The following is a 425338-nucleotide window of genomic DNA, read 5'->3' as shown; positions in this document are numbered from 1 at the left end:
AGGAGGGGGCGCGCCCGCCCGAGTGACTCACTCGGGGCCGCGGCGCGGGTGCGGGCTCCCGGCCGCCCCGGCGGGTGGCTGTGGGCGGGGGTCCCCGGTGGAGAGGCTGTCCCCGCGCGGGGAAGCGACTCGCGGGGCCGGGCGACTCCGGGGCTCGCCGTGCTTACCCCGAGAGGGCCGAGCGCGGAGCCCCGAGCGGCCGTCGGGGCGCTGGACCGCCGCGGTCACTGCCCTGACCGGGGACGCAGGCCGCGCGCGGGCGCAGTCGCCCTGGTCTGCGGCGGGACCGTGGGCGAGACCCGTCCGCCCGGGGGATCGTCCTCGTCCACACGGCGGGCGGCACTGGTCCCCGCGCCCCGGTGTGTCCAGGTGTGGGCAGGAGCAGTGGCAGCCCCGCTGGGTACCTGTTCCTTAGCACGAACAGCGTCAGGTGAACCGAGATCCCGTAGGTACGGAGTTGTTTTTCGGGCTGAGTCTAGGTGGTGGCCACGAGCGTCTGTGTCTATAAAGGGATTTTATGAAGGCTTTCCGGTCCTGAGCACCACGGAGTTCTATTAAGAGTCCCACTTGTTTTAGCAGTTTGTTTTGGAGGTAGTTTCAAATAATGAGCTTAGGTTTGACTTTGTTTAGATCGATGATCATGGTCCAGAAATAGAATTAACTGTATTTAGCCGAAGGCCATTAGTGTTCCAGAGTTAATCTATAAAATCAGTGAGCATATTTTCCAATCCACACTGCCGAAACACCTTTCGACATTAGAATTACTGGAATCCTAAGTGACTTGGGAAATTCTGGATTTAGGATTAGCAACTTGTAATTTGTTGGCACAGTTAGAAATCACTACCAGTGCAGCTCAAATACAAAAAGTCAACTTTTATAGAATGTGTACCACGTGGAGACAGAGAGACGGAGATCCTACATCCTCTGGGTCACTCCCCAAATGGCCACAAGGACCATGGCAGGGCCCATATGTGGTGCCAGCATCGCAGGCAGCAGCTGAACCCGCGGTGACACAACGCAGGCCATGTGTGTGGTTTTTTTAAGCCACGTTTTAATGTTAAATTACTCACATAGTTCCTAATTAAGGGATATTGGGTTTGCAGCTTCTTACATTTACATTTTCTTCCTCAAAATTAAAGGACAGCAGCAATCTAAGAGCCAGTTTGCTACTGATGGCGGTTTCCTGGTGATCTCCCATAGGTCACACCCCAGGTCCTGGCGCCACACAAAAGGGCCCGGCCTTTGGAACTGACCAGCAGAGCCACCTGCACCCTGCCAAGCTCCTGTCCACCCCACCCCTGCCGCCCTCCCTGGATAGGGACTTGCTCAAACCCACCCATTCGGCCCTGGGAACCCTGCCTGATGTCTGGAATCCACAGCCCGGCTCCCCCTTAGAGCAACATCACACTTGCCTGCGTGCCCTGTGATCCGCGCTGACTCCACAGTTAACTGCCTGTCGCTCATTAAGAAGGCCTCCTGTTGTTCTTCTCTTGGTAAACGTTCGATCTCCACGTTATAAAATCGTGATCTTACTTAAAGTTTGAAATATTACTGGTAGTGAGAGTTTCTTAAGGTTGAAACAAAGGGTTAATGAAAAGCAAATCCTGGAGTCAGTGCTGTGGCTTAGCGGGTAAAGCGGCCGCCTGCAGTGCCAGTATCCCATATGCGTGCCAGTTCGAGTCCCAGCTGCTCCTCTTCTGATCACAGCTCTCTGCTATGGCCTGGGAAGCAGTAGAAGATGGCTCAAGTCCTTGAAACCCTGCACCCGCGTGGGAGACCCAGAAGAAGCTCCTGGCCCCTGGCTTCAGATCGGCACAGCTCCAGCCATTGTGGCCATCTGGTGAGTGAACCAGTCGATGGAAGACCTCTCTCTCTGTCTCTGCCTCTCTGTAACTCTGACTTTAAAGTAAACAAATAAAGTTAAAAAAAAAAAAAAAAAGAAAAGCATATCCCTACTTGCCAACTTGTCTACTATATATTATCAAATTAATAAAAACTTGAATTAATCTGGATTCCATTCAAGCGGAATTTCTTAAGATTTATGTATTTGAAAGGCAGCATTACAGAGAAAGACCTTCCATCTGCTGATTCACTCCCCAAATGGCTGCAGTGGAGCTGGCCAGTCTGAATCCAAGAGCCCGGAGCTCGGTCTGGTTCTCTCACGTGAGTGTAGAGGCCCAAGCACTTGAGCCATCCTCTGCTGCTTTCCCAGGCCCATCAACAGGGAGCTGGGGCGGAGGTGCAGCAGCCAGGACCTAGACTGGGGCCCCCAGGGGATGCTGGTGCCACAGACCGCAGCTTTAGCGGCTACACCACAGCACCAGCCCCTAAACTGCCATTCTTGAAATAATGTCACCCCCTGGACCCTGCAAATTAAAATACGAAGTGTTGCTCTACGAGAACTTCTCTACAATTTGCTATCTGAGCTGGATGACCCCTTTCCCTCCTCGTTAATGCAAGCTCCCACTTTGCAGATGCAGAGGCTTCTCTCTGCCCTTTCATTGTGTCTTCCCCGATCTTGACCTTGACCCAAGCCGTCAGAACAGCTTGTCAGCCTCGTCCCTACCTGGGAGGTGCCGACCCCCCCCCCCATTAAAGTTTTCACTCTTGACCATGTGAGCCCTTCTCAGCTGTTCTTTTGTCAACCTAAAATTCAGAGCAATGTTCTTCTACAGAAATCTAGAACTGTCCAGAGTTTATGTGATTAATTTCAACCTGTTAATCTAGAAAATGCTACCTATAATTGGTCAATTTTCCTTTCTAGTTTGTGCAGATTAGTGTATTACAAAGTGCCTATGTCTATGAACCCAAAGGGAGAAGTAAGATTTTGGGATATTTTATGTAATATGGAATACTTTCTCAGAGAAAATAAATTCAATGCCTTTTCTCCCTCTTTGAGACAATTCTAATAATTGTGTTTGTTATAATTTAAAAAGCAGAGAGACAGTGGAAGACATCTTTCATGGGTTGGGCCTGGCTGAACTCCATCCAGCTCTCCCATCCAGGTAGAAGGGAGACGCCGCCCGTGGTGCTCATTAGCAGGAATCTGAAACTAAAAGCAGACTAGCTGGGATTGGAACCCAGGTCCTCCAGGATGGAATGCAGGCGCACTGTCTCAAAGTCCACCCCTCCCATTCAGCTCTGAGAGGAGTCAGAGCGTTCTGTGGCTTTGCACGTAGAAGTAATTATGTCTCCTGAAACAAGCTGATGGAACTCAGATCTAAGGGTTCCCAACTCTGATTTCCTTGCATTAGTTTAAGAATTACTTTAATTAATTAATTAATTACCTTAAAGAGAAACAGAGGCTTTCCATCCCTGAGTTCATCCCACAAATGCCCACGGTGAATGGGGAGCTGGGCCAGGCTGAACCAGGAGCCAAGAAGTTCTCCTCCATGAGATCTTTGCCTGATCCTTTACCCGCTTCCTCTGAGGGTGGGTGTTGGTAGAAAGCTGGCATTGTCAACGGAGCCAGACAAATCCAGGCCCTCCAACGACCGTGTCAGATGCCCGTGTCCCGAGCACTGTCTTAACCACTGCACTGCCCCACCTCGTATGTTTTTCAAATTAGTGAGCTTCCTAGAAAGTAACATTTTCTTTTACCGGAAGAAGAAAGTACTTAGTGGTGTGTCAAGTTTTCAACAGTTCCTGTTTCCTCTGAAAATCTGTGGGGTGGTTTATGAATACCCTCTGATTTTAGAATCTGTGGGCGAAGGCATCTGTTTCAGTTACTTCCATGCCCTTAACAGGCGATGGCACTCCTCAATGGGGTGTTCCTAGCTGGTCATGACATGTGTCCTTTTCAATGAAAATAATTCTATGAGATAGAAAATCCATGCAGGAAAGAGAATTAAAGCCAGCTTTTATTTTTTTTAATAACCTAACATTAGATAACAGCAATTCTCTTTCAAGTTCTTTCTTTTTAACTACCAAAATACCACTACCATTTCAAACAAAATCATGGGGAGAAATAATAAGCAAGAGGATATCTCTCCATACGCAGAGATATCAATATTCTTGATTTATGGACATACTCATTGTTACAAAAAAATTAAGAAACCAGGAGAGAGGAATGGCAGGAGGGAAGGCATTAGTCGTAGGATCCTCGCATCCATATCAGAGCGCTTGGGTCCTAGTACAGACTCCACTTCCAATTCCAGCTTCCTGCTACTGCACACCCCAGGAGGCAGCAAATGATGGCTCAAGTATTTAGGTTCCTGCCACCCATGCGGCAGACCCAAATGCAGTTCCTGCTCCTGGCTGTTGTGGGTGTTTGGGGAATGAGCCAACAAATGGAAGAAGTTTCTTTCTCTCTCTCTCTCTCTCTCTCTCTTCTCTCTTCTCTCTTCTCTCTCTCTGTGTGTGTGTCTGACTTTCAAATGATACATAATTTTAAGTGAATAAGGATAAAAATTATGTTCTTTAACAAAAGTAATGATTTAAAAAATGAAAGAGTTGTAAGGAAACAATCCATGGCTGGCACCGAGGCTCACTTGGCTAATCCTCTACCTGCGGCGCCAGCACCCTGGGTTCTAGTCCCGGTTGGGGTGCCGGATTCTGCCTCAGTTGCTTCTCTTCCAGTCCAGTTCTCTGCTGTGGCCCGGGAAGGCAGTGGAGGATGGCCCAAGTGCTTGGGCCCTGCACCTGCATGGGAGACCAGGAGAAGCACCTGGCTCCTGGCTTCAGATCAGCATAGCACGCCAGCCATGGCGGCCATTTGGGGGGTAAACCAACGGAAAAAGGAAGACTTTTCTCTCTGTCTCTCGCTCTCTCTCACTCTCTAACTCTGCTTGTCTCAAAAAAAAAAAAAAGGAAACGATCCAGTTGATTCTCCAAAATCATCCCACTTCCTCCACAACATAGCAGGTTTGGCAAGGGTGGGTGTGGGTATGTGTGTGCTGGCACTGGGGCTTAGTAGGTTAAGCTACTGGCCTGCAATGCTGGCATCCCAAATGGGCACCAGTTTGATACTGGGCTGCTCCACTTCCTCTCCAGCTCCTGGCTAATGGCCTGGGGAAAACAGCCAAAGATGGCCTAACTGCGTGGGTCCCTGCAACCTATGTGGGAGACCCAGAAGAAGCTCTTGGCTCCCGGGGCTGGGCCAGGCCATTGCTGCCATCTGGGGAGGGAACCAGCGGATGGAAGACCCTGTCTCCCCCTCCTCTCTGTAACTCTTTAAAATAAATAAATATATATATTTTTTTAATGGCATGTACTGGGCACCACTAGGTTGCATTTAGCCCATATAAAATTGTCATTTATTATTATCGATAATCTCCAGAATACAAACAGAATCTCAAAGGTGGAAATACAGGTTTGGCATTTCCAGAGCAAATACTTGAGGACAGTTGCGAGCCCACATCTTTTTATCAGGGTGTTGTGAGAGTGGTGAAGGGAGGGAATCAGAGAATTAGCCTCAGGAAAACTGATACAGAGCCATGGAAACTCGCTTCGCAGAACTATCAGGGGCTCTGATTTTTACTGCGCATTCATTGTTTTCTAAGCATAGTCAGAGGAATAGAGGTGCAGTCATAGACTTGGGAAAGAAGATACCAGAAAGTTTGCAGTTAGGGGCTATTGAGGGCCCTTGTACAACAGCCATGGAGGAAGTCACTGAGCGGCTGTCCGTGTCAACGTTTGGATACTGGGAAGAGCTGGGACACAGTGCCTTCGAGGCACAGCTTCCTGCAGGCTGTCCGTTTCCTGGTGGCTTAGCTGACTGACGATCGCTGTAAGCAGCAGTCTCCGAGAACAGGCTGGAAAACACGCCGATCCGCAGAGAAGCACAGCGCCGAGTGAGGAGCAGGCATGCACTCCACCTGGGAGCTTCCTCGAACGGAATGCTGTGGGAGCCGGTTGCCATGGTAGCCAGCAATCTTTTTCCTGAGTGGGGGAACGGAACAACCAAGAGGAAAATGTTTTAAATGAGCTACCTTCTTTGTGATTCTTTGGTGCCAGGGAGGAGCCAAACAATACCCAAGGCATTTAGGACAGCCATGCTGTTGAAAGGAAGTTGCCTTCTCAATGGGATTTGGCCATGGCCACTGCAGAGTGGAGTCAGTGAGCCTCTGGCCTGGCTATACCTGGAACCGAGTGAGAGGTTCCCTCAGCATAAGGGGTCAAACATGGAGAAGGATTCTCCACATTTGGGGCTTTCAGCGGACACACTTCCTGAGTTACTGGGGCTTATTTCTTTTAGTCTGGTTCTGAAAAGTAATTTCCTTAAACATTAAAGTGAAATGGCAAATATATCTGTATTTGGGTTCTCCAGAGAAATGGAATGAATAGGACATAGACAGGGAGATATGGGCTGAGAGATGGAGAGAGAGAGAGAGAGAGAGACAGATGATAGAGGTGGAGGTAGAGGTAGAGAGAGAGAGAGGGAGATAGATGGTAGAGGTGGGGTGGAGGTAGAGGTAGCAGGGGGAGAGAGAGAGTGAGAGAGGGAGAAAGAGAGAGAAAGGGGAGACAGAGAAGCAGGGGAGCTGCTGCTGTAGCTCAGCCTGAGTCCAAGGGGCCTGCGATTCGCATGAGGCCAAAGACGGAGCACCTGGAATTCAGGCACCCGAGGCCAGCAGAGGGCTGTTGCCCCAGCTCCAGGAAGGGGACGGTAGCCACAGAGCAGTCGCCGTCCTCTGCCTTTGTGCTCCGCCCAGACCTCAGCAGATTGGCCAGCACCCGCCCATGGTGAATAGGGTGGACTGTCTTTTGTCCCTTCCGGAAACTCCTTCACACACACACCCAGAAGTAGCACTTTGTCAGCTGTTTGTGTATCCCTTATGCCCTTGAAAACAACCAGTACAGTATTTAGTCAGTACCTACTACTACTTTGTGATGAGCTGTGTTTTTATCGTATTTTACCACATGGTAAGTGTGTCTGTATCAGTCAGGTTCTCTAGAAAAACAGGCTCTGTAGGATTCACATGGGGAGACAGAGATCTGTAGAGAGAGAAAGGAGGAGGAGGAGATGAGGCTGCTTAGGACAAATATGGGGATACTTCATGCAGTTCCAGAAGAATGGAATTAAAAGTATGAGTCTATTTTTGTGCCAAAACAATTTTGAAATCCGTGTATAGTTTTTTATATATGCACTTTCCATGCAGTGTGAACAAAATTATTTGCAACAAAACAATCTGCACTATAATAAACTCATTCTTTTGTATAATTCCATTTTTCCATGAACTTTTTGAAATCCCCTCATATATTTGGGAAAAATATAATTTACCTATATTGATTAAGTCATAAAACAATTAAAACTTCTTACATTTAAAATAAAATCCACATTCCATACCTTGGAATCACATGACCAGATTCCTACTCAGCTGTCTTACTCTGGTTACCATTCCCCTCTCTTTGACAGTGCGTGAGTTCAGAAGCCCCAGTTAATGATGACTTGGCTACGTGCTTGTCTTTTTTTTTTTTAAGATCTATTTATTTATTTGAGAGGCACAGTTACAGAGATAGAGAGAGAGAGAGGGAGAAGGAGGGACTTCCATTTTCTAGTTCACTCCCCAAATGGCCATAAGTAATAGCCAGAGCTGCGCTGATCCAAAGCCATTTCTATTTTTTTTTTTTTGACAGGCAGAGTTAAGACAGTGAGAGAGAGACAGAGAGAAAGGTCTTCCTTCTGTTGGTTAACCCCCCAAATGGTTGCTACAGCTGGCGCGCTGCGCCGATCCAAAGCCAGGAGCCAGGTGCTTCTCCTGGTCTCCCATGCAGGTGCAGGGCCCAAGCACTTGGACCATCCTCCACTGCACTCCCGGGCCACAGCAGAGAGCTGGACCAGAAGAGAAGCAACTGGGACAGAATCCAGCACCCCAACCGGGATTAGAACCTGGGTTGCCGGCGCCGCAGGTGGAGGATTAGCCTAGTGAGCCGCGGTGCCGGCCGATCCAAAGCCGTTAGATAGGAGCTTTCTCCAGGTCTCCCATGTGGGTGCAGGGGCCCAAGTGTTTGGGCCATCTTCCACTGCCTTCCCAGGCCATAGCTGAGAGCTGGATCAGAAATGGAGCAGCCAGGACTGGAACCGGCCCATATAGGATGCAGGCGCCACAGGTGGAGACAGCCTACTGTACCACAGTGCTGGCCCCAAGATATTTTTTAAACTGCTTATTTAACAGGAAGCCTGGAGCTAGGTGGTCCCCAGTGTTTATTTTTCATCTTGTATTATTCTTTCACCTTGGGCAAGTAAACCTCTTATTCATGTGTTCTTTTAAACCTGGCTTATTGTCTCATGGGCGTTAGAAGATCAGTGGTGTCCAGGGGTCAGGATCAAAGAGCATCCAAAGCAGGAAGGGCGGGCAGGAGTCTGGGGAATTTCTCTCACCTGGGAGAGGGGCCTCTCTCTCCTGGGAGACAAACTCAACAGGCCCCAGGGAATGCCCGCCCATTGGCCAGAGCTCGACTCCATGCTCATCCCTAAATCAATTACTCACAGCTTGGAAGAGAAGTTCACCACTGGCTTAGACAAAGGGTGGCTCATCCCTTATGTCCGCACACTGGGAGCACGCTCAGTAAGAGAGGAGGGTCGACGGCTCTCGACTCTCGGCTCTCAGCGAGTGCATGTCTGCCACACAGCCTGAGCCACTCCAACGTTCCCGCCTCTTCACAGCTAATGCACTTGTTGCGAGCACACGGCCCTGGCTGCTTTTGTTTCGGTTGCCTGCAAGAGCTTCATGTAGTGTGTTCCTCCTCATCTGTCCATTTTGTGCTCAAACTACGACTCCAGAGAGGGAGCTCCTGAACACCCTTTATGAACCCTCTGTGCAGCAGTTGTCACCAAGCCGCCAGTGAATTGGCTTCGTCTTCTTCTAGATCCGTTCAGCGCCGTGTGTCACCGCACGTCGGCTGCTGGGGGGCTCTTTGCACAAGAGGAGCAGTGGGAAGCGAGGTAGCAACGTGTAGTGAAGAGAGCACACCTCACGGTCCTGTCCCGGCGTGCATCTCAGCAAAGGCTGAGCGCGCAGTCTGCATTCACACTGGAGTTTTTATGAACATGAGCGTGGGTCTTCCATCTCTTCTCCCCTCTTCCCTCTTCTGGGAAATGGTGGGAAGGGGGTTTCCGGATGTAGAGTTCCCGAAATTCCTCCCAGAATGTCATCAGCACACTGTACCAGACCTAGTAGCCCAGGTGCAGCTGCAGGTCTGCTTTCAGATTTCTTTCCTTTTTTTTTTTTTTTATTAAGATTTAAAAAAAAAATTTATTTGAAAGGTAGAGTTACACAGAGGGAGAAATGGAGAGACAAAGAGAAAGGTCTTCCATCCATTGGTTCACTCACCAAATGGCTCCAGTGGCTGGGGCTGGACCGATCCAAAGCCAGGAGCCAGGAGCTCCTTCCAAATCTCCATGTGGGTGCAGGGGCCGTCCTCTGCTGCTTTCCAAGGCACATTAGCAGGGAGCTGGATTGGAAGCAGAGCAGCTGGAGCCTACATGGATGCTGGCACAGCAGGCAGCTCTACCCACTATGCCACAATGCCAACCTCTTTTTGTTTTCTTTAAAAATTCTCATTATTTTTCAGCCCCTTTTACACACAAAAGGTCATGTCTACCTAGCTGCCTTAACACATGTGAAATCTTGCTGTGTGTCCACCAGTGTGCCTGTTAGATTCTGCCCCCTGAAGAACACTGTGTCTCTTGCTCCCTTCCCCACCTACAAAAACAAGAGAGTGTCTCGCACACAGTGGGTGCTTGGTAAGTAGTTACTGAATGAACGAATAGCTCGTGCACACCACAGCATAGGCAGCAACCAGAGCACGGGGACTCAGAAGAGAGGGAAGCAGAGCCCCCAGGATCGTGGGGGGGCCCAGGGAACAAGAGCTGTGGGGAAACCGATAGGACGCGCCAGTTAGGTACATGGAGGACTGCTTGACAAAGACGACGCTCTTCATAGTGCTGAGGCAAGGGCGCGGAAGCCGGAGGCCAAGAGGGCTGCGTGGAGAGGGCTGCCTAAAGGAGCTGCTCACGGCTCCCAGCCAGCCCCTGGCTGCCCAGGGGATAAGGACCTCGTTTCATGCTCTTCCCTGCCCCCAGGCCTGCCCTGCTCCTGCTGGTGGCTCTCCTCTGAAGCTGCTGAAACAGGAGCCGGCACGGGCGTCCACGCAGACTGCTCGCGGGCAGCAAGCAGGGCGAGGGGGGGTGCACTGGATCTGGAGGCGCTAACAGAAGACTTCGGGCCAATTCCACTCATCTGTCAGCTCGGAGACTAGGATACTTTAAAGTCTGGCATAAGGGAATCCAGGCAGGACCACGGCGGAAGTCCACATGGGTGTACCCTTGGAGACATACATAGAAAAGCCTACTTCAAAGACTTGATCCTACAGATAGGTCTTCTCAACTATTTCAAACAAAGGTAAAGATGTGCTTGTATTACTTTGCAAAAGGGGAGGAGCACAACCTGCATGTCTGTCAGAAGACGGATAAAATAAATGACACAGTGATACAATGAACTACAACACAGCTGTTAGAAAGAATGAGGTAGATGCAGGTGCTTCTATGGAAACACAGCTGATACAGAAATGCCCTGAATCCCACCATGGTTGCCTTTCAGAAGCAAGGTTAAAGATTTGACAGGGGCCAGCACTGTGACGCAGCAGGTTGATGCCCCATCTCCCGGGTTTTGGCACCATCTGCAAGGTGTCCGGAGCGTAACAAATCTTCCCAGGCAGATGAATCAATTAATTCACAGGATTTTATTGGGATTCTGCTCCTGGGCGAGGTTCCCCGCTCCCAACAAGAAACAGAGCAGGGGCCCGGGAAGTCGCCTGTCAGAGATTGGGAGGGCTCCTTTTATAGATTGAGGGCATGGGGGTTAAAGGTTGAGGCAGGTCTGATCCTCATTGGTTGACCTGTAGGCACCCGCAGGGACCTTGACAAGGACTTTTCTTCCCCGGAAGTACAGGTAGGGATTTCTCCATTCCCGAAGTATAGGCCTTCCTTCCATTCGGATCCCAAAGCTACTATCCCGGCCTTTTGATGATAGGAAAGGGGGCGACGATGAGTCTCTCTGGCTACTTCCTGCTGACTGGGGATGTCATCTACAGGGGCCCGCTGTGGATATCTTGGGGCTCCGCAGAGACAGGCATGTATGGATGGAGAAGCACCTGGTTGACCGCTATGCAGGTTCGGGACCAGGCTGCTCCTCTTCTGATCCAGCTCTCTGCTATGGCCTGGGAAAGCAGTAGAAGATGGCTCAAGTCCTTGGGCCCCTGCACCTGCGTGGGAGACCCGGAGGAGGTTCCAGGCTCCTGGCTTCAAATTGGCATGGCTCTGACCGTTGCAGCCAGTTGGGGAATGAGCCATCGGATGGAAGACATCTCTCTCTCTCTCTCTCTGCCTCTCCCCTCTCTGTGTAACTCTGACTTTAAAATAAATTAATAAATCTTTTAAAAAGATGATTTGAGGCTGGCGTCACGGCTCAATAGGCTAATCCTCCGCCTGCGGCGCCGGTCCCCCTGGTTCTAGTCCCGGTTGCCCCTCTTCCAGGCCAGCTCTCTGCTATGGCCCAGGAATGCAGTGGAGGATGACCCAAGTTCTTGGGTCCTGCACCCCATGGGAGACCAGGAGAAGCACCTGGCTCCTGGCTTAGGATCAGCACGAAGTGCCAGCCGCAGCGTGCCGGCCACAGCGGCCATTGGAGGGTGAACCAACGGCAAAGGAAGACCTTTCTCTCTGTCTCTCTCTCTCTCACTGTCCACTCTGTCAAAAAAAAAAAAAATGGATAGTTAGAAAAGGGGGATTTTTGCATTTTTTCTTGCTTTTCCCTAATATCATTTGTATCACTTGAATCTTTCCCATGAGTATATTTTATTTTAATAGTGCAAAACCAAACCAAGGGGCTAGCGTTGGCATAGCAGGTTAAAGCGCAGCCTGCAACACCGGCATCCTATATGGGCGCTGATTTGAGTTCCAGTTGTTCCATTTCTTTCTTTCTTTCTTTTTTTTTTTTTCAAGATTTTATTTATTTATTTAACAGGCAGAGTTACTGACAATAAGAGAGACAGAGAGAAAGGTCTTCCTTCCATTGGTTCACTCCCCAAGTGGCCGATGGCCAGAGCTGCGCTGATCCGAAGGCAGGAGCCAGGTGCCTCTTCCTGGTCTCCCATGCAGGTGCAGGGCCCAAGCACTTGGGTCATCCTCCACTGCATTCCTGGGCCACAGCAGAGAGCTGGACTGGAAGAGGAGCAACCAGGTCCAGAACCAGCATCCATATGGGATTCTGGTGCTGCAAGCGGAGGATTAACCTAGTGTGCCACGGCGCTAGCCTCCCAGTTGTTCCATTTCTAATTCAGCTCCTGGCTCCTGGCTTTGGCCTGGCCCAGCCCTGGCTGTTGCACCACTTGGGAAGTGAACCAGCAGATGGAAGATTCTCTCTCTCTCTCTCTCTGTGACTATGACTTTCAAATAAATAAATCTTTTTTTAAAAAAACTACTTAAGAGTATTTTTAGGAATAATAATTTCTAATATTTAAATTCAATTGTAGGGAGATAAGACATTAATAAACATTTAATTTTCCTGCCTCCCTCACATTCTTTTTGCAAGAAGACACGTTGAGGTTACAAAACACTTTACTAAAAGAGAAAAAACAAAAATAGGGTACATTTTTGGAAGTAATTCCACTGTGCTCTCCACTGATGAAGCCAGACAGGGACGTTCTGTTTTAAGAGAGATGCTGGTGAGATGGCAGGGTAGTTAAGATGGGGAGACCAAGCCACAGCCATGCGGGGTGGACGAAAGCAGATGTTTAATTTGCGGAACACAAAACCACAGGGAGAGATGATGGTTGGCCTCATAGCAGGGCTATCAGAGGCATACATAGCAGCTATGTGAATATGTGTTCCGGGAGATAGTAAAGAATCGATAGTAAAAATGATTAAAAGGCAGGCTTCCGCTGAATGTGAGAAAGAATGCCTTGAGCAGCCGCATCTCTACCGTGTCGGAACATGACTGGCTTAGCTCCTCCTCCCTGATCCTCTGAAGCGGAAAATCCTCACGTGGCCGCGCTGGGAAGGTGCAGAAAAGATGTCTGCAGCACACAGGAGGTTGAACTTAAAACTCTGAAAGTTGTTTTATTTTTTCAGAGATTTTACAACAGCTGGAGACGGGGCTGACATCCATGGTCCTCCCCACCAGCATCTCCCGCGGTGTCCCTGGGGAGCTCCTCTGGTCCACAGGGTCCATCACTGCCTCTTTTCTCCTTGCCAGTTCTCACCTCTAGCCTACTTTAAAGTAAAAAACGGTTAAACCAAATCCAACAACTTAATCCCCCACACTCATTCTCTTGGGATTTTCCTAGTTTGTACACATGATTGCTCAGGCACGATTCATCTGTTTGGCCAGGAAAGAAAGGAGAAGTCCTTTTGGAATTCAATTTTTAACCTACCTAGATGGTAAAAGAAAGCACAGCTGGGGCAATGCAGAAAAGAGTGGGGCCGGACAGCGATGGAAGCGAGTGATGAAGCGAGCCCCGTGGCCCAGCAGCTGGTCTGGCTCCAGCTCAGTAGTCTGTAGGCTGCAGCTGTACTGAAAACGGGAAGACTGTCCTGTGATAAAGCACTTGCCTGGCCTTTGTTCCTGATTCTTGGTGGGGAGGGGCACTGAATCCTGTAATTTCCCCTGGGATAGGAGTACCTTTGTCATTCCTAGTGGGCCCTGGGACCCAGCCTGAGTTTATGCTAATAAGATGAAACACCGTGGGTGGACCACACCAGGAAAGCCAACCAGGTGATTGGAGGGTTGTGGCTTTGAGCCAGGTGATACAGCCCAACCTCCAGGGAGGGGGTGGCTAAAGATTGAATTCAAGCTCAGAGGCCGTGCCTAAGTCCTGCCCAAGTAAAGGACCCCCCCCCCCCCCCCCCGCCTCCAATAAAAACTCCGGACACTGAGGCGCAGGTGAACCTCTCTGCTGTAGTCACGCCCTGGGGTGCTGGAGGTGACACACTCTGAGGACATGGAAGCTTCACACGGACAGCCTCCCAGGCCTTGTGCCGTGTGTCTCTATAGTCAGCCGGGCCTCACTGGTAGCCAGTTTTACTCATAATAAAACTGTGAACAGCAGCATAGTCCGTTCCTGGGTTCTGTGAGCCATCCTAGCAAAATGATCAAAGATGAGGGGAGAGCAGGAACCGCGGGATTTGCAGCCTGTTGATCAGAAGTGTTGGTGGCCTGGGAGCCCCCGATCTTGGGGCAAGTACCCAGAGAAAGGGCGATCTCCGGGAGCAGTGCTGTTAAGTTAGCTTGTGAAATCTAACTCCAGGTGGTGAGCACCTGTAGGCAGAAAGGCATACCTCCTCCATAGGCAGGAGGGCTGAGAACCGGTTTCACCCTAGGGAAAGGGAGGCCGGTGAGGGCTGGCCTTGCCGCAACTCCCCACAGCCACTGGCTGGCGGTCTCCAGTTGCAGCAGGATTATCATGGGCAGTCTGCCAGACTAGCATCAGCTGCAGGGAAGCCCTGCATTACAAAGGGTCTGGAAATAGGTCCACAACATGGTGGAGTGTTGGAACAGAGGGCTTTGCTTTTCTTCTTGCTGCCTTTCCTCTTCAAACTCCATAGGGACAATTAGGGTGGCAGATATGTGTGGGCTCTGGGGACATCCTGCCTGGGTTTGGATCTCAGCTCTGTCATTCAGTAGCTTCCTGTCGCTGATACTGATCTGCGAACCTGCCAGTTCATCCCAGGCCTCCGCCAGCTTCTAGACTCTCTTAGCCGTGCGTTCACCCCCTTTACTTTTTTCATCTGTAAGGACATGGACATCATGCAGAACTATCAATTCCTTTCCTGGAATGAAGATACAGTATGTCCACAGAGCTCCAAGGTAGGGCCAGCAGTGTGGCACAATGGGCTAAGTGGCCGCCTGCAATGCCAGCATCCCATATGAGCTCTGGCTGCAGTCCTGGCTACTTTGTTTCTGATTCAGCTCCCTGCTAATGCGCCTATGAAAGCAGCTGACGGTCCAAGTCCTTGGGCCCCGCCACACATGGGAGACCCAGATGGAGTTCCAGGCTCCTGGCTTCAGCCTGACCCAGCCCTGGCTGTTGCAGCAATTTGGGGAATGAACCAGCAGATGGAAGATTTCTCTCTTTCTCTCTCTCTTTCTGCTTCTCTCTCTCTCTCTCTCTCTCTCTCTCTCTCTCGTAACCTCGCCTTTCAAATAGCTACAATAAATCTTTTTTTTTTTTTGGTAAAGATTTATTTATTTTACTTGAAAGAGTTACAGAGAGGAAAGGCAGAGAGAGAGAGAGGTCTTCTATCCAATGGTTCAGTCCCCAATTGGCCACAACAGCCAAAGCTGCGCCGATCCGAAGCCAGGAACCAGGAGCTTCTTCCAGGTCTCCGACGCTGGTGCAGGGGCCCAAGGACTTGGACCATCTTCTACTGCTATCCCAGACCATAGCAGAGAGCAGGATGGGAAGTGGAGCAGCAGGGACTCGAACAGTTTGCTCATATGTGATGCCGGTGCTTCAGGCCAGGATGTTAACCTGCTGCGCCACAGCACCGGCCCTTACAATAATTCTTTAAAAAAAAAAAAAAAAAAAAAAAAAAAAAAAAAACAACTGACGCCGTGGCTCACTAGGCTAATCCTCCGCCTGCGGCGTCGGCACACCGGGTTCTAGTCCTGGTCGGGGCGCCAGATTCTGTCCCGGTTGCCCCCCTTCCAGGCCAGCTCTCTGCTGTGGCCAGGGAGTGCAGTGGAGGATGGCCCAGGTGCTTGGGCTCTGCACCCACATGGGAGACCAGGTAGAAGCACCTGGCTCCTGGCTTCGGATCAGCGCGGTGCGCCATTGGGGGGTGAACCAATGGAAAAGGAAGACCTTTCTCTCTCTTTCTCTCACTGTCCACTCTGCCTGTCCAAAAAAAAAAAAAAAGAGAGAGAGAGAAGAAAACTCTTGGTTTATCATTTTTCGCTTCTCATTAAAACAACCCAGGGTAGGTGTTCAGCTTCTTGACTAAGATGCCCACGTCATGGGTTCCATTCCCACCTCTGACTTTTGACTCCTGCTTCCTGCTAACACAGGCACCGGGAGGCTGAGATGATGCCTCAGGTGGCTGGGTCCCTGCCACCCATGTGCGAGACCTGGATTGGGTTCCTGGTTCCTGGCTCTGGCCTCCACCCAGCCCTCGTCACTGCAGACATTCGGGCAATGAACTGGCAGATGGCAGTGCTCACTCCCTCGAATAAGCAAAAACCACATGACCCCATGAACAAATAAGAACCACACTGGTTTCCCATCATTGTTTTCCTGGTGAACCAAGACTCAAGCAAATCACTTGGCCCCTGCACGCCCCAGTTTTCTTATTTGTAAAATGGAGATAAATAATAGTCCCTACCTCACAGAGTTGTCAAGAGGATACATGAGTTACAACAAACAAAACCCTTAGAATAGTGCCTGGCATACAGACAGCACTCAACAAATGTTAACTATTTTTAAGACTTTTATATTTGACTTGTATATGGTGGCTTCATATTATTCTAAATAAAAAAAAATCAGGAGGAAATATACAAAAATATCAAAATTTCTGTTATACTCTTATATGTCTTAGTAATTAATATTTTCAGTTCTCAGCTAGATAAATTAACTAAACATTTGTGCATCCTCATAACACCTCATCATGTATAACACAGTTATGTATACAAATGGGAAAAGTTCAGAGAAAGCATTTGACAACATAGGTGGATATCTTAAATATATACATCATACACATATACATACATATAATTTAAAATTACTTATCATTCTTTCATCACAGCCAATGATTAACATTTTCATCTCATATATATTTAAAGGAAATATATTAAAACGCTCGTTATATTTTATCTCTGGATAATAGAATTTTGGATTTATATTTCTTTATATATTTTACATATTCTAAATTCTTTCAAGTAACTATGAACCACTTTTTGTAGCCAGAAAAATGTTCTCTTTCAAGGTAAAGTTATTTTTATCAGAACTCTTTCTGTACTGCACGAAGAAGAGAGTAGAAACAAAGGGGCTGGGACTCCAGTGACATCAAAGATCGCTTTTGAAACATTCTGAAGTTATATTTTTATTGGTTTTAACAAGATTTACAACCCACTCGGAAGTGCGGAGGGTGGGCACCAGGAAGCAGATTTCCAGGAAAGCTTCAGGACCAGCACATGAGCAGGCTGGACACTGAGCAATGTTCCCTGTTGACTAATAGCTTCTGTAACCCATCATCATGAACGTTGTGGAAATATCTTCACAGCGGAGAGTAAAGATGGGGAGCATTTTCATGCAACTGCCCCTTATGATGTCAAGAATAATCACAATCAAATAAAAACATGAACTTTGAGCATACCTATGTTCTTAAGTTTTATAGGGATTTTAAAACAAGGATTTTGGAATCAGATTTTGAGTCTGAGTCCTCCTGAATCAACTATGTAATATCTCTGTGCACTTGTTCCCCAGAATCTAAAACATGGATGATGACCGTACCTAAAGGGCTTGCTGTAATACTTACACGACGTGGTAGGCCCTAAGCAAATGCTTAGTAAACGTGCTTCCTGTAAGAGAGGCAAGTGTCAGTCTGTTTCTTTACTGCATTCTTTTCAGCCCTTTGGCTATACTGATTTTATTCTTGGCTATATTGCCTTTATTCAGCTGCTTAGAAAGAACTACATAAATGGAAAACAAACATTAGACTGTCTAAGAGTGAGAGAATCTGAATGCAATTGTCCTTCTAAGATGCCTTGTTTTCCTTTAAATATCCCAAACCTGTGGGCTTTCGTCCCAGAAGCACACTGTGCCCACTCAGGTGGTCAGCAGCAGAGGGGAAGGCACACAGACGCTCAGGCGCCGCGCTCGGCAGTCTGAGTCCTGGTGAACTACTGGACGTCGGTCTCATCCGCAGACCGGCTGCCCACGACCCGCGGCCGCGGGCTGACCGCCTCGGTGCTGGGATGAGCTCCCGCTCTGTGACGACGCCTCTCCTTGCCAAGGCGGTGTCGCCCCTCGGAGCCTTGGAGGGGGCACGTGGGGCACCTAACCTGCACAGCACGCTCCTCTGCCCGCCCACTGCTGGAGGAAGACCTCTCTGGCAGGACAGAGGCCACGTTCTGGACCGCAGAGACAGGAGGCCGGTTCCAGCCTCTGCCCGGCTCCTACCTCAGAACGGGCGTGTTTCTATCCCTAACCAGCAGCGTCTCTCTGGGGTCCTCTGGTTTTAGCAGCCCATCAACGCTCCTAGGCAAGACGGTGAGAGCTGCCATCGCTCGGCCCGCTCACCCAGGCCTCTGGCTTCCTGCCTGCTCCCAGTGCCGTGGCTGGCAGTGTCTACGTGTGAGAACTCAGGGTCATCTGCCAACCTCGTATTTTGTCTTCCTGGTGACTTACACACATTTTAAATGTGTTTGTCCCAGCGCAGAGGCACCCCTGAAATGCTGCTCTCTGTCTCTAAAGCAAGACACGCCTAGTGATGAACACACTGCCTTCGTTTTTAGATGGCTTCCTAGTCCCATTTTTTAAAAAAGTGCTGCCAATCCAACGATGACCCAATCCTTCAAACTTTGTATTTAAGGGAAGGAAGCGTCTTTGCATACAGATTTGGGGCAAGTCTTATATTTATAAATTTTATCTGCTGGCTTTCCTCTAGGCACAACAGTCCTCATTTTTCAAAAGGTTCTCATAAATTTTCCTTAGAAGCTATGCTGCCTTTTCCCCAGTCGGTTGTTTTTACATTTTTCAGTGGTCCTGTCCTTTAATTGCAAATTCAACTTGTTTGTCCAGTATAGTGTGTGATACGATCCGTAAATTTCCACAGCTATGCCTGCAATTCTTCTTTTAGATCGAAATCAGATAGGTCATCCATCAGTCCCCTGGAAAGTTTGCCGTAACAGGATGCACAACTTTGCTAGCAATTGTACGATTTCCCCCGTGCTGTTCTTTAATAGTCTAGGTAGATGTGGCCGCGTGGTGTGGCACAGCAGGCTAAGGGCTACTTGTGACACTGCATCCCATATCAGAGCACCAGTTTGAGTCTCAGTTGCTGCGTTTCCGATCCAGCTCCCTGCTGATGGCCTGGGAAAGCAGCAGATGGCCTGACTACTTGGGCCCCTGGTACCCATGTTCCAGACCCAGATGGAGTTCCAGAGGCCCAGCTCTGGCCTGGTCCAGCCCGCAGCCATTGTGATGACTTTGGGAGTGAGCCAGTGGAGGGAGATCTCTCTCTTCCCCTCTCCCCCTCTGTCACTCTGTCTTTCAAATAAAACAAATCTTAAGAAAAAATCTAGATAGATCAATAACATTAATCTTTGTGATTCGAAAGGTAATTTATTTATTTCTTTTTTTCTGTAAACCTAAAGCTGCTCTAAAAAGTAGTCACTTGTTGGGGCTGGCACTGTGATGTAGCAGGTAGAGCCACTGCCTGCAATGCCGGCATCCCATATGAACACTGGTTTGAGTCCTGGATGCTCCACTTCTGATCCAGCTCTCTGCTATGACCTAGGAAAGCAGTAAAGGATGTCTTGTCCCCCTGCACCTGCATGGGAGACCTGGAGGAAGCTCCTGGCTCCTGGCTTTGGATTGGCACAGCACTGGCTGTTGCGACCATCTGGGGAGTAAACCAGTAGATGGAAGACACCTCTCTCTCTCTCTCTCTCTCTCTCGGCCTCGGCCTCGGCCTCGGCCTTGGCCTCTGTGTAACTCTGCATTCAAATAAATAAATAAATCTTTAAAAAAAAATCCATGCATAGCTTTCTCATAATACATGTTTAAAAAATAGTCTATTGTTTTAAAAAGTATTTAATTTATAAAGGAAAGTTCTGGTAATATTTCCTTATTAAAGATGAAAAAAAGAGAACAACCAGTTCATTTCTGTTGTGAGGCCCCTGGCATTTCTTCTCACCCCAGTCACTCTCTACTTCATATCTGCTGATTTACTTAAAGGTTCTTTTCTTGGTTTGGAGTTTCCTGAACAGTATCTCTCAAAATCCTTTTTATTTCTCCATAATTTTTTATTAAATTGCAGTTGATCTTTAAAAGAAGGTAACAATTTTTTTAAAAGATTTATTTGTTTACTTCAAAGGCAGAATTATAGAGAAAGGGAAAAACAGAGACAGATCTTCCATCCACTGGTTCACTTTCCAGGTGGCTGCAATGGCTGGGGCTGGGCCAAGCCACAACCAGGAGCCAGGAACTCCATCCACATCTCCCACATGGATGCAGGGGCCCATCAAGGACTTGAGCCATCTACTGCTGATTTCCCACGCACATTAGCAGGAAGTTGGATCAGAAGTGAACCGGATGGGGCTTGAATCAGTGCCCACATGCGATGCTGGCTTTGCAGGCAGCCACTTTATCTGCTGCACCACAATTCTGGCCCTGAAAATCAAAATTTCTTTATAGTACCATATAATAGCTTTTGTTTATTGGGCACAGACTATGTGCCAAGCATCATGCTAAGCATTTCAGTTATATTTTCTCAGTCAACCAATTAAAACCCTAAGGAGGTAGGTAGTCTGCCTTCCTCCCATCTCCACAGGGGAGGAAGTGCAGACTCCACAGGGATTTATTATTTGCCTAATATCTGGCTGGATTATTTCTGCTCAATTCCAAACCTTTGCCCTTAACCCTTATGCTCTTTTGCCAGTTAACTGGAGCTGAATCAAGCATTTCTAGTTGTGAGTAACTGGATTTGAATGTCGACTTCTGTGTTCTGTTATGGCTGTGACATAACTGACTATTTGGTCAAGGGCAAATGGCTTACCTTTCCAGTTGCTTTATCTATTAAGTGGGACAGGAGGCTACAGTGGTCACGAATAGGCATGAAACTAAAGCAAAAAAAAAAAAAAGATAATGTAAATAGCAATGTTTAAGTTTAAAGAGGACTCCTGATATTAGTCATAACAATTCCTCCACACGGGAGGTACGTGTTTGTTCTATTATTTTACTTTTTAGCCCCAAAGGTCCCCAGATGCAGGCAGCTCCTTCCCCAAGATGGAGGGAACTTAATCCAGTTTTGGTATTTAGACATGTTAGGGTAAAGCTGCTGGGATTCACCACAAGAGACCTGGGCAGACACTTGTGCTCCCTGTCTCTTGCCAGATGAGGCTCTGTACCACCTTAGGACTCTGCCAGCAAGAAGAGCCCAAGCCAGTGGGGCCCACCTGACCTGGGACCATGAACTTTCAACACCGTGCACCAAAACAAACCTACTTCCTTTGTACAGCTAGTCTGCCTCCGGTATTTCATTACAGTGATGAAAAGCTAATGCAGCAGTTGAGAAACAAAGAACCCAAAATGCTCATTAAACAGGGCAAGCCTTTCATCTGACTCTGATAGCAATGATGTCTGAAAATGAATCCCACTCATTGCCTTAGTGATGGGTATAAATGTTCAGCTCCTGATGTGGCAATGCAAAATGTGAGTCTCTGAATTGAAGAGCATTTATTTCTCAGATTCAGATTGTATTTGGGGAGATTTCATGAAGAAAATTGACAGTGCCAGGGCCTCAATTTGGCTAAGTTAGACTCGGGTTTTCTCAGATCACTGCTGAGTTACCAGCATCTTTTATACTGAATGCCATGATTCAGTTTGCTTCTTGTTTCCCGCCTATAAGAGAACCCTAGGCTGGCCCTTCTGCCTGTCCTGCTCCAGTCCTGCCCAGTCCTCTCCGCCTCCACCTTTCCTGCAGCCTGCTCTGCCTGCTCCATGCCACAGAGGCTGAACTTTGCTGACTGCGGCTCCGCAGCTCTTTCCACGCCGGAGCGTGTAGATCTGACTGTCTGCCCACGCTGACGATACTTCCCCATGGTAGCCATGTCACTCCCAGCCGCATCTCTGCAGGCCAGCCTCCTTGCCCAGCTCCCGCCTCTATTGGCTTCAGCTGACTTTATTTCTTTTATCTTTTCAGCCCCGGAGGGAAAATGGTTCTCCCTCTGTAGCCAGTCCTTGGCCTCCTCACCATACTGTATTTGTTTTCTTAAACTTGCCTGCACTCTGATAGAGTGCAGTAATCTTTTCATTAAAGACATTTTGTTTGAACCATCTGGGATGTTTTGTTTCTTTTTTTAAAAAAATATTTATTTTATTTATTTCAAAGACAGGGTTACAGAGAGAGGTAAAGACAGAGAGAGAGGTCTTCCATCCGCTGGTTCACTCCCCAGATAGCTGAAACGGTCGGAGTTGCGCTGATCTGAAGCCAGGAGCCAGGAGTTTCTTCTGGGTCTCCCACGCAGGTGCAGGGGCCCAAGGACTTGGGCCATCTTCCACTGCTTTCCCAGGCCATAGCAGAGAGCTGGATCAGAAGAGGAGTGGCCAGGACTAGAATCGGCATCCATATGGGATGCCAGCACTGCAGGCCAGGGCTTTAACCCACTGCGCCACAGTGCCAGCCCCGTTTTGTTTCTTCCCTTGAGCCCTGACCGGTTCGCCATCTCTTTCCTAAAATCCATGGAGTTAGAAATCAAACCTGTCATTCTAGAGGGGGCAGGTGTTTTACTTCAGTCGGGATGCATTTTGAGCATCTTCACATGTTCAGCATTGTACTAAGAACTAGGAGGGGTACAAGAGACATTTGTGTCACATTCTTGTCCACAGAGCCCATGATCCCCTATTAAACAATGAGTATGTTACACACAGCTGTACATCTGACATTTGACAGTCTTGGGACTAGCCAGGTGACATAGGATAATATTAAAACAGGGGGAAAGCCCCATCTGCAGGTGTACTGTTATGCCCACTTCGATTATCCCCAAAGGCCATCAAGGAGTCAACACTGTTGTAAGACACACGAGAGTTTTATTGCAAGATCGAGCCAGGACTCCCAACTATCACCGATGCAGAGGATCTGAATTGAGAGCCCCGACTCTTCAGTTAATGGGGTTTTTATAGGTTTTTCAGAGACATTCTATACATTATAGCACCATTCAGCAAATCATCTCATTCCACCAGAAATCCAAAGAACATCTTTTAAAACTGATTAGTGCATCCAGCGGCGGGAATGGACCCAGTAAAGGTGGTTGGATGGCTTTGGGGTTGATGCTTTTTAAAATGATTGGCTAAAGTCTAGCATCCGAGCCACTAGGGTGTAGGTGCCAAACTGCAGGGTTTCAGGATGTTATCAGTCACCTTAACTGTCTGAAAAGACACCTGGAACTTTAGGTATTTCCCTGCTATCTGCTGATTGGCTGTTGCTAGGGGAGTCACAGGGGAGTCTTTTTGGCTTAGGGTTCAGGCCCTGGTCAGGCCCGAGATACAAGATGGGGGCCTAGTCTAAAATAGCTGCACCTTGATCCAGGCTCAGGTCTCTCAGTACCATACTTCTTGAATCTTTTTTTAAGATTTATTTATTTTTATTTGAAAGTCAGAGTTACACAGAGAGAGAAGGAGAGGCAGAGAGAGAGGTCTTCCATCTGATGGTTTACTCTTCAGTTGGCTGCAATAGCTGGAGCTGTGCCAATCTGAAGCCAGGAGCCAAGAGCTTCCTCCGGGTCTCCCACACGGGTGCAGGGGCCCAAGCACTTGGGCCATCTTCTATTGCTTTCCCAGGCCATAGCAGAGAGCTGGATAGGAAGTGGAGCAGCCGGGTCTCGAACTGGCGCCCATATGGGATGCCAGTGCTTCAGGCCAGGGTGTTACCTGCTGCACTACAGTGCCAGCCCACTTCTTGAATTTTTTAAAAAAAAGTGTTTGTTGAATTGGAAATTCAAGGGGTGGGCCAGGCCAAAGCCAGGAGATTCATCCAGGTCTCCCATGCAGGTACAGGGGTCCAGAGACTTCGGCCATCTTCTGCTGCTTTTCCAGGGGCATTAGCAAGGAGCTGGATCAAACTGGAGTAGTGGAGACTTGAACTGATGCCTATATGGGATGCCAGTGCTGCAGACATGGCTTAACCTGCTACACCACAGTGCCGACCCCAACCAATTATTAAGAGCTTGGTTCTTCAGAGTACACATTTGACAGTTCCTCCATCGAAATATGCAGGAAGGTCTTGGGTTCTCTCTGCCTGTGTACGGACAACACTGGGATGCAGGGTCACAGCAAGGAAGGATTCACATGGGACTTGAGGCTTGATCAAAAACTTCCATAGTATTCAAAAAAATTCCATAGAATTCAAGAGAGGAGGGTCTGCAGGAAAGAGCAGGAGAGTGAGAAGGCAGAGAGGTGGGAATGTGTGAGGTATTGTACACTCCAGGTATTACACAGAGGACAATAAAGAGACTGGGTGGACTTGACGGCCAAGTACACCTGGAGCAAAGGTAACACTCAACAGATGGGATATGGGGCAGATCACCGTCTTGTAACTATGTTGGTGAAAGAGCACCAAGGTCAGAATTTCAAAGCATTATCGGTAACCCAATTTCTCTGTAAATAATGTAACTTGTTCTTAACTATTAAGTATTAATGTAGCCACTCTGTAGAATCGTGGCTGGTTAGAAACTGTAATCATATTTAACAAACACTGTTTAACTTGGACAGGATCTCCTAAGATTCCAAGTCTGGGAGCTAATTTTAAGGTCCTGCCCATGTTGCAGTAGCTGTAGGAAGAGAAGTTCAGAAGTGCTTTCTCAGCTAGACCGAGGGTGAGGACAGACCTACTAATGAGGCTGAGATAGGCTTGCAGCTGAGTTTGCAACAATAGTGTCATTCAGGGTGCTTCCCTAACCAAAGCAGGAGACCACATAACAATGACTTCCTTTCCCTACATAGAGCAGTGTGGGAAAAAGGCAAGAAACACCAGTGACTGCCAGCCGCACCATGATAGGCACTGAATAAACAGGGGTCACAGGGATGGAGAAGTAAAGGAGGGGCTGGGAACGCTGAGGTCTTCGAGGGCACTGTCCTGCAGGCGCTGCCTTCTCTGTCCTCTTTCCCTGCTTGACCTTGTGTTTTTTTTTTTGTTTTGTTTTGTTTTTTATTTTTTTTTTATTTTTGACAGGCAGAGTGGATAGTGAGAGAGAGACAGAGAGAAAGGTCTTCCTTTTGCCATTGGTTCACCCTCCAATGGCCGCCGCGGTAGCGCGCTGCGGCCGGTGCACCGCGCTGATCCGATGGCAGGAGCCAGGTGCTTCTCCTGGTCTCCCATGGGGTGCAGGGCCCAAGGACTTGGGCCATCCTCCACTGCACTCCCTGGCCACAGCAGAGAGCTGGCCTGGAAGAGGGGCAACCGGGACAGGATCGGTGCCCCGACCGGGACTAGAACCCGGTGTGCCGGCGCCGCAAGGCAGAGGATTAGCCTGTTGAGCCACGGCGCCGGCCCCTTGTGTTGTTCTAATTCCACTCAAGCAGATGTGGCAACGAAGCTCACCAATCACTACAACTGCTACACAAGCAAGCATCTTTCAAATACTTGGTTTGGGAGTAGCAATTACCGGAGCATTTGACCAATAAATTCCTGGTGAATATGATCTCTAGAGATCAGAGAATTAGATAAGAATGGTTGAAAGCTGGATAGTAAATTGGAAGCATCAGTTAGTGAGGTGACATGCAAGTGTTCTTCACATTAAGATTCCAGTTTGATGTAACTCTTCCATCTTGACAGTGGCCTTGGCTCTTTGAGTTAGCAAAGTACTTATGTGCTATCTATTTAAGGAAGCAAAAACGTCCAAGTCAGCACCATTCTTTCCTATAAACCTGTCCTGCATGCATCAGATCAGTGTGAGAGGTAGATAATTATGTGAAGGTGCTTTGTAAACTGAAGAACTGTATAATGGTCAAGAAATGATTATTACGATCATTTAGGGAATCTTCAAAGAATGTCCTGGAAGGTCATGTATAGGACAGTCTTCTTATGTTCTAGAAATACGCACCTATCATTAACAACCAAAGGTGCTGAAGAAGATTTCTGAAATATTCATTACAAGTTTGATATGCTGGCAATAATGACCTGAACTGCTAATGAGAATGAAACACATTAAAATAGTGCTATTCCATTACTTCAAAAAATGCTTTAAAGTTTTATGGACCAAGTACTTATAGATGTGTTCAAAAGAATATTCCCTGCAATGTCAGTATGGAAAAAAAATAAAACCAAATTGGGAATAATTAACATGTCTATCATTATGGATCTGTTTAGGTAAGCTATGATGTATAAATATGGAATGCTATGTAGTCAATGAAAAGAATGAATTAGACTTTGTAAGTAGTTATATGGAAAATATACATGGGATATTACATGATAAAAACATGTGCAAAGAGTATATAATTTACGATCAGTACATTATTTCTAAGATCTACACAATGCTCAAGGAATTTTTAAAAATTTTCTGCATTTACTGGAGAGGCGCAGACATAGAGAGGGAGATACAGATAGGGACAGAGACAGAGATAGAGGTGTGTGTGTGTGTGTGTGCACGAGAGAGAGAGAGAGGGAGAGAGAGAGAGAGAGGCTCTCATCTGCTGGTTCACTCCCCAAATGCCCACAGCAGCCTCTGCTGGAGCTGAAGCCAGGGGCCAGCTCCTATCCAGAACTCTATCCCGCAGGGTTTGCAGAAACCCAATTTCTTGAGCCATCACTGCCTCCTCTCAAGGTCTGCATTTGCAGAAAGCTGGGGTCTGAAGCTGGGGCTGGATGTCAAACCCAGGTGCCCCAGTGCGGGACACGGTTGTCAACTGTGAGGCCAAACACCCCCCTTAGTCAAGGAACCGTTAAGAAAAAATGGTGTCTTCATGGAGTGCTGTGTGCTAGTAACCGATAAACCATTCTTGAGGAATGTCTGCTACTCATCTGTTCATCATGGCTCTCCATAACAAGAGTTTAACTTTCGGCCAGCGCCGTGGCTCAACAGGCTAATCCTCCGCCTGGCGGTGCCGGCACACCAGGTTCTAGTCCCGGTCAGGGTGCCAGATTCTGTCCTGGTTGCCCCTCTTCCAGGCCAGCTCTCTGCTATGGCCCGGGAGTGCAGTGGAGGATGGCCCAAGTGCTTGGGCCCTGCACCCCATGGGAGACCAGGAGAAGCACCTGGCTCCTGGCTTCGGATCAGCGCGGTGTGCCGGCTGCAGCTCACCGGCCGCAGCGCGCCGGCCGCGGCGGCCATTGGAGGGTGAACCAACAGCAAAGGAAGACCTTTCTCTCTGTCTCAAAAATAATAATAAAAGAGTTTAACTTTCTATAATAGTTCTGTATTTTTATGATGAATTTATACTACTTTCATCAGCACAAAAAGTCAGGGCTTTCACAAATCATAAAACACCTTCAAATGCTTCAAACAAAATCTGAACACCTTAGTGTGTAAATGTGACTGACTTTCAAAACACTGAAAAGAAATGTTGAAGGTTTGAATTGTTAAAGCCAAACAAAGTTTACTTCAATTTGCTAAGGTTGATCTGGAATTGTAGGGCTTGGAAAAATGCTTCAAAATATTGATCCCACTGCTCTAAGCAGCAGGCAATAAGTTCAAAATAAGCTTCAGAGTCTCCATGGGGTTGGAGCAACTCTTCCTACTAACATGAGCTGAAACAAAGAGGAGTTTTACCCCCTTGCAAGATTTTAGCTCTTTTTTCTGACCAATTAATCAAAGGTCTACATGTTTGCTGAAGGCACTCTAAGCCCCAGAGTGAAATCAACTAAAATGGCTGGAACCTGGGTTGAACAAAGTCAACTTGAACTTGCTCAAAAGGAAGTACTGGTAGCAAGCTGTTTGTTCTCCTATTTGCTGTCCAAAGCAAAACACTTGGAATATGCCCTGTGTACAAAGGGGGATGTAATGTTTAAGAGACTCATCCTGGGGCTGGCATTGCGATGTAGTAGGTTAAGTCACAGCCTGCAACACCAGCATACCATATGGGCACTGGTTCAAGTCCCAACTTCTCCACTTCTGATCCAGCTCCCTGCTAATGCACCTGGTAAAGCAGTGGAAGATGGCCCAAGTCCCTGAGCTGCACCCACTGGGAGCCCCTGATGGAGTTCCTGGTTCCTGGCTTTGGGCTGGCAGATTTGGGGAGTGAACCAGTGGATGGATGGAAGACCTCATATTTTCTCTCTCTCTCTCTCTCTCTCTCTCTCTCTCTGCCTTTCAAGTAAAATAAATCTTTAAAAAAAGATTCACCCATTTCAGAGATAAATGGTTATCCTAACTATACTTATTTCCTTTCATTTGTCCATTCTGATATCTGTTAAAATGTCTAACTGATGGCTGAATAAACTGTGTGTGTTTGTAGATAGAGAAAAAAACCATGCTATTAAACTTACAATTCTACAGACCAGCAACATTCAAAACAAATATTTATTTTATTTGAGAGGGAGGGAGAGAGACAGAGAGAGACCTCCCATCCACAGGTTCGCTCTCCCAGAATGCCCAGGACCCAGGAGTTAACCCTGGTCTCCCACGTGGGTGGCAGGGATACCTGCTGTCTTCCAGCACGCACAACATCAAGAAGCTGGACTGGGACTGACCTTGGGCACTCTGACAGGGCACGCAGGTGTCTGACGCAGCAGCTTAACCACTACACCAATTGCCTCCCCCTGTTTCCCTACCCCCCAAAAAAATCTTATGCAGAAACACAAAATAATGAAATTTTGTATTGAGAAAATGTTAAGGCTGTGGGTGATTTTTTAAATTTCCCATTATTGTTTTAAAATACAGGGAACCACACATTAAAAAATAAGAGCCTTTAAGAGAAAAAGATGATTCTATAAAAATGACACTTGTTTTTACTTTCTCAAATAATGTACAAGAGGGAAAAATCTTGCAATACTATACTTGGGAAAGTAGTTTCGCCCAAGAGAGACTCTTAGAAGGCTTCGCAGTGAGTTGTGAATGGAGCAGGAGGAAGGAAACTTGCTTTTGGTGTCCACCTGTGACCAGTCGCTCCCGTGTGTAGCAGATTCTGCACTGTCCCTTCACGGGCAAGTGATCAGTGTAGAGAGCCCTGGAGAATCAGGAAGTGAGGTCCTGTGAGTCCACTATGTCCCCTGGGACGTTAAGCAATGGGAATGCAAAATAAACATGACTTGGTTAAATGATGCCCCTTTCTAGAAAAAGAAGTAGTAAAATGAAAAAGAAACTTCATGTCTGCTATTACAGAATTACTACAAGTTCTGAAAAGGTCTCTTGGAAATCAAGGTCCAGGATCCATAATACTTATAACAGAAATATTGTGAACATTGATATGTTTATAAATAAAACATCTGAAACCATATTCAATCATATTGGAGTGGTAACACAAATTCCAAATCTTGATTCAAAAGTATTTTACATGAACAGAGTTCTTCTAGGGGCTGGCACTGTGGCGCAGTGGGTTAAAGTCCCAGCCTGCATTGCTGGCATCCTATATGATATTCAGTTCCCGGCTGCTCTACTTTCAATCCAGTTTTCTGCTAATGTGCCTAGGAAAGCAGTGGAGGATGGTCTGAATCCTTGGGCACCTGACCCCATGTAGGAGACCCAGAACTGACTCCCAGCTTTGGCCTGGTCCAGTCCTGGCCATTTCAGCCATTTGGGGAGAGAACCAGTAGCTGGAAGATCCCTCTCTCTCTGTCTCTCCCTTTCTCTCTGTAACTCTGCCTCTCAAATATAATAAATAAATCTTTTAAAAATTCGACAATATTGATTGGTAGGTGAGTTACATGATTTTAGAGTTATACTGATTTCAATCAATTTTAATCAAAGATTATGCAATATAATCACTTCAGTTTCGTTCTTTTCTTTTTAAAAAAGATTTATTTACTTGATAGGCAGCGTTATAGAGAGACAGAGGGAGAGACAGAGAGAGAGGTCTTCCATCTGCTGGTTCACTTCCCAAATGGCCACAATGGCCAGAGTTGGGCCAGTCCAGAGCCAGGAGCCAAGAGCTTCTTCTGGGTCTTCCACGTGGACGCAGGGGCCCAACTTCTGCTTCTTTCTCAAATTAGTAGGGAGCTGGGTCAGAAATGGAGCAGCCAGGACTCGAATCAGCAGCATATGGGATGCTGGCGCCACAGGCAGCAGCCTAACCTGCTATGCCACAGCACCAGCCCCATGTCTTCATTCCTGTAAAAACAGTATTTAAATGGTAATATTTAAGCTCTAACCTAAAGATAAGAAGGTATTTCAAAAAGTTCTTGGAAAATGAAATTAAAAGATAAGTTTATAGTTTTTTCATAACACACATTTCCCATGAATTTTTGAAGACCCCTCATATTCGTTTTTCAGTATGACTGAGCTGTGGCACTGCACTTGTTTCTTTAGCTGGAGTCTGGTGTGCATAAATTTACTCATTTTTATGCATGCCCAGTGATACTCCTTTTATAGAAATCATAATGAGAAGTGAAGGGGGCCAGTGTGGTGCAGCAGGTCAAGCCACCATTTATCCTAGAGCTGCTTCAAGTCTCCACAGCTTGGCTTCCTGTCTAGCTCCCTGCTAATGCACCTGGGAAACATCAGAAGATGGCCCAAGAACTTCGGGCCCCTGCCATCAAAATGGAGACCTGTATGGAGTTCCTGGCTCCTGGCTTTGGCCTGACCCAGCTTGGGCTGTTGTCACCCTTAGGGAAGTAAACCAGAGGATGAAAGATCTCTGTCTCGGGGCCGGCGCCTCCACCTGTGGCGTTGGCATCCCATATGGGCGCTGGTTGCAGTTCTGGCTGCTCTACTTCTGATCTAGCTCTTCGCCGAGGCCTGGGAAAGCAGTAGAAGACAGCCCAAGTCCTGGATCCTGGCTTTGGATTGGCTCAGCTCCAGCTGTTGGCAGCCATTTGGGGAGTGAGCCAGCAGATGGAAGATCTTTCTCTCTGCCTCTCCCCCCCACTCTCTGTAACTCTACCTCTCAAATAAATAAATAAATAAATAATCTTAAAAAATAATATAAGAAAGATCTCTCTCTCTCTCCATCCCCCATAACTCTGCCTTTCAAACAAATAAATTTTTTTTAAAGTCCTTGGGAAAACAAAAATTAAAAATAAAGGCAGTGTGCATGGATATATCTTTATAATATTTAGGATACAATAAAATCAAATATTTTTTTAAAAACTCATAATTTCATGTAACTTTTTTTTTTTTTTTGACAGGCAGAATGGACAGTGAGAGAGAGAGACAGAGAGAAAGGTCTTCCTTTTTGCCGTTGGTTCACCCTCCAATGGCCGCTGTGGCCGGCGCACCGCGCTGATCCTAAGCCAGGAGCCAGGTGCCTTTCCTGGTCTCCCATGCAGGTGCAGGGCCCAAGGACTTGGGCCATCCTCCACTGCCTTCCCGGGCCACAGCAGAGAGCTGGACTGGAAGAGGGGCAACCAGGACAGAATCCAGCGCCCCGACCGGAACTAGAACCTGGTGTGCCGGCGCCACTAGGCGGAGGATTAGCCTGTTGAGCCGCAGCGCCAGCCAATTTCATGTAACTTTTAACAACTTGGACCCTGAGAGATATTGGGATAAATGGTAAACAAATGGAAACACTCTCATAGTTATGTTAGCAGAACAGATCACAAATATTTCATGCTGTACAGTTCTTCAGAACAAATACAGTTACCTTGTTATATGTGTTTGCACCTTCAGTATTTCAAATAAGAAATGTTTTATAAAAGTAGCAATCAGTGACCACCATCTGCCTAATGAGCTGCAGTAAAGCTACTTCAAGTAAGAGAATCCGTTAAAACATAAGCATTTCTCCCAACACAATTCAGAAAGGATTTGTTGTTTGTTGACTCCATGACAAACGCCACATGAATAAAATACAGCTGCTGTCCTCAGGCACTCCTGTCGATGGGACTCCTAAGTGAGATGCACGAATGATCGCCATGCGGTGTGATGAGTGCAGTCGCAGGCTTGTGGGCAAGCTGCAGGGGCACCAGGGAGTAGTGACCTCCAGGACTGACCCGGAAGGCCTGAGGCCAGGCGGGGATGCACACACCGGGCTGAAGACAGGACTGCAGCGTCACGTGAGGGTCAGGCACGTGCAAACGCACCTGCTCACCTTTCTCATTCTTCATCCACAGAGTACTGCAGTTCTAGCATCACTGCTGCACAGTGCAAATGGGTTTAGTGTCGAAATCGATCGTTGTAAACAACTCTGATTAAATAAAATAGGCTTCCAATGCTATGTGTTTGTTGTTCCATAAAATTAGAAGGTTAAAGGTAGTGGACGATGGCCCAAGTACTCGGGTTCCTGACACCCACATGGGAGACCTGAATGGAGCTTCTGGCTCCTGGCTTTGGCCTGGCCAAGCCATGGCCATTGGGGCCATTTGGGGAGTGAAAAACAGCAAGTAAAAGTTCTTCTCTCTCCCTCTGTCACATTCTATCTTTCAAATAAATAAAGTAAATGTTTAAAAAATATTGATCAAAAATGAAAAGGCACCTCTTTTTTTAAAAAAAAATTTATTTTGGGGATGGTGCTGTGGTGCAGCGGGTTAAAGCCCTGGCCTGAAGTGCCAGCATCCCATATGGGCGCCGGTTCTTGTCCCAGCTGCTCCTCTTCTGATCCAGCTCTCTGCTATGGCCTGAGAAAGCAGTAGAAGATGGCCCAAGTCCTTGAGCCCCTGCACCCACGTGGGAGACCTGGAAGGGGCTCCTGGCCCCTGGCTTCAGATCAACGCAGCTCTGGCCGTTGCGGCCATCTGCGGAATGAACCAGCAGATGGAAGAACTCTGTCTCTATCTCTCTCTGTAACTCTTTCAAATAAATAAGATAAATCTTTTTTTAAAAATGAAGAAAATGAATCTCTATTAAAAAAATACCAAAGATAATTTTGTTTGGGAAAACATTATGTGTAGCATTCATTTATTTATTTATTAAAATTTATTTTTATTTATTTGAAAGACAGAGTTACAGAGAGAGGTAGAGACAGAGAGAGAGAGACTTCTTCCATCCATTGGCTCACTCCCCAAATGGCCGCAAAAGTTGGAGTTAAGCTGATCTGAAGCCAGAAGCCAGGAGCTTCTTCTGGGTCTTCCATGTGCGTGCAGGGGCCCAAGCACTTGGACCATCCTCCACTGCTTTCCCAGGCTGGATCAGAAGCGGAGGGGATGGGACTCGAACTGGCATCCATATGGGAGGCCAGTGCAGCAGACCAGGGCAGCAATCCGCTGCACCACAGCGCCTGTTAACTTGTAGACTGGTGGCCCAGGGCAATGACGGCACAGACCCTGGCATCGTCTCTGGCTCTGCTTGCCTGCTGTGCAGTTCTGGGCAAGCTCCTCGATCTCATTGTCCTGCGGTTTCCTTGTCTGAAACTGGAATGATGATAACAGCAGTGTGTGCTTCAGAACAACAAAACATTCAGCATAGTCATATCTAGTATGTAGTATAAAAATATTAGGTTTCTTTCTTTCTTTCAAGATTTATTTATTTATTTCAAAGTCAGAGTTACACAGAGAGAGGAGAAGCAGAGAGAGAGAGAGAGAGAGAGAGAGAGAGAGAGAGAGAGAAATGGCTTCCATCCGCTGGTTCACTCCCCAGTTGGCCGCAATGGCCGGAGCTGCACCAGTCTGAAGCCAGGAGCCAGGAGCTTCCTCCAGGTCTCTCATGTAGGTGCATGGGCCCAAGGACTTGGGCCATCCTTTATTGCTTTCCCGGCCACAGCAGGGAGCTGGATCAGAAGTGGAGCAGCCGTTTTTTCCTGTTTTGTTTTTTGACAGGCAGAGTTTAGACAGTGAGAGAGAGAGAGACAGAGAGAAAGGTCTATCCTTCTGTTGGTTCACCCCCCAAATGGCCGGGAGCTAGTCTCCCATGCGGGTGTAGGGCCCAAGCACTTGGGTCATCCTCCAGTGCCTTCCCAGGTCACAGCAGAGAGCTGGACTGGAAGAGGAGCAACCGGGACAGAATCTGGTGCCCCAGCCAGGACTAGAACCCGGGGTACCGGTGCCGCGGGTGGAGGATTAGCCTAGTGAGCCACGGCGCCAGCCAGCAGCCGGGTTTTGAACCGGTGCCTTTATGGGATGCCTGTGCTTCAGGCCAGGGCGTTAACCCGCTGTGCCACAGTGCCGGGCCCTAGGTGTTATTTCTATCAAGTATTTCTTTTACTTTTAAGAAGTTTTTGTTAACTATTTGAAAGGCAGAGAGAGAGAGTGCGAGAGCAAGAGAGAGAGAGAGAGAGAGAAATCTTCTATCCACTGGTTCACTCCCCAGATGCTTGCAGCAGTCAAGGCTGGGCCAGGCTGAAGCCAGGAGCTGGGAACTCAGTCCTGGTCTCCCTCATGAGCGGCAGAAATCCAAGTACTTGAGCCGCCCCAGGGTGCACAGGAGCAGCAAGCTGGAACTGGAGTGCAGCTGGAACTGAGACCCGGGTGGTGTCTCAAGCGGCCTCCTAACCTCTGACCAAGATCTGCACCTGCACCTCGCTCTGAGACACTCTAAGTTCCAGAGTAACCTCGAGTCCTGTTGCAAACGATGAGTCATTTGCAATCCACCTGCTCTTCTGTGGAGCTGAGACTTCCTTGACAAATTCCCCAGGAAAATCTCCCAGCACCGTCCCCTTGGTCTTTGGCCAGTGACTCCAAGTACACTGAGTTGAATCCATGCTTCTGGAAGCATGGCCGGTGAGTCAGCTAGGAGAGAACCCACCTGCCCATTGCGGGGTTGCCCGCATTCCAGATCAGAGTGTTGGGTGAGCCCTGGCTTCTCTGTTTCTGATCCAGCTTCCTGCTAATGTGCACCTTGTGAGGCAGCAGGTGATGGTGCAAGCACTGGTTCCTCTCCCTTGGCTTCAGCTTGGCCCAGCCTTGGCTGTTGTGGACACTTGAGAGGGTAAACCAGCAGATGAAAGATCTCCTTCTGTTTTTCAACTGAAAAAAAAAAAAAACAAAAAAACCCTAAATTAAAAAAAATATAAATAGTCTGCTTTGGGTAGTGATATTATTTAAAGAACAAAACAGAGAGAGAGAAAAGCACCTGAGGCTTGCTACTTTGTAAAGAAAGAGGTGTGTTGAGCTCATGGTCTTAGAGGCTGAAATCCAGGAACAAGCTGTCCCACCCCGCAGGCTCCTGGTGAGGGTCTTCCAGCTGTCTTGATGGCATCTAGATGGCATCACGCAGTGGGGCTTGTGTGAGAGAGATCACATGACAGGACAGGAGGCAGGAGATGAGGGGAGCACCAGCCTAGTTCTACAGCAGCCTGCTCTGGCAGCGATTAACCCAGTCCTCCGAGAGGCAGCATTAATCCATCCATGAGGGCGAGGGCCCCCATGATCTAATGACCTTCCTTCCCCTGGGCCTCCCCTCTTAAGGGTCCCAACACTTCTACTCTGCAACGCTGGAGACTGAGACGCCAGCACATGAACCTGGAGAAGACCAACCACCTCCATCTTAGCATTCTCTCTTTGCTGGCTGGACAAACACAGACAAACACCCTTGTTTTTCTACAAAGTCACCTTGTACAGGGCGGCAACCCTCCTACATAGGCTGTAAACTTGAACTCACTTACACTCTCATGTCACTTTTTTTCAGAAAGATGGAAAATGAACAAAACCATTCTAAAGTCAGTTGGCAATGCACAAGCTTATCCAAATGAAATACTGCTATAAGAGGCAAAACCCAGTTTTAGAAATATGAACAACCTACTTATCAAATAAAAAAAGCAAACGGCCTGGCAGCACTTCCTGTCCAGCTGCCCGGTCAGGGATCCTGAGGCGCTCCTAATACAGACTCTGTGGCAGCACAGTTGGAGCCCTGTGCAGTGCTCTGGGGCTCTGCTGATTTCCGTGGAAGCAAGCTCATGGGCACGACCACGACCTCAGGGGCCGGTTCCGTGACTCTGCAGCCACTGTGGGCATAGCACACGGGCGGTTCTTGCTGTGCACGCTTTTCAAAGGAGAAACCTGAGGCACAAACTTGGGCCAAGAACACACAGTGAGTTTTACAGGGAGAGCTGCGGCCCTGCCCTTCGCTGAAGCTCCCGTCCTTGTCCTGCTCTGTGCCCCTCTCCAGCCCTGAGGGGAAGCAGCACTTCTCTGTTAGCAGGAAGGGTCAAGATGTGAATGGGTTTGAGAGGGAACACAATCAACCGTAGGCAAACATGTTCTCCAACGTAAAGCACCCTTGGGATTTCAAAGACTGAAAGAATGGAAAATAGCAGTATCTCATTATGTACTGCTTTTTATATTAAGTGTATATTGCAATGATGACATTATTGTATGGAGTTAAACATTACTGAAACTATTCTTATCAGTTCCTTTTCCTTCTTTTCAAGTAGCTCTTAAAAAAATCTAAAATTACCCATGTGGCTGGCATTGGCTTTCTGCTGGACACGTTACTCTGTTCGAACTCTCAAATCTCCTTTAGGTCATAGCTCAGCTCAGCCCTGGGACCCCCAAGACAGCCTCAGATGTGATGGGAACCCACGCTGGGGCCAGATGAGGGCCTCCAGCTAGCTGTAGTCTGCCATCTACAGCCTGCAGGTCTGTGTGCTTACTCTGCCATGCCACTCTTACTGAGAAACCATTTTCAGGTGCACAAACACCTAAACTCTGCTGAGAGTCTGGAGGAGGACCCAGAACATACACACGTGAACTGTCAGGCCACAGTGTGGACAGTGCTGATCAAGGCAGGGGGAAGAGTTAGGGTCCTAAAAGAGCAAGGGATTTTCCAGATTAAAAGAATGTTTGGCCTAGGGATACACAATACACGTTTAAGGGGACATGCGTGGGTGGGAGAGGTGACAGGGAAGTGGAGAGCTGCCAAGGATGAAATGCTGTAACGACCACACGGAGAGCACTCCTGGGGGCTGGGACAGAATGTATGGGACAGGACGGCGAGGGCCACCCTGAGGGCCAAAGCTTGTCATGCCAGGCCGGCCCTGGAGGGCAGCCAGCCTGGCAGGCACGGTAAGGCCCCAGAGGCCCAAGAGCAGCTGCAGAAGTGATGAGCAGGCAGGCTCCAGGTAATGAGATCTGTTTTGCATCAGAGGCTGAAAACCTGGCCCAACACCGGCCACCAGGAAGGCCAAACCACCTTAGCAGGCAGAGGGGCATGGGCAGGGCAGAGAGGACAGGACATAAAGGAAAGCCGGTAAAAATCAAGAGAGAGGAGAAACTGGCGTCTCCGTGGAGAAAATAAACCACCAATCACTCCAGGAGACCCTCCGAGGAGCTGGTGTGACACTACCAGGGGCTCCAGGCTAGGTCCACGGCCCAAGCTGTGCGTGGGAAAGTCTTGCATAACTGGGACTTCAGAGAAATGGTAATGTGGTTACAATGGCACACTTTTATAAATAATTGCGTGTGCGAGCACATGAAAGATAACAGGTGGAAGGCAAGAAGAGAAGGAGAAAATGAAGACACACCCAAGCAGAAAACAACAAGCCACCACCAATTACAAAAAAGAAAAAGGGCCCCACCTGGGAGATTCTGATCTGAGTAAAGGACCAGGCATGAGTCCCTGTAAACCACGATGCCAGGGCACGGCCAGGGCACGGCCAGGGCACGGCCAGTGCCCGCTGGCCAGAAGCTGCACTGATGCCTGTGGCTGCGTGGCCGGTAGGGAGATACTCAAAGAAGGCGGAAAAGCAGCCCAGCGTTCGCATACAGGAAAACAGAACCGGTCCCATGCCGCACTGGTCCGCACGTACCCATCGCTGGCTGGCATTGCTGACTGTGGCATGTGACATGTAGCGACAGGCAGCCATTTTCCCGCATGAATCTCATATGCCTAAAATCAGGGGAGGTTTTGGGTCCCACATGTCCTAGGGACATTCTCTTTTTGTGGAATCATCAGCACGTAGGGAAGTGTCTCCTGATGCCCAAGATTTCTGCTTAGTTCAGAAGGCAGAAGATGCTGGGAGCTGATGGAAGGCAGCAGCTGCAGGCTGCAAACGCCAGCGCAGGACCGGGCTTTTCCGGCAGAAGACGGACTCACATAGAAACACCCTTGATTAAGCAGGCAAGGGCATGGAAGCTAAAAAGCAACTAAAAATAGTATCTCACCTTCTAATAAGGAGAGGACATCTGTCTGCATTTAAAATCAAGAACAGGAGGCTGGCGCTGTGGTGTAGTAGGTTAACCTGCCCATACGGGCACCAGCTTGGGTCCCAGCTGCCCCACTTCTGATTCAGCTGTCTGCTGATGTGCCTGGGACAGCAGAGGAAGATGACCCAAGTATTTGGGTCACTGCCACCCATGTGGGAGAGCCAACGGAGTTTCTGGTTCCTGGCTTCAGCTTGGCCCAGTGCTGGTTGCCGCTGCTATTTGGGAAGTCAACCAGTGGGTGAAAAATATGTCTCTCCCACTCTCTCTGTAACTTTGCCTTTCGAATAAGTAAATAAATCTTTATAAAAACACCCAAGATTAGAAATATGAAACTTTCCACAGACTCAGCCTACCTGACTGCCTTCTTCTGTTTAATAGGCTTTTATTTTACTTCCATTTTCCCAGGAACTGCTTATTTTTTTTTTAAAGATTGATTCATTTATTTCAAAGACAAAGTGACAAAGAGAGAGAACAGGTGCTCTTCCGTCTACTGGCTTACTCCCCAAATGCCTGCAGCAGATGGAATTAGGCCAGGTTGAAGCCAGAAGCCTGAAGCCCCATCCAGGTCTCCAACGAGAGTAGCAGGGATGCAAGAACTTGAGCCATCATCTGCTGCCTCCCAGGATGTAGATGAGCAGGAACCTGGATCATAAGTGGGGCAGGCAGGACTTGAACCGCCACTCCCATGTGTGATGCAGGTGTCCCATGCAGCTTAACAACACCTGCTCTGTGACTGCCTTCCTTAATATTGCAGCCCCTCCTGTCGCCTGCCTGCCTTTATCTCCTCCCCACAGCACTCACTTGCTTCCACACAACACAACTGCTCCATACAACACAACTGATCCATACAACACAACTGCTCCATGCAACACAACTGCTCCATACAATACATCTGTTCCATACAACACAACTGATCCATACAACACAACCGATCCATACAACACAACTGATCCGTACAACACAACTGCTCCATACAACACAACTGTTCCATACAACACAACTGATCCACACAATACAACTGATCCACACAACACAACTGATCCACACAACACAACTGATCCATACAACACAACTGATCCACACAATACAACTGTTCCACACAACACAACTGATCCATACAACACAACTGATCCACACAACACAACTGATCCATACAACACAACTGATCCATACAATACATCTGTTCCATACAACACAACTGATTCATACAACACAACTGATCCACACAACACAACTGATCCACACAATACAACTGTTCCACACAACACAACTGATACAACACAACTGCTCCACACAACACAACTGATCCACACAACACAACTGATCCATATAACACAACTGTTCCATACAACACAACTGATCCACACAATACAACTGTTCCACACAACACAACTGATCCATACAACACAACTGATGCACACAATACAACTGCTCCACACAACCCAACTGTTGGATACCTTTTTTTGTCTCTCCCATCTCCACTAGGATGGAAGCTTCATAAAGAATAGATGGTTGTTTTATTTTCAGCTATATCCCAGTGTAGAGCAAAAGTAGGGGCTCAAGAAACAATGAAAATTTGAGTGAACTGCTTAAAAATTTTATTAGTTTAATGTGTCACAAAAGTATTTTAGAACAAGAACAATAGTGTGTCTCATTAAGAAGCAAACTTAAAGATATTACTCTTCTAATGCTGTTTGAAACAAGCCAATAACACATAGATGGCAGTTGTAAGCTTAAAATCCATTAGGAAGCTGGGAGAAGTGGGATGGAGTTGTCAACAGCCATAGGATTGCCTACTGATGGAAAGAGGACCCTCTGAATCAAGGTCGTACACTTTTTTCTCCCATCCCTGCCCTTACCTTGCCCTTTTGCTATTAGGCCAAAGGCTGAGGTCAGAAAGAACAGTGAGAATTGGAGGAAGCTGCAAAGGTTTCTTTTTATACATTTTTAGCTAAAGCAGAGCGAAAACAAGGATTTCTTGCCTACAAGGATATTCTTGCTCCAAAGTCTCACAGATCCCAGGCCAACGTTCCCCAGAAGACTTCTGATTCTAGGAGATTTATGGCAAATTTAATCACCCTAGGCCTGAGTGATACTGGCTTACTTTAAGCCAAGGATTATCATGCAGAGTATTTGACTATGGTTACGTTAAAGGTTCTTGGCTGTAGAAAAATGTTAGCATTTCTTGACATCGTTATGTATTGTGATCACTTTCTAATTAAATTAAGTGCCATCATCATTATGAATTTTGCATCATCCGCCTGTCATTTCATTGTCTGAGTCTGAAGTGCAAAGATATCACTTGGCAGTAGTTATCAAGTCCTGTGAGAAGCCTTCTGATCTGGCCATGCCGTCAGCACTTCTCACCTGTTGGCGCTGGCTCAAGTTTAGGCACGGTCCCAAGTGGTGATCCAGGCTTGGGGCACTCACTTACACTCTCAGTACAAAGGCATCGTGCCTCCAGCAATAATACACTGCTTTCGGTTCTACACTGGAGTTAGTCAAGAGAGACGAACAAATCTGGAAGCTGTGGAAGGAGGAGAGAAAGAAAACTGGACAAATTGGAAGGTAAGAAGGAGAGAAGGATGAACACCAAGGAACTGGAGTAAGACCAGGTGACAATTGACAGTGAGAACAACTCTGCTGTGTGGACTGTTGTGCGCACACTCACGCCACTGTGCCCAGGCACCCAGTGATCCCGGGAAGAAAGATCGACTCACATAGAAAGCACTTCAGTGATGTTTAAGGTTTCTTACTAAAGGCTTCTAAAGACGTTTCTTTTTTTCCTCCAACAGATAGAAGGGTTCCTTCAAAATTTTCATGGAAAATGGAATTAAAAATGGTTATTTTGTACCAAAAATGTTGGAAATCCAAGTATAGTTTCTTCATAATATACATTGTCCATGAACTTTTTGAACACCCATTATCCACTGTACTTGCACGATGAACAATGCAGTTAAACCAAAAGTAGAAGGTTGTCCAGGGGCTGGGACTGTGGTGTAGCAGGTAAAGCCACCGCCTGTGGCATTGGCATCTCCTATGGGTATCTGGGTTCTACTCCCAGCTGCTCCTCTTCTGATCCAGCTCTCTACTATGTCTTGGGAAAGCAATAGGAGACGGCCCAAGTGCTTGGCCCACCTGCACCCTTGTGGAAGAACTGGAAGAAGCTCCTGGCTCTTGGCTTTGGAACTCCAACCATTGTGGCCATTTGAGGAGTGAACTGGTGGATAGAGGAGCTCTCTCTCTCTCTCTCTCTCTCTCTCTCTGCCTCTGTCTCTCTGTAACTCTGCCTTTCAAATAAATAAATCTTAAAAAAAAAAACAAAACTACACATGAGATGGCCTGTGTTTTCGGCATCCTATGTGGGTGATGGTTTGGGTCCCAGCTGCTCCACTTCCGATCCAGCTCTCTGCTGTGGCCTGGGACGGCGGTGGATGATGGCCAAGGTGCTTGGGCTCATGTGGGAGGCCTGAAAGAGGCTCCTGGCTCCTGGTTTTGAATAGGTGCAGCTTTGGCTGTTGCAGCCATCTGGGGAATGAACCAGCGGATGGAAGACCTCTCTCTCTCTCTCTGCCTCTCCTTCTCTCTCTGTGTAACTCTGACTTTCAAATAAATAAATAAATCTTAAAAAAAAGAAAGGCACTCAATATGAATGATACACAGAAGCTTCAAACTACAAGTGTGCTAGTATCTCTCCAAGCTTCCCTACACCCTCTTTTGGTCACCTTTGTTGACCACAGTCTTATGCCACACGACCTTGCATCTCCACTCCCAATCACGGGGCATGGTGCTCAGAAGCAGTCCCTGGCCTAGGTGTTGCCTCCTCCAGGAGGCAGGCCATTCCGTCTGCCTTTCTCTCCGCCTTCACTCCTGCCTTTACGCGAGTGCCTGCACGTATCAGGTGTTCCACAGTATTCAGTGAATGAGTGGATGAATGTAGTTTAGCCCAAATAGACGAGCTGTGTCAATGAGAGTCTTCTCCTGTGGATCTGAAATTTGAGAGAGGAAGTAGTGGGGGCAGAGAGAGAAAGGATGTCAGGGACTTGAACGGTGGCCAACATTCCTGGGCAAGTTAGCTGGAAACTGGAAACAGATGGAGCTGAGAGGAAGTGACTAGAGCATATTCAAATAAAGACGCCATGGCGCTGACACGGGACCGAGAGGTGGCCCTGTGCCAGCCACATTTCTCAGAGGCTTCCCGTACCTGGATCCCCCTGAAACCATTGCAGTGTCTGAAAAGTACTGGAGTTAGCTACCGTAATCCTCTGCTTCTTCTGATGAGAACATTCCTGACCTAGGCAAGAATGTTGTAGCTGATACAGTAATATGCCCAGGTAAAGATCATCATAGCCACTCACATGCATACTGGAAGAAAGGTGCTACAAGGGCGGGCGCTGTGGCACAGTGGGCTAAGCCTCTGCCTGCAGTGCTGTCATCCCATATGGCCAGCAGTTCTAGTCCTGGCTACTCCTCTTCTGATCCAGCTCTCTGCTGTGGCCTGGGGAAGCAGTAGAAGATGGTCCAAGTCCTTGGGCCCCTGCACACGCGTGGGAGACCCAGAAGAAGCTCCTGGCTCCTGGCTTCGGATCTGCCCAGCTCCTCCCATTGCTGCCACTTGGGGAGAGAACCAGTGGATGGAAGACCTTTCCCTCGGTCTCTCCCTCTCTCTGTCTGTAACTCTGACTACCAAATAAATAAATAAAATCTTAAAAAAAGGGTGCTACAATGTGCACAGAAAGTATTAAAACCTGAGAAAATGGCAAAATGAAATGTGTACAAGAGAGCAGCCTAGAGGCTAAGAATAACGGAGAGTATTCATTGGGGAAGCATGGCTGTCAAAGGCTGACTGGGTGCAGACGTGTGTCAGTGACTGGAGACAGCACCCAGGAGGACGCCACCAACCCTCCTCAGGAAGCCACTCATTTGCTGATGGCCTGAAAGGGAGAACAGCAGGTTCAACAGAGAACTGCAAAGAATCCAAACAACACCAAAAGGTAGCAGGGGGAGGGAGGCAGTTTTGAACTGAGATGCGAAGAGTAGGTAGGATTTGGACAGCAAGAAATGAGAAGATTCTGCAGAAAGATTGTGCGGGAGATGCCGAGTGGGAGGAGGACACCTAGGGAGCAGGAATAAGGGTGCAAATGCATGGAGGCAGAGGGAACACAGTCTTGGACGCGGGAGTCTGTGCAGAAGGCGGAGCTGACGGGTGGGCAGTGGGAGCTGGTGGTGCAGGCGATGAGGAATCAGCGCTCTAGGTGATTAGGAATGGAAAGGCTACCGAGCACAAGGAAGACACGATTACACTTGTACTCGAGGAAGAAGCGGGGTTACAGAGAAAGCTGGACAATGAGGGGTTTGGACTTGATCATTGATGAAGTCAAGATTTGCTAGACAGAAAGGAATAAAGATGTGAAAAATCATCATTAACCTTCAGGAATAACTCTCCTGTTCCCTGAAGAGAACTTGCAGTCCTCCACTCAGGCGTCACTGTAGGAGAGCCACTGCAATGATCAAAAGCCCCGTCTCTAAAATTTTTTAAATTTATTTTCATTTTATTTGAAAAGCAGATGGAGTGGGTGGTGAGAGATCACCCACTTGCTGGTTCAATCCCCCAAAGCCTGCAACAGCTGGGGCTATGCCAGGTTGAAGCCAGGAACCTGGACCTCAATCCAAGTCTCCCATGTGGGTGGCAGGGATCCAAGTTCTTGAGCCATCACCTGCTGCCTCCCAGGGTGTACATTAGCAGGAAGCTGGAATGAGAAGCAGAGCTGGAGCTGAACCCAGCACTTTGATATGGGGTGCAGGGGTCTGGAGCTGCAACATAACCACTTTGCCAAACACCCACCCTGAAAACCTTCAGTCCTATGGAAAAGTCTCAGGGAGCTGAAGTGGCTTGCCCAAGGCCACCCACACTCCCAGAGTCAGAATCGGAGCTGAAGCTGAGTTTCTCTGACTTGAAGCCCATTCTTCCTTCCATTGGGCTCCATGGAAATCAGCACTGGAAGCGCAGTAGCGTTTCTCCAGTGCTGAAAAGGCACCATCCTCATCCATCAACAACAACCAGATGATTAAGAGGTGGAAACTCTTATCAAAGCACTTTACCGTAATTAAACTTATTTTTTACTTGTTCACTGAAATGCTGAAGGAACTAAAACATTTTGGACTCACAATTTGATTCTTTTATAAGTATGTATTGATTTTGCATTGAAATTCAAAAGCAGGAATATTCATTTTTCTCATTTTCCTCTTTGAAGAAAAATAGTACTTTACAGTTTTATAAGCAAGGTTATTTTTCTATCTATTTATTTATTTAAGAGACAAACACAGGGAAGAGTCACACACACACACACGCACACGCTGGCAGACAAGAGAACTCTCATCTGCTGGTTCACTTCCCAAATGCCTTTACGGGCTGGAACTGGGCTGCAGCCGAAGAGGGTAACTGGAAACTCAATCCGGATCTCCAAAGTGGGTGGCAGGAATCCAGTTATCTGACCCATTACCACTGCCTTCCAGGGTGCACATTAGCAGGAAGCTAGAACTGGTAGGGGAGAACCCAGACACTGAGGGGTGCTGCAGGCACCCCAGCTGGTGGCTAACTGCCAGGTCAAATGCCCACCCCAGAGCAGTTTTGCTTTTCTCATTGCATTTTCTGTTTCTATTCTTTTTGAAAAATGACACGTATAGACAGTTCTGGACCTACAGTGCTTGGCTTAGGATTTTCTCACATTACAACAGTGTGAAAGTAATACACGATGGGCCGGCACCCTGGCTCCCCTGGCTAATCCTCTGCCTGCGGCACCGCCACCCCGGGTTCTAGTCCTGGTTGGGGTGCCAGGTACTAGTCCTGGTTGCTCCTCTTCTAGTCCAGCTCTTTGCTGTGGTCCGGGAAGGCAGTGGATGATGGCCCAAGCGCTTGGGTCCCTGCACCTGCATGGGAGACCAGCAGGAAGCACCTGGCTCCTGGCTTTGGATCGGCAGAGCCCGGCCCGTAGTGGCCATTAGGGGAGTGAACCAACGGAAGGAAGACCTTTCTCTCTGTCTCTCTCTCTCTCACTGTCTAACTCTGCCTGGCAAAAAAAAAAAAAAAAAAAAAAAAGAAAGAAAGTAATACACGGTCAGTAGAAACCATCCTTTGAACTTCTATCTTTTCCCAGGTGAGTGATCTGCAGCAGGATTCTCTCTCTCCTTCCTGGACAGCGGCAGGGAGCCACAGCCCCCAGCCGCGGGATCACGGATGGAAACGCCTACTGCAGTAGGCACTGGGTTGCTAGGCAATAGTGGCTTGCAGGTTGTGTGTATTGAGTGCATGCTCCACTTAGCGTATGTTCATTTCATGCTGGGCTCTGAGGCATAACCTGTCCCAAGTCAAGGAGCATCCCTAACGCACAGTACCCCTGCAGCCACTCCGCCGACACTGCTTCTCTAAGGAACATGACACTCTTCAACAACATTCAGCTCACTGGTCTCCATGATGTCCTGGGCACTTTGACACCAGGAATTTGTATTCCCTCCTTGCAAATGGAGAAACTCAGTCTTAACGTGGTGAATTCTGTTGTCGAGGGTTTCAGAGTAGATCAATATTATTCCTTTCACCTGAGTCTCTAAAAACACTCAGCCTCCCCTGGAGAAAATGTTTTTCTCTTTTTAAGATTCATATTAACATTCATTGAACAAATACTGAATTCCTACTATGGACTGCATACTAATTCAGTTACTTCATTTAATCTCCAAGAATCCTCTAGTCTTTACTTAATGATTATTGGCACTGATCTAGGAAAAGGGCATGGCATTAATTGCTTTTTTTTTTTTCATGTTGAGGGCAACATGAGTCCTGAATCCTTTTTTTCTCATGTTGTTTTGAAATTGAGTCAGGGGCCAGCACTGTGGTGTAGTAGGCTAAGCCTCCACCTATGGCACTGGTAACCCATATGGGCACCGGTTCTTGTCCTGGGGTTGCTCCTCTTCTGATCCAGCTCTTTGCTATGGCCTGGGAAAGCAGTGGAAGATGGTTCAAGTGCTGCACCCACATGGGAGACCTGTTTCTAGCTAACTTGCCAGGAGCTCCTGGCCCCCGGCTTTGGATTGGTGCAGCTACGGCCATTGCGGCCATTTGGGATGTGAACCAGCAGATGGAAGACCTCTCTCTCTGTCTCTGCCTCTCTATGACTATAATTCTGCTTCTCAAATAAATAAATGCAATATTTAAAAACAAAATGAAGTGAGTTGCAGTTATATAAAAAATAAATGCAAAATCATAAGTACACAGCAAAAGCACATGATTTTTTAAAATTTATTTTTAAAAAATATTTATTTTATGTACTTGAAAGTCAGAGTTACACAGAGAGAGGAGAGGCAGAGAGAGGTCTTCCATCTGCCAGTTCACTCCCCAGTTGGCTGCAACAGCCGAAGCCGCACCGATCTGAAGCCAGGAACCAGGAGCCAGGAGCCAGGAGCCAGGAGATTCTTCCTGGTCTCCCACATGGGAGTAGGGGCCCAAAGACTTGGGCCATCTTCCACTGCTTTCCCAGGCCACAGCAGAGAGCTGGATTGGAAGTGGAGCAGCCGGGACTTGAACTGGTGCCCATATGGGATGCCGGCACTGCAGGCAGCAGCCCCACCCACTATGCCACAGCTCCAGCCCCAGGACATGATTATTTTTAAATGGCCTTCATGTTTATTTTGTTGCTGATGATTTTTTCAAAGGAGATAGTCTAAATATCAGAAGTCACAGTATGGATTTAATAAAGGTTGAAAGGTATTTTATATGTATCTCTCCCTATATATATATATTTTAAAGATTTATTTACTTATTTATATATTTGAAAGGCAGAGTTACAGAGAGGCAGAGGCAGAGAGAGAGAGGCCTTTCATCCACTAGTTCACTCCTCAGATGGCCACAACGGCCAGGGCTGAGCCAATCCGAAGCTAGGAGCTTCTTCTGGGTCTCCTGCATGGGTGCAGGTGCCCAAGGACCTGGGCCATCTTCTAATGATTTCCTAGGCCACAGCAGAGAGCTGGATTGGGAGTGGATCAGCCGGGACTTGAACCGGCACCCATATAGGATGCCAGCACTGCAGGCGGCAGATTTACCTGCTAAGCCCCAGTACCGGTCCCTCTCGCTATACATTAAAGGATGTAATGTTAAAACCAAATATTAATTCTTATCTGAGAAAAATAATTTTTCACTTGAATGTGTTTTCAAAATTGTTAATAACCTCACAAAAAGTTTTTTTTAGTTTTCATATTTCAAAATTATAAATTCTAATTTTTGAGAGGCAATCACCACCATTTTAAGTTTCTCTAGCTGCACGACCAGAGGGAACCACAAGGGGGCAAGCAAAACTGTCATTTCCAAAAGTGTTCTGCAGAGCTGGAAGCGACCCAGAGGTCATGGAATATAAACGTTGTAGTTTTTGAACTTGAGAACGGAGAGCCAGAGAGGCTGCCTGATTTGCTCTCTGGAGTTTGTCCAGCAGCCATATTCTTCCTTTCAGCCAAGCGTCAATTTCCTTCCTATAAAGCACCACGTGTCAAACACGTACCACAGACTTGGTGAACCACCTCACTGAAATTCCCATCCTCTGAGCTTTTGCCTCTAAGTTGGAAAACCTGAGCACTTGTGTCAAGTTTCTTGGACTCTCTTCCTGTGGGACTGGTGATAGTTAAACATTGTCTTGAAGCCACAGCAAAAAGCACAGCTCTTCCCACTGTATCAGCACAGAAATCGCCATCATCACAGGACACATGTTCTGTGAATACTGTAGTTTAGTACTGCTTTGATTTCTTAATCTGATTTTTGGCCTAGGATATTGCCATTTGTTTAATTTAAAATTGACAGTAAAAATCACATATAATTCTGAGGACAACATGATGTGTTGATACATGTGGAACGGCTACATGAGGCCAGGTACCAGGTGCCTTGCCTCACGTGTGGAGAGAATGCTTGCAGTCTCCTCTCTGAGCAACGTTCACGATGCACGAGAGACAGCACGTGCTCAGTCTTCCTGCTTGACTGCGACTCATCTGCTTGCGTGCGCACTGGAACGCCCCACTCTAGCTTTGTACTCTGGAGAAACTTGTGCACAGACACACATTCATAAAAATGCTGAGAGCACAACCATTCGTAAAGAGACAGAAAACTGGAAACAGCTCCGATAGCCGTGAGTGGTAGAATGGGTTACTGCTGCTGGAGCTGTGGTCTACTCAGACAGTGGAACACTGCAGAGAAGCAAAATCCAGTAAACCACAGCTTTACGTATCTGTGGTTGATGAATCTGCAAAACAGGTTGTAGGGCTGGTGCTGGGGTGTAGTGAGTAAAGCTGTTGACTGTGACACCAGCATCCTTTATGGGCACTAGTTCAAGTCCGGGCTGCTCCACTTCTAATCCAGCTCCCTGCTAATGACCTGGGAAAGCAGTTGAGGATGGCCCAAGTGCTTGGGCCCCTCCATCCATACGGGAGAACCAAAAGAACTCCTGGCTCCCGGCTTCAGCCCAGCCCCGGTCATTGTGGTCATGTTGGGAGTGAACCAGAGAATGGAAGCTCTCTCTATGTATCTGTAGCTCTGACTTTGAAATAACCAAATAAATACATATTAAAAAAAAGGTTGAACAAAAAAATAAACCACACAAGCCTATATATGTTTGATTCCATTTATGTGAGTTGCACAAGCAAGAAAACTAGACAGCAAGAGAGAGAGGGAAGAAGGGAATATCATTATATTTTTGGAATTATATTTACAAACTATGCTGAATTTATTAAAAACTAATTAAAATGTAAAACTATAAAAAATTAGGCAACATAATGCTTAGGGACACAGACTATGATAAAGTAAATAATAGAAGCATGGAAGACTAAAAAAGGTTCAACATAATTGTTAATCAAGGATGGGAAGGGGGTGGCCATCAATGGCAAAAGGCATAAAAGAAACTTCTGAGGTACTGGTATTCTACAGAACTGGTTCTATTCTTAAGATGCACAGTAGATACAGCATGTATTAAAGTGATTTCTCTTGGGACCAGAGGTGTAGCACAGTGGGTTAAGCCTCCGCCTGTGATGCTGGCATCCCAAATGAGCACCAGTTCAAGTCCCAAGTGTTCCTCATCTGATATAGCTCCCTGCTCATGTGCCTGGGAAAGCAGTGGAAGATGGCCCAAGTGTTGGGGCTCCTCTACCCATGTGGAAGAGCCAGGTGGAGTTCCAGGCTCCTGGCTTTCGTCCGGCTCAGCCCTTGCCATTGTGGCCATTTGGAGAATGAACCAGTGGATGGTAGATCTCTCCCTCTCTCTGCAACTCTGCCTCTCAAATAAAAAGATAAAAGTATAAATCTTCTTTGTAAGAAAAAAAATTCATGTTATTTTAAAAAGATTTATCTATGGGCTGGTGCTGTAGCATAGCAAGTAAACCTGCCACCTGCAGTGCCAGCATCCCATATAGGTGCCAGTTCAAGTCCCAGCTGCTCCACTTCTAATTATAGCTCTCGGCTATGGCATGGGAAAGCAGTAGAAGATGGCTCAAGTACTTGGGCCTCTGCACCCATGTGGAAGACCTGGAAGAAGCTCCTGGCTCCTGGCTTCCGACAACTCTGGCTGTTGCGGCCATTTGGAGAGTGAACCAGCAGATGGAAGATAGCTCTCATTCTCTCTCTCTCTCTGCCTCTCTGTAACTCTGTCTCTCAAATAAGTAAATAAATCTTTTTAAAAAGGGGCAAGGGAGAGACAGAGGGAGCGGTCTTCTATCCACTGGTTCACTCTCCAAATGGCTGCAATGGCCTGAGCTGGGCCAATCCAAAGCCAGGAGCTAGGAGCTTCTTCCAGGTCTCCCACATGGGTGCAGGGGCCCAAGCACTTGGGCCATCTTCCACTGCTTTCCCAGGAGCATTAGCAGGAAGCTGGAAAACGATTCGTCTTTAAATGGCACATACACATATGTATACCCTCACTGGGGGTCTGACACATTTCACAATAAGAAAATGTGAACAATAAAAAACTAATGTTTTCTGACTTAAGTTAGAAATCCTTTATTGCAGTTACAAAGACATACATTTTAAGTAACTGTGTTTTCATTTAGAGTTAAAGCTTGGTTTTGACTTGTATCTCAGAACATACCCAGAATTAAACACGGTACAAAATATTGCACAAAGAACCATGTTTGAAGAACCATGCCTGAACTAAAGACGGGTGGGCTAAATATGGCCAGGTCTGATAGTGTTGGATAGAGCTAAATTTATGTTGGGCCAGCACATTGGAAAAACCAAGCATCCTCTTTTCATTGATATTTCAGGAAATATGACATCATATCTGGTAAGCTTTCCACTGAAAACCAGATCAGCATGGTAATTTTTTCCTCTGTTTTAGGCATGCTATTATAAAAGCTAAAGTTGTCAGAAAGAACAAATCCTAAGCCATGTGGGTAACTGAAATTTGTTTTTGCTGAAATTAACAGCCTTAAACAGGTATGTGTGTGTACCTGCACTTGAAACATTTTTGTTTTGAAGCCCACTGACTTTAGTGATCTAAAAAACTTCTTTTTGAGTGTGCAAATGTCACTTCAAATCTATTTACTTTCTAGCTCTATGAGAAAGAGCATTCTGAAAGCAGTGTAGCCGGCAAACATTCACAACACTGAACACCGAAGAAGCACAAATCTTTTAAAAGCCGCAGGCAGAGGATGGGACTATGAACTGCTCACATCAGGAAGCAGAGACTAACCAAGTAGGAACAGACTATACTCCCCACAGTGGGGTATCATGGAGGCAGACCACTCATGATGGTAATTACAACAATGGAATGTACTAAAATCTTTTTGTAACGATTTATTTATTTATTTACTTTCTTTGAAAGGTAGGGTTACAGACAGAGAGAGGGAGAGACAGAGAGAAAGGTCTTCCATCTGCTGGTTCACTCCCTAAATGGCCACAATGACCAGAGCTGGGCCGATCTGAAGCCAGGAGCCAGGAGCTTCTTCCCGGTCTTCCATGTGGGTGTAGCGGCCCAAGGACTAGGATCATCTTTCATTGCTTTCCCAGGCCATAAGTAGAGAGTTGGATGGGAAGTAGAGCTGCTTGGACGCAAACTGGCACCCATATGGGATGTTGGTGCTGCAAGCAGAGGCTTAGCCCACTAGGCCACAGCACCAGCCACCGGACTAAATCTTTTTGAGGACAGCAACTGTTCTGCCAAAAAAGGAGCCAAAGGGCACCAAATGGATGGGAGGGGAGGTTGGGGTGAGGGAAGGAGCCAGGAAAGCCGGAAATAAATGGACGGAAGGAAGATGCTGCAAGAGCGAGAATTCTAAAGAAGCTGAAGAGGTGCTGGGAGGAACCTCCCAAGGACCTTGGAGTCCGCTGCAGGTGAATGGCCAGACTCTGTCTTTGAACAGCACAGGGAGGAGTCCTCCCTTGGCTGCAGACGCTACAGACTCCATGTTGGGGCTGCGGACTGAGGGCTCCCAGGGGAGCAGCACAGGAAGGCGTCGCACCCAGAGGAGTTCCGCGGCTGCCTGCATTGGCACCCCTGGTGTCCTTTAGCCAGCCCTGGAAGAGGGCTTCTTCTTCCTTCCGCACCGGAAGCTGGCCAAGGGCCACAGAGGCCTTGGAGAAGCCCCTTTCTTCCAGCTGCTTCTTGAGCTCTCAACCAAAGGTCATTGAATGAATGAGTACATGAACAGGAGACTCAGAAAGAACAAAACCGCATTTCCTCTCTGTGGTAGTGTCCTGTTCAAGAATAGATGTGGAGAGTTAGACTTACCTACAGCAGTAAGATCGGGTGCTGCCGTCATTCTAGACAGAACACAGGGTTCAGATCTGAACTGAAAAGTATCTGTTCCTGACGGTGTGACTGGTGTGGGCAGGGCAGATGGAGGGACGCTGGTCACATCTGGACCTAAAGACATTGGAGAGATTGGGTGGGTGTTAGGCCCTTCCAGACATTCTGGTTATTCTATCATGCATTTGAGGTTTTCTATCAGTCTGGCCTAACCTAAGTTCTCCATGGAGTCATCTTCTAGTCGACTCATGTATGATGGGAAAGTGATGAGTGCCTGTACCTCCACTAGGGGACAGGGTATTTCACACCTATGTCTCTAGGCAGAGATGAAGGGGGCTTCAGGAGCCCCTTTGACAGCTTGGCTTATGTCCCTGGAATTGGGAAGAGTCATGAACCTGTCATACATCTGGAAACATCTCAGTGGGAGGAGGTTTGGTGAGGGTTGTGTGATGGCAGTGAGTAGAGCTGGTGATGGCTGCTGTGTGTCAACGTGGCTGGACCACAGGATGCCCAGATATTTGGTTAAGCTTTATTCTCTATGTGTCTGTGAGGGTGTTCCCGACTGAGATTAACCTTTGAGTCTGTGGGCCGAGGAAAGCCTGTGGCCCCACCTCATGGGTGGCTGGACCCCATCCAATCAATGAAAGGTCTGAGTAGAACAAAGAGGCTGACCCTCCCATGAGGAAGGCAGAATCTCTCCTGCCTGATTGCTTTTAAGCTAGAACATCTATTTTAGTTTCCTGTCTTTGGACTTGAACTGAAACATCCGATCTTCCTGGATCTTCATTTGCTGCTGCTGCTGGTGCTTGGGATTTAGACTCCTTAAGTACATGAGCATTTTCTTTATTAATTCTCTCTTCCATCTTCATCTGTCTGTATCTTTATCAATATCTGTATCTTTATCTATCTATCTATCTATTACTGGAGAAGCAAAGGGTCCTTGTCTTAGCACAAGAAAGAATTCAGGCATGAGACAGAGAGCAGGGGAAAGCAACATATCAAGGTTTATTAGGGTAGGGACATCCATAAGAACGGATGGGCACCTCTCCAGACAGAACCTAAGAGAGAGTACACAGTTCACATTTAGGCTGGGGCTTCTAAGGGGATGGGTCTTGCCTTCCCGCCTTTCCTTCCCCTCTCCTTCTTCTCCTCCCGAACAAAGGACTTGTTGGATGTAAATATGAAAAATTCCTTTCTGAGTTTTCCCCCTGAAGTTATCAGACAGGGGAAGCCTGGCTGGCGTTGCCCCGCCTTAGAGGAAGGATGGTTTTTGGGTAGAAGGGGCAGGACTCCCTGGAAGGTCATCAGGATCCGGGCAGGATGTTTGAAGTGCAGATACTGGGGCTGTACCTGGAAGGTTATCGGGATGATTTTGAGATGCGGATGCTGGACCTAGATGTCAATTCCTTAGGCCTTTGTCACACACAAATAAGCTCATTTCTGACTTCCTAACTAATCTATCTATCTATCTATCTATCTATCTATCTATCTATACCTGTATCTATATCCCTATACCTGTATCTATATCTATACATGTCTACATCTGTATCTCTGTCTATACCCATACCCACATCTAGGTCTATGCCCTTATCTCTATCTCTATCTGTTTTTGCTTCTCTGAAAAGCCCAAGTTGTAAATCAATCCCTGTGGGGAAAACATACAGGTTTTTCCATGGGAAGCATGTGGGTTACTTTCAAAGAGCTGGATTTTAGTCATCTTAAAGGAGGTTCTACCAAAATGACCTTTGTAAACAGCAATGATAGCCATGCAAGGCTCGCAGCTGGGGACAGCATTTGGGGTCGGAAGTGGGGGAGAAAGCAGTGGTCAGCGTGGTTTTTTTTTTTTTTTTTTTTTTTTTTTTTTTGCTGAAGGAGCCTGGAGGTAGCAGGGCCTGGGAAGTGGGGACCCAGAAAGTTCACCACACCTGCCACAGAGCACTTCCCTACAACCTGTCCCCACTGATTGTATCACACAAGAGGCTAGAAAGTTTGGGAAGTACATTTAGGAAGTAAGACATTCTCTCCTCTGTGCCCACACTCTGCATTTCCCATTTGCTTGAGGCCTGAGGACACAAGGAAGTGGGGGAGGGGAGGCTGGCAGAGAAGCTCTCCATCAAATGAGAGTTAAACATTTTCATATTAAATGACAGTTGACCAGGAAAGCTAGGTTGTCTGCCTAAGATTTCCTGCAAGAATGGGGAAGAATGTTTTGATGGAAGGGGTGTAAAAGAGGAAAGTTGTGTTCCTTTGCCCCCAACTGTGTCCGGCTCATTCAATGAACTGGTTGCTTGCAGTTAGCCAAAAATGGAGCTCCGTGATGGTTCAGTGTGCAAAACCTCTGTCACTGCTTTATTCCTAAAATTACAGCAGAGAGCTAAGAGCGCCCCTGAGATTGAAGCCCCAGGGCTTTCCTCTCTTTTTCTCTCTCCAATGACTCTGCAATAGGCTAGCAAACTCATTTCCTGGATCAATTGCATGATTCAAAGTTTCTCATCTCCGAAGTATAGCCTTCAAATTCATTAAGCAGAGATTGCATTTTGTAGCTTTGTATCTATCATTGTAATAACACATACATCACAATGACACCAAGATTTAATGAGCCAACAAGGTAGCGATTAATTCACGTTGGTGGGAGTCGGTTGAGGGGAAGGACAATGCCTAGGCAGGAAAGGAACTGCCTTTATCAAGTCAAAGAGGCTTCCCCACAGAGGTGCAGATCTGTTTGTCCCTAGGAATGAGACAATTGTAGGGCTACAGCATTCAAACACTGCCCTTATTTCCAGAAAACAATACCTTCCCCTTAAGTATTCATGACAATCTCTCAGCATTTAGCAATTCACTGCTTTTTGCTAGTCAGCAAAGTTCTCTGATAAAATGTTGTCGGATCATCAACCTACAAGCTATAAACCACCTACCCACCAGCTCTGTTCCTCAACACTAATTTTCTTTTAATGCCTGTTTGTTTGGCGGGGAGGGGGAGTAGGGAGTTATTTTGATGATTTATAGCATCTGCTTGGTCTCCAGGATTCGGTTTGTTTAAATATTGAGTCTGGTATTCAGAAAGCACTTGAAAAGTTTTGTAAATAAGTGAATACCTTTTTCTTCAAATTGAACCAAAGGAATGATTTATCACTTGCTTGCTTCTGGTTTGCCTGCAAGTGGAGAAATCAGAAAACATCAAATGGTGGAACTGCCTGTTGTGCCAGCTTTGATTTAAACCCAAACAGAGGATGAAGCATCCAGGGGCAGTAAACTCGCTTTGGTTTTCTGAAGCGTTCTCCAGGAACTCATCAAAGGGCAGAATTTCAGGATCACCACTCTTATCTCGGTGAATTTTCCATATCCCACATTGCAAACCTCTGCCCTGCAAAGGAGAACTTCTGTTTCTATTCTCACTTCCCAGCCTCAGAGAGACTTCCCTCTGCAGCTTCTCCTGTCCAGATGAAAGGTGGACATCTCTGGTCTCAAGGCATCCGTGTGAAGTGGAAACAGGAGGGCCTCAGGATTCTCACAGTGACTGGGAACCCGGCAAAGAACTCTGGACAAGCCCGCAGTTGAGGGACTGAACGCTGGTCAGTCTACGGTGCCGTGCGCACACATGACTCGTCCTGCTCGAGCCACGAGCTCTACAGCAGCACCGTGAGACCCCATGACTGGAAGCCTTCCTCTCTGCGAGCTTTCACTTCCGCTTAGACAAGGGGGCAGTAACCTTTTTGGCCTTGAACGGCAACAAGAAAGCTGTTGATGGGTTTCCGAGATAGGCAGAGAGAAAAATGAAAAAGCAGAAAGTAACGGGATTGAGTGAGAGGAAGGGGAAAAAGAGCAAGCAAAGCATGAGACAGAAGGCAGGAGAGTGCCAGGGGTGGGCGAGGACTTGATGTGGAGCCTGGCACATCATGAGTATCACGCATGCCAGAGAAGACACAGGGCCTACGTTCAAATACACAAAGCACATAAACTGTGCAAGCCTCTTGCATCTTCTCATATTATGGAAGTCACCAGAACATTCCCTTTCTCTTGGTGTATTTCACATTTTTGGTCTTAGTCATTTTTATTTTTGACATCTATGTTAGGTGGGAAGCTAGAAATTAGCCTGTGTGTGGGGGTGGGGCCAGAGGACACCAGCATCTGCAGAGGCCCACTTTGGAAGCAGCCCAGCATCCACTCTTCCAAGTCCTGCCTAGACCCCGATAACCTTCCAGGTGGCCCCAACTCTCCCCCAAAGGAAAGCTCCCAGGAGAATTCTCTCTCCACCTGCCTGGATAAACGTGCTTCTCCCCAGACACGCACCTAAGGGGGATGCCCCTTTGCATGGTGCCAGCAAATCTGGGGAGGAATTTCCTACTTGACACTCATCCAACAACCTTTGTCCTGGAGGAGGAGAAAGAGGGGAGGGGGAAGGAGAAACCTGGACCCCTTTCCCTAAAAGCCTGAGTCTAAACATAGACTGCCGCTCAGCTCTCTGCTCTCCACTGAGCCACCCGCCTGGCCTACCAGTTGTATTCTCTCCATTTAACCATGTAACTGCTTTCTTCTGGTCTGAGTGACCGGGCACTCTCTCTGTCCCTTCTGTTCTGACGGATGCCTTGTCCCCAGAAAAACCTTGCTACCCTGCTCTCTGTCTCACACCTGAATTCTTTCTTGCATGAAGACAAGAACCCCATTACTTCCGGCTGGTGACATACATAACAATATATTTTGACATATATTGATATATGATTGATAATGTTGATTTGGTTTAATATATGCTTTAGTATATACTATTGGTTTTGAAGAAAACTACACAAAAAGTGCAAAGGTAAATAAAACATTTAGACTAACACCTGCCACCTCGTGAGCTCCCAGTGAAACGTGAGATTCCCTTCCCTCTGAGATGAGAGGTAGAAGTTTTTTCAAGGTAGGAAAGGAACAGGAGAAAAACCACCATGGCAACAACAAATGGGTGGGATCTACAAACACTGAGGTGCTCTCTCTTCCCTTTCTCCACGGCCCCTACCTCGGGCTGGTGGCCACTGTAGACATCAGTGAGGGGAGTTTGCGTCCATCTTGCTTCAGTGGGGTAGTGGAGAGCTCCCAGGACCATTCTGCGCTAAGCTCAGAGTGCACCTTACTCTGCAGGCTGAGGAGCCACCAGCACTGCCTGACCAGCGGGGGTGGGTATGGCACGGATGTTGTCCATTTCCAAACACCTGTCTGTGCAGGAGTGGAGAAGAGGAGGAGGCTTGTGGCTAGAGGTGGTTTCTTTACTATCAGATGTGTACTGGGAGCCTCTTCTGCAGCAGATACTAGGGAGATGAAGTCTCCTGCCCATTGGCACTGACCATACAGCCAGGTGGAGCCCTGAGCAAGCGCACAAAGGACCCCCCGCGAGGAGAAGTGCTGTGTGGGCCCGAGAACGAGAGGAGCAGGATCTCCACGGGAATCCTTCCTCCGGGAGGAACCTCAGACTGCCTCTGTGCTGGAGAGAAGGGCGAGGGAGACACAGAGAGGGCGAAGGTCTCAGTGCTGGGGAACGGGCAGCCGGGGCAGCGGGAGAGGGTGCAAGGTGCCCTAGCCGGTGTTCTGTGGCTGTCATTTAACACCACAGACCAGGTAACTTATAGAGGTGAACAGGACACGTGGTTCTGGAGGTCCCAGGTCAAGGGGCCGCTCCCAGTGAGGGCCTTCTTGCTGCAAGGTGTCATGAGCGAGGGCATCACATGGTGAGACAGAGGTATAGCTCAGCTCTCTCTTTCCTCCTCCTTATAAAGTCACTAACGCCATCGTGGGGGTGCCACCCTCATGACCTCATCTAACCTTAATCACCTTCCAAAGGCCACACCTCCAAATCCCATTAACAAGGGGCTTTGGGGGTTTCCTTTCCCACGTGGATTCCGGGCTGCACACGCCCTGAGAGAGCAGCAGGAAGAGCGAGGGCAGCAGCAGACAGTCTGTACGCAATGCCTCAAGTTCCCGCAAAGCAGCTCGAACGGTTGCTGTGTGCCAGGGGAGCTGGGAGGGTACAGGCCTGCGCCAAGCGGGAAAGCACTGAGGGGGCCTCTTCCCCAGGGAGGGGGCCTAGCACAGCAGTCCTCTGAGAGATGCCCTGTAGTGTCCCTTCTCCCTTACACAGTTTTCCCGGTGTATCTGTGCCTCCTACACAGAAGAAACGCATTCATGCAGGCCTGCTTTCTTCCCACTCTTCAATGAGGCCTGATAATGAGAATGGCAAAAATGAAATATCTGACAATATTGAGTGTGGGTGTTGATGTGGGCACAAAGGAACTCTCCCGCGTCGCTGCGTGCGGTGCAGATTGGCCCAACTACTCTGAAGATCAATTCTGCAGTACCTTGTAAAGCTTCAACAGCTGTAACAGGCACACATAACCGAGTCTCCTCTTTGAACTGCAGATGGAGATCTCCGTGGTGCATCCAGATTCAATTCAGAGGGTCTCAACTGGCAATGCTAAAAAATAGATTCATGGCCAGCGCTGCGGCTCACTAGGCTAATCCTTTGCCTGTGGTGCTGGCACCCGAGGTTCTAGTCCCGGTTGGGGCGCCAGATTCTGTCCTGGTTGCTCCTCTTCCAGTCCAGCTCTCTGCTGTGGCCCGGGAGTGCAGTGGAGGATGGCCCAAGTGCTTGGGCCCTGCACCCGCATGGGAGACCAGAAGGAAGCACCTGGCTCCTGGCTTCGGATCAGCGCAGTGCGCCAGCTGTGGCAGCCATTTGGGGGATGAACCAACGGAAGGAAGACCTCTCTCTCTCTCTCTCTGTCTAACTCTGCCTGTCAAAAAAAAAAAAAAAAAAATAGATTCAAAGTAGGTAACAGCAGAGGACGTTGAACATCTCCTTTACGAAACTTTGGTTTCAGTTATGTCTGTAACCGGTCACAATGAGAAATTTCTCTCTGTGGGCTGGGCTCAAAACACCCGAGAAACACTGCTGTACAGAAACCCTTGCCCATGCTTACAAGGAGACACGAGGAAGCTACTTGGTGCAGCTTTGATTATATGGTGACTTACAATCCAGGGGACAATCTCCAACAACAGATGAACTCAAAGCAATTTACTCAGTGGGATATTGAACTAAGTCTAAATGTATCAGCATATGTAAATTTCAAAAACAAAACTCAATGTAAAAAGGAAGTTCCAGAATATGTATTATACCATTTATTTATTTATTTTTAAAGATTTATTTATTTATTTGAAAGTCAGAGTTACTCAGAGATAGGAGAGGCAGAGAGAGAGAGAGGTCTCCCATCCATTGGTTCACTTCTCAATTGGCTGCGCCAGTCTGAAGCCAGGAGCCAGGAACTTCTTCCGGGTCTCCCATGTGGGTGCTTGGATCATCTTCTACTGCTTTCCCGTATTATACCATTTATAAAAAGTTTTAAAAAACTACAACATAATCCCATGCGTTGTTTTCATTGTTTATATGTACGTCAAAATTTTAAAACAGAGTGGGCAGATGCATCACGTAATTTGACTGCTGTTATGTCTGGAGAGTAGGAAGGGGATTGGGACAGGGCATATTTCTAATATTTTATTCTTTTTATCAAAAGTGTTCTTGAAGAAAATATGGTAATAATTGCCAGTTTGTGGCAGGGAGCACACCACCGTTTTGTCTTTCTTTGTATTCCTTGTAGTTTTGAAGATACATTCATAAATTCTTCGATGTTCTCTCCCTGAGAGGTGGAGCTTAGCTTCTCTTCGTTGGGGCTGGAGTTGGTGTCTTGTTTCCAGTAAACAGAGTATGAGCTGTCGTGGCCAAGACTAGGAGACTGCCGCTTCTCTCCTGAGCTCGTTCATGTCCCCTCTCTCTGGGGTGTGTGAGGAACGGACTCCCAGCAGCAGCCATACGAGTGAGCTCGGAGGCAGACCCTCCCGCCTCTTCGAATGAACACAGCTCTGGCCAGCAGCCTGACCATGACCTTGTGAGGCTGAAGAACAACCACCAAGCGATGTCACTCTCTGCTTCCGGACCCTTAGACATCAGGTGACATAAAAAATGTTCGTTTTTTCAGAGTTGTGAAGTTTTGGGGTGATTTATTATGTGGCATTAGATAACCAATGTTGAGTTCTTCTCTGTATTTTCTTTCTCAAAAAAGGAACAATGCCCCTAAATAAACTAAGTCAATAAATTGTTAAAATAAGGCAAAATAAAAAGAATTTAGAAAGACATCTCCTTCAGGTCTGAACAGAAAGCAAAGCCTGCCTCAGTGTTGTTGTGATGATTACAGAATCAATCAGAAGCAAGCAAGGAGGGCAGTGCGGGCCACACAGTGAACATTTAATGCGTGTGGCTACTATTGGTTGAGGCAGACGCACCTAATGGTGTCCTCACGCCCTGTCTCCCCTCTGCAGGTGACGTGAGCAGAGGTTCAGACAGGTGCCGATGCTTCTTGGATCAAAGCCTCTGAGCTATTTCTCTGCTGAAATGTCATTTCCATGAAAATGAATTTTCCTTTTTTTTTTTTAACTTTTATTTAATGAATATAAATTTCCAGTGTACAGCTTATGGATTACAATGGCTTCCCCCCCCAATAACTTCCCTCCCACCCGCAACCCTCCCCCCTCCCGCTCCCTCTCCCCTTCCATTTGCATCAAGATTCATTTTCAATTCTCTTTATATACAGAAGATCAATTTAGTATAAAGATTTCAACAGTTTGCACCCACATAGAAACACAAAGTGAAACATACTGTTTGAGTACTAGTTATAGCATTAAATCACAATGTACAGCACATTAAGGACAGAGATCCCACATGAGGAGCAAGTGCACAGTGGCTCCTGTTGTTGACCCAACAAATTGACACTCTAGTTTATGGCGCCAGGAACCATCCTAGGCTGTCGTCATGAGTTGCCAAGGCTATGGAAGCCTTCCAAGTTCACCGACTCTGATCATATTTAGACAAGGTCATAAAAGACAGAGTGAGGATAGTAACCAATGATCCTAAGAGTGGCATTTACCAGGTCTGAACAATTATACAGCATTAAGTGGGGAAGAGGACCATCAGTACACACATGTTGGGAGTAGAGCCATTGGTGGTAGAGTGGAGGTTATGATTACAAAGGAATGAGGCCCAAGTGCACTAGACAGGGCCTAGAACAAAGGACAGAGTCATTATTAGAGGAGCTAAGAAAGGTGCTGTCTAAGCTACAATTAAACATAAAGAAAAGATCCTAAAAGGTGCAAGAGAGAAACGTCGGATCACTCTTAGAGGATCTCCAATTAGACTCACAGCAGACTTCTCATCAGAAACCCTACAAGCTAGAAGGGAATGGCGAGACATAGCCCAGGTACTAAGAGAGAAAAACTGCCAGCCCAGAATACTATATCCTGCAAAGCTCTCATTTGTGAATGAAGGTGAAATTAAGACTTTTCACAGCAAACAGAAACTGAAAGAATTTGTTGCCACTCATCCTGCCCTGCAAAAGATGCTTAAAGATGTGTTACACACAGAAACACAGAAACATGGTCACCAATATGAAAGAAGGTAAAGGAAGGAAACCTCACAGCAAAAGATCACAGGAAGCTCAATTTCTCTTTGACATAGAATTAAACTCTGATGCTCTGTTAAAGCAATGTGTTAAAGTAATCTATTATGTTCTCTTGATGTCTGTTAAATTCTAATTGTTCAAAAACAGCTGAATTTTTATTAAGAGCTATGGGTTATTTAAATATGTGCTTTTTTCAAAAATTTGAATATCTGCTGCTCATAAAACTAAAGCGTTGTTGGTTCTGTGTTTAGCTGTCCTCCTATAGGTTCCTATGGACTTTTTCCAGCCACTTTTATTGTATTCAGTACTTTGGGATGGCTCTGTAAACAGATGAAGCCAATAATGTATTAACAGTACCAACTGAGAGAAAGTATGGTTAACTGAGGTTACTAAAAAGAAAAAGCAATTCAAATCAATTGGCAATCTACAAAAAGAGTTAAAGATTTTAAAAGCTATTATTAAAATTGATATATTGGTCTATTATGCTATATTATATGTGTGTACATATTGTATGTCCACATGGGGAAATTTTATTAAGAGTTTTATTTTAAATGGCTTATAGATAAGATTGTCCATAAATTTAAGCTGCTAAAATCAATCAAAGATACATTTTAATTTGTGGGACCTGAATCTGTATATCATATGTTTTAGACTTGTTGGTAGAAAGAAACTAAAAACATTTTAGATGGTTGTGCTTAAGTTTACTGGCTAAACAAACTACACCATGTTAGATATTTAAGAGGTGTTTTCAAATACATGATTCTTAAAATTTATAGAAGGCATTGGACCTTCTGGTAAATGTTTTCTTAAGTTGTTATCTAATGGTTGAAACGGTTTGCTAAGTATTCATGTGATATTGCTATTGTCAGCAAGCGATCTAGGACTTGCTCCCTCATTTCTCTATTCTAAGCCCAACTTGTTCTTTCATTTCTCTATTCTCTTCAAGGTAGGAAACTAATTCTATTATGAAGGAATCTGTAGGATGCACAATTTAATCTTTAGACCTTATAAAAGAGATGGCTAACATTTTTCTGCAATAGCATAGCCAAAATAAGAACTCAAATAATAATCTCATAGCTAGATTCACTTCGCCATCAGCGAAGTATACAGTAAGTAGAAAAAACCTCCCTTTCAGACCAAAGGGAAAGAAAGTTTTAAAGTGAGAATATAATTTTCCTCATGGGCATTGTCTACCTTAGAAAAACTACTACAGAACATGCCTGTGACTATAGACTTGTAGTTCAGGCCACCGAAGATTAGAGATGGGAAACGGGCACTCCCTTGACTTGCATCCTCTGGTCTGCTTTAACACAAACCAGGAGGAAAAGAAAGCTCGGCATCAGAAGCAATGGGTGGCAGGCCTATTAATGGTTGATCTGTACAGTGATCTGCCCTCAAGGAGACCCAACAGGCCAGTCCACTGCAGTGGCTTTCAATGTGGTAAGCCTGGGCTTCAGCAGAAGTCAGCTTGTGAAGAGCCCTGGCAGCTCTGCCAAGAGTTGGATCACTGGAAATGGACCTGCCCTGGAGTCGAAGGATGCCCAGGTCAGAGCCACAGATCTTATTGGCTCTAAGCTGAAAAGCCCTTCACTCAGCCCAACTTCCAAAGTGACCACTGCAGCTGAGGGGATGGTCAAGTAGGGTCAGCAACATTGCAGGCAGAACTGTAAATTTCTTGTTAGAGATGCCACCTGCCTTTACCTGGCCAGCTCTCCTCCCAGGCCAGCCAAGTAATGAAAGTCAACAGAGTGCCTTCCCCTAGGAGGTTCACACCTCCCTTAGGATATACCCCATGTGAAGAGATAGATAGGTCTGGGCCTCTGAATTTACAAGGCCTAAAGCCCAACAGATTATTATCAAGCCCCTTCTATCAGGTTCTATTTGCCTCTCAATCAGAATTTTCCTTTTTTCCTCCCGTTACCTTACTTAAATCTAATGAGTGTCACAATGTGCAAGGGCCTAATGCTTCTTCACATACAGCGCTTTGTAAAATCTTCAACATTCTGTAGATATTTTTATCACCTCCGTTCTGCAAGAGACTCTGAGAGTTTATCATTTGCTTATAGAACCAGTTGGTGGCAAAACGGGAACTGAAGCTCTGATCTTGGTAACGAGATTAAGGCACAGATACTTTCTTAAGCAGTTGGTGGTATTTTTTATAAAATATGTTACTCTATAAAAATGTTTTTAAAAATTTATTTATCTGCAACGCGGAGTTAGAGAGAGAGATGGACACACACACACGGACACACATGCACACAGATATCTTGTACATGCTGGTGGACAATCCAGATGGCCACAACAGCCAGGGCTGGGCCAGGCCTAAGCCAGGAGCCATGAACTTTTTCTGGGTCTCCCATGTGGGTGCAGGGACCCAGGTGCTTGGGGCATCTTATGCTGCTTTCCTTGGCTCATTAGGAGGGAGCTGAATTGGAAGTGGAGCAGCTGGGTCTCAAACCAGCACCCATGTAGGATGCTGGCATCACAGGCAGCAGCTTTACCCGCTATGCCACAGTGCTGCCACCCAGCTGATGGTGTTTTATAATTGATCACTTTGATTAGAAAGGTCTTGTCAACTGTTCTGCCTATGACTTTATAGAATTCTCAAGATGTTTTCTTTGCACTCTTTTTTTTTTTTTAAAGATTTTATTTATTTATTTGAAAGGTAGAGTCACAGAGAGAGAGAGAGACTGAAAGACAGAGAGAAAGGCCTTCCATTCAATGGTTCACTCCCTAAATGGTCGCAATGGCCAGAACTAGGCCAGACCAAAGCCAGGAGCCAGGAGCTTCCTCAAGCACATTAGCAGGGATCTGTGTTACTGGTGAAATGGTGGCGGCAAAGAGATGACCTCAGTTCTTTGTCTCACATGGAAGAAAAATTTCCAAGAGGACAAGGCAAAGAGAAAAGCAAGACGTATTTAAAAGCAAGATTTATTTAAGTTAGAGACTTTCAACCAGAGTGGCCTACAAGGGGACTCCGAGAGAGGCAAAATTCTTTGCATTCTTTTTTTTTTAAGGCTTTTATTTAATGAACACAAATTTCATATGTACAGCTTTTAGAAATATAGTGGTTCTTCTCCCCATTCCTGTCCTCCCACCCCACTCCCATCCCACCTCCTACTCCCTCTCTCATCTTATATATCTCCCATTTATCTACCTTTGCATTCTTTTTGGAGGCTATTATGGACCACATTCATATTTTTCTGGGGATGACCAAATCTAGGATCCTGATTGATCTTTCAAGAAGAAGACCGATTTCCATATGATGCATCGGTCTGTGTGGTTTCTTCTACTTTGTTGGCTATTCTACATTTAAAAGAGGAACAACCCAACCAACCACTAGAAATTTGCATGCCACCCAGTAAGAGTAAGCAGAAAGGGGCCGGCACTGTGGTGTAGCGGTAAATTTGCCTCCTGCAGTGCTGGCATCCCATATGGACACCAGTTCGAGTACTGGCTGCTCCTCTTCCAATCCAGCTCTCTGCTATGGCCTGGGAAAGGAGGAGAAGATGGCCCAAGTCCTTGGGCCCCTGCACCAGCGTGGGAGACCTGGAAGAAGCTCCTGCCTCCTGGCTTTGGATTGGTGCAGCTCTGGCCATTGTGGCCAATTGGGGACTGAACCAGCGGATGGAAGACCTCTCTCTCTGCCTCTCCTTCTCCCTCTGTGTAGCTCTGACTTTCAAATAAATAGAATAAATCTTAAAAAAAAAAAAAAAAAAAAAGAGTGAGCAGGAAAAGGAGACTGAGGAAATACTCCCATTCTATTACCTGCAGTGAAACTTGGTGAGTCAACCATGATGCTCTCAACAGTTCCGTGAAGCCTGCTGAGACACTGCCCTGTGCTAACAACGAAGTCACAGAACTGCAGGGAGTTGAAGTGACTTGTTTAGTCACACAGATTAGAAGTGGCAGAGTTGAAATTAGATGTGAGCTGTATCAGTACCGTGCTGAAAAAGCCTGTTTGAAGGCATCTCAGAGTGCTGGCCTAGAGATCCAGCTCCTGCCCAGTGCCAAGAGCCACAGAGCTCTGAACTCTGGGCCCTGTGCTGCTCCAGGAGAGCTCCCGCCTTGCCCTTAGAGCGCGTCTACCTTCAAAAATGAAAGTTTCAGAAGTCCGGGTGTTTTTGACCAGGACCTGCACCCACATACAAATATATTCCAAAGAAGAAAATGGAGGAGAATCAGAGCAGCGGGGATGTATTTTTTGTCACACAGGCACTCCGAGGAGCACAGACCGTGTGTCCAACTATGGCCGTTCCCTTATCTGCCAGGGAAAGTGGCTGAAGTCAGAAGAGGAAATGATCCGGACAAGGTTTTTCTCTGGTCCCAATCACTGGATTTAACAAATGTGAACTACTGAAATATGTCAGGATAAAAACAATTACACATGCAAACTGTCTCAGTCAACACTGGTATTGTACATTATAAATCATAATTTCTAAATCTAAATTTATTTTATTGTTTTTGACTTTCTAAACCAAGGAACTGCATATAAAAGCTGTCTTTTTTTTAAATTTTGAAACTCATGCATTTTTTTTCATAGTATGCATTCTCCTTGAACTTTTTTTTTTTTTTTTTTTGACAGGCAGAGTGGACAGTGAGAGAGAGAGACAGAGAGAAAGGTCTTCCTTTTTCCATTGGTTTACCCCACAACGGCCGCTGCAGCTGGTGCGCTGCGGCTGGCACACCATGCTGATCTGAGGCCAAGAGCCAGGTGCTTCCTCCTGGTCTCCCATGCGGGTGCAGGGCCCAAGCACTTGGGCCATCCTCCACTGCACTCCCGGGCCCGGCAGAGAGCTGGACTGGAAGAGGAGCAACCAGGACAGTATCTGGCGCCCCGACCGGGACTAGAACCTGGGGTGCCAGCGCCGCAGGCGGAGGATTAGCCTATTGATCTGTGGCACCGGCCAAAAGCTGTCCTTTTAAAAATATTTATTAATTTATTTGTTTTTTTTTTCATTTTCAATTCTCTTTATATTCAGAAGATCAATTTAGTATATATTAAGAGTTCAACAGTTTGCACCCACATAGAAACACAAAGTGAAACATACTGTTTGAGTACTAGTTATAGCATTAAATCACAATGAACAGCACATTAAGAACAGAGATCCCACATGAGAAGCAAGTGCACAGTGACTCCTGTTGTTGACTCAACAAATTGACACTCTAGTTTATGGCGCCAGTAACCACCCTAGGCTGTCATCATGAGTTGCCAAGGCTATGGAAGCCTTCCAAGTTTGCCGACTCTGATCATATTTAGACAAGGTCATAAAAGACAGGGTGAGGATAGTAACCAATGATCCTAAGAGTGGCAGTTACCAGGTCTGAACAATTATACAGCATTAAGTGGGGAAGAGGACCATCAGTACACACAGGTTGGGAGTAGAGCCATTGGTGGTAGAGTGGAGGTTATGATTACAAAGGAATGAGGCCCAAGTGCACTAGACAGGGCCTAGAACAAAGGACAGAGTCATTATTAGAGGAGCTAAGAAAGGTGCTGTCTAAGCTACAATGAAGTTTTCTGATTGAGAGGCAAATAGAACCTGACAGAAGGGGCTTGATAATTATTAATTTATTTGTAAGAGTTACTGAAAAAGAAGAAGAGAGAGTGTGAGAGAGCGCTTCCATCTGCTGGCTCATTCCCTAGATAGCTGCAGTGCCCATGGCTGGGCCAGGCTGAAGCCAAGAGTCAGAAACTTCATCTGGATCTCCCACGTGGTGGCAGGGGTCCAAACACTTGGGCCATCTTCTGCTGCTTTTCCCAGGTCATGATCAGGGAGCTGGACTGGAAGTGTAAAAGCAGGGCCATGAACTGGTGCTCAAATAGGATGTCGATGCCATAGACGGCAGTTTTACCCACTATGTCGCTGTGCTGACCCCAGGTCATATTTTTCATAAAACATTTTTTTGGTAGAAGGAACCAAATGAAGTTACAGAGTTAAGAATAGAAAGAACTTGGGGGCTCCCTGGAGCTAGTGCTGTGTTGCAGCAGGTTAAGTTGCACCCCATATCCGTATCGACACCAGTTTGAATCCCCACTGCCACACTTCCTCTTAGTAAAATGGCACGGTCCTGTCTGTGGTGCCACCTAAGTCCCAGACACCATCTTAGGCTCTGGCCCCCATCCATCTTGCACAGTAAGCTGCAGTCCTAAGCCCAGCCTGGCTCACTAGATGTCAGGTGACTAAAAGGCCCGGCCACAAGCATCAGCTCCATCCCCATCCTAATGGGATTTGCTGGCCCACTTCCCTATCCCCTGCAAGAGCATAACAGGACCTGCTTCCCACACATATGTGCTCTCTCTCTTCCTCTGGCCTGTTGGCTTCCGCCACCCGACAATAAACCTTTCCTTTAACACTGGTGTTTGGTGTGTCTTGTGGTGGCCTTACACTTCCAACCCAGCTCCCTGTTGATGTACCTGGGAAGGCAGCAGGAATTGGCCCAAGTCCTCGGGTCCCTGTCAGTGACATGGAAGATCTGGATGCAGTTCTGGGTCCCTGGTTTCCTCCTGGACCAGATCCATCTGTCGTGCCTATTTTGGGAGTGAACCAGCAGATGCAAGATCTTTCTCTCTCTCTTTCTCTGCCTCATTCTCCCTCTCTCTCCGTAGCTCTGCCTTTCAAATAAATAAATCTTTAAAAAAAAAAAAAGAACAAACATGGAGCTTCCTAACTTAGTGTCCTTTACAAACCATCCCTGTAACTTTCCCCAGTAATTCCACATTTGGAAATCCAGCAAGTCAAAAATACTCCCAAAGTGTGCGTGCTGGCATTGTTGTAAAAGTTTGGGAAACTACCTAAGTACCCAATCATAAAAGATTATTATTATTAAAGATTTATTTATTTTATTTGAAAGAGTTACACAGTGAGAAGCAGAGAGAGAGAGAGAGAGAGAGAGAGATCTTCCATCTGCTGGTTCACTCCCCAAATGGCCAGAGCTGGGCTAGACCAAAGCCAGGAGCCAGGAGCTTCTTCCAGGTCTCCCACATGGCTGCAGGCACCCACATACTTGGGCCATCTTCCACTGCTTTCCAAGGTGCACTGGCAAGGAGCTGGGTCAGCAGCTTAATCCACTATGCCATAGCTCTGGCCCCATCATATAAGATAATTTAAATAGGGGCCAGCATTGTCATGGCCCAGTGGGTTAAGCTGCTGCTTGCAATGCCAGCATCCCTTCTGGACACCTGTTTGAGTCCTGGCTGCTGCCCTTCTGACCCAGCTCCCTGCTAATGCTCCTGGAAAAGCAGCAGAATATGGCCTAAGTCCTTGGGTCTCTGCACCCACTTGAGAAACCAGATGAAGCTCCTGGCTCCTAGCTTTGGCCTGACCCATTCCTGCTCATTGCAGCCACTTTGGGAGTGAATCAGAGAATGGAAGAGCTCTCTCTGTCTCTGTAACTCTGCTTTCAAACTCAATAAAATAAATCTTAAAAAAATCATTTAAATAAATTATGACCCTAAACAGCTACTTAAAGGAATAAACAACTATATGTACACACACAGGACTACTAACTATATTGTTGAAGTTAAAAAGCAAGTTGCTGGGGTCGGCGCTGTGGCATAGCAGGTAAAGCTGCTGCCCGCAGTGCCAGGATCCCATTCGCGTGTTGGTTCATGCCCCAGCTGCTTCATTTCTGATCCAGCTCCCTGCAAATGTGCCTGGGAAAGCAGCGGAAGATGGCTCAAGTGCTTGGGCCCCTGCTACCCATGAGGGAGACCTGAAAGAAGCTCCTGGCTCCTCATTGGTCCAGCTCTGGATGTTGTGGCCATCTGTGAAGTGAACCAGTGGAAATAAGACCTCTCTCTCTGTGTAACTGGGCCTTTCAAATAAATAAATAAATCTTTCAAAAAAAAAAAAAGCAAGTTGCAGCATATTTACAGTGTAATTTCACTTTTCTATGCAAACAAAATTTATGAGAGGCTGTTTTGTGGGACCGAGCCCCTGCGTTAGGGTTCCAGAAATCATGCTGCAGGCAAATGCAGTCACTCATGCTAGATGATAGGGAATCAACCTGAAGCTTTAGGAAAACAGATCCCAAAACACACCGCTTTTTCCTGAAAATAGGAATTCCGGTCTACCCAGAATCGTAGCCTGAAGTAACCTCATGTGAGCCCAGCAGTTTTTTTCTATTACTCTATTCCCTTGTACCCACCTGGCCAAACCCACTGTTGTGCTGTTGTTCGGTGGAAGCTTTCCTTCTATTTGTAGAATGAAATTCAAAAGGGGCAACTAGACATGTAACTAAAATTTCTTGTAATGTTATCACATGCATTGGGGGGCCCCTTCAGATTAGTATTCTGTGTATTTGAGAAGGTCTGGGAAAACCCACAACACACTGTTGACAATAATCCTTGGGTAGAAGAGTTGAGAGTGGTAGAGAAAAAGGCACGTGGATTCCCTTCCATTGTTTATATTTTTACTGTTACATTATTTTCATAGCTGAATAAAATGTTTTATATTGAATTACTGCCAACTTTACAAGGTTACCCTGCCTCTCAAATACTCATGGGAACTTCGTTGTATGTGCACTCAGCAATCTGCCAGGGGTTAAAGGACCCACAGGGAAGTTCTCATGAGGAACTTGGTGTCGGGCTACGGACGAAAGCAGAACTTTGACAATGACACAATGTGATGGCTGGGGACATGACAAGCCGGTGCAGCCATCCGGTGCTGTTAAAATGGGATTCCATTCTCTGACGGAGGCTTGGTGTAAGGGAAGCTGCCTCAGGTCACACATTTCCCTCACAAGGAGCTAGTGCAACGTTCAATCTCACTAGGATCACAAACTGCAGTATAGTAGAACCAGTTACACTAATCTGTCTTCTCTTCATTCATCCACCATTTGTAATATCGAGGACAGAATTTGATTGCTTGATCTCACTGGAAAACAGTAGGAATGAAGTTACTAGATAGAAACTGGGTGAAGTCACCCCAGAAGTACCTGGTGTCGGTCATGCTTGGCCCATTTAGGGCCATCCTTGCCTTGTATATCAGTTCTCTTTCCAATCCAAACAGCAATGCCTGGGGTTTGGGGTCAGTTTTTGTTTTTTAAAGATTTATTTATTTACTTATTTGAAAGTCAGAGTTACACAGAGAGAGGAGAGGCAGACAGAGACAGAGAGAGAGAAAGAAAGAGAGAGAGAGAGATCGTCCATCAGATGGTTCACTCCCCAACTGGCCACAACGGCTGGAGCTGCGTCGATCTGAAGCCAGGAGCCAGGAGCTTCTTCCGGGTCTCTCACACGGGTGCAGGGCCCCAAGGACTCAGGCCATCTTCTGCTGCTTTCCCAAGCCATAGCAGAGAGCTGGATCAGAAGTGGAGCAGCCAGGTCTTGAACCGGCGCCCATATGGGATGCCGGCGCTTCAAGCCAGGGCATTAACCTGCTGCGCCACAGTGCTGGCCCCTGGGGTTAGTTTGATAGACAAATCATGAGCTATGGATAAAGAGCTAACTGGTGCCACTTTTCTTCACAGCCAAGACTTCGGACTCCTCCTCCAGTCCCATGGCCACAGGTGAGCGCAGACAAAAAGGAAGGACAGTTGTGCGTGAGGACAGCTAAGGTGAGAGAAGTCAGAGTCAGCACCTGTGAGGCAGCTTCTCGGGCAGGCCTGCTCCGTGCTGCTGAGCGAGCTGTCCCTGCAGCAGAGCATCAGGCAAGGGAGTGAGGGGCTCAGAGTCAGGGTTTTACTCTCCAGGCAGAGCGGCGCCAGCTGCGTGGCTACGTCATGTGGCTCAGCACCCTGGGAGGCTCAAGCCCTTTCCAACCAGTATCAAGGGAGCAGGTCTTGGATTAGTGCACCGTTGTGGCTTTGAACTAGAAAACTGTACTGTCAGAACTGGGGGCCAAGCTGAAGGAAGAGGAGAGAAGGGAAGCTCAAGTAAGTGTTTCCAACTTGAGCCTGGTGCCCAGCAGATGTCCAGTAGGTATTTGTTACGTGAATACAGTGCTGGGCCTAGAGTGATGAGCGAAATGGACACATTTCTCAGCTGCTGTAGCAGATGAAAGTAGAAACTGAACAACATGTATCATAGGAGATCACATATATAAAGGGCATAATAAAACAAAACTGAACTGTGAATACTCTATGACTCAGTCCTAGTTTTGGGCTATACAGAAATTTGTGCTTTTAGGAGACTTGTAAAAGAACATTAAGTGTAAATATTTGTGTGCTAGCACAAACAGAAAATGTAAACAAAATGAAACTCTCCAAGGTGCAAACAACCCAAATGCTTACTTTTAGAGTCAACACACTGTAGTATATTCACACAATAGAATTTCATGCTGCTGTGGACAATTAATTACTACACATTTATTTGTGGATGACAGATACCATGCCTGGAGCTAAGGCAGCCATTTTGACACCATACAGGAGGACATTATATCATCAATTACTGAACCAATGCTAGCAGCTGCTTGCTAGATAAATAAACTGTAATCAGTTTAGGGCAGTATTTATGTGCACACACAAATATTCCCAATTGTTGGGAACATGAGGCCGAGAAGTAAAATTTATCCAGCTCCCATGCCTCTGTGCCTTTGCCCCCTTATCTGTGTGCCTCTATGGCAACCGATGTCATGGTAACCAACAGGCCCACCTGCTTGGCTTGCTGCCCACAGCCCTGTTAAGTAACTGTTTGGCTTGGAGCCACTACTGCCTGTAAGTGCATGTAAAGCTGAGGCGTGTGGCTGGATGCAGATACCTCCTTGCAGTCCAGCTGACACCACGGGTAAAGAGTTGTTTTCCTGTGTACATTTTAGCCCACAGCGGTGAACAAAGAGGTATGAATTTGCACTAAGGCTCCCAAGTTATTTTTTGGCCTGTCAAACCCAGACCTAGTTGCCTGGTGGGCGAGTTCCTGATCACACCAATATGATAGTTACTGTGAGGAAGGATCAGGACCTATTGAGGTCATCCTCAATAGGATGACAAGTCAGGGGGGACCTCAGTGTTCAATGTTGAAATGTTTAAGCATGGGGTGGGCTTCGTGGTGCCTTGCAGGAGTGAGAAGGAGCCATTATGGCACTGAGAGACCAAGAGGGCTGAGGCCAGCTTCTCTTTGCTCCCTCTCTCTGATCAGAGACACAGCAGTCAGACATCTGCATCCCATACTGGAGTGCCTGGGTTCAGTACTAGCTCTTCGCCCCATTCCAGTTTCCTGCTAATGCACAGCCTGGGAGGCAGTGGTGACAGCGCAAGTACCTGAGTTCCTGCCACCCACGTGGAAGACCCACGTTGAGTTCCAGGCTCCTGGCTGTTGCAGACACCTGGGGAGTGAACCAGCAGATGGAAACTCTCTCTCTTGCCCTCTTTCAAATAAGAAAAATTAAAAAAAGAAAGTGGTTTCTAACTAGAAATTTATACAAAAATACATTTATACCATGATTGACATATGCATAGTTTTTTCATAATATGCATTACCTTTTTTCTTTTTTTTTAAATTTTTTTTACTTTTGACAGGCAGAGTGGACAGTGAGAGAGAGAGACAGAGAGAAAGGTCTTCCTTTTGCCGTTGGTTCACCATAATATGCATTACCTATGAACTTTTTGACAATCCCTAGTATACAGGTTTCATTTTTTTTGCATCAAAACAACCCTGTTATTTATTCCATTTTCAACAAACTTTTTAAAGTGCCCTGTATATGCAGCTATAGTTTATTCTCACTGCTGTATTGCACTTCATTTCATGAGTGCACTGCAGTTATGGCGCAGCAGGTTAAACCACTGTTTGGGATGGTGACATCCCACATCCAAGTGTCCAGATCATATCCTGGCTACTCTGCACTTTTTTTTTTTTTTTAAGATTTTATTTGAAAGGCAGAGTAGCAGAGAAAGAGAGACAGATCTTTCATCTACTGTTCCACTCCCCAAACGTCTGAAACAGCTGGGCCTGGACTAGCCTGAAGCCAGGAGCCAGGAGCTTCATCCTGGTCTCCCACATGGGTGATAGGGGTCTAAGTACCTGGGCCATCTTCCGATGCTTTCAAAGCAGGGAGCTGGATCGGAAGTGGAACAGCCAGGACTCAACGAGTGCTCATATGGTTGCCCACAGTGCTGGCCTGACTTTGCACTTCCAACCCAGGTCCCTGCCTGCACCTAGCAGGCAGTCTTTGGTGGCCCAGGTACTTGAATTCCTGCCTCTCATGTGGAAGAGCCAGGCGGAGTTCCTGACTCCTCGCTTCACATCAGCACAGCCTGTCTTTTGCAGGCATTTGGGAAGTGAAAGAGCAGATGGAAGATATCTTTCTCCCTGTTTCTTCCTTTCTCTCTGCCAGTTTGTCTTTCAAATAACTAAATAGATAAACAAAAATTTAAAAGCTCTACAGTTTAGTTATTCAATTTCTTGTTAGGAATGCTTGAAACAATGCAGTCTTAACATTCTGGTACATGCCTTCTGGGTGAGAATTTCTTTAGGGCACAAACTCAGGAGTGGAAATGCTGGATTGCAGGGGATGATGGTATTTCAAAAAAAATTCATGGAAAATGGAAATTAAAAGATGTCTATTTTGGTCTACAAAATTTTGAAAGCCATGCATCATGGGTATATACAAATTCAACTTTATTTGAACTGCCATAGTGTTTTCTAAAGAGGTTTTAAATGATTTACTCTGTCACCAGAAGTATTTAAGGGGTCTTGTTCTACATCCTTTGCAATATTTCATGACTGGCCTATTTTCAAATTTTCACCAGGGATGTCATTATGATTGCTGAACATATCTTTTTTATTCTTGCTGATTTCATTTTTACATCCATCTTTACCCTCAGTTTGGAGGTATTTTTCTTTTTAAAAATATTTATTTTGGGGCCAGCACTGTGGCATGGTAGGGGGAAGCCTCCGCCTGCAGTGCCAGCATCTGATGTGGGCACTGGTTCAAGTCTCACTGCTCCACTTCTGATCCAGCTCTCTGCTATGGCCTGGGAAAGCAGTGGAAGATGGCCAAGTCCTTGGGCCCTTGTACCCATGTGGGAGACCCAGAAACTCAAGGCTCCTGGCTGTGGATCGGCATAGGTCTGGCTGTTGTGGCCATTTAGAGAGTGAACCAGCAGATGAAAGACTCTCTCTCTCTCTGCCGCTCTGTAACTCTGCCTTTCAAATAAATAGATATTTATTCGAATACTTATTCAAATACTTATTTGAAAGGCAGAGTTTCAGAGAGGGATTTTCTATTCACAGGTTCACTCCCCAAATGGCCACAAAGGACAGTGCAAAGGCCAGGCAGAAACCAGGAGCCAGGAACTTCACCACATCTCCCTTGCAGGTGCAGTGGCTCAAGTATTTGGGCCATCTTTCATTGCTTTCCCAGGCCATTAGCAGGGTGCTAGATGGGAAGAGGAGCATCCAGGACTGGAACTGGTGCCCATATGGGATACCGGTGCTGCAGGAGGCAGCTGAACCCACTGGGTCACAACACTAGCTCTGAAGTTATTTTTTCATCATCTCCCATCATCATGTATACTTCTTTCTTTCTTTCTTTCTTTTTTTTTTTTTTTTTGACAGGCAGAGTGGACAGTGAGTGAGAGAGAGACAGAGAGAAGGTCTTCCTTTGCTGTTGGTTCACCTTCCAATGGCCGCCGTGGCCGGTGCGCTGCAGCCAGCGCACCATGCTGATCCGAAGGCAGGAGCCAGGTGCTTCCTCCTGGTCTCCCATGGGGTGCAGGGCCCAAGGACTTGGGCCATCCTCCACTGCACTCCCTGGCCATAGCAGAGAGCTGGGGACAGAATCTGGCGCCCCGACTGGGACTAGAACCCGGCGTATACTTCTTCTATGTCATTTTCAAATTGCTTTCCAGGTGCTGAGTAGAGTGCTGGATGCTACTCTGATTGATTGATGACTAATATTGGTTATTCATCAGCATGGCACCATCTGGGCTGTGCTCTGGCACAACTCTAATTTTTCCAGCATTCCCTCTAATAATACTAAGAATTTAACCTTTTATTTTCTTTTTTAAAAAAGATTTATTTATTTGAAAGGTAGAGTTAGGAAGAGGCAGAGGCAGAGAAAGGTCGGTCTTCCAATCTGATGGTTCACTCCCCAAATGGTCCCAAAGACTGGAGCTGGGCCAATCTGAAACCAGGAGTCAGAGCATCTTTTGGGTTTCCACTTTAGTGCAGGGGCCCAAGAACTTTGGTCATCTTTTACTGCTTTCCCAGGCCACAGAAGAGAGCTGGATCAGAAATGGAGCTGGCAGTGCCCAGATGGTTGCCGTCACTATAGGTGGTGGCTTTACTATGCCACAGCACAGGGCCCAGAATTTAACACTTTCAACATGAAGGAAGATGTTGCAGTTATTCCTAGGAGGGTAAGGAAGCTAAGCTGCAGATTTGAAAGTAGCTTGTCAAGAACTTGGACCACCACTGGCACAATCGAGCTGACGGAGATATAAAATACCCAGGCTAACAGACAATTGCTTCTGAATGCAGCCAAGACTTAGAATCCTTTTACTTTTCTGATTTGATTTTACTAGCATCTCTATTTTATGTAAACCAGAAGCCCCACTCCCAAGCCCTATTCTTAGAGACTGGCAGCTTGAACACCTGCCAGCTGACTGGCATCTCAGACTTCTTCTCAAAGTACTTCTTGTAGGTGGCAGTGTTAGTTTCAAATCCTACTTTGCATTTTTCTGGGAAAGATAGAAAAAGCCATCTGGTGAGCATTACCCCGAAATATTCTCCTCTGAGTGGAGCTTCCTGAGTGAAAAATTCTAAGACATGAGTGTGTGGTGGAAAGCTAGGCAGAATACAAATGGGAAAATTTAAAAAAATGAGGCACCAAATTTTGATACTTATGAGAATCACCTTTCAGTACAAAACTCACCCCCCCCCCCAAGTCCTTTTCATAGTTTATTTTGAGGAACGATGTTTTTGAATGAAACCCAGTTCCTGCATAATATTTTTCTGGGACTCGTTTAAGTCCAACCCTGTTCTCATGCAACTCGATTGGTCTTGAATGTTGGCCTCCTTTGCTCGTCGGCTGCCTCTTCCATTCGCAAGACGTCATTCCTGTCACCCCACCTCCACACGTGGCATTCTTCCCTATCTGCCTAGAACAGAACCTGTCAACAGTAGGCCTTCAACACTACATATGTTGACTGAAAGATGCATGGGGTACGCGAATGAATGATTCAGTGAATGAAAACCTTCCCAGAAAGGGAAGGAACATTAAGGAGCAGAATTTCCTACGGAAGTGCTTGTTGTTGCTATTTCATCTGCACCCTGGGAAGCAGCAGAGGCCATCTCAAGGGAATGGGTTTCTGTCACCCACACGGGAGGCTCAGGCTGAGTTCCTGACTTCAGCTACGGCCAGAGTGAACCAGGGGAGAAGAGCTTGCTTACTTCCTGGTTGTCTGCTTCCGATAAAATAATACATAAAAATAATCAGGTTTGGAAACCAACCTGTTTGTATACTAACTGTGCTTTTATTTATTTACTCTCTAAATATTTATTTTACTTGAAAGGCAGTTACAGAGAGGTAGAGAGAGTGGGATCTTCCATCAGCTGGTTCACTCTCCAAATGACTCAGTGGCCAGGCTGAAGCCAGAAGCCTGGAATTCCATCCGGGCCTCCCACCTGGGTGGCAGCGACCCAAACCTCAGGCCATCTTCTGCTACTTTCCCATGAACATTAGATCAGAAGTGGAGCAGCCGGGACTCAAACCGGTGCTCATCAGGGTCGCTGGCTTTGCAGGCTGAAGCTGAAGCCAGGAGCCAGGAGATTTACCTGGGTCTCCCACATGGATGGCAGGGGCCCAAGGCCTTGGGCCATCTTCTGCAGCTTTTCCCAGGTCAACAGCAGTGAGCTTGATTGGAAGTGGAGCAGCCAGGACACAAACCGGGACCCACATGGGATGCGGTGCCGCAGGAAAAGGCTTACCTGCTACACCATGCTGCCGGCACCCTCTAGTTGTACTTTAAAACAACTGCCTGACATTTGGGCAGCTTACAGCTCATCCTCAGTTTTGTTGTTCGTATAATAGGGTTACTAATAAATCTCCCTTTGTCCAAGTGTGTATGCCGGATAACTGCACGCCACACCGAGAACATCAGCACTCTATCAAGTCAAGCCATCTTCACTGTGTTCCAGCCCTGTGCCAGGCACTGTGCCAAGCCGTCTGTACGGGACTATTCCTTCTTCCCTAAGTTTTCACCTAAGTTCTGCTCTTTCCTCAGGGAGATTTCCCAGCGCTCTCAGTTAGTTTAGGTTATCCAGGAAGTGAATGCCAATGTTAGGTAAGACACATAAGAGATTTATTGGTGGGAGCCTGCATTGCTGGAGGAAAAAGGGCAAGAACCAAGAGTAGACAGAGAAAGCGTCAAATTTCCATGCAGGTCTGAGATCTAGTGAAGAGGAGGAAGTCAGAACTGGACGGGCAAAGAATGCAACCAGGCCCATGCCAAGTTCTCAGGCTAGAAGTGCTCATTAGAGAAGTTCTTCACCTTGCCTAAACTGCCTGGCACCAGGTCTGGTCATCAGCTGGCTGTAGCTCAGGAGAAGCATGTGTGGCCTTAGCCCTACACGTGGTAGAAGTCCAGAGAGGCAGTCTGCTGTGCTCTCCAAACATGAGTCCTGCATACCCATGGCCATCACACCCTCCAGAGTGAGTTAGAGTTCCTCAGTTACTTGCTCTTAAAGCAACACGTGTTTTCTTTTTCTCAGTTATCAGCATTAAAATTTAAATTTTGTTTTAGACATTTTAAAGGTTATGCTCTCTCTCTGAATGGTAAGCTGCATCAGGGAAGTTGCCTAGTTATCAATGCATCCCAAGACACACAAAATGAGATGGCACACAGTACGTACCACATACAATAGTCACCATTTTTATCCATTTGCTATTCTGTTCCATTCATTACCACATTCAAGCTGGCCTCACACTGCAATTAAAAACCACAGATCCCAGAGCTCAATGTTATTTCTTCTGGAGCATCTTAGTTTTTATATAGTAGCCAAGCATAACCCAAAGTGATGAAGTTGAAGATGCACTTTTAGGACTGTATTAACATACATTCACGCAGAGATAAAGAGAGCTTGGGTCCTATTGTAGGTTATTTCCAATTTCCTGAGTGAGTATACTCTGGTGCCTGCTGTCTTCTGGGCTGAGATTCCTGCAGCCTGGTGATCATGTCTCTCTAAATAACCTGCTTCCTCAATCCCATCTCCTTGCCAGAAAGTAACATTTCTCAGCTGATGTAGTATAAAGTATTGGGAAAAGAGAATGGGACATAATTAATAAAGGGACCTAGGAAGAGTTGCAGATGATTCTAAATCACAGAAGAGCTCAAACACCATTCTCAGGCCACAAGTGAAATTAAAAACCAGGGGTGGGGATCTGGCCCAGAGGTTACAAAGCCCATGTCCTGCTTTGGAATCCGCGGGTTTACTCATCAGCTCTGGCTCCCAACTCTAGTTTTCTGCTAATATGGACCCTGAGGGCAGTGGTGACGGCTGAGGGGGTTGGGTCCCTGCCACTCATATAGGAAAGCTGGATTGAATGCCCAACTCCTGGTCTGCCCATTTTCTTCCCGCCTTGTCCTCCAGCTGTTGTGGGCATTTAGGGGTGAACCAGCAGATGGGAACTCTCTCACACTCCTTCAAATAGATAAATAAAATTAAAAAAATCACAACAACCACATGAACATCCTCCCCCTATCTTGTAGCCAATCCCCCCTCCTTCTCTGATTCTGCCCCAGGGGTGGCGGCTGAGTGTAGGAGGGGTGTAACACTGATGGGGGGAGGTGTAGAGTGCTTAAGATCAGACTATTTGGACTAAAAACTTGTTTTGGGGGGCTGATGCAGTAAGTTAAGCTTCCCACATGGGCACCAGTTCGAGTCCTAGCTGCTCCACTTCTGATCCAGCTCCCTTCTGATGGCCTGGGAAAACAATGGTAGATGGACCAAGTGCTTGGGCCCCTGAGACCATATGGGAGACCCGGAAGAAGAACCTGGCTCCTGACTTTGGATCAGACCAGCTCCAGTGGCTGCGGCTATTTCAGGAGTAAACCAGTGGATGGAAGATGTCTCTCTCTCTCTCTGTCTCTCCCTATCTCTATAACTCTGCCTCTCAAATAAATAAATCTTAACAAATAAATAAAAACTTGTCTTGGGCAATATTTGTGGGATACGGAGCAAGTTACTTGAGTCTGTTTTGCCACCTTTAAAGATAATAATAGTAGTTATGTTAGAAGGTGGTTAATCAGATTATAGGAGATAAATTACATAAAGTGCTTAGCAAAGTCCTTGGGATATAGTAAACTGATAAATCTCCTTACTATCAATTCTTGTTACAATTTCTGTATTACATTACGCAAAACATGATCTACAGCCACATTCGGGAGTCATGAGGTTAGAACTAGTTCCACAATTATATTAAGTTTGTTTACACTTTTTAAAAAAAAATTTTTTTTTTTAAATTTTTGACAGGCAGAGTGGACAGTAGAGGGAGACAGAGAGAAAGGTCTTCCTTTTTGCCCTTGGTTCACCCACCAATGGCCGCCGCAGTAGGTGCGCTGTGGCTGGCGCACCGCGCTGTTCCGATGGCAGGATCCAGGTGCTTATCCTGGTCTCCCATGGGGTGCAGGGCCCAAGAACCTGGGCCATCCTCCACTGAACTCCCTGGCCACAGCAGAGAGCTGGCCTGGAAGAGGGGCAACCGGGACAGGATCGGTGCCCTGACCGGGACTAGAACCCGGTGTGCCGGCGCCGCAAGGCGGAGGATTAGCCTACTGAGCCACGGCGCCGGCCAAGTTTGTTTACATTTTTATGTGTTAACATTTGCCTGACGGTTCAAAAGCAAAAAATTACAGATCACAATGTGATGTCACTTTACACCCACTAAGATGGTTATATTAAAAAACAATATTAAGTGTTGACAAGGATGTGGAGAAACTGGACATACACTGCTAATGAGAATATAAATTGGTATATCCACTTTCAAAAAGCTGTTTGGTAGTTTCTCAAAATATTAATCGTAGAGTTACCATATGACCCAGTAGTTTCACTCATAAATACTACCTAAGATAACTGAAAGCATGTTTGAACTGAAACTTGTACCTGGATGTTCAGGGAAGCATGATTCATAATAGCCTCAAAGTGATAACAACCCTAGTGTCTACCACTTGATGAGTGGTCAAATAAAACGTGGTCTGTTCATAGGATGGGACATTGGGTTGGGTAGCATTCCTGGCTATGAAACTAATAGATGTCAGTTGTACTCTCTTCTCCAAGCTGTTATAACCAAAAATGTTTCCATATATTGCCAAATATCCCCTGGGGGCAAAACTGCCCCAAGTTAAACACCACTGGCACAAATGAGTACTCCTTAAAGTCTTCATTCGCCTGTAGTTAAAAAAATTTCATTTCACACAAGAATGGCCTTAACTTGGCGCTTGTGGCGAAGTTAAGGCTCCACACTAGCATCCCATATTGGCACTGGTTTGAATCCTGGCTGCTCCCCTTCCTATCCAGCTCTCCGCTATGGCCTGGGAAAGCAGCAGAAGATGGCCCAAGTGCTTGGGCCCCTGCACCTGCATGGGAGATCCAGAAGAAGCTCCTGGCTTCTGGATTTGGATGTGCTCACCTCCAGTTGTTGTGGCCATTTGGGGAGTAAAGGAGTTGATGGAAGACCTTTCTCTCTGTCTCTCCCTCTCTCTGTCTGGAACTCTACCTCTCAAATAAATAAAAATAAAAATTAAAAACAAACAAACAAAAACGAATGGCCTTAATTATGAATGTCATGAAATACCTTTGAATACACATCTTTTAAATATTCTATACAAGGGGCCGGCGCTGTGGCGCAGTGGGTTAACGCCTTAGCCTGTTTCTGGAGATCAAAAAAAAGATCCCGCCTCCTGGCTTCCAATCGGTGCAGCTCCATCAGTTGTGACCAACTGGGGAGTGAACCAGCAGATAGAACACCTCTCTCTCTCTTTCTATACCTCTCTGTAATTATTGCAAATAAATAAATAAAAATATTCTATACGAAAAAACAAGAAGTATTCATAAAACACTTCTGCTGTATACCAAAGTACTCCTCTGTGCTTTTCCTCTAGAAAACAGCTGCAAAAGGATTAGGCTTCGAGCTGAAGCAGCTGCTTTGTCATGTAACACCATTTTTACTAAAAGGTCTACTGGCAAGTAGGTTATTCAGAGTTGGATATTTGACAAATATTTTCTCAAAATTAAATATGGTGAAACTATCAGTTCAAGGAAGACATCTACGTGTTGTCACTGATACAACTGGCCTTTCTAGCAAAAATAATTTTGTAAAAGCTATACTGTCACTCTGGTCTGGGCATCTTCCAAATACTTATATTCTGCTGAGTTTGGAGTTATAATTTTCGGTAGGATGAAATGTGTCAAAATTTGGAAGATCTGCATAACAGTAGTGAATATTTCTAAGTGTCCAGTATACCATATTATAAAATCATGCATGATTCAAGAGATTTATTGAAAATGAAACATGGACAAATAGTTTTGACAGCTTTTCTGAAGTATAATTAAGACAGAATACATTACACATTTTTACATATGAATACACACATGAAACTATAATCAAGATAAAGAACATGTGTTGTCAATCCCAAAAATTTCCTTGTACTCCTTTGCAATCTTTCTCCACTACCCTCCTCCACTCTTCCCCTTGTCCCCTACCATCTACCAGGTTGTTTCTCACTAAAGATTATTTTTTGGTAATTTAATATAGATGGGATCATATATTGCATCTACATTTTAGGAGGCCTGATATCTTTCATTGATCATAACCATTCACAGATTCATCCATGTTTTTGCAGATATTCGTAATTTTTTATTCTTAGTATGTTCCATTGTATGGCTATATCATGAACGACTTATCCATTCACCTATCAATATACATTTGTATTGTTCTAGTTTGTGGCTATTATAAATATAGTAGCTGTGAATATTTGTGTATAGGTCTTTTCTAAAAAATTATTTATTTATTTGAAAGAGTTACACAGAGAGAGGAGAGGCAGAAAGAGAGAGTCTTTCCATCTGGTGGTTCACTCCCTGATGGGCTGCAACTGCCATAGCCAGGAGCCAGCAGCCAGGAGCCAGGAGCTTCTTCCAGGTCTCCCGCGTGGGTGCAGGCGCCCAAGGAATTGGGCCATCCTCTACTGCTTTCCCAAGCCATAGCAGAGAGCTGGATCAGAAATGGAGCAGCTAGGGCTTGAACTGGCACTCATATGGGATGCCAGCATCACAGGTGGCGGCTTTACCTGCTAAGCCTCAGCGCCAGCCCCTTATGTATAGATCGTTTTGTTGGGGGCTGGTATTGTGGTGTAGCAGGTTAAGCTGCTGCCTGCAACGCTGGCATCTCACGAGTGCCGGTTCGTGCCCCAGTTGCTTAACTTCTGATTGGTTCCCTGTTAATGCACTTGGGAAAGCAGTGGCAGATGGCCCAAGTACCTGGACCCCTGCCATCCAGGTGGAAAACCAGTATGGAGCTCCAGGCTCCTGGCTGTGGTCTGGCTCAGCCCTGGCCATTTTGGCCATTTGAGAAGCAAACCAGTGGATGAAGATTTCTCTCTCTGTAACTCTGCCTTTCAAGTAAATTAAAAAAAAAAAAAAAAAAAAAAAAGACTTCATCTGGATGTATACTTTCATTTCTCTTGGGTAAATACTTAGAAGTGGAATACTTAGATCATATGTAAATATTCTACTTACAGTTTTCCAAAGTAGTTATGCCATTTTACATTCCAGTAGTAGTATATCAGAGTTTGTTACTTCACTTTCTTACCAACACTAGGTATGGTTAATATTTTGATTTTTTTTTTCTTATCATTCAATAGGTGGTAATGGTATCTTATTATAGTTTTACGTGCTATTTCCCAATTCACTAATGGTGTTGCACAACTTTTTGAGTGTTTGCTCACCATTCATATGGCTTCTTTGGTGAAATGTCTATTTGAACATTTTACCCATTCGTTTATTGGGTTATTTTCTTATTATTGAGGTATGAAAAAATTTTTAAAAGTAGACTCTCTGGATACAAGTTATCAGACATGTCATTTGTAAATATCTTCTTCAGTTTTTGGTTTGTCTTTTTGTTCTCTTAGAAGTATTTTTTGAGATATCTGGTGCATCCAGTGCAGTGGTTAAGATGCCACTTGGGATGCCCACCTCCCATAGCAGAGTGCCTGCATTCAAGTCTCATCTCTGCTTTCAACTCCAACTACCTGTGAATGTACACCGTGGGAGATAGTAGATGATGGCTAAAATTCTTGGGTCCCAGCACCCACATGAGAGATCTGGACTGAGTTCCAGTTTCCTGGCTCTAGTGTGGCATAGCCAGAAACACTGGCTGGTTTCAGGCACTTGGGAAATGAAACAGCCAATTTGTCTGCCAATCTCTCTTTCCCTTTCAAATAAATACATTAAAGTCTTTTGAACAGAAGTGTTCAATTTTGATGAAGCTGAATTTATTGTTTTTTTTCTTATGATAGTGCTTACTGTATCATACCCAAGATATCTTTGCTTAACCCAAGTTCAAAAATATTTTTGATATTATAAATGCTGTTTTTAAATTGTAATTTCAGATTGTGTTGCTAGCATAATACAAATACAATTGATTTTTATGTATTGGTTTTATAACTGGTAGTCTTGTTCACCTCATTTGTTAGTTCTGACAGCTTCTTATAGAATCTTCAAGTTTTTGTAGGATTTTCAAAGCTTGTCACTTAATAATTAAGAGGCAGTTTATACTTCTTTCCAATTCGAGTACCTTTCATTTCTTTTTCTTGCCTTACTGAATACAGCAGAACCCACAGTACAACACTGGACAAAAGTGGAAAGAACAGAAATTCTCGCTGTGTTCCTGACCTTGGGCAAACACACTCAGTCCTTCACTATTAACTATGATGCTTTTTACAGCTGTTCTCCACCAAGTTGTGGTGTTTCCTTGCAATCCTAAGAATGGATATGGGATTTTGTCCAGTGTTTCACTGCATCTATTGAGATGACTATATGGGTTTTTGTTGTTCACTCTTATTTAATATGATAAATTACACTGATTGATATTCCAATGCTAATTCAACATTGCATTGATGGAATAAGCCCCCATTTGGTCAAGTTGTAACATCTTCTAAAAATATTGTGGACTAAAGACAGCTAGAATCTTGTCAAGAATTTTTACAGCCATGTAAAGGAGGGATACTGGTCTGTAGCTTCCTTGTTTAACATCCAAGGTTTGGGTATTAGAGTAATGGCTCACAGAATGAGCTAGGAAGTATTTCCTCTTCAAATTTCTGGGGAACTTCATATATATTTGGAACTATGTTTTCCTTTAAAACATACCACATCAACACTGGATTACAGAATTCTGGAGTGGCTGTATTACTGTCAGATTAAGTATACTGCACATCAAACACTACCAGGAAAGAAGATGGTCTTTCATAAAGTGGATCACTTCATAATAAGAGGTGCACAAAGGATATATTCATCAAACTAAAAGAACAATTATAAATGTCGATATAACTCGAAGCAAAGCTTCAAATTACATGAAGCAAAAAATTGATGACTAGTTGAAACATTCACAATTCAACATTCCTCTTCTATAATCAACAAACAGAATACCAGCAGGGATATATGAAATGTGAAGTATTTTATGACCACAGAGGGATTAAATAAGAAATCAACAACAGAAAGACACCCAGAAAATCCCCCAGTATTTGCATACTAAAAACACACTTACCAAAGCTCCTGAGTCAAAAATTAAAGTGATCTGTTTCCCAGGTAAGAAACTAGAAAAAGAAAAACTTTCAAAAATTAAAAGCAATTCAAAGCAGAAAATAAGAAATTAACTAACAGAAAAACAGTAGAAAAAAAGTAAGAAATCAACTTAAAACAGAACAACAGTAGAAAAAAAAAAAAATCTACAAATCAGCAAAAGTGCCCTTTGTGATCCTGGGTTCCTGAAGCTAAGTTACCTCCGAACAGGAAGAAAGATGACACAAACCAGTCACTTCGGGAATGAAGGGTCAGATTGTTTAAGTGTTAGCAGGCTCACAATAAAACCACGTAGGCCACTCCACAGACTTAGCGCTCACGCACTCAAGAGGAAAACCAAACACCTGAGGGCTGGGTGGACACTCGCTGTCAGGGCCAGGGCGCTCCAGCCCCAACTCAGAGCTCAGGGCACCTTCGTCCCCAAGCTGAGGGAAAAGACAAGCTTAACGCTAACCCGCAGGATCAGAGCGAGCGGCCGCGAGTCCAGGGCGCGCTCCCCGCGACGCCTCCCCGCCGAGCTCCCGACCCTGAGGAGAGCCGCCGCGCGCGGGAACGCCGGCCTCCCTCAGCGCACTCCCGCGCCCCGCGGGCCGCCGAGCAGCCGGCCCCGGGCGCGCGCCAACCTCGCGCACGCGCACTCCGGCACGGCGCGAGCCGGACGTGACGGCGCGGCTGCCGGAAGTTGTGACCTCCAGCGCCCTCTGGCTATTCGCATCCGGGGTCATCGCGATCTTCCGGGTGTTTCTGACAGTATCTTCGACGCCGCTTTTTTTTCCGGCTGCTTTTGGGTTTTCCGCTTTTGGCCACCGCCCCCACCCCACCCCACCCCACCCGCGCCTCAGCCCTCCGCACCCTTCCGGACCCTGCCTTTTCTCGGGCCGCTCCTCCCCCGGCGGCCGCGCCCGGGCTCGGGTCGGAGCGGGAGGAGGGCCTCGCCGCCTGGGGTCGGCGGCAGCTCCCGGGGTGGGGAGTGCCTGGGGGCCCCGCGTAGCCGCTTCCCCCGGACGCCGGAGTCGGGGGCTGCGGAGGGGCGGCGGGGCGGCGGGGCGCGGAGGTTTCCGAAAGTGCGGCGTTGTGTTGTGCGCGGGAGCCGGGCGGGATCGCCGACTCCGGGGCCGCCGCGCCTGGCTCCCTCCCTGGCTTCGGCTGCCCCGGCCCCGGGAGCTGCAGGGGGTCGCCTCGTCTGTGTCTGAAAAGGTGATGAGGAGCTGAAGGTAAAGTCCGGGTTGTTGGGCGATCGTGAGGGGCGTTTGTCCTTTGTGAGACGGCACCGAAACGGGCTTCACTCTCGGGACAGGACTCGAGCGCGGACCTGGGGGGCTGTGAATTCGTCCCCCGTTCCGCCTCGGTGGCCCGGGGTCTCTCCCTCCGCTCGGCGGGCGCGCCAGGGGCTCGTGTGTCTCCCGTCTGCGGGGTGGGCTCGGCTCCCTCCAGCCCTCGGAGCTTGCAGGGGGCGCGGACTCGAACCCGCGGAGCGTGTGCGGTGTGCGCCGGTCGGCAGCGCTGCGGGTGTGGACTTGGGCTGCTCGGCAGCCGATGGCTGCAGCGGGTGTGTGCGGGTGTGCCTGGGGCCGCGCGCGACGGGACACTGGCCAGTCCTCTCAGAAAGTCTGTTCGGAGCCATGTGACTGGGTTCTGTTTGAGGGCTTGGGCGGAATTCTTAACGGAAAAGGAATGTCGTGTTCCCAGCCTGAAGGTGGGGTTGACAGTGGTCAGCAGGATTTGGGAGCTGGACTTAGTGTCCTGGGAAGATAAGAAGCGGGTTTACCGCATCAGAGGGGCTTGGGCAGGTAGATGGATTCTGTTCTGTTCTTTATCGTGGGTAGTTTTTTGCTTTCAATGAATCCTCATAAAGGAATGTATAACCCTGAGTGCTCTCTTAATTTGTTCAGAGGTTAAATTCAGGATATAAACTCCATATTGTAAATACAAGACCAAATACTTTATCACTAGGAATTCCCTTTATCAACTAGTTTGTTACTACTTTGTCTCATATATTTTGTTATTTACATGTAAACGTGTATGATTTCCCATAGAGTCAGTCTTACTCAGCAATCAGTCTTTTAGGTTCTCTCGATAAGGCAAGAACTGATAGAAAGGTTTTTCAAGCAGTTGAAGTTTTAGCCAGAGTATTCTATGTTATAGTCAGGTACAGACTGAGCAAAAAATAGGACATTGCCAGTTGCATCTGGATTTTGTTTATTATGAACTTTGTGAAACCCACTATCACATACAATGTGGAGTAGCAATTCCTACATGTTGTCTGTACTAGTGAAGAGGTGCTTTGTTCAGAATATAAAGCAAAGATTTAAATTTTTGAAGGAAGTCTCCTTAATAGTGGTATATTGCTGCCGCCGTGGCTTAACAGGCTAATCCTCCGCGTTGCGGCGCCGGCACACCAGGTTCTAGTCCCGGTCGGGGCGCCGGATTCTATCCTGCTTGCCCCTCTTCCAGGCCAGCTCTCTGCTATGGCCCAGGAAGGCAGTGGAGGATGGCCCAGGTCCTTGAGCCCTGCACCTGCATGGGAGACCAGGAGAAGCACCTGGCTCCTGGCTTCGGATCAGCGAGATGCGCCGGCCGCAGCGGCCATTGGAGGGTGAACCAATGGCAAAAAGGAAGACCTTTCTCTCTGTCTGTCTCTCTCTCACTATCCACTCTGCCTGTCCAAAAAAAAAAAAAGTGGTATATTAATAGTTCTATTGGATTTTAATCTATGAAACTCCATATTCTGTTCTTTTTAAATATTTATTTATTTATTTATTTATTTGAAAGAGTTACACAGAGAGGAGAGGCTGAGAGAGAGAGGTCTTCCATCTGTTGGTTCAGCCAATTGGCTGCAGCGGTCGGAGCTGTGCCCATCTGGAGCCAGGAGCTTCATTCGGGTCTCCCACGACGGTGCTTGGGCCCAAGGCCTTGGGCCATGTTCTACTACTTTCCCAGGCCATACTAGAGAGCTGGATCGGAAGTGGAGCAGTTGGGACTTGAACTGGTGCCATATGGGATGCTGGCACTGCAGGTGGTGGCTCTACCTGCTATGCCACAGCCCTGGCCCCCCATATTCTGTTTTTTTTATTATTATTATTTTATTTATTTTTTTGACAGGCAGAGTGGACAGTGAGAGAGAGAGAGAGACAGAAAGGGTCTTCCTTTGCCATTGGTTCACCCTCCAATGGCCACAGCAGTTGCGCTGCGGCCGGCGCATCGCGCTGATCCAAAGCCAGGAGCCAGGTGCTTCTCCTGGTCTCCTATGCGGGTGCAGGGCCCAAGGACTTGGGCCATCCTCCACTGCACTCCCAGGCCATAGCAGAGAACTGTCCTGGAAGAGGGGCAACCGGGACAGAATCCGGTGCCCCGACCAGGACTAGAACCTGGTGTGCCGGCGGCGCAAGGCGGAGGATTAGCCTATTGAGCCGCAGCACAGGCCTCTTTTTTTTTTTTTTTTTAAGATTTATTTTATTTATTTGAAAGAGTTACAGAGAGAGGTAGAGACAGAGAGGTCTTGCATCCACTGGTTCACCCCCCAGATGGCCATAACGGCCAGAGCTGTGTTGATCAGGAGCCAGGAGCCTCCTCCGGATCTCCCATGTGGGCGCAGAGACCCAAAGACCTGGGCCATCCTCCACCGCTCTCCCAGGCCACAGCAGAGAGTTGGATCGGAAGAGGAGCAGCCAGGACTAGAATTGGCACCCATATGGGATGCCGGCGCCTCAGGCCAGGGCTTTAACCCACTGTACCACAGTGCTGGCTCCCCATATTCTGCTTTAAAAATGATTTCTTATGGGCCCGGTGCTGTGTCACAGCGGGTAAAGCCGCTGCCTGCGGTGCTAGCATTCCATGTGGGTACTGGATCAAATCCTGGCTGTTCCACTTCCAATCTAGCTCTCTGTTTATGTGATTGGGAGAGCAGTGGAAGATAGCATGGATGCTTGGGCCCCTGCACACGCATGGGGAACCCGGAGGAAGTTCCAGGCTCCTGGCTTCAGATTGGTGCTGCTCTGGCAGTTGCAGCCATCTGGCGAGTGAACCAGTGGACCTTTCTGTAACTCTGCCTCTGCCTCTCTCTAACTCTGCCTTTCAAATACATAAGTAAATCTTTAAAAAAAATGATCTCTTATTAACAATAGATTATTGTTTGGTGGTATTTTTATTTTCAGCCAAATCAGTGTTCAAAGGTATTAGAAAAAGAAATTAAGGGGTGGGCATTTGGTACAGTGGTTAAGATGTCTCTTGGGAAGCCCACAATCTGTCAGAGAGCCTGAGTTTGAGTCCCGGCTCTGCTCCTGCTTCCAGATTCCTGCTCATGCACATCCTGGGAGGCAGCGGATGGTGGCTCAGGTGTTTGGGACCCACTTCATACATGGGAGACCCGGTCTGAGTTCCTGACTCCTAGCTTTGGCATGGTGCTAGCGGGATGAGCCAGTGCATGAGTGATCCTTCTCTGTCTCTGCCTTTCAATGAATAAAATAAATAGGTAAAAAAATCTTTAAAAAACATCTTTAGATGGTCATGCAGGATACCCTACGTTGAATGCCATAGGTTAAATTTCCCAGGAATGATTCTTTTTACTTTGAAATCTGGACTTGAGGACCAAGATTCATGCTGAGGAGAGCCTGATAGATATTTTGTATTAGAGAGACTCCGGAAGCTCTGATGATTATCTGAGGTTTTGGAAAGGCGAGATTAGATATCTGCACCAAGAGTGAACTTTTGGCTGTGGAGTTGTTCTCAGTTGTAAGCCCAGGATAATGTGGTCATTAACTTTGTGGAGTAGTTCTAACTTGTCACTAGTTTGGATTTGATCATATCATGGGATACGAAATAAGAAATAAAGTAAAGTTTGCTGTTAACTTCATTTTAGGTTTTCAAGTCTGGATGCGTGTGTATAGGATCTTACTTGGGTGCAAAGGAAAAACACAGCATGTTATTGATAGATATAAAGTGCCTAGACTTGGGGCTGGTGTTGTGGCACATTGGGTTAAGCTGCTGCCTATGGTGTTGTAATGCCGTTACAAGTGCCAGGACTTGTCCCAGCTGTTCCACTTCCTTTTCCTTTGTAAAAGAGATTGATTCATCTATGTGAAAGTCAGTTATCCAGAGAGAGAGGGAGGGACAGAGAGAGAGAGATCCTTCTTCCGTCCGCCCGTCCACTCACCAAATGGCAGCAACGGCCAGGGCTAGGCCAGGCTGAAGCTAGGAGTCAGGCGCTTCCTCTGTATCTCCTACATGGTTGCAGGGACCCAAATACTTGGGACTTCCTCTCCTGCTTTCCCAGGTGCATTGGCAGGGAGCTGGACCAGAAGTGGACCTGCTGCTTGACTTTGAATCCAACTCCCTGCTGATGCATCTGAGATGGCAGTGGAAAATGGCACAAGTGCTTGGACCACTGCACTCTTCATGGGAGCCCCAGATGCAGTTCCAGTCTCCTGCCTTTGCTCTGGGCCAGCACTGGCTGTTGCAGCCAGTTAGAGAGTGACTGAATGGATGGATTGTCTCTCTCTCTCTGTCCCTTCCTCTCTCTTAAAATATTTACTTGAAAGGCAGAGTTACAGAGAGTGAGGAAGAGGAAAGGTATTTTCTACTCACTGGTTCACTTCCCAAATAGCTGCAACAGCCAGGGCTGGGCCAAACTGAAGCCAGGAACCAGGAACTCTATCTGGGTCTTCCACATGGGTGGAAGGGGCCCAAGCACCTTGGGCCATCTTCACTGCCTTCTCAGGTGCGTTAGCAGGGAGCTGGATCAAAAGTGGAGCAGCCGCTTCTCGATGGGTTGTGGTAGTTTACATATGGTGGCTTAACATGCTACACCATAACATTAGTTCCATAAATTTTAAAATAAAAAAGTGCCTTGCCTTTTAACTACGAACTGACTTAAGTAAACCTGAAAGCAGAACAGTTTTAATTTTCTAGATTAAAAAAAAATCCTTTTCTTTGATTATAGTATCTGTATTCTGACAAAATGAAATGTCAAGCAAAATTCATTACACTGAATCATTGCTAATATTATTTTCTCCTAAATCCATTGGAAATGGGCATTATATTTTGTGGGAAGTTAGGTCGGGGAAGCAAGGAAAAGAAGGCTGAGAAGAGTGTTGACCTTGGTGAAGGGTAGAACAAGGTCTTGGTTGTCAGCTGCGAATCCAGCAGTACATGATTAATGAATGCATTTCTAATAAAGGGAGTCCTGGGAGTGCCTCTTATTTCAAGCTGTTTGTCCACTTATTCTGACCAACGAATGTCAGGGAGTACAGGTCAGCAGTTGGGAGAGGATTGTTTCTTTTTTTTCCCCTCTTTTTATTTATTTATTTTATCTCTAAGAAGAAACCTTTTATTTAAGGTATACAGATTACATGCATTTCTTTTTTTTCTCCAAATTTTTATTTTATTTTATTTTATTTTATTTTATTTTATTTTATTTTATTTTTTGACAGGTGGAGTGGACAGTGAGAGAGAGAAAGGTCTTCCTTTGCCGTTGGTTCACTCTCCAATGGCCGCCGTGGCTGGTGTGCTGCGGCCAGCGCACCACACCGATCCGAAGCCAGGAGCCAGGTGCTTCTCCCGGTCTCCCATGTGGGTGCAGGGCCCAAGCACTTGGGCCATCCTCCACTGCACTCCCAGACCACAGCAGAGAGCTGGACTGGAAGAGAAGCAACTGGGACAGAATCCGGCACCACAACCGGGACTAGAACCTGGGGTGCTGGTGCCACAGGCGGAGGATTAGCCTATTGAGCCGCGGTGTTGGCCAATCTTAGAAGTTCTTTCTCAGCCATTGTATTATCTGTGTATATAAAGGCTGTTGATTGTTGTGTATTGATTTTATATTCTAGGACTTTACCAAACTCTTCTATGAGTTTCAATAGTCCCTTAGTGGAGTCTTTTGGATCCCCTATATATAGAATCATGTCATCTGCAAGTAGGGATAGTTTGACTTCTTGCTTCCCAATTTGTATCCCTTTGATTTCTATTTCTTGAAACTTCCAGGAATAGCAGTGATAACAGAGGGCATCCTAGTCTGCTTCTGGACCTCAGTGGGAATGCTTCCAGCTTTTCCCCATTCTATGGGACACTGGCTGTGAGTTTGTCATAAATTGCCTTGGTTGTGTTGAGGAATCTTCCTTCTATACCCAGTTTACTTAGAATTTTCATCATGAAAGGGTGTTGTATTTTATTACCTGCTTTCTCTGCAGCTATTGAAGTAATCATATAGTTTTTGTTCTAAAGTTTGTTAATGTGATTTATCACTTTGATTGATTTGTGAATGTTGAACCATCCCTGCATACCAAGGATAAATCTCACTTGATTTGGCTGAATGATCTTGATGTATTGTTGAATTCAATTGGCTAGAATTTTGTTGAGGATTTTTGTGTCTGTGTTAGTGAGAAATTGGTCTGTAGAGGAAATTGGTCTGTAGTTCTTTTTCTCTGTTGCATCTATTTCAGGTTTAGGAGTTAAGATAAGGCTGGCTTCATAGAATTTGGGAGGATTCCCTCCCTTTCAGTTGTTTTGAATAGCTTGAAAAGAATTGGAGTTCTTTAAATGTCTGGAAGAATTTAGCAGTGAAGCCATTTGGTCCTGGGCTTTTCTTTGTTGGGAGGGTCTTTATTATAGATTCAGTTTCCACCTTGGTCATGGATCTGTTTAGGTTTTCTGAGTTTTCCTGACTCAATATAGGTGGATTGTATGTATCCAGGAATCTATCCATTTCTTCTGGATTTCTCTGTTGGCATACAGTTCTTTGTAGTAATTTCTGATGATTCTTTTTATTTGTGTGGTGTCTGTTGTTACATTTGCTTTTTCATCTCTAATTTTATTAATTTGGGTCTTCTCTCTCCTTTTATTGGTTAGTTGGACCAATGTTTTGTCAATTTTGTTTATCTTTTCAATAAACCAGATTTTCGTTTTGCTGATCTTTTATTTTTGATTCAATTTTGTTGATTTCTTCTCTTCTTCTCTAATTCTTTCTTTTCTTCTATTAGTTTTGGGTTTGGTTTGTTGTTGTTTTTCTAGATCCTTGAGTTGCTTTGATAGCTCATTTATTTGATGCTTTTCCAATTTCTTGATGTAGGCATCAATTACTATAAACTGTCCTCTTAACACTGCTTTGGCTGTATCCTATAAATTTTGTTATGTTGTGTTGTCATCTTCATTTGTTTCTAGAAATTTTTATTTGTCTTTTGATTTCCTCAGTGACCCACTGTTCATTCAGGAGCATGTTATACAGTCTCTGTGTGTTTGCATAAGTTCTAGAGGTTTCTGAGTTGCTGATTTCCAGCTTCATTCCATTGTGGTCCGAGAAGATGCATGGTATGATTTAGATTTTTTTGAATTTGCTGAGCGTTGCTTTATGGCCTAGTATGTTGTCAGTCCTAGAGAAAGTTCCACGCACTGCTGAGAAGAATGTGTATTCTTTAAGTGTAGGATGAAAAGTTCTGTAGATATCTGTTAGGTCCATGTGGTCTACAGATTTAACTCTGCTGTGTCCTTGCTGATTTTCTGTCTGGTTGATCTGTCCATTGCTGGAAGTGGGGTATTAAAGTCCCCCATTAGTATTGTATTGGAGTCTATGTCTCTTGTTAGATCGCTTAACATTTTGTTTAAATTGCCAGGTACCCTTAATTATGTGCATATACATTTACAATAGTTATATCATCCTATTGAACTGATCCTTTAATCATTACGTAGTGCCCTTCTTTGTCTCTTAACAGTTTTTGTGTTAAAGTCTATTTTGTGTGATATTAAGATGGCTACACCAGCTCTTTTTTGGTTTTTGTTAGCACAGAACATCTTTTTTCTTCCTTTCAGTTTCATCTTCATGTATCTTTGTTGGTGTTTCTTGTAAGCAGCAAATAGATGGCTTTTGTTTTTAATCCGTTCAGCTAGTCTGTGTCTTTTAGCTGGAGAGTTGAGGCCATTTACATTCAAGGTGACTATTGTTAGGAAACGACTTTACCCTGCCATTTTCCCATAATTATTTCTATTTTTTACTTTGGATCTTTTGTACATTTTTTTTTTTTTTTTTATAATTTCCTTCCTTTACCTTTTTCGTAATGATGACCCTGTTTCTGTACACAGCACATTCTTAAGCTTCTTTTGTAATGCCGGATGGGTGGAGACAAATTCTTTCATTTTCTGTTTGTTATGGAAGGTCTTTATTTCATCTTCATCCTTATATGTGAGCTTTGTGGGGTACAGTATTTTGAGCTGACAGTTTTTTTTTTTTAATCTTAAGTCTTGAAATATATTTTGCCATTCTCTCCTATACTGTAGGGTTTCCTCTGTGAGTCTTAATTGGAGACCCTCTGAAAGTAATCTGGCATTTCTCTTGTGCACGTTTTAGAATTTTTTTCTTTATGTTTTACTGTGGTGAATTTGATTACAGTGTGTCATGGTGAAGATCTTTTCTGGTCATGTCTATTAGGAGTTCTATATGCTTCCCGTACTTGGATTTCCCTTTCTCCAAATTAGGGAAGTTTTCTGTTATTATTTCACTAAAAAGGCCTTGTCATCCTTTATGTCTTTCCATGCCTTCAGGAACTCCTAGAACCCTATGTTGGGTCATTTGATAGTATATTGTAGATTCTCAACAATATTTTTTATTTTTTTTAAAGATTTATTTACTGTATTTGAAAGAGTTACACAGAGAGAGAAGAGGCAGAGAGAGAGAGAGAGAGAGAGAGAGGTCTTCTATCCGATGGTTCACTCCCTGATTGGCTGCAATGGCCAGGAGCCAGGAGCTTCTTCTGGGTCTCCCATGTGGGTGCTGGTAGCCCAAGGACTTGGGCCATCTTCTACTGCTTTCCCAGGCTGTAGCAGAGAGCTGAATCGGAAGAGGAGCAGCTGGGCCTAGAACTGGCACTCATATGGGAAGCTAGCACTTCAGGCCAGGGCTTTAACCTGCTGCGCCACAGCACCGGGCCCCTCTGCAATGTTTTTTAGTTTTCTAATTTCTCTTCTTGTTTTTTGTCTGACCGTATAATTTCCGGCAATTTGTCTTTGTCCTTCATTGATTCTGTTAAGGCTTTCCACTGCATTTTTATTTGTTTTATCGAATTCTTCATTTCTGTGATTTCATTTTGCTTTCTCTCTCTCTTTTTTTTTTTTTAAATTTTTTTTTCCCTCATGCCCCGCACCCTGCTCCCATCCCACCTCCCATTCCCTCTCCCATCTCCTTCTTCATTATGGATTATTTTTAGTATGACTTTATATACAGAGGACCAACTCCATGCTAGTCATAGATTTCAACAATTTGCCCCCATGCCCACACACAACATATAGAGTACAGTTTGGGGAGAGAATTTGCAGTCAATTCTCATATTACGATTCAATAAGGACAGAGGTCCTACCTGGGGAGCAAGTGCACAGTGACTACTGCTGTTCCTTTAACAATTAACACTCTTTTTTTATGACATCAGTGATCATTCGAGGCTCTTGTTGTGGGCTGCCAGGGCTGTGGAGGCTTTCTGTGACCATAGATTCTGTTGGTATTTGGACATGGCCATAAGCAAATTGGATGTTCTCTTCTCTTGAGAAGAGTATCTCCTTCTTTGATGACCCTTGCTTTCCTCTGAGGTCTCAAAGATCCTCCATGTAGGAGTTTTTTTTTTTCTTCCACAGAGGAAAGACCTTTATCTTAAAAACAACTAGATCAAAATACTCATCTCCCTTCCTTTAGATTCTGTTCCAAAAGACAATGTGTCCCTTGTTGTAAGAACTTCAAAAGATTTCAAATCTCTCATAGCTACAGAAATTTCTTTTCCTACTCCGATGGTTCTTTACTACTCTTAAAAGATTCTGCTCCCTTCTGAATCATGGTTCTGGAACATATTGTGAAATTCTTTCTACAGTAATTTTTATTCAGCCCCTTCTGGGACACTCTGCTATACACAGAGTATATTCAACAATTTGAATAGAGGTGAATTGTCAGGGTCCCCACATCCCAGGAAAGTTCAGTCCAGTGAAGAAGCAGCAAGGAGAGGTGAGCAACTATATTATCAACTGTAAACAATAGAGAACACGACAGATACAAGAAATCATGGGGCCAGCGCCGCAGCTCAATAGGCTGATCCTCCACCTGCGGCGCCGGCACACCAGGTTCTAGTCCCGGTCAGGGTGCCGGATTCTGTCCCGGTTGCCCCTCTTCCAGGCCAGCTCTCTGCTATGGCCCGGGAGTGCAGTGGAGGATGGCCCAAGTGCTTGGGCCCTGCAACCGCATGGGAGACCGGGAGAAGCACCTGGCTCCTGGCTTCGGATCGGTGTGGTGCGCTGGCCGCAGCACACCAGCCGCGGCGGCCATTGGAGAGTGAACCAATGGCAAAGGAAGACCTTTCTCTCTGTCTCTCTCTCATTGTCCACTCTGCAGAGCCGGAGAAGCCAGCGGGGACCAGAAGTTGCTGAGAAGAATGGACGCAGCCGGATCTCAGCCAGCGGGCAGGGAACGAGAGCTCATTTTGCTTTCTCTTTAAGATCTCGATTTCATGGGAGAGATTTTCTTTCATGTCATGTACTGATTTCATTAGTTTATCCATTTCCTTATTACACTTACGTAATCTTATGATCAATTTTTTGAACTTCATTTTTTGGATTTCTTCAAATTCTTCATCTTAACAATCTAGTATTGAAGTGATGAATTCTTTCGGGAGCACCATGTTGTATTCCTTATTGTTTCTTGAATTGGTGCATTTATTATTTGACATTTTTGGAGGTATTCATTGGTTTCTTCTTTTTGTTTTATTTATTTATTTATTTTTGCTGTGGCGGCTTTTATCTTTGGACTTTGTTAATTAGTGGAATGTCTGCTCTCAGGGAATACCTAGTGTGTGGTGGGTGTGGCCAGGGAGCTCTGTATTCAGTGCTCCATAGCGAAGGGAGTGTTGGGCATGGTAAATAAATATCCTCTTTTTTTTTTTTTTAAAGCAGATGGGAGGTTTTTCTTCTGTTGGTATAGACTCAGTTCATTTCCTCTCCTCAAAGGAGACCAATGCCTGGGCACTTAGCCCCAGTGGGTGTAATATTCATCCTCACATCCACAGGGACCACAGAAAGGATCTGTGCAGTCCTTGGTGTAGGCAGACTCTCCAGCAGTGTACCTCACCAGGGAACAGGCAGCCCTGAGCATGTGGAGCCTCCCACAGTGACTGCCGAAGTCCCAGGCACACCCTGAGCCTCCCCACACAACCTCTGGGTTTTCAAAGCCCTGGCAGACAAGCCTCCTATAGTCATGAACACCTGTCAGTTCTCCCCACCAGACTTAGCTGATTGCTGGGCGCATACACGAGCTGGCACAGCTGTAGGTTTGTCCAAAATGGCACCTGCTCTGTATGGGCTTGTTACAAAACATCGTTGCGGGGTGATTAGGGAGAGAGAAACATGCCTCCTCCCTTTTTCCCTCCTCTAGTTTTGCAGGTGTATTATCCCCCACAGGGCTCCAAGGCAGATTCCGTCCAGGCTTTTCCTGCAGCTTTTATCACCAGTGGCTTAGGCTGCTGCAGTCTGGTCTCATCTCACTCTCCAACACTGGTGCAGAGGCTCTTGGCTGCTGGTGTCCTGATTTGTGTGTGCGCCACCCTCCATGTAGGTCCACTGTGTCCCTCTGATTGGGGTGGGGTTTTCCTCTGTCGTTTTCTTCCTAACTCTTCCCTGAGACTGCTTGGGCTCTACATTTTTAAAACTACCTTTTCCTAGACTAGAGTGGTAAGCTCCCTCCCTACTCGATCATCTTAATACAATCCCTAGTTTTCTTTTTTACATTCTCTTATAATAATAGGTAAGGGCTTGCTAAAGCAGATTGAAGAACTCTTGTTTTCTGGTGGTAATATGTTGTCTGTGGTTTGAATCAAAGTCAGTGTTTTGAATGAGATCTGATGTGATAGTTTTTATAATTTAGTATATATTGCATTTCTTTATATGTATTATATAAATACCCATTCATATTACAACTTTTGTGTATGTATGTACAGGTTAAGAAATGGTATGAAAACTGCTAAATCTTCATTTTCACTAAGTATAAATTTAAAAAGTGAGCTGTTTAAGCTCTTTAAAAATTATTATTTACTTACTTGAAAGGCAGAGTGACAAAGAAAGAGGGAGAGACAAAGAAAGATCTTCTACCTGCTGGTTCAGTCCCCAAATGCCCACTACAGCCAAGGCTGGGCCAGGCTGAAGCAATAAGCCAGGAACTGCATCTGGATCTCCCCTGTGGGCGGCAAGGGCCCAAGTACTTGCATTATTATCCACTGCTCTCCCAGGTGTACTTCCCGGGAGCTGGATCAGAAACAGAGAAGCCAGGACTTGAACTGGCTCTCCATTAAGGGATGCCAGCGTCGTCACAGAGGCTTAATCCACTGTCCCACATTCTGATTCCTAACTCCATTTTTATCACTTTCCTCTTCTCTGGAATATTTGTAAGTTTGTTTTTCATGGTATTCTTTATTTCACCAAAATATGAGTTGCTTTTTTTTTTTTTTAATTAAGTTTTGAAGTTTGTCCTTGTTTGGTCTTTTCAGTCTAAGATTTGATTCTGCCAAGCCTGGACATTTTCTTGTTTTATTTAATTTAATTTCTGTGTATTTTCTTTGTTATTCCTAGATCTTCTGGTGCACTGCTTGATATTGGGTCACATAATTTGGTTCTCTTTTACTTCCTTTTCTTGTTGCTCTGCCTATTTGACTCCCAGTATTTTTTCCTTTTCATCTTTCTAATAAATTTCAGCATTATCTTTAAACTTTCTACTAGATAGTTCTGCTTTTAATTTGTAGTTTTCAAGAGCTCATTTTATTTTATTTTTTTAAAAGATTTATTTATTTATTTGAAAGAGTTACACAGAGAGGAGAGGCAGAGAGAGAGAGAGAGAGAGAGAGAGGTCTTCCATCTGATAGTTCACTCCCCAGATGGCCGCAATGGCCAGAGCTGTGCCGATCCGAAGCCAGGAGCTTCTTCCCGGTCTCCCACGTGGGTGTAAGGGCTCAAGGAGTTGGGCCATCTTCTACCGCTTTCGCAGGCCACAGCAGAGAGCTGAACAGGAAGTGGAGCAGCTGGGTCTTGAACCGGCGCCCATATGGGACGCCTGTGCTTCAGGCGCCACAGCGCTGGCCCCTATTTTAATAAAATTAAAACAAGTTATTTGAAAGGGAAAGAAGCAGAGGCAAAAAGAGCTCCCATCATCTGGTTCATTTTCCAGGTGCCCACACTAGCCAAGATAGGCTCAGCCAGGAGCTGGGAACTAAATTCAGATCTCTCCATGGGTGGAAGGAGCCCAACCACTTGAACCATCACCTATGGCCTTTCTAGAGTCTTCATTGGCAGGAAGCTGGAATTGGGAGCCAGAGACTCTAAACTGCTAGGCCAAATGCCTTCCTGCCTCTCTTTTTAAAATAGCCTATTCTTGTTTTTTAAATATAATATCCTTTCATCAATTAGAGACCCTGTTTCTTGATGTGTTAATTTTTTCCCAATATTGTTTCCATTTATTCTCAGGTCTTTTAAAAAATCTTGCAGAGGCTGGCGCTGAGGCCCAGCTGGTAAAGCCGCTGCCTGTTGTTCCGGCATCCCATATGGGCGCTGGTTCAAGTCCTGGCTGCTCCACTACTGATCCAGCTCTCTGCTATGGCCTGGGAAAGCAGTGGTAGATGGCCCAAGTCTTTAGGCTCCTGCACCCAAGTGAGAGACAAGGAAGAACCTCCAGGCTCCTGGCTTTGGATTGGCACAGCTCTGGCTGCTGCTGCCATTTGGGGAGTGAGTCAGTGGGTAGAAGACCTCTCTCTCTCTCTCTCTCTGCCTCTGCCTCTCTGTAACTCTGCCTTTCAAATATATATATATATATATTTTTTTTTTTTTTTGACAGGCAGAGTGGACAGTGTGAGAGAGAGACAGAGAGAAAGGTCTTCCTTTTGCCGTTGGTTCACCCTCCAATGGCCGCTGCGGTAGCGCGCTGCGGCCGGCGCACCGCGCTGATCTGATGGCAGGAGCCAGGTGCTTCTCCTGGTCTCCCATGGGGTGCAGGGCCCAAGGACCTGGGCCATCCTCCACTGCACTCCCTGGCCACAGCAGAGAGCTGGCCGGGACAGGATCGGTGCCCCGACCGGGACTAGAACCCGGTGTGCCGGCGCTGCAAGGTGGAGGATTAGCCTAGTGAGCCGCGGCGCCGGCCCCAAATAAATATATATTTTTAAAAAATCTTGTGAATCATGGGTATCTATTTTTTTTAAAGTTTTTTTTTTTTTTTTTTTTGAAAGGCAGAGTTACAAAGAGAGAGGAATCTTCTAGCTGCTGGTTCACTCCACAAATGGATACTGAAGCCAGGAGCAAGGAGCTTCTTCCAGGTGTCCTGTGTGGGTACAGAGGCCCAGGGAATTGGGCCATCTTCTGCTTTCCCAGGCACATTAGCAGGGAGCTGGATTGGAAGTGGAGCAGCCAGGATTTGAACCGGCACTCATCTGGGAAGCTGGTGTTCTAGGCCGTGGTTTGACCTGCTGGCCACAGTGCCAGCCTTAGAGATAACTATTGTAAGTGAAGGGTGCTGGAATTGGAAGCCTCCAAATGTGTAGGTGGGGTCTGTCAACTAGTTGGCTTCCTTATAGGTTGATAAATAGCTGGTATGACTTTTCCTTGGTGGACTACTAACCGTGTCATAGACTCTGTGGTTATTGTGCTGCATAGTTTCTCTCTAATTTTTGTCGAGAAAAGTTTTCTAATGGGCCAGGCCAAAGCTAGGAGCCAGGAATTCCATCCAAGTCTCCTGCATGGGTGACAGGGCCCCAAGTACGCGGACTGTCTTTCACTGCCTTTCCAGGCACATTAGTAGGGATTTGAATTGGAAGCTAAGCAGCTGCTCCCATTTGGATGCAGGTGATGCTAGCATCTTTAATGCCATCTCCCAGTGATGTGTTCTAATTGTTTTGATGGTTTTTCGTAATTCTTGTGAAATAAAGCCCTCTTTTATTAGAAGCCTTTTGTATACATTATGCAAACTGAGAGGAATCTCAGTTTTAAATTAGATAAAAGAAATTACCTTTCTTTTTGATCAAATCTGTAAGATCCAAATCCTAGTAATCAGGTTGGCTTATACTTTTTTTTTTTTTAAAGATTCATTTATTTATTTGAAAGGCAGAGTTACAGAGAGGCAGAGAGAGAAAGAGAGGTCTTCCATCCGCTGGCTCACCCCGCAGCTGGCTTCAGTGGCCCAAGCTGTGCCATTCTGAAGCCGGCAGCCAGGAGCTTCTTCCTGGTCTCCCACACGGGTGTAGGTTCAGGGGCCCAAGTGCTAGGGCCATCCTCCACTGTTTTCCCAAGCCACAGCAGAGAGCTGGATCAGAAGTGGAGCACTGGGACCTGAACCAGCGCTCATATGGAATGCCGGCACTGCAGGAAGCGGCTCCACCTGCTATGCCACAGCACTGGCCCCATATACATTTTTATAAATTGGATTGAGAATAAATTTAAGAATTTGTGAGATTTCATTTAGTGTGTCTCTTGAATGGCTTCCTTTTATTTCTCAGAGTATGATAACTTGATTCTCTAAAAGCTTTATTAATGTTGGGGTAAACTTGTTAAGTAAATTCATCATAAAATTAGAAACATACATATGTTTTGCTGTTACTTGAGTACTATAGTTAATTGAGATTTAAAATCATTGTTAGTTTTTTTTTTTTTTTGTTACAGTGGAACTTAATAGATTTGTTTAAATTTCAAAAAATAACTTTGCAGGGGCTGGCGCCGTGGCTCACTAGACTAATCCTCCACTGCAGCGCCGGCATCCCATATGGGCGCCAGGTTCTAGTCCCAGTTGCTCCTCTTCCATTCCAGCTCTCTGCTGTGGCCTGGGAAGACAGTGGAGGATGGCCCAGGTGTTTGGGCTCTGCACCCGCATAGGAGACCAGGAAGAAGCACCTGGCTCCTGGCTTCGGATCGGCGCAGCTCCGGCTATTGAGGCCATCTGGGGAGTGAACCAACGGAAGGAAGACCTTTCTCTCTCTCTCTCTCTCTCTCTCTCTCTCTGTCTGTAATTCTACCTGTCAAATAAATAAATAAAAATAAAAAAAAAAACTGCAAATGAAATGTATAACTTGGTAACCAATTATTTTAAATAACATAATTAGCTACTGAATAGTTCAGTATAATAATTTAGTACTGTTTTTTAAAAAATTTTTTTTAGGTAGAAGAATACATGTTCACTAACGGTGAACAAGAGCATGTTCCCAAATTCAATCTTGGGTCGCCCGCCCTTCACTCCAAGCCATCAGCAGCATAGTAACTTCTTCACCCTGTCTCCAAGTCTTTACTCACACCAGCAGTTTATAGATGCACAATTCAACTTTCAGAATGCAGAGTAAGTTATGGTGTTGTTTTGACTCAACTTGTTTATAAATTTCATTTTCTGTTGAACGTGGAGCTTTTTTTGTATGAAATGTTTGAAGGTAGAGAAAGTGTTGTCATTTCTTGTTTTCTTTTAATTAGTGAAGTATTTAGTTTCTCTGAAGTTTGTTTTTAAGAAAAAGAAATATACAGACTATACTGCTGTTCTTTTTTGTTTTTGTTTTTGGTAGCTTGTCTAGGGCCGTGTCATTACAGCAGCTTACATATGGAAATGTCAGTCCAATACAGACCTCAGCTTCTCCATTATTTCGAGGAAGGAAGTAAGTACTTTTCATTTAATTACTTTAGGAGAAAATGATGCAGTTTGGAGAACTGTATAACAGGGCATCTTACATTAAAATTTATAGACAATATGTTCTAAACTTTGTTTTCTAGGACCTGTATTATCCCATCAGCCACAGAATTCTAAAACTCTTATGTGCTTTATCAATTTTAGGGATTCTTTTGTTGATTTAATTATTGAAATTATTATAAGTTTCGGAGGGAATGAAGCTGTATTTCTTCAACAAGCTACTTTCTGGTTGAGATTTCTGACTAAATCATCACATGGCTATAATAAAGTACCCCAGACTAGGGACGTTAAATAACTGAGTTGTTATTTAATCTCTTAGTTCTGGAGGCTGGAAGTTCAAGATCAAGGTGTGAGCAGGACTGGTTTCATTTGAAGCCTCTCTCCTTGGCTTGTAGGTGGCTACCTTCTTCCTACCATGTTCTCATGTGGTTGTCCCTGTCTTTGTTTTCCGTGCATCTCTTCTGAGGGCAGCAGTCATACTGGTTTGGACCCATCCCAAAGACTGCAGTTTAACTTAATTACTGCTGCAAGGGCCTTGTCTGAATACACATTCTGAGGTGCCAGGGCTTAGAAATTTTTTTTTTAAATAAATGCCAAGAGCATTGTAACTTTTTTAAGATTTATTTACTTCCGTGAAAGAGTTAAAAGAGAGAGGGAGAGACAGAAAGAGAGGAGGAGAGAAATCTTCCATCTGCTGGTTCACTCCTCAGATGGCTGCAACAGCCAAAGCTGTGCCAGGCTGAGGCAGGAGCCAGGAGCTTCTTCTGAGTCTCCCACATGGGTGGCAGGGGCCCAAACACTTGGGCCATCTTCTGCTTTTCCCAGGCCATTCACAGGGAGCTGCATCGGAAGTGGAATAGCTTGGACATGAACCTGGTGCCCGCATGGGATACTGGTGTCACGGACAGCAGCTTAATCTGCTATGCTACAATGCTGGCCACCCATAACTCCTTTTTTTTTTTTTTGACAGGCAGAGTGGATAGTGAGAGAGAGAGAGACAGAGAGAAAGGTCTTCCTTTTTGCCGTTGGTTCACCCTCTAATGGCCGCTGCAGCCGTTGCACTGTGGCCGGTGCATCGCGCTGATCCAAAGCCAGGAGCCAGGTGCTTCTCCTGGTCTCCCATGCGGGTGCAGGGCCCAAGGTCTTGGGCCATCCTCCACTGCCTTCCCGGGCCATAGCAGAGAGCTGGCCTGGAAGAGGGGCAACCGGGATAGAATCCGGCGCCCCAACCGGAACTAGAACCTGGTGTGCCAACGCCGCAAAAGGAGGATTAGCCTGTTGAGCCACGGTGTCGGCCCATAACTCTTTCTTTCTGGTCAAGTTACTGTATGTTTTTCTTTTGATTTATTTAAATCTTATAGAGACAGTATGATGTATATATCCATGATACCAGATAATCATAGAGTAAAAATTTCTACATAGACATAAGACTTTCTGCAATCAAATGAGGAGCCAATTTATTTTCACTTACCTATTCAGTGAGAAAATTCATATATCATGAAATAATTATAATAGAATGTAAGGAATGCTATTAAAATAACATTTGACAATACATTGTGAAATGTTGCTATAACTTTAAAGCCTGTAATAATGCAAGCAGAGAATAATCAGTCACTCACTATGTAGTAAGCATTGTTCTAAGGACTTTATAAGGAGTTTTTTTTGATGTCTCCTAGGCAGATGCTGGTATCCCTGTTGAGGAGAAGCACGCAGGTTAGCAGTGACACAGCGGGGATTTGACATCTAGTGGTCTCCTGAACCTCATGCCTATGAGCAGAAATCGTCCTTTAGGGTTGTCAGGGGGACGGTTGTGTAATGATTCTGACGGTATTGACTGTGTTCCGATTTTCGTTTATTAGACATTTCCCTGATGGCTGATTTCTGAATCATGGTTGAAAATAAGTTCCATTATTTGTAATTATACATTTTTTTAAAAGTTTTATTTTATTTATTTGAAAAGCAGAGTTACACACACACAGAGAGAGAGAGAGAGAGATCTTCCATCCTCTGGTTTACTCCTCAAATGGGCGTAACAGCTGGAGCTGGGCTGGTCTGAAGCTAGGAGCTTTTTCTGGGTCTCCCACTTGGGTGCGGGGGCCCAAGTAGTTGGACCATCTCCCGCTGCTTTCCCAGGCACATTAGTGGGGAACTGGATTGGAAGTGGAGCCGCTGGGACTTGAACTGGCACCCACTTGGGATGTGAGTGTGATGTGTGGCGACTTATCCCACTACACCACAGCACCTGCCCCAGTTATACATGTTTCTAAAACTAAAGTTGGCATTCTGAATGGAAGATATGTGGCATATATAACTCTAAATTATTTTTATATTTAAAAGCAGCACACATGGGATGGTTCAGATACCAGGTGAGATGCTGTGTCCCATATCATAATGCCTGGGTCCACTTCCTGACTCCACTTCCTCACTCCATTGTCCTACCAGTGTGCACTCTGGTTGGCAGTAGTGATGGTTCCTGCCACCCATGTGGGAGACCTGTGCTAAGTTCTCAGCTCCTGGTTTGACCTGGCTCCTGGCCGTTGTGGGCATCTGGGGAGTGAACTGGTGGATTGAGCTGTCTAGCTCCCTCTGTCTCTGCCTCTCAAATACATAAATGCATTTTAGAAAATAAAAAAAACCTCCTATGTATTTAATACTGTATACTGTAAATCTATCAAGGAGATAGGAATTGACATAATCCCACAGTAGTATTATGATAAAAACATCGGGTGGTTCTGATCTGTAGCATTTAGAGTTTACAAGGCATTGGACCATTGTTTATGGCATAAAATATTACCTGCATGAAAAGCTTAATGTCATATAAATAATTTTTCCCAACATATATTTGCTTTTTAGTTATTTTTCCCCTTTTTATTTTGAAAATTGTTAAATTTCTTCCAAAACTTAGAGTGATGCAATGAGTATCTTTATGGCTTTTACCTGGAGTATTCAATTAAATATTGCCATATTTTATTATTTCTGCCTCTTTTTGTTTTTACTCTAGTGGATTTTTTTCCTCTGAACCATATGGAAATTGTTGACATTTTACTTAATCCCAGAACGTCAGCTTATTCCTCCTAAAACCCTGGGTGTTCTCCCATATTCCCAGGATACATTGATCGTGCCCAAGAATTAATAACAGCTGCTATAATCTGAAGTTCAGTTCACTTTCACATTTCTTTAGTTGTCCGGTATCTTTATAACTTTTTGGGAAGGCATGTGATGTTGTCTTTCCTGGGGTTAGCCAGAACACAGGTGTATTTGCTTGTTTTTTTTTTTTTTTTTTTAAATATTTATTTATTTATTTGAGAGTCAGAGTTACACAGAGAGAGGAGAGACAGAGAGAGAGAGAGGTCCTCTATCTGCTGGTTCACTCCCAAACTGGCCGCAGTGGCCAGAGCTGTGCCAATCCTATTCCAGGAGCCAGGAGCCTCCTCCAGGTCTCCCAAGCTGATGCAGCGGCCAAAGGATTTGGGCCATCTCCCACTGCTTTCCCAGGCCACAGCAGAGAGCTGGATTGGAAGTGGGGTAGCTGGGACCCAAACCGGCGCCTATATGGGATGCTGGCACTGCAGGCGGCGACTTTACCCACTATGCCACAGCGCCGGCTCTAAAAATGATTTTTTAAAAAATATTTATTTATTTGAAAGTTAGAGTTACACAGAGAGAGGAGAGGCAGAGAGAGAGAGGTCTTTTATCCGATGGTTCACTCCCCAAATGACCGCAATGGCCAGAGCTGCACTGATCCGAATCCAGGAGCAAGGCGCTTCCTCTGAGTCTCCCGTGTGGGTGCAAGGGGCCCAAGGGCTTGGGTCATCTTCTACTGCTTTCCCAGGCCATAGCAGAAGCTGGACTGGAAATGGAGCAGCCAGGTCTCAAACCAGTGCCCTTACGGGATGCTGGCGCTTCAGGCCTGGGCATTAACCCGCTGAGCCACAGTGCCGGCCCCATCCAAGGATGATTTTTAATCTATAATACTTAGCTCATTTAATCTCCTGTTCCTTTTCTTAGAATTTGTATCTTTAGTTCTTGGTGATTTTTGTTTTGTTTTGTTATTTTTTAAAGATTTTATTTATTTGAAAGACAGAGTTACAGAAAAGAGGTAGAGACACAGAGAGAGGTCTTCCATCTGCTGGTTCACTCCCCACATAGCTGTAAACGGTGGGAGCTGCACCGATCTGAAGCCAGAAGCCAGGAACTTCCTCTGGGTCTCCCATGTGGGTGCAGGGGCCGAAGGCCTTGGGCCATCCTCCACTGCTTTCCCAGGCCATAGCAGAGAGCTGGATGGGAAGAGGAGCAGCTGGGACTAGAACTGGTGCCCCTATGGGATGCTGGGGCTTCAGGCCAGGGCTTTAACCCACTGCACCACGGTGCTGGCTCCCTTAGTGATTCTTTAAACAGACATTTTGCTCCAAAGTTTTCACTGCTGAGATGAAGCATCGGGGTAGATCCAGTGTGGGAGACCCAGTCTCAGATGTATGTATAGTTTGTTTTTCTAGATACGTTATTACTATTCACTTTTTCTGAGGTATGAAGAGGCATTTCTTGTGCTGAAAATGAAGATTTTTTAAGAGTGAATAATGTGGCTTTCCTGAAGAAGTCATATAATTATCATGTTATAATTGTGTATTTCACTTTTTTCAATTAGTTATCAGAAGTTTATATTCTTAATTACTAAAATATGTTGTTTGTTTTCAGGAGATTAAGCGATGAAAAAAACCTTCCTCTTGACGGTAAACGGCAGCGTTTCCATTCACCCCATCAAGAGCCAACCGTAGTAAACCAGATAGTGCCTTTATCAGGTGAACGAAGATACTCAGTGCCGCCAGTGTTTCATGCACACTTTGTACCAGATATAGTCAGATGTGTTCCACCTTTTCGAGAAATACCATTTTTAGAACCTAGAGAAATCACACTACCTGAGGCCAAAGATAAGGTAATAATAATGTAGACTTTAGTTTTACCTTTTTGGATTTTAATATAAATAACATGTTAGAGGAATCAGAAATAATTAATGTCCTGAAATAAGTAGAACATGCCTCTTTTTGTTTAAAGTACTGTTTTACCCAGATTTCTGTCGAAATATTATTTTGTTTTTATTAGTTATGCTTCTGTGTAGTGCAGCTATCAGGATACCAGATTTTTCCTGATTCATAAAAATCTGGGTGTTGATGCAGATACCTGTACTTTGTTAGTTAGCAGACTCTTGTTCTGGTTACAGAAGAGTTTGTATATGGTTATGGTAATAAAGGATTAAAAAGAGTTTTCTTCTGGGGTGTTTGTGTTGATGGGGAGTTTTTTTAAAATGGGGAGTCCAGGAGCCACTGAGTGCTGCGTTTATCAGAAGCAGTGTTTAAGCAGAGTTTCACATAAATGAGATGAAACTGTTTAAAGTGTACTTCTTGGAAAATGACAGCACTGGGAATAATGAGTTACTGAACACCTGGTGTGAGAAGCAAGTTTTCTCTCCCCTGTGTTCGGTGAGACCTTGAACACCTCCCGGTGACGGGGACGTGTATGGTGTGAACGTCTGCATTCTGCTGACTGTCTGCAGCTCAGTCTTGCTGTTTTTGCATTTCACAGAGCTGTCCCACTCTTGAGAAAAATGACAGTAGTCGGCTCAGAAGAAGCCTGAAGAAAGTGTAAATACTTTGTTGTACACATCTCTGGGCTTCTAGCAATAAACATAGGCCTAGAACATAGCACATGTTCAGAAAATTTTGGGTCAGAAAAGAAATATCTGGTTCGTTCCTTAGTTATGTTGCTGTTTATTACTTGATCATTTTTTTTTTTTTTAAAGATTTATTTTATTTATTTGAAAGAGTTACAGCTTCTCTGCCGGTCTGGTGCTCTGCTGTGGCCCGGGTAGGCAGTGGAGGATGGCCCAAGTACTTGGGCGCCTGCACCCGCATGGGAGACCAGGAAGAAGCACCTGGCTCCTGGCTTTGGATTGGCGTAGCCCCGGCTGTAGTGGCCATTTTGGGGAAGGAAGGAAGGAAGACCTTTCTCTTTCTCTCTCTCTCTCTCTCTCTCTCTCTCTCTCTCTCTCACTGTATAACTCTGTCAAATAAATAAAAATTAAAAAAATTTAAAAAAGATTTTATTTATTTGAGAGGCAAGGTTACAGACAGACAAAGGTCTTCCATCTGCTGGTTCACTCCCCAGATAGCTGCAACAGCCAGGGCTAGCCCAATCTGAAGCCAGGAACCGGGACCTTCTTCCAGGTCTCCCATGTGAATGCAGGGGCCCAAGGACTTGGGCCATCTTCTGCTGCTTTCCCAGGCCAAAAGCAGATAGCTGGATAGGAAGAGGAGCAGCTAGGACATGAACCGGCACCCACGTGGGATGCCAGCGCCACAGGCAGAGGAGGCTTAGCATGTTATGCCACAGTGCCAGCGTCTTTGATTCCTTTTTATAATAAAATAATATCCCACTATATGGAAATATCACATGTTATTATTGCATTCCTCAGCTGATGTACATTTTTGGTTGTTTCCACCTATGGGCTATTATGAATAATGATGCTATGAATATCTATATGAATTTCTGTGTGGGTGTGTGTTTTTAATTCTCTTGGATATGTACCTACATGTGAGATTGATGGGTCTGGAGTTAACTTCTTTAGTATTTTGAGGAACTGTCAAAGTGTTTTCTAGAATGGTTGCACCATTTTATATTTTCATCGTCAGCATCTGAGTGTTCCAGTATCCTCACTTCCTTGCTGGTACATGAGAGCCTTGTTACTTTGTGATTATTGCAGTTCTAGTGGGTGAGATTTGGGCTCTCATCTTGATTTTGATATGCATTTCGCTAATCACTAATGATGTTGTCTTTTCATTTGCTTGTTGCATTTGTCTTTGGAGAAATGTGTGTTTATATTCTATGCTTATTTTAAAATTGAGTTTTTATTATTGCTGAGTTGTAAGAGTTCTTTATATATTCTAAATACTAGGCCCTTGTCAAGTGAAGGATCTCCAAATATTTTCTCCCATTCTGTGACTTGCTATTTACTTTCTTGCTGGTGAGCTTTGTAGCACAAAAACTTTTCATTTTTATGTAGTCCAGTTGATTTGTTTTTCTTCACTTGTTTGTGTTGTTGGTATATCTGAGGAACCATTGCTCATTTCAAAGTCATAAAAATTAATGCCTATATGTTGTTCTAAGGATTTTATGGTTTTAGTTCTTCTTCTTCTTCTTCTTTTTTTTTTTTTTTTTTGACAGGCTGAGTTAGACAGTGAGAGAGAGAGAGAGAGACAGAGAAAGGTCTTCCTTCCGTTGGTTCACCCCCCAAATGGCTGTTATGGCAGGTGCGCTGTGCTGATCCGAAGCCAGGAGCCAGGTGCTTCCTCCTGGTCTCCCATGCGAGTGCAGGACCCAAAGACTTGGGCCATCCTCCACTGCCTTCCTGGGCCACAGCAGAGAGCTGGACCGGAAGAGGAGTAACCGGGACAGAATCCGGCGCCCCAACCGGGACTAGAACCTGGGGTGCTGGTGCCACAGGTGGAGGATTAGCTTAGTGAGCTGCGGTGCTGGCCTGGTTTTAGTTCTAACATTTAATATTTTGATCCATTTTGAGTTTTTTTTTTTTTTTAATATTTATTTATTTGAGAGTCAGAGTTACAGAGAAAGAGAGGAAGAGACAGAAAGAGAGAGGGAGAGATAGAGAGGTCTTCCATCTGCTGGTTCATTCCCCAAATGGCTGCGACAGCTGGAGCTGGACCAATCCAAAGCCAGGAAGCCAGGAGATTCTTCTGGATCGTCCTCGTGGGTACATTGGCCCAAGTACTTGGGCCATCCTCCGCTGCTTCTGAGGTACGTTAGCAGGGAGCTGGATTGAAGTGGAGCAGCTGGGACTCAAATTGGCGCCCATACAGAATGCCAGTGCCGCAGGTAGTGGCTTTCCCTGCTACACCACAGTGCCAGCACCTCAGCTTCATTCTTTTGCTGTTGGTCAAGTTATCCTAGCACAATTGAGAAGACTGTTCTTTTTCTCCTTTGTAATTCTTTTAACATGAAGTAGGAAAAACAATCTTACCAAAACCAATAGGAAGCAGGAAAAACCAAAATAAAATTAGAAAAGACTGACTCAGGCTGTTTTACCATCCCCTTCTTCCCCTGTTCTTTCTCCTTTCTTTGCTTCTCATTTTGAAGAGTCTCTCTTGATACTATATTGTGAAAGCCTTTGGTGTAATCAAAATCAGTTCATTTCTCTGAATGAATATGTAAAAATCTTTCACTTTAAGGAGGGTTTTAATACTAGCGTATGTAAGCCATTAAGCCCATTTTTTAAATTAAAGATTTTATTTATTTATTTGAGAGGTAGAGTTATAGACAGTGAAAGACAGAGAGAAAAGTCTTCCTTCCGTTGGTTCACTCCCCAGATGGCTGCAACGGCCGCAGCTGCACCGATCCGAAGCCTAGTGCCAGGTCTTCTTCCCAGTGTCCCATATGGGAGCAGGGGCCCAAGCACTTGGGGCGTCTTCTACTGCTATCCCAGGCCATAGCAGAGAGTTGGGTTGGAAGAGGGGCAGCTGGGACTAGGACCGGCACCCATAGGGAATGCCAGCAACACAGGCTGGTGCTTTTACCAACTGCGCCACAGTGCCAGCCCCTCTTTTTGTTTTAAAAAAGTTTTTTTTTGTTGTTGTTGTTGTTTATTTGAAAGACAGTGACAGAGAGGGAAAGAGAGAGAGTTCTTTCTGGTTCACTCCCCAAATGCCTGCAACAGCGAGGTCTCATGTGAGTGGCAGGAACCCAGGTAACTTGGGCTATCATCTGCTGCCTCCCAGGTGCATTGGCAGAAAACTGGAGCGAAAGCAGAGGCAAGATTGCATCCCAGGCCGTTCAGTATGGGATGGAAGTGTCCCAGGGGACAGCTTAACCTGCTGTACCACAACACACACCTCAAATTGGTTTTTTCCTTTGCCTCTCTCTCTAAGATTTACTTATTTTATTTGAAAGGCAGAATTAAAGATCTTCCATCCACAGTTTACTCCCCAGATGGATGCAACGGCTGAGGCTGGGCTAGGTGGAAGCCAGGAGCTGGGAGCTTCATTCAGGTCTCCCACGTGGGTGCAGGGGCCCAGGCACTTGGGCCGTCTTCTACTGCTTTCCCAGGTCCATTAGCAGGGAGCTGGATGGAAAGAGCAGCCAGGACTCCAACTGGTACCCATACGGGATGCCAGCATCACAGGGAGCAGCTTAACTCGCTGTGCCACAGCGCCAGCCCCCCAGACCAATTTCTTGAGTGTTATTCCACCTGCCTTACTATGGGGAAAAGAGAGCAAGCAATTACTTTTTAAAAATATTAATATTTAATTTATTTATTTGAAAGGCAAAGTGACAGGACAGAAAAGACAGAGCACATACACACGTACATACACAGATCTTACGTATTTCTGCTCAGTCCCCAAATGCCTGTAGCAGCCAGGGCTGAGCTAGGCTGATGCCTAGAGCCTACAGATCAATCCAGGTTTCCTGTGTGTGTGGCAGGGATCCAGGTACTAGAACAATCACCTTTGGCCTCGCAAGATGTGTGCTTGGATTGGAAGTTTAACAGGAACCCAAATCCTAAGCACTGACACAGAATTTAGGCATTCTAAGTGGCGTCTTAACTACTGTGCCACCACACCTGCCCCCTTTCACCACCCCCACCCCCCTTTTTTCTTCTTCTCCTTTTTTTTTTTTTGACAGGCAGAGTGGACAGTGAGAGAGAGAGACAGGGAGAAAGGTCTTCCTTCTGTTGGTTCACCCTCTAATCGCCGCCGCGGCCAGTGCGCCGCAGCCGGTGCACCGCGCTGACCCAGAGCCAGGAGCCAGGTGCTTCTCCTGGTCTCCCATGCAGGTGCAGGGCCCAAGCACTTGGACCATCCTCCACTGCCTTCCCGGGCCACAGCAGAGAGCTGGACCGGAAGAGGAGTAACCGGGACAGAATCCGGTGCCCCGACCGGGACTAGAACCAGGTGTGCTGGTGCCATAGGCGGAGGATTAGCCTATTGAGCCGCGACATCGGCCCCCCCCCTTTTCTAATAAAAGGTTTATCTATTTTAAAAGTAGAGAGACAAAAAGGTACTACTGTTTATTCTGTCACTGAACACTTTTTTTTTTTTTTTTAAGATTGATTTATTTATTTGAAAGGTAGAAATACAAAGAGAGATCTTTTACCTTCTGGTTCACTCCCCAAATGGCCTCAATGGACTGGGCTATGCCAGGCTGAAGCCAGGAGTCAGGAGCTTCTTTTGGGTCTCAATCATGGGTGCAGGGCCCAAGCACTTGGACCATCTTCCACTGCTTTCCTAGGCTGTCAACAGGGAGGTGGATTGGAAGTGGAGCAGCCGGGACTTGAACTGGTGCCCTAAGGATGCTGACACTGCAGGCGGAGGCTTAATCTTGCACACTGCAACACTAACCTCAAGTGAACACTTTTAGGAAAATATCAGGGCCAGCACTGTGGCCTAGTAGGTTAATCCTCCATCTGCGGTGCTGGCATCCCGTATGGGCCGCAGTTTCAATCCCAGCTGTTCCACTTTGAATCCAGCTCCCTGTTGATGGCCTGGGAAAACAGTAGAAAATTGCCCATGTGCTTGGTTCCCTGCATCCACGTGGGAAAACCTTAGGAAGCGTCTGGCTCCTGGCTTTAGATTGGCCCAGCTCTGGCCATTGCATCCCTGTGGGGAGTGAACCAGTAGATGGAAAACCTCTTTCAGTCTCTCCCTCTCTTTAACTCTTAAAAAAGAAAAGAACATATTTATCAATGTCTGCTTGTTAGGCATTCTATAAATTCTGTGTCATTTAGTTTTTTCAAGAACCCCATCGCATGGGATTGTTCTTTTTTTTTTTTTTTTTTTTTGACAGGCAGAGTGGATAGTGAGAGAGAGAGAGACAGAGAGAAAGGTCTTCCTTCTGTTGGTTCACTTCCCAAATGGCCGCCATGGCCGGTGCTGTGCCGATCCGAAACCAGGAGCCAGGTCCTTCCTCCAGGTCTCCCATGTGGGTGCAGGGGCCCAAGCACTTGAGCCATCCTCCGCTGCCCTCCCGGGCCACAGCAGAGAGCTGGACTGGAAGAGGAGCAACCGAGACAGAATCTGGCGCCCCGACCGGGACTAGAACCCGGTGTGCTGGCGCTGCAGGCAGAGGATTAGCCTATTGAGACACGGCGCCGGCCATGGGTATTGTTCTAATTTTGTTCAGGCTCAGAAAGCTAAATGGCTTGTTCAGTGTCGCAGCTAGTAAGTGGCAGAAACAAGATCTGACCTTTGTTTCTAAAAATTACAAAAAGGAAGAACTTTAGTGCTTCAAATTCAGGGGAGGAGCTGACATTCTTGGAACTGACGGTAGAACTAGGTGAAATGGGTAGCAGTAAGTCATCATTATTGAATGTCTTTGCAGCAGTGTGCGCAGTAGTTTACCTGGTCCTCATGTGAAGTGTAAAGTGAACAGAGGAGTCAGCATGACGTAGAAGTAGGACAGTGGTTAGGATTGAATACACAGAATGCCAGCGGAGGTTTGTGAGTAGAGGAGTCGTGTGATCAAATTTGTGTCTGCAGGAAGCCAATTCTCGTGGAGTGATGGAGTTTGATTTGGAATGAGATGGGCCTAGAAGATGAGTGATTGCCTTGAAGGCTGTTAAATTTGTCAAATGGGAGGTGCCGCCTTTGTGTTATGACAGATGGTAGTGAAAATGATAAGAGGAACAATGTGGAAGGAGAATTGATTGAATGTATGGAATGATTGAATACACTGGACAGAGGGAGCAAAAGACATTTGAGAACCTGATGATTTGTTTCTGAGCTACCAACAGAGAAAAAGAGCTTGACTTTGGACACATAAGCTGACTGAGAAAATAGTAAAAAGTATTTCCCATTTGCATGGGAAAACCTGCTATAATGTTTGTGCTCTTGAGAAACCTTATGTTTTACATATTGTGCACTAAGCATTTAGGGCTTCTGGGAAGCAGGGCTGGAGTGGACTGTTTTAAGCAATTTTGTAAGTAGAATACTGTCAAGAATATTAATTCATATCTTGGGAAATAGTTTGGGCAGACCAGGCAGGCAGCTTAGCATGTTGCTGCAGGGAATATTAAAAATATACAAAATAGGATCAGATGCTGGTTTGTGAGACAAGATTTAAAAGATGATGCTTTTAGGCTGTTGCGGCTGTTTGGGAAGTGAAACAGCAGATGGAAGATCTCTGTCTCAATCAATCTTTCCCTCTCTTTCTCTCTGTCATTTTGCCTTTAAAGTAAATAAATAAATGTTTTTTAAAAATCATGCTAAACGCAGCAGTATTTATAAGTTCCATGAAAGAAACAGAGTGCTGAGAGAATGTTTTTGGGGTCTCAGGGAAAGTCTCCTTAAGGGACCGTGTTGGAGCTGAGATATGAAGGGTGAATAGGAATTGACTAAAGAGTGATGGCCATGGGAAGATTGCTTAAGAAAGAGGAAGCATGTTTGAAAGTCCTTATGCTGCAAGGAGCATGGAGCCTGCAAAGAACCGACAGCAGATGAGAAAAGCTAGGGTTTGTGATAAACTAGGGGAGAGTGGTTGAGGTGTGATGGGAAAGATGGAGGGAGGGGGATTAGGCAAGGACTGGCAGGACGTTTTGGGTTTTACCCTCAGAACAGCCATAGCCATTCAGATTTTGTTTGTTTGTCTTTAAGCAGGGAAGAGAAATGAGTTATGAATTTGACTGCAGTTGGGAGAGAAGTTGAGCATGCGGAGTTATAGGAAGGTTGTTGTACTCCACGTGAAAGGAAATTGTATCTTGAATTAGGAAGTGCTGATATTTAAGATGAAGAGAATTTGGTGGATGTAAGGTATGGTGAGGAGGTGGAATTGGCACGATTTGGTAATAGGTTAGATTGTGGCCTCTAATCCTCTGTGATGTTGGTATTTCTTGTCTGCTTTCTTTGCTCTGTGATCCTAGGATGCCTGGCAGCATTCCTGACTTCCTCTTAGCAGGTGCTCCCAGTTCCCAAACGGGAGAGTCTAAAATGTCTGCAGACACTGCCAGTTGTCCTATGAGGGGCAAAATGGCCTCTGGTTGAGAACCATTGGGTTCTACAGAAAACCAGGTACTGAGGATTACTCTCCAGTTCGGGCTTTTTTTTTTTTTTTTTTTTTTTTTAATAAAAAAAGAACCATGGATTCATGGTTCTGTCATTCATTGAAACAGAACCAAATGGAAGAGTAGCAAGATGGGAATTGGTTCATGTGGTCTGTGGATACATTGTCTTTGAGATGCTTTTGCAGTGTCAGAGTGGATAAGAGTTGATAGTTGAACATGTGTAGATCTGGAATCAAGAGGAAGGGTGTTGGTTGAAAATGTACTTTTTGTTGGTACCAGCATTCAGATGGTCGTTGAAGCCAAGAGTGTGGACATGATTGTCCAAGAAGAAAGCCTGTGTCCAATATGTTGGAGTAGGTTGATAAAAAATAATAGAAAAACAGAAATGGAAACAACAGTGTATGTCATTATGAGTATTTTTGGGAATTTGGCCATGAAGGGGAAGAACTAAAGGTTCTTTTTCCTAAGGGGAAGAAGTTTTAGCCACACATAAATATTTATGGCCAAGATTCCATAGAGAAGCAGGACCTGGCTGACCAAGTCTGGAAAGAAAAGAACATTTGTGAATAAGGTCTTCTAGAAGGTAGAAAGGGATGGGTCCTGTGTTTAGATAGAGTGATTGGCCTTTTTGGAACTGGAAGGTTGGAGGAGAGAAGAGGAGAGAAGATACCGGAGCTATAGCAGATGTGGTGGGGAGATGTAGTGGAGTCCCCACTGCTTCTTGTCTCTCCTCTGACTTCTGTTCAAGGTCATCTGTTGAGAGGGAAGAGGATGAAGGAGGAAGTCAGAGTTTTGAGATTAGTGGAAAAGTTTGAAATAGCCTCTGTGGAATGCAGGAAATGGAACTGATTAGAGAAAATGAGTGGAGAAGGTTTGAAACTGTGCTTGCTGGGTGGTGTGGAGGCCTCACTTAGGATTGGTAATAACGAATCAGTCAGCTGGTGCCAGCTCCTGGGAAAGGTTTTGTTGGTAGATGTTTTCTTAACCTCTCTTGAGGATTCCTATTCTGTGTTTCCTAAACCCAGAGAAGTGAATTTTGAAAATGAGCATCTTCTGAGTTTAAGCCAGTTGTCCAGTGCTGACAGGCAAAATTGCCCTTACTTGAGAACCACTGGCTAAGACAGAAAAGAAGTATTTATTGTAGTAAATTCACTAAGTGAATGACTAGCCATGAGGAAAAAGTGAGTAATTTCATAGGAAAACCTTTTGGAGCTCTGTTACAGTAGCCTTTAGGAAAGTCGGAATGTTTCCATGCATGTAAAGAAGGGGAGGGAGCAAGAATATGGAATTGCACATTTTGCACATGATTTTAACTTTCTTCATCTGTGAGTGTTTCTACAGGAATTTAGTCATTCAGATGAAAGAAACTTATGATTTCATTGGCCTTGTTGTAATGAAATTTACTTATTTATTTCATTATTCCACAAATTTGAGTGCCTGCTGTGACTTTCAGGATTATGTTGATCCGCGCCACCAATACCTGATCTTAGAGGTTGGCAAACTTTCTGTAAAGCTTGTATTTCAGGTTACATAGGGCCTCTATTGCCTGTTCTCTTTTCTCGGTGCTTAGAAAATGAAAAAAAAAATCATTTAACTTGTTACCCATGCAAAACAGGCCAGAGCATGCATTTGGTACAGAGGGCACCGTTTGCTAATCCCTGCTTAGGTAAATAAAACTTAATCCTTCAAATATTTAAAATTTTCATTACCCACTTACAAAGTTGGATGCCTTTTTAAAGTTTTTTTATTATAGAAAATATGAAACCATATACAAAAGTACTGAGAATATGTTAGCATACATCCTTTTATCATCCAACCATTAGCTTACCTATCTACCTGTGACTCCTGACTTCAGATTCTACAAACCCTCGTAGGCAGAGTTGATGTCTCAAGTAATTGGGTTTCTGCCACATAGGTGGGAGACCTGGATTGAGTTCTCCTGGCTTCTGTCTTTTGGCTTTTGAAAGCACTGGGGGAGTGAACCATCTCCTGCCCCCTCCCCAAATAAATAATTTAAACAGATGAACAGGTACCAACATATGATCTATTTTATTTTGTCTGTCCTCCTCTCTCTTACTAGTCTGAATCTAATTCTAGTCATCAAATTTTATTTCTAAATATTTCAGTATTTTTATTTTTTGTTGATGCCATAGTGTCTTTTTATTTTTTTTTAAAGATTTATTTAGTTTATTTGAAAGTCAGAGGTATGGGGATGGGGGTTTGGAGAGAGGTATCTTCCATCAGCTGGTTCACTCCCCAGATGGCCACAATGGGCAGGGCTAGGCCAGGCAGACGCCAAGAGCCAAAAGCTTCTTCTGGATTCCCCACATGAGTGGCAGAGGCCCAAACACTTGGGCTATCTTCTATTGCTTTTCCCAGGCCATTAGCAGGAAGCTGGATCAGAAGTGGAGTAGCCAGGACACGAGCTGGCGCCCATATGGGATGCTGGCTTCATAAGCAATGGCTTTACTGGTTACACCACAGTGATGGCCCTGAGGCCGTAATATCTTGATGACTGTGACTTTATAATATGTCTAGTACTCTAGATGGAATAAATCCTCCGACTTTATTCTCTTTCTTGGCTGCTCTTGGTCATTTAGCTTTTCCAAGTAAAATGTACAGTTATTTTGTCAGTTTCTCGAAAGAAGCCTTTTGGTATTTTTATTTTAATTGTATTGAATCTTGAGATCAATTTCAGGAGAATTGACATACTTAATGATAGTCTTTGACCTGTGAACATGATACATACACACATATATATAGTCCTTTAATTTCTTTTTTTTTTTTTTTGGGGGGGGACAGGCAGAGTGGACAGTGAGAGAGAGAGACAGAGAAAGGTCTTCCTTTGCCGTTGGTTCACCCTCCAATGGCCGCCACGGCTGGCGCACCACGCTGATCTGAAGCCAGGAGCCAGGTGCTTCCTCCTGGTCTCCCGTGGGGTGCAGGGCCCAAGCACTTGGGCCATCCTCCACTGCACTCCCTGGCCACAGCAGAGAGCTGGCCTGGAAGAGGGGCAACCGGGACAGAATCCGGCGCCCCGACCGGGACTAGAACCCGGTGTGCCAGCGCCGCAAGCCCCTTTAATTTCTTTCATCATCATTTTATAGTTTCAGTGCACAAGTCTTATATATATCTTAGAAAATACATTTCTAAATATTTTAAGCTTTTTGCAACTATTATAAATTTTTTAAAAACAATTTCCACCTGCTTGTTGCCAGTATAGATGTATGCTTTAAATAGCCACCTATCTTTTTAGAAAATGAAAATGAAATAAAATGTCTTGGTTTTGATATAGTAAGATTTTATCAGTTTTGTGGACATGTCTTCCTGGTATGCATCATAATCTATAGGACTTTTACTTCATTCATCTTATTTTTCTTTTAAAAGCTTTGGGAGTTGATGAGAATCCTTTTAATGAGAATCCTCTTCAGACATTAATCCTTCAAGTAGTTTTCTCTGTTCTTTCCCATCCTCGCTTGTGCTTCTGAGATGCCGATTCTTTCTCCCGGTTACTTGTTTAGGTGAGTGGGGAGGGCTGGGCAGGCCGGCGTGCTGGCTCCCCCTCTTCTGTTGCAGTATGTTTTCTTGCTTCCCTCTGCAGATCGGGAGTTTCACCTTCTACACTGTTGGCATTGTGGGCCAGGTTATCTCTCCTACGGAGGGTTGTCCTGTGTGCTGCAGGGTGTTTAGTGGCACCCTGGCCTCTGCCTTCTGGATGTCAGTGCCCACCCCACCCCCCGCCTCATTGTGGTAACTAGAAATGTCTGCAGACATTGTCAGATGTGCCCTGGGAGTCGAATCATTCTGAGCCTTCCCTCTGCCCCTCATGGCTCTGCCTGGCAAAGGTTTCTCCTTCTGGCTGTTTGCACTTTGCTGTATTACATTGCCTTGGAAGAGAGATTCATTTAATTTTGAGATTTCTGATGTCTCCTTGGCCCCACTCCCCCTTGCATTTGCTTGTGAATTGCAGCTTGTGAAGCTCCTTCCCAATTTTGTCTGTGATTTTGCACTGTTAGAGCCCTCAGTTTGAAGGGTGAAGGAGGAAGATAATACCTATAGGCAATTTGGTTTCAGAGTGTTTTGGTTCTTGAGATGGCTTAATTTCCTTTCCCTTCCTTTTTAACTATTTCTAATACCATATAAGTCTTGCTGCTCTTGGTGTTTGGCTCCAGCTAGCGAATTTTGGGGTTTGTGAGGGATACCCAATCAATTATTTGTTGCCCTTTGCTTGGTTTGATTTGGTTTGCTCTGTTTTATTATTTAGTTTATTTAGTTTCTTTTTTGTTGGATGAATATTCAGGGACATTAAAAAATTATGTCTTTTCATTGCCAAGATTTCTCTGCCTTCTTAGAATGAGTCTTGTAAATACCATAAAGGAAGCCACTTTAAGTAGTGGGTGAAACTTTCTCTGCCATATGGGCGATGAGAAAGTCTCAGGGAGGGGTTGATTGAGAACAGAAGAGAGAGACTGAAAAGCTGACAGTGTTTGTTGCTAGAGGTGACCAAGAGGCTTAATCACAAGAGTATTGGTAGAGGGATTAGCTTTGAATAGGGGAAGAGGGCAATCTGTCTGACAGGAGGGGTAAAGAGATTTTGTTTCACGTATGCCAGTTTGTAGGTCTGCCACTAGGAAGCTTGAGGAGTATCACATCTGGTATCCTCAATTTCCCTAGTAGATTTCAGTGTAAGCTTATTTTCTGAAGAAGAGAAGACATTTAAGGGACGTGGGGGAGGTAGTAAGGATTTGGAGTGATAATCGTAAAAGATGGGAGTGATACCTAACCAGAGACATGGAAGTAATTGCTAAGTAATTAATGCAGAGTCTGGCCCTTAGACTATCAATTTAAAAGACCAGTTTTGTGATTTTTAGATTTTTCCTAGTTTTGTTTCTTTTTTTATTATTTATTTATTTTTAGATTTTATTTATTTATTTATTTGAGAGGTAGAGTTACAGACAGTGAGAGGAAGAGACAGAGAGAAAGGTCTTCCTTCTGTTGGTTCACTCCCTAAATGGCTGCAACAGCTGGAGCTGCGCCGATCCGAAGCCAGGAGCCAGGTGCTTCTTCCTGTTCTCCCACGCAGGTGCAAGGGCCCAAGCACCTGGGCCATCTTCCACTGCCCTCCTGGGCCACAGCAGAGAGCTGGACTGAAAGAGGAGAAACCGAGACTAGAACCCGGTGCCCATGTGGGATGCCGGTGCTGCAAGCGGAGGATTAACCTACTGTGCCACAGTGCCAGCCCCACCTAGTTTTGTTTCTTAGCAACTTAGATGCAAGAGCAGAGAAGGTGTATTTGTGTTGTCCTAAGGCTAGGTAGGATGGTGCACGACAGATGTGACATGACAAAAGGATATTGTTGTAGGATACAGGCTGTATAGTGAAGGAAATTACTCCATTCAGGTGTAATTTGGAAAAAAAGGAACATTTATTTATTTACTATTTTTTTGTGGTTCCAAGAGCAGCTATGGGATAGCAAGAGAGTAAGAGTTGGGTAGGAGTTTGAAGCAGAGGTGGCATATTGGAATTTAAAGTTTTAGGGCTAGAGCAGTTCCAGTTTATTTTATGAGACTATATAATGTTTTTTTTTTTTTTAAGATTTATTTATTTATTTTGAAAGTGAGAGTTACGCAGAGAGAGAGAGAGAGAGAGGTCTTCGATCCGATGGTTCACTCCCAAATTGGCCGCAACGGCCGGAGCTGCGCCGATCTGAAGCCAGGAGCCAGGAGCTTCTTCCAGGTCTCCCATGCAGGTGTAGGAGCCTAAGGACTTGGACCGTTCTCTTACTGCTTTCGCAGGCCATAGCAGAGAGCTGGATCAGAAGTGGAGCAGCCGGGTCTCAAACTGGCACCCATATGGGATGCCGGCGCTTCAGGCTTGGGCATTAACCCGCTGCGCCACAGCGCCAGCCCCAAGACTATGCTATGTTTATAGGAGTGTACACTGGTGAAAAATGCTTGTAAAAGAAATCCATAAGTACAGTAAGTTGTGATGTCTAACCCGTTACAGATAAGGAAATCACATAGGAGTTGGGCTGGATGGAAAAGTGTGAACCAGATTGATAGATCAGTAGGGAGGTCAAAAAGATGGCAACAAGAAGTCCGTTTCAGATTTTTTTAAAAGAATGGAGAAGAGAGTGGTTTACCTGAGCATGGAAAAAATAGGGACTTGTGTTATATTTGGTGTTTATGTTTTAAAGATTGATTTATATATTTGAAAGGCAGAAATACAGAGATGGAGAGAGATCTTTTATGTACTGGTTCATTCCCCAAATGGCCACAATGGCTGGGGCTGGGCCAAGCCAAAGCCATGAATTTCTTCCGGGTCTCTACATGGGTGCAGGGGCCCACGAACTTGGGCCATCTTCCTCTGCTTTCTCAGGGAGTTGGAAGTGGAACAGCCAGAAATCAAGCTGGCGCCTATATGGGATGCCAATACTGTGGGCAGAGTCTTAACACTGTTTTTTTTTTTAAAGATTTATTTTATTTCAAAGGCAGAGTTAGACACACACACACACACACACAGAATCTTCCATCTGCTGGTTCACTCCCCAAATGGCTGCAGTGGCTGGAGCTGGGCAGATCCGAAGCCAGGAGTCAGGAACTTCTTCTGGGTCTCCCATGTGGGTACAGTGGCCAAAGTATTTGGACCATCTTTTGCTCCTTTCCCAGGCACATTAGCAGGGAGCTGGATGGGAATTGGAACAGCCAGGGCTGGAACTGGTATCCATATGGAATGCAGGCTACACGCCCCAGCCCCAGCTCCATGAGGCTTAACTTTCTATGACACAGCACTGGCCCCTGTGACTGTACTTTTATGTAACTTGTCAGTGAAATTTTATTTTGAAAATTTCAATGGAATTTCTCAAGCCATTGTACTCAAGTAACAGTTTTGTCTCAGAATGTGCTAAGATATTTAATATATTTATTTTTAAAATACTGCCAGTAGAATTGATTTACATTTTTTAATATTAGTATCGTTAACATTTCTGAATAAAATCTTTAATCTTTTGTGGTGAATTCAAGTTGAGTCAGCAGATACTGGAGTTATTTGAAACATGTCAGCAGCAAATAAGTGATTTAAAGAAGAAAGAACTCTGTCGAACACAGCTGCAGAGAGAAATCCAGCTGTTATTTCCACGTATGTTTCCCTGTTTTGCATGCTTTTTTTGCTTATACGTTCTTATTTCAATTTTAAATAGCATCTGAAAATTGTCTTCTGTTTCTCTAGAAAGCAGACTTTTTTTGGTTGGATCCTCTTTAAATGGATTTGGTACTCGAACCAGTGATGGTGACTTATGCCTAGTTGTTAAAGAGGAACCAGTAAGTAACGAAGCATCTATTCCAAGTGTCTTCTTGTGTTGTGTCATATAAAGGACATTGAGGAAAACAGCTTGCTTTGTTTTAATTGTTTTTCTGGATTTTCTATTTATGATAATTCTAGGAAACCCAGGAAATGCTTCTTTTTCGTTTAAGACATGTGCACAATCAATATGCCAGAACCCTAACATAATTTAGTTGTAAGTTATTAAAGTGAGATGGCGCCATTATATATTTTTAAGAGCTCTGCCTCTGTTTTGAAGCACCATTGGGTTGGATGTATTGTCAGGATACAGCAAAGAAGAGCATGTGGTATTATCTTCCTCATCTATTTCCTCTCCATTTGAGTCCTCAGTGATTTTGTTTTTAATATTAATTTTTTTCCCTCGATAATACTGAGATTTGGAATTCGTAATTTGGGAAAACAAAAAGAGGTTTTACTGAAATTTAAAATAAGATTGTTGTGATTTATTAAGTATATTTTTCTTAGACATTTTGGCTTTTATTTAGCAATCAGATTGAATTATTTAGGACTATATTTAAATTTGCTGTTAATGATACTCTTGGGTGTATCTTCATACCTCAGTAATTGGTGTTCAGTAAGATGAGCTGAAGCAGCGCTTTTAGTGTGGTGAGGTTTCTTTGAACTCCACAGCTTAAATTCAGTTCAGTATGATTTTTTTTAAAGATTTATTTTATTTATTTGAAAGAGTTACAGAGAGAGGTGGAGACAGAGAGAGGTCTTCCATCTTATGGTTCACTCCCCACAGGGCTGCAATGGCCAGAGCTGTGCCGATCCAAAGCCAGGAGCCAGGAGTTTCCTCCAGGTCTCCCATGTGGGTGCAGGGGCCCAAGGAGTTGGGCCATCTTCTACTGCTTTCCCAGGCCACAGCAGAGAGCTGGATCGGAAGAGGAGCAGCTGGGACTAGAACTGGCGCCCATATGGAATGCCGGCGCGTCAGGCTAGGCCTTAACCCACTGCGCCACAGCGCCGGCCCCCAGTTCAGCATGATTTTAATGGGGATTATGTTCAGAATCATTAGTACAAAAGAGCCATTGCTGGGCTTTGAAATCATATAAAGGAAAAGCTAAAAAAAAACAAAAAACAAAAAAACAGTATCCTCAAATTATAAACATAGTGCAGCTTATTTGTGTTTTAAAAAATACGTTTTGGGCTAGTGTTGTGGTGCAACTGTTGTTGTTTTTTGTTTTTTTGTTTTTTTTACAGGCAGAGTGGACAGTGAGAGAGAGAGAAAGGTCTTCTTTTCACCGCTGGTTCACCCTCCAATGGCCACTGCGGCTAGCGCACTGCGCTGAACCAAAGCCAGGAGCCAGGTGTTTCCTCCTGGTCTCCCATGGGGTGCAGGACCCAAGGACTTGGGCCATCTTCCACTGCACTCCCAGGCCACAGCAGAGAGCTGGCCTGTAAGAGGGGCAACCAGGACAGAATCCGGTGCCCCAACCGGGACTAGAACCTTGTGTGCTGGCGCTGCAGGCGGAGGATTAGCCTATTGATCCACAGCGTCGGCCTGTGGCACAACTGTTAAGCCTCTGTCTGTGACTCTGGTGACCCTTATGGGTGCCAGTTTGTATCCCTGCTGCTCTGCTTCCACTCCAGCTCTCTGCTCGTGCTCCTGGGGAGTAGTGGAAGACGGCCTGAGTGCTAGAGCCCCTGAACCTACGTAGGAGACCTGGATGAAATTCTGGGCACCTGGCTTTGGCTTGGCCCAGCCCTGACTGTCTTGCCCGTTTGGATAGAAGATCTCTTTGTCGCTGCCTCTCTCGGTCACTCTGTCTTTCAAATAAGTAATGTAAATGTTAAAAAAAAAAATTTTTTTTTCTTTTGTGAGAGGCAAAGAGACACACTGACAGAGAGCTCCCAGCCGCTGGTTCACTCCCCACATGACTGACTGGAGACTGGAACTCAGTCCAGATCTCCTCCCTTAGTAGCAAGGACCCAACTACTTGAGCCATTACTGCTGTCTTCTCGTGGTTCACATTAGTAGGAAATTGCAGTTGGGAGCTGGACCAGTAATGGAACTCTGGCACTCCTATAGGGGATGCAGAAGTCCCAGGCGGTGTCTTAACCACTAGACCAATATGCCTGCCCCTGTAGTGGAGTTTTAATGAAACAGTTGTTGTATGGTTAGACTACACTCAGGCAGTCTCTCGGATCCTCCAGTCTTAGTCACATGTCCGAATCATAATGTCGTAGCTTATACTCAAACCAAGACAACGCTGTATGTAAAAACCTGTCCTTAAGTAGTCCCCAATCTAGATAGGGAAGTAAAACATGTCACAGAAGTTAAAGTTTTCTTTATTTTTGTTGGAGAGGAATTTTGTTGTATATTTTTCTTGAAGGGAGAAAAATCACAATTATGACTGCTTCAAAATTTCTTGAAAAGTTACGCCCTAAGCTAAAAGCCAGGTATTGATTTAGAAATGTGGCTGTAAAAAGCAACATTAAAGCTTAGTTTTTTCTGTAATGTGGTTTAGTGTGAATTCAAAACTGACTCCCAAGAAAAAGATGCTTTGTATGTTTTCTTTTTGTTAAGATCCTTTAAGAACGTGAAATACTAAGCTTAACAAGATAATGAAGAAACTCTTTGTTTGTAACTTCTCAGTCTTTTTTTCAGGTAAATCAGAAGACCGAAGCACGGCATATACTCACCTTAGTCCATAAACACTTCTGTACCAGACTCTGTAAGTCTAACTTGCCTTAGTTGTATGTCATCTCACATAATTAATTATTTAAAATGTCTCTCACCTTACTTTTAAGAATTATTTTCTGATCAAGATAAAATGTGGACCCTTTTTTCCCCAAATGAATTCCTTTTAACTTGATTAAAAAGAAGAGTGACTATAGATTCAACACATCTTTATTATCTGTAGAAGATCCAAGTGAATGAAATTAAAGATTTAAAGATAAATTAGCTTTGGTTCTTTTTCTCACAAAAGTGTGATCTGTGAGAGGGAAAGGAAGGTCTGAATGAGTAGCTGTAACCCAGAGTATCTGTGAAAGCCCAAAGAGTGATACAGATTAAGACCTGTAGCCATTGGAAGAGAGAATTTCATATGTTTTGCTATGGTTCATATCTTTACCTACTTAAAAAATATGAATATTGACTGAACAGTGTTACTCCGACAGAGAGCAAAGTTGTTGACTTAGATTAATTTATTGTAAGAATGTATTCTTTAAGTAGACTGTAAACAGATTTTAACCTGTATGGTTAAGTCATCTCAGTGTATTTTAAACTTCCACAAAATCTTGAGCAAGGTTGGAGTCATATTAACTGTGGTGTTAAAAAGGTGTTTATCCATTTACTTTTAATGGACACTTGTTATGTACAAAGCTTTGAGGTGGAAAATATAGTCAAGTAAGAATTTACTATCCTGTAGAGTAGAACAGTGACTAATTTCAGCAAACTTAAGTTTTTACATGTGAAATGGAGTAATTCATACCTTCAGTGGATTTCTGATAGATGTTAAACTAAAAAAATATTTAAAATGGAAGGGACTTTTAGGATCATCTAATTCAAATGAAGATTGCCTCCTAACTTGGATTATTGTTTTTTCATTTTTTTAAAGATTCATTTTATGTATTTGAATGGCAGAGTGACAGGAAGCATCAAACAAAGAGATCTTTTGTCCGCTGGTTCATTCTTCAAATGGCCACAATGGCCCAGGCTGTGCCAGGCCAAAGCCAGGAGCCTAGAACCCTATCCACATCCCCCATGTGGGTTGCAGGGACCGCAAATACTTAATCCATCTTGTGCTTTCCAGGCGAATTGTCTGAGAGCTGGTTTGGAAGTGAAGCACCTGGGACTTGAACTGGCACTCCAGTAGCAGATGCTGGCATTGCGGTGGCAGCTTTACCTGCTGCTCCACAATGGGGTTCCTGATTATTGTTAAGAAGGCTAGTGATCAATGAGTTCAGTTACTTACCAGTCAAGTATGGTTTATTGATGTCAGAACTTGTATTTGTCATGAAAAACCTTTAAAATCCTAGTCTTATTTTTCCTTGAACTTCATTGAATTCTGGTACATATTCTGTTTTGAAGCTTGATATATTTATGATTTTGATGGTAGGAATGTAACAGAGAAGTTTCAATTTTCTTTTTCAAAAATCTGTCGTTGGAACCGGCGCTGTGGCATTGTGGGCTATGCCTCCACCTATGGTGGCACCAGAATTCCATATGGGTACCAGTTCTTGTCCCAGCTGCTCCTCTTCCGATCTAGCTCCCTGGTATGGCTGGGAAAGCAGTAGAAGGTGGCCTGAGTGCATGGGCCTCTGCACCTATGTGGGAGGCCTGGAAGAAGCTCCTGGCTTCAGATCGGCCCAGCTCCAGCTGTGGTGGCCATTTGGGGGAGTGAACCAGCAGATAGAAGACCTCTCTCTGTCTGTCCCTCTCTCTGTCTGTAACTCTACCTCTCAAATAAATAAATAAAATTGTTTTTGACTACAGAAAAAAATTTTTTAAAAGTCTGATAAATAGCTCATTTTGGGAAGCTTTACAGAATTTTTTAAAAATATATTTATATTTTTCTCATTTTCTACAAGAACATGTATTTGAACTCAGAATAAGTGTTTTTTCTTCTTAGAGATCATACTTATTTGAACATGTCACTGTCCTCATGCTGTAAGCATGTCTGTATTTAACTCTAAATATGACTGCTTTGGCTGCCATATCTTAACTGTGTGTCATGCCAGAACCCAGCTATCACACTGCTACTAGCTAGCATGTTTTTTCACTCTTACAGTGCTCTGATGAACTTCTTTATAAATACTGTTATAAATTAAATTAGACCATATTCCTAGAAATAACTTAAAGATGAAGATCTGTAACTGGTATTACTAGACCCACCAACCTTAAAATTTGATAATCTCATTTTTTTGCTTTATTTCTCAAAGACATACTCTTGAATTGGTTTAGCTTAGTAAAATGCTATTTTTAAAAACTGCATTAGAACACTGAGTTTGAGAAGTGTTTGCAGATACTCACGTTATCTTTTATTCTTCAGCTGGCTACATTGAGAGACCTCAGCTGATTCGTGCAAAAGTGCCAATTGTGAAGTTCAGGGATAAAGTCAGGTAATTAATTACCGAACTCTTTTCATTATTTTGCGATATTTATCTAATACAGACAATTAAGAGATGCATTTTATAGCTTAATAGGTTGTCTTCAGTAATATTTAGAGGTCACTTGAATTGGTCTTTGAAGTAGTATTTTTAGGAACCTGCGTTGTGGCTTAGCAGGTAAAACTGCTGCCTGTGATGCTGTCGTCCAATATGGCACTGGTTTGTGTCTGTCTGCTTCACTTCTGATCTAGCTCCTTGCTGATGGCCTGGGAAAGCTGCCGAAGAGGGCTCAAGTCCTTGGGCTCCTGCCAACCAGGTGGGAAACCCTGATGAAGCTCCTGGCTCCTGGCTTTGACCTGACCTAACCCTGGCAGTTGTGACCATTTGGGGAGTGAACCAGTAAATGGGAGATTTCACTCTCTCTCTTCTTCTTTCTAATAAAATATGCTAAAACTTTTATATTATATATATATATATATATATGTATGTATGTATAAAGAAACAGTAGTTTTAAAATAGGCTGAGCAAGTTCCTCATGTTTAACTACTTAGTTATTCTACAGGACATTTTGAGTATTTGAGATTATTTAATTGAAAGAATATGTACATATTTTATTTTGGGGGTTCTTAAATGATCTGTCATCTTTTGAGTTTGTAATGCATTCTTAAGAACATATCTTAACTGATGAAATTTGATGTGTATATCAAGGGATTTTTTGTAAGTACAGCTATGGTATAAATAAAGTAACTTTTTTTTTAAATGAGGGGCAGAGAGAGAGAGATCTGTGGTATACTCTGTGCTGCAGCTAGGAGCTGGGAGCCTGGAGCTCAACCTAGGTCTCCCACATTGGTGGTAAAACCCAATTACTTGCTATCACCGCTGCCTCCAGGATCTGCATTAGCAAGAAGCTGGAGTCAGGAGCCAGAGGCAAGAATTGAATCCAGACACTCTAATATGAGACATGGTCATCTTAAGTGCTAGGCTAAGTACTCATCCCTTCTGTTTCATTTCAGTGGGACCCAGATAATACCTAAAACAATGAATATTTTAAAAGCTCACAAAATAGACTTACTCCACTTCAAAATTCATATTTTACTATGTAATCTACCAGCCTGGATTCCGAGTTGCTTAAGAACAATAAAATCTTTTATATAATGACTACATATAAAATAAAATTAGGTGGTGATTTTTTTGATTAGTTCAAAAAGATCTTTTGTTTTCTAAACATAGATAAGACTGTTAAATCATGTTTCTCTAGCTTAAGTTTTACAAAAGTAATAATGAAATTAAGAGTTTATCTTTATTGTTCAAGGAGTCTGTTTTCACAATGCATATGTTTGCTAAAATGTGTTGGTAACCTCCTACATCAGTATTTGTATACTTTGGTGGTCATCTGCAGACACACATGGAGAGGCCACATGTTTGAGTTGCCTCACAAGCTTGGTCCCAGCTGGGCCTGAATAAGGCAGTGCTGTGCTTTCTTGTTGCAGCTTTAGTATTGCAAGCATTTGTCCTTGTCCCAGTCTACTTAGTGCCATGTTTTCCACGTTTCTGTGCGTGTTCACTGTTCAAATGGCCCCAAGTGTAGTCATGAGTTTCCTGAATACAAGAAGGCTGTGGAGTGCCCTGTGGAGAAAACGTGTGTCAGATATGCTTTATTCAGACTTGCGTTACTGGGCTCTTGGCCATGGGCTCGCTGTTGACAGATCAACTACACACACATTAAATAAGATGTCTTTAAACAGAAACACAATATAAAGCAGTTATGTATTGATTGGTTGATGAACATGCTATGACTTGATTGCCAGAAACCTAACACTGTATTCCCTAAGAACAATGGTTAATCTGCTTATTCAGTGTCTCAGGTACTATGAATTTTGAGAATTGACTGAATATATATATATACACACAAATACATACATATATATATATATATATATATATATATATATATATACATTTTAGACAAACCTTAATGGCTGGTTCAAGCCTTCCCTTCTATTCATCTAATATATGAATGCTTCTTGAATTGTTGTCAGATAGCATTATAGTTTCCTGAAACCCAAAGATAAAGAGGGAGATAAACTTCTAAAATATTAACTAATTATAATTGTTTTTAATATTTACATGAGTGTAGTAGATAGATAAAATTAATTATTTTTGTATTTAAGTTTATTATACAAATGTTTGTCATGATTAATTTTTATAGGCATCATTTCATAATTCTTCTCTATACAAATCATAAAACACACACAAAGACACACAAACCCATCTATTCCTAACACCCAAAGTTAACAGATGTTGACATTTCAGTATAAATCATTCAATCAATGTCTTCTATGCATGCGAGTGTATAAGGATTTTTTAAAGTAAAATTGGGATCTTTTTATTTATAACCATATATCATGAGCACTTGCGTATGTCATTAAGTATTTTTTTGTGGCATCAAGTGAATAAATTATCTAACTTAATCAGTATCTGTGCTTGAGCATTTGTTTCTATTTTTTAATTGCTATAAATAAGCATTTTGTGATTAAAATTCATCCCCTATTGATGATTACTTTATTGGTATTTCCAGAAGTAGTATTTTAGCAGTGCTTTAGATGTTTTAAAGGTTAAAATTCACATTTTTGAAAAAATATTTATAGACTTGTTTCTATCTAAGTTTTTTTTTTTTTTTTTTTTTTTTTTAAGATTTATGTCTTTGAAAGGCAAAGTGACAGAGATATCTATCTGCCAGTTCACTCCTCAAATGTCTGCAACAGGCAGGTCTGGGTCAGGTCAAAGCCAGGACTCTTAACTGCATCCAGGTGTCCAGTGTGGGTGACAGGAACCCAAGTACCTGGGCCTTGTCTGCTGTCTCCCTTGCACATTAGAAGGAAGCTGGATCGGAATCGGAGGCAGGACGTGCTGGCAGTAACTCCAGTAAGGGAGGTGGGCATTCCAAGCAGTGACTTCACCTGCTGTGCCACAGTGCCTGCTCCTTCACCTATTTTTTTTTTTCCTCTGTGGAGTGAAGTGGAGGAAGTACAAACTGGCTTCAGTGTGGAACTTACACAAGTACAGTAAAGAATGTAATTCTGTTTTTTTAAATTAAAGATTTATTTATTTATTATTTAAAAAAAAATTTTTTTTTTTTTGACAGGCAGAGTGGACAGTAGAGGGAGGCAGAGAGAAAGGTCTTCCTTTTTGCCGTTGGTTCACCCTCCAATGGCCGCCGCGGTAGGCGTGCTGCGGCCGGCGCCCCGCGCTGTTCCGATGGCAGGAGCCAGGTGCTTCTCCTGGTCTCCCATGGGGTGCAGGGCCCAAGAACTTGGGCCATCCTCCACTGCACTCCCAGGCCACAGCAGAGAGCTGGCCTGGAAGAGGGGCAACCGGGACAGGATCGGTGCCCCGACCGGGACTAGAACCCGGTGTGCCGGCGCTGCAAGGCGGAGGATTAGCCTACTGAGCCGCGGCGCCGGCCAAGATTTATTTATTTATTTGAGAGAGTTACATACAGAGAGAGGGAAGGACAGAGAGAAAGGTCTTCCATTCTCTGGTTCACTCTCCAAAAGGCTGCAGCAGCTGGAGTTGAGCCAATCTGAAGCCAGGAACTTTTTCTGGGCCTCCCACGTGGGTGCAGTGGCCCAAGCACTTGGACCGTCTTCCACTGCTTTCTCAGGCCATAAGCAGAGAGCTGAATTGTTAGAGGAGCAGCCAGTACTTGAACCAGCGCCCATATGGGATGCTGGTGCTGCAGGCAAAGGCTTGGCCTACTGCGTCACAGCACCGGCCTCAAAAATGTAATTCTGTTGTTACCATGAGTTTTTCAGTGCTAAATATGTTTCTGAGGTGTTAATACTATGGTCCATTTTTATTCATATACAAGGATAATGCAGATTGTCATATTGTTTTGTGTTCCCCCAACAAGAAAAACAGATGATAAATTTCAGATGTTGTAGTTACAAGCTGTGGAAAGGTGTTTTGTCAGATTTTTACTTTAAGCAGTCTTTTCATTGAAAAATGTGGTATTCAGGGGGTGGTATTGTGGCTTAGTAGGTAAAGCCACTGTGATGCCAGCATCCCATATGGGTGCTGGTTTGAACCTTGGCAGCTCCAGTTCTTGTTCAAATCCCTACTAATGGCCTGGGAAAAGCAGCAGAGTATGGCCCAAGTCCCTGGGCCCCTGCCACCCACATAGGAGACCTGGAAGAAATTCCTGGTTTAGGCCTGGTCCAGTCTCTGCCATTGCATCCTTTTGGGGAGTGAACCAGCAGATGGATGACCTCTCCCTGTCTCTCCCTTTATCTCTGTAGCTCTGCCTTTGAAATAAATAAAACAAATCTTTTCTTTTTTTAAGTTTTTTGTTTGTTTGTTTGTTTGTTTTTTAGAGGTAGAGTTACAGACAGTGAGAGGGAGAGACAGAGAGAAAGGTCTTCCATCTGCTGGTTCACTCCCCAGATGGCCGCAGTGGCTGGAGCTGAGCTGTTCCAAAGCCAGGAGCCAGGCGCCTCCTCTGGGTCTCCAAAGTGGGTGCAGGGGCCCAAGCACTCGGGCCGTCTTCCACTGCTTTCCCAGGCCATAGCAGAGAGCTGAATTGGAAAAGGGGCAGCAAGGACTGGAACTGGCGGCCATATGGGATGCCAGCATCGCAGGTGGAGGATTAACCTACTGTGCCACAGCGCTGGTCCCAAAGCACATCTTATAAAAAAGAAAAGGAAAATGTATTCAGAAGAAGTTGGACTTTGTAGAATTTCGGTATTACTTAAAAATAACCCTTCCTTTTATAATGAGGTTAGCTATTCTTTTTTATTTTTATTTTTTTATTATTTATTTTATTTTATTTTTTTTGACAGGCAGAGTGGATAGTGAGAGAGAGAGACAGAGAGAAAGGTCTTCCTTTTTGCCGTTGGTTCACCCTCCAATGGCCGCTGCAGCCAGCGCATCGTGCTGATCCGAAGCCAGGAGCCAGGTGCTTCTCCTGGTCTCCCTTGCGGGTGCAGGGCCCAAGCACTTTGGGCCATCCTCCACTGCCTTCCTGGGCCATAGCAGAGAGCTGGCCTGGAAGAGGGGCAACCGGGATAGAATCTGGCGCCCCAACCGGGACTAGAACCTGGTGTGCTGGCGCCGCAAGGCGGAGGATCAGCCTGTTAAGCCACGGCGCCGGCTAGGTTAGCTATTCTTTGTAGTTTCCATCATTATTGTCCAATTTTCTACAATGCTAAGTGGACGATATCTTAGCTTTTAAAGTAGGGGCTGGCAGTGTGGCACAGTAGGTTAAGCTGCTGCCTGCGTCGCTGGCTTTCCACGTGAACATTGGTTTCACTTGGCTTTTTGGGTCCAGACGGTCCAGTCCTGGCTGTTGAAGTCATTTGGAAAGTGGACCAGTGGGTGCTTTTTAACTCTGCCTTTCAAATACATAAATAAACCGTATATAAAAAAAGTATCCTTTCTGTTACATGCTTAAGCTATATTTGATGTCTCATAATCCATTAGCCTTTTCAGAAGGAATGGAATGTTTAGTTAGACACTTTTAAAAAAACACATATTTGACCCTTTATTCCGATTGTTTTAAGGTAAATAATGCAGTAGTTCCAGATTACTTGAGAATATATGACTTAGTGGGACAACTTGCCCAGAAAGAAGTGTTTTTTGTTATGTAATCTTGTTTATCTGGAAAGGAGCACATGATTGTAAAAATTCCTTTCTTTGGGTAATTGGGACCTGTCTAGTACATTATAGATCTTTCAGTAGTAGTCTAATCAGCACCAGACCATGTCATGATGGCTTAGTAAGTATTTATTCTTATATGCCTCATTTTAAAAACACATCTAGAAGGAGGCTGGCACTGTGGCATAGTAGGCTAAACTTCTGCCTACACTGGGATCCCATCTGAGCACCAGTTTGTGTCCTGGCTGCTCATCCTCTAATCCAGCTCTCTGCTATGGCCTAGCCAGCAGTAGAGACTGGCCCAAGTGCTTGGGTCCCTGCACCCCCTTGGGAGACGCAGAAGACGCTTCTGGCTCCTGACTTTGGATTGGCCCAACTCCAGCTGTTGTGGCCATTTGGGGAGTGAACCAGCAGATGGAAGACCTTTCTGTCTCTCCCTTTCTCTGAAACTCCATCTCAAATAAATAAATGAAATCTTTAAAAAACAAACAACACAAAACCCCATATCTGGGTCCTTTGGACTCGTGGTATTCTGTCTGCACTGCCGGGTTGATGGGCATTAGCTTAGTTACTAGGGAATGAGGTTATTTGTAATTGAGCTACAGCTTGTTTCCCCCCCTTTCTTTTTCTTTTAATAGTTGTGTGGAGTTTGACTTGAATGTAAACAATATTGCTGGAATAAGAAACACATTCCTTCTCAGAACTTATGCATACCGTAAGTTTCTGGTGTATTTATAAATGTCATTCTTTATTCCTTTTAAAAGATGTTTGTAGTAAATAGGAACATTTCATTAGTTGTGTTTAGGGATATCATGTTTTACTTGATTATTTGTATAGGATGTTGCTATTCTAAAATCATATATTACCAGAATTAAAGGTAAATCAAGTATCTTTTAATATTTGATAGTTTTTTAAAGGTAACAGGTAAATTTCAGAAGTGAAAAAACACAATTGTGTTTAGTATACAGACAGTGATCTTTTATTGGTACAAAATTGGGAAATGATTTAAATTTTTAAAGAAATTGATATCTTCTTACCATTTTTAAGTTTTAATTTTACTTTCAGTTGAAAATCGAGTTCGTCCATTAGTGCTGGTGATTAAGAAGTGGGCCAGTCACCATGATATAAATGACGCCAGTCGTGGTACTTTAAACAGCTATAGTCTTGTATTGATGGTTTTGCACTATTTACAGAGTAAGTATGATGGTTGTTTTCCCAAATTTTAAAACTGAAATGCAGCTAAACTATATTTTGCTGTTTTCTCTGTAGATCTTATCTTTAAATAGTATTGTTTTAGGGAGTTCTTTCTAAGGTTCGCGAAACTATATTTCTGTATTGTTGCTTTGAACAAATCTTTAAGAAATGTGGGTTTCACTGTGTTTTTATTTTTCGACAGTTTTTCTATATCCACTTTTATAGCCCAAGATTACTTTGTTGTGGACCCATTATCTTGATGCAGCTGAAGGTTCGGAAGACCTATGAAAATAAGCACCAACAGCATTCATCGTGGTTTTATTTTTCATTTGAGACAGGAATTAAATTATTCTCTTGTTGTTGAAAGAAATTTTAATTATTATGAACTTCCCTCCCTATCTAGATTTTATCATTTATAAAAAAATTAAAACTTTCTAGTTTACTCATTTTCATTGTATTTGAAAAGCCAAGAGACAAGAGAGACAGAGAAATCTTCATCCTCTGGTTCACCTCTTCAGATGCTTGAATTTTAGAAATTTTTTTTTGGAACTGAAATAAACTTTTTCTTCCATTCTCCACAAACTTTTGGAAGTACCCTTTTATAATAGTCATTTGTTTATTCCATGGGAGTATAGCGGTGGACAGGGTAGAAAAACAATTGTTTTCTTCCTGGACCTTACATTCTTTGCTTCTAAAAGTTAACATTTTAACAGCTGTTACCTGCAAGCATATGAATTATTAATGGCTTACAGCTTTTGGGTTCCTAATGTATCTTTTGAAGCACCTTTGGGTAAATGGAACTGCTTTGAGATGACTGTCAGTGTGTCGTTCATCTGCTCTGTAACAAATTATTTTTTACAATGCAGCTTTTAAAGATACCTATTTAAAATTTCCCTCTATTGCAGTTTGATGCTTTTTACATTTACTTGTTTTTGAAAGAATATGTATTTATTCATAAATTCATTGGTTTATTCATTCATTCAAGAGGCAGAGAGCAAGCTCCCATCCACTGGTTCACTCCTTGTATGTCTGCAGTGGTCCTGGACAGGGACTAAAGTCTGGAGACAGGAACTCAGTCCAGGTCTTCCACGTGGATGGCAGGGACTCAAGCACTCAAGCGGCCCGGGGAGCCATCTCCCAGGGTGCACATCAGCAGGTAGCTGTTCCCAGGAGCAGATTGGGAGTTGAACCCAGGGACTCTGATAGCCATGTGAGATTCCTAACTGGATGTCTTAACCACTGGGCAAGTGACTGCCCATGATTTTTATATTTAGATTCTGAAAAATATAAATTATTTTATATTTATCAGCAATTCAGTCAAAGACACCAGAAAAATAAGAGTTTGGAAAGTTGAGATGATTTGCTGTCCTAAAGCAGTGTTTCTGTACAAAGAATATTGGGAACTGGGAAAAAGGAAGGCTCATTTTTTTTTTTTTTTTTTTTTTTTTGGTACATGGATCAGAAACCATCAAGGTTGAGGAATACAGTTTTGTATAACTGTAATTTTTAATTCCTGGGAGTCTGTTCTTTTGATGGCTATTGGGAAGATGATACCCAAATTGAGAATCCCTTTGTAGAAGAATAATGGGAGGATAGAAATGTTTGGAGACGAAATAAAAGATTGTCATGCTTAAATCCTTTAAAAAAGAACAGTTCAAGAGTAAGGTAGTTTGTCAGAAATTCTGTGTTTTTTAAAGATCTTGCTTAGCATAGCACTTACTTGTTTGCAATGAATGAATTGAACAATGTATTTTGCAGTTATTCAGCCTCACTATTTTAATCAGTATAGAAGCATGAATAAGATTCTGTTCACATTTAATTTTGTACTTTTATTTCAAGCTATTATTTAAAATAATTAAAGGGTAGTGATATTAAGATATAATTACACTTCTAAATCCTATTGTGTTTTTTTTTTAAGATTTATATATGTATTTGAGAGGCAGAGCTGTATAGAGAGGGTGATATATATAGAGAGAGGTCTTCCATCTGCTGGTTCACTCCCCAAATGGCCACAAAGAACAGAGCTGGGATGATCTGAAGCTAGGAGCCCGGAGCTTTTTCCAGGTCTACAACATGGGTGCAAAGGCCCAAGCACTTGGGCCATCTTCCACTGCTTTCCAAAGCCATAGCAGAGAGCTGGATTGGAAGAGGAGCAGCTGGGACTAGAACCAGTGTCCATATCGGAAGCTGGCGCCCCAGACAGAGGCTTAGCCCACTATGCTACAGTGCCAGCCCCAAAATCCCATTTGAATAAATTGTGCATATACACCACAGAAAAATCTTAGAAGTACACTATAGTGGAAAGAAGAAAAGAACAATGATTTTTCTGTAATTCATTGTCCAGAGATTGTTGCTGTTAATTATTTTTTCCTTCTTTCACTTTCTTTGCAAGGGTATCAAAATGTCAAACCAAATCTAGCCAGACATAAATGCTAATTCTTTTAATTTAACTTTTTTGATAAGTGAGTAACTATAATGAGTATACTTTTTTCTCCTTCTCTGCCAAAAAAAAAAAAAACAACACCACCCAGCCTTTTTAAATTATGTTCTTGTATTTTCTTCTAGCTGTGTGTTATGGTATGATTCCTGACTTCTAGATTACAGGGAACAGGAAAATTTCAACAAAAGACCCACTCTTTTGAATTTTCATTTTGCCGCTTGAAATGTCAGAACCAAAAAATATGACTACTACTATGACTTCACGAAAAATGGTATATGTTAACACCAAAACATGAGATGGATCGGAGTCAGAATAATGGGTAGACCATGCCAGACAGCATAATTGTTCGCCCTCCCACTTCACTCAACACACTTGCATACACACTTACTTTTATTTTCTCAGTTCAGGTATTTTTCCTCTAGCTGAGTAATTTAGGGATTGGTTTTTCAGAAAATCTTGATTCTACCTTCAGGCACGTCTTGATCACACCTTCAGAGAAGCCCTTCTGTTGGACCAACTGTTTATGTAAATTTTCTTGATTTTCATAGGATGTCACCGTTTTCTTTCCTTGGCCAGCAAAGCATGTGACATGCTCTTGGCTTACATTTGGTATTTGTCCTGGCAGAGAACATAACCTTATACTCTAAATTCCTTTTTTTTTTTTTTTTTTTTAAAGATTTATTTATTTATTTGAAAGAGTTACAGAGAGGGAGACACAGAGAGATCTTGCATCCTCTGCTTCACTCCCCAAATGCTGCAGTGGCCGGGGCTGAGCCAGGTTGAAGCCAAGCGTCCGGAGCTTTTTCCAGGTCTCCCACATAGAAGCAGAGGCCCAAGTACCTTGGCCATCTTCTGCTGCTTTTCTCATGCTATTTATTAGCAGGGAGCTGGATCAGAAGTAAGTGCACCAATCAGAACGTGAACTGACACCCATTGGGATGCTGGTGTCACCGTGGTGGCTTTACCTTTTACATCACAATGCTGGCCCCTCTATACCTGTTTTTGTAAAAAAAAAAAAAAAAAAGATTTATTGATTTATTTATTTGAAAGGCAGAGTTAGAGGCAGAGAGAGAGAGAGAGTGTCAGTCTTCCATCTGCTGGTTCACTCTCCAAATGGCTGCAGTGGCTGGAGCTGGGGTGATCCAAAGCAAGGAGCCAGGAGCTTTTTTTTTTTGACAGAGTTAGACAGTGAGAGAGACAGAGAGAAAGGTCTTCCTTCTGTTGGTTCACCCCCCAAATGGCCGCCACAGCCGGTGCACTACACCACTCCGAAGCCAGGAGCCAGGTACTTTCCCCTGGTCTCCCATGCGGGTGCAGGGCCCAAGCACTTGGGCCATCCTCCACTGCCTTCCCGGGCCACAGCAGAGAGCTGGACTGGAAGAGGAGCAACCGGGACAGAACTGGCGCCCCTACCAGGACTAGAACCCGGTGTGCCATCGCTGTAAACGGAGGATTAGCCTAGTGAGCTGTGGCACCGGGCAACTTCTTTTGGGTCTCCCACATGAGTGCAGGGATCAAGCACTTGAGCCATCTTCTGCTGCTTTCCCAGGCACATTAGCAGGTAGCTGGATCAAAAGTGGAGGAGGTAGGACTGGTGCCCACATGGGATGCCAGTGCTGCAGGTGGCAACTTAACCTGCTGCGCCACAGTGCCAGCTCTCATGATACACTCTTCTTTTTTTTTTTTTTTGACAGGCAGAGTGGACAGTGAGAGAGACAGAGAGAAAGGTCTTCCTTTTTGCCGTTGGTTCACCCTCCAGTGGCCGCTGCGGCCGGCACATCGTGCTGATCCGAAGCCAGGAGCCAGGTGCTTCTCCTGGTCTCCCATGCGAGTGCAGGGCCCAAGGTCTTGGGCCATCCTCCACTGCCTTCCCGGGCCATAGCAGAGAGCTGGCCTGGAAGAGGGGCAACTGGGATAGAATCCGGCGCCCCAACCGGGACTAGAACCCGGTGTGCCGGCGCCGCAAGGCAGAGGATTAGCCTGTTAAGCCACGGCGCTGGCCAGATACACTCTTAATTAACATCATAATCAATTTTATTTTAAGAACCAACAGAAGGAAGACCTTTCTCTCTGTCTCTCTCACTGTCTAAACTCTGCCTGTCAAAAAAAAAAAAAAAGAATGGTAAATATATTTGTGTTTGTGTATATATTTATATGTATATGTATACAAATACTAAAAAAGTATATGCCAAAAATTTTTATTAAAGACTGATTTTGTTTTGTTTATATTTTACTGTTACTGTAGATGTTTTATTATATATTGAATCACAAGATATTTACCTTTGAATGATAGAGTCCAGTGGTTTTTTTAACTGTTGAGAAAGTCTTAAAATAATTTAAAAGGGCCATACTTACAAATGAGTTAGCAGAAAAGTTTTCAGTTATTCATCAGAAATGCATTTTTATTGCTGACAAGTCTTGGATATTTGCTAATTTGGTGATCAATTTGCCCATTAAAAGGATTTGAAGTGTGTCAGTGGCTGTTTAGGTACTACATTGTGTACTACTAATTATTTTTTGTTCAATTTTACAGTTGAATCTGAAACATACCACTTCTGATTTTTATTTCTAGGAACTCTGCTCTTATGGATTACAGTTGACTCTTCCTAAAAATTGACAGATTAGGAGGATTTCTTATAAATATATGTATGAAATGTAAAGAATACTATGACAGGCATGTACTAACACCCAATATCTGTCCATGTTTTAATGTTCATAGTGATTAAAATATTAGGTTTGACTAACGTGTCTAATTTGCTGGAATGTCTAAAAATGTGGCTCTATCCTTCCATTTTTAGTAATCACATTGACAATTTTAGTTTGTTTCACCTCTTTAGAAAATGTATTTTGGGGCCAGTGCTGTGGCGCAGCGGGTTAATGCCCTGTCTTTAAGCGCCGGCATCCCATATGGGCGCCGGTTCTAGACCCAGCTGCTCCTCTTCCGATCCAGCTCTCTGCTATGGCCTGGGATAGCAGTACAGGATAGCCCAGGTCCTTGGGCCCCTGCACCTGCATGGAAGACCTGCAGGAAGCTCCTGGCTTCGGATCAGCACAGCTCTGGCCGTTGTGGCCATCTGGAGAGGGAACCATCGCATGGAAGACCTCTCTCTCTCTGCCTTTCCTCTCTCTGTGTAACCCTGACTTTCAAATAAATAAATAAATCTTTTTTTAAAAAAAAAATGTGTTTTAATCATAGGTGGCCTGATGTGGCTTTGTAAGCAAATGGAGAATTCCGATGTTAATATTTCGCCAGTGTAGTGAAATCACGCCAAAATTTGGTTTGTTTTTGACAGTCATCCCATTTACTGAGGTAGTTTGTGATCAGTGACATTATCATCAGCAGTTTCTTTCAGTCTTGAAAGACATCAACTCTCCAGAGCAAATCTGGGCAAATATACTGGCAAATATAAGGTACCGCTCTGTAAAATATATTAGAGTAATGAGTGGCAGTATCCAATTACAGTGAGAGGAAAAGACCTACAAGATAAAATTCTTCCAGCTGGGCAACAGTTTTTGTAATTTTGATTGTTAGTACCTCTTGGCCTGAGTAAATGAACTTTGAGTTTTATTTAACTTCTTCAATGTTTTAATGTCTTTTCTGCCCTGACCAGAGAAATGAAACAAGTCCTCAGTATGTAGAAGGGATTTTGTAGAATGAATTTCAGTGGTTAATTGAAAACAGTGACTCATCATAGTTTTTTGGGGGGGAAGGGGAACTCCAATAAACAAAAAAGATTCATTTATTTATTTGGAAGAGTTACACAAAGAGAAGGGGAGACAGTAAGCAAGAGGGAGAGAGCTATCTTATCTTCTGGTCTACTCATCAGATGGCTGCAACAGCTGAGGCTGGGCCAGGTGGAAGTCGGGAGCCACTAGCTTCCTCCAGATCTCCTTGGGCCATCTGATTTTCCCGTGCCATCAGGGAGCTGGATTGGAAGTAGGGCAGCAATTGCCCATATGGGATACCAACATTGCATTGTGGCTTCAGTGCCACAATGCTGACCCCTCAATTTTTTATTTGATAGAGCAAGACAGAGCATCCGTCTGCTGGTTTGCTCCCCAAATGCATGCAAGGGTTGGTAGGTGACGCTGCAGCTGGGTATTAATGCAGGTCTCCCGTGTGGGTGGCAGGAATCCAACTACTTGAACATCACCTGCTACCTCTCAGGGTGTGCACTGGCAGGAAACCGGAATTGAGAATGGGACCCCGGACTCTGATATGGGTTGCAGGCATCCCAAGCAATGTCTTTTTTTTTTTTTAATTTCATTTCTTTGAAAGAGTTACAGAGAGGTACAGACAGATAGAGAGTCTTACATCTGCTGGTTCACCCCCCAGATGGCCTGCAACGGCCAGAGCTGCGCTGATCCGAAGCCACAAGCAAGGAGCTTCTTCCGGGTCTCCCGCGTGGATGCAGGGGCCCAAGGACTTGAGCCATCTTCTACTGCTCTCCCAGGCCATAGCAGAGAGCTGGACTGGAAGTGGAGGAGCCAGGATACGAACCGGTGCCCATATGGGGTGCCAGCGCTTCAGGCCAGGGCTTTAACCCGTTGCGCCACAGCCCCGGCCCCACCAAGCAGTGTCTTGACTGCTATGCCAAAGCCCTGCCCCCATCCTTGCATTTTCAAAATTAATGATTAATATTGGTGAAGGTCCCTTTTAATAATTGATTTTCAGAAAGACTAATTTATTTGAAAGGCAGAGTTGATGGTAGTGGTAGAGAGGAGACAGAGATCCACCTTCCATCTACTGGTTAACTTTTTTTTTTCTTTTTAAGATTTTTTTTAAAATTTATTTGAAAGAGTTACACAGAGAGGAGAGGCAGAGAGAGACAGAGAGGCCTTCGATCTGATGGTTCACTCTGCAATTGGCCACAATGGCTGGAGCTGTGCTGATCCGAAGCCATGAGCCTGCAGCTTCCTCCAGGTTTCCCATGCGGGTGCAGGGGCCCAAGGACTTGGGCCATCTTCTGTGCTTTCCCAGGCCATAACAGAAAGCTGAATGGGAAGTGGAGCAGCTGCGTCTAGAACCAGCACCCATATGGGATGCCTGCGCTTCAGGCCAAGGCGTTAACCCGCTGTTCTACAGCCCCGGCTGCTGCTGGTTAACTAAATGACTGGGGCTGGGCCAGGTCAAAGCCAAGGGCCAGGAAGTCCAATGTGATCTCCAATGTGGGTGGAGTCAAAATAGTCGTCATTAAATCTAAATATAATTAGATTCTTTCAGAATTTATATTGGTTTGGAATATGGTAAACAAAAAGTACTCAGCTCCTGGAGCCTGCTATCAAGACAGTGTTAGCTAGTAATTATTGTAGTGTATTTATTGCTTCTCTAGTGATCGGTGTTTATAAATATTCAAGATTGTAAGACACAGGGTTTATGGAATGATACCCCTGCCTCCAAAAGCTTTCAAATTGCTTAGTTTTAAAGACTCTTCTGTCACTTAGTGTTAGTATTTATTTTCCTTTATTGGCGTTCTAGTTAGGATTTTAAAATTGAGATAAAGGGTCTTTTTTCTATGCTGCTACAGTCTTCATTCTTTGATTTTAATTTTAATTCATGGTATAATCAACAGGAAGGAGTTCAGGTTTTTTCAGTGAGTGCTGGGGAGAGAGGGGAGACAGATAGCCCGCTATGCACTGCACTGGCTTATTCACCAAGTGCCGGCAATAGCTGGGCTAGGGCAGGCCAAAACTGTGAGCCTAGAACTCAGTCTAGGTCGCCCAGGTGATGACAGGAACCCAAGTATTTGAGCCATCACTGCTGCCTCCCAGGGTCCATACTGGTTGGAAATGGGATTCTGGAGCCAGAGCTGAGGCTCAACCTCAGATACTTGAGCCATCATATGCTGCTTTCCCAGGATGCATAGCAGAAAACGACCAGAAGTAGAGCAGACAAGGCCTGAACCAGCAACTCTGGTATGGGATGTCAGTGTCCCAAGTGGCAGCTTAACCCGTGGCACCAATATTCTGGTCCCCAAGAATTCACTGTTTTAAATAAACTAGCTTTCTATAAAGTTTTTCTCCAATTTCACTTATTGTAAAAATGATGAGAAAGCTGTAAAAGAAAATGTTACACAAATGGAGAATTAAAGTGTCTGGGGCTTCAAAAGTTCATGGAAAATGGAATTAAGAGGTTATTTTGATGTAAAAATATTGAAATTGTTGTGTAACTTTTTCATAATAGTCACTTTCCATTAACTTTTTGAAGACTTCTCCTTTCTAATCACTTTACTTCCTAAGAGTTATCCTGGTAAGTAATAAGATAATTCTTTCTTCTGATATTTTCAGCTGTATAGTACAGTGTGACAGGATTTTATTTTATCCCAGTTTCTAACTTGGAAATGAAGCACGATACAGAATGGGAATTTAAGTAAAGCATCCTACTGTCTTTTGTGTGGTGGAAATTTATACCCATGTAGTTACAGCTGTGAATCATGTCCAGTTGGTCATAATGATTGGTTATGTGTACATTGATGTGTTCCAGAAGTCATTTTTGCTAAATAATGAATTATTTTTTGCTACTGAGTTTATCTAGTTACCTGATTTTTAAATACAAAGTTTGTTATATAGCACTATGGTCTCCAATATTAGAGAAATCTTAAAAATACTCAAAACATACTATTTTACAGTTATATTTTAAATGTCAGTCACTTTTCCTTTTATAGTGTTCCAGTTATAATGATAATGAAATTACTGTTAATGCTTTTAGGGAGATTGGATTTGTTGAAAAATGAAAGATAAGGCATCAAAAAAATTGGTAGTGACATGAAGATAATGAGTCCTTTATATAGAATTTTATTTATTAATAACAGAGTGGTACAAATCTCCTGATATAGCTATCTGACTTCTGCTAAGGCATTCTTTTATAAGACTGAAGTTGAAGATTTTCTTTTCAGTTTTGTTTGATTTACTGGATGTTTTCCTGGAACTCTCTCATTTTGATATTAGTAGAAATTTAAGATTGAACTATTTGGATAGAACTATCTCATGATACAGTATCATTGAATTGTGCTTGTCATATTATATTTTTTATAGCTACATCCATCTTAACAATGTCTGTTTGGTACCTGTTGAGCAATTCTTGTCTTGCTTATTTTGTGTGTGTTTGATGTCAGACCAAATGACATGTGTCCCTTTAATGATAGTCTGTTCTAAAACAGTGCAAGAAACATTGGTTTCCGCAGGCCTATACATAGTTCATTACCACAGCCTTAAACTATCAACTTAGATATTTTATAAATTTAAAATTTTAATGGGTCATAATTAGTCTCAGGAAATGTATGAAAACTGTTGAATTTTAGCATAAACCCTTATACCTGGGGTGTAGCTGGCAAATTATTGCATTATAAAATGAATCATGTAAATTACAGAAGTTTTGAACTTTTTCTTTTTATAGCCTTACCTGAACCCATCCTTCCATCCCTCCAAAAAATTTACCCAGTAAGTGTTTCTTATAAATTATTATAATATATATTGTAGTCAAGTGTATGTGGAGTTATTTTATGCAGTATTAATGTGAATATAAAAGTAGTAAGGCTAAGTAAATAATAATGTTTTTCATATAGGCTGAGGCATTGGCCACTGGAACATTTAAATGGTTCATAGAATTTCTCAGAAAACTCTGACACTGAATTTGGATATTGGTGCAAAGTTTGGTCAGTAAATGTAAGGGTTAGAATTCTGCACGGTGCAGATTATTACCATTGGGGATTAAATATACTCTGTTGGTGAAGGTCTGTTTGGTTTTTACCAGTTTTCTTTGTACTATTTTAGAATATAGATTCATAGTGTTTCTTTAGTTAGTATCTCAATTTTTTTAGCCCAGTATATTCATATTTTGAGACCCAGAGGAAAAAAAATAAGAGGTTGAACAGTTGGATAATTTTTTTTAAGGCTTGTTTTAATTTGAAAGGCAGAGTTCCAGAGAGGGAGGGGCAGATACAGAGAGATCTTCCATCTGCTGGTTCACTCCCCAAATGGCTGCAACAGCTGGGGCTGAGCCAGGCTGAAGCCAGAGCCAAGAGCTTCTTCTGGGTCTCCCTCAGTGCAGGTTCCCAAGCACATAGGCCATCTTCCTCTGCCTTCTCAAGCGCATTAGCAGGGAGCTGGATTGGAAGTAGAGCACATTTGGGATGCTTGCATTGCAGATGAAGGTTTAACGCATCAGGCCATAATGCTGGCCCTATCTGGATAATATTTGTATCTTTTATTAGTTCTTGCCAAGTCATACGCCAAAGAAAGTAATGTTGTATACCCTTCTTCTATGTATGATATTAAGAATCCTGCTGAAATTATGTGCAAACAGATCATTCAAGAAGAGAAGTGTGGGTGCTAGGAAAAGATTTAGGATGTTGCTCACTTTGAGTTTAGAGAAGCCTCGGGAATATGTACATATTGATAGCGGATATGAATCCTTCTGTTGCTTTTCCAGTTTTCATTTGTTCTTCCTCCAGGATTCTGTTTCCTTGTTTTATACTCCTGCCATCTCTGTTTTCCTCCGTAGTCATCCTTGTTCTGATTTTCTTTGGGTATAATATTTAAGTTCCTTGTTCAGAATGTTTGACAGACTTCTGCAACCACATGGTTTTTACCTGTTTCGTACACTTAAAAGAAGAGCTGTTTTTTAAACTTAGGAAATGGTCATATTATAAATAAAAATATATCCAACTTGAAATCAATGTTTTAAAAAAATTATTTATTTGAAAGTCTGAGTTACAGAGGGAGAGGTTGAGTCAAAGAGCTTCCTCTGCTGGTTCACTCCCCAGATGGCCACAACAAGTGATGCTAGGTCAGACCAGAGGCAGGTGCTTCCTCAGGTGTCCTGTGGAGGTGGCAGGGACTCAAGTAGTTGGGCTGTATTTTGCTGCTTTTCCTGGGCCATTAGGGCACTGAGTGGAGCAGCTTGGACATATACTGGCACCCATATGGGAAGCTGGCATTGCAGGCCGTGGCTTTACCTGCTAACGCCACAGTGCTATCCCCAAATTATCAATTTTTAAAGAATTTACTTATTGTATCACACAGTATAATTAATATGTTTGATATGGAACATCATAAATATAAATTTGTCTCATGATTATGAGGAACTGATGTTCTTGGTTTTGAGCATTAGCTATAATGCACACAGGCAAGATACTGGATAGCAAAGATTCACTAATAGAGTCCTGCTGTAATGGGGCTTTCTCAGTTTCTGGGTCATCTACCAGAAGGCATCATGGCTAGAACCTTTGGAAATCTGCCTGTTTCATTTCCTTCTTTTCAAAACTAACTTCTGGGCCTGGCACTGTGGCATAGCGGGTAAAACCGCTGCCTGCAGTGCTGGCATTCCATATAGTCCCAGCTGATCCAATTCTGATCCAGCTCTCTGCTATGGCCTGAGAAAGCAGTGGAAGATTGCCCAAGTACTTGGGCCCCTGTATCTGCATAGAGAACTGGAGGAGGCTCCTGTTGCTGGTTTTGGATTGGTGCAGCTCCTGCCATTGTGGCCAATTGGGGAGGGAGCCAGCTGATGGAAGATTCTCTCTCTCTCTGGCTCTGCATCTCTCTCTCTCTGCAACTCTGACTTTCTAATAAATAAATAAATCTTTTAAAAAAAAAAGAACTAACTTCTGCTTCTTCTATGAACTATTATAATGACTTTGCAGTATAGTTAGGTATTAGTCTTTAAGTTTTATTTACACATTATGAAAAATGTAAGCATCAGAAAGTACAGAAATAACTTGACCTTTTTAAAAAATAGTTTTTTGAAAGGCAGAAAGAAAAATGGCCATCCATTGATTCAGTCCCCCAAAACAGCTGTCTCTCAACAGCTAGAGCTAGACCAGGTTAGCGCCAGGAGCTGGGGACTCCGTTGGAGTCCCCCTTGTGGGTGACAGGGACCCACATGTTTGGGCCATTTGTGGCCTATCCAGGGGCATTTGCAGGAAAGGTGGGTCAGAAGTGGAGCAGCTGGGACGCAGACTGGCACTCTGATACGGGGTGTGGGCATCAAAGCAGTGGCTTACTCTGCGCCACCCCACCCACCCTCGAGGACCTTGAACTTTTAGCCTTACTCATGAATGGCCCCGCTGCCCTGTATTTATTCTTTAGCTCAAGCTGAAGGGTGAGAGATAATTGTGGTGTGTTTACTATTTCATTTTATTGTCCCAACAACCTATTTTTCTTTAAAAACCAGCTTTCATTATTGAAAGAGCTACATATATTTTTCAGCATACAAGGAATAGTATTAACTTAGAGTTAAAAAGAGTCTATTATTCTGTATTGAAAAATACTTCTGTGAAAATCTCAAAGTCCCATGCTACGTGAGCTCCTTTTAAACTGAGATTCTGGGGACATATCAGTTAAGTATTTTGTGCTTGGGGGAGAGGTATTGCTTACTAATATATTCTAATTGAACAACCTGAGTTTTCACGTGTGTCCATTTTCCTGTTTATCTAGTTTTCCTCCATGACAGAGTCCTGACTTCGTATCTGTTACCTCTGGTCCTTCCTGTCCCCTCCATTTGCTAATCATCCTGTTCCTATACCTGCACCGAGGAGATAAATGGAGTGCTAGCGCAGTCCCCAGGCGTCACCAGGGAAGGCATTCTTGTGGTAGTGTTCATTAACATGTCATTTCATCTAATTTCTGTTACCTGTTAGGTTCTTTCTGTATATCTCATTGTTTCCATACAGATACAGCTTTAAGAGAAGTGGGTTGGGGAGAGTTGGGTTGGGGTGCAGTGGGTAAAGACTGTGATGCTGGCACTGATTCAAGTCCCACCTGTTCCACTTCTGATCCAGCTCCCGGCTTATGCACCTGGCAAAACGGTGGAAGATGGCCATAGTCCTTGGGCCATTGCATTCATGTGGCCATTTGGGAGACCCAGAAGAAGCCCCTGGCTCCTGGCTTCTTGTCTGGCCCAGCCTTGGCCATTGTGAACATTTGGGGAGTGAATCAGCAGATGGAAAATCTCTGGCTCTCTGTACCCACCCCTGCCAGAACTCTGTGTCTCAAATAAGTAAAATATTTAAAAAGATATGATACAATTTGCGCTTTTATAAATAAATTTGAGAATGACTTAAAACTTTAGAGTAAAAAAAAAATTTTGCTGCTTTGCAAAGAACCACACGTTTATTTTAAACTTTGAACTTCTAGTTAAAATAAGATTTTTAAAAAAGATTTATTTATTTGCAAGAGTTCCAGAGAGAAATAAAGAGAATGAGAATCTTTGATCTGTTGATTCATTCCACAAATGGCCACAATGGCTGACACTTGGCCAGGCTGAAGCCAAGGGCCAGGAGTGTCTTCCGGGTCTCTCACGTGGCTGCAGGGGCTCGAGTACTTGGGCTTTTGTTGACTGCTTTCCCAGGCACATTAGCAGGGAGCTCGATTGGAAGTGGAGCAGCCAGGACTTGAACAGGTGGTCTGATATGGGATGTTGGAGTCACAAATGGTTTCTTAACTTACTTCATTGCACTGCCAGCCCTGGCAACTTATTTCTTCTATTAGTTTTTTGTTTTTTTGTATCTTGGTACTCTTGGAAGCTGTTTAACAGAATAGAGATGTAAGAAAATAACCTTTCTTATAGTTAGGAAATAAGGAATTAGCTTTTCTGTGCAGTTATATGTTAAGAGATCTTAAACTTTACATATATACAAGCACATGCTTATAGCAACCTTTTGTTTTAAAATACATAAAGCATGGTAAGGGAATTAATTATCTATAATAGGCTATAAATGAATACCTTTGAGGAAAGAAATTAAAAAACCTAGGTGAAGATTTATTTTTTTAAATGAGTAAAAGCTTGTTTTAAAATGTACTTGAATTTTGAAAGCTATAGGGAAATTTGTTTTAAAATAATATGTTAAAAGTTTCAGGAAGTAACCATTTTATATAAATGCTCAGTTAATAGTGCAGTGTATGAGTGTGTATTTAATAATTATGATACATGGTGTATCCTAAATAATAAATAGATAATACTGCTATGCTTTACATGCATCATGTCATCTAACCTTTGTTATAACCCTTTGAATACTGTTATTTTCCTTACAACTGATTTAGCTACACCTTTGGAAAATTTGGTAACCAGATAAAGTTCATATTACAGGTTTTAAATCTAGTCTGTGTCCAAAGCTCATGCTGTTAAAAGACTTCATTATCGTATCTTGACTTTGTATTACATAGTTATACTGATTTCAGAGCTTGAAGAATCTCAGTAAAATAAAATCCAATTTTGGAAATTTAATGATCAATTTTTTTTGAAGATTTGTTTTGTTTATTTGAAAGAGTTACAGAGAGAGAGAGACACACACACACAGAGGGAGATCTTCCATCCGCTGGTTCACTCTCAAAGTGTCTGCCATGGCCAGAGCTGAGCCGATCTGAAGCCAGGAGCCAGCAGCTTCCTCTGGGTCTCCCAGATGGTTGCAGGGGCTCATGTACTTTGGGCCATCTTCTGCTTTCCCAGGTGCATTAGCAGGGAGCTGGATCGGAAGTGGAGCAGGTGGGACTTGAACTGGCACCCATATGGGATGCCATTGCTGCAGGCTGGGGTTTTAGCCCACTGTGCCACAGCGCCAGCCCCTAATGATCTAGTCTTTAACATACACCACCAGGTTGGTGGCTATCCACATGCAACAAAGATAGCTTGGCAGGAACTTTAACATACCACTTTGTTCTTCCCCTGTTCAGGCAGAACTCTTGTGCAACTTAAATTTCCCTCTGTTTGCCTGGAGATGGAAAGTAGCCAGTCATCTTTCATTTAAGCACATTTTTTGTTTTTTTAAAGTAATTTATTTATTTGAAAGAGTTACAGAGAGAGCGGGAGGGACAGAGAGAGATATCTTCCAGCCACTGGTTCACTACGCAAATGGCTGGAGCTGGGCCAGTCCGAAGCTGGCAGCCAGGAGCCAGGAGCTTCTTTAGGACCTCCATGTGGGTTGCATGGGCCCAAACACTTGGGCCATAATTGGCTGCTTTCCCAGGCATGTTAGCAGGAAATTGGATTGGAAGTGGAGCAGCTGAGGCTCGAACCAGTGCACATATGGGATGGGCAACTTTTCCCACTGTGCCACAATACTGGCCCCTAAGCACATCGCTATGAAAACAATTATCAAGAACAAGTTTAACCAGCCTAACTTATTCCATTAAAATGTATAATTGTCCAAAATTCAAACTTTGAAAGTAAAGTTAGATAGTATGGTACAGCCTCAGGAAAATGATGAAATCTGTTGAAAGATGTTTTTGCCATTTTTAGACAATAACAGATTTTTAGATTGTTTTTCAAAGAATTACATTTAAATTTTTCTTAACTTGTCATTGATTGAAATGAAATGGAAAATTACATATCTTCATCACAAATGTCAGCATTTAAATATCACCTGGGAAAGTTTTCATAAATTAGGTCATTACATATTTTGTTATTAGAAACTCAAAATAAGACTTTAACATGAATATAATAAAGAAGACTTCCATTTGTTTAAAAATATCCAAGAGCAATAATTATCGGTAATCCAAATAACCTCTTCCTGAAAGAGGTGAATGTTATTAGTTAAATCGCCTGTCCGTGGACTGAGTGTGATTTTAAGTTGTCCCTGCTTTGGACTCCGATTGCTCTTTAGGTGCTAATGTAGTGGCTTCAGTTCTGCACCCCCTCATCCCATCCAAAGTAGCGTGCATTTTTCTTAAACATGCAACTGCAGTGGAGAGCCCCCTTGTAAGGAAATTATTTGTTGGGGCTGGCATTGCGGTGCACTGGGTTAAGAAGGAAATTATTTGTTGGGGCTGGCATTGCAGTGCACTGGGTTAAGGAATTATTTGTTGAAATTTTTTTTCAATATTTATTATATGAAAGACAGTTACAGAGAGGCAGAGACAGTTCTTTCATCCGCTGGTTCACTCCCCAGATGACTGCAATGGCTGGAGCTAGGCTGATCTGAAGCCAGGAGCTTCTTCAGGGTCTCCCATGCAGGTGCAGGTGTCCAAGGACTTGGGCCATCTTCTGCTGCTTTCCTAGGCCACAGCAGAGAGCTGGATTGGAAGTGGAGCAGCCGGGACTCAAACCAGCACCCATGGGATGCTGGCGCTGCAGGCAGTGACTTAAGCCACTACGCCACAGTGCCAGCTCCTGAAATCTTCCTTAAGGCAGGAATCTTTATTTCTTTGTTTTCGAATCAGTAGATCTTTTACTGCATTATTGAAATACCAAAAGACATAGTCTGGGTTCTTCTTTCTGTAGCCAAACAACTTTTAGATCTTGCTTATCAGCCTACTGAACTGTTCCTTTTTAGATACCATCCAAAATTTTTTAATTGTTGTTGCCTTCTGAATTTGAAACAAAATTCGTTGTTATTTCCTTCATGGAGTAATTCATCTTTCTGGGCTTGAGCTCCTGAACAAACAACACTTGGCCTTACCTGAACCCTTTGCATGTACTTTTCACCCAAGAAATTTCAGATTTCAACAAGCTACCCATTCTGCTGAATGAGCACATTGATGGGGAAGTGAGCACACACAGACCTCATCTTGTGACGGAAGCCTTGTGTAGCGCCCACGACTGCAGACAGCGTGAACAGTTGCCAGTTCCTTTCTGTTTCCCGCCCTTTGTCATCCCGGAGCCTCTTTCTTTCCAAGGAGGCTGAGTTCTACCCTGACATGAGTGAAGTCCTTACGCAGAGTTCCTCTGGGTCCCTCTCCAGTAACTGTCTGCCCCTTCAGATGGACATCGACACTCTCTGGAATGCTGACCGTCCGATTGTTGAGTATGGTCTTCATTCTCACAGTAGATTCAGCAGGAAGAGGCGTCTGTGTACTGTGAATAATAACCAAAAACTGGTTATTTTTGGTGGATACATGAAATTCCTGTTGTAGCTGCTTTCAGGATGCCCTAAGTTGTGTTCTTTTTAGATTCGGATTTCTTCTTCAGTTTTCTCTCAGTAATTATGACATAGTTCTTGTTTAAGACTATGAAAACAGAACTGTGGAACTAAGGGAAGACTGGCCAAATTATTGTCCCAAGGTCACTGAACATTTTCTATTTTTTATTTTTTTATTTTTTTATTTTTGACAGGCAGAGTGAACAGTGAGAGAGAGGGACAGAGAGAAAGGTCTTCCTTTGCCGTTGGTTCACCCTCCAATGGCCGCCGCGGTAGGCGCACTGCGGCCGGTGCACCGCGCTGATCTGATGGCAGGAGCCAGGTACTTATCCTGGTCTCCCATGGGGTGCAGGGCCCAAGCACTTGGGCCATCCTCCACTGCACTCCCGGGCCACAGCAGAGAGCTGGCCTGGAAGAGGGGCAACCGGGACTAGAACCCGGTGTGCTGGCGCCGCTAGGCGGAGGATTAGCCTAGTGAGCCGCGGCGCCAGCCTGAACATTTTCATAGAGTAGATCTCATAACGCTTCAGTTTCAATCTCAAAATTGCAGATTTTTTTCTCTAAAGATTCAATGAGTTTTAAACTTCAGATAAGAAAATGACTTTTTTATTTTAACATCAACTTATAGATGGAATGCTTTTTTTTTTTTTTTTTTTTTTTGACAGGCAGAGTGGACAGAGAGAGAGAGACAGAGAGAAAGGTCTTCCTTTTGCCATTGGTTCACCTTCTAGTGGCCACCACGGCCAGCATGCTGCGGCTGGCGCACTGCGCTGATCTGAAGGCAGGAGCCAGGTGCTTCTCCTGGTCTCCCATGGGGTATAGGGCCCAAGCACTTGGGCCATCCTCCACTGCACTCCTGGGCCACAGCAGAGAGCTGACTTGGAAGAGGGGCAACTGGGACAGAATCCGGTGCCCCAACCGGGACTAGAACCCAGTGTGCCGGCGCCGCAAGGTGGAGGATTAGCCTAGTGAGCCACGGCACCGGCCAATGGAATGCTTTTTGTGCAGGCTGCTAACCGTGAAGTAAACTTCCAGAGCAGAAACTATTCGGCAGTGATGACTTTTCTGATTTTAATTGTCACATAATTATTCTTACCACTTTTCTTTTTTTTTTGTTTTAAGATTTATTTATTTTTTTTCTTTTATTTATTTATTTATTTTTTTGACAGGCAGAGTGGATAGTGAGAGAGACAGAGAGAAAGGTCTTCCTTTTTGCCGTTGGTTCACCCTCCAATGGCCGCTGCGGATGGTGCACTGCGCTTATCCGAAGCCAGGAGCAAGGTGCTTCTCCTGGTCTCCCATGCAGGTGCAGGGCCCAAGGACTTAGGCCATCCTCCACTGCCTTCCCGGGCCATAGCAGAGAGCTGGCCTGGAAGAGGGGCAACCGGGATAGAATCCGGCGCCCCAACCGGGACTAGAACCCGGTGTATCAGCGCCGCAAGGCGAAGGATTAGCCTGTTAAGCCACGGCGCCGGCCTTACCACTTTTCTTAGCATTTGATTTACATTATACTTTTCACCTGATCCTAGGAAATAATTCAAATTTGAATTTTGAATAATGTTTAATATAGTCTAAGTTCAGTTCCATACATGACAAGAGACTAAGGGATTAGTCTAGGTGTTCTTCCACCTGCCTTTACTCTTTGAAAGGGGGCTCCTCTTCTTTTCCCACCATGTCAGTCAGACTGGACAGTTAAGGTTTCTGCCTGACTCCTAGGATATAATACCACAGCTGTTAGAAATGGGAAAGGGCCCGTGTTTAGGAGTGCCAGCTTTGTGGATTATGATTATGGTTGGGACAGAAATTTTCTTCTGAGAGGAAAGTAATCACTTCTTGGAAGTTAACTTCATTAGTAGTATGACATGGCACAAGGGAGGGAACACTTTTACTTTTTGCTCTTGGGTTTTTACTGATTTTTTTCAGGATTAGCATTAAATGATGCAAGATACTTCTCTGTGCTACCGGCTAGTTCAATAGGAAGCCTGCATTCTTTAAGTTGGACTTACTTAGTGGGTGTTTGTTGAAATGGTATCTATATACCCAGTGTTGATTTGTTAAATTGTTGGAAAGTTTAGCTTTAGTTATCATTCTTCTGCCTTAAGCAACTGATTTTATTTTTAAAAATCTATTTTTACTTTGATGGCAGTGCAGAAATACAGAAAAACATTCTTGATGGTACTGTGTAGTTTCCTTAGATGATTAAGTTGTGGGTTTTTAGTATTTGAGAATCTATGGTTTAGTTAGTATTTTTCAGAAACAGAACTTGCTGCTAATAGAGAGGTCAGATATGAAAATGTATGGCATACTACAGGCAGAGAAGTACTTGTTAGTATTATTTCTAGCAAGAACTTATTTGAGCTTACATTGCAAGTAAATAGTATCTTGTGGCAAAATTTTGCTGAGTGTTGCTTATTGGTATGTTTGGTGTCTTTGCTTTCCCTGACTCTTCTTGTCAGGTTTGTTTTTTTTTTTTTTTTTTTTGAGAATCTATCTTCTGTTCCCTCTGAGATACTAAATAAATAAATAAATAAATAAAATGGTAACAATCTTAAAATCTTTGTACTGTTCATATATTAAAGTACTGTACATACATTGAGCTTCTTTGAGAAGAGTTTAAGTGGCAGTGAGACAAAGCTCTTATCTTTGTGCCTGGTAGAACCTTCATACATGAAGTCCTACTGCTCCTTGTAGAGATAATTAGGGAGAAGTGTTTTTTGAAGAAATCTATATGTTAATTGGATCTTGGTATCTGCATAAGTTTTTATTAATGTGTTAGAAAATCTATTGCTACCATGGGGATATATTCGGTTAGCTGAAATACTGAAGTCAAGTTTAGAATATCTTGGCTTTTCAGGTACATTCTGATGTACTTCAAGTGCTGGTGAAAGTTTTAATGGAAGAAAACCTTCAAATTTCCAAATTGCCAGTATGAAGAACTTTCTCTTCTTCAGAGAGCCTAGATCAGGAATTACCAAGTGTTCTAGTGTGCGTTTTAATGGCTTTACACCCTTACCCTTTCTTTTTGACAGGAATCCTTTAGTCCTGCTATCCAGCTGCACCTTGTACATCAAGCTCCATGTAATGTTCCTCCTTACCTCTCAAAAAATGAATCAACTCTTGGAGACCTCTTGCTGGGATTTCTTAAATATTATGCTACAGAATTCGAGTAAGTAAAACTGTAAATTATGTCTATTCCTTTATATATAAGTGAATGCCACAAATGTGGCCAGAAGCTATAGCAATTGCAAAGCTGCACACTTGTCCAGAAATGAGCAGTTTATAAAGCTTTGTATCTAAGAGGTAATTATTGGAAACTAAACAGATTCCATATTCATAGCTAATTAAAAAATTACAGTTATTGTAGTTCAGTAAGCCCAGTTTTAGTTTATTTCAGGAGCAACCTCATTTTATGTGTGGCTACCTCGTTACACAGTGGAGCCTGTGTTGGTCCTTTGTGGGTGCTCTGTGGTTTGGAGCATCTATTTTCTAGGAACTAACAAGTGTAGGGTGAGAACCATGCCCAAGACAAACTTGGAAACCGCGCCCCTCCCCCTCCCCCTTTTAAGATTTATTTATTTGAAAGGGAGAGTTACAGAGAGGCAGAGGCAGAGAGAGAGGTCTTCCATTCACTGTTTCACTCCCCAAATGGTCGCAATGGCTAGAGCTGAGCCCATCTGAAGCCTGGAGCCAGGAGCCTCCTCTGGGTTTCACATGCAAATGCAGGGGTCCAAGCACTTGGGCCATCTTCCACTGCTTTCCCAAGCCATAGCAGAAAGCTAGATTGGAAGTGAAGCAGCCAGGACTTGAACCGGCACCCATGTGGGATGCCAGCACTGCAGGTGGCGGCCCCCTGGAAGAATCCCTTTAATGCTTGGTATCTGAATAAATAGTTGTGTTGTTATGATGCACAAGTCCAGGAGTATATTCTTTCCCTGTTTTCTTTGAAGGCAGTGTATAAACATGAAGCATAGTGTCTAATCAGGCTGGCCAGGATGGAAAGTTCTTTCGGAGAGTTCTGAATTCAGCATACAGTGGGGTTAAGGGTTGTTTGCAGCTCTTCTGATCAGTTTGGAAAACTTTGAAGGTAGAGGGGAAGAGATGGAGCTTGCACTGAGATACAACTCTAGACCACAGCTGGTGTGGATAGTACTTCAGACACTTAGGACTGCAGGAGTCACTTAGGAGTCTTCACTGCAGTGCTGGCATTGTCTTTCCTGCTGTGGTGCAGGGAGCTTTAGTCCTGTTTCAGGTGTTGTGGTTTTTTTTTTTTTTTTTTTTTAAGATTTATTCATTTATTTTGAGAGGCAGAGTTATGAGAGAGAGAGAGAGGGAGGTCTTCCATTCTCTGGTTCACTCCCCAAATAGCTGTAATGGCTGGAGCTAGGCTGATCTGAAGCCAGGAGGCAGGAGTTTCCTCCAGGTCTCCCACATGGTTACAGGGGCGCATGCCCTTGGGCCATCTTGTGCTGCTTTCCCAGGCCATTAGCAGGGAACTGGATCAGAAGTGGAGCAGCTCAGACTGCAGCTGGTGCCCATGTAGGATGCCAGCACCGTAGGCGGAAGCTTAACCTACTATGTCAGAATGCGAACTCTCAGGTGTTGTATGCAGTAGCAATGTTTAGTGTTTACCCAGTGTCCTATAGTGTATTAAGTGACTCCTGTGTATTTAATCCAACTTGCTCTCCTAGTTCACTCACATCTTCCAAGCTGAAAAGGTTTAAATGAAGCCAGACTGCTGCAAGTGCACCTGGGAATAATGAACTAACAAAATATGGGAAGAGGCTCACATGGCACAGGGATTCAAATAGTGCCATCAGTGTCATTATTTTTATTTTAGCAAAGCCAGATTTCAAATTCTAAACATCTGTGTAGACTCATAGAAGCTGCAGCTTCTAGGAACCTTAAAAGATAGCTATTTTTAATCCTCTTTATTCCCTTAATCCTTAATCACATGTCACCATCAGGGTCCTTAATCACATGTCACCACTACTGATCTTACCTGTTCAACTAAAAATACGTGTCTACATACCCAGAAACATAGATTCCTTTAAAAAGGGAATATGCAGGCCCAGATTTTCTATCTCCTTGTGTGTTTGGGCCTTTCATTTCCTTTACTTTCTAAATATTCATTGTGTGCCTACTGTATGCCAAGCTATTTTTTGTGCACTGGGTGTAGCAGCAAACAAAACCAGCCCTCCTGGAGCTTACATTATAATGTGAAGAGGTAGACAGTAAGCAATAAACAATGTGCAGTGCACTAGGTGGCAGGAGCAGAGGAACATAAAGCAAAAACCACCAAGGACAGTCTGCTGTGGCTAGCTGTGCAGTTTCAGTCCCCACAGTGCAGCGTGTTACCTGTCCCCCCTCAAGAGATGACCTATGAACAATGACCTGATGAGGAGGGTGATGTGAGGTGGCTGGCTGTATGGGAGCTGAGCTTTCCAAACAGAAGGAAAAGCAAATGCCAAGGCTGTGAGGGGGCCAGTGCCTGACATACTCAAGGAAGAGCAAAGAAGCTAGTGAAAGAAGAAAGTAGAAGGAAATGGGGCAGATGTTGCGATGTAGGAGGCTAAGTTTCCGCCTGCAGTGCCAGCATCCCATATGGGTGCTGGTTCAAGTCCTGGCTGCTCTATTTCCAATCCATCTCTCTGTTAATGTGCCTGGGAAAGCAGTGGAAGATGGCCCAAGTGATTGGGTCCCTGCCCTCAAGTGGGAGACTGGAAAGAAGCTCTGGACTCCTGGCTTTGGCCTGGCCCAGCCCTGGCCATTGTGGCTATTTGGAGGAGTGAACCAGTGGATGGAAGGTCTCTCCCTCTCTTCCTCTCTCTATATAACTCTGCCTTTCACCACCAACAAAAAAACCCAATAAGGCTAAGAAAGTGGAAGGACATGACATCAAAGAGTAAGGAAGTCTACTCATGCAGGGTCTTGTAGTTAATTTTCATGATTTTGACTTTTTTTTAAGATTTAATTATTTGGGGGCTGGTATTGTTGCATAGTGGGTAAAGCCACTTCCTGTGATACTGGCATGACCGTGGGTACAGTGCTTTGAGTCCTAGCTGTCCTACTTCCCATCCAGCTCCATGTTAATGAGCCTGGGAAGACAGTGGATAATGACCAAGTCTTTAGGCTTTTACCACCCAGGTGGGGGACCTGGCGGAAGCTCTTGGCTCCTGGCTTCAGAACAGCCCAGCTGTGACCATTGTGGCCATTTGCAGAATAAACCAGCAAATGGAAGATATTTCTATCTCCCCCTTTCTCTCTGTAACTCTGTTTCAAATAAATCTTTTATAAAAAATAAATCGGACATGGGAGCCAACCTGTGGCAAAAAGAAAAAAAAAGAGTTATGTATTTGAAAGAGTTACAGAGATAGAGAGGGAGAGACAGAGAAAGATATTTTCCATCCACTGGTTCACTCCTCAAATGACAGCAGCAGCCAGGTCTGGGCCATGCTGAAGCCAGGAGCCAGAGCTTCTTCCAGGTCTTCCATGTCAGGTGGCAGGGGCTCAAGCACTTGGGCCATATTCTGCTTCTTTTCCTAGGCCATTAGTAGGGAGCTGAATCGGAAGTAGATTAGCTGGGACAGGATCTGGCACCTCTGTGGGATGCCTTTGTTGCAGCTGGTAGCTTAACCTTCTGTGCTACAGTGTGTGACTTCCTTTTTAAACAATGTTTTTGTTTATTTGCATCTTATTGGAAAAGATGGAGAGATGGAACAGGAGAAAGATTCTTCAACTGCTGATTCATCCCCCAGTGCCTGTAATAGCCAGAAGTGGGCCAGGCCCAAGCGAGGGTCCCCAGGAATCAGTCTGCATCTCCTCTGTGACAGGAATGCGAGTAATGGAGCCACGGGGTGCAGCAGCAGGATGCAGCAGCAGGAGCAGTACTTGCAGCAGGCACTCCAGCAGGGATGAGGTTGTCCCAGGTAGCCTCTTGTCTGCTTGATAAGAACAGTTTCTGTGAAAAATGGGGATAAAAAGCATCAATGGTGTGGACTCAGGGAAGTCCAGGAGGAGAAACCGACAGAGATCTTGTAGTTCATGTGTTTGTGAAGGAGAGCAGAAGAAACAGGGCGGGTTGGGGATGTCGAGTGTTTGTTTTTATGGGAGAAGTAACCTATCTCAATGAGAGTAGAGAAGGGCATTGTGAACTGTTGGGACCAGCATCCTTGTTTGGGTCAAGAAGAATTGGAATCCAGAGCATGAGTAGAGTAGAAGCACGGATGATTTATTAATAACGAGGAAGAGCAGACACTGGGCACAGGTGATGTAGAGGGAGTAGTGTGATGGAAGGTAGTGGGGATCTTTGCAAGATTGCTGTAGTTACTTAGTGAAATAAACCATGAGCACTTGCTGAGAACGACTGAGGGAGGAAATTTGAGAAGTAAGGAGAAGGCAAGAAGTATCCGTACTGGAGTAAAAGGGTGAATTAGCTATGGAACTCGAGTGTAACTGGTGGGCTGGTGTATTCAAGGTCCTTCTGAGTTAAGTGGCCATGAATTTAAAGTGTGATCATTCTGCCTGATTGCATCTGCACGTGTGTTCAGCTGCGGGAAAGAACTGGCGTGGATTTAATTCAGGTTGTGTTTCAGCCCAGTACGTTCAATGGAGCAAGCAGGGTAAGCTGGTTTAGAGTATATGCAAGGAAATGATTTTAATAATTGACTGTCGGTAGAATATATTACCTTCAGTCTTGAGAATATGTGCCCAGGGATGCCTATAGGCAATAGTTAGTTGTAAATATCAGCCTGGGGCTGAGTGAAATATTAGAGCTGGGTCAAGGATTTGGGAAAGAAGTGTTGGCTTTCTGCGGCCTGGCTTGGTTCTCTAGCGTTAGAAGACTCAGGTGGGGCTCTGGTAGAAGAGGACGAGCCTGTTAGAGCAAAACAAAACTAGAGTGCCGCTTTCTCTGCTTAAGACACAGTTTGCTTTCTGTTTACTTCCCAACCCTTGATTATGCAACAAATTATATGCATTTGTTGACTTAAATGGCTTAGTCTAATATGCATATATATGCAACAGTAGATCAGGCTCATAATTTTTGACTTTGTCAGACAGAAAACTTTTCTTTTGGTAATATTGTTGAAGGCTACATTCCAGTTTAATTGGTCGTGTCAAAATACTTTCTGTTGATCACAAAAAGAATACCTGTAAGAGTTACTTGATAAGCACTAGTGTGTTATCACCATAGAGAAGCAAGGACTTAATATAACGGGGAATCTCAGGGTAATATAAGATCTAGTATAGATTAAATTTAATTTAGATATATTGAATATTTCTTGGAAAATGCAGATTTAATGAGCCAATATGGTAGTGACTCAACATACTCCTTTTCCCTTTGGAGTACTTTATTTGATATACTAATTTTAAATAACTGAATTACTTAGATTGTTTGAAGGTTGGAGCTTAAATGCTACTTGGTTAGGGATTGTCAATAAAATGAATACATGTATGTTACGTACTGCTTCTGTGATCCAACTTAGAAGAGACCAGTGGCATGTAATATAAATTCCGGGTTGAATAGAAATATAGTTATAAGGCTAGAGTTCCCTTGAATTAAGGAAATAAAGGTTGCAGTTTACCTTTAGGACACAGTATTTAAATATTCTGAACTCATCTAAAAGAAAGAACCAGATCTATGCCTTTTATTTATTTTATTTTTTTAAGAGGTTACTTCAGATTTTGTGGAAAATGGAATTAAATATGTACATTTTGGTACAAAAATGTGAATTCTGTACTTTGCAGTGTCTTCACAAGATTCATGAGAAATGCATGTGATGAAAAATTGTTAATGTATTTAAAAAACAATTCTACTTACAATGTTTTAAAATATTCTCTTGTCACACACACAAACTAGATACAAATATATATATATATTCATGTGTATTACAATACATACTCTATGTTATATAATAGGATATAAAGCACACATTGGAAATACAAGCTGCGCTGATGACAATTGAAACAATTGCTCAGTTGTCCATGGTCCTTTCTTTCATAATTTCCAGCATTAGGGAGAGAGAGGCAAGGTCTTACTTCAGTTGTGACTGAGTCACCTGGAGTTAGGAGGAGTCAGGGGCAGAGTTGTCCCACTGGATTTCTGCCTTTTAAAAATAACGTTGGCCGGTGCCGCGGCTCAATAGGCTAATCCTCCGCCTGCGGTGCTGGCACCTTGGGTTCTAGTCCCCGTCGGGGAGCCGGATTCTGTCCCGGTTGCTCCTCTTCCAATCCAGCTCTCTGCTGTGGCCTGGGATGGCAGTGGAGGATGGTCCAAGTGTTTGGGCCCTGCACCTGCATGGGAGACCAGGAGAAGCACCTGGCTCCTGGCTTTGGATCAGCGCGGTGCACTGGCCACAGCGGCCATTGTGGGGTGAACCTACGGTAAAGGAAGACCTTTCTCTCTGTCTCTCTCTCTCTCTCTCTCACTCACTGTCCACTCTGCCTGTCAAAAAAAAAAAAGAAAAGAAAAGAAAAGAAAAAGAAAATCATACTTTAGGTTGCTTTGTGAACAAACCTGACAAGATGCAAGCTTTTTCTTGTGTAGTTAATATAGAAGATAACCTCATTTCCAGAAATTCACGGTTATATTCTTAGGGATTCTTTCTCTGATAGAGGAAGAGTAGAGTGAGAGTTAGAGGTAGAAGATCCCAAGCCTTAGTCTTTCTCTGTTTGCTAAACTGGTAGAGAAAATTAATGATGCTGGAAAAAAGATAGCAGCTATTCACCACGTTTATTTTTCTTGTACACAAAAGCTCTTAGTAGTCAAAATTTTAAACAATTTTGTGCCAAAATAAGCTTATATTTTAATTTCACTTTTCCACAATTTTTTTTTTTTTTAAGATTTGTTTATTTATTTGAAAGCCAGAGTTAAAGAGACGGAGAGGCAGAAAGAGAGAAAGAGAGAGAGACAGAGAGAGAACGTGATATCTTAAATCTTCAGGTTCACTCCCCAAATGGCAGCAATGGACAGGGCTGGATTAGGCTGAAGCCAGTAGCCAGAAACTTCATCTGGGTCTCCCATGTGGGTTGCAGGAGCCTAAGCACGTGGGCCATCTTTCACTGCTTTCCCAGGCAATTAGCAGGGAGTTGGATGGGAAGAGGAGCAGCCAGGACTCAAACTGGAGCCCATAGGGGTGCTGGCATTGCAGGTGATGGCTTAATCCACTGTGCTACAACACTGACTCCTCCACAGACTTTGAAGTACCCTTGTATTATATTCCTTGAAAAAAGAAAATACAAGGCCGGTGCTATGGTGCACTGGGTCACTCCTTCTCTTTCTCTGTTAATCTACCTTTCAAATAAATAAATCTTTAAAAATTTGTAGTAACTGTTAAAAATGTGAAGAAATTCTTAAAACTTTAAAAAAAAAACAAAATGTAAGGCTAGTATATACTGAAAGCTGGACAGATTACATGCAGGCATGCTGATAAAATTGTCCTACTTGAATAAAATTTTACTGTTGACAGCTACACATAATATCTAGTACTTACAGTTTGTTTTCTTAGAGTATTAATCATGTTTTCCTAAAACTGTATATGCCTGGGATATTTTTATTGGAAATTCCCACTCCTATTGGAAAATTCCAAATTGTCTCCCAAATCAAGCAAATAAAGATATACCTGAACAAAAGTTGTTTAATGGTATCAGAAGACAAAAACAAGAAGATAAACTTTCTGTTAACAAATAAAAACTTTTTTTTTTTTTTTTTTTTTTAAGATTCATTTATTTGGGGGCTGACGCTGTGGCATAGCAGGTAAAGCCGCCGCCTGCAGTGCCAGCATCCCTTATAGGTGCTGGTTTGAATCCTGGGTGCTTCTGCTATGGCCTGGGAAAGCAGTAGAAGATGGTCCAAGTCCTTGAGCCTTTGTACCTACATAGGAGACTGGGAGGAAGCAGGCTCCTGACTTCAGATAAACCCAGCTCCAGCCACTGCGGCCATCTGGGGAGTGAACCAGCATATGGAAGTCTGTCTCTCTCTCTCTCTCTCTCTCTCTCTCTCTCTCTCTCTGCCTCTCCTCTCTATAACTTGATCGTTCTTGATCTTTCACTTGCTGGTTCACCTCCAAGATGTCTGCAGTGGTCAAGGCTGGGCCAGGCCAAAGCCAGGAGCTTCATCTGGGTCTCCCACACAGGTGGCCAGGGGCACAAGCACTTAAGCTGTCTTCTGCTGCTTTTCCCAGACCATTAGCAGGGAGCTGGATTAGAAGTGAAGCAGCTGGGACTCGAACTGGTGTCCACATCGGATGGGTCATTTAGGTCAGTGGCTTTACCCATTATGCCACAATGCCTGTCCATAAAACACTCTTAATGGGTTGTTAACAGTGAGAATAGTTTATTGATACACACACACATTTGCTTGTACTTATTTTTCATATTCATTTATTATTATTACACAATACCTGCTATATACTAATAGTGCAAAGGGGTGAACAGTGAAAGTAACAAATATCTCATCAGTATGCAGCTGTCATTCTCCTTGGAGGCAATATGTAAACTAAGTGTTGTTAAGTAAGTGAATTTCGGGCGATCAATGCCATCAAGAAAAACATGGAGGAGGGAAATGGGACTGTGGTGCTGAGGGTTGAGGCAGGTTTCTGTGTTCTCCGGAAGTGTCAGGTGAGCCTTACTGTTGATAGAATGGTTACGAAAGTGCTTAACATGTGAATGTTTCTCCTCTTACAGCTGGAACAGCCAAATGATTTCAGTTCGTGAAGCCAAAGCCATCCCGAGGCCGGATGGCATTGAGTGGAGAAATAAGTACATCTGTGTGGAAGGTAGCGTTCCCCAGGCAGCCCCGCCTACCCTGCTCTGGGAGTCAGGCCTCTGAGGATGGCTCCTCGACCTCTAGCTGGCCTTCTGAAGTGATTTACAAGCCTTTCAGTATAAGCTTTTAATTAAAGAATCATTTAAAATTCTGTAGTTGTAAGAAATAGACATGAATTGGGGCGCTTAATTCTCCTGTGGGTAAGATTTGGGCTGTCTGCATTCCTCATCCTTGTTGACTGAAACCGAATCTCGTGATTTTCATATGGAACAAAAGTTCATCTTTATTTTCAGATAATATAATTTATTTGATATCTTTTCACACTAAAAATATTGCTTCTTAGTGTAAACCAGATTCTTAGCAATAGTATTCGATTTTTACTTTAAAAATTAAATGATCTGAGGTTATTCTTTTCTCTAAAACTGATTTGATGTAGTTGAACAGATCTTTGAGACATTTTCTTTGAAATCAGTGGAAATTGACTTCAAGAAGCACAATTGTTCTGTGGATACCAAATTGATGAAGTAAAAAACAAAGGATTGAGAATCAGCATTTGTAGAATACATCTAATGTAACATATTTTTTTATATTGGTTTAAATGCAACATCATAAGAGTTTGTGAATATGAAATTAAATATTTTGGTGTCTGGTTTGCTAATTGTACAGTGGATGTGTATTATTTTAGTTAGTATGTTGTACTGAATATTGAACACTGTGGTAGATTGTGTACACGATACCATCTGAAACAGTTTGGCTTATTATGGCTATACTCTGTAAAAAAAGAAACAGGGATTGGCATTGTGGCACAGCAAGTTAAGCCCCTGCCCTTGTAACTCTGGCATCTCATATCAAAATGCAGGTTCCAGTTCTGGCTGGCTTTGCTCCTCCCTCCCTCCCTCCCTCCTTCCCTCCCTTCCTTCCTTCCTCCCTCAGAAAGAGAGGGAGGGAGAGACAGAGATCTTCCATCCACTGGTTCACTCCCCAAATGGCCAAAACAGCCAGAGCTGGGCCTGTCCGAAGTCAGGAGCTTCTTCCCAGTATCCCATGTGGGTTCAAGGGCCCAAGTACTTGGGTCATCTGCTGCTTTCCCAGGGGCAGTAGCAGGGAGTTGGATCAGAAGTAGAGGAGCCGGACTCGAACCGGCACCCAACAGGATGCTGAAGCCGCAGGGGGAGCTTTACCTGCTACTCTGCAGCGCCAGCCCTCTGCTTTGCTTTTGACCCAGCTTCCTATTAACACTCCTGGGAGGGCAGTGGAAAATGGCCCAAGAACTTGGAAATTCTCTCGCTGTCTTTGTCTCTCTCTGTCACTCTGCCTTTCAAATAAATAAATAAGTAAAAAGTCAGTCTTATAAACAAAGACGAACAATGCAGAATTGTGACACTAAATTCTGTTTAAAAATAGCCATTCTGGGCCGGCGCCGCAGCTCAATAGGCTAATCCTCCGCCTTGCGGCGCCGGCACACGGGGTTCTAGTCCCGGTCGGGGCGCCGGATTCTGTCCCGGTTGCCCCTCTTCCAGGCCAGCTCTCTGCTGTGGCCAGGGAGTGCAGTGGAGGATGGCCCAAGTGCTTGGGCCCTGCACCCCATGGGAGACTAGGATAAGCACCTGGCTCCTGCTATCGGATCAGCGCGGTGCGCTGGTCGTAGCGCGCCAGCCGCGGCGGCCATTGGAGGGTGAACCAACGGCAAAGGAAGACCTTTCTTTCTGTCTCTCTCTCTCTCACTATCCACTCTGCCTGTCCAAAAAAACAAAACAAAACAAAAATAAATAATATTTTAAAAAAATAGCCATTCTGATCAATGAAAAATAAAGGGAATTTTTCTAAATCTCGGATTTCTAATAGACTGCTGGCATTGTTCTGGTGATTCCATCTCACTCCCAGTCCCTTCAGTCATCCCCCTCTTCTCGGTGTTGTCTTTGGTTTCCTTGTCTTCTGGTTTTTTCTTTCCTCTTTTCTGTGCATAGATATCCTCTGATCTTTGGGGTGCACAGTGGGTAGGATGGAGATGTTGACATGGAAGGAAGACACAGACACCTCACAGTTATCTGTTTTCTTCCCGTCTTCCCTGCTTGCTATTTTGTATCTCTCTTATTCATCTGCCAGATTTCTCATCTAAGTCCTGACTTCAGTCTTTTTCTAAAGCAGCCACAACACTGTCTTCCATGTTCTCTCTTATTGAACTTCTGCTTTGAAAGAGTATTGACCTTTCTCCTGCTGGACAAAATCAGCTTTTCAATTAAAGCTCAATTTTAAACCATAGGGGCCGGCGGTGTGATACAGTGGGGAAAGCCGCTGCATGCAGTGCCAGCATCCCATATGGGTGCCAGTTTGAGTCTTGGGTGTTCCATTTCTGATCCAGCTCCCTGCTATGGCCTGGGAAAGCAGTAGAAGATGGCCCAAGTGTTAGGGCCCCTGAACCCACGCGGGAGACCTGGAGGTGGCTTCTGGCTCTTGGCTTCAGATTGGCACAGCCTTGGCCGTTGCAGCCATTTGGGGGAGTGAACCAGCAGACGAAAGATCTCTCTCTCTCTCTTCTCCCCCCATTTGCCTCTGCCTCTAACTCTGCCTTGTAAATAAATAAGTAAATCTTTAAAAAATTTTAAAATCATCAATGATACTTGACATTGACCACCACTCTTTAATATAATGCTTTATTCTTTTTGTTTTAAAAAAGATTTATTTATTTATTTATTTGAAAGGCAGAGGCAGAGAGAGAGAGAGGTCTTCTGTCCACTGTTTCACTCCCCAGATGGCCTCAATGGCCGGACCTGGGCTGATCGAAAGCCAAGAGCCAGGAGCTTCTTCCAGGTCTCCTATGGGGGTGCAGGGGTCCAAGGACTTGGGCCATCTTCTACTGCTTTCCCAGGCCGTAGAGCTGGATCGGAAATGGAGCATTCAGGACTCAAACCGGCACCCATATGGGATGCTGGCACTGCAGGCCGCGGCTTTACCCACTGTGCCTCAGCGCTGGCCCTGATAATGCTTTATTCCTTTTTGAGAACTTTCTTTCAAAAGATTTTTTTTAAGATTTATTTTATTTATTTGAAAGAGTTACAGTCAGGGAGAGACAGAGAGAGAGAAAGAGGAAGAAATCTTTATTTACTCCCCTAGTGACCTCAACAGTTGTGGCTGGGCCAGATTGAAGCCAGGAACCTGAAATTCCATTCAGGTCTCTCACGTGGGTGTCTGGGGCCCAGGCGCTTTAGGAGGAAGCTGAACTAGAAATTATGCACCCAGGACTCGGATATGGGATACAGGATGCTGGCATTGCAGGCAGCAGCTTAACCCACTGTGCTACAATTCCGGCCCCTCTTTTTGATAACTTTTCATTCTTTAACTTATATTTATTTTCCTAAGGGTAGATCTTTGACGCCCTATAATTCTTCAGATATCTTATTCCCTTGTATGGTTTAGACTTGATTCATCTGTGCTGATGACTTTTTACTTGTCTTCTCACTTAAATTGCATCTACCTTATTAAACAGTTCATAGCCATATTAAACTTTTCTATGAGCATAAACCAAATAAAAGTGTTAGGTTGGATCTTATGAAATTACTGTTTTTGTAGGCCCCACATATTATCAGTTTCATACTCATTTAAATAATTTCTTCCCATGTGTGTTTAACATTACAGAGCCTTTTGATGGAACAAATACAGCCAGAGCTGTGCATGAAAAGCAGAAGTTTGACATGATCAAGGATCAGTTTTTAAAGGTATACAGTTCATCAGGTTAACTTCAGAAATATTAGTGGACTAGCGTGCTTTAAAAGGAAAAAAAGGTAATAGGAGAGAATGGTCTTGGTTTCTCTTGTGAGGCCATTGATATAGCATGAAAGGGAATTTAGAGCCTGAATTGAGAGATGCTTTTCCTTCAGAGAGAGCTGGTGTTTTCCTTCACATGGCTTTTACTTTCCTGGAAGTAAGCATTTTCACAGGAAGCTTGGTAAGCTCTCAAAATAAGTGCATAAAATTGAACAGACGCTTTTTCAATCCTTAAAATATTGGGGAATTTACTTCAGCCTTAGAAGAAGCTAATGTCTAACTTACACTTTTTCTTCTCTATATTTACAAGGAATTAGATGCCAGTTTATTTTTGTTTACATTCTGAAACGTTAAAAAAAAAATACCGTGTGTGGCTATGTTCCAAAAGTCGTTGTCTTCATTGGTGGTGATGCGAGGTGTGGTCCCTGTCTTCAGGCATCCAGATCCCAGTGCAGAGCTAAAGACATGAGTACCGTGAGAGCCAGAGGCGGGCATGCATCGTAGGAGACAGAGGTTGGAGTCTGTGGCAAGCAGGGTAGAGGCCTGGACTCTAGTGATAATTACAAATGCAAGTATCAGAAACTGTCCTTCACATTGGGCCCTCTGCATTGGTGAGCCAGAATAGAACATTTGTCCTGTAAACAAACACCGAAGTTGGAATATTTTGTGTATTAGGTTATATTAAGGACTCAAAAATAGCATTGCTGCATTGTTGGTCTTATTGATAGGTAAACATTTTGGATTGTTTAGCTGTACAACCAATCCTGTCAGTAGGTCCAAGAACTGATGTGAAAATAAAATGACAAAGATATGCATCCACCAAGTTAGGAAGCCAGGTCTTATAGCTTGTGATCAAGAATGCCAGGTGTTTTTTTTTTTTTTTTTTTTTTTTTTTTTTTGTATAAATTCTGTTGACTGTTTTTTTCAGAGGCATACCTTAATGGGCTTTATTATAGATTTATTTCCTCCTTAATAGATGTTTTCAGTCGGAAAAGCTACTAAGAATATAAAATGGTCAGATAACTGAAATAATTTCCCTTATCCTTTTAAATCCAGACGTTTTGTTTTAAATGCATTGCTGTTTTAGATTAAATGATTTAATCTGTGAATAAATGTTAATATTGTCCATTGTATCTTTTCCTACCACCTGTGTGCCCATTTGTTTATTAATGAATTGGAACCACAATGATACAGAGTTTTAAAATAATATTTTCTTTTCTGGAGACAAAAACAATCCTCGTAAGTTTTAGTTATGCCATGCCTACTTGTCCATCTCCATTGCTTGTTTTCTTAGGTGCTTCCTTGATTAATGATAAAACTCGTTCTCAAGGACTTAACTTTCCCGTAATGTATTAAGTGGAAGATATTCTTATGTCTCATAAGTTATAGTTATGTCTTAGTGCTCCCAAAAGATGTATCATGCTTGGGTGTTTCTTTAAAGTTAATTAAGCTTCTAAAAAAAAGTGACATTGAACAGCCCTTGTCTGGATTGTTGGAACAGTTTTTTGGATTTTTCTGTGCAAATTGTTGAACTGTTTACTTAGTATAGAATTGGTCTTCTGTGTATAAAGTTAATTGAAAATGAATCTTAGTGGAGAATGGGACTGGGAATGAGAGAGGCAGGAGGAGGAGGGGTGGGAATGTGGGTGGGAGTATGGGTATGGTGGGAGGAATCACTATATTCCTAATTTTGAACTTAGGAAATGCATGAATTTTGTATTCCTTAAATAAAAGGTTTCTTTGGGAAAAAAAAAATCCATGTACTTACTAAAAACTTGGGAAATAAAAACACTTAAAGAAGAAAAAAGTCAACCACAATTTTACCACCTGAAGAGAATCACTAAAGATTCCTTTGAGTGTCTTGTTGTGCATGTATTTTGGATTTTAAGAATGATTTCTCTTTCTCTCCCAGTCATGGCACAAATTGAAAAGCAAGAGAGACTTGAACAGCATACTCCCCCTGAGAACTGCCGTCCTGAAAAGATAGCCGGTCGCTTTCTTGGTGTCACCTTGGAGAAATAAAGAGCATTAGCTATGTCATTTGCATTATGTTTACCTCCATCATGGTTTCTTTCTGATTGTTCTTTTGGTTTTCATGTTTTATTTTTAAAAGGACATACTTATATAAAGATTGCATATTTTATTATGACATTTCCTAATAAAACCCTTTGATTTAAAAATACGTTTCTGAAAATGTTTACGTCAATGATTAGTAATATTATGTCATGAATTTTCAGGAGACCAGATAAAATATATTTTGGGAAATTACCTGAACATGCTAGTACTGACATGAAGTGTGGAAATTTGGGGCGGGTCTGTTGGTGAGTGCTGAAGTATAACCTCCAAGAGATAGTTTGTTGCCTGAAGTGAAGACTGACGTCAGTCACTCAGTTACTGGAAGTGACTGAAATGGCCGCAGTCAGGAAACCCTGGACAGGAGCTTTGTCTTCACTTGGTGGGCTGGCCCAAGGCTTTGAGCGTGTCCTGTTAGCATTCCATTGGTACCTCACGTACTTCTGCAGCGCTCAGAGACGGCTTTAGATTTTGTGTTGAGATATTACATTTTGCACTGCAGCACTGAACGCTAACTCTTCCAGCAGTTAGTGACGTGTTTCACAACATCAGTTCCATACGGGGGTTTGAGAAGATTGTCCCCAGTGCTCGGTGACAGCATGGTGCAGTGTGCACTTCTGCTTTCCTTCCCATTTTCCCTGTGACATGAAGCAGCGGGAATGAAAAGACCAGAGTGGAGGTTGTGTCCTATCTGTAGTCTCAGATTTTGTTATCTGTGTACAATCACAGGATTGTAATCTGAACTGGAATTTTTAGGCAGTAAGCCACTACAAAATGTTTTAGATAAGACATAAAGATTATAAATAAGAGCTTAATGTTTATAAAAATATCTTTTTTAGTATTTCTTTTCCACAAGAAGTGGTGGCTGCTAAAAAAGCTACAGTGTTTATTAAGGTTTTTGATTTGTGTAAATATATGTAAATGTAAATGTAAAAAAAAATCTTGAAAACAGTTTTAACTTTTTCAGAAGGACTGTGTACAACTTCTTTTAGACCTACTGTAGCAGTTTGTACCTCTAATGTATTTTTTGCAGACCAATTCAAATGCTAAAACTTTTGATTTTCTCTGACTTGTAAAAGGTGCATATTTTCATTTTCTCCTTTAAGTTCAAATTTTTGTATGATGTTAAATGGAATAAAGTTTATATATGGAAATTGTTGAAGTGATTTTTTTTTCTGTGCAAGTCTGTTTTTGAGGTTAGATGGAGGCTGTAGTTATCTTGAACTAAATTGAATCCAATTGTACTTGATTTAGTATAAATATTTAATTTTAATTACTAAATATAAATTTTTAAATATATTGTGCTTGATGATTTAGATAATACAGAAAATATCAGCATCAGATTGTTTTGTGGTTAAGCCACGTAAGCACATTAACACCTTATTTCTCTGGAATTATTAGGAAGGAATTTCCACATAGGTGAATTAAGGTGAATTTTTTAAGGTTACTGATATGTAGTACTTTTGACACAATTAAGCTTTTTATATTCTTTTCCTTGGAAATTTTCCTGAAGTTTCTTATGCACTATGCAACTTTTCTTTATGAGGATGTACCGAGCGTAGTTAATGTTCTGGTGGTGACTGGGTAAAACATAGTCCCGGCATTCAGTAACACTGCAGCGCCCTGCGGTTGGGTGAGGGTGTGGGGTGCTTGCTTTGCAGGATACCCCCAGAAGTTTACCACCGTGTGGATCCTGCACTGCCACTGTTCTCCCAGCCTTCAATGGCCCCACCCTTATCCCTGCTTCTTAAAAGCTGTGTTACTGGGCTGGCGCAGTGGCTCACTTGGCTAATCTGCTTGCGGCACCGGCATCCCATATGGGCCACGGGTTCTAGTCCCGGTTGCTCCTCTTCCAGTCCAGCTCTCTGCTGTGGCCTGCGAAGGCAGTGGAGGATGGCCCAAGTGCTTGGGCGCCTGACCTGCATAGGAGACCAGGAAGAAGCACCTGGTTCTTGGCTTCGGATGGGCGCAGTGCTGGCTATTTGGGGAGTGAACCAATGGAAGGAAGACCCTTCTATGTCTGTCTCTCACTTTCTATATCTATCTCCAAAAAAAGCTGTGTTACTGTAACAAATAGGTCCAGAGGTTGATAGACTGCAGCTGAATTTGAAGTAGGTGGGCTGGAGCCTAGGATCCTCTTCCCTTGGGGAGGCCGGGGAGGTGGGCTGTCAGTGTGTGAGTTTTTTTTTTGTTTTTTTTTTTTTTTTTTTGGGACAGGCAGAGTGGACAGAAAGATCTTCCTTTTCTGTTGGTTCACCCCCCAATGGCCGCTGTGGCCGGTGCACTGCGCTGATCCGAAGCCAGGAGCCAGGTACTTATCCTGGTCTCCCATGGGGTGCAGGTGCCCAAGTACTTGGGCCATCCTCCACTGCACTCCCGGGCTACAGCAGAGAGCTGGACTGGAAGAGGGGCGACCGGGACAGAATCCGGCGCCTCGACCAGGACTAGAACCCGGGGTGCCGGTGCCGCAGGCGGAGGATTAGCCTAGTGAGCCGCAGCGCTGGCCTCTGCCTTTCAAATAAGTAAAAAACTGAACACATGTGCAGTCTGTGCTGCAGTTCTGAATTCTGGATGGGTTTGAACTAAGACCTCTGCAAATCTTGTGGACTGTAGTGTTTTAAGATACTTTGAATTAAAGCAAGGACCATAGAAAGGCTGCTGTTGCTGATGAGTGCTGTGTTCCCCTGCTGCCCACCTGCAGTGGACCCTGCTGCCCACCCTTTGCCAGCCCTCCACGTTGGGTCTGTACTGTGAACTGTGGGCAGTTCTTTCCAGCAGACAGGCGTGTTGAGGTTGATTCGTTTTCTGTAGGATTCATTCTGAGAGGAGCGTGGTGGGGGCAAGAGGCACCGAGTCACCACACAGACCCTGGGAGTCCGGTGAAAGAGGGCCTGAGGCGAGCAGCCCCCAGACTCCTTTATTTCAGTTGCTACAACTGCTTATATAGCCAAGGCAGCCAATCCGGTCAAGGGGCGGTCTATGCCCTAACCAATCACAGCCTGTTGTCAGGCAGTTTCCAAAGCCATCCAATCACAGCCTGTTGCCAGTCAGGCTCTGTTGCCAGGCAGTTTCTGAAACCATCCAATCACAGCGTGTTGTCAGTCAGGCTCTGTTGTCACGTGGTTTCCGAAGCCATCCAATCACGGCCTGTTGCCAGGCAGTTTCTTTTGTCAGTGGCCATCTTGGCATGACCTCTCACCTTCTCATTCCACCACAATGGTGGGTGCATACAAGCTAGCGCAACTGGCAAATAATGCCTGCACTACATTCATTGTATTCAGCAACTCTGACGATAGGATTTGCTGTCAATAACAATAAACGTTTGCTGCCCTAGCCTTAAGACCACTGCCATGAAAAGAAGTGTCTTTGTCTCCACCTGTTGTGCGTGTGTAGCTGTCCAGTAGGTACTTGGCTAGTTTATGGGCTTGTGAAGAATGGGAATGAATAATAAACCTACAGACTACCTAGGGCAAAAGTTACATATCCTTTGAACATAGGATGACGGGGAAACCAGAAAGGCGTACTGGGTTAAACCTGGGGGTTTTAGAGAAAGGTGGTGAAGCTGAACACTGAGTGACCAGGTAAACCAAGAAGGAAGAACCCTTAGGTGTGGATGAAGGCACAGTGGAGTGACTCGAGACCCTGTTGGGCGCCCCTCGGACCAACGCAGGGAGCAGACAGGTGGGATGGGTGTTGCCAGGTGGCCCGTGGGCTTCGTCCTGAGCAGTGCGGGCACACGGAGGGGCTGTAGACACTGGCTGGGCAGGACCTCAGGCCCGGAGGGGTCTTTGGGCGGAGCTGCAGAGAACAGTTAGCCTCTGGCTAAGGGGAGGAAAATCAGCCCTCCAGGTTTGGGGTGAGCGCGCGTGAAGTCTCCTGGCCGAACAGTCTGGGGCCACCGAGGACGACAATGCACGGCTGACTGACGCCCGCGAAAGGAGGCAGGGAGGCAGCCCGGCCTTGCTTCCCACGGCCCGAGGCCACAGCAGCGAGAGCTTCGGCCGCCTCCGTTTCCCGCCCGGGCACGGGCCGCAGGGCCAGCGAGGCGGGCGGGCGGGCGGGCGCGGGGAGGCCGAGCCCTGCAGGCCACACTGCCGCAACTTCTATTTAAGTCGCCGGCTGCCCGCCCCGCCCGCGCCGGCAACCCGAGCCGCCGGCCGGGCCGGCCGGGCCGCAGAGAGGGAGCAGAGCGGGCGCGGCGCGGACGGCTCCGACTCCGGCTCCGGCTCCGGCCCGCCCGGAAAGCACGATGGCGACCAGCGACAGCAGCCACGCCGGCGACAGCGTCCTCGGCTTCGACGGGGACGAGGAGGCGGCCCGCGAGCTGGCGAGCGAGGAGGAGGAGGAGGAGGAGGAGGAAGAGGAGGACGGGACGGCGGCGGAGTCGGACGAGGAGCCGGGCGCCAGGTAGCGGGCCTGCGGCCTCTCTCGGGTCCGCCGCGCGGACGCCGCGGGGAGCGGTGCTGAGGGGGCGAGCGGCACCCCCAGCTCCCCGCGCCCGCCGGGGGTCCCGCCTAAGCGCAGAGGGGCCGGGCGGCTCCGTCTGAGGGGACTTGTGCGGCACACGCACTGGGTGTGTGTGTGTGTGTGGTGTGTGTGGTGTGTGTGTGCTGTATGTGTATGTGTGTGTGTATGTGTATGTGTGTGTGGTGTGTGTGTGTGTGTGTAAGCATGGGTCCGCGTGTTGGGGTGCGGGCGCTGAGGTGAGGGCAGTGCAGCCCTGGGCTCCCGATGTGTATGTGTGTGTATGTGTGTGGTGTGTGTGTGGTGTGTGTGTGTGTGTGTGTAACCATGGGTCCGCGTGTTGGGGTGCGGGCGCTGAGGTGAGGGCGGTGCAGCCCTCGGCTCCCGGTGTGTGTGTGTGTGGTGTGTGTGTGGTGTGTGTGTGCTGTATGTGTATGTGCGTGTATGTGTATGTGTGTGTGGTGTGTGTGTGTGTGTAAGCATGGGTCCGCGTGTTGGGGTGCGGGCGCTGAGGTGAGGGCGGTGCAGCCCTTGGCTCCCGGTGTGTGTGTGTGTGGTGTGTGTGTGGTGTGTGTGTGTGTGGTGTATGTGTATGTGTGTGTATGTGTATGTGTGTGTATGTGTATGTGTGGTGTGTGTGTGTGTGTGTGTAACCATGGGTCCGCGTGTTGGGGTGCGGGCGCTGAGGTGAGGGCGGTGCAGCCCTGGGCTCCCGATGTGTATGTGTGTGTATGTGTGTGTGTGGTGTGTGTATGTGTGTGTGTGTGTGTGTGTGTAAGCATGGGTCCGCGTGTTGGGGTACGGGCACTGAGGTGAGGGCGGTGCAGCCCTCGGCTCCCGGTCTGGCTTTCTGGAAGTCCGGGCGCCATGTGTGCGGCGGGCCAGGGCTGTGTGGTCCGCAGTCTCCACCGCAGGTTGAGTGAGGAGGGTGAATGGTGAGGATTTCAGCGGGGAGGGCCGGGCTGTGGCCACTGTTCACCCAGGGGAAGTTGGGGCTCATACATCCCGCGCCGTGGGAAGCCGGGAGGGAGCGTGGTCGTGGGGCTGCCGAGACGCCTCGGGAAGGAGGCGCGTGAGGCAAGAGGCGAGCAGGCACCTGTGGAACATGGCGGAGTGCACTGGGCCTAGGGACTGAGAAGGGGAAATCTGCCAACGCCGGCCTTTGTCCCCTTCTGCCTGGTGCAGTTTGGGATCCTCACGTCCTCACCCCAGAAAGTTACCCCAGGAGGACCTGACGGCTCACTTACACTGCACTGCGAATGGCTGACGGCTGGGCATGGCACTGCTGGCCCTCACAGGTAGCCTCAAACCTCGCGGTGAGGTGCGCGCCAGGCAGAGACTGGGAGGAGGACAGGGAGCGGGCGAGGGAGCCTGGAACCGCTGAGTGCTGGTTTGGTGGCATGGTGTGGGTGAGGAGGGGCCACTGAGACTGCGATCAGCATTTGGAACACATTGTGTGGTTGACACTAGGACCATGGCCCCCAGTGTGGCGCTCCCTGCTGTGTCGTGGTCACAAAGTCAGTGGTGTGACGGGCAGGCTTGGAATCAGGGAGGCAGTGGTGGAAGGAAGGTGCTGTCTGGGGCTTGGACCAGGGTGGAGGTGCTGGGAAGGAGACGCCGCTGTGGCTGGCCCGGGGGAGATCAAGGGAGGCTGCCCTGGGACCCCAATCCCTCCTGCCCGCGTGCTGCTGGGCTCCGAGCTTCCACGAAGGCGGGGCTGGGAATCTTTTCTCTGCCAAGGGCCATTGGGATGTTTACATCATCATTTGAGGGCCATGCAAAATGACCACCTGAAACATTAGCCTGCTGCAGATGGACTGCATTTGAGGCCCGCCTGTGCTTGGCCTGGCAGGGTGATTTCACAGCCCTTCCAAGGCCTTCGAGCCGGGTTCGCCAGCCTTGCCTCGAGGCCTAAAGTTCTGTGGTTTCCCGAGACAGAGGTGAGATTCGGAGTGTGCCCTGAGGAGTGGGAGTGAGAACGAGGGACCAGCCTGCTTCCCGCCTTGCTCGCGGCTTGTCCCCCACAGAGGCCTGGCCACCTGGCCACCTGGCCACAGGCGCACTGTATCCCGGATCTCGTTCCTACAGCCTCCAGCCACAGTCAGGCCTCGTAGAAGAACCAGGATGTGAGCCCACATGTTCACCAGGTCCTTCCCGTCCTAGGAGGGACCCTTCCTTAAGTGCTTGGTGACACCAGGGTGGCTCGGCCGAGCTTTGGCTTAGGAGAGTTGTTACAGGGAAGGACAGACCATCTGCGTGCTCTGTCTTGCTGCCTGTTTTTTTTTTTTTCCCTGGAATGGCAACTTGGAAGTCAAAACGTGAAAACAGCCTGAGTGGTGGCCACACGGGGCTTGGCTGACACGGGCGCTTGGTTGGAAAATACTGCTTATGACCTAGGACTGCTAGGACCCTAGCAGTGGAAACGGATTGGACTGAATGTGAGACAAGTTCTTTACAGTACAATTTAGAATGGTGTCAACGACAAAATACAAGAGGTAGTGGGAAAAGGTTAAAAAGTTAGTAAGAGTTATGTTAAAAAGTTGTCCTTAAGATTAAAAAGAAGCTAATAGTGGATGTCTCTTAGTGATGGGATAATGGTTGATCTTTTTTATATTTATCTGAACTTTTCAATTTTTCTAAAACAAGAACATAGTACATATTATTATCAGAAAAAAAACCCTTTGCTTTAAAAATATTTAGAAGGGAAAAAGTTAGATGCTTGTAATGCTTCTCTTTATGCCTCTGGGTATAATATGTGGCCTTGTCTGTAGCTACTTTCTGGACTGAGGAGAAACGCCCTGTGATCTGAAAAACTCTGAAGGTGCCCAAAGCACCCCGCACCTCCCGTCGAGGATGCCACAGGGTGCGGCTCTGATCTACGGCACCGAGACTTGGGTCTGAGGCCCGTTAGCCTGTCGCGGGCAAGCACTGTCCTCAGCGAGCGGTGTCTCTCATCTGTAGAACGTGGTGACCTGCAGATCGTCACAGGCGTAAATGGTGTGGATGTGCGCAGGCCTGCTTGGCTCTCGCTCAGCTGAATCCTCCGGCCCACTCTTCACCAGCGCGGGCTGGCATGGGCTTGGTCCCCCTAGGTCTGTGACCTGAGGCCTCAGCATTTGTGTGGGGTGCCTGCTATTGCCATGGACCACACCAGGTACTGGGTCACAAAAATCCTTGGGGGTCTGCGGTCGTCCTCACCGTTCCCATGCTCAGTGGAGCAGCAGGCAGACATGACTGTGTCCTGAAGGAAGAAAGGTCTGTGGGAAGCACCTCAGAGCAGGGTGCGAGTCCCAGGCTCCATCCTACCTGCGGGGACTGGAAAAGGCAGGTTTTGTGTCACAGGCAAGAGCAGTTTGTGAATGTCCGCAAGGATCCTTGTGTTGCTAAAACTTCGTTCAAGGCCGATAGTCAAAGGCGGGCTTTAGATCCATCCCTCCCCAGCAGTGCTACAGACTCACAAAGGGGCGTCAGGGCCCGTCTGTCAGGGCCATCATGCAGCTTCCTCCTGGTAGAATGAGCACCAGGCCCCAGTGTCTGGCTCAGTCTGATGTTCAGTAGCTTCTTCACCCAACAGATACTTGTTGCTGTCCTGCAGTGCGCCCGGCACTTCTCAGGCACGAGGGAAGGGGCAGTGAACGCGGTCCTAGCCCTCGGGAACCAACAGCCACGTAAGATGTCCACGTAACCTGTGAGCTGTATGAAGACATACACCGAGCTATTTTGGTTTAGGGTGGTGAGGATAGCCATCCTGGTGAGGTGACATTTGAGCAGGGACTGGAGGAATGTGTGTTCTAGACAAGAAGAGGCAGGTGCAAGGGCGCTGTGGCGGGAACGTGGGGCTGGCCTGAGGCGACAAGGAGGCCAGGTGGCTGGAGAGGGGGCAGGGGAGAGTGGTCAGAGCTGAGCCTGAAGGAGTCGGGTTGCGGCCGTGCAGTGCTTTGCAGGCCGTGGAGGGACTCAGGTTTGATTTTGAGTAAAACTTGAAAGCCTTGTTCTGTCTGCTGTACCACACAGGGTTTAAAAAAACAAAAAAGAAAAACAAAAAGGTGGTGTTTGCGGGGTTCCTGTCGATAACAAACGCCTGTGTATGCACATTTTCATGTGAAAGACATTTCTTGAGCACGTACCATGTGCCAAATTCTGAGCTAAATGGTTCAGACTCGCGGCGTCTGGGAGAGGCGAGCAGATGCTCTGGCGGCAGTTTGGAGCTCTGCTTCCTGAGGACCCGTGATGCCCAGCTCTCTCCACCGTCCCCACAGATCCTGTAGAAACTTTTCAGTTTTGTTCCGGATCACTGGCCTTGGGCAACTTTAATTTCCCTACTTCAGCAAGGAGGATTTTCGTTACAGCAGGACCCAAAGCTTACAAATCAGTTGAGCTTTGCCAGTGCCCACGTAGAGCAGGCCTGTCTAAGCTGACAGAATGAAGACGATTAGTGACCTTCACAGTCAACCAGTCATGTGGGAGACAAGCCGTATAAAGGCGGAGGGGCCTGCGCGTGGTTCCTCTTATCTGCACGGAGCACTCTGTCTCCTCACGGCTACTTCTGCGGTGCCTGCCAGTGCAGTGCTTACCTAGGTGTTTTGACAAGTGTGTTATTTGAGCCAGCCCCTTCTGAGGTCAGTGGAAAGAGCTGGGCTGGGAGGGAGCTGCCCAGGATGCCAAGGCCGAGGGGGGAGAGAGGATAAACCCAAGTGCTTGGAGCCAGAAACTGAAGAGCTATTTAAGTGTTGGCTGCGTGCGTATCACATGCCCTTGGGAAGACTGATACAGCAAGAGTGGCAATTGTTATTTCTTGTTTAAAACAGCAAAACTTCTAAAGTGTGAGACATACTGATGATAAAATTTGACAAATATTTGTATATATGACTCGGATATTCTGAACACAGGCTGAATGAAAACCTTGTTAGAAGGAAATTGTCCATGCTACTAAAAAAAACTTAGAAAAACAAGAGATTGAACGTGTTTTGCACATGAGAATTAGCCTTAATTTACTAAAAATAATCTTAAATCTTCTAGTAGCCATGGTAAAAAATTGAAAACAGGTGATATTAATTTTAATAATCACATCATTTAACCTAAACCCCAACTATTATCATCTCAACATGTAATCAATGTAGGAATTATTAATGAGATAGCTTATTTTGTGCTAAGTCCCCGACATTTTATATATATGTTGCCCTTACGGCACATTTCAGTTCTTCTTCTCCAACTGTACCTCCAGTGCTGTGTGTGATCTCCTGTGGCTAGGGGCTACCATATTGGGCAGTGCAGGTCCAGTAATACCGAGAAATCTGTTCTGTTGGAATCCATAGAGCAGCTCTACTAGTACTGGGTTCTGTGTGCAAGGCCCTGTGCTGGGTGCCAGGGACATAGAGATGATTGGGTGGCAGGGCCTCTCCTCCCAAGGAGCTCGCCAACACCATGTCCTCAGCACTACATGGAGGCTATTAACAAGGATTGGCAAAGGACCCTCCTACAGTGGCATGTAGAGGTCTGTAGGAGTGACACTGAGCTGGGTAGAAACTTGCTGCAGATGCACTGTGCGGCTAGATGTTCCTCTGCTTCCTGGTTCTAGCTCTGGGACTCCTCATGGCTGTTCTAAGCTTTCTTTCAGTCATCCAGAATCACTCTGCATTTCCAGGGTTGATAATATTTGTTGACTGAATAAGTGAATGGTGTGAATAATGATGTTATCAGACTGCTGCAGGAAGCAGGGGTAGCTGGGATGTTAGATCTGGTAGGCTTTTGCTGGTTGTTGGCATTTGCCAGGGGCTGACCATGCCCGGAGACTCTGGAAGTACAGTAGTGTGGACGGGACGGTGATAAGTACTGGAGGATTGTTCAATTACCATGTCTGCACTTGTCACTCCTGCCTTCTGTGACGTGTTGGGATGCTTCCCCGAGACTGGCCCTGCAGCCAGGTCATGGATGGGAGCATAAGAATAGGCCTTTCTTTTTGTCCAGAGAAAAGTTCTCCATTAAGGCCACCAGAGTGGACTGAGCTCAGAAATTCCATCTCCTAATCTGATAAAGTCCAAGATATGTGGGAAGCTTAGCTGATGCTGCTGTTGAGGCTGTGAATGCTGGGCACGACGAGCCCTGTCCCCGAGCTCTCATTGTGCTGACTCCATGGCCTGTGCTTCTCTTTAAGAAAACCCATGTGGGCTGGTGCCGTGGCTCAACAGGCTAATCCTCCGCCTTGTGGCGCCGGCACACCAGGTTCTAGTCCCGGTCGGGGTGCCGGATTCTGTCCCGGTTGCCCCTCTTCCAGGCCAACTCTCTGCTGTGGCCCGGGAGTGCAGTGGAGGATGGCCCAAGTTCTTGGGCCCTGTACCCCATGGGAGACCAGGAGAAGCACCTGGCTCCTGGCTTCAGATCAGCGCAATGCGCCGGCCGCGGTGGCCATTGGAGGGTGAACCAACGGCAAAAGGAAGACCTTTCTCTCTGTCTCTCTGTCTCTCACTGTCCACTCTGCCTGCAAAAATAAAAAAAAATAATAAAAAAAAGAAAACCCATGTGTGCCAGAGACATTTATAGTTACTGTTGCATTCCATAAATACAATTTGTATTTGTCAATTTAGAAAATTTTTTTAAAAAGTTGCTTTCCCAACAAATTCCCTCATAAAATTGTTGATTTGTAATTTAAATTAATTTCCTCCATTTTCAGAAATGTACCTCCTGTAGTAAGACAGACTGATTCATTCACAAATATTTATGGTGGGCCTACTGTGTGCCAGGCTATATGAATGTGAAAGAGACAAAATAGGTAAAACCGGGGCTGGCGTTGTGCCCTAGCATCTATTATGAGCCCTGATTTGAGTTCCGGCTGCTTTATCCAGTCCCGCTCCTTCTAATGCACCTGGGAAGGCAGTGGAGGATGGCCCGAGTGATTGGGCCCTGCACCCACTTGGGAGACCCAGATACAGAGTTCCGGGCTCCTGGCTTTAGCGGCCATCTGGGGAGTGAACCAGCAGATGGAAGATCTCTCTCCCTTGCTCTGTCCATCTCTCTAATTCTGCCTCTCAAATGAATAAAATAAATCTTTTAGAAAAAGTAGAGGCCGGCGCTGTGGCTTAACAGGCTAATCCTCCTCCTTGCGGCGCCGGCACACTGGGTTCTAGTCCCGGTTGGGGCGCCGGATTCTATTCCGGTTGCCCCTCTTCCAGGCCAGCTCTCTGCTATGGCCCGGGAAGGCAGTGGAGGATGGCCCAAGTTCTTGGGCCCTGAACCCCATGGGAGACCAGGAAAAAGCACCTGGCTCCTGGCTTCAGATCAGCACGATGTGCTGGCCGCAGTGGCCATTGGAGGGTGAACCAACGGCAAAAAGGAAGACCTTTCTCTCTGTCTCTCTCTCTCACTATCCACTCTGCTTGTCAAAAAAAATAAAATAAAATAACAAATAAAAAAATTTAAAAAAAAGAAAAAGTAGATAAAATCTCTCATCTTTAGAGTTCAGCCCCTGGGGAAGGCAGACAGGAAATGGATATCTCAGGAGCTCCTGTGGCTTCACTGTGTCCCCCAGGGATCCTGTGTCAGACACTTAATGCCAGTGGGGCGGTGGCTGGGGGTGGGGTGATGGGAGGTGTTTGCCCTCAGGGGTGGGTTGACGTCACTATGGTGAGGGGGGTCTTCACTCCAGGAGCTGGCTTGTTACCACAAAGTGGGTTTGTTGATAAGAGCGGGCCCTCTGGCCTCCTCTCTGCCCACCCTCAGCTGTGTTGGGACTCGACAAGGAGCCCCCCGCCCAGATTCAGCCTCCAGAACTGAGAAGGGACGTATTGTGTGCATCATCGTACACTCTGCCGCACTGATAGAGCGAATCCGCAGTGGGAAGCGGGGGTGGGGTCTACTAGAACCCCTGCCGTTCAAGTCAGAGTCCCTAGAACTTCCTTGCTCGTTCCCCTGGGGGTCCCTCTTGTTAGTTCTTCTCCATGTGCCCTGAGCATGTGTCCTGTGGTGGGAGCCCAGCTGTGGGGACATGGCTGAGCAGGGACCTTCGCTGGCATCTCCTTGGCCCTCTTGTTTCTGGTGAGTGAACAGAGGCCCAGGGGAGGCAGGGCCAGCAGCTCTTCCTAATCTCTCGGCACTGCCACTTGTGATTCTGTTATTTTCACAACAGCTTTGTCCTGCAAGCACAGTCTTCATCCTCATTTCAGAGAAGGGGAAATGGAGGCCCAGCCACGCTGAGTAAGGTATTCATCTCGGACAAGTTTCCCGGCAAGCACTCCACCTTGGTCTAGTGGAGCAGCCAGAGCTGGAGCACTCCCGGGTTTGGCGCTTGTCTCAAGATTTTATCTATGTGTGCAAAGTCTAATACTATACACACGCCTAGTCTTCATTAGATAACTGATTTTTGGAGCGTGCTCTTACTGTTTTATTTTAAAGATTTATTTTATTTATTTGAAAGAGTTACAGAGGGAAGTAGAGAAAGAGAGGTCTTCCATCTGCTGGTTCACTCCCCGGATGGGCGCAACGGCCAGAGCTGTGCTGATCTGAAGCCAGGAGCCAGGAGCTTCTTATGGGTCTTCCACGTGGGTATAGAGGTCCAAGGACTTGGGCCATCTTCTACTGCTTTCCCAGGCCATAGCAGAGAGCTGGATCAGAAGAGGAGCAGCCAGGACTAGAACTGGCGCCCATATGGGATGCCAGCATTTCAGACCAGGGCCTTAACCCGTTGCACCACAGCGCCGACCTCGCTCTTACTGTTTTAAAATAATTATTTCAATCTCTTTTAAACTTTTTTGAAACCAAAAGCTCAGAAGACTCAGCAAGTCTACAGCGTGCCTCCTCCTAGCCAGCACCTTAGCTGTATTAGGTTTCCTTGTGTGTCGTAAGCAGAGAACATCTGAGGTTTAAAAATAGGCAGCCCAGTGCGAGCGAGGCCCCTCTCATAAGGTCAAAGACAGCAACACGAAAATAACTCCCCTGCCTGCTACACGGGATCGGGGGAGCTTTCAACAAGTATTTGCCCTGCTTCTACACGGGCCAGGCTCTCTGTTTCAGAGGCTGGAGGTGGTGAGTTCTACAGTCATTTTTAGACCAGGACATGAGGAGACGAGAGCGAGACGTTGGCCTCTAAGAAGGGCCTCAAGAGATCCATCCTGAACCAGCTCCGTGCTGGGGGGAGCGTAGGGGCTTGGGGCCCCCTCTTGCCTCTGCTGCTCCCTGGCTGTGTCACTGAGGCCGAATACTACCTCTGTCTGAGCTTCCGCGGTGGCTTTCACGGCCCCCTGAGCTGGTGCCTGCTGGGCCCTCTCTTGGCTCGTCTCAGGGTCTCAGCGTTGTTCAGGGCCACGCTGGCTTCTCGCTGAACGCCCGGCAGGCCTGGGCGGCTCCTGCACGCGGGCCTTCATGCCTACTGCTTTCTCTCCGTGGGAAGCTTCCTCCACAAACCCAGTCTTCAGGTTTCTGGGCAACCGCATGTTCTCAGAGAGGCTTTTCTAAGCACCAAGTGTGCGGGCTCAGGTCACTCCCTTTTGCCTTTGACGAACACCTAATTCACCTTTCCACGTTGCTCTTTGTGGGGCCTGTCACTGCCGGAAGCTGTAGTCCTTGGTTATTGACTGACTGACTGCCAGCAGGGAGGCTGAGCTCACGCGGGGAAGCACCGCCCGCAGCCAGAGCTGTGCGTGAGACCCAGCGGTGCTCAGGAAGCGCAGGTGGAGGGAATAGGTGGTTGGATTTTACTACAGCACTGCATCCCCGGATCTCAACTCCCCCGATGAACCCCCATCCTGACGTCACCCCTACCCAGTCACCTTGCTCTTAGACGTCAGAGCAGCCAGGGCCCAGGGAGCAAGGGTATAAGAACGGCCGCTGATTCTAGAAGGTGTGTGGAAACACAGGCACCTTGGAGGGGTTGACAGCTTAGTCCTGTCAGTATCTCTGTTGCCTGGATTCACTTCTGAATGCATCCTTTCAATAGGGGACCTGGGAGCCTCCACTGGAACAGGGAACTGGCAAGGGGGAGGGGAGGGTGCTTAGGAGAGCAGCAGGAGGCCCCGGGCTGGCTGGTGCTGGGTCGGTCCTCTCCCAGGACTGAGCCCCAGAGCTGCAGTCATTGACAGCTTTGGGAGGGAGGGACAATCTTAGTTCCTGGACCCCTCAGAGAACCCAGGACGCAAAGCTGGAGGGGCATATATGGAGCTGTGTGGACGTGAACACTAGCGTAGCCTGTTGACCAACGTGTCACGTCGGCTCATGGGATTCGGAGCCCTGCTTCACTTACATCCTTGGCTTTGATGGGAGAAGTCCTCGTGGGTCCCTGCACACCCGGCTGGGCTAGCAGGCAGTGGCGGTGTCGTGGAGAGCACCGCTGGCCTCAGGGGCAGGGTCCTATCATGTGAGCAGCTTGCTGGGACCGGGGGCCCAGTTTTCTTAGAGAAAAATGGTGAGAAACGGCAGCCACATCAGTGTATCCTCTTCCTGCTTGCCCCCGCTTGGTCTTGCTGCTTGGCCTGCCAGCGCGCCTGCGTGTCCGTCCCATCCGTCTCCTCTGGCTGAGGTTTCATTGAGTGCGGCCCCAGGCTTTTGTGACAGCTGCCACCCAACAGATGTCACTGTTTTGGGAAAGCCTCTTGTAGGTTTTCTCCAGGTGACAGGGACTGGCTTGGGCTCCACAGGCCTCATGAACCAGGGCTTTGGGTTGCAATAGAAGCAAACTGCGATCGACTTAGGCAGCTTGTAGAACCCCAGGGAGGGTGGAAGACTAGGCTGTGAACAGCCAGGAATGGCTCCTCAAATCACACCCTCAAACTAGCCTGGTGAATTATGACAACTCAGTTATATGAAGATTAACCGCTCAGTTTAAAATGGGCAAGGATTGGAATAGGCAGTTTCCCAAAGAAAATATACAGCGGTCCAAAGAGCTCGTGAAAAGATGCTCAACACTGATAATTGCCAGAGAAACAAAATGAAAACCTGAAGGCAGTACCTCACGCCTTCCAGAATGGCATGATTGGAAAGACAGATAATCCCAAGTGTTGGTGAGGGTGAAGGTGACAGAGATCAGACCCCTCGGGCAGTGCTGTGTCAGTGCACGGTGGTGCTGGCCCTTGAGGGGGCAGTGGCAGTTCCTGCAACTAAGAGAGGTGGGTAACTGTGATTCAGCAGTTCCACCCCTAGGTACACACCCGGGAGAAATAAACACTCACGTCTGCATGCAAACTTGTGTGCTAATGTTGCCGGCAGCATGATGTACGATAGCACAGCAGTTGAGAACAACTCAAACATCCATAAAGCAATGGATGGGTGAAGAAGTGGTTTTTATTCATGTGGTGGAATATTGTTTGGCCAGAAAAAGAAATGAGGTACTGTTGTGTGCTACAACGTGGATGCAGCTTGGAAGCAGTGTGCTGCAGATACAGGGGCACCTGTGGTACAGTTGTGATGATAGAGCCAGAGAGAGAGAGAGAGAGAGAGAGCAAGAGCCAGAGAGACAGAGAGAGCAAGAGCCAGAGAGAGAGAGAGAGCCAGAGAGAGAGAGCAAGAGCCACAGAGAGAGAGCAAGAGCCAGAGAGAGAGAAAGAGAGCAAGCGAGAGAGGGGCCGGCGCCACGGCTCAATAGGCTAATCCTCCACCTTGCGGCGCCGGCACACCGGGTTCTAGTCCCTGTCGGGGCGCCGGATTCTGTCCCGGTTGCCCCTCTTCCAGGCCAGCTCTCTGCCATGGCCCGGGAGTGCAGTGGAGGATGGCCCAGGTGCTTGGGCCCTGCACCCACATGGGAGATCAGGTGGAAGCACCTGGCTCCTGGCTTCGGATCAGCGCGATGCGCCAGCTGCAGCGCGCTTGCTGCGGCGGCCATTGGAGGGTGAACCAACGGCAAAAAGGAAGACCTTTCTCTCTGTCTCTCTCTCTCTCACTGTCCACTCTGCCTGTCAAAAAATAAAAAATAAAAAATAAAAAAATAAGAGAGGGAGAGAGCAAGAGCCAGAGAGCCAGAGAGAGAGAGAGCAAGAACCAGAGAGAGAGAGAGATGTTGCCTTGAGCTGGGAGGAGGTGAGGGGGAAGGACGGGGTGCTGCGTAAGGGCCATGATGAAAATGTCTGCAGCTGACTACGAGGGTAGTTGCCCGACTGAATGTACTAAAAGCCAATGGGTTGTCTCCTTTAAATGGGTGAATTAATGCTGTGTGAATTACACCTCAATAATCTACTTTTTTTAAAAAAGCGATCTGGTGAGGAAGCAGTTGCCATTACTGTGGGCCCTCAACATCCCGATTGGTGTTGTTGCCACTTCTGCACTGGCAGCTCAATGTCGCAGCAGCGGGGACCTCGGCCAGGTTGGACAGGTGTGGGAGCGCACCGTCTGCTTTTTGTCCCAGGGGTTCTCCAGCCGTCTGGAACAGGCATGAAGCTCATTGCTGGGAGAGCGTCTGGCACCGTCAGCTCTGTCTCCCAGAAGCACCAGGGTGGGCGGCTCACACTACGAGGAGGGACGAGCCGCTGCTCCGGCAGGACAGGTGCCAGCCATCTCGCGGGTCACCCTGGCTGGCCTAGGCTTCCTAGGGGTTGCTGCCTGGCCCTCGATCATTGAACACACCATGTGGTCCCATGCAGTCACTGTGCCTTCTCTGTGGATTTGAGCAGAACACGTAAACTAGCACTGTTTCCCCCAAGAAAGTTGAGAGAGGCGAGCAGATGCAGCTGTTTAAGGTTCAAGTGTTCATCCTCACTGAGTGTCAGCTGAATCCATTTCCTGTTAACCCGGCCCGGGCTTTGTGTTTTACAGTGGAAATACGTCCTTCACTTGGGTCTCCACGCTGTCTAACATATTTGCCGTCTCTGCTTTGGGCTCAATGCTCTGTTGATAACCCCTCACAGTCTGCCACTATCAGAACCGTAGTTCCCTCTGCTCCTCTGGGTCTGCATCCTAGGGCAGTCCTCCTGGACTGGACTCCCTCTCGCAGGCTGGGCGAACACAGGGCCTGGGTCTCCTGCCTGGCTGAGGACAGAAGGGGCTCAGGAGCCACATCCTCTCCTCGGCTAACCTGGGGCTGGAGACACGGATTCTGCTAACTTTGGGGCAGAGAGAGCGGGAGGAGCGGGGTAGGTCCCAGCTGTTTGGAGTAGTTGACCTTGTGGTAGGGAATTGGCTGTTAGGTTTGAAAAGTAGCAATAGGTAGTTTCTCTGTCAGAATTCTCTAAAGGGACATCTGCAAATGGCCCAAGACGTGGTCGAGAACAGTCCCTGGAGTGGCTGAGCATGACGGTGTCTGAGATGGTGTCCTGAGAAGGATATTACAAGGTGTTTTTGTTTGTTTGTTTGTTTTAAAGATTTTATTTGTTTGAGAGGCAGAGTTACAGAGAGAGAGAGAGGTCTTCCATCCGCTGGTTCACTCCCCAGATGGCCGCAGCGGCCGGAGCTGCGCAGAGACAGAGGGAGAAGCAGCGAAATCCCCTTGTTGGAAAGCACGAGCTTGCCTTTGCACTTGGTTTATGTCCATCTCCTTGAGAAATAATTTACTGTTGTCCCCAAAACTAAGGACTCCAAAAGATTTCTGTGGACTCTGGATCAGAAGTGGAGCAGCCAGGTCCCTGAACTCACACCCATGTGGGAACCCAGCACTGCAGGAAGAGGCTTAACTGCTATGCCACAGTGCCGTCCCCAGTCCCTATAAATTAAAGTGTTTTTTTTTTTTTTTTTTGACAGGCAGAGTGGACAGTGAGAGAGAGAGACAGAGAGAAAGGTCTTCCTTTGCCGTTGGTTCACCCCCCAATGGCTGCCGCGGCCGGCGCACCGCGCTGATCCGAAGCCAGGAGCCAGGTGCTTCTCCTGGTCTCCCATGGGGTGCAGGGCCCAAGCACTTGGGCCACAGCAGAGAGCTGGCCTGGAAGAGGGGCAACCGGGACAGGATCGGTGCCCCGACCGGGACTAGAATCCGGTGTGCCAGCGCCGCAGGCGGAGGATTAGCCTATTGAGCCGCAGCGCAGGCTAAAGTGGGTTTTTAGATCTTCCAAGTTTGGACTTGACAGAGTGAATCCAGCACTGGAGAGGAAGCGCAGGGAACAAGCACGTGGACTGTGTTGGGTGTCAGGCGTGAATGTAGCGAGGGCATTTCACACACCAGCACGGCCACCTGAGCAAGTAGATGCTGGTGTCCCCGTTTCATTGAGGGAGAAGTACTTTGTCCAGGCGCACACGGGTCTTAGTCTGTTCCTGGTGCAGTCACAGAACACTTGAGGCCGGTCCTTGTCAAACCATGGAAATCCGCTGCTCCAGCACCAGGCTGGGAAGTGCTGCACGCTGCGCAGATTCTGTCTGCTGAGGGGCAGTGCCGCTGTTCCAGGTGTCCATAGGGTGCAAGGGGCAAAGGCTAGGGGACGTCCTTCCACCTTGGCTCGGAGGCCTGTATGACCTCTCTGATGAGGGCTCTATGCTTGTGCCTTCGTTGCCCCGCATCCCCAACACCATCAAACCAGTGATGAAGCTGCCACCTGGGGAGTGAACCAATGGACGGAAGACCTCTCTCTCTCTGTCTCTCTTTCTCTCTCTGTCTCTGCCTCTCCTCCCTCTGTGTAACTCTGACTTTCAAATAAATAAATAAATCTTAAAAAAAAAAAAAAGAAGTTCAGGGGCTGGCACTGTGGCGTAACTGGTAAAGCAGCTGCCTGCAGTACTGGCATCCCATATGGACACCGGTTTGAGTCCTGGCTGTTCCACTTCCAATCCAGCTCTCTGCTATGGCCTGGGAAAGCAGTACACGACGGCCCAAGTCCAGGGTGCTTGGGCCCCTGCACCCACGTGGGAGACCTGGAAGAAGCTCCTGGCTCGTGGCTTCTGATCGGTGCAGCTTCGGCTCTTGCAGCCATTTGGGGAGTGAACCAGTGGATGGAAGACCGACCTCTCTGTCTCACCTTCTCTCTCTGTGTAACTATGACTTTCAAATAAATAAATAAATATTTTTAAAAAAGAACTAAGTCCGTAGAAATGTATGCAGAACTATAGTGCTTTACAGTTACAAACTTCATATACTTCATAATTACTACTTTAGGAACATGGTGATTCTTCCTACCTTGCCTACCCTTACTCCCATACTCCCAACCCCTCTTCCTCCTCCCTCTCTTATTCCCTCTCTTATTTTTTTTTACTAAGATCTATTTTTCAATTGACTATCCACACATATGCTTAACTTTATGTTAAGTAAAGAGTTCAATAAAGAATGTGTGTGTGTATATATATATGTATGTGTATATATATATATGTATATGTATATATATATAGTATTCCTCAACAGTCTAGAAGAGGGCTGTTCAAGTCACTGTATCTCAAAGTGTCAGTTTCACTTCCACAGATTGCCTTTCAGGTGCTCCGTTAGTTATCACAGGTCAGGGAGAACATGTAATATTTGTCCCTTTGGGGCTGGCTTATTTCACTAAATATAATGATTTCCAGATTCATCCATTTTGTTGAAAATGACTGGGTTTCATTATTTTTTAATCACTGTGTGGTATTCCATAGTGTACATATCCCACAATTTCTTTATGTAGTCTTTGCTTGATGGGCATTTAGGTTGACTCCATGTCTTAGATATTGTGATCTGAGCTGCACTAAACATGGAGGTTCAGATAGCTCTTTTGTTTACTGATTTCACTTCCCTTGGGTAAACTCCCAGGAGTGGGTGGCTGGGTCACATGGTAAGTCTATATTCAGATTTCTGAGGTATCTCCAGACTGTCTTCCCTAGTGCCTTTACCAGTTTACACTTCCACCAACAGTGGACTAGGGTACCATTTTTCCCACACCCTTGCCAGTATTTGTTGTTTGTTGATTTCTGTATGAAAAACATTCTAACTGGGTTGAGGTGCCACATCATTGTGGTTTAGATTTTCATTTCCCTGATGGCTAGTGATCCTGAGTTTTCTCATGTCTGTTGGCCATTTGGAGTTCCTCTTTTGACAAGTGTCTGTTTAAGTCCTTTGCTGATTTCTTCACTGGGTTTTTTGTTTTGTTGTTGTGGAGTTTCTTGATCTCTTTATTATTAAGCCTTTATTATTGCATAGCTTGCAAATAATTTCTCCCATCTGTCAGTTGCCTCTTTACTTTCCTGAGTGTTTCTTTTGCAGTACAGAAGCTTCTCGATTTGATGTAATCCCATTTGTGAATTATGGCTTTGATTGCTTGAGCCTCTGGGGTCTTTTCCAAGAACTCTTTGCCTATGCCAGTGTCTTGCAGAGTTTCCCCAACATTCTCTAATAAGTTGATGGTGTTGGGTCATAGATTTAGGTCTTCAATCCATTTTGAGTGGCTTTTTGTAAAAAGTGTAAGGTAGGGATCTTGCTTCATACTTCTGCATGTGAAAATCCAGTTTCCCAGCACCAGTTTTTGAATAGACTGTTCTTGTTCCAGGGGTTGATTTTAGCTTCTTTGTCAAATATAAGTTGGTTGTAGATGCTTAGCTAATTTCCATTGGTCTATTCATCCATTTTTGTACCAGTACCAGGCTGTTTTGATTATAACTGCCCTGTAGTATGTCTTTTTTTTTTTTTGACAGGCAGAGTGGACAGTGAGAGAGAGAGACAGAGAGAAAGGTCTTCCTTTTGCTGTTGGTTCACCCTCCAATGGCTGCCGTGGCCAGCGTGCTGCGGCCGGCGCACCGCGTTGATCCGAAGGCAGGAGCCAGGTGCTTCTCCTGGTCTCCCATGGGGTGCAGGGCCCAAGCACTTGGGCCATCCTCCACTGCACTCCCGGGCCACAGCAGAGAGCTGGCCTGGAAGAGGAGCAATCGGGACAGAATCCGGTGCCCCCACCAGGACTAGAACCCGGTGTGCCGGCGCCGCAAGATTAGCCTAGTGAGCCGCGGCTCCGGCCTGTAGTATGTCTTGAAATCTGGTATTGTGATGCCTCCGCCTTTGCTTTTTTTTTTTTTTTTTTTTTTTTTTGACAGGCAGAGTTAGCGAAAGAGAGAGACAGAGAAAGGTCTTCCTTCCATTGGTTCACTCCCCAAATGGCTGCCACGGCTGGCACTGCACCAATCCGAAGCTAGGAGCCAGGTACTTCCTCCTGGTCTCCCATGCGGGTGCAGGGACCTAAGGACTTGGGCCATCCTCCACTTCCTTCCCAGGCCACAGCAGAGAGCTGGACTGGAAGAAGAGCAACCGGCACTAGTACCCGGCGCCCCAACCAGGACTAGAACCTAGGGTGCCGGTGCCGCAGGTGGAGGATTAGCCAAGTGAGCCACAGCGCCGGCCCTGGCTTTGTTTTTGTTGTATAAGATTGCTTTATCTATTTGGGGTCTCTTCTGTCTCCATATGAATTTCAACATCATTTTTTTTTCTGTATCTGAGAAGAATGTCCTTAGTATTTTGATTGGTATTGCATTGAATCTGTAAATTGCTTTTGGAAGTTTGGGCATTTTGATGATATTGATTCTTCCAATCCATGAATATGGAATATTTTTCCATTTTTTTTTGGTATCTTCTTCTATTTCTTTCTTTAATGTTTTGTAATTCTCATCGTAGAGATTGTTGATATTTTTGGTTAAATTTATTCCAAGGTATATGATTTTTTTGGAGCTATTGTGAATGGGATTGATCTTAGAAGTTCTTTCTCAGCCATTGCATTATCTGTATACAAAGGCTGTTGACTTTTGTGTATTGATTTTATATCCTGGGACTTTACCAAACTCTATGAGTTCCAATAGTCTCTTAGTGGAGTCTTTTGGATCCCATATATATAGAATCTGGTCTTTTGCAAATAGGGATAGTTTTACTTTCTCTTTCCAAATTTGTATTCTTTTGACTTCTTTTTCTTGCCTAATGGCTATGGCTAAAACTTCTAGGACTATATTGAATAGCAATGTTGATAGTGGACATCCTTGTCTGGTTTTGGGTCTCAGTGGGAATGCTTCCAACTTTTCCCCATTCAATAGGACACTGGCCATGGGCTTGTCATAGATTACCTTTTTTTTTTTTTTTTTTAAACTTATTTGAAATGTAGAGTTATAGACAGTGAGAGAGAGAGAGACAGAGAAAGGTCTTCCTTCTGTTGGTTCACTTCCCAAATGGCCGCCATGGCCGGTGCTGTGCCGATCCGAAACCAGGAGCCAGGTGCTTCCTCCTGGTCTCCCATGCGGGTGCAGGTGCCCAAGCACTTGGGCCATCCTCCACTGCCCTCCCGGGCCACAGCAGAGAGCTGAACTGGAAGAGGAGCAACTGGGACTAGAACCTGGCGCCCACATGGGATGCTGGTGCACAGGTGGAGGATTAACCAAGTGAGCCACGGCGCCGGCCCCCATAGATTACCTTAATTGTGTTGAGGACTGTTCCTTTATACCCAGTTTGCTTAGAGTTTTCATCATGAAAGGGTTTGTCTTTTATCAAAAGCTTTCTTCTCATATGTTGAGATCATCAGATGATTTTTGTTCTTTTTAAAAAAAAGATTTATTTATTTATTTGAAAGGCAGTGTTACAGAGAGGCAGAGGCAGAGGCAGAGAGAGAAAGAGAGTGATCTTCCATCCGCTGGTTTCTCCCCAAATGGCCACAAAGGCTGGAGCTGGGCCAATTTGAATCTAGGATCCAGGATCCAGGAGCTTCTTCAGGGTCTCCCATATGGGTCTTGGGCCATCTTCTGCTTTCCAAGGCCATAGCAGAGAGCTGGACTGGAAGTGGAGCAGCTGGGACTACAGCCGGCGCCCATATGGGATGCCCGCACCACAGGCGGAAGATTAACCTGTGCCAGAAATTCACTGCTTTCAAAACAGATCAAATGTCCTGCACAGGCACACAACAGATTGCAGGTTCGAGAATGAGGCAAAAATGGAGGTTGGAAACTTTTTTTTCTTTTTAAAAAGATTTATTTATTTGCAAAGGCAGAAATGGGGTAGGGGGGAGGAGAGACAGAGACAGAGACAGAGACAGAGATATCTTCCATCTGCTGGTTCATTCTCCAAATGGCCACAATGGCCAGATCTGGGCCAGGTTGAAGCCAGGAGCCAGGAGTTTTATTCAGGTCTCCCATGTGGGTGCAGGGGCACAAGCTCTTGGGCCACCCACTGCTGCTTTCTGAGGTGCCTTACTAGGGATCTGGATCAGAAATGGAGCAGCCGAGACTCAGTCCGGTGCCCTTATGGGACTCTGGCGCTGCAGATGGCAGCTTAACCTTCTACACCACGGTGCTGGCCCCAGGTCAGGTTTCTAAAGATTGTGTGTGTGCATAGAAGAAGACGTGCTCTAACTTGCCCTCACAGAACCACAGTTAATGTTCTTAATGAGGGGCTGGCACTGCAGTACAGTAGGCTACGCCTCTGCCTCTAGTGCGGGCATCCCATATGGGCATCAGTTTGAGTCCTGGCTGCTCTACTTCCAATCCTGCTCTCTGCTTATGGCCTGGGGAAGCAGTAGAAGATGGTCCAAGTGCTTGGTCCCCTGCACCTGCATGGGAGACCCGGAAGAATCTTCTGGCTTCGGATCGGGGCAGCAAGGTTTTGGAACTCCATCAAAATCCAGCGGAGGAGCTCTGGGAAGTTAAACAGGAGGTGTGTGATGGTGGCTTATGCTTTTCCCTCTCATCTCTGGCTTCCTCGTCTTCCTCTGCACACAGCATCCCGGTGGGTGCTCTCCAAAGAGCTGGAGGTGCCCCCTGGGAATGGAAGATTCACATCTCTGAACTCTATCCACACGGGGGCCAGGAGAGCAGCTGTGGCCAAGACTCTGTGGCTTCAACCGCAGGGTCCTCCCTCAGGAGCTGCGGAGTGGAGGGGCATCCATCCTCAGCCCAGCAGAATCTGCCCGAGTGGGGATGTGGCCAGGTTTTTCTTTCGTCCTTAAAACATGAAAAAGACAAGACCTATGCTACTGTGTACCAGACGCACCAGTTTCATCCAATGGGAGGGCTGGGTTTCATTTTTAATATTGTTATTTTGAAGGTAGTCTGTTTTCCAGGTGACAACATCAGGGCTCTTTCTCTGTTGCAAACTTCAGAGAGAAATTTGCTGGAGGGCCCCTGAGGACATCTGATCAGGTTTGTTCTGGTTTTTGGACCAGGGAGCCTCACGGGTGCTGCTCTGACAGAATTGTGTTTTTAAAAAGCCAGTGGAACAGCAGCGAGAATCCACCCAGCTCTCTGACGCTGTGTTCTGATGGTGAGTGCCATCTCGAGCTCGTCACTCACAGGCACCTGACAGCAGGGGCTGGCTCAGCACACTAGCACGCAGTAGAAGGGGGAGGCATTCCAGTGCCCGGTGTTGAACTCCTCCCCTGGGCCTCCCAGAACGGCCTGTTCTTGCCCTCCAGGGCTGTCCTCTCACACCTTCAACCAGGGCTGGTATTGCTGAGTGAGTGTCCTTTTTCCCTCTTGGGTCTGCCTGCACCGTGGTTCTCAGCCAGGTTATGTCTGGAGACGTTTTGAAGGCCGCAGCTGTGGATGGGCACTGCTGGCATCTGCTGGGTGGGGCCAGGGTCGCGTAATAAACACCCTCAACACATCGGACAGCTCCAGTCACAAAGAATCATCTAGGGGCTGATGTTGTGGTGTAGCAATTTATGTCCCGGCTGCTCGACTTCCTATCCAGCTCACTGCTGATGGCCTGGGAGAGGCAGCAGAGGTTGGCCCAAGTTTTGGGCCCCTGTCATTCATGTGGGAGACCTGGATGAAAACTCTTGGCTTCAGCCTGGCCCAACAACGACCATTGCAGCCATCTAGGGAGTGAACCAGCGGTTGCAAGATCTCTCTCTCTCTCTCTCTCTCTCTCTCTGTATCTCTTTCAAATAAATAAATAAATAAATCTCAAAAACAAAAACCCACACTCATTTAGCCCTAGGGTGCTGGGCTGGTAGCACTGATGTTGATGAACCCTCCTCCAACACCACAGATAACCTGAGTGGCCCGAGTTTTGGCCTGATGCGGTCACTGAGCTATGAACCACTGCTGTCCCTCCGTAGTTCATTTGTTTTGCATCCTGGAGCTGGCAGCTTCTATCTCTGGTCTCCTATAGCAGTGGAGCATTTATGTGGATGAGTTTCTCTACTTTCTCCTGGTATATCCTGATGTCTTCCCAATTTTTAAAATGAAGTCATAGCGTCCAACCCATGGTCAGGATCCATCCCAAGTATTTATAAATTGACCACGCGTGCTAAAGTCTGAACTACTCTGTTTTAATTTGGTATAGAGAAGTGATTTCTGTGACTCCAGAGCTCTGGATTGGCCATGGAACCCCTTTTCGCACAGGGTGGACGTTTTCCTCTTGAACTTGACAGAGAAGTTTGTGCAAATGGCCCCTGTACCGTGTGTGTGTATATATACGAAGCAGTTTTATTTAACAAAAATGTTTGCTATGCCCAGGCCAGACACCTGTATAGGCACTCAGTGCTGAAGTTACCTCAAGTGTTAATAACAGGAACTGTATGAAAAAAATGCATATGAAGAAAAAGTTGCATGGATTTCAAAAATTTTTGAACCCAAATAGGCTTATCTTTTAATTCCCTTTTCTGTGACTATTGTGTATGCATAACCATCACTAACTGATGGTCACCAGATAGGAAGACGGGGAGAAAGGCATTGTGCCATCTGCTTAGAGGCTGCAGGGGCATTTGGTAGCGTCTGCACCTGCCATGGGAGGCTGTGAGCCTGAGAGAAGAGAAATGGGCTTGGTGTTGGTGAGCTGGCCATCTCCGGTGGCAAGCGAAGAGACTGCTATGTCTATGCCAAGCAGAAAGTGGACTCAGCTGGGGAACCCAGAGGTGCTCCCAGACCGAACGTAGGCTGGAGAACCAGGCTGGAACTAGGGAGCAACAAAGGCCAACCATCTCACCTGGGAACCTGGGGTTACTTGGTTTGAGATTCAGGTTCCTAACTGGCCAGGGCAGGGGTGGAACAGAGGGGCCCTGTTGGCATTGCTTAGTGCCTGCCTGTCCCTGACGGCGTGGCTAATGGGCCTGTAGCCAACCATCTCATACAGAGCTGAGTCCACACACTCCTGGAGCCCACTGCACTGCTCCTAGCTGCTGTTGGGACCTCACCTCTTGCCACTCCTACCCTGTAGCCCGGCACACGCTGCCTCTGCTCTTGTTTGACTGTGGTGAGCACAGCCCCATGGCAGTGCTTTTCCTGCTGTCACCGCTCTGCCCTGCCTCTGCTGTTTGCGTCCCCTCCCTTGCTGTGTCTGCTCAGTGTCCTCTGACTAAGAGGTCTCCCTTGACTGCCCTCTGTGCCACAGCACAGCATAGCCAGCATCTCCACCCATGAACCCCATTTTTTTTGACAAGCAGAGTAGACAGTGAGAGAGAGAGAGAGACAGGTCTTCCTTTGCTGTTGGTTCACCCCCCAATGGCCGCTGTGGCTGGTGCACCACGCTGATCCGAAGGCAGGAGCCAGGTGCTTCTCCTGGTCTCCCATGGGGTGCAGGGCCCAAGCACTTGGGGCATCCTCCACTGCACTCCCGGGCCACAGCAGAGAGCTGGACTGGAAGAGGAGCAACCGGGACAGAATCTGGTGCCCCGACTGGGACTAGAACCCAGAATGCGGGCGTCGCAGGCGGAGGATTAGCCTATTGAGCCGCGGCGCCAGCCACGAACCCCATTTTGTTATCTTCACAGCACTCAGCTTCTCTACTACCTTAAGAGAAGTGAGAGCTGGGACTTTGTTTTGTTTGGTGCTGTAGCCTCATTGCCTCAGTCTGGCATGTGGTAGGTGCTAAGAACTCACTGAACAAAGCAAATTATGAATTTAAGGGCAAAAGGAAATGATATGTGAAAGTATTTTGAAAGTTGTCACGTGATCTTACAGTATTTCTAAATATTGTTGCAAACCAGAGACCTAGTGAGTGTTGGCGTAAGCGCTAGAATCAGCCCATGGAGCAGGGGCAGCTCGAGGGCTGGTATGGCCCAAGTCTGAAGTGACCGTGTCAGGTCTTTATAATTTTTAAAATTTATTTGAAAGGCACAGGGACACACACACACAGAGAGAGAGAGAGAGAGAGAGAGAGAGAGAGAGAGAGAAAGCGCCTACCTGCTGGCTCACTCCCCAATACGCACAACAGCTAGGGCTGGGCCAAGTCAAAGCCAGGTTCCTGAAACAGCTGAGTCTCCCATAATGGTGGCAGAAATGCAAGCACTCGAGCCATCACCTGCTGCCTCCTGGGTTTGCGGAGCAGTAAGCTGGTCACAGGCGGGACCTGAACCCAGGCACTCTGTGTGGGATGTGAGTGTATGAAGCATCCACCTCTCAATTCTTTTAAGAATGCCAACTTTTGTGTTTTTTGCAAATCTGACTCACATTGTCAACACTCTTCTTTCCAGCTTGTGGGTGTTGTGGCCATGGGTATATTATCTATCACTGGCCATGGCTATATTATTTATCACTGGCCATGGGCAATGTACCTCTGACCTTGACCTGTGTTGCGGGTAAAGCCTCTCATTAATCATTCTTCCTGGAGTTCTGAATGACTGTTTAAATGATGAGATGCAGGTGCCTGAGGAGACCCATCAGGGCACTGTGGAGTTCACACAGTGGGTTCCTTGTGGCCTGATCCGTCCACACATCCATTTGGGGTGGATGCTCTGAAGCATGTGGGTTGCCCATCATCTCTGTTCTTGCTGTCACATGATGCCCACCTGCTGCACATGGAGCCACGTGTCCTGGCATTTGGCAGTAGAATTCTTACACAATACCCTCTTTTCCTTGTCTGCACTTTGAAACAGTTGAGGGGCTGGCGCTATGGTGCAGCGGGTTAAAGCCCTGACCTGCAGCGCCGGCATCCCATATGGGCGCCAGTTTGAGTCCTGGCTGCTCCAGTTCCGATCCAGCTCTCTGCTATGGCCTAAGAAAGCAGTAGAAGATGGCCCAAGTCCTTGATCCCCTGCCCCCATGTGGGAGACCAGGAAGAAGCTTCTGGCTCCTGGCTTCGGATCAGCTCAGCTCTGGTCATTGTAGCCATTTGGGGAGTGAACCAGCGGAAGGAAGACCTTTTTCTCTGTCTCTGTCTCTGGCTCTACCTCTCTCTGTAACTCTTTCAAATAAATAAAATAAATCTTAAAAAAAGAGGGACAGTTGATAGATAGGTTGAAGGAATGGTAGAGGGAGTTCAGTATCAACCTTATCACTTAGGAAACTGCCGTGTTTCCAATACTGACTCTCAGAAACAGATTTAAGTGCCCACTCCCAGGTTCTGCAGGACCCCAGGCCTCCACAATGAGGAGCGGAGCTGAGTGGGGAAGAGTGGGACGGGGAGGCCAGGCCGGGAGTGGCATGTGGATGGATGTCCCCTGCAATGAGACATGAGTATCCCGACTAGTGATTTTAAGCAAATTGCCACCAAGTATTCTAAGAGCCATTACAGATAAAATGCTTTTAAAAAGCTAAAAAGATGCAACCCTGTGTCTTAGAGTGTGTTCCTCACCTCTGCGTGGACAGGGCCAGGCGATGTCCACGCCGTGAGCGCTCCTGGGGCCTGCCGGAAGAGTGCTGTTGTGTCTAGCAGTACTCTTTCCAGCCAGGCAGAAGCTGAGGCAGCCACCAGCCTGCTACGCTTTGCAGCTGCCTCCAGGAAAGATCCAAAGACAGGCTGGATCTCACAGGAAAAAAAAATATAAGACAAAATAAAAGTTGTCTCATAAAACCTGAAGCTCAGACCAAAGTAGTTAATTTGAAGTGAACTCTGAAGACTAGAAAATTCGCGCCGAACAGTAATCTTACTCAATTTGAGCTAAATAAAAATACTTGTTGAGTGAGTGGGTCTTGACTTTGGGCTTCAGTTTGAAATCACTTGCAAGTCAATGATGACTGAGAAAGTCTTGTTTCACCTGAAGTTGAAATTTCATGAAGGTAAGCATTTGTGAATGGAAACTAGCAATGTGCAGAAAGACTAACAGAAGTACTTTCAACCACTTTTCATTAAACCTACTTGACTGGAGTAACCCATGCTCCTGTTTCTGAGGATCCATTGTGATGGTTGTTGATGCTTTAAATATTGGTTGCGCATACTTTGTAATAATGTGATTTAATCAAATATTTCCTCACCTGCGGAGATAGGAATCCAAGAAGAAAATAGCTTTTGCTCCTCTGACAGCAGAGTTGAATGTTTGGGAAGGGTTCCTAAGAGAATGAGTGAAGGAGGTGATCCTGCTACAGTAAGTTGATGGTCCTATAGCAGAGCTAAGGTACAGAAAGCACTCACCTGTAAAGTGATTAAGATTCCAGAAGTCCAGAGGGACAAAGTTGCTTCAGACTTGCAGAATCAGTGACAACTACCAGAAGTTGTTACCCGAGCTGGTCTATGAGGAAGGGAAAGTTAAGCTGTGCAGAGCGATTCACTCCTGTGGAGAGAGAGCAGCAAGCACAGGCACCCAGGGTCGGCTCCCCATGGGAAGATCCTACGCTTCAGACAGTAAAGGGCCCTGGCTCCCAAGCTTCTGATGGATCTGGCGATCGATTGTGATGGGATACTACTTCTCTCTGTCCATAACAAACCTGGGTAGTCGTTAGTCTGTGTACGAAATGACTGCTTATGTTTATGGCATAATAATGGTGGATAATGATTTTTTTTCACTCACAGTATCATGGATGTTTTCTTAACTCCCTAATGGTTACTAAGCTCCTTTTCATCTAAGTTCTTTTTTATTACTTTTGTTCAGCAATGTGTATGATGTATTTTCTGCTAGAGATATGGATGTTTAATACTTGGTGAAATGTTAATTGCAATTAGTGGTTGCATTTCTAAGTATTTTTAAGGCCCATAAAACACTAACAATTTATGAAATTTGTGAGGTCACAAGCTTGCTTAGTGTTTTTTTTACTTTAAAACATAGTTTTTAAGGTTAATATGAGCAGGGTCATATGTGACTTCCCTATTTTTATTATTACAATGGCTGTTTATTGCATTTACAGTGATTTAGTTGGAAGAAAATCCTATTATCATACTAACTCGTATTAGTGCCCTGTGATTGATTGAGAGAATAAGATATAATGCATCTCCAAGGTTTTACTTGTAATTGTATTCCTATAAGGAACTTTAATATTACTTTTTTTTCTTTTACAATTTATTTATTCAAAAGTCAGACAGAAGGTGAATGGAGAGAGAGAGAGAGAGAGAGAGAGAGAGAGAGAGAATGAATCTTCTATCTGCTGGTTCACTCCCCAAGTGTCCCAAACAGCCAGGACTGGGCAAAGTCAAGTTGGATTTCCCATGTGGGTGGCAGGGTACTTGAGCCATCTTCTGCTGGCTTCCCAGGAGCATTAGGAGGAAGCTGGATCGGAAGTGGAGTAGGCCAGGATTCTCACTGGCACTCTGATATGGGGAGCCAGTGTCACAGTGGTGGCTTAGCCTACTGTGCCACAACGCTGGTCCCTTTAGTGTCACTTCAACTGCTGACGAGAGGAAGGAGCTACCAGTTCCCAGAACACAAGTCTCGAGTCCAACAGAATAAAGTGCAATAGTAATAAACTTCTACATAAAAATAGACTGAGATCCATTTCAGTTCTACAGAAGTGTAGGGTTTCTTTTTAAGGAAAGAACAAAAGTACAGTTACTTTGCTAGCTCCACTTGATGGCTAACCATTGCCTTCTTGAAAAGTTTCAGTTTTTTTGTTTTTGTTTTTGACATGCAGAGTAGACAGTGTGAGAGAGAGACAGAGAGAAAGGTCTTCCTTTGCCATTGGTTCACCCTCCAATGGCCGCTGCGGCCTGCGTGCTGTGGCAGGCGCATCGCGCTGATCCGAAAGCAGGAGCCAGGTGCTTCTCCTGGTCTCCCATGGGGTGCAGGGCTCAAGGACTTGGGCCATCCTCCACTGCCTTCCCTGGCCACAGCAGAGAGCTGGCCTGGAAGAGGAGCAACCAGGACAGAATCCGGCGCCCTGACCGGGACTAGAACCCCGTGTGCTGGCGCCACAGGCGGAGGATTAGCCTATTGAGCCGCAAAGCTGGCCGAAAAGTTTCAGTTTTGACAAATGCAGCTCCCTTCTTGTGTCTTCACTTTAAAATGATTATAAAACCACAAGGATTTTTCTACTCATGAGTCTTAATGACTTAATTTTCCATAAGTTACTGATGTTTTTTTGAGTAAGGTGACATGCAGGGAAAATTTACTTAGAGTGATAATGGACTAAACAGGGATTTTTGACATGGTCATTGTATTCCAGGACCCGCTCTTTCATTTCAGAAAATCAGCAGTTACATTTGTAAGCATATTTAATGAAATCCATCTCTTGAGGACGGACTTATACTAATACAACTCATACACAAAAAACCAGAAGATGGGATGTCAGGTTAACAGTTGCAGATAGAAATTTCAGCAGTAAGCACCACCCAGCAGTCCTCACGTTTCCTCCCTGCCACTCAAAGGAGCATGGACGTACGTTGTTAATGTAAATTAGGGTTTCCTGGGGGAAGTTCAGGAGTGAAGACGTAACGGTGCACATAACTCTTTACGCTCTCATTTCATGAAGCATTGGGCTTGTGCACACTGAACTGTGGGAGGAGAGGAATTTCAGTGGAAGAATGATGCTTCTGTAAGTATTGGGTGTGAAAACAGACTGAGAACTGTGTCAGAGGATGGGAAAAAAGAAATTCTAGAAGTGAATAATAGAACAAAAACTAATATTTGATGATTTAGTAAACAGTTAAGACACAATTGAAGATAGAATTAGTATACTGGATGATAGATTGGAAGAAACATCCAAATGAAGCATAGATAAGAAACAGTGAGAAATTCTAATTAATGAAAAATTAGAATCTCAGGAGAAAAGTGAGGCAGTGGGGCAGCAGCAATATTTGATTAGAGTAGGACTGAGAGTTCCTCAAAAATGATGAAAGACATTGATCTACAGATTCAAGTAATCACACAAGTTTCAAGCAGAATTTCTATCCTTACGAGAGTAACTTCTTAACACTAGTGATAAAACCAGATCCTAAAAACAGTGAGGGGTCGTAGGGGGAAAAGTTCAAATTACGTTCAAAAAAGCACCAGCTTTTCTGACAATTTATCAAAAGAAACTATGGAAATAGAAGAGAACGGGATGCTATTTTAAGGAGCTGAATCAAAGTATCTGCCAATTTAGAATTTTGTGCCCTGAAAAATTATTCTTTCTTTAAGAAGGAAGGTATAAAAGGACTTACTGAAAAAGCAGAAAGAATTTTTGACCAGGAGATTCAAGCAAAAGAAAACACAAAAAGGAATTCTTCAGGAAGGAGGAAAATGACCTCAGGGTGGACACTCAGGGATACAGGAAGGATTGCAGCACAAGAAGAAGTCCGGTATCTGGGACTGGTGTTGTGGCACAGCAGGCTAAGCCATCATTGGAGCACTGGAGTGTCATTTATAAGTTAAGTCCTGCCTACTCTGCTTCCAGTCCAGCTTCCTGCTTCCTGCTAAGGCATCCTGGGAGGCAGCACATGTTGGCCCAAGTACTTGGGCCCCTGTTACCCCTTGGGAGACCCAAATGGAGTACCTAGCTTCTGGCTTTGGCCTGGCCCAGCCCTGGTTGTTGCAAGCATTTGGGGGAGTAAAACATTAGATAGAAGATCTCTCTCTCTCTCTGTCTCTGTCTTTGTCACTCTGCCTTTCCAGTAGATGAAAATGAACATTTTTTTTTAAAGTTCAGTATCTAAATCTGAATGTTTTACACTTAAAACAATAAAGAGAAGTATGTCATGGGATTTAAAAACATTTTTAGGCTTAATATATGCAATTGTAATGACAAATTCATAGTTCTTGTATTGTCTAGGAAGAGATAAAAATACCGTGTTAGACATTAATGAGCCAAGGATGCATATCTCTGGGGTAATTGCTAACAGAATAGTAAAATAGAATGTAAAAAACAAGATAACAAATGAGGAATGGAATAAGAAATATTCAGTCCAAAATAAGACAAGGGAGGAGAGAAAAAGGAACATAAAATAGGTAATACAAGTAGAAAACAAACAATAAAATAGAAAATGTATTGATTATTATGTTAAATTTAAATAGACACACAGAGCAGAAGAGACACTGGTTCACTCCCCAGATGGCCACAATGGCCAGGGCTGGGCCAGTCCAAAGCCAGGAGCCAGGAGCTTCTACCAGGTTTTCTATGTAGGTGGCAGGAGCCCAAGCACTTGGGCCGTCTTCTACTGCTTTCCCAGGCCATAGCAGGGAGCTCAATTGGAAATGAAGCGACCATTATTCAAACTGGCACCCATATCAGATGCTGGCAGTGTGAGAGGCAGTTTAACCCATAATGTCACCGTGCTGGCTGCTGGTGTGAACTTATTAAACACAGCATTAGCTAACCAAATCCTGCATCATAGAAAAGGTGTAGTAGATCACAGCCATGTTGAGGTCAGTTCAGGAGTTCAAGGGACAACGGGGCATCAAACACTGTAATCCACATTAACAGCATGAAGGAAAAAATAGTCATCTCCATGGTAGGTAAGATTGCTTAATAAAATTTAACATTCATTCATGACTTAAAAAAGTCTTAGCAAACAGGAATGGAAGGAAACTTCCTTAATCAAATCAGGTTATCCTCCAGAGGAAGGCTGGAGGCTCAAAAGTGCATTTCTGCTACCAGTCTAGCTCTCCTTGGTCTAACTCAGACCTGCAGACCCTTCTCGCCACCCAATGCTGAAGTGGGGAGGAAATGAGCTTCCTACGTCATTTGACTGGTCTGCCTTCACTCCTGTAGATACATCCACAGGAGCCTTGTGTGAGCGGGTGAGGAGATGCTCAGAGCTGGAATCCTGTAACTGTGGAAAGCTGATGCACACGTACATGAGAACGTTTGTGTGCCTGAGGCCGAAGCGGCCCTGGAGACGTGTCTGAGCTCTCTGGGGACCGTCTGCCTTCTGTTTATGCCTTGTTTCACTGCACTGAGTGCAGTGTGAATTCAGGGGCCCTGGTGTGACAGTGCTAATACAGTCATTCTCTGACTCCTGTTGGCACTTTGAACTTCGGGTCCCTGGTGAGCCAAATGCTTGAATCACATGTGCATTTGCATACCCTGTGACCGTCTCCAGGAGTCACCCCCGCCCTCCCACTGCCTCCCCTCTTCCTCCATTTGGCAAACTCCTACACCCCAGTTGCTATAGCCTTCCTCCTGCAGTAGTCCCGGCTCCACCTCCTTGTCTCCTGCCTGTCATCTCTAACTCTGTTTATTCCCTGTGAAAACGTTCAGCCCTGTCTCCTCATTAGGTTCTGAATTTCTTCAAAGAAAACTCTGTGTCTTTATGTTTGTGGAACAGAAACGTCCTGGCTGCATGTCATAATGTTGCATTTCCAATTGCCTCCTCTTTCTGAAGTGACCTGGAAGGGAGGAGGAGGAGTGTGAAACGCTGAGGAAGAGCTTTAACTGGGTGTAGAGTCGGACTCAGAGAGCCGATCAGCTCCTAATTAAGTTCACTGGTTCAGCATCAAAGCAAATAGCTGAGAGCAGAGCTGCCCGGGAAATGGAGAAGCTGCTTCTCCCCGCTGTTTCCAGCCCACTTCACTCATGGCCTGTGTAGAGAATGCTACTCGGTGGCCCCCTCGGGGAGTGGATGAGGCTGCTGGCTGCCGCAGCTCCACCTGGCTAAGGAGGTCAAGACCTCACACAAGGAGGCTTGGGGGAAGCTGAGGTTTTCCAAGGGGAGTAGAATGTCCCTGCTAGGACCAGGGGGTCCAGTCCTCAGCCAAACCTGAGGCCGCAGGGCGGGGTCAGAGGAAGCAGGAAAGGTTGTGTCGTTTGAGTTTCAGCTGTGGAGGCAGCGATTTTGAGCTCCGGTGTCTACTGGCGTCAGCTGGAAGCTTTGACAGTGCACAGCATGGCAGTGTGCAGACTGTAGCCTAGTGCGGTTAAGTCAGAATCTGTGCAGAGTTCTGTGGAGCTGTGTCAGTGTTCAAAGAGCTCCCTACAGGTGATTCTAAAGTTGTCTTCGAGTCAAGCGCCGCTGATGTAAACAGTCACTGATGAGTAAGAGACCTGAATTCTGTGTTACCTTTTAAAAAAGTGCCTTAACGCAATACTCATGCTTAGTGGTGTCAACAAGGGGATTGTTTGGTTTTTATTGTTGTAGACATGTATAAGCCCGGAAATGGCTTGGATTTGTTTGACAGCGTCGCCACATTCCTAGGAGGGAACACCCCATGGCGTTTTCCCTGGAACTCCGTGTCTAGGAAGTGGTGGGAAACATGGCTGCTGTATCAGTTGAGAATGGTAACAGTGGAGGTTTTAAATCCAGCCTGGAAGAGGAGATGGGGTTTCAGTCTGCAGAAGGGCAGGCGCTGGGGGGGGGGGGGGGGCAAGCGTTTGAGGTGCACAGGCAAGGAGGGGGCTCCAGGGAAGGAGAAAGCTGCCGAGTCGGAGCAGGGCCCAGTGGCTGGAAGGGGAAGCCTGAGCCTGCTGCTCCAGAGGGGACGTGGGAGCCATCGGGGAGCCAGGTGTCCGCTCCCTCTCATTCCATCGAGAGTGCCATGCCCCGGTGCCAGGATTGCATGGAAGGCCTGATCGCAGGCACTGTTGACTGAGCACTAACTCCTAGGAGGCACTTTCTCTAAGCATACTGAGTGAATTAACCGGTCAGCTAATCTGGTCTTCACAACAGCCGTGATAGGTAGGACCTGTCCTTACCCCGTTGGCACAGGAGAAGTGAAGCGAGTGGGCTGAACTTTTCTGTGACCTTTCTATATTCAATGACCTGTTTTCCCTTCACCCTGACCCAGAGGCCCCAAGATCTGTTATGGTGCACATCAAAATCTGTAGTTAGAAATGTACCCCGTAGCGGCACAGAGGAGGTGGGCCCTTGGGAACAATGTTAGACAAGTATCAGAGAACTGTGTGACCCCCCACCACACACTCCCTGTTGTCTGATTTCCTGTCTTGATATGTGATCTCCTTGCTCCCTGCCGTCACCCAAACTGTGAACTAAATAAACCTCTCTTCTCTCTATATTACCCAATCTTGGGTATTTCATTATAGTGATGGAAAACAGACTAACACACTAGGTTAGGTGCTGACAGTAGTAACAGATCACACATCCAAGGGTTATTTTTGAAAATCCTGGTGAATGGAGGACAAGCTGTGGGGAGGTTAGGGGATAGCCCCTGCTGGTGGAGAGCTGAATTTAACTTCAGTTTTTTTTTGAGTTTGCAGAATGTTGAGTGAGTGTGACCCAAATGTCTTATTCTATTTGGATCTTTAACTTTAAAAATTTGTTTATTTGAAAGGCAGAGAGGGGGGTTGGGGGGGAGAGAAGAAGAAAAGGAGAGGGAGAGAGAGATTTACTATCCACCAGTTCATTTTCCATATACTTAGCAACAACCAAGGCTTGACTAGGCTGAAGCCAGGAGCCTGGAATTCAACCCAGGTCTCCCACATGGGGGACAGGGACCCAAGTACTTGAGCCGTCACCTGCTGCCTCCCAGGATGTGCACTAGCAGGGAGCTGGACTGGGACTCAGACCCAGGCACTCAGTATGGGATGCAGGCATCTCAGGTGGCAATTTTACCACGGCACCAAATACCTGCCCCAGTTAAACTTTTTGTTTTAAATACAACCTTATTTTTTGATGTGGATAGGAATAACATTTTTATTTTAATAATGTTACTTCTTTACCTGCTAAACCACATTTATTTATTATTCTATTAACATCATGATATTAATATAATAATTGGTATTATCATTTACCGCAGCTTATCAGACCAGGATGAAGAGGGTACAACCAGGCAGGACTGCATCGTCTCCGACCCGTCCTTTTCCATGGTGGCGGTCCAGCGGGAGGACAGTGGCATCACCTGGGAGACCCACTCCAGCGGATCTTCCACTCCCTGGGCCTCCGAGGGGAGTCAGACTTCTGGTGTGTACAGCCCAGAAGGGTCAACCGTGAGCTCTCCTCCAGGAAACGTTTCCTTTGTGATGGGTGAAGTCAAAAAGGGTCGGAAAAGAGCTCACAAGTCCAAGCCTGGCTCACCCTCACTGCGCCGGAAAGGCGGCAGGAAAAGGAATTCTGAACCCCAAGCTGTCCCCGCACACAACAAGGGCAGCGCTTTAATTTCAGGAAGGCTGAGCCCCAAGAAGGAGCAGTCACCTGCGGGCATCTATGATAAGACGAGGAAGAAGACCACCTCGAACACGCCCCCCATCACTGGGGCCATCTACAAGGAGCACAAGCCGCTGGTGCTGAGGCCGGTCTACATCGGGACCGTGCAGTACAAGATCAAGATGTTCAACTCGGTGAAGGAGGAGCTGATCCCGCTGCAGTTCTACGGGACGTTGCCGAAGGGCTACGTCATTAAAGAAATACATTACAGGAAAGGGAAGGAGGCCTCCATTCGTCTCGAGCCAGACCTGGGCGATCGCGACGCCAGTAGGGCTTCCCCCACGGGCACAGCCGCAGCCCGAAGCCTAGCTGAGGACAGCATCCAAGGGCCTAGTCCCCCCTGGAGAGGGGCGCTCTCCAAAAGACCCTCGGCCCTGGCCTCACTGACCGCACAGGAGGATCAGGAGAGGCTGGTGGACTCCCCGCTGAGGGCCGCCCTGGCAGCTCCGCCAGCAGTGCCACAGCAGCCAGCGGCCAAGGAGCTGACCCCTCCTGCCCTCGGCCCACTCGTGTCCCTGGAACCTGCCGGGGTACAGCTTGAGCCTGGTTCTCCAGGAGCCGCGGCTTCCGAGGAGGGCTCCAAGGCCCGGCCCTCGCCAGAGGAGGAGGTGCGGGCCGCGGGGGCAGGGCCACCGGGCCTGGCCCCGGATGAAGACCGGCTGGACCTGCCCTCACCAGAAAAGGCGGCGCCCGGCCCCGAGCAGTGGACCCCTCCTCACGCCACTGCCGAAGCAGAGCCCGTGGGCCGCGCGCCTGAGCCCCCGGCGTGGGAGGGCGCGGAGAAGGAAGAACCGGAACCTTCCAGGCCCACAGCCGCCAAAGACTCGGACCTGGCGGAGGAGGAAGAAGAGGAGGAGGAGGAGGTGGTCGAGCTGGAGTACCCCGAGAGCCCGCTGCCCGGCGAGGGGCCGATCCCGCCGCGGCTGCCGGCGGAGCTGGAGCCGCAGGACGAGGAGCCCGGGCTGCCAGCCCCGGCAGCATGCTCGGACCTGGCGGAGGAGGAAGAAGAGGAGGAGGAGGAGGAGGAGGAGGAGGTGGTCGAGCTGGAGTACCCCGAGAGCCCGCTGCCCGGCGAGGGGCTGCCCGCGGAGCTGGAGCCGCAGGACCAGGAGCCCGGGGCATGGCCGCCGGGCCGCGCCGCCTGGTCTGAGGAGGAGCGAGAGGAAAGCGAGTCTGTTTCCACGGATTCTGCTTTCGTGTCGGAGTTCTCGGGGCCGCGGGAGGAGCCGGGGCCGGAAGCAGTGTCCCCTGCTCCCCGAGGGAAGGCCGCCGAGTGGGCGGAAGGAGCGGCCCCGGGGTGGCTGTCCCCGCCGTCCTCCACCGCCTCCTCAGAGCTGCGCGGCCCCTCCGCCGCCGAGAGCGGGCGCTGCTCCGCACAGGCCTCGCCCGCCCCTGACGACGCAGCTCCGTCCCCAGCTCCGTCCCCGGCGACGCAGGAGGCCCTGAGGGAAACGCCACCGCGGGCCGCAGGCGCGTCTGAGCCCGCGGCGCTGTCGGGAGGAGAGCAGGAAGACGCCCCCGAGCTGCCCGTCTCCACACTGGCCGCTGAGAGGACCCCTGAGCGCCTGCCGCCGCCTGCTACGGCCGATACCCAGCACCTCGGCCCCTCAGGAGGGGACAGAGGACGTGAGCGTGTCGCCCCAGATTCCAAACTGGTCTCCGAACACGCAGCTCCACCAGACGCCACACAGGAATCCCAGAAGGAAACCATCGAAGACGTGCCCCAACTCCGATCAAAGGGTATTCCTGAGCACGCAGCGCCATTGGAAGAGAAGGAAGAGGCCAGACCACATCCCCCACCTGCGGCCTCTGTGTCTGAGCACGCTCTCCCACCCCCTACACTGGAGAGGACCCCAGAGCTCCAGCCCCCACTGCCCCCTACTGCTACCGTGGAATTCAAGGTCTCACCTGGAGAAGGCCCAGGAAGTGAGCGTGTCACCCCAGATTCCAAACTGGCCTCCAAACACGCGGTTCCACCAGATGCCACACAGGAATCCCAGAAGGAAACCATCGAAGACGTGCCCCAACTCCGATCGAAGGGTGTTCCTGAACCCACAGCGCCATTGGAAGAGAAGGAAGAGGCCAGACCACATCCCCCACCTGCGGCTTCTGTGTCTGAGCACGCTCTCCCACCCCCTACACTGGAGAAGACCCCAGAGCTTCAGCCCCCACTGCCCCCTACTGCTACCGTGGAATTCAAGGTCTCACCTGGAGAAGGCCCAGGAAGTGAGCATGTCACCCCAGATTCCAAACTGGCCTCCAAACACGCGGTTCCACCAGACGCCACACAGGAATCCCAGAAGGAAACCATCGAAGACGTGCCCCAACTCCGATCCAAGGGTGTTCCTGAACCCACAGTGCCATCGGAGGAAGAGAAGGAAGAGGCCAGACCACATCCCCCACCTGTGGCCTCTGTGTCTGAGCATGCTCTCCCACCCCCCAAACCAGAGAGGACCCCAGAGCTCCAGCCCCTACTGCCCCCTACTGCTACCGTGGAATTCAAGGTCTCACCTGGAGAAGGCCCAGGTGTTATCCCAGATTCCAAACATATTTTCAAACATGCAGTTCTTCAGAAGGAAATAATCGAAGACATGCCCCAACTCAGATTGAAGGGTGTTCCTGAGCACGCAGTGCCATTGGAAGAGAAGGAAGAGGCCAGACCACATCCCCCACCTGCGGCTTCTGTGTCTGAACGCCCTCTCCCACCACACACACCAGAGAAGACCCCAGAGCTCCAGCCCCTACTGCCCCCTACTGCTACAGTGGAACTCCAGGTCTCACCCGGAGAAGGTTCAGGAAGTGAACGTGTCACCCCAGATTCCAAACACATTTTCAAACACGCAGTTCTACCAAATATTTCCCAGGAATCCCAGAAGGAAATAATCCATGATGTGTCCCAGCTGAGATCAAAAGGGATTTCTGAGCACACGGTCCTGTCAGAAGAAGAGAAGGAAGATGCCGGACCACATCCCCAACATGTGGCCTCTGTGTCTGAACTCCCTCTCCCACCCCGCACAGCTGAGAAGACCCCAGAATGCCAGGCCCCGCTGCCTGCAACGCCCCCAGCTGAACACGGGGTCATACTGGAAGGGGCGCCAGTGGAGGGGGAGCGCTACACTCCCTCTTCTACGTCCGCTTCTGAATTTTCAGTGCCGCCATTCGCAACCCCAGAGTCGCTGGAGGAGGAAATTATCTGTACTTCCCCTCTGAACCTAAAAGGGGCCTCCTCCCCAGAGATGTTCTCAGAACAGGAGCGTGACGACGTTGGACTTTTTTCTCCAGACTCTGCTTTTATTTCCGAATTCTCATTTCCACCCTCTGCAGCTCAGGACACAGAGAGAAGAGAACTTGAGTGTGGTTCTCCGCTATCCTTAACCTCCCCGTCTGAACACACAGTGTTCTCAGATGAAGACACGGAAGAAATTGAGCTCTTTTCTCCAGACTCAGCCTCGCAAGTTTCAATCCCACCCTACAGAAGCCCAGGAACAGAGAAGAACGAAACAGAGCCCCACTCACTGCTGCCTGCCAGTTCTGCTTCCAGTTATCCCTGCTTCTCTGGGACAGATGAGGAAGACGGCGGGTCCACTGCCGCCACCCCCACGCCTGAGCAGTTGGATTCTTCACCAGGGCAGAACACACCTGAAGCAGTGAGTCCGCCACCTTCAACAACGAAGGCAGAGGAAGCAGAAATTAAGCCAGACGCTCACGTGACCTCAACATCTGTATCTGAATATCTCGTCAGGATGCAACAGCAGGGAAGTCAAGCAGTTCTAGAGCCTGAGTCTGAAGAGTTGATTCCATCACATGTAACCAGTGAGCTGGAGAAGGGAGAAGTCAAGACCAGCTGGTCAGTAGCCACACCTCCTTTGGCACCTGCACAGTCATCTGTGGAGAAGGAGGAGACCCAACCTGTTTTGCCTGCATCCCAGCCTTCAACTTTACTGGATTCAGCCCATGCCATGGAGGAAGAACAGGAACTCCAAGCGTCACTCACTCTGAAAGCTGTGAATGAACAGATGGCGCTGCAGGAAGTCAGAGAGAAGGCAACGGTGCCTGATTCTCAAGGAGCTACAGCACAGGCATCACAGGCTCAAAAGGTGGAGCCGCAGCTTCCAGATGTTCTCTGGTCTGAGATGAAACCGTCAGCTCTGCCTGACGCGGTAGAGGAGCCACAGAAGGAAGTCAAACCCAGTTTAGCTGCAAGTGCAGCTTCTGAACCCGAACCAGAGCAGAGAGTGTTGTCAGAGGGTGAGCCTGCGGGAATAAAACCTCCTTTACCCCTGAGGGAGACAGCTTTGTCTGGACTTGAGGTTTCATCAGATGTGAAAATGGAAGTGAAATTCAATTCCAAAGCAGCGGGGCCACCCGGTACAGGAAAGGAAGTTGAAGAGGGTCTGCCTGCATCGGCATTTCCAGCTGTGTCAGAAGAAATAAAGAAAGAAATTGAACCCAGGTCCTCCACAACCACAGCGTCTCTAGCTAAGCTCGATGTGAACATTACCAAATTGGAAAGAGATTCAGGTGCCTCTCTTGCTACCCACGTGGAGGGTGTGGTCCCAGCCCAAGCAGGACAAGATGCCCTAGGAGGTGTTTCGGTGCCACCTGCAAAATCTGAAAGTATGCATCCAGTTCTTAGAGAAGAGGCAGTGTTTGAAAGTGCTGCTTCTCTCACTGAAATGTCTTTGTGCAAAGGCTCTGCTCGGTCAGAAGCAGAGAAGGAAATTCAACTGCCTTCACTTCCACGCATGCCGTCTGCATCGGAGCATGCTGCTTTGCTGAGGGTGGAAACTGAAGAAGTGAAACCCGAGTTGTCAATAACCAAGATGCTGTCTTCTCAGCGTTCAGAAGTGTTTGAGGAAGCTGGGGTGGGAGATGAACAGGGTGTGTCACAGTCTGCAGTCCTCGACTCTGAGCACGTGGTGTTGTCACAGAAGAAGCCCCTGGCAGCTGTCTCAGCAGCATCAGGGCCTGAACACGAGCTTTCGCTGGAACTAGGTGGTGAGAAAAAGCAAGAAGAAGCAGAATTCCATCTGTTGCAGAATGTGTCGCCTGCAGCCCAACACGCAGTTCCCAAAAGCAAAGGGGAGGAAATGGCAAGTTACTCCAAGGTGGATGTTTTAGCATCAGAAGATTCAGCCCTGACATTCCTGACCCCCACGCGGGTGTTGGAGACATCTTTGGCAGCCCAAAGAGGTTTCCTGTCAGAAAACTGTGATCTTGTTCAGGCAGAGCAGTCATTGGAGCCTGAGAAGGAAGTAAGACCACAGGAAGCACCAGAATTGCCAGAGCCTGTGTCTGCTTGCACTAAAGGTGGAGATAGTGACTCTGTACGGGCAAAACAAACAAGACCTCTGGTAACAGAAGCAGTGGACTCCATCTTAGAAAAGAGTCCAGCTGAGCTTAGGCAAAGAGGAGAAGATGAAACCAGGGAGCTTCTTGTGTCTACTGTAGAACTGTCAAAGGCCACGTCCAGCCTCCATGTGGAACAGGAGCAGCCAGAAAAAGCACACCATTCAGATCAGGTGGTTGGATTGCCTGATGTAGGTGGATCTTTTGTGGGTAAAGAAGATCTGGGTACTAAACAACTTCTAGTTAAGAAAGAGAGTTTGCCTTTGGAACAATCGAAATCGTTTGTGACAACCGAGCCTGCAGGTATCAAAGAAACAAAAATGAAAGAGCCTATCATTTCTCCAAAGGATAAGAACAGGACACTGGAAAAGCCAGAAAATATGGCCAGCGAACAGGAGGAAAGAAGGCAGGGGCCTGTGCAGCTGCATTCTGCTGAGAGCGAGGACCGCATGCCAGTACAGTTTAAGGCTGGGGAGACCTTGTCCACTAAAGCCTCTTCTCCTGAGGAAAGACAGCTGGCTCACGAGCCAGCACCTTTAGATCTGGCTGGAAATATAGAGAGAAACACAGCAGAGGAGGTGCAGATCTGTTCTGTGGTGGCCGGGGAACGTTTGACATCACAGAAGGCAGACACAGAGATCCCCAGGCCATGCAAGGAGGAGGGCCAGGAAGAAACCAAGCTACCTCTTGCAGGAACTCTCCAGAAAGCAGAGTCTGGTCTGTTCGCAGAGGAAGGGAATCCAGAGGCTATCCTGTCTCCTGCCCAAGCAGCCCGTTTCCCGGCTGATGTTAGGGATCCTGCTTGGGGCCATGAACAGGAATCTCGTGGACACACACCTCCATTACCTGTAGAGAAGCTGCTAGAAGAGGCAAGAAGGGTCCCACCGAAGGTTGTAGGTGATGCTGATGAGGAAAAGACACCTGCCCCTGCAGTGGAAACTCCCCCTCAAAAGTGGCCCCTGTCCCCGATCCCAGCCAAAGAAGAACTTCTACCCCAGGATGCACCAGAGGAGGTGCAGAAGCTGCCCGAGAAGCCAAAGGCAGCAGAGCCAGCTGTCCCTCAGGAAAAGGGAAAGAGAGGGATTTCATCTTTCAGATCCTGGATGTCTAGTCTGTTCTTTGGATCAAGCACTCAAGATACCAAAGTTGCTGAAAAAGATGTGGAGCCTCTGCCAAGTCCCTCTGTAGCGAGCACAGGGACTGTGAGAGTGCCCGAAGGGGAGAGTCCCGCTGAGCAGAAGGCAGCCAGGAAGCCGGGAGCAAGACCTACAGCTGCCGAGGGACCCGGAGACGCCGTGGTTACACCTGGTGAAGGCCAAGGCCTTAAAGACACTCTCACAGTTTTATCGAAGGTGGAAATTTTGCAGCAGGCACGATCCAGCCCTGAGGCATCTAGAGAACTTGGAAGGGAAGAAGCTGCACCCCGCCCAGGAGAGGTAGACAGAAACTCAGCAGCTCCTCCTGCTGCTGGCGGGGACCATGTGGGAATTCAACCCTCTTCTCCCATGCATGAGAAATCTGCTCCAGCTACCGATAGTAAAAGATACCAGAAGCCAGCGATTTCTCCTCCCTCAAAGTGGACCATTTCTGTTCAGGAAGAGCCAAGAAGTGACCAAAAAGAAAAATCACTGTTTTCATTTGATGTCAATAAGGCGCCACAACAGCCCAAACCAGCTTTATCTGACGTCACAAGCAAGAATATCATGGGGGAATCAGAGAAGCCAAAGTGGATCATTTCTCCTGTAGAAGAATCAAAAGGTAGATTAGCTGCTCTTGGAGAAGGCAGACTAAAGGAAGACCTGCTAGAATCCACTTCCTCAGGAGGTTTGGAGGAAGAAATAAAACTCAGGTCTGCTGGCTCCGCGGGGGAGAAAGGTAACTTGGAGACCAGATCCTACACCCTGGCCGAAGCACAGGAAACGGTGGCCCTGACAGAGCTCAGAGAAGATAAGGAGCCAGGAAAGGCACATGTCATGCACGAAACAGAAGAATCCAAGATAACCATACCACCGCAGCTCATCGATCAAAATGGAGACCACAAGGAAAGCTCCAGAATTGCTGTTGGTTCTGAGGAGGAGAAGGGAGAAGAAAAAGAAAAGCAGACACGTGTATTTTTGGAAGAGAAGCAGCAGCAGGAATGGGCCAGGTCTGTGCCTAAAGAGTCGGATATCACTTTAGTTCATTCCAGGGGTGAAACGGAACCATTCTTGGTAGTTAAAAAGGCATCAATTATTGAGACACCTGAAAGCATGATCTCAGAGGCTCCCCCTGAAGTCAGGGAAGCAAAGGCAGGAGGAGTCCCACCACACCTATTAGAAGAAAGTATAGTTTTGGGGGAGAAAACCCAAAGTTTCCATCCAGTGGGTCTTCCTTGCCACAGTGAAATGGATAACCACTCCGTAGCTCCAGAGGGAGACCTGGTGTTTGAAAAACCATGCAGGGGTATGGCAGGCCCCAGTGAAGAAAAGGGTCAGGTGCCGCTGTCAGAAGCATATGAAGGTGGTTCTGTTGCTGTCAGGAAAGAAAGAGTGAAGCCTGGCGCTCCGTCGAAAGACTCCCAGAGGACTTTGGATCAGCTTTCTGAGGAAGCAAAGAGCTTAGAGACTCCACTGTTGCCATCACCTCTGAAACCACAGACCGCTGCTTCAGAAGAGTCTACAGAAATAAATGCAGTGGAGAAGCAGGACGTGCCACAGTCGGAGTGGCCTGCAGAGCGCCATACGGTCCATACCAGCCAAACTAGGGACCGCGCCTCTGATGTTCCTCACCAGTCCATTCTCATCTCAAAGCACCACATGGTAGCTGCGGAGGATGCCCGTGTAAGTGAACCATCGTCTCCAGCAACAAGCAACTATGCCCAATTTATAACCAGCGCATCAACAGCCAGTGCTGATAAAGTGGCTCCTGCTAAAGAAACACGGGAGAAGGCTGAGGACGAATTCACAGTGACCAGCAAGCCAGCCGGGCTTTCAGAAGATCAGAAGAGCGCCTTCAGCATCATTTCTGAAGGCTGTGAGATACTGAATATTCACGCCCCTGCCTTTATTCCTTCGGTTGATCAGGAGGAAAGTGAACAATTGCAGGATAAGTTAGAATATTTGGAAGAGAAGTTCCCAATTAAAACCACAGCACTCCGTGATGATAATGAGGCAGCTGCTGTCCACAGAACATCAAAGAGCAACTTAGAAGATTCTGGCAGAAAACCCACATCTTTCAAAGAAAATGAACAAAATGAAAGTTATAAAACAGAAGAAGAGATACCCACAGAATCGGAAGCTGGTGATTTAGCTTTTGCTCAGCCCACAGTCCCCAGTGAAGAGGATTACTTTGAAAAGTATACTTTGATTGATTATAACATCTCGCCAGACCCAGAAAGACAGAAACCTCCACGGAAATTAAATGTTGAAGAGGAACTCACAAAGGAAGCAGCCAAAGAAATGATCTCTTTTCCAGAAAGTTCAGAGGAAACCGTCCTGGAGCAGGATTATGACTTGGTGAAACTAGATGAAAGCTTTTATGGGCCGGAAAAGGACCACAGCAAGTTATCTCACCCAGAGACCCAACAATCTTTTGTTATCCAGAAATCGCCTGATGAAGACACTGCAAAGGGATTGCACAGAGATGTAGAGTCCAGATCTCCTGGGATGCCTTTATTTGACACAGAGGAGGGAGTTTTGTCGAGAACCCAGATATTTCCTACCGCAGCCAAAGCCATTAACCCTGAACTTCTGGAGCAGCCGCCTGCACTTGCATTTTTGTATAAGGATCTGTACGATGAGGCAGTTGGAGAGAGAAAGCGCGACGAGGAGACGGCTTCTGAAGGAGACAGTGTGAATTCGGAGGCTTCATTTCCAAGCAGAAAATCTGATGCTGATGATGCAACAGGAATGTATTTCGAGAAGTACATACTCAGAGATGACATTCTGCATGACACTTCTGTAGCTCAGAAGGACCAAGGCCAGGGTCTGGAGGAAGAACCCATTGGTAAGGATGAGTCCTACCACCTGATAGCTGCAGAAGGGGAGATTTGGGGCAAGTCTGGAACTGTTCTGGGGAAGGAGACTCTGGAAGAGGAGCAGAAAGCTGCATACAGGGAAGGGGAAGCCGAGGGCCACGTGGAGACCCCTGGCGATGCAGCAGTGCTGCCGAGGGAGGCGCCCGTTGTCGAGGCAGTCACAGCAGCCACCCAGAAGGTGAGCTACGCGATTCCGTTTGTCGACACTCGTCACACTCTGGCACACGTGGAGGGGGCGACCAGTCAGGGAAATGAGGCAGCGCATGCAGGTCCAGAGAGCGGCCTGAATGTCCCCGAACAGGTGTCCTTCCCGGAGGAGGAGTCTGTGTCTGGTGCAGCTTATGCTCGGGAAATACCACTAGAAGGACCTTCAATACCGGTCCCCACTGAGCCAAGCCAAGAGAGGCTCCGCAATAGCCCTGTTCAGGATGAGTACCCATTTGCTGAGTCTCTCAGCTACGCAGTTGTCGGTGAAGACATCTCATCGCAAGAACTGCATTCAGAAGCCGTGCCTGGAGACGAGCTACGACCTCAAGGCCAGGAAGCCTTGGAGCCCATCAGCGCAGATGCACTCATGAGGGAGGCAGAACAAAGCTCATCAGCCAGACAGGAAGATTGGGGCACAGAGACGACTGCCCAAGACCAAGTGTCCCCAGAGTCAGTGACCGAGAAGGCACCAAAGGACCTGAAAAAGCCCCAGATTGACACGTACTGCTACACCTGCAGGAGCCCAATCTCCACTCTTGACAAGGTGGCGGGCACCCACAAAGACCACGAGGTTTCCACGCTTGACACAGCCATAAGTGCTGTGAAGGTGGGTACATTTCAAAGCTAACAAATAACAGCACAAGTGCATTAAGTTTGTGTTCCTGTTGTCTTAATTTTGTAAATGATCAATATTTGATGCATTTATCTTTAATGCTGAAGGATTTGCTGAAAGCAGACGGAGAACACTTCTCCGGGAGCTTGGTTAAGGTTGGGTTGACAGCCATTTATTTATTTATTTATTTGACAGGCAGAGTTAGACAGTGAGAGAGAGAGAAAGAGAGAGACATGTCTTCCTTCCATTGGTTCACCCTCCAAATGGCTGCTACAGCTGGCGCTCTGGCCGATCCAAAGCCAGGAGCCAGGTGCTTCCTCCTGGTCTCCCATGCGAGTGCAGGGCCCAAGCACTTGGGCCATCCTCCACTGCCTTCCCGGGCCACAGCAGAGAGCTGGACTGGAAGTAGAGCAACCGGGACAGAACCGGCACCCCAACTGGGACTAGAACCTGGGGTGCCAGCGCCACAGGCAGAGGATTAGCCTAGTGAGCCGTGGCACCAGCCGACAACCATTTATTTGATATTCACCAAATAAATGAGCCAGGCATTTTTAGAGTCTGGAGACATCAGGATAAATAACCACTGGATCATGCCTTTGAGGGGCTCTTGTAACAGTAATAACCCTTATTATAAAAATTGCCCAAAACTTTAAATTAAAAAAAAAAACCTTTGAGTATAAAATGTCACTTACTTTCTATCCTCTTCAATACTATCCTCTAAATATTGAGCAATTTTATCATAAGCTTTACAGAAATACTCAGAAAGTAAGACTTTTTTTTTTTTTTTGACAGGCAGAGTGGATAGTGAGAGAGAGAGAGAGAGAGAAAGGTCTTCCTTTTTGCTGTTGGTTCACCCTCCAATGGCCGCTGCGGCCAGCACATCTCACTGATCCAATGGCAGGAGCCAGGTACTTCTCCTGGTCTCCCATGTGGGTGCAGGGCCCAAGCACTTGGGCCATCCTCCACTGCCTTCCCGGGCCATAGCAGAGAGCTAGCCTGGAAGAGGGGCAACTAGGATAGAATCTGGTGCCCCAACCGGGACTAGAACCCGGTGTGCCGGCGCCACAAGGTGGAGGATTAGCCTGTTAAGCCATGGCGCCGGCCAAGACATTGTTAAATTCCAGTTTGCTCCATGCTTCCTTTTCATTTATAAAATTTATATTCGACATAGAGAATCCACTCAGAATAATCAGGTGAATTGGACCAGTTCAGCAAATATGCTGCTGTCTTAGAATGTATGAAAATTAGACCTCACCAACGAGAAAGCATTCATGTCCACTGTTCCTTAAAACACTGAGCTCACTCATTTCCCAAGAAGATAAACTGTCTTTGTAGAATTACTTGGGAGCTTTTACTCACAGACCCTCTAATTGGTTATCATACAGAATTATCTAGAGTCAATTTAGATGAAGCAGCAAAGACAATTTGAAGATTGATTTATCAGTGAATGCAGTATGGTAAATCAACTTAGAAGGCAGTTGGAGGCCACCGCCTGAAGCTCTTTGCCCAAGTGTCCTTTATTAAGAACATCCTCATTCTCTTCTTCAGGTTCAATTAGCAGAATTTCTAGAAAATTTACAAGAAAAGTCCTTGAGGATTGAAGCCTTTGTCAGTGAGATAGAATCTTTTTTTAACACCATCGAGGTAAGTTCACACTGCTGTTTCTCTTTGTCCTGTCTGTCCACAGCTCAGTGGTTCTGAGCTGAAAGGGCCTGACTTGGAGTTGATGTGTGCATGGGTTGTTGCCATCGGTGGTTTTGTTCTATTCAGAATAAGGATTTTGGAGTCTCCCCTGTGTGTGTAACTGGCCAGACAACCTTCTGCCTACGGATGAAAGATTTGCCTTTGAAAACATCCATGCATTTATTGAGCACTTACCACAGAGAACAGTACTTCGTGTGCTTCATCTAATTTAATCCTCACAGTGACCATTTTACAGATAAGAAGTTCAGACTTAAGAGTTAACTACCAGAGGGTATTAAGATGATGGAGTAGAGGAGGAGCTTACCACTCTAGTCTAGGAGAAGATAGTTTAAAAAAAAAGTGGAGAGTGCAGTAGAGGAAACTCCACGTGAATTAGAGGGACACAGCAGACCTGCGTGGAGGGTGTGGGCACACACAAATCAGGACCCCAGCAGCCGAGAGCTTATGCACATTTGGAGAGAGGTGAGACCAAACTGCAGCAGCCCAAGCCACTGGTGATAAAGCTGCAGGAAAAGCCTGGAGGGAATCTGGCTTGGAGTCCTGTAGGGGATAGTGTACCTGCAAAACTAGAGGCAAAAAAAGGGTGGGCATGTTTCTCTCTCCCTGATTACCTTACAATGACATAGCCTCTTCAGAGCAGGTGCTATTTTGGACATAGGTAACAAGAGTGCCAGCTTGTGTCTGTGCCCAGCAACCAGCTGAGCAGAGATGCCTGAGTCTGGCGGGGAGAACTGGTGGGGGACTGGGTGCTCATGACTGCAGGAGGCTTGTGTGCCTGGACTGTGTAAACATGGAGACCGCGGGGCTTTGAAAACCCAGAGGCTGTGTGGGAAGGTTCAGGGGGTGGCTGGGACTTTGGGCAGTCACTGTGGGAGGCTCCACATGCTCAGGGCTGCCTGTTCCCTGGTGAGGGACACTGCTGGGGAATCTGCTTTCACTGAGGACTGCACAGATCCTTTGTGTGGTCCTTGTGGAAGTGCAGACAATTATTATACCCACTGGGGCTAGTGCCCAGGCATTATTCTCCTTTGAGGAGAGGAAATGAGCTGAGTCTATGCCAACAGAAGAAAAACCTCCTCTCTGATATTAAAAAAAAAAAAAAAAAAGAGGAGATTTACCATGCCAAACCTGGGTGTCACATGACTCCCCCAAAAGACTACAACACTTCAATACTAGACTGTGAAGATGAAGAGTTTGAAGAAATGAGAAAAACGGAATTCAAAAAATTGATCTTAAAATTACATAGACGTAATCAAAAACAAATGCACAAACTAATGTAATCTGTACATGATATAACAGAAAATTTCTCCCAAGAAATTGAGATCTTAAAGAGAAACCAAAGTGAAATCTTGGAAATGAATAATTCAATAGAACAAATAAAAATGCAGTGGAAAGCCTTAAAAAACAGAATCAGTAAAGCAGGAGAAAGAATATCTGACTTAGAAGAAAAATTACAGGAAATTATATAGTCAGAACAAAACAAGAAGAGGAAATTAGAAAACTAAAAAACACTGTTGGGAAGCCACAGGATACTATCAAATAACCGAATATATGGGTTTTAGGGGTTCCTGAAGGCATGGAAAGAGAAAAAGGATGACAGGGACTTTTTAGTGAAATAATAACAGAAAACTTCTTAATTTGGAGAAAGAAAGGGACATCCAAGTACAGGAAGCACATAGAACTCCTAATAGACATTACCAGAAAATATCCTCACCATGGCACATTGTAATTAAAGTCTCCACAGTAAAACATAAAGAAGAGATTCTAAAATGTGCATGAGAAAAAAGCCAGATTACTTTCAGAAGAACTCCAATTAGACTTACAGCAGACTTCTCATTTGAAACCCACAGGATAGGAGAGAATGGTGAGATATATTCCAAGTCTTAAAAAACTGTCAACTCAGAATATTGTACCCCACAAAGCTCTCATTTATGAATGAAGATGAAATAAAGACCTTTCATGTCAAAATGAAATTGAAAGAATTTCTCACCACCTGCCAGCCTTGCAAAAGATGCTGAAGAATGTGCTGCATACAGAAACACAAAAACAGGATTGTCACTGTGAAAGAAGATAAAGGAAGAAATAGTACAAAGTAAATCCCAGGTAAATAATAGGCATATTTAACGAAAAATGGCAGGGCAAAGTCGTTACTTCTCAGTAGTCACCTTGAATGTAAATGGCTTCAACTTTTCTGTTAAAAGACACAGACTGCCTGAGTGGATAAAAAAATCCAAAACAAAGAAGGACACTATGAAATAATTAAGGGATCAGTTCAACTGGATGATGTAACTATTATAAAGTTACATACCTAATTATAGGGCACTTAGCTATTTAAAAGAAATGTTAAGAGGTCTAAAGGGAGACACAGACTCCAGTGGGGGTCTTCAATACCCCACTTTCAGCAATGGACAGATCAAACATACAGAAAATCAGTAAGGAAACCACAGAGTTAATTGACACTATAGACCAAAAGGACATAACAGATATCTATAAAACTTTTCATCCTACAGTTGCAGAATACACATTCTTCTCAGTAGTACATGAAGCTTTCTCTAGGATTAACCGCATGCTAGGCCATAAAATGAGTCTTAGCAAATTCAAAAAAACTGAAATCATATCATGCATATTCTCAGACCACAATGGAATGAAGCTGGAAATCAGCAACTCAGGAATCTCTAGAGCATATGCAAATACATTGAGACTGAACAACGTGCTCCTTAATGAACAGTGGGTCATTGAAGAAATCAAAAGAGAAATCAAAAAATTTCTGGAAACAAATGAAGATGACAACATAACATATTAAAACTTATAGGATACAGCCAAAGCAGTGTTAAGAGAAAAGTTTGTAGCAATTGGTGCCTACATCAAAAAATTGGAAAAGCACCAAATAAATGAGCTATCAATGCATCTCAAGGACTAGAAAAACAACAGCAAACCAAACCCAACCTAATAGAAGAAAAGAAATAATTAAAATTAGAGAATAAAAAAGGGAAAAATACAAAAGATCAAAGAGCTAGTTTTTTGAAAAAAATAAATAAAATTGACACACCATTGGCCCAACTAACCAAAAAAGGACAGAGAATACCCAAATTAATAAAATTAGAGATGAAAAAGGAAATGTAACAACAGACACCACACAAATAAAAAGAATCATCAGAAATTACTACAAAGAACTGTATGACAATAAACTGAGAATCCTGGAAGAAATGGATACATTCCTGGACACATACAACCTACCTAAATTGAGCCATGAAGACACAGAAAACCTAAACAGATCCATAACCAAGATGAAAATTGAATCAATAATAACCTCCCAACAAAGAAAAGCCCAGGACAGGATGACTTCACTGCTAAATTCTACCAGACATTTAAAGAACTAACTCCAATTCTTCTCAAGCTATTCAAAACAATTGAAAGGGAGGAATCCTCGCAGATTCTATGAAGCCAGTATCACCTTAATTCCTAAAGCTGAAAAAGATGCAACAGAGAAAGAGAACTACAGACCAATTTCCCTCACTAGCATAGACACAAAAATCCTCAATAAAATTCTAGCCGATGGAATGCAACAACACACATGAAAGATTATCCACTCAGACCAAGTGGGATTTATCCCTGGTATGCAGGGATGGTTCAGCATTCACAAATCAATCAGTGTGTTAATCATCACATTAACAAACTCATGACAAAAGCCATATGATTATCTCAGTAGATGAAAAGAAAGCACTTGATAAAATACAATACCTTTTCATGATGAAAATTCTAAGCAAACTGGGGACAGAAAGAAGATTCCTCAACACAATTAAGGCAATCTTTGACAAACCACAGACAGCAGCCTAGTGAACGGGGAAAAGTTGGAAGCAGTCCAACTGAGATCCAGAACCAGACAGGGATGTCCACTCTTACCATTGCTATTCAATATAGTCCTGGAAGTTTTAGCCAGAAGCATCAGGCAAGAAAAAGAAATCAAAGGGATACAAATTAGGAAGGAGGAAGTCAAAGTATCCCTATTTGCAGATGACATGATTCTATGTATAGGGGATCCAGGAGACTGTTGGAACTCATAGAAGAGTTTAGTAAAGTCCCAGGATATAAAATCAATACACAAAAATCAAGAGCCTTTCAAATGTCACAATGTCACAGCTGATAAAGAACTTTTAAGATCAATCCCGTTCACAGTAGCTCCAAGAAAAAAAAAAATCAGGTACCTTGGAATAAATTTAACCAAGGATGACAAAAATCTCTGATTGAAAATTATAAAACATTAAAGAAAGAAATAGAAAAAGATACAAAAAAAGGAAATATCATCCATGTTCATGGATTGGAAGAATCAATATCATCAAAATGTCCACACTTCCAAAAGCAATTTACAGATTCAATGCAATACTAATCAAAATCCCGAGGATATTCTTCTCAGATCTAGAAAAAATGATGCTGAAATTCATATGGAAACACAGAAAACCCTGAATAGCTAAATCAATCTTATATAACAAAAAACAAAACCAGAAGTATCACAATGCCAGATTTCAAGATATACTACAGGGCAGTTATAATCAAAACAGCCTGGTACTGGTACAAAAATGGATGGATAGAACAATGGAACAGAACAGAAATGCTGGAAATCAATCCAAACAGCTACAACCAACTTACATTTGACAAAGGAGCTAAAATCAATCCTTGAAGCAAGGACAGTCTCTTCAATAAATGGTGCTGGGAAGCTGGATTTCCACATGCAGAAGTATGAAGCAAGACCCCTACCTTACACCTTATACAAAAATGCACTCAAAATTGATAAAAGACCTAAATCTATGGCCAGACACCATCAAATTATTAGAGACCATTGGGGAAACCCTGCAAGACATTAGCATAGGCAAAGACTTCTTGGAAAAGACCCCAGAGGCACAAACAATCAAAGCCAAAATTTACAAATGGGATTACATCAAATTGAGAAGCTTCTGTACTCCAAAAGAAACACTCAGGAAAGTGAAGAAGCAACTGACAGAATGGGAGAAACTATTTGCAAACTATGTAATGATAAAGGCTTAATAACCAGAATATATAAAGAGATCAAGAAACTCCACAACGACAAAACAAACAGCCTAGTGAAGAAATCAGCAATAGACTTAAACAGGCATTTTTCAAAGAGGAAATCCAATTGGCCAACAGACACATGAGAAAATCTCAGAATCACTAGCTGTCAGGGAAATGCAAATAAAAACCACAATGAGGTTTCACCTCACCCGGGTTAGAATGGCTTTCATACAGAAATCAACAAACAACAAATCTGGCAAAGATGTGGGGAGAAGGGTATCCTAATCTACTGTTGGTGGGAGTATAAACAGTTAAAACCACTATAGAAGACAGTATGAAGATATCTCAGGAATCTGATTATAGACCTACCATATGACCCAGCCATTCCACTCCTGGGATTTTACCCAAGGGAAATGAAATCAGCACATGAAAGAGTTATCTGCACTTCAGTGTTTTCTGCAGCTCAATTCACAATAGCTAAGACATGGAATCAACCTAAGTGCCCATCCACAGAAGACTGCATAAAGACGATTGTGGGATATGTACACTATGGAATACTACACAGTGATAAAAAATGAAATCCAGTCATTTACAACAAAATGGATGAATCTGGAAACCATTGTACTTAGTGAAATAAGCCAGTCTCAAAGGGACAAATACCACATGTTCTCCCTGACCTGTGATAACTAACAGAGCACCTAAAAGGCATCTGTAGGAGTGAAATTGACACTTTGAGATGTAGTGACTTGACTAACCCTCTTCTAGACTGTTGAGGAGCAGATATATATATATATATATATATATATATATATATACACACTCTTTGTTGAACTCTTTACTTAACATAGAGTTAAATATATCTGTAGAAAGTCAACTGATGGCTGGCGCCGTGGCTCACTTGGTTAATCCTCCGCCTGCGGCACTGACATCTCATATGGGCACCGGGTTCTAGTCCTGGTTACTCCTCTTCCAGTCCAGCTCTCTGCTGTGGCCCAGGAAGGCAGTAGAGTATGGCCCAAGTGCTTGAGCCCTGCACCCACATGGGAGACCTGGCTCCTGGCTTTGGATTGGCTCAGCTCTGGCTGTAGTGGCCATTTGGGGGGTGAGCCAATGGAAGGAAGATCTTTATCTCTGTCTTTCTCCCTCTCACTGTCTAACTCTTATCTGTCAAAAAAAAAGTCAATTGAAAAATAGATGTTAGTTAAAAAAAATGAGAGAGGGACTAAGAGAGGGAGGAGGAAGAGGGGTGGGAGGGTGGGCATTGTGGGACGAATCACCATGTTCCTAAAGTTGTAATTATGAAGTGTATGAAGTTTGTAACTGTAAAGCTATATAGTTCTGCACACATTCCTATGGATTTACTGTGAGGGTACAGTTTATAAACTTGCATGGGACCCCAACTCCCTTTAAGCTTGGTGGTAAAAATGCCATCTGAAGTGTTAAAGTGATCATATGGATAGGGTTAAGTGTCTATTGATGATAATAATAGAATAGATAGAATTAAAAAGGAGGGAATGTTCCAACATGGGAAGCAGTCCACACAGCAGACTCGTAGAATGACGATCCCTCTAAATAGCACTCTCTGACCTCAGAATCAGCCCTTAAGGCATTCTGGTCTGGCTGAAGAGCCCACAAGAGCATTTCAGGCATGGAGAGTCAAGACACTGAGGCAAAAAATGTCCTAAGTGAAGGACCTCAGTGGATGAGACCCCAGGGGGAAAGAAATGGCCAGCAAAGAAGGAGATGCTTATCCCTGAAGAGAGGAGAGAACTTCTGCTTTCCTTATGGCCTTGTCTAAATACTGACGGAATTTGTGGATTCAAAAGGCTTCCATAGCCTAGGCAGCTCATGTCAAGAGCCTTGGGTGGGCCTGTGCCACGGCTCACTAGGCTAATCCTCTGCCTGCGGCGCCGGTACTCTGGGTTCTAGTCCCGGTTGGGGTGCTGGTTCTGTCCCAGTTGCTCCTCTTCCAGTCCAGCTTTGCTGTGGCCCGGGAGGGCAGTGGAGGATGGCCCAAGTGCTTGGGCCCTGTACCTGCATGGGAGACCAGGAGGAAGCACCTGGCTCCTGGCTTCAGATCAGCTCAGCTCTGGCCGTGGTGGCCATCTGGGGGGTGAACCAACGGAAGGAAGACCTTTCTCTCTGTCTCTCTCTCTCTCACTGTCTAACTCTGCCTGTCAAAAAATAAAGAGATCCTTGAGTGATTACTGACGTCGTACATAAGAGTGTTAATTGTTAAATTAACAACAAGAGTCACTGTGCACTAACTTCCAATGCAGGACCTCAGTACTTATACGTTGTATTATAATTATGTCTAAGTGCTCCCAAAAGATAGATCATTCTTGGGTGCTTCTTTAAAGTTAATTAAGCTTCTAAAAAAAAAAAAAGAAGTGAAATTAACTTCAAGATGCAATGACTGAACAGCCCTTGTCTCGACTGTTGAGGAACAGTTTTTTGTTTTTGTTTTTGTTTTTTTTTCCATGCAAACTGTTGAACTCTTTCCTTAGTTTAGAGTTGGTCTTCTGTGTGTAAAGTTATTTGAAAATGGATCTTGGTGAAGAATTGGAATGGGAGAGGGATGAGGTGGAGGGGTGGAGAGGGGTGGGAGGGCAGATGTGATATGAGGAATCACTATATTCCTAGAGTTGTACTTGTGAAATGCATAAAGTCTGTATGCCTTAAATAAAAGCTTTCTTTGCAGGGGGGGGGTGGTGGTGGTGGGGTTCACTACCTCATTCCTCTTCCGTGCCCCTCACTGTGTTAGCCTTGCGGAAATGCTCTAAGTCACTGACCAGTGCCCCTGCTCAGGCCAGTGGGGCCTCCTGTGGTACAACTGTCATTAAGTCCGTGCTCACCCATCTCTGCCCCTTGCCACCTCACAGTGAAGGGAGAGCCATGCTCTAGCCTTATTCAGGGATGGTCCAGGTACCCTCTCTGTCAGTCAGGAGCAGTAGAGGGACCAAGGCCACTGCAGAAGCCTGGGCACAGTCCCCTAGTACTAGGGCAACTCCACACCTTGGTTGCTTGTGAGAGATCTCCTTAACTCCCATTACAGGTCCATACAATTGTTCTTACTTCTCCTTCACCCAGCGTTCCTTCTGACCATGAATTATGTAAGTTATGATCACCTTATCACAGATCCTGCTCCTGAGGATAGCCAGGCATCTGTGTGTCCTTAGGGACCATAAGGTCCCTAAGCCTCTTCCACTGTAGAAGGAGCTGCCCCTCACTGGAGAACACCGGGAACGTAGCTCCTTGATCTGTATGCTGACTGTGCCCTTCCCAGACTATAATTGTGGTGGAGCCGAGAAAATAACCCCTGCTCCTTTCTGCTCCCTGGAGGCCAGCCTCCTCACGCCTGTGGGAACGCAGTAGGCAAGCCTTTGATACAAATATCTTTAAAACAGACCTCCATGGCTGAGCCCTCCTTGTGCTGTCCTTACAGTGAATTCCCTTGCACAGCTAATTATGGCAAAAGGGGTTGCCAGGTTGGAAATGAAGACAGTGCACTTCCTGTACCAGTGCCAGAGGCTAGTTCTTTAGAAGCCTGATGTCTCCCTAAAAAAGGGGGAAAAAAGGGAACCAGCATTGTGGCATAGTGAGCTAGGCTGCCTCCGGCAATGCCAGCATCCCATATCGGAGCACCAGTTTGAGTCCTGGCTGCTCTGTTTCCCATCCAGCTCCCTGCTTGGGAACCATGTTGGAAACCCAGATGGAGCTCTGGGCTCCTAGTTTCAGCCTGGACAAGCCCTGGCTCTTGCAGCCGTTTGAGGAGTGAGCCAGAGCGTGGAAGATCTCTGTCTTCCTGTCTCTCCCTCTGTCACTTTGCCTTTCAAATAAATAAATGAAATCTTTAAAAGAAAAAAAAGCACACACTTCCTGTTGGACTCAGAAGAGATTTTGTTGTTTGGCTTTGTTTTCAGGAAAACTGCAGCAAAAGTGAGAAGCGACTGGAGGAGCAGAATGAGCAGATGATGAAGAAGGTTCTGGCGCAGTACGACGAGAAAGCCCAGAGCTTCGAGGAGGTGAAGAGGAGGAAGATGGGGTTCCTGCATGACCAGATGGTGCGCTTCCTGCAGAGCATGGACACGGCCAAGGACACGCTGGAGAGCATCGTGAGGGAGGCAGAGGAGCTGGACGAGGCCGTGTTCCTGTCTGTAAGCACCGCTCGGGCGCGAGTCCATTTCTCAGACTTCACCTTTCCACATTCCTTGAGATCAGTTCTGGCCCAGTGTGGGGTTTACGCCATAGAGATGTTTAGAAGTTATCCAGGCTTGCTGATGCCGAAAGGAAAGGCCCCATAAATCCCGAAACAGCGGGAGGATCCCTGGAGTCAGGCCACAGTGTCGCCATCCTGGCTGTCACTGTGTCCTCGCCGTCTCCTCGGAGGGAAAGAAAGCAGCCCTGGAAGCCTGTGTCTGCCCTCCTCTCCCTGCCCAAGGCTAGCCCTGTCTCCCGGCTCCCGACATCCCCCAGCTGGCCCCGGGCCCGACCTGCCCACTTCCTGATCCGCGACCTCCCACGGATCACGGTCACCTCACAAGAGGCGACCTCTCGTGCAGATCATTCTCTCTGAGCCTCACCACCTGGCTGGGAGTAACGCTTGCACACCCTGTTAGTGCACACAGGGTGATAGTATGTGGTCACTCTCTGTGGTGGCTCGGTGTCTTAGGAAGGGACCTCCTGGGCAAGTCACCTGAGGACACGTGAGTCCCTCGGGGCTGCCCTGATGGCCCCAAGAACACAGACTGCCTGCTCCTCACGGTTGCCTGGAGCTTCCAGTGGGATGCTGGTTCTCCTGGAGCCAGGATAACCAAGGGTCCTGGGGATGTTGGCCTGGAGGGCAGCCCCAAGTCCAGATGTCCAGTGTGGCCAGTGCCTTCTTACGCTGTGGGGCCTTGTGTCGCAAGACTGGAGGTAAAGCTCGACAGAACTGGACACTGTGAGGCTTTTGGCTTATTTCTGGGGACACCGCCAGCCAGAGCCAATCCGAGCGGACGTGGCCTCTTTAAGGAGAGCTAAGACCGTCAGACTGCATCGGTTTCTTGAAGGCTGAGCATGGACATTTCTCCATGAGGCCCCTCTGGGGAAACAGAACATTAATAAAGTGCTTCTTGTTTCCCGAGCAGCTTATCTCTGCTTGATAAGAATATTTCCTTCTCTCTGAGACAACAAATTGTTGTTTTTAAGGAACAGCCCCCTGCTTATAAAAGTAATATGTATGCATTTTAGAAAAACCAGAAGCTACAGAAAAGCACGGGGAAGGTAGCAGTCAGAGACCCCTGCAGATGACATCTTTGGTGTTCAGCCCACAACGAATAAATTGAAATCATTTTTCCTGCTTTAGAGCCTCCTGTTCTGGAAACGCAGCCATTTGGTAATGACTAGCAAGAAGCAAGACACGGACTGCTGGGCAGAGGGCTGAGCCCAGCTCCTTAACCTGGGGGCCACTCCTTGCTGTCCCCGCCCCCACCTCCTCCTTACCCAGGCAGCAGCCATGGCGTCAGGGAGGCAGAAGGGCAAGGATTTTCCAGTGAGTGCAAGCTTAGAGATCTTACTTGTTTTTCCTCCTGTGTTAATGAGTCTCTCTTTTTCTCCGTCTCTCCCTCTCTCCCTCTCCCCATCTCCCTGTCTCTCCCCTTCTCCCCCTCCCCCCCCCCCCCACATCCTCCTCTCCCCACTGGCTACACTCTGTTCCCCACTAAGTCGTTTGAGGAGATCAATGAAAGGTACACGAACCATGGTGACTGGAGATGGCATGGCCGTGCTGTGCTGCTAATATTCGGGTGCTTTGTGGAGCCTGAGCCGCTGATTCGTAGAACAGTGTGAGCTCCTGGCTTTTGCGCTTGTAGACACCGGGCTTTCAAAAGCCAAGTGACAGCTTTGGAGGAAAACTGCATGTGCTTTAGGTAAATAACGATGATCATAAAGCAGATTTCTGACTGCTTCCCTGAGATGTATTCTGCGTTTTCAGCCTAATCTAGACCATCTTGCCTGTCACTGCATACAAAAAATTTTGTGGATACTTAGATTTATTGGTTAAATGTGAGTATTTGAGAGAATCATTCAGCTCTGCCTTGAGTAGTTTGATGACTTATGTAATCCTAATGGAATGTTATCTCATTTTCTTTTCAAAAGAGACATGCATTTATCTTTTTCTGCTCGGCTAACCTAAATGAATCCTCCTTTTTTGTTTATTTTGTTTTATTTTTGTTGTTAACAGTCTAAGACAATTCTTAATTCTTTTGAAAGGAAAAGCACTCAATAAGAAATTAGAAAATGTCTATTTAAACACAAACATTATTCAGTGTACACAGTGAATACTGAAACATGAGGTATCCCATAAATATAATTTTTACATGTCAATTAAAACAAAATTTAAAACAAAAAAAAATGCAAAAAAACTGAGCACATCGGACACTGAGGTTAGTGCTGCTCTGACTGTCCCTTTTGGCCCACGGCAGGACCCGAGGTCCCGCCGTCTGGCTGGGCCTAACATTTTATCATTTTAAAGTAATTTTGAATGCAGTTCCTAAATTGTAAATATTGCCTCTGGTTTACTTTCATGTCAGTTCAGGTTGTGAAGCAGTAACATAGAACACAGAACTGTGTATCTGTGATACACTAAAGTAGGAGGAAATGGATTTGGATTAGAAACCTGGTCTTTTTGGGTCATTGAAACCTCATAAATGAATCCTATTTACTTACAAAAACTCTGCTCTGCAGAGTGTTGCCAGTACGTCTTACGGAAATTACTTGTATGTTCATTTGTGTGTTTGTTTTTAAAGATTTATGTATTTATTTGAAAGTCAAAGTTACATAGAGAGAAAAGGAGAGGCAGAAAGAGAGAGAGAGGACTTCCATCCACTGGTTCACTCCCCAATTGGCGGCAACAGTTAGAGCTGTGCTGATCTGAATCCAGGGGCCAGGAGCTTCTTCCAGCACTTCCACGCGGGTGCAGGGGCCCAAGGACTTGGGCCATCTTCTGCTGCTTTCCCAGGCCATAGCAGAGAGCTGGATCGGAAGTGGAGCAGCTGGGTCTCAAACTGGTGCTTGTACATGATGCTGGCACTGCAGGCAGCAGCTTTACCTGCTCGGCCTCAGCGCTGGCCCCTCGTCTGCGCTGTTTCACCTTGCTGCTTCTCTCCGCCTCCAGTCCTGCTCTATCTCTAAAGGCAGTGCTTGTGTATTAAATGGCTTTTTTTCACAACACGAAAAAAAGCTTAAATTAAGGAATGCTGTCAAGCATATTTAGACTTAGCATTTGCATATCTTGAAAAACACATTTGCTTAGAAAACGCTGTTCTGTTAAGGAGATGCTTATTTTTTTTTCTCCACTTTGCTCTTTTGTGTTAAAATAATGAAGGAAGAGTTGCAACCAATGTAAGAGCTGCTGGAGAAAACATGTCCACTCACCATTCCATGTGCTGGTGTTAAAATCCAACAGGCCTGGGCATCGGTGATCTCGAGCACTTTGTGACATCTACAGCCAGAGTTGTTGGGCTCAGAAAGTCCTGCCTTTAGTTGGCGACTGTGCTGAGAAGGCCTGGCGTGCATCCTGGTCACCAGCTCGTGTTCATTCTGAGTCTGCATCTCTGCCCTCTGCAGCCCCAAAGCCTACACCAAATCGTGGGGCCTCCCTGGTCTGCTTGCACTGCTCCTTCCCCGACCCCTGCCAGGGTATTCTTCCCTTGCATGTGCACTGCTCTGGCTCTCCCTGCCTTCAAGAGGAAACGGAAACTCTGCGTGGGCATGGAAGGCTCTTGCAGTCGAGCCTTGAACCCCCTTTGGTTTCATCTCTGACTGTCCCCGTGTCACGTCCTCGAGGCTCCCCTCGGTGCCCTGTGGCCCTCGATGGTGCCCACTGCTCCCCTTGCTGCCTAGACAGCTCCCTCTAGTTCTTTAACACCCGGCCCAGCTGTCACCTCCTGTGAAGCTGTTACAGGACCAACTCCCCTAAATCCAATGATAGGCCGGTGCCATGGCTCACTTGGCTAATCCTCTGCCTGCGGCGCCAATACCCCGGGTTCTAGTCCCGGTTGGGGCGCCGGTTCTGTCCCGATTCTCCTCTTCCAGTCCAGCTCTCTGCTATGGCCCGGGAAGGCAGTGGAGGATGGCCCAAGTGCTTGGGCCCTGCACCCGCATGGGAGACCAGGAGGAGGCTCCTGGCTTCAGATCGGCGCAGCATGCCAGCCATAGCAGCCACTTGGGGGGTGAACCAATGGAAAAAGGAAGACCTTTCTCTCTGTCTCTCACTCTCTCACTGTTTAACTCTGCCTGTCCAAAAAAAAAAAAAAAAAAAAATCCAATGATAGTGGTTTGTTATTTCCAACCGTAGTAACTGTGGAAGGCATTCGTCAGATATTTCAGTTGTGTTTTATAATCTTTCCCCCTCACACTGACCCTGAAATCCAGTGTCCCCGAGATCCTGGCATCCTCACCCAAATGAGGTCGTTGGCTCCTTATTCATTCAGGATGCACTTATTAAATGCCTCCCACATGCTGAGGAAGGCACTGCAATGCGGCTGTGGGTGAGACAGTCCTTTCCTGCCTACGGGGTGCGTCCGGTGACGAAGGCAGATGGAACCCAGCCAGGCCAGGATAAGGGGAGGCAGCAGAGGGGATGCAGGGGAGCCTCTGCTGGGCTTGCCAAGGAGCTGTTTGGCTGGGGATTAAAATTATACGAAGGGAGGAACCATGCAAAAGTCTGGAGAAGACAGTTCCATTAGCAAGTGCAGATGTCCCCAAAGCCATGGCAGCTCAGCCCAAGCAGGCAGCCTGGTTGCTGGCAGAGAACTGCAATCCCCCACCGGAGAGGGGCGCAGGGGAGAGCTCCCTGCCCACTCTGGGGCCCCTCGGATAAATCCTCTTGCACACTCTCCTTTCCTGCTTTGTTCCTTCTGTTTGTTTCATTCCAGATTTCACCTGGATGGGAATGCTAGAGTTGGCCACAGTTGGCTTCCTCCCAAGAGGCTCTAGAGCCTGTCAAAGCTATAAGTTTACAAACTGCTATTCTGTCACTTGAGAGTGGCTGGCCTTGCAGTGCTGTTTGTGTGCACCTGGTGTGGCGCCTGGCAGGAGGCAGGTGAACCAGAGTTTGGTGACTGAATGCCTAGAAGCCCTATAGTGGGGCTCAGGGACATCAACGCTGTCCCACAAGGTGCGTGTGTATTCCAGACAGGCTCTGGACATTTACCTCCTTTAGGAAGGAAAGAAAATAACAGTGGAAATGGAGAATGTGTTAGGACGAGCCTTATCAAGAAAACATGTAAAACTGTACAGTTTGATGGGCTCTTTTCTAATTTGAGGATCTGGCAATGAAGTTTTCAGTATTTCCATTTGCCTAAGAACCTGAAGAAGAGATTTTAGACTTATGGAGGTTTTTCAAAAAGTGTCTGGAACCTGAGTGTTGTAATTATGCATGGATTTCAGAAATGCTTTGCACCAAAGACAGCCTGTCTGTAAGTGAAGTCGCCTAACACGTTTTCAGGCTTTGGAACTGTTGACGTCCTCTTTGGAGACAGAGGGGCCTGCCTGTTGCTCCCCTTGAGCCCGGGTGCTGACCGCTTCCTGACTGATGCCCAGCTCTGCCTCCCCCTGTCCTCGCCCCCCAGGTTGCTTTCTGCAATGGAGAGCACTGCTTCTCTAGAGAACGTGCCTGCTGCGTTTTCTCTCTTTGAACACTACGAGGACAGCTCAGCGAGAAGTGACCAGGTGCTGAAGCAAGTGGCCGGTAAGCACGTCCGTGTTAGTGACCCCGCTGGAATTCGGCAGTTTGGGCCTGGTCCTTTGTGGAGTGTGATAATCTAAAGACACAGACATGGAAGAAAGAAAGTGTGGGGCGTACAGTTTTAAAGAGAGGCTCAGAAATAAGGCTGGAGAGGAGAGCCCAGGTCCATGTCCAGCTGGGTGTCCTCCACAGCCCCTTGGACGCTGGGGAAACGGAAGGCAGAGGCGAAAGCCATGGAACCAGAGGGCCTCCTCTTTTTCTGTTTTTAAAAATAAGATTTCTCTCCTTTTTCTTCTTGGAAGAATTATTTGCTTCATACCAGCAGTCAGGTACAGAAGGGAAGAGAAATCAGATACTTTTGTAGGTGTCCAGCAGAATTTTCCCGGTGAGTGGCTGTCCCCTCTCCAGTTCTGTTCTTTTCCCTTTTGTTGCAAACTAAATAGATTAGCTCAGAGAACTCGGCTCAGCACCGCAGGCCGTGGCCAGCAGCCTCCCACTCAGCTCTGGGAAACATCCTGCTTGTCACAGTCTTCTTAATGTTCTGTATTAATAAACGAAACAACAGAACTTATTTAGGTTTCTGAAAGCTGCCGAGTTTCAGCAGAGTGACCAGTGTCCTTTGCTGTACCACGTGCCCACGTGTGTTCCTGTGTAGGTGGCCGTTGTATAGTGACAGCTAGCTTTCATTCCTGGAGAAAGACTTTCAGTTTAGTATCTATTGAAGGGTTACTATGTCTTTAAAAGGCAAAGAAACAACAACAACAACACACACACACACACACATCTCCCCAAATCCCACCACACCTGTAGAGAGTAAACAATGCAGTCATTTTCCTAGTGAGTTTTCTCCAGAAATAGCTCAAAACAGAAGGGACTTTTCCTTGTCTTCAAGGACATTAGACGAGAGCAGTGACTACCAACGAAGAAATCCTGATCCCCACAGCAGAGCTGTTGTTCGATCAGGATGTACAAGGGTCTTCAAACGCTTACGGGGAGATGGAATTTGAAAATATGCTTCTTTTGGTGCAGACAATTGGAATCCATTCGTAGTGTTTCCTTGATACGTGTTTTTCCATGAACTTTTCGAAGAGCCCATGTACATGTTTCAACACTTTGAACAACTGTTAGACAGCGAGAGGATGCTGTATACGTTTTAGGGGTCCTGTTTCTGAACGCTCTGTCCCTGTTCCCGGTGCCATATCAAAACCGCGAAGACAAGGTTTGAGGGTAAAGGAAAGAGAAAGTTGAATCTGTTGGCAGATGAGGAAGGTAGCTGACGCATGTCACAGATACGGGTCCTGCTCGGTGGGGAGCATCTGGGACTGATAGGAGGCTGTGCTGCTGAGCAGGTGCTGACCCCAGTAGGGGGTCTGATAACAGCAATCAGATGTGGGTGCATTTCCTGGGGAAGCTTGCTTGACAAGCTCTGCCCCAGCTTCCGAGACCCTTGGAAAAGTGGAGACACTCTGGGTGCTCCACGTCAAAATGTGAGAATTTTCTTTCTTTTTAAAGCTGAATAATATTCACCATTTTTTTTGGCCCATCAGTCGGTCAATCCACTTACTCACCCACCCATGGATGGGCAGTGGATTCCACTTCTTGGCGACTGGGAATAGTGCTGCTCACCTGGAACTTTTTGAGTGCTTGCTTGAATGGAAATCTGTATCAGGCCCCAGGTTCTGAAGCCCAAGTCGATTGATTAGTGCTTAACTCCGCGAATGGGGCGGCTCCTACAGGTATATTTCATCAGGCACAGGGAACCTAGGGAGGGATTCCAGTGCCTCATTCCTTAGCCCCTGGTAGAGAAGCCCTATGTTTCTGTTCTGTTCTGTTTTGCTATGTCGTTCACTCTAGTCTGTCACTATAGTGCTGTAGACAGAGTTGCTAACAGAATCCGGGCCGCGGACGTTCTGCCACACAGGAGTTGTAGATCCAGTCGTTGTTGGATTCCACCTATGGAATATTCTTATTCTCCTTCATTTTAAAATACTTGGGGAAGTAGAAGCCCTTCCTTGTTTTTCAGGAACTATGTCAGTGCTTTAGGGAAGGAGCACAATGGGAACAAGAGTATTTGTAGCCCACACATTTGCTTGATTCCCCACAACTGCTTCTTCCTGAAAATCAGGTGTTATTTTAGGTCAATTTTCACTTTTTAAGTTTGTTAAATTAAGAAAGAGAGATGTGAAAAGATGTTGCCACTTAAAAATCCAGAGGTGGCCCGGTATGTAATTCATAGGAACAAAAACAGGGTGCGTTTTCATCCCTCATCCTTAACGGGTTCTCTGTCCCAGCTCTCGAGACCCTTGGAACAGTGGAGACATTCTGGGTGCTCTTCAGTGACGCTGGTGTTTATCTTGGATGGACTGCCGTCTTCTGCTGGGAAGACAGTCTAAGATAGCATAAGGGTCTCGGAGCTGTTATCAGCTTGGGGGAGGTAGTCTGCCCGTGGCCTTCTGCTCACCATGGATCCCCAGGGCTGGCTTCCTGGCCTAGCCCCAGCTCTAGGAGTTCCCTGGTCCAGCCCCGTCTCTAGGAACTCCCTGGTCCAGCCCCAGCTCCTGTGCTCCTTTGCGGTGGACACGTGTGCCTCTGCACATGAGCACAACCTGCAGCTTGCTTCTCACCGCCCTGGGAGGGAGCGACACTGTTACTGTCTCCTCATGTTGGCAGTGTGGGTGCTGAGGCTGGGGGACACAGCTGGTGAGTGGCGGAGCTGGCATTTAACCCTGGGCCCACCTCCCTTTTCTGAGCCCAGGAGCTTACCCGTTCTGCCATCCTGCCTCTCGTTTAAACTCTTATTATTCAGCTCTTTATTCCTATTGAATCTTTTCAGTTTGTCTCCTTTTGTTCTATTCTTTAGACCCGTTTCCTTTTTCCAAACTTTTTGTTGAACTAACCTTAATTTCCTTTGCCTTTCAAGTCAGCTTTTGATAAATCTCCTAAGATCTGGCCCATATTATTTCTGCAAGCTTTCCCCTCAGGAAATTGTTGACGAGGAAAAAATTACCATGCACAATAATTTAGGAGCATGACATCTTTCCAACTATGGGAATAACCTTCTCCTCCAGTTTGTAATATATGTTCAGTGATTTTGTGTCATCAATTTTGGGAGAGAATTGCACAGAGCTTGATTTATAGTGTGGTATATGCCATTAGTGGTCAACAAATATAATCACACACTTCAAAAATCTCTAAGAAAGCATTTAGGAATATTATTAGCTTAAAAATTCAGAACAGCTGAGTTAAACCACGTGTCCAAAACTTATAGCTGACTCAGCCAACAGGTACTTTCCCCCCTGTGTAGTTTTTATTTTTTATTTTATATTTGTAAGTGTGGCTGTATTGGAAAGACAGTGGGGTAGTTGTTTTAGGAAGTGCTTTGTGATATTTTATGCATGTAAGCCTTCTTCAGCCTTGAAGGAATTGCAACTGTTTCTAAAAGCATCTCATTGTGTCTTTGTTAGAGTATGGACTTTTTAAACTACAGAACAATGAAACACTGGTTGTCTAGCAAAGCTTGTTTATGGAGGAGATTTTAACGTGAAGGAACATCAAATGTTTACATGCATCCGCTAGCCTGTATGAGTTTATTATGGGATTGCAGAGTGAAATTACCAAGTTACCCTGATCTGTCATCCATTCTTACTTACACCCATTTGGATTATATGTGTGCAAATAATCAATAGCATGCCAGATGGCGACACTCAACCGGGGAGGGATTACATCCAAGGATGCAATGGGCAGGAGGGTGTTGGGAGCAAGGGAGCCTTCTACTTTTACTTCCTGTGTTTCTGTATTGCTTAATTATTCTCAGCAAGCACAAGCCACTTTAGCAAACAAGCAAGAACAACCAATCGATAGGAACAGCATCAACTATGACAAATGTTGCCTGCATTGCAGTTCCACAGCCTCCGAGATTAGAACCTCAGGAACCGAATTCTGCCACGAGCACAACCATCGCCGTTTACTGGAGCAGGAACAAGGAGGACACCATCGACTCCTTCCAGGTGTACTGCATGGAGGGGCTGCAGGACGACCAAGACGCCAACGGTAGGATTGCGAGCACAGAGCTGTGTGCGCACGTGCTGCTTCTCACTGTGACATTTTCAATAGTTGTATATTATGACTACAAAGCATTGTAGCCACTTACAAAACAGCAGAACCAACAACAAAAACTCAGCAAGCGGAGAGTGAAATCATAACCTAGATCCAAAATTTGGAAATCGAGATCACGGGGGAAAATTGATAAATAACAAAATACTGGTCCACAGGAATATTGTAATTGAGATTCAGATTTGACTTTCAGCTCTCAGGAGAATAAGAGCAACTGCGTTTTCGGAAAGGAGGACACACTGGAGTTTCAGGAACAACGAAGTGTTTGTGCTGAGGTCTGAACGAGGAGTCCACCACTTGATGCAAATGTAGCGTTGGGTGCCATGTGTTGCCAGAAGTGTCCACTTGAGGCAGAGCAGTCATACAGAGTGAGCAGAGAGATACTTCATGGGCACACTACAAGGGAATGGCAGGCAGGCCAGCCAGCAGCTGTCTGCTGCAATAGGGATGCCAATTCAAGAGCCATACTTCTCTGTTAGGGTGAGTTTTCTTCCCATGAACCAACAGGTTTATCCTGTTGATTTGCATTTCTGGGTGGAGCTGGGGAGTCTGCACTGATTTGGGACTTTTCCGATGCCTTGGAGCTTCTCTCCACACACGATTGACAGTTACTCAGATTTACCTTTGTTAAGAGCCACAGACAAGCCTTAAAGGGGAATTTAGTGTCATGATTCTCAAGACATGGGCTAGGTATGGTGTAGTTTGGGGCTGTCCCAGTTACCGTGAGGACAGCAGGGGAACAGCTTGGCAGGTTCGAGCTGCATGTCTGACGGAGGGGCCTCTGCGGGGAGCAGTTTGCCCTCTGGCGAGGCAGGAAGCCTGGCAGCAGAGGCTGCACTTCCTGATCCCTCCAAGCTGGCCTGTGGCATTCTTGTCGCTGCCTTGCATAGAGCTGGCTAAGTTTCACTCCTGTTTCTTTCTAAAGGTTTATTCATTTTTCGAGAGGCAGAGTTAGAGAGGAAGAGACAGAAAGATCTTCTGTCTGCTGGTTCACTCCCCAGATGGGCACAACGGAAGGGGTTCTGACAGGCTGAAGCCAGGAGCTTCTTCCAGGTCTCCCACGTGGGTGGCGGGTGCCCAAGCACTTGGGCCATCTTTCACTGCTTTCCCAGGCCATAGCAGAGAGCTGGATCACAGCTGGAATGTGAACTGGCCCCCATATGGGATGCCGGCACCACAGGCCTACTATGCCATGGTGTTGGCCCCTCCCTCCTATTTTTGAGGATCTTTTCCCAAATCTGTATCGCAGCACCAGGAAACAAGTATTATATCCCCATTTGTAAATGAGGAAACTGGGGTGAGGTTAAGTCACTCGTTCAAGGGATTAAAACGTAGATCTTCAGGCTCCTAAATAAAGCTTGTGTTTTGGTGTTTGCCCCTGTGTCCAGTTACCCACGTGTCGTCTCCTACACCATGGCTCTCCAAGACCCATCGCCCGGGACACTTTTGTGCATGCTTTACTCCCACCCCACCCCAGACACTTGCTCAGTGCCCAGAACTGTGCTGAAGACAGCTGGCCAGGCAGAGACTGCCCTGCAGCACAGACCTGTGCCTGCCACGCCTCCAGGCATTGGCTACAAGCACTGCTGAAAGGAGGGAGCCCACACGAAAGTGAAAACGACAGCCAGTTCCTGGGCCACGGGGAAGTGTTTCCCGTGGCTGGGTCCCTCTGACCATCTCCAGGTGGAACTGTCTGCCCAGAAAGTGTAGCTCACTGGGAAAAGGAGAGGCACCTGGATGGACCTGCAGGACTGGAGAGCTCCTGTTGCTGTGGAGGGAGCCGTCTGTGTTCTTACCTGGAGGAGTCTTGCCGATGGAACCTTCAGGAATACAAAGCAGGCAACCTCCAGTTCACTGAAGAAAAGAGAATCGTCTGTGTTTTTAATAAGATTTATTTATTTATTTTGGAGGGCAGAGTTATATAGAGAGGTATCCCATCTGCTGGTTCACTCCCTAAGTGGCCCCAATGGCCAGGGCTGGGTCAGAAGCCATGAGCCTAGAATTCCAGCCAGGTCTCCCACCTGGGGAGCAGGGGCCTAAGCACTAGGGGCATCTTCTGCTTTCCCAGGCTCAGTAGTAGGGAGCCGGATCAGAAGAGGAGCAGCCAGGACTCGAAGTGGCACTGTTACAGAATGCTGGCATCACAGGTGGTAGCTTAACCTGCTGTGCCACAGTGCCAGCCACGAAAATCAGCTTTTTAAGGGAAAGGAAATTTTTAGTAAGGGTTGTCAGCCTGTCCTGAGGGTCAGGTGTCCAGATGGGCACTGAGTAGATTTTACTATGAAAATATTGACAGTACAGTAATTTACGAAATTTTGAAAGGAAAATGACCCAATTGGGCAAAAATGCTTTACAGAATAGTGTGTGGTCTATCAGATTGATTCACATATTTCTGTACATTGTGGATATCTCTAGTTGGAAGAGTTCTGGCATTCTTGAGAAGGAACCAGAATTTGAAATTTGGAAAGTCTTACTGTATCTAAAATAGTTCACTCATCTGTGACGATGCTTTGTAACATCGTAAGTCCAGAAGATAGGAGGTTGAACTTCTTTTATAACGTTCTCTTCTGAAATATTGGCATTGGCTCTCAGAAATTTTCTTGCTAATGTGTTACTGACACTTAAGCTAACATACATTTTATGCAATTTTAATATATGCTATTGTAATAAGTCAGTTTAATTATGGCACAGGAAGCTCAGAAACTTACTAATATGCTATTATCTTCTGATAAGTGTTCTCAAGTAACACTGTGTCATTCTAAATGTTTCTTTTCTGAATGCTGCTGTTTCCTTATATATTCCACAGTTATTCCATAATATCTGTATGAATGTGAGTTTGGGTTTTCTACTGGAAAAAATCATAGATAATTTTACAATAACTATAACTTTCTGTTGACTTTGGAAGATGCCTTAAAGTTTATGATTGTGTTTTATGCTAGAGTTGGTGGAAGAATACAGATTGACAGTGAAAGAAAGCTGCTGCATTTTTGAAGACTTGGAGCCTGACCGGTGCTATCAAGTGTGGGTGATGGCTGTGAACTTCACCGGCTGCAGCCTGCCCAGTGAAAGGGCGATTTTCAGAACAGGTAAGGGGATGCCAAGGAGGTGGCGGGAGGCACTACTCAGTTCATCAGAGAAGCCCAGGACAGCCGGGAAGTAGTCACTTAGTGCCTGCCGGGCCCTGGGTGCTGTGCCAGGTGCTGAGTACACAGCAGTGAGTGAGGCTGGGTCCAGTTCTGGAGATGCTAGTGGTCAGGTGGTCCTAGAAGATCTCTGACAAGGGCTGTGGGCCATGGTGAGCCCACTCCACTCCAGTGCAGGTGCCCGGGGCAGCCAGCGGGGGCAGGATCGTGACCTGCCGCTGGGGCTGTGGCATGTGGGGAAGGCTTTAAAGGTTGGCTGGGAATGATCGTGTTCCCGCAGCATGAGGCCTGAGACAGGGCGGGGGTAGGGAACAGTGGGGATGTGCAGCGAGAAGGCTCAGCTCCCAGAGGCTGTGTGAGGCTGGTGCCGGGAGCCCCGTCCTCAGCAGTGGTGTTGGGCTGGGACTGCTCGCTCATGATGAAGTCTTTTCCCCAAGGCTGCAGTAGGAAGTGCGGCGTCAACACGCCTGCATTGCTGTAAGGGAACTGCATCGGGGTCACGGGAGGATACAGCTTCCGCCACCGCTGTACAAGGAATTCTCATCAAGCAGCTGCTGGGGGCAAGGCCGTGGCTGTGTTTGGTGTAAAGGAGGTGGGCGTGTCCTCGCACGCGTCTGATGAAGCCGGGGTAGGGTTTGGAGGAAGCTGATGTTCCAGGCCGTTTGGGGGCGGGTAGGAGCTGGTGAGTTGGACGGCAGGAGAGAGGGGAGACTGACTTTTCTCTGCATAAATCTTTGCTCCATTTGGGCTTTCAATCCAACATATACTGTTTTTATTAAAAAGAAATAAAGAAAAAGTCCTGGCTGAGTGTTCTTCCAGAGAGCAGGGCAGCAGAGCTGGCACCACTCACAACTGACAGGGCTTCCTCTCTGCAGCACCCTCCACCCCAGTGCTGCGCGCGGAGGACTGCACGGTGTGCTGGAGCACGGCCACCATCCGCTGGCGACCCACCAGCCCGGAGGCCGCGGACACCTACACTCTGGAGTACTGCCGGCAGCACTGTGCCGAGGGCGAGGGCCTCAGGTAAGGGCCGCGCCCCAGCCACGGGGCTCCATGAGCAGAGCATCCTAACATTGCCACGGGCTCATCGAGCTGTTGGCGTGATCTGTGGCTCCATCGCCGTTCGTCAGTGAGCTCCACGTTTGTAATACAGCACCTGCTACAGTGCAGAATCCTAGCTCCCTGGTGAGAAAAACGTTTGCGGATTTTAACAGGAGAGAATATCCTTTGAGGTATATTTAACTTGAGTCATTAGACAAGGTTTATGCATGCGTATGCCCTTTCTACTAGCAGTATCAGCATAGATGCATCACCCAGCTAAGGGCGAGCGTTGAGGTAAATCTGGACATCTCCAAGACTTATCAGCCACGTAAAGGAGCTGATTCCATATGTGGGATCTCAGAGGCATGCCTGCCCCTCCCACAGCCCACAGAATCGAAGGAAAAAGAAATGTGAAGCTCTCTCCCCAGAAAGGTGAGGCCGAGTCTTTGAGTAAAGGACTGTGTGTCCGCTCGGCATCTGTAGCTCTGCACTCACCTACCGCGGTGACCTGGCTGTCCAGGAACTTGGCTCGCCCGGATGGATGTGCAGATTATTACTGTTAATATTCACACTTTGATACGAGACATTGTCTCAGTTTTTCTTTTCCATCCATGTTTACTGCGGTAGACTGTTTTGGTAGGATTTGGAAATTAGGAATACTGGTATGAACTCAGTTTTTTAACAGCGTGTATTATTGAAGCTCTGGATTATCTTCATGATCCATCAGCAACTATGTATTCAGCTGTGGTGTGAGCTTTCCTGTGACTGAGGAGTAGTTACAGATTCCTCCAGGTTGAATCATGCCTGGCTGCGCTGGGGTGGGCGGGGTGAGCATGGGCGGGATGTGGGCATCTCAGCTGAAGCGAGAACATGGCAAACGCACAGGAAACAGCACCTCTGCTCCCGGGCCGGCTACTGGGAGGCGGCGTCAGCAGTCAGCAGAGAGCTGAGCGCGACCTCGGCCAGGGCAGAGAACGACATGACTGCCGTGTGTGCCGGTCGGTGTTTCAGGACCACAAGCATCACTCTCACCCTCACCAGAGCTCCGGGAGAACAGACTTGGAGAAGCTGCTGGGCTAGGGAGTGGCGATCAGGAATCCAGTCCTGCTTGTCCCAGATTTCAGGGTCCAAGCTGCTGTCCCGTTTCCTGTCTCAGGAGGGTCCTGCACCTTCCCTGGGCCAAGCCCCTGATGCTGTGAGACCACCATCAGTCCCCAGCTGGCATTTGCAAAAGCTGTAGCAGCACAGTGGACACTGACACCAGCAGAAATCGGCAAACCCGAGACCTGGTAGCCGTCTCACTAAGGGGAGCCGATGTCACCTCGAACGTCCCCGAGGGCAGAAGGGAAAAGGGGGTACAAGGAGGAGTGCTGTCCGCTGGGCACCTTCTGTGTGCCGGAAACTGTGTGCACGCTCATTTAACCTCCTCGGCAGTCCTGAAGGTAGGGTCGGGTCCCTTAAATCAGACTGAAGAGGTTAGATGATTTAGCCAGTGAAGCACACAGTGCAGGGAGCGCTGGGGTCAGCATGTAAGCCTGCTTCTGTCCCATTCTTTGTCCTTGTTGAAAGACTTGTTCTGTTACACGGACTGAGCTAGCAAACCACACCCTCCTGACAGCGGGGTGTCACTGCGCATCTGTGTGCCCCTGTCTCACGTGAGGACATAGAAAGCATGAGAGAACGTGCTGCCTCTCAGCCACCTTTCTTTCCGTGCCTTTCCTGTCCTTGATGATCCCGTGGCACTGAGAACCACGTGGATAAAGAAGAGGTCCATTTAATAGCAACAGCGCGTTCTGAACAAGTCCCTCTAATCAGAGCCAAAGAAACCAGTGACAGTTCCACTTGCAGGGGTAAAAACTGGCCATCCTCTGATCCCCTTAAAACCCAAGCAGAGCTTATTAAAACAGAAGGCGTGTCCTTAGTTTACTGTATTTGCGACATTGCCCAAAAGGTGGTTTTTGTTTTTCTTGTTGAAGCAGAGCACTGAGGGGCTGGGTCAGTAGCTCGCGGTGGGTTCAGAGCATTCCACAGGGCCTTTGTTGTTGAGGGGGGCTAGCCCAAAACTTGGACGGGGAAGGGGAGTTCCGTGCTGTGCTGTGCTGGGCGTGGGGCTGCTTTCTGTCTGGGGCGCCAGGAGGTACAACGCTGGGTCCCCTCCACGGCCCAGGGCTGACTCCAGCCTTTGGATCTCTGCTGAGTCTGTCAGTGGATACATTTTGGAAGCGAGCAGAATTCTCTTGGGCACAAATCACAGCCGTCTTTGTAAGTCTGTTGCTGACCTGCCACATCCCTCATCAGTCCACGCCTGTCCTGCACCCAGTGCTGGCATCAGCAAACTGAACTGAGTCACCCGGAGAGCCTCATGCAGGCCCGCACAGGGCATGTGTGTCTCTGGCTCCCCAGTTGGAGAGTTCTGTTACTCAAAGTGGCCGTGTATCTTCCGACAACCCACCCTAGAACATTCCTCTGGGAACGACATTTGAAAACACTGCAGAACATGCTCTAACTGCAGTCAGAGCTGGCTAAGGAGGGCCGGTCAGTAGATCTCACGAGTAAGGAGCTCACAGTTTGGTCCTGTCCAGTCTTCACAGGCGAGCAGTTCCTGCCTTTCCTCACTGTGTGGGAAGCACCCCCTTCGCTTGGGTTCTGCACAGCCCTGTCTCGGGGAGGAACAGCAAGCCAAGGAGGTGTGATCCCACTCAGAGGTTGGCCCCGTGAAGGGCTCATTGGGTAAAGCTGAGCCTCATTGCTTGGGACAGTGCTTGGCCATTTGTAGCTAGGAATGTGTTACCTGCTTTTGTAAGCAGCAGCAAACACAAATGCTGACCAATAAGAAAAGGCCAGATCTGAAGATAATATCTTATTTAAAATGAAAAAATAAACTGTGCCAACTGAAGAAAGAAGAGTGACGTACTGTTAGTAATGATTGGCTCAGGCCAATGCTTGAATACCCGGCCCGTGGATGGGTCCATCTCATCTGTGGGTAGGTAGCCTACACGCGTAGGGAACTGTGATCCCGTATTGTTGTTCCCTGAGTATGTAACCCATGTGTGGGTTCTGGGTCCCACAGACAAACTCTGTAGAAGACCAGATCCAGAGTCACTTAGGGGGAGGAAGGAGGATTAAAGATGACTCTTTTTTTTTTTTTTAATGAGCTAGGTAAAGTCGAGGAGCCTCTCAGCATAGATGCCTGATAATGAGCCACTGAATGAACAAGTGAATCGGATTAGCCAGTCTCCTTCAACTCAGCCAGTGCTGGAATCATTAGTAAAAAGAGAGAGGGAGCAAGAACTAAGTGAGAGTTAACACCTCTTTCCCACCCCCTAGTCCTTGCAAAACAGGGCAGCCTTGAGAGCTCTGATGTAGGAAGACAAGTTGAAAGGAAATGAAACGACACACACAGAGAGGAGTTGTATTAAATCGGTCTCTCGTGCACACACATACACACGCATGCACACGTAGGAGGGCTCTGTCCTAGACATTCATTTGTTCTCCCAGTGCTGTGGCCTCCAGATACTCAATTTAAGACCCACGGCGCCAGCGGGTGCTCGTGGTGGGTGTCTGAATGGAGCGAGCCTGCCTCACCCCCGACTTCGCTGACGCAGTGTCTGAAATAGCTGAGCCATTGCTGTTCCCGGATCCTCAGACACATTTGCATATTTTCGTGTGTGGGTGCGAGGTGGTCCCAGGAGCTGGCCCCTTATGGGATTGGGGGTGGGCGGGAGTGACAGTCCCAGGCCTGTGCGCGGGGGCTTCGGGAGCTCCTACTCACCCTCTTCCTGTTTTCCTGAGTGCTCTCCCCAGCTTGGGTGGGCTCAGAGCACTTGCAGAAATGTTCCAGCGCGCTGCTGCTTCCTCAGCGGCTGCCTGTCTCCTGTGCGGAGAGAAGTCAGCAGGGGCGTGGGTGGACGAGGGAAAGCTGGGAAGCACAACGCAGGCTTCGCTGTGTGGGCCGAGCTGGGGAGCTGACACCAGATGACGAATCTGCGAGACTCCGGGTGCCGCAGGCGACTGGGAGTGCGCTTGCTGCTCCTCGGCCCTGGCAGGGTCCTGGGGCTGGCGGCCCCTCGCTGGGCCACCTCCCGGGGCAGCACCCCCAGGCAGCATGGGTGCTCACGTTCCCCTTGCTGCCAGCTTTTGGGGCCAGTGTGGGTGAGCAGGAGGGGAACTGCTGGTAACGAGTGGGTGTTTGGCTGGGGACCGGTGTGGGCGAGCTTCCCAGGGAGCTTCCTGCCTGACCTGAGCAGCAGGGAGCCCAGCGTTTCTTTCTTTTTGGGAAACTCTTACTGAGCTTTCAGATGGGTAGTTGACAAGCAAGGTCAGCAGCATGTGGTTTGGCCCATGGGTGAGGGAGGCCATTCCTGTTCCCTCCCTCCCTCATAGGGTGGCAGGATGGCCTCCATGAGCCAAATTTCACTGAGCCATTAGGAGCTAATTGCCAGTATTCATGTAGTGTTGTTCTCTTGATCCAAGTTCTAAATATACCCCTGCGGGAAGCCTTTGAAAGATAAGTTATGTGAAGGTGCTTTTTAAATTTTTCTTGGCATTCAGACTTTTTCTTTTTCTTTTTTTTTTAAAGATTTATTTTATTTATTTGAAAGACAGAGTTACAGAGAGGTAGAGACAGAGAGAGAGGTCTTCCAACCGATGGTTCACACCCCAAATGGCCACAATGGCCAGAGCTGCACCCATCTGAAGCCAGGAGCCAGGAGATTCTTCCAGGTCTCCCATGTAGGTGCAGGGGACTAAGGATTTGGGCCATCTTCTACTGCTTTCCCAGGCCACAGCGTAGAGCTGGATTGGAAGAGCAGCAGCCAGGACTAGAACTGGCGCCCACATGGGATGCCAGCGCCTTAGGCCAGGGCTTTAACCCTCTGTGCCACAGCGCTGCCCACCCCCCCGGACTTTTTCTAAATTAAATCTTTCTTTTCAATCAAATCAAATTTACAGTCCCATCCATCTCCTGGTTGTCCAGTAAAACCTGAGCCAGTGGAAATCACTGCTCCCTCACTTCTAACTCATGTTCTAGTTTCCAATTGGATTCAAGGTGGTCGTGGTAAAAGAAACGGATGTAAACCGAACCACCGAGCTGCCCTTGGTGGGACGAGCGCCAGGTCACCCAGGAGTGAGGAGCCTGGGAGAAAGCACCGGGCGAGAACCGCGCCCCATGGAACAGGAGATGCAAATCTGAACTTCCTGGCAGTCAAGTGAGAACAGGAGCGAGGGGGAGAGTGAGGGAGAAAGCGATTGCATAAGGCGTCTCTTTTTAAAAGGAAGCACAACATTTCACTAATAGAGACAATTATATGTCTTGACATTCAGCTCTCAGATGAATTTTTCATGGAGATCTTTATGTAAGGGCTACTGAAGACAATAGCAGTGATTGTCTTGAAGGCAAAAGATGCAGAGACATTCCTGTGTAACCTTTTTTTTAAAGATTTGTTTATTTATTTGAAAATCAGGCTTTGAGGGAGAAAGAGAGGGAGAGCTTCCATCTGCTTGTTCACTCCCTGGATGGCCGCAGCAGCTGGTGCTGACGCAGGCCGAGGCCAGGAGTTTCATCAAAGTCCCACGTGGGCGGCAGGGACCCAGGTATGTGGATTATCTTCCGTTGCCTTCCCAGGCACATGAGCAGAGAGCTGGATCGGAAGTGCAGCAGCTGGGACTGCAACTGGCCACCTTTTGGGGATGCTGGTGTTGCAGGTGGTGACTTTGCCCACTAGGCTACAGCACTGGCACCTGTGTAATCATTTTTTAACCAGGATCTTAAAGGCATAACATGGAATCCCTGTGCTGGTGGATCTAGGAGCCCCATGTTTGGCCATGGAATGGTGACAGGGACTTAGTGATATCGGAGGCAAGTGACTGTTAACAGGCTCTGCGATTCTCTACCTGAAACAGTGCTTTCAAGCTTTGGGGATGCAGGGGGTGGGGTGGGGAGGGGTAACTGGGAAACACAGAAGCCCAGCGTCTCTGTCCTGGAAGTTTGGGCCCCTGTTGATTTTCTGAGAGATGCTAACTCCTGGGGAGCCTCAGGCCCTGGCCATTGGCTTCGGCTGAGTTACTTCCTACACTGTTATGAGGTGGTAGTAATGTTTGCTTCACACAGAGTCTCCTAATGTCTCCAGTTAACAAAAGTAGTCCTGTTGGAAATTTTTATTTGGGATTTTTTTTTTTCTTAAAAAAGGGAAATCAGTATGTAGAGAATTCTCTTCTTAACCCTGCTATAACCACAAATGCTCATCTTAAACCACAGTTCCATGCTCCTGGTTGGTGAAGGCGGTCCCAGTGGCTGTAGACCTCGGGGGCTGTGGGTGAGCCACCTTCGCCTCAGCCTCTGTCTCCCACTTCTGCTTGCCGCACCATCTCTCCTGCACCTGGTCGCGTTTCCTAACCTGAGTGTTAGGTTAACAGCTGGGGGCTGTTTGTGCAGTCTTTGGAGCCACAGGTCCCTGGGAACAGAGTAGATCTGGAAGACCACCCATGTGCAGGCAGGGTTGGGAGCATAGGCCTTCCCGGCTGTCCCAGGGCCCTCCTCATGGCTCCTACGCAGCGTGTTGACTGGCGAAGTGTGGGTGCTGCCAGTGCGAATGCCAGGAGGCGCCAACTATGCTTTTCAAAAGCGGTTGATTCTTGGCTGGCTGTCACGCGCTGCACTGCACTTGGGGGCTGCTTCTGGGAGTCATGGCAGGGATTCCTCCAGGTTGCTTCTCCTGGGGAGAAGCGTGCTGAGATCCAGGTGCCAGGCAGGCAGAGAGCAGCCACTGCCGCCACGGCCGCCAGCCCCTCGGGCATGCACGCTCCCCTTCTTTCCTACTGGGTCCAGTGGTTGAGTTGTCCACCTCCTGAAAAGCTACTTAACCAGACTCAGACCAACGCACCAACACATCAAACCAAACACCGAACTCCTCGGTGCCTAACCCGACCCCAGCAAGGGAGGTGTTTAGTGCTTTCTGGATAGGTCCTGCGGAGGATTTCTTTTTCTTTCTTTCTTTTTTTTTTTATTTTTTGACAGGCAGAGTGGACAGTGAGAGAGAGACAGAGAGAAAGGCCTTCCTTTGCCGTTGGCTCACCCTCCAATGGCCGCCACGGTAGGCGCGCTGTGGCCGGCGCACTGCGCTGATCCGATGGCAGGAGCCAGGTGCTTCTCCTGGTCTCCCATGGGGTGCAGGGCCCAAGGACTTGGGCCATCCTCCACTGCACTCCCGGGCCACAGCAGAGAGCTGGCCTGGAAGAGGGGCAACCGGGACAGGATCGGTGCCCCGACCGGGACTAGAACCCGGTGTGCCGGCGCCGCAAGGCGGAGGATTAGCCTAGTGAGCCGCGGCGCCGGCCCCTGCGGAGGATTTCTACCACAGCTTGTCAGCTCTCCTCCCTGGAAGAGTCACAGCTACCTGACTCATGTCTGTCCTCTTGGAGGGTTCTGTGTACACACAAGCGTCTGTGGTTTTTTAACAAGGGCTAGCATACATCCTGTGTTTCTACCACCTTGCTTCCCTTGCTTACCCCGTTGTGAGCATTGTGTCAACATATAGGGAACTGCCTTGGTATGAATGAACAGTTCCATTTTTGTATTCTGTCTAGAGAACAGAACTTGACTTACTCAATCCATTGGGAGGCATTTGTTTTCATTCCCTTGCTATGGCAAGCAGTGCACACACAAACGTGTCTGTAGGATAAACTCCTCGAGGTAGAAAGGCTGGCTTGGAGACGCGCATGATTGGAACCGGGACAGATGTCACCAAGCTGTCTCCACGGTGACTGTTGCTGTTCACACTCTGGTGACATGGCGGAGGCCTGGCTGTTCCTCCCCTTGTCTTTGTGCGGTGTGACGAGTACTTTACCACTGTGACAATGGGATGGGTACAAGCTGGAACTTCAGTATGTTGCTCACCTCTCTTCCTGGGCTCAACACTTCTGCAACTCTTCCTGTGTTTCAGAGCCGTGTTCTTCCTTTCTTGTCAACTGTTCATTTCCCCGAGCTTCTTCACCTGTTGGGAATTTGTAGAAGCACAACTCATGCACTCTCTCTCTTGCTCTCTCTTAAGAGAGTTGGGTTTCACGTGTGATATAAGTTGAACGTCTTTTTTTTTGTTGTTGTTACGCATACGTCTTAATTTAGTTTAGTTCTTAGTTTAGTTGAATTTGTCAATCTCTTTTAAAAATAGCTTTTAGTTTTTGTATAATATTTTAAACTACATCCCTCTCTATCTCTCTGTGGATACATATAAATTATATGTACCTATATAGGGTCTCCCATTTTTTGTAGTCAATAAATTTCTTTTTTTTTTTGCACTGGACACCTTATCTAGAATGTATTCACAGGAGATGTGAGAAGGGAATGTGTCTTCATCTTCTTGTGCGGCTTTCCCACAAGAAGGCCCATTTCCCTTCTGGTCTGGGATGAACCTGTTAGCGCACAGAGTACAGAGATGGTGTGTTTGGCTATATTCCTGCCCTCATAACCTGGTCCTTCATCCATCTAGGACAAACCACACTTTTCCCACGCTGACGGCACTTTCCGCAGATTTCCTTGTGTTTTTTGGATAACCCATCATATCATCTGTAAATGGTAATCATTTTACCTCCTAATTTTTTGGCCTCACGTCTCTCTGCTTTGGTGGGAATGCTGTCAGTGTTTCCCTCCCCTCATCTGTCCCTGGTGATTCTTTACTCTGTGATGTCCCTGTCAGTCCCTGGGAATGCCCTTGCCCGACTGTCCACGGGTGGCAGACCTTGCAGCCATTCCCCACAGCACTGAAGGAGGGCAGGCTGGGCAGGAAGGCTGCCATCCTGCTGAGCAGTGGTCAGCTTCCCGGGGCTCCTGCTGCTGCCTCGGAAACGGCAGGGTGACCACAGTCCCTCAGTCGCAGGGCAGCCCTCAGGCCTCGGAGGGGACGGTGGGGCCCCCGCAGTCCTTTCCCTCCACGTGGCCATGATGGAGCGCCTCCCATGTCTCTGTCCTCCAGCAGGGCAGGGGCAGTCCCTTTGTGCCGAGAGCCAGCTGCGAGTACCAGGCCCCAGCACAATCAGCACGCCTGTTCTAGGTGCTGGTTCTCACAAGTATCTCTGGAAATGTCATCCTAAAGCCACTCCTGCCCACCACAGGTGGCACATTTGGGGAGAATCCTACACACATCCCAAAGTGAGGCCACTGGGGCTGTGCCTTTGGAGGTTCAGTGTTGGCTCTGGACTCCTGATCATGAGCTCACGAGTCATTATTTGCTGGTCTAAAATCTCTTCTTAGCTGAGCACCAAGCAACCTGCTGTGGTTCTGCCCTGGAAGGGTCTCCAGGTTCTTGACGCGTCCATGTTGAGGGGAGCAAGCGGGTATGGGTCATTGTAAGCAAAAGGCCTCCTCAGGAGGGGAGAGTGGGCAGGCTGGAGAGGCAGCATCTGGGTAGAGCCTGAAGTCTCTATTTCTGTCCATCTTGTAACGATGGGCGGGACTCTGCATGAGACATGGAGGAAAGTTCTAGGAATAAGGCAAGGTTTCCTGGAATTGGGGAGCCCCTGTGTTCTTTCCTAATGAGGTCATGGTCATGGGTCTGTCATGGTGATCTTGGAGGTGGATCCCAACCACACCCTCAACGCTAACGATAGCATAGTGAGCCCGGCATGACTGAGGTGATGAGATGGCTGACAACAGGCCTGCCTTTCCTGGGACGCTGGCTGGCCATGAGGCTTCTGAGTTGTTATGATAAGGAGAGTCCATGAGTCTTTGCAGGACACTGAGGCCCTGCTCCTCTGTGGCGGTCTGCCTGCTCAGTTTCATTTGCTATCTGGTCTCTGACCTCCCTTTGGTGTTTTGTGAACTTGAGTTCTGCAAACAGTGCTAAGCTCATTGTCATTCATGTGGGCCCAAGGGCAGTTATAACAAGTTTTGTTTTGAAATTAAAATCATCAGAACCTCTGGAAAGGTGCTACTCTTTGGATCTCAAATTCCGAGCTTTTCAAAGTTCTCATTTGGCTTCAAAGCACAGTCAGCTGACCTGGAGACTCGGAGTCAGGGTCACGGTCACGGTGCAGAGCCTTCGCGTCTGACCTTTCGGCTTTGTGCTGGTGCTCGAGCGCAAGATGGCAGACTGCTGAGAATAAAGCACCTTGTGTTTCGTGTTCTTGTGTTTCAGACCCAGTGCTTTGACTTGACAGATTCAGTGAGAGCAAAGCGTTTTGTCAAATTTGCACGACCTGTTTCATGGAAAAGCAGAAGTGAGAGCCAATCCTGTGTTCTGACTTCAGTACCATTGAGCCTTTATTCTCTCAAGTTTAAAGATGCATTCATTTATTTAGAAGACAGAGAGAAAGAGCAAGAGACAGAGGGATATCTTCCATCTACTGGTTCACTCTCCAAATGGCCGCAATGGCCAGGGCTGAGCCAGGCCAAAGACAGGAGCCTAGAACTGCCTCAGAATCTGCCACATGGGTGGGAGGGGCCCAGGGAGTTGGGCCATCTGCTGCTGCTTTCCCAGGCACGTTAGCAGGGAGCTGGGACAGAAGTGGAACAGCTGGGACACGAACAGGTGCTCTTCCGGGATGCCGGTGTTGCAGGTGGTGGCTTGACCAAATGTTCCACAATGCAGCCCCAAACCTTTATTCTCTAAATGACACCTAGCACGCAGCTATATAGGATTACATATGGCAAATACATATGAGTTTCTCAGTGACAAAACCCGAGAACAAACACCTAAGAAATAGTGTTGTTGGTATTTAACCACTGCATGGCCAGGAAGTGAAGCCGGCAGGTTCTCCTCAGGCTCAAGCAGAGGCAAGACCCAGGCGCATGCTAAATGGGTTTGTTTAATGAGCAAATGAAATATGAAGTTCAGTTCAGGTTGCGTGTGCTTAGTGAGACAGTACTTTAATCACTAATTATAATTAATGTGTATTTAAAGCGTTTCTCCAGTGACCAGCTCAGGTAAGATAAGCAGTACATCCACCCAGAACAGTGTTCTAGATTTAGCCACATTCTGCACCAGAGGACGTGATCTGACCGTCGTTAACTGCAGTGTAATTAGTTGTCAGTGGGCGTGTGGCTCAGTTTCATGGACGCGTTCTCATAGCCGCTAGACATAGCAGTCTCCTGAGGCCTGGTCCGGTGATGACCCTGAAATGATAGCGACCCACAGCACTCAGGGAGGGGGCGGGTGGGGTGCACGGACCTTCACCAGGTGCAGGTGCTGAGTAGCAGAAGCCACTCACCTCCCCGGACTTCTGAGGAACACACTGATTTTTGCACTTCATTAGTCCGCACAGATGGTTTTCTGGTTTGTCAAGAAATTCTTCATTTATTTTAGAGGCACACACACACACACTGAAATGGAGGGAGCACCCATCTGCTGGTTCACTCCCTAGATACCCCTAGTAGCTGGGACAGGAGCCGGCAGCAGGATGCTCAATCCAGGTTTCCCACACAGGGGGCAGAAACCCAGCCATCCTCACTGCCTCCCGGGTCTGCATTACAGGCATCTGAAGTTAGCACCTGGAGACAGGACTTGAACCCCAGCATGTGGGATATAGACATCCTAACTGATGTCCTAACCACTCAGCAAAACATCCACTCCCAGATTCTCTTTCTCAGAAGTTTTAAATTAGTTTGTTACTCCATTTCACTTCTTTTTTTCCGGTTCCCGCTGTGATTCTCTAAGACAAGTATTGAAAAATGAAATAAATCAACAAGAGAAATCACCTGAAAAAAATCATCCAAGGATAAAAAATGAGCTTCTTAGATTCTAATGCTTTTATGGTGTTCTCATTAATAACAAGCAGAAACAGAAGCAGAAACGAATACAAAGCTCTGCCTGTCTGAGAACGGGCGTGAAAGCTGGGGTGATGTTCCAGGTTTTGCTCGCCATCACACAGTACACATGAGCCAGCATCAGGCTCTGCCCGTCCAGCACTGCCCGGGGACTCCCTCAGGAGCCAGGAGTCTGTCTCCGGCCTGCCGGAGGCGCTGCCAACATGGCTTTAAAACGCAGCCATGTGCATTGTGTCTGTGCTCAAGGTTGTGATCCCAAGCAGGTGAAAGAGAACGGAGAGGAAGCCACAAACGACGCCCGCTCAGCAGCAGTGTCAGCACCACTGTCAAACCCAGCAGATGGGTGTGAAGGGCTGGGCTGCTACCCTGTGCCTTGTCCAGCCCCCTGCCAACTAGACACCACTGCCAGCACTCCACTTTGCATTCAAACGGGGCATATGGGCATAGTGGCTTGGAGGGTTTCTTCTTTTTTGCAGGTACATTCTCTCTTATTGCCAGGAGAAGGTTTGTGTTAAAGATATCATCTCCCTTGAAGATCTTCTGTTTCTTTCTTTCTTTCTTTTTTTTTGACAGGCAGAGTGGACAGTGAGAGAGACAGAGAAAGATCTTCCTTTTCCATTGGTTCACCCCCCAATGGCCGCTGCAGCCAGTGCCCTGCAGCCGGTGCACTGCACTTACCTGAAGCCAGGAGCCAGGTGCTTCCTCCCGGTCTCCCATGCAGGTGCAGGGCCCAAGGACTTGGGCCATCCTCCACTGCCTTCCTGGCCACAGCAGAGAGCTGGACTGGAAGAGGAGCAACCAGGACAAAATCCAGCGCCCCGACCGGGACTAGAACCTGGTCTGCCGGCGCCGCAGGCGGAGGATTAGCCTAGTGAGCCGTGGCGCCGGTGATCTTCTGTTTCTATCAGCATTGGTGGCTTTGGCATGATGGCCACATAAGAAAAGCATTGGTCACTGAGATTTTTCACAATTTGGATCTGTTAATGAGATAATTCAGGTCATTTGTGTTATAAGTTGGTGCAACGTCATCTTCACCTAGAAGTGCCCTCTCAGCCAAAAATGGATAGAGAAGTCTGTCAACTCTTGGAGATTCATTAGCTATATGATTAGACTGTTTTCTGAATTTGTTCATTTTATTTTATTTGAGAGGTGGAGTTACAGAGAGACATGGAGAGAAAGGTCTTCTATCCACTGGTTCACTCCCCAAATGGCCACAATGGTCAAACTTGGGCCAATCCAAAGCCAGGAGCCAGGAACTTCTTCCGAGTCTCCCATGTGGGTGCTAGGGCCTAAGCACTTTGGCCATCTGCTACTGCTTTCCCAGGCCATAGCAGAGAGCTGGATCGTAAGAGGAGCAGCCAGGACTAGAACTGGTGCCTTTATGGGATGCTGGCCCTGTGGGTGGAAGCTTAGCCCACTATGCCACAGTGCCAGCCCCCTGATTTTTTTTTCTTTAAAGAGAGTGTCCTATTCACACACACACACACCCCACCTCCACCAAAGAGCGTTCTGGAAGGCACATACTGGACAAAAGTTGGCCAAGATAGAAATGGTTTGATGGCAACATCTTAGTGGACAGTTGCCATTCGTCAGGATCTGGCTTACTAACTCCAGTGGTCATAAAAAGGGAAGAAAATATGTTGTTAATAAAAGATGTGCATTCAACACAGCGTTGAGATATGAGTCACTTAGCACATGGTGTTGTGTTTAAAATTAATGTTCCCTTTGCATTCAGATCTTTCTCTGGGATTAAAGGACTCCAGCTGAGAGTTAACCTCCAGCCCAATGACAGCTACTTTTTCTACGTGAGAGCCAGCAATGCGTTTGGGACGAGTGAGCAGAGTGAAGCCGCCCTCATCTCCACCAGAGGTACTTCCTCTGTTGTGCACAGCATGCGACACCCAAGCATTTCCATTCCTGCCCCCACTGCCCTCCCCCTCCCCCCCCCCCACACACAGCCAGAGACGGTATCCTGGGGCACAAATCCACAAGGACCCACCTGCTGCCAGGGCTGGGCTAGGTTTTGGTCATGAGCGCAGAGATTGGTCGAAGGTCAGATGTTCCTTTTATGTATTCATTTAGAGGCTGTCAAGCTTGGCTGCCCGTCAGCTAAGCAGTCAGTCAGGGTGCCAAGGAATGCACATGCCCTGGTCCCACTTCTGGAGGTCCTGATTTGGTTACTCTGGAGACGGGCTTGGACATATATAATTCTACACATTTCCCCAGACGATTCTGGTGGGACTCACAAGGTGAGTCATTTGTGGGTATGTTGTGGTGTGTGTGTGTGTGTGTGTAAGATAAAGATTCCATCTCATGGTTCACTCCCCCAAATAGTCCCAATAGCCAGGGTTGGGCCGGGCTGAAGCCAGGAGCCAGGGACTCTTTCCAGGTCCCCCAAGTGGCAGGAACTCAAGTACTGGGTCATCATCCATTGCTCCCCAGGCACGTTAACAGGGAGTTGGATCTGAAGCAAACAATCTAAGACTTAAACCAGCACTCTGATATGGGATACGGGCATCCCAAGCACGGGCCACAATGTCTACACTGGGATGTTCGGTTCTGTTACCCTGAATGAATGAATGAAGGAAGGAAGCAATGAAAATATCTAGGGGGAAGTGCCCAGGTGATGCCAACAAGAACTGTTTGGCAGTTCTCAGTTGTTGTGAAAGGGTTTTATTTTCCTCTCCCAGACCCAGATGGCACAGGGTTGGTGGGGGAGCACATTCGGTGGTTTGCTTAGCCAGAAAGAACTTGGCGCGTGCCTTGTTGGTGGTGTGGTGAGGGGTGGTGTAGTTGATGAAGGGATGATGTGAGGTGTGAGGGCTGCCTGCCAGAAATGTTTCCCCCCGGCCCCAGTCCCAAAATAGTGCCTGCATCTCCCATCATTAGACCACTCATTTTTTTTTAAAGATTTATTTATTTTACTTGAAAGTCACAGTTACACACAGAGAGAGAAGAGGCAGAGAGAGATAGAGAGATAGAGAGAGGTCTTCCATCCACTAGTTCACTCCCCAGATGGCTGCAATGGCTGGAGCTGTGCCAATCCGAAGCCAGGAACCAGAAGCTTCTTCCAGGTCTCCCATGTGGGTGAAGGTGCAGGGGCCCAAGGACTTGGGCCATCTTCTACTGCTTTCCCAGGCCACAGCAGAGAGATGGACCAGAAGTGGAGCAGCCGGGTCTCGAACCTGCGGCCATATGAGATGCCGACACTACAGGCAGCAGCCTTACCTGCTATGTTACAGCACCATCCTCTAGACCTCTCATTTTTTTTTTTAAAAAGATTTTTATTTTATTTGAAAAAGTTACAGAAGAGGAGAAACAGAAAATGCGATCTTCCATCTGCTTATTCACTGCCCAAATGGCCAAAATGGCCAGAGCTGGGCCAGGCCAAAGCCAGGAGCTTCTTCCAGTTCTTGCGTACAGGTGCAGCGGCCCAAGGACTTGGCCTGTTCTGCTGTTTTCCCAGGCACATTAGCAGGGAGCTTGATTGCAAGTGGAGCAGCTGGGACTTGAACTGACACCCAAATGGGATGCTGGCATCACAGGTAGAGGCTTAATCTGCTGTGCCACAGGGCTGGCCCCTAGACCCTGTTCTTCAGATGATGCCAGCAAGCCCCTACCCCCGATTTTAATGTGCACCCAGGTCCCTGAAGGAGCCTGTTCAAACGCAGGTTCTGACTCAAGAGGTCTGGGGTGGGGCCCACGACTCTGCATTTCCACCTGGTTTCCGGATGATGTAGATGCTGTGGTCCAGGACAGGACACACCTGTGAGGGTGCAGCTGGAGCTCCAGGCAGAGGTCACCAGCCCCCGGCATCCACAGGTGCCCTCTCCTTAGTGTAGTATTTAGCTGGGAGTCTAAAAACACCAAGTTTGATGTCCAGTCTGAAATGTGGGGCTTGGGGCAGCACGCGATGCTCGGCCAATGTGGTAATGGTGTTTTCTCACCTGCAACAGGAACCAGATTTCTTTTGTTGAGAGACACAGCTCACCCTGCTCTGCAGATTTCCGCAGACGGGACAGTGATCAGCTTCGCAGAGAGGAGACGGCTGACAGAGTAAGTAGGAGGTGGCAGCCCCAGCTTGGGGCTGCGTCAGCAGGAGAGGCTGAGAGCGTGTGGCCTCCCCGGGCCTCCCCTGGGCCTGTCCGTGGCTTCATGGACATGCCGGGATGTGGCCTCGGCCGTAACTGTGTGCCCATGCCTGCCCGTAGAGCTCAGCTATGCTCGTCCCTGGGGAAGAGGCCGCGTAGGCCGCGACTGGCAGCAAGTGTCAGTGTTTGTATTGGAATACAAATACAGATGGTTGTGTTTAACTCATTGTCTGTTTGAGTATTATCTCTGGTTCTGTAATAAAATACCTGGCAATTCTTCTATGGTTTTCAATAGCATCCAGGGTTTTGTACCAACTCCCCTGAGTTTCCATGGAGGCCACAAATCCTGCCCCACCGAGGCTCACACAAAAGGGAGCACAGAAGAAGAGAAGCCAGATCTGGGCCAGGGTGGGGAGGCCACCCTGCTCCTTTTCGTGGCCTCTCTGCATTCCTTTGAGGGTCAGAACCAGCAGATGGCAGGAAGCATGGGACACTGTGTCCAACACAAGAGAAGCACCCTGGCTGTGGGCACCGTGAGGCCTGCCGTTTGCACAGGCTCTCAGCCAGGCAGCCGGCATGTGCACTGCTTTCCCATCCGGCTGCTGTTTGCCCAGCCATGGCCCAGCTCAGCAGGGATTTGCCGTGGGCCCTGGTGCCCCCTCATGTCACCTGTGCAAAGGCACTGACGTGTGGAGCCGTTTGTCAGCCTCCCACTCGTGAACAGTTCTTGGGCAGCAGCCTTGTCTCATGCCTCTGACTTGTGCAGAATCTTGCATGGGCCTGGAACATGGTAGGTGCTAAAAATATACAAACGGGTGAATTCAGAAAGGGGAAAAAAGATCTGAGAGATAGATTGGGCTTTTCTGTCTTGTTTGGGTTTCTTGAAAAAAAAATCAAAAAGCAGAGAAATAGACTGGAGTTTGGTAGGAGTTCAGAGAGGATAACAGTTGATAGCCGCATTGTATTTTCTAGAACTTTATTTATGGTGAAGCTGAAATTAGCCCATAAATATCAAGGGCTTGTCAGGAGCCACCTCCTAGAAATGAGGCTGCTGGGCAGGTGCGGGAGATGGTGAGCGGTGGCTTCTGGGAAAGATGCCTCCCTGCATCTCCAGGCAACATCCAGGTAAACCAGGGCCCAGCAGTCAGGGCGAGCGCTTTGGTTCACGGCATGGGGCCTCTTGCCCAGGCAGCCCAGGCAGCCCAGGCAGCCCAGGCAGCCCAGGCAGCCCAGGCAGGAGCCGAGCTCTGACGAACACAGCTGACGCACTTGCATCTGCTCCTTGGTGGGCCTGGGCTTGTTCCTGCGTTGCGAGGCCTCTCTGCATTTACCCTAGCTGTGGTTCGCCTCCATCGCTGCTCCCCAGCCCCTGAAGGGGTGCTCTGTGCAGCCCGTGTGTGTTGCCTGTGACACAGCTGTGTCAGGTACGTGTGGGGACTCAGGGCACTCCTGAGGTGATCTGGTCCAAGTTAGAGGCTCCATGAACAGAGTGTCCTTGGTCAAATCCCGGCAGTTTCTAAGGACAGAATCCTGCCAGTACTACATGAGTGTCAGTGCTCGTGGGGGAACGGCTGGTGATCCCTGCACTAAGCGCCATCCATCCTTTCTGCCCACAGAATCCCATCCGTGCTGGGTGAGGAGCTGCCTGCCTGCGGCCAGCATTACTGGGAAGCCACCGTCACAGACTGCCCGGCGTACCGTCTCGGCATCTGTGCCGGCTCGGCCGTGCGGGCCGGGACCCTGGGGCAGGGAGACACCTCGTGGTACATGCACTGCTCAGAGCCGCAGAGGTAAGCGGGGCCGGCCCCTCCCATCTGCCTCCAGCATCTGCAGGGGAGGTCTGCACAGGGGTCTTGGAGGAGCCTGAGGTGTGGCCTCCCCATGTCCCCATGCAGGCTCCACACCCACTCAGGAAGCAAGAAGCAAGCTTACGGGGACGGTGTGGTCACTCTGATTGCCGAGGACGCTGATCTTAGGGGAGTGGCTCAGATCTGAGGCCAGAGAACTTTTCCTAGGGAGCTCTATTATTAGAAGGAAGAACCAAGCCAGAGCCTGGCCAGGCCGGTTTCCCTGGCCTGTGGGGCCTCTGTGGTCCCTGGCAAGCAGAGTGTCACCTTCATGTCCTCAGTGAGCCCATGACCAAGGGCCAGGCAGGCCAGGGGCTGTGGGGCCGCCCACGGCCAGTTTTCCTTTGGAGATTTATCTTCTGTGGCCCTAGGGAGTCTCAGCCTTAGTCCCTGGGTAAGTCATTGGCAGTTTGACTGTGTCCTGTCTCATCAAGTGCATTTCCCAGAGGGCAAGGTCAGTGCCCTTTAACCTTTCACAGCCCCAGAGCGTCCGCAAAGTGCTGGGTGCACAGCCCTGCCCAGTGAGTCCTCACTGGACCAGCTGGAGGTGAACTCAGGAGAAGTCAGAGGCAACCCTGGGCTGCCCACAGCGGAAAGCGCCAGCAAGGCGGAAAGCAGTGAGGCTTGGGCAGGTGCGGCGTGCACAGAGGATGCAATTGACAATAATAATGAAGTCTTTCTTAAACTTTGTTAAGACCCTTATGTAAGGTGCCTATAAATTTTTTAAACTGTAAAATTAATGCATTGTGTGGAAGGCAAGCCTACGGGACTTTTTAGATCCCATGGCAGCCTCAAAGGAATTTTATTCAAAAGAGTGACACGCCGTGAATGCAGTAGTTAAAACCTGTGGGCAGTGGGGAGAGATTAGCATGTGGGGAGAAATCAACAAGGGAGGCGTTTGCTGGTTATTCTGGGACTGCCTCCCAATGTGGAAGGAGCAGTTATTAAACATGGTCTTCGGTTGGGGCGAGCTGTGCAGGGATCTGATGTCAGTAATTAGCCCAGCGTTATCGCAGCTCAGTGTTGCACGTTTCGGTTAACAGCAGGAGACGCGGTTGTTTGTGGGGCCTTTTCTGTATCCCACTCTTGAGGCCCTCCGGAGGTTTTCACTTCCCGTTGCTTCCTTTCAGATACACGTTTTTCTGCAGCGGCGTTGTGAGCGACGTTCACGTAACGGAGCACCCAGCCAGGGTGGGCATTCTGCTGGACTACAGCAGCCAGAGACTCGTATTTGTCAACGCGGCCAGCGGCCAGGTGCTCTTCATCGCGAGGCACAGCTTCACCGAGGGGGTCCACCCTGCCTTCGCCCTGGAGAAGCCTGGCAGTTGCACCTTGCACCTGGGGGTAGAGCCCCCGGATTCTGTAAGGCACAAGTGACCCTCGGCTCTCCCGCTGGGCAGTCAGTTAGATTTCGGGCGTGGGGAGCTGCGCTGTTCTTTCCCCAGGATGCTGCTGCCAGACATGGTCCACGGTCCCCCACACATTGCACTCACAGCAGCTATGCGCACCATCATCAGCGCGTGAACAAACCAACAAGAAAACCCCGACCTGATAGAGCAGTGTGTGAGTGAGGGGACAAGAGCCCCACACCCTTTGGCTTCTGTGTGCTGGGATTCCTTCCTCAATTAAAGGGACTTACACTTGACTGGGGAACCAGCATAGGTGGAATTCCATCTGGACTTCTGGTGAAAGACATCCTGGGACGGACAGGTTGGGGTGAAGGGAAGGCTGAGCTGCTGGCAACATGGCTCCTGACAGCGAGCCGCGGGCTTCCTCCCCGAGAAGGGAGTCACCCCCGCACTGAAGGGGCATGAATCGGAGTTGTCAGAGAAGTGTCTTAACCCATCAAAATGTATAATGCGCTCTTTTGTAATAATGTGTACTGTCGAACGTGAGTCTCTTTTCCCTGAAATTGTAAATGTAGAGAAGTGCTAGATATTAGAAGTCTCCACTTTGTTAAATAAATGATTAGTCTCTGTTTCAAAAACATGGGCTATGTGGACTTCTTGCATATAACTTAGCAGGTGGGCTTCTCTGGTCCAGGAGAGGGAACACTCACCACACGTCATCGATTGGGCTACTGTTGAATTTCATGTGAGAATTGTACATGTCCATATTTTAAAATCTAAGCACTTTCAGCTTCTAGTTACAGTCATGTGCCAGAAGCTGGGAATATATTTTTACTAAAAAAAAAAAAAAAAAGTGGTTGGTCATTTTTAGATATTATCCTGAAATCTCTCAAAATTTTCCTAAACTGTGTATGCAGAGTAGAGATATCTAGAAGGCATATTGAGATGATTGTTCTTTTCTGTAATGTAAGTGCTTTGATCATATTTATATTTTCAAGAGCTATTGAAATTTCAAGGGTCTTTTGGACTGAGAAATAACATTCTGTATTTTGGACAGATTCTAAAATGTGCTAACAGTGAGAAAATCAAACTGGATCCGTGCATGCATGAAGCGGTCCTGGGAGCCTGCAGGGCCTTGCTTGGGTGTTAGAGCAGCTGCTGGCAGGAGGGAGTCTCTGTGACACTGGAGAAGCTCACTGCTTTGTGGAGAATGGCATTGTCACCTTTTCAGATCCTGAAGGTATCGTCAGTTGCTCATTATTATTACTTTTGTATTGGAATGGAATGTAATGAAAACCAGTAACTGTAGTAATAGCAATCACATGAATTTTAGAAATTGCCCTGGTCTGAGGTTCCTCCCACACTGACCTCCTTAAAACCACAGAGCTGGGGGTTTCCAGGGGGTGACTCCAGGAGGAACCCTTGAGGAAGTGAAGAGAGACAGGAAGTGCGGAAAGAGAGACAGGAAGTGGGGAAAGTGAGACAGGAAGTGGGGAAAGAGACAGGAAGTGAAGAGAGAGACAGGAAGTGGGGAAAGTGAGATAAGGAGTGGGGAAAGAGGAAGTAAAGAAAGAGACAGGAAGTGGGGAAAGAGACAGGAAGTGGGGAGAGACAGGAATTGGGGAAAGAGAAAGGAAGTGAGGAAAGACAGGGAGTGGGGAAAATGAGAGAAACTGGGGAAAGTGAGACAAGAAGTGGGGAAACAGACAGGAAGTGAAGAGAGACAGGAAGTGGGGAAAATGAGAGAAACTGGGGAAAGTGATATAGGAAGTGAAGAAAGATGGGAAGTGAGAGAGACGAGAAGTGGGAAAAGAGAGAGAGGAAGTGGGGAGAGATAGGAAGTGGGGAAAGAGAGATAGGGAGTGGGAAAAGAGACAGGAAGTGAAGAGAGAGACAGGAAGTGGGGAAAAAGACAGGAAGTGGGGAAAGTGAGATAGGAAGTGAAGAGAGATGGGAAGTGAAGAGAGACAGGGACTAGGGAAAGAGAGACAGGAACTGGGGAAAGACAGGGAGTGGGGAAAGTGAGATAGGATGTGGGGAAAGTGAGACAGGAAGTGGGGAAAGAGAGACAGGAACTTGGGAAGGAGACAGGGAGTGGGGAAAGTGAGACAGGATGTGGGGAAAGTGAGACAGGAAGTGGGGAAAGAGAGACAGGAACTTGGGAAGGAGACAGGGAGTGGGGAAAGTGAGATAGGAAGTGGGGAAAGTGAGACAGGAAGTGGGGAAAGAGAGACAGGAACTTGGGAAGGAGACAGGGAGTGGGGAAAGTGAGACAGGATGTGGGGAAAGTGAGACAGGAAGTGGGGAAAGAGAGACAGGAACTTGGGAAGGAGACAGGGAGTGGGGAAAGTGAGATAGGAAGTGGGGAAAGTGAGACAGGAAGTGGGGAGAGTGAGACAGGATTTGGGGAAAGTGAGACAGGAAGTGGGGAAAGTGAGACAGGAAGTAAAGAGAGACAGGAAGTAGGGAAAATGAGAGAAATGGGAAAATGAGATAGGAAGTAAAGAGAGAAAGGAATTGAAGAGAGACCGGAAGTGAAGAGACAGGAAATAGAGACAGAAACAGGAAGTGAAGAGAGACAAGAAGTGAAGAAAGTGAGACAGGAAGTGGGAAAGTGAGACAGGAAGTGGGAAAAATGAGAGAAACTGGGAAAGTGAGATAGGAAGTAAAGAAATCAGGGAATGGGGAAAGTGAGACAAGAAATGGGGAAAGTGAGACGGGAATTGGAGAAAGTGAGACTGGAAGTGAAGAAAGACAGGAAGTGGAGAAAGTGAGATAGGAAGTGAAGAAAGAGAGGCCGGCGCCGTGGCTCACTAGGCTAATCCTCCGCCTTGCAGCGCCAGCACACCAGGTTCTAGTCCCGGTCGGGGTGCCAGATTCTGTCCCGGTTGCCCCTCTTCCAGGCCAGCTCTCTGCTGTGGCCCAGGAGTGCAGTGGAGGATGGCCCAAGTTCTTGGGCCCTGCACCCCATGGGAGACCAGGAAGAAGCACCTGGCTCCTGCCTTCGGGTCAGCGTGGTGCGCTGGCCACGGTGGCCATTGGAGGGTGAACCAACGGCAAAGGAAGACCTTTCTCTCTGTCTCTCTCTCAATGTCCACTCTGCCTGTCAAAAAAAAAAAAAAAAAAAAAGGAAGTGAAGAAAGAGACAGGAAGTGGGGAAAGTGAGACAGGAAGTGAATACATTTGCTATGTATTCCTCAGACCTCTGTTTTTCTGTTGGGATGCACATATTTTTTAAAATGCAAGTAAAAATCACTGTTACAGAACCTGCTTTTGTCGCTTAGAGCTATGTTATGGACAGCTCACATCAGCAAGACAGATTCACACCACTATGTAAAAAAAAAAAAAAAAAAGATTTACTTATTTGAAAGGCAAAGTGACAGGAGGGAGAGAGAGAGAGAGAGATCGTCCATCTGCTGGTTCATTCTCAAATGCCCACAGTAGCCAGGGCTGGGCCAGGCTAAAGCCAGGAACCAGGAACTCCATCTGGGTCTCCCGCGTGGGTGCAGGGCCATCACCTGCTGCCCTCCCAGGCACATTAGCAGGGACTGAATTGGACATGGAGTACATGGGACTTGAACTGGACCTCCAGTGTGAGATGAGGGGGTCTCAAGCACTGACTTAACCTGCAGCAACGCGATGCCAGCCCCTTATGTTTCTATGTTATGTCCAGTTGCAGGCCACTGAGAAGATGGACCTTGAACAGCTGGCCCCTTATTGCTACAGGGATAATTGACATTTGAGTTTTCATTTCCATTTCCGTAAGAATGCTTTGATTTTAACGGCATCAACTTCATCATTTAGCCTAGAGTTTATCTTGGATCTGTTGTGGGAAAATATACTGTATTTCCATATTCTCTCTGAACTTTTAATCTGTTTTTATAAATCCAGCTGGGGAGATTGAGTGGAAACTCTTTCACGGGGCAAGCTTGTGCCCATTTTGACTTCGAGTCAATTTGGTGTTGTATTGTATTCACCCATATTCAACTGAAATATGTTTTTTAGTGTCTGTGATGGCGGGACATTGTCCTGGCTCCTGCTGGCACCCAAGATGAGTGAGACACAATGAGCACCTTCCAGGAAGCCGGGGTTGTGCACAGGTCTGAGAACCCCGGGGCTTCAGGGTGGGGAGAGGGCCTGTCTGTCCAGAGTGACCAGGGAAGGATGTGCAGAGGATGGGGGGTGCCTTGCTGCCCACGGGGGTCGGAATAGGTGGGGATGAGGGTTAAGGCAGTCTTGGCAGGGCAGTCTCCTGAGACAGATAAGACTGGGAGCTTGGGGGTTGTTCCACCTGGTGCAGGGAGCATCCCAGGAAGTAGGAGCAGCACAACTGAAAGGCGCCTTGAGCCCGAGTGACGGTGGCTGAGCTAATAGGCGGGAGTGTTTTTACCTAGCACAGGACACAGTGGGCATTAATAGAGGCCTTTGGCCTGACAGTGAAGTGGATGGAATCGTAATGATCACAGATGTGGGCTGCTGACCTGCAGCATAGATGTCCAGGAGTGGAATGGTGGCGGGAGGAGAGGGAGAGGGGAGAAGAACACTGATCTGGGCTCCAGGGGCCACAGGTGGGATGGGAAGCAGGGTCGAGACCGCCTGGTCTTGCCTCTGGGTCTTGGTCACGTGACAGTGCTATCAGCGGAAGAGGCCACAGTGGACACGTGACTGGCTTGTGGGGAGAGAGATCAGCTGAGCTGGGGACCGGCTGGGTTTGGAGTCATCCAAACGGAGCTGTCTGTCAAGTCTCAAGCTCATGGGAGAGTTCAAGTCCACCACAGGTACAAATTCAGGGTTGCCAGCACTCTGTGACTCCCTCGCCAGCTTTGTGGACTTGGGTGGGTGGGTAGGAGGCGCCAGTTCATCTTTTTTTTTTTTTTTTTTTTTGACAGAGTTATAGACAGTGAGAGAGAGACAGAGAAAGGTCTTCCTTCTGTTGGCTCACCCTCCAAATGGCCGCTACGGCCAGCGCTGCGCTGATCCGAAGCCAGGAGCAGGTGCTTCTTCCTGGTCTCCCATGCGGGTGCAGGGCCCAAGCACTTGGACCATCCTCCACTGCCTTCCCAGGCCACAATAGAGAGCTGGACTGGACGAGGAGCAACCGGGACTAGAACCCGGTGCCCATGTGGGATGCTGGCACCGCAGGCGGAGGATTAACCAAGTGAACCACGGCACTGGCCCCAGTTCATCCTTTCATACCTCAGTGTTGTCTGTGAGACTGGGGCAGGAGTCGCCCTGTCTGCTGTCCTGTAGAGACGCCACGGGCAGCCAGTGGTGTAACGTGCATGCGTCAGGAGCCCACAGTGAGGGTGAGTGTGTGCCGCCTGCAGGCAGGATTGCTAGACTGCTGATACAGTCACGGAAGACACTGTATTTTTATCCGCTGTGTCCTTCTGCGTTTATTCTGGGTGGAAGAAGGCCGAAGTGACATGTAGGGAGAGAGACTTTGTTAGCAGAGAGAGCTGCAGCTGGCCTGAGGTCTGTGTGGAGGCTGGCTGCGCTGAGGGCACTAGGACAAGAAGAGGGTCCCCGAGGGTGTCAGGGAGGGGCTGACCGCCTCATCCTCTGGGATCAGCCTGGCTGGGGGATGACTGGGTGACCATGGGGGCCCAGCAGGTAACTTTGGGTGACTATGTGGATGCTTGTCGAGGTTCCTAGAGGGAGGGTTTTTCTCTGTGCCAGGTTAGCACAGGTTCTTAGACAAAGTACGCAGGACATAAACACTGTGGAAAGTGAAGCCTGTGCATCATACAGATTTTTGGCTCTTCCTTAACGTGAATTCCCCGTGCACGACTGAAGTGGCTCTGCCTCGGCTCCCCAGGCCGCTTCCCCGGGCAGGTAGGGCTGCCTCCAGCTGTCATCACTGTGAGTCCGGGGCATCCGCCATCTCTGTGGGTTCTGGGGGCAGAAGCTCCGTGCAAGGCATTTGCTGCTAACTGAGTTTCTGCTGGGGAGTGATGGCCGAGAGCAAGGGCAAGGCTGAAGCCTCAGGGCCAAGAATTATGGCTTAGATAGGCGAATGAACTTGACCAGAACACAGAGGATTTCCAAGTATTGCTCACGGATATCGGGAATCAGCTCTGGGTGGAAATGTCATTCGTGCTGCCTTTTTCTTACTTTGTCTCTTTCAGTGAATGCCAGCTCTAACTCAGCAGGTTCCTTGTTTGCATTTCTCCTTGCTTATTCTGAGCTAAGCTCTACCCTGCAGAGCTCCAGAGAATGGATAAAATAGGCTTGAGTGTGGAACGCAGCAGCAGACACCTACACCCCACACCCAGGCTGTGTGGGACGCAGACACCTCCCCCAAGTCATCTCAGGTCAGGAACACCTCTGCTGCTAGCGCCTGCCACTCAGGGGCCCCCACGCATGGTCGCTCTGTGCACCTTGCAGTGTGAGCGTCCAAGCAGCCCACTGCTGTACACCCTCCCTGCAATAGGATCCCCCTGGAGACGGAAGGGGTTCTCTGTTTATACAGCCCAACAGGAATCCTGTGAATACACGGTTAGGACTTGAAATTAAAATCACAGGATAACTTTGCTTTCTTGGCACCCAATTAGCAGAGCTTCCTTCTAAAAATAACATTAATGCCTACATTGTGGGACACCAGGAAGCTGCAGGGGACAATGGCGATGGCAAGGAGAAGGATCCTCAGCTACACACACTCAGTTGCCTCTTGCCTCCCCCCCCCCCCCCCCCGCTGTGCAGGTGCAAGGCCTGGGAGTGTCCCAGCATCTTGCAACACTGAGGGTGAAACCCACCTGCTGAGCATGGAGGGGCCTGAAGGAACGAGCCTGCACCTGCAGCCCAGGCCTGCTCACCTCTGCAGATCTGCTGCTGGAAAGAGAGACACTTCCGTCCTTTACACTGTTAAAATAACCCCTATGGAAGGTAAGACATACACTCAGAAGTTGTGTAACACGCTCACAGTGCAGTACTTTTGTTCATAGCTCACACGTGCAGATAATTTTCAAATCAAGAAAATCCACATTATCATCACCCGGAAGTGACTCCCTATCTCCCACTTGTGAAAGTAACCGGAATCCGAGAATAACCATAGATTAGTGGTGCCTGTTCCTGAGCTCTGTGTGCCTAGTCCTTGAGATTTTTCCATGCTGTTGTATGTAGCGTTGTCTGATCCTTTTCTGTGCTGTGTGGCAGTATGATTTATGAATATGCCACAATTCATCTATTCGTTCTGTTGGTGGGCATTTGAGTGGTTTCCACTTTGGGGCTCGTTGCAAGTTGTACTGCCGTGAGCAGTCTTGTACACATCTTCTAGTGAAGACATGTGCTCTGTCTGTTGGGTAGATATCTAGGAATAGAACTGATGGGTCAGCTTTAGTAGACACTGCCAAAGCTGGCATATAAGTGACACGCAACCAGGGGTCAAGTTTCTAATTCTGGTTGGTATGTAGCAGCAGCACACTGGAGGTTTAATTTTTTTTTTTTTGGAGGTTTAATTTGTATTTCCCTCATAGTTATAGAAGTTGAACACCTTGGTATTTTTATTGGCCATTTGGATATCTTCTCTTTTTAAGTTCCTGTTGAAATATTTGCCCATTTCTGTATCATGTTATCTGTCTTTTTATTGGGGTTAAGGTTATTATATATATTCTCTTGTCAGATATATGTTTTGAAAATACCCTTCTCCCTTTCTGTAGCTTAATTTTAAACTGTCTTGATGCATTTTGAAAAACAGAATTTTTTAAAAGTTCAGTAAAATTCAATTTTTTCTTTTTGATTAGACATTTTCATGTTCAACTTAAAGTTTTTTCTACTCTTTGGTCACAGAGATATTTCCTTTTAAAAGCTCTATTATTTTATCTTAGCTTTTTATTTAGGTTATATGCCTATAAGTAATATATTGGTTAACATATATAATTGACACAAATAATTATATGTAATTGATGCACTATATATAGTTGGCTTTTTGTGTATGTTGTGAGGTAGGAGTCCAAGTGCATTTTTTTTATTATGGAAAAGAATTGACCCAGCCACATTTATGGAAAACCCACCCTGCGCCTTTGTCACAAATGCTTAAGCCATTTGAGTTTTTGTTGTTGTTGTTGCTTTCAGCAGAGAATCACATGTGATGTGTGTGTGTGTGTGAATATATAAATACATATTTTCTTCCACATCCTTGAATATGCTTTAAGAACACAGTTTCTCACTTGTATGTGATAGTCCACTGTGGTGAAGTGTCGTCATTTAACCACTACTCTGGTGCTGAACTTCTAAGTTGTTTCTGACTTTTGTTTATTACAAATGATTCTAGATGGATGTCCTTGCCCACACAATTTTTTTAAGGATTTATTTATTTATTTGAAAGAGTTACAGAGAGAGAGAGAGAGAGAGAGAGAGAGAGGTCTTCAATCTGCTGGTTCACTCACTAAATGGCCTCAATGGCTGGAACAGGGATGACCTGAAGCCAGGAGCCAGGAGCTTCTTCCGGGTCTCTCACGCGGGTGCAGGGGCCCAAGGACTTGAGCCATCTTCTACTGCTTTCCCAGGCCATAGCAGAGAGCTGGATTGGAAGTGGAGCAGCTGGGACTCGAACCAGCACCCATATGGGATGCTGACTCTACAGGCGGCACCTTTACCTGCTACGCCACAGCGCTGGCCCCTTTGCCATACAGTTTGCACACACATCTGACTGTTTCCTTGAATTGTAATTATGGTTAAAAACATAAACTTTGAGGCTTTTTGTAGATCCTGCCCATCAGGCATGGAGTTAAACAGGATCTGAATAAGCATGGGGAGAATGCACATCTCGAGCCCCCAGTTCCACACCTCAGAGGCCAAGATGACCACTTTCAACGTACAAATAGGTTTATTTCTGTTCAGTAAACTTTACTGAATTGTTCTACTCTTTACCTTCCTGATGAGAGCAGAGCTCAGCAGATGGAAATTCCTGGGCCTAACTGTGAGATTGGCTGTCCAGGGCTGGATAGTCAGCGGAAGCCTGCCTATTTATTGCCTGTGCTGGAAGCCAGGGGGACCTGTAGTTGGAGCAGGTATTTCTCTCGACCAGCACGTTCTCCTGCTTTCTGTTTGTCTCCAGTGGACCTTTTCCTCTTTCTTTTGCTATTGCCACTTTCTTTTCTTTGCTGGGCTACACGAGGCCCAGAAAGGATGGAGCCTGTTTGGCGTTTTGGAGGGAGGGGGTACTTGACTGATAGGGGAGCTGCGTAGGGAGCCGCTCCCAAACCCTCAGCTCCACAGTGCCTCTGCTTCTTCAGCCAGGGAAGGAAGGCGAGGTGGGAACAGGAGACAGGCTGGGGGGAGGCAGAGGTGCTGGGGGCTCTGATCACTCAGGAAGATGGCAGACCACTCGGAGCCACCTGTCCTCTCCAGACAGAGTGGACTGAGCTGAGGGTCTCCTGCATGTGGTCACTTGTGCTGGCAGCCCCAGGAGCTTGGTGCATGGCTGTGGGGCTCAGGGAGCCAGGGAGCGGCAAGGCTCCCATCCCAGGGGAGATTCCAGCAACCACAGGGAGGGAGCGGGGACAGAGCTGCTCTCGGCTACAGAACTTTGCAGCCCACAGCATCCCCAGCAGTAAGATCTACCCAAGTCTCAGCGGGTGCACGGGCACCTGACAGGGTACAGTCCCGGTTTAGCTGGACCTGAAATTCTAAATAAATTGTGGTTTAAAGCAGAGAAAATGAACTCGCCCCTCTCAGTGCACAGTTAGGTCGAGCTGAGGCTGTTCACGTTGGTGGGGCCCCGACTGTTGCTGTAGGGTTGGAAAGTACTGCACTTGCTGAAGCGGCTGTGCTGCAGGCAGTCCATCTTCACTCCCCACCTGCTGAGTCCACGCGGCAGTCTCAGTGCACATCTCCATGTTGTGCTTCGTTTACCTGGGCTCAAGATGGCTGGCACAAGGCCTTGGAATTGGCAGTTTCGAAGCCATCACTTAGCAACCATGCTTGAAGCTACTACTGTGCTTCATTTGAAATTGTACATTAAATTGGCTTTGGTCAGTCAATGCCAGGCGTGAGGAATCAGGTATGTGGGCTGTTCTTAGGCTGTTGTATCGATTGCAATGGTTCCAGGAGATGCTGTGGACAGGGAGAGACAGAGTGCCATCTGTGGGGCACAGAGCCGGCTGCTTTCCGAGGCAGAGAGCTGCGTGGGTGGAGCAAGGCCCCATGGAGGAGGGGCCCCTGCTGCGGCTCTTTGGGAAGAGCTCCAACAGCGTCGCAGGCCCCCGGGGGCCAACTGGCCTACGAAGTGCCCAGGACATAGCAGATTGCAGGGCCAAGGACTGACAGTGGAAAAGCACGGCGGGCTTCCACGGACGCACGAAGTCGTCGTCCCGCTGCTGTGGCTGGATCCGGCCTCTTAGATGAGGACAGTGGAGTGGGGGAAGCGCCGAGGGTGCCCCAGAGCCCTGGCTCTTGCTCCATGTCCAGTGCTTCCTGGGGCACTCAAAGGGACTGCAAAAAGTTCCCGGAAAACTGGGATGAAAAGATGGGTTTATTTTGCTGCAAAACAATTGTGAAATCCCATGTGTAGTTGTGTTGCGATACTGGTTTGCCATGAGCCCTTTGAAGGCCTTTGTGTTGGCTTGGGTTGAAGAGGCAGCAGCCGCTTCCTGACCGAACCACCCGAATACATTGCATTGAGTGCAGCTTTAAGAATTCTTATTTTTAATTGACATGCAATAATTGTGCTTATTTAGGGGGCACCATATTACAATTTGAGAAATGTATACAAGGTGAAATCATCAAATCGGGGTAACCAGTGTTTCCACCCCCATATTCTGCACTGAGAGCTCGGCAAGGAGGCTCCTTGGGCAGGGTAGTGGTGGCGGTGAGAGGGGTACAGAGCCAGCGTGCCGCCCTCTGCCGCCCCCCACCCCGTGCTGAGATGTTCTCGTGACGCTGCTCCCCGTGATGTGCACGTGCTGTGACTGCCTGGCAGGGCTGCATCCTGCCAGGCTGTGTGTTTTGCTGGGCTGTTTTTTTTGTTTGTTTGTTTGTTTTAATTTTTTTTGTTCTTCACTCTGCTTGCTTGCTTTCTGCCTGCCTTTCTTTTTAAGATTTATTTATTTGAGAGGCAAAGTTACAGACAGAGAGAGGGAGAGGCAGAGAGAGAGAGAGGTCTTCCATCTGCTGGTTCATTCCCTAAATGGCCACAATAGCTAGAGCTGGGCCCATCTGAAGCCAGGAGCCTTGAGCTTCTTCCGAGTCTCTCACGCAGGTGCAGGGGCGCAGGCACTTGGGCCATCTTCACTGCTTTCCCAGGCCATAGCAGAGAGCTGGATGGGAAGAGGAGCAGCTGGGACACAAACTGGTGCCCACATGGGATGCTGGCGCTCAGACAGAGGTTTAGCCTACTATGCCATTGTACCAGCAATAATAACCAACTATGCTGTTATTCTTGTGAGTCTAAATAATTTGGTGTTTTGATCATGAAGCACTAACTGTATCTTGTAACAGGAGCTGCAGCTGCGCCCCGTTGCTGGCTGGTAACAGGGAGGCCGGCCACCTGACTGTGGCTGGCTGATGGCCACGTGGAGAACTGTGTGTCCACATGCAGGTGGGGCAGTTTGGGTCAGGACTCTCTTTTCAAAGTGATCTGGAAGCCCCCCGTGGGGCAGGAAGTAGTAGTGCCTCCAGATGACTCCCATCGCGACTCCTCTCACCTCCACCTCCTGCCAGAATCCACTCAGAGAAGGGGACTGCCAGCCAAGTCCTCCTGCGGTGAAAATACCTTTGCTTCATTTCTGAAGCTTGGCAGTGTCCGGAACCCTTGGGAATCGCCTCCAGGGGCGATTCTCCTGGGCCATTTGGAAAATTTCCTCCCTGGACACACAGCGTCTGCTCTGTTCCTAGCACTCGATGCTGGAGAGCTTCCTTTATTTTCGTCTACTTTTTCTTGCGTTCTTTTTGCATATTTTTGCCTATTCTGCTTTTGTGCACATTGCAATAATCTCATAAATTCAGGAGCTATCTTTGCCTCACTTGGTTTGTTATTTGATTAAAGGATAAAAGGACCTGGCCCCCTTGCAGGTGAAATTGTCCCCAAGTCCTGGGAAAATGCCCCCCGCCCCGGCTGGTCCAGTGTGACAGGGCCTGCCTGGTCATTGCCCCAGGGAGGTGCTGGCATGGTCTCACATTCTCAGGCCAGCCACCTTCTCCGGGACAGAGTCTCCCTGTTGGTGCTGTCCTGCTGCTTTGGGTCCAGTGATAGAGACAAGCGTGAATTATTTTCCATTTAAAGTTGATTGAGACAAAACCGAAAACCAACCAACTAACTAACCAAACAGAAAAACCCTTTGTATATTGCAAGGAGACATGGACAAGTGTCTTCACAGAAACAACCCAAGTGCCCATCAATAGCACTACAGTACGTACATTATGGGATAACTGCATCACAGAATATGAAATAGGACTGAAAACGGAAGAAACAGAGCAACAGTGGAGCTGATAGCCAGTGTGGCTGATCTTTGAAACATAACAGTGTTAGGCCAAAAAAATTATAGAAAAATACACACCGAGTGATTCCATTTCCATAGTGTTTAAAAAGCATACAGGGACCGGTACTGCAGCATCTGAGCCACCACCTAAAATGTGGCATCCACACAAGGACAGGTGAGAGTCCCAGCTGCTCTACTTCCAGTCCAGCTCCCTGCTGATGTGCCTGGGGAAAGCAGTGGAAGATGACTCGAGTGCTTAGGCCCCTGTCACACATGTGAGAGACCCAGATGCAGTTCTGGGACCCTGGATCTGGCCTGGCCCAGCCCTGGTGGCTGTGGCCCTTTGGAGAGTGAACCAGTAGATGGAATCTTGCTCTCTCTGTCTGTCTGCCTTTCTCTCTCTAATAATTCCTTTCTAATAAAATAAATCTTCGCTAAAAAGAAGCATGTAAAACAATGCATTTTGGAGACATATGCATACCCAGCAAAGCTATAAAGAAAAGTTAAAGGAGCATTAAGCATGGGTTCAGGAGAGTGACAGATTCTGGGGAGAAGTAGGGGATGAGATTGGGAAGGAGCAACTGCTCTTTTGTTCTTATACCTTAGATGCAAACTATAAATCATATATTTTCATTATATCAGATATTCAATAATATTTTAATAAGCCCATTTCACATCCTCATTTTTCTGATTTTCCAATGGACTGTCGGAAGTGTCTTCTGGTCTTTGAGCCAACGTGTGTAGCCCGTGCCCCAGCTCAGCATGGTGGTGCAGGATCACAAGCCCCCTCCTGGCCTTGGCCTCACATTTCAGTCCTGTTTCCATGGGTCATTTGTCCTGTTCGTCTTGAGAGTCTGCGTGGACCTGTTGCCCTGGCCCAGTTACAGTGCATTCAGAAGGGGCCTGGTTTGAAAGACAGATGGTAGCAAGTTCTGCTGAGTGCGTGCGACCCCTTCACGCTCAGGAGTTCAGAGTGCCCAAAGAACTCACAGACCCCCTCCGTTATAGACTGCGGGAACACCTCAGGAACACCAGTGACTGCACTGGTCCTGCGGCTGGGATCAGGATATGCTGGCTCCCTCCCAGGGCTCTGCTGCCGAGCTGCCTCGACCTTAACCGAGTGTGGGAGTGCGCCAGAAAATGCTGATCCCACAGGCAGGAGAGCTTGATGAGCACCATCGATTGTCACGTCTGCAGGAAGATTTATGGAGATGGTGTTTGAGAGTACACGGCAGGTTGCGAGGAAGCTGGCAGCACTTCAACAAGACAAGCGTGGCCGGTTTTTGATTTGTGACATCCCTGGGCTGTAATTCATAGAATGATGTCTTTGGCCTATGAACCGTATGCAAGAAATATCACCTGCCACAGTGAGCTAAATAAAAAACCCACCAAACTGCAGTAAATGGGCCTTTGACCACCTCCCTCAATATTCTGTTCCTGGCAGCCGTCCCAGACACAGAGGGACCCTTGTCCTGCACATCAAAGGAAGGGAGATGAGGGTGGAAGGAGCGATGGTCCCAATCCCGTTAGAGACCAATAATGCACTACTGCAGGGCTCGGCGTCCTAGCAGTTTCCGACTGCATGTAGATGTTTCTCTTGGTGAACTGTCAGCTGCTTAACACACAGCAATTCCTTTGTTTGTCCAAAGAGTCACCTGGTAGGAGTTTCAAAAGGTTCCCACTGTGCTTTATCTCTTCATGTTGTGATGTTCTGGAATACAGTTGATTGATGGTAAATTGCATATACTGAAAGTGCAGTCTGTTGGGTTTTGACATCAGCACAGTTCAGAAAGTGAACTTAAACATCACCGTAAAAAGTTTCAGTCCCCGCTCCGTACCCAACCCTGTGCCCAAGCGGCCTGTGCTCAGCTTCCCATCACTGCTTACGGTTGCCTTCTCTAGACTTTAATGTAGATGGAAGCATACAGTGTATTTGCCTTTCTGGGTGCAGCTTCTGTGACTCAGGCTAAGTAATTGGAGATCCAACACGTTGTGGCCATTAGTGGTTCATTCCTATTGGTTTCTGAGTAGTATTTCACTTCGTAGATAGACACCATTTTTTCATTCACCTGTTGATGGGCCTTAGGGTTGTTGCTAGTCTTTGGCTACAACAGCTGTAGCTGCTAAGAACATTCATGTACAAATCTATGCACAGGGAGGCTTTGATTTCTCTAGCATAAAAACTCAGGAGTAGAATGTCTGGGTCACGTGATAGATGTATGTTTTAAGTTTTTAGGGAATGGCCAGATTTTCCCAAGTGGTTGAACTCTTCTCATCAGCACTGTAAGAGAATTCAGTTTTCCCGTATTCTCCCTGACACGTCACTTGGTCAGTCTTTCTTTTTGTCACCATTGTAGGTGATGTGGAGAAGTATCGCACTGCAATTTGAAATTGTGTCTTCCTGGGGCTGGCGCTGTGGCGCAGCAGGTTAAAGCCCTAGCCTGAAGTGCCAGCATTTCGTATGGGCACCGGTTCTAGTCCTGGCTGCTCCTCTTCTGATCCAGCTCTCTGCTATGGCCTGGGAAAGCAGTAGAAGACGGCCCAAGTCCTTGGGCCCCATAACCCATGTAGGAGACCCAGAAGAAGCTCCTGGCTCCTGGCTTTGGATCGGCGCAGTTCTGGCCGTTGCAGCCATCTGGGGAGTGAACCAGCAGATGGAAGACCTCTCTCTGTGTGTCTCTGTCTCTACCTCTACCTCTCTGTAACTCTGTCTTTCAAATAAATAAAATAAATCTTAAAAAAAAATAAGAAATTGTGTCTTCCTAGTGACTAATGATGTTGATAATAACTTCTTATTTTTCAAATTTATTTATTTGAAAGGGAGAGAGAGAAAAATGTCTGACATCTTCTGGTTCACTCCCCAAATGCTCACAATTGCCAGAACTGAGCCAGGCTAAAGCCAAGAGCTAGGAACTCAGTCTGAGTCTCCCACAGGAGTGGCAGGCACCACTGCTGCCTCCCACAGAGTGCGTTAACAGGAAGCTGGAACAGGAGTGGAGCTGGAAGGGAAGCCCAGCAGTCTGGTGTGGGCTGTGGTGCCCCGGGCAGCAGCTTAACCCCTGCACCAGGTGTCCTCCCCTTGATCATCTTTTCCTGTGCTGTTTCTTTTGTATATTTTTTGTGTGCAAAGTGTCCATTTTCAAACTGGATGCTTGACTTTTTGTTACTGAGTTTTAAGAGTTTTATAATATATGTTTTCCCGATTGGTATCTTACCCTTTTCATTTGAATAGCAGTGTCTTTTTTTTTTTTTAAAGATTTATTTATTTATTTAAAAGTCAGAGTTACACCAAGAGAGGAGAGGCAGAGAGAGAGAGAGAGAGAGAGAGAGAGAGAGAGAGAGGGAGAGGTCTTCCATCTGATGGTTCACTTCCCAATTGGCTGTGACAGCCAGAGCTGCGCCGATCCGAAGCCAGGAGCCAGGAGCTTCTTCCAGGTCTCCCACGTGGGTGCAGGGGCCCAAGGATTTGGGCCATCTTCTACTGCTATCCCAGGCCATAGCAGAGAGCTGGATTGGAAGTGGAGCAGCCAGGACTAGAACCGGCGCCCATATGGGATGTCGGCGCTACAGGCCAGGGCGTTAACCCTCTGCGCCACAGCGCTAGCTAGCCCCTGAATAGCAGTATCTTTAGAGATCAAATTTAATTTTGATAAAATCCACTTTATTGTTTTTTTCTTTAACAATTTTTATTTGTGTCATCCAAAGATTCTAAAAATTTCTCCCAAGTTTTTTTCCAAAGACTGTATAGTTTTACATTTTAAGTCTTTGATTCATTCTGGATTAGTTTTTGTATGTGGTGTGAAGTGAGAGTCAAGGTTCTTATTTTACTGTCCAGTTCTTCCAGCATCATTTGTTGAAAAGAGTATCCTTTCTCCACCAAAATACTTGCGTATTTGTTGAAAATCAGCTGACTTTACATGCATAAATTATTCTCTTCCATTGATTCTTATGTGTGGTATGCCAGTACCACATTATCCTAATTCTTTACTTTTAATTTTGTTTAATTACTTTGTAATATTTTAGAATCATTTCCTCGAAGTATTTGTGTATGAAGCCTATCGAATTCCTTTAGAGATTTACAAACTTTGGTCAAAACCCCATCTTCCTGTTTCTCTATAGAATGAGAATTTTAATTTTTTTTATTTTTAAAGATTTGTTTTATTTATTTGAAAGACAGAGTTGCAGAGAGAGGTAGAGACAGAGAGAGAGGTCTTCCATTTGTTGGTTCACTCCCCAGACGGCTGCAATGGCCAGAGCTGTGCAGATCCGAAACCAGGAGCTAGGAGCCAGGAACCAGGAGCCTCTTCTGGGTCTCCCACGTGGGTGCAGGGGCCCAAGCACTTGAATCATTTTCTACTGCTTTCCCATGCCACAGCAGAGAGCTGGATCAGAAGTGGAGCATCTGGGACTAGAACTGGCGCCCATATGGGGTGCCAACACTTCAGGCCAGGGCTTTAACCCACTGCGCCACAGCACTGGCCCCCAAAATTTCAATTTTTATGTGTTATCTCCCTATCCAGAAAGTTGATGATAAGTGGCTCTTTATTCCATTTCTTCTACTCCTGGTGTGCCTTCTTTGAATGCAAAATAGCTACGCATCTCTATATGTAAAGCACAATGGTTGGCACATGAGTAGGCATAATAGAGAACAGAGTCTCCCTCTGTTGTTATATCACTTTTACCATTATTACTCCTGCAAATGCACTTTGGTTTCCAGATTCTTCCAAAATACACAGTTACCCACCCTAGTTCAGGCCCCAGCAATTGACCCAGATAAATTCCTTCAAAATAACTTAAGGTGGCTCCCGGGTTTCATAATAGCTGTTCTAGCAGGTAGGTGCATTGAAGTATTGCATTGCGATTTTTTTAAAAGAATTATTTTATTTATTTGAAAGAGTTACAGAGAGAGGTAGAGCAGAGAGAGAGGTCTTCATCCACTGGTTCAGTCCTCAAATGACTGCAACAGCCAGAGCTTAGCTGATCTGAAGCCAGGAGCCAGGAGCTTCTTCCGGGTCTCCCATGTTGGGACAGGGGCCCAAGGAGTTGAGCCATCTTCTACTGCTTTCCCAGGCCATAGCAGAGAGCTGGATCAGAAGTGGAGCAGCTGGAACTTGAACCGGCACCCATTTGGGATGTTGGTGCTGCAGGCTGGGGCTTTAACGCATGGCGCCACAGCGCTGGTCCCACATTGTGATTTTAATTCACATTTCCATAATAATTAATTCTGTTGATCTCAGTTACGTTGTAGACCTCTAGGGACATACACAAAACCCAGATATGACTGTCTGATAAATGTAATGTAAATTCCTTCCCCCTAAGTATATAACGGAACACTTTTTTCCACTGATTGCTTTCCGGGGATGTTCCCCATTCATTCACCTTTGACCATTGTGTGGTTTGCTGTGAACAAAATAAGCAGTTACCTGAAAAGTCTTCCAAAAAGTGGAGATTTCATTGGATACTTCCTCCTGTAAAAATAATTTTTAAAGTTTTCAGTAAGAATTATCCTTGAGCAAACTCGAGAAATCCCATTGAGAGTTCTTCTCCACAGGGAGATGCATCCACCACTCCCTTTCTCTTTGTTTTCTGTCTAAAACTAATCCTGAGCCAGGATCCTTAAAAATGCAATTCTGAAAAGTGTGTGTGTGTGCACATGTGTGTGTGTTTGTATGTGTGTGTGTGAGAGAGAGTCAAAGGCTTGGGAACATGCAAATCACAAACTCAGCAACACCAGGCTTGCAGCCCTGCCTCCGTGCTTGATGAAGCCAGTCATACTTTTGCTCAAGTTTCAGCAGAATTCCGCTCTCAGCACTGTTGCGACTTTCAGTGGGGGAACCTCCTTCAGCTCTCATGGCATTCCGGAGGCAAAGGCGGGGAGGTGACAGGCAGAGCTGTTAAATGTGAGCCCCAAAGCTGAAAAGTCATCTAATGCAAAGTGACTCAACCTCCAAGTGGGAGCGCTCCGGAGGGCTTTCTGGGAAAGAAGGGAAATGGCAAGCCAGAGCCACGGAGGGGAAAGTCGCACGGAGCGGGAGGGAACGCTCTTCCAAGTTGCCTTTTTTTAAATTAGGGTGAGGAAGATAGATGGGTGCGGGTCGGGGAGCAGGCCAGTGCTGGCTGAGCGAGCCTGTGGGGCATCCTGGGGAGGTCCCACCTCATGCTAAGGATCTGAGAACTGGGCGAGAAGCTGCCTGCAGTGGGAATATGAATTAAGGAGGGAGACCTTACAGAAATCAAAAAGATTGGGGGCTGGCACTGTGGTGTAGCAGGTAAAGCCACAGTCCGTAGTGCCAGCATCCTTTGTAGATGCCAGTTCAAGTCCTGGCTGCTCCATTTCTGATCCAGGTCTCTGCTGTGGCCTGGGAAAGCAGTGGAAGATGGCCCAAGTCCTTGGGCCCCTGCACCCACGTGGGAGGCCTGGAAGAAGCTCCTGGCTTCAGATCTGGCCATGCCACTGCAGCCGTATGGGGAGTGAACCAGTGGATGGAAGACTCTTTGTCTCTCTCTTTCTTTCTAACTCCACCTTATAAATGAATGAATGAAGGAAGGAAGGAAGGAAATAGAAAAGATGACCTCTCTGATATCTAGAGATAAATGGTGAGGATACTAACTACCCAGAAAATAAAAATCGTTCAGATTGGGGTCTGAAAAGACCGAGCTCATGGCTGACCGCACTCATTGTGGCTGGGCCAGCAGCCGAGGAGGATGCACTGTGGTCTCCGCCACAGGACAATACGCTTGCTGAAACACAAGGTGTGCCCTCCTCCCCCCAGAGGATGTTCATCCCAGAACAGCCCTTTCACCGCGTGACTTCACTCGGCACCCTCAGCCTAACAGTCGTGAGACTGTTTTCCGTGTTATTTCTAATTCTTTTAAAAGAATATTATTGTTGTATTTGATGCTTCGGAGTTCTATGCATGTTAATCTAAAAAAGTAAACTGAAGGTTTGCCACTCAAGTTCAGTGCTGTTCACCAGAGGCAGGGGGAGGCAGGGCGAGGCAGCCACAGTCTTTTCCCCACCACGTCTTCCCCTGTCTGGACGCAACGCAGCCTCCTGCAAGAGCTGTCAGCTGCTCTTCTTGCTGCCCGCCGGGCCCTTCGCCCAACCCTCTCTCGGCACCACCCGTCAGGGTGACCTTTCTGAAATGCCATTTTCATCACTCACCCCACTGGTGCTGCGTTCTCCACGCCACACCTCACTGACCACAGCAAAGTGCAAGACCCTTTAGCCGCACGCCTTCCGCTCTCATTCCTCTCCCAGCACCAGCCACGCCTGCCCTCGTGGTCCTGTCCTTGGGAGCTGTGCCAGCAGATTCCTTCTGCCCCGACGTCCTTCTCCCCTTCCTCCTCCTCCCTGCGATTGAGGACTCCCTGGTGGCCCTGGCACTCCCAGTGACAGCCAGCAGCCCCTCCCATGAGGGCTCACTCCGTCCCCCGCCTCTGTCCTGACACTTGCACTGTTTTGCTGCTTGTATTTGTGTACGGATCTATGATAGAGAAGCAGTGGTTTTCAAGCTTTAATGCACTTGGGGGGATTTAGACTCATCCAAGGACTTTTGTTAAGAAAGCAGCATCCTGTGGCTGCATCTCCCATTGCTGAGCCCAGGGGACACACACCTGCCGAGGCACTGGTTTGCCAAGGGCAGAGGGCGGGGTGGTCCCAGGGTTTCTCCCCAGTCACTGACTCACAAGGAGATCAGTTTATGAAGTCTCTCCACCCCTTGCCTCCCCTCCCACTCTTTTGGGGTAAAATATGCGAGCCTCATTTATATTCCTGCAAGTAGGTGAGAACAACATTCCAGGCCATCACCGCTCAATAATGGGAGCTGTGTGCACGGTAGTGACAGGTGAGAGGAATGATTTTGTTTTTCACTGTGACGATCGGGTGAAGCCAGCTCCTGGCGGTTCTGCCAAGGTTTTGTGCCCACATAGTTACCCAGGGGACCTGCTTAGCAACCAAGAGAGGCTGCACGGAGAGGAAGAGGCAGCCGCTGCTCTCAGAGGCGTCTTGGTGCGAGATGCTGAGTACCGGCCGGAGGGTGGGCAGTGCCCAGGTGGACGTCCGGCCAGCGCTCTGGGCTCCAACAGGATGGGCTGTGTTGGGGGTCCCTCCCCCACCCCTGGAGCCTCCCACACCCGAGCATGGTTCCCCCGCGGGGCTGGGCTGTCTTCACGGCATGGCGTCTCTGTGCCACTGTTGCTTTGTGACCACAAGGTACAGCCTGTGTGCTGCAGGCGGCTAATCACAGCCCTCTTCTTCCAGGCCTGGGTTTGTTCTGAGAAGGACGAGCCAGAGTAGGAAGCTGGCAAACCCAGTAACACCCTGCCCCTGGGAAAGCTGAGTCTGCCGGAGGCAGCTTATAGCTGCGGCCTGTGGGGTTCCTCACTTTGAACCCCAGAACTGAACCTGACCCCTCTAAACAACAAGCCTCCCCTCCTCCCACAGGGCAGGGCCCTTAGCTGTAATCCTGCCAGGTGCTGGGTCAGCCAGGAGGCCTTGCTCTGGCCGTGGGCTGATTCCCTGGCAGAAGGGGAATGGCAGGGGCTGGACAGTTCCAGGGTCCCTTCTAAGCCCTCCTCCGACACCCCTACCCCGTCCCCACCCACCTCCCCCTGCCCCCCAAGCAAAGCAAGCCCAGGGCAGGGGGAGGCCTCAGCACCATGGCCTTTGGCCGAGCAGGGAACAGCAGCTGTGGAACCAAGCATTCCCCTGGCCCTATCATGTTGATTGCTAAGGATCTGGAAAGTATACAATAGAAGAATAAATTTTAAAAACCGTAAGTATTTCAGGCATGAGGTTAAGTCCTATTTCTCCCAAGGTGTATACTCTTCCTCCTTCTAATGTGTCTTGAATTGGGACGGATTTTACAATTGATGCATATTTAATAGGCTGTGATTATTTCTTCCTAAATGACCTTTGCTACGCCTAAGGTGCCTCTTTCAGTTGTTGGGATCTTGGCAATGATGCAGTGTGGGACACTGAGGCTGTGTTTAAGAGATAGCTGTTGTGCAAGGACATCTCCCTGTGCTGATGGGTAGTGAAAACCTGATGGAGTAGAAGGACCACAAAACACTCTGACACCTGAGCGCATGGAGTGTATTCCACTGAGCTCTGCTCCTTGGCATTGGCAATGACAGACAAAGATGCGACAGACTTCCTGGTGCCTAATTTTCCCTCTTAGGAGCTGATTCTGAAGTCAAGATAATAACTTTTTTAAAGCTCCTTTTTTTAAAGATTTATATATTTATTTAAAAAGCAGAGTTAGAGAGAGAGAAATTTTCCATCTGCTGATTTAGTCCCCAAATGGTCGCCGTGGCTGGGGCTGGACCAGGCTGAAGCCAGGAGCCTGGAATGCCATCTGGGTCTCCCACGTCGGTGTCTGGGACACAAGCACTTGGGCCATCTTCTGCTGCCTTCCCGGGTACATTAGCAAGGAGCTGGATCAGAAATAAAGCAGCTAGGACTTGAATGCCGTGTGGGACGCTGGTGTTGCAGGCAGTGGCTTAGCCTGCTGTGCCACAAGGTTGGCCCTAAAGCTCCTGGCTATGTGAGCATGTAGCCCCTCAGAGGAGTGAGCTGACTCCATCTCCAGTCGGCATTGTCTGAGGGCCCCTCTGCACTGTCAGCAGCACTGGACATCATGGCCGCCCTTAGAAGGGAGTGGTTCCCCCTCCAGGTTCCAGGAGTGCCCTGACACTCACCCTGCATGTGGTCTCATCCTTCCTGTCTTCCTGGTCCAGCGCAGTCCAGAGTGTCCCTGGGGGATAAACAATACGGTATACCTGCCTGCTGGTCAGTGCTGCAGACCCTGGCCACCAAGCACTCCAAACCCCTGTGGGTCAGGCTGATCCCTGTGGACAGGAGTCTCACCCTGGTGAGGGGTCAGCCTACATGGCCTGCATCCAAATCCAGCAAAGAAGCACCCACAGCCTCTCTCTACCTCATCTGGAGGGAGCCCTGCTTAGCAGGTGGTGGGCAGCGTGTTGGCCTGGATGCCCAGCGCGTGTGGGGGCTGTTTCCTGACTGTACCTGCTCTTTCACTGCCCCAGGGTTCAGGACGGGAGGCCAAGGGTCCTTGCTGGTGTGGGAGCCATATTATGTCTCAGTCTCCCTCAAGCCCACCCAGAGGCACAAGGGGGCATGTAGCCCTGAGGCCAAGGGAGGCCACACACCACGTTTGAACAGCTCTGGTGGCAGGAAGGGCAGGATTCATTGCTGAAGGGAAGACAGGGCCCTGGCTCTGTGGATTCCATCCCCTGCTGAGCCTGCCCACTCCTCGGGTACAGCCAGGGGCCTTTTGCGTCACAGAGCCACAGGCAGAAGCAGCCAGGACTGTGGCAAACGCAAACTGGATGTGTTTCCTGGAAAAGAAAAGCTTTTCCCAGCTCTTGGCTCCTGGAGAATAATTTCCCCAAGCAACATGGCCCGGGGACTCTCCCAGCAGCGTGGCTCCCACCCAGGTGAGAGAGAATTCTAGGGACTAAGGATGCCTGTTGTGCACCTGCTTCTTCCTGGGGTACAGACTCCCACCTGAGACGTCTCACCTCATCTTGTGGCCTGGGCCCCTCAAGCCACGGCTGTTTGTGCTGGATCGTGACTCTGTTTCTAGAATGGAGGGGGCTTTGGAGGACTTGTGAAGCTGGGATGCTGTACTCGGGCAGAGCTTGTGCCTGGACCCCACCGGGGACAGAGAATTTGCACAGCTTGAATGGCCAGACTCTTGGTCAGGAAGGTCAGAGGAAGGGACCCTTCCCAGGTCAGGCAGGCGTGCTGAGAGCTGGGTGGTGCGACAGTGGGGTGGAAGCCCCAGTCCCCTCCTGGGGAAGGCAGCCGCCTGTGGGGCTTTCCCGCAAGGGGCTCAGAGGAGGCTGGGAGAGAAGTCACCTACAGGGAGCACCCAGGCAGGTGCTCAGCACTTTCTCTCCCCAGAGGCCGTCCTGTTCTCCCGTGGCAGGGTGGGGAAGGGTGGCAGCGTTAAGTGAGACACAGTCCCACAGCACAAAGATGCTCAGTGCACAGACACAGAGGGAGGCCGGGGGCTCCGCCTGTCCCAGGAGGCTCACTGCTGCGGGAGCACAGGGGTCTCCACCCAGGCTCCCTCCAGGAAGCCGGGAGAGTGTGTTTGCCCAACAGCTCTTCTCTGGGTCGGAGGACCCCACAGGGCAGCTGGCGGGAAGGGGACCTTCAGCCTGTCCAGACGGGGCCATTCCCAGCATATGAAAGAGGAATAATGGAAAACAAAGAACTGAAAGGCAATAAAGACAATAATAAAGACTACTGAAAAATTACCATGGGCTTACAGGCAAATATTTTAAGCCAGAAGAGACATTTAAAAATAAGCTCAGAGGAAACAATGAACTCAGCTTTATCAGAGTGCCTGGGAGTCCTGCTGCCGGGTGGCCGATATGGCTCCTTGCTAATGTGCCTGGGCAGCAGTGGATGCTGGATCGAGTGCTGGGACTCGGTCTCACATCACAGTGCCTGGGTTCGATTCCTGACCCTGGCTCCTAACTCCAGCTTCCTGCTGATGTACGCCCTGGGAGGTAGCAGCACTGGGTTGAGTCACTAAATCTCTACCACAGGAGTTCTTGTCTCCTGGCTTCATCCTGGCCCAGTTCTGATCACTGGAGGTATTTGGGGAGTGAACCAGTGAATAGGAGCTCTCTCTCTCTCATTCAGATAAATAACATAATTCTTCAAAAGCTTAAAAATAAGTAACTTCATTTAAAATTTCAATATAAATAAAGGAAGAAAGAATAACTAATTAACATCTTTTCAAATGAAGGAAATAAAAGGCCTTCAATTTAAAAAACAAAATCGAAGAAATTTTATATCTACAAAGTTGAAAGAAAAGTCACAGTTCCAATAAGAGTGTTGTTGTTACTTTAAAGACAAGATGCAACTGGAGGAGCTTAAAATGAGTCAGAGGCTGAACTCCAGGGGAGATTGAATCCCCAGGAATGGAGCTGCAGGTACTTAAAACCAAGGCAGGGTGCCAGAGGTGGGTGCTCAGGACAAGGCAGTAAGTGAAGCTGGCAATGACACAGGAATCAGACACACTGTAAGACAGAGGAGGGGGGCTGGTGAAACAGGCGGCAGCTATGCCAGCATCCTGTATCAGAGAGCCGGTTCAGGTCCTGGCTGCTCCACTTCTGATCCAGCTCCCTGCTAATGCTCCTGGAAAGCAGTGGACGATGGCTCAAGTGCTTGGGCCACTGCCACTCTCATGGGAGACCTGGATGGAATTCTGGGCTCCTGGTTTTGGCCATTGCAGCCATCTAGGGAGTGAATCAGCAGATGGAAGAGTCAAGTACACAGTCTTAAAATAAACAGAGAAGACATGGAGCACAAAATGGAAGTGGAGAGTTGAGATGAGACAGGTGACGGCAGAGGCTGGGAGCAGACGCGGCAGCATCAGTGTCTGTGGCATCGACTCTAGAGGCAGTGGCCTCTGGCTCAAGGGGCACCATTTATTTTTAGGGGGGACCTTCCTTGTTGGAGCCCGCACCCCCACTGACTCACAGCATGGTCTGACCCTGACTTCTCCCTCCTCTTGGCCCCCAAGGCTCTGTGGAGAGGGGTTGTGCGGAGCCCCTGCACCCACAGGCAGGGCAGGCAGCCCTGGGTCCTGGCATCTCAGCCGCCCTGCAGAGGAGGAAGAAGACATGGAAATGGTGGAGAGAGTCAGATGTGGATTGAGGGTGAAGTTTCTAGAACTGTGGACCGTTCATGAACACCTCTTTTTTGCGTCTTCCGCATGGGAACATAAATACCAGTGGCAGGAAGCTCATCTTCTTAAGTCGCTAAAACTTACCCCATATGTAATTATATCTTCTCACTGTATTGGCGCAAAATTGTGCAGAATAAAGTGTAACCTAAAGAGGAACCAAAAATAGTTCCTTGGTTTCCTTTGCCAAATTTTCTTGAAAAATGTAAATGCCTGAGAATTTGAAATTCCGTCTCAGCTGGCAAGACCTTGCTGAGCATCCTGTACCAGGAGCCTGGCCATCCCGCTGGGAGCCATGAGGACAGACTTCCTGGCTGCAGCCGGGCCTGGGAGTCCCACAAATGTGCCAGGCTGGCATTTTACGTGGGCCCTACTCTTCACCAGATTGAAATCCAGACCACCGATTCCGGAGTCTCTTGCTCCTCCAGGATCTCACATGTCGCTCCCTGCTCTTGGAGACAGTGGGCTGAGTCCTTCCCGGAGCTCTTCTCCATAAAGACTTGGATGAAGAACCATGGGCTTAGCTCCCAGGCAGTATGATATGGATACTATATGTTCCCCTCTCCCCACACAGATCATCTCCTAGCAGGCCCTTCTGCCTCCCCTGTCAAATGCCATCCCTGATGCTGGATCCTACCTTAGCCTCAACCTGAGAATCCTGCTCCAAGAAGAAACTGAATCCCAAGATGGTGAGCAAGTGACACGTCCACCCTGAGGCTCTACCTCATCTGCAAAAGGTGACCTGCCCTTCTTAGGTCCATAATTACCACATGATCTCCTATCTGGCCCCAAACTACGACAAGCCAGAAGTGGAGGTCTTTGAAGTCTTTTGGCTCAAAGAGGCAAACTGTAGGCAGGATGGTTTGCTTTGCCCTAATTTAATCTCTCGGAAGATTAAACTTTCTATGAATTACTTACATATTTTAGTAGTATCTCTCCAAGAGACTTGTAGATGTCATAGGTACTGGAGGTGAGGTGTGGTAGGCAGGCATTTGGGGGGGGGGAGAGAAAAAAAAAAAAAAAAGTCTGGGCCCAGCAGCACCTGCATAGAGTAGATCTGGTAAGTCATGTTTTAAATAAGCTCAGTAGTTTGTGAGACAAAGCTACAAGGATTGGCCAAGGGACTGGCAAAGACAAAACTAGAGTTACTCTTCTATGCCTGCAGCCATGGCAGACATTACTAGTGGATTGTGGTACACTTCCTATCTGAGCTGAAAACTGATCTCCCCTTGTTTACAGGGTGATAAATGGAGTTGGATGGGAGATAGTTTCCTAGACAAAGCTCATGTGTTTATGCTGAGAGATTTGAAGATTATCGTTAGGCCTGAAGAGCCCAACAAGAGCAGTAACGAGAAGCTATAAAGAACCCTCCATGGCCACTGGCTGGAGGGTCCTGCTGCATGCACTGTTTGGGCAACGGGTGGTGGTTTGCAGAAAGACCATGGACCAAGAAGGGGCCAAGAGAGGAGTGGGAGGGGTCAGAGCTTCCTCTCTGTTGCATCCTAGTTATGCTTACTCACCCTGAAGACTCCCCGAACACACACATGTGCACACAATTAATCCTTAAACTGTCACATACTCAAATACTTGGCGATTTTGGTTTAGATAAATTGAAATGAAATATGCTGTAAAACTGAGTTCTGCAGTTGCCCCATTCCCTTTCCCTGTGGTGGGGGCTGGTGTGGAGGATGGCATAGGTTGGGTGGACCTTCCTTACGATCTGCACAACAGCCTGGTGCACAGGCTCCGCCCCTTCAGAGGGTTTGAGGCACACAGACCTGTTACTGGAACTCACTTCTGACTCACTGCCTCAGATAAGCAGACTGGGATGCGGCTGGGGGAAAGAAAAGGAGAAAACACACGGTCTCAAAAATCAAAATGATTTTTCTTCAGCACAGAAGTTACAGGAAGAACAGATGGCATTTTTTAAAAAATGGAAAACTGGGGTTAAAGAAGAGGAAAGAGCCAAAAATGAACCTCAGGGCTGCTGTGGCTCTTTCCTGACCACCCAGCCAACTCCGCACAGTGACACACACACGTGTTCTTCGTGTGAAGATTTGGGCACACAGAGTGCTCCCACGTTCACATTCAGCCAGAGAGCAGGTGCGCGATTTGGCCCCACCTCTTGTGGTTTGGGGGTTCCCTCCTGCTGCTGTCTGGTACAGAGGCAGAACAGACAGCTCTGACCTTGGGGCAGCTCCTGGGGTTTCCGTGACAGCTTCTCAGCAGGAAGCTCTTTGCTCATTTGTTTCTAGACTTTTCTATTTCAAGAGAAAAGTGTGGCCAAATTGACCTGGGGGAGAAAACAGATTAGGCGGAAACTGCCTCTCAGGCACTCACTCCACCTTCCCTGAAGTGGCCCCAGCGGGGTGCTGGCAGTGGCCGAGCAGGCCAGGCCAGGGGGACGTGAAGTGAGGTCTCAGTTTGGAGCAGGTGCCTGCTGAAGACCGGGAAAGTCAGCAGCGGCCGAGCCGAGTGCTCCCAGTGGGTGCCCGGGCCTGGCAGGGGCCAGTCCTCCAGCAGCCGGGTTAAGGATGGGTCCTGTCCCTGACTGGCTCGGAGAAGGAGGGGGTTCCACATGCAACAGAGTGGAAGGAATTCCAGCATCATCCTCCCGGGTCCCTCCCTGAGGAGCTGAAGGCCAGGAATGACCCATGGTCCTGTGACACACAGCCCTGGGACCTCAGCATGATCACCCGCGCTAACGAGAGCCTCCTGTGACCCAACCTCAGGGAAGTCAGGGACACGCTTATCTAGCCAGTGGCTTCTGAGACGGGCCGCAAAGCCCTGAGGTCTCTCGATGGTTCTTCAAGGCCACAGAAGTGTGGAGAAAAAACAAGGGAAGCCCCAAGTGTACAACATGCAGTCCCACACCCCTGCTGTTGCCTGATAACAGGTTATGGCAGCAAATGCCTGCTGAGCCCCCGCAGTCCGCGGGTACCTCCCTAGTCAGTGCAGTATCTCCATGGAGGTGTTCCCCCTATTTCACAGACGGGGAGACCGAGACCCAGAGGATAAGCAGCTTTTCTGAAGTCGCACGGCTGCTCAGTGGCAGAGCTGCTGGGGTTCACTAACCTTGCAGATGTCTGATGCTCTTAGGTACTCTGTAGTATTAAATCCACAAAGTGGACTCACAAAAGCATGAAAACACATCTCTATGCCTGCATTTTATGCAAGAATCAAAGGCCCAGAGATGAAATAACTTGTGACCATCAAGTCACAAAAGGAACACAAATGTCAGGATCTGGCCCAGTGAGGTCATTGCCTCCCTCAAGAGAGGCTAACTGGGCTGTGACCCGGGACAGCAGTGTGTGCCGGGCCATGTGTCGGTGACACCCCGCCCACAGGCTGAAGGCCCCTTCCTGGTTTCCTAGGGCTGGCGGACACCATCTCTGAGGGTGTGGCCCCTGCTGAGGGCTGGACCTGGGACCAGGGACGCTGAGCCAAAGGAGGAAGCAAAGGTCACTGTGCATGGTGAGTGAGTTCCTCCCTCCCCTCATGGTGGAGCAGGAGACTGGGACTCGTTTGTCATCTCGCCCTCGGCCCCTTGACAGCAACCTGACCCTGCCACAGCCCTGCTAGAATTCTCATCTGTGTGGCCCGGCCTTCCTGGAAGGGTGGAACATTTTCTTCCAGAGGTGGCTACGTTTCAGGTGCTGGTGCCATGTCTTTCTTCTCTGGGGCCGGCTCATCAATCACTCGGAGATGTTTTGCAACTGAAGGGCAAATGCATTTCTCAGAGGTGCGGCCTCCACCCTGGGCTCCCCAGCCAAGGCCAGGTCAGGAAAGGGCTTAGGGAGCAGCCAGCCTGTCTTCCAGCAGTGGCTGTCCTGAAAGTGAACGTGTTCGCCCTCTGCCCCATGGGAGATGCAGGCACTGCGCGATGCCTGTGAGGCCTGCTCCTGGAGCAGGTGGGCTTCTGTCGGCCCGCTGGCCCTCTGAGGGGGAGAAGCAGAGGTTTCTGAGTGGCCCTGTCTTTGCCTGAGGAATCAGCTGAGCCTCCAAGTGATCTCAGTGAGTGTCCAGGCCCCAGTGTTTGGTCCAGGCCACTGTTGGAGCTATCTTTCCGTGCTGAGAAATCAATTATCTTGAACTGTCTGAGTGGATTCATGTATGCGTGTTAGAGAGAGGCCTTCGCCCTGGAGGGTTCTTCTTGGCTGATGTGCCTCTTGACATCAGTCTCTCTTGGGTGAGTAGCTGGGGGCTTACTTTAGATGGGGACACTTTTTTTGACTCCTTATATGGGATCCTGGTTCTTTAGGTTTCCAAAGATTGATTTATTTGAAAGGCAGAGTGACAGGGAGGGGAGGGAGATAGAGATAGAGAGAACGGGAGAGAGAGGGTGCTTTCACTCGCTGGTTTACTCTGTAGATGGCTGCAGCAGCAGGGACTGGACCAGGCTGAAGCCAGGAGCCAGAAACTTCGTCCAGGCCTCCCATGCCGGTGGCAGGGATCAAAGCACTTGCACCATCTTCTGCTGCTTTTCCCAGGCCATTAGCAGGCAGCTGGATGGGAAGTGGCACAGAAGTGACACAGTGCCCACGAGGCATTGTCCTAGGTGGGGGCTTCACTTGGTGCAGCACAAAGCCGTCCACACCTGCAGCCTCCGCGGCAGAGGATGGCCCTGTTACCTCTCATAGGAGCTACATCGCCGGTGTGTCCCGGCACGAAGTCCAACAGTGAACACACCTGACCCAGGAAGTCCAAACATGACAGGCAGAGACGGATGAGCCAGTAACACAGGGAAGGCGGCCGTGACTCCTCCCTCACCCCCTGTGACTCCTCCCCCTGCCGCTGTGACTCCTCCCTGCCGATGTGACTCCTCCCCCTGCCGAAGTGACTCCTCCCTGCCGATGTGACTCCTCCCCCTGCCGATGTGACTCCTCCCCCTGCCGATGTGACTCCTCCCCTGCCGATGTGACTCCTCCCTCACCCGCCTTGACTCCTCCCTCACCCGCCCTGTCTCCTCCCTCAGCCGTCCTGTCTCCTCTCTCACCCGCCCTGTCTCCTCCCTCAGCCGCCCTGTCTCCTCCCTCACCCGCCCTGTCTCCTCCCTCACCCGCCCTGACTCCTCCCTCACCCGCCTTGACTCCTCCCTCAGCCGCCCTGTCTCCTCCCTCAGCCGTCCTGTCTCCTCCCTCACCCGCCCTGACTCCTCCCTCAGCCGTCCTGTCTCCTCCCTCAGCCACCCTGTCTCCTCCCTCAGCCGCCCTGACTCCTCCCTCACCCACCCTGTCTCCTCCCTCAGCCGTCCTGTCTCCTCCCTCAGCCGTCCTGTCTCCTCCCTCACCCACCCTGATTCCTCCCTCACCCACCCTGTCTCCTCCCTCAGCCGCCATGACTCCTCCCTCAGCCGTCCTGTCTCCTCCCTCACCCACCCTGACTCCTCCCTCAGCCGCCCTGTCTCCTCCCTCAGCCGTCCTGTCTCCTCCCTCAGCCGCCATGACTCCTCCCTCACCCGCCGCGTCTCCTCCCTCAGCCGTCCTGTCTCCTCCCTCAGCCGCCCTGTCTCCTCCCTCAGCCGCCCTGACTCCTCCCTCAGCCGTCCTGTCTCCTCCCTCAGCCACCCTGTCTCCTCCCTCAGCCGTCCTGTCTCCTCCCTCACCCGCCCTGACTCCTCCCTCAGCCGCCCTGACTCCTCCCTCACCCACCCTGTCTCCTCCCTCAGCCGTCCTGTCTCCTCCCTCAGCCGTCCTATCTCCTCCCTCACCCACCCTGACTCCTCCCTCAGCCGCCCTGTCTCCTCCCTCAGCCGTCCTGTCTCCTCCCTCAGCCGCCATGACTCCTCCCTCACCCGCCGCGTCTCCTCCCTCAGCCGTCCTGTCTCCTCCCTCACCCGCCGCGTCTCCTCCCTCAGCCGTCCTGTCTCCTCCCTCAGCCGTCCTGACTCCTCCCTCAGCCGTCTGTCTCCTCCCTCACCCCCTGTGTCTCCTCCCTCACCCACCCTGTCTCCTCCCTCAGCTGCCATGACTCCTCCCTCAGCCGCCATGACTCCTCCCTCAGCCGTCCTGTCTCCTCCCTCACCCGCCGCGTCTCCTCCCTCAGCCGCCCTGTCTCCTCCCTCACCCGCCCTGTCTCCTCCCTCAGCCGTCTGTCTCCTCCCTCACCCACCCTGTCTCCTCCCTCACCCGCCGCGTCTCCTCCCTCAGCCGTCCTGACTCCTCCCTCAGCCGTCTGTCTCCTCCCTCACCCCCTGTGTCTCCTCCCTCACCCACCCTGTCTCCTCCCTCAGCCGCCATGACTCCTCCCTCAGCCGTCCTGTCTCCTCCCTCACCCGCCGCGTCTCCTCCCTCAGCCGCCCTGTCTCCTCCCTCAGCCGTCCTGTCTCCTCCCTCACCCACCCTGACTCCTCCCTCACCCACCCTGTCTCCTCCCTCAGCCGCCATGACTCCTCCCTCAGCCGTCCTGTCTCCTCCCTCACCCACCCTGACTCCTCCCTCAGCCGCCCTGTCTCCTCCCTCAGCCGTCCCGTCTCCTCCCTCAGCCGCCATGACTCCTCCCTCACCCGCCGCGTCTCCTCCCTCAGCCGTCCATCTCCTAGCTCCGGAGGAACTCGACCCTGATAGGACCTGCGGGCCCGACCCTGGATGTTCCGCTGAAGTTGGGTTATGGCTTTGGCCACAGAAATGGCTTGGGTGCGCGTGGCCCGCCGGGAGCCGCTGGTGGGCCTGCTCCGTCCGCCGCCGTCTGGAGCGAGGCGGAAGCCTTCCGAGCTGCAGTGCGGGGTCTCTGTGCCAGCCTGGCTGGAGAGCTAGGTGAGGCGAGGAGAGGGGCAGAGGGGGAGGTGAGGGAGCTAGGGTGCAGCAGCGCAGGGAGAGGCGCAGGGACCCAGGCGGGAGGGCCCCGGTCCAAGGGCTGGGCAGGAGGCGCGCTGGGTGGTGGTTTCGTCAGCCGTCCTGAACCTCGGTTTAGAAGAGCTCCCACGTGTCCGCCCCATCCTCACCTCCTACCAGCGCGCGGTGGCATCTTACTGCCTCTCGGAGCACACCGGAGACACAAACAGCCCGGGATGCAGCCAGGCGGCACGGCTGGAGATCGTCCAGGCGCCCTCCTTAGTGCCCCTGCGGCCTTGGCCGCTCGGCGTGCGGACGTTAGGCTAAAGCTGGAGTGGGGCACAGGGGCCTCCCGATCCAGTCCTGCAGAGGTCCGCACGCCTACGGGGCAGCTCTGGAGGGCAGCTTCCGGTTCCCAAGCTCTCCTTTAGGGCCGTCTCTCAGGCAGCTGGGGAAGGGCCTCCCCTACGAGGTGGTGTCTCCCCAGTCTGCGTCTTAGTCGTCTCACACAGCTCTTGAGTTTGGGACAGCCCCTGGCCTCGCCGGGTTTCCTGGCCTCAGAGAATCCTCCCCCGGGACTCTGCTGGACCTTGTGGCTGCTGAGCTGGGGGCAACAGATGCCTGTGGAGTTGAGTGCCCAGGCAGTGTGGGAACATCTTGTGCTGTGTACCTGCTAAGGGCACACGTGGCGGTCACTTCCAGTGCTCAGCTCCGCATTGGTGTGGCTGACGGGGAAGCGCATGGGCACTCTGGGGTGGTTTTTCTCAGCTCCACAGAGTGGTCTGTGGGAACGGGGCCTCCTGAGTTTCTCTGACTGGCTGGGCCCATGATTTCTCTAGCACTAAGCTTAGGCGTAATTTCAAGTGACACCTTATGAAGAAATTTAAGATTTTTATTTTACTCATTCTGCATTTTTAAATATTATTTATTTACTTGAAAGGCAGAGAGAGAGGGAGAGAGATAGTCAGATAACTCTGCCATGTGCATTATCTGGTGCCTATGGGCTGCCTTGGGACAGCCTGGCACTACAGCAGGTGGGGTGCGAGCCTCTGAAAGCCCCCCGGGACCTCACTCTTCCTTCCCACTCACCTGGCAGCCGACTTTCTGGAACAGTCTCATTTCCCAGAATAGAGGCCCCCAAATGGGGAGAAGGGGCTCTGGGCTCTACTCCAAGCAGCTACACAGAGAAGCCAAGGAGACATCCACAGACAGCGAGCCACACCTGACGTGGACTGTTGTTCCATGAACAGCCCCCCATGTGGACATTTGTTCCACGGCCTACCATGCTGTGGACCACTGCTCCCTGCAGCTTTTCTCTGGCTGAGCTCCTTCCTCGCAGACGTTTTCCCCAAGAGCCACCGCAAGACCAGGGTAGTCTGTGCCTATTTGATAACTCAGTGGGATTCTGAGCTGGTTTTGTGGTATCACCTACAGTTGTCAGGGAGGGAAACCTTACAGCAAAAGGCACAGTGCGCTTAACTTTTTCTATTTCGTGATGTGTTCTGTATGATTGGAGTTGGAAGGCTAACGGAGGAACACATTGTGTGGAAATCCCTAAAGCAGACTGAGCAACAGCGGGGAAGGCACAGCCGTGCGAAGCCCTGGAGGAACCCTGCATCCCCACGAAGGCGTCTTTCCATAAGAGCTCAGGCTTGCCCTGTGATCACATTGACGGTGGAGCTGAAGGGAACATGCCAGCTGTAACGATGTTGCTTAAAGGTTTGGCCAAATGCTGAGCACGTGTGGAGGAGGCCACTGACACCCTGGCACTAGGAGTGTCCAACAGGTTCACAGGGATTGGCATCTTGGTTGGGAGCAGCTGTTTAGCTGGGTGGAAGATTCCAGAACTGCATCCAGGGTCATCTGCAAACCATCTGATGATCAACCAGGGCTATCAGACATCGCCAAGGAAGGAGGCATGGAGCCAGGACCTCTTGTGCTTACCATCCATGCATGTACCATCCACGCAGCTTACAAGGAGATCTATTGTGTCTCCCCTCACTGCCTGAGGAGCTGTCACCTCAGCAGCTGTGTCTGTGCTGGGTTCTTTCAGAGCACAATGCAGTCTGTCCCCTCCCTCTACTGCTCTCCTGTCATCACGAGGCACTCTGCCTTCACTGACCGTGTTTTCTCTAACACCCCCGGAGGGCTACTACAGAGCCCTTTTTAGGGTCCCCGTATGTCCCCTCGCCCACCTTCCTCCCTGCTTCCTGTAGGTGCACGGTGAGTTTTCCAGTGACAGGACTGATGTCATGATGATCGCCAGTGGGTTGCCAGAGACGACACCTACTTCCTGAGTAACATCTGTGAGAACCTAGCGCAGGACCACAGCTGAGTCACTCTCCCTGTGGACGTGAGTTGCAGATGTCGGGATGGAGGCCCAGCATGGCTTCCTTTGGAAACGCATCCATCAGACGGCTGCTGCCAGCCAGCACCATGAGCGGCAGGATGACCTTTCCAGGAAAGGAAGCGCCCCCTGTGGACCGGTGAGACTCCTGCTGGCGTAGGCGCAGGCCAGCCTGCCCAGTGGGAGCTCAGAGAATCAGCACTCAGTATTTCTTCCACGGAAATATTTGAAATCACAGAGCACCCCATTAAAAGGGGTTAGAATGTGCATTTGTCGTCACACTGTAGTCACAAATACTGACTTTATGCTCACCCTAACTCAAGGATGTGAAGGGCTATGAAGACGCTACCCCCACCTTAGGATTGAGATGAGGAAGGAGGGTGGTGACGTCATGCCTCCCCCACACCTGACCCATGAATGGTTGAGGCAGGACTCAGGCCTCTGGTGATTCCTCCAGACAGACTTGTCCCACCTCCTCCTGCCTTTGCCGACTGGAGACAGCTCCAAAGTTAGGAAGCAATGCATTTATTGTTCTTTCAGAGACAAATGTATCTTTAAAAGAAAGAGAATGAAAAATTATATCACATAAACATGAAAAAATACAGCATTTTAATTCTATTTTATCATGCATTGAAAGATATTTTAAGGTAGAAAAACTAAGGCATGGGCAAGTAGAGACCAAAAGGAATGGAAAAAGATACATCCAGAGGGCCACACATATCTTAAATTTGCATGGAATAATAGCCCCAAAGTGGGACTGTTTACGACATAAAAGTGTTTGTGTTGTTACAACTATAAGCAAAAAGGTGGCAGAACTTCCCTGGGACCTGGTGAGTTTTTTTTTGTTTGAAGATTTACTTGTTTATTTAAAAGGCAGAATGAGAGAGGAATACAGGGATAAAAAGAGCTCTTCCATCTGCTGCTTCACTCCCCAGATGTCAGCAACAGCCAGGCTGAAGCCAGGAGCGAGGAGCTTCATCTAGCTCTCACAAAACCTTGGGCCATCTTCTGCTGCCTTCCTAGGTGCATTAGTAGGGAGCTGGGCCTGAAGGGGAGAGGCCAGGGCTCAAACCAGGCATTCTGATATGGGATGCTGGCGTTGTAAGAGACTTAGCCTGCTGCATCACAGCACTGGGACCCTGCTAACTTTGAGGATAAAATGTGAGTCAGGAACTGAAGTCTCTTAGCATTGACCGAAAACTGGGGGAGAAATCCTCATGAGCCTGTGCTGTTGGACTTCCTGGCTCCCGCTCTCTTTGACAGCAGTAATGATTGATGAGCCACTGAAGCTGGATCAATAAAGGAAGCGTGATGAGAGGGAAGCCAGGGCACGTCACTGCCTTGTCCTAGCAGGTCCCAGATGTGCCCATGTCAGCTTTAAACACTGGGCCACCCCCAACCCAGGGGGACAAACCCAGAGGGTGGGACCCAGACATTAGTGTGCAAAGCTCCCAGGATGGCTCTGATGGGCAGCTGGGTTAGAAGTCCTGGCGTGAGATATGTGTGCAGAAGGACTGACGGAAGAAAGGGAGATGCGTTAAACAAATGAGGGCTGAGGGGAAACTGAGGAATGGCCAAGAAATGCCTGCCTGAAACAGGGAGGAGACCAAAGCCTGGGAGGGTGTGGGAGGCCAGGATGCAGGACACATGCAGCCTGAAGGTGGCCTCTTTCTGTTTGGACTTTGGGCCAAGACACAAAGGAGAACCTAGGGACTACCATGGGCACAGCGGGTGGAAGTACCTGCCCATGGCTTTGACTAATCTTTATGTACAAGGAGAGGGCTTAAGCAAGAGTGTAAAATCTCCTAGTTGATTCAGGTCTTGGCCTCTAGACATGCGCTTACTTAAGGAATGCTCACCTGAGGGCACAGGTGCTTGGGGAGGGCTCCTGGCTTTAATTATTGGTCGAGCGCCAGCTGTTGCAGGCATTTAGGGAGTGAACTAGTGGATGGCGTTCTCTCTGCCTCTGCCTCTTGAATGAATAAATCTTAAAAACCATAGCTTTTGGAGCCAGGAAGGCAGAGGGCAGAAGGGATGGCATGGTCTGGTCTCACACTTGAGCCCGGCCAACACATCATGGAGGCAATGGAGAGACCACTGCCCTGGGGTCACTGCTTCCCAGAAAACGTGGCTTAGGATTCAGGGAGAAGATTTTTGCAATGCTGCAGACCTTTCTGGAAGGCCTATACTACTCTGAAATTGGGTGTCCAAGTGGGCCCAAGGCCTGATTTTCTCCTGATGAGAACATTCTAGTTTCCTCTGCAACAGCAGGTCCTGAGTAAGCTTCTGGAACCCTGTGGAGCCCTGGACAACATGGTGCCTTCTGAATACAACATCCTGCTCACTCCTGGGAGCGCCTTGGCTGCTGTCTCCTCGACTCAGAGACTGGCTTGCTTCTCCCTAGCAGGTGAGCCCTTCCCAGTGTGAGACCTCGCTCCTGCCCTGATGTTCTTGGGTGATCCCACTCTGAGGCAGAGCTTGGAGCCTGGCCTGAGCTTCCTGAGAGAGGAGGCAGATAGATTGATCAGGGCCATTACAGAGCTGGGACAGACAGGGCAGGCTTTGGCCACGGTGCTGGTGATGAGGTCAGAATCCTTTGGCCTGGCTGCTGGGCTCCCTCGGACAAAGAGAAACAAAAGGCGACTTTGATTAAGGCCTAGCGGGAGCTCCCAGCCAGCAACCTCGTCAGCACCCAAGAATGTCTGCTCTGGGTGCCGAGGTCCCATTTGCCTTGTGAGCCGCAATGCTGCACCTGCGCTGGCTGGGAGGCCGTCAAAAGAGGGCGCCTAGGAGGTGAAAATCGAGGTCAGCTGGGTGACCTCCCGTGGCTTCTGAGTTTGTGAAGTGAAATGCTTCTGATTTGGCTCCAGGGCCACCTGTAGGAACACAGGTGCCTTCAAGGAAGTCAAGTGGCCGCCTAGAAACACCACAGATTTCAAAAAGTTCATGGAAAGTGCATGTTGTGAAAAGCTGTGCATTGGGTTTAGAAAGTTTTTTTGCGCCAAAATAAACTTATCTTTACTTCCCTTTCCCCGTAAACCTTTGACCTCCCTCTGAGGACGGTTCGTCTGCAGGTTGACCATGGCTCTGTGAGTGCTCGGGCCCTGGCCTTCAGGGAGGACTGAGTGGAGAAACCTTCCCAGGGTGGTGAGCCTGAGAGGCTGCGAGTGCTTACTGGCCTGTGGTGCTTGCCCTGAGGGCCCCTGGGTGTGTCTGAGATTGAACCCATGAGCGCTGTTTACACCTTCTGGCTGGGGAAGCCACGGAGGGCCAGCAGCTCCCTGTCTCTCAGGGGAGATCAGGTTTTGGCCAAAACTTGTGCAGTCTGACGGCACCTTGGAATGGTGTGGAGGGATGGTTAAAAGTGTGCATGCTGGGGTCTCCCTAGACACCTCTCAGGCCATCAGTGGGGTGGGGGTCAGGCCTCGGGATTGCTTTGAGGCCTTCCAGGTGACATGAGGTCCTCAGCTGAGGGGAAGCACATGTGCATGTGTGGGTCCTGTCTTGTTGTGAGAGCGTGCATGTGTGGAGAGCCAGACAGAGTGCTGCGTACAGGGGTCTCGGCGTGTTGGCAGCACGCACAGGCGGGCAGTGTCCTCCCCTCAGAGACCACAGAGACAGCAGCTGCTGGCTAAAACCCTGGCAGTACCGGGGCCCTGGGAGGGGCTGGGTCAGCTGGACCTGCGCCATTCCACTCAGCACCGTTCTGGCTGCTTGAGGGGGTCGGGGCTGCAAACCGCCACACAAGGCCAGGGGCAAGGTTGTGTGTGTGTGTCTGTGTTGGTGTATATGTGTGTGCTTGTGTATGGAGTCTGACACAGCAGAGGAACTTCATCCCGGGCCATCTGTCTGCCGTCTCCTGAAGACCATGGCTTTGCCACCTGTCTCATCGGGAAGGGCCCTTGGCAGTGGTGTCCCACGTACCCCCTTCTGAGTCCACACTGTGGGTCTGAGCGTCTCGCTCTGATGCAGATGCTGTCCTCAGAAAATGGAGAGGCCAGAGGAGAGTGACGGGGCTGAGCTGGGGCGAGAGTGAAGCCCTCCTGGGAGCGTCTTGGTGAGGCAGCACTGCTAACCCTTTCTTTCACTAAAGATACAAAACGGAAGTGCATTATTTCTTAAAGTAGCAAACGCAGACAGGAGGGGTTTGAATCAAGCATTTGAGAAACTGCACTCTCACCATCAAGTGCTTAAAAAGAAAACCCAAAGCAGGTTTCTTGCCTGCCTTTCCTTTTCCTTTTCTCTTCCGCCCTCCCTTTCTTCTCCTAAACACCAATTAGCTAAGAAGAAAATGCCACGCTCTCCACGTTGCTCAGAGGGGTTGTGACTTCACAGGGGAGGCAGGAATGGCGGGGGACGCTCTGGCACAGGTAGGGCGGGGGTGTGAGATGTGACTCGAAGGAGAGGACCTGGGGAAAGGGGGCAGCAGAGGGGTGAGAGTCCACACGAAGAAGCCCAGGACCTGAGAGGACACCCAGAGTCCCCGTGGGACCCTTCCCCAGTCAGAGGCTTCGTGGCTTTTCATGGGGTCTGGCAAGGGTCTTCCCATGGCCAGACAGATCTGGCATCCCAAGACGAGTGCCAGGCAGTGTCCAGGACCCGTTGGTTGTGAGACACAGAGGTCTCTGAGCGGCCCATGCAGCTGGACCGTCCAGGAGGTCTGCCCGCAGGCGAGGCTGGGAGTGGGGGCCCCTCTGTACGCTTCTCTCTCTCTGCATCATGGCTTTGTTCTCAGCCCAGCACCAGGTGGAGGCCAGTCTCCTGCCCTCAGGACACTTGGGCCACTGTCATGAGCTCAGCTCAAGTTGGGGGCTGCCCCAACCTCATCTCTGAGTTCCATGGCTGGGGCTACGGAAACACCTGAGCCATGAGCGTGGGGGAGGCCTCGATCCTCAAACAGCTCTGGGGCTAAGACCAGAAGTGGGGAGCTGTGGGTGCTGGGCAGTCAGAGAAAGCCAAGTCCACTGGAGAACAAAACCTGCACTTCTGTGTGTCAGCCTACGAGGGCAGTCACCCCCTCGGCAGCCCTGACCTTCTTAGGCTCAGGCTGAGCCTGAAGTCCACCCGAACTCCATGCCACTGCCCTCATCCCACAGCACCGAATCTGAACCCTATGGCTAAGCTTCTGGGTTGTGCCTTCCATTCTGGTTCTGCTGGTGCTTTAGCCTAGGAGGTGGGGCAGTACTTCCTCCTGCCAACCCCATGCCAGCTCTCACTGCCACTGTGGCTCAGAGGTGTGTAGGCCCAAGGTGGTCTTCATGGGTGGGAGGGTGACCTGGCCATACCGAGGGCTGCGACACACATGTGGAGCACTCCCTTTGGGTGGGCATCTGCTGACCAGAGCCCCACGTGCTGGGTCCTGCGCCGTCTGCTCTGACTCCCATCTTGGTTGCTGCAGGGAAGGAGGTGGTCTTTGTACCCAGTAGGTAGGGGTGGGAATTTGATGGAGCCGGAAGTGGGTGGGGCTGAAGGTGTCAGAGCTTCACATAGAAAGCAGGAGAAGGGAAGGAAGCCACTTGGTGAAAGCAGCCCTGGAGCCAGGGGCACAGGCAGGGAAGAGACAGAGCCGGGCTGGGCTTGACTGTCAGGGTGGGGGCTGCCTTCTGGGATCAGGGAGGAGCCCTTAACCCGGGTGACTGCAGCAGAGGCCATGGGGCAGAACTGCCTGCAGGAGTAGGCTGGCTGCTGAGCTGCAGAAGGGGTTGCAGGCCAGGGTCAGGACACGGTGTGGTGTGGGTGGAGGCGAGAACAGGAGGGAAGAGGGAGGGTGTTCAGAGGCAGCTCAAAGAGGCTTGGCGTGTGTGTGTGTGTGTGTGCTGGGGGGAAAGGCAGGGCAGCCAGAGGGGAGGGACAGTTAAGGATCACCCCAGGGGTGCAGCCTGGGGGAGAGCTGGGGACCCTCACTACCTGATCCAAATCAGGATTATCAGGGAGTGCAGTGGATTTGGAGAAAGAGAAGCTGGGAGAGAAGAATTGCAGGCAAGTCAGACATATCGGTTGGATGCCAGGGGAGACTGGCACGTGGTGATTAAGGGGGTGGGGCCTAAGTTGGAATTAGCGGTGAGAGTTTGGAGAACTGAAACTGCGGAACTGTTTGTGTCAGACAAGGACAAGGGTGCAGTTGGTGAGGGCTATGGGTAGGGGGGGCGCAAGCTCACCAGCATTCGCACATGGGCATTGCCATTCCTGGGGACTACATGTATGGGATGGGAGGCTGACAAGATGCCAGTGATGGGGAAAGAGAATGGACAAGGAGAGCTGAGACTGTGCACCCTCACAACCGTTCAGGGCTCTCTGTACACGGTGGGTGATGGGAAACCCATTGAAACTGGTCTAATACAAAAGGGTGTATTGGCACACATAACTGGTGAGGCCAGGCTCAGATGTGTGCAGGGGCTCAAAGCTGTTGGGGCTGCCTTTGTTCCTGTTTTCCTCCCTGGCTCAGGAGTGGTCTCTGGGAATGAAACAGCTGCCAGCAGCCCCATCCCATCTTCTCCGGAAGGAAGTAGATTTCCTCCAAACAGCTCCAGCAAGGGGCTCTGCCAGCCAACTGGAATTCAGTGCCATGATGTGCTTGTTTTTATGCCAAGCTCCAGCCCAAGAAGTCATGTGGCCTGATGTTTAGAGCTAAGTCAAGGCCCATCTCTGGAGGTACACGTGGAGGTTCTCATGGGCTGAGACCAGGAGAGGGTGTTTTCTGAGAGTCAGATTGGGGTACTGTGCCCAGGAGGAGGTGGAATGGGGGCAGCAGGAACAGTGGTCTTGCTGCAGGAGCCCAGGGCAGATGGTCCGGGGGTGGCAGCCAGCAAGGTCAGATGAGCTGGACCGGTGGGTGAGGAGAGGTGGATGGGCACAGACTGTAGCCGTGATGGCTGAGTCTTTTGTTTCTTTAAAAGGTCAGAGCTAGGGAGGAAAGCAGAGCCTAGTGCATGAGGGGTGAGTGGGAGTAGAAGCGCTATAAAGGCAGAGATCTGCTATTTTAAAGAAGTCGTTCATGGAAGGAAGTGGAGATGCCAGCTGTGCCCCAGTTCTGCCCGCAGTTACTGAGCCAGGAGGTGAGCGAGGCCTGTGACCTCTGGGACACATGTTCCCACGCTGTGTCCTTAGGAGTCCCGGGGCTTGCACATGAAGAGAGAAAAGCAAGTGGGGGAGGGCTGGGGACAAGAAACACGTAACCATGATGCGTGGTTTCAGGATGGGGAGGTGTCACAGAAGAGAGAAGGGAAACCCATCCAGGGGTCCCGGGGCGTGCCTGGGCTGGGCCTTACAGGATGGTGGGATTTCATTCGAGGAAGCAAAACAGGAAAGGAAGGGGAACAGGCTCCCCTCTGATGCCTACCCTAGAGGGCTGGAGTGGAAGGACCTGGGTGTGGGCAGTTGAAGAGTGACCCAGGAGGTGTGCAGGGCTGGGCTTTGTCCAGCACATGATGGCCAGGGCAGAGAAGGGTTTTAAGTCAGGGCAAGACAGAGCCAAAGCTAGCATCAGGAGACGCTTGGTTCAGAGTATGGACCGGGATGAGAGGCAGGGACAGGGAGGAAAGACTGAGTGAGCGGTGGGTGACCACTGGGTGGGGAGGGAGCATGCGTTTGAAGACAGGTGAGGGTTGGAGGGAAGGAGGAAATGAGCCCCTGGAGTGAGAGACCCTGACAAAGGTGCAGGTGGGGAGGAGAGCGGTCCCCAGGGGGCCAGGATGGTGGGCTCAGATGCAGAGGAGGTGGGGATAGGCGGAGCATGGAGTGGGGAGGAAGGAGAGGGCTGTGGGCGAGGACGCGGGTTGATGCTGAGGAGGGAGGAGGTGGTTGGAGCTTGGCTTCTTCCATTAAGAAGGCAGTGAGGACGCCTGTTGGGAGCGCGTGGGCTGTAGACTTCCCGGGGAGGAGGGGATCAGAACAGTCAACCCTTGGCTGAGTCACCCCAGCTCTATTTCCACCTGTCCCCTGCCCCCTCCTCTGCTGCCTGCCCGGCCGGGTCTGTATTTGCACACCACAGGTCCCTAGGATGTGTTGGGGTGTCCGTCACAGCCTCTCGATGCTAGGGGCTTGCCCTGGTACCTGATTGTGGGGGGGGGGGTCTGGAGGGGGAGCCCAGCACGTGAGCTTTCAGAGCATTCCATCTAGGAGATTCTGCACACATCAGCCCCCAGCCACAGCCAGAGTCTCTGCAGGGCCTGGGACCGAGTCCCAGAACTGGCGGCCGTGTGGGCGAGGAGGGGGTGCAAGTGACTGCAGAGCCTGGGTGGGTGTGAAGTGACTCAGTAGGGGCGACGGGCAGGCGGGGAAGGGAGGGGCTGCTGCTCTCAGCCACTCAGTGGCCAGACCAGGCCCCCACCCTCCCAGGCTGCTCTTTGACGCTTTCCCTTTATCTCATGGCCACCAGCCTGCACATGCAGAGTGATGCCAGGCGATTCGTTTGCCGGCTTCCACACAGGAGGCTCAGAACTGCCAAAACTGAGCACAGTGAGGGTAGCCGAGCTTTTCTGAAATGTCACAGGCAGTCTTCTAAAGGCGAGGAACGAAATGGGGAGAAGAAACTAAACTGTGGAGGATGGAAAGGCTGTAGCAAGGTGGACAGCCGCCCTGCTCGTGTGCAGCTCGCCCTCTGCTGGTCATTGGTGGGCCTGCAGCTGTAAGGCACAGTGCCCTTGACACTGGACCAGAGCAGGCAGGGGGCAGGTGCGCTGGGCCTCGGAGTGTGGTAGGTCAAGTCCCAAGCCATCACCCGTCCACACGAAGCTATACCTTCCAGGTACAAACTGCCTGCACCTTTGCACTTGGAGATTTTCTCGTTCAAATAAAGATGCAAACTGTCCAGGAAAGACAGTAAGGCCCTCAGTAAGTTTCCACCAAAAATATGTGATGTGCACAGTACAGCCAGTCACCTGGAGCTAACTCATGGGGGTAGAAATGTTCTCTTCAATTAATGAGCCTTCAAAAATCTCTGATGATTTTGTGCTGTTAACAATGGCCAAGGGGCCAGTGCTGTGGCATAGTGGGTAAAGCCACCTCCTGCAGTGCCAGCATCCCATATGGGCACCTTTTTGGGACCTGGCTGCCAAACTTCCAGTCCAGCTCTCTGCTATGGCCTGGGAAAGCAGTAGAAGATGGCCCAAGTGCTTAGGCCCCTGCACCTGCATGGAAGACACGGAATAAACTTCTGGCTCCTGGCTTCAGATTGGTGCAGTGCTGGCTGTTGCAGCCAATTAGGGAGTGAACCAATGGATGGAAGACCTCTCTCTCTGCCTCTCCTTCTCACTGTGTAACTCTGACTTTCAAGTAAATAAAATGAATCTTTTAAAAAACAATGGCCAAGGGGCTGGTGCTATGAAGTAGTAGGTTGAGCCTCTGCCTGCAGTGCCAGCATCCCATATGGGCGCCAGTTTGAGTCCTAGTTGCTCCACTTCTGATCCAGCTCCCTGCTAATGGCCTGGGAAAGCAGTGGAAGATGGTCCAAGTGCTTGGGCCCCTGTACCTACATGGGAGACCCGAAAGAAACTCCTGGCTTTGAATTGGTCCAGCAACAGCCGTTGCTGCTGTATGCGGAGTGAATCAGCAGATGGAAGACCCCTCTGTCTCCCTCTCTCTATCTGTAACTGCCTCTCAAAAACAATCTTCAAAAAAAAAAAAAGTCAAAAAAATTGACCAAGAAGTACAGGACATTGATAGTCACTGGTCTGTGCATTACATCTGTTGACTTGTACAGTAATCATTTACAGATGAGATAACTGATGTATAAAGAGCCTAAGTTTCAGGGTCAGGGTCACAGAGCCATGGCTGAGGAAGAGGTTATACTCAGAGCCATGAGGTAGCCTGCTAGTTAAGGCCATGCCAACCCCTCCCCCAGTGTGTAACTGCTCCACCACAGGTGTTTATTCCATGCTCCCACAATGGTCCCAGGTGGGAGTTTCTTGGACTGTGAGTTAGGGATTCAGATCTCGATTCCAACTTGTGCCCCCCCCCCCCCCCCCCATAATCTGGGTCTGCTCACTGGCTGCACATTTGTGCTGGCCAGAGGGATAAGAGGAGCAAAGAGAAGACCCCCTTCCTTCTTAAAGGCCATGGCTCACAGCACATGCCAATAACCAGTCCTTTGCCATGCATTGATGCAGGACATCTGAGAAACACAGCTGCTGGCTGGCCAGCCCCTGTCCAGCATGGACTCCATGCCATGGAAGAGGGGCGGGCAGTCTGGTGGTCAGCGGCTGTCTCAGTCCTCTCTCTGGTGAGGATGGGGTGGTCCTCAGAGGCTGTCTCATGGATTCCTGTGTAGTGGCACAGTGAGCTGCTGAGACAGGGTTCTTCCGCAGGAAGTCTAGGCCAGGAGCTTTTCCTGTGGCCAAGGCACTGTCGCACTTGCTGTCCCATTTAACTCTTCGCACTCCTCTGATGTGAGAGCATTGTCTTGGCTTTACAGAGAAGGAAAACAAGGCAAGCAGCCAGGAAGTCTGCCCTGTCCCCAAGGCTGGGACCCATCGCCGTGTCTGGCTACAGAGGCTGGTGTGGAGCCCAGGTGGGGCTTGACCACTGTGCTTTATGTGGGGAGCGGGAAGGAGGCAGAGCTGTGGGCAGAAACAGGTGGTCGCAGGTCCATGGCCTGATGACGTGGCTCATTAAGTCTGGTGACTTTTTGTTCAGTCTCTGCCAGGAATTCTGAGATTGGTAGACACTGGGAGAGAAGAGTGGCAGATGGATGTTGCTGGAGAGACGGCAAGGTCCTGGAAGTTCTTCCTTGTTTTCTCCCCCGATTAATGCCAGTGGAGCACACAATTTCTCTACTGGTGATCTGTGTTGTGGATCCGTTTGCTCGGACAGTGCTGTCGTGGTCTCAGTTTTTCCTTCTGAGAGGTAATGCGGATCCTCACTCCCTTCCTTCTCACCCCTCCCCACTCTTAGCCTTACCAGAATCCCCATCATAATCTTGTTATGAGGGGGAGGGGGCCACATTATTTTAATTCTCACCAAGCTTTCATTTTGACATGTAAGCTTTTATTTTATATTTTTATTATGAAATGTTTTAAAAAGTTAGAAAATGAAATGATATGTTTATTTTGGTACATATTTTTTTTTGAAATTCATATAGAGTTTTTTTTTAAAAAAATATGTGTTTGCCATGAACTTTTTAAGCACCTTTTATATATAGAAAAAGAAAGTTATCTACCTAGACCATGTAGGTACTCTCAACTAAATTTTAAAAAATTAGCCAGCATTTTCCAAATATCTGTATGTTATTGATTGCTAAATTCCATGATATTTGAAGAATATATGTTGTTTGCCTTTGATTATTTTGCTCAGGCTTAAGTTTAATTGTAGTGCAGAATAGGGTGTGTCCTAGTGAATGTTCCATGCACATTCTCTTATTGTGAGTAACATGTTCTGTCTAAACGCCTTCAGGTCAAGTTGGTTGGTAGTTGTTGTTCACGTCTTCTGTATCCTGGATGATTTTCTCTCTACTTGTTCTACTAAATGCTGAGAAAAAGTGTTAACTCTCCAGCTATAATTGTTGATCTGCTTGTTTCTCCAGTTTTTGCTTTATATATTTTGAAATTCTATTGTTAGGTGCATATGTGTTTAACACTGGTATCTTTTTAATGAAAAGATTTTTTATTTCATACCTGTTTTTTATTTCATACCTACTTTTGATTTATTTGAACATTTACTATTTTAGTTTATATTTTGAATAATATTCTAATATTATTATATACAATTATATATAATATATATAATAAGACATTATAAATAATAATCTTCTAAGGCTTAATACTTTAAATTAAAAAATTGGTACTATCCCAGGAGTTAAAACAAACATACCTAAACTTCGACTTGTGTCTTAAGGTAATGTTTTGCCTCTTCCAGTAAAACACAGAAGTCTTTTTTTAATTTTTATTTTATTTATTTTTTGACAGGTAGAGTTATAGACAGTGAGAGAGACAGACAGAGAGAAAGGTCTTCCTTCTGTTGGTTCACCCCCCAAATGGCTGCTACGGCCAGCGCTCCGCTGATCTGAAGCCAGGAGCCAGGTGCTTCTTCCTGGTCTCCTATGTGGATGCAGGGCCTAAGCACTTGGGCCATCCTCCACTGCCCTCCTGGGCCACAGCAGAGAGCTGGACTGGAAGAGGAGTAACCGGGCCTAGAACTCGGTGCCCATATGGGATGCCAGTGCCGCAGGCAGAGGATTAACCTAGTGAGCCATGGCGCTGGCCCAAAACATAGAAATTCTAAAACCACATTGGTTCCTTAACCTTTCTTCCTACCTCTTGATGCATTGAAATCCCTACTCCACAGTTTTTTTTTACTTTGTTTTCATTAGTCACATCTATTTTTAGTAACTGAAGAAGAGCTTGTTCTCATCACCCCAGGTGTGTACTAAATCTTGCTCTTCCTTCATTCCTTGACTGAGTTCCAGGTTTTCCTCTGATGTCATCTCTCTTCTGCCTGAGAACATCTTGAGTATTTTTTCTAGAGCTGGTCTGTGGTGATAAATTTTTTTCCTTACCTCCATGGCTAGAGACCCCATGGGGACAATAGTTAGGAACCACCCTTGGGTCCAAGGGACAAGAGAAGAGGAGGTGAGACACCTGACGTACATCCCTGACACAGATTTTGTTTGTTTCCTCCTATTTTGGCCCCTTCTCTTGATTAGACTTCTTGGCTTTACTTCTCGTGGTCCTCAGGGAGCTGTCCTTTGCTTTCATCTATCACGTTTAGTTATAATCAGGGTGCTGGTCTGTAAGGGGCTTACTCCATCTTGGCCCAAGCCTGTTTGCTCTTACCTTTGCTTTAATTTCCTTCATTTTTTTTCCAAAAATATTTGAGAGGTAGACAAACAAAGTGAGCTCCAGTCTACTGGTTCTCTCCATAAATACTTGCAAGACGCTGCTGCGTGCAATGGCCAACAACAGGAACTCAACCCAGGTCTCCCACATGGCTGGCAGGCAGCCAGGGTGTTTGTTAGCAGGGAGTTGGAGTCGGGAGCACCGCCAGGACTCAAGCCAAGGCACTCCGTTCGGGGGTGTGGGTATCCCAAGCAATATCTTAATCTCTATAAGGAATGCTCACCCCAATTTTTAGATGTTAATTGACATTATATTTATAAACATATATGGGGTACATATGATAACAGGCATAGACTGTGTAATGAGCAAACCAGGGTGATTAGCATTTCCATCTCCTCAAACATTTATCATTTCTCTGTGTGGGAAACTTCAGACCCTTCTCATTATTTCGAAATAAATCCCACATTGCTGTACATTATAGTTACTCTATTGTGCTATACAACACTAAGAACTAGCTCTTCCTGTCTAACCATGTTTTGGTGCTCTGGCCATCTAATCTCTGTCTCTCTTCCCTTCTCTCTTCTGCTCTGAGATGAACTTTCTAAAGTTCCACAAATGAGTGTGACTATGCAGTATTTGTCTTTCTGTGTCTGCCTTATTCCACTTGGTATAATCTGCTCTAGTTCCACCCACATTGCTGCAAATGACAACATTCCATTCTTCTTTGTGGCTGAGTAATAGTCCATGGTGTATCTCTGCCGTAATTTCTTTATATAGTCACACACTCCTAACTCCTGCAGTTGGTTCCATAATGTGGCTGTTGTGAATAGTGCTGCCATAAATATGAGAGTGCAGGTATCCCTTTGAAATGATTTAATTTCCTCTGCACATTTTTTTTAAGATTTTTTGATTTACTTGAAAGTCAGAGTTACACAGAGAGAGAAGGAGAAGCAGAGAGAGAGAGAGAGAGAAAGAGAGAGAGGGAGAGGTCTCCCATCCACTGGTTCACTCCCCAATTGGCCGCAACGGCTGGAGCTGCGCCAATCCGGAGCCATGAGCCAGGAGCTTCTTCTGGGTCTCCCACGCAGGTGCAGGGGCCCAAGGACTTGGTCCATCTTCCACTGCTTTCCCAGGCCACAGCAGAGAGCTGGATCAGAAGTTGAATAGCCAGGACTTGAACCAGTGCCCATATGGGATGCCAGCACTGCAGGCAGCAGCTTTACTCGCTACACCACAGCGCCGGACCCTCCTCTGCACATTTATGCAATAATTTAATTTTCTCTTCTTTATGTACCTTCTTACAAAGGGAGCTTCAATACAATCATCAATTTGAGACTTTTTTTCTTTTCCATCAAAGAATCTGAAACAAGAAATACAAAATTCCAAGATGTCAGTAACTGATTTAAAGCTATAAATTTCTCTTCAGAGATATTCTACAAATTTTAATGTGTTGTATTTTAACTATTCAGCTCAAAAATATTTTCTGTTTTCTCATGTGATTTCTTCTTTAACCTATGATAGTTAGAAGTGCATTATTTTATTTTTAAATGTGTAGAGGCTGTCCAGATATTTTTTGTTAGTGATTTCCAATATGATTCTTATTTAATTCCTCTCTCCAAATAATGACTGCACTCCAGGGCTCTTTACTGCTCTTGCTCCTTCCATTGTTTGTATTGTCTTTCTTGTACATTTTACTTCTGCATTTTCTGTAAATCCCATATGCGCTGATACTATTTTTGCTTTAAACAATCAAGTGTATGTTTAAAGAGGTTGAAAATTAGAGATAAGTGTTTTACATTTGGTCACATATTTGCTGTTTCTGGTGTTCTTTGTTCCTTTGTGTGGATCCTGATTTCTATCTGGTGTTATCATTTTCAGCTTAAAAATATCCTCTTCTGTTTCTTGCAGTGCAAGTGTGCTGCCGGTGAATCTGCTCAGATTTTGTTTGCCTGAAAATGTTCTTCATTTTTGTCTTTTTCTTGAAGGAAATCTCTGCTGTATATAGGGTCTAGGTTAGCAGTCTTTCTTCTTCTTCTTTTAGTGCTTTAAAGGTGTCATTCAGTTTTCTTTTGACGTTTATTGTTTGTAATAAGTCACCAAGAGTTTTTCTTTGTTCCCCTATGTGTGATGTGCGTGTTTTCTGGCTCTCTTTGAGATTTTGTCTTCATTATAATTTTTTTTTAACAGGTAGAGTTAGAAACAGTGAGAGAGACAGACAGAGAGAAAGGTCTTCCTTCTGTTGGTTCACCCCCCAAATGGCCGCCACAGCCGGTGCTGTGCCAATCCGAAGCCAGGAGCCAAGTGTTTCCTCCTGGTCTCTAATGCGGGTGCAGGGGCCCAAGCACTTGGGCCATCCTCTACTGCCTTCCTGGGCTACAGCAGAGAGCTGGACTGGAAGAGGAGCAACTGGGACAGAACCGGCGCCCCAACTGGGACTAGAACCTGGGGTGCCGGTGCTGCAGGCAGAGGATTAGCCTAGTGAGCGTGGTGCTGGCTGTCTTCATTATAATTTGATTATCATGCATTTTGCTGTGGTTTGTTTTAATTTTGCTTGGACACTGCTGAGCCTTTTGGATCTGTGACAATAGAAATTTCATTAAATATGGAAAATTTTTGGCCATTATTGTTCAAACGGGAATGCTACTCCCTCCCCCACATTCTCACCATTTCTGGGCCTCCACTTAAAATTATTGTCCTAGCAATCACTGAGCCTCTTCATTTATTTATTTTTCAAGGTAGAGAGAGACATGCACAAAGAGACATAGAAACAGAGAGGTCTTCTGCTCACTGATTCACTACCCATATGCCTGCCACACCCAGGGCTGGGGCAGGCCAAGCTAGGATGCAGGTCTTCCATGTGGGTGGCAAGGACCTAAGGACTTGTGCCATCACCTGCTGCCTTCCTGGGTGCGCATTAACTTGAATATGGAATTGGGGGGCCAGCGCTGTGGCTCACTAGGTTAATCCTCCACCTGTGGTGCCAGTATCCCATATGGGCGTTGGTTCTAGTCCCAGTTGCTCCTCTTCCAGTCCAGCTCTCTGCTGTGGCCTGGGATAGCAGTGGAGGATGGCCCAAGTGCTTGGGCCCTGCACCCGCATGGGAGACCAGGAGGAAACTCCTGGCTCCTTCCTGGCTTCAGATCGGCACAGCACCGGCCATTGTGGCCATTTGGAGAGTGAACCAATAGAAGGAAGACCTTTCTCTCTGTCTCTCTCTCTCTCATTGTCTCTAATTCTACCTGTCAAATAAATAAATAAAAAATCTTTAAAAAAAAATAGAATATGGAATTGGAAACAGAGCCAGAATTTAAACCCATGTACTCTGACATGGCGTGTGAGTGTCCTAAGCAGCATCCTAACCACTGTGCCAAATGCCTGCCTGCCTTTTTTTTTTTTCCACAGGCCATAGCAGAGATGCATTGGAAGAGGAGCAGTCAGGACTCAAACTGGTTCCCATATGGGATGCTGGTACCACAGGGAAAGGCTTAGCTTACTATGCCACAGCTCTAGCCCCTTCTGAATGATTTTAAATTCTACTTTTATCATGTACTAAATTCTTATAGGTGTTTGTATTTGATATAGTTTCTATTTAGTTCCATTGATCTATTTCTGCTTTTGAGCTCTAGAATTATATTTTTTATAGCTAGCCTGTGTTATTATCTGGTAGAGTTAGTTCTGTCTTAACGGTTTTGCTTTTCTGTCCTAGCTTATTTTTACAGATGAAGTCTAAAGTCAACTTGTCCAACTAAAAGAAAATTCTATCGACATTTTAAAAATTATACTTACAAGTTTACTTAGGGGTCCTTAACACTTTTCTCCTGTCATGTCTTCCTGTGCATAAATAGAGTTTGCCTTTTTCATGAGTTTCAAGTTTTCTTTTGCATTCCTAAATACCATTTTAAAGTTTTCTTTATATAGGTCTTAAATATTTCTTGCTGTATTTATCTCTGGGTATTTTATATTTTTGTTGTATAGTCATTATAATTGAGGTCTCTGTGTTATTGTATGTTCTAAATGTCTTTTATGTAGGGAGTGTATTTTACGTAGGGGTAGGTTTTTTTTTTTTTTTTTTTTTTTTTTTTTGACAGGCAGAGTGGATAGTGAGAGAGAGAGACAGAGAGAAAGGTCTTCATTTTTGCCATTGGTTCACCCTCCAATGGCCACTGCGGCCGGCACATCTCGCTGATCTGAAGCCAGGAGCCAGGTGCTTCTCCTGGTCTCCCATGCAGGTGCAGGGCCCAAGCACTTGGGCCATCCTCCACTGCCTTCCCGGGCCATAGCAGAGAGCTGGCCTGGAAGAGGGGCAACCGGGATAGAACCCGGTGTGCCGGCGCCGCAAGGCGGAGGATTAGCCTGTTAAGCCACGGCACCGGCCTTACATAGGGGTAGTTGTAACCCAGCCACCTTCTGTGTTATGTTATTATTTCCAACTTTCTTGCTTATGTTTTTTAGGTATACACAGTAATATCCAAAAACAGTGTTTTCTTGAATTTGCATTTTCTCTTTCATAATGTCCTGATGCTGCTTTATGTCTTTCACTTTACCCCTCTTGTTGGATATTTTAAACATACTCACTGAAAAAAAATATTTCCCATTATTTCATTATTTGCAGTTACTGGATGTGCATTTTCCCTGCAGTCTCATCTGGCGACTGTATTCCACCGTCATTCCCTTCCTTGTGTGCTCAGACGTGTGTTTCGTGAGCTCATCCTCAGGAGGAATGGTCTCCTGTTAGCTTCTACAAGTCTGTGCTGTGCAGGCAGCTGGACCATTTGGTTCTCATGTGCCCATCCTTAGACAGTTTCTATGTTTATCTTTTGACTGTAACTTCTTCTAGTTATGGTTAGGAGAAATCTTGACGACGCCCACATGTGGGACAGTTTTGGGAGTTTGATTTCTGGAGGTCTCCTCTTTCACCACTCATGACGCTGGGCAGATGGTCAGCTTCCTGCCCTATCTTTGGAGCGGTGCTGAGTTTTCACAGCCCTTCCTCCATGGAAGGAGCAGCCCCTCTGGCTTTGAGCTTCGTTCAGAGATGTTGGTCCTGCTTCTTATCCCCTGCACGCCTGACGCTCAGTGCTCTCTTTGTGTGGGTCTCAAGACCTGACGTCACGGCTGGCACCTGTTTCTCTGATATCCCTATCAATCTTTTGCTTTTAGCACCTGCTGGATTTTGCGAGTTTGAGTTTCAAGTTCTTTCTTGGGAACTGGAAATTTTCCTGGCTTAGTTTTGAATTTGGTGATGAGGACAAGAATTGTTGTATTTTATCCAGAATTACATGGGCTTGCGATACCGTGGGAACTTCCCACTCAGTGCGGTCTGAGGGAGCCAGGGTCTCCTGATGGTCCTGTAAGTCCTTCTGACACGGGCCCTCTGCTGTCATGGTCAGGGACACACCCTCGAATGCTCCGGGCCAGGCTGGAGGAGGCCTCCAGTTGTTCCTGTTTGCTCGTTCACTCAGCAACTTTCCCCATGTTTTGCTTTCTCCTCTTTTATATACAAATGTTGATTGAGCATCTATTTTGTGCCAGGAACTGAGCTTGTTATCTGGATATGGGACTTGGAAATGTGAGGTCACTTCCTCATGAGACAATTGCTTTGCAAGGCCCAGAGTCTGGGGGCAGTTTTACTCTGGTAAGGACCCAGAGTCGAGGCAGGGACCGTGAACTTGCAGGGAAATGCAGTTAGCAAGCTGTGTATATGTGTGAAACAGAGACCCCCGTGTGTCTGTCTCTTTCTTTTGCACATCCTAGAGGCATGAGGAAGAGTGGGAAGATCAGCTGCAGGGGGTGGTGGAGGGAGCCTGAGTCTGCGGCCAGCAGCCCTGCTCACTGGTGGTCGTTGCCCACCTGTCACGGGCTCTAACCCCAGTCGTCCTTCAGAGCCCTGCCTGAGACCCTGCCCCAGCGGCTGGGGACAGAGTCCAGGCGTCTGGGATTGGGCTTCTGGAGGCGACTTTCCTGTGCGGGCACAATCGGCCTGTTCACTACAAGCAGCACCCCATTTTCTCACCAGCAGGGCCCTCACCCCCACTCTGAGAGTCCTTGTGATGCATGAAAGGTCAGCCTTCCCTGCTGCCCATGTTCCTACCAGAGGCACACTCTCCACACTGCAACTATGGGGTTGTAAGAGCAGGAGGAGTCTACAGTGGATGAGAAACTCATGGGGCCACCGTGTTCCTTTCCTGGGGTTGCCTAAGAAGGTGCACAAACTGGGTGACGCAGGGCCACAGAAATCCATGACCTCATCCTGTGACGTCCGGCAACCATTTGAACTCTGATCACTTCTGTGCCTTGGGGTCCCCACAAAAGCAAACCAGTCCAACAACTGCCCAAGAGTGGAGTACTTTTGTGTTTGTTGTTGTTGTTGTTGTTGTTATGAATTACAGATATGTCACCTCACTGAGTTTAGAGCTTCAGATAGTATTTTCCCAAGAGAAGAGCATCAGTAGATTCAAATGAGAAGCAGACGTGTGTTTCTGTTATCTGATGTTGTAATTTGGCTTCCAAAAATTAAGTGATGGTGATTGGTGTAACAACCTGGCCAGCTGGGCGACCTACATCTACACGCAGTTTTGTAAGGAGGCAGAGTTTCACAACGTGTGGAATCTACCTCACCAACTCACAGTCGCTCCTCAGGGTGTGTGTTGGGGCGTAGACACGAGACTGTGAACAGCAATGTATGAGCCCAGTTGGAGGAGCACAGAGAAGTACTCGGAGGCCAAGGTTCCAAATGTTTCTCGTCAATTATCTCCAAGACAAGTTCCCAGCTAAAAGTCCCAATTAGGGAGCAGCACATGGCTTAGAACACTGTGGTGGTAAATTTCCTGATGGACTGGTTTTCATTTTGGAGATGAGTATAGCTCAATGGAAAAAATGTGGAGTCTGGAGCCAGCCAGACGGGGTTCAAGTTCTGGCTGTCCAGTTCTGCGACACTGGACAAGTTACACAGCCACCATGAGCCTCGGTTTCCTTTTCTGAGATGTGAGAATGGCAGCCATAGCACCCAGCTCCCAAAGCGATTGTACAGATTCCATCAGCTAGTACAGAGACAGCACGTGCAATTTCTAGACGTTGAGGAGTCTTAGGTGTCGTTATTTGCACCAAGAGGAAGATTTAATCCATAGGAACAAATATTAAGGAAAGTTGAGGCAAAGACAGCAGGTTTCTTGTGATGAAGTTGGGAGGCGGGGAATGGTGTCTGCCAAAGCCCCGCACTGCTGTGTCCTGCTACGTGGGAAGCTGGCCTTGCCTGTGACACAGCCCACCTCTGGGTGGTGGGCTGACAAGGACAGCACTAAGGACTGTACAGATAGTCTGCAGGGCCTGACCAGAGGACCCAGGGCCCGGGGCCCTGTAAATACCTCTGACTCAGGTTCCTGAACTGTGTCTGGCCCTTTGTCTCAGCCTCACCCATCCAAGGTGGGGCTCCTGTGCCCAGGTCCTCGTCTTCCTCTGAGGATATGGTGGGGACTTGGCCAGGAGGCGCCTCTGGGACCCCAAACAGAAAGGCATCACCCTGGCTGCAAAGGCCTGGTGGCCGTGTGGGTCCTGCTCTCCCCCTTGGCCACATCTTTCCTCTCACCCATGTGTGCCGAGGGCAGCGTTGGGAACAGACACGGGCCAAGCTGGTGTCACTGCTTATTGGCGGGGACTGAGGAGTCAAGTCCATTCTGGTTTAATTAAAAGAGATCAGGCTAATGGAGCACACTGCAGAAGGAAGCGGGAGCAAAGGGAAGAGGCGAAGCCAGGGAACGCCCCTGTTTGGGGTGATCCTGAGCCGTTGCTGAGTCGCCCGGCGTCTCCCAGAGGAAGTGCATGGCCCAGCCCTGGAAGGCAGAGGGTCGGGCCGCCCCCTTGATGACTTGTTCTCGGCTGCAATTCCCATGGGGCTGGGAAGCAGGGGAGGAGGTGTCATGGGCAGGAGCCTCCTGGCTTCCCTGTTCATAGTGAGTTTTGGGGATCCCTGAGAAGCAAACTCCTGTGCCACGTGGATCCCTGCTGTGGGGCTCACGTTCCACTCTGAGCCCGTGGCTGTCCTGGGGGCAGCAGCGGGAGAAAGGTGAAGCTGATGGGGAGCTCTCAGAGCCATTGCATTCGTTTCCTGGGGCTGCACTGACAGAGCACCGTGGACCAGGAGGCCCAGAGCCATGCAGTGCCCGTCTCTGCTCTGGAGGCTGGAAGGCCAAGACTGGGGTGTTGGCATGGCTGTGCCTCCTCTGTAGGTGCCAGCAGGCTCTGGTCCTGGCCTTTCTCCTACTTTTTTTTTTTTTAATTTTTTTTAATTTTTTTTTTTTGACACGCAGAGTGGATAGTGAGAGAGAGACAGAGAGAAAGGTCTTCCCCTTGCCGTTGGTTCACCCTCCAATGGCCGCCGCGGTAGCGCGCTGCAGCTGGCGCACCGCGCTGATCTGATGGCAGGAGCCAGGTGCTTCTCCTGGTCTCCCATGGGGTGCAGGGCCCAAGGACCTGGGCCATCCTCCACTGCACTCCCTGGCCACAGCAGAGAGCTGGCCTGGAAGAGGGGCAACCGGGACAGGATCGGTGCCCCGACCGGGACTAGTACCCAGTGTGCCGGCGCCGCAAGGCGGAGGATTAGCCTAGTGAGCCGCGGCGCCGGCCCTTTCTCCTACTTTCAAGTGGTCCCAAGGCTTGTGGCAGCGTCACGCCTGTCTTCATGTGGCCGTCTCCTTGTGTGCACATTTCCCTTCTTGTAAGTTCATCAGAGGCCTGCCCTGCTCCAGTGTTCTCTTAACCTAACCAGTCCTGTCCGCAACAAGTAAGGTCATGGTCTGAGACACCAGGGTTAGGACTTCAGTATAAGAATGGGGAAGGGGCTACAAGTTGACCCCCACAGCCACAGCTATGTCCCACCATGGAATCCACATTCGATTCCACCATGGGGGTCTTCTCTGTGCGGCCCATTCCAATCTCCACACTCATGTTGCCAGGGGCCACGCACTTAATGGGACCACCCTGACCACTGGTCCTCTGTGTTCTGGGAACAAGGCCAGAGGTGTGGGCAGGGGCTGCCTCAGGCAGAGCCCGTGTTCATCCTAAGAGCAGTGGAGAGCCCTTGCATGTTTACCACCGGGAGCAGGGTGATGGGGCTCTAGAAAGATTCTTCCAAATGCAGCACTGAGGAATAGTGTGGAGGTGGGGGAGGCTGCTGTGGGTGTGCAAGCTGGTGATGGAGCTGGCCCGCACCTCAGTGGTGGTGGCAGGAAGATGGGAAGGTGACTTGGAAGAGGGCTTACGACTCGTGTCAGGTGCGTGAGTGAAGAGGACCAGCAAGGACGTGCTGTTCTAGCAAGGGAACTGCCGTGCGGGCGTTGTTGGCAGAGAGCGGTGTTGTTTGGCTTTCTAGGAATGGACACTTGAATTTGGGAAGAAGTCCCCTTCTTGGCAAGGACGTTGCTAGGGTAAATAAGCCAGTCGCCCCCAGAGGCAGTTAGGGCGATCTTGGAATAGATGGTGAAGGTCTCCAGCCCAGGTGGCAGCAGCAGAGTGGGAGGTGAGGGGTGAGAACTGGAGCAAAGTGCACCTGAGGTGTGGATTTAGGTGCGCTGCTGGCATCCCCGGGGATCCGTCCCCATCGCTGCTGCAGGACACGCCCAGAGATCCTCCCTGCTGCTGCTTCTTGTTAGGTAGATCAGGACTTGGATGCTGCTCTCGCAAGCCCAAGTCAAGTTGGCCAGGTTGTGTCCCCTGGAGGCTACAAGACTCCTGCCTCTGCATCTGAGGCCACCCACATCACCTGCCTCATGGCTCCTCCCTCCCTCCTTAGAGCCAGCTATGGGGCCTGTCTCTGGTCCTGAAGGGGTGGGGCAGGAGGCAGAGGTGGGGCAGGAGGTGGGGCAGGAGACGGAGGTGGGCAAAATACAGAGGTGGGGCAGCTCAGAGATGTGATATGATGGAGGGATGGGACATAAGAGTGAACTTCATCATAGGCCTCGAAACCACACCCAGTACCCCTTGGAAGGCAGCAGCCCCAGCAGATGGGGCCATGGCTATGGTGGGTGGGATCTGGGTTCTGGGGCTCCATTTCTGAGAGGCAGAAGCAGAGGACAGACCTCTGCCTCTGTACCCTGGCTATTACCTGAGGCCACTACTGGAAAGCCAGACAGGGCCTATGGGCTGGGTGTGGACAGATGGGAGAGGGATTGGCTGCTCATGGCTGCAGGAAGTAGCCCCCCTCCCTCCCTCGCCCAGTCCCACTGTGGAGAGGCTCAGCTGGGCAGGGGCTGTTGCTTCCATTCTCAAAAGGGAGAGGTGGTTCTCTGCCTGATCTAAGTGGAGAGTCCTTTTTTTCAAATTAATTCTTGAATTTATTGTATTTGCCATGGAGAGAGAGTGAGAGAGAGAAAGAGATTGAGAGTGAGACTGAGACGTAGCTCTCCCCCCACTGGTTCACCTGCTCTATGTGCCATAGCAGGAAACTGGAGTCAAGAGCCGGGGCCTGGACCCAGGCAGCCTCAGGTGGGATCTCAGGTGGGATGCAGGCATCCTAGGCAGCATCTTCGCTCCATGGCCCCATGCCTACCCAGGGCAGGTGCCTTCTTCATGGAGAACTTGTGTCCTTGGCCCTCTCATCTCCTAACCTTCTTGGCCTTGCCCAGCCTCCTACTTAGAGGATAGTTTCTGCTTTACCTCTTCTAAGTTAAGCTTGCAGGGGCCTAGCCTCCGACACCCATCCCTCCATTATCCACAGAGCACGTGTTCCTGTGGCAGGAGTTGGGCCACCGCGCATCCCTGGGAAAGACTCAGTGGGACCTTTCAGTGATAGGCAGTGAACTCTGACAAGCATCTTCTTTCTCCCCAAATCTCAGACATTCTGGGAGCAGCAGGAGCACAGTCCTGGCTCTGAGGGCCATTCTTGGCCTGCCCAGCCTGTCCCTCAGGACCGGTGGCTTTGACTTTCTCTCTTCCGTACCCACTAAACCCTGTGCTGTGTGTCTCCACCATGGGGAGCCGACTGGAGCTTGTCCTCCAGAAATAATCCAGACCCCAGCAAGACTCGCTGGAAATCCACCAGGGCCCAGAGAGGTGGGAGAGATGGTGGGGGGCTTGGCTGCAATGGCTGGGGCTGTGCCAGGCCAAAGCTGAGAGCCAGGAGCTTCATCCAGGTCTCCCATGTAGGTACGGGGACCCGAGCATTTTTTTCTCCAGGCCATTAGCAGGGAGCTAGATCTGAAGTGGAACAGCCGGGACACAGATTGGTTCCCATGTGGGATGCCAGTGTCATGGGTGGGGGCTTTACTTGCTATGCCACAACACAGGCCCCAGGACCAGGCCATTTTCTTTGGAGCAGGGAGAGAACATAGCATAAGGGGTGCAGTAGATGTACAATGGGTCTTTTAAGAGTTCATGGAAAACATGTATTATCAAAAACCTAGCATAGATTTAAAAAATTTTTGCCTCAAAATAAACTTATTTTTTAAAAAAGATTTATTTATTTATTTGACAGGCAGAGATATGAAGTGGGGGGAGATCTTCCATCTTCTGGTTCACTCCCCAAATGGCCACAAAGGCAGTAGCTGGCCAATCTGAAGCCAGGAGCTTCTTCAGGGTCTCCCACATGGGTGCAGAGGCCCAAGCACTTAGGCCATCTTTTGCTGCTTTGCCAGGCTCATTAACTGGATTGGAAGTGGAGCAGCCATTTGGGATGCTGGCATTGCAGGCGAAGGCTTAACCTTCTATGCCACAGTGCCGACCCTATAAGCTTACCTTTTAATTTCATTTTCCGTGAACTCTTTGAAGTACTCTTGTGAATGGGATATGATATTTGTGTGTATGAGATGCCCACATGTAACTGCTATACGTGTAATGGTGCAAAATCAAGAGGTGAGACAGTCACATCGTCAAAGTCTCTTTGTGTCCTTGCTCCATGGGCACCCACCTTGCTCCCTAGAGGCAGAATAAGTGAAGAAACATTTCCCAAATGCAGAGAACCCAGCCATGGCTGGAGGGCTGAGTCACCGTCTGAGTGGCCGTCTGAGCATGGGTGTTTCCGGCGTGTTCCCTGCCATACTCTGTGGGCCGCCATTCACCACCACCAAAGCCTCTCATGCCTTCCTTCAGATGCCACTTATAGGGACCCAGTTCCTGTCTCAGGATGCAGAAAATTTGAGAGCCCAGAGGTAATTAGAGGTCAGCCTCCCCTCCCCACCCCTCCCAGGAATCCACAAGACTCGCAGGAGGATACGGGCTCCCACAGGGCAGGAGCTGTGGGTATGAGCCGAGAGGATGGGGATTCAAGAAACTGGGGGCCGTAGCTCACAGAGGCCTCCAGGAGTCTGGCCTGAATGGAGACCGAGCAGCCTGGGAAGAGGCAAGGCTACCCCCTGCCTGAGGCTGTGTGTGAAGGGGGTGCCCAGGGGCCACCGGAGCAGTGCTTCCACTGGGCCTGGACAGGAGCAGGGCTCACAGACCATAAGAAAGAACACACAGGGCTGGGTGCTAACGTCGCCATCCCACATCAGAGTGCAAGTTCAAGTTCTGGGTCCTCTCCTTCCCGGCCAGTTTCCTGCTGATGCAGCAGATGATGGCTCAAGTACTTGGGACTCTACTAGCCACGTGAGAGACCCAGATGGAGTTCCTCAGGCTCCCGGGCTTTGACCTGGCTCAGTCCTAGCTGTGGTGGGCGTTTGGGGAGCGATCTAGCAAATGGAAGATCCCTCTGTCTCTGCATCACTTTGCCTTTCAAATCAACACATCTTTCTTTTTTAAAAAAGAACCGAACACAGGGGGATCCAGCTCTGCCCAGATGCCTTTCCTGGCTGGAGAAGGTCTCATCTAAAGGTTATGTGGGAGGACTCCCATCGCTCTGCCCTGCTGTGAAAACAATTAAGAGCAGGACGGACATAAAATGCTCCTGCGACCTCGTCCACCTTGGCTCCCTTTCTTCCTGGGGCTGGGCCAGCCCAGAGTCAGGAGACTCGAGTCTCATGGTCTGAAAATGCTGCAGTGGTTGGAATGGCTAAGACCTATTGCTCCAGCTCTTCCCTGGGGGGACCTGTGGCTGCAGGAGAAACTGTCTCCCTGGAAGACCGATGGAGGCGAACCCGTGGAGAAGGGGGTGGGGGCGGCCCCAGCCTCAGCTGCAGCAGCTTCAGGACTGGTCTAACCTGGGCAAGCAAGCTGGGTTGAGAAGAGGATTCATCTCCCACACATCAGTACAGATGGCTTCTTATGCTTACACACGCTGTGCTACACGAACCAACTCCAATTTTCATTCCTGCTTTGGGCTACAAAAAATGGTGATAGATAACTTTCATTGAGTGCTACTTTGTGCCAGGCATAGAATTAGGCACATTCCTTAAAGGAACTCTAATTCTTACTACATCACTGAAGATCCAGTAGTATTTCCTTCCATTTAAAATTAAGAAAAATGAGGCTCAGATGGTTAGCAAGTGGCAAAACCAGGTCCAAACCCAAGTCTATTTTCGCTCCCTGACTAAGTTAAAACAACAACAGCTCTCATTTACGGGGCTCTCGCTTTGTGCCCAATGTTGACGCACAGCAGCTGAAATCCTAGTGCCCCACGAGACAAGTTCCTCACGCTACACTTTACACATGGAAAAACCCTAGTCCTGGCAGTGATCCAAGGTCACAGAGCTGACTTGCTGAGGGCTAGCCTTGAACACAGGTCTCCTTGGGTTGGTCGATGCTGGCATTCATTCCCAAGAAGCCACAGAAGTTGAGAGACCCAGGTGCTCCTGTCCCCAGGTACTTCCAGTGTGCACACTGGGGCCAGAGAGGGGCCCCTGCTGTTGGCCCCTAGTGAGCGGAGCAGGGCTGCACAGGAATGGCTCTGTGACACGGGCCCTCCTGGCAACGAGTGATGTCCCCTAGGGCCTTGGCTGTCAGCCAAGGCCTTTTAGATATCCCAAGTGACACTGTGCTGAGCGTCTTGGCTGGACTGACTTCTCTGTCAAGTTGTCTGCTTCCTTCCATGGAGCCACCCACATTTTTTCTGCTGGAGAGGATCAGCTGGAGCTAACTGGGTGACGTGCAGGGCCCTGCCATGAGCTCTCGTGGCTGAGAGGTCCTCACGGACCAGACAGCTCTGCGTGGCTCTCAAGCCAGCCTGTCTTCCCTGAGCACTGCGCTGTTTCCCAAGGCCCAGCCTTCCCCAGAACTCTTGGGGAGTCTTGACACCCCAGCGCACATTTGTCTTCCCTTCACTCACTTGCCTCTGAATTCCCTCACCCAGAAGCCAGAGTCCACAGATAGTAGCGACGACAGACACCCCACGTCAGGCTGCCATCCAGACCTGGGCTCAGTATCCTCCTATCTGCTCTATGGGGGTTCCTACCAAGAAGTGTGCAGGCTGGTTTCATAGGATAAGTGTAAGGCCTGAATGGCGTCCAGAGGAGGCCTAAAATGGTTTACACTGGAATCCTCGCTCTGCCTCTCTCTAGGCTCTGTTCTAAGGCCAAGTTAGGAAAACAGCCCCCGTGACTCAGAAGCAGTGCCGGGGCTTGAAGTGTCTCCCTACAGGGGTCATTGCGTTTTTCTGAAGGGGGCAGGCACTGTAGTGCATGGGTTAAGCCACTGCCTGTGACTCCTGCTAACTCTGGTTACTCTGCCTCCCATTCAGCTCCCTGCCAGTGCACTTGGGAAAGCAGCAAGTGCGTGAGCCCTGTAACCCACGTGGGAGACCTGGATGAAGCTCCTGGCTTCATCCTGCTCCAGCCCTGGCTGTTGCAGCCTTTTGGGGAGTGAACCAGGGGATGGGAGACCTCAATCTTTGCTCCCCTGCCCCCATCACTCTGTCTTTCAGGTAAATAAATGAATAAATCTTCCAAATTTTGTTCTAAAAACAACGTGAAAATGGTCAGGTTTGAGCTGTTTGGCGCCAGTGACTGGTACTGACTCATTCAACAAACGCTCAACGTCTTTCAGGGACTGGGTGTTGCCACGCTCTGGACCTGGTGGGATCATCACAGGCAGCCAGGCACCCTGGAGGCCAGGGAGCAATGTGGTGTGGCAGGGGTGGGGGGGTTGGTGATGGGGGCAGGTGATTGAACAGGGGCTCACTGCAGGCTGAGCTGCAGAGGGAGGGCAGGGCAGCCCCTCCCACATCAGGGCTGGGGACAGCTTCCCCGAGGAAGCCATGTGTCAACTACGACTTGGAGGATAGGAGGTGGGGGCAGGGGGAGAGGTGAGCTACAGTCAGGGCCTCCAGGGTTGGGGATCTTGATTGACCAAGGGCTGCCCTGTGCACTCTGAACTCCAATCATGCTTCCCAGAAGCTGCCAGGCAGCGACACAGCAGCATGGTCTGTGGACTCCTCTGGGCTCCAGTGGCCAGCTCTGGCCCAAGGACCCCCCTGTCAGCCCTGCCGAGCTTGCTCCCTTTGCACGTAGCTCTCTGATGTCTCCCCACCTCCTTCACTTGGAGTCGCTGGGAGCTCTTTCCCCTACCCCTCCGTTCCACTGTCTGCCAGGGAGGAGGCACTATTGCCCCAGGAGGTGAGCAGTGAGGGGAGGAGAGCCCGGAGCCAGGACACGGAGGGCCAGCGCCTGGGCCAGAGCCCAGCCAGCTCCGCTGTCTGAGTGGGAGCAGAAGCTGGATGGAAGGCACCAGCAGGTGACCCCAGGGATTGTGTGGGACTCACATTCTGTCCCTTCCTTAAGAATTCCAGCCTGGCTCTGGCTCAGGCACCCCATTCCAGGACACAGTTCCGGAGGGTTCTGAGGTGTAAGGGGAACTTTTCCTGATGTTTTTGTCACAGTGTTAGAAGAAAGTGATGCTTGGGAGCCTCCCCATGGCAGGGTCAAGCCCAGGCTGACCTTGCACTTGGCAGGGCTGGTCCAGGTGTGTCCTGTGGTGACAGACCCCCGAGGGCTCTCGGCTTGGTGCATTTAGCATCTAGAACTTTCTCATGGGCTGGCTGGGGTCCCTGGTCCCATGGGTCAAGGTCCTGCCCTGGGTGCCTTGGCAGAGGGAGTTCTTGCATATTAATAAATCTGTTTTCTTGTTCCATTTGACAAAGGCATAGCGTGCAGATCACTCGCAGTACAGGAAGCAGCACAGCCTGGGTATGGGGGTTAGTGTGGCAAGAGGGGGTGGAACCTGTGTGGAGCTGGCCTTGTAGCTGGGCTGCGCCCCCAGGCAGTGGTCATCGATGCCTTTCAAACCTGGCCCTTGTCTGCGGGAGGCCTGTGTGTTCCATGGGAGGAACAAACCCCACGGTACAAGAAGAGGAGTGTGGCCCTGGTGGCGACCATTTAAGGAGTATTTTAGGACACAGGAGGAAGTGCTGCTTCACAGCTGGTAGCCTATAAATGGAAGCTTTTACCCCATAAGGTGTTCAGGATGAAAAGGAAAAAACGGGTTCCTGAGGAGGCTGGATAAATTCACAGGTGTTAGGTTCAGCGGCCGTTAGGGCTGACCTTGCAGACTACATCAGCACAGAAATGTTCCTGGCGCCTCCTGGGGAGCCCACGTCCAGCCAGGTCCCCGTCCTGGCTTTGCCTCCAGCCTCCCCAGCCACTGTCCTCTAGGGCCAGCAAACCACCACTCACTCTGATGTGGGCGAGGCCCTCGTCAGGCACATAGAGGAGTGTGCTAAGTGCTGACACATAAGGAAAATTCTATTCAGAAGGTGAGAAAGTGAACACACACACACACGAGCACGGGTTGCCACCCACAAATACCCACCAGGAGTGGGCAGTGGGCCAAAAGGTTGCCCGAAAGGAGGAAGGGTGGAGGAGAGGGACAGAAAAACTCCTGGCAGCCCTCCCAGCCGTGCTCTTCAGTGAGAGAGAGAGAGAGCGCGAGTGCAAGAGCGAGAGTCCCTCGTAGTTGTTTATCTCTTTTATGAGGTGGGAGGTGATGCCTCCAGTTGTGAAGCCACCTAGGGATTATATGGCACCTCTACCAGTTCCACATGGAGCGTAACATCCATATTTTCATGGTGTCCCCACTTAGATCCTGGATGAAGCATATGCATCCCAGGAAAGGGGACATTTTGATTGACAAGTTGGAGGATAGAATTAGATGGGGGCTGTGACTTCCAGCTTAGCAGACCTATATAGCTGCTTGCCTATCCCATATCAATTTGTCAAGATCCATGTCCACGGGTGCCTTTTCTGGAAGGCCACTGGGACCCTACAGGGCAGGGCAGCCACCTTCTCCTGTGTCCCCACAGTGCACTGCACAAAGCACCCCTGTGGCACCCCCCTTATTGCACTGTACTTGGTCTTCCTAACTGGACGACCAGCTGCAGGGCAGGGTGCGTGATTTGCATGGGACTAGCGAAGAGGCTGCCCCGTGCCCCCAAGCAGAAATGTTTGTTGAATGAATGAATGAATGCTGAGCTGTATCAAGCAATGGTGTCTCTGCTTACAGAGCGTATATGATGTTTTTCATGACATCAGCTTTGCTGCTTTTTTTTTTTTTTTTAAGATTTATTTGAAAGTTGGAGTTACACAGAGAGAGAAGGAGAGGCGGTGAGGCGGGTCTTCCATCCACTGGTTCACTCCCCAATTGGCTGCAATGACTGGAGCTGTGCTGATCCGAAGCCAGGAGCCAGGAGCTTCTTCCAGGTTTCCCATGTGGGTGCAGGGGCCCAAAGACTTGGGTCATCTTGTGCTGCTTTCCCAGGCCATAGCAGAGAGCTGGATCAGAAGTGGAGCACCTGGGATTCGAACCGGCACCCATATGGAATACTGGCACTGCTGGCAGCAGCTTTACCCACTATGCCACGGCGCTGCCCCACCCCCACTTTTTTTTTTAAAGATTTATTTATTTATTTGAAAGAGTTACACAGAGAGAGAAGGAGAGGCAGAGAGAGAGAGAGAGAGAGAGAGAGAGAGAGAGAGAGGTAGCTTTGTTCTAACATCACTTGGACACTGCTGTTCTTCCAGGACATGAGCCTGTTTATCTCAGTGAATATCAATGCTGGTCTCCAAAGCAGCTGTCTGTGTAGCGGAGGGGAAGCAGCCAGGAAGCTCATTGAGATTTTAATGTCTTTGACTTTAGCTGTGTCTCTCAGACAAGTGAGCCAGTTCCTCAGAAATCTGGTCTGGAAAAATTGCCAATGCGCATTCTTGTGAGTTAGGGATGTTAGGAAAACAGGCGGATCACCTTTCAGGCTGCAGTCGCTGGGGACTGCATTTTAAACCTGGCTTTCCTTCCAGATCCTTAGGTTGTGAATGGCACACAGTCTTGGAAAATGTATGAGATCATCAAGATGCTGGGCTCTGTTTCAAGAAGCATCTCACCACAGATCAACCAGACGCAGCATTTGCATGTTTTAAGAGCAAAAGCCCAGCAAGCAGAAGTCTCCTGGTCAGAACGCTGCCTGAGGCTAGCCGACAGGAGGGCTGCTTGGGCTCAGATGAGATGTGGAGACGGAGCAGAGGGTGAGTTGCAGGCAGAGAGAGGGGAGCAGAGCCTGGGAAAAAGGGAACCTGAGGATTATTCCCAGGTCAAGAGAACAACAACCCCTCATCTCCTGGAGTTGAGAACCCTGCACTCCACCCCCAGATTTTGCCTCCTTAGAAAATCATTTACCCTTAACTTTCTGCAAAACATCAGTAGTCCACTGAAAAGCAGACATCTGCGGCCTCAGTGCACCTGAAGGCCAATGTCAAGTGTTTTGAGGGCCCACGTATGTTCGTGCATCAAATCACTGTTGAGAAGCCAATGTGACCAGGGCATCTGCTGGGCCCTGGGATGCACAAGGAACAGATGTGAGGTTACTACTGCCCTGGAGGAGCCGGCCTGGGAAACATTGTCACAGGGGTGGCTGGGGACACACAGCGGGCCCTGCCAAGGCACAGCCAGCGACACAAGCTGTTGCAGGGCTGGGAGGCTCCCCTTGAGCAAGCCGTGCTGCAGCTGCTGCTGGATTGAGGTCAGTGTTCAAGTGGACGGGGACTCTGACTCTCCCAGAAGTGCCAGAGCCCAGAGCGGGAGGAAGAAGGATATGAGGAGGCTTGGGGGAGCGGTAGCGACAGATGAAAACATTTCTCAGCTGAGACACGAGTGTAAATTCAAAAGTCATTACGTAAGCCCCACGCCTTAAAAGGTGTTCCATTTTATTCTCTAAATAGGCTAAATTATAGACATTATTCAACCTTGTCCCTACTCAGAGATTTAAGTAATAGTACAAATTGCTCATAGTTATGATTTTTTTCATTTGATATACCTGCTGTTAGATAAATGAAGCGCTTAAGTCATAATAAAACTTTTCCAGTGTTTTACCATGAAGTGTCTGGTCACTACGTAGTATGTAGACCGAAGAGGATTCACTTAACTTTAAGAGTATTTTTGAAGATGCCCAATTTTCTCTCAGCATCTACTGGATGCACAGCAATTGTGTTAACAAAATTTCTTACCCCTCATAATACTGTCTGAGATTTTTATCAATTCAATATCTTTATATTGGCTGAGTCATGGAAACACGTATATCAGAATAATGAAACTCAGTTTAACCTAATGCTTCCACTCCCGTTGTCAGTGAAGTAGTGGCTGATGGGCTGAGAATGTTGGCTCGGCCACTTGGGTTTTAAGTAACCTCAGTGCACTTCAGTTTTCTTGTGCATAAAATGGAGATATGAGATCTGTGTCCTCACCTGAAATCGTATACACTCAGAGTAACACAGAACTAGCACCACTTACCCGTCAACTCTCCCTTTAGAGATGAACATTGGGTAGGGTTTAGCCAGGCCTTCAGATAAATGAAGCAGAAGTTGAACAGGGATGGCTTTCACACCGGTCTCCACAGCAGCCCTTCAGATACCTGTCTTTCTCAAGGGTGCCCATCCTCCCTGGCACCTCACCAGCACCTGGAGGGGCTGTGTGAACACCTATCCTTCTGTGCTCTCATGGCTCACTCCACACACTGGGAACCCAAGTACAACAGAGGTGGATGTCCCCTTGTGTGGCCAGGCGTGAGCAACTCTGAGACCATAGTCTTGGAGGGCCCTGGGGTGCTGTTCCCTCCACCAGGGGGAACCTCACTCCCTTGCCACGTGGATTGGGAACGTGCTGCTCAGGAGTCTTTTCAGGGACCAGGCTGGAAGCTTGGGAAGCAAAGATGGCTGGTGTGCTGTGTAGCACCAGGCCTCTAGTCAGCAGCCCTGGGATGAACCTACTCTCCTAATAGCAAAGCCTTGGAGTCCATCCTCTGGGGAAACTGACTGGCATGGGTGCCCACCAATCAGAACATATCCAACACTAACTCTTGAGTTGATGGGTAGTGGTGGAGGGAGTTCTAAAGTGTGGGAGAATGTCAGTATTGCAGTAACCACTGAAACCACACCCACAGATGTAAGTTGCATGTTGGCCCTGATAGCCATAGCAATGGCAGGACTGAGCGTATGAAGAGCCACAAAGATTCCAAAAAGATTTAAGGTTGCTTTTAACAAAGCGTTCTAAGCACATCATGGACAGGTTGAAGGAAAGCAAGACACGAGGCAATGAGACCAGCTGTGATGCCCTTCCAGGGGTCCAGGTGGGCCACGAGAGACATTTTGTATGTGCAGCTCTGAAGTCCTTGTGCCTAATTAGATGGGGAGTCAAGGGAAGGAGGAGCCAGGGGAGATTCCTGGGTTTCTTGCGTGGAAAATGAGGCAGATGACGGTCACCATGACCTTATCCCTATATGGAAATCAGGTCAGGGAGGGGGTGTGAACCGTCTATTTTGGATAGGACCGTAGGAAGAGCTCTAGTAGGCAGTGGAGGATAAGGGTACAGTGTGGAGATAGGCCTGGTGGAGATGAAAGTCTTGGAGTCCTTCCTGCTAGGGTTTGGATGTGGTTTGTGACCTAAAGGTCCATGTGCTCACAGCGTGGTTCCCAGGGTTGCAGTGTTGTGATGAGACCTTTAAGAGATGATCCTGTTGAGAGGCAATTAGATCATGGGAACAACACCCCCAGAAAAGATCCATGCCTGGGTCGTGGAAGTGGGCTGGCTCTGTGTGACTAGATCAGTTCTCACGAGAGCAGGTTGTTACAGAACAAGACTACCACACGTGTGGCCCCTTCCCCACGTGGCCAGTCCCATTCTGCTTCTACCACGTGTTGTGTTGCACCTGGGGGCCCTCGCCAGAATGCCAAGTCCATGTTGTTAGGATCTTCCAGCTGCCAGAACCATGAGCCAAGTAAACCTCTTCATTTTGGATGTTACTCAGACTTGAGGATTTTGTTACAACAACACGCAAGATACACGGAGACACTCAAGATACACAGAGACACTCAAACACTGAGTGCAGGAAATTGCCCAGACAGAATTCAGAATGGTTAGCGATAGATCTGAGTGTAGAGTAAAAGCAACACATAAGGAACAGGTAGAAGATGAGATACCACAGGGTTAGCAGAAGGCAAGAGAAAGTTGTGTTGGTGCAGTCACAGGCACTTGGCATCTGTTCCAGTCTTCTGTGCTGCCTGTGTTGTCTCCCAGATTCCCTTGCAGTCAGAGGATGGGATACAAACTGGTTTCCCCCAATTACACGTATCACGCAAGGTTTAGGAGGTGAAACGGAGACAGAGGCTGCCACCCGGCTTCTTCGTGCTGTTTCCTGTTGGCGTGTATGGTGCTGAAGCTATGGAGCTTCCGGTGTGCAATCAGTGGCTGCGTGGTCACTTAGTTGTCATGATGGCGGTAGCTGCTTTTTAATTCCTAGATGGGAGCTGCAGTGGTTGCTATGGTTTAGGTATTAGTTTGGGTGTCCCCGCCAAAGGCCCGTGTGTTAAAGGCTTGATACACAGGGTGGTGTTGGTGGAAGGTCGTGGACCCTTGAGGAGGTGGGACAAGTGGAAGGTCTTCAGGTCACTGAAGGAATGCCCTAGGATATAGTTTTTCTGTGACCTCTTGAGTTCTCATGAGAGGGTTGTTAGAGAAGCCTGAGTTTGGCCCCGCAACCCTCTCTGCTTCCTGGCTCACCATGTGACTGTCCTCTGCACGTCCACACCGCTCTCACAGAGGCCAGCCCAGTGGGGCTGCCCAGCCTTCAACGTGAACCTCCCACACTGAGCTACGTAACGTGTTTCTCTTTGTAAATTTGGTTGCCTCCAGTATTTCACTGTAGGACTGAAAGCTGCTAACTCAGTATTCTGTTCTGATTCCTCTCTGTACCTGCCGGACCTGGGCAAAGGCACCAGCTCCTTGGCAGGCCAGGGGTTAGGAGCACTGCTGGAGATCCAGCTATGGCCCAGACCTGATTCCTGTGTTAAGTCTTTTATGCTTAAAATATTGACAGTGGCATTTCTTTCTTTTTGAATTCTAACTGACATGGAAGATTTCCGGGAGGAAATGGTTGATTATATTAAATACTGCCAAGCGAACAGGGACTGTGAGAACTTAAAAAGTCCAGTGTTTGTGGTCACTTAGCTCGTTGGTCATTTTGTTGGTAGATGTCCACGTAGACCCACTGAAGCTGGTAGGCACGCACACAGCATCCAGGCTGTCTCTTCACCGCAGACAGGGCCTCAGAGCTCTCGCCGGTTAGAGCGATGCTGTTTGGGGGAGGACTCTGGAGCTGGGAGACTCATCACCTACCCTCTCATCGCCCGATCCAGGTGCCCGTGCAGACTCAGGCCTCAGCGTCCTGGCTGCCTCGAGTCCTTTCTCCTCCCTGACTCTTGGCATAGCTTCCTGGCCTCTCTGACACCCAGCAGTAGCAGGTGGTGGATTTGAGAACACTCTGAGGGGCGTGGAGGAGAATCACAAGGCAGAAATGGTGAAGTAGAAGAGGATAGCAGATGACACTGCTGGAGGCGTCGTCTAGGTCTAGACTCCCAATCCTCATGTTCCCCAGGAAAAAGGACGAAATCCTGCCCCAGCACTGAGTCAGTTTTTGAAGGATAATGAACTCTGTAGCAACATCTTGCCCATGCTGTAGGCAACTGAATCCCATTTGTTAGAGCCATTTCCTTCTCCATTACATCCACCTTGCCATTCTAAAAAAGGCCTTTTTTTTTTTTCTTTCTTTCTTTTTTTAAATGATCTTGCAGTCATCAGACTCCTGGAAAGATTCGGCTCCTGCAACACTCCCAAAGCTGTCTTCCCCAGAATCTGAGTTCTTCTCCCTCCCTAGAGGGGCAGGCACAAACTACAAGCAGATGTTTAGGTTACTTTTTCTCCACTGCAAGGGAGCGTAATGATCCCACATGATAGCCTCGCTGGGGTTAGGTTATAAGAACCAGAAGAGAACATGGGGTCAGACTGCAAAGAAAAAACTCAATCACTGAGGCCCATAAAATTGGAAAAAATAGATGCGTAAGGTCTATAGTTAACAGTATTATACCCATGTCAACGTCCTGTTTCTGATATTTACTAAATTTACATGTGATGTCACCACAGGGGGACCCTGGGCAAAGGAGTGAAGTAAGGGACCTTCAGGAACTATTTTTATAACTTATTGCAAGTATCTAAGCATTTCAAAATGTAAAGTTTAAAAATGAGTTGGAGGAAGACCACCTAAATTCTGGATCCCTGATGTGATGTCTTCTCATTGGACAGTTTAATCCATTTATATTTAGAGTAATTACTGATAAGGAGGAACAAATCCTGTCATTTCTCTCTTTGTTTTCTGTGCCTTGTAGGGTTTTGTTGGTCCTTCATGTCTTGCATGACTGTCTTCTTTGTATTCAGTTTGTTTTTCTTCATTTTACGATTTTTAAAAGCATTTTCCCATGTTTACTTCAGATGTAGATGTTATATACATACATATTTATACTGCTTTTTACAGTGACACATTTTAAATTTCCTTCTCATTTTCTTATTGGTGTATTCTCTAGCTCTTTTTTTTGTGGCTCCCATGGAGATTGTGTTTACCCTAACACTGTTATAACACACAAACTTGAATTTACCCCGGTGTAGCATCAGTGATGTAAAAGAACTCTCCTCCTATCTAGCTCCATCCCACCCTTTTCAATTACTGGTCACAAAATTGCATCTTTATACAATGCATGTCCAAAAACATAGATTAATAGTTATTTATTATACATTAATCTCTTAAATCCTGCAGAAGAAAGCAGAAGTGCAGAGTTACAGTGAACTGGCTTTTAAAAGGGGCCATTGTGTTTGGCTTCACCAGAGACCTTTGTCCCTGAATCACTGTATGGTGGCCTTCCATTTTAACCTGAGGGATCCCTGCAACTCTTGTTGCAGACCAGGTCTAGTCATGAAGTCCCCTGGCTTCCCCAAGTATCATCCTTATTTTTAAAAGCTGGTTTCCTCAGATCTAGGATTCCTGGTTCATGGTTTCTATTATTGTTATTGCTTTTATTTCTTTGGAGCCCCTGGAATGCATCAACCCACTGTTTCTGGCCCCCCAGGTTGCTGATGAGAAAACTGCTGGTCACTCAGCGGAGATTCCTTGTGTGACAAGTCGCTTGCTTTGGCTGTCAGCATTTCATTACCCTGCTTTTGGTGTGGGCTCTGTGAGTTCATCCTGCTTGGAGTTTATTGGGTTTCTTGGATTTTTACATTCATGCATTTCCTCAAATGGAAAGTTTTCAAGGATTCCTCTTCCAAACGGTCCTCTTTGATTTTCTCCGCCTCTTTCTGGGCTTTCCATTATGCGCAGTTGGTCCACTTGATGATGTCCACAGGTTTCCATCTTCCTCAACCTTTTGTCTTTAAGTTTATTGGATGAAAATCTCTCTCTCTCTCTCTTATTTTTTAGCATTTTATTTCCAAATAGTTTTGAATTTAAAAAGCAAAAATTGTGAGGTAGTAATATAGAGTTCCCATATACCTTCACCCTAGTTCCCCTATTAACATCTCATATTAGAATCTTTGTCACTATCAATGAACCACACCCAGCTTTCCTTGTTTTTTAATAAAAAAATTACCCCCCATTCTATCTTCACATTCACTGAATTTTTCTTCTGCCTGCTCACAGCTTCTTTTGAAACTCTAGAAAATTGGACAGCTCTGGAATTTCTATCATTTCCTTTTTATATTTTCTCCCTGTTGATACTCCCATTTTGCTTATATATTGATTTTTACTTTGGCTGTATCTGCTTTAGTTCTTTGAGCATCTTTACAATAGTTCTTTCAGCACTTTTGCGAAGAAGTTCACCATCTGGTCTTTCTCAGAGGCAGTTTCTGTTGATTTGTGCTTTCTTGTGAACAGGGTACGCTTTCCTGTTTCTTTGTCTGCCGTGTGATTTTTTTTTGTTGTTGTTAATAAGAGTACCATATGACTCTGGCTATCTGGAACTCTTCCTTTCCCAGGGTTCGCTGGATTTTTATTTCTTGTTTCCTGCTGTTTTGTTTCTCATTGTTGTAGGGTGCAACTGCACCAGGACCAGCCCGGAACACACACCTCGCCCTTCTTGGGTACTGTCAGAGAGTCTATACCTTTCCCTGGGCGTGCACAATGAGTTCCTAAATTTCCTCATAAATGTAATTGCACTTGAATGCCCTGGTCCCTCTGTGTCTGGCTTCCAAAAGAAGAAAAAGTTAAAAATGAAGGAGGGAGGCCAGCGCTGTGGTGTAGCGGGTAAAGCCACTGCCTGCAGTGCTGGCATCCCTATGGATGCCAGTTCAAGTCCCGGCTGCTCCACTGCCAATCCAGCTCTCTGCTATGCCTGGGAAAGCAGTGGAAGATGGACCAAGTCCTTGGGCCCCTGCACCCACTGGGAGGCCCGGAGGAAGCTCCTGGCTTTGGATTGGCGCAACTCTGGCCGTTGTGGCCATTTGGGGAGTGAACCAGCGGTGGAAGACCTCTCTCTCTCTCCCCCTCCCCCCTCCCTCTCCTTCTCTCTGCCTCTGTCTCTCTGTAACTCTGCTTTACAAATAAATAAATATATCTTTAAAAAAAGTGAAGGAGGTGGGAGGAGGGCACCAGTCCTTCAAACCCCTGGGAAGGTGCTTTAGTCAGAGGAGGAAGGCAGTAACAATGGCCGTGAGAGTCGCACCAAGACTGCCCTCTTGTCCGTCTCCAGCTCCACAGCCGGCAACAGCAGTCAGAGCACGCGTCCTTGCTGTCTGGGGGACAGGGTCCTTGTAGCTCACCCTGGCTCCCCAAGGCTGTACCAGCTATGCCTGGGACCATGTGCACTGTCACCTGCCATGGAACTGGGGGTGCGATGGGGGTTCACACTGAGAGCTAAGGTTGACCGAACTAGCCACAATTTACTAGACTAACCAGTTATCCTGATGTGGAGAGGGTCCCTGCTGCCTGCTCGCAACCTCTCCAGAATCTTCTTCCATATACATGGGCTTTTGGGAAACACTTACGAAAGACCTTCTGGAAAGTGAATTACATCTCAACAAAACTCATATTAAACAGATATTGGGGGGGACAACTGGAACATTGTTGATATGGACCAGGCAAGAGATGATAGCAAGAACTTGTTTATTTTCTTAGGGGCCCTAACCATTGTGTGGTTATGCAGGAGAACACCCTGATTCCTTAGAAAAGACTGCTGAAATATTTAGGCACGAAAAGTCATGACATGCACAGTGTTCTCTCAAATGGCCCAGCACAGAAGAGAACATTCAGTATAGAAAGAAATGATGGGAGAATGATCACTTTTGGAACCCGTGTGGTGTATCTATGGGTGTTCATTGCTCTGTTTTCCAACTTCGGCATCTGTTTCAGATTCTTTGTAATGAAAAGTTGTGGCCAGGAGAGAGAAGATGCAGAGAAAGTGGTTTCCTGTTTGAGGGCCTGTCTCATGGCCAGATGGACAGCACACAGAAAGAAGCCATGCGTTTTGCATGTGAGGTGTGGGTGTGACCCCACCCACCTGGAGGGCGAGCCTTCAGGGCCCGTGATGTCACAGGACACAGTTTCTGTTTCATCTGTGAGCAAAAGGAAGCCCAGAAATAGCTTTCAACAGAAGAGTGGGGGGAAAGGACATTTGTCCATTTGGGAAATATCAGGTTGAGGGGAACGGTTAGAAGGTAGCAAGGGGGGATGGGCTGCCAGGGGCAGACGATGATGGGACCGCAAGTAGGCCAGTGACAGTGGCAATGTTGAGAAAGAGGACAGATGCCAGAGAATCCAGAAACAGGGGATGAAGGGCTCTAAGTCTCTCATTTCTATTAACCTCGGTTAAAATTGGAGACTTCTGTCACCGCAGTGTTTTAAAAGGACCCCTGGAAAAGAAGAAATCATGTGGTCGATGCAGTACTTCAAGGTTGCGTGCTATGTTACTCGTGGCCCTTCTCAGCAAAATGAGGAAGGCAAAAGCTTGTAGACTGTTTATGGTGCAGCAGCAACAGGAATATAATGAAAAAATAATCCAGGTGGGACAAAAGACGCAGGGAGAGCTAAAATGTATGTGCTCTGAATAGTGAATTGTGAATCATAACTCCAGTTCCTCTCTGTGGTTAGGATTTTCAGTGAGAAAGGGTCAGGGTTCATTGAGATATTACAAGCGTTTTTAGTTGATTTTTTAAATTTAATGTCTCAGAAACATAACCTTTGAAGGTTTCTGATCATCTCCGAGGGTAGGACTTGTATTCTTTCAACAAATTGTTGACTTAAGTTGTAAATGTGTTGTTATGGGAATGTGAATTTACTTGTGTAGTTGATGGGTGAACTCAGCAGCCATATTAACTAATGCACCACTCAGTGTATTTTGTTAGATAGAACGCACCTGACTGCTTAGTGTAGTTTTTCTGCCTGCAAAGTGCTTGAAATCATAGCATGCCTTTAACCTATTCTGATTTACACACAGGGCAAAGCTCTTTTCTTCTGTGTGTGGTAGAACAGTCAGGGTTTGGTGATTGGTGTGGAAGACTGAGCTTTGAGGAACTGAGGCGCCGGTGCTGTGGCATAGCCAGTTAAGCCACCATCTGCAGTGCTGTCATCATATGTGGGCACTGATTCCAGTCCTGGCTGCCCCACTTCCAATCCAGCCACCTGCTAATGTGTGTGGGAAAGCAGCAGAGGATGGTCCAAGTGTTTGGGCCCCTGCACCCATGTGGAAGACCCAGAAGAAGCTCCTGGTTCCTGGCTTTGGCCTAGCCCAGCCCTGGCCGTTGCAGCCATCTGGGGAGTGAGCCAACAGATGGAAGATCTTACCCTCTCCCTCTGTCTCTCACTCTCTCTCTGTTACTCTTTCAAATAATAAATAAATAAATCCTAAAAAAGAAAGAAAAAGAAGAAGAAGAAGACGAATCAAGACTGGTGCCCAGTTGCTGGCTTGGGGAACCAGGAGGGGGTGAATCTGCTTTCTGAGTGGGAGATCGAGAAGGGGAGCAGCTTCCCAGGGAAGACAGTGAGTGTGATTGGAACCAGAGGAATCCGAGAGGCCTGCAGAACACCTGAGTACTGGAACTCAGAGGAAAGATCTGGGAGTTTAAATCTGGAGCTAACCACACTTGATTCAGGTAGAGGCACTCTCAGCTTGGCTTGGGACCCTTGTAATATAATTTGACCCAGAAAGATTCAAATGTTTCTTTCTTTTTTGTTGTTTTTTTAAAGATTTATTTATTTGAAAGGCAGAGTTATAGGGACTCACACAAACACACACACACACAGAGAGAGAGGGGGAGAGAGAGAGAAAGAGAGCGAGCATGAGTGCAGAGGGTTCACTTCTCACATGGCCACAATGGCTGAAGCTGGGCTGGTCCAAAGCCAGGAGCCGGGAGCTTCTCCCAGATCTCCCAAATGGGTGCGGGGGCCCGAGGATTTCAGCCATCTGCCACTGCCTTCCCAGACGAATTAGTAGGGAGTTGGACTGGAAGCGGAGCAGCCAGGACTTAAACCAGCAGGCAGCGGCTTTACCCACTAAGCCGCAACGCCAGTCTTCAAATGTTTCTTAAAATTTTAATGCTTCCCTCATTGAGAGTAGACCATGTCAATTTTTTAAAAAGAGTTATTTATTTATTTGAAAGTCAGAGATACACACAGAGAGAAGGAGAGGCAGAGAGAGAGAGGTCTTCCATCTTTTGGTTCACTCCCCAATTGGCTGCAATGGCCAGAGCTGTGCTGATCCGAAGCCCGGAGCCAGGAGCTTCTTCCAGGTCTCCCACGCGGGTGCAGGGGCCCAAGGACTTGGGCCATCTTCTACTGCTTCCCCAGGCCATAGCAGAGAGCTAGATTGGAACTGGAGCAGCCAGGTCTTGAACTGGCACCCAAATGGGATGCCGGCACTTCAGGCCAGGGCTTTAACCACTGCACCAAGCGCTGGCCCCGAACATGTCAATTTTGATAGAAAATCAGTTTTCACCATGGCGAATATTACCTGTGCATAAATTTTAAAAAAGAATTCTTATTTAAGAGTCAGAGAGAGAGAGAGAGATGACAGATAGATAAGTAGACAGATGACAAATAGAGCTCCCATCTACTGTTTTGCTTTCCCAAGTGCCCACAATGGCTGGGGCTGATGTGGGGTGCCAGGAACTCAATCCAGGTCGCCCACATGCGCTGCAGGGACCCAGCTGCTTGACTGCTGCCTCGAGGGTCGAATCAGCAGAGCTAGGACTCAAGCCCAGGTCTCCAGGAAGAGATGCAGAGGACTTAACTGCTCAGCAGAGGCTGGCGCTCCACACTGTGATGCAGTTGGGGTATACGGTCAACGGGAAATGCTAGCCACTCTAGCTCCTAGCTCTGCCATGTTCCCAGAGCCCTAGGGTCCTGTCTTTACAACACGGGAGAGGGGCATGACCAGATTTCTCCTCCCCGTCCTCTCCAGTCCTGGCATAGCCACCTCCTGAGCTGGACCTAGCACCCTCTGGCAAAGCAGATCCCAGAGACGTGAGGCCATCTCACGCAAGCTGCTGGTTGCAGCCCACACAGCCAGCCTTCATTTACACAGGGGGCGAGCATTGGTGGTGAAAAGAAGCACTCCAAAGGCGACCTCAGAAACAGGTGTTTAGAGACCCAAGCAGAGCTCCTCTCTCGGAAGCTAGAGCACCGTGCATGTGTGTGTGCGCATGTGTGGGGGGGGCATGTGTGTGTGTGTGAGGTATGCACGTCTCAGCAACACCTGCTCTCCCAAGAGCTGAGTTTGTTTGCTGAAACCTGTCTGAGTGGTCTGGTTTGGTCTTCCTGTTGCATCCTGGGCTCTGGGGTTGGTTTTACTTTGTGGGGCTCTCAGGGACAGGTGCGTCCCGTCTGCTGACTTACTATTGGCTCTTGTAGGACAGCTCCTGCTCAAGTACTGTGTCTTCTGGGTTTCGGCGTCTGCATCATTCTCCCCTCCAGCTTTCTGTCCCCCTGCTGGTCCCAAAGGACTCATGTTGCTTGACGTTCGGCTCTCAGCTCTCCACCTGCAGTTCATCAGTATGGAGTGAGCCTGGGAAAGCCAGCAACTCCATTTTCCACTGGAAAATACCCAGGGGCTGGCTCACAACAGACGCACTCACGGGGAAGGAAATTAAGCCTGATGAAATGGCATAGAGTGGCGCAGGGAAGCTCAACCAACAGGAAGTCCCTTACCTGCCGCTGAGGCCATGGTCTATTCTATATCAAAGCAAGATCTGACATGCGGACTCTTTTTTTTTCTTTCTTTTCTTTTCTTTTTTTTTTTTTTGACAGGCAGAGTGGACTGTGAGAGAGAGAGAGAGAGAAAGGTCTTCCTTTGCCGTTAGTTCACTACCCAATGGCCGGCACGACTGGCGTGCTGCGGCTGGCGCACCACGCTGATCCGAAGGCAGGAGCCAGGTGCTTCTCCTGGTCTCCCATGCGGGTGCAGGGCCCAAGCACTTGGGCCATCCTCCACTGCACTCCCGGGCCATAGTAGAGAGCTGGCCTGGAAGAGGGGCAACTGGGACAGAATCCGGCACCCCAACCGGGACTAGAACCCGGTGTGCCGGCGCCGCAGGTGGAGGATTAGCCTATTGAGCCGCGGCGCCAGCCACTCTTTTTTTTTTTTTTTTTCTTTAAAGATTGATTTATTTGAAAAGCGGAGTTGCAGAAGCAGAGAAAGAGAGAGAGAGGTCTTCCATTTGCTGATTCACTTCCCAAATGGCAGCAATGACTAGAACTGGGCAAGCTGAAGCCAGGAGCCTGGAGCTTCCTCCCTCTCCCACGTGGGTGCCGGGCCCCCAGGACTTGAGGGCCATGTTCCTCTGCTTTCCCAGGCCACAGCAGAGAGCTAGATCAGAAGTGGAGCAGCCAGGACTCAAACTGGCGCCCATATGGGATGCCACACTGCAGCCGGTGTCTTTATTCTCTGCACCACAGTGCTGGCCCCTCACTCATATTGAGTCCCTTCTCATTTTCTCTTAAAATATTTGTGTTTGACTGGTTTAGAGCATTTTGTTTCTGAAGTGGGAGGAGAGGACCATGCTAGAAATTTTATCATCATCATCATAGTCTTCGTCATAGTTGTGTAATAGAAGCCTTTGTCCCTAGTGCCCAGGCAGTAACTTCTAAAGTTGTGGGATTTCCTGAGTGCCAGGAGCATCCTTGTTATTCCTGGAAGGCTCCATTCTTGAGTTTAAGCCCCTAAGAGGACTCAGGCTGGGGACCCGCTCTGCTGGAAAGGCTAATTAATCAGTGATCAGCCCAGCCTTCCAGGCGGAAGGGGAGCTGGAGTTCAAGGGCCTCATCAGTCATCAGCCAGGGCTGTGTTATAAAACCTCAGAAAAACTGGGGATCCAGGCTCCGTGGAGCTTCTGGGTAGGTGGAAGAGGGCTATGTTGAGGGGTGACGTGTGCTAACGTGGATGCTGCGTGTACCCTTTATAATAAGACTGCAGTCCTAAACACAATCTGTCACTCACTCCAGTGAAGTCTCCAACCTGAGAGGGAGGTGGGACCTTCTGAAGTCACAGCCACTCGGTCAGACGTGCAAGTGGCCTGGAAACACTGGTTCTTACAGCTCAGGCCTGAAGTCAGTGGGGTCTTTCCTTGTGGGTCCATGCCTTTAAACCTGCGCAGTCTGTGCTGGCTCTGGGAAGGTAATGTCAGAAGTGCATTGCAGGCCGGCGCCGTGGCTCACTAGGCTAATCTTCTGCCTGCGGCACTAGCACCCAGGGTTCTAGTCTCGGTCGGGGCACCGGATTCTGTCCTGATTGCTCCTCTTCCTGTCCAGCTCTCTGCTGTGGCTGGGGAGTGCAGTGGAGGATGGCCCAAGTGCTTGGGCCCTGCACCCACATGGGAGACCAGGAGGAAGCACCTGGCTCCTGGCTTCGGATCGGCACACTGCGCTGGTTGTAGCGGCCATTTGGGGGGTGAACCAATGGAAGGAAGACCTTTCTCTGTCTCTCTCTCTCACTCTCTAACTCTGCCTGTCAAAAAAAAAAAAAAAAAGTGCATTGCAATCCTCGTCATCATCACCATCATCGTGTGCAGTACCACCATCATCCTCCTGTCATCGCCAGCACCATCATCACCACCATCCATCAACGTCATCATCTCCACCATCATTGCCTTGTTTTATTGAGTTCTTACCAAATATTTAGCATGTGTAATTGAACCCCCAAATGTATACTGAAATATACAAAGAAATGTTGTTCTCCGTGGATTGCGTTTGCCTAACCATCTCTAGTCCCCTCGTTGAATAAGGTGAGAAAAATAAACAGAATTTAGACTTGATTCTTATAGTGTCAGAGTCTCTCAGATTAGACTGTCTTATGACTTTCTCCTTAGAAAACACACTCAACCTTCCAAACTCCTCTTCCCACCTCACTAGTATTTTTGATTATATATTGAAATGATAATAATTTGCCTATATTGAATTAGATAAAATACATTATTGGAATTAACATCATTTCTTTCTGGCTATTCTGTAGGCTTTCTGTTGCCTTGTCCTGATTTTCTTTCTAGGTAATGAATGTAGAAACTGTCTCAGGGCTATACCCTTGAGTCAATTAAGAGAGAAAAACTGGTAACTCTTTTTAAATAGGAAAATGCCCAATTGACCTGGCTCCTCGACAGCCCCCAGCCAGAGTCAGGGTAGCCGTGGCACCCTCACCTCCTCTGGAGCCTCCCTCACTGGCAGCCGTCCACACTTGGACACTGCAGGAGGACAAAGGTCCGATGTGGACTCTCAGGACATGCAGGCTGGGTGAGCTCTGGCTCTGCCCGAGGGATGCAGGAGAAGTGGGCGCTTTCTATGGGACATGGAACCATCATTCAGGAGAAGTTGTGTGACTGACAGAAGACAAAGGAACCAAAGACCAACACGATGGAGGTCGCTTCAACAAGAGTCGCATGGGCTCTCAGTATCCAGTTGTCCCAGGCGCCTGCGGTCAGAGTGGGGAGGTGACCACTCCTTGAGTAACCTGGTTTCTATTCCAGCATGCTGAGAAGGTGAACTAACTTTCTCTCTCTTTCTCTCCTCTCTCTGTCTTGTTTTTTAAAGTTTTATTTATTTGTTTGCAAGTCATAATTATAGCAAGGGAGTGGCAGAGGTAGAGATAAAGAGAGAAAGGAAGAGATCTTCCATCCGCTGGTTTATTCCCAAAGTGACTGCAATGGCCAGGGCTGGCCAGGCTGAAGCCAGGAGCTTCATCCAAGTCTGCCACATGGGTGCAGGGGCCCAAGCACTTGGGCCACCCTCTGTTGCCTTCCCAAACACTTTAGCAGGGAGCTAGGTCAGAAGTGGAGCAGTTGGAACTGGAACCAGTGCCCATATGGGATGCCGGTGCTACAGGCAGTGGTTTTACCCACTCGGAGCCCATTCAGCACTGAACTTGGACGTCCTTATTGGTGAAGTCCTGCACCCTCCCCCTGCCCGGAGGAAGTTTCATTCACATTGTGCTGACAGTCCCCTTCCCGTCTCACTCACCGCTTCCCTCACCAGCTCTAGTGTGACCTCTCGTGGTTCCTTGTTCAGTGGAGCACGCTTTGTCTCACGAGCCCAGTAACGCATCTACCCACTTTCCCAGGCAGGTGTGTTCCCAAACAAGCTCACAGTGCTCTCCTTAGACAAACGTGCAGTCAGCTTTTCAGCTCCTGCTCCTCCCTCCCAGCCAAACGACGCTAGGTGCTGGAGCACCCAGGACAGGCAGCGACTCAGCCTTCAGAGGACGGCCCGGGCCATGTTCCTGGAGCACTGTCTGCACACTTGGCACAGGGGGCCCAGTGTGGGGTCAGGACATCTGGGAAATACACGCCTTCCTTTCATGTGGCGAGTGGGCAGCTCAGTCCTTCTTGACAGATAAACAACCAGGGACTTTTGTTTTAATAAGACAACCGAGTCATTTAAAGCAGCGCTTCACCTGAGGGCAAACAGAAACGTCGCATGTACTCTAGTTACATCCACCGGAGAACATCAGGGCGCTGATGAGGTGGCTGAGAAACTGGGAGCGTGGGGAGCTGAGCCTGGCACTCAGGGCTCTTTCTATCACAGGTGTCCAACAATTGCTGAGTCGACTGCTGGAGGGCAGGACTGTTTGGAGCAGCTTTGAGGGCTACCTGATCAAAGTGGGTTCTAGGGCCCCGAGGTAGCCTAGTCCCACACTTTAGAATGGGACCCACAGGTTTGCATTCCAGGAGTAAGCATGAATCAGAAACACAAAATGTATTTGCGGCCCGTGTTCAGGCATCTCAGTGGCTCTGAGAGACATCCAAGCTCTGGACTGAAAGTGACTTAGTGCCCCAGGCTCCTGAGAGAAGCAAACAGAATGCCTCCCCCAGGAATGTAATGCGGTCTGGACTTTAAAGCGTTCACATAAACAAACTCTCAAATGTCTTGCCCAGTGCACAAAGATTAAAAGCTTATAAGAGGATAAGAACCAGAAAAATAAAATAAAATTTTAAAGATTTATGCATTATTTGAAAGGCAGAGTGACGAGTGGTGCGGGGAGACCTTCCATCTCCTGGTTCACTATCCAAGCTGAGCCAGGCTGAAACCAGGAGCAAGGAACTCCATCCAGGTCTCCCACATGTGTGGTAGGGGCCATCTGCTGCCTCCCTGCGTTAGCAGAAAGCGGGGTGGGACATAGGGAGTAGCTGGAACTCAAATCAGACATTCCAGCAGGGGATATAGGTGTCCCAAGCAGAGACTTAACCCACTGCGCCACAGTGCCCACTCCTGGAAAAAAAAATTATCAATAGCAGAAGTAGACCATTAGGAACCTAAGAGAGACCATGAAGCAGTTAATGATGCTTCCTATGATTAAGAAGATAAAATACAAGTTTGAAATTTCAGCAGAGAATTGAAAGATATTTGAAAAAGCAATACAGTAGATATAAAAGATGCTAAAATGATAAGGCAAAATAATAAAAATTAAGCTGACAAGGGAGGAGGACAGGGAGGAGCAGCTGTAGCTGAAGATAGAGTTAGTGAACTGGAGAGAGGCAAAAAAAAATATGAAGTACAGAAAAAAGAAGAAAGGAAGGGAGGGAGGAAGGAGAAAAGAAAAGGAGACAAGAAGGAGGGAAGGAAGGAGAAACAGCACAAGGTGATCAATCACACAGTGAACTGGGGTTCCAAAGAGAAAGAGAAAGATGTAGGAAAATATAAACAGACAGCCTAAGAATTTTCTAAGAATCACGACATGCATCAAGCCACAGATTTAAGAAGCACCATGAATCTGAAGAAAGCTAAATACAAAGAAAACCAGCTTTAGACACATCATAGCGGAACTGCAGCAAACCAAAGATAAAGTCATACAAACAGTTCAAGGAATAAAAAGGAGTATTTTTTAAAAGAGAAATAAGTAGATGGTGATGGATATCCTGGGAGGCGGCAGATGATGGCTTATGTACTTGGGTACCTGCCACCCATGCATATCAGTTTCAGAAAGTTGACACGAAACAGATATCGCCCACTGGTCAAGTTACTGACTGTGAAAGAATCTTCAAACGTTCCTAGAGAAAGAGGGAAAAATCAGGAGACCACCCCCCTCCCCGGTTCTGCACAGACAGCTTTACCTCAATAGAAGCGATAAAGCACTATATGGATGACAATAGAGAATTTAAATGTAGAAGACAATGGAGCAATATATAGAAACTTCTGAGGTTTAAGTATGACTCAAGCCGGCTTAGCAAAACCAAAATTGTCCATCGCACGTAAAGGCAGCAGACATTAATTTTCAAATACAAACAATCCTAAAGTCCTTCTTGGAAAATGAATTCAACAACAAACCAGCCAAAAACAGCAACAACAACAAAGAATAAAAATAAGAAACTGGGAAACAGAGAATTCATGGAGAAAGGATTGTTGTAAACAATTTATTCAACATAGAGAACAAAACTAAACATCTGGGGAAATTTGGTTGCAAGATGGAATTTAATGTTAGGAACTTGAGCAAAGTCTACTGTAACCAACAACAATAGAGAGGGAAAGAGGAGAGATGAGACAGGTTCGAGCAGGCCTGAGCTCCTTCATCATTTGGAGCCAGCTAGTGCTGTCTGCACCTGGGAAAAGAGGGCTTTCATGACCAGTCATGTGGTGTGTAAAGTCTGTCTTCTTAACCTTACACAAATTTTACAGGAGTTACTATTTCTTGTAGCAGGAGAGTATTGATTTAGAATAGCTGTTTTTCAGCGTTTCATTAGCATATTTTTCTTCTGTTGAATTTAAAGAGGGGGAGATGTTAGTCACAGTGATTCAGTCAGTACACATTATGTACGTGTATTCAAATGTTGTACTTTACCCCATAAAAACGTACAATTTTTGAACATTTTCAAATAAATAAAAATACTACTTTTTAAAGCAAATTAGATTTTTTTAAATTATAACACGTAAAACCACGTGCATGAAAATAACAACCTCACACCGTACCAAGGACCAGACACAAGTAGCAGACATGTAGCCCAACAGTTAAGACGCCTGTGTTTCATACTGGAGTCCCTGGGTTCAATTCCTGGCCCTGGCTTCTGACTCCAGCTTTCACTTTCCTACACCTGAAGCAGGTCTGCCACCCTTGGCACAATCTCCAGTTCCACCCTGACTCCCACAGTTCCTCAGTGTGGTCCATCCAGATGCCTGCCTTGTACAACTTCCTCCCCAGGACACAGCTCCATACAGTCTGCTTGACCGTCACTGCTGACCCCTGTGGCAACCACCTCTCAGTCAGTGTGACCCCTTCAGAGCTTGTGCTGCTTGCTTTAAACTCACCAATTAGAATCCCTGTGAGAAGCCGGTTTGGATCTGACCCTGGACGCCAGTAAAGGCATTGGTTCCTGCGTCCCTCTGTCCTCCACTGTCGCGACCTGCACCCCGATCTCCATGTGTATGTAGTCGGGGGGCCATGTACCCTCCAGGTCTGTAAGTATTGAGATCTTCGTTTCCATCTGTGTCCCTTCTAATTGTTAGAGGATGTTCTCCAGCCTAGATTCCAAACTGGAACAGTGTAAGCTCTTAAAAATTCAAATTAAATTAAATACAGTTTTCATTTGAACTAGCATAGATAGTAAAGCTTAATTTCAAAATTTTGTTTATTTGACAGGTAGAAAGAGTCAGAGACAGACAGACAAACAGACAGAGATCTTCCACCTGCTGGTTCACTCCCCAAACGCAAGCCTGGGCCTGGCTGAAGCCAGGAGCCTGGAACTGCGTCTGAGTCTCCCATGTGGGTGGCAGCAAGGACTCAAGCACTTGAGCCGTCACCTGCTACCTCTCAGGCTGCTCATTAGCAGGAAGCTGGACTAGAAGCAGAGCTGGGTTTCAAACCCAGGAACTGATGTGGGATGAGAGTATCCTAAGTGGGTCTTAACAACTGTATCCAATGCCCAGCCCATACATCTTAGTTTTTAAGAAACAGTGTAGCCAGCCCTGTGCTGCAGTTGTATTGAGCCACTGCTTGCAGTGCCACTGTGTCAGCAGGTCTGAGTCCAGCTGCTGTGCTTCTGACCCACTCCCTGCTAACGTACCTGGGAAGGTAACTGAAGATGACCCAAAGTGCTTGGGCTCCTGTCACCCACGTGGGAGACCCAGATGAAGTTCCAGGCTCCTGGCTTTGGCCTGGCCCAGCTCTGGTTGTTGTGGCATTTGGGAATAAACCAGCAGGTAGAAGATTCTCCCTCTTTCTCTTCCTCGTTTTATTTCTGTTTCTGTTTCTCTTGTTCTCTTTCTTCTCCTTCTCTTTCTTACTTTCTCTCTCATTCTTCCAAATAAATAAATAAATATTTTTAAAAGGTATTTTAATTTGTCTGTTTATTTTTTACCTCTGTGTATCTAGAGAGATAGCTGATTAAATACCATCAAGTGACAGCAGTTGGAGATTTCAGGATGAAGAGATCTGGGTAGTTTACTGCTTTATTTGTAGCACTTTTCTACGTTGCTTAAATTTTTATAATGAGGATAGATAACTTAGTGAACTATAAAATTATTTTAAGTGATAATTTAGGTCAATATTTGTGGACCCAAAAATGCCTTAGATGTTTTTTAAAAAGATTTATTTGTTAATTTGAAAGGCAGAGAGAGAGAGAGAGAGAGAGAGAGGTATTCCATCAACCCGTTCATTCCCCAGATGGCTGCAAAGGCCATAACTGGGCCTATCTGAAGCCAGGACCCAGAAACTTCCTCAGATCTCCCACGTGGGTTCTGGGACCCAAGGACTTGGACCATCTTCTACTGCTTTCCCAGGTCATAGCAGAGAGCTGGATCGGAAGTGGAGCAGCCGGGACTCAAATTGGCATCCATATGGGATGCTGGCACTACAGGTGGTGGCTTTACCTGCTATGCCACAGCGCCAGCCCCTAGACATTTATTTTTAACTACAACAGGAATTGTATAATATTATGATTCGATTTCATTCAGACAGACGTGCAGACACATTTGTGTCTGTGTGTGTTTCCTAATGTCTAGAATCTTGGACAGCAAAACCACCAGGAAATCCCAGCAGAAACGTTTATTGGTGCGATGATCTCTGGGTGGTGAAATTACAGAGAATTTTTTCTTTTATCTTTGTATTTCTTTATGTTACATGATTTTAAAAACTTTTATGCATTATGTAAAGTTCTGTAATAAGGAAGCATTGCTGTGTAGTAAAAAAAATCTTGCTCTTTTTATTGAAATAGGGGGAAGAGGAAGAACGGAGGAACAGCCCATTAGAAATGTGAGCCTGGAGCACCCTGGGGAGGAAGGAAGTGGCTGGACTCCGGGAGCCGCTGGGATAGGCCATGCACCAGAGTCCTTTCCTGGAAGTGAACTCCGGGGACCAACGAAGAATCTGAGTTTTGCTAAGAATGGTTGGAAGACTGGAGAGAACAAGTGTGTGGATTCGGCTCATGTGACAACAGATGTGACACAGGTAAAGAGCGCATCTCCACGCGTGGGCAAGGCATGTCCTGGCGTCACAATGTGGAAGAAAAATCACTAGGCCAGTGTTTCTGTCTCTTTTTAAAGATTGATTTATTGATTTATTTATTTGAGTTTTACTACTTACTCATCCATGTGCTGTAGTCACAAATAACAGATTTACACATTAACTGTTATTCCATATGTGGGGATATGTCATCACCTGTCTGCAGAGTCTATTGCTGAAGATTTATTTATTTATTTGAAAGGCAGAGGTACAGAGAGAAGGAAAGACAGAGAGAAAAAGAGATTTTCCATCCTCTGGTTTACTTCCCAAGTAGCTGCTTGGGCAAGTAGCTCCTGGCTTGGCCAGGTGGAAGCCAGGAGCCAGGAATTCCATCCAGGTCTCTCATGTGGGTGGCAGGGACACAAGTGTTTGGGCCACTGCTGCTGTCCTGGGTGCCTTAGTAGGGAGCTGGGTCAGAAGCTGAGCAGCCGAGACTGGAACTGGAACGCATATGGGATGGCAGTATTGCAGGCAGCAGCCTAACCTGTAGACCACACAATGCTGGTCCAGGGCCAGTGTGTCTGCACACGCTGGGGAATGAAATGTGTTTTCAGAGGAGTTTTAAATCTAGAATTTGTGGTTTTATACCAGAGGTTCAAGGTCATCGATTCCTACTTATCGTCACATAAGCCCTCAGGATGGAAGGAAACACACAGGTGTAGAGCACAGTGCTATCCACCGAAAGAAACATATCCAGGGTAGTGAGCAACAAACATTCCCGGAGCCTGTGTAGAATGTTCCAGAATTGCACATTCCTGGTGGTGAAATACTTCATTATAGACTAGCTTTGTGAAACTATGTTTAACTGGGATCTTTGTGCATTACGGAGAGTAACAAGTTAATATCCCCAACATACAGAGTTCTAGAAATCAAGAAGAAAAGGTGAATGCCCTACAGAATAGGATGGAGCACACAGACGGGTGACATGAGCATTGTAACAAATGGTCAAGGTGCACTGGAAACGCAGTCACCACTTCTACAAATCAAAAATGCAAATAAAAATGATGAGATGACATTTCTCGGCCCAACGCATCATTACAGATGTGGAAGATGGGTAGTGCCTGGTGTTGGAGAACTGACATCTTATGATCACGGTTCATGTAAATTGGGGCCACTTTTCTGGATGGAACCTTGGCACTGAGGATCAAGGTGCTACACAGGCATTTCCTTCAACCCGTGAGTTCTCTTTCTAGGAATTTAGAAGATGGTGGTAACTGGACAGGCACAGAGAGTCTTCATATTACAAACCCAAATGCAGTGCACCTGCTCATAGCCTGTTGGGTCACGTGCTGTGGCACAGCAGATCAAGCCTCTCCCTGTGACTCTAGCATCCCATGTACGTGCTGGCTTGAGTCCTGGCTGCTCTGCTTCCAAGCCAGCTACCTGTTAATGAGCCTGGGAAAGCAGCAGATGATGGGCCAAGTACTTGGGTTCCTGCCACCCACGTTGGAGACCAGGATGGAGCTCCCGGCTCCTGGCTTTGGCCTGGCCCACCCCTGGCTGTTGCAGCTATCTGGGGAGTAAACCAGCAGATGAAAAATCTCTTTCTCATTTGTCTCTCCCTCTCTCTCTGTAACTCTGCCATTCAAATAAATAAATAACTAAATCTTCATTAATACAATGTTGAGGCAGTTGATGACATATCCCCACACATGAAATAGTAAGCAAGTATTAAAAGTCAACGTGTAGATCTGTGTTATTTGTGACTACAACACACAAATGAATAAAAAAGCAAGTAGCAAAAAACATGCACAGCACATCCTCATTTTAATTTTACATATGTGTCTGTGCATGTGTGCCTCTCTATCTCTAAGTATAAACATACTTATCAGGAAAGACAGTCTGGGTGGGTATCTGGCCAACTTCACCAGCTGTTCACTTCTGAGGTGGAGTTACAGGTGGTTTTCATGTTTTGTTTTTATTTACAATGAGTAGACTTACTTAATAATCAGAGTAGTAGTATTTGACTTTGGAGTTGAAAAGATTATAAACCTTAAGAAATTTCAGAGGAGACTCTACAATTATAAGCATTATAAAGTGATGATTATAAGTATTCTTACATAAAAATCCCCCAATTCAATTCCTTGTAACATGGCACAGAAAATAGGCGGATGCCCAAAGGCCCAGTGAGTGAGCCAGAGCATGGTGAAAACCTACATGAGAACAGCGCATCCTTCCCTAACCACAGCCAAGGATTTCACCATCTCCTCGTTTAAAGGGATAATTGAGGCTAACCTCACAATCAGCCTGTAGCTGTTTATGGTGGGTGACAAGGACAGCCGCCCTCCACTTCCAGGGGTTCCACATCTGTGGATTCAACCAACCACAGGTCAAAAATAATCAGAAGAAAAAATTGTGCTTGCACCAAAAAAGAACATTGCTTATTTTTTCCTTCTCATTTTCCCTAAACAATACAGGCTGACAGCTATTTGCATGGTGCTTACATTGCCTGGGGATGTAGAACTCATCCAGAGATGATCTGAAGTGCTCCAGGGGATGTGCTCAAGTTCTACACCGTCTTACATAAGGAGCTAACAGTATCCGAGGGAGGTCGTGGAGCCAGCCCCTGCAGATACCAGGGGTGATGGTGTGGCTGCTTCAGTTAATTCTGAAAATATTCAGAGTCAGAGTGACTCTCAGAATAGTGGAGCAAACTTTGAATACCTGCTCTTCCATACAAGCAAGGAAACTTCTGACCAAAATCAGCAAAGTGAGTTTTGTCAGAACTCTGAAAATCAATATCTGGTTTGCAGTAACTTGCAAAGCTAAGCAGCATATGTATCCTGATTTTTTTTTTTTTTTTTTGGACGGGCAGAATTAGACAGAGAGAGAAAGAGACAGAGAGAAAGATCTTCCTTTTTCCATTGGTTCCCCTCCACAAGTGGCCACTATGGCCGGCGTGTTGCGGCCGGTGTGCTGCGCCAATCCGAAGCCAGGAGCCAGGTGCTTCCTCCTGGTCTCCCATGCGGATGCAGGGCCCAAGCACCTGGGCCATCCTCCACTGCCTTCCCGGGTCACAGCAGAGAGCTGGACTGGAAGAGGAGCAACCGGGACTAGAACCCAGGGTGCTGGCATTGCAGGTGGAGGATTAGCCTAGTGAGCCCCAGTGCCGGCCTATGTATCCTGATTTTAAAACTTACTACAAAGCTAAAAGTGATCCTGACGCTGTGGTGTTGGCATCAGGATGGACGAGCAGAGAACGTGACAGAGCTGAGCCCTGGGATTTATGGTCAGTTGATGTTGCCAGAGGGCCTGCTGGGATCAGCACGTCTCAGTCCTCCAACCTCATGGCCGAGGCAGGAGTAAGGAGGGGGTCCTCAGGAGGTGGTGGAGTCCCTTGGCCATTCTCCTGCCTGGGACTCGATGCCTCCTTGATTTCAGGTCTTCTTTCCAACTGGAATCCCATGTTTAAGGACGTTGTGGGGACACAGAAGACAGTCGGGGCAGCACGCCTGTCTCCTGGGCCTCACTGCTATGTTTTGGCTGGTGGCCTCCACCTCCAGTGTACACCTGCCAGCCTGGGGCCTGTGTCACCATCATCCCCAAGATCCTGTGTCTCTCGCCCAGGCTGGAGTTTGAATTTCCTTTATACCAAGTCTTGCTCTTGCTGAGTTTGATCCTTTTTTTGGTATAGCACATCTTCTGGTAGATTCCCGAAAAAATACATAGAAGGTAGATTCATACTTTCTTTTTATTTCTTCTTCCTTTTCTTTATTTCTGTCAACTATTTATTTATTTGAAAGGTAAGTTTACAGAGGGACAGAGAGAGAAAAAGAGAGATCTTCCTTCCATTCACTGGTTGACTTCCCAAATGGCTACATCTGGGGCTGGGCCACACCTAAACCAGGAGCCAGGAATTCCATTCAGGTCTCTCACATGGGTGCAGGGGCCTAAATACTTGGGCCATCTTCCACTGCTTTCCCTGGTGCATTAGCAGGGGCCTGGTATTGGAAGTGGAGCAGCTGGGATTCAAACCAGCATTCTGATGTAAGTGGTAGCTTAACCTGCTACAACATGACGCTGGCCCCTGGGAGATTTTCTTTATTTATTCTTTTTTAAGATTTTATTTATTTATTTGAGAGGCAGAGTTACAGGGAGAGGGAGGGAGAGACAGAGAGAAAGGTCTTCCTCCTGCTGGTCTACTTCCCAAGTGGCCGCAACAGCTGGAGCCGGGCTGATCCGAAGCCAGGAGCCAGGAGCTTCTTCTGGGTCTCCCATGTCGGTGCAGGGGCCCAAGGACTTGGGGCATCCTCTACTGCTTTCCCAGGTCATAGCATAGAGCTGGATCAGAAGAAATGCAGCCAGGACTCGAACTGGTGCCCATGTGGGATGCAGTGCCACAGGCAGAGGCTTGGCCTACTATGCCACAGCACCTGCCTCTGGGAGATTTTCTTGAATCCTCTCACTTAAGTTTCCTTCCTTCTGGTTTTTTTTGTTGTTGTTGTTGTTTTTGTTTTTTGTTTTTTCTTTCTCAAATTTCTATTATTTGGCCTTTGGGGACCCCCAACCTGAATAAATCCTTTTACTTCCTCCCCCACCCCCGACGTGTATTTCTTTACTTTCTCCGGGCAAGTGTTTGACATGAGCCTCCATCCCTCCTAACGACATTGTCTTTGTTGTGCTGTCACATCCTTCATTTCCAGTCACTCCTTTCCTCTCTGAATGTCTCCATGTGTGTCTCTCTGTGTGTGTGCAAGCGTGTTGGGGGGGCATGTAACATCCGGTCCTTAATTCATGGATGCAGGGTCTTCGCTCAGCCTTCTGATGACATTACTTAGACTTGTGTGTTTCTTCAGTGTTCTTCTCCCAACTTCCTCCAGGCTGCTTTTTCTTGTTTGCATCTCTATCTTCCATATTGAAGACTCTGCTCAGATGTGGTCTGAGCAGTCCAACTGACTACTCGTGGTTGAGGGTGGAGGGCTGAGGGGCCATTTGGAGCTTGGAATAGCAGCCTGGCTTGAGGGCCTCCACAGGGCTGTGGGGCGGACTGGGTGGCCACTGCCAGGAAGACCTTGCTCCTGGACTTTCCTCTGCACGGACCAAATAGCCCAGGCTTTGTGAAGAGCCCTGGCAGCTATGCCAAGAGTTGGATCACTGGAAATGGACCTGCCCTGGAGCCGAAGGATGCCCAGGTCAGAGCCACAGATCTTATTGGCTCTAAGCCGAAAAGCCCTTCACTCAGCCCAGCTTCCAAAGTGACCACTGCAGCTGAGGGGATGGTCAAGTAGGGTCAGCAACATTGCAGGCAGAACTGCAAATTTCTTGTTAGAGATGCCACCTGCCTTTACCTAGCCAGCTCTCCTCCCAGGCCAGCTAAGTAATGAAAGTCAACAGAGTGCCTTCCCCTAGGAGGTTCACACCTCCCTTAGGATGTACCCCATGTGAAGAGATAGATAGATCTGGGCCTCTTAACTTACAAGGCCTAAAGCCCAACAGATTATTATCAAGCCTCTTCTGTCAGGTTCTACTTGCCTCTCAATCAGAAAACTTAATTGTAGCTTAGACAGCACCTTTCTTAGCTCCTCTAATAATGACTCTGTCCTTTGTTCTAGACCCTGTCTAGCGCACTTGGGCCTCATTCCTTTGTAATCATAACCTCTACTCTACCACCAATGGCTCTACTCCCAACCTGTGTGTACTGATGGTCCTCTTCCCCACTTAATGCTGTATAATTGTTCAAACCTGGTAAATGCCACTCTTAGGATCATTCGTTACTATCCTCACCCTGTCTTTTATGACCTTGTCTAAATATGATCAGGGTTGGCAAACTTGGAAGGCTTCCATAGCCTCGACAACTCATGACGAGAGCCTAGGGTGGTCACTGGCGCCATAAACTAGAGTGTCAATTTGTTGGGTCAACAACAGGAGTCACTGTGCACTTGCTCCTCATGTGGGATCTCTGTCCTTAATGTGCTGTACATTTTGATTTAATGCTATAACTAGTACTCAAACAGTATGTTTCACTTTGTGTTTCTATGTGGGTGCAAACTGTTGAAATCTTTACTTAATATATACTAAATTGATCTTCTGTATATAAAGAGAATTGAAAATGAATCTTGATGTGATTGGAAGGGGAGAGGGAGCGGGAGAGGGGAGGGTTGCGGGTGGGAGGGAAGTTATGGGAGAGGGAAGCCATTGTAATCCATAAGCTGTACATTGGAAATTTATATTCATTAAATAAAAGTTAAAAAAAAGAAAAAAAGAAGAACAAACAAACAAACAAAAAACCAAATAGCCCAGGCTTTGTTTCCCTTTGCCTTCGGAGGGGGTGCAGTTCTGAGCGCCCTCACTCTGGTTCTGAACGTGGGAGGGGCTGGGAGTCTCCGTAGTCAGCCTTCAGAAAACAGGCACTCAGTTCCCCGGCTCTGGGTGTTCACCGGGCCTGTCGCTCCATCAACACGCCCAGTTCCAGCAGAAGCCCTAGAGGTTTGGTTGAGTTCTTGGCCTTCCCCAGCCTGGTTGAGAATTGTTCTTCCCTGGGTCCAGGAAAGAAGGGTTATGAAGGCAGAGGTGCCAAGAACAAGAATCCAATCTTAGCTTTGACATTTCAACAGTCTGAGTCCCGAAGGACTCAGGACAGAAAAAAACCTGTGTCCTTTGCAGGAAAACCCATCTACATCTTGGAAGTAAGCAAAGACCATGGCTGTGTGACCTTCTGCAGCCTGTGAGGGGTCAGCTGACTCACGCAGGAAATGCGCCCTTGACCGTGATCCAGACCTGTCATAACCCTGGAAATTTAGAGACGAGCTTGCAGCAAAACAGGGTGTGATGGTTTGGCAGAGGCAGGGGGCTTGGTAGAGCAGAGACCCCAGTGCTGAGGTCACCCCCGCTTCCTCCAGCACTGATAGGTCCTGTGTCTGTTTGCCGTCTCACTCCAGCATCGTTCTCCCCACTAACTGCAGATCCCTGCTCCTCATGTTTTTCAAACTCCCTCTTGCTTGCTGCTTCTTCTTCCATTAACCATTTTTTTTAAATTTTTTTTTAATTTTTTGACAGGCAGAGTGGACAGTGAGAGAGAGAGAGAGAGAGAAAGGTCTTCCTTTGCCATTGGTTCACCCTCCAATGGCCGCCGCGGCTGGCATGCTGCGGCCGGCGCACCGCACTGATCTGAAGCCAGGAGCCAGGTGCTTCTCCTGGTCTCCCATGGGGTGCAGGGCCCAAGCACTTGGGCCATCCTCCACTGCACTCCCGGGCCGCAGCAGAGAGCTAGCCTGGAAGAGGGGCAACCGGGACAGAATCCGGTGCCACAACCAGGACTAGAACCCGGTGTGCCGGCGCCGCAAGGCGGAAGATTAGCCTATTGAGCCACAGCGCCGGCCCATTAACCATTTTTTAAAATGGTGGCATGAGCTTGCCATCTACACAGAGGGGAACCATGTCTTTTTAACAGTTTGAGAAAGATCTAGAATTCTGTGCCACGAAAAGTTGTTTTTCCCAACGCTCTTCCCAGATTAGATCAAGTTTCCCTCAGGTGGGAGACAGAAGGGTCAGAGGCATGACGGGGCCACCCGGTAGGTTTGGGAGGGTGAGAGAGACCTGGTGTCTCTTCCTCATGTGCCCTCTGGTGCCACAGAGGCTGGGAGGCACGGCTTTCTCACCTGGAAATGGGTCCAACGCAGCACCCCAAGCTCCTGTGCAGCCCACCTTGGTGAAGGACAAGTTGGGCACATCCCATGTGTGAAAGGAACCAAGGATGCTGGACTTCAGGTCCCCTGTGACTGCCATGAAGAAGATGGCCGGTGTGGACCCAACGACCAAGACAAACCAGCAGAAGCCTGTGCACCCGAAGACAAGAAACCAGATGTCTCCTGCCTGGCCTCGTGCCACTCTGACTGCTAAGCCTCTGGGAACCTAGAGCCAGATCCCTGCAAAGAGAAGGAACCACAAATAGACTGCCCCCTCTGCAGAGGGGGGGCTGGACATAGACGCTGGCTGTGGAATAGAAATGGCTTACTTCTTAGGAAAAGTCATTTATGTTGTATGCATTACTTCACACTCCACTCAACAAAGACCATGAGCATCTTCATAGGTCAGTAAATACAGCAGCATTTCCATTGTTGTGTGGCTGTATTAACCTTTCTGTCTCCGTAACAGGGATCTGAGAGGAGCTGCCGATGAAGGACGATTTGTTTTGGCTCACAGTCGTGGAGGTTCCCAGTCCGAGATTGGTCCAGCGCCTTTGAAGGGTGGAGGATGGTAGAACGTGTGCAGAGGGAGGATCACGTGGTGAACCAGAAGCAGAGAGGCAGGGCAGCCTCGCTCTCCATGTGAGTGGTCCTTTACAGAGCCACTAGGGTTTTACTCTGGGGCCGCCACCTCAGCAACCTAATTCAATTCAAGCACATCCCAAGGGTCCCACCTTTGGCCACCACAAGTGGATTAAACTTCCACCCTTAATCTGTTAGCCATTAACAGGAGACTTGAAGACCCATTCTCCAACATATATGCCTTTGGGGAAAAGCCAAACTAGTATCCAAACTGTAACCGCAGCATCACACCCTGGGAACCTCTATAATGGTGTGGAAAATTGCACATTTCTCCTTCCAACGGGAAGGCAGTGGATCCCACAGTCTCCATTATTTTGCTTTTTACGTCCTGAGTACTTGTTAGAAAGAATTCTACATGGGTAGACCCCACCCAACAATTATAGTTAAGGATCTGCTGACCAGAGTTTGCAAAACCAAGTTAACTTCTTTTTCAGAAAACCAGTAATGAAGTTGGTCTTGCTTAACCTTGGCGATCCTACGTGAGCATCGCTGACTCCACTCCTTACCAGGAGGGGTCTGGGAACAGAGAATCCTTGTTCTGGGAGCCTCCCTAAGGTGTGTCTTAAGTAACAGCAAAGCCCAGCTATCTGCCAGCTCCAAGGTGTGTGTCCATGCAGCCAGTGACGGGGAGGGGAGGCAGGGGTGTGCCTGCTAGACAGTTAGCCTGTTCCCAAGGTGACGCATGGACTTGCTCCACAGGGTGGGGGAGACTGCTGTGAGCTCCAGGAGTTGAAGGAAGGAGTCCTCCTGTGATGTAAACAGAGACAGCAGTGTCCAAAGAGCCGCAGTGCCCTCAGCAGCTACTAAGTGGAGGTCCAGGAGTTATCAGTCACCTGTCAATCACCCCAGATGCTGGTTTTAAACATCTAATTATTTTGGTTGCTTGTATTTACCACAAATCAAAGTTCTTCCAATTGAATTCTTCCAATCCTGTGCTGGGATTTCACTATTATTTTCTCGTGGTCATCATCATTTGCTTGCTTGCTTTCATGCCTGTAGCTATGACTAAGAAAACAGTGCATTTTGATTAAGCAGCAGCATTTTGGGCAATATGATTTGGTTGAAACGTATTTCTAATTGTCCTTTCTCTTTTGTGCATCTTCTAAAAATCAAAGACACATAATCGACTTAACAAGGTCACAAGAAACTTTTTAAAAGTTTATTTCATCATACAAATTCTTTCTTTTTATGAGAAATAAATGCCATTTTCCTCACAAGTGTTAAGAGAAAAAAATTTGCACTATGAATTCTGTTACTAAATCAATTATAGGGACAACTATGACCATTGCCTTGCTGTTTTAATAGTGTTGTGTTGTATTTCATACATATTATCTTCATTAGTTGGAAGGACAAAATTAGAATCATATGCAGACTTTCTCAGTCATTCGTTTAATTTCCTGTTTTTTGTCTTTTTGGTGACTTCTGTAGAAGGGCTATTTAGAAGTTTTCCTTTTGAAAATGGCCCAAAGAGCAAAGGAAACTTGTATTTTAATGCTTTGTGAGTCTGTGAAAGGAATGCACGTCACCAAGTCCAACTTCCATCCAGTGACTGGACCAAGAGAGAGGAGCGAGAGAACGGAGCTCGGGCAGGGTGTGGGTGTGAAGAGCGGAGGGGAGGGCCCATCGGCTGCAGAGAGCACGGTGATAATGTGTTTTCCACGTGCTGAGGCTTGGAGGAGTGACACGAAGCCTGCTTGCTTTAACTGGGTCAGAAAAATAATATCGACTTCAGAAACAAAGCAATTAATGTGGTAACTTAAGGAAAAGTGACCACGCCAGGAAGAGGTCCAGAAAATGAGATGGCTCTTCTGCTTGAAAAAGGAAACCTGGGTGGCCAAGGCAGCAGACTCCACCCTTTGGCCCTTCCCTGCGCCCCCTCCCATGCCCACACAGGGACCCCGCACTGGGGCTGAGGGCGCGGTGCCCACAGGTGGTTGGAATGAGCACTGCGGCCTCTTCCTGGCTTCCTGGACACCTGTGTGAGGCGTTCCCAGAAGCCCCAGGCTCTCCTGGCTGCAGGACTCACCCCTGTCCTGTACTGTCCTGCAGGCCTGGTGGGACCCCGCACAGGGGCTGAGGGTGCGGGGCCCACAGGTGGTTGGAATGAGCACTGTGGCCTCTTCCTGGACACCTGTGTGAGGCGTTCCCAGAAGCCCCAGGCTCTCCTGGCTGCAGGACTCACCCCTGTCCTGTACTTTCCTACAGGCCTGGTGGGACCCCGCACAGGGGCTGAGGGCGCGGGGCCCACAGGTGGTTGGAATGAGCACTGCGGCCTCTTCCTGGCTTCCTGGACACCTGTGTGAGGCGTTCCCAGAAGCCCCAGGCTCTCCTGGCTGCAGGACTCACCCCTGTCCTGTACTTTCCTACAGGCCAGAGGAGACCCAGAAAGAGGACCCATGGCTGCCATGATCTCTGCTTCTCCGTTCCCACGGCAGAGACCCTTCAAGGTGAGCTCCAGGGACCCTGTTGTGGGATGCACTTAACCTCCTGAGACAGAATGGTCCTATCTTGGTCTGAGGTACCCAAGTCCTTGACTCCAAGGGGACTGGCGCTGTTGCTCGGACTGGAGAGGAGGACGAGCCGCCTCCCGTCCTTGACTCCAGCCCCTTAGAAGAGAACTGTTGTGCAGTTAAAGGGCATATGCCTTAAAACCTGATTTGGAAAATACATGATGAAAACTTCGTCCTCACAAAAAGAAAATGTTCTGTTTTTCCCATTATAAGCGCCTTGCTTCCTGCCAAACCTCTTCCTACCCCAAATGTCTTGGAATATCTTGGAGTAACACAGCACCAACAGGGCAGCACAAACCCCGAGTTACAATTTAACTCAACATACACTTGGGTACGCTAAGAACAGCTCCCCGAAACCTCGCCCCCTGCCCCCATTAACGGATCCCTCTTCATGATCCAAGTTTTAGAAATTCTCCCTTTGTAGCAAGGCAGTGATGTTTAATTTGGACTTTGCCACAGGCGTGTGGGGCTAGGAGTGGGGAATGGGGCCAGGTTCTCAGGGCCCCATCCTGAGCCTGACGGTGGTGTCAGGGACCATGCAGAAGGCTGGACTGACCACCTGACTTCCTGAGGCCTGGTGGGCACGGGAGACCTCGGGGGCAGGGCCCGGGAGGGTCTCATGGAGTGGGCAGCTGCTAAATCCTAAGGCTGAGATCCACAACTTGGGGTCTGCAGGCTCGAGGTCTGAATTCGCGGTGCTGCTTTGTGGACTACACGGGTGGACTTGTGGGGGCTTGTGGAGCTGCCGGCCAAAGGCTGCAACGTTTCATTAGGGAGGAACGTGCCTAAGACATCCGGGACACCACGCTGGCCATGTCATTAACAACACACACATCATGTACCTAAAGATCGCTGAGAGAGGAGAGCTTTTTTAAATGTCAATATACTTTATTTTTTTTAAAAGAAACCTTTTATTTAATGAATACAAATGGTTCTTCCCCCCATACCAGCCCTCCCACCTGCTCCCTCTCCCAAAAAAAACGGTAAGTATGTGAGGTGATAAACATCAGCATGACAGATCCATTCCACAGTGTGTACCTGTATACCAAAACATCCTGGGGGCTGGCACTGTGGGGTACATAGTGGGTAAAGCCACCGCCTGCAGTGCTGGCACCCCATATGGGCACCGGCTCAAGTCCTGGCTGCCCCACTTCCTATCCTGCTCTCTGCTATGGCCTGGGAAAGCAGCAGAAGATGGTCCAGTCCTTGGGCCCCTGTGCCTGCATGGGAGACCTGGAAGAAGCTGCTGGCTCCTGGCTTTGGATCAGCACAACTCCAGCCATTGTGGCCATTAGGGGAGTGAACCAGCAGATGGAAGACGTCTCTCTCTCTCTCTCTGCCTCTGCCTCTCTGTAACTCTTTCAAATAAATAAATCTTTATAAAAAAAAACCATGTTATATGCTATAACTGTATACAATATTTGTCAGCTAAAAAAAAGAAGAAACGATGTGTGTTGCTTGGCTCGGAGAAGTCTGAGCTGGGCTGCTCCGCGTGGAGGAAGTTAAGCTGACCAGAGCTTGTTCTTTATAGTGCTCAGTCCTTCTCTTGGGCCGCTCTGCCTCGTGTCCTTGGGTGGCTTCGGTTCCTTCTTGCATGGTCTTAACCATTTGAACTGAAGAACGAGGCTCCTCTTTCTTTGTGCCTCTGAAACCGGCCGCATCCCATACCCCTGCTTTGCAAAGCCCCTTGTCTGCCATCCACACGGTCAATATCTCATCCAAAACCCGCTCGGGCTTCTCCATGCCAGCTCATGCCCATGGTGCTGCTGCTTACTGCTCTATTCCCAGCACTCGAGGGAATTCTGCGTTTTCACACAAACCAATTATTTTAAAGATTTATTTATTTATTTGAAAGGCAGAGGGAGAGAGAGAGAGGGAGAGAGAGAGGTATTCCATCCGCTGGTTCACTCCCCAGTTGGTTGCAATGGCCAGAGCTGCATCAATCTGAAGCCAGGAGCCAGGAGCTTCCTCCTGGTCTCCCACGTGGGTGCAGGGGCCCAAGAACCTGGGCCATCCTCCACTGCTTTCCCAGGCCACAGCAGAGCTGGACTGGAAGTGGAGCAATCGGGACTTGAACTGGAGCCCATGTGGGATGCCAGCACTGCAGGTAGCAGCTTTACCCGCTATGCCACTGTGCTGGCCCCCAGATTCTGTCTTCAAAGACACCAAGGCCCAAAGAAATCACGTGCAGGCTGAATTCAACCAGAGCATACGAGCTCACCAGCACTCATTAGTCTCCAGTTCCTCACTGTGTAGCAGGCAATGAAGACAGAATGCAGGTTTTGCTCAAGGTCACACACAAGCAACTGCTTAGTGAAAACCAGGAGAAGCCTGGCCTTGGGTTTCTTGCTCCAAGCTCAGAGCCCTGTCCTTTGCCCCATGCTGGCTCTGTAATATACAGAGGACCCCACCTAACTGTTGTCGATGAACACACTCACCTGTCACTCTGACTAAATTAAACACGGCCCTACTTCTTTCTGTAGGCTTCCTCTAACGACAAGCTCTGAAAAGTGTCAGGGCACGGGTAAGGTGGTCCCCAGCACAGGCAGAAGGCAGGCTGGGCTGTTTTCATGAAACACCTGCCGGTCTTGACATTGGGCACTGCTCAGGTTTCCCCTCCTCAGCCATGAACCCAGACAATAGTGCAGACAGCCAGTAAATCACATCCAGGCAGCACCAGGTGGCAAGGTCAGGGTTTCACCCTTGGAGCACCCCAAGAAACAAGTTTGTCCCACTTGGGAATCACCTCTGACCCCTGGGGGCCTGTGCGTGGCCTCTCCGTGGCCTGGAGGGAGCTGGTTTTGCGGGAAGGTTCATGTGGCGTGGTGGCAAGCCACCTCTGATCAGCCTCTCCACTGCTTCCTGCCTTCAGTGGGTCAGCAAACGCCCTGAGGCGCACTGGGCAGGGGCTCTGTTCCAAGCCCCGAGGAAACAATGGTGAGTATACACGTCCCTGCCATCACCAAGCAGGACAGGACACACGCGTGCTGATAAAATCCAGGAGGGGTGGAGTCTGAGGGCTGCAATGGAGATGGGGCCTTCAGCCGAGGCGTCCGAACACAGCCTGCAGGAGGTGAGGGAGGGAACTGCAGGGCGTTCGGGGTGGTTCCAGAACAGCCAGGGGGCCTTGCTCTGGAGGGAGCAAGTCTGGCAGCGCAGGGCTGTGTGGCTGGGGGCGTGAGGGTGACGCCGAGGTCGTGGCTGGCACGGGCAGTGAGAGGGGAGCTGCTGTGGGGGAGTGTTCTGGAGAATTTCCTGTCAGAGGGAAGGAACAGCCAGGACGAGCAGTCTCTAGCTTAAGCAGCTGGAAGAATGGAGGAGCCCTTCACTGGGACAGGAAGGCAGGCAAGGCTGGGAGCTCGTTTCTGGGAACGCTCAGGGAAGGTGATGGATGAAGACTGCGTGTGAGTCTGGAGTGTGCAGGACGGGTGGAGGCTGAGGCTATAAATCTGGGGTCACCCAGACAGCATGTCCAGCTGTGAGCTGCGGTGATGTCACAGCGGCGGATGGGAGACAGGAAGAGAGGGGGCTCAGGGCCCCACCCCGGGACACCTGCTACTGACCTTAACCTGGCTCCCCCCTCTCCCGGACCTGCTCCATTTGGGACACAAAACCCAAGCCCCTGCCTCAGTTCAGAGGAACTTTGACCCCCCCACTTGCCTGTCCAACTTCTCCCTGCCTGGCCCTGCTGCTCCATTCCGCCCCGGGGTTGGTTTTTAGGGCACCTCCGTGCAAATCTCCACCTTGGCCACTTCCCCGGGAACCTGCCCTAGCACAGCAGCCTCAGGGCCCAGCACTCCTTTCCTGTTTGCTGTATAGTCATGTCCACAGGGCTAGGAGCCCTGGACACAAAGGCTCTGGAGCAATGCCTGGTGCATGCATGGTAGGCACCCAAACCGGCAGCTCTTCTTGGAGAGTCAGAAGTTCGCGATTCCATCTTCCCCAGGTGGAAAGATTACAGAAGGCTCCCAGGAGGGCGGCCCCGGCCCCCCTGAACCCCGAGCCTGCGTCTGATGCTCCTTGCATGTGCTCTGGGCACACCTCTGCTTCTCATGTCATCATTACAGGTGCACATGTCGTGTCTCCCACCCTTTGTCCTGTGTGCTCCACGTCTCTTAGTCATGGCTCTGTCTCACATGAGAGGCCTCCCAAAGATACTTATTTATTTTTAACTAATTAGAAAGGCAAAGAGACTGAGTATTAGACAGAGCTCCCATCTGCTGGTTCACTCTGCAAATGCCTGAAACAGGTGGGGCCAGGCAGAAGCCGGGAGCAAGGAACTCAATCCAGGTCTCCCAGTTAATTGAGCCATCTCTGCTTCCCAGGGCGTGCACTAGCAGGAAGCCAAATCAGGGGTCAGAGTCTGGAATGAAACCCAGGCACTCTGATGGGGGATGTAGGCATCTTAATCACCAGGCCAAAAGCCCACCCCCATAGATATTTATTAAATTGACATTTGCAGCCAGCGCCACAGCTCAATAGGCTAATCCTTCGCCTGTGGCACTGGCACACCAGGTTCTAGTCCCGGTCGGGGCGCCGGATTCTGTCCCGGTTGCCCCTCTTCCAGGCCAGCTCTCTGCTATGGCCCAGGAGTGCAGTGGAGGAGGGCCCAAGTGCTTGGGCCCTGCACCCACATGGGAGACCAGGAGAAGCACCTGGCTCCTGGCATCAGATCAGCGTGGTGCGCTGGCCGCAGCGGCCACTGGGGGGTGAACCAACGGCAAAGGAAGACCTTTCTCTCTCTCTCTCTCTCTCTCTCTCTGTCCACTCTGCCTGTCAAAAAAAAAATGCCATTTGCCTGAGTTTTTTTCTTTTTTTTTTTTTTAACTAAGTCTGGGTTCAGTTTGGTTCCACTCTGGGAATTAGTGACTTTTCTGCAGACTTTGGTCCAGTCCTCGAAGCCCCAATCCATCCCCTTATCTGTTACGTGTTCCTGGAGCAAGACCTGGGGCCAGGCACTAGAAACACAGCGGTGGACAGGATCCTACAGTCAGGCTGCGAGATAAATAATGAGCAATAAAAGCAAATAACTAGGCAACCATGAGACTGCCGCTGGGCGGGGGTGGGGGTGGGCGGGTAGCGGGAAGAAAAGGGCAGTGAGCAGAGACTCAGGGACCCGAGGAAATGAGCAGGAGCCTCCTACAGGCAGGTGGGAATGCTTCAGACCAGGAAAGATCCCAAAGGTTCGGGAGGTCTGAGTGCCGGGAGAGCAGAGGAGGCACAGGTGCAGAGTCGGAGGCTCTTCTTGGCTCCGTCTAAAAGATGGGTGTGCAGAGTCAGCCAGAGGTGCAGCAGAGTGGGTGACCATGCATAGGAGGGGAGGGCACCCTCTTCCACGTCTGTGTTGAAGGGAGCCATGCCAGGGCCCACTGCAGTGGGGAACAAAGAATCAAGAGAGGCTCCCGTTTGGGGCAGATCTGCTGTGTGGACGGTATGTGGGTGCAGGGATGTGCAGGATGGGTGGGATGGGAGGATAAGGCAGGGTTTTGGGAGAACCAAGAATCCTTCTGGAAATGTTATATCTTGGATACTCAAGGGCCTGCCCTGGGACAGCCGGCCCTGGTCATCCCCTTTCTGGGACCTGGCCCTGATGAGAACACGGTCCATACGCTGCTGGGATTTCCTGAAGTTCTGGGGGCCCCAGCAAGTATGGGAGGGAAGGGCCCACAGTGCTCGCGGTGAGCGAGCCCTAAGGGAACAAAGCAGAAGATGGCTGGGCCCCGAAGAGCCCCACACTCTGTGTTCTTGGAACCCAGATGCAGGAGCTGGAGTGTGTGCAGCCAACAGCTAGGAAGCGAGGTGTCAGCCGCCAGGAGAACCGCTCGCCTCCAGCTCCCGGCACGCCGCCCGTAGCTCCATGAAGGGTCTCTCGGCCCACGCGCCTCTGGAATGGAAAACAGATTGGAAGGCAGGCGCAGGCTGCCAGCTGGGTGCGGTCAGACATCTGCCGGCCATCAGGAGCCACCTCGTGTTCCTGGTCCTCTCGCAGCTCGCTGCACAAGAACGGGAGCAAGTTTCTCCAGGGACCACGGGCCTGTGAGTGCACAGAGTGTGCTGAGCGGCTTGCTGTGGGAGGCCTGGCTCAACCTTGGGGGACAGGAGGGCACTCAGCCCACGGACCCCTTTTTCAGGCAAGTGTCAAGAGCAACTCAAATCCTAATGCACCCTAATGCACCCCGCGGAAATCCTGCCACTGCTCAGCCTGGGTCACAGAGCTCCCGTGTCTGAGCTCTGGGGACTTCCCTGTCTGCCACTGTGCTCTGGCCACTTCCCACCGTGGCCCAAGAAATCGTTTTCTCTGTCCGTCAGGCGTGGATGACCTCTCTGTGCTTCCACTGGTCCATGCTGGTGAGGGGGTTTCAAACGCTACCCACACTGCCATCTCTGGATTTCCTTGTCAGCCTAGAAAGATTCCGTACGAGAGGGACTTCAAAGAGCTCATGAACATGAAATTAGAAGATAAGCTGACTTTGGGGCTATTTCTGCGATTCATGTAGTTTTTGTATGGTATGCATGTCCCATGGACGTTTTGAAGACACCTGGTTTGCAAAGAGGGGATGGGCAATGGCCAGGCCTCGTGAACACAGAACTGTGTCCTGCAGCTGGCAGCTTCCTGTCCAGGAAGCCCGCCCCTCGCCTACACACCCCACCCCGCAGACAGCCTGCTGTCCATCAACTCCCGAGTGACAATTCAGGAAGCAAGACGGCAACTTCCCTAACATTCTCTAATGTGGCCAGGACCTGTTTAATAACCGCTTTCCTCGTTGTTGTCCCTCTGGGTGCCTGCACACAGGGAGAGCCCTGGGAGGCTGCTGGCCTGGAGACAGCCACTGCAGCAGCTGGCTGCTGCCCTGTGCCTTTGGCCTGCTCCTTGGAGCAGCATGTCCTATGGCTCCCTCTGACCTGCACGGGCTGATTCCCTGCTCCCACTGGGTCCTGATGCTGATTTTTCAGCCATTCTAGGCACTCAGAGGCTCAGGGCCTGCAGGTGTGCCCAGCAGTGGGACTCATTTCCAACAAGAGAGTGGGGCAACTTCCCAGGAGGGGACTGTAAAAAGAAGTTCACGGGAAATGCAAATTATGAAAATGCTAAGCAAGGATTTCAAATTTTCTGCACCAAAGTAAATTCATCTTTTAAGTCTGCTTTTCCATGGACGTTTTGAAGGCCCCCTGGGGAGGGGCAGGACAGGAGGCTCCCTGGGTGGAGGCATCCCGCTGGGGTCGGTGATCCAGCTCGGCCTTTAACCCAGAGCCCCTGCTCAGGCAAACAGACCTGGCTCACTTGAAAAGGCCCCCACTGCAGCCCCAGCACCTCCCTCAAGGGGAGCGTATCCAGCGCGTCCTTCTACTCTTCCAGGAAGTCCTGGAAAGCGTGCAGTCCTGCATCCTATTCCGTTTCCGGGAAGCGTAGCACACCTAGCAGAGCGCAGCCGCGCCCTAATGGTTCTGTTCACAGACAGTGCAGCACCACACAGCCCTGCCCCCCGGCCTGCAGGTGTCACCTCCACCCAGGGTGCCTGATGGGAAACTGAGCACCGCAAAGCTGCCTGGGCTGCAAGGAAGCAAATCAGGGTGTAAAACCAGACAAACAGGGTCTGAGAAGTGGGCTGTGTGCCACTTTTACAGTCTCTTAATTCAAGGTTGCTTGGGAAAAAATCCTCAGTTGTTTCCAGTTTGAGCACCTTTGATATTAATTCTGACTGGAGAAAAAGAAAAAAGAAAGATGCTTGTTCCTCAGGATTTCAGTCCAAGAGTTGTATTAAATCAGACCCTGGGGACTGGCGCTGTGGCACAGCAGGTTAATGCCCTGGCCTGAAGCACTGGCATCCCATATGGGTGTCGGTTCAAGACCCGGCTGCTCCACTTCCAATCCAGCTCTCTGCTGTGGCCTGGGAAAGCAGCAGAAGATGGCCCAAGTCCTTGGGTCCCTGCACCTGTGTGGGAGACCTGGCAGAAGCTCCTGGCTCCTGGCTTCAGATCAGCACAGCTTTGGCTGTTGCGGGCAACTGGGGAGTGAACCATCGAATGGAAGACCTCTCTCTCTCTCTCTCTGCCTCTCCTCTCTCCATGTAACTCTGACTTTCAAGTAAATAAATAAATGTTTTTAAAAAATTAACCTTTAAAAAAAATCAGACCCTAGGGTGTACTGGGTTGGGCTGGGAGCTTTCTCTGATTCCTGCTCTCCCCCAGCCCAGCTTGCCCAGGACCCACACAGGCACACAGACCTTCTGCCACTCTGCCTCTCTGTGGTTGGTCTGGGAACTGGGGGTGGAAGTTACCTGACTGTCTCTTTACCTTTAAGTGATGCCATTATTCAAGTCCCAACACCTCCAGTTGTCTCCTCCATTAGCCCTTCCAGCTCCCTGGTCTGCTAATACGAGGGGAGCCGTGAGAAGAGTGGGCCATCCCTTCCCAGTGGTCAGCATCCCGGGACTCTGACCACTACACCGCAAAGCCCGAAAGATGAAGAGAAACCGCTTCACAGGCACAGACGACGCTGGGCTCTGCCTTCCCCTCAAACCCACGAGGCGGCTTTCACGCCAGACTTTCGAATGCCTCGACTGAGAGGGAGAGGATCTGTGATGACTCAGCACTTTTGCTCTAAGTACTGCTCTGGGGGGCAGAATCTGTGGATGACTGAGCACCTTCGATGTAAGTACTGCTCTGTTATCAGTGTGCTAGCAGGAGCAGGGAGAAGGGGGCAGGTGGATAACAAAATCGGGGAGCAGGTGGGAGGGAAAGAGGGTCGTGTGGGCTGTCTCAAAGGGGACAGGGTGTGTGGCACCCTGCTGAGGTGAGTGGAGGGGCAGCGTCCCCACACGGGGTGTCACCTTCCTCTGGGGCAGAGCGGTGCTGTCTTCCGGCTCTTGCAGAGATGCAGAGATTATCCACCTTTGACGCCGGTGCCGCAGGAGTGCGAGCTGTGCAAAGGGGGATGGCGGGGCAGCGACTGCCTCCTGCTGAGTTTGCTCGGGTCTACCGTGCTGGGAAAGCAAGAGTAATTACTTATAGGTGATGGGTGGGTGGATGGGTGGATGGATGGTGGTGCAAGACTTTTAACTCACTTTGAGAGAAAAACTGTTACACCGAGATTGGGTTCCTACAACCTCGCTGGGCTCCGCAATCCTGTTAGGACAAAGCAGTGGCCTAAGATGGGGTCTTGTTAATCTGACATTGGTAACAGTGTAGGTTGACTGCCCTGCCGCTCCCCAGCACCACCACACACACTTCTGTTTAAACTTTTACTCATTTGGCTCGGAGCCACCACTGGTCTGCAGTTGCGTTTCCCGAGGGGCTCTGCGGGCTCCACGGGCTGGAGCCCCGTCCTGGCTTCAAACCCCTACACACCCAATCCTCCTGCTCGCCTGCCTCGTGCTGTTTCCTGAGTGAGGGTGGGCACTTAGCCTTCTTTGGAAGTGGGCATACCTCAACCACAAGCCCCACTGAAGGCCTCTGCTGCACACAGCGTCCAAGACAGCAGGGACCCAGCAGCTCCCCTGTCTCATGCCACGATGGGAGGCCAGGGTCACAGGGTGGGGGTGCTTTGCAGCCAGGCGCAGGGCGATGTCAACATGACCAGGGTTGGCTCCTGCCCTCCCAAAATGCGAGGCGGCAGGTTCCCAGCGTGCACTGCTCTGCTCCCACTGGTTCCAGACACACGAGGTTGGCAGGCGCTGCCACAAAGCACCAGGCTGTGCTGTGCTTCAAGGCCAAGTGGCTGGCCTCCCCTTCCGCCCAGGCCCCGGGAACACGCTCACGCTCACCTGGACTCCTCCCCCAGGCAGCCCGAGCAGAGCAGCCCAGGCAGAGACAGGGCAGCCTCTGCCCCCGCGTCCCTCGCAGGGACCGGCTGACAGATGTGGCTCCCAGCACAGCTCCTCCTGCACCTGCTGTGAAGCCAGCCCCCTTCTCTGCAGCTTTGGTAACAACCCCAGATGTCCTCGCTAAGCGGCACGGTAGGTGCTGAGATTGCTACTCTGAGACCACCACAGATTAAACTTTTTCCTTTACTTTTTTTTTAAGATTTATTTATTTATTTCAAAGGCAGAGTTAGAGGCAGAGGTGTGGGGAGGAGGTCTTCTATCAGCTGGTTTATTCCCTATATGGCCACAACAGCCAGAGCTGCACTGATCCAAAGCCAGGAGCCAGGAGCTTCTTCCAGGTCTCCCATGCAGGTGCAGGTGCTCAAGCACTTGGTCCGTCTTCTACTGCTTTCCCAGGCCATAGCAGGGAGCTGGATCGGAAGTAGAGCAGCCAGGACTTGAACTGGCACCCATATGGGATGCTGGCACTGCAGGTGACAGCTTTACCCACTACTCCGCAGCACCGGTCCCTGCTTTACTATTAACTGTTGTCCTTATTATTTTAATTCAACAACACTTGTTTATCTGATTTCCACGCTGGGCAGCTTGAGCTATTTTAAAAATTAGGTAGAGACTCCTCCAAGGAATGTATCACAGTGGCCTAGTCAGATACAGCAGTGTGCCCCCTTACCTGTGATTTTATTTTCTATGGTTTAAATTACCCACAGTGAACTGAGGTCTGAAAATATTAAATGGAAAATTCCATATATAAAAATTCATAAGCTTTAAATAAATTTTATTGTAATATATTGTTAAAATTGTTCTATTTTATGATTAGTTGTTAATCTCTTAACATAAGTGTGTATATGTAGGAAAAAATGTAGCATGTAGAGTTTCATACCTCTGCATTTCAGGCATCTGTGGAACGTTCTAGAATGCATCCTCCACACATAAGAGGGTCTGCTGTATACCCTTTGTCATATAAATCTAGTGCCACAATAGTAAGTGCACAACAACCAACCACAACCCCTCTGTGGGCTCACAACAGAAGGATGTACTTACTTTATGAGTCAGGTCTGTGGGCAGGTGGCTTTGGCTGGGCTCCATGGGCCGCTCTGGTCTCCGCCAAGCTTGCTCCTGTGGCTTTCACAGCGGTGACTCAGCTGTGTGGTCTTCCTCCTTGAGGCTCATTTGGGCCCATTCTCCCAATGCCTGCCGAGGAGTCAGGTGGAGGGGACACAGCCTCCCACTGTGGCAGCTGGCCATGTCAGCTGGCCCAGAGAGCGTGCACAAAATCGCCTGGAGAAAGATGTGGCTGTAGGGTGGGAGGAGAACTGAGGTAATGCTGGTGCCTTTTGTCCATGGAGGACATGGCCTAAGACCCCCACTGGACACCTGTACCCATGGACTGGGCCTAACCCTGTAAAATACCATGTTTTTTCCTAGACATACATACCTGTAATGACGTTTAATTTATAAGCTAGGCACAGTGAGAGAGTAACAACTATAATAGAACAGTTGTAACAATCCATTGGAATAAAAGACAGAATAGCATGCAACTTAAAACAGGAACTGTTTACTTCTGGAATTTTCCATTTCAGATCTTAAGGTGGGGACTGACCATGGTAAGGGACACCGCGGATGGGGGAGGGGTGGCCGAATGATCACTTCGACCTGTTGGCTTTCTACTGGGAATGACTCCCGCGGGAAGGCAGGCAGTTGGAAAAGCATTTTCCCCTTCGACTTCTCCATCCCACACACGTGCGCTCCCCGCAGCAGGCTGCGCAGAAGGCACAGCTGTTCTGTGAACACTTACTAATGAACGGCGGTGAGCTCCTCCCCGGGAGCACTCCGTCAAGAGGGGACGCCGCCCAGTGTCGCTGCGGGCGTGAAGCGCACGGGTGAGGCGTTCCCGGCCCCGCACGTGTGGGGTGTTCACGTGTGAGGTGTTCCCGGCCCCGCACGTGTGGGGTGTTCACGTGTGAGGTGTTCACGTGTGAGGTGTTCCCGGCCCCGCACGTGTGAGGTGTTCACGTGTGGGGTGTTCACGTGTGAGGTGTTCCCGGCCCCGCACGTGTGGGGTGTTCACGTGTGAGGTGTTCACGTGTGAGGTGTTCCCGGCCCCGCACGTGTGAGGTGTTCACGTGTGAGGTGTTCCCAGCCCGCACGTGTGGGGTGTTCACGTGTGAGGTGTTCCCAGCCCGCACGTGTGGGGTGTTCACGTGTGAGGTGTTCCCGGCCCGCACGTGTGGGGTGTTCACGTGTGAGGTGTTCCCGGCCCCGCACGTGTGGGGTGTTCACGTGTGAGGTGTTCACGTGTGGGGTGTTCACGTGTGAGGTGTTCCCAGCCCGCACGTGTGGGGTGTTCACGTGTGAGGTGTTCCTGGCCCGCACGTGTGGGGTGTTCACGTGTGAGGTGTTCCCGGCCCCGCACGTGTGGGGTGTTCACGTGTGAGGTGTTCACGTTCGCTCGTGTGAGGTATTGCCGGCCCCGCGAAAGCGAGGCGTTCACCCCCGCGCACATGTGAGGTGTTCCCGCCCCTACATGTGTGAGGTGTTGAGAACATGTGTGAGGTGTTCCCGCCCCTACATATGTGAGGTGTTGACGAGAACACGTGTGAGGTGTTGCCGGCCCCGCCCGTGTGAGGTGTTTGCGCCTGCGCAGAGTGAGGTGTTAACACGCGCGCTCGTGTGAGGTGGTTCGCGCCTGTGCACATGTGAGGTGTTCGCGCGCACGCACGCACGCACAGACGCGCACATGTGAGGAGCCAGGCGGCGCAGCACCCAGTGCGGCTCCTCACCACCCATGCTGCCGGGAGCGGCCCCTCACGCGGCTGCTGAGAGCCCAGGTGTCTCCACGGGAGGCAGAAGCGGAGCCGCCTCCGCGGGGCCTGCGGCTTAGCCCGCGCAGCGCGTTCCTGCTCCCGGGACGCAGCCTCCGGAGGAAGCGGAGAGACCCCCTGGCAGCCAGGTCAGTGCGGCCTCCCCTGCCTCGGACCCCCGGGCAGCCGGGTCAGTGCGGCCTCCCCTGCCTCCGACAGCCAGGTCAGTGCGGCCTCCCCTGCCTCGGACCCCCGGGCAGCCAGGTCAGTGCGGCCTCCCCTGCCTGGGACCCCCGGGCAGCCGGGTCAGTGCGGCCTCCCCTGCCTCCGACCCCCGGGGAAGCCGGGTCAGTGCGGCCTCCCCTGCCTCCGACCCCCGGGCAGCCGGGTCAGTGCGGCCTCCCCTGCCTCCGACCCCCGGGGAAGCCAGGTCAGTGCGGCCTCCCCTGCCTCCGACCCCCGGGCAGCCGGGTCAGTGCGGCCTCCCCTGCCTCGGACCCCCGGGGAAGCCGGATCAGTGCGGCCTCCCCTGCCTCCGACCCCCGGGGAAGCCGGGTCAGTGCGGCCTCCCCTGCCTCCGACCCCCGGGCAGCCGGGTCAGTGCGGCCTCCCCTGCCTCCGACCCCCGGGGAAGCCAGGTCAGTGCGGCCTCCCCTGCCTCCGACCCCCGGGGAAGCCAGGTCAGTGCGGCCTCCCCCGCACCCGCGCGGTCCCCGCCGACCCCTCCACCTGGCAGCCTGTCTGCTCTTCCTGCGCCCGCCGCCGTCTTCCTCGCTGGTGGCTCCGGGGTGAGGGAGAGCATCAGAGAAACCCGGCTTTCCTGTCCGGCCCCCACCTTGGGGCTCTGAGTCTGGAGGCGAGGTCATCACTGCTTGGCCCCGGACGTCTGTGAAACGATGGGGGTGGTGGCGTTCCCCTCTCGGTCTCTGTGCAAGCTGCGTCGTTTCCACGTGTTAATAAAATTGGACAGAATAATGAACCAGTCCTTCAGAAAGCGGGGGGGAAGCGGAGTTCAAAGAGAAGCTGATTTTGGTGCAGAAAATGTTTGAAATTACCTAGTTTTCTCCTAATAGGTGTTTTCCGTGAACCGTGTCAAGTCCCCACACAGGAGATAAATACCTTCTTGGAAAGTGTAGGGCACCAGAGATACTCATTTTCTGTCTATTGTGTGTTAAGTCCTTTATTCACAAACTGTGCGACTCCTGGGTGGTGAGGATGGAGAGGCGGGAGCGCCTGCAGGAGGAGGCCGGCACCGCTTCTACACCCTGGGACGTTTACTCCTGGCGTTGGCAAAAAACAAGTGACTGTCCTACACTGCAGGGAAAACCTAGTTATCTTTCATTTCCACAGAACATTCTATTGTGAGCGTTCAACTCGTAATATGGAATAATATATGATTAAGTAGTGTATTATTATATTTGATAACAAGGCAAAGTATTCCCTGGTATCTCCTCTCCCACCCAGAAAGAAAACAACACATTACTATAGTTTGGCCCCCACCCTTGTTGCTGGTTTGGATGTCACCACACACATGCTCTTAAACACTTAGACACACACACACACATGGACTCAGGACTGGCATTTTGCTTGCAAAGTGGAGTCACACGATGGACATTTTGCACCTGCTTTTCATCAACTCTTCCTGTGTCGGTGTGTAGGACCCAGTCCTCTGTAAGCACCACTCAGTATTCCTTTGCCTTTCTGTACCCCCAAAGTATCTATTGTTAGAAAGCTTGGGTCAAAAACAAAATGTGTTCTTTTAGACCTTTTATTCCTTCTCTCAGAACATCCCAGAAGCCTTTGGAAAAGAAAGAAGTGGCTGGAAATCCAAAGGCAAAGGGAAAAGCAAACGCAGCTCCTGGCTGGGAGGCGAGCCGAGCCACATGGGAATGTCCGGCCCCATGGGGTGCTGGTTGACCCTGTGAGATCTCAGGGCTCAGTGAATTCTGGTTGAAAATAGAACGGCTTCCGCTTTATCTTCAGACATCAGAATGGTGTCAAGACATGGCTGCAGACACACTGCAGACAGCAAGCCCGGAGGTTTCCACATGCTGTGACAGCTCTATGCTGACGCTGCGCACGCATCCCAGACAGACACCATGGGGCCGACAGCAGCAGAATGAGGAGCAGAGTGGCGACTGGGTTTCCTTCTGGCGCCTTGTCCTTATCAGACCAAGATTGCAGAAGAGTTCTTTGATAGGGCAGAGGGACAGTAACCTGCTAACGTCCTAGCTACCCCTGTCGGGTGAAAAGACAAGCAGCGGGGCCACATTTGGCACTGTGGCTGCATCCCCCTTGGGATGACTGCATCCTGTGTACAGTACCTGGGGTCCAGTCCTGGTTCCACTTCATTTTTTTTTTCTTTTTTTTTTTTTTGATAGGCAGAGTGGACAGTGAGAGAGAGAGACAGAGAGAAAGGTCTTCCTTTTGCCGTTGGTTCACCCTCCTGTTCCGATGGCAGGAGTCAGGTGCTTCTCCTGGTCTCCCATGGGGTGCAGGACCCAAGGACTTGGGCCATCCTCCACTGCACTCCCTAGCCACAGCAGAGAGCTGGCCTGGAAGAGGGGCAACCGGGACAGGATCGGTGCCCCGACCGGGACTAGAACCCAGTGTGCCGGCGCCACAAGGCGGAGGATTAGCCTAGTGAGCCGCGGCGCCGGCCCTGGTTCCACTTCAAATCCAGCTTCCTGCTAATGGGCACCCTGGGAGGCTGCAGGTGATGGCACAGGTACTGTGGCCCCTGCCAGACGTGGGAGACCCGGATTGAATTCCAGGGCCCTGGCTTTGACCTACCCTAGACCCAGTGGTGGGCATTTGGGAAGTGAACCAGTAGATGGGTGATCTCTTTTTCTTTCTTTCTGCCTTTCAAATGAATACTCTGTAAAGAAGAGAAGCATCGCCCGTCCTCCTCCAGCCAGTTGGTGGTGGTTGTCTGTCCACCACACCCTGCTCCAGGCCTGGAGCCTGGGCTCTTGCATCCCAGAGCCTGCATTCTACAGGCCAGCAGATGGAAGGAGACAAGTACATTACAGAGTGTGTTTGAAGTGACAACTGTTTCTAGTGAAGTAAAGGAGAAATGGGGGCTGGGGGCTTTGAGGCGGGGTTTTCTAGATGTGCATCCACTGTGTATCAAGTTTCAGGGCCACACTCACCCCAGAAGCTCCTGAGGAGAGTAAAACTCCCACTCCTCTAGCTCCCAGTGCTGTAGCCCTCCTTGGCATTCCTTGGCTTATGACAGCATGACTCCAACCTCTGCTCCTCTCTGTGTCTCTGTCCAAGCCACCCCTTTTTTTATGAGGGTATCAGTCATTGTGTTTAGAGCCTGCCTAATGCAGTATGACAGAACCTTAGCTTGATTGCATCTGCAGAGACCCTGTTTCCATATGAGGTTGCATTAATGGGTACTGGGTGTTAGGATGAGATGTGTTTTTGGGGACACGTTCAACCCAGAAGGGCAGCAGGACTACCTCACTGAGAGGGCGACATCTGAACAGAGCTGAAAGAAATGAGGGAGTGGGATGTGCAGGGGCCTGGGAGGAAGGAATCACAGGCAGAGGGGCAGCTGCAGGAAGGCATGGAGGTGAGTGAGGACTGGGATGGCCCAGGAGCAGCAAGCTGGCTGCAGTGGACACAGCAGTGTGGACAAGGGCGAGATGAGCAGGTGGAGAGGTTGGAGAGTGTGGGGAACCGCAGGCTGGCCACCTGTGAGAACCTCCTCATCTACATAGCTTGCAGCAATCGTTCGACCACAAGTCCTACGAAAACAGCCAGGTGAAACAGATGAAACAGAATGGACTCTGCATAAACTAGGAGGAACCAGGTGAAACAGATGAACTTTCGACCTGAGACTATACGTGCCCTTTCATCTGATTGGACGAGATCAGCATAAAGGAACATTGGGATCTGGGCGGGTGGGCACGGCCGCCGCCCCTCCTCTTTTCTCCTCTCCCCACTTTCCTTTTTCCCCCACAAGTAAAAGGTCTTTGAGAACTGATAAACAGTGACCATGTTGTGACTGCGTTGGACCCTCGCTGGCGAGGGTCCGACAAATGGTGCCGTGACTCGGATAGTCAGACCGGTCGCTGGAAGCAGGAAAGAAAAATTAGAACGTGTGTAAAACACGGGACTCTAGGCAGGTGATATAAAAAGCCTAGGGTTGGTACCGCGGAAAAAAGGGATCCCTCAACAACCAAGTTGTCTTTAAAAAAAAAAAAAAAAAACAAAAAAACGGGGATGCCCATGAAAGCGCCGCTATAAAGCGGTGAGTCAGAACAGGAACAATGGCATAGGGTCGGAAGACAATTGAGGGCAGCAGAGAAATCGCCTGAAGTCCTTAGGTTATGGCATCTGATCGACCAAGCTCTCCATGATGACTTGGAGGAAATCGCAACCCTCTTAGATGAAGGGGCTGATTTACTAGAGGAAACGCAGAGAGAATCTCAATCTGGGAGCCTAGATGGAGACAAAGAAGAAGGAGACAGAGAAGACCAACATGGGTCGGGACAGAGGGAGGATGAGAGACCCCTTCCTTCTGCACCCTCCTATTCGAACCAAGACACTCCTCCTCCACGAGAGAGACAAAAGGCGGGGGCTTCTCCCCGGAACCTCCTCGAGAAAAACTGGCAGGAGGCGGCACTCCCCCTAAGTGGGAAGAATACCACCACATAAATCAGGCTTTCCCTGTGATAGTGGATGCACAGGGCAACCAGGGATGGACCACCCTGGACCATAACTTGTTGAAGGAATTACAATAATCAGTACAATTATATGGACCACATGCTAACTTTACTAAGGCGGTCCTAGATAACATAGGCACCAATGGACTAGTCCCAGAGGACGGGAGGAACCTAGCTAAGGCAGTGCTTGGTGGGGGAGACTTCCTCCTCTGGTCCGTGGCTTACAGAGAGCTCGTGAGGGCTCAGGCCCACGATAACGCTAGGAACGGTCAGCCAGCCTGGAACGAGGATATGCTAATTGGGGAAGGAGCTTTTAATGACGAACAAGCCCAGGCTAGATGCCCTAATGAGGTTTTGATGCAAGTGAGAGAACTAGCCCAGAGGGCGTGGAAGGTCATTCCAAGGAAAGGGGAGATCAGACACAGTTTATCCAAGATTACACAAGGCCCCACAGAGCCCCATGCTGATTTTGTGAACAGATTAATGGAGGCTGCCGGCAATATCTTTGAGATCATGGATGAGGCTATGCCTTTAGTCTGAAGGTTAGTCTATGAACAAGCAAACAAAACCTGCCGCGAGGCTCTAAGACTCTGGCAGCACAAGGACATTCCCACCTTTCTAAAAATCTGTGGGGATGTCATGGGTGAAGTAGCCTCAAGAGAGCACGCAGCAGTTGCCAGGGCCAAAATTATATGCAATAACGGGCTAGGACAAAAATATTTTAAGTGTGGAAAAGAAGGTCACATGAAAAGGGAATGTACAGAACAGACAATCAGGATGCCAACCAGGACTGTGTCCTCAATGCAGTAAAGGCAACCATTGGGCAAATGAGTGCTATTCCAAGCAAGATAAGGCAGGCAATCCGCTCCTATCGCCCACCAGATCAAGTGGCCATAATAGTACATTCCAAAAAAAATGAGTGGCGGGCCCCCACACCCAGGGGCCCGAAAACTCAATGGGTGAGAGGACAAACCATGGGAGGAGTAGGACCGTCTCAAAAGGACCGGCAAGCGTTTACTGCACAGAGCTGCGAGCCACCAACTATTTAGTATTAACACTTCAAATGGGAATCCAGGCAATAAATGTGGAACCTCAGGAGCCCAGGGATGATATCCACAGTTTAGGCCTTACTATAGGAAGGGCTACAAATTCATTAAAGGGATTAGTGGTTATAACGGGGCTTATTCAGTTGCCTTGCTCACAGCTCGAAGTAAAGTTCCAATCTACTAAGGGGATAGTGCAGCTGTTGCCATTGCAGCCCATTGCTCAGCTGCTAATAACAAGCCCTGTAAAGGATACTAGAGGTAATCAAGGAAAGCATTTTGCAGCCCTCACTATGACTCTTGGCGAGCGCCCACTATGGACTCTTATTATCAAAGGAAAGGCAATCAAGGGGCTGTTAGATACAGGCGCAGATGCTAGTATTATCTCCAAACAAGACTGGCCTCCTTCATGGCCCCTCCAGGAAGGGGATAACACCTTGGTAGGATTAGGCACCGCTGTTGCCCCATCCCGAAGTGCGCAAGTGCTAGACTGGAAAGATCAAGAAGGCACCACAGGCAAAGTATAACCTTACGTGTGTGCTATCCCTTAACTTTATGGGGGAGGGATGTCTTAGAGCAACTTCATTTGCAGACCTGTTGTTGGCAGCTGCGAGAGAAGACACCCTAGAAAGAGCATTTACCATGCTAACCTCATGCTTGCAGCAGACGGCGGGGTTACAAATTGCACCAGAAAAGATTCAAAAGGGCACTGTGGTCCAGTACCTAGGCCTAAGGTTAACACCAACTACTGTGGCCCCTTTAGATTTTGTTATATCCACTGCAGGACTTAAGACCTTAAATGACTTCCAAAAATTATGTGGTAACTTAAACTGGATACGGCCTTATTGTAAACTAACCACTGATGAAATGTGCCCATTGTTTAACATTTTGGAAGGCGATTCACAGATCGCCTCACCTCGTACGCTGACCCCAGAGGCAGCTGCAATCTTATAGAAGGTTGAATGCCTTAAAATCACGCAGATGCAAAGACGCCAGAGCTGTTTGCATGTGTCGGTGGACACGTTCTCTGGAATTGTGTCAGACACGGCTCTAAAAGAAGGAACTCAACAGGTTATTCAACACTGTCTACAGTTCTTTGCCACTTGGGGGGTGCCCAAAATTATCAAAACAGATAACGGGCAGCGTACACTTCGGCCCGTTTTGCTACATTCTTAAAAGAGTTCGGCATAAAGCACATTACGGGTGTGCCCTATAATCCCCAAGGGCAGGCAACAATTGAACGGACTCACCTGTACTTAAAAACTTTAATTAATAAACAAAAAGAGGGAATAGGAAAATATGCGGTAGCTAATCGCGATGCATAAGCTATAGCTCTATATACTATACATTTTTTGAATAGGAAAAAGTGTGGCAAAACTCCTGCTGAGTTACATTCCTATTTGGCCGACAAAGAGCCAGTACAGTGGGTTATGTGGAAGGACTTACAAGATAACCAATGGAAAGGCCCATATCCCCTACTAAGAAGGCTACGAGGCGCTGTCTGCTTTTTTCCGCACGGGGCCTCCCAACCCATTTGGACTCCGGAAAGGAGGATTCGACTCCTCGCAGAAATCCCTGACGAACCCTTCCCAGTGGAAATGACAACAGACTTATCGACAATAGAAAGCGACTAGCTTATAAGTGATGAACTGATAGTCTTATTGATTACCTTCCTCCTAATCAGCAGGGTCATCCTGGCAGTAGTCAGGAATCAGCAACGCACTAACCTAGTGGTCCGATAGGCTATGCTTGCCATGTATTGCTCTGACCCTCAGCAACAGATATGGCTTGGCATGAAGCAAGTGGCGCGTCGCTGGGAACCTAAGACAGGCACAACTCCGCGCCATAAATAACAAAAAAGGGGGAGCTGTGGGGAACCGCAGGCTGGCCACCTGTGAGAACCTCCTCATCTACATAGCTTGCAGCAGTCAACTACAAGGCCTACGAAAACAGCCAGGTGAAACAGATGAAACAGAATGGACTGCATATACAACTAGGAAGAACCAGGTGAAACAGATGAATGTTCGACCTGAGACTATACGCGCCCTTTCATCTGATTGGACGAGATCAGCATAAAGGGACATCGGGATCTGGGCGGGCGGGCGTGGCCACCGCCACGGTCCCCTCCTCTTTTCTCCTCTCCCCACTTTCCTTTTTCCCCCACAAGTAAAAGTTCCTTGAGAACTGAGAACAGTGACCATGTCGTGACTGCGTTGGACCCTCGCTGGCGAGGGTCCGACAGGAGAGGAAGCTGGTGGGGCTGGGTGATTCTGGACAGCGTCTGGCTTGTGTCTCAGAGGCTGTCTCACCATTGTGCTAAGAATAACTGACAAGGAAGGAGGGGACGCTGGGGACTGTAACTGGCAAGACTGGTTAGCCTCTGGTTGTTTAGCTTAAAGGCATGTGACACTAAAACCACTCTCCATTGAGGGAAAAACAAACCAACAGCTGGAAGGAACCTGTGGAGTGGGATACTGGGTTGAAGGGAGAAGGGGCCATGGGTGGCAGTCAGGGAGGCAGACAGGAAAGGCCAGTGGGCAAGGTGCAAGTGTCCCCCTGGGAGACCCGATTCCAAGTCACGAGGCAAGAAGAGAAAGACTCGGCCTGAATGCCAGCTCCACAGGGCAGGGACCTTGGCTTTGCTTTGTCCAGACCCAGAGTTAAGTACTTGACACAGAGTAGGCATTTCATAGGTATTTGTTGACTGGCCAGCTGAATGACTAGTGAATGAACAAACGAGAGGGAAAGAGCTCTTCCCTCCCATCCGTGTTCTCCATAGTGCTTGACTGTCTGGTAGCAAGGTCATGGAGTGGACAGTGGAAGATAACTTGCAGAGACAAATGCCCACCACCATTAATAAAACTCCACGCTCCAGCCAAACTTATTCCCAGCAAGAGTTGCTTTTTCTTTTTCTTTTTTTTTTTTTTTAGACTTCTTAAAAAGATTTATTTATTTGAAAGGCAGAATTAGAGAGGCAGAGAGAGAGAGAGAGAGAGAGAGAGGTCTTCCATTCACTGGTTCACTCCCCAGGTGGCTGCAACAGCCAGAGCTGGGCTGATCTGAAGTCAGGAGCTTCTTCCAGGCCTCCCACGTCGGCAGGGGCCTAAGCACTTAGGCCATCTTCTGCTGCTTTCCCAGGCGATAACAGAGAGCTGGGTCAAAAGTGGAGCAGCTGGGACTCGAACTTGCACCCTTATGGGATGCCAGCACTACAGACCACGGCTTTACCACTACACCACAGTGCCGGCTCCAAGAGTTGATTTTTCCTAATGAGCTAGCAAGGGAACGATTGATGCTGCCTGCTGAAGTTGGCTTCGGTACACTTGAGAGACAAGGACAAGGGTGTGACAGACCCTAACAGTTTGCCCAGGGCTCTACTGCCTGTGCACCGCTTGGCTCACAGGCTGAGAGAGAATGCCCAAGTATAATGCCCACAGGTGCGTTTGAGCCAATAGAAGCTAATACTTAGAGAACACGGTGGATCAGTTTAGTTCCATTTTAAAGAAAAAAAAAAAAAAACACGAAAGACACATCAACAGGGCAGAGCCAGAGGAAAGATTTTTTGCAATTCATACAGATGACAAAGGATTAATACCAAGGACAGAAAGAATCTCTATGGCCTTTCCCTCTCAAAATGAACAATTTACATAGCAAACAAAAATAACCTTAAGAAAATCTTCATCTCATCAGTGAAAAATTAATAATATGCATACTAATCAAATGGCACTAATTTAGAAATGTGATACTATTCGGATTTGCCTGGGATGTGGGAGACAGGTGTGCTGACGTAAGCCCAATGCAGACACAGAGACCAGCATGGTCCCTTGGGAAGCAGTGCAATCGCATCTTGGGAACTAGAAACTCATGTTTCCTCTGCTGTGAGTGTTCCCTCCCTTGCTTCCAGGGAGGCTGATAGGGGGCATGGGAGGGTGGAAACGTGATCCCCCTGAACTGTGTGCAGGGGTCCTTGGGAGAGGAGTGGGACCAGACAAGGGCAGCAGAGCGGGGCCCCCCTAGGTTGAATAATGAATGGTGGCTTTACAGAGACAGGGACAGAGAGGTGGGCCTGTGGCACAGCAGGCTCGGCTGCTACCTGTGAGATACCCACATCTCATATTGGAGTTCCTGCCAATCTCTCTCTCTCTCTCTTTCTCTCTCTCTCTCTCTCTTTCTCTCTTTCTTTCTCCCCTCCTCCTCTCTCTGCCACTGTGCCTTTCAAATAAGTTTTTAAAAAACAAAATGAAGAAGAGGGCCAGAGAGCAGAGGATGCCAACAACATGCTCCCTGTCTCAGCCCCCCTGGCCCCTCAGGACTGAGCAGGAGAAGGCCATCACCAGATGCAGCCCCTCGACCTTGAACCGGAACCATCAGGCACAATCAACCTCTTTAAAAGATACGCTGTCTGTGGTACTGTGTTGTTAGCAACAGAAAACAGACATCAGGGGACCCAGCAGTTTCCCTTCTTGGGACTCGCCCTCCGGAAACACTCCTCCCTGTGGACAAGACGCTTGCTGTTTGTCACAACCAGAGTGGGGAGGCCTGTGAGGACCAGTGACATGGATTGCCACACACACACACACCCTGGAGTATACCATGCCAATAGCTGGAGCTTCAAGATACGACCTTAAGCAACAGAAGAAGTTACCAAGCCTGAAAACGTGGTGCCGTTTATGAAAATGGAAAAGAACACGCGACTCAGTAGTGTCTGTGGGGGCACAGGGTCTGTGCACAGCAGGAGGATCTGGAGGGACACCACCAACTGACAGCAGTGACTTCACACGGGGGGGGCGGGGGCAACTTAACAGGGAGAATTGATTCATGGTGTTGCCCGAGTTCTTGGGAACAAATTGTTCACACAGACTTAAGTCTGCTGGAAAATAAAAGAGACTGTTTCCCCTGAGCACACTACCGGGCTTCCAGAGGGGCTGCAGCACCAGGGGGCTTATGAGGAGCATCCTTCAGGGTATGGGGGCCTGCGGGCAGCGTCTCCAGGGCATGGGCTGCCTTGAGCAGGGTGTGTGGGGAGAACACTGTCTTGCCTGACCTCTCTGAAAACAACTGTGACTTCTGTGTGTGGGGTGACAACCTGAGCTGAAAGATGCTTGCTACTCTTGTCCGAGTGTCCAGTGGTCACAGACAGAGATAAGGGAGAAACAAATCTCACCCGCTAGTCCCCATCGCAGAGGCACGGCCAGGGACAGGGCTCCGGGATGCACCTGTGCCATGGGCTTGTGGTCCAGGTGGAGGCAGAGCCCATCTCATCCACAGCCCAGCAAGGAAGGAGCTGCCTGCAAAGTCGCAGGGCTGGAGGTACCAGTGAGGTGGGCACAGGGATCTTCCAGAGAGGGGCGATTTCCTTTTGCAAAAGCATGGAGAAAATGCCAGTTTCTCAAAAGCGCCTCTTACCCCTGCAGGTGTCCAGCTGGGTCCTCAGCAGAGGCAGAGGACAGCTCCATGAATGTCCACATGTGGGCGCCACCTCCGGACTTGGTCTCCAGGCTGAGTTTGAAGTGCTGGGTGCAAAAAGCCTTTGTCCTGCTGGTAACTCCAGAGCCCCTCCCACCACACACCTGTTAACGCGGGATCAATGTGTGTGTCCGTTCAGGTGAGCGCGTGGCGACTGCCGCAGTGTCTGGGGTTAGGGCAGCCCATGAATAGAGCAGAAACCATCTTCTTCCTTAGAAGCACCGGGGACTGCCTGGGTGGCCAACGGCCACATCGGTGAGCTGGGTCTGTTCACAGCAGGAGGCCCTCAGGGCATCTCCTGTCAGCAGCCCCTTGTTCTCTCTGATTTGCATCAAACACAATCATGAGGCCAGGCGCCTGATGGTGTAGCAAGGGTTGTGCTGGGGTCCAGGGGGGCCAAGGTGAATGAGACACCACCCCTGGCCTCCAGGTACTTATCTGGTGACACTGACACAGATGGAGTGACGGTGACAGAAGCCAACTGTAACTAAATGCAAGGGGAAAGGGAAGGACAGCCTGTCTGTGTGCCCAGGGCTTTCACCTAAACACACTTAGCAGAGCCAACGTAGGGACCGGCTGGCAGTCTGGGGCCTCTGACAGGGACGGCACAGGGCTCAGCCACAACACCCAGCATTTTCCTGGCCTGCCGGCTCCCTGCCTCTCCTTTCCTCTGCACCAGGTGCTAAGGCCCGCCTGTGTGAGTCTCCCATGGTGACATCCCTGGGTGCTGTGTGAGGATGTAGCATCTGTTGACCACCTTGGCTCGTGTTCTGGGGAAAGGTGTGCATTGGGAGTGTCGCCTTAGGGTGGAGAAGGCCTCCTGTTGCCTGGCAACGAGGACACGAAGCTAAACCTTTCTGCCGAGGCCCCTGCTGGTGGGCTCAGTGGGCAGCCCAGCCCTTGGCCCCTCTCCGCTAGTCACACTCGGGTCACCGCCCTCCTCTCTCTCTCCCTCCCCTGTGTTTTCTGATCCGTCCCTTTGCTGGAGTCTGCTTGTGGTTTTAAGGAGCCCTGGGCAACTGTGTCCTCAGATTTCCACTAGAAACAGGGTTGAGGGAGCAGTTGCTCAGCCTAGCTGTGAAGATGTCCATGTCCCACGTCAAAGCACCTGAGTTTGAGTCCTGACTCCACTTCTGATTGCAGCTTCCTGCTAACGCACATCCTGGGAGGCAACAGTGATGGCACAAGTGGTTAAGTCCCTGCCACCCACAGGAGAGGCCTGGATTAAGTTCCTGGCTCCTGGCTTCACCCTGGTTCAGCCCCAGACATCACAAGCATTTGGGCAATAAACTGGTGGATAAAAGATTCTTTCTCTCTTTTTCTCTCTCAGAAAATAAAAAATAAATTAAAAATAACAAAAATAAAATTTTAAATAAAACAAATCAGAGTTGAATAGGACTCAGGTTATGGTGCTGCCCTCCTCATGTCCTTGGCCTGGGCCTGAGCCAGAATCAGACAACAGAAGAACCGTCTCCACGGCCCTGTCATGCTGCACCAGAGCCTGTTCTGGTCCTGGGCTTGGAGCTCCTTGGAAAATCCACAAGGATCTGTCTGCTCCCTGGGATCAATCCCTGGTTTTACAGTTGTCCTCACAAGACCCAAGCTTCTAATTGTTGATGTGTCATGGGTTCCAATTTCAGTTATTAAAAAAAAATAGTTTTCCAGAATTTGAAAGTGTTTTCTGGGGGTTGCTCCTCCAGGGCCCTCTGAGAATACTGGTGCTGGCCCTCAGTGCCGTCCCCACATGCCACGGGGCCATGATGTGACACAGCCAGAGGGCTCTGGCCAGGTGCCAGCACTGTGCTCTTTTTTCTTTATTATTATTATTTATTTATTTGACAGGTAGAGTTACAGATAGAGAGACAGAGAGAAAGGTCTTCCTTCTGTTGGTTCACTCCCCAAATGGCCGCTACAGCCTGTGCTGCGCCGATCTGAAGCAGGAGCCAGGTTCTTCTTCCTGGTCTCCTATGCGGGTGCAGGGACCCAAGCACTTGGGCCATCCTCTACTGCACTACCGGGCCACAGCAGAGAGCTGGACTAGAAGAGGAGCAACCTGGACTAGAACCGGGCGCCCATATGGGATGCTGGCACCGCCGGCGGAGGATTAACCAAGTGAGCCACGGCGCCGGCCCAGCGCTGTGCTCTTGACGTCCCGGCCTGCAGAACTGTGAAATAAGTGAACTTTTACTCCTTATAAATGTCCCAGTCTCAGGAATTTTGTTAGAGCAGCAGAAAATGGAGCAAGACACCAGGTTTGAAGTTGAGGGGAAGACTGGGGAGCCCCTGCCACTGGACCCTGCCCTGGCTCCTGTCCTCCCTTCCATCATCACCTCTGTGTCCCACCCACAGGGTCTGTGTTGGATTCATCCATTCTGCAGTGTTCGGTGCAGAGAGAACAGCAGGTATCTCAGCCTGGACTGGGTGCCAGTTCCCCCATTCCCTTCTGCCCCCAGTGTCAATTTTTCTCATTTTCTACCAGGAAACACCAGCTCTCTTCTGCCCCCACTTCCTCCTGCCCCAAGGACTTAAACATCACCTGCTGCCAGCTTAGCCAAAGCACAGCATGTTGTCTCAGTCGCTTCCTAGAAGAGCGTCGCAGTGGAAGCCACTAGGATGCCCTCTGGATCCTCAGTGGCATTCAAGTCTGCTTTTGGCTTAGCAGTTAGGATGCCACTTCCCCATTCTAGAATAGCTGAGTTTGGCTCCTGGCTGTGGCTCCTGACTCCAGCTTCCTGCCAGTGCAGGGCTTGGGAGGCAGCAGTGATGGCTCAAGTACTTGGGTTCTTTTCACCCATGTGAGAGACTTGGGTTTCCTCTCTCTCTCTCTCCCTCCCCCTCCCTCTCTCTGCTTTTCAAATAAAATAAAAAATGCAGAGGGCCCATGGTTCAAGAACTCCATTGTCCAGGTTTCCCAACTCTGTAGGCTTGTGGAGACCACAGAGCTCCAGATGTATGACCTCAGGAAGGCAGGGCAGACCTGAGGAGAAGACCCCCTCACTTCTACACAGCCTTGGAGGTGAACCAGCAAGGGGTCATCACAACCGGCTCTCTTCCCACTGCCTGGCCCAGCACCCGTATCTTTAGTCCATAGCATAGTGAATTGCATTAGTGTAATTTCTAATTTTGTGTAAATAGTGTGCTATTATTGAACATACCATTCTGCAACTTTTTTTTTCCCCTCAAGTTTGTTTATAACATTTTTTCTAATTTTATTGGAGAAACAGAGCCTCCCATCTACTGATTCACTCCCCTAATGCCTACAACATTCAGGGCTTGCCCAGGCTGAAGCCAGGAGTCTGGAACTCCATCTGGGTGTCCCTTGCAGGTGGCAGGGGCTCAAGGACTTGAGCCATAACCTGCTGCCTCCCAGGGTGAGCATTACAGGGAGCTGGAGCCACAGAGTAGCCAGGACTTGAACCTAGGCCCTCCAGTGTAGGATGCTGGGGTCCCACATGGCAGTTTAGCCATTAGGCCAGGCACCTGCTTGTGTAGCATCTTTAAATCTCCCTAAAATATTCCAGTGTTTGTACATAGAAAAATGTACACTCCTCCCTAGCAAAACCAACCTGCTGTTCATACCCTGGTGACAATGGGTGGCTGTGCCTGCCTGTGTCTGGTGCTGGATGTGTGAGTACTTCTTTTAAAAAAAAAAAAAAAAGATTTATTTATTTGAAAGTCAGAGTTACACAGAGAAGGAGAGGCAGAGAGAGAAAGGTCTTCCTTCTGCTGGTTCACTCTCAAGTTGGCCTCAATGGCCAAAGCTGCGCCGATCCAAAGCCAGAAGCTTCTTCTGGGTCTCCCACACAGGTGCAGGGGCCTAAGGACTTGGGCCATCTTCTACTGCTTTTCCAGCCCAGAGCAGAGAGCTGGATCAGAAATGGAGCAGCCGAGACTCAAACTGGCGCCCATATGAGATGCCAGCACCGCAGGCGGTGGCTTTACTTGCTATGCCACAGCGTCGGCCCCATGTGTGAGTGCTTCTTGCTGCTCTCCCCTATGCCCTGTGCCTGCCTGTCTGATGGGCATCTCCTGTGGCTGTGATTGGCACGGTATCATGACTAGGAGGGGTGGTTGACCACACAGGCACTGTTGCCATCTTTGAGGGGTCCCCATTGCCGATAAAGCCACCACAGAGGGTGCATATGCTGTGGGCCTACGCCAGTGAAATGTGGTTTATCGAGCTGGGCAGCCGGCCAGTGGGCTGTGCCGTCCAACCCTTGTTCAGGACAGATGATGTCTGTACTGTGAGATACACACACTACAGAAGCATGCACACAAGCATCTGGTGAAGTTGCTGCTGAGGGACAGGAAGGGTTTCCGGGTCATCCTTCCAGGTTAGATGTCTTCTTCATGAGAGGAAACGGGCCAGGGGGACTCGGAGATTCCCACAGCCCATCTGTGGGGCCAGCTGTCGCACCGTTCCTCCCTCCTCCTTTGTCAAGGGGCGTTCGCTGTTGGCAAAGCAGCCCTGCTGCTCTCAGGTGTGAACAGGGGACACCGCCAGCTGCAGAGGTTGTACAACGCGCGTCTCCCGTGGTTATGCCTGACCTGGGAAAGCACAGGGACGACCCGGCAGCAGGTGACGGCCAGGGCAGCCTGGGCGTGGTCCCTTGGGCGCCCCCATCGGGAGAGCCCAGTTATGCTGCGCTGATGAAGAGAAGTAGAGAAGGACCCCAGGGAACTGGGCTTTCAGCGCTGGCCCCTCTCACCAGCTATGACAGAAAAGCTGCCCAGCGTGTCCAGTGGCTCTGAGCTGGGGCACACGGCAGGTGCTGTGGGTCGCATCCAACTTGAGCACGTAGGATTTGAACACAGGTCACCCCTCCTCCCCCAAAGAACCCCAAAGCCTATTCCACCCCCAGAAACGCCCCCTGTGAGTGATGTTCCCGTCCTCACCCATTCCCTTACTGCCGCCAAGCACAGGAGCAGAATGCCTGGAGCACCACCACAGAGGCCTTGGGGGAACCTACTGCTGGCCCAGGCCTGTGCTCCCTGTTACTCAAATGCAAATCCATCGGGAGCTCCTCCAGGCCAGTGGGCCTGCTCTGGCACACTGTCTGCAGGAACCAGCTCAGTGCTCTGAGGAAGGCAGTGGAGGCCACACTGGACCCACAGCGAGTTCTCAGCAAGCGTCTTGCCCAGGAGCTGCTCCTGTTAAAGCTCGCATGTCCCGAGTTGTGTCCCAGGTCCCCAGGGAATGCTGACACAGCAGAACTTGGGTCACGCCAGTTCCTGCCATTTTTACAGCTGCTCGCAGGGGCCCATGAGCAGTCCTGCCCTGGGTGCCTTCCCCAGTGACTTGCATAGATTCTGGAACAATCCTCCTCCACTACTGGAGTGATGTCCTGTCTTCCAGACACCACCGTTCCTTCTGGGGCAGTGATGGTGTGCTCTGCCCAGATGCACGGTCATTCACAGCCTGCCAGGTCCCCAGGGCCCAGGGCAGGAGCAGCCGTCAGCCCATTCCCTGCCGTCTCGCTGACTTGTGCTCAAGGAACAGAGTGTGTGAGACTGGGCGGGCATTCGTGTCCTCCACATCCAGCCCCACACCTGCACCCTGAAGCCTGAAGCCCAGGCTGATGGTGGGGACGATGTGAGGAGGTGGGGACTTGGGTGATTAGGTCAGGAGGAAGGGGCCCTTGCACGGGGACCCTGAGGGGCCTCTGCTCTCCCCCACGAGAGGATACAAGAGGTGGCCTTCTCAGCCACAGAGCGGGGATCCCCCAGACACAGGTCTGCTGGCACCTCCATCTTGACCTGCCCAGCCTTCAGAGCCATGAGAAGGACGTTTGTGACAGCCACCCAGTCCATGGCATCCTGGTACTGTCCCCAGGGACCCCAAGTTCACACCGCTATCTGTGCCATTTACTTCCGAAGAGACGGCTCAGCAGCAGAAGTGAGAAGTCACTTGCAGAATAAAGGGAGGCTCTTCGAGTCCGGGGCACTGGGCTCTGCGCACGCATTCTACACCAAAGCTAAAAGCTGAGTTCCGTTTTAGACCAGTGAGACCTTGGCCAGTGACAAGACTGACACGGGGGCTGGGCTTCAGAGCCAGCCACGAAGATGGTTCCCAGGTCCCCAGAGCTCGCGGGAAGGTCCCTGCTTGTCCCCGGGCCCCGATACCCTGCAGGCCCAGGCAGCTGTGACCACCGTAAAGACCGCTGAGCCACGCTGCTGCCCCTGGGCCCAGGCCTGGACTTTGTTTTTCTGAGTGAATCAGACTCAGAAATGGTGGCTTGCTGCAGCCGGAGTCGCAGGAATGTCAGGGACTTCGGACGAAGTGCAGGTTCAGTGAGCGTCTCGGAGCTGACCTGGGAATTTGACCACACTTGTTCCATTGTGTGCTCTCCAAACAAATGATGTGGAAGTGGGGTTTGGAGCAGGATCCGTGTGGGGAGGGGAGGCAGCCCGTGCTCCTGAACCCTTCAGATTCAGTACACAGAGGTGGCCTTGTGCCTAACCACTCCCCCGCCTCCCGTTCTTTAATGAGCCTAGAGCAGTTGGTGGAAACCTGCGCTCTTGCCCTCTCTGGATGTCTGCCTGGAGGGTGCAAAGAGAGCCCAGGGCTCAGTCTCTCAAGCTGCCCCGGGCGGGGGGACAGGCTGCGCCAAACCCCTGTGTCCTCCTGAGCCCACGCTCTGACACCTGGGCTTTCGTGGTGAGGGGTTCAGGGGGTGATGGGATCTTTTGTGGCTCCCTTTCCTGATCAAAACGCAGTGAGAATGGTCTAGCCACTTCATTAGGATGTTATTTTTATGACCTTTCCAGCAAATCCCTCACTTTACTTGGTTGGCCTGGATTTTGGGCCACAGATCTGGCCATTATGTCCTCACATGCTCTCGACAGAGGAAGCAGGAGGCAGGAGCTTTGCTAAGTTCTGTGACTTACGGTTCTTGCTGGGGTTTTGATTTGACAAATCTGCCTCACCTCCGTGAGTTCTTGAGGCCTCTTTCCCCTGGACCTTTCCTGTGTCTTTAGAAACAAGCCAAACAGTACGCTGTAGAACCGGCAGTCTCCCGGTCAGGAGGGTGGAAGGTCGTTGGTGTCACCCTGGAGGGAGGCCTCTCTTAAGTGTTTCTGAGCTCACCGTGAGCTGCGCCTTCAACCAGGTGAAGGAACCTGTCCCTTGGAAAGCTGTCCCTGGCTCAAGTCCAGCAAGTGCCATCCTCTGTGCAGACCCAGTCCCAGCACCCCCAGAGAAATCAGGGTGCCTGAGCATGGGATATTGATGAGCAAATGGAGTGGCCCCTCGTCCAAGGTCTCAGCAAAGCTGCCCACTGGACCTGGGACCTCGCCCTCTGCTATAATTAGGCCCTTGGGGGCAGATACCTGGTGGCTTCCTGCCCTGATCCCTCCCTGGTTGGTGGAAGGCGGGTGATGATAGTGACAACAGCAGGAGAATGGCATCTCTCGTTTATTTGGAGCTTGGTACAGGGCAGCTAAGGCTCTAGGTGTTGTATGAAGCCGTTAGGCTTGTTATGCATGGGGGAGAGGCGCAGTCACATGATCTGCCCCAGAACTTCATAACCAGCAATAACAGGTCTGCAACTTAAACCCAGGCCTGCTGGGTGAGGGGCCCATCTTACTGCACTGCGAGCAGGGATCTGAACGTGGGTGGGGACAGATGGGGGGTGGGAAGGGGAGTGGACCTGCCCCACTCCTTCTCGCTGACACAGCCCTCCAGGGCTCTGAAACAGCCCAGCTGTCCCCGGATCTGCTGATGTCACAGCCATCTCCCCCGCCCTTCCTCCCTCCCTCCGGAAATCCACACCTCTTCCTCTTGACTGTCTTGTGTGTCTCTGGCGGTGGGAGCAGGCCGCCTGTGAAACCGGAGCCACACTTGCCCTTCCCTTGTCCCCCATCCGCTGTCTTTCTTCAGCCGTGTGACACTGTGGCTTTAATGACCTGCCATAGCTCTGGGGGAGGGGACACTAAGCCACCCATGACTTCAAGGATCTTGGGCCAGACCCTGCTCTTCTGCTGTGGCTTTTGCGTCTGGTCTCTGGCTGGAGGGGAAAGGACTCCTCCTTGTGTCCCCCTCTTTCCTGCTTCGTTTTTCCTAGTAGGATAGGCTGGCTGGGCAGGTGTCAAGCTGCAGCCTGCCTGGACTCAATGAGGTGTTGCGTTCCTTCTGCCATCCCAATGCAGTCTTTGCACAGGCCTGGGTTTGCTGGGCTCACACTCTTGGCTCCTTTGTGGTCCTGCAGCCAATGCACGCCCCTGGGCCACCTTGCCCATCATAGGGAGGTGTGCCCCCCAGGACTCTGGTCCTGCTCTGTCATTTGGTGCACATGTCTGTGTGTAAACCCACAGTCCCCTGGGCCCATGAGAATTAGGAAGCAGCAGAGGGGGAGGGGTAGCATTTCCTAACAGACTCAGGGTGCCAAGCTCAGGTGCAGGGCACGCGTGCCATGCTGGTGGCATCTGAGGCTACAGTGACTTTACTCTGGGATCCCCATCTCCCTGTCTCTCTGCCATACCCTGGCCCCATCCAAGCAGTTAACAGTTGCCTGCACTCCTGCCTCGTAGGAGGCTCAAGACGCAGCTTTGGAAACAAAAGCCTAAGCCTATAGAGGACTTTTAGAACTGCAAGACAGACTGTCCTGAGGAAGTCTGGGAGGAAGGAAGCAGTTCCTCACTCTAGGAAGCTTCTGTTTGGAGGCAGGAGGTGAAGGGAGAGGGGGCGCCTGGCTCTGTGGCTCCAGGAGCACAGGACCAAGCCCTGCCCCCCAGGAGAGCGAGAGCAGCAGGACCCAAAGTTGCTGGGGGTGCCTGGGTTACAGCTCAGAGCGGCTGGGTTAGGGTAGGGAAAGACAGGGCCCAGCTAGCTGGGCAAGGCTGTTTGAGACGCGCTGTGTGGAGAGAGGCAAGGACCCGGGACCTGTGCCCAAGGCCCTGGCACTTCATTAGCTCCAGAAACGCTGGCACTGGGAACCTCCGGGAGGGACTCGAGTAATGGCTGAGGGAGGGCAGCCATCTCCTGTGCCAGAGAACCGAGCGTCGGAAATAAGCGTTTCTTCAAGAAACGAAGACTGTTGTTGTTAGGCTCTTTTCTGTGGACCGAACTCATGCACCCATCACAACCTCACGCTGCCTGAGTTAGCCCAGGTCAGAGCTCTGAGTCCAGTCAGATGTGGGGGCCAGGGACAGGAGGCCTTTACCGCGAATGCCTTCAGGTTGCACTGACTTCGTTTCGGTAATCACTTGATGAAGCAGTCTCAGATGGAGAGCGTTCGGCAAACACCGGTCAGCTTTTCCAGGGTCTTGAACTTCAGTGGCAAAACCATCTTCAGAGAAGTCCCCAGCACTCACAGGGCTGAGACGACGCATCCTTGAGAAGGGCTCTTGCTGGACCCTGCAGCCTGGGACCCTGGCCTGTGGTGCAGCCCCTTTTGCAGCCACACCTTGTCTTTGCAGCAGCTCTGCCGAGAAGCCTGGCACTGCGTCCCTGACGCCGTGTGCCGTGTGGACAAAGCTGATGAGACACACAGATGGCGGGGCACTCATCAGACCCCGGGGAGTCTGTGTGGCAGAGCCAACAGCAGGGCAGGGACACCACAGTGCCACGGAGACACTGAGACTCTGAGCCCGGCCCAGATCCAGGGCCAAGCAGGCCCCTCTGTGCCCTGGAACTGTGGGAATCAGAATGGAAATGGTGACTCCACTGGCATCCGCCTCGGCCTGGATCCTCTTACAAACACCCCCCGTCCTGTCTGCTGGGGACGAGAAGGTTCTTGTTTGGCCTTCGGAAGTTGGACGCTCTGTGGGATGACAAACAGGCGACATCTTTTTCCTCTGGCTCACACGGGCGCCTCTGGCAGTGTCTGGCAGGTCATAAACACACATGAAGTTCTCAGCTTAGTGGACTGTCCGATGCTTCCTTAAAGCCGAAGCATGCTGTGAAGACAAGCTGTCTTCTGTCTCCTTTTTTCCCACAGTCTCTGCGCCAACACTCATGTGCCCCTCACTCACCTGCGTACAACAGCGCTTCTAAACTGAACCCGGAGCCCTTCTTGGAGCGCAGGTGATGTGCTGGGCTCAGCCCAACACTGCCAGTCAGGCTGCCAGGAACACTCACGCTGACTTGGTTGGAGAGACGTGGCCGTGTCTGTGGGACAGGCTCTGTCGCAGCCGCCATCGGCACCGCCTTATGGAAGAGCGTCCTGTGCCACGTGTGGCTGCTCTCGGGATGCCTCACCCGCTCCCTCTCGTGGGCTCTTCTTGCCTGCCCGTTGCTGGCTTCACTCCCACACTCCTGGGCGCTGTCCACCCCCGGGCTGTGGCTGTGGCTGAGGCTGTGTGCACAATGCTGCCTCCAGCCCCGCCTCTCCCTGAGCTCCCTCCAGATCCTCAGTGGTGACCCCGCTCTACACTGCTGTCTAAAGCCTGATCCTGGCCATCCTTAATTCCATGCTCCCTGCCCATCACCACATAAACCTCACCTTAACCAGCCAGCCAGCTCCTCCCACTGTCCCCAGCTTATTCCTGCCCTCAGCATCTCTTGCCTGGATTTCTGTACCCAGCTCTAGACTGGTACACCTGCTTCTCATACATCCTCCCGCCTGCCCTGTGCCGTGTCACTCTCCTCTGCCAACACCCTTGCCCAGGATTCTCGCAGCATACTGGGACACAGTATGACTTTCCACAGGCCAACCAGGCCTTCCCACAGCCTTCCCCACGTCCCTACCTGGCAGCAGTGATGGCACACGGCCTGCGTTTTCTTCTCCCTCTGCTGAGAACGCCCTCCCCTCCCCTGGACTCTGCCTGGTCTCTTCTGCTTTCCCCCTGCAAGAGGTCACCTCCCCTGGGAGGTGCTCTCTGCCTTCCAGGGGTGCGTTAGGGGTCTTCCTGGGTGCTCCTGTAGCTGCTGGCGCCTCCCTGATCCATGCCCTGGCCATGTGGGATCGCAGCAGCCGCCTCACATGCCAGTTGGGTGAACTAGAGATGCCTTCGGGAAGAGGGGTGCTTTGCTCTTCGTTGCCCCAAAGACTGGTTCATTTTGGTGCTGGGACACACGTGAGGGATGGACAAATGCAGCTATCTTAGAGATCTGTTTCTCAGCCTCCTAGTTTGGAATTCTGAAAAGAAGGAACCTAACTTTCCCAGCTGGGTAAGTTTCCACCTCTGGCCCAATGAGCTAGCCAGGCTGTGACAGTAGTGTGTGGCATGCGTACTGGAATGATACAGTAATGGAAACAAAGACCCTGCGTTTAAAGAATACACTGCGGGGCAGGCTCTGATCTGGCACTTCAGTCACTGAGTCCAGCTCCCGCTCCTGACTTCATCTTCCTGCATCAGCAGGCCCTGGGAGGTAGTGGTGGTGGATCAAGCAGATGGGTCCCTGACACCCAACAGGAGACCTGGATCGAGTTCCTGGCTCCCAGCTTTAGCCTGGCCCAGTTCCAGCCATTGTGGGCATTTTGCAGGGGAGGGGGTAAATCAGTAGAGGGGATGCTTTCTCTGCCTCTCAAATAAATATTTTGAAATTATATATTTGTATGAATTCATACAGCCTCCTCCCATTAGTCCATTATAAAGAGATGTAACTACTTTCACTTGAATATGTCCATAAAAGTTTCACATGTCAGCCCCTTACTCAATACTAGTCACTCATCTGTCTATCCGTCCATTCACAAATATTGTCCAATAATTCTGTGCTGGAGTACAGAGTAGAACATGAAGCAAAATCCCTGTTCTCGTGGTGCATGCTTTATTTTTTTTAAGATTTATTTATTTATTTATTTGAAAGCGTTAGGGAGAGACAGAGAGGTTTTCCATACATTGGTTCACTCTGCAAATGGCCGCATGGCCAGTGCTGGGCCGATCTGAAGCTGGTAACCAGGAGCTTCTTCCAGGTCTCCCACACAAGTGCAGGGGCCCAAGGACTTGGGCCATCCTCTACTGCTCTCCCAGTCACATTAGCAGGAATGCTGGATCAGAAGGGGAGCAGCTGGGACTCGAACCAGTGCCCCATGGGATGCCTGTGCCATAGGTGGCAGCTTTACCTGCTGTGCCACAGCACCGGCTCTGTGCTTGTTTTGTGCAGTAAGGACACACACACACATGTTGTCATCATGGTGGGATGGAATCTGCAGGAAGAGAAAAGGTGCTGTGAGAAGGAATGAGAAGGGGGTGGGGATCAGGCACAGGAGCCGAGGAGCCTTCCCAGGAGGAGGGTCACAGCTGAGCTAAGCCCTGGCTTTTTGGGAAGAGGAGCTGGGAGTGGAGCACCCCGTGAGTTATGTGGTTGCCCCAGCAGAGCGCTAGGGTGGTGTTGTCTGGGAGGTTTGAGGGGGACTGGCTGCGCCCTCCTCAGCTGTGTGTGAGGTGAGTGAAGGCAGACGCCAGGGCTGCAGCAGGGAGGTGGCAGGCAGGTGAACGCTGGACTGTCTGAGCTTAAGTCCCAGTTCCGTCAGTGAGCCCTGTGATCTCAGGCACATCACTCCCTGTCACTATTCTCAGTTCCCTTACCTACGAAGTGGGTGACAGCGATGGAGGCTCCTACAGGAGGTGTTCATCTGGACTGGACAAGTCATCAAGGGAGTGGCCTTCAAAAAGTTCATGGAAAACTCAGATTATGGGGGGGGGGGGGGGGAACCACATGCAGAGAGAGAGTCTTCCATCTCCAGATGGCTGCAATGGCCAGGGCTAGGCTAGGCTGAAGCCAGGAGCTTCTTCTGGGTCTTCCACGTGGGTTCAGGGGGCCCAGACTTACTTCTCTGTCAGGCGTATTAGCAGGAGACTGGGTTGGAAGTGGAGCAGCTGGGGCTCCACGTAGAAAACACCCATGAGTAATTTGCCTCCCCCATCATCTGCTGCACTAAGAGATGAGGGGACTTCAGAGAGATCATGGAAAACAGAATTAGTTTTCTTTCTTAGTCTCTGACTCTCAAAGCAATTTTTCAAGGTTTGAGTTTGGGGCTGGTGTTGTGGAGTAGCAGGCAAAGCCCCTACCTGTAACACCAGTGTCCCTTGTGGGGTTGGTTCAAGTACCAGCTGCTCCACTTTCAGTCCAGCTCCCTGCTAACGGCCTGGAACAGCAGAAAGTGCCCCAGGTGTTGGGCCCCTGCCACCCTGGTCTATGTTCAGCACTGGCACTCAGGGATGCTCTTAATAAGCAGCCACAACATCACTCCTGCACCCAGAACCTTGCAGGGACTAAGCAACATCCAGCACTTTGCATCGGCTGGCCTGCTCCCAGCTGGAGCTCTCAGACCTCCTCACTTTGGCTCTCCCCCTCACCTGCTTTGCTTCAGAGAGCCCGGTCTCACCCCTGTGTCTCAGACGCGCCACACAAGCCTCACCTTAGCGCCATGGCTCTGCCTGTGCCCTCTACCTTACAGGCTCTGTGTCAGAACCAGGAAGGAGGACCCCCGCTTCTTGCAAGTCTCTGTGATGATGCTGTCCTGCAACGTGCCACCCGCCATGGCCCTCCCAGCCCCTCAGGCTGCCTCACAGCAACTCCTCATCACTCTCCTCTCCGCACTCTGCTGAGTTCATTCCTGTCTCCCCGCCGCTGGAGTTAAGTTCCCCCAGGGCAGAGGTCTTTGCCTGGTTCACCGGGCACCTTGAACCGTGCCTGAACACAGGAGGCATTCAACAAACACTTTTGAACGGATGCATGAGGTCTTTGAGGCTCCAGCCACAGGAGCTCCGGTCAGAAGGTTAAGTGTCACTGGAACTAGTGACACACTCAGCGTCAGGCTTCTGGTCTGTGCCGCTAACTACCCTACAAGCTAGAACTGGGCCCAGACATGGCTTTGCTGTGTCTCTTTCTAGCTCACTCCCACATTCCCGCCCTGCTGGTCTCCTGGTCTCCTTGGGGTGGGAAATGGATGCCGTCCATAGTGGCTGCACCTGGTCTTCTTTCTCCTCATTGCCACAAGACCCTCACAGTGACCTAACTCCCCAAGCCCTGGAACTAGAAAAATGAGTGGTGGCTTCATTTTTTTTAAAAAAAAGGCAATTTATCAGACCAGTACCACCAGTACATCTGGTGTAGCTGTTTGATATCCAGAGGAAGCACAAGTGGTCAGCAGGCCCCTGTAGCAGCAGAGAAGGACCAGGAGTGGCAGGAATGAGCAGCGGGCTGGGATGGGAGTTCTGGTCTGGAGGTTAACACGAAGGCAGTGGAGAGGGAAGGGGGCCATGGCTGGAGGAGCAGCTAGTGCCCGGGGCAGCCACCGTGAGAGGCGTGTGTTTGCCTACGCGGGAGGGTGAGCCCTGTGGGCCCCCACATGCTGGAGCGCCCACGCCTGCCTGGTGGAAGCGCTGTGGGAGAAGGCGCTCGCCCCGAGTGATGGATGCCTGGGCAGGTGCAAGGCGAGCAGTCTCCACGTGGAGCTCTGCTGGAGGCCCCTGGCTGCGTCCTGCCCTCTCCCTGCTGGCCTCACTCCAGGACGTTAGCATCAACTAGTGGGAGGGCGAGCTTTGGCTTCATTGAGTTCTTGTGCTTAACTAACCCTCAAAAAATTTCTGTTTCTGACCCAGCACTGAAATGTTCCACCTTGGCAGAAAAGAAATCACCCTGGAGAGGACGGGGCACATGGTGGGCGCGCAGCCACTGCTGCTCCTGCTGCTGCCTCGCCCTGGTGCTCCTCCTGCGCCGTGGCTGTTTTCCGACTTTGTCTCTTTCGTGGTGTCTCTGCATTTCTTCTCACTTGGCCCCAGATGTCAGATTGGCTTGCATGGCTCCAGGCTGAATCATCCGATTTCCTGTCCATGTTCCTAACCTTTCCAGACCCTCTTGTATCACTCCTCAGTCATTCCCGCTGTTTACAGGGCCTCTCCATCAGAGCCATCTGCAGATCTCATTAGCAAGCCGCTCGCTCCCTCCCCCACCACCACAGAACGCGCTGACTAAAACAAGACCTGGCACGGTGCTCCCCTCCCCACGGAGACATGCCTCCCGGGGCTGCTGACCGTCGTGCAGCCTCGCCTTGTTACTGCACACGTGCTTGCAGGTCCCGGTAAATTTAACGTGTGGAAATCAAGATTGGTCACTTTTTATTTTTATTTTATTTTATTTTATTTTTTTACAGGCAGAGTTAGAGAGAGAGACAGAGAGAAAGGTTTTCCTTCTGTTGGTTCACCCCCCAATTGGCCGCTACGGCCGGTGCTGCACCGATCCAAAGCCAGGAGCCAGGTGCTTCCTCCTGGTCTCCCATACGGGTGCAGGGCCCAAGGACTTGCGCCGTCCTCCACTGCCCTCCCAGGCAACAGCAGAGAGCTGGACTGGAATTGGAGCAACCGGGAGAGAACCAGCGCCCCGACCGGGACTAGAATCCAGGATGCTGGCGCTTCAGGTGGAGGATTAGCCCAGTGAGCCGCGGCGCTGGCCAGATTGATCACTTTTAAAAATTAAGTTGTTATTTGTTTTGAAAATAATCATTCCTTTAACCAGTCACTTTTTTGCAGGAGCGAGTTTTCTGGGTTCTTTTCTTCAGCTCAGTATAGAAATAAGAAGGAAACAATTTGCAAAGAAGTAGATACTTTCGGCTGGTGCCGCGGCTCACTTGGCTAATCCTCTGCCTGAGGTGCTGGCACCCCAGGTTCTAGTCTCGATTGCTCCTCTTCCAGTCCAGTCTCTGCTGTGGCCAGAGAGTGCAGTAGAGAATGGCCCAGGTGCTTGGGCCCTGCACCCGCATGGGAGACTGGGAAGAAGCACCTGGCTCCTGGCTTCAGATCGGCGCAGTGCCGGCTGTAGTGGCCATTAGGGGAGTGAACCAGTGGAAGGAAGACCTTTCTCTCTGTCTCTCTCTCACTGTCTATAACTCTCTAATTCTTCCTGCAAAAAAAAAAAAAAAAAGAGTAGATACTTCCATTTGATTGGCAAGTGACAGGAAAGCATCTGGTCCAGGAGGAGACCAGGCAGAGGGTCCAAACTGGACACTGGCTTTGAGGAAGTGCCTAGGATTTTAAAGCGTTTATCTGTTCATTGGGTCATTCTACTGGGGGTGTCCGTTGGACGACGGTTTCACATATGTATGTTGATTGGCTTGGGGCTCATGGAGACAGCAGGGGTTTCCTGGAGATGGCCTGATTCTCCCCAGGGGCTCAGACCTTCCTCTGCCAGCCCTGGGTGAAATATTGCAGACACCCAGGAGGTGTGATTTAAAGCCACGAGGTCATGGATGCAACACAAAAAGCTGTTAGTGGGGGAGAAGTGGAGTCTGGAGACAAGCTTTTCATTCATAGCTGGCGGCCTACTTGTAAAGGACATCCTACCTATATCTGAGGGACCCACAGACCCTTGGCCCCACTGATGGCCTCAGTCCAGGGGAATCTAAAAGTGAAAAACAAGATGGATCAGTTCTTAAAAATAAGTTATTGGCCAGCGCCGCGACTCAATAGGCTAATCCTCCGCCTGTGGCGCCAGCACACCGGGTTCTAGTCCCGGTCAGGGCGCCGGATTCTGTCCCAGTTGCCCCTCTTCCAGGCCAGCTCTCTGCTGTGGCCAGGGAGTGCAGTGGAGGATGGCCCAAGTGCTTGGGCCCTGCACCCGCATGGGAGACCAGGAGAAGCACCTGGCTCCTGGCTTCAGATTGGCGTGGTGCGCCGGCCGCAGCGTGCTGGCTGCCAATGGGGGGTGAACCAACGGAAAAGGAAGCCCTTTCTCTCTGTCTTTCTCTCTCACTGTCCACTCTGCCTGTCAAAAAATAAGTTATTTGTTTTGAAAAATAATCATTCCTGTAACCAGTCACCTTTCTGTGCCCACCAAACCCACCCCCTTCCCAAGGCTAGTGGCAGCCTCCGACGGGGTGTCGCGGGTCCTCCAGCAGCTTCCGTCTGCAGGAACTGTTTCTCAGTACAGCTTGAGAACAAGACCAGAGTCTTCTATGCCAGCAGGAGGCATCTGAGGAGCCCACCAGATTTCCCATTGCTGATTCACTGGCTCTTGGCTTCAACTCTTTCCTGATGCACTCAAAATGTTTTCCAATCCTCTCCTTCCTTCTCAAAACCTTGAATCCGTCTACACCCCAAGCACTGTGTAGTGTTGGGGTCCCACAAAGGAAAGGGCTTGTCCTTGAGGAGCTCACCATGGAGGCAGGAATGTCGGGGGAGGGAGGGAGGAAGTGGTGGCCCTCCACATGTTGCCCTCCCCAGGTGTGATCCCAGGCACACACCACTGAAGCCCCATCTCACAGCTGAGAGAACAGGTACAGAAAAGTATTTTTGATACAGAATATGAATAGAAATAGACAATTTAAAGCTGTACTAATGGACAGCAGGCAAATGAGGAAAATGCTCAGCTTTCCCTGTTATCAAAGGAATATATTGTTAATAAATAAAAAGCTGTTTTTTCCCCATGAAATTGGTAAAGAGAAAATAACTTTGTAAGATTGATTTATTTGAAAGGCAGAGCAACAGAGAGAAACACACAGACACACACACAGGGAAAATCTACCCACTGGTTCACTCCCCAACTCCATCTGGGGCTCCCACAAGAGTGGTGGGGACTGAAGCATTTGGGCCACCTTCTGCTGCCTTTGGGAAAATTAGGGAGCTGGATCAGAAGTGGAGCAGCTGGCGCTTGAACTGGCGCTAATATGGGAGCAGGGGTTGCCAACAGCAGCTTAATGGGCTATACCCTGAGAGGGGCCCCAAGAAAAATAACCCTTGAAGTTGATGGGGTTGCTGAGGAATGCAGGGAGTACAAAGTGGCGTGATCTTCCTGAGAAACAGCTTAAAAATGTGTAACAAGGCCATTGCCACAGCAACCAACCACAAAGTGTCCATCACCAGAGAGTACAATAAACAATGCTACATCATACAAGAAGTTGCACACAGCCAGGGAAAGCCATGCAGAATATGTAATAACCTACAAAGGCTTTCTGAATATTAAGTGCTGTGGCTTGATGCGGTTTGTTCTGCGGGGTCCATGTGTTTGGAGGCTTGGTGATCTTGAGGTGGGGGAGCCTTTGAAATGTGGGGCACATTGGAAGCTCCATAGATTGCCCGGGGGCACTGATGTGGAAGGGAGTACTGGTTTCCCAGAGTGAGTTTGCCTGAGCCTGCCCTCATTCTCTCTGACTTCCTGTTTGGTGATGTGGTTGTCTACTTCCATGTGTTCCCACTGCTGCCCTCCATCAGAATGGGATGCAGCTGAGGGGCCTCCCCAGAGCTGAGCCTGTGCAGGTGTCATGCCCTTGATCCTCCAAAGCTCTGAGCTAAACAAACCTGTTTTCTGCTTGAATAATTTTCCATGGATATTCTATTGTAGTAGTGCAAAACAGACTAACAGATTATAAACGTGAAGAAGCACATTATAAATGTGAAAAGGCACATTACAGGATAGTATACAGGATTATAATATATACAGAGTTGTGTGTATGTATAGAAATTAATGACTGGGAAAATAGATGTCAGTGCTCACAGAGGTTACTCATAGCAAGTGAATTGGGACTCCTTCTATTGGCATTTCCTAAGTTTTGATCATTTTTTAAAAATAAAAAACAAAACATTTTTCCATTCAGATCCAGGAGAGAGCCATGCAGACTGAGTCCAGAAACTTGGCCAAACCACCACTGTGGCACATCGTGTTGAGCCAAGCCTTCAGCTCCAAGACCCATTGTCTCTACATCCCGTTCATCTTCAGCCTCCAACCCTGATGACATCACACGGCGAGCAAGCCTCGATGGCCTGTCCCATGTCAACCTCTGCTTTTTGTCAAGTGTAACTTCTCCCCGCGAGATGGCTTGCTCTTCTTACATCCCTGGCCTGGCACTCTCCCTGCATTGCACAGCTCTGTGTGAAGCCTGCTGGCAAGTCATCCCAGTCTTCACCAGCTGCCTCTGTTCCACCCAAGCTTCTGAGGGCTGCAGCCTCTCAGCATCAGAAGGTTGGTATTTGGGCTTGGACAGCTGGTTGTTAGGCAGGGCCTCCCCCCACCCCAGATGCCGTCAAGGCTTCACAATAAAAGCATGCAAAGGTCGAGGAGCAGCTGGAAGCCACCTGATGGTGGAACCACCCTACTCAAATGCCACACTCCCTCCCAGCCACACTGGCCTCGCTGCTGTGCTTCCTGTGAGCTCCTGAAGGCAGGGATTTTGGTGGGGGGAGGACGTTGCTTCTGTCATGTACACAACCACCCTTGTATTAAATTTCCTCCCTTTGGGTATTGGTTAGTTCTTGATTCCATTGTAGTTCCATGCAGCCTCCCTCAGTGATAGACAAACCAAGCAATGAAACCCACCACTGGTTCACCATGCTCCGGCTGAAAACATCTACTACAAGACCTCGGGGTTTTGCAGTCTGAGCTCAGAACTACATCTGCACTTTGCGTTGCCTTCCATGTTCTGAGAAAGTGTGAACTCTGTGGAGCAGAGGGGAGACTGGGTGCCAAGTCACTGCCTCTGGCTGTGCTTTCCACATGTCCCCTATCGTGCATGTGTGGGAGACTCACTCCTCTAAGCAGTGGTGTGCACAGGTGGCACCCTGAGGAGGTGATTAGGTTGTGAGGGCGTCACTCAGGCAGTGGTGCCATTATCGCAAGAGTGGTTCTGTTACCATGCAGTGGGTTCCTGCCAGAAGGGACGAGTCTGGCCCCCTTCTCCTGCCCTTCTGCTTCCACTATGGGATGGCAAGGCCTTTGGCAGATGTGAGCCCCTCAAACTTGGACTTCCTCGCCTCCAACACGAAAGAAATCTTTTTAAAAATTACTCTGGTGTTTTCCAGCACTCAACACAAACGAGACTCAGGACCATATTGACTTAACGCACATCTCTCCCATACACTGCTCCTTGAGGGCAGGCTTGTAACCTTCTCTTCATGTTTCTCCCACACGTGCAGCACCTCACAACAGCCCTTCCTTGAGCAGTTAAGGAAGCAGAGTAGGAACGTGGTGGTTCAGCCACACGGACGTCGACGACGACAGTGATGGATGCTGAGCTGGGTGGGAGCGTGACTGGGACAGCTCCAAACCACAGGGCAGACACATCCTCAGTGATTCGATTTTCCGTACATTTTCCTGACTATTATGTGTGAATGTGTATGTGCATTACATACAGTCCTTAATTGTTCCTTTTGATTTTTAAAAAGTTTATTTGAAAGAATGACAGGGAGTCACACACAGAGGCAGAGAGTGAGCAAGAGAGATCTTCCGTCTGCTGATTTACTCCCCAGATGACTGCAACAGGCAGGGATAGATGAGGAGGAAGCCAGGAGTTTGGAACTTCACCTGGAGCTCCCAGATGGGTGGCAGGAACCCAGGTACCTGGCCATCGTCTGCCAGCTCCCAGGTGCATTAGCAGGAAGTTGGATTGGAAGTGGAGCAGCCAGGACTCAGGCCAGACACCCTGATATGGAATGTGTGTCCCCAGCAGCAGTTTTTAGTCCGCTGCACCACAATGCATGCCCATTTCCTTTGTTTCTTTTTCCTGTTAATTTCTACATCTGTTATATCTGGCAGACCCCCCTCCCGCCGAGTAAGCCATCTTAGCAGTACATGAATCTGATGTCACACAGAATGTAATCATGTCCATCAGGTGGGAAGGCTGTTTCTCCCCTGTGGAGAAACACAGGTCAACACCTGCCAGGATGGCATGACCTGACCATCTCCAAACACGTCCGTTTTCTTCTTGTTTTTAAAATAGAAGAGAAGTGTGTCTGGTCTGAGTTGTGTTTGGAAGGTCTCACGCTGCACCAAGACTCCCTAACTTTCCCAAGATATGAATTCTTGTGAGGATCACCTTCCCCATGCCAGTATCTGACAAAGCAACCCCCACCCCCACGTATGTTCACGTTGCTACAGTTCTGTCCTGCCCATTCTAAGAGAGAGGGTAGATACCATCACTGCTGCATCACATCTGGAGCCTCAAGGGGCGCGCGCGGCTCACGGGGCCAGGGTGCTGCTGGGGGCTGGGGCACCTACAGGAAGGGACGGCCCCTTCTGTCTCCCGCAACTGCTGTCAGGTCAGGAAGACACTGGCCTCTGCCCAAACCTTGTCCACCCGAGGCTCTTGGGGCAGACAGACCCCTCCCTTCTCCACTGAAGTCTCCTCCCTGTTCTCGAACACAGGGCAGCCCTGCATGACCTGGCCTGCTCTGGGCTAGCCCATCCTTCTCCCGTGGAGATGCACATAAGACAAGGGCCCAATGTGATGAAACGGGGCCCCTCTGTGGCCTACCAGCCACCGCAGCGCCTCACCCTCAACAGATGTCCAGGGGTTTCTGGGCACCATGCAGTCCCAGCGCAAAGCCAAGCCTCGGGGGTGGGCAGCTAAGCACGGGAAGAGCTGCCTGGCTCCTGGCGCTGGCAGTGACTCCCCTCCCCCAGAGGACTCCACGACCACGTCCTCAGCAGCAGCTCTCCTTGTCTTCTGCAGAAATCAGGTGTTCCAAGGACTTCCGTGCCCCAGGGACCTTCCTGCCGCAGCCCAGCGCTCAGCCAAAGGACGATCTGTGCTGGGGACTGGAAGCATCATCGGTGCCGATGGACCAGCTCCTCGTGTGGGAGGAACGCTCACCTACCTGAGCAGGCCGACTTGAAGGTAATGCACGTCACCATGCGTCAGTCAGACCTCAGTTTCAAAACATTCCCCAGCCAAGACACCCATTTCTCAGGGACCTGCCCCTGTTTAACTCACACGTGTCAGTGACAGAGCTCTCTATTCCCCGCCTCCCCCAGTGTGAACTGTTAACAAGCTGCTAAACACCCGCCTGCCTTCCCTGCTAGCTAATGCCGGGGGTTTCTTCTCAGCATGTCTTCCTTTTAATGAAATGGAACATCCCTAGACTGGGTGGGCAAAAGGGGACGTCTGCCAGACACCGACTGAAGAGAAACCCACAGTCCTTCCTGTGTGCGTCTGAGGTGGCCCTTTGTGTGGGGTGGAAGAAGCGCACCAGTGCGAGAATTCCCAGGCCAGCGCTGCCTCAGCCCTGGATAACCATCGTCAACAGCAAGATACTCTCCACTGAAAACATTCACCACGGAATGAAGATCAGTAAACATGCAGGTGATTTGAAGTTTTATTGAGAAAATAACTTCTGATGTTATATCCATTTATCAGAAAAATGTTTACAACAGTGATCACCATCACCACTTCTGGTGTTTATACATTGTCTCTGAGTAAAATACATTCATACTAGGCAAGGCTAGCATACTGGAATTTTGGCTAATGTTGCTTACAAGGAGATTATAACAAAACTATAATATCTGCACACTAGGTTTACCATTCAGAGATAAGCACGGTGCAACAACCATTATGCATATGTATGTGTATTTCTTATTTGTCGTCTTGACTGTCAGTCTTGCCGAAGGCTCATTACCTTACAGATGCCCACTCTGAGATGAACAGAAACAGGAGGACATCACTTCCTGTTTCACAGAATACAAACGAGAGGCAGATGAGGAGGAAAGCTCACCCCTCTGTCGTGAAGGCCTGAGCGCACCTGCCCTTCTCCACAGGACCAGGAGGCCCTCGCTGAAGGAGACGCAGCCAGCACGGCCGCTCTGGGGCACGGCTGCTGCAGGCACAGCCCCTGGAAGGCTGCAGCGGTCCCTGGCAGGCCACGTTTCATGATTCCCAAGGGCCTAGGCCATGTAAACGCAATGATTAAAGGCATTTCTCGGACTGAAAGGGCAAAACTCGGGGATCTGAACAAAGACCCAAGTGCTCTGAGTGCGGCTGGACGGTCATCATGACACAGGGATGCAAAACCAAAGAAGCTTTCGCTTAGTTACACCCGGCAGGAGGATTCCAAACCCACAGCCGTGTACAATGCAACAGGCAGCAACATCCCCATGCCTGTGTAGTGATCGGCTTTTGTCCTGTGAAGCGGAATAACATATTTCGTTAACCTTCTCACATTTGGAGGCCTGTTGAGATCTAAAATTTTTAGGGCAGAATCTGCTGAGAACTTAATGAAAACCACAAGCCCCGCCCCAGAGAATGCATGTGTACATGCATGTACATGCACATGCACGCAGTCCTTGTTCAGCTGACCCCTCTGGGGACGGAATAAAACATGAAACACTGAACGTCCTTTACTCTGCCCCTGAAGCAAGCACAGACTTCTCATGGCATTCACAGCAGAACTGGCTTAAATGTGACTTTCATACTATCAAACCCACTGCCTTTTTGGCACTTTAAAATCAATCATGAAAGAATTAGAAAATTGTTCTGGAATTACAAGCTGCTTCCTTCTGTCTCAGGACACCCAGGACCCTGTCAGTCCTCTGAGCACATCAGCTCCGACGGCTGTTCCCGGCACACAGGGTTGGGACCCCACTGTGGCCTCCCAGTGCCTCCATAACTGGGCTGTCTGCCGCCTCAACTCCACGTGGGGATGGCCTGGCCTGTCTCTTCCCACTCCAGCACTACTCAGCAGGGGGCCTCAGAGTAAGAAAGCTTTGCAGCCAGCACAGACAAGCAAAAACACTGCAGGGCAGCATGTCCGCAAGTGGAGGCTCAGAACACAAGCTACCTACTTGAAGTGCAAAAGGAAGAAGGGCCTACCTCACCCAGCCATGGAACCTAACCTGGCTGTGGGACCCCATCCAGCTACCCCTACAATCTGCCAAGACACACCTTGAGAAACTGCTTCTCTGGGGAATTAAGAAGATGTTTTAAAAGATTTTACAGTCTAATTTCAGAGGAGTAATAAGGAAGCTATAAAAGGACTTGTTTTGCTGTCTTTTTAAAAGAGACATTGAATTTGTTCTGGGTAATCTTATCTCACAATGTCACCCTCTACTCACTCAACCCAAAGTCACTCTTTGTAGTAGCACTGCCCAAGAATGGGAATTCTCACCAACAATCCATGGCACCCTTTCTGGACAAAACCCTTCTGTGAGTGCCTGTCCGCCTCCCTCACCAGGGCTGCAAGTGCAGGGCAGGTGGCCAGGCCTCTGGCATGCACTGCATCCCAACAGACAACATGACCTTGAGGTTAAATTAATTTTGCAAGCCCTTAAATATCAACAAGCAAAAATTTCATCTTTATAGCATTTTGAACATCAGCATTTTGAAGGTCTAACAAAATTTCAGGTAAACCTTTGAGGAAAACCAGATCATGGATCTGTCCTCTGATTTCATGTAATAACAAATTTTTTAAAAAATCTGCTTAAGAAATGTGAAAACACTGAAAAGTAAACAAATCCCACCAAGCTGAAAAACAGCAAAAAAGAGACAAAAACCAATTCTTAATGCCAAGAACACATCCAAAGACCACCATCACACTGCAGATTATTTCTGTGACTCCACTCAGGACTTCAGTAAACAAGATAACCAAACCAAGACAAATCCCTTGGAGCTTCAAACACAAGGCACCATACACGTCTCAGCCTCTTCACCAGAGTGTGGCCCAGCTGACTCGGGCAAGGGGCGAGCAACACGTTTCACCCTCAGAGGTCAGCCCAGGGGGAAGACAGACTCAGAAATAGGAGATCCCAGGCTTTTGATGCCCCAAGGAAAGGAGTTCTTGGTGTTAGGCCATTTGTCTAGTAAGGCCAAAGAGGTCTGTAGAGAAGCATTTGTTACAAACCTGAGGATTTTTTTTTTTTTTCATTCAAACTCAAGAATGAAACATAAATTTAACTCAATTTGTTATAATTTATTCATCTGAAACTAGATAGTATGGAGCATTAAATCTCAAATCATAGTTTATGTAGATAATGGTAGGCTTACTCTATTGAATTTATTTAAGAAAACTTTGTTTTAAATAATGATAGACTCCCAGCAAATAACAAAAATAGTATAGCAACCTTGGTGCACTCCCTACCCAGCCTCTGTCTTTATATTTACAGTAGGATTTTTAAAGGTTAATGTTTTTGAGTTTATGAAAAGCTGCATATTTTTGCAGGAAGTGCTGAGGAAACGCATTAACAAACTCAGATACCATTTTTATCACACAAAACTACTATAACAAATAGCTTTTCTAATTTGTGCCCTTTTTTGATGTTCAGCTTTTTCCATTTTTACAGACTTGTGAAAATTTTAATATAGCTCCGATTCAAATAGGCTTCACCACCCCTTCACGTTAATACAACTAGCAATATTAAATGAACAGAAATTACAAATGGAAATTAAATGCTCGCTTCTGTAAAGTCTCTAATCCTCTAGTACCCCAACAAATTTAATAACACCTAAGTTGAAATTTGATTTGTCAGTGCCAAATGTTTGTGGGGATAAAAAATCATTTTGTTTGAAAGGCAGACAGAAAGAGCTCTCCTATCTGCTGGTTCACTCCCCAGATGCCTCCAATAGTCAGGGCTGGGCCAGGCTGAAACTATGAGTTGGAAATTCAACCCAGGTCTCTCATATGTGTGGCAAAGACAACCGGCAGCAGGCCATCACCTGCTGCCTCCCAGGTGTATGTTAGTAGGAAGTTGGAACACAAATACAGTCAGGACTCAAACCCAAGCACTGCAACAGGGGAGGCAGGTGTCCCTGTGCCAAAGGCCCACTCCCTCCCCCCATCACACACCATCAGAAAGAATAGGTAAATGACCATCCTCAATGTTCTTTACAGCTTTTTTAGTGCTTTTTAAACCATCCTTTTTTCGTATGATTGATACATGAGTTTGTTGACAGAAGATATTCATCACAGAGGAATTATCTGACCCTTTTTTCCAACCTTTTTCTATCAACAAGAACCACCACCAGCACATTCCCTTTTATCCTATTATTCTCCACCATCACCTCTGAAAGACAGCGGTGCACAGTGCTGTGTGTAAGAGTGTGGACCATTTAGCTCAGCATACTCACACTTCCTCCAGGCTGTATCCTGACAGGCCATCACAAGCCTTCTGGTCAGGCTGAAAAATTCCTTTCAATAGCTTCCTAAAGCTGGTCTCTGATGTATTTTGTGCTCAGTTATAACATCGTCTTATCTCATTTGCTTCCATAACAAAAGCTCAACTAAGTAGCCCCACATAAAAATTCGTACCTATATCACATTTTGTTTCCTAGCAAAAGTAGTCTCGAAGCATCATGGACTATGTAATATAAGGCCAAAGGCAGCTGAAAACAAGGATGACCAAAAAGCCAATCAGTCATATTTATAGTCATCCCTTCCACTGAAAAGGATAAATACTTGCTATTCTAAAATGACCTCATATGATTAAAATTTCAGGACATGAAACATTACATTTCTGGTTGAAACCTGCATACCGTAAGAACAAGATCTCTCATATTCTTCAAATATGTAGATACCTTTTTCTTTGTCATGGACATATGCAGTTTTATTTAAAAAAAATTTCACAGCCCAGTATTATCTTCTGACTTGGAGCTACATTTGCCATTCAATTTTAGAATCTGTTAATGCTGGCATAGTTCTTTCTCCTACAACTTTTTAATTTTTTTCCAGAAACTAATTATAATTTTCCTGTTTTACATATGTTTTACAATTGTAAGCCACTCCAAATGCTTTTTGGAAGGCATACTATAAATCATAATTGAAAATGACTAATCCTGAGTAAAGCATAAACAGATGTCTGATTAGTGTGTTAACCACGCTTCTCCAATACACATCAACCCTAGACAACAAGAGAGTCTCATGGTCATGATTTTCAATATAAAATATCTTCACAGATTTCAGATTGCTGGACTCTAATAACCTGCCTTAGAAGACAAAGGGCACACGCACACACATGCATGAATGCAACCGCCGTAGAAGTAATGCAGGTTCATTAGGTACTTTCCCTAAATGCATCCAAACAGACGAGGCAGATTTTGAAGACTACCTGTTTCTCATTTACTTAAATCCCTCAAGAAAAATATTTACAAGGCTGGAAGACTCCTGTATAAAGCACTACCTCAGTGCAGAACAGATGAGGAAAGTGGAGGCCAGACACGGGAGCGCACTCGGCCACGTTAGCAGACTCCTCACTACAGAGCTTGCTTTCCTGACGGCGTTGCTGAGGGACTGAGTGAGACCAGCTGAGCATCGTGCTCATCTTCTAATGCACTCAGCAAAACGTGCTCAGGCATTTTAAAAACCCCAAAGTGGTTGCAGGACAACAGAAGCACCTCGACCACTAAAATAAGCCAGTTTCTGTTAAAGCCAAACTGCCACACAGCCAATCCTTCAACAGCTCAACCACCATTAAATAGAAATATTCAAAAAAATGTGCCAGTTTGGATGATTCCTTTGGATCCCTCAACTGCAGCTATAGTATATAGTATATCATTGGTGTCAGAGGCTTTCTGCCCATGTGAGATGCGCCCTAGAAACAGTGAGGCCCAAGCCCCACACAGGGGCCTGGGGCCAGGCGCACGGCGGTGTCTCTGCTCTCCTGCCACCACCCCTCCTGAGCAGTGCCGACCCACTGCACGAGCGCCCGGATTTTACAGCCTAGCAAAGTGACGATGCTCAACCACATCCAGTTTTCCTGGAGTCAAGACAGGAAAGAGATGAGCGGGTGAGAGATACAGTGCAAATACACGGGTCTAAAGTCGCCATGTTGGCCCACGAAGCTGAGAGCCCTTGCTGATCCCTACTGGACACACCAGCAGACACCACTGTTGCAGTGAAGGGCACCTCATCAGAAGTATGCTGTCCTCGGCCACCTTCAACAGTGACAGATGTGGTACTGGACCCAGACTTATGAGAGCACACTTAGGAGAGCATAATTAAAAAGCGTATTCCTCCTTTTTCAATTAAACACAGGCTTTTCTATTGAAGTAACTTACATTTTTCCTGTTCTAACAGGCATCAGATTCCTAAACTGAAGGGAAAAAAAGCCTCAGCCAAACAGCCACATATTAGAATTCAGCCTTGTCTAAGAAAATCAAGTCAATAAACTGAATAAATTAGCTGGGATAAATGATGAGTACACATTCAGCTTTTGGTCAGCAACATGTGGCCCGCAGGCAAAGCGGGCTTTTATGTACAGTACAAAGTGCTTTTTCCCTGCCCACCAATGCTCAGCATTCACCTGGATTATGGAAAATACACGGCCAAGCCAGAACACAGGCATCCTAATTTTAAAAAAGTCAGAAAAGGTTCTTTTTGTTTTAGAGTCTTCTCTACACCCATGAGAGGTGTTTTCTCTCTGCCTCGACACATCTAGTGTGCATCACCATCACCACCACCACCATCTGACTTGGCACACAAAGCATGACAGCCATCAGGGCGACAGCCGCTGGAAGGAGTTACTGTCTTCCTCTGCCGGAGTCAGTTTCAGTGTCGGCAGTTTCCGAGGAGGGAGCTGAGGGCTCTGGCGGAGCTTGTCATCCATCTGCAGAAAGCACAAAAGGTTCATCTGACTCACGCCTGGCAGTGCTCACGTGGCCGGCGGCGCCCCATGCACACTGCCGTCCAGGACAAGTACGGAACCATATGCTCCGAGGATGGCTACAGGAACCTCTCCTCCAAATAAGCTCTCAACCATCTGAATGTCATACCTCAAATACCAGCTGACTCAGTATTTGGAAAAAGCAATGCGGCTCAGCCTCGATACCCTCACAAAATAATGATTCCATAAAACGAAACTTCCACTGAACTTGGCCACGGCACGACTCAGTTGAAGGGGACTTCAACAGTAAGAGTCAAAGCAGTCCTGCAACACTGAGCACCATGGTTTACAAAGCAGCTCGCATACCTCACTCCTTCCCCCCACACGCTGGGAAGAACAGGCAGCCGGAGCCCCTCTCTGCACTGCACACAAACCCAGCAAGACTGGGAACTAACTAGTGATCTGCCCAGGTCACGACGCTGGTTTACAGCTGAGAGCTGTAACCTGAACCCAGGCCTTCTTACTCCAGCACCATCCTTCTCTCGAGTACCCCTCCGTGCCTCTGTGACAATGACCATAGCCACTCAAAGAGCAGCTCTTTGATGCCTGCAGTCCATGGACAAATGAAGCAAGGAAAAGAGGCAGACAGGATTCAGACTTCACCCAGCGGCCTTCCAAACTCGACAAATCCCAGGCCTGCAGGGAGAAACCAACTAATGTGGGCACATTAAGACAATGCCCACGAGTTTCGGCTTACCCAGAGAGCATCACTTTGCATGCTGGAAAACACGGAGGCAGGGATGATCTGGCACTCAGGCCGTAAGAAACCACTTCTAACCGGGGCACATCAGAAAACAGCGTCACGTTACCTGCCTGGGGCATGCAGAACAATGGCCCTCTGCCTCAGCCTCTCAGGATGTGCTTACAAAGCATGCAGGGAACATTTCAGCAGAGGGTCACAGGATTCATGGGAAAGGAGCGGGAATAAAAGACGAACCTTTCATCGTCCAACAGAGAAAAGTACTACCAAGGAGCTATTTAAATTAACTGACTGAAGAGGTCTTTTCCTTCCAGGGAGAACTAACATCATCAAACAAATCATCTATAGCAGTGACCAGTAGGATTTGTTGCTCCCGTGTCTTGTGGCAAACAGGAAACCCCACACTTCCCATGGCAGATCAAGTGTGAACAAAAGGGTGTCTGGGAAGGAAGAGTCTGAGATGGGCCCGAGATGGGGGCGCACAAAATGGTGCTCTGGCATCCCCCTGCACACACAGGGGCTGCACAGCTCTCTTCCCATCTGTCATGAACCTGCCACAGGGAGAAAACGGAAACGGTGCTGGACAGCCCTCATCTAACAGGTGCGTGAGCTTTAATCCCGCACACTCAGCGTTTAATGTATTTCCTCACATGACACTTATGGATGGAGCTAACAATTCAGACAGACTGAGCTTACCAAAACTTCAGTAACATGAACTCACACAATCTTACCACCCAGTGTTACTTACCTCTCAAATTGGAACAATTTGTGCAACACTACAGAAAGTACCAGAAGGTCATCCCGGAGAATGAGAGCTGGAGACCTGCCTCCACGCACTCCTGAAATGGTCACTCCAGAGAACTGGATGGTGGGCTGCCAGAAAGCAGAGCCCACTGGAGAGTGCAAGCTGAGCCCATAGCTAGGGTTCAGTTGACCGTGCTAGGTGACAGAGACTGCAAAGCTTCAGGACTCCCCGTGGGGACATGGACATGACCACATGTGAGCATGCACAGAGCTGCGTGAGGGGAGAGAGCGAGCTGGGTGATGCTCAGCTAAGATGAGGCCTGTCACTCTGATGGCAACACGGCCAGCCTGGGTTATTGGGCCATGTCACCCCTCCCATGCTTACTGAGAAATGTGCAGATCTCCTGTGTTTTCCCTGTAAGAACCACATCTCCATTCCTGGCTGTCACCCCTACCCAGTCCTTCGACATCTCGCTCACAAAGAGGACACTGCCCGCAGTGTCAAGATACCCACCTGGTGGGAAACGCACAGAGCACATTTACGAGAGGAGAGGAAGGACAGGAAGGAGCAAAACAGCTCATGTGGAACAAAGACAGACACTACGGTGCGACACTAAGAGCACACCGGCACAGGCGGCTGCCCTCGGACGATGTCAGCCCAGACCGAGGGAGGCAGACCAGCAAGCAGGATGGGTTTTTGTTCTGGTTTTCCAAAGCCAACATTTTGTATTCCCAGCTTGAAAAGGACTAACTGTGAGGCAAAAGTAAACTCTCTCTGATCTCCCAAAGTGATCAGACCACTGTTGGCTTGACACAACATTATATGCAACTTAGTAAACTTCTACTTAAATAGCTTTCTGGAAAGTAAACTAAAAACTAAGAGGGCTGGGCAGTTAATACGTGGCCTGAATGATAATATTAATAGCAGAAAGAAAAAACACTAAACTACTAGGAAACAATGAGTGAGGTAAACGTGACCTTTTCAATCAAGTTGGACTCCTTATTGACCAGCTGCGTGAGCTTCCGCAGATTGGCGTCTGCCGATTCAGGCCCAGCTGGAGGGGTGCCTAAAAAGCCAGGACGGAAACCAGAGGACAGGAGACAAGAAAGCCTTTAAAGCTGCTCAGCCGGGAAGGATCTGGGGTCCACCCACCCTGCCACTTGCCCCACCCTCCCCCAAGATGCAGAGAAAAACCATTCTGGGTTCAAAGGCACAGTTACAAGGGTCAGGAAAGCTCGGAAACCAAATATTAACAAAAGGAGAAAGGGTGTCTGCAAAGCAGACCATGTCGGGTGACATGCAGGGAGCCAAGCAGTCCTCAGGCCCACCCCTCCCCACACTTCAGTTAGGTCCTTGGACAGCTTTCTAAGAAGGTCACCCCCAGATAGCCACCCAGCAGACATGCGAAGTATCAGGGACTTAAAAACTGCAATTCCTGAGGTCTATCCCCGAGAGGCCATATTAGTAAATCTGGAATAGGACCCAAGATTTTCTGTCATGTAGGCAGGTTTGCTAACCACTGCTCCAAAGTAACAAGGTTAAGTGTTATTTAATTTTATGACTCCCAAATTATTAACCCCTCCCTTTATACAAATCACAAAACCCACTCAAAATATATGTGTGTGTGCATGTGCCTGTGGCTCCACCTAACCCAGTTATCTTTATCACTTTTGTTTCTTAAAAAGACAGCTTCAGCCATCTTTCCCAATACAAATTTAGTATGCCAGTGACTTAAGCACAAGGCCCCACACTGTCAAAGTATCACATCCAAAGTGACAGGTGCCCTCTATTTACGATACCTCCAGTCTGATGCAATCAGTTTTCAGGGAGTAGAATCAGGGGAGTGTACCTCACCAAAATCAGTCTGCTGCTGATTTCTGTTCATGCAGGAAAACGCTAGAAGCAGCGGGTAAGAATCATTTAGAGTAATTACCCATTAGGATAAATACCATTTTTTTTTTAAAGCATGGACTCAGTACCTATGGTTTTATCTTTTGGAAGAAAATGACCCATGTCAGAGGAGCAATATTTCATGGACAAAAAGGAAAAAGTGTGTGAGACTCAGAGCACTAGATAAAAGGCAATGACCCATTCCTCTATTTAAGTAAGAATTAAACCAAGCTGGAAGTTCTCTGACCAGCAGTTCAGGACCACACACACACACTTTCTTCTTCGTTCAGGTAAGTGATGCATTTAGAAGCATTTGCAAATACTCTGCACACAGACCCTGGTTGAGTAGAGTGGCTCACCTCCAAGAGTGAGCCTGAAGTAGCTGTGGAGGATGTCGTCACAGAAGCGACACAGGTTGGAGAGCTGCTTCAGGTGCTCCTGCAACTGGACTTTAGGAAACCGAACTTTATAAAGCGGTGCGAGGAAACCAAAAACGTAGGCATCCAAGGTGCAGGGCCTAGGCACACAGAAAGGACCTCTTTTTAAAGCACATTGGAAAATGCTAACTTAGGATGGTGTTTAAAATTTTCTTCATAAATGTCTGTCAATTCCTAAGGATACTGTAGTCTTTCTGAAACGTTTGAAGATTTTACAATTTAGTCTTTTAAACCTTTCAGTTTATAAAAAATAATGTAACTAGGATTTTACTCATGAAGTACTTTTTAAAAATACTCCTTTAGAAGAAAATGAGGTTGTAATTAGGGATTCATTTTTACTCACAAGTGTTAAATTGGAGGCAGGGCAAGAACATTCTCAGGTGTTTTAAAGTTGCAGCTTATTGATTCAATGTTAGATTGCCTCTTTAAGTGAAAAACTCATCTTTTCATGGTACAAGGGGCTTGCTTTAAGAAAGTGCTCAGTGAATAACTGCACAGCACAGCACAGCACGATGGCATCTAAGGGCAAGTACTCACGTGTCTCCAAAGAAAAACTGAGACGTCCCCAGTCTGTGTGACAGAAGGTTGAGGCACTCCTTGGCATCTCTGTAGATCTAGGAAGGAGAAAATCTCGTCTCAGAAGCAGCACAGTGCTGGAACGGTACTTGGGAGGCCGGCGTCTCTCAGTGGCTCACCTGGGCGCTCTCTCGCCCCTTCTTTGGAGAGCAATGCGGACCATACCTGTGCTTCCACCTCTTGGAGCTGGTAGAGGGGGGGCGCTCCCCTGGTCAGGAGAATCCTGTTCAGCGCCCCCCGAGACATTCTTCCGGGCAGGATCAAACTCAAGGGGAAAGGAATCCGAGAGGCAAACCACGGCTTTGTCACAGTAAAGTAATTGTCACTCTCAACCCAGAATGTGTGAAGCTACAAAGAGAACATTACAGGTGTGTTCCTTTACTAAAAGATCACTCAATCAACATGAAAGTTTTTCATAACTATCTTTGTATAAAGTGATATTTGTATAAACTGACCACAGGTTCCAGTTAGAATGACTCAGGAAAAGACAAAATTATTTTAAATGTGTGAGTTTTGTTGACTGATGTATTGCACAGCCCTGGAAGAAGGTCTGGCACACAACAGGTACTCAGTAAGTTTTTGCTGATAAAAAATTATGGCCCACCCAACTCTTCAGGGAGTCAAGCATTTATCTCCCACAAAAAAATTTTTATTTGCAAAATGACATCATCTTTCATGTTCATATTTGGCATACCACCTGAATGTCTAAAGGAATCCAACGGCACAGACATATAAGAGAAGCAAGGTTACTATGTGAGTGGAATTTCCTATTTTAAGCCCTCTTCTTGGTTTTTCTTCTAAACGCACTAAGAACTTCCAGCCAGGTCACTAAGTCCCGTGCTGCTCAGGAACTCTCACCACGGCAGGCAGAAGCTTCTCTTCGAGGAGAGCGACGTAAGCCAGCGTGTCTGCACCTTGCTTTGCAGTCAGCTCATAGTCAGCATTGTATTTCTAGGAAAAAATAGAAGTCAAAGGGTACCTCACAGGCAGGGAGGCTAAGCAAGTGAGGATTCCTAGTCTTCCTCATAAATGGTAAACATGACATGGAAAGGAGGAAAAGGAAACACAAACTTGGTCAAAATTGCTGCTTACTGCACTTAAAGTTCTTAGCATGGCATCAGGCAAAAAGTGAGGTAAATAAATGTGAATGGTGATTTTTTATTAACTGCTATTATTTCAATGCTCGTTAATGACCTTGTTCAGTAAGGGGCATGTAGCCCAAACTTAATAAATAAAAGCAATTATTATTTTTCACAAAAAGGCAAAAGTTCCAACTAGTTGCATTTTTTTCCAATTTAGAAAAGCCTCAAATTTTATTGACACAATTTTTAAAAAGTATTGACAAAACCAGACATTTGCTTTTTTATGTATCTTCACATGCTTAAACATTTTGGATGCATTATATAAATCTTTATACACTCAAACATTTCGGATATATTATTTCACAAAACCTTTAACGAAGGCATCAGATAAATGCTTTAAAAAAAAAAAAGTTGCTATTTCACAGGAGCTGCTGTCACACCCAGCAGAAGATATATAGCAACTATGTGACTAGTCTTATCTGTAACTTTAATAGTGAAAATGGTTACACTCAATTTTCTTACTTATACATTTCAATGAAATCCAAGCAAAATGCATGAAAATTTAATTTGAGCATAATCAGTATGTGACTTTCCAATTAAACTAAAACTCATGCTTTAGAGCGAAGACTCGTCTATTTTCTTTTTTTAATCAGACTTCAGGTATCTCAATTGTCTAATGAGTTGCAAAAAAAATCTAAAAAAAAAACAAAAAAAGAGACAATGTATTTTTTAAAAAGTAACATGCAGAGATCAACCATCTACATCTTCAAAAGGCAACACCCACCTGTCTCCTTAAAAAACTGAGGATTTTTGCAGGCTGACAAACAATGCTGTCTTCAGCTGTCAAAATTGGTACATCGCCTACAATCAAAAGACAGTTTACACACAGGGAACGTGGTGAATTCCTGCCTCCAGGCCCCTAAAAGCTACAGCCGTCCCACACGTGGAGGGGAAAGAATGAGTACGCTCGTCTTCGGTTTTGCAACTTAACAAAGGGCAGTTCCAGAGAACCTTCTCATGTCTCACAGTTTCCACTGCTGGCTCCACTCCGAGTAATTACTCAGAGTGATCGAACCGAACCGTAAGCGACACAGCCAAGGTGCGGGCAGCGACCAAGCCCCCCAGGCGCTCCAGCGCGCAGGCCTCGCGGCCTCACACGGAGCAGGACGCAACGCGGGGAAGGGGAGTCTGAAAGCTGTACCTCTCGAACCTCGCCAGGTGTTATCTATGACATGGACTTGCAAGGGTGCACCACAAAATTTGGCATAAGCCTGAAACAGAGTTTGCAAGAAACCATTTTAGACCGAGGCCGTCCCGCCCACCGCAGAGCAGCTTCCCGGGACAGCCCGGCGCCCCACCTCCAGCCGGGACGGCGCGCCTGCGGCCGGCTCCCGGGGACCTGGCTCCCCCGAGCATCCCGCGGAGCCGGGCTCTCCTCCGCCAGCCTGGGGAAACTCGGGAGCCCGGCGGGGAAGCCGTGATGTTCCCGCCGGGCCTCGGCGGGGCCCGGGCCGGGTTGGGGCTGGAAGGCCGAGGGGAGCCCAGGGAGGTGCCGCGAGCCGCACCGCGGGACCCCGAGTCCGGTGGCCTCGCTCCTCCGGCCCCGCCCCTTCTCCCCGCGCCCTGGCCCGCGAGGCGGCCTCACCAGCACCACCAGGGATTCGCTGTGCACCGAGGGGAGACCCCAGCCGCCTCCCCAACAAGTGAGCTCCAAGGGGGCCGCCATGTTGCCGGGGCCGACCTTCGCTGCCCCGGAAGTACTTTGCCGCTCCAGCTTCCGGCAGGTGGAAAGGCGGGGGCGGGGCGAGGGACTGGAAGGACCCTGTGGCCTCCTGATCGAGGCCGAGAGGGACGCTCGAAGGGTCCGCCGAGCTCGCAGGAACCCGGCGCGGGCGTTGAGGCCAGGGCCTGAGTCAGCACTCCTCAAATACTTAATTGGATGCATACTGTGTGAAGTCCTGTGAGCGTTAGTCCGGCAGGCCTGTTTGTAAGAATGACAGTTCGCGCACAAGATTGTTGTGTTTAAAATGGTGACGCAGGGGAAGAACACGGTGCACAGTAAGCGCTCAGTGGTCGTTCCATCCCCTCCCCTTTGCAGTGTGCGTGTCGCGCGGATTTGCGCCACCCTGCCACCCTGCCTCAGAGAACCGGGTTCCTGGCGTTTGGCGTTGATCTGCTTCCCTTCAGTGCTGCTCCTTGACCCGCAATGGCTCTCCTCCCTGGCTAGCGCTCCCTCAAAATCAGCATAAGTGTCTCCTTCCCCAGGGAGATTTTGCAGAGGTAGGGGCCTTGTAAGATCCTAGAGCCCCTTGGCGCGCTTCCTGGGTAATGGACCTGTTGGCTCCCACCGTGCAGAAGCTCTTGGAAGATAGAACAGGACCGGCCTTTCCTCGTGTGGAACCCATGCAGCCCTGCAGGCGTCTGTGCTCTGAGTTCCTCTCAGCTGATGTTCTGCTGTACCTATCTTGAGTTCTTCGTAGTTACTGAGCCAACAGCCTTGCATTTTTCTGCGGCTAAGGCCTACGAATCTTGTAGCTAGCCACACCTGTGGGCCAAATGGACATTGGCTGTTTCTTGAATAGAAAGCCCAACTCTTTCTTCTTCTTATTATTTTTTTAATAAAAGAAGTATTTATTTGAAAGGCAGAGTTACACAGAGAGGGAGAGGGAGAAGGAGAGAGAGCTTCTGACTGCTGGTTCGCTCCTCAAAGGCTATGTCTTTCATTTGGGTCTCCCGTGTTGGTGGTAGGAGCCCAAGTATTTGGGCCATCTTTTGCTGCTTTCCCAGGGGTATTAGCAGGATCTGAGTCAGAAGCTCAAAGAAGTGGAGAAGCTCAAAGAAGTGGAGCAGCCAGGTCTCGAACTGTTCCTTGTGTGGGATGCTGTTGTCATAGGTAGTGGCTTCTTAACCCACTGTGTCAAAATGCCAGCCCCAATTCTGACAATTTCTCAGAAAAACCATTAAGGAGAAACATAGGCCTGGGAAATGCCACGGACCAAACTCACCTGGAACCCAGAGTAAGGATGTGGCTGTTGGGTCTTTGTTCTGGAAGTCCTGGTAGTCTTTCTGGGGTACCCCCCAACACACACACACACACACACACTCATGTGCCTATCCCTGGTTCCCCTGAGATGATTGGATCCCCTTAAGCAACTGACAAACCCCAAGACATCCCTATTACTAATCAACAACAATGTGCTAGGCATTCCCTGTTTACATGGCCATTTAAACTGCGGTGCCTGTCTGCCACAGGCTTTTCAAGTTTCTAAAAGCAACAGATAAGAGTCCATGAATAATACTTTATATACTTTATACCTGGGAAATGCTTAGCCCATGTACCGTTAAGACTGAACACCACAGCATGTACTGAGCAGCCGTTATGCCCAACACACTGCAAGGCTCTGGGAGAATGCAGAGATGGGTGAGACGTGACTTCTCTTCACAGAAGTTTTTGGTCCACAGATGAGGCATACCCAAAACTCAGTAGCTTGCTAGATTATCTTTCTTCTTGTAAATACATTAGGGATGCAAATAAAATCTGACAGCGCACAAAGACAGGATGCCACATCCTTTGTAGGGTCTGTGGATGGGGTCAGTGAAAAGAAGGTAACTCAGCTTTCCAATTCAAGTCATGGGACCTCCCTGCTTTGAGGTTTAAATCCCCATCCATAAAGCTCAGTAACTGCGTAGTGCCAACAGGCATGTAAGATAATCATACCCAGGGCATGTGCATATCCCCAAGTGGTGTGTGTAGGAGAGTTGGCTGGGATGGAGAGCTCGAGGGAGAACATGCTTCATGGACATAAAATGTAATTACCCGGTGTGGCTTCCTCCCTTATTGCCGCCTGCCACCAGTATTTGCATCAAACAGAAATTAAATCTCTCCCTTTGGTGTTGAGCTGAGACAGAATCATGTGCCACTGCGTCCGATGAGAGGATCATTACACATAGGTTGACTGTGCCTGGTTCCCAGCAGCCTTTCGTTGCCGGGATTCCTCTTGAGAGTCTGCCTCTGCTAGATTGGATTTTAAGCCTTAGCTTAGCTGATTGCACAACCAGGCTGAGTATTGTTCTGGAGAACTGCGCCGAAACCTGAAACCTTTAGAAGCTGTGCCTGGGATGGGTGGTTGGCTCCTGTGCCTTTTCCTGGCTGCTGAAGAACATTGTTCAGAATTGACCGAAATCGTAATTTCAGATTCTTACCAGGAAGCACACTCTCTGCAAAACATCCATGTGTGTGTGGGATGGCCTGAATCACAGCTTTGTAACGAGTGTTCCAGACAGTGTTTTCCCTGAGAAAGAAAGCTTATTTTTCAAAAGACGGGCATTAAGAATGGCTTCATCCAGTGCAGGTCATCTGAACTCAGGGGACCTGGCCCTGCCCTCCATTCCTGTCATGTGCTGCTGGAATCTTGGGGCTGGGTGGTTCCAAATCTATGACGTGGAGCTGTGAGCAGAGGTGAAGTGTTGGTGACAAGTGACCATGCGGTGTGATCTCTTCTGGGAAAGTTAAGCTGAAGAGACATGCGCGTCCCTTTCAACTTGAAGGTTCTGTAATTGAGTTCTGTGTTCAGGTTTAGAATCCTTCAGGAGGAAAACAACAGCACAGAGCAGAAGTCAGGAGATTGGGGTTCCTCACCTGGCCACTAGTCAGCCATGTACCCTTGAGCCGATTCCTCAGCTCAGCTGCGTACAAGATGAAGATGCTGGCATTCTGTGTGTGAGGAGCGTTCAGTAATCACTGACGTTTGTAGAGCAATGTCTCGATGCCAGAAGTTGTGTTCACACCGAGTCCTCAGAGGAAGGACTGTCATTTTCCCTTCTTTTCAAGGAGGGACACTAACATCCAGGTGTTCATGGGCTTTCTGAAAGTCAGATAGCCAGGAGGTGAGAGAGCCACGATTTGAACCCAGGCAATCTGGCCTCAGAGCTCATGCTCTCTTTTTTTTTTTTTTTTAAAGATTTATTTACTTATTTGAAATGCAGAGTTACAGAGAGGCAGAGGCAGAAACAAGGAGAGAGAGAGAGAGCTTTCATCCACTGGTTCACTCCCCAAATGGCTGCAACAGCCAGGGATGGGCCAGTCCAAAGCCGGGGGCTTCTTCCTGATCTCCCACATGGGTGCAGGGGCCCAAATGCTTGGGTCATCATCTGCTGCTTTCTAGGCCACAGCAGAGAGCTGAATCGGAAGTGGAGCAGCCAGGACTCAAACCAGTGCCCATATGGGATGCCAGCACTGCAGGCAGTGGGTGTATCCACTGTGCCACAGCGCCGGCCTAGAGCTCATGATCTTAATCACTTAGTATCCTCCTGCCCCTTGTACCCTGTTGCCACTGGAGTTCCTCCGCTTGTAGCCTTCTAAGTAGTTTGTGAAAAAGCCTTGCTGCTATCAAAGTGGAGATCTCACTGCCCTGATATCACTGTCATTACTGATCTGAGTCATATTTGTTTAGCATTAAGCCATTCAACAAGTTCACTAAGCAACTCCTGTATGCCCAGCACACTGCAAGGGCAAGGCTGTCAGAATGCAAACTTGGGTTCATGCTCTCAGAAGGATAGTTGATGAAAGAAGGCCTGCATCACTGGGATAACCATAAGTTGTTCGGAGGTAGCATTTGGTCTGGAAGACGGGTCATCTAATCTGGTTTCAGATGCGTGCCTTAGCACTACTGCAGTGCTTGGCCAAGGTCTCAGAGGAAGCAGGCTGCTAGGTGACCTTTAAGTATGAGCCCCAGGTTCACATTAGCACAGAGGAAAGTCTCCACGTGGGCCATGCTACACTGGTGGAGGCTTGGAAATAGGAGTGTCCATGCCAAGGATCTGAGGATGAATAAGCAGATCCTGTTAAGTTAGAGGCTTTTTTAGGCTGTGGTTCTGGGGTGCAAGGAGTTGGGTCCTCACTTGGCTGTGGGCTTCTTGCTGGCGAAGTCTAGAAGCAGTGTGGAGCCTGGGAGGAGGATATTGAGGCTTTGAAGAGAGAGAACATGTTAGAGAACATATCAGGAGTTAGTAAAAAGTGGGAGTGCAGTGGACAGGGTGATGGTCAAATATAAAATCCAGGCCGGCGCCGCGGCTCACTAGGCTAATCCTCCGCCTTGCAGCGCCGGCACACCGGGTTCTAGTCCCAGTTGGGGCACCGATCCTGTCCCGGTTGCCCCTCTTCCAGGCCAGCTCTCTGCTGTGGCCAGGGAGTGCAGTGGAGGATGGCCCAAGTGCTTGGGCCCTGCACCCCATGGGAGACCAGGAGAAGCACCTGGCTCCTGCCATCGGATCAGCGCGGTGCGCCGGCCGCAGCGCGCTACCGCGGCGGCCATTGGAGGGTGAACCAACGGCAAAAGGAAGACCTTTCTCTCTGTCTCTCTCTCTCACTGTCCACTCTGCCTCTCAAAAATAAAATAAATAAATAAATAAAATGAAATAAAATAAAATAAAACAAATATAAAATCCAGTTAGTATAGAGGAGGTACATCACTTGACAGCCATGGGCAGAGTTCTTTAAATATTCCTTAGACTGCATTTAAATGGAAATAAGGTTGGTTCCAGAATGTAAGAGGTCAATTTGCATTTTGCCCATTAGGATCCTAGTCTTCTGGGAAGATCTGATTGTCAGAGCCCCTGGCTCTCAGCAGGAGGGGGAGAGAGGGACAGGAGGACTCTGAGGGTTGCCCAAGGAATTGAAAGATGAGTCTACAGCTTCCACGCTGTGGGGTCAGCCATCCCTATGTCTAGCTCATTTTGCCCAGTTGTATTGCTTCTCCCAAAGCTGCTTCCGTGCCCCGTAGCATAGTTGGGGAGCGGGTGCGTTTTCTGACTTGGTAGCTGCGTGAAGGCCACCAGGCAGTGGTAAATCTTAAAGGGGGCTCATGCTGTCCCTGCAGCATGGGAATCTGCTGTCTGAACTACAACAAACGTGAAAATACGCTCATTGACACGATGCTCAGTTTGTGTTCAGGAAGAAGGATGATTATACTTCAAAACTGAGAATGGTTAAGGGCCCTAAACAGGAATGGGGCTCCTCTCTCTCAAAGGGGCAAGCATCCCTTACCACTATACTGTGATGTTGTATATATATGTTGTAGTACTAAGGACAACCACTAAGGAGACCGTAACAGTGATACACTCAGAAACATTACATAGATTGAAATAGAATTTCTTTAAAAGAAGGCATGCATACACATGTGCAGGAATGAGGAGACAAATGAATGGCAAGTAGGGAACAGACAGAAATAATAAAAGGACAAATTTAAGCCCTAAAATATCAATATTTAATATAAATTTGAATGATCTGAATGTACCAGTTAAAAGGCAGAGATTAAGTGTTACGCCGTCACAAAACACACCAAACACTGGAGTAAGGGAAAGCGAGAGGGAGTCATGTGTTCAGGAACAGGTCCCTTTAAAACTTTGCCAGAGGGCGGGCAGGGAAGCAGGGGCAGAGAATCTCATTAGGATGGGGGTGGAGCTTGACACTGGTGGTTGGGCCTTGTGGCCACCTGCCTTCCAGCAATGGAGGCGGGGGCTAGAATCTAGGATGGTATCAGGGTGTAGACCGCGCGCCATAGATAAAACTGCGCCATTTTCCTAACATTAAGAGAGTGAATTTTAAAACACCAACCAAATATATGCTATTAATAAGAAACTTTCAACATAATCACAGAAGTACGTTGGACATAAAAAGATGAAAAGAATTATACCACAAAAACCTTGAGCAGGAAGTCAGAGCACTAGTGGATATTTCAATATCAGGTACTGCAAGGTTCAGAACAAAGATCATTACTGTGGACAAGAAGGGCGTTACATTGGTCCATCAAGAAGACAAAGCTGTCTTGATGTGTGCTTTAAAATGCACAAAGCAAAAGCTGATAGAGGTGGAAGAAGAAAAAGATCAGTTTGTAATTACAGTTACGTAGTCACATCCCAACTCTCAGCAGTGGAGGGGACTACTGGACAGAAAACAAACAGTGCTATAGATGAATTAAGCATTGGGATCAAATTTGCACTAAGAATGTTCCACCCAGCAACAGCAGAACGCATCTTGTTTCCATTCTCCTGTGGAACATGGACCAGGTTAAGCTATTTTGAGTCACAAAGCAAATCCCAACTAGAATTTGTAACAAATCACACATAATATATTCTTTGACCACACTAAAATCCAGCTAGAAATCAGTCAGTAACAGAAAGACAAAATCTTCAAACACTTGGAAATTAAACAGTATACTTGCAAGTAATCAACAGATCCCAGAGGAGCTCTCCATGGAAAAAGAAATGCATTCAATAGAAGGATTGTGAAGAAACAACACGCGCTATTCAGAGAAGGAAAAGTTAAGCCACAGACTGGGAGAGAAGTTTTCAAAACACATTTCTGTGATAGGACTTCGACCTACAATATACAAGAACTCATAAAACTCAACAGGAAAACCAACAGCCTAATTTAAAAATAGAAAAATATATATATATATAAACAGATACCCACTGAAGGGGGATATAAAGGTGTATGTGTGGGTGGGGGTCTGTGAAAATGGGATCCCTAGTATTTGTCTTCAGGGAATTGCAAGTTGAGCCACAGGGAGATACCATTGTGCACCTGTTGGAACAGCTGCAGTAGGAACACCTGGCCACACGTAACTCCTTTGCAACAATGTGCAGGAACAAGAACTCTTACACAGTGCAGGTAGGAGTGTGAACTTCCAAGACAACTTGGCAGTTTCTTCCAAAGCCAAACTTTTTCTTGCTGTGTGTTATGGGCTGAATTATTTCCCTCCAAGAAAAGCTTCGTCTTGACCCCAGCATCTGTGAGTGTGACCGTATCTGGAAATAATCCATCAAGTGAAGATGAGATCATGCGGGATTAGGAGAGGCCCCACTTGCAATGACTGGTGTTTCCTAAGAAGAAAGAAACAGAGAGACACAAACTCAGAGAGAAGGGAAGTGGCCAGGAAAGGCAGAAGCAAACACTGGCATGACAATCTACCAGACAAGGATGCCTGGAAACCACCAGAAGCCAGGAATACATAAAACGGGATTCTCTGCTGGTGCCTTCAGAGGGAACATGGACCTGCTGACACTTGGTTCTCAGCCTCCCAGCCTCCAGAGGTGTGAGAGAATAGCTTTCTGTTGGCCTAAGCTGCCCGTTTGTGATTGACTGCAGCAGCCCTCGGAACCTAGCAACCGTGCAACGTAGCACTTGTGGTCCTAGCTATTCAGTCAACCGATCGCAAGACCCGTGTCCACAGTGGGGTCTGCACAGGAATGATTATAGCAGCTTTACTGATAATCGCCCAAAACTGGAGGCAACCATGCTCTTATTTAATAGGTGAATGCATAAACTAACCATGGTATATCCATATAATGTTGTATTATTTAGAATAAAAATAAATGAGTTATTAAGCTCCAAAAAGACTCAGATGAGATTAAAATGCATACTACTAAGTGTCGACAGAGTCTGAAAAAACGTCTAATTTTATTTATGCAACATTCCTGAAGCAGCAAAACTACAGAGACAGGTTTAAAATGCACTGACTGCCAGGGCTTTGGGAGGGAGGTGTGGGGAGTGAGGGGTGAAGCGCAGAATGTTAGGTAGCATGGTGAAGGTGCTCTGTGTGCCGCTGTAACGGAGCGCATTATGTTTGTGTTTGTCTAAGCCCACAGCACAAAGAGATCCTTAACAAGTGCCAATTTAACAAATAGTTTAGGAGTGTGGGGGCTCCCAGAAGGATATAATCTCATCACAGCCTCACTGCCGGTGGTGGTGGTGGGGTAAGTAGTGATCCAAGAAACCCTGTTATGAGTGTAGTCAGCAACAGT

At 48.1% G+C, this 425338-nt stretch overlaps 3 protein-coding genes and 1 long non-coding RNA gene across 10 annotated transcripts; 2 read left to right on the top strand and 2 right to left on the bottom strand.

The window, feature by feature from the left end:
• Positions 1-20718: 20718 nt before the first annotated feature.
• On the bottom strand, positions 20719-85308 carry LOC133774493 (uncharacterized). The gene is made up of 3 exons (XR_009868080.1): positions 85011-85308; positions 84776-84824; positions 20719-20783 (listed from the first exon to the last, which is right to left on the bottom strand). It is a non-coding gene; the product is annotated as an uncharacterized LOC133774493 (long non-coding RNA).
• Positions 85309-85851: 543 nt separating this feature from the next.
• On the top strand, positions 85852-169780 carry TENT2 (terminal nucleotidyltransferase 2). Of its 4 annotated transcripts, none has more exons than XM_062212502.1 (15): positions 85854-86024; positions 101957-102130; positions 102348-102437; positions 107165-107402; positions 122555-122669; positions 122760-122851; positions 125473-125551; positions 127871-127940; positions 134219-134295; positions 134646-134774; positions 144611-144654; positions 155099-155235; positions 163752-163843; positions 167470-167549; positions 169511-169780. In XM_062212502.1, the coding sequence occupies exons 2-15, from the start codon at positions 101994-101996 to the stop codon at positions 169583-169585; spliced, it is 1455 nt and encodes a 484-aa protein (XP_062068486.1). In that variant the 5' UTR covers positions 85854-86024; positions 101957-101993; the 3' UTR covers positions 169586-169780. The 4 variants fall into 4 exon arrangements, with proteins under 4 accessions (XP_062068489.1, XP_062068486.1, XP_062068490.1 ...); XM_062212503.1 differs by having other exon boundaries at positions 85855-86024; positions 125485-125551; XM_062212505.1 differs by lacking the exon at positions 134646-134774 and having other exon boundaries at positions 85852-86024.
• Positions 169781-173920: 4140 nt separating this feature from the next.
• Positions 173921-261749, top strand: CMYA5 (cardiomyopathy associated 5). Its single transcript, XM_062211965.1, has 13 exons — positions 173921-174078; positions 206715-217299; positions 218854-218949; positions 227961-228194; positions 229744-229766; positions 233652-233770; positions 237668-237817; positions 240820-240966; positions 241899-242046; positions 255558-255691; positions 257779-257878; positions 259530-259703; positions 260891-261749. The coding sequence occupies exons 1-13, from the start codon at positions 173921-173923 to the stop codon at positions 261135-261137; spliced, it is 12315 nt and encodes a 4104-aa protein (XP_062067949.1). The 3' UTR covers positions 261138-261749.
• Positions 261750-403825: 142076 nt separating this feature from the next.
• MTX3 (metaxin 3) lies at positions 403826-417279 on the bottom strand. Of its 4 annotated transcripts, XM_062212498.1 has the most exons (9): positions 417180-417279; positions 416736-416805; positions 416319-416395; positions 415311-415403; positions 414618-414800; positions 414414-414490; positions 413799-413956; positions 412527-412615; positions 403826-410047 (listed from the first exon to the last, which is right to left on the bottom strand). In XM_062212498.1, the coding sequence occupies exons 1-9, from the start codon at positions 417258-417260 to the stop codon at positions 409937-409939; spliced, it is 939 nt and encodes a 312-aa protein (XP_062068482.1). In that variant the 5' UTR covers positions 417261-417279; the 3' UTR covers positions 403826-409936. The 4 variants fall into 4 exon arrangements, with proteins under 4 accessions (XP_062068482.1, XP_062068484.1, XP_062068485.1 ...); XM_062212500.1 differs by lacking the exon at positions 414618-414800; XM_062212501.1 differs by lacking the exon at positions 412527-412615 and having other exon boundaries at positions 409954-410047.
• Between the last annotated feature and the right edge of the window lie 8059 nt (positions 417280-425338).

The sequence above is a fragment of the Lepus europaeus genome, chromosome 15, assembly GCF_033115175.1.
Source record: "Lepus europaeus isolate LE1 chromosome 15, mLepTim1.pri, whole genome shotgun sequence".
NCBI classification, from domain to species: Eukaryota; Metazoa; Chordata; class Mammalia; order Lagomorpha; family Leporidae; genus Lepus; species Lepus europaeus.
Note: the sequence above shows the minus strand (reverse complement) of the source record. Positions and strands in the feature narration are given on the sequence as shown.

Bases quoted from the DNA above. Each gene is read 5' to 3' on its own strand.
- TENT2 (XM_062212502.1), top strand. From the start codon at position 101,994: ATGTTCCCAAATTCAATCTTGGGTCGCCCGCCCTTCACTCCAAGCCAT. The intron at 134,296-134,645 runs GTAAGTTTCTGG...TTTTACTTTCAG, and splicing joins TCTCAGAACTTATGCATACC to TTGAAAATCGAGTTCGTCCA. The intron at 167,550-169,510 runs GTATACAGTTCA...TTTCTCTCCCAG, and splicing joins TCAAGGATCAGTTTTTAAAG to TCATGGCACAAATTGAAAAG.
- CMYA5 (XM_062211965.1), top strand. From the start codon at position 173,921: ATGGCGACCAGCGACAGCAGCCACGCCGGCGACAGCGTCCTCGGCTTC. The intron at 233,771-237,667 runs GTAAGCACGTCC...CCTGCATTGCAG, and splicing joins GGTGCTGAAGCAAGTGGCCG to TTCCACAGCCTCCGAGATTA. The intron at 255,692-257,778 runs GTACTTCCTCTG...CACCTGCAACAG, and splicing joins CGCCCTCATCTCCACCAGAG to GAACCAGATTTCTTTTGTTG.
- MTX3 (XM_062212498.1), bottom strand. From the start codon at position 417,260: ATGGCGGCCCCCTTGGAGCTCACTTGTTGGGGAGGCGGCTGGGGTCTC. The intron at 414,801-415,310 runs GTGAGAGTTCCT...TTCTCTTTGTAG, and splicing joins AGAAGCTTCTGCCTGCCGTG to CTTCACACATTCTGGGTTGA. The intron at 413,957-414,413 runs GTGAGTACTTGC...CTGTGTGCCTAG, and splicing joins CAGTTTTTCTTTGGAGACAC to GCCCTGCACCTTGGATGCCT.